The sequence below is a fragment of the Anas platyrhynchos genome, chromosome 11, assembly GCF_047663525.1.
Source record: "Anas platyrhynchos isolate ZD024472 breed Pekin duck chromosome 11, IASCAAS_PekinDuck_T2T, whole genome shotgun sequence".
Taxonomy (NCBI): domain Eukaryota; kingdom Metazoa; phylum Chordata; class Aves; order Anseriformes; family Anatidae; genus Anas; species Anas platyrhynchos.
In genome coordinates, this window is record NC_092597.1 from 12,277,975 (window position 1) to 12,810,794 (window position 532,820).

At 58.9% G+C, this 532,820-nt stretch overlaps 37 protein-coding genes across 75 annotated transcripts; 17 read left to right on the forward strand and 20 right to left on the reverse strand.

Moving 5' to 3' along the window:
• Window positions 1-20,019: 20,019 nt before the first annotated feature.
• On the reverse strand, window positions 20,020-135,748 carry LINGO1 (leucine rich repeat and Ig domain containing 1). 5 transcript variants are annotated; one of them, XM_027465653.3, is made up of 6 exons: window positions 135,507-135,746; window positions 121,088-121,209; window positions 95,141-95,183; window positions 65,493-65,651; window positions 61,923-62,008; window positions 20,020-22,294 (listed from the first exon to the last, which is right to left on the reverse strand). In XM_027465653.3, the coding sequence occupies exon 6, from the start codon at window positions 22,280-22,282 to the stop codon at window positions 20,441-20,443; it is 1,842 nt and encodes a 613-aa protein (XP_027321454.1). In that variant the 5' UTR covers window positions 22,283-22,294; window positions 61,923-62,008; window positions 65,493-65,651; window positions 95,141-95,183; window positions 121,088-121,209; window positions 135,507-135,746; the 3' UTR covers window positions 20,020-20,440. The 5 variants fall into 5 exon arrangements, with proteins under 5 accessions (XP_027321454.1, XP_038040838.1, XP_038040836.1 ...); XM_038184910.2 differs by lacking the exon at window positions 95,141-95,183; XM_038184908.2 differs by lacking the exons at window positions 65,493-65,651; window positions 121,088-121,209 and having other exon boundaries at window positions 135,507-135,748.
• A 17,390-nt stretch (window positions 135,749-153,138) lies between these two features.
• Window positions 153,139-173,179, forward strand: CSPG4 (chondroitin sulfate proteoglycan 4). Of its 2 annotated transcripts, none has more exons than XM_038185082.2 (10): window positions 153,139-153,324; window positions 161,893-162,056; window positions 162,842-166,411; window positions 166,593-167,072; window positions 167,327-167,503; window positions 169,141-169,339; window positions 169,458-169,589; window positions 169,684-169,838; window positions 170,110-170,293; window positions 170,684-173,179. In XM_038185082.2, exons 1-10 carry the CDS (start codon window positions 153,237-153,239, stop codon window positions 172,573-172,575), a joined length of 7,041 nt encoding a protein of 2,346 aa, XP_038041010.2. In that variant the 5' UTR covers window positions 153,139-153,236; the 3' UTR covers window positions 172,576-173,179. The 2 variants fall into 2 exon arrangements, with proteins under 2 accessions (XP_038041010.2, XP_038041011.2); XM_038185083.2 differs by lacking the exon at window positions 153,139-153,324 and adding an exon at window positions 161,469-161,616.
• A 2,687-nt stretch (window positions 173,180-175,866) lies between these two features.
• Window positions 175,867-180,481, reverse strand: SNX33 (sorting nexin 33). The gene is made up of 2 exons (XM_005021349.6): window positions 178,341-180,481; window positions 175,867-176,740 (listed from the first exon to the last, which is right to left on the reverse strand). The coding sequence occupies exons 1-2, from the start codon at window positions 179,776-179,778 to the stop codon at window positions 176,487-176,489; spliced, it is 1,692 nt and encodes a 563-aa protein (XP_005021406.2). The 5' UTR covers window positions 179,779-180,481; the 3' UTR covers window positions 175,867-176,486.
• Window positions 180,482-180,674: 193 nt separating this feature from the next.
• Window positions 180,675-189,151, forward strand: SNUPN (snurportin 1). Its single transcript, XM_027465658.3, has 8 exons — window positions 180,675-180,925; window positions 181,118-181,265; window positions 181,934-182,038; window positions 182,306-182,402; window positions 182,982-183,079; window positions 183,343-183,420; window positions 184,672-184,752; window positions 188,138-189,151. Exons 1-8 carry the CDS (start codon window positions 180,786-180,788, stop codon window positions 188,447-188,449), a joined length of 1,059 nt encoding a protein of 352 aa, XP_027321459.3. The 5' UTR covers window positions 180,675-180,785; the 3' UTR covers window positions 188,450-189,151.
• Window positions 189,152-191,169: 2,018 nt separating this feature from the next.
• PTPN9 (protein tyrosine phosphatase non-receptor type 9) lies at window positions 191,170-198,967 on the forward strand. The gene is made up of 13 exons (XM_038185085.2): window positions 191,170-191,350; window positions 192,598-192,741; window positions 193,088-193,177; window positions 193,261-193,385; window positions 194,029-194,134; window positions 194,567-194,677; window positions 195,250-195,578; window positions 195,743-195,836; window positions 196,080-196,149; window positions 196,288-196,366; window positions 196,642-196,792; window positions 196,886-197,093; window positions 197,175-198,967. The coding sequence occupies exons 1-13, from the start codon at window positions 191,318-191,320 to the stop codon at window positions 197,375-197,377; spliced, it is 1,743 nt and encodes a 580-aa protein (XP_038041013.1). The 5' UTR covers window positions 191,170-191,317; the 3' UTR covers window positions 197,378-198,967.
• Window positions 198,968-199,295: 328 nt separating this feature from the next.
• SIN3A (SIN3 transcription regulator family member A) lies at window positions 199,296-226,979 on the forward strand. Of its 2 annotated transcripts, none has more exons than XM_027465811.3 (21): window positions 199,296-199,407; window positions 203,189-203,409; window positions 204,725-204,901; window positions 206,051-206,157; window positions 206,643-206,925; window positions 208,837-209,088; window positions 209,430-209,582; window positions 209,905-210,063; window positions 210,980-211,069; window positions 212,404-212,522; window positions 214,220-214,430; window positions 216,183-216,299; window positions 217,019-217,257; window positions 218,276-218,459; window positions 218,887-219,460; window positions 219,871-220,040; window positions 221,409-221,582; window positions 222,516-222,608; window positions 222,933-223,027; window positions 223,522-223,729; window positions 225,770-226,979. In XM_027465811.3, exons 2-21 carry the CDS (start codon window positions 203,221-203,223, stop codon window positions 225,998-226,000), a joined length of 3,825 nt encoding a protein of 1,274 aa, XP_027321612.2. In that variant the 5' UTR covers window positions 199,296-199,407; window positions 203,189-203,220; the 3' UTR covers window positions 226,001-226,979. The 2 variants fall into 2 exon arrangements, with proteins under 2 accessions (XP_027321612.2, XP_027321611.2); XM_027465810.3 differs by lacking the exon at window positions 199,296-199,407 and adding an exon at window positions 200,115-200,265.
• Window positions 226,980-228,349: 1,370 nt separating this feature from the next.
• On the forward strand, window positions 228,350-239,509 carry MAN2C1 (mannosidase alpha class 2C member 1). 3 transcript variants are annotated; one of them, XM_038185084.2, is made up of 26 exons: window positions 228,353-228,569; window positions 228,655-228,780; window positions 228,969-229,092; window positions 229,815-229,885; window positions 230,086-230,263; window positions 230,708-230,897; window positions 231,231-231,337; window positions 231,544-231,654; window positions 232,006-232,098; window positions 232,387-232,503; window positions 232,994-233,089; window positions 233,394-233,539; window positions 233,984-234,107; window positions 234,594-234,715; window positions 235,210-235,295; window positions 235,837-236,007; window positions 236,099-236,181; window positions 236,326-236,420; window positions 236,535-236,639; window positions 236,833-236,989; window positions 237,324-237,467; window positions 237,583-237,692; window positions 238,288-238,367; window positions 238,454-238,599; window positions 238,798-238,901; window positions 238,973-239,509. In XM_038185084.2, the coding sequence occupies exons 1-26, from the start codon at window positions 228,469-228,471 to the stop codon at window positions 239,088-239,090; spliced, it is 3,105 nt and encodes a 1,034-aa protein (XP_038041012.2). In that variant the 5' UTR covers window positions 228,353-228,468; the 3' UTR covers window positions 239,091-239,509. The 3 variants fall into 3 exon arrangements, 2 of the variants coding, with proteins under 2 accessions (XP_071899380.1, XP_038041012.2); XM_072043279.1 differs by lacking the exon at window positions 228,655-228,780 and having other exon boundaries at window positions 228,351-228,569; XR_005268642.2 differs by lacking the exons at window positions 238,798-238,901; window positions 238,973-239,509 and having other exon boundaries at window positions 228,350-228,569; window positions 237,583-237,784; window positions 238,454-238,498.
• Window positions 239,510-239,701: 192 nt separating this feature from the next.
• Window positions 239,702-244,171, reverse strand: NEIL1 (nei like DNA glycosylase 1). Of its 2 annotated transcripts, XM_027466118.3 has the most exons (9): window positions 243,654-244,169; window positions 242,867-242,986; window positions 242,639-242,717; window positions 241,473-241,572; window positions 241,224-241,348; window positions 241,002-241,029; window positions 240,608-240,669; window positions 240,194-240,413; window positions 239,702-240,048 (listed from the first exon to the last, which is right to left on the reverse strand). In XM_027466118.3, the coding sequence occupies exons 1-9, from the start codon at window positions 244,070-244,072 to the stop codon at window positions 240,029-240,031; spliced, it is 1,173 nt and encodes a 390-aa protein (XP_027321919.2). In that variant the 5' UTR covers window positions 244,073-244,169; the 3' UTR covers window positions 239,702-240,028. The 2 variants fall into 2 exon arrangements, with proteins under 2 accessions (XP_027321919.2, XP_027321920.2); XM_027466119.3 differs by lacking the exons at window positions 239,702-240,048; window positions 241,002-241,029 and having other exon boundaries at window positions 240,323-240,413; window positions 243,654-244,171.
• A 326-nt stretch (window positions 244,172-244,497) lies between these two features.
• COMMD4 (COMM domain containing 4) lies at window positions 244,498-246,349 on the reverse strand. The gene is made up of 8 exons (XM_027466120.3): window positions 246,131-246,349; window positions 245,949-246,020; window positions 245,793-245,858; window positions 245,581-245,620; window positions 245,357-245,476; window positions 245,024-245,104; window positions 244,693-244,863; window positions 244,498-244,605 (listed from the first exon to the last, which is right to left on the reverse strand). Exons 1-8 carry the CDS (start codon window positions 246,131-246,133, stop codon window positions 244,565-244,567), a joined length of 594 nt encoding a protein of 197 aa, XP_027321921.1. The 5' UTR covers window positions 246,134-246,349; the 3' UTR covers window positions 244,498-244,564.
• Window positions 246,350-250,760: 4,411 nt separating this feature from the next.
• Window positions 250,761-253,463, reverse strand: LOC101797788 (zona pellucida sperm-binding protein 3). The gene is made up of 9 exons (XM_027466319.3): window positions 252,860-253,463; window positions 252,495-252,613; window positions 252,315-252,418; window positions 251,955-252,132; window positions 251,763-251,883; window positions 251,562-251,653; window positions 251,161-251,297; window positions 251,002-251,091; window positions 250,761-250,928 (listed from the first exon to the last, which is right to left on the reverse strand). The coding sequence occupies exons 1-9, from the start codon at window positions 253,208-253,210 to the stop codon at window positions 250,798-250,800; spliced, it is 1,323 nt and encodes a 440-aa protein (XP_027322120.1). The 5' UTR covers window positions 253,211-253,463; the 3' UTR covers window positions 250,761-250,797.
• A 2,124-nt stretch (window positions 253,464-255,587) lies between these two features.
• Window positions 255,588-258,955, reverse strand: LOC101796308 (zona pellucida sperm-binding protein 3). The gene is made up of 9 exons (XM_005021336.6): window positions 258,528-258,955; window positions 257,531-257,649; window positions 257,352-257,455; window positions 256,943-257,120; window positions 256,736-256,856; window positions 256,504-256,595; window positions 256,264-256,406; window positions 256,057-256,146; window positions 255,588-255,973 (listed from the first exon to the last, which is right to left on the reverse strand). Exons 1-9 carry the CDS (start codon window positions 258,909-258,911, stop codon window positions 255,855-255,857), a joined length of 1,350 nt encoding a protein of 449 aa, XP_005021393.3. The 5' UTR covers window positions 258,912-258,955; the 3' UTR covers window positions 255,588-255,854.
• Window positions 258,956-259,966: 1,011 nt separating this feature from the next.
• Window positions 259,967-268,039, reverse strand: LOC101796105 (protein PML). 6 transcript variants are annotated; one of them, XM_038184998.2, is made up of 8 exons: window positions 267,307-268,039; window positions 266,336-266,832; window positions 265,386-265,966; window positions 263,119-263,156; window positions 262,011-262,242; window positions 261,814-261,875; window positions 261,237-261,375; window positions 259,967-260,991 (listed from the first exon to the last, which is right to left on the reverse strand). In XM_038184998.2, exons 1-8 carry the CDS (start codon window positions 267,619-267,621, stop codon window positions 260,231-260,233), a joined length of 2,625 nt encoding a protein of 874 aa, XP_038040926.2. In that variant the 5' UTR covers window positions 267,622-268,039; the 3' UTR covers window positions 259,967-260,230. The 6 variants fall into 6 exon arrangements, with proteins under 6 accessions (XP_038040926.2, XP_038040925.2, XP_038040924.2 ...); XM_038184997.2 differs by having other exon boundaries at window positions 266,336-266,835; XM_038184996.2 differs by having other exon boundaries at window positions 266,336-266,838.
• Window positions 268,040-268,184: 145 nt separating this feature from the next.
• STOML1 (stomatin like 1) lies at window positions 268,185-272,209 on the reverse strand. 2 transcript variants are annotated; one of them, XM_027466317.3, is made up of 7 exons: window positions 272,062-272,209; window positions 271,775-271,881; window positions 271,523-271,672; window positions 270,923-271,126; window positions 270,216-270,435; window positions 269,415-269,615; window positions 268,185-268,882 (listed from the first exon to the last, which is right to left on the reverse strand). In XM_027466317.3, exons 1-7 carry the CDS (start codon window positions 272,207-272,209, stop codon window positions 268,680-268,682), a joined length of 1,233 nt encoding a protein of 410 aa, XP_027322118.2. In that variant the 3' UTR covers window positions 268,185-268,679. The 2 variants fall into 2 exon arrangements, with proteins under 2 accessions (XP_027322118.2, XP_021129266.3); XM_021273591.4 differs by having other exon boundaries at window positions 269,415-269,618.
• Window positions 272,210-272,372: 163 nt separating this feature from the next.
• PML (PML nuclear body scaffold) lies at window positions 272,373-277,439 on the forward strand. Of its 5 annotated transcripts, none has more exons than XM_072043598.1 (8): window positions 272,373-272,495; window positions 273,162-273,281; window positions 273,700-274,252; window positions 274,644-275,224; window positions 275,395-275,447; window positions 275,815-275,895; window positions 275,985-276,204; window positions 276,492-277,439. In XM_072043598.1, exons 1-8 carry the CDS (start codon window positions 272,396-272,398, stop codon window positions 276,572-276,574), a joined length of 1,791 nt encoding a protein of 596 aa, XP_071899699.1. In that variant the 5' UTR covers window positions 272,373-272,395; the 3' UTR covers window positions 276,575-277,439. The 5 variants fall into 5 exon arrangements, with proteins under 5 accessions (XP_071899699.1, XP_071899700.1, XP_071899701.1 ...); XM_072043599.1 differs by having other exon boundaries at window positions 275,815-275,886; XM_072043600.1 differs by having other exon boundaries at window positions 272,476-272,895.
• Window positions 277,440-280,957: 3,518 nt separating this feature from the next.
• Window positions 280,958-285,940, forward strand: ISLR2 (immunoglobulin superfamily containing leucine rich repeat 2). 2 transcript variants are annotated; one of them, XM_072043596.1, is made up of 3 exons: window positions 280,958-281,110; window positions 282,145-282,414; window positions 282,834-285,940. In XM_072043596.1, exon 3 carries the CDS (start codon window positions 282,840-282,842, stop codon window positions 284,931-284,933), a length of 2,094 nt encoding a protein of 697 aa, XP_071899697.1. In that variant the 5' UTR covers window positions 280,958-281,110; window positions 282,145-282,414; window positions 282,834-282,839; the 3' UTR covers window positions 284,934-285,940. The 2 variants fall into 2 exon arrangements, with proteins under 2 accessions (XP_071899697.1, XP_038041131.2); XM_038185203.2 differs by lacking the exon at window positions 280,958-281,110 and having other exon boundaries at window positions 282,058-282,414.
• A 1,837-nt stretch (window positions 285,941-287,777) lies between these two features.
• ISLR (immunoglobulin superfamily containing leucine rich repeat) lies at window positions 287,778-291,473 on the forward strand. Of its 4 annotated transcripts, none has more exons than XM_027466312.3 (2): window positions 287,778-287,908; window positions 289,077-291,473. In XM_027466312.3, the coding sequence occupies exon 2, from the start codon at window positions 289,085-289,087 to the stop codon at window positions 290,333-290,335; it is 1,251 nt and encodes a 416-aa protein (XP_027322113.1). In that variant the 5' UTR covers window positions 287,778-287,908; window positions 289,077-289,084; the 3' UTR covers window positions 290,336-291,473. The 4 variants fall into 4 exon arrangements, with proteins under 4 accessions (XP_027322113.1, XP_027322114.1, XP_038041079.2 ...); XM_027466313.3 differs by lacking the exon at window positions 287,778-287,908 and adding an exon at window positions 287,928-288,055; XM_038185151.2 differs by lacking the exon at window positions 287,778-287,908 and adding an exon at window positions 288,306-288,612.
• A 1,238-nt stretch (window positions 291,474-292,711) lies between these two features.
• Window positions 292,712-304,489, reverse strand: STRA6 (signaling receptor and transporter of retinol STRA6). 2 transcript variants are annotated; one of them, XM_072043597.1, is made up of 19 exons: window positions 304,323-304,489; window positions 300,890-301,021; window positions 299,561-299,639; window positions 299,361-299,446; window positions 299,088-299,227; window positions 298,828-298,994; window positions 298,586-298,711; window positions 298,020-298,087; window positions 297,762-297,838; window positions 297,299-297,360; window positions 296,889-297,069; window positions 296,097-296,172; window positions 295,878-296,011; window positions 294,853-294,970; window positions 294,602-294,703; window positions 293,941-294,104; window positions 293,624-293,761; window positions 293,398-293,547; window positions 292,712-293,238 (listed from the first exon to the last, which is right to left on the reverse strand). In XM_072043597.1, exons 2-19 carry the CDS (start codon window positions 301,006-301,008, stop codon window positions 293,159-293,161), a joined length of 2,067 nt encoding a protein of 688 aa, XP_071899698.1. In that variant the 5' UTR covers window positions 301,009-301,021; window positions 304,323-304,489; the 3' UTR covers window positions 292,712-293,158. The 2 variants fall into 2 exon arrangements, with proteins under 2 accessions (XP_071899698.1, XP_027322108.3); XM_027466307.3 differs by having other exon boundaries at window positions 292,712-293,547; window positions 304,323-304,486.
• A 3,499-nt stretch (window positions 304,490-307,988) lies between these two features.
• CCDC33 (coiled-coil domain containing 33) lies at window positions 307,989-330,566 on the forward strand. 3 transcript variants are annotated; one of them, XM_072043604.1, is made up of 11 exons: window positions 307,989-308,321; window positions 308,985-309,164; window positions 327,321-327,391; window positions 327,507-327,540; window positions 328,731-328,926; window positions 329,032-329,120; window positions 329,226-329,357; window positions 329,538-329,601; window positions 329,746-329,942; window positions 330,015-330,131; window positions 330,362-330,566. In XM_072043604.1, exons 1-11 carry the CDS (start codon window positions 308,118-308,120, stop codon window positions 330,422-330,424), a joined length of 1,347 nt encoding a protein of 448 aa, XP_071899705.1. In that variant the 5' UTR covers window positions 307,989-308,117; the 3' UTR covers window positions 330,425-330,566. The 3 variants fall into 3 exon arrangements, with proteins under 3 accessions (XP_071899705.1, XP_071899704.1, XP_071899706.1); XM_072043603.1 differs by having other exon boundaries at window positions 328,731-329,120; XM_072043605.1 differs by lacking the exon at window positions 330,015-330,131 and having other exon boundaries at window positions 328,731-329,120.
• On the reverse strand, window positions 330,470-333,842 carry CYP11A1 (cytochrome P450 family 11 subfamily A member 1). Its single transcript, XM_027466310.3, has 9 exons — window positions 333,509-333,842; window positions 333,180-333,335; window positions 332,822-333,021; window positions 332,334-332,537; window positions 332,053-332,213; window positions 331,815-331,981; window positions 331,566-331,644; window positions 331,199-331,390; window positions 330,470-330,766 (listed from the first exon to the last, which is right to left on the reverse strand). The coding sequence occupies exons 1-9, from the start codon at window positions 333,781-333,783 to the stop codon at window positions 330,644-330,646; spliced, it is 1,557 nt and encodes a 518-aa protein (XP_027322111.3). The 5' UTR covers window positions 333,784-333,842; the 3' UTR covers window positions 330,470-330,643.
• A 3,669-nt stretch (window positions 333,843-337,511) lies between these two features.
• Window positions 337,512-366,803, reverse strand: SEMA7A (semaphorin 7A (JohnMiltonHagen blood group)). Of its 2 annotated transcripts, none has more exons than XM_027466306.3 (17): window positions 366,374-366,803; window positions 365,164-365,273; window positions 363,641-363,731; window positions 359,021-359,192; window positions 347,382-347,515; window positions 346,694-346,744; window positions 346,341-346,436; window positions 345,908-345,992; window positions 345,548-345,658; window positions 344,454-344,593; window positions 344,049-344,227; window positions 343,756-343,864; window positions 342,906-343,104; window positions 341,259-341,374; window positions 340,728-340,879; window positions 340,120-340,187; window positions 337,512-339,426 (listed from the first exon to the last, which is right to left on the reverse strand). In XM_027466306.3, the coding sequence occupies exons 1-17, from the start codon at window positions 366,608-366,610 to the stop codon at window positions 339,077-339,079; spliced, it is 2,400 nt and encodes a 799-aa protein (XP_027322107.2). In that variant the 5' UTR covers window positions 366,611-366,803; the 3' UTR covers window positions 337,512-339,076. The 2 variants fall into 2 exon arrangements, with proteins under 2 accessions (XP_027322107.2, XP_071899471.1); XM_072043370.1 differs by having other exon boundaries at window positions 337,512-339,423; window positions 366,374-366,798.
• A 3,577-nt stretch (window positions 366,804-370,380) lies between these two features.
• UBL7 (ubiquitin like 7) lies at window positions 370,381-374,792 on the reverse strand. Its single transcript, XM_027466304.3, has 10 exons — window positions 374,446-374,792; window positions 373,949-374,068; window positions 373,464-373,546; window positions 373,262-373,346; window positions 372,814-372,871; window positions 372,477-372,610; window positions 372,053-372,102; window positions 371,501-371,668; window positions 371,245-371,367; window positions 370,381-370,922 (listed from the first exon to the last, which is right to left on the reverse strand). Exons 1-10 carry the CDS (start codon window positions 374,627-374,629, stop codon window positions 370,785-370,787), a joined length of 1,143 nt encoding a protein of 380 aa, XP_027322105.1. The 5' UTR covers window positions 374,630-374,792; the 3' UTR covers window positions 370,381-370,784.
• Window positions 374,793-375,693: 901 nt separating this feature from the next.
• LOC101792739 (actin, cytoplasmic type 5) lies at window positions 375,694-378,117 on the reverse strand. Its single transcript, XM_038185122.2, has 2 exons — window positions 377,989-378,117; window positions 375,694-377,263 (listed from the first exon to the last, which is right to left on the reverse strand). Exon 2 carries the CDS (start codon window positions 377,250-377,252, stop codon window positions 376,122-376,124), a length of 1,131 nt encoding a protein of 376 aa, XP_038041050.1. The 5' UTR covers window positions 377,253-377,263; window positions 377,989-378,117; the 3' UTR covers window positions 375,694-376,121.
• A 71-nt stretch (window positions 378,118-378,188) lies between these two features.
• ARID3B (AT-rich interaction domain 3B) lies at window positions 378,189-409,936 on the forward strand. Its single transcript, XM_038185119.2, has 9 exons — window positions 378,189-378,334; window positions 380,026-380,689; window positions 388,609-388,680; window positions 390,168-390,240; window positions 401,537-401,720; window positions 402,823-403,082; window positions 403,281-403,538; window positions 405,797-405,898; window positions 406,751-409,936. Exons 2-9 carry the CDS (start codon window positions 380,114-380,116, stop codon window positions 406,906-406,908), a joined length of 1,683 nt encoding a protein of 560 aa, XP_038041047.1. The 5' UTR covers window positions 378,189-378,334; window positions 380,026-380,113; the 3' UTR covers window positions 406,909-409,936.
• A 355-nt stretch (window positions 409,937-410,291) lies between these two features.
• On the forward strand, window positions 410,292-418,665 carry CLK3 (CDC like kinase 3). 3 transcript variants are annotated; one of them, XM_038185120.2, is made up of 13 exons: window positions 410,292-410,431; window positions 411,255-411,403; window positions 412,563-412,758; window positions 414,701-414,809; window positions 415,061-415,127; window positions 415,677-415,793; window positions 416,071-416,237; window positions 416,622-416,716; window positions 417,063-417,192; window positions 417,281-417,363; window positions 417,607-417,686; window positions 417,981-418,071; window positions 418,277-418,665. In XM_038185120.2, the coding sequence occupies exons 2-13, from the start codon at window positions 411,255-411,257 to the stop codon at window positions 418,460-418,462; spliced, it is 1,470 nt and encodes a 489-aa protein (XP_038041048.1). In that variant the 5' UTR covers window positions 410,292-410,431; the 3' UTR covers window positions 418,463-418,665. The 3 variants fall into 3 exon arrangements, with proteins under 3 accessions (XP_038041048.1, XP_038041049.1, XP_027322429.1); XM_038185121.2 differs by having other exon boundaries at window positions 414,701-414,794; XM_027466628.3 differs by lacking the exons at window positions 410,292-410,431; window positions 411,255-411,403; window positions 414,701-414,809 and having other exon boundaries at window positions 412,617-412,758.
• Window positions 418,666-418,892: 227 nt separating this feature from the next.
• Window positions 418,893-443,581, reverse strand: EDC3 (enhancer of mRNA decapping 3). 2 transcript variants are annotated; one of them, XM_027466624.3, is made up of 7 exons: window positions 443,425-443,581; window positions 441,391-441,572; window positions 439,675-439,988; window positions 432,788-433,123; window positions 424,897-425,050; window positions 423,236-423,453; window positions 418,893-422,134 (listed from the first exon to the last, which is right to left on the reverse strand). In XM_027466624.3, the coding sequence occupies exons 2-7, from the start codon at window positions 441,552-441,554 to the stop codon at window positions 421,800-421,802; spliced, it is 1,521 nt and encodes a 506-aa protein (XP_027322425.1). In that variant the 5' UTR covers window positions 441,555-441,572; window positions 443,425-443,581; the 3' UTR covers window positions 418,893-421,799. The 2 variants fall into 2 exon arrangements, with proteins under 2 accessions (XP_027322425.1, XP_027322426.1); XM_027466625.3 differs by lacking the exon at window positions 443,425-443,581 and adding an exon at window positions 442,787-442,934.
• Window positions 443,582-445,854: 2,273 nt separating this feature from the next.
• Window positions 445,855-449,714, reverse strand: LOC101790812 (cytochrome P450 1A4-like). Its single transcript, XM_027466425.3, has 7 exons — window positions 449,583-449,714; window positions 448,566-449,431; window positions 447,990-448,119; window positions 447,696-447,785; window positions 447,486-447,609; window positions 447,279-447,365; window positions 445,855-446,684 (listed from the first exon to the last, which is right to left on the reverse strand). The coding sequence occupies exons 1-7, from the start codon at window positions 449,659-449,661 to the stop codon at window positions 446,378-446,380; spliced, it is 1,683 nt and encodes a 560-aa protein (XP_027322226.2). The 5' UTR covers window positions 449,662-449,714; the 3' UTR covers window positions 445,855-446,377.
• A 1,662-nt stretch (window positions 449,715-451,376) lies between these two features.
• LOC101791001 (cytochrome P450 1A5-like) lies at window positions 451,377-455,230 on the forward strand. The gene is made up of 7 exons (XM_038185204.2): window positions 451,377-451,744; window positions 451,893-452,750; window positions 453,363-453,486; window positions 454,041-454,130; window positions 454,217-454,340; window positions 454,580-454,666; window positions 454,826-455,230. The coding sequence occupies exons 2-7, from the start codon at window positions 451,893-451,895 to the stop codon at window positions 455,130-455,132; spliced, it is 1,590 nt and encodes a 529-aa protein (XP_038041132.2). The 5' UTR covers window positions 451,377-451,744; the 3' UTR covers window positions 455,133-455,230.
• A 4,636-nt stretch (window positions 455,231-459,866) lies between these two features.
• CSK (C-terminal Src kinase) lies at window positions 459,867-469,109 on the forward strand. Of its 2 annotated transcripts, none has more exons than XM_038185167.2 (13): window positions 459,867-460,272; window positions 464,508-464,585; window positions 464,686-464,799; window positions 465,113-465,225; window positions 465,322-465,541; window positions 465,927-466,020; window positions 466,116-466,181; window positions 466,312-466,411; window positions 466,503-466,593; window positions 466,823-466,896; window positions 467,595-467,790; window positions 467,873-467,959; window positions 468,061-469,109. In XM_038185167.2, exons 2-13 carry the CDS (start codon window positions 464,571-464,573, stop codon window positions 468,241-468,243), a joined length of 1,353 nt encoding a protein of 450 aa, XP_038041095.1. In that variant the 5' UTR covers window positions 459,867-460,272; window positions 464,508-464,570; the 3' UTR covers window positions 468,244-469,109. The 2 variants fall into 2 exon arrangements, with proteins under 2 accessions (XP_038041095.1, XP_071899419.1); XM_072043318.1 differs by lacking the exon at window positions 459,867-460,272 and adding an exon at window positions 461,309-461,332.
• Window positions 469,110-474,579: 5,470 nt separating this feature from the next.
• CPLX3 (complexin 3) lies at window positions 474,580-477,467 on the forward strand. The gene is made up of 4 exons (XM_038184941.2): window positions 474,580-474,683; window positions 475,163-475,325; window positions 475,640-475,727; window positions 476,478-477,467. The coding sequence occupies exons 2-4, from the start codon at window positions 475,165-475,167 to the stop codon at window positions 476,700-476,702; spliced, it is 474 nt and encodes a 157-aa protein (XP_038040869.2). The 5' UTR covers window positions 474,580-474,683; window positions 475,163-475,164; the 3' UTR covers window positions 476,703-477,467.
• Window positions 477,468-477,814: 347 nt separating this feature from the next.
• Window positions 477,815-481,082, reverse strand: ULK3 (unc-51 like kinase 3). Of its 3 annotated transcripts, none has more exons than XM_027466034.3 (16): window positions 480,895-481,080; window positions 480,661-480,801; window positions 480,419-480,539; window positions 480,190-480,294; window positions 479,977-480,120; window positions 479,669-479,751; window positions 479,425-479,580; window positions 479,227-479,332; window positions 479,008-479,048; window positions 478,823-478,925; window positions 478,649-478,713; window positions 478,458-478,536; window positions 478,348-478,388; window positions 478,219-478,266; window positions 478,087-478,141; window positions 477,815-478,001 (listed from the first exon to the last, which is right to left on the reverse strand). In XM_027466034.3, the coding sequence occupies exons 1-16, from the start codon at window positions 480,994-480,996 to the stop codon at window positions 477,985-477,987; spliced, it is 1,407 nt and encodes a 468-aa protein (XP_027321835.3). In that variant the 5' UTR covers window positions 480,997-481,080; the 3' UTR covers window positions 477,815-477,984. The 3 variants fall into 3 exon arrangements, with proteins under 3 accessions (XP_027321835.3, XP_027321837.3, XP_027321836.3); XM_027466036.3 differs by having other exon boundaries at window positions 477,838-478,001; window positions 480,661-480,798; window positions 480,895-481,082; XM_027466035.3 differs by having other exon boundaries at window positions 477,838-478,001; window positions 478,348-478,385.
• A 155-nt stretch (window positions 481,083-481,237) lies between these two features.
• Window positions 481,238-485,803, reverse strand: SCAMP2 (secretory carrier membrane protein 2). 2 transcript variants are annotated; one of them, XM_027466038.3, is made up of 9 exons: window positions 485,643-485,801; window positions 484,867-484,947; window positions 484,510-484,599; window positions 484,266-484,383; window positions 484,019-484,147; window positions 483,613-483,772; window positions 483,217-483,318; window positions 482,661-482,778; window positions 481,238-482,542 (listed from the first exon to the last, which is right to left on the reverse strand). In XM_027466038.3, the coding sequence occupies exons 1-9, from the start codon at window positions 485,697-485,699 to the stop codon at window positions 482,396-482,398; spliced, it is 1,002 nt and encodes a 333-aa protein (XP_027321839.1). In that variant the 5' UTR covers window positions 485,700-485,801; the 3' UTR covers window positions 481,238-482,395. The 2 variants fall into 2 exon arrangements, with proteins under 2 accessions (XP_027321839.1, XP_038040863.1); XM_038184935.2 differs by having other exon boundaries at window positions 484,266-484,599; window positions 485,643-485,803.
• Window positions 485,804-485,958: 155 nt separating this feature from the next.
• On the forward strand, window positions 485,959-489,111 carry MPI (mannose phosphate isomerase). Its single transcript, XM_027466037.3, has 8 exons — window positions 485,959-486,217; window positions 486,379-486,506; window positions 486,619-486,819; window positions 486,926-487,067; window positions 487,172-487,357; window positions 487,677-487,850; window positions 487,931-488,139; window positions 488,498-489,111. Exons 1-8 carry the CDS (start codon window positions 486,202-486,204, stop codon window positions 488,714-488,716), a joined length of 1,275 nt encoding a protein of 424 aa, XP_027321838.3. The 5' UTR covers window positions 485,959-486,201; the 3' UTR covers window positions 488,717-489,111.
• Window positions 489,112-489,215: 104 nt separating this feature from the next.
• FAM219B (family with sequence similarity 219 member B) lies at window positions 489,216-492,369 on the reverse strand. Of its 3 annotated transcripts, XM_038184939.2 has the most exons (6): window positions 492,245-492,369; window positions 490,670-490,775; window positions 490,522-490,582; window positions 490,137-490,217; window positions 489,783-489,831; window positions 489,216-489,681 (listed from the first exon to the last, which is right to left on the reverse strand). In XM_038184939.2, exons 1-6 carry the CDS (start codon window positions 492,308-492,310, stop codon window positions 489,529-489,531), a joined length of 516 nt encoding a protein of 171 aa, XP_038040867.2. In that variant the 5' UTR covers window positions 492,311-492,369; the 3' UTR covers window positions 489,216-489,528. The 3 variants fall into 3 exon arrangements, with proteins under 3 accessions (XP_038040867.2, XP_027321844.3, XP_027321845.3); XM_027466043.3 differs by lacking the exons at window positions 490,522-490,582; window positions 492,245-492,369 and having other exon boundaries at window positions 490,670-491,995; XM_027466044.3 differs by lacking the exons at window positions 490,522-490,582; window positions 492,245-492,369 and having other exon boundaries at window positions 490,137-490,214; window positions 490,670-491,696.
• Window positions 492,370-492,565: 196 nt separating this feature from the next.
• Window positions 492,566-497,904, reverse strand: COX5A (cytochrome c oxidase subunit 5A). Its single transcript, XM_027466240.3, has 5 exons — window positions 497,742-497,904; window positions 495,411-495,527; window positions 494,412-494,533; window positions 493,989-494,111; window positions 492,566-492,694 (listed from the first exon to the last, which is right to left on the reverse strand). The coding sequence occupies exons 1-4, from the start codon at window positions 497,836-497,838 to the stop codon at window positions 493,998-494,000; spliced, it is 450 nt and encodes a 149-aa protein (XP_027322041.1). The 5' UTR covers window positions 497,839-497,904; the 3' UTR covers window positions 492,566-492,694; window positions 493,989-493,997.
• A 1,319-nt stretch (window positions 497,905-499,223) lies between these two features.
• Window positions 499,224-503,857, reverse strand: RPP25 (ribonuclease P/MRP subunit p25). The gene has a single exon (XM_027466239.3). The coding sequence runs from the start codon at window positions 501,772-501,774 to the stop codon at window positions 501,145-501,147; it is 630 nt and encodes a 209-aa protein (XP_027322040.3). The 5' UTR covers window positions 501,775-503,857; the 3' UTR covers window positions 499,224-501,144.
• A 225-nt stretch (window positions 503,858-504,082) lies between these two features.
• On the forward strand, window positions 504,083-510,229 carry SCAMP5 (secretory carrier membrane protein 5). 2 transcript variants are annotated; one of them, XM_038184959.2, is made up of 8 exons: window positions 504,083-504,185; window positions 504,707-504,780; window positions 504,862-504,990; window positions 505,722-505,878; window positions 506,116-506,217; window positions 506,381-506,498; window positions 506,584-506,774; window positions 510,090-510,229. In XM_038184959.2, exons 2-8 carry the CDS (start codon window positions 504,774-504,776, stop codon window positions 510,127-510,129), a joined length of 744 nt encoding a protein of 247 aa, XP_038040887.1. In that variant the 5' UTR covers window positions 504,083-504,185; window positions 504,707-504,773; the 3' UTR covers window positions 510,130-510,229. The 2 variants fall into 2 exon arrangements, with proteins under 2 accessions (XP_038040887.1, XP_038040888.1); XM_038184960.2 differs by lacking the exon at window positions 510,090-510,229 and having other exon boundaries at window positions 506,584-508,687.
• On the forward strand, window positions 510,191-526,019 carry PPCDC (phosphopantothenoylcysteine decarboxylase). 2 transcript variants are annotated; one of them, XM_013097217.5, is made up of 6 exons: window positions 510,191-510,333; window positions 511,368-511,534; window positions 515,768-515,863; window positions 518,265-518,393; window positions 520,458-520,626; window positions 524,834-526,019. In XM_013097217.5, exons 2-6 carry the CDS (start codon window positions 511,382-511,384, stop codon window positions 524,917-524,919), a joined length of 633 nt encoding a protein of 210 aa, XP_012952671.1. In that variant the 5' UTR covers window positions 510,191-510,333; window positions 511,368-511,381; the 3' UTR covers window positions 524,920-526,019. The 2 variants fall into 2 exon arrangements, with proteins under 2 accessions (XP_012952671.1, XP_027321726.1); XM_027465925.3 differs by having other exon boundaries at window positions 510,241-510,382.
• Window positions 526,020-532,820: the final 6,801 nt, after the last annotated feature.

Genomic DNA, 532,820 nt, shown 5'->3' on the forward strand with positions numbered 1-532,820 from the left:
CATTCACCTCAAACTTCCCTGAGGCTTGCTGTGGACCGTGAGCTCCCGTGGGACGCTCGTTGTGCTGTCACAGGCTCATTGAGCTGTCACTGGCCAGGGCTAGGGATATGAGGTAGGAGCTGAGGATCTGGCAAGTGAATCCACACAGCCCATTGCCCATGAACAGCCCATTGCTGGCCATAAAAGTGCCACAGGTGGCCAGAAGAGTCAGGGCTCTGTCTCCTTGTGCACCTGCTCACCTGGGCTGTGGCAGCCAGTAAGGCACAGCTCACGTGCTGGTGGAAAGCTGCAGAAGGAAGGTAAAGCTGTTGCTGAAATAAGCCTCGAATGCTCAAGTGGTGCCTTTTTTCCTGCCCGAGTGTTTCATGGGCACTTGTAAGAGCACTATTTTTAAAAGTGAGATCTCTAATCTATTATTCATCCAGGAAAAATCATTTCAGAGTAAAATAAAATATTTCCTTTCCCAACCTCATTCTTAATATACTCTCTTCTCCTTTCTCTCTCTCCCACCTTCCCTCCACCCTGCAGGGCTCCGGGGAATGGGATGTATGAAATTATTTTGTAAAATCCAATAAAAATTTTAATCAGGTCAACATCATTACCAGAGAGGAAAGTGATGGGGAGGGGCGGGGGGAAAACAGGTGAAGTAAAAAAGCAAGGTAAACATGCAGCTGTAGAAAAAGAGAGAGCTGTGTGCCTGGACTCCACATGGTCCCTCCTCCCATCCCATCTCCACAGAGTGCTGTCTCGCTTTCATCCACGCATGCACCAAATGCATGGCTGTTCACTGTCTTGCACGAAGCCTCAGCCTGTTGTGAACACCCCAAATGTGCTGCAGAGGATGGAGATGCATCTTTGGGGATAGAGGCAAAACTCTGTCTGGCTAACAGCCCTTAGGAGAATATCCGCCTCTGCTTGTGGCTCTTCTTCTGGTCTGTCCCAAATTGCCTCTAACCCTGAAGGTTTCCCCTTACAGAGCCCTAGCCCCATACGTTCCAATATTGTCCCTACGCTGTGGTTACTAAAGCAGAGGGGCCTGCTAGTTACGTAGCAGCTCCTCTTTTTAATCCTCGTCTGTCTGATTACCATGGAGGGGAATAAAAAGCCCTGGCAACACATGGTCATGCTTGGAGGATTTGCATAGTATATTAAGGTTTGCTAAGATCTCATTCCTGTCCTGACATTTACAGAAACTGTGGCTGGTGAGGCTCCTTTCCATCTTCCCTCTTTCAGATTAAATGTGAACTTCTAAATCTGCCAGGAGGAGCGAGGGAAGGGCTGGGGAATGCAGCTGTCTCGCGCTGACCTCGCCTCATTACCGCCATCAGGACGGTGGAGCTGGGCCAGCAACAGGAGTGATGGATGTCCGTGCGGGTCAAAACCCCCGTGGGAGGGGAGCCGGCGTGCTAGGCTCTGAAAGTAAGATGCTGTTGGCTCCGTGGGATTTGCAAAATCCTCCACAAATGAGGCAATTAACGCTTGGAATAATGTCACCACCACTTTTGTTGAGAGCGGGCGGGAGAGGCTGGCTGCCTGTTGCACCTTTCCATGCTGAGGTCGAGGCAGTGACTGGGGAAGGCAATGCCAGCTTGGGGGATGAGCACTGTGCCCTCGGGACCTGCTCCTCACAGTGGGAAAAGGAACCCCAAGAGAGATCCAGCAGCTGGTGGCAATGCTCATCTCTGCATGGATAGGACTTCTGTAGGGTTTGCTGCTGCTCCTGGGGAAGCAGAGACCCGTGAAGCAGCTGTGGGTCCTTGTGCTTTTTTTCCTGGGCTGCGACAGGGAGTTGACAGGTTTGGTGTGTGCTGTAGTTCATCATCTCAAATATCTCCCTCACTTCCCTGCTACAGTCACACTTTTCCTGCCATCCCGCAGCAGGTAGGGACAAGGCTGGAGGCTGTCACTTGGGCAGCAGCTGGGGCTGGGCTCAGCTGCCCCATTGATGCTGGAGCACCTCTGTGTGGTGGAGACCCACGTAGCTCCCAGGAGCACGTTAAAGGCTGGGAACATGCAGCTTGGCCCACGGGCTGGAGCCTCCCCTCTCTGCTGGCAGACGGGCTAAAATAGGAGTCGAAACACTCAGTGCTCCTGGAAAGAAAAATAAACTCCCAGGCAAGTGCCAAGTGCAGCAACCATTTTGGCACGAGTACCATCCCACAGGGAGTACAGTCTTGGGATTGATGGGAACATCCATAAGTGGAAGCAGCCCCAGCCCAGGTTATCTGCTCCCACAGCCCCTGGCAGCAGGCAGGCGCCGGCTGAGTGGCCAGAGGCACATGGTGAGCTCCTCGCCTCCTCCCCACGATGTCTCTTTGCCACTCTCTGAGTGTAAGCACACGCACATCCTACAGCTCTGACGTTATTCTCCTCTGGTTGATGTAAAAGGACTCAAAAATGCCCATGTTAGGTTTTTTTGTATTTTGGGAGTCAGACAGAAAATCTCTACATGGTCAGTGATGAGCAGCTTACGGGAAACATGAACAACACTTCTAGGAATTCCTCTTATTGCTGCCTGTGTTTAAAATCTAAAGTTAGAAGGAGAAGGGGTGAAAAAAACACAGTTTGGTAGGCTGAGTTCCAGTCTGCGCAGCTCTCCCTGTATGGCTGCAGAGCTCGGAGCGTACAAGTGGGCTTGGGCAGCCTGGCTGGGTGTAGATCTGATTTGGAGCAAGCTCCTGCTCCCCTGCCAAGAAGCTGCTGATCCTCTTGAAGGGATCAGTCATTGCTGGAGCCCAGAAAGAAGCGGCAACTGCACCCAGAGGCCAACCTGCCATGGGCATCGTGGCAGCCAGGGCTGCTGCTGTTTGCGGAGAGCACCCTGGGGATTTGTTCCTGGGCACCCTGATGGAGCTGGAGGACTCGGTGCCACCCGCAGCCCCTGCTGCTGTCCTGCTGCAGGCAGCCTGCCCGGCGTGGCAGCTGTGTCAACGTGGGTACTACGAGATCAGTGCCTGATGCTGGCCGCTGGGTGTTTTCTGTGAGCCCTGTGCTGCTGCCTGCAGGGCTCTGCCCGGCCGGGGCTGTTGGCAGGAGCCATGCCTGAGGCTGGGAAGGGAGAGCTGCAGCTCCCCATGATCGATGGCAAGAGGGACAGATTGCCCGAGCAGGGAATAAATCTTGTGGGCTGGGTGATATAACAAAGCACTTGACCTTTGCCCTGGTGGTTTATTTTGTAATCGGTGCCCAGCGATTGATTTATGGGATAATCAATCTCTCCCTCTCTCCCTTGCTCTGGCCTTGCCGCTCCCCGCACTGTGGTCCTTGCTTCTGAGCGATGACTCCGGGTTACAAACGGCACCCAGAGATGCGACCACATGCCCCTGCCCCCCTCTCTCAGAGGGGGCTGCACTATTTACAGCCTTATCTGCCCCGTAAATATTTGTTAGGTAGCTCTCATCCCTCTTGCATGGGCAGCCCTCTCCGCCTTGCCAATCTGCAGTGCTCCTGCCCTGTCAGTTGGCTTCCCAGCGCCTCCCTTTTCAAGTCCTGCAACAAATAGTCCTGAATGAAAGGCTTTCGTGCCTCGTGGTGGATTTCCCTTACGTAAAGCGGGGCTGGGAGCACCCTTGCTCTCCCCAGGGATGCTCTGCAGCGGGAAGCTGTGGCTGGAGCAGGGGAGCTCATGCAGGGGCGCAGTTCATCCCCAGGACATGCACGTCTGCTGCATGCTCACGGCATGGCTGCAGAGCCCCAGGGCTTCAGGCAACCACGAGCTGCTCAGTAAGACATGAGGAACCTCCTCTCTGGTGACAATACGCAATTTTTCACCTTCCATTATTTCCCCTTCGTTCTCTTGCACTGGCTTGTGCCTTCCCCATCAGTGCCACTCTGCCTGACAGCTGGATGTGGATGGGGTCAGCTGAGGGGGAAAGGACCCTGGGTGCCTTGGGATGGGGCGAGCATGGGTAGAGGCTGCCTCCTGCTCTGCTGCTGGGTAAATCTGTTCTTGCTGGGCCCCAGTTCCTCTGCGCTCCCTGCCTGGGAGGCTGCCGGGAACCCTGCTGCTCCGCTAGCTGCTGTGTCACCACAGCTGCCCGAGCGATCGATAGAGACCTTGGAGGGATCTCATAAATGCGATACTATAAGGAGTGAGAAAAGAACAAGCGAGGGAGTTCAGCTGTGGCGGACAGCAGGTTCATCCGGTCAGAGAGAGCCCGAGGAAGGCGTTTACGTGCCAGCTCCAGCTGGAGGCGAGCAAATGAGGCAAGGTCCGAATCTCACCAGGCTGTGCTAGGGGGGAGGCACCAGGGCAAGGCCCTCGGTTCCTGGGGGCTTTGGAAAATACTCCCCTGTTTTAGTAGCATTAAACCTGGGCCTGGATTTCTATCAGAGACCCATCCTAGCAATGCCCTCTTACCAAGACCTACGCATCTCCTACCCATCCGTCATGAGGATATGATATCATGCACCTTGCTGTGGGCAGCCATGGTGAAATGGTGGCACCAGGGGTGCTGTCTGCTTTGATGGGGACCCACAGGATGGTCTGAGGGGAAAGAAATGATAGAAGGAAACTGCTCTGAGCAGGAGGCTGCCGGGCAGGCGGAGCCCGAACCCCACAGTGCATAGGGCACAACTCCATGGCAGGGGGATGCTGTATTATTGGGGTGATCCTGCATGTGATATGGGGCTAGGTTGACCAGGCTTCAGTCCCAGAGGTCCTTCCATGTGCCAGCACCTCAGATCCTTTTCTTTCTTGTGGGGATTATTTCCTTACGTCTATTCCAAACTTGCCCTTCTCTTATTTAAGGCCATTCCTTCCTATAATACATCATCCTTGGTCAGCCTTAAAGGTTGGTGAACCCTGAGGGAAGAACGGAAAGAGTTATAACGTCTGAGGGACTAAAGGTTTGATTTGGATGCAACCACATTTATTCAGCAGCAAATTACATCTTCAATCAAACCAATGCAAATCAGGCTCCCACTTCAGTCTATTTGTTTGGGCTTAGTGAGTGCAAGGGGATTCATTATTTCTTGTTTTTCCTTCCATCCCGCAAAGTCGCAGTGCGCATGTATGGAGTTGCACCCCCGAGACTGTAATAACCCTTTTCCCCCCCAAAGTGTTGTGCTGTAGGGAATAGGTATGGGATGGTCTCTGGACGTGGGTAACCCCCATATCCCTCAGGAAAGCAGCGGGGAAGCAGAGGTTTCTGCCAAGGGTGGCACTGTGCAAGGGAGGCACAGGGCACCTCGGAGCTGCAATTAGGGCTCAGTGAATAATTCAGGTTTTCAATGGGGTGTCTGAAGTAGAACAGCTGAAAACAAATATATCTGGGAGACTGATGGTGATCCCTTTCCCCTCTCACACACCCTGAGGACGAAACAAACCATGAAAATCCATTTCATTTGTTTGGGGTCATTTCATTTTGCTTCTTTTCTGTGCATGCTGGCTCATTTCTTGGGTGAAAAGTGTTTGGTTTCAAAAATGGTGAGGAAAAAGACTTTTTTTTTCCTAAAGTTCACGTCTGACTTTGACCCGTATGTCTCTGTATGTCTTCCTGATACGAAGCCTGAGTTTTGGGGGAGAGGGAGGAAGGTAAATCTCTTTATGAACAATTTCTTCCACCTTAAGCCCTGGACGTCTGCACATCAGTCTGTACCTGACGCTGCTAGGAAGCCCCTGTGAGCCCTTCTACTGCACCTCGTGCCCTACAAGAGGGTTGGGGACCCATCCATGCCCTACATTGTGCCATGGACAGAGCTGTCCCGTGCTGCAGCCGTACTGATTTGGAGCATGCAGGCTCCCAGCATGCAGGGCAGCGACGTGGCCCAGACATGAAAGCAGCAATCTTGATTTCCCCTGAGCAGAGGGAGGCTTCTTCCCTTGCCCTCATCCTTTGTTTCAGGAATGGCTGTGACAGTACTTGCTGAGGAGAACCCACTTGTGAGCTTTTGCCTTTCATCTGCTCCAACGTGGCAAAGCAGCGGGGAGGTGAGCGGGTGCACACCACATCCTGCAGTGCTCCTCTGCTGCCCTTTGCACACCGAGGCCCTGATCCTGCACAGGCTTGGACATGGGCTCGATTTTGTGCACTGCCAAGTTCAGTAAAACTTGCCCAGTAAAGCTCATGAGGTCTTTGCGAGGGCTGAACTTAATGGCTGTGAGCGCAGGTCACTGGGCACCTTCCTCTTTGCCAGGCACTTTGCTCACTTTAAGCCCAAATTTCTCTCTGTCCCAAGCAGCCCAGGAGTTGTTTCACTTCACTTTTATAAATTCTCCTCCCTGTAAATATTTCGTTGTAACACTGAAGTTACGGACAGTGTTGTACTGAGGAAATTGAGTCCCCCTTCTCTCAGGCTGCTCCGTTTGCTGCTGCCCACGTTGCTTTCTGGAGGCCGGGCCCCTTCCTGCTGGGTGGCTGCTGCTGGGGCTGGGATTTCTGAGCTGGTGTTCAGGGTTTGCCCCCGATGCCTCTCACATGGTCAGCTCACAGGAGGCTTGGCTGACCTTGCGAGCCCTGTAGTCACTCTTTGCTTGCTCCGTGACTCCCTGCCTCTTTCCCCTTCCATCTTCCTCCTTCCCCTTGGCTCTTCCCTTCACAGAAAGGACAACTTTTCTTCCCTTCTGCCTTGTACCCTGTCAGCTCTCCCCACCCCATTTCTTCCCTCAGCTCCATGAATCTGCCCAGCTCTGCCCCCCTGCCTCCAGCACAGGCCTGGCCCCCTGCCCCGCGCTTCCCGCTGCTGGTAAGCTGTGCAGGGCAGCAGCCCCAAACGGGCCGAGTATTTCTCTCCTCCCAGTGTCCTGTCCCATTGGCCTCTCGGAGACCTGTCCTCCCTTGGCAGCCCACGTTGTCCCTCCCGCTTTTCTGCCTACCGCTTCCCTTGCCGTGCCTGTGTGAAGAGCCTCACCATCGGGTTGCCAGGGGACTGCTGGAGCTCCTCCGCGGTGTCATCGTCTCACGGCTCGCTTGCTGCCACATCCTTTTCTCCGGTCTTGACAAATGCAATCTTCTCCCACTTCTGCTTGTTTAGAGCTCTGCCGTGAGGATCATTTTCCTCGCCTGTCATTTTTCGCGTGTCACCCATGCTTTCCTCGCTGTTGCTGGTTCCTGCTGGCAAGCAGCAGCTACCTGTCCCTGCTCTCTGGGCCGTTCACAGCTCCCCCCGTTAACCCCAAAGCCCCTCTCCACACACGGTGTCTCGCCGCTGCTGACAGCCAGCGCTCGCTGTGTCTTCAGGCGTGCAGCTCCTGGAGACACCCTGCGAGAGATGGCTGTCCCGCTGCCGTGCTTTATGGCCGTGGCTGTCAATTCCAGCTGAATTTGGCAGGCAGGGTGGGGATGTGCCCGGGTGCCGGACAAGTTCCTTCTCCAGCAGCCCCACAGAGAGGCCGGCTTTGCCCCATTGTGGTGCTGACACGGGCCTGCTCCATCACACCTGGCCTTCTTCCCAGCCTGGGGACCTTCCTGCCCCGATTCTGGGCAGCCTCAAGCCCTGCTAGGGGTGGGGGACACACGGGACACAACTCCACCTCCTGGGCTAATCCAGGGCCCAGCCGGGGGTGCGGTGCCCAGGTGGAGCACGTGGGGCCCGGTCCACACCACGAGTGCAAGAGGGAGATAAAAACGCATCAACGCCTTTCCCCAGCCTTATGGATTCCCCCCCATGTTTTATCAGCATTCATTTTTATTTATGTGAGGTTAAAGTCAGTCCGATTTGGAAATCAGCTTGTCTGAGGAGCTCCCCTCAGATCTTATTAGCCTCACGTAGCATTTCTATTCATTTTTGCTAATACCATTCACCAGCCTGGCTGCGGTGGTGGTAACCCTCTCTGTGCCAGTCCATGGTGGCCGTGAGCCCAGTGGCTGTGGGGCAGTTGTGGGAGCAGCAGGATCTGTCCGTGCAGCTCCCGGCTTTCCCACTTCTTCCAGCAGTGGGGAGGGGGCACTTGCTGCCATCCCCCTCCCCGTAGCCCCCCTCGCTGTGCCCGGCATCCCCTCTGCACCTCTTGCTGTGGGCACGGAGGGCATCTCTACCTGCCTGCACTGGAAACTGGTGGCTGCTTTGGGCAGAGAAAGGTTAAGAAATGATGGGGCTCTCCTTGTAATTAGAGAAATTCCTGGAAGAAGATGAAAAAAAAATCCATTGAGGGCTTTTAAATGAGAGATAGGATGCCTGAGTCAGGAAGTCCTTCAGCCGCAGATTGCTGGCGGCTGGAAGCGCGTCCTGGGGCGGTATCAGCGCACGCTTGGCCTGCCTTCACACCCGTCCCCTGGCACTGGCTGCTGGCCCCTGCCAGTGAGAATATTGCCAGGGTGAGCCTTCAACTGGGAGCTGCCAGGCTCCGTTCCCTTCCACAGGCGTTGTTTCAGGAAGCCCAGCCCGCAGCACCCAGCGGAGGGGTCAGCAGTCAGCCCCAGAGGGAGAGGTGGTGGCCACCAGCTGGATGTGCCCCTCTGTGCCGTCAGCACAGCAAGCAGCTCCCAAAGTGCCTGGCACATGGTCACGGCCACCCCGCCTCTCCCCTCCCTTCGATTATTTATTGGAGTGGTTTGATGCTGGGTGACGGTAATTAAAAGAAGAAAAATACACACAATAAAATGATTTCTAAAACGGCAACGTGCTGGATGCAGCGAAGCAAGGAATGTATTAAATATTTATTGCCACTGGTCTGCTGGGGGGAAAAATTAGAATTATTTAGCCAGGGAAAAACATTTTAATTATTTAATTTGAGAGGAAGCCTCCCCCACAGCCCTCCTTAGTACTGAGCCCCAGACAAATGTCAGCACAATGTAAGGTTTGATTAAAATCTGAATGGGACAAAGGCCTGGAGATTGAAACATGGGATGAGGAGCTGTGCGGTTGCTGTCTGAGCCCGAGGTGCTCCTGGCTTGGCACAGTGGGTCCATCTGTGGGATCCTGCATCTCACAGGGGTCCCTTTGCCTCTCGGGGGCTCGGGGCTGCAGCAGTGCAATGCAGTGAGCCCCGTGTCTCGTGGCACGGTGCCCTGCAGCACCATCCTTCTGCTGAGAGCCTCCGCACTGCACAAGGTTCCCCTGGCGGCTGGGGCTGAGGATCCTCCAGCCACGTACCAAAGATGCAGCCGAAGAGTGTGGTCTGGCAGCGGCTGATTGTTTTCTGCCAGGGGAGGGGCTGCGTTTTTTTCCCCCGTGTCTCTGGATTGACAGTCTCTCATTATTAGCCCCCTGGAAGCAGGCGCTTTGACTGAAAGAGCCATCCCAGCCCGCGCTGTAACAATCAAAGCAGCTCAAGAATAAACATGGCTTGGCAAAAATAAACACAAATTGCAATGCTTGCTGTGAACAGCGATATCCAAGGGAGCAAACATCAAATGAAGGATTATCCCTGTTTGCAAGGAAGCTCTTCTAGCAAGAGATTGAATAAGGACCAGCTGCAGCCCAGAGCAAAGGGGGCTACCAGGAGAACCTGCTCGTGCCATCAGGAGCGCTCCTCTTTGAAGCTCGCTTGGTCTCCTGTAGGCAGTGTCTGGTTCTGCTTTACATGCTCTGTTGGCTGCTCAAGCCCCTGAGCTCTTCGCAGCTCCCTTCAGCTTGCAGCCAAAAAAAAAAAATAATACACAAGGAGAGGAACTGTGTAGGAGGGAGGAGAGAGCCTGGGGAGAGCCTTCCCCAAGGCTGGCAGAGAGGAGTATTTGGGCCAGGTATGGGACCAGGCTGGGGTGGCTGCCAGCAGAAATGCTGGGCTCCTACACGAGCTGAAGGAAGGCCACATCATCCAAGTCCTGTGGGAAGTCTTGGGGTAAAAGCGCCAAAGGCAGCTCTCAAGCAGCGGCTGTCCCCTTGCTGCCATGGGGAGCGAGCACGAGCAAGCCTCCTCCCCAAAGCCTTGCGGAGAGGGAGCCCGCTTGACATAAATCAGACTGGGAGGCGCAGAGGTTCCATAAACAAGCTTATTTTCTGAAGCCAGGTCCCATTATGTTATCTGTCACTTTATTGGGGTTTCTGAGCCATTTATTTTTATGTATATACATCGGAGCTGGTGAGCCGGCGTTGGCCTGAGAGTATAAAGCTGACAAGACACGGTAGCGGCGTGTGAAACCTGTCAGCAAAGCAGCCGCCTGTGAAATGAACACAAGAACCAGCTCCGAGGCTTTTATTTACGGGGATCTTGGGCAGCACGTGCTGGAGCGGGGGGTTCTGGCACCCCCATGGTGCCGACCTGCTGCCAGCAGGCTCGAGCATGGGCTCAAGGCAGCTGGAATTGAGATTTTCTTCCTAAGGAGCATCTCCAGGTGTGGAAATAACTTTTGGCCAGCATAACCCACGTAAAGAGGCACATTTTCTTGGTATGGAAGGGAATGAAAAGAGTTTTTAAACACCTTGCTTTCCACTGTTGATCTTGGTTCTCTTCATTTTTAGGCTTTGGTTTTCCTTCTTGTGTCTTTAAGGTAGAGTCAGTAGAAGAATTTGGTCTGAAATGGGAAAATTAGAGTCTCTCCTGTCTGAAAAATGCAGGGCTTTTAAATGCTTTTGAAACTTCTTTTTTTCTCTTTTTTTTTTTTCCCCCCCCTGGTTATTTTACCCCCAAAGCAACATTTTGCCAAACTCGATAGTCTTTACAGAAGCCCAAATGAATAATAGTTTCTGTCATATTCCAGGGGGAAAATATTTCGATCAGCATTTTTTCCCCTTAGTTGCAGCAAACATTTAGGATGCTAGATAGTTTCATGGGTCATTGAAAGCCCTAACGAGTTGTGTCTGTTGTTATCAGAGCGACGGTACAAACACAGCCCCTGCGTTTACGCTGTGCTGACCTCTCTGTATTCCTCTGTTGTAGCTCAGAGCGGATGTTGCTGTCGTGGTCTGGTCCTTTGGTGGGAGAAAAACACCTCTGCTGCTGGGAAAAGGCCTCCTGGAGCCTGTGACTGGCCATGCTGCATGTCGAGGTTGGTGCTCCCTGGCTTCTCTTGCCAAACTGTGAGCCCGGATGAATGCATTTGGGCATCCTGCGCCTGTCCTTTCCATCTCATTGACACCATAGCCGAGCCTGGCACATGGCATTTTCGTGGTAGAGAGCAGCGTGGCGACGTGCCACCCCAGCCCGGGCTGCCTTTCAATGACCGGAGATGAATTTTATGGCTTGCACTTGGCAGGGGAAGGGGTCAGAAAATGCTGTGCTGCGTGCCAGCTCCACTGCTGGAAGGAGAACAGGGCCATGCAGGGCTGGTCCTGCATGAGGCTGTCTCTGACGTGTAAACCCTTTCTTCTGCACGCTCTGGCAGCAGAGCTGCTTTCCCCAAGCACCCCACTGGTGTTGGAGCATTCTTTGTGCTGAGGCTGCTGCCAAAGTGTGGTTCTGCCCAGGTCGTAAGCCACGCAGCCACATGCAGCTAGACTTGGGAAGAGTGCAGGAGCTAGAAAACGGGTTGGAACCAGCTATTTTGGGACACATCTGTGTGTGGGGGTGGATGTGCTGTTTGACAGGAGTAAGAACTAGCAGTTTAATCCAGACTCCCACCCTGCCTTCGTGCTTCATGAGCAATAGCAATGTGTCATCCTCCCAGAGCCATTCAAGAAAACTCATCCGGAGCAGCTGCGTGTTTGTGGGTGCCCCTGGAGAGCTGGAGGCCACGGACTAGGTGGCATTTTTTGCCCTGAAAGCAGCAAGCCCTGACCCATCAGTAGGAAGTTTTCCAATGCTGCTCTGCTGCCGGCTTGAAAGCGAGTGGTGTTATCTTAATCCTCAGCTTTCTTTCTGCTTTGGGTGAGGGACACGTTTCCTTCCCTGGCTTGTCTCACAAGCTCCTTCCCCAGCACATCCCGTGTCAGCCTGCTGCAGGAAGGGCCTTTCCTCCCTTCTCTCCCAGGAGTGCAAGCAGGCAGCTCTGCCTGATTGATCAGCTGCCTTCCAGCCTGGATCATTCCTCTGCAGGTCTGTCTCTCACCTGCCTGGGCACTGCTAAATCTTCCTTGGAAGGAACAGCTATTTGTCAAGTAAAATCGGAAGGTTTGAGCCTCACGTTCCCCAAGGCCACTTAGCAGGGCTCTGGCTGTCTCTGGACACCTGTTTTTCTGCAGCAGAGTGGTACAAGTGACAATTAAGGCTGTGAAGCTTCTCTGGAAAGAGAGCTGCCTTCATCCTGCTCGATGTCGGTGCCGCTGCCATGAGCTCTCGTGGTGAGCACTGAATGCGTTTTGCCCCCACCCCTACGGCCTGGAAAGCTGCAACATGCCCCAGGTTTGCCCTCCGTGGAGCGACGTCTGTGGTCCACGTGCTGTCACCTCCTTCCTTTGTGCTGCTCTGCACCAAGCCGCTTATTGACTAGGAGCATAATTGTGCTGCATCATGTCTAATTGGTTTGCTCTGTCGCTCTCCATTTGCTTTCTCCGTCTGCACCCTCCCCGCTCTCTCCCTGAATGCACGGAGCTGTGAGCGTGAGCGGGGCACGAGGCCACCGTCCTGATTGCTGGAGGAAAAAAAAAAAAAGAAAAAAAAAGGCACCCGACTTCCTCCTTTCTTCTCCTAAATTCAAATGACAAGAAACAGAGGAAAACAATTTTGCAAACCCTTGGCGGAGGGCCAGCTCTGATAAAGAGCCGTAATTAATCTCCCCAGCTTTATTAGAATATCATTACAATTAACTCAGCAATCTTGTGTTGATCAAAGCCATTGTTCCCCGCAGAGCAGAGGAAGCCAGTGGTGAGTGTGTGAGCCTGGGCTGTGCCGTGGATGCAAGCACCTAGAGCTGGCTCCTTGCTGCCAGCTGACAGCACCAGCACCGGTGGAGGTGTCCCACGGTGTGGCCCCCGTGTCCTGCCACTTGCAGCTCTGATTTTTTTCAGCAGCTCCTTTCTTGGTGAGCTTCCATGGCCTAGATCCCTCACGGGCACTGGGCGCATTCCCCATGTAGATGCTTTTGGGTCCAGCCTTTTCAGCAGTGGGTTTTTGCCTTTGTGCGTGCTCACACGGAGCTTCCCGTGCCTGCTTCCTCGTCTCAGCTGGCGATACGGCTGCTGCTGCAGTAATCCAGCCAACAGCAGCAGAACGGTAAAGACACCAGGGGAAACATTTGTGGAAGCCACGTTGTAAAGAAAGGAGAGTTGTCAAAATGAAGCTTCATGAGCTCTCCAGTTAAATAGCCCGAGATGTGTGCTATAGAAAAGCAAGGAAAACGAGCACTGTTAAACTACCCCTTTCCTCCTTTCCAAACTGTTCTCTTAATATCGGGTATTTATCTGTAATTTAAGCCTGTGATTAGTTTTATCAAAAAGATAGTTCTGAGGCAGAGATCTTCGCAATGATGAGGCGTGTGTTTGAAGACAAGCACAGCCACACTTGCACTGCAGGATGAAGATGTAGCTGCTGGCTTCCCCGAGCATCCATCTGTGGGGGCCCTGTGCCAGAAGGAATCTCTGGGTTGCACACACCTCGAAACGCGCTCCGGTCTGCCAGGGCACTTCTCTGCCCCCTGTGAAGGTGCTGGGTCCTCTCAGATGCAGGTCACGGGGTGAGACAGTTTGTTCATCTGGGGTGATCTGACACCTGGGGCTCTGACAAAGCTTTCTGGCTCACTGGCAGCTCTGGGTGCAGGGATCTGCAGGCACCTGGGACACGAAGATATTTTGCAGTTTTGCCACAAGAGCAACCCATCGGGCTCGCTGCAGAGCCTGCGGCTTCTTTCTGATCTGCTCCTGCCTCTTTCTGCCTGGTAGCAGCTCTGTGCCAGGCTGGAGCCATGCCCAGGAGCTCTCTTCGTGCGGAACCAAGGAGGAGATTTGTTTGCTCCAAGGCACACAGCCTGGCGCTGCCCAACGTAAGAGCAGGATTGCACAGGTGGAGGTGTTATCCCTAGGAGGGTTATTAGGGTTGTTCTGTATTGCCTGGGCCTTCCCTCTGCCATGGGCACCTGGATTTAGGGTGATCAGGGCTGGATTAGGAAAAATAAAATAAAATTAAAAAATAAAAAGCCATGGAGGCCATGAAACCTCTGATGGCAAGGGTTGTGTTTTCACGTATAGGTCCTTTGCTGGTCTGTCCCTACGCTGAGAACTTGTCCTTTCCCATTTTGTCTGCCTGCCAGTGCCCCTCACCATGGGTGGTGGCAAGAGGGGCGGGCTGGGGACAGGAGGAGATGCTCAGCACCACCTTGGGGCCCATCGAGAAGTCATTGCTGATTCCAGGAGGACACAGCGTATGCCTCAGCCAGGAGTTGGGGAGGCTTTGTTGTAGGGATGAAAGCAATCCCTCTGCGTGCTCCATGCTGCCTCCCCCAGGAGGCACCAGACCGCAGGGTGGCCGGGGGCGTTGCTCAGGTGTGTGAGCGAGACGCAGGGGCTGAGTGTCAGCTTGTTATTAAATATCAGCACCGAGTGACAAAACCGTGCGGAGCACTTCAGGCACAGATGAGGGCTGGAGGAGGGATCACTCGCAGCGCGTGGTGAAGGTCAGAGGCTCCTCGCTCTGTGCTTCCTCCTGCTCGTCTTCCAGGCACGGCTTTCCAGGAACCGTGGGGGTCCCTTGGGGGCTGCAACGTGCCCAAGCATGGGTCCCCAAGCTGGCCTGTGCATGGGGCAAAAAGAGGGTCTGTGCAGCCCCCAGATCCTCTTCTCCCAGCCTATTTAAGAGCTCCAGGAGCAGGCTGCCACCCCGTCACAGCAGTGCTGCAGAGGGAAGGGGCTCCTGGAGCACCTCTTCTACCCAGCGCAGGTAACTGGAAAAGAAGTTCTGCAAACAAATGGTGGTGCCCGGGTAGCAGCAGAGCTCTGAGGAGGAGCTGGCTTTAGGGGCAGGAGCACAAGCTATGAACAGAAAGCAGGTGTGGAGAAGGGGTGAGATGGAGGCACAGGCACCTCTGGTGAACGTGCCCGGACTGGGAGCTGAGCGCTGTAATCATCTGCTTGGAGCACTCACAGGCCATCAGCAGAGCAGAGAGACACTTCCCCGTGTTTATTTAAGGCGAGATGCCCTAGTTTTGTGCTTTCAGCGGAGTCCCTAATTATCCCTCGGTCTTTGTAGTGAGCTAATTGGTTTTGCAGCACTCCAGGCTGATAGGCTTGGGAAGCACAGGCTGGAGGGACGGGGAGGAAGAACAGGAGGAGGAGGAGGAGAAGAAGGAGGTGGAGAGAGCCGGTGGGAGGCGTTGGGCTGGCTGGGAGCGGGGCAGGCTTTGGCGAGCTGTTGGATGGTGCCCTGGGAAGGACGATGGAGGAGGGCAGAGCCACGGTCCTGTGTCAGGTGCACACAGGGGAGGACAGCGACTGCTGCCCAGCGAGGACAGAAATCCCCTCACCAGTTATGTGGCTGCTTCCTTGGGCAGCTCCCCATGCTGGGGACCTGCTAACTCTCAGCCTTGCAGAACCAGCAGCATTTTCTGACCGTCCCAGCTCTTTTCCAGCTTAGAGATGACTCCAGAGAGCCCTGCCAGGGGAGGCCAGCCTGGAACCCACCATGTGGAGCAGCAGGTCCCTGAGCTGGGTGCTTGCCTATTCTATATTCTGTATTCTATATTCTATATTCCATATTCTATATTCTATATTCTATATTCTATATTCCATATTCCATATTCCATATTCCATATTCTGTATTCTGACCGAAGCTGGTTCTTTCCAAGATTATGCCCTGACAATCAATGTCACTTTGCACAGTCCATGGTGCTCCTGCACACACAGGCTGCTCTGCTGTGTGTGCAGGATGCCTTGTTGCTCTCTGCCATGCAAAACCATCCAGGCTGTGCTCCAGAGCCCACGCTCCTCCACCCGGGCCATGAGCCTGAGGAGCACAAAGCTCTTGCTTCTGTCCTTGCTGTCGCTGGGAAGCTCCCCGTGGCCACCAAGTGCAGCGCGTGTGACAACTCCGAAGTGCCCAGGTGGCAGCAGATTTATTAGGGTATTATCCTCCTAGTGCTGCAAATGGTGTCATCTGTCTTCTAAACTTTGCGCTTTGTTTCAGGGGGAGAATTTAGTATATCCAGGTAATACGCTGTAGTTTTCGCATATGATAAAGCCCTGCTGGGAAGTGTAGTTTTATTGATTTTGTTATTAAAGTGCCACTGGAATAAATCTGCTCATTTGAATGAAATGTCTTATTACCTGGATTATAACAGGCACATGATGAGATCTCTGGAGAGGCTGGTCACAGGGAGCTGAGGCAGAGCACCTGATGGGGACCCACGGCTGCCACCCCGCTTTCGGTCCCCCCAGAGCCCCCAGCTCCTGCCCAACCGCCCCGAGCACCTCAGCTGGCAAACCTCAGGAGGAGAACAAACTGTGGCAGGGACACCGTGTTTCAGTCGAGGTTCGTATTGCTTCTCCGCTCCTCTGCTCAGGGGACAGCGTTGTTTTAAAGGGAACGAGGAAAAATCTCTGTTACGGGGCAGTATTTCTTTAGTACCACAAGTAATGGGGGTGGATTGGGAAATGAACCGTTCCCCATTACACCAGGACCTAACTGCACAGCCCGTGCTTTCCAGTTAAAATTTGATTGCCTCGAATCCTGAGGATTATGGAAAATAAGAAAAAGGCCTAGTAAAATTTATGGCTTTTAATCATAAAGTGATGGAATTGCAGTAAATCTATCATAAGCATGCAGATGTGGACGCAGAGGAGGGAAGCAATAGGCTCGCCTGTTCTGGGGGGGGGGAGGAGCTGCAGCACCCACAGCAGGGCTGGCTGGGGGGGAGCTGCCCCCCACCATCTCCTCCAGGGTGCTCAGCCCATTTCTCCTCCGTGTCCCGCAGGGCCCTGCTGTCCCTGACCTCATTGCAAAGGGGGGGCAGGGCTGGAGGCACGAGGGGGGTGAGGTGGGAACAGGGGGCAAGGGTAGGATGGTGGGGGGGGAAGGGGTGGAAAGGGGGAAAGCAGAAAAAGGGGCCAAAGCTGGGGGTTTTTCCTCCTCCCCTCCGTGCTGCTGGGTGGGCAGGGAGCAGGGTGGGTCCTGCTGAGGGCACGAGGAGGCAGAGGTCTGGGGCGGGGGTGCAGGGAGAAGAGAGCACCGGGCAGAGGGAAATGGCAGGAGAGTGAGACACGCACAGAAGGCAGAAGGTATTTTATTTAATAAAGAAAGAAGAAAAAAAAAAAGAGCGATAAGGAATGAAAGAGGAGAGAGTAAAGAACTGCCTCTGAAGAAGAGATAAGAGAGGAGGGTAGTTAGTGGGAGAAGGAGCAAAAAGAAGTGTGATAAGGCCTGATGGAAAGGGAAAGGCAGCAAGCAGCGGCGAGGAAGCCGGGGAGGCAAAGGGCTCGTGCCTGGGGCTGGGTGATGATGGCGAGAGCCTGGGGAGCATCCGCAGCTCTGGGGAGAGCTGGGCACTGATCCTGGTGGGGAGGGAAGTGCCAGGGGCCGGGTGCTGCCCTCAGGGTGGGACGTGGCTGTCCCCTTGTCCCCAGCCCGGCTGCATCCCAACACGGTGCCCATCGTGGGGCTCCCGGTGTTGGGAGCAGAGGGGGGAAGGCACCTTCCACAAGCTACCTCCCCTCCATGCCCTAAACACATCTCCTCCTGATTCTTTTCAAGCTGTTTCGTAAAGCACTTTGTATTTCTCCTTTTTAAAATTAAAAAAAAAAAAAAAAGAAAAAAGAGTGAAAAATGCTGCCTGGCTCCAACACACAGCCCATGGTTACCTGAAGAGCTGTGGTGGAAGTCAGCCCCTGCTCTCTCATCCCTGATCAAACTGCAACAGAAACACTGTGAATTTCAGCACGGAGGAGAAAGAGAGTTGGTTTGTTTTTTTTTTTAATAGCCATGAAAATTGCTGAGCTGAGATGCTGGCCACTCTAAGATGCTTTTCTTCTGCTCCATCCATCTGCTTTAATCACATGGTGAATGAAAAAAAAAATAAAAAAATAAAATATCCAGTTCACAAAGCATCGAAGATTAAAAAAAAAACACGACTGCAGGTAACAAACTGTGTGCAGGTGGCAGAGCCGTGGAGCAGCGGGCGAACTCGCTAATGAGGGCCTTTGAGGTGTAGCTCGGGTGGCTTCACAGGGCAGGGAGCAGGGACGGAGGGGCTGGGGGTGCAGGAGGGCCCTGGGGCTTTGCAGGGATGTGCAGAGGGCAGCCCTGCCTTGGGAGCCCCCCGTGTGATGTGTGGAGTGGGCACGGGCTGGGGGCTCGTGGCAGTGGCTTGCATGGGGGAAGGAAGGCTTGTGGGGGGTGTGCTGGTGTTCGGGGTCTGGGAAGGGGCTGAGGGCTGAGAGAAATGGTGTGATAGCACAGCCAAGCCCTTCTGCACAAAGAAAGGATTTTTCTCTCTTTTTTAAAGCTTCTTTTTAACAGCAAAAGACTTGGTTCCTCCCTTTGCTTGCTGGGATGCTGCTGCATGCTGCAAATACCTTGTTGGACTTGGATATTAGAGTGTGTTTTTTTTTTTTTTAATCTGTGTGTGTTGAATTAGCTCTTTTAATTACAGCATTAAAAAAGGATAACTGGAGTCAATTAAAAAGCTCTTCCAGGCTGCCAGTGTTAATAGCTGTCCAGGAACACCGAGACCCCCCTCCACCTCTCCGCCGAACCGCTGGGTGAGTTATTGGCAGTCCTGGCAGCAGAGCTCAAGCTGCGATTTCTGCACCTCGACTGAGGCTGGGCACGGCTTGCTGGGCTGCGCTGGACTTGGCATCGTCCTCTGCAGGGCTGAGGCTTTGCCACAGCCTGGCCCCGCGTCCCCTCCTCTCCTAGGACAGCGCCTCTCCCAAACCGTGCTCGGGGGCCATCGAATGGGATCTGCGCCTCGGACGGGGCCGGGAGCACCTGCCTGCAGCTTGTGAGTTGTTATTTGTGGTTTCGTGTCGAGCTCGTTGAAAATGATGGTTAAACACAGGTAGGGGGGAGGCTGGCGAGGAGGCTTTTCCTTTGGTTCTTTTTAAAAGCAAAGCAAAAGGCTTCAAAAAGGGTTCGGCTTCAAACTGCAAAGGAAGGATGGGTTGGAGAGGAGGAACTCAGGAATCAAGCATCTGAAACCTGCTGTGGGGAAAGCAATGCAAAATGTTTTGTTTCAAGGTGAATGGAAAGCTGAACCCAGCAGAAAATCCCCCCTCCCCATGAGCACAGCTGTTTCGGGCTGGTTTTTCTAGATTAGCACATTGCTGGAAGAAAAGAAAATCCATTCTTTTCTCTGTCGGCGCTCCAGGTTGCTGTCGCTTATTTTTTATCACGTTGTAGTGACTTTGATCTCTGAAGACTCCTTAAGTGCTTTACAAATCAAGCATGCAAATCTGGGCTCATCCACCTCTGAGATGCTGCCGCGGCCGGGGCATCCTGCCGGCGTGGTGCCACGCTTCTGAAAACCTCCAGCACCCCGTGCACCTGCATTACGGGGACATTTTGTGCTTCCAGCACGGCCAGGAGCTGGTGCGAAGGCCACGGGGCTGTGCTGGGGTCCCTGAGTGGTGCCAGCCCTGCTCCTCCCATGCAACGGAGGTGGCTTTCACCCCACTGTGCACCCAAACGTCTGGGAAATTGCCACAAACCGACCAGGAGCAGCTGAGCTGGTTTGATGAAACGGGCTTTATTTTCAAAGCTTGACTTGAAACACCTCTTTCCCCATCATACTCTCTCTGCATCGCTCTCTCCCCGTGTGTTTGCCCTCCTGACTGGCAATGCCACCAGGGACCCCCCCCCCCTTTTTCTTTTCCAGGCAATGCAGATCTGCCAACACCGAGCACCAAAGGAGGTCGCTCCCAGGACCAGCCACCGTGCTGATGGGCACCCTGGGGCATGACGGGGGCAGGCAGCATGACGGCAGCCCGTACCCCCCCCCCGCTGCAGCCCCGGGCCCCTTCTCCTCTGCCTTGGGCAGCGCGGATGTGCGTTTATATATGCATGGAATGAAGCTAAATTCCCTCTAGGGAGTACCGAGGGGGCCAGGGCACTGCCTGCTTGTGCTGCAAGGTTTGAGGGCTGAGCTCACCACAGAGGTGGGCGTTTGGGGAATCGGCTGGAAAAATACAGCTAGTCCTCAGGAAAAGTCCTCATCTCGTAGCGAGATGGCTGGGAAGTACCTCCGAGGCGAGAGCGTCAGAGGGCAGGAACGGAGAACTCGCCAGTGATACAGAGCTGGACAGATCAAGAAGTCAAGATTTTGCATTCCAACTATCTATAGGAAATAGGGTTTTTTTATTATTTCAAGTTTTCATAAAAATCCATAATTATTGAAATCAAAGTTACAGAAGAAAGTTTGTAACTTTTTATTGATTTTATTTCTTTTTTTTTTTTCTTTCTTTCCCCCCCTGTTGTTTTTCCCTCTTGGAGTTATATCTGACACCAGAGTCCATCAGACAAAGTCTTTACAAACACAGGAGTCCTGAAGATATCGGCTGAATGTTTTCCTGGTATAAAGAAGAAGAGGAGGAGAAAGAGGTGGTGACAGTGCGGGTGCAGTGGGTTTGGACTGGGACAGAGGACGTTGTGAAGGAGAGAGGTCGGTATGTTTGTACCAATGTTTTTTTTAATTATTTTTTATTTGTCCATAGGTTCTTTTTTTTTAAAAAAAAAAATTATTTGCAAATTGTTGCCTGGTTAAATCATTTTCATATTGAACTTGCGCGGTGCATCAGCAGAGCTGATGCCCGCGTCAGACTTGCGTGGCACGTACTCGATTTCAATGTTGTGCTTGGTGTTGCCTTTTCCCCGGCTCCACAAGAAGAGGAGCACCAGACAGAAGAGCACGACGCCCAGGAAAGAAATGAAGCCCATGGTGGTGGCGATGATGAGAGTCTTGATGTCAAAGGGGAAAGGCACGGTGGCACGTGTGCTGTTGGCATCGCTCTCGTTGGGCTGGTTGGAGATGAACGCGAAGGTCTTGTTGGGTTGGTGGGGCCAGTCTGGGGAGTAGCTGCGCACGTGCAGGTGGGCCAGCATGGTGTCGTTGCCACCCGCGTTGCTGGCGATGCATAGGTAGGTGCCGTTGTCCTGGATCTGGGCGTAGCGCACCTCCAGCGTGCCATCAGGGAAGACAGTGAGCCGCCCGTTGGTTTTGGTGGAGATGAGGTGCTTGCGGGGGGAGAGCCACATGATGGTGGGCGGTGGGTCCCCATCCGCCCGACAGACGAAATGCACCGTGTGGCCTTCGTCCACGAAGATCTGCTGAGGTTTACGGTCTCGTATCCGGGCTCGGCGGCAGGTGAAGTAGTTGGGCAGGAGGACGTCGGGGAAGTCTTTGAACTCCTTGCCCTGGACGAACTCGGGGGTCGCGCAGGTGGGCTGCTGCTTGTTGAAGTTCAGCCTCCATCGCCGTCGGAAAACCCACAGCAGCCGGCAGTCGCAGGCCAAGGGGTTGTTGTCGAGGATGAGGGTCTCCAGGTTGCCCACCGAGTGGAAGGCCGACTCCTCCAGCGTGGTCAGCAAGTTCCCCGACACGTTCAGGATGCGCAGGTGGTTGAGGCCGCGGAAGGCAAAGGGCTCGACCATGGTGAGCTGCCCTCCCACCAGCTGGATCTCCTGCAGCCTCAGCAGGTCGTGGAGCATGGAGCCCTCGATGGTGACGATGGGGTTGTAGGAGAGGTTCAGGAAGCGGAGGTAAACCAAGTGCCTCACCGACACGTAGGGGATGGACGTCAGGTTGCAGTGGGTGATGGACAAGGAGGTCAAGTTCAACCCATAGAGGCAGTTGGACGTCATGGTGTCCAGGTAGGGCCAGTGGGAGATCTCGAGCACCTTAAGCCGGTACAGCCTCTTGAAGGAGTAATCCCGGATGGCGTTGATGTTCAGGTGGCGCAGCCGCAGCACAATCAAGCCGTGCAGGTGAGACAGGGCCTCTGTGGGGATGGAGGTCAGGTTGCATTTCTCCAGGGTCAGCTGCTCCAGGCTGTTGAGGCCGCTGAAGGCCCGGTGGGAGATGTAGACAAGGTCGTTGTCCCCCACCTCCAAAGACTTCAGGTTGTACAAGTCCTGGAACATGTAGTCCAGGAGGATGACAATTTTGTTCTCACTAATGTCTAGCTTGGTAAGGTTGCTGAGTCCAGTAAATACCCCCAAGGGGATCAGCTTGAGTCTGTTACTCCTGAGCCCCAGCGTCCTGAGGTTGAAGAGGTTGTTGAAAGCCCCAGGTTCAATGGCACTGATAATGTTCTCGTTGAGCTCCAGCTCCTCCAGGTGAGGGTAGTTGGCAAATTCATCCTGGTTGAGGGTCTTGATGCGGTTCTTGCCCAAGTCCAGCAGCCTGGTCTCGGTTGGGATCCCCTCGGGGACGACCATGAATCGCTTCCTGTGGCACAGGACAGCACGCTCCTGGGCAGAGCACTCGCAGCGCGGCGGGCAGCCTGTGGCAGAACCGGACAGGATGGATCCCAGCATCAGGAGGAGAATTGGCTGCCAGCAGGCCAGGATTGGGCTGCGCATACTCGCCTCCCCAGCTACCATCCTATCGCTCACCTGCAGGCAACGGGAGAGAGAGAGCAAAGCTGGATGTGAGCGATCGGTCAGCGGAAGCACGGCAAAAGGCGCTAGAGCCAACATCACCTGGCGAGAGCAGAGCTCGGGGGGCACATCTGATACACCAGATCCACAGACGTGCGGTGAGATGGGGCGAGAGGCCTGCGGGGGGGCGGAACTGCAGGGTGGGCAGTGGGCCCTCCCCCGCTTCCACTTCAGAAATAAAAATGAACCAAAAAAGCCACCCAAAGCCTAACGTGCCATAGTGAGCCAAGGGGGGGTGTGACCGTGTGCAGGACTCGTGCACGCTGTCAGCATGTGTACAAAAAGGGGACCTCAGGTCACAGTACGTGGGCACGGGAAACGCGCCCCTAATACGGGGCCGTCTTGCACCACACCTCGGGGTCCTGGGCACGCTTTGTGCACCCCTATACAAGGGGCCGCTGTGTGCCACACCCCTGGACTCCAGCACTTTTCTCCCTCAAAGAAATCAGTGTTTCTTTGCAAGGAGCCAGGAGCAAAGATGTTGGAAAGGCCATCAAGGTTTCCGCGCATGTGGCGCTGGAACCCGCCAGCCCTTGGCACACCAGGCGGCCACAGAGCTGAGTATGGGATGCAGAGGGGCTGCTGTGACCATCGCGGTGCCTCCTGGCCTGGGGCTGGGGCTGGGACACGCTGGGGACAAGTGCTGGGCGAGGTGGCAGCACTGCTGGCACTGAGCAAAGGGCTCCTGCCAGGGGTCCCCCCGGGCAGTGCGGTGCTGGCGGCTCCGCTTCGTGCCCGCAGCCCGCCCTGGCTGCTGCGTCTCCAAAACCAATTCCCGCTGCTCGCAGGCGTGCTGAGAAAGCCATCAAAGAAAGCAAAACAACTGCTTGCAAAACAAAACACAGGCCACGGGGCTTAATTACACACAGGCTGCAAAGACTTGAGCTCATCGGGCTGGCAGCCGGCCCTATCTGGGCACGCTTTGCTGAAATCTCTCCTCTGCCCTCGGGTGCAGCCACGCGTGGGGTCCTGCTGGGCACAGGGGAGCCGGGGCCCTCCTGCAGCCCCCCCGGCATGACCCCCTCCCAGATCTGCCCCAGGCCAACTTGTGCCTCCCCCCCAGGGCAGGGAAGAGGGCGCAGTGCACGTAAATCAGCGGGGCTGCTTGGCCACGGGGTGAATTGCACCAGCTCTGACCCTGCTCCTAAACCCCCCGCACACTGCTCTGGCTGGGGGGCACCGAATGGACGCGTTGTGCCGAGCCGAGCCCGAAGCACTGCTGGCCTGGCTGCCGCTGGGATGCCAGTGCCAGTGGATGCTGGGCAAGCAGCTGATGAATGAAGTGCAGTCGTCAGGTTGTTAACGACTAGACAACCCCACCTGCATGGAATTAAAGTCTAGACACCCTTCACATGTTAGTAGTGCTCAGCTAAATTTAAATCTGTGATGAATGCAGTTCCTGACAAAAGCAGCTGAAATCTTAATGGCCAGAGTCAGTGAGCGCTGGGGGAGAAAGACGAGGAATAAATCCTGAAAAATTCTGGGCTAAGGAGAGCTTTGAAGCCCTCCTGTATCCCCCTGGGTGTTCCAGAGGCTTCAGTGGTGGCTGGCAAGAGGCGCCCGTCAAAAACAACTGATAAATCGCTGGGTTTTGGTGGCCAGGCACACTCAGCAGCACCAGCTGGGCTCAGACCAGGGCAGGGCTGGCCCCGGCTTCCCTGAGTGGGTTCGGGCATGTTCACGAGGCCAACGCTGGGGCAAGGGCTTGGTGTCGGCAGGCAGGAGAAGCCCACGACCGCCTGCAGGGTACAGGGAGGTGGTGGAGATGGAGCCTCGGCACGGGCTTTGTGAAATGTGAAGCCTCCCACATTTGCTCTGAGGCAGACCATGAACCCTGCCTGCCCCCGGAGCTGCTGAGCCCCCTGCTCAGGGTGCCAGCCCTGGTCAGGATCAGGCCTGATGGCTGTGCTACAGAGGCCAGGACAGGCTGGGGAGAGCTGCAGCCCTCTGGCGTGGATGTGGCTCTCATTTCTCGCATAAATAAACAAATAAAAAAGAATCGATAAGAAAGGAGCAGCCGCTGGCCTCGCTGGTGTTAGGCAACAACTGGATCCGTGCAAACCAAAGGAAAATCTGCCCAGAGCCACGGCAGCGGGTGCCCACCCTCACCACCCTGTTGTCTGCAGATCAGGGCTCCAAATTCTGCACGAGGGCAGCAGTCGGGCACGCCGGGGCTGCGCTGCCTCGGTGCTACACGTGGCAGGACCCGCTGGGAGCAGCGACGCTGCCCTGGGACCCTGCCCAACCGAGGACGGTGCCGGAGGGAGCCCAGGACAGCAGCGGGGCTGCCCCTGAGGCTGTGGGGTCCCTCCTGCCCCGAGGGGCTGGCAGTGCCCTCCGCCACCCCCAGGCACCCTGCAGGGTGCCCGGTGCTCACCGCGGTGACAGCAAAAATCCCCGCGTCAGCGCTAAGCCCACCTGGCCGCCATAAATCACCGCGCGGGGACGCTCACCCTTCAACCAGATGCTTTGGAGAGCAGCGGGCGACGGGAGGTGATTGAGGACGAAACAAGGCCAAGCCCCGGGGCCCTGCGGGGCTCTGAGAGGCAGAGCTGAGCCGGGGGCCGTGCGCCCACCCTGACCGAGCCGTGGTGCTGTGGGGTGGTCCCGGCACCAGCGGGATGCTGCACGGGCACGGTACGGGCACAGGCAGCCCCCAGCTCACCCTGTCTCCGTACCACCGGCTTTCCACAAAGCCTTAGAGCCCGTGCTCGCCTCTAAGCCGCTCCAGCTAAATCAAATTTTATTGAACTTGACTACATTTTAGAGATAAAGACTCCAGGTTTACAAATAAATATTTAACAACCTTTCCTGCTGCTAAAAGAGTTGCTTATCCAGACCCCGGGCTCCGCACTAAGTGTTCCTGTAGCTATCTGCAAAGCAGCAAAACAAAGGGAGAGGCTTTAATTTGCCAAACACGTTCGTGCCTATTTCCGCCTCGCTCCATCATTCCCTCTGCGTCCAGCGTGCATTTGCAGGCCTTTTTTCTTCTCTCTCCCTCCTCCCCACCCTTCCCTCCTGCTCTTTCCCCACTCAGCACAGGTTCTGGCACCAGCTGCACCCCTCCTGGTGCCGGGAAGGCCAGGGGATGCAGGGCCAGACCCCACGGCACCGAGGGCTGGCTTCCCTCTCCCTACACATGGGCAGAAAGGAACCAGGGGGAGACCCTAAAGCAAGCCCCATCAGGCAGAGCACGGTGCTGAGCCTGGGGGCTCCCCAGTCCTGCTGGCTTAGGGACCCTACGAGGCTCCCTGTAGCTCCGTGCCCCTTCCCTTCGCTCCTGGAGGTTGCCAGGATGGGGGCAGAGCCTGCCCCAGGACACTGGAGCGATGGGAAGCTGCCTTCGTTAGGGGTTGGGTTGCTAACGAAGGGCACGGAGGCGGTGCCCCTGTCCCGGCCTGACCCCAGCTCCTGCAGGGGCCACACAAAGTGTGGGGAGAGGGGTGGGAGCGGGGCAGGGGCTGGAGCCAGGTGCAGGGCCCCCGGTGCGTCGGGGGGACGCGAGCACGGGGCACGGTGCTCGGCCTGCCCAAGTATCTGCTTTCAGCTGCTCCGAGACGGAGCCTGGAATAGGTGTGCTGCAACCCGATCCGCTGCGGCAGTTGCTCCGAGGCTGTAAATGAGCACCAAAGAGGCTGTAAATGAGCACCAAGAAGGATTCAAGATGCAAATCCCCTTCCGGCACTGCCCGCCTGGCTGGCACCCAGCCCGCGGGGCGGCCGCGCAAAGGAGGGCCCTTACGGCGATGGCTCTGCCACCCAAAATGTGGCTCTGCCACCCAAAATTCAGGGGCCCCAGTACCATGGGGGGGTGAGGTGAGGGACCCATCAAGGCAAAGGGCAGAAAAGCCGGGGATGTGCGGGGAAGGCCGAGGTGGAGAAGAGATCTGTGGTGGGCTGAGGGACCAAGGGGGTGGTTTTGCCCCAGCCAGCTGCTGGGCCTGGATCTGCAGGGCTCCACAGATGCGAATCCTTGGGGGACATACAGCGATGGCCCAAAGCCAGCCTGGGGAAAGGTTTTCAGGCCTGTTACTGGGGCAGGGCGGTGGGAAGGAGATCCCAGGCATCTCTGCAGGACACCGAAGCCCAGGGCAGATTTTGCTGAGGCTGCCTGGCTGCAATCGCAGCCGTGCCAGAGCTGCTCACCCCCGCTCACACCTCTGCTCCCTCATTTTTAAAGGCCTTTTCTCTCTCTCTCTTTGGCTGCCCACGCTTCAGTGACCCATCAGCAAAGAAAACATCCTGACAAGGGATCAATAAGTAATTGCGAAGGCAGCTGTGGACGTCTGGGGGTGCAAAGCCCTGAGCTAGCAGGAGATAAATGCGGACGGGAAGGGTGCAGAGCTCCAGGGAGCACGGGCTGCGAGCCAGCCACGCTCCCCTGCTTGTGGGTCGCTGGTTAAAGGCTTCCCATGGCAGGCAGGTGCCGGAGCGCTGCGTTTGCTGGGGGAGCATCTCCTGAGGGCCAGCCTCGGGTCTCCTGCTCTGCGTGCTTCAGCCTGGGTCGGCAGGAGGATGGTGCGTGGCTGCGGCCAGCTGGGAAGGACGTGCAGCAGCTGGCTGAATGGGGCTTCTCCTTTTCTTTTTGCTTTATTTCAGCAAATCTCCTCGCTGAGAGGCCGCTCTCTGCAGATATCAGGTCACCAGGGTGTTTTGGGGCTCAGCTGAAGGCAGCCAGCTCAGTGAGTACCGGAGTGACGAGGGAGCACGGGGCAGGGGGGATCCAGCGCAGCACAAGCGTCTCTGTGGGTGTTCTTTCATCCCTGCACGTGGCCGTGAAAGAAGGATGGAAAGAAGGCAGCGTTTTCCTAGGATTATGGAAACTGGAGAGGTGAAGGAAAGGTCAACAAGAGAGCATCTTCTGGGAGCGGTGCCAGGGTCACGGTGACATTGTGAAGGCATCTCCCGTGCTCCGCCTCAGCGTGCAAAGGCCCTTCTGGGGACAGCGGGGTCAGCAGCTGCTGGAGCCCAGGCCACCATCCTGCTCCCGATCCCGTGGAGACAAGCCCACCGTCTCCTCCCAGTGCAGCCCCAGGAGCCGCCCCCACGAGGCTTGGCTTTCCCAGGAACAGGCCCCAGCAGCACCCAAACGCTTCCCACGCAGCCCAGGAGCACTCCAAGGAGCAGGGCCATGCTGGTGGCTTTGGGGCTGGAGGTCCTGCTCAGCCACCAGCTCCTCACCCTGCCACCGTGCCCCTGCTTGGGGGAGGAAAGCTGGGGCTGAGGGGCCAAGCGCTGCGCGGCTGCAGCAACCGGGGAGCGGGGAGCGGGGAGCGCATCCCGAGCCCGGGCACCACGCGGCGCTGCTGCTGCCGGAGGCTGCAGGCACATCCGTTCCGTGATTCATTTAAGGTCAGCCTGTACCTACGGCACCGCTTCTGTTCCCACGCCTCAGCCCTAAAATACCCCGGCAGCCAGCGCAATATCCTAAAAACAGGTCGATGTGGAGCACCGTGCCGTTCCCTGGGAACCTTTCGGATAATAGCCGGAGGACTTCAGAGGACACAAACCCCGCAGCTCCTTTGACTCCCGGGAAACCTGCTGCTTTACCTCCGTGTAGGACTGGCCCTGATATTTTTACAGCGTTGCCTAAAATAAGTGGCCTCAAAGCCTTCCGGCTGACCGCGGAGGAGCCTGGGGAAGCTCGCTCTGTGACAAGCAGGATGAGCGGCACGGCGCAACGAGGGCACACGTGGGCAGGGGCACGGCTGCACTGCGAGAGCCGAAAGCCCCGGTCCTCTCCATCCACCTCCTGCCCAGGCCCCTTCCCACAAGCTGCATCTCTGCCTCTCTCCCTTATTCTGGCTTCGTTCACACAGTAACAAATGTAGCGCCGCAGGAATTTCCAGAGAGAAGCGGAGAAAAAAGGGAGCAAAAGCAAGCCTGAGCGATGGCGAGCGTGGCGAGAAGATTCCTCTTCCAGCCCGGCTTTCTCTGTGCTGGTTTTACACGTATAATTCTTTTCTTCTTTCCCCCGTTCTTGCTTGTTTGATTTTTGCATTATTTATGGCTTGTCTTCAGGGCCTCCGTTTGTTGTTATTGTTTCATTCAACAATAAAATAGATTAGATAAAAACAAACAGCGCTGAGCCGCGGCTGAGCCCACCGGTCCTGCAGTCAGCGGTGCCGCGGGCGGGCGAGTGGCCAGCAGCACCCGCCAGCCCGGGATGAGGGCTGGGTCCACACACGGGCACCGAGGTGTACAGCGGGGCTGGGATTTGGGCTGCAGGTGCTGCCAGCCCCACAGACGCGTCCTTCCCAGGTACAGGGGCGCACACAAAGCTCCGGGGTCACAGCAACGCACCCAGACCTCTGCTCCGAGCAAGAAGGAAAATGCTGGTTGAAAGGAGAACCCCAGGTTATTTTTAGGGCGATTGCAGGAAATCCAACATTTCAGTTTCACTGGTGAAGCTGTCTCGAGTCCGCTGGCTCTGCCTGTGGATGCTGCGCCGTGCAATGCCAGCCCCGGGTGCTTTGGGATGCCGGGCAGGGGGGATCAGCTCCGTCCTAAAGGGAAGGGCTCGGTGCAAGGCACGCAGCACAGCCCCGTGGCTGCACAGCAGCTGCAGCAGGGCAAAAAACCCAGTGGGTTTAATGCCTTTAATGAGGGCTGCAAGGCTTCCTGCAGCCTCCGCTGTGCCACGGGGAACCTCACCAGTCCCTGGCCTTGTGGGCACGGAGCAAAAGGAGCGACCCACCATGGTGACGGGGTGCCCCCCCGCTGCCCTCGGCTGCTTTGGGGTTGTTTTGTTTTGTTTTCCTTGAGCTGCAAGAGATGCTTTCCGCCCCTTCCTCCTTCTCCCCGTGGTGATGATAATAACACAGAGACTGCACGCGGGGCTGCATGCGAGAACAAAAGTAATCACGTGGCCACACGGTGCCTAGAAATTAAATCGGAAACACAAGGCCAGGGTTTCCATTTCGGTTCAGCCTCTGCATCGTTTCCCATTGAAAAGGAGCAGCAGCCGAGCACACGGCAGTTTAATGGCAGCACCTAATGGCAGCGCAATCCCCGGCTCCCCGGAGCAAACCGGAGCTCGAGCCCAGGGCAGCGGCGGCTCCGAGGGGCTCCCCAGGCAGCTCGGCGCCGAGGCCCTGCCTCCTGCCCTTCGCCTGGCTCCGGTGGCACATATTTCTTTGCAGCACATCCGAGGCTGGAGCTCAGCTCCTCCACATAACCCCGGTGGGCTCCTCGGGGCTGCCCCAGCCCTGGGGGTGTTGGGGAAGGGACGGGTTGGGGTGCCCGAGGGACGGAGGTGTGCCCAGGTGAGGCCAGAAGGGAGGCCCCGGCCCAGCGGGGGCTCCAAACGTGCTCAGACTTTGCTTGGTGCCCCCCGCGTGCCTCCAAGGCCTGCGCCCGTCCTTCCCCATCTCGCACCCGGCGCCTCCGATCTCAACAATGAGCCGGAGGATGGGAGCACGTCAAAATATTTCTGCTTCTCCCTCCTGCGCGAATTCCCCATCGGAGACCAATCCAATTAAGGTGCTGGTTATGAAATTAACCGTAATTACAAGAGCGATATTTAACGTTTTGCATTCTGATGAAGAAACGGAACGGAAATGATGAAAAAAAAGCCAATAACGGTGGGTGCTACCGAGACAGCCAAGAGCAATGCAGGGCGGCAGGGGAGGAAAGGAACCGAGGCGCCAAGGTGCTTTGGCTCACCCTCGGTGCTGTCCCCAGCTCGGGACACCAACCCTGGCCCTGTGACGAGGGACACGGAGCTTCATGGGGCAGCCCTTGCCATGACACAGGCGTCCCACGGGACCGTCAGGTGGCAGAGGGAATGCCTGGGGAGAACAGGGGCACAGTGGGTGCAGCTCCACGCAGCCGGCACAGCGGGGTCACAGGGAGCGGGGACACGTGGCAGAGGCACGGAAAAATCTCTCCGTGCAGCCATTCCCCTCCACAAGCTCCAATTTTTCCTCCCCCAGGTGGAGAGAGGGGGAGGGGGGGGGGCGGAAAATTGACTTGGAAGAAAATTGAGGCCATGACCTCCAGTTGCTTTCTCCCTTTATTTTTCTTGGGTTGTTTGATTTGAGTTAAGCATTCGTAGCCCTCTTCTCCCTCCTCCCAGCCTCCCCCCGTGGCTGACAGGCTGTGCTGGCTCTTCTCCCACCAAGAGCCATTTCTGCTCGTGCTAGGACAAACCCCGGTCCCTCTGCTTCCCGACAGACAAGGGAGGACAGCCTCCGACCCAGGGCACTGGATGTACCCAGCCCTCCGGGAGCTGCACACCTTGACCTGTGCCCTCCTCCCACCGCGCCGGGTGAGGGGATGGGTGGGCACAGAACGGGGATCGGGCGGATTTGGAGGAGCTTGGGGGCACTGCGCGGTGCCCCAGCCCAGGGACACCGAGGAGCGAGGCTCTCCAAGGGGTGAGGCTCTCCAAGGAGCGAGGCTCTCCAAGCTCTGGAGGCTCTGCCCCGCACGGCCTCTGTCCCCACACACCCTGGCAACCACTCAGCCTAACACGAGGCAAGGCCAGACCCTGGCTCTCAGCTTTGCCTTTGGCAGGAGGCTCCTTGCCTCCGCTCCCCGTGAGCCCCCTGTGGCCGCACGTGGTGCTCCAAGCCAAGGCCATCTACCTCTGGTCCACGGCACAGCCACCGTGCCCAAAGGGACAGGTGGGGACACCGAGCCCACACCAGCCTGGAAGGATCCAACGTGACCAAGCCCCAGCTCCGCTGACCTTCCCCAGTGCCAGCAGTGCCCGAGCAAACTCCCCACGGGCCACAAGCCAAATGGGGACGAGGAGCGGCCGGGCTCCGGTGCCCCAGGGACAGTGGCTCCCACAGGTGACACAGAAAAGCCTCTCTTCAGGAATTTCCACCCCGGCGGGGTCCCAGAAGGGGTGGCACAGTCACACTCCCCACCAGCACCCTCACAGAGACGTGCCCCTGGCAAACCCACCCTCCCCAGCCCGACAGTGCTGCCCCCCGGGGCTGTCACCTCCCGTCCACCCCAGGCACTGCCACGGCACCCGGCAGGGTCCCCTAACCCTCCCCGAGCCACGACAGGCGCCGGTGTGTGCTTCACAAGGCGGCGGCTGTAATTACACGATAATTACACCGTAATCGTGGCGTTATTATAAAGTGATTTATCAAGCCCTGAAATTGCAGCTCAAGTTACAGGATTTTACACTTGTTACGCGCATCGAGCAGGGTAAACTCCGGCGTCATTACGGGACTGTATTAAGTAGGAAACTAAAAGAATAATAAGTCGTTCAGTCATGCTGTGAACCTGCCAGTGATATGAAACAGTGGTAATTAGAGGTATCGCGGAGTAATTGCGTTAGGGGTGTAGAATAACTGCCGCACGGTACGGTGTTACTGAAGTGCAGCCATCCGCTGACAGATTAATCCCCAAAAAAAAAGGTTCGGCGGGTCTGAGTCCCCGGAGAGGAGAGGAGAGGAGAGGAGAGGAGAGGAGAGGAGAGGAGAGGAGAGGAGAGGAGAGGAGAGGAGAGGAGAGGAGAGGAGAGGAGAGGAGAGGAGAGGAGAGGAGAGGAGAGGAGAGGAGAGGAGAGGAGAGGAGAGGAGAGGAGAGGAGAGGAGAGGAGAGGAGAGGAGAGGAGAGGAGAGGAGAGGAGAGGAGAGGAGAGGAGAGGAGAGGAGAGGAGAGGAGGCCTGGTTACGGGGAAAATGGCCCCAGCATGCCTGTGGAAAGGCACGGATGCTCAGCCCTGGGATGCGTTTCTCTCTCAGCCTCGCTCTCCGCTCTCGCTAAGCTCAGAGCACCGAGCCCACTGCTTGCCGTGGCACCACGCTGCCGGCTGAGCGCCCCAGGCAGGAGCCAGGAGCAGGAGGCGAGGAGGCAGAGCCAGCCCAGGCAGCTCCTGCTGCTGGGACGGGCAGGGGCTGAGCAGGGCTCCCTGCACGGGGCAGGCTCGGGGCATTTGGGGCAGGCTCGGGGCATTTGGGGCAGGCTCGGGGCATTTGGGGCAGGCTCGGGGCGGTGCTGGACATTTGCACCTGGGAGAGGGGCAGGAGAGGTTTGAAGCCGGGGACAGAGGATGCTGAGGTGTGGGGCTGAGCAGTGACACGGGGCTGGGGGCAGCCTTTGGGGTGGGCAGCCCTGGGGGCGCGCAGGCGGGTGTGAAGGTCAGCTCGGCGCTGCTCGAGGCGGCGGCACGGGGAGCTGAGGGTTAAGGCTGGGACGCGAGGAAGGGACATCAGAGCCCACGCCGAGGTGCTGCAGAGCAGGGGGAGATGGAGGGAGGAAGGGAAAGGAGCAGATCTGCTCAGAGGGGCTGCCCAGGGTGCTTTGCCCCCAGTCCTGTGGCCCCGGGGAGCAGCGGGGACGGGGTCTGGTGTGGCTGGGCACCACCGGGCAGGGCTGGCCGAGCCCCGGCTCCACAATCCGGCACGCACCAGGGCGAGGGGTGAGCGATGACCGTGGGTGCCCAGGCTCACGCCCGCCCTCGCCGAGCCTCCCTCCCGCTGGAAATCACTTCCACAGCCCCGGCAGGGGCAACCCCGGCACCTGGAGCACCGCGCGCCCCTGCCCTTCGCTCCGGGCTGTGCCCACTGCCAAGGCGCAAGGTGAAAATCCCCACACCCTCAAGGCAGCAGCAGGAGCAACAAGCGCTGCCCGGGAGGGCTCCCCGGCCGGCCAGCAGGCTCCCTGCCATCCTCCCAACCCCTCCTGCCCCGAGAAGCCCCTCCAACATCAACCCCTTCTTCTTCTGCCGGGCACAACCCCTGCTGGCAGCCCCTCGCTGCCTCCCCTCCCATTTTCCCGTGCCGGGGGCTGAGCCCAGACGGGGAGGGGGGGGTCCCTCAGCGGCTCCCCCAAAATCCTAGGGGTCCATCGTCCACCCAGCTGCCCGGCTCACCTACCTGCAGGCTGGGGGGCTGGTGCCGGCGGGGGGCGGCCCCCCTTGGCCGAACTGCCCCCCATGGCTGCCGGCTGGGGGCTGGGAGCTCGCCCTGCCCGGGTGAAGCCCTCGGTGCCCGGGTGCGCGGGGTGCCCGGCAGAGGGGCAGCCTCCTCCGGCATCAACCTCGCCGGCCCTGCTGGGGGGGCTCCGGGGAGCCCTGGCAGGCAGCGCCGTGCCCCAGCTGAATACGGGATCCGCTCGGCTAGCGGGGAGGAGGAGGGAGAAGAGCAGGGGGAGGAGGAAGAGGAGGAGGAGGAGGAGGCTGCCTCAGCAGGAGGATGCGGCGCAGGGCGAGGCAGCCCCGGGTGGCCGGGGCAGGGCGCGGGGCCGGGGGGAAGCAGGGGCCGAGCCGAGCCGCGCCGCCGGCCCCCCCCGGGCGGCCTCCCCATCCCTCTTACCTGCATCTCATCCTCGCCGCCGGTCTCCTTCGGTCCGAAATGGCATCTCCCCCGGCCCCCCCCCACCTCCTCCTCCTCCTCCTCCTCCTCCTCCGCCACAGCCTCCACCTGCAGTAACGCAGCTCCCCCTCTCCGCAGCGCCGGCACGGGCAGGAGGCGCACGGGCGGCGGAGGCGCTCCCGGGGTCCGCCCGGCTCCCGGCCCCCCCCGGCTCCCGCTGGCCGCTCCGGGGCCGCCCTAGGGACCCCCGGGGGCCGGCGGCCTCCCCTCCGAGCCCGGCGGCCGGAGGCCGGGGGAGGCGGCGGTGCTGCGGGGCGGCATGGCCCGGGTGCGCTGCCGCCGGCCGAGGCTGCTGCGGGGAGCCCGGCTGCGAGGCAGCCCCGGCTGCCGGCCCCCGCCTCCCCTCCGGGAGGAGCCGCCGGGGGGAGCGGAGCGGGGCGGTGCGGGGCCGGGAGCTGCCTCCAGTCCCCTCCTCCCGCAGCCTCGCTGCGCTTCGGGGAGAGGGGGGGAGAGGCGCGGGGATGCGCCCCGGACACGGGGAGGGCCGTCCCGGTGCTGCCCATCGCGGCTTTCTGCCCCCCCAGCCTTCACGGCGCTCCCCGTGCTCCGTGGGGTGAGGGCTGCGGGGCACGGGGGGGCCCCGGGGCGGGTCTGAGCGCTGCTGACCCCAAGGGTCCCAGTTCAGAGCATCCCGAACCGGCCCCATCGCACCCAGGGCTGATTTCCCCGACACCCTCGGGAGCTTTGCCCACTGCCGGCTCTCCCATCGGAGGCTGGTTTCTCTGGCAGAAATGGGCACAAACTTCGCTTCTCCTGTGCACTTTCCCCTCCTGCTCCCTTTCAATGGGGCTCCGGGGTGCTTCCCGCTCCGTCCCGCTCCTGCTGGCCCTACAGAGCTGCTGGCAAGGCGGGTCGGGGAGCCGCACGGGGAGCCAGCAGCGAGGCTGGTGCGTTGGCACGGGCTGAGGCTCCACGTCCCCACAGCAGCCCCGTGAGCCTTCCCTTGGCCGCCTCTCCCAGCCAGTGGGAGCTTTTGAGGAAGAGGACGGCTTGGCCTTCCTCCACGAGCCGTCTAACAAGCCCAGGGGTGGAGACTCCCGTGCAGACACCACCCCGGGCAGCCTCCATCCCTCCTTGGCCTCTCCCGCCTGAGCTGTGCCCACCATGGGGCACGGGGCCCCAGCGGCCACCCCGAGCAAACCCCGGGCTGGGAGCAAACCCCGGGCAGCGTGAGCCTCCCCGGAGCCCACAGGGGAGGTCGCAGCCATCCTCCTGCTCGGCACCCGCCAGCTTGGGGATGAACAAAGGCTGGGCACCGGGAGCTCTCCAGCTGAGGGCTGAATCACTCCTCCCGCAGCACCGGCTCCGCTCCCGCACGCTGCTGCCCACTCGCTGCCGGTGTGTGTGCCCTGCTCCTGCCATCCAGGAAACCCAGCCTGGGTTTCCAAAAAGGCCCGGCGAGCGTGGCGTGCAGGCAGGGCTGGGTGAGAGCCCTGCTATTCGCTGCCGGGAAGCAGGGGGCCTCCCAAGACCATCTTTCGGCAGCCGTCCCCACCCCGGCGTGGTGGCGAGGGACCACGGGGGTCTCGGTGCAGGAGCCCTGAGCCGCTTTTCCCCTCACAACTCCGGAGAACATTTGGGCATCCATCTGCGGGGGGCTCGCCCCTCGCACAGATGCTCCAGCTCCTTGGCACTGCGATCACCCGGGTGAGGACGGGCCGCAGATGGTTCCTGCTGCTGGCAGGGGGCTGGGAGCTGCGCCGGCCTCCCCCCTGCAAGGGGCTGCGAGCCCCTGCCCGGGCAGCAGGACTCGGGGCTGCCCTGCCAGGGGGCCGCCTGGGGCGAGCTCTGATGCCCCCCAGCAGCACCCCACCTGGTTTGGGCACCCGTGCCCAGGAATCCCACAGAAGGTTGGGAAAGGGCTGAGCTGGCAGGAGGGAGATGGGTTTTAATTACTGCCATTATTCTTATAGTTCCCTTTCTTTTCAAATTTTCACACTTTTGTCGTAACAAGCTGAGCTGAGAAAATACGTGCAAATGCCAGGCTGAGATAGGAGGTACCACACCTTGAAGTGCTGCCAGCAGCGGCTCTGGGAACGCCAGATCTGCTGCCTGCCCCTCCAGCCTCCTCCCTCCACCCGCAGGGACAGAGACCTGCATTTCTCACAAGCCCGGATGGCAAACAGCTCCTCAACCCCACCCGGCACGAAGTAGCCCTGGAGAAGGCTGCTGTAGCCTCCTGGCTGCTCGGGACACGGAGGGGAAGGCAAGCCAGGTGTCTCGTGCCCAAGGGTGGCTGCGAGCACCCAGCCCTGTGGGTACGGGCAGGGGAAAAGCCTGCTGGCAGGTCTCGGGAGCCTGCTTCCCTGCAGGCGGTGACATTTCGGGGTGCGTGGGGGGCGGTGGGCTGAAGGGGCACGGCAGGATGTGCCTGCTCCCCCGTCCCCGCGGCCATCTGGATGTGTGCTGCTGCCACCTCGCAGCGGGCTGAGTCAGTCCAGTGGCTTCTCATTATCAGCTGGAGGGAGTCCAAATTCTGCGGCGTGCGCCTGCTCCCGAGCAAAACTGAGGATCGTTATCAAGTATTATCATCATGGTTTCTCTCTGTACTGCCTTGTACCGCTCCTTGCCCTGGCCAGCTGATTGATTCGGAGCACAAGGAGGCAGCTGTACCAAAAGTCCTCCGGCCGGCAGCTGCCTGCTCAGGGTGGCAGCACTGGGAGGCACCCAACGTCACCGCTGTCCCCACGAGCAGCCTCGCTGGGAGGCCCGAGAGAGAGGCCACATGCCCTGAGGTGAGCCTGGCTCGAGTGCCCGACAGCCTGCGGCCCTGCCCAGCAGCCCCAAGGCGCCGTGGAAAAGGCTCCGTTACATCCCTAAGCTCATTGACACACATCCAGGAGGTATTAATAATACCAAGCATCTCAGCGGCTATTGTAGCCCGCATCCAGGAGATGAAAGATAATTTCTGGGACAAGGAAGTTATGACAGTGACAGCTTTTTAACAGCCTGGCGTAAGAATAGGAGCTGCACAATGGGACAAAGCCATGATTAAAGATCCCTGCACAAAGGAGAGAGGGCTGGCAGACCACAGAGGACATCAGAGCCGTGCCAAAAGAGAAAAGTCCGTGCCGGATGAGGAGGACTGTGGGGGGGGGGGGTGAGGGAGGTCCCGCTGGGCTGACTCACAAATGGCTGGCTGCTGGCAGAGCGGGGTCAGGGTGCTTGGAGGGGGTGAAGGAGGCTCCTCACCTCCGTGCCTGCTCGGGGCTCGGCCCTGCTCGGTGTGCCAGGCACAGGCGGGCACGGTGCAGCCAGGACGGGGCCGTGTGGGCGATGCTGGGCAGCTGGGGAGGGGGCTGAGCGCTGCTGGGGGCTGGGGCAGGGGAGGGAGGGCAGGGGCAGGGCGAGGGGCAGCCAGAGCCCCAGAAGCGGAGGCACCCAGCACCCGGAGCCCCCCGGCAGCGTTGGCATTAGGGACATTCGGCGTTCCTTTGCACACATCCACGCTCCCCTAATGCACGCCGCACATGTAAACAGCTGCCTGGTGACATTTGCACGCCCAATTACACCTGTGTATCATTGATTTACATGCACAGTTGGAGAGCAATTAAAACACTGAAGCCTGCTTCGCACTTTCCCACGGCCACCACGGGGCCAAGCCCTGGCCCCGACCCCGGGGCTGGCGCCTTTTGCTTCTCCCTCCCCTGCTGGGCGTGCGGGGAGCCCTGGCTGCAGCGGTGCCGCGCGGGCTGGGACTGTGCTGGTGCCGCTGGTCGGCGGCGACCCTCGGAGCAGCTCGCTGTGTGCTCGGCTCCCTCAGAATGGACTGGCCGCCTTCCAAAAGGGATTAAAAGCAGGGAGTGAGAAACATTAAAGCTGGCGTAATTACGTGCAAAAAGCCCCTTAATAATTTATAGAGGGAGCGGGTAAATACCTGCGTGCATTGCTCGAGCGCGGCTCGCTGTCCCGGTTGGCTAGCACCCAGGGCGCACGCATCACAGCCCTCATCCGGGAGGCCGCCTTGCCGTTAATACCTTTCATAAATTATTGAATTTATAAAGAGGAAAGCAGGTGTCATGTCACTCCGATAAACAGCTTGTTAGTTAAAACTAACGAAGGTGGTGAGCGACACTTCCCTCTCGCTGTCACCGGCTGCCACACTGCCGGCAGAGCCAGCTCGGGCACGAGGCCGACGGACTGAGGGGCACCACCAGCACAGGGAGCGGGATGTAGGGCCGGCACGGGGGGAGCCGAACACCTCCCTGCCCCCTTGCTGAGCGAGGCAGGGTGCTAGGAGGCCGTGGCTAAAAGCAGCAGGCGCGTGGCTGAGTCAGGCAGCACGTGGCGGCGCGAGGGAGCCGGGCACGGTGCCCGCGCACAGGAAAAGCAGCGAGCGAGCGGCCCACGCCACTGCCACCACGGCCACCCCCACGCAGCCGGGGCCCCCCCAAAGTCTGTGCCCCTAAAGACTGTGCCCCCCCAGCCGGTGCCCTCAGCCCTGTGCCACCGGGCACGGTGAGCTGGGCTGGGGAGCAGCTGGCTCGGAGGCTCCGCGTTCGCACCCGCTCGGGGGCTGAGCCCCCATGCGCGCCCTCCCCAGCTGTAATGCATATGCATTAAAAGGCAGAGAGGGGAGCTGCGGGAAGGGTTTTAAACAGCCAGCACAGGATCAGGGGGAAGGTGCTGCAAGCAAAGGGCCCCGAGGAGGACGGTCAGGGTGCTGCTGGCACCGCTACGTGGCACCGCGATGTTCCCTGAGCCGCCCCGTGCTGGTGGCAGCGAGGTGAGGCAGAGCCCTGTGAGGAACGGGGGACCCCGGAGAAGACCCGGCATGGCCTCGCAGGCATGGGAAGAGGGAACTGGAAGTATTGATAATCAATTAACTCCTTCAATTACAGAAGCCTAATGAGGTAGCGCGAAGTCGGCTCTAATGAACATCGGTTTAATAGAGGCGGTGCCTCGGGGCGCTGGGTTTTGACTCAGCCTTTGCAGGGTAGGAAACACAGTGCAAGCATCAAGCAATTAACACCAATAACGAACCCAATCCTTGCTATGGAAGCAGGTGTGGGGTGTCCCTGTCCCCGACCCTGTGTTACGGGGCCGGTGCCCAGCGTGGACCCGCCGGTGCCAGGACAGCCTCAGGGATAGCTCTGCCTTTGCTGGCAGGGCTCAGCCTGTTTGAGATCCCCACCGAGAGCACGCGGATTTTGGGGATGCTGCGGAGGGGTCTTGGCAGCACGGCCCCGCTCCCCCCACGGGGAAGGGAAGGGGCCCAGGCGGAGGCAGGCGGGCTGGCTCCCCGAGCCCAGGTGCACGCAGCAGGGCTGCCCGTGCCTCCGGCTGCCGCGGCAGATGGAGGAGGACGCGTGCTGCCCGCAGGGACCGTGCCAGGGCTTGGCCGCAGCCTCCCTGCCCTCCCGATGGGCTCCGGGAGCACGGCGGATGGCTGCAGGAGCCCTGGTGCCAAGACAGGGCCAGGCCAGGCAAGGCAGGGGTGCGAGGTGCAAATGCGCAAAGCCGGAGTGAGGGAAACTCCAAGTTCCAACGAGCAAGTTTTTTGGGACCAGTGTATCCAGTCCCCAGCTCTTACCGGTCCCAGAGCATGGGGTACAGATGCCAGGCTTGGCCCCAGGGGTGTAAAGCGCCCAGGGAGGTGGGGTGAGGATGAGATGTACGGGGATGCTCAGAGAGCTGCTTTCATTAACAGGCACACAAGCTCTGGGAGCTGGAGATTATTCTCACTTCTCTTCTTGTTTATCAGCCTTACCCTAAGACTATTAGAGGCTTAACCAATATTCTTACGATCCTGGAGCACCACCCTCACTGGGGTTTAGGGATGCCAGTGGGGTTGCTCCTGCGTTACCCTGGAGCTGGGCAGGCTTGCCAGGGGAGCAGGAATCGGTGCAGAGCCGTGGCATCGGCCGCTCTCTTCTCCCAACCTGGCAGGGCTGTAGCTAAGCAGCGCCAGCTGGGGGCAACCCCATGAGAGCTGACGGGGAGACGTTTCTCCTCCTGCTTCCACCCTCTCTCTCCCGTGGCGTGGTGGGCGTTTTCAGGGCTGGATGTCACCACGAGGGGTTGGTGACACGGAGCACTGAACCTGCCAACCTGCCACCGCCTCCTCCCGTGGGCACGTAGCTCTGGGAGCACTGGCCCAGAAGGCCTCGTGGCCATGCCCCCAGCCTCCAACAAGCCACCCGATGGCATCCCAAATTCTGCTGAGCTGTACCGGCACCGTGCCCCCCTCCCCGCCCTGCTCCCCCCCCGGCTGGCAGAGCCCCAGCGGTTTCCCCCCGAGAGCGCGCGGTGAGACGCAGCATGAAACAACTGCAGCTAATTAAAGGATTGCATGGGGTATCGGAGAGGAGCTGGGAGCTTGCAACATCCATAAATAGCTCGCCTTGCCGAGCTGCTTAACTCCTTGCTTGTTCTTGCCAAAGTGCAGACCCCAAAGGGAGGATGCCTGTGCGCGAGCAGGGGTGGAAAGTTCAGGAGCGTATTTTTAAACCATTCAAGCTTCACTCGGGCTGGGTGATACATTATTGTGCGTGTGTCGCTTGAAATCCCTCATGAATGCAAAAAAATAAAAAAAAAAAATAAAAAAAGAATAAAGCACCATTTTGTCTCTCCAAACTCTCACCCTTCTGTGCCCACCCAAATAACGTCAGGCTAGATGTGACAGGTGAAAGGAAAGCACCGCAAGGTGCAGCTGGTTAAAGCCATGTGAAATGCTCTTCTCCTCCTCGGGGGGACTTTGTGAGGCCTGTGGGGAGCTGTTTTGGCCAAAACAAGAACCACGGAATGGCTGAGGTCGGAAGGGACCTCCGGAGCACCCCCAGTCCTGGGGAGCCAGGAGGGGACATGGGGGCAGCAGGCAGGGGTGTGCGGCTGCCGTGGGGCACAAAGGCGGTGATGTACCAGCTCAAAAAGGTGCTGGTGACCCCACAGAGCCCCCAGGCAGGGCAGGGCAGGTGTGTGCCCAGTGGACATGGTGTCCTTCACACCACACAGCATCACATCTTCCCCACGCCATGGGAACGCCGCACCCCCAGCTGCTGGGGCACCCCCGGGGGACCCGCATGTGGTGGCAGCGATGGCCAGCGGGTCCCCGGGCTGGCAGCTGGCCCCGAGCTGTGGTTGCAGGCAGGGGTGCCACGGGGTCTGGCAAGCAGCAGGAGCCCTGCTGAGATGCAGCAGGACAGAGGGAAAACAAACCAGAAACTGGCTGGGAAATCATTCCTCTCTTAAATGGTGCCGAAGTAATTAAGCAGCACGGGCTTTATGAATGATACCATCTCTGCCTTGAAACACATCATTACTCCCCTCTGTTAGAGCAGTATTTTTCAATAGATATTTCTCCCTTAAACGCCTGAGGAGAAGGCCCTGTGGCTGGGACGTCAGGACAAGGCTGCTGATCACCTCCTATTGCGCCCAGGGGCAGGGGAGCGTTTGGTGCCGAGCTCTGCCTCCCAGCACGCACGCTTCTGCTCGGAGTCACTGCTGTGCGCCTCTCCCCGTCCGCTGCCTGTCTGTCTTCCCTGTCTGTCTGTCCTCCCTGCCCTCCTTCCCTGCCTGCTCACAGCCCCTTGGGGCTCAGGGTCTGGGTGATGCTCACCTTGGCACCGTTTGGGTGCTTCTGCCCCCGCAGGACTCGGCCAGCCCGCGCCACTTGTGCCTCAAACGCTCCCCGCGAAGGATTAGAGAGGCCCGAGCGAGAACGAAGGGCTTTTGTGCTAGAAATTGAAAGTTGATGGAGTGTGTCATAGGAAAATGACAACAACCTACTGTACCTCGAAAGACAATTATTTTTCCCTCATTGGAAGTGATTGAATTTCTCCATCAGTGACACTACCGATGCCATCAACACCAACAGCTCTCTTAAGGAAAGGCTTCCTCAGCTGGGCACCTGCAAGTTCCTCGGATCTTCCTGCTTTGCTGCTTCTTCTGCAGGACATGTCCTGAAACCCTGTTTTGGGGTGTCCTGGAGCCCTGGAACCCCATTTTGGGGTGTCCTGGAGCCCTGGAACCCCGTTTCAGGGTGTCCTGGAGCCCTGGAACCCCATTTCGGGGTGTCCTGGAGGCTTTGCCTTAAACGTCCCAAACACTGGTGCTGAGCACTGGCCTGGGGACACCCTGCAGCCACGTGGGACTCACTACAGGGTGAAAGGGACAACACTGCTGCCTGAAAGCCCCTTCTCCAAGTGATTTTGGCCCAGAACCCAGAGCAGCATGAGCCCCAGGTAGGTTGGGGTGGGCATCTGTGCATCCCATGGGCACCAGCTCAATCCCATCCCCAAAAGTCCAGCCAGAAATAATGCCTGCTGGAAGAAAACCCGCCTCACTGACGGCGTTTGCGGGGACAGCGGTGGCAGCCAGGCATGTGCCAATGCCGTACAGGGCCAAAACCCTACTGGGAGGGCAGGGGGGCGATGCCACGGTGGGGTGCGGTGGCGCTGGCACAGGCAGGAGCGTCCCCCCCCCGCTCTGTGCACCGGGGTGCACAAGTGCGCACGCTCCGGCGGCTTCGTGCCGCATATGTTGTGGGGGCTGAGAGCACATATGTTAGGTACACACACGTCGCCGCGTGTGTGCGTATATATATACACAGACATGCATGAGGGAGACGATTATAGCCGCACATTTACATACAGAATCAACAGCAGAGATTGCCGCAGGGTGTGGAAGGCGGCAGAATCGGCCCCGGGTAGCAGAAAAAAAGGGGTATTTTAGCTCTGCCCTCCCAGCCTGTTGGGGCTGGGGAGTAGTTTGTGCCAGAGCCCCAGCTGGGGGAGTGCCGGGGTGGCCACCTCCAGCCCCGGGAAGGAGCAGAGCACCCTGCCTGCCGCGCTCACCCACAGCCACTGTGGTCGGAGAGGGACCCAGGGACCCATCTGGCCGCACACAGCCCATGCCCATGCCCGGTCGGCCGAATGCCACGTCGCTCACGGAGAGAAAGGGCCTCTCCGGGGCAGGATTAATCTCCTTGCTGCCTGGGAAAGGTCAGGTGGATTGCGCCTGGCCATGCCTCTTCTCTCCCCGCTGACTGCAAATGTCACCCAGCCAGCGGGCTCCGAGGCAGGTGCCCACAGAGGGGATGCGTGCAGCTGGGTGAGACAAACCTGAGCACGCACCCATAGGTGCCTCGGGACCAGCCCTGGCGCTAGGCACATCTGCACAAGGGGCGAGCACGTGCCACCGCTCGGGGTCTGAAAGCCGGAGGTATTCGTCCCAGCCGCACGCAGGCCAAAAGCTCTTCTCTCAGGCTGGATTTTGGGGCCGGATAAAAACAGAAACTGCTTACCTAACTGCGTGCAGCATCAGCTAATTGGCAAAGAGCCAGTGAGGTCTGTGCCAGAGGAGGATTGAATCTGGAGTCCTCAAAGTGCTGGCGATCCCTCTGTGCCAGCAGAGCGCCCTTCTCCACGCACCCCAGGGGCGCACAGAGCATCCCTGCACCATGCTCGGCTCCCCTCTGCCAGGGGCCCCCGAGGGCACCCCAAAACCTCGGCACCTCCAAGCTCCCCACAGAGCTACGACCAGTCCTCGAGCGAGGCCACACGGCTCAGGTGCTGAGCGGCACCGGACCCCCAGGCAGCACCACCGAGCTGCGAAGCGCCTCGGAGTTGACTCAATGTCATCTGTAAGTGCCGGCCGCATCACAATTCAGGATGCTTCGGAAAGGTTATGCAAACCATCACATCAAATCCCGGGAGAGTTATTAAGGTGAGCGGCGGAGCATGGGAGAAAGGGTGATTATCTCACAGCAGTGCCGGGGAGCCACACAAGCAGTGTCCAGATTAAGGATGTAACTCATCCTCCTTACAAGCCTCATTTTGTTTCTTCTTAGTGCTTGTTAAAAAAAAAAAAAAAGTAATCTGTCTGTCAACAAATTATGTGTTCTGGAAAATAATTATGCTAGGGTAAGGTGCTGGGGAGATGTGGTTTGAAAAACCAGAAAGCTTCTCACTTTCGGAGGTCTTCTGTTTTCTCCCCCTTTTTGGAATGTCATATTTTTAATTCAGTGTAGTCTATTAACTCCAAATTTGTTTGATTCATCTGAACTCATGCCTTTGAGGACCTGGGGGAGGACCGCATGGCTAATTTTGGAGATATTTGCTACGGACTCTTGAACCTCTCAAAAGTACGTGGCTTCCCCACGGAGTTTCCCGAGTTTGCAGCACTTGCCTTCAAGGGCAGGACGGTGCCTACAGGGGCCCGCAATTTTTTCCGAGGTTGGAACTGACCCAGCCAGGTCAAAAGACATCAGGAAATCTTCAGGAAATCTTCTGTGCCCTCGGCCAGGTGCCCGTGCAGCACCCGGGTGCTGCAGCCCTCGCGCAGGGGAGGCGAGGAGCAGCGCTGGGTTCCTCCTGCGGCGTTCCTTCCCGCAGGGACCCTGGGGAACTTAACAAAGGTCTTGGTCCTGTGGCGGTGCTGCCGTCACCCCCTGTGCTGGGTTGGAGATGCAGTGCACACCACGGGCAGGATCAGCCCCGACCTGCTCCGTGCATGGAAGGGCTCTGGTCTCCTGGGCGCCGGGCTGGCACCTTCCGCTGATGTTAACATTCATTTAAGAAAAATTACAAAAAACCCCAACATGGGCTAATTAGCTAATGACATTATTTTGGCCTGATGTGCCATATAATTAAACAACTAATAAACGGCAAGAGTCCTGCGCTGCTGAGGCTCCTGAGTCAATACCATGCTATTACCACGCTGTAATTGAGTTTACAGAGAGCCTCGGCACAGACGTCCCAGAGCCCATGCGAGGAACGGTATTGAAATAGCCACCAGAGACCCACCTGCTGGATAAAGGAGAAAGACAAATCTTTTAATCTACAATACAGCCTGAAGTCACACGTGGAGAAGAGAAGGTTGTGCTTTGCACGGCGGTAAATGTGTTTGCCAGAGGAAGGTACAGGCCACCCAGGGGATGCTACATGCGCCAGAGCTTCTCCTCTGGCTGCAAAAGGGGTTGGCTGAGCTCCGGGGAGGATGCGAGTGGGATGAAAATTGTCCTCACCTCTGTGGAAATGTGTCCAAAAGTCTATCTCCTGGTACCCGAAACAGGGACATTTCTCCATCAAAGGGGCGGTTTTGGTGAGGGAACCAAAAGGCACATCAGGGCTACCGACAGGTCTCGGGGGTGGCTCGAGGTCTCCTCCGCAGCCCTGCCCTGCGGACACCAAGTGCCCCAACCTAACGCTGTGCCGGCTGGCTAAAAAGGGGCCAGGAGCTGGCTGGTGGGCTGCAAACCTCCTCCCTGATATTTTAGCACTTGAGAGAGAGGAGGAGAGCAGTGGGCTGGCACCCAAGCTCCCACGTGAGTCGTGAAGCATCCCCTGCTGTCTCCTCTCTATGAGCCGAGGGGTGCAGAGCCCCACTCGCTTTGATTCCCTGAGCCCCTCAGAGGTGGGTTCGTTGCGTGGACGCTTTGCAAATCCCACCCGGTGAACACGAGCCCGGTGGGCCCTGTGCACACACACACGCTCACACACAGCCTGTTCCTCACCTGCTCCCGTGCTCTCCCCTCCCTGCAGCCCTGCTCCCACGGGTCCCCGCGTGCAGCCGTGCCCCAGCAGTGCCACGCGAGCACTATGCACGCTCCCGGCCCCCTCGGAACAGGAGAAGGGGATGGCACAGGGAGGGATGGACGCGGTGCCTGTGCAGCCAGGATGCCGGGGACCTGCTGGTTTCTCATGGGGTGGCACAGTGGGTGCTGATCCGGAGGCTCTGCTCACATCCAGCAGCCGCTTTACGTGCTGGGGGTGGATCCAAGGGGTCCCAGTTGGAAACGCAGTGGGGACTGCTGGACACTGAGCCATCGGAGAGCCCAGAGGACTCCTCCCAATGTATCCTGCGAGCCTCTGCAGGACAGAAAGCCCACCACCCATCCCCCAGGAGCCGCTGCACCCAACCACGAGGGCTCCTGGCTAAACCTGCATCACATCTAGGACACAAAACTGCGCCCTGGGGCTGGTGCAGAGGAACTTTGGGGCAGCAGGAGTGGGGCTGCATCAGAAAAGGAGCAAAACCCGTGGTTGGGAGGGCAGAGAGCAGCACAGTGCCTGTGGGCGGGCACGTCGGTGGGTCCAGGAGCAGAGGACGGCAGTGCCAGGGAGAGGAGGGCGTGCAAAGGCTCGGCGGTGGCGGGGCTGCTGCTGACAGTGCGAGGCAGCTCCTGTCGTCGGCGTGAGCCAGGCTCTGCCAACCCAAATACCGAGCCTGCTGACAACAAGCCCTGCGCTCCCGCGGCGCTGCCGTCAATCAGCGGTGTGCGGGGGGCGTGCTGGCGCCGCGCCATCCCCAGCAGCCACCCGCCGCGGTGCCAGGGGGGAGAGGGGGCTCCTGGCTTCTCTTGGGGGCCTTGGGCAGCCTGGATTCAGTCTGGTTGGGGTGGGAGGATGGCCGTGCCCCCATGGTGGGGACGCTCTGGGGAAATCCCCCCATCAGCTCGCGGGGAGGCTCACAGCATCCTCCTGCGCCCACCACGCGGGCAGGGGCTGAGGAGAAATGTCTGACATCTGCTGCTGCCGGGCGAGCCCTGGAGAGGTGCTTGTGTGGAGAGCGATTCCCGCACTCGAGAATTACGCACGGAGCTCTCCAGAGCCACGCCGAGAGCAGCTGGGGCGTAGCAGCAAGGTCCTGAGTCCCTGCAGGGTGCTGCTCCAGCAACGTGGCTCCGCAGCGGCCACGGCTCCTTCCTGGGGCGCACGGAGACCATCTGGGTCCCCCTCTGGGGACCAGAAGCTGAGAAGAGGTCGGTTTGCGCATCCGCCACCTGCTGCAGGCCACCAGGGGAGGTACCGAGGGGCAGCAGCAGTGCTCAGCACCCCGTAGCACCAGCAGCCACCCCAAAAAGAGCCCACCAGGGCTGGCTGGTTTCTCCCCTGGGCGCCAAGCTGCCCGGCTCTGTCGGGGCTGCAAAGTTGAAGGAGCCCCCGCGTCCTGCCTTTTATCCCTCGTTTCTAAGCTGACATTTTAAAGGAAATTTGCTTTCCTCCTTGAAGTACGGAAATCCACATCCAGCGAGTGCTCGGGCCCCCAAAGCCGGGCAGACAAACATATTTGGACGTGTGATTTCACAGTTGCTGTGCTGATAGCTTTCAGAGGCCGGGTCCTGTCCATCAATTACCCGCAATGTGCATTCAGACGTGATGCGGGAGAATAAAACCTGACTCATTAGAGGGGAAGAGAGGTGAGCGAGCACCAAGACTGGTTAAACGCAGCAGCTCATGTGTCAAGGAGGCATTTCTCTCCCGCTTCGCCCACCCCACAGCAGCCTGAACCACCCGAAAGCGGGGCTGTGAGCAGCCCACGAGCGCTCTTCCCGTGGCCAAAAGGCACGGCGCAGACACCCGCACGGCGCACCCAATCTGACAGGCTCAGCCCGGGGACGCGGTGACTTTTGGGCACGACATTTAGCAGAATTTGCTAAACAGACTTGGAAACGGAGCCATTCAGCACGGGATTTTTAAAGATATCCAGGCCCTCCGCTCCCCCCTGGCCTGCAGGTTCTTGGGAGCGCTTTGCACATAAAGAATTATTTGTCCAATACATCATGTTAGAATGTGAGATGACATATCCAGGACAGACTTTTGTATAAAGCAGAGTTTTAAAAGCAGAATTTTAGCGGTCCCAGGGGGACCAGGGCATGTAAAATATGCGGGGGAAGTAGCAGTGATTTCTGTTTAGCCTGTCCAAGCGTTTCTGCCCCGAGCCTCCATCCCCAGGACAGACAATTACCACTTGCTTGGTTCGCTCTGGCACCTCTCAGCCCTGCGGGGCCCTGGCTGGGGCCAGTCCCGTGGGGCTGCGGGAGGCTCGGGGATCCAGGGATCATTTCCAACGCCGTGATGGGATCTGCAGAGCAGCGGTGCCGAGAGCTGGCTCTGCTCCTCCACCCCGCTGCCTCCCCTTCGGAAGAACCTGAGCACTAACCTTACAGCGGGGTGAAACAACAGCGATGCCGACCTTATAGGTGTTCCTGGGGCAATCAGGGAGGGATGCAGGGCAGAGCAGGGGCAGGAGGGTGTAACGGGGGGGCCAGGGCTGCCTGGCACAGGGGGTGCCCGGGGCGGTGGGCAGGCTCCCACCCCATGTCCTCTCTGCCCGACCATCTTCCTAAACTGCTTCTGCAACCCAAAGCTGGGGGCACAGTCGTCCCCCAGGCCCTACAGCCCCCCCTTCTTGGCCAGGTCTCCCCTCCGGCCTCTTCTCTCCCTCTTTTTCCTTTCCCCAGGGTTTTTTCAGGACGTGGTTTCCTTGTCAGTGCGCTCATCCCTCGCCCAAACACAAACCACTGCAGGCTTCCGAGGGGCAGGAAATATTTCTGTTCTGAATATTTCCCAGATCCTCCTCTGCATGGAAACGGACACTATCATTACTGGTGGGTCTCTCTTTCTTTTCAACGTCTCAGCTCAGGAAACGCTCTCTCCTATTAGCCGGGAGCCTTTGCTGCAGCAGAAATGAGGGGGAAGAGGTGTAAAAGAGCCAGGCTCCCCGCTGCGCCTCCCTCTGTCACGCAGCCCGACGGGGAGGCTCCGGGGCTTTCAAGGAGCATTTCTGTGCCGGGAGAGGGTGTGCGACGTGCCTGGAGGCCACCCGGGTGTGTGGCGGCTGGGCTGCAGGTGACAGACGTGTCCCTAATGCCCCAGCAGGGCTGTGAGGTCCCGCTGCCGGCGGTGCCGCTCCGATACCCCATCAGCGAGCCCTGCTGGAGGTGCCAACCCTGCCCTTCCAGAGAACAGGAAGACGATGCCTATATTTATAGATATATATTTATGGGGATATCATCCCTGTACAGCCCCCAGGAGCCCTCCTTGCCCCAGCTGCAGAGGAATTCATACGAGGCAATCGCGCACAGCTCGGCCCCAAAGCCCCGAGGCCAAGCCGTGCCAAAAGGTTTTGCCCCATCCCAACCCGCCCGGATTCCCCCCAGCTCCGATCCTGCAGCCCGGCGTGTGCCCAGCTCTGCAGGTGGCTGGCTGAACGCATCGAGCTGCCCAGGTGGAAGATCGCCTTACGCTGGAAAGGGAGGCTCGAATTATTCCATTATTCCCCAGGGAGGGGATTAAATTACCCTGGAAATAGAGGATTAAATTACTCACCAAGGGAGAGGATTGAATTACTTGGTGAGACGCGGGATTAAAACGCTCCGCAGGTGGCGGGCTCAAAATAGACCTTCACACAGAAGGCAGGATTAAATTATTCTATGGCTGACCAGGAAAAAAAAATAATAAAAAAAAAAAAGGCAAACCACCGTACTCTGGAGGAAGCCATATTAAATTATTTCTGGAGATTAAATTGCTCCACAGGCCTGCTGGATCCCAGTGCTCGGGAGCAGCCCATCTGCTTGCTGTAAGGTGTGCGGGGACCTGAGCTCCAGCAGCCAGATGCCGGTGTCCCACCACGTCACCACGTCGCCACCCGGCAGCTCGTGCCGCATTTATTCGCGTGCCAAGGTGAGTAACGCTGGGCTCTGCTCCCCTGCACCACGCCGGGAGGGGACGGGGTAGCCCAGAGCACCCAAAGCAGCCCCGCCGGGCTGAATTCACTTCTTGAAGCGGGTTTTTAGTGATTTTCATTCCAGCATGGATGCCCACAACACCACTGAGTCTCCTCTCCCAAGCAGCGAGCCAAAGCCCTCCCTGCCACCACGCAGGACCTGCTCTGCTCCCCAAAATCCCCGTGTCCCCTCTGATCCCCTCATCAGCACCCAGCCCATCGCCTCTCCTGCCCTCTCCCACCAGCCCAGCTCTCCCGGTGCTGGCGTTCCCATCCCGTCCCCATCCCGCGGGCAGCCCCAGTCCCACACAGCTCCGTCCCCTTCCACTTCCCCGGCGCCTGCGGCTGCCTGTCCCCTGCCACGGTGACAAATTGGCATTTGCGACGTGTATCGGTGTTTTTTATGCTGATTTCTTTCGGAGGCTCCACCGCTGAGATTTTGAGAGAGAAAGAGAATGAGCGTTTTAGGATAATCTTAAAAGCAGAAAAATTATTACATGTCAAACACCGAACGGGGAGTTTAAAAGGCTCCCAGGTGGGCTGCAGAATTAAATGTTTGGAGTTTTTTTTTTTTTTTTCCCCGTTGCCATAGAAACTGGAGGGCAAATTCTGGGCGGCAGCTCCGTGCCTGGTGGGGCGTGGAGGGGCTGGGGGACCCCCGCCGGCATCGATCGGGGGGGGATAAAAGCAGCCACGTGCACCCCAGTGGGACGGGCACGGGGCAGCGCCCGGCTCCTCGAGGTGGTGGCAAGAGGAGGCTGCCGGGAAGCCCCGTCTGGGATGGGTGCCTCCGGGAAGGGGAGCGAGGAGGAATCGATGAATCGCTCGCTGCCGCCACGCCGAGCCGGCTGCAGGCCGCCCCGAGAGCCGGGGGGGGCATCGCCACCCCACTCTGCCCTCGGCACCAGATTTACAGCGAGGCCCTGGATCAATCGCCAGCAGCCGCTGACCTTGAAGGCGGCGGCACCGAGGGCTGCAGAGCGTCTCGCTCCAGTTTTCCAACAGGAGGTGCCCGTGCCGGGGGGCTCGGGGATAAACCGGGGGCAGGCGGTCAGTGGGAGCCCCCTCCCGGTCCTCCTTGTCCATCCCCGTCCTCCTGCCAAGGGAGGGGACGCCGCTGCCCAGCTCCCCGCTCGGTCACTGCCCTGCTCCAGCCACCAGGGCCTCAGCCCCGAGGACTGACTTTTCTTTTTTTTTTTTTTATCATGGGCAAACAAAGTGGAAAATGAATTCCTTTAGATAGCAAATGAGTTTAATAGAAATGGTGATGGAGTGGCTCTGTGCCGGGAATGTTAATCCCGCACCCGATGCGGCCGGACTCTCAAGCAGGGCAGGGTGGGAGGGGGAAGGCTGCGGGCACGGCAGCGGGGTCAGCTCCGCGCCTGGAGGTGGCCCCGGCTCCGGTCACACCTCGCCCAGCCCCAGGGGACACCGAGGGGATGGCACCAGTCAGCGAATTCAGCCTCTGCCCAGAGCTGCTGGCCTCTAACAGCAGCCCCAGCGGGCAACTGGAGGCACGGAGAGGGGACTCGAGAGGCTGGGGACAAGTGGGACGCACCGCAGGGCGCTTGGACCGTGCCCAACCCACCAGGGAGTGGGACATGGAGACCTGGAGACACCCCGGAGCCTCTGGGCACCCTGCTGCAATGCCCAGCGGTCCCAGCACGGCACTGGGGACACGGAGGGGGACACCGGGCTGTCCCCCATGCACGGTTTGGGCTGGTTTCACCCGTCCTTTATCAGCTGCCTGCTGGGTCCTGGGTGCACGGGGCTGCAGCCGGGCACTGCCGTGCACCAGGGCACCACGAGCTGCTGCTGCTCCCCCCGCTGCCTCCCTCCCCGCTCAGAGTCACCAGGAAGAGCCCACGCTCCTGCTGCCAGAGCATATTTGATTCTTCTGCTAACCTGACCTTATTTAGTTCATTATAAGCCCCCAGGACACTGCAACTGTAACTTAAAAGGAGGAAAAGAAAAAAAGAAGAAAAGAAAAAAAAAGGCCTAACAAAAAACACAAACCTTTCCTCTGATCAATAGTGCAGGCAACTGGAAAAGGTATAATTCAATTTGTCAGCACACAGTTATTAGTTACCGTGATGGAGCCCTTCCTCCTGGCCCCGCCACCCCTGCGGGTCCCCGCGCCCCGTCCCTGGGCATGGCAGCAGAGGGGACACGGAGCCCGGGGAGAGGGGAGCAGGGGGGGACGTTCAGCAGAGGCTCCTGCAGTGAGAGCCGGGTGAAATCGCCTCTCCCTTCCCTGGGCTTTGCAAATGCCATTTCTGGAGCAAACGCTGGGCCACGCACGGCCTCGGAGAAAACCAATTCCCGTGCCAAACGAGGGGCCGGGAGGCTTGGAGGAGCCTTCTCGCCTGCTTCTGATTGCAACCTAGCCTGAAATCACCTCCCGGAGCTCCCCAGGCTCAGCGAAAGCAGCGGGGGGAGATGTTTGGCGACGGGCAGCCCCGAATACCAAGCGGTTCCCCCACGTGCCAGCCCTCGCCCATCCGTGCCACAGCGTCCCCCCTGCGCCACCAATTTCTCCACCCTGAGACCCCAGCAGGGAGCGGGTGGTGCCTCCCAGCCCCGTGCCAGAGGCATCCCCAGCACCCTGCCTGCTCGGCTCCCTCCCCGCTCTCCTCCCCCGGCTCCGGCAGCGGGGAATCCTCGGGCCCCGCACCCCGCGATGTCTCTTTCCATTTGTTGGTGCTGCCAGGCGCATCGCGCGCACACGTTCATTATTTAATCTACCTTTGAATTGGGCTAAATAGTTCTGACGATAATTACGGAGCGTTTGTATTTATAGAAAACCGCCACGCACAATCTGCAGCCGCACGGGTAGCGCCGCCGCCACCCATAAATAGGGCCGGGGATGGGGACGGGGTGGGGAGGCACACGGGGAGACATGCAGGGACCTCGGGATGCAGCGAGGAGAAGGGGAGCAGCTCTGTGTGCCAGTTTCTCCCCGAGCACCGCAGCCTGTTGGGGTGTTTCAGGCTTTCTGCCCCACCTTGGGGCAGGCAGGGGGGCTGCAGGGGTGCCCCGAGGGAGCCCCGAGGCCTCCCCGTGCTGTGCGCGGTGCTCTGGGGCCGTGCAGGGCGGCACGGTCACGCTGCCCGTCCCCACACGCGCACGCACGCAAATGAGGAGCGCTGATATTGCATTAGTGCCTGGAAATTTCATTCCAGTCAGATCCCATTCAGGCAGACGCTGCACAGATACAGCACGAGAAGCTTTTTTTTTTTTTTTTTTTTTTTTCCTAGAGAGAAGAGCTGGGTTTCTCTGCGTATTGGTTTAAAGCAAACACGGCCAGAGGCTGAGCACGCTTGAGTAATGGCCCACGGCCGTGCCAAGGAGCAGGGGAGGGATGGCAGCGTGTGCCCGTGCTGCTTGGCTTCGAGACCTCCTCGTGCTGCTTCGGTCGTGGCCCTACCCAACCTCTGCAGGAAGAAAAGACCAACGCAGGCCCCGCGCTTCTTCAGTTTGGGGCTCTCCATCTCATGTTTCCCGTCGCTAATTTACAAGCAAATATTTACCATCTGGCAGCCCCATCCGCCGGGCAGCAAAGCGAACTGTTTGGCTGTGCCACCCGAAGGGCAAGGACGACATTAACCTTCCCTCCCCGGGCACCCCCGTCCACCCTTTGGCACGCGGCTCCTCCAGCTGCCTGGAGAACTCCCCAAAGGGCACGGTGGCTGCTAAATTCAGCAGGGGAGCTCAGCAAACACTGGAATCTCTCCCCTACCCGTGACATCTCCAATAGCCTTCAACTCCTCTGCGTTTTTCAGTCCCGTTTCCCATTTGGAGTCTTGCTCTTCCTCTCTCTTCCCCGCTCCTTTTACACCTGATTTCTCGTAACCCTTCCCTTTCACGCTCAGGGAAGGGCTCTAGATGATGCCAGTGCCCCGTTCCCAGCCCTCAGAGGCACGAGGGGAGACCATATCATGGGCAATCTGGCTAAATCACCCCCAAACACATCCGCACACACCTACGCTGGGCTCCAGGAGCCACTTGCTGCCAGGACATCCCCCAGCACCCAGGAACAGCCGCCTAGCTGTGTTTTGCCGTGGCGAACAAAGTAAGCAACAGAGAAGGGAAACGAGGACCCAGCAACCTGGACATGTACAAGCCTGGCGTGCAGACAGCCCTCGCTGCCGTACGGGTGTGAATCTCCTGGAGCTTCCTCCTTGGGAGAGCAGAGGAAGGGAAAACGCAGCGAAAGCAGGCCTCTTAACAATGAACTCTCGTGTTCAGTCAAACGGAAAAGACAGGAGAAGGGGGAGACAAACGCAGACGGGAAAGGAAGAGAGACAACAGAAGACAGAGCACTATTTCCTCGTCAAATATTTATTTTCAGGTCTGCCTCAGAGTGCTGCTTATTGAGACGTAGAGCCTCGCTGCGCCGCGGCTCGCCAGCTCCTGCTGCACGCGGGCACGGCCCTGCCTGACCTTGGGAGATTTTCCTGTAAATTTTCAGGGATTTCCACCAGCCCAGTGCCAGACCCCACAGAGGGCAGCCCTGCTCTCCGTCCCAGCCCAGCATCGGGACCTGGGGAGCTCAGCTCCTCCGGGTGCTGTGCTGGTCCCAGCTGGGACACTTGGGCACACAGCCTGGCTCCGTCCCTTGGCCCTCTGGCTCCATACACCTCTGGAGCTGGGGGCCTGGCCCTCGAGGTTTTGAGCTCCCGGAGCATTTGTGGTGATGCCCCCAGGGCAGCAGAGGTGGCCTACAGGGAGATCAGAGATCCCCCAGCCGCTGCAGCAGGTGAGCTGAAAGCATCCGAGCAAGGTGTTGGGGAGCCCCGGGCTGCTGGACGTGCCACGTCCTGGAGGAGAGCCAGGGCTGACATCCCGAGCGCAGGCAGCAATTAAGAAATTAAGCTATCAGAGAGGCTTTTGGGGAGGAGCGAGCATCCACCCGCGCTTTGGCCGGACGCCAGAGCGGGTCAATAACACTCGTCCTTCCCCTCTCCGCTGCAGACGCAGATCTTTGTTCCCAAAGCTCCCTCCCAGCGCCACGCGGCCAGGAGGGCACAGAGGGGCAGAAACCCGGAGAACACGGACCTGGCAAATCCAGCAGCACCTTCCCAGGCGGCCCCGTGCCCCCGACACGCACCCCAGCACCCCGTGGCCACGGCAAACCTCGTCCCCTGCTCCCTGTCCTGCTCACAGCCTTGCACGCCTGCAGCTGCACGTGCGCGGCTTCCTCTCCGTGCCAGGCCTGAGAAATATTGATTTCCTTCCCCCCTGCAATATTTCGCTTGGCTGAGCAGATTTAGAATTGAAGAGCCAGGCTCTGCCTAGAGACCAGAACCATATTTAATTCCACGGTTTAAGAAGCCCCGGAGCAGGTTATTCTTATTTTCAGCTACCAGTGCATTTAAAAGCGAGTGGCATTCGGGGGGGATGGGGCGGGAGGTGGCTGCTGCCCTCTGCCTGGGTCCAGCCGGCGCTGGGAAGAGTTTTGCAGCCCTGCTGCATCCCCACGGCCCCATCAGCTGCTCCGCACGCGCCAATGAGAGGCGAGGGGTGGCAGCAAGCTGCCGAGCAAAACTCAGGAGACTGCTTTCCACGTCTTTTTGACGGAGGAGAAACGAGGAAACGAGCAGGGAGGGGAAAGGAAAGGCATGGAAACCCCTGCTGGAAAGCGCCCGGTGCACTGAGCTTTCACCATTCAGAGGGTCTGGCCCTGCGTGCAGATCCTGCTCCTGGAGCAGGCCATTTGCAGAGAAGGAACGAAAACACAACGTCTTGTGCAGAAAATGGTGGCCCTGGCCCTGCCCTGGCCACGGCACGCAAAGCCCCACGGCCCCAGGCGCTGCCCCGGGGTCCCCACCGCTCCCAGCCATCCCCAGCGGCCCCACACCGTGCCCCGAGCAGAGATGCTCTTGGCAACTTCTAAATAATGAAGGGGAAGGCAGCAGGTGCCAGACACCCCAAGGGCACTCTGTGCACATGCACACACATGGGTCTGCCAAACAGAGCCCCAAAACACTCGGGGCACTGCTCTGGGACCCCCACACTTCCCCATGGGGCCACAGCAGCCTGGCCCATCCAGCCTCCCCTGCACAGCGCTGGTCCTCCGAAGAGGACGTCCTCCTCTTCACCTCGCCAAGCACAGCAGCCTGCCCCTCACTGTGCCATTTTGGGGAAAAGAAGGGAAAAAACAGGGGCTGGGAGACAGCAGAGCCACTCCTCCCGCTCGCAGAGGCGCCGGGCAGGGCTGTGCCTTGCAGAGCCCCCAGGGAGCTCCAGCTCTGCAGGAGCCCCGGAGGAGCTCAGCAGGAGCCCTGATTCACAGCAGGGCTCGCTGCGGGCACCGGGGCTGGGGTGAAGCAGCCCCAGGGGCTGCGGTGCAGGCTCGGGACAGCTGCGGTCCGGGGAGATGGAGCGCCGACCGCGGCAGCCCGCGCATTAGGCGGCTGTGGTCGGGGCTGACACACGGCGCTGCTGGCTGCGGCGCTGTATTTTGACTGAAGCAGACAGGCAGGAGGATGAAAATGGATCCCTTTATCTCAGCTCGCTCACACGCCGTAACAGCTCTTGACATCTTTTCCCCAGCTCCGCTCCGTGCTGGCGCGCAGAGCCAGCCCGGAGGGCAGCGGGTGGGGGACAGGGAGGCTGCAGCCTGCTCCTGGCGAGCAAAGTGCTCCAAGCCCTAAAATGCCCAGCCCTAAGCTGCTGGAGGCAGGTGCAGGCAAGCTCCAAAGCTTGCCACCCTCACAAAACCAACGCCACCCTCACCTTGCTGGCCAACCCTTCCCAGGGGCAGCTCCGTGTGCCTGCAGGGTCCCGGTGCGTAATGGGGCCGGGAGGCTCCGTTTTGGGGCCCCACGGGGACCCGCTGCTGCCGGGGCAAGGTCAAGTGAAGAGCAGACAGCCGGGGCGCAGAGCGGGAGGAGGGAAGGAGCGCAATTAGCTGCGGTGAGAGGCAGGGCTCTGAAAGCACATTGCTGTTAGCATAATTATTGTTATTGCAATTATTTTTTTTTTTCTGTGTTTTTGACAATTGGGTAGGAATTGGCTTAACAGAAGAAAGCATTTTCCATTAAGTGCGAGTGAGTCTAAGAGGCAGAGAAGGGCAATAACGGTTCACTTTAAATCTGGATATTTCTAAGGATTTTCCCATTTCTTTAAGTCAAATGTCAAGGAACTTTACAACTGAAATTTTCTTTGTAAAGGAAAATGACAATTAACATCACAGAGGAAAAAAGCTAAGTGAAACCCTTGGACATTTGCTGTTTTTATTCCATTTTTCTGTCCCAAACGAACAACTCAGCAAAACGCAGGCAGGTCTGCAAACTTGCAGGGCTGCTGAAGATGCGCTTTTGTCAGCGACAGCCCCCATCACCGCGAGAACAAGCGGCAGCAGCCTCCGGAACATCGTGTCTGGATCTGCCGGCACCGGGCGGCGTCACCGGAGCTCCCAAAAGCTGTGGCACACACACACAACCTGGGCACCCTCCTCCTTCCCCATCCTCCTGGAGAGCAGGTAATAAACCCGAAATGAGCTGATTTCACAGAGCAAAGAGTCAGAACGAATCCAAAAAAGCACACAAAAATAACAAAAAAAGCACTGCAATTAGCTAAACTGCTAAATGAATAAAAAGGTATTAAACAAAGTTTCTTGAATGTCAAGTTGACGCAGCTTTTTTGTGATGGGAAAGGGAAATGAGTCCCTGGAGTAAATCTGCCTGCTCCAGGGCGAGGCATTAAAGGCTTTCTGGCGGATGTCACCAGCTGAGGTCCCTTTGATCTGGTGCTTGATGCGCCACGTGTCCTCGCCCGGCCGCTGCCATCCTGCTGCCCTCCTCCCGTGCCCCTGTTGCTGTCCGAAGCAGGGCACCGAGCTGCTTGGGGTGCACGGGGTGGGGAAGCAAAGCAACCGCCTCTTCCCCAGCATCGCCCAAATGCCACCAGCAGGCCAGAGATAACTTCAGAGAGGGACAGAGGTGGGTGTGGACGCACACATGAACGTATTCCTCTGTTCCTCTTGGGCTTTGTACGCACCTCACCTGGAGACTTAACCAGTGCGGTGCCAACACGCACATCGAGCGAAGCAATTTGTCTCAGACAATTGCCTGAGCTGCCTCTGATGTCGCTGTCTCAGTGCTGACGATAAGAGGCTCTTAAGTGTCCTGAAACTGTACTGCGAGTTCCCAGTGCTCTCACCCCCGCCTTCACCGCCTCTCCCTCGAGCTCCTTCCCGTGTTTCTCCAGCAAAACACCCTCTCAGGCAAATAAACACACAGGGAGGAACAGAAGGCATTTTGCCTGGGCTTTCAGCACAGCCGTGGGCTTCTCGTTCAGATACCTGGCGATACCCTCCAGATATCCAAAGCACAATGCCGAGGCGAGGCACGCACACCCCAAGCCCACAGCTCGAGCTCCATTTCCACCCTTGGCAGGGGACGAGGCAGAGGAACCTGTCCCCACCATGGCATTTCCCTGGTGTCACAGCGCTGGGACGGCCGCGTGTGTGAGCACAGCTCCATCACAGCGCCCTCCTCTCCTCCGGATCCTGGAGCCACAGGGTTTGGCGCACTCACCGTGTGCTACAGGAACTCTCTTACCACTTTTATAAGCCACCTGGCTCAACTCGCATTGTCACTCTAGCCAGCCCTAAATTCATTTAAAGCCTCATAAAATCACAGTCCTGCATTTGCATGCACTGATCCCACGGGATTGGGGACGCTTGGGGACGCTGCGCACAGGAAGCCAGCCCTTCAGGCGGGGCCGGGACATGCACTTAGTGGGATGATAAAAAAAAAAAAAAGCTGCAGGAAATGGACCTCCAGACCGCCTCAGGATGCTGTGCGGAGCAGGCGGGTGCCAAAGCTTTCATGGTGATGTGGGAGAGGTGGGGGCAGCAGTGCTGAAACCTTGGCGTCTCGCTTCCCCTGCCTTTCATCCCCCAAAGGGGTACGGGGCGAGGTAGGTGGCCCTGCAGGCAGCCCCGTGAGGGGTTTTTAAAAGAGGACAGGGAATGCATCGGGAGGCAGCAGCAAGCACCGAGTGCCGGAGATGCTGCAGGAGTGCTGCGCAGGCACCCTGGGGGCGGATGGGGACAGACGCAAGCACTCGCGCCCCGCTTTCCCCCACGCCTGGCACCCGGGTGCCAAAGGCAGGGCTGCTGGCACAGCTCGGAGCCACGTCATGCCCCGGGGAAGGTGCTTCGCCCACCGCCCCCAGGCTGTGATGATGAAGCACCAGCCCTGCCTCCCTTCCCAGGAGGGGCTGCGCAGGAGGCAGCCAGGGGACCCCGAGAGCCCCCGCGCCCTTCAGCGAGGCTGGGTGCACAGCGGGATCGCTGCTCCTGCCCGAGGCACCTCTCCATCCCCCCAGCAAGGCATCCCACTGCTCCTCACGGTGCCCACGTGCCGCTGCACGCTGTGCCCAGCCCTCCACCCTGCTCGCCCAGCGCTTTATGGCCGCCTGTTCCCGGTGCCGACATCAACAATCTCCCCTGGAGCAGGGAGATTATGAGCTGTGCCCTCCCAGCGCTGGAGTTGCTAATTATTGCCGAGATAAATGGGAATATCAATGATGAAAGTCAATATTATTGCCTCCTTTGTTCCTGGTCGTTTTATTTGTAGATGAAAAGACCACTCAGCCCGGCTCCCCAGGACGCGGCCGGGAGCTGGAAGCGCTCCTCTTGGCACGCTCGCCCAGAGCCGCGCTCGGCTAAGAAATCACAGCGCACACACGCCTGCAAAGGGCTCTCTAAAGCAGCAGCTCTCCAAAGCAGGCATTGTCTTTGATTAATTCATAAAACCCGAGCTGCCTCCCTTCCCCACCCCCCTCCCCACCCCTCCCCGGCACCGGGCGAGGGAGGATTTCGGGGAGGGGGAAGGTGCGACGTGGGTGGCCGTGATTAATTGTGGAACACGGCACAGGAACACTCCTCGCTCCGGCTGGCTTCACTGCTCACACTTCGCCCTCCCCACCAGCAGTCAGACATCAAAACAGGCACGGGGGGCCCCATACGAGCCCTGACCCCAATCCTGGGGCAAGCCCCCCCCCGGCATGGGTGCTGCCAGGCGAGCCCTTGGAGCAGCAGGGTTCCCTTATTCAGCACGCCCGCTCCCTCTGCGTGTTCTGAGTCAGAGCTGCTGATTTCAGTGACAAGAGACTTTTTTTTTTTTTTTTAAGCCCTATTAGCCTCGCAGAGCTAAGGCAGCGACGAGACGAGCGGGTGAATGGGATGCTAATTTGGGATCATGCCTAGCAGGGGCAAGGGGATGTGCTCCCCGTGGCCTGTGGGGCTGACACAGGGATGGAGAGGTGCAGCGGGGCTCCAGCACCCCTGGAGCACATCCCAGCACACAAGGGGCATTTTTCCTATATATGTTCCATATACATTGCACCCTAATACGCCACTAAAATCACCTCTGCTTCCCTTTCAAGCTCCCAGTCCATCCCTGGCAGGCATTTATGGGAAGAAGGCAACCCAGTGACCCCAAAGCACCCCTCCCCAACCCCCAGCACACCGATAGCCTCCCACTAATGCAGCAAGCCAGCCCTGCTCATGGTAACGAGGAAACTTCTGCTGCCTCCCTCCCCATGCAGCGAGACCCGGGGAAGTGCAAAAAAGCCTTGCAGGAATAATTATGCCAGTTTTCAAGCAGCCAGCCTGTCCTGAATATTTCATGGGAGGTAATTTTTTTATTTTATTTTTTTTTTAAAAAAAAAGCGCTTTTAAAACCCTTCTCCCCCCACATCCTCCCTTTTGGGGTGTAATTAAGCAGAAAGGATCAGAGCACAGACCCAGAGAAACAAGGGCAGGAGGTAAGGTGTGGGAAAGCAGCTCAGGTGGGGGCTTTTTTGGTGCTGCTGGGCAGAGGAGCAGAGCTGCCTGGGCACAGCCAGCTACACGGGGCTCTGCCCGTGCGCCCAGGCTCACACCTTCCCATCTCTTTCTTCCCCCTCCTGCACCCCCACAGCCCCCATCCTGCTCCCCTGACCGCCCTTAAACAGGTTTCCGGCTCACTGCAGCATGAGGCAGGGAGCCCGGGGTGCCCATCCTCACGTTTACGGGCTTTTCTCATAATCCTGGTGCTCAAAATTTGCTTTAAAACGTGAAAATCTGAGACACATCCATGGCACTAACTGAACAGAAAGCCTGAGCCATTCTAAGTTTGTTCCTGTATCAGAAGTAGCGACAGTGGAGAGGAGAGGGAGGATTTTGGGGGAGCATTTACAGCTCATACATTTGGGGAGGAAGAGAAGCACCCCTCTGAAACCACACAGGTTCAAGGATTTGTCCAATTTAAACAACAAAACTCACGCATTAAAAACCAACTCAGCTTCAGCCCTGCCTCAGAGCTGTGCCAGGCTGGGGGACAGGACCTGGGGGCACCCGATTGCCCCATCCTTGCACCAAAGAGCAGAGATCAGGCTGAGAAACAGCCCAAATAACCCTCAGCATCCCCGATTTCCAAGGCAGGAACTGTTTTTCTTTTCTCAGAAGAAGAGGCATCAGGAAAACACACAAACACCTGTTTTTCTAAATACTATTCTTAGAAAAAAAAAAAAAAAATCAACTTTTGCAAATGGCACTCTGGAAGAAACCACCCAAATTTAAGCCAGATCCACATGGTGCTCAGCGCTGTTTTTTTTCCAGGGAGGACTTAAACCAGCCTGGCCATTTCCTGCTGGCATTTTGTTCTGATGGAGGAGTGCTATGAATAGACGCCTCTGCCTCCATCTAAATACAGAACGTACAGAATAAATCCCCCCTGCCACTGCCTGGCTGGTCGCTGGCACCCATCAGCCCTTTTGGGGTCTCCTCTGGTGCTCACACTTCACTTGGCCTTGCTGTGCAGGGGCCTGCCTCGCTGTTTGGCTCCCCTTGTCTCCAGACCTGCGATGGGGGCAGGATGCTGCCTCCTGGGCACCCCCAGCTGAGCCCTGCTGGTGGCACCTAGGGGACAGGCCACAGCACATCCCGCTGTCCCCTTCCAGTCTGACAACACCCAACCTGAACAATTCCTCCTCCCAGCTCTGGTGTAGAAGAGACACCGGAATCATCCTAATTTTCTTGCGTTTGTTTCATTAGGAAACCGACTCCTGCTCTTCACCGAGATCCCTTTGTTCTCTCCCGAGGACTGACATCCTGGGAAATTGCCGGAGCCCAGTCAGCTCTGATGTTTGCTGCCTCACGCAGCGCTCGCATCGAGCTGACAGCTCACAGCTTTCAGCCGGGGCTGCGGATGTGCAGTACAAGCTGCAACCTGCTCCTGGCTCTCCGACTGTCCCGGCGAGGGAGCTGCGAGGAGGCTGAGGCGAGCGCACGGCGCTGGGTGACACTAATAGAGACATCTCAGGGAACGCCGCCTCTCGCCGGCCCTCTCGCTTGCCCTCTCCTGGAGGATGAAGCTATTTCTGCCCCGAATCCCCAGGCTGCAGCACGTGGCCATCTGTACGGATTTGCTCCCTGCAAACATTCGCCCCTCGCCGAGCGATCCGAGCAGGAGCAACCCATCCGTGCAGCCCAGCGCCAAAAGCCCTCCTTTCCCAACAGTGCCATTGGCACAGAACGGCCTAAAACACATTAAACGCCTTCCTCCTCCAAGGTAAAATCCTCTCCTGTGCCAGCACGATGGCTCACACAGCTCCAGGCACACGGGTAGGGCTGGCCCCATGGGGACCGGGCAGCAGCCCTGGGGCGCACGTGGGGTGAAGGCGTTTCCACTGCCCTTACAGCCACACAAACCCGACCAGAACTGGTCCCGGCACGACCACGGCGTGTGAGCATCGCACCCTGCGATCCGGCAGCGACCGAGCTCGCGTGTCACCTACCCGGGTCAGATGAAGGCAGGGTGCTGGGGGATCAGGTGCCGGGGGCGCGCTGGGCTTTGGCCGCTCCTCCGCCTCCCGCTCATGCACTGTGGGGGAAACGACATCGCAATTAGGGCTTTGAACCCGGCGTCTCTCAGAGGCAGGTGGGAGAGGAATTAAAAAGCTGTGAATACTTTTCCCCTCTCCCTCCCAAAAGGGAGCTCAGCTGAACTTAATCTTCACCTGAGCTGGTATTTAAGAGCTATAAATCAGGCTGCAGAGGACAGGAGCACACGACTAGCAGGATGGAGTGGACCTGCTCCTGAAAGGACCAAAATGAACTGCTGAATAGAAGGCATCTTCCCATGGAAATGGAGCAGACCTGTACTTAGCAGAGCATCGATCCGCTGACAGCTACCGGGACAGATTTGGGCCAGAGCACTGGGGAATTATTTGCAGGGATCTCTTCAGGAACACAGGCACGCAAAAACCCTTGTAAAAAAAAACCCTGTTGGAAATCAGCACCGTGGGGCCAGGCAGCCTCACTGGGGAGGATGCCCAGGAGCCCAGCAGGTGACTGGGGGAGCACCAGGAGACACGAGGGATGCTGGGGGGGACAGCCCCACTGCAGGACCCCCTGTGCCCCCCCCACACCCAGCATCCACAGCACAAATCAATGGTGCGCCGCTCGCCGGGTTTCATCTATGTTATCGACTGCGCTTCCTTATGAAGTCTCATACGGAGGATCTCAGTGATCCCAAAAGCTACCCAAATAAGCCTTCGACGTCAAGAAAACAAACAGGAGCAAAGCAGCAGCTCTGCTTCGGGGGAACGTGACCTGTCCTTTGAAGCACGGCTGGGCAGAGGTCCTAATATTGCTCCAGGGCCTGGAGAAAGCACCGAGAGCCGGGAAACATCTTGATTAACTTTTCTTTTTTTTTTTTTTCTTCCCCTGCTATCGCACATCAGTTGTTTAAAAAACCCCCAAAACATGTTTATGAATTTAATGTATTTAAATAGCTCCAAATCTGTTTAGCTAGGAAGGAAAACAACTCTCCCACCCCGAACTTCCCGTGGGCTGGGACCTGCTTGGCAGTCACCCACCCACGGGCAGCATCTCAAGCCTCCCCCCTTGGGCTGAAAGGCTGCTTTGGGGGACAAACCAGGGAGAAGATGGACGTGGGGAGCATGGGGGGGTCCCATGAAGCAGGGGAGGGGGCTGCTCGGCCACTCTGCTCCACCAGAGCCCTGAGCAAGCCTTCTCCATCCCCCTGGGGGATTTGGGGACACCTGGGCAAAGGGGGCAGCTGAGAGAGGGGCACCAAAAGTGTTTGTATGTGGGGAGAGCATCCAGTGAGGACTTTTAAGGAAAGATAGGGGGAAAAAATGAAAAAAAGTCTTCCTTCCTCCTCCTCCATCAGCAGCTTTCCACAAGGAGGATCAATGCAGCCCACTGTAACTGCACCGTTGTTCCATTTTTAATTAATGAAAGAAAAAACTAATCATTGAATTAAACTTCTCATTACTCCAGCTGAATACCCACTAAGTAAATTTAATTACTGTACGAATTGGGTTTCTCCCTGCCTGTTTCATTAGCTACTGATAAAGACGAGGTGGGGGGGGGAGAGGAAAAGGAGAAGGGCAGATGGGAGCAGTGCATGCGGGAGCAGGGGGTAGTGATTCAGCAGGTTTCAGGGTCTCAGGGAAAGGCCCCTGCATCCCTCCCAGGGCAGGGATTCCTGGGGGATAACCCCAGCCCTACAGCCCCACGGGACAGGGCACGACAGCCCCATATCTGTGGGGCTGCCCCACATCCACAGGGCGGTCTCTGCCCCCAAAATCCCCCCCAGCCACCACTGCCATGCCCAGATTCGAGCTGCAGGTGAGATGGCACAGCCCTGACCCCGCTGGCTCCCATCATTGGGCTCAGATCCACATCAGCCCTCGATGCCTTCCCACCTCACACAGCTCCAACTTCTGCCTCCAGGACACAAGCAGTGAGCTTCAGCCAGGAGCTGGCACTGACAGGAGCACGTGGAGCACACCGGGATGGGTGGCGAGCACCTGCTGCCCCCCACAGACCCGGACACCTGCCCGCTGCTTTGGGATTTTCAGCCTCCTGCTGGAGCAGGCATCCTGTGTGCCCGGGCTGCCCGGAGCCAGGGAGGTGCCAGCAGCACGCCCCTGCTAGAAAACGGGTGGCAAACACGTCCCTGCGGCACAGGGCTGGGTTATGGCACAGTTTGGGGCCTCTCCTGCTCTCCCCGCTAGGATCCAGCTCCTCGCTCCTTCCTCCTAAGGGCACGAGCCAGCGTGGGGCAGGCGCAGCCCCATAGCACAGCCACCTCCCTTCCCTTCCAGCGCTTCTGCAACATTAACAGGGTCACATTGGGATGGAGAGGGGGCAGGAGATGAGAAGTGCAGCCTCCTCCTCTAACGAGGCAGCCTCAGCTTTTTCTTTGTGGTAGGTGCTAACAGCGATGGGTTTGGGGAGCGGAGCTACATCAGCTCCTCCTTGTCGCTGCTCCACCCTGACGTGGTGCCCAGCGAGGCCAGCACCACTCGGGTGCCCTGTGGCCACCGTGGGGCCACCACAGCCCCCCAGGGTGGGTGCCACGGGCAGGAGGCTGCTGGCTGCTGGGTGGGCTGGGCACGGCGTGCGCGCCTGGCAGGCGGGAGCTTTCCGCCAGAGCTAAAATTAGCTCCCGCAAAGCCTCTCCTGCCATCCCCTCAGTCGGTGGTACAACATGTTCTGCCACCGCAGGCTCTTCCCAAGCTCGCTCTCACTCAGGAAAAAAAATAAACCCGCTGCGTGGTGCATGCCTCGCGGATCAGACGCCCGCGCAAAGCAAACAACCTCGCGGGTTTCGCAGCCGCCGCCTCCCCGCGCTGCTCCGCAGGGCACAGCCTCACCCCCTGCCTGCTGCTTGGGTGCCCGTGCTGCCCACTGCTCCGGGGCTGCAGCTCCCAGCCCCAGCAGCAGCACGTTCCCAGGGGCTGGGCTGGGAAACCAGCGTTTGGGGGTTGTTTTCTTCACCCTCTGTGGGTTTCGGTGGCCGAAGCAGAGAACGGTAACGCAGGTCAGCAGAGATGATGAATTATGTCCTTGGATAAATTTTAAAGCCCCGGTAATAAGGCGAGGCTGAATGAAACACTGTTTGGTCTGAAGTGAAGCTTTCATTTTGTTTGTAGGTGGCTTCCCCCCACACACACACTGGGAGAAAAAAAAAAAGCTAGAAAATTTTCAAAATGAAATGTCATCTCGAAACAGATGGCTGAAAGGTTTCATTTTGAAAATGTCAAAATCAAACTTTTCACTGTTTCACTTTTTCTCCCCAGCCAAAACCGCTTGCTAAATACAACCTGAATTCGTGAGCGGTTTCTGTTGACTGAAACCTGAATTATTCGGTGCATAAAGTCTCCAAACCTTTATTTATTTATTTTTCTTTTTTTTTTTTTGCAGGTCTTCATACGAGCCCCCGCTGCGCAAGCTGCGATGGGGAGACGCGCGTGGGGCAGGCGGGGCCGCGGAGCCCTGCAGCATCCCCTTCTCCTGGCAGAGGCACGGGGAAGGACGACCCCAGGACCTACCGTGGCAGCAGACCTTGGCGGCTCCGGCTCCGTGTCGGGTGCTGGGGGCGCTTCCCGTGCAGCGCAGCGAGGCGGGGGTGCCGCGGCCCCGGCTGGCAAGGGCAAGGTCCTGCCCGGCTCATGGACCCGGCGCGGAGCAGCGGGGCGCCTCGCTCAGCCCTGCGGGACAGGAGGGGAGGGAGAGTGAGAAGGGGCTGCGGGGACAAAAAAACAGCGCTGTACTCACCCCACAGAGCCCTGCAGCTCCTGGCCCCGTGTAACCGAGGGCACAGGAAGGAGCGGCAGCTGGGGAGATGCCCAGAGGACTTTGGGGTTGTAATGCACAGGAAGAGAACCCAACTATTTATAACGTGCTTCAAGTTTTCCTTCTCGTCCTCCCCCAAATTACCCCCTAGTGCTGACCCAGAGCCCTGCATTTCCCTGCGCTGCAGGGACTCCTAACACTCCCCGGGGAGCCGCGGGATCCCCGGGTGCACCAGCAGCGTGTGACAGAGGAGCAAAGATCAGACTCAGAGCATGGTCAAAAAAAAAAAAAAAGAGACACCAAACCTTTAATCCAACCTAAAGTCGCAGCTATAAAAATCTGGTTTATGTTCCACGAGAGGCCAAGCAAAGAAATCACACGCTGTAAAACGTTACAGAAACAAGAGCTGACACCGGAGCCCGAGACCCAGAGGCCACGCTCAGAGCTCAGGGCGGAGGCTCCGACCCGTCCCCGTTCCCCTTCTGCTCTGGCTCCTCTCGGGGGCAGCTCCCCTCCAGCATGTGCCACCAGATCCTGAGGCCGGTGTCAGAAAACCTGTTCTTGCTCGCTCACTAGCCTGATTGCTGGATGAAAGAGGATTAGACGCAGCTTAGGCTAAGCACCTCAGCAGCACCCAGCCGTACGGCGATGCTCAGCCACCGCTGCTGCCTCGGTAACACACACACAGGTATCTGCCCGCAGCCCTCCCTGCATTAACTCACCCCAGCAGGGATGATTCGGGGCAGCCAGGGCTCCCCAAACCTCATGGATAAGTTTTTTGGGGAGCAGGCAGGAAAGGGAAACCGAGGCAGGCACCAGGGGCTGCCCAGCAGGCGATGCCGCGGCAGCTCAGGAGCCCCCGTGCCCGAGCCGGGCACCCCTGTCCTGCAGGCACATCCCATGGAACGGGGCTTCGGGACAGAATATTAAGTAATCCATCACCAGCATTAAAAATGGCCAGCTCTGACGTGTTTAAAGGAACACGTCTCCCTCTGAGCCTGCTTTTCAATTTGAGAATCTCCTTTATTTTATTATCTTTTTTAACCCCGACTCCCCACTCCGCTGCCAAGCTGAAAACTCGCTTTGTGTCTCTGCTACCTGCTCAGAAATAAATCTTCAGATCCTGAACTGAACCTTCCCCATTCCCCTCCTCCCTGGAAGGAGCACAACACCCAGCAGCCTGGCAATGTGCTCTCTGCCCAGCCGGGACAGCGGGGTACGAGCAGCATGGGCAGGGAGCGGAGGCGTGGGAGGTGGCAGCCAGGTGGGAGTCGGATGCGCTGCCTACGGAGCACCTCTTGGTGCCAAGGACATGGAAAAAACAGTTTGTACACAACCCTTATCCCCGAGAGGTGGAAATAAGGGGGGAGCAGAGCTGGTCAGGTGCGGGGGGGCAGCTCCCAGAGCTTCAGGGAAGGCTCCTCGGGGACATTGTGGGCAAGACGAGGGGATTGAGGATGCGCTGAGCATCACCCAGGGCACATCCAGCACAGGCAGCAGGGCAGGAGCAGCGCTCCTCCCGCCTGCACAGAGCATTCTCAGATTCAGCACGGAGTATTTATGAGTATTGAAAAAAAAAAAAAAACAAAAACGCCACGCCACAGGGAATTACGGGGCTTTCTTGTGGTTGGCAGCCGAGTGAAATAAATCTATCCACTGGGCATAAATTGTTTAAGCAAAAATCCCTCTCAACTTGAATGTTTTGCATGAAAAAAAATAGCAACAAAAAGGGAAGGAAAACTCCAAACCCTCCTCATTTCTCTCCTCAAGGTCAGAGCTGTTGTTCTCTCCCGTGAAGGAGAAAGCCACCTTTCGCTAGCGAGTGTAGCCAGAAGAAAGGAGAGGCTGGGGAGGCACGCGCATCGCTGCCCGCTCGGATTAGGCTGGATCTCTCTATTTAACAGGGGATTCTCCTTCCACAGCGAGTCGTGGGGATGCTCAGCAGAGCCCCCAGCACCTCCAGGGTGGGACCTGGGCATGGGCAGAGGCACCAGGGCTAAGGGAGGCATCGGCCACCGAGGCTCCAGCCCCCGGGGAGCGCAGCCACGTGCCAGAGCCCCGCATCCAGAGCCCCCTGGGTGATTATGCAGAGCCTGTGCTAAGGCTGCTGCTTTAGTGCACTGCAGGCACTAAATTAAGGGGACGTTTACAGCCCACGATGCAGGGAAGCAGCTGCTGGAGGTGGACACGGTGAGAGGCTTCACCTTGGGGTGGGAGGCTCCAGGCAGCGTGAGCCTTCCTGGGAGTCTTCCTATTGCCCTGTGGGGCAGGGACAGGGACAGGACATCCCGGGGCAGAGGGACCAAGGGGCAGGATCCAGCAGGGACACCCGGGTGCTCCACTGTCGCCACCGGGCATTTGGAGAGCACCAACAGCATCGTCCCCACACCCCTGCAGCCTGGTCCTGCTGGGGAAGGCAATGTGCTTTAATTAACACCCCGACCAGGAACAACTGCTGCTCCTTCGTGGCTTTGGAGACCTCATCCTACCAACAGAGCCGCGGCCCCGCAGCTCCCTGCCTCCGGGTGCTGCTCAGCCCCAAAAGGGCCCCTGCACTTGGCAAAGCCATCAGCAGAGGACGATTTGGGGCTTTTGTCCCACAGAAGGTCAGACAGGGTCAGGAAGCGCCTCTCCTTTGGCCTTTAAATGCACAGTGGGGGGAGCTTCAGGGTCCCGAACCCTGAATTGTCCAGCCCCAATCCTGGAGCAAGGATCCTGCTGCCTCAACCCACATCTGGGCAGCGGGCCCCGGGGTGAGCGTGTCACAGGGCACGCATCCTACAAGGCACGGGGAAGCTGAAATCAGGGCTGAGGTGGCTCAGACAGCACCCACACGGCTTTCCAACCCCTTTGCAGCCAGCTTTGCATCCCACAGCCCAGCTGGGACATCCAGGGGCCACTCCACGAGGCCAGCTCAGGCAGCATCAGGAGTTATCGTCCAAATCCAGGCAGCTGGATGCTAGCCCAGACCTTGGGCAATGATTAAAGCGAGCGGCACTTTTCTGGAAAGCAAGCTGATGCGCCATGCCTGCCGTCCGTCTTCAGGGCTGCGAGCAGGATGGCAGGAGCAGGGCCACCTGTAAGCCAAGGCCACAGCAGCAGTGCCTGCAGCTGCAGGAATCCCATTGCCTCCTGCAGCCACCAGCTATGGGGTATTTGGGGCAGCGCGGCCCCCTCGAGCACCACCCTACCACACCTGGGCAGCTCGGGGAGGGGAGCACCCAGCAGGGATGAGGCTGAATTGCTGGTCCACATGCCCAGGCTCAGGTTGTTTCTCACCAGGCTATTCCAGCTGGGAACAGACCCCAGGCTCATGGGGTGGTCCCAGCTCAAGGTCTGGGTCCCATCCATGCGCCTCCACTGCTATGGGACACGGTAACACTGCCAGCAGCCTTCCCTGTGACTACAGACCCTAAAATCACGAGCAAAAGAAACTGGAAGCAGACGCGTCCTGGTGAACAGAGCACTCGAGCAGCTGCTGAATGCTGCCGGGCAGACCCCACACATTCCCCAGGGCAGCTCCCAGCCCCAAACCTCGGTTTTCAGCCCCTTACACCACACTTCAAGGCAGAGGGCAGCTTTATGTGCAGGCACAGGAGTGGCGGAGACCTCTTAGTGTTTAGGAAAAGATGAAGGGAGGGAACTTCAGTCCTGCCCAACAAAGCAGCACAGCCCAACAGCCCCACCTCCTCAGCTCATCCACATCACCCCAAAGCCCAGCGACCCAGGATTTATAGGCTCGGGGGCTTTATGGCTTCGGGGTTATTTCACACAGCTCCGGCCCCAAGGAGCGCAACTCCCAGGGACCTCAGGGAGCCAAGAGGTCATCCAGGAGTGGATTTATTTCTATGTCCCATACGGAACCAACCCGTGCCAAACGCTCACCTGGGCTGCCAGAAGGGAAGCTGCCAAACTTGCTGAGCCGCCAAGTTGAACCGTGCCTAGCTGGGGATCCCAAACAGGGTAAAATCCACATTTAATACCCATTATCCTAACATCTCCCCATCTGTCCACTTCCCTCACGCGCCTGCAACTGCAGCGTGCCAGGGCTGCCTGATATCAATGGCACTTTAATTTCATCATTCCCAACTTATTTAGAGCAATTAGGAGGCAATGAGCACTCGCCGGGGGCCAGGCTGCACTTGAACAGCATCCAAGGGTTACCGCAGCATCGCGGGAGACCTTCAGATGGAATTATCCGTCGGCAAAAAAAACTTCAACAACAAGTCAGGCAACCCACAAAGGGAGGATAGGGTTTTTTTTCCTGCTCCTATAGGTCCCTTTTTAATTTGAAGTCAGCTGACAGCAACGTAAAGAGATGATATTCCTCATTTAATTAGCGAAGAGACAGCGTCTCGGGGTGGAAGACAAAGACGGATGGATGCTCTGCCTGGAGAAACCGGCAGGGGAGCGCAGGGACTCCTGCCAGCCCCAGCACCAAGCCCCTTTTTGGGGAGCCGGTTTTGCCATCGACTTCTCTGGGTGCAGAGGTAGAAATCGAGCAGCTCTGTGAATCCTACAGGCAGGCAAAGCAAAATGGAAACTGTTCCTCCTGTGCGGTCTCTGCTGGAGAGCTGTGCAGAGCCAGGGCCACCACGAAGGCCACCAGAAGGCAGCCAGGCTCCCCGGCGTCCCCATTTTGTGCAGGGCAGGTGAGCTGCCGAGGGAGGGGAGGGCTCCTCACTTCGCCTTTCGCCACACGCCCACACTCCTCCTGCACAGGCTCTTTAAATGCCTGCCTGCGTGAGAAAAGCAGTGGCCTATTTTTTTCCCCGAGCAGCTCGGCGCAGCCTCCACCTCGCGCACGGGTCTTATTTAGGATGCTTCAGACGCATCCGGAGGGACTCGGGGAACAAGCTGTGGAGAGAGAAGACTGAGTGGGCATCCTGAGTCACTTCACTGCTTACACAAGTGTACATAAGCATCTTCCATTTGAGCAAAGCTCAGCGCAGCTCCCGACGACTCTGGGGACCGGAGGGAAGTGCATCTTCTCTGGCACACTCTGCTGATGTGGAGAAGCCGCATGGCACCTGCCTCGTCCCGGCTTACCCACAAAGGGGTCGTCCCCACAGCCCCAGCCTCTGACCCTGGCAATTCCTCCACGGGGAAAGAGGAGCCGAGGGTTGCAGATGAGCTTTCTCCAAGGGGAAGGCAGAGCGGCGTGCGCGCGTGGGGAGAGAAGACAAGCACGGGAATTACGGGAGACCCCAGTCCAGAAGGAGGAGACAGCCTCGACCTTGAGCCCTGGCCTTGAGGACGACACCTGAGCTGCCAAACAAGGGTCTCTGTGCAAAGATCCCAAACCTGGTGCTGGGCAAGGTCACAGCCAGCTGAGGACATGCCCTGCCCAGAGCACCTCTCACCTCGCCGCTCCTCATCGGTGCTGGCTTACACCCCGCACACACCCAGCCTCTGCTCACCTCCCGAGCAGCACAGGCACTCCCTGTGCAGTCTTCCCAACAAACCTCCATCCTCCTGCAGGGCAGGACCACAGCCTGGGGCTCCCCAGGCTCTCCCCATCTCACCTTTCTGTCAGGACTGGTCCCAGAGGCACCGCAACTTCAACAGCACGGGGGGACCGGGGTGCCCTGAGGCAGCCTGGAGCAAAAGCCCGGCCATGGTGGCTGTGAGCACCGATGGCTTCTTGTCACTGCGCCGCAGCGACCAGCAGCTCTTTCACCTCCTCTCATCACCATCTTGTCCATGGGATAGAAGCCACAAAAGCGCTGTCCCGTGCAGCCGAGGTGATCTCAGCAGCTCCCCGGGACAGCAGGGAAAGGGGTCAGGGGAACGAACGGAAAGCGCCAAGATATGAGCTGCTAATGAGGTGCATCTTCAAATGCCACCAAGTTCTGACCCACTGATCTCACACCAGAAGCTTGACTTCTTTTCTGTGCAGTATTAATCCACGTCACTCACACCTCCTGCCAGCTGCAGACACCTTGGGTCGGGCCCCTGGGGCTCAGTGTGGAGCAGGCTCTGCCCTCCGGGTCACAGCCCAGAAGAAGCTGATCCGAGTCCAGCTAGGAACATGAGTTAAACCCCGAATTATGGAGATCCCGAGGAGGGGAACATTTCCAACCCCATCTAACTAAGGCAGGAGCCTGCCCACCCCGCAGGCTGCTGCAGGCTCCCCCAGCACCCGTGCCACCCTGCGCTGCCCCCAGTGAGTGCTCCCCCTGCAGCTGCATGAAGCCTCACCAGTTCCTTCCCCTTCACATCGAGACTGCCACAAGCCTCTGAGCATGTTTGGGTAGGGGCTGTAGGCGCAGGGAAGCCAAGTTGTCTAGCAGAAGGTTCCCCAACAGCTGAAAACGCTCCAACGGGGCTTTGGCCAAATATTTGAGATCCCTTTTAAAAACAAGGCCGATCCATAGCTGCTCCTAACGATCCACCCGACTGCTGTGCACCGAGTGCTAATAGAGACAAGTTGTCTCCTTCAGACCACTATATCGTGGCTGAGAGCATCAGGAGGGGAAGATGATGGGCTGGGAGAGGAAGCACATCCTTCCTCTGCTCCCCTCCAGCTGCTAACAGGAGCGCCAGAGCTCTCCGAATGCCATTACATCAGAGCAGCACAGAAGCAATAAAGCCCTAGAACAGCACATTACATATTCACCGACCTGCACGCCACACAAAAGAGCGTCCCCAGGACACCGCACGGGAGCCTGAAATAGCCAAGGCAAGGGCTGGAAAAAGCGCCGGGCTGGGCAGCCATCCACAGAGCCTGCAGCTGGCGTGGGGGCACCGAGAGCCGGGCACGAGGGAGATAAAACACTCAGCCTCCTGCCAGAAGTTTGGGCAAGCCCCAGATTTTGGGTACAGTCTGCAGAAAAAAGAGCACCCAGATGAGGAACGCAGCGACTAGGGTGAGACCTGGCCGCTGGCTGCCTGGCACCGACCTGTGATCCTCTCAACTCCTTTGTTTGCACTTCCAGAACTTCAAAATCTCACTCCTGTGCCCTGTGAACTGTGCCTTTCCCTGCCTGTGCTGCACGCACCTGGCTGCTCCCTTGGCACCCCACCCCGAGCCCCCGGCAGGCTCAGGGCACGCTGGCACAGCCACATGGCGAGGTCACCGGGCTCTGCTCCGCCACCACAAAGGCCATCAAACGAACCTCGGCTGGGCAGGGGACGGCCCCGCTGTGGGATTTGGCAGAGGAAGAGCTGGCAGATGTGCTGGGACTGGGGTGGAGAGCTAGAAGGGGTTGGAGGCAGCACAAGGGCACCCCCACATGCACTAATTTAGGGCACAACCAAGGTGCGTGATGGCAGAGGGGCTGGGACACCCGCAGAGTCCCCCAGCACCTCGTGAGGACACCCTGAGGGTCTCCAACCCCCCTCTGGGGGAGCCGCACATCCCCAAGCTGCCAGCCCCATGGCACGGGGACCCCATCCCTGCCTAGGCAGCCGGGGGGGCAGCACACGGAAACGTAGCACCCCAACATTTGGTGAGTTACTGTGGCACACCAGCAGCTCTGACCTTCTCTCTCCTCTCCCTTTTTACTGCCTGCCCGCTCCCTCGCCATCCCCACAGAGCCATTAGAAAGCAAACGGAGCTGGAGACGGCTCCGGCAGCCAACACCGCGCTGGAAAGGTCAGAGATGAGGGGGCTGCACCAAGGCGCTCCCAGGGGGAGGCTGAAACAGGGGGAGCCCTGGGGAAGGGTCCCTGGGGGGTAGGGACCCGTCCCGCAGCCACAGCTGCCCCAGAGAGCCCCACTGGGCAGGACCTGCACCTGAAAGCACCCTGCAGGTGGGAAAAGCTGAGCCAAATACCCCACAGCACAGGCGCAGGCCCCAGCCCCAGAGCACCACGAGGTGCCCTTGGCAAGGTTGGGGGTCCTGAGCAGGACCACGAGGAGGAACCAACGTGCAGAGGCTGGGCCAGGCTGCCCACCCCAGCCCAGGAATTACGCACACAACGCGTGAAAAAGCCCAGCCCCAAGGAGGCACACGGGGAACCTCACACAGCAGGGAAGCTGGTGCCTCTCCACAGCCCTGCTGGGGGGGGCAAAACTCACCACAACGCTTTAGGAATGCACCAGGAGGCAGCGAGGGCTGGCTTCTCCCTCAGGCAGGAGCCAAAAAAGCCATCAGAGACACAACAAGAGCCACCAACAGCCAGGGATGAGCTCCGTACGGGCAGGAAGGGAAGCAGCCCAAGATGCACCCAAGCTCAGGGGGCTGGGCTTGGGCTTACGAACAGCTCCTGGAGCACCAGCTGGATGGCATAGGGGCTCCAGGGAGGCCAATTAAGGCCAATTAAGGCCAATTAGCAGGGGCCCAGCTGCCCTGCTTGGTGTGCACCCTCTTCTCCTTGGCACAGCACAAGACCAGCACAAACCAGGTGCACGTTTTGGAGGTGAAGCCGCAGAAGCGTTTGCTGGGGCCCTCTGGCTGGCTGTGAAGCGCAGGACAGCCACATCAAAATAAAATAAAATAAATAAATAAAATAAAAACACCCCAAAGGCAGAAAAATATAAAGGGTCACAGGAAACGAGCAGCCCGAAAGCTCCCAAGAGAGAAGGGACAGCAGGAGGCAGAGGTGCCCGGCAGGGGCCAGGAGAGCGCAGCCCCTCGGGATGAGCACCAAGGGTTAAACGCTGCAGCAGCGACTTTCTGAGAAATGGAAAATATCACAGCTCTGGCAACACGTACTCTGAGTTTTCTAAAATAATGTCGGATTTTAATGTTTAAAAAAAAAAAGAAATCTGGATCTGGGCAAAGGAGTGCATTGACATTAGTGACAGATGGGATGGAAAAATTTTGTTTGGAAAAAATACCATCTTTTGAGTCACACGCGTGCAGTGAGGAAAACAACTTAACCCCTCCAGTCCTCCTCCACCAGGAGCTGTGGAGCCACGTCCTGGTGGAGGAGGTGGCCCCGTGCCCGTCCTGGTTGGTCAATAGAAGCCAAACCTGGTCCTAGCAGAGGAAGGGGGGAAATGCCCTAAAGAAGCCTTTCCTGCCCGCTTTCCTCCCTTTCTCAGGAAGGGTTTTATCATGCCAGGGGTGCTGGGGCTGTGCTGAGCCCTGGGAACCCTTCCAGCACCCCGTCCCCACCGGGAGCCCCAGCGACCCTTGGACACCATCGGCCGTGAGCTACCTCTGAGCCCTGCAGAGATGAAAAATGTTAGAGACAAGACCCGGACCTGAAGCTCAGGAGCTGTGTTTGCTCGCCGAAGGTGGGCAGAGAGGAGGAGAGGGGCGCAGGAGGAGGAACGGGATGCAGCACGGGGCAGGGGGAGGAATTACAAAGCGTTTGCCCTTGTGGTGCAACCGGCTGGAGATGAACTCCCAGCGCTGCTGTTTTGACAGCCCGAACGCAGTCGCTCGCACAATATCTCTGTCTTGTTAAAGGTAATTACAGTTCTTCCTGTGTAATGAGATGGTTTTTAAAGGCCATTCAAAAGAAATTTTCTATAATGAGGTTAAGGGTTTTATGGTGTTATACATCAAGGGAGCTGGTAATTGGTCGGATCCAGGCAGCATCCTGAAGCAGGGAGATAGGAGGGTTTGTGAATAATAGGCTAGCACGGAGTGCAGAGCCTCCAAAATGTTTTGGTTCTGCAGGAGAGGGAGAATAAAAGTGGAGGAAGAGAGAGAAAGGAACAGGCAGAGAGCTGGGAGCAGCCTGCGAGTTGGCTGCTGTGCTGCGTTGGGCAGGTCCGGAGGGGCCCCATGGGAGGAGAAGGACAAGACAAGCAGCGGGTCCCTTGGGACAGCGTTTCTGCTCCAGGTGGCTCGGCTGCAAGAGCTTGTCCTGGCTGCTGCAGCCTCGCAGCCCACCCCATCCTCACCGTGTGCAGGAGGAGGCGCAGAAGGTGCTGCCCGCGCAGGGGTCACGCTGCGCACGGGGGCACGCTGCAGGCAGTGGGGTGCCGTGGTGAGGTGCAAACCTCTCCGGCTGCTCGCTCTCCTCCAACAAGGCCTTGTGCAGAAAAACCCAAGGGGATCTGGCCCCCAGCACTCAGCCCGAGCCTTCCCCGAGCCCTCCAGCACCGGAGAGCTCCTGGCTTGTTGCTATTTCTGCTGCTTCCGCTGCCTCCCGTCTCCGCTCCGCCAGTGGGGTCATTATTCCTGGGCACTTAGCGGCAGCTCCCCGGTGCTGCTGCAGGCCTGCAGCATTTCTCCAGAGTCAGAAGCTGGTGGTGGCTCAGCTGCTGCTGGGGGGGAACAACGGGGAGCCGAGCTCAAAGAGCGGCTATTTTCCTGCCACCCCCCAACCCACGAGCCCCGGGCACCGGCAACTTGAGAGCAAAGCTCGCTCTCTCGGGATCTCCAGCCCACTTGTTGGCACTGAAGAGGCAGGAGTAGCAGTGGAGAGACAAGTACCTGAACTCTGGGAGGCTGAAGTGCTCGTCTGATTGAAAAATCAGCCTCTAGATGTGTGGAGGTTCACCCACCACTTGTGCTGGCGGTGCTGAAGGAGCCGGACGAGTGTGCAGGTGATGGCAGGGGAGGATGCTCTTTGCATTGCTCCCACCTCTGCTGTGAGGGCTGCTGGCTCGGGTGCTTAGGAAGGACTGGCTGAACCCTTCTCTTGCTAATAAAGCTAAATTCTCCCTCGACGCATCAGCTGAACCTTCTGTGAACTTCTGAAGGTGTTATGGTGGGGGCTTTTTCTTGCTTTGTTGCAGATTTCCCAAGTGTTACCTGCCCACACATCTGCTTTATGGGCTGTAACTTGCTCTTCACAACAGCCAGCCCCAAGCCTTGGGGTCTCCAGCTGGTGTCTCACTGGAGAATTGTCTTCCCCCACCAGGACGTGTGGGGCTGGAGTTAAAGCCCTTGGGAAACCTGGCACAGCTGGAGGTGGCAATTTGCAGCAAAACCCTCTAAAGATACAACTCCACACTGCTGCACTGTGCTGCCACCACCGTCACCTGCAGAGAACAGGGCCACCATCCCCGACCCCACCACCTAGCACCTACGAATTGCATGCTGAGGAAGGAGCTAGGCGCTGCTTGCGCGGTGCGAGAGGGGCTGAGCAGCAGATGTGATGCTTCTCCGACCCCCTCTCCATCACCATGCGCCCGGGCACGGTCACCAAGCACCAGGCTGCGGGTTTGGGGTGGAAGGAAACGGGATTTCTCTGAGCACTGTCAGCTGCCTGCTCCCAAAATCACAGAGAAGGAAAGGAAATGCTTCCCCAGCCCTAGGTTTCCAACCACACCGAGCGCATCTTGCAAGATGCCACTGGTCGCTGGGTAACAAACACGACTTGCCTTACTCTGCCCGAGGAGTTGCATTTAACAGCCTGCCTATTTATGTTTTTTAAAGAGCAATTAAATATTAAAGGCATTTAGCAAGGTTTAACGCTGCAGTGAGTGCAACAGCTTGGACGCCGGCGATGCCAGTGCGGGTGGTTTCAGCGCAGAGGTGCACGGAGAGCCCTGCGCAGAGCCCCGAGGGCTGCAGGGGGCCCTTTGGGGCAGCATTTTTGGCACCACGTCTGCTGTGGAGCTGGGCTAGGTGGGTGGCAGGGTGCTGAGACCGTCTGAGAGGCACCCACCTGCAGCAGACATCTCCAGCAGGACGTGGATGCTTTTGGTTGTGAACCAAAACCTTCCTCCACTCTGCAAGGCTGAGATCACAGCCACTGCGGGAACAGGACTGGCTTGGGAACCCGTCGACTGAGCGTGTTTTCGTCAGTAAATACCGGTTTGTTGAAATTCAAAGCCTTCCCCAAAAGGATCAATTGTGACAAATTACCCATTTCACAAAAATTCTGGGAAAAAAGCTCGGAGGGGTCAAAGTGTCCCATTTCTGACACATGCAAGATGAAAGAAAATCAATTTTTTAGGTTAATAAATCTAAGGTAATTTATAGTTTTGCAAAAAGAACTAGGAATGAAAAGCAAGTGTCAAAATGTTTTGAAATTATTTAAAGAACCCTATTCAGTGGAATCAAAAAGGTGGTTTTTTTTTGAATTTTACATCTCTGTGCCTGGCGGGAACTCCTCTCTGGCACCTCCCGAATTGCAGGGGTGGGGAGATGCTTCCTCAGCAGGCTCTGGTCTCACTGGCGTGACCCAGCACTGATTGCTGCTGCTGTTAACATCACAGGGGAGGGAGGGCAGAGGCGAGGCTCCCCTGCCTCAGCCCGTGCTGGGTACACGCAGCGCCAAGAGGGCTCCGGGGCCCCACCTGGCTGTTTGGGGGCTCCCCTTTCACAAACCCCACACGGCTGGACTGATGCTGAGCAGAGCGGGTGTGCTTTCCCCACCCTCCTCGGACACGGCTGTGTCCCCAAAAACCCACAGCACCACACCCGGGCACCGCGATAGGCGTCTGGGCGAGGATAAAGGCAGCACAAGGGGAAAAGAGGCCGACAGAAATAAACGAGGCCGAGATAATGAAGCAGCAGCCAGCGTTTCCAGCAACGAGTAATAGGCAGGTAGATCAAACAGGAGCCCCGTTAGGGGCAGAGGCAGCGAGCCGCTCCCCTCCCTCTCCCCGCGCCCTTCTTCCCCCTCTCCCTCCTCTCCTCTCGTGCCCTGCTCCCCCTGCATAAATCTTTCATCCAGACTAACGTCTCTCTTCATAAGGAGAGAAAGAATTAAATATTTCACGAGACTGCAGTCAATCTTGCGGGGCCTTTCTGTTGACATTTCAAACATATATTTGACATTGCTTTCTCATTCCCTCCTGGCGGAGCGGAGAGCTCTGCAGAAAGCCCATTACCCTCCGCGCGGAGGGGACGCCGTGGGCTGTTCGAGGAGCCCTAATGGGAACCGAGATGGAGGCAGCAGGCCTTTACCTCCCTCCGTACCCAGCCTTTTATCCCCTTCCTTCTCTGCCTCTCCCTCCCCAGCTCTGGGAGCATGGGTAGCTCCTGGGCTTGGTCCCTTCTGTATGGAGCAGGTCGAGCCCTCGCCGTGCCCCAGGCAGCACCGAGAAGCCACCAGCTCAGGATCAGGCATCCTGGGGGAACGAGGCATCTTCCGTGAGCTGCCCTTTGCTCCTGCCACCGCTCCAGGCTCTGCAGCAGTTCCCTCCCAGTTCTCCACCCTCCTTGCTCAGGGGGTCTCACCCGCAACCGGAGCCCCGAGGGCTGGGCAGCCTTCACCCCACGCAGGAAACGAGGGAGGAGAAGTGCTCAGGGACACTTCTTCCCCAGCACCAAGATGTCCAAGCACCTCTCAATCATGTAAGCCATCTCCAATAGCTTCCCGGGGACCAGAAACCCCACTGCCAAAATCTCCAGTGTCCCTCCTGCGTGCCAGGAGGCAAAAAAAGGCAGCGCTCTGAGCGCTTGCGGCCAGGCTGGACAGGGCAGGGTGACACGTCCCCTCCAGCCACCACGGTGGGGTGCGTGCATGCCAGGACCACCAGCAGCTCATGGCACAGTCAGGGGGAGCCCATCTCAGCCCCTAAATCCCCCAGCTTGGCAGATCCCGGTGCCTGCGGGGGTAATGGGGGCAGTTTCCCCTCCACAGCGCAGCAGCGAGCGGCTGCAGGCTGGAGGAAGGAGGAAGGCGCGGAGCTGGTTGCAGAAGCTGGGCGGATTCGCAGAGCTGTCTCCTTTCTAATGAGGTTTTACAAATTGTTTCTGAGGTCCTACAGTTCCTCCGGTGTGTCAGTTGAACGAATCCCATCCTTCTTTTTAAGTTCTGCGTTTAAAGATACATTTCATCCCCCTGTTAAAATATTTCCCGATTCCTAATAAAATTACCGAACCGAGATTTTTATCTAGTTCTACCCCTCTGACTCAAGCTCTCCCTGTAACCTCTGAGTCCTCCTTAGATCAGCAGAGCTTCATGTCTGCAGATCAAAAGGAAAGATTCATGATCACCGGTATTTCCCCTGGAAACACCCGCAACCCACGCAGGCTCACGTAATGAGATCCAGTGGCTGGAAGTCAAAGCTGCGAGCTGCAGAGGGGACACCGGGCTTGGAAGGAGAAATGGAGTGGCTGCCTGCTGGCATGCCCAGCGGGACCTCGCAGCTCAAAGCAGAGGTCCCAAAAGCACGATGATCCCCCAGTGCTGCCCACGGTTCAGTGGGGCTGCCGGCGTGGGCATCCTGCCCCCGTCACCCCTTCCCCGTGGTCCCTGCAGCCTCTGGGGACTGTGGGGACCAAGCGGTGCTGCAGGGACACGCGGGGATCGTCCCCAAGCCCAGGGTGGAAGCCTCACAGGAAGGTCAGCCGAGATGATCCCATCGATTTCTTCTGGCATTAAAGCTCCAGGAAGAGCGAGCGAAACGCCTCACACCGCTAGGAAATATTTTGCAGCAAAGCGTTTCTGCGCCAGTTCCCTTCCCTGCTAATTTTTTGCTTTGTCAAAGACACTGGAAAGCATTGCTTGTGACTGACAAAGCGGTGGGATTTATGAATAGGCAAATTAAGAATAAGGAGGGAAGAAAGAAGTCTGTTGATAAAAAAAGCTGAATAATTCAGCCGAGGATCAGTTCCCCGAGTCGATTCCCCCAGAATTTGAATGAAATAATTTTTACTTAAAGTAAGTTTGTCTTTTGGGTTGAAAACCTGCGAGCCGGAAAGCAACATATTTGCATTTTGCTTTCCAATACATGAGCCTACAAAACTGAGGCTTCATTTTGTAGGCTTTCTTGTTGAATAATCTGCTCTAATTTAATTGGAATTTGAATCCTATAAAAAGCATTTTCTACTTAGTTTTCTACTGATCTTGGGTATTGAGATTTGGAGATCCGAAAAAGCAATATGTCTGTGTTTGCTGTTATCGTACTCGGAGGAGCTTCCTTGTTTTCGCTTTTTCCACTGAATAATCTGTTGTATCTAAAACGCAGGTTTGACTTAGCTCCTTATTGATATTTTTATTTTAAAATGTTACGATACGAAGAGCAATTTGTTTGTATTTTGTGTTTTCTGTTGAGTAACCGGGGGGCTGATCCTGTCAGTGTTTGCACAGGAGGAAGCAAACCACCAGAATTACTCACAATTAGCTTTACCTGGCCCCAGCAGCCAGATTTTGGAAACGTGGGGGGGCATCTTCCAGGCAAATTAAAAGGATGCAGATGCCCGATCTTTCTTGGCTTCTCTCTGCATCTGCAGGTGCCCAAATACCTTTGTGACTCCGGCCCTGAGATTGTCGCTGCACAGAAAGTGGAAAAGGCTGGGAAAAAGAAGCGAGGACACGGGCTGGGGGTGGTTCTGCAATGTGTGCAAAGTGCCCCGAGTCCTTCGCTCCCCGGCCTTGGGGTGATGTGTTCATGGTGGAGCACTGACAGTGGGTGTCCGTTCAGGACCCAGAGGATGCTGTGGGGTGGTGCTGAGCGCAGAAACCGCGCTGGGATGTTGTAGGATCTGCCCCACACATGCTGACACGTGCTCACTGGGCACAGCGAGCTGCTGGCACGGCAGCTGCCGCAGGGCTTTGGCCAGCTTGGAACTTTTGCCTATAAAATGAACTGATTTATTTTTTCCTCCTTTAAAAAGGCCCAAACACGAGGCTGCAAACTGAGAGCTGAGAAGGAAACAAGACTGGCACGGCACAGCTGGTGTCCCTCTGGTGCTGCTGGGGCCGGGGGCTGCCCCTCGCTGGGTGAAGACGCAGGGCTGTGGCTTCAAAACAGTCACAACGCACTGACCTGCAGAAGCAAGCAGCCACCACGGCTGGAATCAGGCAATTGCACGCACCTGAATCCCTGGGTGGGCCTGGGCCAAAGCCCTGCCTGGAAAAACCAGACCTGTCTCATTTACCAGGCTCATTAAGCCCATCCCTGGATGTAAACCCTGCCGTGGCTTGGAGCAGCTGATCAGTGCCAGGGCAAGTACAACCTGGCACGTAATGTAATCACAGTAGCAATCAGAAGGAATTAAAATGAATTTATACACGTAATAATCGCTGGGCTCTGGGTTATCAATAATACAGCAGCAGCTTGCCGAGGAGCGAGCGAGTCCGCGCCCCGCTCCTGTTCTGCAAGGTAGATCATAACTCACAGCAGCAGGCAAACGCTGCTGCCCATGAGCGGTGGCAGCTTGCTGCTTGGAAACAAAATGGACAGCAGGAGTGCTAGGGGGAATAGAGCATTTTATTCGGTGCATCAACAGAAATGGATTAATATAAGACAGTGATCCTCGGAGCAACGGCTGGGTAAAATATCACCGAGAGGACAGGAAAGCTACACCGACTGTGAAATAACTCCAAAGGGCAATATCATAATTTTGGTATCATTTCTGTCCCATGGGTGTTATTTCACCACTCCTGTCATCCAAACAAAGGCACACAACGCCACAGACCCAACTCACCGCCTCGCAGGCTTGCAAACAGGTTCCTGCACAGCGGGGCCGCGGCGCTGGTGGGCACGGGTACGCGTGGGGCCAGGTCCCTGCTCATGGCCCACGGGGGGCTCGGGGCTGCCCTCGGGCGAAGGGTTCCCCATGAGGGGGTCGCTCCTTTGCTTTGATGCCTCCCTGCTTTGAAAAGCAGGGCTGCGACTCGCTGGGGGCAAGGGGAGGAGAGCCAGCGCGCTCTTCCCGTTCACCATCAAAGTGCAGCGAGCGCCGGCTGTGCCCAAAGGCTCGCGAGGTGAAGGCAGGAGGAGAAACGCACCAGGAGGATGGGAGAAAGCCGAGGGGACGCAGGGAGGCTGCAGGTGTCCGTGGGCCAGGAGAGGCTGCCAGAGCACCACGCTGCTTTTGCTACGTGGGATTTTGCCCCACCTGCCCGAAGGAAGAACGCGGGAGCCACGCGGTCGGCCTGGCTTCAGGACGTGTCCCCGGCACGCACGCACGCTCACACGTCTCTGGGACGTGGCGTAGCACAAAGCCCGTGCTCCAGGCTGCAGGCAGCAAGCAGATGGCTCCCCAGCACTCCCATTTCACAACGCTACAGCTTCTGCTCGGCTCGCGCAGCAAACATTTCCCAGTTTATCACATGAGAGAAGGTGGGCAAGGTGGCTTAGCCAAATTATACATTTCCTCCTTTCTCTGTTTATTGGATGTTTTCTTGGGGGAGGGAAGAGCCTTTCTGGTTTTGATTTACATCCTGCAGGACTCGGATTTTGCCCTGGGTCCCAGTGGGCTTCAGCTTCTGTTTGCTTCTCTCCAGATTGTGATAGCTCTGTGGTTCTTGGTGGGGAACCGGGAGATGGAAGGCTGTTATGCAGACATCAAGGGGTTGCAATCGCATGCTGGTAAACATGAGAGCAAGAGGGATTTCTGATGGCATTAGAAACCACGAGATAGCTGCAGATGGGAGTGTTCCTGGAGGCACTGGCTCTGGCTGTTAGCGGGGCGATCAGACCTGGCGTTATTCCCAGCCCTGGGGTCACCTCGGAGGAGGTCCCCGTGTCCCAGCATGTCCAGTGGTGGCCCCCCAAGCCCTGGGCACCCCCACAGGGATGGCTCTGGTGTCTCCCACCCTCTACTAGAGCACCACTTGTTCCCACTGGGCCTTACAAGCTCGGGAAGGGGGGAAGGAGATGATCTGAGGGAGACAGCACCATGCCTTGCTTTACATGTACTGCAATTACCGTGCTGGCATTTTCCCTGTGTTCGGAAGAAAAATGTCAATAAGGAACAAGTTATTAAACCAGCAAGAGAGTGGAAATGGCAAGAGCTCCCCGGGGCTCGGGGCCGAGCGTTATGGCAAACGCAGCCCGTTCCTGCTGTCCCTGGGCTCTGGGGCACGGGGCCGGGGCTTGCTCCCGCTGCCCTCCCTCCGGGACAATCCTGCTGTGCTGCACCGTGAGGCAGTGCTGGGAGAACCAGGTCCTGAACTGGGCTGCCCAGCCCCACAAGGCACTGCAGGACTGGTGAGAGTCCAGAGAAGAGCCCTCAGGATGGTCCGGGGCCAGAGCACGTGGCACAGGAGACGCCGGGTTTTCAGCCTCCAGGCAAGACCTCCCTGCCCTCCTCAGCTCCCTGCCATCCTGAGACTGCCCCAATAACTGGAAAAGTATTTTTCTCTTGTAATGAGGCTTTTCTGTCCCTTTTACTTGCCTTTTCCTTTCCTAGCCTTTCCTTGGTGCCCCACTGAGCTTTCTGCCTCCACCAGCAGAGCCAGGAAGACCTGAGGGAGCGACACTTGGAAAGGAAGCCAAGAAATTCCCCACCATCACTCGACCTGGGGGCTTCTGCATCAAGCAAAGCCCTCAGCAAAGAGCACCTCGGGCACCCAAGATGCCAGAGAAGACCCCACCACGCCACAGGGCACAAGCAGGGCGCTCTTAGTACCATCCTGATGGAACGAGGCAGCCCCAAATGCACCCCTGCTCTCCTGCACCTCCAGTGCTTCCCTCTCCCTGTTTTTAATTACCGAAGCAAAACAAAAAAAAATAAAATCGGCACCCTCCAGGAATTAATTAATGATTCATGTTGGAGCCTTGGCAAATCTCGCTGTGCAGAAGTTCAGAGCAGGAACAATAAGTCTTTGGCAAGGAGAAGGCAAGCGGCTCATGCTCGGAGGCGTATGGCGCGGGGCGCTGGCGGTGCTGCATCTCGAGCGGGGCCTCCCATGGGGTCCTGACACGGCCACACGTCCCCAGAGCCTGGGGATGAACGGAGGGGTTCCTGCCATCACCACGGGCATCCCGCACCAGCACTGCCACGTGCCCGTGCCCTCCCGAAATCCTGAGCAGCTCTGACTTTGTGTCGCGGAGATTTAGGGCAATGAGAGGTTTTAACTGCAGTCACGAGATGCTGTGGGATGTGGACCTGTGAGGCTGGTGCTAACGGGGCTTGGGTAATTGGTGCTGAAAGCCGAGTATCAGGGAGCTGGTTTGTCTTCCCCACCAGAGGTGGAGGCTGGGACGTGCTGGGGCTGATTCCCTACGAATGCGCCTGGCTGGATGCTGACGGAACCTTCCCAACAAGGCCGTGGGCAGCCCCACAATCCTAGCAGCACACGAGCAATCACTTGTTATTTAGGGAAAGAAAAAGAGACCCGAGAAGTGTCTTTATCCCTACACGCACACACAACACGCATGTGCCAGCGATGCCCTGAGCGATGGGCAGCTGGGCAGCTCTGCTCTGCTCAAAGCCCCCCGACCCCAACATCGAGCAGGCTGCTCGTGCTCGGTCACCCCTCAGCAAAGACTGAGGGCAGAGGTCGGTCATTCCCTCTGTACCCAGGAAAAGAAGACAGAAGTTAACCCCCACCCCAATCGCCAGCCACCACGGCCGTACCAGCAAGGGGCAAACACCAGCACCCAGCACAGTCCCCCAAGGACATCTCCACCCCGGAGAGGTGGCCAGCTCCAAGCCATAAATCTTCCCCGACGTTATCTCAGGACGCACGTGGCTCCCCAGCCCCCTCGGAGCCTGCTCCGGGGTTCAGGTGCCTCTTTGCAAGGGAGCACATAAGGGAAAAGGCACAAATTTGGCAGAAAATGCAATATCCGGTCTGGGCGAGACTCCTAAATTAAAAGTTTTGTTTTGCACCGAGCAAAATGAATCAGAATCATCTGCAGAACAGGGCTCAGGGAAAAAAAAATCAAGCCCTCGCTGGGAAACATTTAGGCATTTTGCTGCAGTAAGGGAAAAAGTATTTCATTTCTCAAACACCGAACCATAAAAACATGTTAAATATAACCTGGATATTAAATTAAAACATAAAAGTCAAAACATGTCGAATCAAAGAGATACATTTGAATTTCCTGGACACTGTCAACAGACGGAAGTCAAAATGATTTGCCTCAGCGCTCTCCCCGCTGAATGCTTGCTCCATGGCTACGTGCTGCTTCTGATAATGCAAGCTGACAAAAAAATGTATTTTCCAAGGGAAAATTGTAGCCCTGGTGACCTCGGCCTCCATTTCCAGAGCACCCAAGGTTCTGCCTGGTGGGGATGCAGCTCTGGAGACCAAAGCCCTCCCGGCCGCAGGGGCCAGCGGTGATGTCCCTGGGGTGCCCGCTCCCCCAGCAGCACCTGGAGGTCTCCGGGGTCCTGTCTGTGCCCCGGCTGCTCCTGGCTTGCCAAAATCCACATCCAGGACAGGATGCTCCAAGCTGAGCAAGGCAAAATCGGGGAGGATTCCTCCGGAGATGCCACAAGTTGCCGGGATTGGGAGCACCTGTGCAAGCAGCAGGGAAGAGGAGTTTCTCCAGACGTTATTCCGGAGGGGCTGGGATGTGGCAACCCAAGGGCAGCAGGAGCCAAATCCTGCCCGGGGAGATGGGGAAGCACTGGGAGAGCCTGACAGCACGAGGAGGGTTAACTCACAGCCAGGGGAGCAGAAAATGAGGTTCCAGTTATTAGTTGATTTATTGGTCTGTCCTCAATTGGCACTCAGAACTCAGAAGAAAATGTTCCACTCCGAAGCATTAAGCATCTTCAAAGAGCAGAAGCATTAAAAATTGAAATCATAAAATAGACATGTAAATATAGCAGAGGTAAACGGGGCAGTGAGGAGTGGAGCCGAGCCCGCGGGGCAGGGAAGAGGCCGTGGGGCACAGACGTGTGGGGGCAGAGGGGACGGGTGGGAGCCACTCACCCCGTGCAAGGACACCCCAAAAGCTGTGGGGTCACACCCAGGGCTCCCCCTTTTCCCCTTCACTTTGTTCCCAAAGGATTTGAAGCACGGCACGAGAGGTGGAGCAGGGCCGGGGGGACAGAAGGGACAGAAGGGGGGACAGCAGGAGACGAGCAGGGAACCCAGGACAAGCTGTAAGCGGGCTGCCAGCCCCTCCCAGCGTGCCGAGGCTGGCCGGATGCTCGGGACACGTTGTGGATTTGTGTGAGGTTTCACACCGGGGGCTGGCTCTGTGCCTGCGGCCAGGCGGTGCCAGCAGAAGCCACCGGGGCCCTGCACGGCTTCCCAGCAGCGAGCGTGTCGTGGGGAGGGTGACCACAGCTCGGGACCGTGTACCACTCCCCGAGCTCCCCAGAGGCTTGGGCAATCCCAGTGAAATCACCCGGTCACTCAGCTCTATGTCAGGGGGCACGGAACCAGTGCCATCACCCCAACACGCAGGAAGGGCAGCGTGCCACACGCTGGATTTCATGGGATGGACAAGCCCTCGGTTTTACAAACTTCCCCGTGCCCCTCTGGCCCTCTGCCTGGGCGGCAGCAGGCTGGCACCATCCCAACACCAGCCCAGGGAGAGGAGCTGCGGGATGGGGAGGCACGAGCACTGAGCAGTGCGTGGAAACCCCGATCGGGCCACGGGCAGAGAGGCTGAGCCAAAACACAGTGATAAAACCCCTCGTGAGCCAGCAAACCAAGGCACAGCACATCAACCAGCCGAGCACCAGCGGGCACGCCACCTCTGAAGCCTCTCGCAGCACACCACTGCCGTGGCCGAGGTCGGTTCTGTGGGGACCTGAGGACGCACGGTGCCCCTGGGGGCTGTGCCACCGGCACGAGGGCCGGCACCCCGTGCCCTGGCGCTACCCCATCCCTCTTGGCGCTGGCACCTGTTTTTCCCCCTCCGCGCGGCTTCTCTTAATTGGGAGCTCGTTAATTAGCCCAACGCTTTGCGGAGGAAATAAACAGCAATTAGAGAAGCGAGCGGGGTTTTCACTCCCCGGCAGCCTCCCAGCCGCGGCTCCCACGCGGGCGCGCCGCTGCCCGGCCGCTCGCCGTCTGTTCCCCCGAGCGGGGCGCGCGGCTCCTTCCTCCCTCGTGCTCTTCCTCCCTCTCCCCGCGTGGGATGCAGCAGGCTGCCCCGCTCCCGCCTGCTCTCCCTGCCTTACATCGCGGGGAAAAGGCACTTTTCCCGCACGCCAGAAGGTTAGCGTGCTTAAAGAGAGCGCTGGAGCTGTTTTCATTAATCAGAAGCGCTGTAAAGGAAGCGTTTTAATTAACATAATTATCCCGTTTGGGGGAGGCAGCCCGCACCTCACCTCGCAGAGGCTTTCTGAGCTGAAGATGGGGGCTGTCACTCGGTCACCGGTGAGCCAAGGAGGCGCTCTGCCCTGCCCTGCCGAGCCCCCCGGCCACACGCGTTCCCCCACCGCAGGCCGAGCAGGGACAGCTTTTTCCATTCAAACCTCCTTTATTTAGGGAGGACAGCTCCAAAGTGATGGGTCTGCCCTGAGAGTTAGTGCCCCTGGAGGTGTTTGTGCCATGTCTTTAGTGCCAAACCAGTGTCACAATGGAGCCCGTCACCACGCCAAGCACCCCCCGTGGCCCTGGGGACACAGTCACGGGGTGGGCACCAGCTACGTGCAGGTAGAGTGAGGCAAAAACCCACAAAAGAGGGATTTTTAGTGTTTTTTTTCTTCCCTTCTGGCCATGGTTTCCTTAGGAAAACACGGTTTATGCAATCACGTGCTCCGCGTGTTGTCTGTCTCCCCTAATCACCCTCCAACTCAGCAGTCAAACTCCACAGAAGGTGAGTGACAGCTGGAAATCTCAAAGATATTAAATTCCTGGCGGTTTTGTGAAAATAGGCAGGCAGATAAGAGCCGAGAGGTTTCCTCGTCTCGGCTGAGCCAGGCTGCGGCAGGAGCTGGGGTTGTGCGGGGCTCAGGAAGGCGAGGAGGGAAACCCAGCAAAGCCCCAGTCCCGGGGCCGGGCTGGATCACAGGGTGCCTCTTCCAGGATGCCAAAATCGGGCGATCTGCCAGTGTCAGCCCCTGGACCCCAGCCCTCTGTAGTGCTGGCAGGAGCCTACCAGCCCGCTCCCAAGTAGGAAATGCAATTTCCATGGGAAATACCTGTTTTTCTTGGTGGAAGAATTAAAATATTCAGAAAGCAAAAAAATCAAACAGCTTTCTCTGCTGGGGTTCAGCACAGACCGGAACTTTGCAGGTGGCTGAAAAAGACAAAAAGTTTGGCTCCGATCCCTCCGTGTGCTCACAGGGCCACGTGCCCTCATCTCCCCGGGCTGGAGGTGCCTCCGAGCACCCCATCAGCACCCGAGGGACCGTGACCAGGCAGTGAGACACAACCCAGTGGTGGCACTGGGATGATTCTCTTGAGACAGTCTGCTTCAAAACCACGCTTTTCATTTTTTACTCCTTGCTTTTCCCCCGGGATGAAAAGACCGCGCCAAGCACATCCATCTGCACGTGGAGAGCCACCAGAAAAAAATCCAGAAGCATCTTTAGCGAACACCTTCCACGTGGCACGTGCCTCTCCCCACGGTCTGCTGCCAGCTTCCCGGCAGGGAGGGCTCGAGCTGGGCTGGGACACGAAGCAGGAGGAGAGCGAGAGGCAGAGGGAGCAGAGCGGAGCCGGGGGCTGGCTGCGGTGCCGGATCGGCACGGCGCACGCGCGGGTGTTATCTGCAGGCAGGCTGCGAAGCACCCACTTCGAGATGTCTCAAGACCTACTTGCAAGACCGAATAAAAATACCTCTCCCCAGCCCCGGATGGCGAGAGCTGGGAAGGAGGTTTCCAAAATTGGCTCCTCTCCCTGCCTGTGCAGAGGCCGGGGCTGTGACTCCGCCGAGGAGCTGTTTGTAGGTCTCCGTTCGCGGGCTACCAGGCCCGCAGCTCGCCGCCCGCACCCCCAGCTCCCCGGTATAAATAGGGCTCCTTCCCGGGAACGGCTGGGCTGCAGGCATTACACAATGCGGCTCGGCGGCTCTGCTGCCCGCATCCCCTCCCTCCACCGCCCCGTCTCTGGCCAGAAAGCATCCCCGTGCCTCGGGAAGCCTTCCCCGCTGCAGCTGGCCCACGCGGGTGCCTTATCGGGAGCCAAAGCTGCGGCCAGCTCAACAGCGATGCTCATAAACGCCTGAGAAGGGAAATGTTAATGAGCACCGAGCGGAGGGTGAGAGAAGCCCTTAATCGCATTAGCTGCACTGCCAGGGCTGATGAGTGTCCCCGGGCTCGGCTCCCTGTCCAGCCAGGCGGTGCAAGCAGCCGGGCGAGCTCCCAGCCCCTGCTCGCCGCCCCGCCAGAGCCCAGCCGATTCCTTGCCTGACCCCAGAGCCTCTCCATGGGGACGGCGCTCACGCCACGGGGCTCTGAAGGCACGGGGACCACCCGAATTCGGATAGCTCTGCCCAAACAGGAGGAGGAGGCACGGCACGGCTCCCCGCTGAGCCCTGATGGAGCTGGATGCTCTAGGGCACAGCCAGAGAGGGGGATACGGAGCAGAAACGAGCCCTCCCTTTGGGGACAGCCAGGCAGGGGACACTGTCCCCATGCCAGCTCATGCCGAGCACCCTCTGCAGGGTGCAGGGAGAGAGGAGCGGTGCCAGAAGGTGCCAGAGGCAGCGTGCAGGAAGGCTCCTCTCCTGCTTTAGGGACCATAACTACCCCTCTAGGCAGCCGGAGAGGAGGTGAGGGTGCAGTTTATGGACTGCAGCTCGGGTTGCAGAAAGAAGCCACGTGCTGGGCTTTATGCTGGAAACGCCGCTCCGAGCTTGTGTAACTGTCTGCTTTTTTTTTTTTTTTTTTTTATGCGGCCAGGAAATTACGATATAAAAATATACATATAAAAATCACGCTTTCCCTCCGATTAAACAGCCGCCTGAGCCGTGCCTTTTGTGCTGCCCTGCCTGTGGGTCCCGCACTCCCTCCGCGTGCACGCACACACGTGCCGCTCCACGACACACAGGGCCGCGGCTTTTTACGACCTGCAGATCCCCCTCGGGGGAAAAGGTGGTTTAATTTTTATTATAACCTTAAAGAGGAGACCAGCGAGGCATCTCGGCCATAAATTTTGGCAGCGACATTTACGTCTGGGCGCATTATGGATGGTGATGGACAAACCTCGAGTGCAGGGCCTCAGTTCAGAGGAGCTGCCATCTCCTGGGGAAGGCGGCTGCTGCTCCAGCTTGGCTCTGCCTGGAAGATCTCCCTCCTCTGCTTGTTCCCCATCCCCAGCTTGTGTCCCCTTTTGCCTTGCTGAGGGCTCTCGGGATGCTTTCTGGTCTCCAGAGACATTACCTGTGAGGAACCCCAGCCTCGTGGTGCGGAGGGTTTCAGCACAGCCAGGCTCCTCGCTCAGCAGCTCGCCCATGAAAGCGTTTCTGGCCAGCTCAGCTTGCTGCCCGTCCTGGCCAGGGCACAATGGACGCTGCTGTAAGAGCGCAATAGATCTCCTTGCTCACCGAATCCAGCTCCCTGCTAGCCAGGAGCCTGCCAACTTCCAATTTGAATCCACATAAAAGATCTCAACAGCTGGGTGTTTAATTACAGGGCCTGGCAATCAGGCTCCACAGAGCCCTATCGGGCTGTTCCAGCTCCCTGGAGCTGGCTCCGGGCAGCCCGGCATTTCCAGCCCCGGCTGAAGGTGTAAAAGGCAGAGGGAAACAGACAGTGGAGAGAAACCCAGCGTGCGTAAACTGCTGAGGAGCAGGAGGGCCTCTGTGCCCAAAGGCTGAGAGCTAACAGGGTGTGGGGCTGATACCTCCAGGGGTTTCTGTCCTGGCCCCGGCAGCAGTGAGCACCTTTGCCTGTGCTGGATTTTGGGGTCAGCAGCCCAGCAGATGCACCCGGGGTCCTAAGCCACTGGACCCTACAACGGCACCAAATGGGGGAGCTTTGCTTTTGTGCAGACATTTCCATCAGCGTGTTCTGGAGGAAGGGATGGGCAGGGCCAGCAGTAAGTACCCTGGCTTTAGCGCTGACTCTAAAAGATTATTAATAGCGGAAGGAAGCCTGACGAAGCCGGCAGCCTTGGCAGGGCTGAGCAGCACCGACACCAGCATCAGCTCGGATGGCAGCGGGCTGAGCGGTGGCACCTCCGGGAGCACCTTCCCTGGCAGCAGCAGCTTGCTCTGGGGCTGTCTGGGAGCCTTAATCCCTCCCCTGCCCTGCCTGATGGCCTCACCGCACCCGACAGTCCCCGGGGACTGAGGATAAGGATGGGCAGCAGGGCAGCGGGCACCAGGGGACGTGTCAGCAGAGCTCCTCCAGCCCCAGAGGGGCTGGGAAGATCAGCAGCCGCGCTGCGCACTCAGCTGTGCTCATCTGCCTCCCCGGGGAGCTTTGGGATTCAGCCACGGGCACAGCCCAAACCTGCCCCAGAGCACGAGGGAGAAGGAGGAGGCAAAGAGAAGGGCACAGGGACGGGCAAGTGGCAGGCAGCGAGGTCTGGGGACGGTGCTGTGACAGAGCTGCTCACGGCCATGGGGCCTGCTTGCCAGAGGAGCCCCAGGGGGCTGTGACGGGCACTGGGGGGCAGGAAGCCCTGAGTGGCCCTCCGCCCTCCCCAGAACGCTGAGATTTCGGAAAGGCAGCTTACTGGGGGCATGAGGGAGCCCACGTCCTTCCGAGTTAAGCTCAAGGAAAAGGTCTAAAGATTTTTCATTGTTTTGCCTGGGCGAGCTGCTGGGAGCACCAGCAGCTCAATTTGTATTGATAAAAGCCGCCTGCCTCCGAAAACATGGGACCAGCTCTCCCCCTGACAGGAAAACGTGGGCAATGCGGAGCCTCAGATCACAAAGCCCACTTGTTTCTCTGCATTTCTGCAGGGCCACGAGGCAAAAAAAAAAAATAACACATCTGACGGCATCTGCAAAAAGAGACATCAGGAAACCCAGAGCAGGCTCCCAGCCCCTTCCATGAGCAGCACGGAGCCCAGCTGAGGGACTCCCTTGCCACCTGAAGGAGGTGGCACGAGCGGTGTCCGGTGGCAGGCGAAGGGGACAGCTTCTGCCCCAAACCTGTCCTGAAACGGCGGGGAGCAGCTGGCTTTGGGGCTTTTGGAAAAAGGGATGGATTTTGGAACGGGATTTTGGAAAGGATGATCTGGATCCCCAAGAGACGCCCGTCCCCCTGTGCAGCACCGGGAGCGAGCGGCACAGCCGCTCCCCGACGGCTCTCCCAGGACAGGGAGCAGCAGCCGAGCAGCCCCGGGCCCCCAGGTTGGCAGCAGCACGTTGCACGCCCGCTGCAGGCACGCAGCCCCTGCAGGCTCTGCTTCTGATGAGCCGCGCTGCAGTAATTAAGCGGAGGGGAGACGTCAGCCAGCCAGGCACCTCCCACTTCCACCAGCCACAATCACCCACGGGGATTTTGGAAACCCTGGGATCGTGTCTTCACGTTTCTTTCCCTCCCCGGCACCCTGCTGCTTCTGCTGGGGACACCAGGCAGCTCCGCGAGCACGAGCTGCTTGGGCAAAACCCCACCTGCAGCAAGCTCCGGAGCCAAAAGGCAGCGGCGAGGGGAGGCTGTGCCCACCCCTGTGCCCAGCACGGGGCGCAGGGAGCGAGGCAGAGCCTTTGTCAGCCCTGCTTCTGGCTCTGCCTCCAGCAGAGAGGGGAGGTGTGTCGCTGCAAGCCTCAGCCCTTCGCCTTCTGGATGTGAGCAGCCTCCTGCCAGGCTCCTCCAGAGCTGGGGGAAGGAGGAGGAGGGCTCCTGCCGGGTGCCGGCACCCGCACCGGGGGGCTGTGCCTGGCGCCGCGCGGGGGGAAGCTGCAGAGCAGCTCTGCGCCTGGCCACTGTGATAAATTAGCCAGAGAGCCGGGCATTTCACGCGGCTGCCTCGTCCCCTGCCAGCGTGCCAACGTGATTAATTTTCGGTGCAGATGAAGCTCGTTTGTCACAGGCACGTGACGACCACGCAGCCGGCGGGGGCCAGCGGCGAGCGCAGGTGGACGAAGGCAAAAGGCGGCGAGGAGCCACGCTGGGGGCAGCGCCGGGAGGGGTTTGCCACCTCTGGCTGCGATTAAGTACACCGGGGAAGGAGAGCCCCGTGTGGGCTGGCAGCTTTTATCTCCGCTAACACAGGCGGCCGTGCGGCGGGAGGAGAGTAAGAGGATTGGGGAGCAGCAGCCACGAGTCGATTACTGTGCTTGGGAGAGGCAACGCTGCCTCTGCTGCCATGCAGCCCTTTTCTCCCTTCGCTACCCTCTCTGTGAGGCTGTTTTCCACCCCATCCTCGTTTTTTCCCACCCCCCAGCTCCTGGGAGAGGCACGTGCTCCTGCGTCCAGCATCGCCACCCCGCGAGAAGCCACGTGGCGGCACGGCTCCGCTCGTGCTGCGGGAAGCAGTGCCGGGGAGGCAGAGCTGCGGAAGCTCCCTGCTGTCCCCCTGCCGGCACGGGGAATCGCTCTGCCTGCTCGCCGCCCGCACCCGGGAGTTGCTGCACGTGCTGGAGCGGTGCCGAGGCGGCTGTGCTGCTGGCACGGCTCTCCCGAGGACCAGCATGCAGGGCAGCAAACTGGCCCCCGGCCCCGGGGCTTCTGGCTCCGATTTTTGCTCAGAGAGCGGAGACACCGAGCGTTACCGCTGGACACCGGGATGTGCAAGCGGTTGCACAACAAGAGGAAAAAGGCAGGGGGTGCACAGCAGGCACAGCGCTCAGCTTGCACCGCTCCCACATGGACAGCAGCCCGGGGAACCAGGAAACAACGCGGCAGGGACATGGTTTAGGAAAGGACAGCAATTTCTTCCACGCCCGAGCATCTTGTCTCAGCCTAGCATCTATGGAAGCGACGCAGCAGGAGCGTGGCCAGGCCACGCGGGCCACCAGCAGCAGTGACAAAGCCTCGGGGCGGTGGCAGTGCATGTGGTAGGACACAATTATCGGCCCTACAGGCAGCGCCGAGCAGAGAGGATGCGTTTTTTGCTGTATTTAATTCTTACAGAAAATGTGCCGAGAGGCCAGCCGGGAAGACGACGCGAGAGGCGATGGCCCTGCTGCTGTGGGGGCAGCCCTGCTAATTTCTCTCAGCACAGAAGCGGGGCCAGTCCTGCTGGGTTAAATTACGTTTGGAGAACCCGGGGTGACTGGGGAAGCACAAGAACGTCACGCACAGAGGGGATTTGGGGACCAGCTCAAAGAAGACAACAAAGGGGGTGGCACGCTGCCCCGTGCCGACCACAGTTCCCAGTCCGTGGGGATGCTGGGACACACGCACACATTTGGGCTTGCACTGTGCTCCTGCCACCCTGCCGCACAACCCCGAGCACAGCCGGGACCCCGTGAAGCCCATGGCACACCCAAACCCTGCTCCTCCACCAGGACCCCGGGGAGGTTCTGCTCCTCTCCCACCTGCTGCTTCACCCTCTGCTCTTTCCAGAGCTCCCAGCGCCGCCCCCGAGCACCCCGGTGCGGTGGTGGCAGAGGCATCCCTGCGTTTATTTAAATCATCATGTCAATTACTCAGCTGAAACACAAAGTTCTCATCCGTCAAGGTTTACCCAGAAGGATCAGAGATGCCCACACACTTTCCCTCTGCAGATTACAGAAAGGCGGCGATCAACGTTTCCCAGGCAGCCTTCACACGGCACAGAAATAACCGCGCCAGCACGCACGCCTCGAGTTGTGCTGGGACAAAACGCACCGGGGGCTGCATCCTGAGCTCCTTCTCCCCCGGGAGCAGCACACAGTGAGCTGTGCAGGCCACACGGAGCAGCAGCAGCAGAGGTGGGACGGGGAGACCTCTCCAGAGCCTGGGTGATGGGGAATATAGCCCGGCCATCCCAGCCAACCTCCCCACTCTGCTTTGGGAAAGCTCCCCGCAGCAGGAGGGATCCCCTCCCGTCCCCTCCCTCTCCCCGGCAGCACACAGAGGATGCTCCAGCACCAAACACGCCCGCAGCGAGGAGGAAACGCTCTGGCACTTACCGGAGCCGAAATCTTGCGAGGACCTGCTGGCTAGGCACGGAACCTGGAAGGGAGCAGAGAGAGAGACGTGCTTCAGTGGGCTGGCTGCCAGCAGCAGGCATTTTAGAAGGGGGACGCAGGAGGGCTGGCATCGCACCAGCCCTGCGGGGAGGGGTCCTGCCCCCCCAGCCACCCCCGGCAGCACGCGGAGCTGGCAGGGGGCTGCTGACTGCGGGACAGCCCCGGGCATCACCAGGTTCACTCGGTCTGAGCCCTCCTGGCTCAGCTCCCAGCCACTGTGCTGGGTCGCTGCCAGGTGCCCGAGCCTAGTGGCAAGAAAACGGAGCCTTTGCCCTGCACCCCAAGCCACGCGGGCTCACACGGGGCTTTTGGGGTGGGCCACCTCCTCCCTCCTCCTTGCACAGGGCCAGCAGCCTCTGTGGGGACACCGAACTGGGGGACACGTCCTGGGGGTCCCCATCGCGGAGCACCGAGACTCCCAGTCATGCAGGGCACCAGCATCCTGCAAGACTCGTGCTTCAGCAGAAGAAGCAGGGTGTGTAGGGAGGGAACTTTTACTCACTTTTAATCAATCAATCAATCAATCAATCAATAAATTAGTTCTTGCGCCCAGGCTTTGCATCTGCTCAGAGCCTGCTGCCCTTTCCCATGCCATCCAAGGCTGCCCACCCGTGCCGAGGAGCCGCGCTGTGCTCCTGCCGGCTGCTCCTGTCTCTTCCTTACTACTCTCCGTGCCAACAGCTGCAGCGGGGTGCAGGCACACCCCAAAACCAGAGTGATGCCCTGCTGGCACCCGCCCCGGTCCAGCACTTCGTGCTCCCCTCTCCGGTGCCTCACCAGCCCGGGTACGGCGCTATGCAAATCCATGCAAAGGAGTCACAACAACTATAAATATCCGTGAAAAATCTTCCCATAAATACGAGGGAAGGGGAATTTACAGCGCTTTCTTTGGAGATTTCTCCAGGTGTTCCCTATTAAGCCATTGTGTTCGTTTGCATAAGTATTCCTCAGACAATAAGGCACGGGCTGCCATCAGTTACCAGCTCTGCAAACAGAGCGGCGGCGGGCGCGCTGCACTCCGGCAGCCAGCCGTAAAGATGACAGACGGGCTCCTGACGTCACCTGCTCTTGGGGGGGCTGTTTTAAATCAGCAACAGGTTGTGCTCACCCGATCCTACAGCGGGAGGGCGAGGGGACGAGCTGGGACCCGTTGGTCACGTCGCCGAGGGACAGCCCGCTGCTCGCTGCCTGCTCGGGGGTGCTGCCTGGCATCGCCCTGCTCCTTGGGGAGGGGGAAAAGGAGCAAAGCCTTCCTCCCTCCCGCAGCACGCCTCAGGCCTCATCCTGAGCAGCTCTTGCGAGGCTGCTGTGGTGTTTTTCAGATGTGACAGCTCTTTGCGTGTTCAGCGCGTCCCCAGCACGGCTTCTGGGGAGATGGGAGGGAGGCAGGAGGAAGCACAACACATCTTCTCCCCGCACGAAATTCCGAGCATGTCCTCGGCTGAGTGCAATTACTGTGCGTATGACTCCTGTAATCTGGCTAATACACTTAAGTATGCTGGAGATTAAGGGATTTCGGACTGCAAAGTCCATTTCATCCAGCCAGGCCTGTGCGAGGCGATGCCAGCAGAGAAATGTTCCTGGAGAGGCACCCGGACCCAGCCGGGGCAGGTGCCAGCCACACCACGTCCCCAGGGGGCCCTCAGCAGGGACAGCAGCCCCCACGCTGTCCTCCCCGGGCAGGGAGCATGGGGACAGCACCTCATCACCCCCAGCACTACCAGCCTGGAGCTGGTGGAGCCCAAATTCAGCCTCTGCAGGAGCTGGTGGCTCTGGATGGCCCCAGCTGGGACCCCAAGAGGCTCCTTGGGGCTGCTCCTGACCTTGTGCAGCCTGCACAGCCCCGGGGGGATGTTTTCTGCTGGCTCTGCGCACAGAGCAGCCGGCTGGGCTGCCCAGGTGTTGGAGTGGATGCATCTGGGGACATGACAGAAACGGTGAAGGACTTGAGCGGTCACGGCACCGCGGCTTCGAGCGCTCTTCAGGCACTAGGAGAAGAGCCTTTATCTCCAGGCTAGGGAGTTAATAACAGCACGGGAATAAAAACTCAGCTTCGGCTGAAGCAATGGCTTGCAGAGAGGGAAGCTGGAGCACACGGCAAGCTCCAGGGCTGCAGGATGAGATGGACGGAGGGAAAACCTGCCCTGGTTCCTGCCCTATAGACCTCCTGCAGAAAGAGGTCCCCCAAATAAACCCCCTTGGGGTCAGCATCCTCCCTGCCTGGTGAACAAGTGCATGACCTGCACCCAGACCCTGCTCCTGCCCAGAGGATGGCATGGAGAGCTGCCTCCAGCTCCTCCAGCCTGAAGCAGAGAAGACAAAGGGCTGTTCTGCAAGCACAGATGCCCAAAATGGAGCAGGCAGGGAGGTGGCTTTAGGGATGAAAACTGCCCTTCCAGGGCCACCCCATGCCCCCACGCTGGCTGAGCCCCAGCCAAATGCTGGCTTGCCCTCGTGGTTGGCTGCCTGGCTCCAAACGTCAGCTTTTACGCAGTGATGTGCAGCGCAACCCCACGCTGAAGGGAGATACCCCAAAGCTATCCACACATCTGGATGCAAATGAGCATTTAAGCGCCCTACGAGTTTCCTTAGGAGGGATGAAAGAAAGCAGCCGAGCAGCAATGGGCAGGGGGAAGCAGCCACCAGCCCACTCGAGGGCTTCGGCTGGGAAGGGAGCTCTGGAATAAAAACCAGGGGGTCACTAAATTCTCCACCCACCCTACAGAAGCTTCCCCTATAGGTACCCCATCATTTGGCTTCCCGGCATCCTCTGAGCACTGCTGATTCCCCCGCAGGGGAATTCAGAGCGCGCACAGAGCCAGCCAAGCAGCAGCTCCTGTTCACCTGGTGCCCATTTGTCACCCAGAAGGATGCCAAGAGGGCTCTGCCCGCCGTGTTCCCCCAGGAGCCGGGGCCGTGGGCTCTCATTTCAGACAGGGAGCGAGTTCACCTCTGCGGCAGGAAGCCCATATTTTACCTGACGAATTGAGCTCAGCCCAAAGCTCGGCTTTCCATCAGTGAGTGTTGGCACAGGAAATTTGTGGCTGGCCCTTTCCATCAACCCGCGCGGCCTCCGGCATGAGGAAGGGCTTTGGGATGGCGCAGCGCTCCCCGAGGCAGCAGATCAATGTCCAGCTGGGCTGGTGGCTGCGGGCTGAACCCAGACACACTGGGACTCGGAAATAAGGCGGTTTTATGAGACACGAGTACCAAGCAGGAGGAAATCTCTGCCTTCAGATATCTCAGGGGGAAGAGGGGGTTAAAAAAATAGAAGAAACAATCCCAGGGAAAGACTACAACACCTTGAAACCTCTTCCTGCTTTGAAAGGCAGGCCCGGTGCAGGGAAAGAAAGCCTCATTACCATCAGAAATCCTCTCTCCCTGCCCTTACCTCCCCGCTCATTTCCATATCACAGGGCACACAATGCTTTTCTTCTCCAGGAAGATGTCCCATTTTGCACAGACCCGTGCCCAGCACCGCAGCTGGGAGATGGGGAACAAAAGCCCCCGTCCAGGCGGCACCGGTGGGTGACTCCTAAGACCCTTATCGGCAGTCAGGGACAGTTTTTATCATTGTTATTATTACCAGAATACTTTTCCTTTTTCTTTTCTTAGCTTCGAGATTCCTTAGTCAGTCAAATAACACTCAGGCGTAGCAGAAGCGGCACAAAATCCAGCATTGTAAGGGGTTCGGGAAGTTATTTTCATCTTAACGAAGGTGTGAGAAAGGTTGACGTCTCTTTATTCTGCTCTTAGGGGATCGTCTGCAGGTTTCCGGCTGATATGGGAAAAAAAAATTAAAAGCATCAGAAGAAATGAGAAGAAGAAGCAAAAGCCACCAAATGGACGTGATGCGCACCCCTACGAAGGGGGCCTTGGAGCTGGCAGTGCGCAGGGTGCTTTGACCCAGCCAGAATCAAAAATCTGGGGCTGTCTGCGGGGCGAGGAAGCCTCCCAGGACGCAGTGCCGGGGGGCAGAGCAGCGGGGTCCTGGCACCCCAAGGGTCTGGGGGTGCTGGTCCCGGGGGTTTGAGGTCCCCCACCCATGGGGTGCATGCCGGCTGCGCCGCGGCGGGGCCGTCAGCGGTGATGGATGGCGCGGTTCAGGAGGAAATAAATCCGCAGGCTTTCGCAGGAGGTGAACTGGGGGGTGTATCCATCTTAAAGATACTTAATGAATGTGGCTCAGCACGCCGAGTGGCAGCAGATACATCTCCGCAGCCAGCGCTCCCCGCGCGGCTCCTTGCGAGGTGCAGGCGCAATTTACCAGCTTCTGAGCCACTGCACGCATGCTCCCGGGGCCCCGGCGGCATCTGTGCGGCCCCGGCACAACCAGAGCCCCCCGGGCACGGTGGGGGCTTGCCCGGTGTGAAAGCACCCGCCACACGCTGCCCCTGGGGACAAAGCCAGCTGGCTGGGCTTAAAGGATGTCCTTGTGGCCTCCTTGAAGCACAGCGAGGTTTGGGATTCGGCTCAGCCTCGAGGGAGAGGCCGGTGCTGCGCTGCTGGGGCTGCCCAGCACCGAGGTGGGACGAGAAGGATGGTCACAGGGACGAGAAGGATGGGCACAGGGACGAGAAGGATGGGCACAGGGACGAGAAGGATGGTCACAGGGACAAGAAGGATGGGCACAGGGACGAGAAGGATGGGCACAGGGAGATGCTGCAGGGCTGAGAGCTGGCAGGGGAGCTGCAAGCGGAATCAGGGAAAGGCAGACCTCGCAGACGACGCCCTTGCAAGAAAGCCTTTGGAAAGCCTTCGCTTTTAGGGCAAGCAAAATGGCAATCAGCAGTTCTGGTGCGGGGCTTCGCTTTGTTTATCCCTCTTTCCCTCGAGGGGGAAAAAAAAAAAAAAAAGGGAAAGAAAAAGAAAGAAAAGCGGCACAGAAAAGCAGAGCCCTGCCTGACCTTTCTGGCTACGCGACCTTGTCTGAGTCACTGGCTGGTAACAATGAGAGAAATGCCAGTGCCCCAGCTCCTAAATACCAAACACCAGCCTGCTCTCGGGGTGCAATGCCCGCTTCCCCATGTGGAAATTTCGCCAAGCAAATGTCACCCTCCCCAGGGTGTCAAAAGCCAGGGTGGCTCGGCCTCGGGAGGGCACCAGGGCTGGGGAAGGGGAGGGTGGCTGTGACGGTGGGGTCCTGACCAGCACCCTGCCAGCTCCTCCAGGCTCAGGTCCACTCCAGTTCTCTCCCAAATCAGCAACATGAGGCGTGCAGAGGGCAGGATCCCGTCCCCTCCGTGTCCTGACAGCACCCCAGCCCAGGAGAGCTGCCCTTGAGGTTGGTTTTCACCCTTCTCAAGTGCTGCTCCCCAGCACATCGCCTCTCAGAGCTTTCAGCGCGGCCAGCTAAGCAAACAAATCCAATTTGAAGACTGTTTCGCATCCAGACGACATGGTTACTTCCAGTTTTCTCAGATAAATGGAAAAACAAGTGAGTAGCAGGAGCTATTGCCATCTAACGAGTTTACTGCTACCTGGAACTCCTCATTTTCAGCGAGCGCTGCTGTTGCTGCTCTTAATCCCATTTATTAAACACGAGGAACCAGCAAGCACGCCGTGCTCGTGGCACTCAGCACAAGCAGCGCCCCTGCAAAGCCAGGGATGCTTGCAACATCTCTTCCTGCAGCCGAGGCCTTGCTGGACACAGAGCCATGCTCCCCAGCAGCTCCCCCTTCCCTTCTCCCCGCGTGGCATCGCCGTGGGCTCAGGAAACCCAGCCAGAGCAGATTTATTCACCCAGCCCCGGGAGGAGTCACTGGGGGCTGCACAAACACCGCCAAGCTCCCTACCTGCCGCCACAAACACGACGAGCCACGTCAGGAAATGAATGAAGTTGCTTTTTGTCTTCTGGGATTTGGAGCTTTTCTCTTTCCCCACACCCACACTTTTTTTTTTTTTTTTTTCCCGTAAATGTGTGAAATAATTTTACCACCTTTTTTTCTTTTTTTTTTTTTTTTTCCCTTTCAGCTACTCCTCCTCTCCCCGGATCTCGCCCTTCCTGGCATTTGAAAATAGCTCACGAAAAGGAGGAGGAAGAGGTGGAAAAAAAATAAAATGAACCGTGTGGGGATGAAAAAACAGAAGGGGAGGAAAGGGAAAAATACGAGAGTGAAAACATATTTTTAAAAGCAAGCCAGACATGGCTGAAGGCTTCGACTCGAGCACCCCAGGCTGCCTAAAGCTCCCTGGTGCAGCACGGCACCCCCTGCCCACACCGGGCATGCATCCTGGTGCCATCCCCAGTGACAAAACCCTGCCCCCGGTGCTGCCCAGGTGCCAGAAGGGTTATGATGCGCCCTCCTGGCTTGGAGCAGACAAGGCTGACCTTTTTAACCTTTTCCTCTGAATTTTGCAAGCTTAGGAAGGCTCCTGGCACGCTGTCATTTGTTACACAATGGATAGAGAAAGTGGGGCACGCACGTGTAGGGCACGCGCCCTGACACAGCTCGGTGGGGGAACAAGCCCCTGCAGTGACTCCGAGCATCATTTGCGATTAGAGCTGGTTGGGAACCCGCTGTCGAAATGGGTTTCCTCCTCGCACGGTGCTGCCTGCCGGAACGGAAATGTTTGGAAAAAACATGTCGGGTGTGATAATGCTCTGAGGAGCACAGGCAGCTGTGTGCTCCCGAGCGGCGTGGCCAGGGGATGGGGCTGCACCGGGCACTCTGCTGCCAGCACAGCTTGGGTGCCCACCTCCTGTCCCGTCCCGTCCCATCCCCTGACCCAAAATTTGTGCTCCCCTTTGGGGAGGGGATGACCTGGCTGCGTTTGGGCAGGAGAAAGGGGCGAAACAACCAAAGGAGCCAAAGCAGGAGCAACTGGGAGACTCCCTAATGGCCTCTCTCCATGCTTGCTTAGGATTTCTTATTTTCTGCATGCAGCAGCAGCACTCAGCCCGTCCCCTGGGGACACACGTGCAACCCGCCTGGCAGGGACAGGGACACCCAGACCCTGCCGGGCCGTCCCCCGCCGCAGGGGCAGGCCGGAGGGAGGAGACGCTCCATCACTGCGATGGAGGCTGAACGTGAGCAGACGCTAGAGGGATGCTTCTCAGGTTTTTTTCCTTTACAACTAGACAGATAAGCAGCCCGCATTCAACATGGAGCAAACGCCCCGTGCCTGGCGCAGGAGGGGCCGGGGGAATTTCTGCTGGCAGCGGCACGGAGGGGAACCCACGGCTGGCAGCAGGGGGCCCGAGGAGCATCCCCAAGGAGCACGGCTCAGCAGGGAAGCGCCGAGCACCCACAGGATGCTCCTCACCTCGCTCTGCAGAGCTGCGAGCTCCTCGTCTCCAGCACAGCGGGAGCTGGGAGGGGAAGCACGGCTCGTTCAGCACAACACGAGCACCCAGACACATCAGGGAACCCGGGGCTGAAGCCTGGCTCCGACCCGGTGCCCTGCTGGGATTTTTGGCAGCAGGGAGGGAGCAGAGCCGTGCCGAGGCGTGGTGCTGTGCCAGACCAAGCGGGCTCTGTCCGTCTGCGCTGCTGCCGTGTCCCTCAGCACCAAGCAGCCTCCGAAGCCAGCCAAAATCCCAAGGCCATTTGGGATACCGAGCGTTTCTCCAGCTCTTCTCCGGAGCTGTCACCGCCACGCTCCCCCCTTCCACCTCCCACTTTTCCCAGCTGAACCGAGGAACAAACAAGCCCTCGCCCACTCCAAGGAGGTGGCTTGGCAGGGGCCGAGGAGAGGATGCTGGCTGCTGGGCGACAAGCCCCCGAGGCAGCTGAGCGAAGGCCCTTCCAGGAAGAGCACCGCACGAAGAGCTCCTCCTCGACAGGGCTGGGAGGGCTGAGAGCTTCACCGTGCCCCCGCTGCCCGCGCCGCTCGCAAAGCTGATCATTTTCTAGCACATCTTCATTAGCCTGGGAACACTCCGCTGCTGGCCTCTCGCATGACAAACCACAGCAGGCAGCAGCACCGGGGGGCACCCTTCTCCCCCTGGTCAGCAGCACGGGCTTTGCAAGAGCCGGCTTTTCTGGGAATTCCTCCTAAATCTCTGTCTGAGAAGCGCTGGAAAAGAGCTAACTCTCTGACCCTGCCTTTACCTTTGCCTCCGGGCACGACTGCAAGTAGACAATTCCAAATGCAGGCTGAGGATATCCTGCCCAGCCTGCCCCAAACCTGGCAGAAAAAAAAAATCCTCCTGTGCTGCAAGGCTCCCGCCTGGCGATGAGCCCAGGCCGGGCTTTTTTGCAAAGCGGGTCTCGGCAAGGCCATGGCATCCCCATCCCCAGCAAACCCCACATAGCATCCATGAGGTTGGGAAGGGGGAAAGGAAAGGATTAAAAATAGATTCCCGTTTTGTTTCAGCCGTTGTAAACTAAAAGCTCCCCCAGCAACCACCACTGAGCCAAAAAGCCCACCTGCGTTTTGGGCCACGAGGCGCCCGAGCAGCGGCTGTATTTTTTATTAAGAGGCTGGTTAATATTGCAGCTTGCTGAGGCGGGTCTGTTTGCCCGGGTCCGGCTGCTGCTTCTTCACTCTCCACTGCCCACCCTAACAAGCAGGGCGATAGGAAGGTAAAGAGAAAAGAAATCAGCTGGCACTTAGGACAAACCAACACGGCCGGGGAGCACCCTCCCGACTTTACAAGCCCGCTGGCTGGTGGGGAAGGGGACTTGTTTTCCTGTACCGGGAGATGGCTGCACTTCGTTAACGCAAATTTTCTCATTAATCACCTTTGCATCGCCTCTGCCTGCCTGGTTGCTGTCAGGCCGTAACAACGTGTGGGGCGCGTTCCTTCGGTGCCCAGCTTCCCCTCAGCACAGGCACACGGTGCGGCAGCGATGGATCGCCCCCGACGCCCGGCTCTCGGCACAATAAGGCTGATTTCAACACGCGGCTGACTCAAACCCTGCTTCCTCCTCTCCCTTCCTTTCACTCCATTCTGCAGGTGCAGGGTGGCAATTAGAGGTGACAGGAGGCTGCAGGCTGAGCACCGCCGCCGCTGTTGTTGTTCCAGCGTGGGTGCGGGTGAAGGCTTCTCCTCTCCTGCCTGCTTCTCTCCCGACAATGCCCAGACACAGGCACGTGGCTGCCGGGCAGAGGATGCTGGAAACAGCTGGGATTTCTCCCCTGAGGCACCAGAGCGTCGTGGCCACAGGTCCCACCCGAAGCAGGAGAGCTGGCGGTGCCGTCCCGCAGTGCGCCTCTCGGTTTCCCCGTGTCAGGTTTGACACCCCCGGTGTTTCACAACCACGCCGTGCTTCATCGAAATCGTATGCAAAGCTCCACGGCCTCCCACGCATCTGTTTGTTTTCCAGCGGGCTCTGCTTGTTCCAGGCTTGCTCCTACAAGGCGGGGAGGGAGGCAGTGGGAGGGGGACGCGCGGTTGCGGGGTGGTGGCTGGATCCTGCTGCGGGGCCGCGGGGGCTCAGGACCAGCAGGGATGCTCCCCGCACCTGCCCAGCACCCCCGCACATCCACAGCGCTGAGCTGCCAAGAAGAGAGGCCGAGCAGGATGCAGAAAGCAGGCAGAGCCGGGGGGACGCTGCCCTTGCAGCCCCGAGGGCTCCGGCAGAGCCCGGCGGCTCCATTTGGTGAAGTGCTCGGCAGCCCCTCTGCAAGGCGACAAGCGCTGCTAACGCACAGCCTGGCCGCAAACGAGCTGCTCCTTTTTTTTAAAGGAAAGGATCTGGGATTAATTAATTCGTAATTAATTAGCGGGGACTTAAATGTTGATAGATGTCGAATGTAGAGGAAGAGAAAAAAAGGCAAAAATCCCTTGTTGGACAGGTTTCTTCGCGCAGAAAAGCCTTTTAGGGGATTAAAAAAAATATCTTGCTTGGATGCAGCTGTCCCCAGCCTGCATTTTGGCCCCCTCCCAGCTCTCTGCGTGTGTGAAATCCTGGGGATACTGAGGCGGGGCTGGGCGCCCTGTTCTTGGTGCCAAGGAGGAGGGATGGTGACCAAAGCCTCAGCTTGGAAAAATGCAACCTACGGTGAGATCCTGCGCAACTGAAAGCATCCAGCACGGGGAATCTCACCCCAAGGAGGGGTAAATAGGGCTGGTGGTGTTCAGCCAGCGCTGCTCCGCCGCACTGAGCAGAGACCCAAGAAATCTCCTGGTTTCCCCAAAAAGCCAGCAGCTATGGGTGAGGAACAGCCACGCACAAAGCTAATGACGCAGCCTGCATGGCTCACTGACATCTCATCTGAGAGCACTCCGATGCGCTGCAGTACCCTGAACATTAATGGAAGCCATGTATTAAAAAAAAAATAGGTGTGAAAATCAGAAATTGCCATTTCTCTGCTCATTGTCACAACGATCCCTCGCTGATCTCTGAGTCGGATCCACACTGGAGAAAAAAAAAAAACCCACATGCGCACACCAGGCCCTGGGAAGCACAGAGCGCTGGCGATGCACGAGGCCATTGATTAAAAACCCACGCAGGAACTGGAAATCACGAGCAGCAGGAAGCCTTGCCAGTCTGGATGCAGCCTTCTGTGCTCCGTCCTCGGTGTGGGGCATGGAAAAGCATCCAGAAAGGTGCTGGGGGTCTCCGGGCCACGCGCAGCCTCTCCATCGCTCGGGGGGACGTGGCACCGTGCGCCCCAGCTCCCCAGCTCAAGGAAAGGGGCAGCTCCCGAAGGCTTGGTGAGCACAAAGAGGAAAAGGACCAGAGCTTCCACGTTCAGCACGGGATTTCCACCAGCGATGTGCACCCCGAGGGGCTGGCGCTGGGCTGGGGCAGGGAAAAGGAGGCGGCACCAAGCGCCCGGCGTGCAGCGGACCCGAGGGAGCCGGCACTCGTCCTCCGCACCCGGCTCCGTCCCTGGTGCGGCGGCAGGATTAAGCGCAAGTTATAATTAAGACTGGATGTTTGAAGAGAAACATAATCTCCGTTCCGTGGGATTCGCCGGCACAACAGTAATTAACGTCTCATTAACATTCGCCTAATTAAGCAGTTTATGGAAGTGGGTAGATTTGCATACTGCTCCACTTCAGCTGGGCTGCGCTGGCTCTGCTCAGGCACCACCGTTAACCCTTCCCCGGCACCGTGCGTCCTCTCCGGGCCCCAACACCGCTTCTGCTGCAGGCACGGCCTCCCCGAGCCCTTCTCCTGCTCTCCGGCAGCCATCTGTTTTCAAAGCCTTTGGCTGCTTTCAGTGCTTTGCCCTGGATCCTCTCTGCGTCTTCGTGGCAGACAAAAAAGCCTCGGCAGAATTTCTGCGGCCCTGCAGAGTCGGGCTCCCCAAGCGCTTCACGCTGTGCCCGCTCACTTCCAAACCTTCTTTGTTTAATCATTAAAAACGGTGCCTTGAAGAGCAAAGAGCTGCTCCAAATGCCAAACAGCAACTTGAAGGATGTCTCAGCAGCTTCCCAAAGTGCTCTGACACAGACGTCACCTCTCCATTAGGATCTTCCTGCTTCTTCCTCCAGCGCAGCTCGGGCGGGAGCAGAAACGGACAAGGAACAGCTCCGAGAGCTGCAGGGTGTCCCGCGCCGCCTAGCTTTAAACAAGAGCTTAAAGGCTTGCAAAGGGACCTCGTGGTCATGGAAGGCAAACCAACGAGGCACTCCCAGAGCACTGAGAAGCCCCCAGCCCCCTGATGTCCCTCCCGAGGACAGCGGGGAGCTGGGATCCCCGCTAAGCCCGGGCAGGTCCCGGAACAAGGAGCCACCGCACGGGATACCTCCACGCAGCAATGCCACCTGGGGTGCTGGCTGTAACGTGCTGCACTGCTAACACCAGCTTGCTGTCCGGGTGGTGGCTTAGCAAAGCCACTGCATCCCTCATGAGCTTAGAAGGAACACGTGCAGCCCTGCCTTTTTCTTCTTTGTTATTTCCTTTCCCACTCCCCTCCTCCTAAAGGGGGAAAAATGAGCTCTCTCGTCAGCGGGTGATGCCGGGAGTCAAGATGCAACTTTGCAGCAAACACAGTGGGAGAGAAAAAATCATGACACAGCCTTTCATCGACAATCAATAGAGCCCAGCCCTGCCCGGGATATCCGCACTCGATTTATTCCCCACCCGGCTCTGCCAGCCTGGCAGAGCCGCCCCTCGATGGCAGCACGGAGGGCACGGGGATCGTCCCAGATGTGCTGGTGCCCCACAAAAAGGGGGCAGCTCTGTGCCACCGAGAGGCCCCAAGTGCTGTGCGGGGCCCCAGCACCCCCTTTGTGCTGGGAAGCAGCAGGACCCTGTGTGCGCTGCTGCAGGAGCCGAGCAGGGCAGGGCAGATCTCATTTCGGTCGAGCTCAGCAGCAGGAGGTGGGGAAACACGCAGCCGGTGCTTCTGGAGCAGCTCACGGAGCTGGAGAGCCCTCTGTCTGAGCAGCCACCTCCCCAGGCGTGCTGGAACAGCTCCGTTCAACACCCGCAGTGACCAAAATACACCCGGGAAAGGCTCTCCTCGCCCTGACGGCTGCCCCAAAACAAGGCAAGCGTTTTGGAGAGGGGCTGGGGCCCTGCGTGGCCCTGTTCCCGCACCGCTGCAAGGCAGCATCCCTCCCCCAGCACAGCCCAGTCCTGCCCTGGTGCCACAAAAGCAATTTCTGAGTTTGCTTCCACCTCCCAACAGGTGCCTACAGCCAGAGCAAGGCGCTGCTCCCCAGCTCTGCCACCAAAAAGCTCCTGATTTGCACTTAAAACACCTCTGCCGCAGAAGCACGTCTCCATTTTCCCCTCTCCACGCAGCTCTGGAGCCTTCCTGGAGGGACCGTGGCCATCTCCCACCACCCCAGCTCCCTGCACACCCCATAGACAGCCCGCAGACCTCCCTTCTTGCTATTTTAGGTTAAAAACGGGTGGGGGCATCTTCAGTTTTCCTTTGGAAAGGGCTGGAAACGGGGTGGAAACATCTCATCCCTCCGAGGGGGCTTTGCTTGCACCTTGCGGCTCCAAAACCCAGCGCTGCCCCACAGCTGGAGCCAGGTGCTTGCACAGCTCCACGCCTCCTTCCTTCCTAAAAATCCTTTTTTAGGGGTTTTACGGGTGCTGGGGCTCGCTGTCCACAGCCGGGGCTCTGCAAAGCAGCCTGACCTACTTTCAGGGGCTCCTTCTCCTCTCCGACATGCAGACACTGCGCTCTGGAGCACGATATGGCTGGGGTCCCCTCCCTGCCCCCCCAAGAAGCGCCCAGGCTGGGGGCTCGCTGCCTCCCGCCCCCTTCCCCGGAACATTCCCAGCACACGGATCTGAGGGGGGGATTTATCGATCTCCTTATCTGCGCCTAATCCCAGCCGCAGCACTAAACGTGGGGCCTCCCCCAGGGTCTCCGTGTTGGCAACCTGGGGGTGCAAGGCAGGGGGAGAAGCCCCCCCCCCCAGAGCCCTCCAGAGCAGGAGGGAGCACCCGAAATCACTCCTTTAGGGCGGGTTAAAGAGGGTGCAGCCAGCACCCACCCGAAGCTGCGGGCAGGGGGACGGGGGGGGCACCCAGCCAGCCCCCAGCTCTGTGCCACTGGCGGTAAGCAGTTTAACCAGGGCTCCTCTGCAGTGCGGGGAGCCCTAATTCAGCCATGACCTGAATCTCCAACAGGGAGGGAGGTGGGGCCGCCAGGGGGGAGAGGAGGAACACCACGGCTGCCAATTTGTCCCCGTTCCCTCTCCTGGGACAAAAGCCCCTGCTAATCCCAAGGGACCCCCATGGAGCAGAGCCCTGGGGGTGGCGCATGGAGAAATCCCTCCCCGCTCAGCTCGGGCTGGGGGAGATGCCTCGAGGAAGAGGCCGGGGCCAGCAGCGTGGAGAGAAGCCCGGCCCCACAAGGGTGCTGCCGGGTTGCACAGCACCGCTGTGGGGTTTCCAGCACGGTGACCCCATAAGCCAGCAGTGCCCAGCAGCTCCTGGAGAAGGGCTGTGCAGGGGGGGCTCAGGGGGCTCAGGGGGCTGCTGGCAGGGCGCAGGGGGGACGTGGAGAGGATGAGGGGCTCCAGCACAGCCCCCAGTACAGGGAAAAGGGAAAAAAAGATTCAGTTGGAAACCCCTTGATTTTTCGAGTTAAAATCAAGTGTGTCACTTGGGTAACAAATTGGCCTGCCTGCCTGGCAGAAATAGCCCTGTTAAAATACCTCTCTCTGTTATTTTTTTTTTTTGGGTTGCCTTTCCCAAATGAGTTCAAGAATGGGGAGGGTTTGCAAGTCCCTGTGGACTGCCAGGCTCTCTTTTCCCTTCCCTGCACGGAGCAAGGTAATTATCTGCCAGGAGCCCGGCTGCTGATGCCTGCTTACACCGCTAATTAGCGGGAACGAGCCAGTCCCCCAGGGCACGCGGGGCCTCCCCATCCCGCTCTGCCTTCCTCGCTGCCCGCTCCTCCTCTTCCTCCTCCACACAGCCCAGCGGGCAGGGCCCTGCAGAGCCCCCGGCACAGCCTCCCAGGGGCAAAACGCCCCTTCCCACCCCAGGGCTGGGGGACAGGGGACAGGAGGATGCCAAAAGCGGCGCTGAAGCATCCCTGGGGTTGCCAGGACTCGATGCCGCAGGCAGGGGGCCAGCAGCTCGACAGCACGCAGAGCCGGGCTCCCTGCCCTGCATCAACCCCCCCTGGGAAAGCCGAGGAGCTCCATGTGCTGCTCCTGCTCTCCAGGTGTACACCTCTGCCCCCAAACAGGGAGCGCAGCCTGGCGGTGCTCAGCCAGGACTTGGAGGGGAAGCCGGCCCCAAAGCACGCCGCCGGGAGCTGTGCTGGCCGGCCAGCTCCCAAAACCCCCCTTCCCCTCTGTACATCCCCCCCCCCCCACCGGGACAAACCCTCCGGAGCAGGGTCCCCGGCAGCCCCCATGGGGGGTCCCCATCTCCTCGCAACGCAGCAGCCCCAAACTCAAGGAGCTGCCGGGAGGCTGCAGCACCCCAAACGAACAGTAGGAAGAGACACTCACCCAGACACAGGTCCCGGATGGCTCAAGCTCCTCTTCCCATGTCCCCCTCTCAACCACGAGCAGGAGCAGCGTCAGGGCGAGCCGACGGCCGCGGCTCCACCGCTCACCTGCGCCTCCGGAGAGAGCCTCGGAGCTGCTCAGCCTTTGAAACAAGCTCCCCTCCGCAGCCAGGCATCCGTTGGTGGGTGCTCTGCACGCCTTTGGGATTTTTTACCCCCCCCCCTCCTCTTCCCTTTCTTTTTTTTTTTTTTTTTTTTTTTTTCGGAGCGTTTTGAATGTGCAGATGCCCCAGCTTCTTAAAATTCAGCCCGGGGGCGTGGGAAGTGTTTTGGAGCTGGCCCAAGCTGTCTGCTCCGTGCGTGCGCGCTGCTAAAAACGAGCCACCTCCAGCCCCCAGCCCCAGCCCGCCCGGCAGCGCGCCGTGCTCCGACACGAGGCCGCCTGCACCCGCCGAGGGGGATTTGGGGGCCAGGGGGCACAGGGTGAACTTTGTGGGCAACCTTTTAGAGAAGGTCAGCGAGTGTCACAGCAGATTGCAGCACTCGAGGCGATGTCCCGGAGCCAGCAGCCGTGGGGACATCCACCTTCCCTCACCCTTCCTCCTACCCCGTTAGGGTTTTGGGGCCGTGCCATTAGCACGCGTTTAGGACACCCAGCCTGGGAGCCCTGCCCTCCAGCCCAGCATCCCCGCAGCAGCACCATCCAAAGGAGCATAACTTGTCTCCTCCCAGGCAATTCCCAAGTGCTTTATCAACAAATAAACGAGCTGCAGGCACTTCATGATTTCACCTGCCAGGCACCGCTGGCAAAACCCAGCTCATCTGAGCACGGAGCGAGCAGGTAGCACGCAGCCTGCCCCACGGCGGAGCAGCCAGGGAGGGTAACGGTGTCTCACCAGTTTGCACCAGCCCAGCAGCTGAACTGGCAAGCTCTTGGAAGGGCTATAGAAAGCATCCAACCTGCCCTCGCAGGCTGTGCGAGGCTGCAGGGCCACCAGGGGTGAGGTGCCACCAGCGGGACAGCCACGCTCCAGCCCCACAGCACGGGCTACTCGAAACCAGAGAGGAGGCTGCTTTTCTGTGGGCTTTTCCAGCCCTTCACCAACCCCAGCTCATCAGTTCCTTCAGGGCAGGCTCCCTCCCTCCCTCCAGCACCACTTCTCCGTAAATTTGAGTGAAATTCCCATTTTCCTATCAGAAACACGAGGTTTCACGCAGAACGCTGGATTTGAAGGCTGACTTTTGTTGGGAAGGTGCCTGTCTCCTTGCTCACAAAAGGGCTCGTTTTTCCTGGAAAAGGGCCCAGATTTTGAGTGAGAGATCAATAACGTGCAGAAAACAGGTCCTTATATTTAATTTTCCATGAGACCAAAAGAAAAAACAATCCAGTGCTGCATGAACTCAAAATATTTTGCATTTGTTTACCCCACGGCTGTGCTGGAGCATCCACGCCACCCCAACGGGAAGAACGAGGCCTTTGGGGCTTCCCCCAGAGCATCTTCTCCTCCCCACTGGAGTCAGCCTTGCTCAGGCTGCCAAAAATTCAAGCCCTGTTTTCCCATCCTGCCACTCTGCCTCCCTTCCTCGCCTGGGATGGGCTCCAAGGAGCACCAACGGTGCCCCCCTGCCCTGCCCGTGCCAACGGCAGCGTGGGGAACGGGAACCAAACCTTCCCTGCAGCCACAGCCCTTGGGAGGGAGGAACACGAAGGCCCGGCATTCAAGATGCTTGTGCAACAGTCATGACATGCTGCATCCTCCCAGATCCATATGGGGGAAAACTAACACTTTGGCAAATTTATGAAGATGTGTGAAAGTGATTATATTCCTGAAAATATCTCAAGTGGAACGGCCTACCTGGCATATTTTGTTAGTCATGAAACACGATCCGTACACCGACTGTATTTTGTGGCTTCCCATCTGTTTAAATACTTTAAATACTGATTTTTTTTTTATTTTATTTTTTTTTAAAGAGCACGACGACAGCAGCGGCACACTGCTGACTCAGGCTCGTGGGGGGCGCAGAGGGGGCCGCGCTCGCCATCAGCAGCGTGATGCAAAAGGCTCCTCGCCCAGCCCAGCACCAGGAGAAAAGAGCCTTAAAGCACGCAGCCCATCCCGCACGGGTTTGGCCAGCTCGTGGCACTGGTCCCCCACCCACACCAGCTCGCTGTGGTGCCTCCCTCCCCTTACACCAGGCGGGGATTTTGCCCCGTACGAATCGCGTTCCCGGCACGGCGCCCAGGCGAGTGCACGGACCTGCTCCCTGCCCGAGCATCCCCTCGGCCGCTGCCTCCCTCCCCTGCTCTTTATTTAATAGCTTCTATTTTAAACCTCGGGCTGGAGCGGCTCTCGCTGCGGCGGCAGGAGGGGATGGCACGGGGACGCAGCGAGCCGGGACCAAGGACACACGGCCAGCAGCCCCCAGCTCCGGCGAGATGCCACCACGGGGAAGCTCGAGGTCATTTCTTCCTGCTTTCCCAAAAAGGCCCCGAGAAGGCGGCTACTCCTTCTCTCGCCCAGTAGCCAAGGCAACCTGGCTTGCCAGGCAGAAAAGCAGCAGGTTTCAGGGAAAGCAGCCACGTCTAAAGCAACCGTGCCCAGAGAAAAGGGGCCTGGGGGCGCTGCCATCAGCACCCACCATGCCATCCTGTGCCTTTCAGGATGGAGCACGTCCCCCCTTCAAAACACATCCTCTTTAAGGGAGAAAAAGGCATTTTTCTCACCTTTTACCATGGTAATAGCTGAAAAGCAAAATACCCTTTTACGGCACGGTCACTTCGCACAACCACCGTGCCACTGAAATGAGACTTCAGGTCTACACACGATGATTTCCCACCCCAATTCCAACAAAGCATTTAGCCACAAAGGGCTAATTTGGAGTTATTTCAGCAGCTACCTCCTGGTTACATGAGGCAATGGAAACTAGAGCGAAGACCAGCAGAATGGGAAGGTTTTCCCCAATGGTGGCGCGAAGCCGAATATTGGGTGATTTATGGCAGATTCCCTCCCCCCGAAAATCTCTCCTGCCACATCGGTGCGTTTTTTTGGTTGGTTGGTTTGTTTTTACAGCTCGTTTGGTTCTTCGTTTGTTGAACAGCTTCGTGCTGCTCTCTGCCCTCTTGCAGGATGGTGCCTTGTCATTTGCGTTCCCTTACAGCTTTTTTTTTTTTTCCCTCCCTAGGAGAAAACCTCCTCTGCTCGTGTTCTCCATAAGCCTAATTCCGCGTCCCCAGTGGTGTGTGACAGCACCGGAGTTATTGCCACCTTCCAGGGGGATAAATCACGGCGCAGACAGGGGCTGTTGTTCAAGGTCCAGCACCTGGAGGAGGAGTCTCCCCTTCCCCACGGAGCTAGTCCCCGGGAGGACTAATCCCACTGGAAATAATCCCGAGCAAAGAGGTTTTACAGCGTCTCTTTAAAGGCTCTTTCTTACTGACAGCTGATGAGTTCATATCCCCCAATATCCATTATAGGGTTTATTTTATTTCTTGTTAAAAAATAAAAGGGCAGAGCTAGAGAAGAGTAAAAACCAGCAACAGAGGCTGAAGACTGACAGCAGCTGCCTGGCAGACAGTGAGTGAAAATGCTCTGACAAGATGAGATGTTTTTTCTTTCATTGAAATCACTCCCTTTCGGAATGACTAATACGCAGCTATCGCACCATGGATATTTCCAGAGTGATGAGATGTTTTTAAAATATCTCACTGTGCCTCAAAATATCTCACTCTGGCTCAATAGATCATCCAAAACACCACCCACGGAAATCATAAATAAATAGATACTAGAGCGCCACAAAAGAGGAGACTGTCCAGGGCCAGGGTGGCATCCTTCATCGGCACGCAAACGAGGCCACTGAACTCCTCACCTCGGCGCACGGCTGCTGCAGCGAGGCTCGCTGCAAGGGCCAGAGGCACCAAGTCACTGCGAGCTGAGCTCGATGCCTTCTCCTCTCGCCAGTGCTTTTACAAGTCCGTGTCCTGTACAGGTGTCCTTGGAGATGCGCACAGCCCCTTGCCGACACAGCAGCTTCAAATCTCAAGTGAGAGCGCCCAGGCGCAGGCACCCAGGCCCAGAAGTGCTCCAAAAAAGAACCGACGCCAAGAAGGGAGGAATGTGCCCAGGAAACTTGGTAAATAAGGATTAGGGGAAACCACACCCAGCTCCACTGAAAAATAACCCAAACCTCTGCAAATCTGTCCCGTGGCTGCATAGAGGCACAGAAAAGGAGCTGGAAGCCCTGGGGGGAAAACAGCCCCATGTGTGGCTGTTATCGCTTCCCCTGTGCCCTTTGCTGGGCCAGTCCCTTTGGGCAACCAATTTGGACACATCTCAATGCACTCACGCCAGGCTTGGATGGAAATAAAAAAGCAGCCAAAGGCAGCACAAGGCAGCTGACTTACAGTCTGTGCTTCACAAGCTCGCTGACACCCCGGTGTGCCCCCAGCCCTGTGCTGCCCCGAGGCACGGCGCAGTCAGGGCACCCCGAAATCGCCAGCCGGCTGCAGCACCGCTCGCTCCGTGCGAGCTGCATCTGCTTTTTGTCTTCCCCAGCAATCAGGCAGCACGTTTTGTTTTGCTGATTGAAGGAAAAGGGAGCCAGCGGTTCGGAGGAGCAGAGAACGGGCTCCTTTGCTTTTCTCAGCAAGATAAAATTGTTTAGGTCACCCGGACCATGCCACTCGCAAATTGTTCCCTCTTTTGAGAGGTTTGCCAAAGTGTGTTCATAAACTTTTGGAGATAAAGGGGCTTTTCAGAACAGCAAAATCAAAATGCATCACTTGGAAACCCCAGACAGACTTAGTCTTCTTTTCCCTTTTGTTTTTTTTTTTTTTTCCCAAAGGGCTGGACCTAATCCCCAGCACCGCAGGAACTGCAGCTTTTCATGGGTTGGAGAAGGGTAACGCCTTGCCCGTAGCAATTCCACCCTGCTGCTGACAGGATTCAGGCCCCTGCAGCAACTGATTAGCAAAAACCCAGAGCTCTGCCAGCCACGAAGGTGCTTTTCCCTTCCCTTCGCTCCCCCAGGAGCTGCAGAGCTGCTGCAAAGGGTGAGGAGGGGAAGCCAAGGCCCTGCATCCCCAATGAAGACAGCTCCAACATCTGTCCTCAGCCAGAAATGTATTCACCCGCACAGACACACTCATCAGATGAGGCTCTAAAATATTTACTGCCCAAATATCAATCCTCATAAAGCGAGGCAGCCATTTGGGCTCGGGGAGGGGGAAGGAGACGGGGCGGGTTGTCAATAATGTCATAAACACGGGCAATTTTATGTATCTCTGGAAATGGCCGAGGAACACGCAGCTTGACAGATGCGCGCCCGGGTAATGCAGGCTCCCTAGTTATGAGCGTGAGGATGTCAAGAGGAATAGATGAGCAGTAATTCAAAGTATATTGGGCTTAGAGAAGTACAGGGGCATCGCGATGCATACGTGATGGGCACCGCGGCGCAGAGAGGGCTGGGGAGGAGCGAGGCATGCTGATTTGGGAACGCACCCTCCAAGGACAACCCTTGAAATGTCACAGAGGATCCGGGCACAGCCACGGTGCCTCAGGGTGTCACTGCGGGGACGTGCCAGCCTCCTGCTGGGTCTTGGGGCTGGACCGACCTCCAGGCTGGTTGCCCACAGGAGCTGCTCCGATGTTTCCATGCCACCTCTCCCCTGGAGCACAGGGACACAGCTCCTCAAGGCTCCCACCACCCTGCACCATCAGCGCTGGGCCGGGGAAGCCCTGGAGCCTTTAGGAAGTGTTGTCAGATCTCCCCCATACCCAGCCACGCTCCCTTTGCTTTGCAGGGAGGCGTTGCTGAGCCCACCACGGTTCCCAGCGGGGTTTTGTGAGGGTGCCCACAGCAGCCTGGGAGGAGAACAGCCAGAGCTGCCCGGCCTCTAAATCCAGAGCGCTGCTTCGTGCGGGTGTAAGAGACCTCCTGCACTAAAGGAAGCATCCACAAGGGGATCCCAAAAGGCACAGGTTGCTTTCGGAGACCTTTCCTTGGGACTCGGCCTCTGCAGCAGAAGCAGCACCCTGCGGGGCTGCTCCCTGGGGCTGGCCCGACCTCCGGGCTGACTTCCTACCTGTGCAGCCTGCAGGGAGAGATCCTTGGCTCCTCATGCTGAAACCCTTCCTGAAAACGTACAGATGAGGTCTGCCTGCCCCCCAAACCCACCCCAGATGCACAAGCCAAGAAGGGGGGGGGGACATTGCTGCTCCACCCTCCACCACGCCACCTGGAACGTGGCATTTTGCTCAAACACATGCCTTTTCCTTCACATCCAGAGACTTGAAAAAACCCAACCCACCTCGGCACGAAATCAAAGCAAGTCCAACCAACTCATTTGCACCCATCCCCAAATTCAAACAACACCCCACAGAGCCGCAGCGAGGGAGAGGGACGCCGCCCCCGAGGCGCAGGCGGCAGCAGTCACCGCGATGACTCGCGGCCGGCATTTCCCCAGCCCACCCAGCGTTTCTCAAAGCAGCACCGGAGATTTTTCCAGGCAGCACCCAGACACACGCCGCACCCCCAGCCGCACGCTGCCACCTCCCGGTTTCCAGCCCGCAGCCGAAAGGGAGCAAAACAAATCAAACTATCGCTGCGCTCGGGCTCCTCTCCCAGGGGAGAGCTCAGCACGTTGCACAGGGGAGCCCCAGCTTCTCCAGGCTGGCCTCACCCAGCCCTCAATGCCACGCTTTATTTTATTTTTTTGCTGAGCTTCACCTCCTTTGGCACCCCTGCTGACATTCCCGCTGCCCACCTCCCGTGGCAGGATACAGTCATCGGGAGAAGTTCAGCGTTTTCACACCCCCCTCCCCGGTGCCTTCTGCGGGGGGGATTACTCACGGCGGCGGGCAGGCACCCGCGCACCAGCCACCACCAAGGTGATTTTCCTGGCGGAAGAATCCATGAATCACTGCACCAGGCAGGATTGGCTTCGACGGAGCCGCAGCGCACGCCGTTGTTTATTGAAGCTCAGCGATCTTTCCGGGCTGACGCTGGGACATGACTTATCCCAGCCACTCACTCCCAAGTTATTGCAACACCCGGCTGCGATTCCCCCGCCCGCGCTCCGGGAGCTTTCCCTGCCTCTCACAGGGAACCGCGGGGTTTGGGGAGGTCGGATGAGAGCGCTGAATAAACGTAAAGGCAGAGGAAATGTTTTCTGTACGTCTCACAGCTCAGCCTTCCACCCAGCCCCGGAGATGTGTCACTCGGAATAATCCCAGAGCCCAGGGTGCCACGGCCACCGCGGAGGTCAGGCAGGAGGGAGGGAAGGGACAGGGCCCGCACAGCCGTAGCCACCCCAACGCAACGAGGCAAGCAAGTGAGAACAGGCTGCTAATGAGAGCTTCTTTCAAAAAAAAAATAATAAAAAAAATAAAAACTGGCTGCTCTAATTTGACTTTTTCTTCCGGGCAGCGCTCCCCCGCGCACAAGAGCCCTGCAACGACGCGGTGTAACGGCACCAACCTTCAATGCCACGGCCACAATAGCGGCAGCAGGAGATAATTGCACCCGGACCTCATCTCAGGGACACTTCCCTGCTAATGAGGCTGTTGGAGTCAAAGCGGGCACAAGTTGAGAGGGCCGGTCTTGGAGCCAGCCTGCTGACCAGCCCCAGCCCCAGCCCCACCGCTTCGCAGCTTACGGGAGCTCGGCTTGCACTGCCAGCCCTGCACCCGCCTGGCGTTTATTCCTCCTCAGAAAAACCTCCCCGGCTGAGCTCTGCTTCCATTTGCTGATGGTTTGAGGGCATCTCCCAGCAGAGCCGCACCTGCCCCCACACCCCAGGCCCCGCAGAGGGTTTCTGCATCGCTGCCCGCGTGCTCACAGGGCCTGGGAGCGCATGGCGAGCACCGCCAGCGGGGACAGGGACAGGGACAGGGACAAGCCTCACTGACAGCCGCCGTGCTGGTGGCTGGGGCTGCTACCTCTGCCTTCAGCTGCTGCAATTTGTGTGCTCACCCGGAAAGAAAGGCAGAGAGCCTCCTGCCCCTCGCTGAGCCACTGTGAAACCTGCTCCCGCCCCGGAGTTAAGCAGCGCTCACCTCCAGCAAGGAGCTGCTCCCCCTGAATTCAAGCAGCTTGCCCGAGTGCTGGCTGCAGGAAGGCTTGGAGGAGAAGTAGAGCGGGAGAAGAGGAAGGGGGGGGACACTCCAAAACGCACGGCAGGGCACAAGGCAGCAGTACAGGATGCACAGCAAAGGCAGTCGGCATTGCTTGGGTCACCGGTGTGACCTTCGGAGGCTGGCACAAGCTGTAAGGCCAGAAGGAAAACTCCAGCAGCTGCTCCGAGAGCTGCTGAGGACCGGGAACCCAGGCGGCACGCAGAGAAGCTGGTGCCTCAGCATGTGCCAAGCCCACACTGGAGCTCGCCAAATGGGTCAGGCTTCAGCCCCTTGCCCAAGAACAGCTCCAAAGCTTCAGATTCCCCTCCCCAAGCCCCCAGGGGGTGGATGTTTGGAGGGGCTGCACCCGCAGCTGCTGTGAAGGGACCCCAAAAAACCTGAAAGCAGCCAAAGGAGGACCCCAGAGGGCAGGCAGGCAGTGCCCCTTGGCTGCAGGAACGGCTGGCAGGACCTCCGCAGGGTACGCATCCTGAAAGCTCAGAGTAAATACTTAAAGGTGGAGGGGAAAAAAAACCGTTCCTCCCTGAGAGCAAGTTCTCAGACTTTGCTCTGGGATTTGAGGCTGAGGCAGACAGAAATATGACAAAGGAGACACAGGTTTCAGCAAATCATAGGCACATCAGAAGCAATAGCTTTCAGCTGCCTGCTTAGCTGCGAGATAAATTCCCTCCCGGCCACGCGCCTGGCAACCTCGGGGACAGCAGCTCCGCTCTCCCTGCACACACGGGGGGCCTCACCTCGCACCCACCCATGCTGGGGGAGTGCTCTGCAGGCAAGGAGAGCCAGGGCATCACCCAGACCCACTTCTAAACAATTACAGCCAGCCCCATCCATGGGATGCGTCTCCCCTCCTCACCCTGTCCCGTGAGCACGCACACATCAGGGTTTGGGGCAGCACACAGGTCCCACGGTGCTCAGGGATGCTCCCAAACCTGCATCCCAGCCCCACGCAGTGAGGGTCAGAGGAACAAACAACATCCCAGCCTTCCTGAGCCCTCAGAGGGGCGATGGGTGAGGGAGGATGGGCAGCCACAGCCTCCTCGTGGTGCCCAGCACCAGGACGTGGCTCAGTAGCCGAAGGAGCTGCTGAGCACGGGCTGCTCTGTATGGCCGGGCTGTCCTCGGGATGCTTTTATTTCCAGGGAGAGCTCATTAGCTCTGCTTGTGCAGGAGTTCGTTTTTTTTTTTTTCCCCCTGTTACCAAGAGCTGGAAAACTCCACTGAATAACATCTCCAAGCACAGCTGGAACAAAGACAGGGCACAGGGGGAGAGCGGCAACAGACCCAGAGATAATCAAAGCTGCTGCTGCAGCCTCACATTGCCGACGGGAGGTCCGGATTCCCCAGGCGAAGCTCACTCAGGCCCCAGCAGCTTTCCCCATGCCGGGGCTCTTTCGGAGCCAGCTTCAGGGCAGGGCTTGGGGTCAGAGGGAAGCAGACTGGCCCAGACAGATTGCCAGGAGCACAGCCAGGGGAAAGGCTGGAGGGAAGCCAGGAGCTAAATGGGCTCGTGCACGCGCATGGCAAGGAGGCAGGCGGTGCTGCGGGAAGGGTTTAGCAGAGGCACATCCCAGCAGGGCTGTTCCCACAGCCGTGCCCTGCAGGGAGCAGCCCACAGCCTCACACCACCTCCTCACCAAGCCCCCGGGCTCCTCTCCCATCCCTGCTGCAGCCAAGCACTCACGTAGGAACAGCAGGAGATAAGGCAGCTCCCCAGATAAGATCTAAAGCTCCATTATCTCTTTAACCCTCACACGATTCATTCAGCCCTCCCAGATCTCTCCCTCCCTCTCTGGATCCTCCAGCTTTTCCCCTCCTCGCACCCCACGGATGCTCTGGGAGCAGAGGAGGCGGTGGGAGCCCGATTCAGCGGGCTGCAGCTCGCCACAGCCAACGGGATGGCCTCCGACTGACCGGCCCCAGCGACTCCGAGTTAATAAAACGTTAAACGCAGCCCCATAAATCACCTGCCCAGGAAGTGACCTGGACAGGAGGCCTAACGAGTTAGCAGAGGGTTTTATTTAAAAGCCATTTGTCTAAGAAGTGCAGCACAGAGAGTCAAATAACTCTTAGTAAAGCAGAAGCACTGAAGCTACAGGGAGGATTAGAGAGGGCGAGATATTTATGGCCGGGGATGTCAGCGCTAACCAGCCCCTGCTTCCCCGTGGCTGCGTGTAGATGTACCGGGCTGAAGCACACCAGGCTGGCAGATTTCAGAGGAGAAAAGTTGTATTAGACTTGCCTGAAAAGCCTAGCCATGAAAACCCAGTGGGAAATCAGGTTTTGGGTGTGCTGAGCTGGGAAAAGGCTGCTCTCCCAGCTCAGGCTCACTGGAGCTGCTGTGACCATCGCTGGAGACCTGCTGCTTTGTGCCTTCTGCCACCCCACAAAATGCTCAGGACACCCACATCTTTCTGCTAGGCCCAGCTTGTCTGCATAGGAGATTAAACAGACTGAGAAGCAGCAATGCTCACACGTTATCACACATATCTGACACCTCTGTTTGCAAGGAGAGGCTTGAAAACAAAGAGGTCTAAAAGCCTCAAAACCCACAACACCAGAAACCAAGCTTTTGGTTTCTAAACCCAATATCTACGCCTCAGCTGAGAACAATTTCACGGCCAGCCCCACGTATCCCCCATAAACCTAGCACAATGTATTTGAGAAACCTTTAAAACAATCTTATCACAAAGGGCAGATATGAGAGAAGACAACAGGCAGTCTGAGGTAGCAAGAGGACACACAAACCCCTTCCCAAACACCATTTTGGGGCAGCTGAGACAATCGGAAGGTACCAGTCCCACCCAAGCCCAGTTCATTCCTGGACAAGGAAGAAGACACAACCAGCCAAAATCCAGCCAGACTCTCACCCACATTAGCACACCCGTTTGCTGTTCCCGGCCAGAACAGCCACGGTCCTTACCTGAGAAGGGATGCAGGAGGCTGCAGCAGGGAGCCTAACAGCACCGAGGGGCTGCACACAGGGCGCTGCTCCAGGGGCTCTGCAGGTGCTGGGGGCAGCTCATGGCTCCTGGGCACAGGGGGCTGCGGATGAGAAGGCACAGGAGATGTCAGCATGGGAAAGCAAGACCTCAAGCCCCCATCCAGCTTGTGACCACTGCGAGTTTAACAATAAAGCTAGGACGAGAAAGAACATACTTAAATATCAACTTCTTTCCTTGTTACTCTTATTCCCATTGCCATCAGGGAAACCAGGAGATCAGGTGGGACCCTTGCTGGTCCCATGCACCTCAAGGCACCAAGTTACAGACACCTACACATGTCCACAAGCCCCCGAGGGGCTCCTGACAGCTGTAGGGTGATATTTGGGAGCCTAAACACAGCAGCTCTCAGGACTCAGCACAGTAGAGGTGGAGGTGACATTCATTATCAAGATATCAGAGTATCAGGCATTCAAGTACCAGTGAGACAGGTTACAGGGGTCTTTTTGTTTTGTTTTGTTTTCCTGCAACATGGCCATTTAAATGCAGTACAGAGGGGTCTAAAGGGAACTGGGGCACTGTCACGGTCCCTCAGGCTGTCCTGTGCTATGGGTGATGTGATTGTGGCCCAAAAGCACCAGTTCTGTGAGCGCCAGAAGAAAAACGTGGGCTAGTGTTGCAAAATCATTGAGGGCATTCTAATTTCCAGTGACCTGGCTGTTTACAAAAATGGCATTGATTGTCAGCATGCACAGGTTGAACAGGGTTTGAACCTAATTGCCCTCAGGGGCCAGACATTTTACTCTTACTCTGCCTACATGGGGTGCAGGCATTTTCTAATTGCTGAATTTGTAGCGCCATTGATTTAGCTTCACCCCTTTGCTTTCTTAGCTGTGCTATAAAATTGTTGAGCAGCTGGTAATTCCTTTATGCTTTCTCCTTCCCAGCCAATCACTGTATCGTACTTTGAATATTTTCATAAATTTTAGAACCTAAGCCCTGAACAAGAACTGAAACAAGTGCAGGTCTTGCTTGCTTCGCAGGGTTATCTATTTCTGCACGTCTTACACAGAGTTCTCAGTCTATCCATGTAGCTGGCTGGTTTTTCACCCTTGAACTGTTTGCATGCATAAACTTCAGTCCAATCTGTTTTTCTAGAACATACTTGGAAAATAGCATTGAAAATAGAAACCCTGTGTGATCTAACGTCAGTATTTGGAATTGGCTCTACTGACCACTTGGCCGTGTCATAGAGCCTTATTCAAGTTTCTTCTGGTGCTACAGCTCTAAGAAGCTGGCCCATATTAGCTGAGGTTAGGTTATAATTTTCTTATTATCCAAAGCTCCATAAATTCTTCATTTCCCCCAGTAGTTTGGGAGGTAAAAAAATTGGTTGCACTCCAGGGAAAATGGACTGAGACAAGGTTGCCATCAGATCCAGCTTCTCTCAGTGGACAATTTAGTGTAGTTTTTACTGTTTTCTTCTCATTTTTCTTAACATTTTCTTTTGTTGCTGAGTGCTAGGGAGCTCAAATTCCTTTCTAGTGGAATTGAGAGGTTCAGACTCAGGGCTAGTGGTGGAGTCAACTTCCTCCCTCTGTTCATAGTGGTTATCTGCAAGATATAGTGGTAAATGAGAAAAATAACCTAGGTCATCTGCAACCTCCAGCTCTATCAGATAGAAGTAGCACAAGAGTATACAAGAGATACAAATGCTGGGGTGGTTTAGGTTCTCCATCAGTTAACTTCTCTTAAAATTTTTAATTTGTGTTTAACTTTTCCTGGGATTCTTTTAGGCTCTGAGGTTGTGACTCAGTACAGATGCACTACAACAACTAAAGAAGGCATCCCGCTGAGTCTGGGGTACTTTGGGTTTGTTTTCTTTTTGCAATCAAAAACCAAAAGCACTTTAAGGAAAACTGTTTAGGAGGATCACCTTGGGTACAGCAATAGCATTTTTCTTACAAACTTCAAGGGGAGTCATTTTTGTACATAAACTGGGGCAAGTTCCCCTCCGAGAACCACGCGTGCTTTGGACTGCACGATGCCCATCTGGAGCCAGTTTCATTTACACACACAACCCAGGATTCATTTTCAGGGAATGCCAGCCTGCTTATAAATCTCCCAGAGAATATTTTTGTCAGCCCGTGATTTTAGAAGTACCTTTTAATTGCTTGTGAGACTCACTTGCACACCCAGGCAGCCAGCTGGTGTCAAAATGGAGGCCTGCCCTTCAGGCCCGCTGAGATGGCAGCCCGCCCAGGGGCCCACATTTCAGTCACACTGAGGTGGGGACCCCCCAGGGGTGGCAGGCCCACATTTCAGTCACGCCAGGATTGCTTACACAGTGCTACAACACACAGCTGAAGTCAGATATCTCTGCCTGATCCAGCTATTCCAGCAGAGGTTAAGTTTCTTCAGCAATGGCGCTCAAGCAGCTCCTACAGAAACTGGAGGCCTGAAGGATGAAGAGGACCCTCCCGTTCAGTCATGAGGCCAGGAGCAGACCCCATGGCTTTGCAGGCTCCTTCTGGAGCCTTGGTGCACCTGGATCCAGCCCTGGTCTCAGGCTGTGTTACTGCTTTGTGTCTGAGAGCTCACACATGTTCACACACACTGCTGACCAGACAGTCACCAACAGTTGCAGAGAAAATAAAATGAACTCCCCAAACAAATCAAGACCTTACACTTGCCCAAACAAATGAGATTTTCCAACTGAATTTATCAATTACAATTAAATTTACTTTAGCCAAGGTTAAGGTTCTGGGCTGACCTGTATTTCAAGTCCAAATAGTAGTGTTCAAGCACAGTGAAGAGCTTACAGACAATCCTCACTGGAGCCCCAGTGGGAAATGTTTTAATTTATTTTTAAAGAAGGTGCCTTACCTTTTCAGTTTGGCACCTGGGGGTTCAGAGGAGATAGCCTGCAGTTCCTCCAAGCTATGGCACAAAGCAAACCATCTGAGTTATGGCATCAAAACTGCTGGAGATTATCGTGACTGAGCACGTAATAATGCAAGCACAATTTAGGACAGGTCAGGCAGAAGCTTATTAACCATGATCATAGTGAGAGGCAGTATTCCCCACCCACCCAGAGACTGCAGAGACCCAAATCTCCTCTCTTTGAACAGTATGCAAGGGGTAAGGAAAATAAACCCAATGTTAGAGCCAGGTATGCACGCCAGGGAAGAATGGGCTCCAGACAACTGCTTACATGTTATCAAAGCCAAGTAACCATTCACGGGAGGGAATGTTCCTTTTGTTAGGATAAACTTCTTAGCTAGACCTCTCAGATCTGAAATAGCAATATTTTTACTTACCACCACAAGGAGGAACAGAAAGCTACATAAAGCATGCCAGCAGCATCCATCCCACTGGGGAGGAGGTCACAAGTAGCAGGGGGAAAAAGCAAGGACCCAGTAAATGCCATGGCATACCCCCATACCCTTTGTGGTGCACACAGAGTGCTTGAGGGACGGGCCCCCAGCTCTGCAGCCCCACAGGGGGTCTAGGGAGCCCAGGGAGGGGGCCAGGGAGCCCTCCTCCTAAGCCAAAGTGTCCCACAAACACCTTGAGAAATGACTTGTCCTTTGCCTGCTGATCGAGGAGCTTGATTTCAGCACTGAACGAGAAGCAAGACCCTTTCCTGGTGGAGAAAGAGGCATCTTCACCCCTCTCCTGTCCAGCTTCACCTTCACACGCAGCACTATCACCTCCAGCCTGGGTTTGATTTAAAACATCTATTTCGCTGTGAGGTCCCTGTAGCAGAGCTCACATCCTTTTTTGCATTTCAGTTTTGATCAGCCAGCATTTAACAAATTAATAATAAAGAGCCTGAAAAATAGTCTCTTGTCCCCAAGAAAGTGGCTGTGCCTCCCAATCACTCAAAAGGGCACTGCTTTAGACCTCGCTGAGCAAATGGTATTTAGCTGCAGCCACCTTTTAATGGGAATGATGTGCTCCTACAAGGAAAGCAGTCAAGTGTATCACATCTGAAGATATCCACATGCTGCACAGCAAGAGGGCAGGAAGGAGAGAGGATGTAAGGGAACGCTTAGCATTTTGCAGCAGCCGTTCCTGGTCCTGTCCCGAGGCCTGACATCCTACCCAAAGCTGCCCGTTACATTCAGCATGGAGGTCACGAGAAGCATTTGCAAGGTTCACCGTAGAGGCGGGCAAATATTTGCCGAGGATACTTCCAAATCTCTAGGCCCCCCACGTGCTTTCTGCAAATTTATTTGCTGATCATGGTCCTTGCACAAATTTGCAAATGAAGAGCAAAGACAGAGCACTGTGTCAAAGATAACTCTGCTGACTTGGATTAGGGTACAGTAATTAACACCCTGAGCACTGGCAGTCTCACTCCTAGCTACCAGAGCTGGTTATAGCCTTCTCATCTCCTCTCAGCTCCTTACCTCCAGCTCGAGCTTGGCCAAGCACCCTGCTAATTTGCTGCGCTAATTAATCACAGTTCCCATTGTTTATTCTTTTGTTCTTGTACAAGCAGCCACCATGGCTAGGCACATGCCCACAGTGGTAAGCTGGCATCACCTTCAAGGACCAGCACAGCTCCACTGCGAAGCTGGTAGATGCCAAGAGCTCTGCCATCACCCCAACACACAGGCAGCCACCTCCCCCCGCTAATCCCCCCGCATGCCAAAACCCACCGCCGAGCCAGCATCGCCCGGCTGTGCTGGGGACAGAGCTGACAAGCCATTACCTCTCTGCTTGCTCCCTTTTGTCAGGAATTGCTTTAAACAGGTATTTTTGCAAAAAGACACCAAGAGGAGAGAAAAGAAATGTTAGTCCGAGTGAGCCTGTGTTGTTAAATACCAAGAAATCCAAGCCTGGAGTCCAACAGAGGCCAAGGTTCTGGGCTTTGACACAGCTGACAAGCTGCAGCACAAAGAGGAAATGCACGTACAGAAATAGCCAGCCAGGATAAAGGATTTACTGCCTCTTTCACAGAAAAGAAAAGAATAAGCTTAAACACTCCATTTAGGAGCTGTAAAAAAAAAAAAAAAAAAAAAAAAAAAGATCTGTAGGAGAAATATTTCAGCAGCAGGATTAGCAGGAGGTGAAGAAAAACCAAATCCTGCCTGTCCTGAGCACACAAAAGGACACTGACCTTCTGCTCCAGCTTGCCCCCATCCCACTGTGTCCCCAACGGTCCCAGCACAGCTCCTTGCCATGCCAGCTTCTGCAGGATCAGGTCTGGAGCATTCTTTCTGGACTGACCTTCCTTGCTCCAAACCCTTTTCAGGGCTTGTTGCTGCTGTGGCACCCACCGAAAACCCCAGCTAAGGAGCTTGTGCTGCTCAGAGCGGTGCCACCTTGGCCAGGGCACGAGCCCTTTCCCACCCCAGTACATGGTCTGAAGCAGAAAGGAGAAGTTTTGACTTTCCCTGAAAGTTTTTCCTCTGCCTTGAGATGAAAGAGACAGTCTAGAGGAAGAAACGGGAACCATATTTCTCTGATGAAAGCATTTCAGCTGTATTATTTTTGACTAGCACCAGTCAGAACAGAGCCACACAAAAGGTCTTACCCTTCTCATGGCATGAGACCAAGTCTCCCAGCTGGAGGCCAGAAGAGCAGCAGAACCACCCACCCGCAATCCTGCTGGGAAGCGAGTTAAAAAATCACAGCCATCATTTCTGGGCTGAAACAGAGCAAGATTCACAAACCCAGCCTGAAAGTGCTCATGGCAGAGCAGCTCACATTGTACTTCTGACTCTCCCTGGGTAGGCAGGACAATCATTTAATCCCCTTCCCTTGAGGAGCAGGAATTTCACCATGCCTGATGGACGTTGTCAAGCCTGGCCTTAACATCTCCAGCAACGGTGACCCTGCAGCCTTCCTCAGCAGCTTGCACACTGCCTAATTGCCCCCGTAGTCAGGCACTGAAGCTTTATATTATAAGCAGAGCTAATTTCTCAGCAGCAACAAATACTTGGGAACGCTTTCTCCCTGGCATACTCTCTCTATTGTTCATCTCTTTCACATAAAGCGTTCCTAATGAAGAGGGAAGGAAGGATCTTGGCTTCTTTCAAAACAATCTGAAATATTATATTAAAAACATGCACTGAGTGTTGACACATTTAGCGCGTTGCTTTATAAAGCAAATTGCCCGAGCTCATTGCGAGCTTGACACTATTAAGACAGCACACAGCTGCATGACTGGAAGGATGGGGCTGCAAGAAGTCCCACTTCTGAGAGGTGCAGAGCACCCCGAATTCGGGGGCAGCTAAAGCCATCAGCATCACCCAATCCCTCCAGGACTGAGCCCCCAAAGGGAGCAGCCGAGGGGTGTTCGAACACCGCTCAACATACCACAGTGAGGATTGCAGCAGGCTTCAGACACGTGAAGCCCCAAAGCCCATCTGGAGATCTCCAAACACTCAAGGCCGAGAGGACACGGCTTGCGCTGTGCCGGGCTCTCCTAGCAATAGGTACCCACACTGCAGGAGAAAACCCCGGTGTCTCCACCTCCACACCAAGCCCCATCGCTTAAAAAATGGGCAGAAAGCCTAGGTTCTGTAGGTTTTGAGCTGGGAGATGTTTGGCTTTCTCTTTTCCATACTTGCAAGGAGAGGTAAGGAGACAACTCGCCCTTGGTTTACGCAGAAGCTGTGAACACACCAACAGAGAGGCAGAATTACCCAAAAGCTACCATTGCTGCCCAAGCTTCAAGCAAAAGCCCTTCAACAGCCCAGCCTCAGGAGCTCAGAGCCCCCCAGACCTCAGTCCTCCATGCCACAAGGCACAGTGGCTGCCAACAGGCTGAAACATGTGCACATCTCAGCACACAGCCGAGCCCTGTGCTCGAGGCAGGGTTTTTGCTACACATTTTTACAGTGGAAACAAAAAAAAATAATAAAAATGGAGTGGGGCAGCAGGGAATGCAGCTGCTGGGGCTGGACCGGGCGCCTGTGCTCCCAGCACAGCAAGCCCCAGGGTACCAGGTGATGCTCTGGGGTACTGGAAATAGGGAAAAGGAAGGAAAGGGGAGATTTGGAGTTTCTACCCAGCTCTAGCAGCTGGTTAGTGGAAGCCAGCACACGGCTGATTTCTCTCCGTGCCTGACATATGCAGGGTCCCTGCAGAGCACCTGTCCTCTCCCTGGGCATCTTTGAAGTACTCCAGGCTCTGCCGCAACAGGATTTTCCAGACATTGAAACAATGCTCAGGAAATAAACAGAGATGGGAAAAGCTTTAATTACAAGGCTGGTAAACATCCAAGAGCAGCCCAGGGACCAGACTAAGGTAGGAAGCTGTACCTGAACAGCCCCTTGCCGAAGACACATGGAAGGTACAGCTCTCCACGGACACAAGATCCGTGCCAGCTGTGCCTTCGTGTTGCAGGATGGGGGCAGGAGCAACAAGTAGGTTTTGCAGACAGCACCCTGGCTCTCCTCTGGGGCCCAGAGCCCTTTAGGTGCCTCCTGAGATTCTGCTGCCCTCGGCCTGAACACCCCAGGGTGGCCAGCAGGGCTCTACCTCCAGTGCAGGCACACAGGGAATAGGAAAGGGAACCCCCAAAGTCTCGATTAACGCTTGGTATGGGTTTCTTCACCAAGTTCCCACCTGAACAACCCACAGCGCCATTCAGTACCTGCTCAGGGAAGTCACCGTTTGTGCTGGAGAGGCAGAGCCCCCTCCACGTGTGCCTTGTGCCAAAGCCCTCAGCTCACAGCCCCGCAGCAGGCGTTTGGAGGCTCAGGCTGGAGAACTCCTGCACCCATCGCCACCACCCCACCATGGTTTTGGTGCCGATGCTCACAAGGATGATCATCCCTGGGAGGACCCCATCTTCCCCTCCAAGCAGATAAGGAGCCAAGGGGCCTCGGCACAGGGCAGGGGGGCTGCAGCGCGCACAGAGCAAGTTTAGGTGCATTTACCTCCAGCTTGACTCCATTTGCAAGGTCTGGTCCTTGCACGAGGTCCTGCTTCCCCAGGACTGGCTGGGGCAGGCAGAGCATCGCACAACCAAAGGCTGTCCTCCAGCAGGAGGTGACAAAAGCCACCGCAGCCACCCCAGCACAGCAAGAGACATCACAACAGACGAGAGGGATCTGGGGCTCCTCCTCATTGATATTCCTGCTCAGCCGCTGTTCCTTCGCCATGGCTGAGGAAGGCAAGGCAAGACAAGGCCTACAGAGAACGCCTACAGATTATTTCTCTCAGATTCCAATTTACTCTCCATCATTAATGCTTTTTGAAAGCCCGACACGTCCTGCGAGCAGAGAGAGCATGTTAAACACTCCGGCAGCAGAGTCACTAGAACGAGAGCGGCATGTGCCCGGCACACATGCCCAGCCAGCCCAGGAGATGGGACCACGGTCACAGATGTCACGATGCCATCAGCACGGCCGAGGAGCCAGAAAGCATCACCCTTGCTCAGCAGAAGCGGTGATAGAGGCCGGTCCTCCCCCCTGGAGGCTGGGGAAGAGAGGGCATCACCCAGGAGCACAGAGGACGAGAGGCACCGCAAGGCTCCGAGCATCGCTCAGCTGCAGAGGGGAGAAGGCAGGGCTGGGGGAGAGCGACTGCAAAGGCTTGTGTGAGGGATGAGATGAGCTGGAGGCTTCCCTAATGTAGAGAAAATTGCTTTTGCCAACTATCTGCAGTTTTAAAGCAATTACGGTTGGGGGAAAGCCGAGAGCACGTCTGAATGCTGCGCACACAGCGTGTGCATTTTAAAATGCAAGAACCAAGTAGGAAAAAAAAAAATCCTTTAAAGAAAATTAGGCATGGGGGTGCTGAGCTGCAGGCACAGGGAAGTGGCCCAGGAGAGCTTTCCCCCAGCTGGAGCAAGCAGGAACCACCTGGAGATGCACCAACACCTTTGCTTGGCTGCAGCTGAGCTCCTTCAAGCTCTGGGAAACGCTTCTCAGCTTCACCCTGCAGCCTTTCACCCTTCCCCACCACCTAATCTGATGGGATTAGAGAGGATCCCGGGCCATTAACACATCCCCTCTAATCACCGAGGGGCTCGGCCAGGTGGAGCTGCTGCATCTGACACCCAGCGGGTGCCCTGCGTGCCTCGGGGACAGGTCTGGGAGGCAGGGAAGTGGCATCAGGCGGTGACAGAGCCCCTCTTCAAAGCACGGCTGCCCTGCCGTTGTTACCGAGCCTCGCCGAGCGGAATTGAGACATGAAGTAGATTTGTGCCCAAGATAATGGCATTTATTAGACAAGCTATTGAGGAGAAAACAAAAGCTAACAGTGGAGAGCCTCTAAGAGCAACGCTTTAAGAAAATCCATCAAGAATACAAAGAGGAGCAGTGTTAATAGTCGGTGCTTCCCTTCGCTGATTAGAAACCTCGAGCAGTCCCTCAGCAGCTCCGGGAGAGGAGCAGCTGGTGTCACAGGGCAGGAGGTGACAGACACAGAGTGGCGGTGACAGCACCAGCCCCCTGCCGCTCACCGGGGCTGCGTGAGGACAGGGCACACGGGGCTGGCCGGGTCCTTGTCCTCAGCTCGGTGGGGTGCACAGGGTCCTCTGGAGACCCATTCCTGCCCACTTTTTTAGTATAAATCTAGTTTTCATTGGGAAGAAGCTTCCCTAGGGCCTCTCCATCCGGGCTGGTTCACTGCCAGCCAGCCCAAGGCTCTGGTGACGCCTGGTGTGCCCCCACCAGCACGGATCCAGGCCCTGCTGTCCCACATCCTCCTGCCAGCTGTGGGGCAGCTTCCCAGAGACCAGAGCGCATCCGGGACTTGCTCACACCGGGACACAGCCAGCCCTTCTCCAAAGGCCAAACCATAGCAGAAAACCTTGGGAAAACACAGACTGCGGCCACTACGCAGCTCTTGGTCCATCCCTGGTGGTTTCTTTTACATTTCCAAACAACCCACGAAACCACCGAGTCCCTGGGGGCTAAGGCAGCCCCTGGGAAAGCTGCTTTCACACCACAACCTCTCAACCTCTCCATCCCAAGCCTCCTCTCCTCCTCCCAGGCTGAGGCCGAAGCACGGGGTTGGGGCAGAGCCAGCAGCAGGGAGGTGGGAGCGCGAGGGCGTCCCGGCCGCCCCACAGCTCGGCGGAAATTTATTGCTTGTGACACGTTGTCAGAGCGAGACGCGCCTTGTTAATCAGAGCCGAGGCAAACAAGAGGGCTCCTTAGCAAATTAGGGGGCGGGGGGGAAGCAGGGAGGCTCTGCTGGGCTCACCGCCACCTCCCCTTCACGCCGGGGGGAAGCGAGGAACGATGCGCGGCACCCGCTGGCTGACAACGCTCCTCTTTCTCCCCCAAAAACAAGACCTGAGTGACTGGAAATGCTGCCCCTCGGCAGCTGTGGTGGCTGTGCAGAAGCAATGCAGCAGGCTGCTGCCAGCTCTCGCTACCGCAGGGGTGCCCAGGGCTTTGTTTCCAGCAGGAACCAGCCTGACCCGTGTGGCACACAACCAGAGGCTTCTCCCTGGCACCAAAAATGCCCAATTCCCCCATTTCCACAGGCAGCAGCAGCTCGGAGCAGCCAGCACCGCCACAAAGCCGGGCTGGAGGCACACAAAGCTCCAGGAGCCCCACCTGGCACCGGGAGCTTTAAAACGAGAGGTTTCATCGCATCCCTCCCCAGGCACTTCATGGCCCGGCTCAAAACAGAGCTGCATTCTCTGCTGAAGAAAAAAAAAATAATAATAATAAAACAAAATCTATTTTTAAAAGCTTTGCTTTTGCAAGTGATGTGGTTTTCCTTTGTGGGCTCAGCTGAGCTGAACACACACTGCTTTGTTTTCCAAGATTTATCAGCGCACAGGGCTCAGCCACGCTCCTCCAGCGCTGCAGCAGAGCCCCGGCGTGCAGCACAAACCCGCCGGCCCTACACACAGAGCCGGGGTGCCCCGGCCAGAAGGCAGCTTTCCCCTCCCAGGCAGCACCTCCAGCTACCAGCAGGGGAACCCAGCAGCACGCAGCTCTCCCCGAGCTGAGCCAGCACCCGGCAGGGCAGGCTGCAGCACCCAGAGGTGCCACCATTCAGGGTGTGCCACCTCCACACCCTGCCCAAGCAGCTCCCAGCTCCTCCCCAGGCCCTTACAGCACCTGTGGGTGCTGACACAGGTGTCCCCATGCCCTGGCCAGCCCCCGCTGAGTGCCCCTCCTGCCAAACTGGGGGTCTCACCACGAGCCCTGCGTCCCCCGAGCGGGGATGCTGCACGTGGGGCACCCTGAGCTCAGCCTCTCCCTCGGCAGGCTGCTTTTTCCCTGAATTAAACAATAACCAAGGAGCCGCTTCGGATTTCCCTTACGCTGCAGTTCCTTATTAATCCCCACAGTAAACACAAAGGAAAATAAAAATAACAATAACCTAAGAGGGATGCTTGCTGCTCACGGGTACGGATGGTGCTGAAAGAATCAACCCAAAGGGACAGGGGGCTGCAGCCCACCCGCTGTCCCCCTGGCAAGGGGCACCCAGCCCCCTGTACCCGTACCCAGCCCACCCTCACCTCCCCATGGTCTTGGGGCTGTGGTTTGGGGGTCTCACCAGGTGGAAAAATGCAATTATTCACCTGGAAAAGGGCCAGGCTGCTGGAAGAGGCACCCAGCTCCTGGTGGCTCACGTTGTACAGCACCGTGTCAGTGGGAAGGGGTGGCATGGAGCTGGGCACCTCTCCTGGCACCTTCCCCCCTCTCCTCCCACCGGAGCCGCCTCCTGCCCACTGCACCCAGCTAATTAATTACAGAGTGCAATCCAATCAGCCCGGCCACCCTATTTCAGCGAAAGGCGTTTAAGGGATAATGCCATCAGCCTCCAGATGGACTGGCCTGGCCCCAGCCTCCTGCAGCGCTGGGGTCCTCCAGGAGCTGCCACTGCCACTGCTTGGCCCCGGGTCCCAGCTGCAAACACCTCGGGGTGCTCAGAAGCCTGCTGGGTTTCTGAGCCCCATGGAAATTTGGGGGACCGGAGCATGCGGCGGCGTGGATCGGCACAAGCACAGGTGACGGCACTGCCACCTGCCCGGGCTCTCGGCGTGGCAGAAGGACAGATTAGGAGGACAGATGCCAGCCCGAGTCCCCCGGTGCCCCACGGCTGGAGCTTGAGCGTCCTCGGTGCGGGTGCCTTGCTCCGTGCCAGCTGAGCTCACAGCCTTCTCACGTTCGGTGATGAGAGCGGCTGATTCCCTGATTTACTGATCCTACACTTGGTTAATTTTGCCTGCCCGGGGTGAGGATAAGCTGCTGGATTTGCAGACATTTTGAGGATTGCGGGTTTAATTTTTTTCCCCTCATTGTGCGTGCATGCATCAAAAGCTCAAAGCCAGCACAGCGGATATACATCAGGGCTCAATATGCTCCTGTCACAGGTGGCATCAAAAGCTTGTTGCCGCCAAAATGAGCACGGATTCTGCTCTCGCTCAGCCCAGCCTGTCCCATGGCAGCTTGGCTCGCAAGAGGAACGAGGAAGAGTCTCTGCCCCTTAATCACACCTCCGGGCTGCCTTTGGTGGAGACTCAGGCACAGGCAGCTCGGGGAGGGACACAAACCTCCTCCCAGAGCTGTGCGTGGCCAGGCCACCCTGGCCCAGCTGCCCAAGCACCCCACACCAGCCCCAGCACCACCAGCAGCCGTGCACCCAAACGACACCCCACAGGTTTCCCCTTGCTGGTGCCACCACCCGCTCTGTCCCCAGGGTCACCAGCCGAGCAGCAAGCACAAGGTGCCGGATCAAAGCAAGCAGATGCTCTTCACCTTCTGGACCCTGAAACAATGAGCACAACCACAGTAATGGCCAAAACCCACTTTCATCCAGAAAACAGCAGTGACAGCTCCCCATATCCACACCAACCCCGAGGAGCCAGCAGGGGGGCACCGCTGCTTCAAAACACCCACCCCGTGGCAGCCCCGGGAAGGCTGGGATGAGGATGGGGAAGAGCCCAGCACCTCTGGCTGAGCAATAAGATAAACCATTATGTCCTTCCTCCTCCTGCTGGCACGTCCCCGAGCAGCACTTCGCAGGGGCCGGCCACACAGCAGCATCCTTTCGTGGCGCTGATACGGGTCCTGCAGCGGGGGCCTGGAGGAGCCTCTGCTCCCCAAGCTGAGCCAGGATCCGGGGCTGCTGAGTGGGGCACAGGCAGGGGGAAAGCAGGCGCTCTGTGCATCCCAGCCCTGCAGCCGTGGGGAGAGGGAAGAGGCTTTTCCCCATGGAGCCGCAAGACCGCAGTCCTTCAAACGCTTATCTTGTGAGCTCCCGTGAAGCCTTTCAGAGATTTTGGCAGGAGGAGGTAAGAGGAGCCGTGTGCTAACCCCCGAGGTCGCCCCACCTCACATCCTCAGGAGACCGCTGCGCAGAGCCCTGCTTCTGGAGGCAATTCGCTGGCTCCCTGGGTGCCCCGTAGGATGCGTCGTCTCCTGACAACCAGGGCAAGGGCTCCCTCGGGAGCTGCCTGCTTCAGCAAGGAAGGAGCAGCAGAACCAGCACAGCATCAGCTCCTCAGAGGACGGCACCGACAGGAGGTTGTGCCACCAGCCCCGAGCACCTGCTCCGCACCCCAGCCCCAAAAACACCGCAGGAACGCACCGGAGCGAGCCGTCAGCCTTCAGCATCCATCTTCCCTTCCCAGAGCCGTAGCAGGGGGATCACTGCCGGAGCCAGCACCGTCCCATTTTCTCCACCCTGACCCGAACCTTTCCGAGGAGCCGCCAATTAAACCGCCGACCTGTTCTCAGCTCAGCCTCCCGTGCGCAAAAGCCTCCCGTTATTTGGCACCTGCCAAGAGCTGCGTCCCAGCAGATTTATCTCGAACTGACACTTGAGGGTAATTAAACCCCTCTTCCTCCTCCCTTGGCAGCGCAGCGGATAAAAGGAGCACCCCGGGGACCTGTGGTGCCTGCTGGGGAGGGATGCTCTGCTGGGGTGGGATCCTGGGGTGGGATGCTCCCGTACAAGTCGAGCACCGCGGGAGGAGAGGCAGGAGGGCAGCTCTGCCTCTCACCCCATCGGTGACAGCAGCTGGGCGAGGTGTAAGGCAGCGTGCCCCACCTGGGGCTGCAAACCCAAACGGGATCGGATCGCAATCGCTGCTCCCCGGGGGCATCCCCACCGAGATGGGGGTGCCGAGAGAGGTCCGGGTGTGACAGCCCGGGCCCCCTCCCCGGCTGCCCGTGCCAGGGACCCCGCAGAGCCGGTGGCTTTCAGGGGCTGCAGCGGGAGGGCCGCGGGCAGCCGGAGCCGTGCCGGAGGTTCCCGGCTGCATCCGACCTCAAAGCCCGGCTTCGATCGCGGCGGGCGCTGCGGGCAGCGCTGGGGGGGGGGGGGCGATGCTGAGGGGCGATGCCACGGAGACCCCCAGCCCCTGGGGGGGCCCCGACTGCAGCTGCTGGGAGACGCCCCCCTGCCGTGCCAGGCGGTGCCCCCCACCCTTTTCTCCCCCCCTCTCCAAACCCTCCCCGTTACCTCGGAGGGGCGGCCGGGCTGGGCGCGCTGCAGCTGGGCTGGGCTCCGCGGGGCTGGGCGCATCCTCCGCCGCTCCTGCCTCCTGCCTCCCGGCCCGCTTCGCCGGGCCCCCCGCTCCCCCGGGGGGGCGAGCTCATGCCCCGGGGCTGCGGCTGCTGCCGGCCCCGAGCACCGCGGCTCCGGCTCCGCCGTTCCCGGCAGCTCCCCCCCGGCTCCGTCCTCCCGCAGCCGCCGCCGCCGCCGCCGCCGCCGCGCCCCCCCCCGGCCGCCCCCGCCTCCTGCCTCCCTCCCGTGGCCGGCCCCGGTGACAAATCGCGGCGCTGGGCTCCCGCTCCGGAGGGTTACGGAGGGAGAAAGCCCCCCCCCCCGTGCCGGGATGCTGGGCGAGGATGCGGCTGAGCACCCCCCGGCACTGATGCTGGAGGAGCAGCGGCACGGTGCGCGCTGATGCTCCAGGAGCAGCGGCACATTCAGCACGTTTAGCCTTTGCAGCCAGCGCTGTGGCAAAGCGGGGGGGCTCAGCTGTGTCCCCCCCAGTGGTCCAGCCGGCTGGAGATGCCCCCGAGCCCGGTGGGATGGACAAAAGGTGCAGGGTGCGGGGTACGGGCAGCCCTGGCGCAAGCAGGACACAAAGGGCCCCTTCCTCCCAAAGGAAAGGCCCAGGGGGGCGAGATGCACAGAAAATGGTTCCGGATCCCCGCAGAGAGGAGCTGAATGTGGCTGGGGCTGGGGTCACCTGCTGCTCCTGCCCCACACCTCCCTGAGCAGCACAGCCTGCTCCCAGCCCCCCCTGCCCCCCCACAGCATCCCCAGGCCCCGCTCTGTGAGAGCAGCTCCCCCCACGTCCTGCACGCGTGTGCTCGCGGCTGCACGCCCGGCACGGCACAGCAGACACTAATCCTTGCGGAAAGGCGTGGAGGGAGCTGCAGCAGCCCCGCTCCCGGAGCAGCCTGCGCCCTCTCTGCGGGCCCTGCCCATGCGATCGGCTGTAAAACCCCTGGCTAGGTGCTGTGTGGGGTGCTGGCTGTGGTTTGGGCTGTGGGCAGGGTGCTGTTCCCAGCTCTTACTGCTTCGCTGCCTGGCATCTTTCACCAGTGGGCATCGGCTGCCCCAGGGCCGGTGTCGCTGTGACCTTTGAGGCCGCTCCACTAAGTGCTGTTGTGTCTTACTATGCTCCCAGGCACCGTGCCAGGCTCAAAAACGCCCGCGGCTGGGAATGCCGGGGTGTCCTCTGGTGTCTGGAAGGAGGGACAGGGTCCAAGGGTCCAAAACCCCTGCCTGGGTGCCAAGACTGGGTCTGGAACGGTTCCTGTTGCATTACGCAGAGATAAGCGAGGTAGGAAAGCCACCTGGAAGGAGGAGGGGTGTAAAGCAATTAATGCATAATATTAATGATGATCTTATTCCAGCTCCGCTCATTATTACAACAAGCTTTGCTCTAGTCCACCATGATGTGCTGCATAAAGCAGCTATCTCCTGAATCTGATTTCCTGTTTGGAGATGATCTCTAGCTGAGAAATTACCTGCTCTCAAAGCTGATTAGAGTCCTAATCAGCAAATTCTTCACCAAGCCTTTAGACAGGCCCCAGAATATAGAAGGAATTCAGGATAATTTCCTGCACGTGCTTGATCACCACCCAGGCACACCGAGAGGACGCCAGGGGAGCCAGCAGCAGCAGCCTGCCACGGGCAGCACAGCCAGGGGGCTTGGGGCACTCCGGAGAGGTACCCCCAAGTCACCCAGCGGGGCTCAGGGACCCTCCTGGGGCTGTTTTCCCCCTGGGGAGCAACATGGGAGAGGCCCAATGTGCCAAAAGCCATTTGGGGGGACTCACCACCCCTCCACTTCGGGTCCCTTCGCACCCAGTCCAGCCCCGTTCCCAAAGCAGGGAATTTTTTTCTCTCCTCCGCTTCCATCGCAGCTCCCATGGTTAAACAGTGGCTCCTAATTCCCAGCCTACAACAGCCAGCTTAAAACCTATTTGTTCTCGTGCCAGCACAGTCTTTTAGCTTAAACGGTTCTTTTCTGTACCTGGTGTTTACTCGCCTGATATATTTATGGGGAGTAATCATCTTCCTGCTTTGCCTTCCTTTGCGGGGCTAAACAAGCCGAGTGCTTCCAGTCTCAGCTTATAAAACAGCCTCTCCATCCCGGCCGTGCTAACAGCTCTTCCCTGCACCAGCTCCAGCGTGAATTCATCTCACCGACAGCTGGGCGCATCGCCGGGTGTCCTGCATGGCCACCAGCAACCTCGCCACCTCTGGAGCTCTCACCTCCGGGCCCCGTGCTCCCCTCTCCGCCCCGAGGCTGGCAGAGGACGCACGGACTCATCGCACCGAACCCGGGGGGGCGATGGCATCACCATGCTCTGGTGGTCACTAATAACTTTACCTCTCCTGTGCTATTCTCAGCAGAGATAAACCTCCAGTGTCTGATGAGCCAGAACAGAAATATCCAATGGCTTCTCCTTTCTTTTTCTATTTTTGCTGCGAGCTGGTTAACCCTGAAATCCAATTACTGCTCATTATTCGGTGGAACTTGCCTCTTATCAAACGGGCACATTGCGGGGCTGCTCTGCCAGCTCCAAGCGCTAATGGAGCTGCAAATTGCTGCAGCCACGCTGACGGACAGCCCAGCCTGAACCCAGGGCTGCCACCCCACGTCCCCTGCACATGGGGCTGCGGGACACCAAGCCCAGCACCCCGTCCCCGGGCTGCCCCTCGGTGCCAAATGGCCGGGACGTGCCCGCGGGCTGCGGGTGGCCAAGGCAAGCGCGAGGGCGCACAGGGCTCGGGTGGGCTTAGCAAGCGCTGAGCAGCCTCTAGAGCTGCCAGGATCCTCGGGCACGGTGTGAAATGCACGGGGCTGACCCAGGCTCGCCGCGGGTTGGCCCGGGAGGCTCGGCGTGCAGGGGATGTGCTCTCTGCATCAGAGCTGGGGAAGCGGGCACCCGGCCAAGCCCAAGCGCCGCCTCATTCACATTCGGTGCTGAATTCAGCAGGTGGGAGAAAAAAAAAAAAAAAAAGGCAAAAAAAAAATGCTTTGCAGTTTTCTTTGCTGATTAAAGTCATAGCACAGCAAGTTTCACCTACGTTCATTAGCAGGAGGGGAGGGAGGGAGGGAGGGGGATGTTCCTGCAGCAGCTGCTGCTGGCACCGCTCCCCTGGCATGGAGCATCAAGCGTCCATCCCCTGACCCCTCTGCATGGGCTGGATGCGGCCCTTGGGACATCCCTGAGAGCCAGAAGGTGCTGGCAGGGTCCGTCCCCCCCCCATATACCTCCATCCTGTGAATTTGGGGCTTTCTCATGGCCCCAGAGCAGCTGGGGAGCAGGAATGGGAGCCAAAGGATGGGGACGGACAGGGAGAAGCCAGCGAAAATCTAAATGTAATACCAAGTAAATTAATATCCAGGAGGAGGAGGCAGGTTCTGACTGAACTTACTACACAGCTAGGACGGGGAATTGCACACAGGGGATGTGACAGCCAACGGGACGGCTGGGCAGGGAGCTGGGAAGGCTTTCCCATGCCCAATTCCCCAGGGGGCTCGGGCATGGTGATGGTGACCTGCATCCCCAGGGCTGGGTGGCAGCCCCAAAGCTGCCCCTCCTGTCCCTGCTTCACGTCTCCAGGGCTTGGGCCTGAGGGTTGTGATGTGGTTTTCCAAACTCTTCACCACCACCATTTCCTGAGCGTAAAAAGGGAGAGAAGCAGGGAAGAAATGCAGCATCCATCACGCCTGGCGATGGCTCCTGGAGAAGCAGGGGCTGCCACCAGAGCAGGCACTGGAGACAAGTTACTGGAAGGCTTGAAAGGCCGTGTAAAACAGAAAGGCTTTCCCCAGCCTTGGCCCACGGAAGATGGAAATCAGAGGGAACTGATGAAAGAGCAAATCTAATAAAGGGAGTTTTAATCAGAGCAAAAGAGAGCGGAGAAGGGGGGGAACGGATCGGAGTTGTAAACTGGCTGGAAACCAGTCCCTTCGTTATCGCCAACACATGATCAGAACTTAATAGTGTTTGACATTTCATTAATTTAAACCACGAGTCTTGGGAATAGAGAGAGAAAAAGAAAGAACATTATTAATTTTAAAGACTTCCTCCCGGAAGGGCTCACGCTGAAAAAGAAAAAAGAAACGTTAGAAGAAAAATGTTTCTTTATGTTTTTTTCCCTGCTTTCCTCCTCTCCCCTCTCCCCTCCAGCTGCAGGAAGGTTTGTTAACCACCGAAATCCGAGGGCTGACCTCCCGGTGCCTCTCCCAGCCCCAAGCAGCGAGTGTGGGAAGGATGGACAAGGAGCAGGGAACTTGCACGCCCCGAGATGTGGAGCTGGGCAGAGCCCAGGAGGAGCCTTGCCTTCCTCTGTCAACATTGCCAAGGCTCCTTGACGGAAAGCAGCCTTCACCCTGTCCACCTGGAGCAGGCAGGCAGCACGGGATGTCTCATTTTGTATGAAAAAAGGCAGGTTTTGACATTGCCCTTCCCTAAACCTGACTTCCAGAGCAGAGTAAAGGTGAGCAGAGGAATTTCCCCCGCTGTCCCCGCAGCTGAGCACCCCAGGGTGCGCACTGTGCCAGCAACTACCCACTTCCCCATTGCACGCCCCATTTAACAGCACTCGCTGGGGAAATAATAAATAAAATAATAAAATAAAATAAAATAAAATAAAATAAAATAAAATAAAATAAAATAAAATAAAATAAAATAAAATAAAATAAAATAAAATAAAATAAAATAAAATAAAATCACAACTCCAGCTCCCAGCCCCTGGGGAGCCTGGGCCCAGCCCCACGTGTGCCATGCTGAGCCCAGCGCCCGGCTCCTGGCGTGGAGGCTGAGGCCGGCCTGGGTTTGCCTCTCACTCTCCTTTATCGCTGCCTTCTGACAGAGAAGGAACACAAAGGGGATATTTATGAGCCCTACAATAGGTTGGTTTGGCTCGGGGCTGCGTTTAAAGCACCTCCACCGTTTCCAAGCCTGAAGCGCCTCTGAGATATTTACAGCCTTTGACAGCTGGAGGCGGACACAGGTTAAAGCTCCCAGCCTCGTGCACCCAGACCTCGGGCAGAAAATGTGAGTGCCCACGGAGGGAAGATGCTCTCCCGGGCGGGAGCACGGCTGCTGCGCCTCTTCGCCTCCACCCCAGCCCTGCCGCCACCCAGCCCCGGCTGTGTCGCATCCTCCTCCCTCTCCCACGCTCCCTTTATCTCGTGTTTATTTCGCTGCTCCGCTTTTGCATCCTATTCATCTGTCTCTCCTGCCATCTCGCCTCGCAAGGCTTGTCAGGAGAAGAAAGAGCACGCCCGGCTTCTCCCCGCGCTGCGCGCCGAGCAGGGCCTGCAGTCAGGTTTTATTTCGGAGCAGGGAAACCGACTGCGTGCAAGTAGGGCAGGAGATGTGCCTGGGAATAACACCAGCAGTGGCAAGGAGGGGGACATGTGGGGAGCAGACCCCCAGGGGTCCATGTCCTGGTCCATGGGGCAGGATCCTGCCCGGAGCCCCTTTGGGGAGCTCCCCCCCCCCCCACAAGCTGCTTCCCTCCCCGCTCACAGCTCCACGAGAAGCTGCTGACCCACCAGGTTTGGAGGCTGGGGTCCTTCTTGTCCCCTTGTCCCCATGTCCCATCTCATGGCACTGCTCCTGCCAGGCATGCTGGCACCCCTGTGAGTTCCCAGTTCCTGGAAGAGGACAGGACCACAGTGCCCCTCGGACACCCCCATAGCACCCCTGTAACACCCGGGGGGCTCCTCCAGCCTCACAGCCTCAGCCTCCCTGTGCACATGTAGGAGCTCTCACGTGCCCTTCCACACAGCTTGGGTGGGTTGTTTGGAAGCGGATGGATTAAAAAAAAAAATAATAAAAAAATAAAAACCTTAAAAGCCTAACCCTAAAAACCTTACAACCTTACCCTAAAACCCTAACCCTAAAAACCTTAAAGCCCTAACCCTAAAATTAGTGACCCAAACCCCGCTTGGAAGTTGGTATTTCTTTAAACAAGCATGCTCGGCCCTAAATCCCTCTTTGTGTGGGCAGAGGTGGCTGGGGACCCTGCGCACCCAGACCCAGAAAGCACATCGGCTTCTCGGGGAACGTGAATCGCTGAGCACAGGGAACCGGCCGTGAACCAGCTGCAGGCTCCCAGTGAATTATTCACAGCCCGAGTTTTTGGTGATTCCTGAAATAAAGATACCAGAGGCCGTGCCATGGAGCCTAATGGGATTTTAGATTAAAAGAGTTAACGAAAAATAACAGCCAGCTCCACAGATGGAGCCCTGTAAGGTCAGCGAACGGGTGTACAGCAGCACTGCCTCCTCCCGCAGGGTTTTCAACCCTGAGCCCCAGCCCACAGGTCCCTGTGGCTAATTGCTGGCCTCATCCTCCACGGTCGTGTTTCTGGGAGGGGGGGTACACTCCGGGAGCCCCATGGCTGCCGTGTCACCCTGTGGGCAGCATGGCCCTGGGGGCATCCTTGGGGTGATGGCGAGGACACCCCCGGTGGCACCAGGGTGCCCAGCAAGGAGCGCAGCAGCGGCACCAGGACGAGCTCCCCATCACCCTCAGCCCTTGTGGTGGTCCTTGGGGACCCTCAGCCCAGGACCGTAGGGCAGAGGACAGCAGCTCGTTAGGAACCGAGCTGATCAGCGAGTGGGAGCGAACCCGAGGCGGGGGCTCCCAGCCGGGGTCCCTCCGGGGAGCGGATCCGGCCCCTCGCCAGCAGCCGCCCCGGGGAAGCAGCCGCGGGCTCTCCAGCACTCTCAGCCCCCGCTGATTGCAATCAGCGCCTCATTCACCCGCTTCTGTTTACCAATTTTGCAGGAGATATCATACTAATGAGGGAGCCTGGCAATCAGGCAGCCTCCCAGAAGCGGGGAAGGAGGAGGATGCTGGTACCTGCTGGCAGCACCCACGGCCCCCTCGGCGGAGGCACCGAGCCCGTTTCAGAAGCCGAGGGGGAGGCAGGGGCAGCAGGAGGCCATCCCGTGCCTCCACCTCTCCTACATCTCACGCAGACACGGGGCATTCACTCACTGGCATTATTAACTACCTTATTAGCAATTAATCCATGCAAAGGTTTGGCCTGGCCTTCCCAAAGCGCACAGGGCAGCAGCGATGGGAAATGGGATTTTTATTTTTATTTTTTCCACCTCTCCCTGCAATTGTCTGGGTATTTTGCTCTCGAGGGCATAAGAACTGAAGCTTTCCAAAGAGATGTTATATATAAAAAAAAAAAAAAAAGGCTCCAAGAGGCACTGGAGTGGGTACCCAAGTTGGGGGATGGCTTAGGGAAGGATTTCTGGCATGGAAAAGAGGTGAAAGGGAGACGGAGCTGGGGGAAGGCATGGCACAACGAGAGGGATTTAGCAACGAGGCAAAAACAGCCTAAAAATATGGCAAAGGAGCAAATAGTGATGGTTCCCAGCACCAAAAGGATGGGCTAAAATCCCGGCTCGTGTAACTCAGCAGTGATCCCGGGCAGGCGCTGGAGCTGCAGTAATTTACAATAACTGCTGGTTAAAAACCGCTCGGTTTTACGGCTACCAGGGATTAGGGCGTGCGAGAGAGGGGAAGAGGGGAGGCGAGTCGGGAAGGCTTTATTCACACGGCAGCTCAGGAGCTGCTTAAACTGATTTGGAGGCAGGCGAACAATTAATTGCATCTTGGAGGAGCCGAGCTGTTAATAACGCTCCCCATGGTGGCAGTTTGTAAATGGTCCTGCCGGGGTGGAGCATCGCGGGAAGGGCAGAGGCAGAGGAGAAGGGGCTCTGGCTGGGGTTGGGGTTTTCCTGCCATCCAGCTGTGCCCAGCACCTGGATGCCAAATCGATATCATAACAACAGCACCATGAGAAAGGGGAAAAAATCCTATTATGACGTGGGAAATATTTATATTACCTCCCACTCTCCAAGGCATGGTTTTTAACTGGGCACAAAGGGTAGGGTTTGCCCGCAGAACCCATCAGAGGAGCAGCTGGGTGAGGAGCTGCCGTGCTCCAGCCCAGCCTGGGGCCACATCCTGCAAGGTGCTCACCCCCTCCACCCCCCAAACCCATCCCCAGGACCTGCACGCTGCCACAAATCAGAGAAATCCCTTCTCAGGAGCACCATTTTTTTTCTTGAAGCACAGCCTCCCTAGAGCTACTAATAATTACTCCAGACCCAGACTTTAAAGCACCACCAACACAAGAAAAAAAAAAGAAGGTTTTAATTAAAAAATTAATTTTTCCTGACAGCCCCTGTGGCTGGGCACGGCATTCAGCGGGGGGAGCAGAGTGCTGCCCTCGCCACGCTGCCCCCGGGCCGTGCACCAGGGCTTCGTGGTGGGGCAGCAAGGGGTTGTGCAGCCTCACGCTTCGGGAAATAACACCAAAATACATTTTTTTGGGAGGAGCGAGGTGACAGAGCCCCCTCCCTGAGCAGAGACCTCCCCTCTGCCATCACCAAGCCACCAGTTCACGCATGTGGATGGCGGGTAGGTGAACATTTCCCCAGAATTTGGGGACAACGCTCAGTAATTGCCTACGGGGAGCTGTGCCAGGAAGGTGCCGCCTGCTCCTGCAGCCCCCAGCACCACTGCTGGTGCCCACGCACCACCAGGGGACAGGGCGCAGAGAAAAATTGTGGTTTGCCCACGGCTGGCTCACCTCTGGCCCTGCCTCTCCCCCCCATGGCCCCAGCTGAGCTCCAGGCCTCGGCTGCTTTTTAATAATTCCCGTTTTCTGGACTCTCGTGAAATTAAACGCCGCCAATTCGCTCAGCAGAAAAACCCCGCATCCTGCCGCAGCATCCCTGCCAGCTGTGACCTCATCCCCCCAACGACCGTCTTTGGGAGCAAATTAATAGAAGCAGCCAATTAATTAATGGGGAAGGACTCACGAGGCGAACTGGAGGGTGGCTGGTGCTCAGGAGCTGCCCAGGAAGCTCCCCGGGTTCCTGCTCGCCCAGCGCTCACGGCGCTCTCCCTCCAGCCAAGAGCTCTGGAGGGACACTCCCCAGCACCGAGGTTATTAACGAGCAGTGAACCTTTAATTGCTCCCTGCTCATGCTGACCTGCTGGCCCTGGGACACAGCCGAGCCCAGCTGAGGATGCGTTTGCTGCAGCCCCGCTCCAGCCAGAGGCGAGCCAAGGCTCCAGCAGAGCCGCCGAGCCCCGCACGTACATTTCCAGTTTATTCCCTCACTCTTATTCGCTGGTGGTTTTTCTCTTTTCTCCTCCTTCTCCCAGGGAAAACTTAATAAATCTTTGAAATCATCAAAAAGAAATGCGGCTCGGATGCTTGGAGAGCTGTGAAGTTGCTCCCTGGCAGCGTAAGGCCAGGCTGTGAACCAGCCACTTCCGTGCCGTAACGCAGGACGAAAACAGGAGCCTGGGAGGAGAGGGAGCAGGAACGGCCTCCCCTCAGCCCCGTCTCAGCCTCCCCATGCTCGGGGCTGAAGCATTTGGGAAGCCCAACCCGGGCAAGGCTTCCCCAGAGCGCCAGGCACTGTCACCATACCTGTCACCTCCTGTGTCCCCAAGCTGTGCCAGGCACACAGCGAGGCCACCGGCTCCACGAGCCCTAGTAAGGGACAGGCAGGCACAGCAAAGAACCCAGAGGGTGCCCGTCTCTCTCCTTCCCCTCCCATTTTCTCCTTTAACACCATTTTATCTGAGGTTGGGGTGACAGGACCTGAGACCAAACATCCCTGGGGGGTGACACTGGTGGCATTCACCCGGTGGCAGGACCGGGGGTGGGCGCAGGTGGCACCAGGGCAAAAAAGTAGCCCCCGGAGGAGCAATGTGGCTGCTGGAGATGCCATGGGACACAGCTCCGGCAGCACCCCCAGGAGTGCAGGACTCTCCCCCTGCTGCAGTGGCTGGCACCGGAGCGAATTGCCAAGCACGTCGCCAAGCCCTTGATTGACTCTCCGCAGCCTCCTGCTTTTTACGCCTTGCTTTATTAGCACTGCCTCGGAGCAGAGCACAATTAGGAGTATATTAGTGATAAAAAAAGGCAGGCAGAGCTCACCCCCAGCACTGCAGCAGCACCAGCACCGGTCCTGGCCACCTTCACCCGCCTATATTGATCACCCTGCCAGCTCATTTCAATAATTAGGGCCAGATGGAGCCCATTTGGATGTTTAAGGAAACAACCCCAGGAGTATCCCTGGAGCTGTTGGTTGGGGCAGAGGGGTGCAGCCGCCTTTTGCTGTCAGATCTTCCTCCCGCTGTCACTTCCCACCACGTCGCATCCCTGAGCAGATCAGGGGCAGGCAGCAGCATTAACGCTCCTATTTATACAGAAATAATTGCTGGCGTGCACCATCCCTTACACAAACAGCACTACAGCCACGAGCCCGTTGGCAGCACAGAAATGAGGCTGGCAACGCATTTCCAGCGTGGTGCTGGCGGGGCAGGAGCCTTAAGCACGGAGGAATGGATCCACTGGGGTGAAGCTGGATGGGGCAAGCAGAGCTCCTCAGTGCAGCCCCGGTCCTGGTGGCTTCCCCACCCGTGGGGCCAGAGGTGAGCACCGCCAGATGATCCTAACATTTTTTTAACATTTTTTTTTTTCCAAGCGTGCGTCACGGCAAGCTCATGGTCTGCAGGTGTTTGTTGTCCGGGAGCAGCAGTCGAGCCCCGTCGGGTTTATTTATGCATACTTCCCGTACCTGGAAGTCGCTATTTACACGAGCCCGGCGTTCCCATGCGCTCGGGTTGAGCCAGCCCTCGAGCCGCAGCCTGACAGCTGTCCTGCAGCTGGCTGCCTGGCTGGGAGGCCCTGGATCCCGTGGCCCCTTGCAGGTTTTATTCACCCCTACGTGCCTTGCAGTGCTGAGCAGCATCGAGCTCAGGCCACTGCACGGTGCCAGCCATGGGTGGCCTTGCAGGGACGTCCTTGACTCCCTGGCACAGAGCACGGGCACAAACCCAGCCCTCAGCACCTCATTCTCTGCTCCTCGCCCTTTTGCACATACCTGAGTGCTCGCTGCCCTGCCTCAGTATTTCTTCCAGCCCTTACCGCACCAGCTCGCTCTCACTGATACTTTTTTACTGTGTCCTTCTCTATTAGTCACAGGAATTAGGAAAGACAGTTGGTATTTCATCATTAGCTGTATCGCATCCAATAAATTGATCATTATTCTCTGCTGATTAGCAGCTCAGTTTCCATCAGTTTAGAGCAGTTATGGTTTTTTTCCTCTCTTCAAGCAGCAGCACGGTTTCTCCTCAGATCTGTTCTAATCAAAGGATTAGAGCTCTGCAAATGTCCTTTGCATACGCAGGAAGGTTTTTCTCCCTCTCGGAGCGAGCGCGCTTTGAAGCCCTGCCTCCCAGCCCCGCACGCCGCCCGTACCTGACCTGCTTTAATTTTAGCCTCGCCTCTATCTGCCGCCAGCTCATTTATTTGGAGCAGAGCTCCCTGTCTCTCAGCTATGGGGCAGCTCGGGTGCTCTCTTTACGATCGCCAAGCCCCCTGAGCTCGCCACGAGACGCCCCCCATGCAGGCACCGCTGCTCTCCGAACGCAGCAGGGTCCCCATGGCCCCATCCCGCAGCGCAGGTGCCAGCATTTGGGGCATTACATCCACGGCTTCCCAGGCTAAAATAAGCACAACGACTGGGAGTTATTATCTCTTAGACCCTGGAAGTCAGCCCCCCCTGCATCCAGGCTCAGCTGCAGGGCGATGCCTGGGGGGTTCACAGCCCCCTCCGCCCTGTGCTATTTGGGATTTGGCTCTGCTCAGGGGGTCTTCCAGCTCTTCCCATGCTTCTGAGCCATTTGGGAACGTGGCTGAGAAGCAATTTGGAGTCTCTGGAGATGGGACCAGACTTGGCATTGAAGGCGGAGGGGTGAGCCCCCCACCCAGGGGGTGGAAAAGCAGCACCTCTATGCACTGCTGCTCCTGCTGTGCCCGGGTCAGGAGAGGACCTGCAGCCCTGCACCCCGGGGCCATGCAGAGGCTGGGGAAGCGCCTGGAGAGGAGCTGCTGGAGGTTTGGGGCAGGAGGCCCCATGGGGAGCAGCCAGCCCCAGCCCCGAGCTGCTGCCAGCTGCACCAGGCAGCCATTTCGGGCGGCTGCTGCAAGGCGCTGGGCTGGGCTGTGCATTCTGGAGTGCCATCTGCTGGCACCTGGCCCCACCGAGATGTCCCCAAAATCAGCCGGAGCATAGGGGAACCAAAGGATGGAACCTCTGTGGGGAGCCCCAGACCTTGCTGCATCCCAAAAACCAGCCCGGGGAGCCACAGGCAGCCCCAGTGCCCCCCTCACCACTTCAGTTCCCCCTCACCTCCCCAAAAAGGCAGCTTTTTTTTTGTTTTTGTTTTTAACATGATGTCCAGACCCACAACACTTCCTCCATTCTGCCACCCTGGCCAGCACATGCCCATCTGTTTTGGAGAAAATAGCCATGCAGTGATCCCACGAACTTCCATCCCCCTGCCAGCCTGCAGTGATGCGCTATTGGGGCCGGGATGTTAATTGCCCAATTCCTCCATTTTTTATTTATTTACCAGCACAGCACACGGCTCTGTGGCTGGGGGATGGTGTCATTATCATTTCACATACGTTAGCTTTAAATCCCCAATAATCCCCCCCGACCGGAGCCCATTCCAAGTGAGCAGTGAAATCCAATTTCGGATCCCCTTCTCGCCGGCTGTGCAGCTGGAGCCTCCTTGGCACAGAAATCCCTTGCAGCATCCTCACCCCCCTGCAGCTGCCCCGGGAGACCTTCCCCAAAAACAGCACCGAGGCTGGATTCAAAGCAGACCCCAGGAATGAGGAGGGAAGAGGCAGCGAGGCCAGGAGGGGAGGCTGCCCCCATAAGCAGCAGGAGCAGGGCTTTCCTCACCCCGTGCTGCCCTCCGGGGAGGCCACCGATTAAAGCTGCCACTCGCATCGATCCAGCAGCCTGCCAGGCAGGGGAAGGGAGGGCTGCCCTGGCAACACGTGCAGGGAATCTGAGGGAGAAGGAGCCTGCAGCATGTCAGGAACCTTTCTGTCCCCTCCCCAGGAACTGAGCTGGCATCCCTGGCTTCCCCGCGATGGTGTTCGCCTCGCAGGTCCCACATCACCCGCTGCAAAACGCCAGGAGCAGGGAGCAAGAGAGGGCAGGAGGGGGGTGAGGAGGGGCAGGAGGATGGCCCCGGCCCACCAGAGAGCACATCTCCAGTCATTTTGGTCTTTCCTCACATTTCCCAACTAAAGAAGCCTTTTGAGCCTTCCCCCATGACCAATTCCCCTCCCACCGCTCTCCCCCAAGCACTGGTGGGAGCCACGCACTCCGAGAGCAGCCCCGATCCCCTCGCCCCGCACATCCTGGCAACACAAGAAATGCTTCAGGAATGCGCCCAGCCCTTTTAACAAATGTGGAATAAGAATTACGATGACCTGAGGAAGAATTGAGAAGTGTGATGTGCCTCCGGCACCACCCCTGATGGTGGCACCGCTTTTGGGGAGCCCCCAGGCACACCCTGTGGTGCCAGCAGCCCCACGTGCCATGCTCACAGCCCACCCTGCCTGGGGGAGCTCCTCGGGGGTGAGCGGACCCTGGTACCCCCCCAGCACTGGCTCAGCTGCTGAATGCCTGCTGGGGAATACGGCAGAAGCCTCACTCCAGGTACCCAGCGGGTGGGGCGGTGGCACAGGGAGCACTGAAGAGCTGGTGGGAAGAGGCTGGAGACACGAGCACGTCCTCGAGGAGCCCACCAGAGGACAGAGATGCCACCAGGAGCGAGGCTCTCGTTACTATGGCAATTAGCACAGCCTCCCAGACCCCATCGCGTGCCATGGGATGGGGGCAGGCAAGGCGCAGAGCCCCCCGTGCCACCCCCGGCACCGTGCTCGGCTCCAGCCCCCTACACGGCCCGGCACGGAGCCCCCCCGCTGACGGGCAGGTTTAATTGAATGTTGCTGCCTTTACGTTTCCCTTTCCGGCAAATAAAACCAGAGCAAGATAAAAATATATGATGCTTAAAGGGGACACCGCCAAGGCGCTTTTATCGGTTTAATTTGCCTCTTATTCTGTTTGTGACGCTGTCTCACAAAATAGCATTTTTCCCCTGGCTGAATTCTGTCACTTTTCCAGCTGGCAGCTGCTGACCCAGGGCCCTCTCCCTCCTCGGCACCCCATACAAGGCACCGGGTCCTGCACACAGAGCCCGGGGGTAACCCACATAAATCACAACGGGGAGACAGCACCACAAGAACCGCACTTTGCCTTGGGAAACTTCCCCATCAGGCACCAAATTTTGGCCAAACGGGGCAAATCCAAGGGTGCGGAGGTGCTGCGCCTCTCAGCAGGATGCTGAGCACTGCTCTGGGGGTAGGGCACAACCAGGGTCCCTCAGGCAGGAGCTGCCCCTCCTGGGCTAGGGAAGAAAAACACCATTTGTCCTGCTCTTGTGATCATTATGGCAAGCCTGGAGGTTTAATTTATACCCCAGCTCCCAGAATTAACAGCTGGAAAGAGAATATTAGCTTTCGGTTAAAAACTGGGGATTTTTAGCCCCAGCGCATGAGAAATCCCAGCTACTCTGCCCCATTAATTTTGGGGGAATTTACAGCCACCAGGACCCAGAGGTGGGAATCCCAAGTGCTGCTTCCCTGCTGGGTTTGCTTGATGTGCTGAACGAACGCAGCATGGGGAAGGGTCTCTCGGAGCCCAGAAATATCTGTGCCACCACCTCCCTGCACCTTTCCCTTAATCATCCTCCCGAAGGAGGATGGGTGTCGCAGCAGGGAGACCCCCTGCAATAAAACCAGGCCAGGAGGGGTCACCTCCCCCCGGGACAAGCCGCAGGGACACCCCCCGCCTGCAGCAGCCCCCTGCCCACCTCGGCCGGGGGTTCCCCAGCTCCTGTCCCCGCAGCCGCGGTGCGCTGGTGCCACCTCCTGGGCGCGCCATGGGGACAGCACCGGCACCCTCCTCTTCCTCGCTGCCCCCCAGCAGCGGCGCCCCCCGGCCCAGAGCCCCCCCCAAGGCCCTTGGGAAGGGCTTTAGGAGGCTGGGGGCTGGCTGGTGCTTGGGGCAAGGAGAGGCTTCCCAGGAATATACGGCTCAGCATTCACCCAGGGTGGAAATGTGGGCACCTCCCTGAGCCTGCCGGCACCACAGCACAGCCCAGCTCCTCTTCCAAAGCACCCTAAATCCAGGCTAAAAATAAATGGGCTTTATCGATTTCCTTTTTAGTGCTGGGAGTGATGTGTTCGGTGCTCAAGGAAGAGCAAAGTGTTTTAGTTGAGGGGAGGCACAGCCACAGCACTCCCAGCCCCAGCAGTGCAGATGAAGCCCATCTCACACCAAACCCCACGCCCAAACCACAAGGAAATCAGGAGGCTTTCTGCCCCATCACAGCTGCTGGGGGCCACTCCAGCTCAGTGCCTTTTTGGGGCTTCCAAACAAGCCCCCATGCCAGCACGCAGACAGGGGAACATCCCAAGGCAGTGCCAAACCACAGCCAGGAGGTGTTTACTCACCGTGCTGCCAGCAACTCCTGAGCCCCATCCTGGCCCTCCAAGTGCAAGGCACAAGGCACTGCAGGACAAGGCTCAAAAGCCAGTAGCAGGCACCACTCCCAGCCCAGGCACCTCCCCTGGGGACCCCATTGCACAGCACCTGAGATGGGCAGGATACAGCCCAGAGCCACAGCACACCTGCCCCAGTGAAGAGAAGCAAAGGCTTAAGGCACCTGAGCTTAAATACACACAAGGCTGAGACCCCCCAGGTGGGGTTGGTCAGGGCAATTAGCACCTCAGGGTGCTCTCCGGGCCCTGAAGCTCTCTGGGGAGCTGTTTCTGACCCCCACAGCTTCCAAACCCACAGCCCTCAAGTCCCCACAGCACCTTTTTCCTCGCCAGCCTCCCTCGCCCTGAGATGGGAGCCGCCAGCCTCACGGAGCAAGGTGCGCCCCAGTCCCTGGGGGAGCCCCCCACCCAAACCCTTGCACACCTGCCCAGATGTTGCAAGCTGCCCATCGCTTTCTCTCTGAGCAGGTAGCAGAAATATTCCTGGCCTGGGCCAAAGAAACCCTCACTGATGTCCTGCTCCTGGGCAAATGGGACTGTGCCGGGCTGCACGGCAAGGAGGTGCCCGCAGCTGGCACCACGCAGCGCTCCAGGCCCCTCCGGCAGTCCCCGTCCTGACATCCTTTCGGCCAGGTTGGACCCAAACACCGTGGTTTGGTTCCTATTAAATCGTGGGAGCGCTTGGGAAGGCAGCTGCTGAGCAGCTAAATCCCAGCAGCATTGCTGAATGCGCTCCCTGCTGCCAGCACCGGATGGGACACCCCGGCCAAGGGCCGGCGGCGCGCTCCAAGCACCGCTCGCTGCTCTCCCCCCCCGCAGCTGGCTCAGCAGGGCTTTATTCCCCACTACAGCCCTGCACGGTGCAAGCTCGGGGCTCCGTGGCAAGGACAGGAGCTGGGACCCCACTGGGTGCCCCTGCCCTGCCCAAATATCGTGTGGGTTGGGTCCCCCAGCGCCCCGACCCCGCTGGGTGCCGCTTCCCCAGAGCCACCCTGCGCTGGCTGTGCCATCGCCTTGGCCAGGTGCTGGCTGGGGAAGGGGAGAAGAGAGGCTTGGAGGGATGCACCCTGGAGCTGCCATGAGTACCGATGGAGATGGACGAGCCCTGAGCACGTCGTCCCTCCATCAGTCCCAAAACCTGAGGGGGAAAGCTGGGGACAGGGGGGGAGCGAAGCGAGGCAGAGCTCCTGGCAGAACCGGAGATAAAAGGCAGGAAGGGGAATACTTGGCAAAATCGAATCTGTACAAATCAGCAAGTCTGCCTAATATGTAACCCACAGACTAAATAGAATTAGCTAATGAACTTACCGAGCCCCTGACAATTATTCATAAATAGTCAGTGAGAGAATGGCACATCCCAGGTTTATTTAATGTCTTTATTAATGATCTGAAAGCAAGAGTAAACAACACATTAATTACGTCTGGAGAAGACTCTGAGCCGGAAGGTGTTGCAAATGCTGCCAAAGACAGCAAAGTCACACCACGGGCCCTAAAGAGGTTAGAAATAAACCAGCAGGGAACGAGGCATGCGTAATCCATCAGCAAAAGGTGTCTCGGGGGGAAAGGGACCTGAAATATAGACGTCTGAGAGGAAGGAGACGTGTGCTGCACAAGGGCTCAGTGGGAAGCCAGGAGTGGGTTTGGGAAGGTGGAGAGAGGGGCTCCGAGGTGAGCCAGAGCAGGGTGAGGACTTGCAGGGTGGGGACATGCTGTCACCAAACGGGTCCGAGCTCTCCCAAATCTGTGCACCATCGCATGGCCCCAGGGAAGGTGGATGCCCAGCGAGAAACACCGAAGCCCTTTTCCTGAGCCATTCTGCCCTGCATCCCACGAGCTGAGCATCACCCCAATGCCCCTAACCCCACTGGAGGACCCTCGGAGAGCCCCTCCTGCGGGCAGCGGTGGGCAGGAGGCGTTGCAGTGGGCAGGGAGCACCCAGGAGCACCCCGCTTCGCCCCGCTGCCTGGGCACCCTCGGGACAGGCACCGCCGCTCCTCCCCGTGCGTCGCCCCAGCGCGAACAAGGGCGCTTTGAGAGCAGGGTGGGTCGGGGAGCGGGAGGCCACTACCCCTTTAAGAGGAAAATTTGTAATCCGAGTGAATTCCTCCTTTCTGACAGGCGGGAGAAGCCGCAGGTCCCTCCCTCGCTGCACTTTATTAAATATAGTAGTAGCGGCAGCCCTCGGCTGGAAGCGGGCGCTGCCGGAGGCTGCTCCGGCCGGGAGGCACCATGGGCACCCGAGGCGGCCCTGCCACGCTGCTGCTGCTGCTGCTGGCCTGCCAGCACCGTCCTCTTCGTGCAGGACCCCCGGGCGGAGGTAAGCCCCCGTCCCACCACCCTGCTGCCGGAGCGGCGAGGGACAGGGGGACGCTTGGCGGTGGAGGCGCAGGGCAGAGCGTGGGGCTGGTTGGGCTGGGAGGGAAGGGGACCCAGTGTGAGCACCCCTGGGTGCCCTCCTGGAGGCCGAGGAGCTGCCTGGTTTTGGGCAGGGTGTTTGCAGCCTGTCCCGCTGGAGGATGAGCTGCTGGGGCTGCTTGGCGGGGCTGCTGTGCCCCGTGTCTCCTGGGGAGCTGCGCGCCCGTGTCCCGCCGGCTGCTTTCCCAAGGGTGCTGGGTGGGATGGGGCCCGTGCGTGGCGGTGGTGCTGCCGGCGGGTGAGGAGGGAGCTGAACAGCTTCACCAGAGCGCGCTTCACCTCCTGGCTCTGCTCCGGCTGTCTGTCTGTCCGTCCTGTGCGCCGGGGTGGGCGCAGACCCCAGCGTGGGGCACGGGGCTTGCCTTGTGCCACAGGGTCTGGGCGCATGGCTCTGGGCACCCCACAGCACGGGGGGAGCAGTCGCTGGGGGGCTGGTGGTGTTGGGGGGCACGAGGGACAGCAGGGACCATGGAGGGGTCCGGCCACCCCGGGGATGAGTCCTCCCAACGTGCCCGAAAGCAGAGTGCAGCCCTGGGGCACCTCACTCTGCCGTCCCCTTTCCCTCCCCAGGGAGCAGGTGGCCTCCCAGGACTCGCTCCTCTCCCTCCAGGCTTGTTCCTTCTTTCCTTCATGCACCAAAATATTAGGATGCCTGGCAAGCTGAGTGGAAAAAATCCCTTTGTTAATGAACAGAGTGCTCTTCTTCCTTCCAGCGCTGACCTTTAGGTCCTGGACAGGGCTTCCACCCCGCAGGGCTCCTGCCTGCTCCTGTGCGCGGGAGAGCAGCAGGGGCTGCCCTGGCACCCTCCAGGGGTGCAGACACCCCTGTGGTATCCCAAAATCACTGGGAGGCCACTGCCAGGCTTGAGCATGGACGAGGCACAGGCATGGCTTTATTTGGCGATGCCAAAACCCAGAGGTTTGCCCCCAAATACCACCCGAGGCCAGGGCGCGGCTGCAGGGAGCAGAGGACATCCGCTAGCACAGGCCCTTGGGGCTGAGAAGGGGAAGAGGTTTTGCACCAATTTCCTGCCGTGCCCAGCCCGAAATGGGCAGCCTGTGCCCATCAGCTGTACGTCAAAAAGGAAAAACACCAGAAAGTTTCTCCTCCTGCCATCGGAGCGTGAAACTTTGGCAAAGTGCTTAGAGAGGAAAAAGCGCCCGGACCCCAGCAAGGCCACCAAAAAACGAGTCCCCCAAATCCTCATGCTGGGGACTCGGTGGGGCCGGGAGCTTCCCAGGAGGGATGCTAGAGGAAGGGAAAAATGCAGCCCGTGGCCATCCCTGGGCCCGCTCTGTTACCTGCCTGCCACCCGCGGATGTCACCCCCGTGCTCGGAGCCCCGGCCTCTCCTTGCTCCAACGCTCAGCGAGGGCACCGCGTGCCTTGAGGTCACGGCTCCAGGCGGCTGGAAAAGTTTCCAGCTGATGGGAACAGACAGGAAAAAAGTCTGACGGGGGGGAATGCAAACTGGTATCGTGGGAATCGGGGAGGAATATTCTTGTCTCACTCTTATATTTAGCAGCGGAGGGCTGCAGGCAAATGTATAATAAGCACATTCCTCCAAGATCGCAGCTCGGGGTTAACCTCAGCGCGGAGGAACTAACGTCAGGTTGCAGGCTGCCCAGGAACACGACCTCATGGGCTTTGGTGGAGGATGTGTGTCTAAATTAGGCCCCAGGCACAGCTTGGCCACGGTGCAGCCCTTCCCATGCGCCTGCAGGCACCAGGCTCCACTTCGCTCCTTTTCGGGACTCCCCAGGCGTCAGCAGGCTCATGGCTTTCCTCAACCCCCAGCTTTCCACTGGGAAAGCTCCTCGGCTCAGGTTGGAGCCGTGCCCACGTGCCCAAGACTGCCCTGTGTCTGCACACTGCCTGGAGATGTGGAACGAGAGGCTCCTCATCCCCGAACCATGCCCCAAATCCTTCTCATCCCCACCGTGCCCCAAAACCTTCCCATCGCCACCGTGCCCATCGCCGTGGCTGGGACAGGGTGAAGAGAAGGGGAGAGCTCAGACCAGGAGCAGCCGGAGAGCTTCCCTCCTCCTGAAGGAGATGTTCCTCTGCGCTGCTCCTGGAAGGTTTGCACGAGGACGGAGGCTTTCAGTTAACATGCAGCCCCCAGAGAAAAAGGAAGCCCCCCCCAAAAAAAACCACTAGCTACCAAGCTGCTTTCACACAGGTGGATTTTTGGCTGGGCCTGTGCTTACCAAACACAGCCCCAACACCCCCAGACACCAAGCAGCTTGTGCAGGGAGCAGCACTGAAACGGGAGCATCCACGAGGGGTGTCCGAGGGCTCCGCGCCCTTGGGCGCACGGCACGGTGCCGCGGGGAACCGCGCCGCGCTCAGCGGTTGCTCTTGGCTGCCTGACAGCCGGACAGACAGCCGGTAGCAGACAGCAAGCACACTGGGGAAGGGCGGGCAGTGCTAAAAACAGCAGAGAAAGCCACGGGGAAAACCGCCCGGCCTCAAGGTGGCCGGCCCAGCACGTGCCCGCCAGTCCCAGGGAAATGAAAGCCACATTCATCCAGTGCCACCGCGCCGAGGGCCCGCGCGCTGCCATGACTCACGGGCTATTAAAGGAGCCTTTATGGGCCATGAGTCAGGGAGGGATGGGCACCGGGAACGTCCCATGCTGCTTTTGCCCAAATCTTGTTTTTCTGGAGGTTGTTTTTCCTCCCGGCCGCACGGTGCCATGCGCACCTCCCACAGCCGGCCAACGGTTTGAAGGGGAAAATGCGAGCAAAAGTTATTCTGCCTCATCCCATCTCTTTGGTCAAAACCTCTCTCTTTTATTATTTTTGGTTTGGGGGAAAATCAGCCCAATTCCCCCCACATTTTCGGAGCAGAGCTCTTCCCACATAGACATCCGCCTTGGGATATCAGAGATGTCGCGCCCCCATCCCGCAGAAGCCCGTGGGTCCTGGGGGTCATTTCCTCTGGGAAGCGGGGCGCACGAGGCTGCCAGAGCCAAGTTTTGGCCAGAGGTGGCTGCGGCTGAGAACAGCCTCCTGCCCCGGGGGGACCCGCTCACGCCTCCCCGCGCCACCAGCCCTCTCCCCACGTACGTGCTCCCAGCTATAAATAGAGGGCGGGCGGGCAGGCGTTTATTTTCTCTATAAACACCAGCCCTCGGCTTGTTTCTCAGAGATGGGAAAGGCGTGGGGCTGAGAAATCCCGGGCTGGGGTGGGAGGGCAGGGTGGGGAGGGGGCCCCTGACAGCATGAGAAAGGGGAAAGGAAGGATTTCAGCTGCTCTGCTACAGCCAGACCACCCCAAATCCCTTTCCTGGGTGCGCTGGATGGGGAAATTAAACCCGGCAGGTCGCTGCTGGCACAGCTTTGGCATCTCCCCCCTGTGCGCCCGCATGTTTGCTCCTCTGGAGCACCTCTTCCCCCCCCCCAGCCCCGAATTTGGCTGGTGCATCCCCGTTGTCCTGGCGCTCCGAGACCGATCCATCCCACGCCAGGCTGGGAAGCGGCTGCCGGGAAGCTCTCCAGCGGCGGCCGGGCTGTTTGTTTGCAGCCGCGCATCGCTCCGGTAACATCCAGCCCGCCCCGGGAGGATGCTCGGGAGCCTCTCCAAAAGGGGCGCCCGGCTCCGCTGCCCCCGGGGGCAGGTCAGGGTGCGGGGCCGTGTCCCCGTGCCCAGATATGGGGCCGTGTCCCTGCTCCCAGATAAAGGGACCGGCTGGGCAGCTGGAGCCCCGGCACCAAGCTCGCCGCGAGCAGGGTGGAGTTGGGAAAAGTTGGCAGCCAGAAGGTGAGAGGCAGCTCGAGAGAGCGAGGAGAGGGGAAGAAAGAAAGAACAAAACCCGTCTTGGGATGGTTTGGAAACCACGTCCTCTGGGGCTGATACAAAATTTCCAGGCCAACTTCTCCTGGCAGCGGGAGACGCAGCGAGCCTGAGTCACGCCGCCGGGGCCGTCACAAAAGCCCCATTTAGCCGCCGGCCTCCCCAAATCCTCCCACTTTCTCCCCCCCTGTTCTCCTCCCAGAGCAAAACCTCCAAGCACCTCTTCCAGCTCGGGCTGCCTCCCTGCATCCCTCCGGATCCGTTAGCACACAGAACTAAAGCCTCCCCGTCCCGGCCTCCCTGCTCCAGTCTGGGGGTGCAGCAGGGGCGGGCAGCCCCCTCCCCGTGTGCCAGCTGCACGGATGCTCACCCCCAGGTGTGACCCCCGATGTCACGCTGCGCCCCAGCCACCGGGATGTTTAACACGTGTGCAGGGTGTGCTCCTCCAGCTGCACACATGTCCCCAAAGGGGCAGTGCTGGCAGAGCACCCTGGCAATTTCTGGGGGGTCCCCGGCACCGTGGTGGCGCGACAGGGGCAGATGCCAGCGCCGTGCCCTCCCCTCAGTGGCTCCATGCAGGGCAGGGCAGTGCAAGGAGTGCCAGCAGCACTTGGGCTGCTTGAATCACGGCAAAATTATGCTTGGGAAGCGAGGGCCGGAGCGGCGAGGCTGTGGCCAAGGCTGCTGGACCCATTTCACAGCAAAGCGCTGCGCCACCTTCCTCCTGCCGGGGCCACGCAAACTGAGTGGGGGCCACGGCTGCGCCTGACCCCGAAGTCCGTGGGCTGCAGAAAGGCATTTTTGTGCGGGAGCCAGGGCAGGAGAGTGGGGAAGCAGAGAGGGAGAGCAGCTGGGAAGGAACTGCAGCAACAAACACAGGCGGAGGCTCTCGCGGAGGTAGGGGCGGGTGCTGTGGGGCGAGCAGGACGTGCAGGGGAGAGCACGGTGCCTCTTCCCTGGGGGTCTCCTCCCGTGGCCAAAAAGAGGGGGTGGTGAGGCTCCTCCGCAGCCAGCGGCGTTATCAGAGGCAGCTCTGCTCTCTCTGCTTTCCAGCAATCCCTGCTGCGCCTGGAAAGTGCGAGCGGGAGTGAGGAGCAGAGCCCCGCTCCCTGGGCCGGCTGCGGCGGGGTTTGGGAAGCGCACACAGCCCTGGCACGAGGCCGTGGGAGCCGTGCTTGCAGCCTGCAGGAGAAAACGCAGGAGCAGGGGTGAGCAGGAGAAGCCTTCCTCCATGCCACAGGCTCTCACCGGTGCCAGCGGGGGGGGAAACGAGGCAGCAGCTCCTCTGGCTGCCCCAAAAACTTGCTGCAGGACATCCCCGAGGTCCCCATCCAGCTCGGATGCTCAGGGCCAGCTCCCGTGCTGCCCAACCCCATTGCACGGGGATTTCCCCGCTGTACCCATCTGGGGTCTCTCAGCCCTGCAGCCAGCAGCCCCCGGCCCCCCCCACATCCCCAGAGGGGGCTTTGGGGCCCCCCTGCTCCCAGCCGAGCCCCAGCCAAACCCCGGGGCCTCTGCGCACCGGCTGTGTTTGCCTTAGCCCGCCTCGCAGGCTGCTCATTTCCTTCCCCGGCCATAAATAAAACCACGCCGTAAAACGAAGGGAATGTGGAGCATAATGCAGCCTTTCTCCAAAAAACCCATCGGAGGCATGGGGCAGGCGGGGACCTCTTCCTCCCGCCGAGCCCCCTCTTGTCCCCAGCCCCATCCCGCAGCTCCCGGGGAGGACGAAGCCGGGGGCCACCCACAGTGGAGGCAGGAGGGCTGGGCGAGCCCGCTGCCTTATAAAGTCACCAAAACCCCGGCCCCGAGCGCCTGGGAGCCCGCTGACGCCGCAGAGGAGGAATGCGCCAGGCTGGGGCGTCCCGGAGCAGCGGCTGCCAGCGAGGGGCTCGCCGGCCCCGGCACACAGGGGCCGCTTGTTCGGGGCGAAGCACAAGCAGCGGGCTGGCGGTGGGGACAAGGAGCCCTCGCTCCACACCTGGTTTTCCACCCCAGGAAGGCCGGGGCAGGGAAGGGCTGAGGACACAGAGAGCCTTTCAGGTGGGGCGTGCGCACACGAGGCGCCCCCGGCCCCCGCCCCGGAGCTGGGGGTGCAATTAAAAGGTTGCTTTAACGAATTCCAGTCCCCTCCCTGCAAACACAGGCGGGCGCATGGCCCCTTCCTGCTCGGGCAGCCTGAATGAAGCCTTGTTGAGCAGCCAGCCCGCCTTCCTCCAGGCAGCTTTTCCTCCACTCGTCCTCAGCATCCTTCCCAGCGGGGACGCGGGGGTCCCCAGCACCCCGGGCACAAGGGAAGGATGTGCGCCCCCCTGCCACGGGCACTGCTTGTCCCAGTGCTGTCCCCAGGCACTAGAAAACAGCCGGAGAGGCCCAAGCAGCTGTGTTTTCGATGGAAAGGGGATGAGGCAGGGGGAAGCAGGCCAGGGCATCCCAGACCCGGCGCGTGGCCGGCGGCTGGGGCGGGCGCCCGACGCGCACAGAGCCCTCACTTGTTCGCCTGGCCTTGGAGGAGCAGAGCACGCCCGGGGTTTGCTCAGAGCCTGGCTTTTGGCTTTCCTCCTTGTTATTTTCAATGAAAAAAAAAAAAGAAATAAAAAGACAGTGCAGCCTATAATCTGCTGGCTGCTGGCCGGCTGCTCGGAAACTGTGACGGGGGCCCCATCGCCTCTGCAGCAGCCTTTCTACGGGGCTGGCGAGGCGCGGGGCAGTGATTTCCTGCGGGACCCTGCAGCTGGGAACGGGAATTCGGGAATTATTTTTAGCCGGGGGGAGCAGAGCAGCCAGGGGCTCGCCCCCGGATGCGAGGATTTGCTTCTCTCCACGTGAGGTGCAAGAGCCAGCCGGGACATCCCCTTCTGGGGACAAAACGGCACGTTTGTCACCCCCGGCTTTAAGCCGCGGTCCTGACAGCCTGCTGCAAGATGTGAGAGCTGCCTTCAGGCACCTCCTGGCCAGGCTGTGGGGCAGAGGGGTGCTGCAACAAGATTTGGAGACAAACAGCACTAACTCGCATTGCTCTGCAGCCGGAGAAAAATCCCAGAGCCTCCCGCAATGGGACAAGGGTCCCCTTCCCTGCAAGCGGCATCTCTCCCCTGGGCATCGTCACTTTTGGCAGCCTTGCGCTGTTTTTCAGCAACATCTGAAAGCCATGTTTGTTGGGCTAGGGGAAGCCACAAAAGCAAAGGCTCGGTGGGAGCTGGAGCCGTGCACGCACATGGGGGAGAGCTCGGTGGGAGCCAGCACGGAATGTGCAGGCGAGGTCTCCTGGGGCCCAAATGCAACGCGGGCGTGCGTGCCTGCATCCCATGCCTGTGCAGGGAGAGGGAAAAGCCTTTTTGCAATGTGCTGCGTGCAGCGTGGTGCCAGAAGGGCCACTGGGCTGGTTGTGCAGAGCCCAGCAGCAGGAGGGAGCAGGTCGGGAGAGGACAGCAAGGCTCCAGGAGTCACTGGCTCAGGAGAGGAGGATGAGGAAGCCAAAGTGACACTTGCCAAGGGCATGCAGAAGGACCAGGAAATGAGCAGGCCTGAGTAAGACGTGCTGGCAACCCTGAGCGAGCGGCTGGCCGTTAAAGCAGGCGTTGGATATTTCCATGCTGCCATTCCCTCCCTGCCCAGTGCGGGTGGGGTAAGGCTCCTTGCAACGCCCTCACTGCTCTCCCGGACCCCAGCAGAAAGCTGAGGCCCTTCCTCTGCTCTCAGAGCTGGGATGTGGCATCTGGGCAAGGAGGGCTGCACGTCCTGAGGCCGCTCGGCCCTCCCCAAAGCGCTCAGGCTGGAGACGCTCCAGGGAGAGCCCCCTCCACAGAGAGCATCCCTCCACAGGGCACAGCCTGGCCAAAAAGCACAAAAAGTCACCTAAACCTCACAGAGCGTGGCCTGAAAACGCGAATTCCCCCCCTCCCAGCGCATCCTCCCCAGACTTTTACATCCTATGGGTCTTGACAGAGTTAATGCCTCCTCCCGCAGGCGCGCAGTGCAGGGAGCGAGCGGGGCCACACGCAGCATGCGCTCCGCACGCGGGTGCAGCGCACACACACGCATTGAGCCAGCGAGCAAGCAGCGCCGCTGTGAAACTGAGCAGTGCCACGCTGTGGTTACCTCCTGCTTTTCCTCCTGCCAGCGCCCTGTGACACAGTCCCTGGTCCCGCGGCCGCATGCCATTGCGCTGAGTCCGCTGAGGGCGCGCGCACGCTGGGTGCTGAACGCCTTCCAGCCACGGCCCCAGCCCAGCACGCTCCCACGTCCACATATGGGTTGCACACACGCTCTGCACGCATTTATTCCTCCAGATCTGCCCGAGCCGCTGCCTCCGGGGCGAACCTCAGCAGTGGTTCGGTGCTGCGGGGAGCTGTTTGAGAATGGTGCTGAGCAGGGAGAGGATTTGCATGGCAAGGTGTCTCATTCCTCCCGAGGGGGTGTCCAAAATGGACAGGGCTCCTCGGGCTAACAGCACACCTCCCTGCACGTGTGCGGGGGGAGGCTGGAGGCTGCAGCCTTCGGGCCCCATCGCGTGGCCGGCGCTGGAGGATGCAGCTCCCAAACGCGCAGCCCAGCGAGGGGAGGACTCCGGGAAGGGGCCTGGGAAGGGGGCTGCAGGCTCACAGCACCCACACGGCCAGGGCTGAGGGTGCCTTTCCCTGCCTGACCCTCTCCTTTCACCTCTCCGCAGCCTCTTTTTTTGGGGACAGCTACGTGGAGATGCCGCTGGCGGACGCCTCGCGCACGGTGCGGCTGCGGCTCCAGCTCTACACCAGCCAGGGCAGCGGGCTGCTCTTCCTGGCCGCCGGGCAGCCCGACCACCTCCTGCTGCAGCTGCGAGCTGGCACCCTGCAGGTTGGTACCGCAGCTCCCCGAGTCCCTTCGGGGGTATTAAAGACGGGGAACCAGCCCCCAGGTAGGGAAGCTGGGCCATGGGAAGCGTCTTGGACACCCTGATGCCAGCACCCCGTGCTCATTGCGTGCTCGGACATGGCACTGAACACCCCGGAGTGCGAGGGGTTGGGGAAGGGATGGGCCAAGAGGACGAGAGAAATGAGAGGTCTCCACCCAACGCCCCCATCCCACCGCAGGCTGAGTGCAGCTGGGGCGTGGGAAGGGAGCAGGACAGAAGAACAGAATTTCCTCTTGTGGTTACGGGGCTGGCGCCCACCACAAAGGAAAAAAAGCAGGGAGCATCTGAGGAACACATCCCTGCTTCCCCGGGAGCCGCTGGGCTGGGCCACGGACCACATCTGAGAGCAAGCAAGCAGCTGACCAGAGCTCCCCGAGGCAGGGCGCGTGTCTCGGGTCCGCTGGCCAACCCTCTATTTAGGGAGGCTCCGGGCTGCTGCTCGTGATGACGGTGCCCACCCCATTTCTGGATCAGAGTGGACACAGGCAAGCCTGCTATTTCCCCTGCCAGTCCCCAGGCTGGCAGCTGGCGGGGCTGGGAGCAGCCCAGGCGGTGGGGAAGGGGCTGGGAGATGGAGGAGCATGCGGGGGCAGAGCGGGGCAGGGCACGTGGCAGTGAGCAGAGGGACCACAGCGCTCCCAAACCGCCAGGGATGGGCCCACGCTTGGTCAGGAGGGTGCTGTGCACGAGCCCTGGTGCTGACCCCGCTCACTTTCCTTCCCCCAAGGCCAGGCTGCGGCTGGGCTCAGAGGAGGTGACGCTGCAGTCGCCAGCGGAGCTGCAGCTGGACAACCTGGCGGTGCACGATGTGGAGCTGCTGGTGGAGGATGGCAGGATGACGCTGACCATTGACGGCCTCTTCAACAGCTCCGTGGACATCCCGGGGCCCGTCCGGGAGCTGGACATCCAGTACGGCCTCTACGCCGGCGGCACCGGCGGCCTCAACCTGCCCTACCTCGCCGGGGCCAGCTCGCCCTTCAGAGGCTGCCTCCACTCAGTGACGTTCAACGGCCTGGATGTCCTCTCCCCGCCGTCCTCCGGTGGCAGCCCCAAGGTCTTCCACGAGGTGCAGGAAGGCTGCAGCACGCAGTTCTCTGCCGAGCCCGAGGACCCCTTCGGGTTCCTGGGGCCACAGTCGTACGTGGCGTTCCCCACGTGGGACGCGAGGGAGGAAGGGACCATCGAGTTTGTGGTCAGCACGGACGTCACCCACGCACCCCTCATCTACCACGCGGGCACGGAGGATGACTTCTTCTACCTGGAGGTCTCCAACGGGCGCCTGAGGGGCTTCGTCAACAAGGGGAACGGCGTCATCGTCCTGCACAACAACGTCTTCATCAGCGACAAGCAGCAGCACTACGTCAAGGTCTACACGGGCACCCACAAGCTCGAGATCCTGATCGACTACTACGCCTCCTCCACGTCCAACCGGGGCATCAACAACTACCTGGACCTTCAAGGAAACCTCTTCATCGGAGGGCTGAACGAAAAGGCCCTGCAGGGGCTGAGAGCGCACCGCCTTGCCTTCACCTCGGCGGGCACCATGAGCAACACGTCCTTTGTCGGCTGCTTGGAGGACCTGCGGATAAACCTGCAGAGGAAGAGCCTGCAGGACGCCGTGCTGACGAAGAACATCGCGGCCGGCTGTGGGAAGTCGGACCACGACTACGAGGACTACGAGGAGGCGTACGAGCAGGACGAGGCGCCCACCTCCCCTCCGCCCGATGCCTGGCCGGTGGTGGAAGCGTGCCGGCCAGACAGCAGCTTCCCACCCGCCCTGGCCAACATCAGCAGGCTGCTGCACGTCAGCCCCCTCGTCCTGTCGGAGGGGGGCACGGCTTATCTGGAGTGGAAACACGTCCAGCCGACGGTCGACTTGAGCCTGGCGAACATCCGCCCGTCCCAAATCCTCTTTACCCTCGCCGGTGACCCTCGGCACGGCCAGCTGGAGCTGGACGTCCCTGGGTCCAGGAGCAGGAAGAAGTTCACCCTGCTGGACGTCATGAATCGGAAAGTGCGGTACGCCCACGACGGCTCCGAAGCGCCCATGGACCAGCTGGTGCTGGAGGTGACGGTGGCCGCCCAGCAGGGCGTCCCCGAGTGCCTGCGGCAGGGGCAGAAGTACGTGCTGCCCGTTATGGTCAGCCCCACCAACGACGCCCCGCAGGTGATCTTCCCCCATGGGAACCAGATGACCATCCTGTCGCACACGCGCAGGCACCTGAGCACGGACACCCTGCAGGTGCTGGACGACGACACCTCCTGCGACGACCTCGAGTTCCAGCTGCACGGCGCCCAGCAGCTGGACGAGGGCTACGTGGAGTACGACTTCCAGCCCGGCGTGCCCATCGAGGAGTTCTCCTGCAGGGAGCTGGAAGCAGGCAACGTGGTCTACGTGCACCAGAGCGGGACGGACTTGCAGCTCACCTTCCAGGTGAGCGACGGCTCCGTCCCCAGCCCCGTTGCCACGCTGAGGATCCTGGCCGTAGAGCCCGAGATCCGCCTGCGCAACAACACCGGGCTCTCCGTCTCCCAAGGGGGGGCTGCGCGCATTTCCACGGCCAACCTGTCCGCCGAGACAAACGCCGGGAAACAACGGGTGCCCATCCTGTACAGCCTCACGCAGCCCCTCAGGTACGGCGAGGTGCAGAAGCAGGGGAGCACGGGAGGGGAGTGGAAACGAGTTGAGTCCTTCCAGCAGCAAGACCTGGAGCAAGGGCGCATCCAGTATTTCTGCACGGATCCAGAGCACCGGCTGGAGGATGTCGTGGAGAAGCTCCGATTCGACGTCCAGGTGGGCCAGAAGGTCTCGCCAAACAACACTTTTCTCATAAGCATTAAAAGAGCCACCATTAAGATGAAGACCATGGTCCCCCTCCAGATGAAGAACAAGCGGCACAAAAACATCACCAGCAAGGAGCTGGAGGCGATGCTGGAAGACCCAAACTCCGCCCCGGTCCCTTTCCGCTATGTGATCATCCAGGCCCCCAGGAAGGGCAACCTGGAGCTGCTGGGCAGCAGGCTGACCGAGGGCTTCGCGTTCACCCAGGAGGACCTGCAAAGAAACCGCCTGAGCTACAGCGCGACCGTCAGGAACTCGCAGCAAGCCGAGGACGCCTTCCAGTTCCACGTGCGCGCCGGCGAGCAGCACTCTCCCGTCTACACCTACCCCATCAGCATCGGGGGGGACCCCGATGCGCCCAACCTGACCAACGTCCTGCTGACGGTGCCGGAGGGGGGCCAGGCTGTCATCTCCAAGGAGCACCTGTTCGTGCAGAGCCTGAACAGCATGGACTACCTCTACGAAGTGATCGAGGGGCCGGCGCATGGGAGGCTGGCGTGGGCAGCGTCCCTCGGCAGGGTGTCCAGCGAGGAGATCACAGAGTTCAGCAACGACGACATCCTGCACCGCCGGCTGCTGTACCAGCACGACGACTCCGAGACGCTGGAGGACGACATCCCCTTCGTAGCCACCAGGCAGGGCGAGGGCAGCACCGAGCCCGAGGCGGAGGAGGTGAGAGGGGTTTTCAGGGTCTCCATCCAGCCCGTCAACGACCATCCCCCCGTCCGGGCGGTGAGCAAGGTGTTCAACGTGGTGCGCAACGGGCAGCACCTGCTGACGACGGACGACATCGCCTTCACCGACAAGGATTCGGGCTTCTCCGACGCGCAGCTGGTGCTGGCCAGGAGGGACATCTTGTTTGGCAGCATCGTGTCCGTCGACGACAGGAGCCACCAGCTCTATCGGTTCACCCAGGACGACCTGAGGAAGAAGAAGATCCTCTTCGTCCATTCCGGGGCCGACCGGGGCTGGATCCAGCTGCAGGTCTCAGACGGCCTCCACCAAACCACGGCCCTGCTGGAAGTGCAGGCGTCAGAGCCCTACATCAAGATAGTCAACAACACCGGCCTCGCCATCCCCCAGGGGAGCCAGGGGAGCATCGACGCCTCCGTCCTCAGCCTGGAGACCAACATGGACATCAGGTCGGACGAGGAGATACGGTTCCTGATCACCGCCCCGCCGCAGTGGGGGGCCGTGCTCAGAGGGGGGCAGCCGGTCATGGCCTTCTCGCAGAGGGACCTGCTGGCAGGAGAGGTCTCGTACCGCCACAACGGGAGCAGGAACGCCCGGGATGAGCTCCGGTTCACCGTGGAAGCAAACGAGGTGGTGGTGGAGGACACGTTGGCCATCACCATCTTCCTGGACACCCACCCAAGCCCCCTGCGCATCGTCAACAACAAGGAGATACACGTCTTCCAGGGGGAGGCGGCTGAGATCAAGCAGGAGCACTTACTGGTGAGTATCCCCCTCTCTGTTTGTTCCCCAAAACCCACATCCCCTCCCTGGCCACCAGTGTGTGGGGGGCTATTTAACACCCACCTGCAGTGACCAGAGGACTTGTGCCCGCGTCTGGCTTTGCCACGACCTTGGCAAATGTCGGCCCCCCACTCACACCATGCCTCCCCCGCGCTCCCAGGTGGCCCACGAAGAGATCCCCCCCCAGGACATCGTCTACCTGGTGAGCAGCCCCCCGGCCTCTGGCTTCCTGGTGATGGTCCAGCACGGCCGGGACTCAGAGGAGCCGCCCAGCCTCGACCCCGTGCAGTCCTTCACCCAGGAGGACATCAACAGCGGCCAAGTCCTCTACCTGCACTCCAAGCCGGAGGAGGAGCGAGACCACTTCGTTGTGGACGTCACGGCCGGGGGGGCAGACCCCCTGGAGGGGGTGGCAGTGAGCCTCAGCGTGCTCCCCGCCACCGTCCCCCTGGACGTCGGCAACCTCACGGTGCCGGGAGGAGGCTCTGCCGTCCTCTCCACGGCCGTCCTCAACGTCCCCAGCGAGTACTTCGTGGCTCGTGGCGTGGAGTTCAGGGTGCTGGAGCCCCCCCGCTACGGCACCCTCCTGAACACCAAGCGGCCCGAGGAGGGGGGGCTGCAGAGCTTCACCTGGAGCGAGGTATGGGGCTGGGGACACCGGGAGGCTCCAGGGGGCTGCCCCTGGGATGGAGGGTTTTAGGGGGGCAGGTTCACCCCCTCTGGGTCTGCTGTGGTGGGGGGAAAGCCCAAACCCCAATCTGGGGGCCATGGGGAGGGGATGCAGGCAGAGCCCCGGTGCCAGCCCCTCTCCCCATCGTGGTGCCGGGGCCGTGCCCAAGGGCTGGCCCCCCCCGCACCCCGCACCGGGCCCTTCAGCCAGCCCCTGCCCCGCAGGTGGAGAACCAGGAGGTCCGATACAGGCAGGACGTGCCCCGGGCTCGGGCTGACAGCTTCACCCTGCTGGCCAACGCCTCCCACAGCGGCCGGCACAGCCAGCCCCGCACCGTCTTCGTGGCCATCGCGCCCCGGCGCACGGCGGGGCCCCGGCTGCGCATCAACGCCGGGCTGCAGGTAAGGGGGGGGGGGGACCGCTCAACAGGGGCTGGGGCCGGCCTTGGAAGGGCTTCTCCGCCTCCTCCTCCTCCTCCTCCTCCTCTTCCTCCTCCCCTGGCCATGCTGAAGCTGTCCACAAGGTGGGAGCATCGCCCCGCTGCGGCTGCTGCTGGCGGCTGGCTCAGCCGGAGGGGTACAGGGGGGGTTCTCAGGAAAGCCCCCCCCCTTCCCACCCCAGCAGGGACGGAGCGGGGCTGCCCTGCAAAGTTTGGGGTCCCCATCCGCAGCCAGCCCGTGGTCTGCCCACGCTGCCCTCGACCCCAAAGCCCCCCCACCCTCCCTTCCAGGCAGCAAAGGCAGCCCCCCGCCAGCAAATCCCTTTTTTTAAGGGCACTGAGCCCCGATGTGCCCCAGCTGTGCCCAAACCCCTGCAGGGTCAGGTTAACCTCTCCTCTGCCTCGCAGCCAGCCCAGCGGCACGGTCACTTGGGGAAGCTCTGCCTTCCCTCCCAACCACTATAAAACCATCAAAAGACAGGGAAATAAAAAATAATAACAATACAAAAATACACCCAGAAGCACGGGTTTGTCCTGCGCAGGACAAAGCAAGCAGCGTGCAGGAGGGGCCGTGTGTGTTTGTGCTCCCGGAGAGATGACTTCAGCGTTTAAAGGTCAGCCCGGGCCCGGCACGGAGATTGCACAAAGCTTCCCCTGCTGCACGCACGCCAGCAGCAGGGTGCAGAGTCCACACGGGCAGGATCAGGCCCCGCAGGCTGCGGTCCCTGCTGCCAGGAGAGTGGCTGGGTGCCACCAAGGGAGGCTCCTGCTGCCCTCTGTGCCGTGCCACCGTGCTGCCGGCACCGTTTCGCTGCCTCCACGCCAGCTCTCCCAGAGCGCAGAGGTGACACGGAGTGTGAGCAGACATAAGCAGCCAGAAAAGGAGGGCAGGAGCCCAGCTTTAATCATTCAGAGCGGATGTGGGGCTTGGAGTGCTTGGTCCCACTCAGCTCGGCTGCCCCCGTGCAGCGCTTCCCCCATCCCGCCTCCCCAAAGCCGCGCTTCCCGGCCTCTCTCCCCCAGTCCCGCGGGGGCTGCTGATGGATTTGATTTCACTGCCGGCACCCACACCCACTCAAGAAATGTTTGGGGATCGGCCAGCTGGAGAGCGAGGAAAAGAGCTGTGCTAACCCGACACAGCTGGCTCTGGGGAGGGCGCGCAGGACCTGACATCCCAGCAATAATCCTAATCCTGGGGTCTGCGGGGCAGGGATGGGGCAAGGGATTAGGAACGGGCCATAGTGCTGCCTCCTGCTCGCCTTCATCCCCCTGCAACCCTGGCAGGAGCCCCAGGGACTGAAAAGCCCCTTGGGGAAGGCAGATGCTGTGGGATCATGGTGGCAGCGTCCCTGGGCATGGGTGGCACGGCCGGCTGTGGGGCGGCGTGGGCAGCACACCCCCTGTACGTGCTGGGAAACACGGGCACGGGGTGATGCAGGGCTTGGGAGGAGGCCAGGGCACGGGTGCTTCGCCCAGCAGATGCACAAGGAGCCCTTGTGCGGCGCAGACGTGCCTCCTGGTGCAAGGCACCAGCACTCGGGGACGGGCTGGGGATGGCCGGGGTGTCCCGGGGGGTTACAGCCTCTCCCCGTCCCCCAGCTGCGGAGCGGCGCCACGGCCACCATCGGCCCCCAGACCCTGCGTGCTGAGGATGAGGACAGCCCGGCGGCGGAGGTCACCTTCTCCATCCAGCCCCCGGTCAATGGCAAGGTGGTGCTGAGGCCAGCGCCCGACGTGGAGGTGCGGCGCTTCACCCAGGCGCAGATCGACAGCGGCCTCGTCCTCTTTGTGCACCAAGGTACGGCCAGGACGAGGCGTCCCCTGGCACCAACCCGTCCCCAAGCCCTGTGGCACCGAGCTCCCCCTCGCGCCAGGTGAGGGGGCTGCCCCGTGCCCCAGCTCCACGCTTTCTGCAGGGCCCCTGGATGGAGGCTTCGCCTTTGACCTGTGGGACGGCGAGAACCTGTCCCCCGGGCACTTCTTCCTCGTCAGGGCGCAGGGCGAGGAGCTCAGCCTGGCCAGGAAGCAGAGCCTCACCCTCTGCCCAGGTGGGTAGGGGGCAGCGCGCGGGGGGTGCCTGGCAGCCAGGCTGCTGTGGGGGCAGAGGGGCAGGGTTGATGTCCCCCCCGGTGTGTTTTCCAGGTGCTCTGCAGCCCCTCACCAGCGAGAACCTGCAGGCGGTGAGCAGCAGCCCCGCCAGCCCCACAGCCCTCTACTACAGCATCGAGCAAGCCCCGCGCCTCGGCCGGCTGCGCACTGCCCGCGGGGACGAAGTCAGGAACTTCACCCAAGCCCAGGTGAGGTCTCGCCCCCTCCACGAGACCCTCCGTCAGCCCCACAGCTCGGGGGTCCCACCCCATTTGCTGGGCGGAAAGCTCCTGGCAGAAAGGTGCCTCCTTGGGGGAGCCAAACCAAGCCCCCACGGTGCCCACGCCGGCTCCAGAATGGCACCAGCAGTGACAGTGGCACCACGGCAGCCAGAAAGGAGATGGGTCATGGCATCGTGGCATCACCCGCTGGGGTTATGTTGCCATGAAGCAGAAATGAGTGAGCTTTCTCCCCTCCTAGGTGGATGGCGGGGTGATCTTCTACCAGCACAAGATGCCCCAGGAGCCCTTCTGGCTCGCCCAGGACGCCATCCGCTTCCGCGTGGTGGCTCCGACCTCCATCTCTGACTCCTTCATCCTGCTCGTGCTCATCTCGTTCGAGGCGAATTGCCCCCAGCGCTCGACTCAGTTGTGGAGAAATGCAGGTAAAAAAAAAAAAAAAAAGGAAAAAATCAGCCCGGGGGGTGGTGCGGAGTGTGGCTGGAGGAGAAGCAAGGGACAAACAAGTTCTCCTGAGGTTTGCACAATCCTCTCACTGGGGCAGGGAGGGGGGATTGTGCAAACGTCAGGAGAGGCTGTTTGTCTGCAGGAAAAGCACAATGTACAACTTCCCATGCTCCCTCCAAGCAGGAGCTCTGGTACCACACCAACATCTGACAAGCCACGTGCATCCTTTGCTGGCCCTATCCACACAACGCCTTCCCCCCGTTGTTTTGCCAGCCTTATCAATCCTGTTTTCCTCCTATTCCTATTTCCTATTTTCTTCGCACCCCTCTGTTTCTGACGCCACTTTGGGTTTTCCCTCCTTCTCCCAGGCCTCCAGCTCGCCAGGGGGGAGCGGGCAGAGATCGGCACCTCGCTGCTGGACGCCTCCAACCTCCTGAGCCAAGTCTCCATCCCTGAGAGGGCCACGCACGACGTTGTCTTCCTGGTGACGGAGCCACCTCTCCGCGGGCAGCTCTCGGTGGCCGGCGTGGCGCTGGGGCAGCCTCAGCCCTTCTTCCTGCAGTCGGACCTGGCCGCCGGCCGCCTGGCCTACACCCACGGCGGGGACACTGCCTCCAAAGACCGCTTCCAGTTCCAGGCTTGGCTGCGTCCCCAGGCGCAGCAGTCCCTCCATCCTCCCCGCCACGGGGTGCTCATCTCCGAAGCTTTCAACATCACGGTGAGCGGCGGCGCTGGGAAGCCACCGCGGGTGGTGAAGCGGCGCCGAGCGCTGCAGGTCCTGCACGGCTCCACCGTGACCTTGTCCCGGGACTACCTGGACGTGGCCGAGCTGCAGGGCTCCCCGGAGGACGTGGTCTACACCCTGCTCCAGAGGCCCCTCGCTGGCCACCTGGCCAACGCGCACGACCCTCAGGTGGCCATCGAGCGCTTCACCCAAGCGGACATCAACGCCGGCCACGTGGTGTTCGTCACCACCACCAGCAGCAGCGTCCCCGAGTCCTTAGCCCTGAGCCTGTCTGACGGCCACCACCCGGCCACCCTGACCTCGCTGGAAGTCGTGGTGCTGCCCGCGGCGAGCCCGGTGCCGCTGGAGGTGCCCCAGGAGCTGAACAGGGCCACCCTGACCCCCCGGCACCTCCCGGGGGAGGGCGATGCCCTGTACAGGATCACCAGGGACCCCAGGTTTGGCCAGGTGCTGCTCAACCAAAAGCCGGCACGGGGCTTCTCGCAGGCACAGCTGGAGCGTGGGGAGGTGACTTTCACCTTCACCCAGCTCACCTCTCCCCAGGACAGCTTCCAGTTCCTCGCCACGTCGCGGGGAGCGAACAGGAGCGGGGAAGTGAACGTCACCGTCCGCGCCCTGGTGACGGCTCGGCCGGGGAGCGTGTGGCCGCGGGGCACCACAGCCCTCCTGGACACCCGCACCCTTGATGCCAGCGAGCTGGCCAACCGCACCAGGAGCATGCCGGTCTTCAGGATTCGCAGGTCGCCCCGCAGCAGCCGGCTCGTCAGGGTCTCGGGGGACCCAGGGCAGCCCCCGACCCCGATCGAGACCTTCAGCCAGAGGGAGCTGGAGCAGGGGCTGGTGGGGCTGGAGGTGCTGGATGCCGGGGACACCCACCAGCACCCGCAGAGTGACAGCTTCCTCTTCGAGGTGGCGGCTGCCGGCGTGCCACCAGCGCTGGCAGCCCTGGAGTACATCACCGAGCCCTACAACGCCTCGAAAGCCTATGGGGTCACCCTACTCGTGGCCCCGCCAGCGCCGTCATCCCCGGTGCCGTGGCCCCAGGGCACGGCGCGGAGCGGCCCCAACGCCAGTGAGGTGGGCATGGTGCCCCCCAGCGCCTGGCCGGGCCCCGGGGCCACCGCCAGCCCCAGCCCCGTGGAGGGGGGCACCTTCCTCAGCTTCATCGAGGCCAACATGTTCAGCATCATCATCCCCATCTGCCTCATCCTCCTGCTGCTGGCCCTCATCCTGCCGCTGCTCTTCTACCTGCACAAGCGCAACAAGACGGGCAAGCACCACGTGCAGGGCGCCCCGTCCTCCAAGGCGAAGAACGGGGCCGTGCCGGAGCAGGAGACCTTCCGGAGGACGGACCCCAGCCAAGGCATCCCCCTAACGACTGTCAACTCCCTGGAGGGCAAGGGCGCGGGTCCCCCGCCCCAGGGCACGGGTCCTGGGGTGCCACCGGACCCCGAGCTCCTCCAGTACTGCCGGACATCCAACCCCGCCTTGAAAAACAACCAGTACTGGGTGTGAGGGGCTCAGGCGTGGGGGACACGAGCGGCCGGACCCCCCCAGACCTCCTCGGAGCATCAGCACCACCGTCACCTTCCTCCCAGCTCTCCTCCTCCTCCTCCCGGGGAGCTGGCACCGCGCAGGCGCAGGAGGACCTTGGGGATGGGGGGTGCTGCCGGTGTGGCCCACCCAGGAGCCCCAAATCTCCGGACAGCTTTGGGCAGGGGGGCACTGCAAGAGGGGAGGGGGGGAAAAAGGCCAGCATGGCCTTGGGGTGCTCTCCTGGGACACCCAAGGGTGCTGGGGGGGAGTGGGGAGGGCCCGGAAGAGGAGAGCAGCTCTGGGCGCGAGAGGGAGGATGACGAGCGGCTTGCACTGAGTCAGGCTTGGGATGAAGCTGCCCAAATCCCCCAGGGCTAGGCGGGCTGAGGCACTGGAGCAGAGGCTCGGAAAAACCCCGTGGCCAACGCCGAGGGACTCCAAGGGATCCCCACCCACTTGGAAAAAAGGCTCGGTGGCCGGAGAGAAGAGCAGGGCACGGGACCCGACGCGTTTTCCCACTGTGTGCTCCAGCGCGGCAGAAGCGCAGGGAATAAAGTGCCTTTTCCCGAGGGGCATCCCAAAATCGGTCTGCCCCAGCCTCCTCCCTCCCAGCGCCGCTCCTTGCCAAGCCCGGCGAGCTGCAGAGCAACATTTGGAGGTGGCGGGCCGAGCCCCGGGCTCCGGCTCAACTTTTCCCTGGGCTGACGGCCCGAACGCTTAAATAGAAATTATCCGAGGAAAAACTGAGCGCCGGGCTCAGGATGGGGCCCAACAAAAACACCCCGCGGGGCCGCAGCCGAGAGCCTCCTGGCGGGGCACCTCCTGCTCGCAGCACGCCACAGCGAGGCTGAAATGTCCCCGGGATGTCCCAAATCTCCCTCCATCCCCCCAAAATCACCCAGGGGCCGTGAATCCAGGACGTTTGTAGGACCGGCCCTTTGCCCAGCTGCATTTACGACCTGATATTTGCCGTCCTGCAGCTGTCACAGCTCCGTCCCCGCCTGCCCCAGCCCTGACCTGCCTGCTGCTCCCCAAAATCCCCGCCGGCCCTCCCTGCCCCCCCTCCTGCCCCGTGCCCCTCCTGGCTGCTCGCAGCAGCCCCCATCTCCTCGCCGAAGCAGCGTGCCCCGAGGAGACTCGATAGAGGGGACGTGGCCTACTTTGAGGAGCAAAGTGGGTTGTTTTTAAGGCTGGTGGTTTTACTCCCCGCTGCCGGGAAATATCCGCTGCCTGGGGTCAGCAGAGGACAGGCAGCAACCGGGGAGACGCCAGCGCTGAGCGCACTTCTGTGGGGCCAGGCTGTGCTGGCAGCAAATCCCCCACAGAGCACCACCGAGCACAGGGCCACCACGGGGCTGAGAGCTGGTGTCCCTTGGCCACCGTGCCACCTCCTGCAGCCCGAGCAGCCCGCCCGGGGCCGAGGATCCTGGCTGTGGGCGCCCACCGGGCTCTGCCAGGCACCAGGGAGCTCCCAGCTGCCCCCCGTGGGACCCCCGGGGGCAGGAGCTGGGGCAGCAGGGCAGGGTGAGGAGATCGGTCGCAGCCCAGGTTGCACGGGCTGGATTTCAGACACCTATTGAAAGGCAAAAAGCCACCGAGCCAAACAGGTTTCTTTCAACACCACCCAGGGCAGATCAGGCTCGGGTGGCTCTGGGAACCTCCCATGCAGGCGCAGGGATTTCAGGAAGGGGAGGCTCCATTCCTGGCCGGGCTCCATCCCCGCTCCCAGGGCACGGCACCCTTCAGAGCCGAACCCAGCACCCCGGGGTGCCTGGAGCCCTCCATGCCCCATTTTGGCAGCCCGTGCCCGCAGCCTGCAGGATGGGAGCTCCCCAGGCCCTGGCACGCAAAGGATGGTGAGACGGGGACCTGGCCACCAGCCCCGGGTGCACAAAGCCTCCCCCGGGCAGCTGCGGCAGCGCTCCACCCCGGCTGCGCATTGAAATTCAAGACAGATCCAGCCTGACCCGCGCCTCCACACCCAGCAGCTCGCAGGCAGGCAGGCAGGCAGTGACGGAGGGATGAGCTCCTGCAAAAACAACCCGCCCAAAGACACTGAAACCAGGGGATGCACCCCAGGATGAGCCCCGGTGCCCCTTCGGAGGGGACCACTGGCACCGGGGGGGCAGGGAGTGCTGGCCAACCCTCTTTGCCATTAAATACGGTCAATGGCACCATGGTCGAGGTGTTGCCATCCCTGAAAACACCTCGGGCTGGCTGCAGGAGAGCACCGAGTGCTGGCACCGGCTCTTGCTCCCCGCCCGGAGGAGCGCCGTGGGCTGCTGGTGCCGCGCCGGGGTCACATCCCCAAGTATTTGAGGAACGCGGCGGTGACGAGGAGCACGCCGCGTGCTGCCCAGTCTTGCTCCCTGCACGCTGCCAAAACCCGTCCTTGCCGACCGGCCGGGCTTGTTCCGCATCCGCCGCCGTGCCCGCGGGCACCGGGGCATCGCCGCCCGCCTGCACCGCGCCCTGCGAGGCTGAGCGGGGCAGGATGCAGGCGGGCTGTCCCCACGGCTGCTGCCTGCCCCACATCCGACCTCCTGGAGGTTGTGGTGTCCCTGAGCTCAAGTCACCTCTCAGTCCTCTGGCTGCCTCGTGGGGATGGCAGGGGACAGGTCTGGGGCCACGCTGGCCTCCCCAGAGGGGACTGGGACCAGGGGTGGGGATGGGGTGGGACAGAGCCAAGGTAGGATGGGGACTGGGTGTAATAGGATAAGGTGGAGACAGGGAAGGATGGGGATGGAGTAGGGTGGGGATGGGGCCAAAGTAGGATGGGAATGGGGATGGATAGAACCAGGGAAGGCTGGGGAGAAGGCAGGATGGGGATGGGAACGGGACAGGACAGGATGGAGATGGGATTACCCAGGGTGGGATGGGGACAGGACAAACTGCGGCAGCCCCAGGCGGGGATGCAGGAGGAAGCACGTCTGCACCACAGCGTGCCCGTCCCCATGGGCTGGGATGGGGGGCTCCCACTGCCCCCCCAGTGCCGCTGTTCTCCCCGTGCTGCCCTGCCGGCCCGCGCGCTGGGGCTAATTTTAACCCTGGAGCGGGGCCAGGCCGGCCCCGACTTCCCTCGGCGTGATTTATCCCAGCCACTTCCCCTCCTCCTGCCAGCCCCGCGCCGGGGGGACGCGCGGGAGGGATGCTCAGCGCCGTGCCCCCTCCACGGAGCCCCTCCTGGAGCGGCTCCGCTTCCCCCAAAACCTCCCAGGGATCGGGGGAAGGTTTCAACCGACGGTTTTATTGAAAACACTGTGGGCTGGATTGTTTTTTTTTTTTTGGTGTTTTTTTTTTTTTTTATATATATATATCCCTTTTTCTAGTCAACAGCAGTGCTTGAGAAAAGAGATTTCCGTTCGCTTCTGTGTCTATTTAAAAATCGGTAAAAATGCTGCAGAAACGGTTGCGAAAAATGGAAAATATTGAAAATATCTCATGACCCCAAAACAAAACAAAAATTTCTCTTCCAAATAAAGACCTTTCCCCTCTGAAAAACTCTCAGTGTGCAAAATGTCGACCGCTTTGATTTCTCCTCCCAGCGAGCCGGGATGCGCCCACCTCTCTCCTCCGGGAGGACGGGTTTAGTGTTTTTTGTTGTTGTTTTTTTTTTTTTTTGGAAAAGCTAAAAACGGGTGGGCAGAGCTACCAGCACCGCCACGTCGCTGTCTGTGTGTCTCGTGGGAAACACCCGCGTCCCCCCTGGACCCGCTGCGCGGTGGCACGGCACCGCGGCCCGCCTGGGGGAGACCCCGAAGGTATTTGGTCACTAGCGTCATGAGTTCCCACTCGTCCTCAGCCCCCCTGAACAGAGAAGCTCTGCAAGGCCGCGGAGAGAAAACTGCGTGGTTTCGGAGGGGCAGCAAGCAGGCACGTCGGGGGGGGCGTTAGAGGTTGTCGTACATGCGCAGCGTCTTCTCCAGCTGCTGGCTGACGCGCTGGTAGAAGATGATCTGCTGCTTCAGGTAGGACTGCATCATCCTCTTGAAGTCGGCCACGCGCCGCTCGTGGAAGTGGTTCATCTCGGCCTGCAGGGCGAAGCCCACCACGCGGCAGCGCTTGCGGATCCCGTCCGCCTCCTCCTGGTCCATGCGGCCCTCGTCGCTCATCCGCTGGCTCTCCTTCACCTTCGCGAAGGCGCCTGGCGAGGCAGGGCAGAGTGAGAGCTGGCGGGGACCCCGAAATCCCCTAAAGGGATCGGGGATGTCTTTGGGTCCCCCGGCCCCTCCAGCCCCGGCTCCTGAGAGCCCCGAGCTGCTTCCCACCAGGAGCAGCTCTCCTCGGGGTGAGCGGTGTGCTCGGGTGGCTCACCAGCACACCCAACCCTTGCACGGGTGCCGCTGCCAGCTGATAACAGCCCGGCCTCGGAGCTGGCAGCTGGGGCGAGCTCCCGAAAAGAAACTTTGCTACAAAGTGCAGTTTGGGCTGATAACAGCATGGGGCAGCCCTGGAGAGCCGGGCAGGACATTGCTGACTGCAGCATCCTGGGGACGGAGAGTGCCCGAGCCACGGCTGATGCTCCGACACCAGATTTCCCCCTCCTTCCTTTTATTTTTATAGCTCGGTTTCGAAAGAATCCCGCCTGGCTCTGGCCCTGCATTCCTCCCCCTCCTTAGCACAGAGGCTGTTTGCCTGCAAACAGGATCTGGCCTCCAGCGGACGCTGGGAATTTGTTCCCTCTCCCTGCCGGCAGCGGGGACCCGGGGTCGGGGAACTGCCGCTGCCCCCAGAGGAGGAGGAGGAGGAGGAGGAGGAGGAGGAGCCCGGAGGAAGCAAAGGTTGGAGGCCAAATCCTGCCTTCCGCTCTGCCCACGCGGCCTCGCTTCCGGACGGGATCCAGCCCGCGGTGGTAAACAAAGTGAGGAGAGGAGCGCAGGGAAGCGGCCAGGGCTGCTCCTCCGGCCGGCCCCCGGGGACGTGGAGCCACGCGGGGGCTCCGGGGAAAAGCCCCCGGTCCCAAAGCCGCCAGCCAGTGCGGATGTCCCCTCCCTGCCGTGTCCTGGGAGGGGTGCGTGGACTTCGGCCCCGCTCCCACACCCAGCCCGGCTGTGCGTCACACCCGGACAGGGCACGGGGACACCGCCGGCAGGGATTTATCCCCTGCCCTCCGCAGCCGCCCCGCACGGGGCGCTGAGCGCCCTGGGCAGCCGGGTGCTGGGCCCAGCCGTCCTCTTCTCTGATGTGCGGGGGTGTACTCGCAAAGACTTTGACCCTGGTTGTCCCCAGGAGGTCCAAAAACTGAGCCTGGAGCCAGCAGCACCTCCAGGGGTCGGGAAGTGCTGCCACGTGTGATGGTCCCGATGCCCGGCCTCATCATCATCCCCATCCTAATTGTCATCGTCATTCCCATCCTCAACATCATCCCCATCCTCATCATCATCTCCATCCTCATCATCATCCCCATCCTCCTTGTCATCCTTATCTTCATCATCATGCTTATCTTCAGTGTCATCCCCATCCTCATCCTTGTCCCCATCCTAACCATCATCCCCATCCTCATCGCCATCCCCATCCTCATCACCAACCCCATCCTCATCCTCGTCTCCATCCTAACCATCATCCCCAGCCCCATTCCCATCTCCATCCCCATGCATCCTCATCCCCCTCTCCATCCCAAACCCCATTCCCGTCCCCGCACAGCACAGGGCTGCACCCCAGGTCCCACTCCGCACGTGGGGCCATCATGCAAGACATCCCCAGCCCTAAGGGAGAAGAAGCCACCCCCGGGAGAGCCCCCGTACCTTTCTGGAGGTGGATGATGTCCGGGAAGTTGGAGAGGAGCCCCTGGTACAAAGAGAGAGTGTCCAGCATGAGGAACAGGTCGTTCTTGGGCTGCTCGGCGAACATCTCCCCCACGGTCTCGTACGTCTTGCCCGTGTGGGAGATGGCGTTGTTGAGGGCGTCGGAGCTGTAGGGGGGGTCCATGTGGAAGGAGTGGCTGATGGCCTGGAAGGCGTTGCCCAACTTCTGGAACTCCTTCCTGAAGCCCCCCACGTGCTTGCGCACCAGCTCCGAGGCCACGTTGGTGAGCTGCAGGACGCTGTCGTCCATCTTCTTGCTGAAGGCCTTGAAGGCGTCCACCCGGTCCTCCACGTCCTGCAGGTCCTGGTGCTCCGTGGGGATCTGGATGGTGAGCAGGAAGCTGGCGCCCACCATCTCGTCCTTCTCCGCCCGCCGCTTGCCCAGCTTCCACTGCTTCTCGTCGCGGCAGCAGAGGAAGTGCTGGAAGCCCTCGTACTGCGAGAGGACGGGGTGGCTGGTCATATGCTCCATCCAGAGGATCAGGCGCCGCTTGCGCTTCTCGATGAAGTCCTCCTCGAAGCGCCCGGTGGCCTGCTTCTCGGGCAGGTGGGGCACCGAGATGACGGTGAACTTGTGCAGCAGGCGGTTGTAGAGCCAGTCGAAGTGCTTGTAGCGCCGGTAGACGGGCGAGTTGATGTTGCTGGGGGTCAGCTTGTAGGAGATGTAGCTCTTGATGCCCTTGAACTTGGTCTGCTTGGTGGGGTCCTCCACCGAGCAGATGAAGGGGTGGGGGTTGGCCCTCCACTGGGGGCCCCGCGCCCCCATCTCGATGCTGTACGCCTCGGCGATCTTGGACATCAGGGGCACGTCGCCCAGGATGAAGGCTTCCACCCCCGAGCGCACGAAGCAGGAGAAGCGGTTGAGGTTCCTGCCCACCACGCTGCCCCTCTTGGAGGAGCTCAAGCTGTCCTGCCTCTCCAGCGACGGCTTGGCCCGGTAGCCGGCGGGCTGGTGGCCGTAGTAGGGCGGCGCCGGGGGCTGCAGCCCGGCCGAGGGGTGCCCGTTGGCACCCGGGGGGCCGCGGGGCTCCTCCACCACCGTGCAGGCGTCGTCCCAGTCATCCCAGTCATCATCGTCGTCATCCTCGAAGCTGCCCTGGTACGAGACGCTCGGCGGCGAGGCGTAGAAGGCCGAGCCGTGCCCGGGGGAGCCGGCGGGGCTGCCGGGGCTCTCGGTGTAGCCGGAGCCCGCTCGGGAGCGGAGGATTTCCACGTAGGAGGCCGGGAAGAGGCCGGTCTCGCCGCGGCTGTTGGTGCCCTGCAGCCAGCCGTCCAGAGAGTCCTCGCTGAAGATGACGAGCTCCTCGTTCTCCTGGATGCTGATCTCCTCCCTGTTCTCGCTCTGGAAGTTGTAGAGCGCTCGGGCTCGCAGCGCCATGGCCGGGGCCGGGAGGGTAAGGGGGGGGGGGGGGAAGGCGGCAGAGGACGGCCTCAAGCGGAGTCCCCGAAGAGCCGAGGCCGGTTTTGGGGGGAAAGGTGGCGGAAAGCGAGCGGGAGCCGCTTCAGGGCTCGACGCCCCGCTGGAGGCACGGAGCCCCGCTGCTGGCCACCGGCCCCCGGGGGGGCGGCCGCCGGGCTTAGCATCCACCGGGGGGGCTCAGCACCACTCGGCACAGCTCGGCACAGCTCGGCACAGCTCGGCAGGGTTTGGCACAGCTCGGCACGGCTCGGCACCACTTGGCACGGTTCAGCACCGCTCAGCACCGCTCAGCCCCTGTCCCCCCCCGCTCCCCCCCCAGCTGCCTCCCCCTCCGCAGGCAGCCCGGGGGGGCTTTCCGCCAGCCTTTTTTTGGGTTGTTTCGCCTTGTTTTGCTCAGTTTGCTTGTTTTTTTCTTTCCCTTGGTTTGTTTTTGTGGTTTTCTTGCTTTTTTTTTGCTTGCCCCCCCCTCTTTTCCCAGCCGCCCCCCCCCTCCCACCCCACCCCCGGCTCTCTCCGTTCCCGCAAACCTGCAGCGGGACGGAGCGGGCGGCGGGGCCCGGTGCGGGTGCGGGTCCCGGTGCGGGTCCCGGTGCCGGTGCCGCTCCCCGGTTCCCCGCTGCCGGTGCCGGTGCCGGGCTGGCCCCGCCGCCCCCCCCCGGTGACGCACGGCCCCGCCGGGCTCCCCGCGCCGCCCTCCGCCGCCCTCTGCAGGCAGCACCCGCCCCGGGGGGGGGGCACCGGGCCGGCCTCCCCCCTCCCTCCCCGCACCGGCCCCATCCCGGTTCCCCCCCCCCCTCCGCCGTACGGGACCCCCAAATCCGCCCCCCCCCCCCTTCCACCGCTCCCCTCCCCTCCGGGGGAGCGGCGGGGGTGGGGTCCTCCAAGCGGGCAGGGGGCGCTGTGATGGGGGCGGCGGCGCTCTAGGCGCGGCGTCTCGGTGGGCGGAAGTGCGCGCGGGCGTTGCTATGGAGGAGCTGAGCGCGGCCCTGCAGGCCTTGGCCGAGCCCGCGGGGCCGCACCCGAGGCTCGGCGCTTACAAGGGCCGCTCCGGGGGGGGGCTGGGGCAGGCCGAGCGCCGGCAGCGCCTCCTCCGCCTCCAGAGAGAGTGAGAGAGGATGGGGGGGACGCGGGGGCAGCGGGGGAGGCCGCAGGGCTGCGGGGCCTGGCTGGGGGAGGGAGGCCTGAGGGGGGGGAGGAGGATGGGGGAGGCCTGAGGGGGGTGGGGGAGGCCTGAGGGGGGTGGGGGAGGGGTGTCTGTGTCGCCCTGTGCCTTTATTCCTTCTCCTTCCCCCTGCAGGAGGCGGCTGGACTACGTGAACCATGCCCGGAGGCTGGCAGAGAACGACTGGGTTGGGGTGGAGAGCGATGAGGAGGGGGATGAAGAGGAGGATGAGGAGGAGGAGATGGAGGTGGAGAGGAAGCTGCCCAAGCGCTACGCCAACCAGGTGTGCGGCTGCCCCAGGCAGGCGCTGGGTGCTCAGTGGCTCAGCCTTCCTGCTGCGTGCACGGGCAGAGGGCAGGCTGAGCTGCGCTGCGTGCGGGCTCTGGGGGGTTTTAGCCCTGCTAAAGGCGTTTATGCACCACTGCACATTAAAGATTTCTGCTTCTCATCACCCTTAGGGCACCAGGAAGGAAGGGAAACCTTGGGAGAGGGGGCTTCTCAGCCTCAGTGCCACGTTTCCTCTAAAAGGCACTCAGGTTTTGTGCTGGTGCCACCAAATATGCTGAGGGGCTTGGAGAGGACTCAGCTGTTCTCTTTATCCCTAATGTTATGCATCCCTGAGCTCCGCCAGCTGTTTAAAACTAAATGAATGAAACAAAGGGCTGAAGTGAGGCTGGCACCAGGACCGGGATGCCCAGGTGAGGGCTGCGAGCCCTGCACTGTGCTCGGAAGCTTAGTCAGGAGAAAGACTTAGGGGAAGAGCCTGCTGCACAGGTTAGTCAGAGGGAGCTGGGTGCTGTAATTCGGCCCGGTGAGCAACACAAGTTGTCCGTGAAGCACCTGGAGGAGCTGTAGAACAGAGCCAAAACCCTCCTGCTTTGTCCTTGAGCCGTGTGTTTCCCATGGCTGCAGGGGCGTTGTTACTAGCTGCTTTTCCATGTTTCCTCGCAGCTGATGCTGTCCGAGTGGCTGATCGACGTCCCTGTGGACCTGGAGCAGGAGTGGCTTGCTGTGGTGTGTCCTGTCGGGAAGCGGGCACTGGTCGTGGCCTCCCGGGTACGTAATAGAGTGAGGGGTGTCCTCTCCTGCACCCTTCCTGTGCCAGCCAGCCTAAGGCTGCCCCGTGTGTCGAGCTCCCCAGGGCACGAACCCCCTGAGAACTGCAAACATTTGGGCTCTGGGATCCGTGCTGAGCACCCAGCACCTCTCCTTGGGCAGGCGGGTTGGTGCGAGCTGTGTTCCAGCACCCAGGGGGTGTTCCCGCTGCGGCAGGAGGGTGCTGAGCCCAGCTGTGACGTTGTTCTGCCTCCCTTTTCCTCTCAGGGCTCCACAGCGGCTTACACCAAGAGCGGCTTCTGTGTCACCAGGTTCCCCTCGCTGCTCCCAGGGGGAAACCGGCACAATTCAACGAGTGAGAAAGGTAACGAGTGATCTGAGGAGGGTTTTGGGGCAGGCAGAGGACAGCCTCCATCTTCTCTGTGCATGTGCACGTACCCACAGGCGTGGTGGCTCGGTGCTGCTCCCTGGAGCCCCTAAATTGCTCCCGTTTCTGGTACCAGGGGTTAGTCAGCTTCAGGCTGTCCGTGTTTCTCTGGAGATACCTAGATGTGGACGATCTCCAATACCTTTATGCTAAATAAGACCATTTCTTCTAATTAGCTGCCTGGTTAATTGCTTAAACCTCAGCATTCTTGTTACGTTGAGCAGCAGAGCTGCTTACAGCCTGCTCTCGTTAATACCTCTTACCATGGCTTGGCTTGCACTGGGGTGGGGATAGAGATGGATAAAGCGCCTTTGCCTGACAGATGCTTTTCCTTGCTGTGCCTCTGCGTGGTACCTTTGTAGATCCTTTGAGCTAAAAGCTTTTTGTGGCCACGTGTACAAGGAGGGCTTCCCTCTGCACCTCTGGGTCTACGCTGGGGCTCAGTGCAGGAGGGATTTGATCTGGCGCTTGCGGGGGGCTTGGGCAGCGCCCGGACCTCCTGGTGTCTGTGCGCAGTGTACTGCATCTTGGACTGCATCTACAGCGAGGCGCAGCAGACGTACTACATCCTCGACGTGATGTGCTGGAGGGGACACCCTGTGTACGACTGCCAGGTACCGAATTTCTCCCTTCTGCTCCCGATTCCCTCAGCTGGATTTCAGCCGGAGCTCAGCACACAGCGTGGGGAGTGCTGGAGCGAACCAGCAGCACCTCTACAGCTCACGGGCTGGCGGCTGCTGGCGTAACGGGGCAAATTTTGGGGGTGTTTCGAGGGAAGTATGCAAGGGGAGGGTGCTCATTGTAAATCTGTGAGGGCTGCGGCCCTGCAGGTGCGGATGTGTGGCGGATAGTAATTAAGGGCTGTCTCTTTTCTCAGACTGACTTCAGATTCTTCTGGCTCTTCTCAAAGATCCAAGAGGAGGAAGGGCTGGGAGAGAAAAGCAGGATTAATCCAGTAAGTTCTTTTGTACTGGCAGGAGGAGGAGGCTGGGGGGTAAGCTCTCCTGTTCAGCAGGCTTCAGCACTTTTGTTTGCAGGCAAAAGCTTTTTTTTTTTTTTTTTTTCCCCTTCCAGATCAGGCTTCAAAGCGTACTTGTGACGGAATGGGCTGACATGTTCAGGATGTAAATAGAGCCGCGGAGCGTTGTAAATGAATGTGGGTTTTTCTTTCCAGCCAAAGTGCCGAGGGAGATCAGGCTGCAGGATATCGGCTAACGTCCACGCCTCTTTCAGCTTTCGCTTGCAGTGGAACGGAAAACCAGTGTGGTTTCTAGAGGGACGGTGTCGGTCTGCAGCCTGCCTACAAAGGGAATTATTCTTTGGTAGTCCGGGCTTACGAGGCAGGGATAAAGGATCACAAAGCTTTAGCAGGAGCTCAAGCCAGTCGCTGAAGTTGTAGGGGTGGGCGTTGCGTTGCCACCTGGAGTCCCTGAAGACTTGTATGTGTGTGTGTGGGGGCCAGCCCTGGCACCCGCGGTGGCATGGAAAGTGATTTTTGGGGACAGACACGAGAGGATTTGGCAGCCTGGCTGGCAGAGCCGAGCAGAGCAGCCTCTGGGTGGAGCAGATCTTTCATTAATGGGGAGAAATGCTCCTGTGCCAGCTCGGAGGTGTCTGTGTTCGGAGAACATCCTGTTCTGACTCCAACAAGAATATCCAGAAGACAGCTCCCTGATGAGGGGGGGGTCGTTTCAGCTTCCATTTCCTGGGTGGAAAGGTTTGCTTGGCTGAGCCAGCAGCCGGGCGCAGACATCTGTCTGCTTTGCATCCTGCCCAGAGGTCATCACTTTCTATTTTGGTTAAGAGAGCATCTCAGGGTCAGCTCCCCTGAAAAGCCCTTCCTGCAGCCTCGGATGCTTGGGGAAAGGTAGCAGGGGCACGCAGGGCTTCTGCCATCTGCACCCCCAACAAAATGCCGGGGGTGTGTTTGGAGCAGGGATGATAGATGCAAAATACCTGAAATAGATCCTTCTGGGCACACCGGGGGTCGTGACGATCCCGGGTTGTCTCTCAGAGGTTGCTCGCTGTTACTGGAGCGAGGCCTGAGACCTGTCTGGTTCCTTCCTCCTGTCGTTCCTGTTAGGTCTTGAACCAGGGGAAGCGCTTCCTCCTCAGCCACCTCCATGCCAGTGCTTGGTTCACTGAATTGTTCTATCTTAGGCTGTGCGGTTTTCTCTCCTCTAACCTTCTTCTTTTACCATTTCAGTACAAATTTGTGGGCCTGCAAAATTATCCCTGCACCCCGGAGAGCCTGTGCACGGTGCTGGCCGCGGACTACCCGTTCGAGGTGAGAACACGCAGGGGGACAGCCTGGCTGCGTGCCTGCCAGAGCGCGCCCCAGCCTCCTGGGAGCTCTCCCCAGGCCTGCGGGAAGCCTGCTGAGCTGCCGTGCTGCTCAGGGAAGTGTCTGGGGAAGGCTTTGTGTGCGGGTGGCTGTCACCAAGCACAGGCTGTGTCCAGCCAGGCTGGTTAGGGAGGGTTAAAGCGCAGTGTTCCCTGCGTTTGGACTGTCCTTACCCTCCCTGGGAAGAGCTGAGTTGATGGAGATTGCCTCCAGAAGTAGCATAACTCACATTCACGTGGAAATATGACAGAGCTGAACTTCTCAGGGCCAGAGCTGGCTCCATTTACTGCCCCAGGCGGGGCCTGAGGATCTGTGCAGCGTGCCGGGCTGCATGCTGGCAGCTCTCAGGAGGTCTGTGAGGCAGGCAGGCTGGTGTCATTCTCTGAAATCTGCTGCAGACTCTGTGTTTCCTCCCTTGAGCTGCTCCCATCTGCCCGTGTGCAGGACACTCAGCTGTGCTGCCTCTCCCGGGGAGGAAAGGGGTGGGTTTGAGCTCACGGCAGCTTCTGAGGGCACCTGAGTCCTTCTGGGATGTGGCCCCAGGGATCTGTCGTGCTGCTGCCACCAGATCTGGCAGAGGGAATAGCGTGAGATCTGCTTCTCGCTTCTGTCCAGAGCCAGCAGCTTCCTGCCTTTGGCTCCTGCTGTTCCTGGCTGGCTCTCAGAGGCGCTCATTCCCCTGTAAGAGCGGCTGGCAGTGCTGCTCAGCCCCTCTGCTGCCCTGTGAGGAAGGGCAGGGCAGGCACTGGCATGCCGAGCAGCTCAGCTGCGTGGTGGCGAGTCACAGGCCCCAGCATAAATGTCTTTAGAAGCTTTTGGTGGCTGACCTGGCACCAAAGCAGAGAAGGATGGGGGGATGCAGGGGCCATGGCAAACACCTGGGAGCCAGGAGCTCTTCCAGTTGCTGCAGCAGTTCCTGCAGCGCGCTCAGCCTTGCTCCTAGCTCAGGGGCAGCCTCCACAGGGGTCGCTTGTCCTACGAAGCCAAAAGCCACGCTGGGACTGCGTCTCTTGTGCTTGCACGGCCCAAATTAGCGATTAACAGAAGTGCAGGTTTAAACTTCGGGGAGGCTCGTTGGGCTGTGAGGGCTGACTTTGCCTTCTGCTCGTTAAGGCCAGGACAGTCGTCAAAGGAAGTCAGAAACTGCTCTGAACACAGGTAGGGGAGTGGGAACGGAAGAAAACCTGAAGGAAAAACTCAACGTGCTCAACTGACTGCCTCAGCAGCAGCAGGCATCCCCTTTCTCCTGCTGTCTTTGCGGAAGACACAAATGCAGCCTCGCTGTAGACTGGGCAGTGTAATAGATATCTCCTTGCGCCTGGGCCCAGCATCCTGTGATGAATCACGCTAAATAGGTTTGTGAAAGCAGGGGAGGCTTTTCTCTGCCTATTGGGCATGGAGTGGCCGTAGTTATTCAGCCTATTAGCAGGCTATTATGGGTGCGGTGGCGACAGACGTGGTCTGTGCTTTCAAATTTGGGTCCTCAGAGTTAATCTGTAACCTCGGAGTTAGGACCTGGCTCCTAGTTTGCTATTTTCAGAGCAGGAGTTCGTTTATTTTTTTTTTTTTCCATTGAATGTAGTGGACTTTGGATCAGTCAGCTGGCACTGAGTTTTGAGTGTTTTTTGGAGGGGATTTCAGGAGCTACCCACGGGTTTGAGTAAAACAGCATGCGAGTTTCTAGGAAGGCAGGGGGAGCCAAAGTCTCTCAGAAAAACCAATGTGGAGGAGGAGGCATGCTACCGAGCACCTAACATCTGGAAAGCATGGCTGTAAAATGTGAAATCCTTCCCAGCCAGTTTCTCAAACGGTTCGGTCATATGGAGCCACTCTCAGCCCTTATCTTGATGTGGCTGGTGTCGGAGTAGTGACTCAGGATAAAGGGCACAGCCAACAGATTAAATAAACCGAAAGGAACATGGGAGTTACAGTAACTTAGCAGAAATCACGGGGAGGAGGAATGGGACCTAACCCTCTACCAGGCTCCGAATTCCTCCGTTTGGGGAAGCTGTGTGGAGCGGTCTGGAAGGCAGAAGCGTTTCCAGGCGCTGATGTCGCTAAAAGATTCCTGCGGGTGCTGGAGAGTCCCCGCAGCTCGCAGAGGGCCGTGCATCCTCCTGGGAGAGCGCAGTGGTGTGGTGCTGCATGACCTGGCTCCCCTCCGTGCATCTTCCCAGGAAGGAGGGAGAGGGGGGGAGAGAGAAGCTCTGCACTTAGATATCCGGGGGCTTACACAAGCTGTTTACTGTTCTGCTTTCGTGTGTTCCTAGCATGGGAATCCCCCCTTTTCTGGGATCATTTTGCAAGCTCTTAACAGTGCCCAAAAATTACAGCCTTAGTGACGTGGGGAGCTACACCCGCTCTGCTGGAAGCCGGTGCCTGGGCGCAGAGGTGGACACGTGCCTGCACTTTGCCTGGCCAGGCTCACAGGCACCAAACTCGCCTCGATCTGCACGGTCCCTCCATGCCTCGGCTCACTGCTGGTACAGGTGCCCCTTTTCTGGGGGCTGTGGGCTCCAGGAGGGGCCGGGGAGCACTTGGGGCTGCTGCAGCTTATCCTGACAGCTGAACGTGGTGGGCTCTTTTCTTCGCCCACTTGTGCCCACTCAGCCACTCGTACTCATAGGGAAATGGCCTCTAAGAGCTCACGAGGCTGAGCTAAAAGCAGCAGCACCTCCCGAGCCAGCTGGTCTTGCAGCAGGATCGAACCTCGCCGAGTGCACCCCTGGGAAACCCGGGGAAAGCGGGGCTGAGGAGGCTTGGGCGTGGGGAAAACGCCAGCCACGAGGGTTTGGGTCTCAGCCTTTGGAGGCCTGAGTGTCCGTAGCTGTCATTGATCGCTGGAGGAGTTCTCTCTTGGGAAGCATTAAGAGTTTGTTTTGCATAAGCAGGCTGGAAGGGCTGTAGCAGTGTCACTAGGAAGCGGGGCTCCTTGGCGTCACGCGCTCCCACTAATTACTCTCACAATGTATTATTTAAAATAAGCCTAATCCGGTAAAATGGCCTTTCTGTGCGCTGCCTCCTTCGGAATCAGGGTGGCTTTTCTGTGGAGTGGGATCACAGCAACCAGGGGAAAAGCACTGCTTCGTGCCTCGAAACGTTTACCTTTGATGCCTTAAAGCCTTCTGGCACGCGCTGGACCTGTGCTGATCTTCCAGGGCAGCAGCTCTGCGGGTTTCCCCTTTCCCTTCCGCTATTTATTGAGATAAAACGATCCAGCTGGTGGCTTTGGCCGGTGAGCGAGGAGCGGTGCCGCCGTCTGGCGCTCTGGTTGACCTGTAAAAGCCTCCAGCTCGGGCTTTTCACCTGCTCTCTCTCCTTCCTGCAGGTTGACGGCCTTCTCTTCTACCACAAGCAAACCCACTACACGCCCGGCAGCACGCCGCTGGTGGGCTGGCTCCGGCCCTACATGCTGCCCGAGATCCTGGGGCTGGCCGTGCCCCCCACGGCGCTCACAGCCAAGCCCCACTACGCTGGGCATCAGCTCCAGCAGATCATCGAGAGCAAGAAGAGTAAAAAGCTGGCAGAGGGGCAGCCGAGCACTGCTGGGGACGGGCACTACGAGTTGGAACATTTGTCTACCCCGCAGCCAGCGGGCTCGCCGGGGGGCCAGGAGGAAGCAGTGAGGATGGAGAATTAGGCTGCTGCGGGAGGAGGAAGGAAAAGGTTTCTAAAAGGTTTCTTGCTCCCTTGGGGGGCAGCGAAGGTAATCGTTATAGGATGGCTTTGTGTAAAGGGCACGGCGGTGCCCTGAGAGCCACTTTTTGGCCTCGCAGAAGCGAGGGCTTCCATAGGATCGTCTGCTGCTCTGCTCGGGCACTCACCTGCTGTGAAATAAAACAACCTGGCCCGAGCTGCGGGGCTCCCAGCTCAGCCCCTGCTTCTGTCCCAGGCTCTGGGACCCTGCTGCTGGGGCGGGGGTCCTGCTGGCAGCCGTGCCCGCGGGGCACCGCAGCCTGCTGCCCCAGCTGTTTGCCCAGGCCTTCTCAATGAAAGTTTTGTGGTCAGCCTGCTTCTAGTAACACAAATCTGCAGCGGGCCGGCCGTACAGCTGCAGGCAGGGCTTTCCACGCCCACGAGCTGCTGAGAAGCTCGCTCCCCTTGCATCACAGCTGGCCCTGCCTCTCAGCACGGCTCCGTGCTGCGTGAGCCCCAGCCTGGGCGCCGGGCTTTTCTCGGCAGAGGGAGGAAGGAATGATTTCGCTCTCCAAACCGACGGTGCCAAATAAAAAGGCTTCTCAGAAACGCGAATTCTTCAGCGTCTCCCTGCTACCTCAGGGCCGAGACACGCTGTGCCTCCCAAAGGGGGATTAAAAAGCTGGTTGCAAAGCCACTGAATGGATTTTAATTCTGAAGGGCTTTAATTCTCAGCGCAGTGAGCTGCTCCGGCCCCTACCTGCCCAAGCCCACTCTCCTGCGTGTCCCTGGGGCTGGTTCACCGTCACCCTCGCTGTCCCCAGCTTGTTTTCGAAGGGGAGATGACAAAAGCCAGGGCAGGGCCACTCTAAATGTGGAGGGGGAGAGGAAAATGGGCAAAACCCATGGGATTGGGGTATCCTCGTGCGAATGCCTCCCTGTGGCCCCCGAGGAGGGCCTGTGCCCAGCAGGAGATAGCGCCGGCAGGGAGGCTGCACACAGATAGCGGGGGCACTCGCCTTCTGCCCTCACCCCCCCCATTTTTCCCGGAAAATGCTCGTTTCTGTGCCAAGCACGTGGGCCGCTCGCTATCGATTACAGCCACGGGAGCTGTCAGCGTGGCAGGGGGACGGGGCCACCCCCTGCTCCCCCTCCACAGGAGGAGAAGAAGCGGCCCCCCAGCTCTGGGACCCCTTTTTTGTTTCTCAGCCGTGTCCACGGCCCTTTTTGAGCAGCGGGTTGTGTTTTTAGCCTGCAAAGCGACTGCTCCAGAGGGGACAGGACAAGCAGCTGGGCTGCCTGGTCCCCAAAGTGGTGCGGAGAGAGGCCCTGGGAGCGCCGGGAGGGCAGCGGGGTCTGGGTGCATCCAGCCCAGCTCTACCTCCCGAGCCGGGCACCTGGCTGCTCGGCCTGCGCATCCCTCGGGGAGGAAGGAGCTGGAAGAGCCGCAGCTCGGGTTTCAGGCTCCCTGCTGCCCTTCAGCGAGCTCTCAAGGTCCTCCAGCGAAGGGAAAGGGAGGGAGCCGGAGATGAACCGTGGCTGCCTCCAGCCCTGATCGATGGCGGCGAGCTGGAGGGAAGCAGCCGGCGCTTTCCGCCCGCTCCAGCTGCTGCCGCATAGTTTCCCTTTTAAAAGCATGAGCAGGGCCGGAGGGATAAATATTTGCCTTGCGATTCCCGCTGGAAACCAACGCCTGTGTTTGGAGAGAGGGTGGCACACGGAAGCTTCCCGGGGCCAACACAGTTGGGTCGCTGCAGCTCCTCCATTCGCTGGGTGCCATCCCTGCCCGTGGGCATCAGGCAGTATCGCTGCTCACCCAACCGGGCTCCAAATTTTGGGTCGGGCCGAGCGAGCGGGGAGCTGCTGGGAGCTCCGTGGGCTCCGGCTGCGGGCCCGGCCGCTTCCCTCTGCCCTTTCTTCCATTTTCTGCGAGCGAGGTGCAGGCTCTCGGGCTGCGGGCAGGGCGCCAGCTCCGCGCTCCGCCGCCCAACAAAATGTCCCCTGGCCCGGGCGGCGGGGCCGGGAGCCTCGGGGGGGGGCAGCGGGACCGGGAAGGTGCCCGGGGGGGGGCAGAGGAGGGAGGAGAGCGAAGGCAGGGCCGGGAGCGCTGCCTGCGGGGCAGGCTCGGGGAGCCCCGGGGGCCGGGGATGCCGCTGCCGGGGAGCCCCGGGGGAGCTGCGGGGGGCGCGCCCGGGGTCCCCCCGAGCTGGGGGGGGGGGGGGCACGGGGGGGGCCGCTCCCCGCGGGGCCGGGGCCGGGGCCGGGGCCGCTTCCTGCCGCCGCCCCCGCCGGGGCAGAGCGGGGCGGGGAGCGGAGCCCGGCCCAGCTTCCCCGGGGCCGAGCCAAACTTCCCGGGGCTTGGGAGGATTTCTTCGGGTTTGCTTTTATTTTATTTTTTTTTGCCTTTTTTTTTTAAACAAAAATCTCTATTTTTATATTTGTATTTATTTTCCATTCCTTATTTTCCATCCCTTCCTTTTCACTCCTTTTTTTTTCCTCTCCTTCCTTTTCCCCCTTCCCCCTTTCCCTTCCCCCTTCCCTCTCCCTTCCCATTCTTCCTCCCCGCTCCCTGCCTCCCCCCCCCTCCTCCCCGTTCCTTTTTTTCCCCTTTTTTTTCCCCTTTTCTCCCCCACTTTTCCCCCTTTTTTTTTTTTTTTTCCTCCCCCCCCCCCCCCATCCCCTCCCTCCCTCCCTCGGCCACCCCGGGGCGGAGCCTCCCCTGCCTCCCCCTCCGAGCGTGCGGCCTCGCCCGGAGGCCGGGAGGGGCCGGGGGGGTGCCCGCAGCCCCGCGGGCTCCCCGGGGATGGGCTCCGGCGGCCGCCCCGCCGCTTAGCCCGGCTCAGCCCGGCTCGGCCCGGCCCGGCCCGGCAGCATGGCCGCGGAGCTGAGCGCCGAGGAGGAGCAGGTAGGTGCCCCCCCCATCCCCCCCTTTTTCCCTTTTCTCCCTTTTTTTTTTTTTTTTTTTTTTTTTGGGGGTCCCCCCCCCGGCCGCCGTGGGTTTCCGTCCCGCCCCGCATCCCTGCGCCCCCCCCGGACCCCTCCTTTATCCGCCCCCCCCCCCCATCCATCCGGATGTCCCCCTGCCCCCCCCCTGCTGCGCGCCCCCAAAGGCCCAGCCCCCTGCGCCCCAAATCTGCGCAGCCCCCCGGCCTCCCAGCCCTCGTGCCCCCCGGCTCTGTGCCTCCCATCCAGCCGGCCCCATGCCCCCCCCATCCCCGCAACCCCCCAGCTGCATCCCACACCCCCCAGGACCCCCAGCTGCATCCCCCCAGCCCCACATCCCCCAGGACCCCCATTTCCAACCCCCCATCCCCTTAACTCCCCATCTCCACCCCCCACCACCCCCATTCCCCCCTGACCCCATCTCCACCCCCCATCTCCCCCCATCTACACCCCCATCCCGCATCCAGCCCCACACCCCCCAATCCCCCCCACACCCCAAAACCCTCCCCAAATCCCCCCTCCCCATTTCCCCCTCCCCAAACCCCTTCCTGAGCCCAGCCCCACCACCACCGGGGCGAGCCGGAGTGGGGTCGTGCCCCTGCTCCCCCTGGACCCCCCGGTGCCCCCCACGCTCCTCGGGCGCTTCCCACGCCCCGGGCCCCCCCGTAACGTCCCTGCTTCCTCCGCCGGCCCTGCGTCACGGCGGGAGGATGTCGCCGCTCTCCCCGTGCCGTTCTCCGTGGAGCCGCAGCGCCTCGCAGGCACCTTCCCGCTTTAAGGCCGAGCTGTGCTGCTTTTGGGGACGTTTTGGGGACCTTCGCCATCCTCTGTGTCCCCTCGGGGTGTACGCAGGGGGTGAGGGGAGATGCCCCGGGGTGCTCGGGGCCGTGGTGGTGCCGCAGAGCTGCGTTTAGGTTTTTTTTTCCATCAGACCGTTTCCTGCTTGTTTTTTCCCAAGGGGACGGGGAGCAGCAGCTCTCTGAGTGTATCACGTTTTGGGGCGCAGCTGGTGCAGGCACATCATAAATCAGCCCCATGAATCCCCATCCCTCCTGCTCCCGGTGCTCTTTCAGCACAGCGATTTGGGGTTTTCTCTTGGGATGCTCCGGGCGTGGGGACCCGCTCGTGGCCACCTTCCCCCCGAGGGGCGCTCAGCACCTCCCCGCTGGCCGGGCAGCCCCCCCTGCACGCCTCCCCTGTCTCCCGCAGGCCACCAAGCAGTTCCTGGAGGAGATCAACAAGTGGACGGGCCAGTACAATGTGTCCCCGCTCTCCTGGAACGTGGCCGTCAAGTTCCTCATGGCCCGCAAGTTCGACGTCCTGCGGGCCATCGAGCTCTTCCACTCCTACCGGGTACGTGTGGGTCCTGTGCCCCCTGCACCGCTGTTACCCGCCTGGAAAACCCCTCCCAGCCCTGCAAAGTCCCCGAGGGGATGTGTCTGGTGGTCCTGTGTCTCCTCCTGATGTTGTGGGGTGGTGTGAGGGTGGGCAGCCCCTGGGGTGTGCGCGCACGGGGGCCGCAGGACATCTCCGTGGGGACCTCTCCCACCTGGTTTTTAGGGCGCTGCCCCTCCCCGCATCGGGGTTTCACTTAAAGATGTGCCTGGCTGCTTCCCGCTTTACCTTCCCGGCCATCCCCTTGCTGATATAAATATAAATAAAAATAAAAATAAAAATAAAAATGAAATCTCCCCCGCAGGAGACGCGGCTGAAGGAGGGCATCGTGAAGCTGAAGCCCCACGAGGAGCCGCTGCGCTCGGAGCTGCTCAGCGGCAAGTTCACCATCCTGGTGGGTGGGCGCTGCCTGGAGATCCCCCCCCCCAGCCCCGAGCCGCCCGCTGGCACCCCCCCGACCCCGCTTTCTCTCGGCAGAGCGTGCGGGACCCCTCGGGGGCTTCCATCGCCCTCTTCACCGCCAAGCTGCACCACCCCAGCAGGAGCGTGCAGCACGTGGTGCTCCAGGCGCTCTTCTACCTGCTGGACAGAGCCGTGGAGAGGTGAGCAGGGGGTGGGCGAGGGGCAACAACACCAGGGGGGCTCCGTTCCCCATGCACCAACCCCGTTTTTTTCTTTTTTTTTCTTTTTTTTTTTTTTTTTTGGAGGGGGGGAGATGCTGCTGCTCAGCTGGTTTCCATCAGCTTCTCCGCCTCGTCTTTTATAGCGGCTTAATGCGGTTAAAGCGCCTCCTCTGGGTTATAAAATACCCCCGGGTTTGTGCTGACAGCCTGTTTCGAGGTGTTTAAAAGCTGTCCTGGCATGGCAAAGACCGGTGGGGTTCTCAGAGCCCGTGGTGTGTGTGTGTGTGAGCGCTGGGGATCTCCAGCCCTCGGAAAGCCCCGGCTCTGAGAGCCCCGCGCCGCTTCCCGAGGGAGCGCGATGCTGCAGCCGAGCTGCCTGCCTCCGGGCTTCCCGTCCCCGTCTCGAGGAGACGAGGGCTGGCTGCGTGGAATCCCCTTTCTCCTCTTTTTTTAAGTCATCCCGGTGGAGGTGGGCAAGTGGGAGCGGGCGTAACGGGGGCTTTGGGTGGGCGGTGGCTGCGGGGGGCTCGCCCTGGAGCTGGTGGGCGGTGAGGGTGGCGTGGCTGGTGCTGGCTGGTGCTGGCTGGTGCTGGCTGATGCTGTTTTTTCCCCCCCTGCCCAGTTTTGAGACGCAGAGGAACGGGCTGGTGTTCATCTACGACATGGCCGGCTCGCAGTACACCAACTTCGAGCTGGACCTCAGCAAGAAGATCCTCAACCTGCTCAAGGTAGCGGCTCCGTGCGAGACGCCGGGCGCTTTCCGTGCCAATTTCCCCACCCCACGCTGTCGCTGGCCCTGCCTGTGCCCCCCGGGGGGATATTTGGGGTGCGGGCGGCCGGGGCTGGAGGGCAGGAGGGGATCAGCTGTCCCCACGCACCGGATTCCTCCTGCAGCTGCTGGCAAGGCTTGCGCAGAAACAGATGCAAATTATTTTTTTAATCGCGCTGGCATTTCGTGCCTCCTCCCTTCCCCGGAATAAAAGAAAAAAAAAAAAAGAGCCACCAGCAAGCAGCAGCGCCCAAACCCCAGCTGCAGAGGGCTGCGGGCTGCCTCGGGGACCCTCTGGTTGTCCCCTGGGTGGGGACACGCCGCGGGTGGGGGGCGTTTGGTGCCACGCCACGGAGCCGACCCCGTCCCGGTGCGTTTTTGCTGCTCGCAGGGAGCCTTCCCGGCGCGGCTGAAGAAGGTTTTCATCGTGGGAGCGCCCATGTGGTTCCGCCTGCCCTACTCCATCATCAGCCTGCTGCTCAAGGAGAAGCTGCGCGAGAGGGTGAGCGTGTCCCGGGGGGTCACAGCCCTCCCCCTGCCTGCATTAGGGGTCCCGTGCCCCGTCTGTGCCCGCTTTCCTCCCGTTTTGCCCCCGGAGGCTTCGCCCCGCGTGTTTCGAGGCTGTTCCCGAAGGGGATGGGGTTGTGTGGCCACTGGCCCCGTCCTGCTGGGTGCGATTCGGGGACACCCAGGCTCCTGCAGCCCGCTGCTGCCTCCCGATCCCATCTCCTACCCCTGCTCCCCTCCCGAAATCACCTGCAGCTCCGGCCTCGGTGGCGATGCTGCCAGCAGCAGGTGGAGACAGAACTGCTGAAAGGGAGAGAAAATGTCTCCTGAGCCCGCGGGACGGAAAGGGGAGCTGAGATTCCCTCTCCCAAAGCGTGCCCATACCCCAAAATGCCCCAAGCATCAGCGGCGCCGCCGATCCCAGCCCCGCGCCCTCACGGCTGGGCTTTGCCCCTTGCTTTTGGGAGGAGCTGGGCTCAAAGATGGGGACCGGGGTGGGGGGAGAACCCCGCTGGCTGCGTGGCCGGGCTGTGTGCGAGGCTGCGGCCATCCCTGCCCGTCCCGCAGGTGCAGATGGTGAAGATGTCGGAGCTGAAGGAGCACCTGCCCCGAGAGTGCCTGCCCGAGACCCTGGGGGGCTGCCTCAAGCTGGACCCCCTGAGCTGGAACTGCCGCTTCCTGCCGCAGCAGAACGGGCACCCCGACCCCCTGGACGAGCTCATCCTGGTGCCGCTGGTGGCCCCCAAGGACAACGGCTCCGTGCACGTCCCCGGCCCCCGCTCGGTCACACTGCCCGAGCTGCTGGAGCACGTGGGCCGCAAGCAGAAGCGCGGCATCTACGAGGAGTACGAGGAGATCCGGCGCAGGAGCCCCGCCGGGACCTTCGCCTGCTCCTTGTGAGTGGGGACGGAGGGGTTGGGGGCTCCGGGGGGTCTGTGGGGGCACGGCGGGGACGGGGCCGCGCTGGGGACGCCGCTTCCCGAGGCTGCGGCCAGGCGATGGCAGCAGAGCCCCGCTGCCATTCCCTCGCCGCCCTCTGGGCTCTTCCCCTGCCCCGCAGGGCGCCCTACAACCAGGAGAAGAACCGCTACGGGGACGTGCCCTGCCTGGACCAGACCCGCGTCAAGCTGGCCAAGCCCTACAGCCGCCCCGAGGTGAGCCCGCAGCGGGGTCCCGTCCCCATCCCATCCCCATCCCCGTCCCCATCCCCATCCCCATCCCGTCCCCATCCCGTCCCCATCCCATCCCCATCCCCATCCCCTCACTGCCTCCCCAACCACCCAGCGACCCCAACCCCGTGCCCCTCTTCCCGTCCCCGTGCCCCCCTCACCCCAGCGGGTGTTTTTATGGGGTTGGAGAGGCTTCGTGCACCCCACCCCGCGTGTTTCTCCCTGCAGCTCACCGACTACATCAACGCCAGCTTCATGGACGGCTACAAGCAGCGCAACACCTACATCGGGACGCAGGGTGAGGGGTGCCGCGGGGTTATTTGGGGTCTGGGCTTCTCCATGGGGCCTGTCTTCCTCGGGTGGACACCCACGGCCGTCCCTGGGGGTGTGGGGTCACCCCAGCCCCCCGTCCTGACGCGCGGGGCTGTCCCCACAGGGCCCCTGGAGAACACCTACGGGGACTTCTGGCGCATGGTGTGGGAGCAGAACGTCCTGGTCATCGTGATGACGACCCGGTGAGTGGCACAGCCCCGCTTCTCCTGGCACCACCAGCGGGTTTGGTGCGGGACCAGCTGCTCTCACACCCGGGGGGGCAGCGCTTTGCACCCCAGGTGGAGGGGACACCCCCGAAATGCCACTGCGCGGGGAAGAGCCAGCAGCATCCCGGTGTGCCTGCCCTTCCCTGAGCAGCCCCGGGTCTGGATTTGGGGCCATCCCCACCACGGAGCCCCCTGGGGTCCCCAGAACGGGGCCGGGGGGGGTGTCCCAGTGTCACCTCTCCCCTCCCCAGGCTGGAGGAGGGTGGCAGGAGGAAGTGCGGCCAGTACTGGCCCCTGGAGAAGGACTCCCACATGTCCTTTGGGGCCCTGACCGTCACCAACCTGGGCGTGGAGAACCTCGGCCACTACAAGAAAACCATCCTGGAGATCCACAGCTCCGAGGTGCGTGCCCCCCGCCCCCCGACACCCGCCCCACACACCCCTGGCAGGGGGCCGGGCGCTAACCCCAAACCCCCCCCCATTGCTCGCCCCCAGGGCAAGGAGCAGCGGCTGCTGTCCCACTTCCAGTACCTGAGCTGGCCGGATTACGGCGTCCCCTCCTCGGCCGCCACCCTCATCGACTTTTTGGGGGCGGTGAAGCAGCAGCAGCGGGTGGCCGTCAGCGCTTTGGGGCCGCGCTTCAAGGGGCACCCGGGGGGCCCCCCGCTCGTGGTGCACTGCAGCGCCGGCATCGGCCGGACGGGTAAGGGGGGGATGGAGGGTATGGGACGCAGGGGGGGGCACGGCGTGGTGGCCGGGGAGGTGACGTGGGTGCCGTCCCCAGGTACTTTCTGCGCGCTGGACATCTGCCTGTCCCAGCTGCAGGACGTGGGCACGCTGGACATCCGGCAGACGGTGCTGCGCATGCGGAGGCAGCGAGCCTTCAGCATCCAGACGCCCGAGCAGTATTACTTCTGCTACACCGCCGTCCTGGAGCACGCCCGGCGCCAGGGGCTGCTGCCCGAAAAGGGCTCGCCGGGATGCTGAGACCCCCCCCCCTCCCCTGCCCCTAAATCTCCCCCCCCCCCGGGCAGCAGGACCCCCGCGGCCCCGCGCTCGGACTGTGCCTTACCGCCACCGGGGCGAGACGAGGTGGGACGGGCTTTGGGGAGGTGTTTATTTTTTTTTTTCCCTTTTTTTTTTTTATTTTTTATTTCTTGGTGGGACCACCAGAAACTCCGTGGGGAAGCCCCGGGGGGGTGTTTCCAGCGGGGGGGGGGGGCTTAGGGAGCGGGGCCTCCTTCAGCCCCAGCTGTCTGTGTGTCCGTCTGTCCGTGTGTCTGTAATACACCCCCCCCGCGCCCCGTCTCGGCTGTTTCACAGATATCTACCTACGTGCACAGCCCCCCGGGGGTCCCGGTGCCCTCTCCCCGCAGCAGTGACCCCCCCCCAGCCCTGCTTTCCCCCTCCTGCCCCTCGTTTCCCCCCCGGGGGGCTCAGCAGCATCCCCCTGTGCCTCCCCTCCTGCAGCCCCAGGACGCCACCGGAGCCCCCGGGATGGGGGGGATCCCAGAGCCGTGCCCCAGCCCTCGGGGCACAGACGCTAGGTACGAGGATTTGGGGGCGTGGGGACGTGGGGACAACCGGCTTGCCCGGCTGGGATGTCACCGGCACGGCCCAGCCCCGCGGTGACTCAGGGGAGGATCACCCCGGGAGGACGCTCAGCCCTCGGCGGGCACCCGTAACTTTATACTGTAATAAGCTCTCGGAATGTGTATATTCTTATTTTTTTATAATCTCGGGGGGGGAGGAGGAGGAGATTTTTTTTTCCTATTTTTTTTTTTTTGTATTTAACATTAACTTGATCCAAGCAGGAGCCAGATGGATTTGTAAATGTTCCTATTTTGCTCTTAATCAGAGAAAGTTTTTTTTTTTTTTTTTGTTATTTTTGGGGGGGTTTTGTTCTTTTTTTTTTTTTTTTTTTCCTGTTGGTTTGTTCTGATTTGTACCACCACCGAAATACACCACGAGCATCCCGTCCTCTCGCCTCTCTGGGTGGAGGTGCTGGGGGGGGGCAGGAGAGGAGCAGGGATGGAGCTGAGGGCGCCTCGGGGGTGACGATGAGCGCGGAGCCTTCCTCCCCACCCCACTGATGGGGGTGGTGGAACCTCGCAGGGCCCCATCCCCGGGCTGTGCTCCGTGTGGGGTGCCCGGGAGAGCCAAATGGGGGGATCCTGGGGGGCTGAAGGTGGGGATGCCCAAGGGGGGGAGGATGCAGGAGGTAACGGGGCTGCGGGCAGCTCTCCTGGGCATGGGGGGCGGCAATGGGGTGCCCCATGTCCCAGGGAATGGGGTGCGCTCGGGCCTAGCCCATGGGACGTGCTCGGGCCTAGGCCATGGGGTGTGCTCAGTCCTATTAGTGCCCCATGCACCAGGTGAGGGATGGTAGCAGGGCCTTAAGGCACGGAGCTGGGCACGCGCTCGTGTCCTTCCTCTGGCAGCGTGTGGAGGATTTGGGGAGTTTTCCCGTGGTTTTTGTCAAAACGCCTGCTGTGAGGGGGCCCGGCGAGCCCTGCGGCCTAGGTGCCGGCACCGCCCGCTGCTGGGGGTGCTGAATAAAGAGGTGCTGCTGCTTCATCGGGCTGCGCTTGGACTTCTTGCAACTTCCCTGGGGGCTCCAAAAAGGGGTCCCTGCCCTTTTTTTATTTTGGGGATAAAACCAGCCCTGGGGGGCTCTGGGCTGGGGGTTTGGGGGGGTTCAAGGCTTCGCCAGGCTGTGGCAACACGAGAGGGAGGGCGGGGGGCGGCGGGGAGCGTGAGGGGGCCCCACACCGACCCCCTTAATTAAGGGGCCGATGAGGGGGTGGGGGAACCCATAAAACGCACGGGTTGACCTGGCGGCCCTACAGGCGCGGCGGGGGGCGGAGCTGGGCCAGCGGAGGCCACGCCCCCTGCGCACAAGCCACGCCCCCTGCACCCGGCCACGCCCCCTGCCGTGACGAGCGGCGGCGCGGGGCCAATCAGCGCCGGGGGGCGTTCCCCCCGCCCATTGAGGCCGCCTGGCGCGCGCGCCCCGCGTACGTAACAGCCGCGGCCCGCGGGAGCGGCCGTTGGGCTGAGGGGAGGGAGGGGGGGGGGAGGTGAGGGGGGGGGGGGGGGCAGCGCGCGCTTCCCGCCCCGCCAACCGCCGCTGCGCGCGCGGGGAGGGGAGGGGAGGGGGAGGGGGGAGCGCGCGCCGCGCTGGCCACGCCCCCCCCGCGCTGTGATTGGTCGGCGGCTGCGCCCCCCCCTCCCGCTCCCCCTCTGGCGCGCGCGGGCCCGGTGGGGAGGGGAGGGGGGAGGAGGGGGGGGGGCAGCACGTGCACGCGGCGGGCGGGAGCGCGCGCGCGATGTAAACACGCCACAAAAGGGCTCCCCGGGGAGCGGGGGGGGGCGGGGCCTGCTGCCCTCAGCGGGGCGGGGCTTGGCGCCGTGACGCCCGCGCTGGGCCCCGCCGCTGATTGGTGGGCGCGGGGCGGGCCGGGCCAATGGGCGGGCGGGGGGCGTGGCTTGAGGCGCAGCCGGACATTTTCTCGCTCCCCCCCCTCCTCCCTCCCCCCCCCCCTCCCCGCAGCCCCTTCCTGGCGGCCGCGCGGCCAATGGGGGCGGGCGGAGGGGGCGGGCGGCGCGCGCTGATTGGTCCGCTCTTTGAGTGGCGGCGCGCTCCGCCTATCACCGCGCGTCTCCCCCCCCCTCGAAGCCCTCCTGGCCGCGCGCGGGGGGGGGCGGGATTTCCCGGGGAACAGAGGAGCGGGCAGCGCTCCGCGGCCGCCAGGCGCTGCCTCCATCGGCCCCCCCCCTCCCCTCCTCCTCCCCCTCTCCTTCCCCCGCAGCGCCGCGGGGGCCGCCTCAGGGCCCCCCCCCCCCCTGCAGCCCCCGCCGGGCCCCGCTTTGAGGTGAGGCCGGGAGCGGGCAGGGGGGGGCCTTAAAGGAGGGGGGGGGAGGGGGGCGGGCAGGGCCTTGTGGGGAGCCCGAGGGGGCGGGGTTAGGCCTGGGGGGGGGGGTGAGGAGGAGGAGGAGGAGGAGGAGGAGGAGGAAGGGGGTGGGGGGGGCATGGCGGCGGCGGGCGGGGCGTGCGGAGGCCGCTGGGCCAGCCGGGAGGTGCCCGCCCCCCCCCAGCCCCGCAAACAGCCGCCCCGGAACCCCCCCCCCGGCACCCGGCCCCGCCCCGCCCCCACCCCCCCCCCTTCAACAGCCCCAAACCCTCCCCGCGGCCCCTCCCCCACCCCCGCCCCGCCCCCCCCAGCCCCGCTCCCGCCGCCCCCCCCCGCACCCTAAAAGCCGCCCCCGGAACCCCTCCCCCCGCCCCAATCCCCCCCCCTCCAAACCCATCCAGCCCCTTTCCCCCCCCCCCCCAGCCTAAACCCACCCCCGGCTCTCCCCACCCCCTCCCCCAACCCCCCCGCCCCAAGACCCTCCTCCGCCCCCCCCACAACCGTCCCCAAATCCCCCCCTCCTCGCCCCTTCCCTGACCCCTCCCACCCCACCCCCCCAAATCCTTCCCCAAACTCTCCCACCCCAGGACCCCCCTCCCCAAGCCCCTCCCCGCCAGCGCCCCCCACCCTAAAACCCCCCAAATCCTCTCCCCTTCCCCCCCCCCACCCTATTCCCCCCTAAATCCTTCCCCACCCCAAACCCCTCCCACCCCAAGCCCCACCCCAAACCCGCCCATTCCCCCCCCGGATCCCTCCCCCATCCCTTATGGGTCCCCCCTGATCCCCCAGCCCCACAGCGGGACCCCGCTGCCCCATTGGGCCCCCATTCCGGCACCTCTCCGTAGGAATCCCCTAAATCCTGCTCTTCCTACCCATTTTTTACCATTTTTAATAGCCAGCCAGCAGCCTTTTTATGGGGTCTCTCTGCGTGGCGTTATCCCACACCCTGTGGGGCTCGTGCTGTGCTTTTGACCCTGCTTTCTCAGTTTTTGGGGTCGCCCAAGGCTGTGGGGTTGGTAGAGGTGTAAGAAGGGGGCTGCTGAGCCCAGGGGGGGCTTTTGGGGCCTGGGTTTGCAGTGGGGTTTTGTAGGTTGGGAAAATAACGCGTAGGGGGTGTGACTGTGGCAAAGGGACGTCCCTCGTCCTTCCCCCAAAGAAAAGCGGACGTTTGGGCTGCTAAAACGACCCCAAACTGCCCGATAATCGATGGTTTTGAGCCAGGAGGGATCGGGACCTGCCCTGCCAGGCTGCCGGCCCTCCCCGGGAAGTTTTTAACCCCATTTCAGGAGTTTTGAGGCACCGTGCCGTTAGATCGGTGCCTTCAGAGCCAGCTGGGACATTCCCTGTCCCATAAAGGCCGCTGGGAGCAGGATCCCGAGCTGTGGCCCCCCTCCTCCCCGTGGGGCTGGGGTCACCCACCCCAAAACCCTCTCCCTGTGCCCCCCGCCCCGTGAAGGTGCAGCTCTGCTGAGTGCTGCGTGCTTGGTTTGGGGTGAAAAACTCAGGGAAAGGCTAAACGGGAGTTGTAAGGTGGGACTGAATCCCCAGGATGGGTATCAGGATGGTTTTAGGGTCTTAACGCCGGGACAGCAGGCGTGGTCCTGCTCAGTGAGCTGTGCCCCAGCGGGGCTCAGGGTGGCTCTCCTGCCGCGAGGACCCCAGGGAAACTCGCAGCAGGCGCTGGGGGTCCTCACCCCAGTGCTTTTGTCCTTTTTGTTTTGGGGTGTTCTCACCCCATGGGATTTTCCTGCCTTGCACTTGCTGGTGCGCTGAGTCGCCCAGATCCCGTGGCCACCGGCCTCGTGCTCGCCGGCTCCGGAGAAAAAGCTTTTCTGTCCCAGCCTCAGGTGGCAGCCGAAGCCTCGGTGTGCCCGATCCCGGCCCCGATCCCATCCCTGGGGGGCAGCAGGAGGTGCGTTTGGAGGCTGGGGGCTAGGAGCAGGTAGTGTCCCAGCAGGACACCAGTCCTCGGCCCCTGCAGGCGCTCATCTGCCCTCCTGGAGCTCTGGGGACGAGGCTGAACTTGAAAAAGCAACTTGGAAAAGCAGGGAGGCAATCCTCCCTCTCGTCCTACCCCCACGAGTGAGAGGGGAGAGGGACCCGAAGGGGACGAAGGGCTCCGTTGCGCAGAGCCCGCATTCTCCAGCACGTGGATCCACCCCGACCCTCTGCGCTGCTGGCTGCCGTGTGTATTTTTGGCATCGCCCCTCCCCGGGTGCCTCGCTGCGTTTGGTTAGCGATGGATTTGGGCGGGGGGGGTCACCCTGGCTCGGGGAAGTCCCTCCTGGCCGTGACAGCCTGTGGGTGACTGCGCTGCGCCCGGGGGGCTTCGGAGGAGTCCTGTGGAATTAGAGACTGAAGAGGGCAGATCGCACCCGAGCTGTTGTGTGCTGGCACGGCTCTGCTTTGTGTGCCTTGTTTTCGGGCTGTGTGGCACACGGGATCTGAAGCCCCCCTGTTGGAGGGACAGAAGGCTCTGGGGGGGCTGCACACCTCTCGTGTGCGTGTCCAGCTTGGCTCTGGGGCTCTGGAAGTGGTTCCAAAGCCGTAGCAGGTTTGCTGCGTCTCACTTCCTCCTTTTTTCCCCTTCCCGTGGTTTTACGGCATCTCTCACGCCTGACTCTCACCCAGCCACGTCCTTCACGTGAGACAGAAGTCGTTAACGTGAAAGCAGCGCTGCTTTTCTGTTGGGAAGGCTGTGTTTTTGTGAGAAACGTAACTGCACGCTCGGCACAGGAAGACAAATCCTAATTCCTTTTCCCTGTCCTGAGATCTCAGCCACACAAACGACCAGCCCCAAACTTCCCCTGGTGAACTTGGCATTCCTGGTGCTGGCAGGGCGCGAGGAGTCGGTGCCCTTGGCTAACTGCTCTGCTTTCCCCAGGTTCTGTAGCGCTCCCCGAGCATGAGTTCAGAATGAAGCGGCGCTTGGACGAGCAGGAGTCACCCGTGTACGCGTCGCAGCAGAGACGTATCACCAGCAGCACCGAGGCTTTCCAGCACCAGCACCGCGTGCTCGCCCCGGCCCCGCCGGTGTATGAGGCGGTTTCGGAGACCATGCAGTCTGCCACGGGGATCCAGTACTCCGTAACCCCCAGCTACCAGGTGCGTGTGCGCAGCGCTCGGCAGCCTGCTGGCGGTCCTGCTCTCCGACCGCCCAGCCCCGTGGTTTTGCACAGCAGAGTTCTGGGTTTGAGACGAGGCTTTGGCTTCCCAAAGCTCTCCTTTTAAGCTCCAGCTTCAATTGAAGACTTGAAGACAATCAGCTTGGTTGTTTGGGTGGCTCCGAACCTGAAATGGGGTGTGATGTGGCTTTTTTTTGAACACTGTTCTTCAGTGATTCTGATCGTGATCCTAGAGGCAAGTCTGCACCAGACTTTGGCTCCATTTTTCGTTTGCAAGGAGAAGGTTTGTTCTCAACAAACCTCGTGTTGCTCTGTCCCAAGCTTGTGATGTCTTGGGTGATCTTAACCCAAACAGGCTGCCATTTAGATCGCAGATTTTCAGGAAAATGGAACAGTTAAAGAAAATGTTGGATCATCAGGTGGCTCCCTTCCCTCTGAGAAGCTGTCTGCTGCCCCCTTAGCAAGGGAATATCGTCTGGAAGAGAAAATCCTTCAAGGATGCACTGGAGGTGCCTCTCAGTGACAGACTAGGGGTAGACTTGCTCATCTCTGGCTTGTTTTGGCACGTTGCATCTTCCACGCTCATGCTGCTGGTTGGCCGTTCTCCCTGCCTAGTGCCTAATTTTACGCATAGTTTCTTCCTTATTACTGCAGAGGGGATATTTGTGCAGAAAGTAGCAGCCGCAAAGCTGAAGAGCCTGCAGGCAGATGCTTGCAGGGCCTGGAGAGAGGACGAGTTTATTGCTGGCAGTCCCTTTAAACGGGACTTGAATGGACCAGCAAACAAATTGATTATTGAGAAGGGTTAAAACAGAAAAGTACAGCCCATCCGAAAGATGCTTGAGTAGAAAACAAAGTCTGTTTGTGCAAAATGAACAGTAATTGCTCTTTTTTTATTACTTTAAAGGGTTTTTAGTGTTTTCTCAAAGTTCTGGTTTTGAAGGAGGCCTGAAACTGCCCCGAGTTTGCTGGGACCAGACAGCCTCAGCTTGCCCAAACCGATCGGCAGGAGCGTGGCAGCTCGTAGAGATACATTCATTCCAATCCCTGCATGTGCCAGCAATTTTTTTTTTTAGGGAAAAGACAGAACCTTGCCTGTCTAAAAACCCCGTTTCCAGCTCCTTTTGCAGTTTTCTTACGTTAGTGCTAGCCGTGAGACAACCAGGGAGCGTTCCAGGCTGGTGAGGTTCCCCTAACACGTGTGTGGCACGGAGTTCAACTCAACTTCTCCACCTCCGCCTGGGAAGACCGATGGCGGTGCTGTGCTTCCCCTGATGGCATTTTTGTCTCCCCAGGTGTCGGCTGTGCCGCAGAGCTCGGGCAGCCACGGGCCGGCCATCGCGGCGGTGCACAGCGGGCACCACCACAGCACGCCGGTGCAGCCGCACGGCAGCCAGGTGGTGCAAAGCCACACTCACCCGACACCGCCGGCCGTGCCCGTGCAGGGGCAGCAGCAGTTCCAGAGGCTCAAGGTGAGGCTGAGCGTTGCTCCTCCGTTAGGAGAAGGCGCGGGTGACGTTGCCAAAATGTTTGTTTGGCGCTTTTCTGACCGCATGGCTCCTGTGGGAGTAATGGGGGAGGAAGGGAGGCTCTGGTGGTGGATTGCGTGCTGTAAAAGCCTTGAAAAATGGAGAAAGCTCCACCAGAAATAACCCATTTATGTAGTTCTGTTGATTCGGCTCTAGCAATAGGCACCTGCATGAAGTGATGCCCAGTTCTTCGTCTCTTCCAAGTAGCCTCTTCCAGGTTTGCTGGGAACCACCACTTTGTAGGGCAAGAAGCCCTTTCCTTTCCCTGAGCAGGAGACTTTGTTCCTAGAGACCTCTGAAAGTGGTTTAACAACCTGGGCTTCTCCCTCCCAGTGACATTGACGGCAGATCCTCCACTGAGGCAAGAGAGGGACCATACGTGCCAGCCTCTTTTCCCGTGCTGTGTTTAATTTCAGAGCGAAGGGAGGGTCTGTGCGTAGCTCTCGCAGCTGACGGGCACGTGGCCTGGCTGCTGGAGCTGCTGGGTACCCAGGGCTCTCACTTCAGGCTGGGGCTGTGTCTGAAAATTGGATGTTGGTACATGAATGCTTCATAAACTTCTTGCTGTTGGAGGTGTAAAACAATTTGCCGCCCACAGTTGCCTTTTTCAAAATCCTTCTGTGTCGAACTGAAATGTCTGGAAAAAGTACAAGCGCGTACCTGGCAGACATCTACTACGCTGAGTATGTCATTTCGACTTTCTGCTTATTCTTAGGCTTCCATAATAATTTCCACATCTGAATGCAGGAAAAATACTCAGTTCTGTTTATCCTAGCAATTGCTTCAGTTATGGTGAGATGGTAAATCTGGAGTATATTTTTCCTGACTAATTCTGCTGATCTTTGTTTCTTTCTTTTTTTTTCTTTTTTTCCTTTCTTTTTGGTACAGTTTTGTCTTGTGAGCCGGGAACAGGGAGCGAGCATCTCCTATTGAAATGGGGCTGGTAATACACCAGCCAGGCTCGTGGTCTTTTGCTCCTGAATTCCCTGCCCGGGCTCAGTGCTGACAGCTGTATCTTCAAGTACGTGTTTTCCAGAACAACGGAGGTGAAATAAAATCTCTGCTAATGTAACCTGTCTGTTCTGTCTCCAGGTGGAGGATGCATTGTCTTACCTTGACCAGGTGAAGCTGCAGTTTGGTAGCCAGCCGCAGGTCTACAATGACTTCTTGGATATTATGAAGGAATTCAAATCTCAAAGGTAATGCTCCGCATTCTGCTTTGCTGTCCAGGTGTGTGTGTGGGCATGGGAGCATGCAGCAGGAGCTAACCTCGTCCTTCCATTTGCAGGGTAACACATCTCCCTAACAGTGTAAAACAGTTGAGTACTTTCTCTTCTGAAAGTGAGATTCATTTCTTCATTTGTACTAAATCTTGGCTTAGAGCAGCAGTTCCCGTGTTTAGCCTTCGTGGCTGACTCATCTGGCTGCCTGGTGGTCTGCCCGTTAGCAATGGTCAGGCCTGGGGATAGACCTCGTTCATACAAAATGCTGTCTGGGCTAATAAAATAACTCCTGTGTCATTCTTAAGCTCGGTAATACATTTATAGGAATGAGATTTGCTTTGTTCCATAGCTTACAGATGATAAGATAGAAATTCTAATGGAGAATTATCATGCAGAGGGTTTGGTTTACCACCGAAAGGGAATTAGAGGATTGTGACATTTTGTTCTCGCTCCTTTTGCAGCATTGACACTCCGGGAGTGATCAGCCGTGTATCACAGCTCTTCAAGGGCCACCCAGACTTGATCATGGGCTTCAACACCTTCTTGCCACCTGGTTACAAGATCGAGGTGCAGACGAACGACATGGTGAACGTGACGACACCGGGGCAGGTTCACCAGATCCCCACTCACGGCTTGCAGCCCCAGCCGCAGCCCCAGCCGCAGCATCAGTCGCAGCCTTCAGCGCAATCAACCCCAACACCAGCACAGCCCGCGCCGCAGCCACCGCCTGCCAAAATCAGTAAGGTGAGAGAAAGACTTTATACGGCCTGTGTTCACGTGTGGGGAACCTGCTGCCTCCAGCTGACGCTGCCGTGGAGCTGGGGAACAAAAAAGGAGGTGTTAGGCTGCTTTTTGCTAATATTCCTGAGCCCTGCTCGTGCTGTCCTTCTGCTGGTGGGTTAGCTTCACCTGTTCAAACTTTGAGATGTGTACTAGCTGATATGGCAATAACGCAGATAAGCCAGCTTGAAGGTTTGGAAAAGCCTCGTGACTTTCAATGGGAATGCAGAGTTGCTCAGAACATCTGGTAAAATGCACGGGCAGTACCTAAGGAGTGATCCAGCAGCCCTGAGAAGAAGGCCCCAAGAATGCAGTTGAGTTTGCAGGAAGGGCTTCTTAATTAAAGCTCTGGGCACGTGGTGAACTGCCTGCTTTTGTGTATGTTGTCTCAGAATAACCGAAATCCCAAGAAATCCCTCGTAAAGCCGAGGCTGTGATAATGACGTTGCTCTTGGTGTGAAAGCTTGTGTGTGGTTTCAAACGTTGGGGGTAATGAAGTTTTTAGGAGAGCTTGCTGAGCGATGCGGTAGATTGTGCATTGCGTGAAGTCTTGTTTTCGGGCTGGACATCTGTTGTAAAACAAAAACAAACAGAAAGGGCATTCTAGTGCAGCCATCGTTTGCATGGGTGCAGGGTTTGTTGGCAAAGCTGAAGTGCAAGGGGTCAGGCAAGATGACCATGATGTTGTCTTTAATTATCGGTTTATGTGCCTGAAACTGAGACCTTTCAATAACAAAGGGAATCTGACGCTGTGCTGTAGATGCATTCCAGATGCTGCTGTCCAACAGATGTATTTTATGTGACCGAAAACAAAATAGAATAATGTAAGAGGCATCGAAGGAGCTTAGTCTAGATAAAATCTCCTATTTCAGCCTCAAAAAGTGCAAAGATTTGAGTGCCTTAGGGAGGGAAAGAATCCCCAAAAGTTTCAGTGGTTGGTCTCTAAACTGTACAATTAGCTAACGAATGGCTGGAAAAGGGAAGAGAAGGGATGGGGAATGTGGGGGGAGGAATACGTAGTTAGCAAGCAGCAGGATTTACAATATGGCAAGAAGATAATCTCTAGGCGAACATCAGTGGGACTTGCAACCCCCTGTTCAGAAATGGCCAACAAAAACATGCCGGAAGACTTGCAAAGCTGAAAACTTAAAAGCCGAGACATGCCAGAATTAGCTTACCCGAGCCAGCTTTCAAGACCTTTCTCCAAAGAACGCAGGTAACACCTGGGCTCGGTGAGAGCTGGCAGTCTCTCATCACTGTGGGCTCTGTGGTTTTCTCCCTGGGTCATCATCCTAGAAAATGTTGAGCTGATGTTGGTGGAACTTCAAAATGAACCCGAGGGAGGTGTTGGATCTCGATGAGGTTTCCTTAGCAGGCAGGTACCGTTGTAGGTTAACAGGGTGGGTAGGTGTCGGTTAGGGTATGCAGGGTGATTACTCTGAGAGTCTGACCTGTGTGCTCTTTTGTCAATAGTGGGAAAATGCAGTTTTCCCTTGCTGTCGCCTTACTTTATGCATCTCAGCATTCTTAACTAGAGGTGAAATAACTTGTAGTGCTGCAGCAAACCATACCTAAGTGTTTGGGGTGGGGAAAAATCAAAAACAATCTTCAAAGGAAGCGCAGCAAAAGTCCTCCGGGGCTAGTATATGGGTAGAGACTGTTTGACTGGATGTAGTAGCAGGGAATTCTGTACCACTGCTGTCTGCGTGATGCTGTGGCTCAGAATCCCTGTGGGCATCAGGTAGGCTTATGTGCTGGCTGCTTCCTCTGGTTACGGCACATAGATAGAAGAAAAGTTCCTTTATTCAAAGTGTCAAGAATCTGCTCCTGTCTGAAATGGCTCCTTCTCCTCTTACTGATTCCTTCTCCTCTTAGCCATCCCAACTGCAGGCACATACCCCTGCCAGCCAGCAGACTCCCCCGATTCCACCGTATGCATCGCCACGCTCGCCGCCGGTCCAACCTCATACACCTGTGACAATCTCTCTGGGAACCACACCATCCCTGCAGAACAATCAGCCCGTTGAGTTTAATCACGCCATCAACTATGTCAACAAGATCAAGAATCGGTTCCAGGGACAGCCAGACATCTACAAAGCCTTCCTGGAGATCCTCCACACCTACCAGGTGAGTTTTGGGGATGCCTGTTGGAGTACGAGGAAGGTTATTTCTCTTTCTTTGCTGTGGGGAGCAAGCTGTGCCTGGGATGTGCATTCTGGTCTTCTGCTGGACTTGATCTTGAGGAATTTTTCCAAGCTAAATGAGTTTCAGATTATGTTAAAAGTAAAGAAATGACTTCGTTCATCGGTGTCCTACTAGTCCATGGCCCAGCATTTAATACAACTCTTTGCTTAAGGAGCTGAGACCCTTGCTGTTTCATTCTCCTCATCATTGAGGGCTATTTCTCTTTGCTACTTACATAGTTGAGACGTCCTTCCCTCTGACACGTCTCCTCTTTCCTCCGACAGAAGGAGCAGCGGAACGCCAAGGAGGCAGGAGGCAACTACACGCCCGCTCTGACGGAGCAGGAGGTGTACGCGCAGGTGGCTCGCCTCTTCAAAAACCAGGAGGATCTGCTCTCAGAGTTCGGGCAGTTCCTGCCTGATGCCAACAGCTCTGTGGTGAGTCTGCCCGGAGATGAGCTGGAAGACCTAGTGGAAAACTTTCTTCACGTAGCCAGTGTTCAGAAAAATGTGCTTTCCTGGTTTATTTCTAGGAAGTTTTTTTGGAGGGGTCTTTTACTGAGTGTGGGATTGGGGTCAGGGTGATTGACTCTGTCTTCGGTCAATAAATGCAATTCCTTTGCCTAAAAAGGTTGTCCCAAGACTGCCATAACTGCAGTAAAATACATGAGTTACCTAGAGCTAGGAGGAGCAGGCGTACTTTTTTTGGCCCTGTTAGGTGGAACTCAGCTCTAATTCTCTCGTGGCATTTGTTTCTTAGCTGTTAAGTAAGACAACTGCAGAGAAAGTGGAATCGGTGAGAAACGATCACGGTGGCACCGTGAAGAAGCCCCAGCTCAACAACAAGCAGCAGAGACCCAACCAGAACGGCTGTCAGATCCGACGGCACTCAGGAACTGGAACAACCCCTCCGGTCAAAGTAAGAGCGTGTGCTCATCGTGAATGTATGGTGCTGGTCCTAGAGCTGCTGGGAATCAGCTGAGGGAAAGACAGAGGTGTGCCTGCATCTTTGTCAGAGCAGAATTTAGAGCAGAATCATGTTGGTTTGTCTTACAATAAACCTTGTAACACAGAGGTGAGTGATTATTTTCATAGCTGAGTTTACCCCTTTTCATGTTACTCATATTTTGAGAGAACAGGGCTTTGCAGTGTAAGAGGAATGGTTTTGTGGCTCTGCATTAGGCACAATGCTTTATTTGAAGGTGGTGGCTCTTGCTCGGTGAAGAAAAGCATTAGCCTGTGTAGCTGTATCATTTAAATCCAGTGGTTTACCTCCCCTTCCAGCCTTTCTCCTCCTCTTCAAATAAAACGCAGCAAAATAGAACGTGTTTTGGAGGCAGCTTTCAGCCTTTCTGAGGATGTGGAGTGTGGTGCCCCAATGGAGAAAACAAAGGATCTTGCAGTGGAATGCAAGAGAAATACATTGATTTTAGGGACGTATAACAAGATCTGAATGAGTGGTGGTTAAAAAACAAAAAAAACAAACAAAAACAAACAAACAAAACAAGATGAAACAGGTCTGTTTTGGTAATTCTGCAAACTAGTCAGAAAATTGAAACAATAGCTGTTTATAGCAGCCCATTAGAGAAAAGGATGCAACCTCATATAAAAAATATTGGGAATTGTATGATACTGATTAAAGATAAATATATTTACATACGGGGCTCACTTTCAGACAAGTTTCCTTCTGGAAAAGTCATCTTTTTTATTTGTGAGCAAGCAGCGAGCTTAGAAGGCTGAAAGCCCTTGTGTGATGCATGGTCAAAATAAAGCAACTTCCTCTGCTGAACAGCTTTTTTTCTTTTTTTTTTTTTTCCTTTTTTTTTTTTTAACAGAAGAAGCCGAAGCTGCTTGGTTTAAAAGACCAGTCTTTGGCAGAAGCCAGCAAGCATGGCGTGGGGACAGAATCTCTGTTCTTTGAGAAGGTGAGATTCGGAGACAGCAACCTCGTGGCACTGATTTATGTTCCTCGTGTGTATACATCCTGAGCTTTATCACAGGGAAGTTTGATCTCCACACTACGATGACAACATCGGTCGGCTTGACCTCAGATGACCTGAGCTAAGTCAGACCTGCAGGGGGGGCTGGAGTTAGGTGATCTTTAAGGTCCCTTCCAACCCAAACCACGCTGATTCCCTACACAAATATCCGTGTCTTTTTCCCCAAAGGTCATTCTCCAGCTCTTCACCAGCTGCTGCTGCTCTTTGGGAGGAAGGCCTGGCTGGGGGCTACGCCTGCCAATGCTCCTGAAAATTTGCAGGAATGCGAATCCTTTCTGTAACACACCTTATGAAATGTTTCCACCTTTCTGAAATCCCCACCCAGCCGATGATGTGCCTTGTTTATCCTGCCGTGGTAGCGCTGTTTGCCGTGCCCCTCCACAGCCAGATGCCTGCAGGCTGGGAGCTCAGTTTACAACGCAGCTGATTCATGTCAACGTCACTTTTTCCCCCCTTTTTTTTTCCCCTGAGAGATGCATCTAATGCGTTGCACCGTTGTCACCTGTTGCTGGTGTACGACGCACGACAGAAGAAAAATGTGTGGGAAGTTTCCAAGTGGTACCTTGGTGTTTTCCCTAAGATGTCCATACATTTCTTTATGGCTCAGAAGGGAGCATGTAGTGAAAGCAAACAAGCCTTTCAAGCAATTTTCATGTGTTGATGAAAGCCTTGCTTGCTCCCTGATGGCGTGCTACGTTCTGCAGCATGCTGTAGACCAGCTAACGGTGACTGGGAACCACTCCATTGCTCAGAGGATGTGTAGGTGTTAACATGAGTAAATGCAGAAATCCCTGCTGCAGAGTTGTAGCTGTAATGACGAATCCCTTAATGATGATAGATCTGTTTGATGCGTGGATGCTAACTGTTCTCGTGGGAAAGGTAATGGTGTCGGAATTAATCGCTGGGTTTTCTCAAGCTGAGGAGCTAAGGGTTACAGAACCTGGCTTGGCTGTGATAACCTGTGATAATCCAGCGGTTGGGGTTTCATTCTTTGCTTACAACTCCCTTCTTCAAGGTAATGCTCCTGCGTGTAGGGGTGCTGGTGGTGCAAGGCATGCCCAGCAAGGAGACTGCTTGCTTTGCTCCTCTGGCTCCATGGAGCTAGGCAAGCTCCCTCCCAAGAGTTTTGCATTCTCGTTGTGTGTGCAATCCCCATGCATAGGTGGACAGCACAGCATTGAATCCAGGTCTCCCAGACAGTGCTAGACAAGTTGATCTCACCTTGAGAGCAACCACTTTTCCTCTTCTCTTTCCCCCAGGTCCGCAAAGCTCTGCGCAGCACAGAAGCATACGAAAACTTCCTCCGCTGCCTGGTGATTTTCAACCAGGAGGTGATCTCCCGGGCAGAGCTTGTGCAGCTCGTCTCTCCCTTTCTGGGGTAAGTGGAGCCTGCTTCTTCCTGGAGAGGAGAGGTTCGATCCCATCAGTCTGTTCCTGTTGCAGAGCCAGGGAAGAAATGCCAACCTTTGTGGTCGTGTGGCACAGGGGGAGCCAGGCAGCGGTTTCTTGAGCTGTCCAAGTGAAGCCCCCCATGCTGCCCACTTCCTCCGCCGTTGTTTGGCTTGACTTTTATCTGCGTAGCCTGCCACGGCTTAAATTGCCCACCCACGGAGTGACTGCATGAGTTGCTGCTGTGCAGCCGAGATCTCGTGTTTCCTCCAGCCCAGCCTGTGTGCCGGGAATGTCCACTGTCAGGTGCCGTGCGCTGCTGTGGGGGCAGGAAGACGCTGATAGCTCCTGGAAGCCCCTCGATGGTTCATTCTGTGCAGGTGCCACATGCTTTACGTTTTCAGACTTTTCCTTTACTGGAGCAGAACAATAAGCGCCCTGCTTCGGTTTTCCTTCTGACTTCACACTCCCTCTTCCCTTCCTTGTCTAAGAAGAGGCCGGAGAGTTTTTTTGGAGATTCCCAGCAATGGCAAGCAGTGTCCAGGTGCAGAGCTGGTCCTGCTTTTTGTCTTTTCCTTTTTCAGAAGAGCGAGCAGAATTACTCAGCAGCATGTTGCTGTGGTGTCTTGCTCTAGAGTCATGGATTATTTCACTCGAGAAAAAAATCGACAGTCTAATTACATAGGAAATGCCCCCTGAAAGAAGTGTTCATACAAACCCATTAAAATTACAAAAAAGCAAAAGGCAGCAGAGTTCTGTCCTGAAGCCAAAACTGATAATCAATACTACAGTTTAAATAGAAATTATAACTTCCGCAAGTGCCCGTGCTGCACAGAACAAGTCTGTATTAATCACCTAAAACCCCTGCAATAATTATCCTCTTGTCAACTTCAGGCAGCAAGATAAATGCTCCTTTTTACTGTGAATTGAGCTCCCAGTTCTGCAGGAGAAGGCAATAGCAATGTATGTGGGGTTTGGGACCCCGTTAGGCTGGCTGCTGTGCAAAGAAGCGGCCCCGAGGAGCTTGCGCTCCTCCTGGAATTAGGTATCAGGGGGATGCTGGCTCTGGCTAGGAAAGGTGAAGTCTCCAACCAAAGAAATCTGCATTTCTCCCATCCACCATCTGTGCTCCCAGCTGTAAGGATGAATGCGCTGGGAATGGAGCAATGCAATTCTCTTCTTCCAGAGTCGGACATTAGCAGCTGTCACATAACGAAGAAGCAGTAAATGAGCAGTGATTCAATTAGCTTCAGTAACAGGTTCAGCTCCTCCTATTGCTGGAGCTCTGTGTGAGATAAGCGGAGCTGAACAGGTGCACTATTTTAGGCTAGTAAGTTCAGAAAACACTTTTTTTTTCTTGCTGCTTTCCAGCTTGGGAAGTAGAGCTCTGTTTTAAGGTTAGGAACACTGGCAGACACCTAGGGACCTGGGCTTGGGTTTGCTGCTGAGGCGTTTTGGTTGGCCCAGGTGCAGTCCACAACCCGATCAGCAGACAGGTATTTGGTTCCCATTTTGTCAGGCTCTGTGGGAGTGAGATTGAAGGGAGAGGGTCCTCTCACAGCAGGCTGATAAATCAGAGGGGCTTCTTGGGCGCCATGTGTTCGTAGCAAGCGGTTGTAGTGTCACAGCTCAGCGCTGCCTGATCTCTACTCTGCTGCTTTTTCACTTCATTCATTTTATTTTCAGGAAATTCCCAGAGTTGTTCACTTGGTTTAAAAACTTTTTGGGGTATAAAGAGTCTGTCCACATGGAGACGTATCCGAAGGAACGGGCCACGGAAGGGATTGCCATGGAGATAGACTACGCCTCCTGCAAAAGACTGGGCTCCAGCTACCGCGCCTTGCCCAAGAGCTACCAGCAACCCAAGTGCACGGGGCGGACGCCGCTGTGTAAAGAGGTAAGGTGTGCTCAGATGGGGAACACGGGGCAGAGGAAGGCTGTTCCCGGCCTCCTCGGAGTGATGGAGAGAGGCTGAGGGGACCTGAAGGCCAGGATGGGGGGAATTTGCTTTGTATCCTGGCACTTGGGAGGGTTTTGAGATTTCAGGGCGCATCCGTGCATGGTGCTGGCTGCCTCTCACACGTGCACGGGCACACCGTCCTGGCTCGGGCTCTCTGCAAAACATGTTGAGGCCCAGGGTGAGCGCACCCTGAGGTGCTCCTGGTGGCGAGGGAGCACTCTGCTTTCTTGCAAACATGTGGATTGTATCCAGAAGCGATTTCACAAGGTGAGGCTTCAGTCTAGGAATGGGTTGTGCCCACAGCTGGCAGGGAGCTGCGATGCCCACGTGGCTCTGATGCCCTCTGCTCTTCTCCAGCGGTGCTTGTGAAAGAGCTGCACGAAGCACTGGGGAGCAGCTGGAAAAAAAATGTTTGTGGGGTTTAAATACTGAAGTAAAATACAGGAGCGTTAGATGTGTACAATGTTTTATGTAGTATGCCTGTGAGAAGAACATTCAGATTACTGACTTAGGAAAGGAAATGTCAGGACAAGTTTTCTGTATTGTCTTCATGTGATCCCAGGGATCTCTTACAAAGGAGTATGTAAATTAAGAACGTTGCTGCCCTTCTAACCAAATTCCCGTTTCGCCTGCTTTCAGAGTTGTCTCTAGCTTAAAAGAAAGTCACGTTTTCTGCAGACAGGTTCTTCTGCATATCCCTTGCATGCCTCTTTCTATCCCCCTGAAGTGCTAAGAGGACCTGTGTTGAGAAAAGGGGTGCTGCTGCAGGAAACGGGCTCCCTGCAGGTAGCATTGGTGCTGAAGAGGCAAAGCTGGCCTCCCGACGTGGTGCTGCAGCATCAGAGGGACTCGTGGAGCCCTGTCAGGTGTTGGGATTGTGGTCAGAGGGGGAATGGTGCTGGCTGATCCCAATCCTTCACTGGTGTCAAAGGCAGTGTCGGGGGGTGATCAAGCACTCAGCAGGGATACGTGGTTAGCTGAAATGGTGGTGGGATGGTTGGTGAGCACCACCCGGGCAAGAAATAACTGCGAGGCTTTAATCTAAGTCCTGACTTGTCTCCCAAAAGTGTCTCGTGTGTGATGCAGTTACAAACTTTTCTCTCTGTGAGAATCTAATGACTCAGTTCTTCAGGCTTCAGGTTTATGAAAATCGGGCTTGACTTTGAAGGTTGCCTGCCAAAATCCTCCTTTCGTTGCCTTTGGCCTCTCGGAGGCTTCTTTTGAATGTTCTGCTCCCGCTTTGGAGGCGGTGAAAACTGCAGGTGCTCAGCATCTTTGTCAGGAAAAGCGTTGCTGGGGTATGGATTTATATCCCTAATTAGCCTTCGTTGGAGGTAGAAGCCGTGTCCTAACAGTCGTGCTTAACGTGATGACCACCCAGTGCTGTCGGTGATGAATCAGATGTGTGACGAGTGAGCCGCAGCCAGCTGGCTCACCCGAAGGAACGGAAAAGCTCCTTTCACCTCGCTTTTTTTCCTCCCTCGCAAGTTTTTTCTCGCAGCTCCACCTGATGAATTTTCCAGACGGCAGCGACGTTTCAGCCCTGGCTGTTTGGGGTTGCCCTGAGAGCACTGGGCTGTGGAAGGGAGACAATGTCAGATCTCCATCAGCAGCCGAATATCTCGCAGTCCTGTGCCACCCCCCCTTGGAAGCCTGCCTGACGTTTGTCTTTCCCTCTCTCACTCGAAGGTTTTGAACGACACCTGGGTCTCCTTCCCTTCCTGGTCTGAAGACTCCACGTTTGTGAGCTCCAAGAAGACACAATACGAAGAGCACATCTACAGGTGTGAGGATGAGCGCTTTGAGGTAAGGGGGTTTTCCCTCATCCCTGCCTTGGAAACTTCAGGGCTCTGTTAACAATGAATGATCTTGATGCAATTACATCCTCAATACCGTCGGGTACGATCTGTTTTTATTTTGTCACCCGTTTTCTGCATAAAAGCTCGTGTTCTCATAGAGCAAGAGGCAGCAGCTGTGTACCCACATCTCACTCCAAGCTATCCCTGCCCCCCGAGGGGCTCTTTGCACCGAGCTCTGTTCCTGGTGCTCCAGATGGAATTGTTCAATGGCTGGTGTATAATCGATGCACCTTTTTTTGTCCTTACTGCCCACGTAGAGCACAAGACGACACTTTCCCCTGTAATAATCTGAAAAGCAATCCGTTCAGGATGTTAAGTGATTGACATCCTGCCTCGAAACGGGAGTTAGCTTGGCAATTACCTGGATGTGCTCACATTTGTCACGTCCTTTTGTAGAGGAACTGTCAATTGTGTTCTGTTCCCTTATGGAAAATGTAATTCCCTAATAGTATCATTCCGGTAGCCTTTAAGTTCTGATGCAGTATTATCAAGGCAGCAGATAAAATACATCTGGATTATTTTAGCACAGCCAAATGTGGAAACCACAGCCTGAGTACACCTCATTAAAGACGCGTGGCTTCTGGTTTCTTGTCCTTTCCGCGTTGCTCTCTGTAAAGTACCACGTTTTTGTCTGCTCACCTCTGCCTAACGCACCGTTCCCTTCAGCTGGATGTTGTCTTGGAGACCAACCTGGCAACAATCCGCGTCCTTGAGGCAATCCAGAAGAAGCTGTCACGCTTGTCTGCCGAGGAGCAGGCCAAATTCCGACTGGACAACACCCTGGGCGGCACCTCGGAGGTGATCCACCGCAAGGCTCTCCAGAGGATATATGCTGACAAAGCAGCCGACATCATCGATGGGCTTCGGAAGAACCCCTCTGTTGCTGTTCCCATCGTGCTCAAAAGGTACTGCACTGACACAGCCCTTCGGGGGGGTAATTACCACAGGACAATTAATGCACGATAGGTGATCCAGAGCTAAACGTGGCTAATTTCCGCCCCTAATGGGTTTAACCTGCACAACGATGGGACTTAAGAAATGCATTTTATGTTCTGATCGGTTGCTGTATGTCCTAACTATCACCCAGAAACAGGGAATTAACCTCCTGCAACACAGATCTCACCAGCTCAGCTTTCCTTGTCTCCCATTAAACCTTATTTCCTCCCCAAGCTGTGCGCAGCAGCATCAGCACCTTGTGTAAGGTGAGGAAGCTCTGTGCCACGTGCATTGTTCACAGCTAAATCCGATCCCTTTCCAAATCCCGCTGCTGCACGTGACCCTGGGCTCAGATTGCGGTGCCTGTACCGTGCTCAGATTCCCTCTTGGTTTTCTGTTGTCAACCCCCTGGTCATGAGAAGGGAGTGGATGCTGCAGCTCCTTGGGGACGTGCGAGGAAGTGTGTAAGCAGATGGCTGTGTACATGTCTAATAAAGCAACGTGTTCTGCTTGCCCTCTTGGCGTGTAAACAGCAAAGTGCTCCCTGAGAACACAGCAACCAGTTAAAAGGAGATCATCTTCCCCAGATGCTTACTGTCTCTGGGGGCTGGCTGCTGTGTCTCAGGGCTCTGACAGCTGAGGGAAGCTGCCTTGCTGCTGGTGCCTGTAAGGCCACAGTTTGCCTACCCTGCTGCGAGGACATTCTTCTTGGGGACAGGTCTTGAGCCACCACGGCTGTGTAGGACAGCTGGCTGCATCGGGTGCTCTGCTTGAGGTATTGAGTGGAGGTATTGGAGTCTGCTCCCAGGAAGCTCAGGTGTGCAAAGGGGTTTATTCAGGAGAGCATGTGTAGCGTACTCCTCCTGAAAACCGTCCCACAGAAAGGAGTTTTATTTTTATGCACATTTCCTAGGGCTTAGGTTTCCTCTACGTGCTCAGAGTGGGACCTTTATCTCTCTTATCTCACCCTTGTTTTCTTGATTCAAGGTTAAAGATGAAAGAGGAGGAGTGGCGAGAAGCCCAGCGAGGGTTTAATAAGGTCTGGCGGGAGCAGAACGAGAAATATTACCTGAAATCCTTGGACCACCAGGGCATCAACTTCAAGCAGAATGATACCAAGGTCCTGAGGTCAAAGAGTCTCCTCAATGAGATTGAAAGCATCTATGATGAGGTAAGAATGTCACCAATAGCTTCCTTCCCTCAAGCCTGTATGGTCTCTGTGTGTGGTTTCAGTTCCTTTCCCCAGCACTCGATGCTGGGTAGGTTGGAGAAGCGGGATCCTCACCTGGAAAGGGGCTGCGCTCTGTGTTTGGATACGTGGAGATGTTTGTGTTTGGGGGAGGGTTTGGTAATGCTGTCGGCAGCAGGTGGACTCTGGTTCTGGACAGAAACGGGATGGGAAATGTGCATAAACAGGAGAAATGTTTACGAACTTGTGGCATCTGTTGCAAAGAACCTCCTGCTTCGAGTGGGCGGCAGGTCTGGTCGCTTCCTCCCTTCCAAGGGGGTGCAGCAGTGCTGGGAGAGCTTCCTGAGAGGTTGGTGGGCAGGGAGAGGTGTTCCTGGGACTAACTGTGCCCTGTGTTTCTCGTTTGTAGAGGCAAGAGCAGGCCTCGGAAGACAACGCCGGCGTACCCACAGGCCCACACCTATCGTTAGCCTACGAAGACAAGCAGATCCTGGAGGACGCCGCCTCGCTCATCATCCACCACGTGAAGCGGCAGACAGGAATCCAGAAAGAGGACAAGTACAAAATCAAGCAGATTATGTACCACTTCATTCCAGACCTGCTATTCGCTCAGCGAGGTGAACTCTCCGATGTGGAAGAGGAGGAAGAGGAAGAAATGGACGTGGACGAAGCTACTGGAGCTGCGAAAAAGCACAACGGTGTTGGGGGCAGCCCGACCAAAACCAAGCTGATGTTCAACAACACAACGGCCCAGAAGCTGCGGGGCATGGATGAGGTCTACAACCTCTTCTACGTGAACAGCAACTGGTACATTTTCATGCGGCTGCATCAGATCCTGTGCTTGCGGCTGCTGAGGATCTGCACCCAGGCCGAGCGGCAGATCGAAGAGGAGACGCGGGAAAGGGAGTGGGAGAGGGAAGTGCTGGGCATAAAGCGAGACAAGAGCGACAGCCCTGCCATCCAGCTGCGGCTGAAGGAGCCCAGTGAGTGTCCTGGGGTGTGAGGTTGGGGTTGGCTTCTCTTCGTAGCCTGTTGGCAGCACTTGCTTGGTGTCTTTGGGCAGTGGTGATGCTTGAAGACATCTCATTTCTGCTATCACGGGGCAGCAGGGAGTTGAGGGAGGAGAAGGGGAGGTGTGGGATTTGTGGCAGAACAGTAATACACAGCAGCTGTTTCATGCCAGCTTTCATTTTACACCGGCGTGTCTTCAACACCCTTGAGTTCCCTGATTAAAAGCTGTCTGTAAAGGGAAATTCCAGCAACTCTCCAGCTGAAGCAGGCAGAGCGGTCTGAGGACCAAAACCCTCGGCCCGTTTGCTCCTGGCAGCAGGGCTGGTGGTGGGAAGGACCCTTCCTGGGGGCCGTGTGTTCATCCCCTGCTCTCTCGGTGCAGTGGACATCGACGTGGAGGATTACTACCCGGCCTTCCTGGACATGGTGCGCAATCTGCTGGACGGGAACATGGACTCGTCGCAGTACGAGGACTCCCTGCGCGAGATGTTCACCATCCACGCCTACATCGCCTTCACCATGGACAAGCTGATTCAGAGCATCGTTCGACAGGTGACTGCCCGCGAGGGCTGGGGGGCGGCTGGGGGCTTCCTGAAGCGTGTGTGCGTGTGGTGCTGCTTGCCTCAACCACCAGGTCACAAGTAAGCAGCAGAACTGTGGCTATTTTTTAACCCAGCTCAGAGGCTGATGTAAGGAGAGGTGATGAAAGGTAACTCCTGGTGTATTTAAATCATCGAGATGAGCTTTTGTGTGCGTGTGGAGTTCTCCCTTTGTTTTCCAGGAGCTTTAGTGATATCAGTATTCAACTTCAAAGTATTTCCTGAGCTAATCGTGCTTTGAAAAAGAATTAAATAACGTTTAAATAATTTTTTTTCAGTGTTGTAGGAGCAGTGCATGCCTTTTCTAAAAAGCTTTGTCTCTTTTATCTGGCTGTTTGAGTAGCTCAGTGTGGTGGATAAACTCCAGTCCTTTTGTTGGGCATATAGGAAGAATGTGCGACCAAGGGAAAAATTCTTGGTGTGCCTTTTTGTAGTGGAAAGAACAAAACCAGATGCAAGAGGCTGGACGTGGAATTGCTGGAGAGGCCTTTACTCTTCCAGGAGAATAGAGCAGCTTTTCAGAAGTTCTTTATTTCAGCCCAGAGATTCACTGAATTGAAAAGACAGTTGAGCGACTTCGTATTTTAAACTCGTACAAAATAAGGATTCCATCTGAAATCTCCCACCCCTCTCCTCGGAGGCAGAAGCAAACCCTTGCTGTGGACAGCCCCACGGGGCACCAGTCCTTTCCACCCTGCTGCTGATCGGTGTTCCCTGCCCGTGGCTTTTTCCTCTGAGCAGTTACAATTTGCCAGCCACGTTTTTTTTTGTTTGTTTTGTTTTGTTTTTTAATAAAGATAGTGGTGGTGTTTTTACGTTGCCACAGAGATCATCTGCAACTGGAAGAAGTTACTAAAATGTAGCCTTAAACTCATGCTCTTTCAGCCTTTTTTTCCCCTATTTTTTTAATTCAAGGGCTGAAACACATGGTTATGTCTTTGTTTCCTTCTATTCTATGCTGGTGGGCATGCAGCAGGCTCCAGTGAGCTCCTCATCCACGATAGCTTTTATTTTTAAAACCCATAATGCAGGCAAGTGAAGATGCACGCTCAGCCGTGCATGCTGCTTTTCTTTAAAGTCAAAACCTGCTGGGTGCCACTTACACCAGGGGGGTTTAGAGGCTTTCTCACTCTTCCAGCTGGCTTCTGTGCTCGGGGTTTTGGTAGGTCATCCAGGTTGTGCGTGTTACAGCAAGTTCTCCCGAGTGCCTTAGGCGAAGAGAAATACCTTTTGCAAACGGAGGCCCCAACCACAAAGGCTATTTCTTCTTTTTTGGCTTTTTTTCCCGCTCACGAACACCCCGTGTTCCTCCTTTTTGCAGCTCCAGCACATAGTGAGCGACGAGATCTGTGTGCAGGTCACGGACCTCTACCTGTCGGAGAACAGCAATGGAGCCACGGGAGGCCTTCTCGCCTCGCAGTCCTCTCGTACCCTTCTGGAGGCCACCTACCAGCGCAGAGCTGAGCAGCTCATGTCAGAGGAGAACTGCTTCAAGGTAAGGCTGGGCCGTGAGCCTCGGCGTAAAAGCAGCAAGCAGTGAAGGGGATGCTCTGTAAGAAGCTGCTGGTCCTTTGAAAACAGAGCATTGTCTAAGCACCAAAGCCTCCTAGGCTTTCTGTAGCTCTGAAACTTGAAATGAAGGTTTTGGTGGTGTGTTCCCAAGCTTTTGGTGCCCAGAAGCAGCTCTTTGGTGACGTTTCCAGCGTGCTTGCAGCTGATCTTACTGCTGCTCTGTGGCAGAACCTGCTTCGGTCCAGGCAGGCAGAGTGGAATGGCACATGGGGTGTTAATGCTTCGGCGAGGGCCCCTGAGAAATAGGCTTTTGAGAAGGAGCACGTTTCTGGGACCAGCAGTGAACCCTGTGTGCTTCACAGTGTCTTCAGATTGTATCGTGCTGGCTGATTTGCTGTCACCAGTTTTAATTTGTTAGCTCAGACCTTCCCATTTGTCTCGTCTCAACCTTTGCAGACCGCGGAGAGATCTGCTAGGACTGACTGGGCATTAAATCATTGCTGACTCTGTGCGTTGCTGAATAAAGCTGGGGCACGGTGCTAATCAAATCCATCCTGCTTCGCCCAAGATGCAGGAAGCGGTCAGGCCCTTTTTGAGCTAGTAAAATACTTGGGAGAAAAGCCCATGTGTATAATCTCTCTTCCTGTGCCCTCAGAATTAGGCTGGGGGCTCAAGAAGGGCCTGTATCCCTCCAAAATCAACCCAAAAAGATTTATCACAAAGCTTTAATCATGTTCCTCAAAGACTGCGCAATTTGCCAGTGTTTTCCCTTGCTGTCGGCAATGCAGGAAGCGCAGCTTTTTGCCTTACAGTATGCAAACTTGCTTCATTCTTCCTTTGCCCCAGTGAGAAGTGGAGGATTTTTTTTTCCTGTTTGAAACCTCCTACTGAATCCCTTCTGCCTTTTGCTTTGTAGCTGATGTTCATTCAGAGCAGAGGCCAAGTTCAGTTAACCATTGAGCTGCTGGACACGGAAGAGGAGAACTCGGATGACCCAGTAGAAGCAGAGGTAAGAGCAGCTCGTCCAGGGAGCTGATTGTGGCAGTCAGAGGTGTGCCGGACAAGGGTGTCCAGCTGACTTGTGATCTGCTAGCAGAAGGTAGAGATGTCAACGAAACCCTGTAGAGCTTTAGCTGGTGTGAGCAGGCAAATCCTTCTTGATTTGTTTTGTATTCAAGGAGCCTTAAAACCACGTAGAGAAGCCTTTGGGGGGTTGACATTCAAGGAACCTTCCAAGATGTTTGTCCGTGTAGCTTCCAGCTTACCCTCCTCGGCCACCCCACGCTGTCTGGTGGGTGCGCTGTGGCTGACCTTGTTGTGTGCTCGCTTCCAGCGCTGGTCGGACTACGTGGAGCGGTACGTCAACTCCGATTCTACCTCCCCCGAGCTCCGGGAGCACCTGGCCCAGAAACCCGTCTTCCTGCCGAGGTGAGTGGCCTGGGAGCCCTGCCTGTTGCGTGTCTGGCCGGGAAAAGCAGAGCGCTGTGCTCTCGTGGTGTGGTCTCACCTCTGTTTTAATGCCCCTACAGCAGCCATGACCCTGGCAGCGTGGCACAGAGGCACTGTGCTGCTGCTCATCCTAAAAGCCTGTGGGTCCACCCCAGGCTCCTGCTCTCCAGTGACTGAGAGGGCTGGGGACTCGCCAGCCTGCTTGGTGGCAGTCCTGCCTCGGCTCCCAGGACCCCTCCAGCTAAAACCAGTGGGTGCCACCTCAGGGCTGTTTGTGAGCAGGGAGCTGAGCACGCTGTAGCCGTGGTTTCAGCAAGACAGAAACCCAGTGACCTGTCGCAGGGGTCTGAGCCTGAAGGAACTTAATCTGAGCTCGGGTTCTTGAGGGGCCAGCACAGATCCACCGGCTCCCCCCGGCCTTAGCAGCACTGGAGGGTGAGCACTAATCCCAAGAGGGGTTCTCTGGTTTGCAGGAATCTGAGGCGGATCCGTAAGTGTCAGCGTGGTCGGGAGCAGCAGGAGAAGGAAGGGAAGGAGGGAAACAGTAAGAAGTCCATGGAGAACGTGGAGAGCTTGGACAAGCTGGAGTGTAAATTCAAACTGAACTCCTATAAGATGGTGTACGTGATCAAATCGGAGGATTACATGTACAGGAGGACCGCTCTGCTGCGAGCTCAGCAGGTAGGAGGGAGCGGAAGACCTGGGGCGGGCAGCTGGTGTTTCCCGGTACCTCTTGCTCCCAAAGTCAGGTGGGGAGAGTCAGATGAAATGTCCTCGGGGTCCCAGGCGGAAACATTCAGCGATCTTTGTGCTGCCGGGAGGATGGTGTGCTATTACGTCCTCCCGAGACGCTAAAGATCTTCTGAACGTTCCTAAGATGTAATCTTGTCTTCTGCCTTTTGCCCTCACCATCCTCCCACCTCTCCTCCCTTTTCTCCAGAGAGCTTTGTTACGGTAGGGCAGTGGTTTCGGCTGTTAGCTCTCAGATTTCTTCCAGGAGGCATTTCCCCTGGGCAGCAGTCCCCCTGCTTTAGGGAAGACCCATCCTCTGCATGCTGTCGTGGTGGCTTCTGAGAGCTTGTGCTTTTCCAGGGCTTTCCCAGAGAGGAATCGATCAGGGTGCAGAGCGTCAAACACTTTCTGCCCCGGTGCATCCCCCTAGGCACCATCCCTTGGCCTTTCCTGTCCCCACAGTCACTGGGAGTGGGAGCCCTCAGGTCGCTCCGCATGGCAGAGCCCCACAGACACGCGGCAGCGGCTCCACGGTGCTGCTTTTGTGGCAAGGATGGGCACAGGGAGGTCCTGGCTGCAGGAAATCCCCAGGGGTGACCTTCCAGGGCTTCAAAGTCCCGGTCCCAAGGAACAATTTGGGTGGAGAAAAGTGATTTGGTGCTCAGAATTCCCTGACACTTTCATCGTCCCCTGGGAATATTCCTGCCCAAAGGAGAAAAATAGGGAGCTTTAGCAGCGAGCTCCAGTTCCAGCATGGCTATTTAGTCTTGGAGTTTAAAGTACTTCACTCGAATTTCATTATAATCTACAGAAAACAAAATATTAAGCAGAATCCCGTTGCTTAGAATGTCAAAGAAAGTGAAAAATGCCAGATCCCGGCAAAAGTTGCTGGCTTAAGCAGCCAGAAGCGGAGGTGCCTGAGAGGCTGTCAGCAGTAGTCTCTTCTGTAGCTGCAGAAGTTTGTTTTCAGTTTATTAATTTGTTTTTCTGAGCAAACTACTGACCACTGAGAAAATTCACTAGGAGATGAGGGAGTGGGAGAGGTGTGCGCTGCTTCCTGCCCAGTAAATCATCCCTCTGCAGCTCGGCTGGTCATTTAGTTAGACTTAGAAACAGCTGCTCTCACCCGCTTCTTGCTGATGTAGTACAAGTAATGGTTTTAATTAATTCTTTGTAGTTTTGGTAATCTTGTATCCACATCAGATAAGAGTTCTGTTTCAGTAGAGAGTCTTTGAAATACCGCTATTGAGGATTTTTATCTATCCCATTCAATTTGCCCAAAGTTTGAGAAGTTCTCTCTCAAGATGCTATGTGCCATCACAGAGAATCCCAATATGAGTCAAATTCATGAACTTTTAAGAATATGTCATGAAGCAAAGCCTCCCAGAAGACTGCTGAAGGAGCTGTAGAAGCTACATGTTAGCTACGAACTTGTTGGCGTTAATGGTTAACACTCAGAGAGGGGCAGTCCTTTGGGAGGAGAAGGAAAATAATAAAATACATCAGTTTTAATCTTGAGGGTTTCATTATATTTACTGGTTTAAATTACGATCGTAGTCACGGTTTTTAAACCAGGGTTTTAAACCATCTGTCCTGGATTTGACGTTCCCTAAACAGATGCTGTGACTCAAGAACGCGCGCGCTTCTTCCTAGCGTGCTGCTTTTGTTAAGCCAGCGCCTCTCAAGCGTTCTTCATTTTCCGTAGCAATCGTGTTGCCAGCACGTACAATGCCTGTTGAGCTGACCCATGCGTGCAGGGCTCTGCTTCTCCCAGCCTCTGCTTGTGTGCTAGCTGCTGAGGGGGTGACGGGGGCAGCATCTTCATCTTCCCCTGCCGTTAGCAAGGGTCGGTGTCTGTTCCCAGCTCCCTCGGGCGCTGCGCCCCACGGTTGTGTTGACTCGCAGCCTGGTTCCTCTGCTGAGAGCTGTGTTATGCTGCAGCCCGAGGGCTGGAGCCGCCTCCTCGTAACACCTCTTCTGTTTCTGCAGTCCCACGAACGAGTGAGCAAGCGGCTGCACCAGCGGTTCCAGGCCTGGGTGGACAAATGGACCAAGGAGCACGTCACCCGCGAGATGGCAGCCGAGACGAGCAAGTGGCTCATGGGCGAAGGGTTGGAGGGCTTGGTGCCCTGCACCACCTCCTGTGACACAGAGACCCTGCACTTTGTGAGCATTAACAAGTACCGTGTCAAATACGGCACGATATTCAAGACACCGTAAACGCCCTGGGCCAGGGAAGCTCCCGGGAGATGTGTGTGTGTGCGTGCGCATCAAGGAAACGAGGAAGATGCCTTTCTCCCCTCACTGTGTATCTCCGTAACATGGCCACCTGACTAGTGCGTGGCTGGTACAAGCTGTCACCAGCGGGATTTCTCTGTAGGATCGTGGCTCTCCACCAGCGCCTGCTGGGACCCCTGGCCGCCGGCCCCTTGACTTCAGCATGCGCCCCAGAGGGACGGACCCTCCTCTGAGCCGAGCGGTCCCAGAGAGACACAACGAGCTCGTACGCACCAGCAGCGGTGGGGCTTAACTCCCCGGCGGCCTGAGCGGCGAGGGAAGAGAAGCGGAGGAGGCTCTGCACCACCCTGACGCCTCGGTGGTCTTCAGATTTCCTTGCCTGGATGTATCCCAAAGCCCAGAGGTGCCCGTCGCGGACTGGATTCTCCTCGGCAAGCAGGCTGGGCTCCCGCGGGGGGTCCCCGGGCACTCCAGCCTCACGGAGCGGCCCCTCGGTCCCTCTCACTTGGCTCTCTCCTCCCTCCCATGCTGGACTCAACCAGTGCAGATCGGTCTGTCCTTTCTAGTGCCAGTGGAACTGTTTTTTGTACCTGCTTGTTTACTAGTCTCTCCTAGTGCCATGCACCAGCTTTTCACACACATGTACGTACACACACACAACAGAGAACAACACAATTTTAACATGTTCCCCTCCTTTTTTGTAAATAAATGTACAAATTGTCAATTTTTGTTTTTTTTTTCTTTTTTTTTTTTTATTAAAGGAAGTATGCTTGATGTGCTAGCATAACTGTACTAGCTTCTTGTGTACCATAGTACCAGGTGGCTTGAGAATTAGTACCGACAGACAGACCTACGAAGACATTTATTACACTTTTTACCAAAGGGAGTTATCATTGTAGTGCTTTTGTGTGGAAACTTTTTTCTCCTTTTTTTGTAAATAAAAACGATGTCTTTGTTCTTACTGGAGGAAGACGCTCGCTCACCCGCAGCCCTGTCCCTGGCCCGAAAGGCGCCGTGCAGCGTGCGCTTGGGGTGGGGAAGAGGGGGCACGTCCAACCGCTTGGCAATCGGCTCCACAATCCCGGAGGAGGAAGCAGAAGCAGCGCGTGTGTTTTGCGGTTAATGCAACCAAGGTATGAGCAGTCTGTTGAGATATATAAATATATATTATATAACTTTTAGTTTATTTATTTATTTATTTCTCCCAGTGGATAATTTTTATCCACTTAAGTCTTCCAGCTCCAAGGACCTTCGATTTTGGGAAGTGTTGCTGAGCTACGTAGCTGGGGTTGATTGTGCTGGTGAATTTTTCCCTCTCAGTATTGAAGAAAACATCCTCAGTACCAAACCAGCCTTTGACTGAGCTGCTCTGTGTGTGCGTTTGTGTACGCATGCAAAAGAAGGCCGAGGGGTGGAGTGGGTGTCGGTGCATTTCACTAGTGAAATCCACGTATGGGATATATAAAAGTATAGAAGTTTAGCAGCTATTTAAACACGGGAAAAGATTTTGCTTTTAAAACAAAGTTGGCATGGACTTCGTAAGCCACACCAGACAACTGCACTATCTATCCACCTCACGGGAGGCAGTTCTTGCACAAACCAGGCTCTAAGCACACTAGATTTGCCCCTGGTGTTTTGGAGGGGGGTTTTGCTGCTGCTTTAACCTCTGCCAGGGCTTTTTGGGGTGGGCGGGCAGAGCTGGGGCAGCGGCTGTGTGCTGAGAGGGGGGCTGCCTGGGGGCACCCTTGGGGGCTGCAGAGCTGAGGGGTCTGTGCAGGGCCCTGAGGGGTTGAACTCATGTGCAGGCACTGTGCAGAAGGCAGATCTGGCAGGAGCCACCTGAGGAGAGAGGGAAAAAGGGGGAAAAAGAGGAAAGAGCATGGGGGGGAAGAGGCCAGGGGGACCATGCAGCGCTTGATAGCAATAAATTACCCAACTCATTCCCTTCTAAAGTATTTAGTTTAGCATTCTACACACTTAATCCCCCCCTTTTTTCCCCTGTGTATGCTGGAGGTGGGCTGGAGGCAAATGTGGGGGGCTCTGGGGGCCTTTCCCTTCACCAGCTGTATAATGGGCGCAGCGCTGGGGCTGCACCTGCACCACGGTTTCAGCCCGGCTGGGAAGGCCCCACCCAGTCTGTACCATAACTGAAAAAAGAAAAGAAGGAAAGAAAAAAAAAAAAAAAAAAAAAAAAAAACAGAAAAAGGGTTTATTTTTTATTTAGTGTTTCTCTTGTGCCTGTGCGATCCTGCCTGTCCATTAAACCAGCAGGGCTCAGCCCTGCCTCCTGCCACTTCCTCCTTCAGAGGGGGGACCCTTAGGGGCTGGAGGCGAGGCTGCGGGCCTCGCCGCCCCCTCCCGGTTAATTACAGCCGCTTAATTGCTTAATTACAACCGAGGGGAGGAGGAGGAGGAGGAGGGCGCAGGCGCGGTGGCGGGGGGTGCCCGGCATGGCGGCGGGCGCCATGTTGAAGCACCGGCGGACGGCGCTGGAGCGTGTGGAGAAATTTGTGTCCGCCGTGTACTTCACCGACTGCAACCTGCGGGGCAGGTGCGAGCCGGCCCGGGGGGCTGCGAGGGGCTCCGGGGGGGTGCCGGGGGTGCCCCTGTACCGTGCCCCGGCCGTGTCCCCGCAGGCTGCTCGGCGCCCGCTGCCCGCCCACGGCGCTCTCCTGCTTCCAGAGCCCGCTGCGCCTCCCCTACAGCCGGGCCGTGGGGCAGCGCTTCCAGCCCGCCGCCCTCGGGGACTCCTTCGGGCCTCCGTGAGTACTGCAGAACAGCACGGGGCCGTGCTGGTGCTGCTTAAAACAAAGGTGGTTCAACGCGGGGCCAGGCAGTGCTGTCACACTGACACGCCAAATGTGTGCGGTGTCCCCGCTGTGCTTCGCCTGAGGCTCCCCTCAGGGGTGCTCCCCTCAGCGAGGTGAGGGGCTCCGTGCTCTATTTCCAGGTGGGAGACCTGCTGGTTCAAGGTGGAGCTGAGCATCCCCCTGGAATGGGCAGGGCGGGAGGTGCACTTCGTCTGGGAGAGCGATGGGGAAGGCATGGTGTGGCGGGACGGCCAGCCCGTGCAGGTAAGGAGGCGCGGAGCAGGGCCGTGCAGAGCAGTCACCTCCCTCACCCCTCTGACGGGACAGCAGAAACCCCCTCCTGGTCGTTACACACTCTTTGGAGTGATGCCTGCAGGTGTTACGGCAGGTAAATAAGGTGTGGACAAGAACAGCTGGAGGCCTGGACCATGAGGAACAGCATAAAGAGGATGTGTAGTTGTAGGGTTGTTCAGCTTTACTCTGTAAAATAGGTAAATAGCAAACAGGTGAGGGGGCAGTGTGTGTGTAGGAGCTAGGACGGGGCAGGGTGAGGCTCAAGGTTCACCTGCTGTGCTTCGTGGTGGGCCACAGAGGGTCTGGGAGCTGTTTCTGAAGTTCAGTCCCAAAAGTCAAGCTGCTGGTGTGTTTGAGCGTTTCCTAGGAGCTGACTCCTCACCAGGAGTTAAAATTCTGGTCTGCAAAGTAGTCCCAACGGGAAATCCCTTGCTTAGGCATTATCAGATGTCTTGCAAGACAGGCAGGTGAGCTCCGGGCATGAGTTGTACATCTGCAGCGCCAACAAGAGTAACAGGTCGGGCTCTTGGCAGGACTAGCACAGGTCAGCTGCAGTCCTGCAGTTTCCACGCCGGTTGTTCTGTGGGGAAGCAGGGCCCTACAGAACACGGGACCCCACCCCATGTGTCCAGCTGCTCTGTCAAGCCCGCTATCGTGGGCTTGTGGGCTGAACGTGCTGCCTTCCCCTGCAGGGGCTGACGAAGGAAGGTGAGAAGACCAGCTACATCCTGACGAGCTGCCTGAAGGAGTTGGAGCCCCACAGGTGAGCGGTCAGCCTGGCTGCACCCCCTTCTGCCGGGGGATCTTGGACTTCTGGCAGCCACGAGACCCCCAAACCTGCATTGGGGTGTCCGGTGGGTCTGCCAGGAGTTGGGGTTGGGGTCCTGCTGTGGGGTGGGACTGAGCCTCCCCAGCTGCGTGCTCGTGGTCTGTGCCCTGATGGCTGTGTCCCCGTGTCCACAGCGTGACGCTCTACGTGGAGTTGGCCTGCAATGGGCTCTTCGGGGCTGGCAAGGGCACCATGATTGCGCCTCCGGACCCCAACAGGAGGTTCACCGTGAGCAACGCTGAGCTCGTCGTCTTCAACAGGGATGTCTATGAGCTGCTGGTGGATCTGGAGATACTGCTGGACATGGCCCAGGTCTGTGCACCCGTTCTGTCATCCTTCCCACCTCCTTCTACAACTCCTTCATTTTATCCCCTGCTGCTGCTGCTGTTCCAAGACCTGTCCTCCCACCAGGAGTCTCTGGAGGAACAAGTATTTGCTCCTGCTGCTTGAGCTTAATTGATGTTGTCTAGAGCGGGAGAAAACCAAACGGGGAGAATCCACAGGTGGTTGTTTCACCTGTATCCTGTTCCAAAACAGGATCTGTTTGACCAGAGCAGTCTGTAATTGGTGTACGTGTAACCTGGCTTTAGGAGTACACGTGCACAGACGTCAGGCTGTGTCTGGGGACATGGTGTGTGCCTGGCACCGCTGGCAGCGTCAGGTGCTGGAAGGAGGCAGGAGGTTCTCCCTGGGGCAAGCGTGGGTGCAGAAAGCTGTCCTCAGCTCAGAGTCAAGCTGTCCTCCTCCCAACCCCAGCTCCTTGGGGAGGAAAACCAGCGGAGCTTCCAGGCGCTGTACACTGCCAACCAGATGGTGAACGTGTGCGACGTTACCGACCCAGCCACCTTCCCTGCTGCCCGCAGCCTGGCGGCAGCCATCTTCAACCAGAAGAACGGCGAGAGCCAACACACCATCCACGCCATGGGGCACTGCCACATCGACTCCGGTGAGAGCAGCACGGCGTGCCCTCCCTGCTGGCTGCCCCCGAGCTCCAGGCAGCGAGCCCCGAGGGAAGGGAAGGGGCTCTGTGCTGCCACACAGCCAGTCGGACTGGGCACGTCTGGCTTGCTTTGCCCCTGCTGCTGAGGGCTGGCTTACAGACCACCTTCTCCTGCCTGTCAGACTTCAGCCTTCAGTTTTCAGTCCCTGCAGGGGGCTTCGGTCTCAGCGTTTCCCTGCCTGATCCTTGAAGGGCAGCACAGCCCCGTTCCCAGAGGAGCCTTTAGGTGGGTATTTGTGCTGAGCGATAACTGCGCTGGGGCTGTGTCTGTTCCCACAGCCTGGCTGTGGCCGTACGAGGAGACCATCCGCAAGTGTGCTCGGAGCTGGGTCACGGTTATCCGCCTGATGGAGAGCAACCCCGAGTTCACCTTCGTCTGCTCCCAGGTGAGTCCTCTGCCTCCGAAACGTCTGGGTCAGGAAGGGGGTTGCTCTGGGCAGTGTCAGGGTTGTTGCCAAGCTCTCTGAGGAGCTTTTCTTCTGCTTGCGGCGTGCTGCTTCTGCAGCGTGACTCCAGACAAGAGCAGAGGTGACCGGCAGCACCCTGTGCGGAGGCACGGTGGGAGCTGAGACTGTCCTCTGTGCTCTGGCAGGCGCAGCAGTTCGAGTGGGTGCGGAGCTGGTACCCGGGGCTCTACGCCCAGATTCAGGACTACGTGGCAAAGGGACGGTTCATTCCTGTCGGCGGCACCTGGGTGGAAATGGTGAGAAGTGTGGGGAGCTCAGCGAGCCCTTCCCGTGCCATCCCTCTGGGGCCCGGCGCTGGGATGGGGCACAGCAGGGCCTTTGCTGCCCCTGTCTGGTCGGTGGTGAGCCTCTGTGCGTGGTGTCTGGCCCTGTAAAAATACCATCCCTCTCCCGAATCGCTTTGTTGCCTTGCTCCACCCAGAAGCCCTCAGGGCTGCTGCCCAGCCCCTGCTCCGCACTGCCTCGGGTTCTTCCCCTTTTGTTTGTTCAGATCCTCCCCAGGCAGGGTGACAGCGGGCGGGAGTGGGGCTGCACCCAGGAGCCCTCTCCCCGTGCCTGGCTCGGTACCTGATGTGCTCTGCCCCCAGGACGGGAACCTGCCCGGCGGGGAGGCCATGGTGCGGCAGTTCCTCCAGGGCCAGCGGTTCTTCCAGGAGCAGTTCGGCTGGATCTGCTCGGAGGTACCTGCTCTTCTGCACGCTGTCTCCTTCCACCCCTTGCTGTGCTCGGGGGTTTCTCAGTGGTTCGCCTTCAGAGAGCACCTCTGGGTGCCTCACGTAGCTCTGCTTTTGGCAGCTAAAGCTGTGATGAGTGAGTGCCCAGTCCCCAGCGCGTCCTGCCAGTTAGCACAGGGTTAGGAGTCGGTGTCCCTTGTGCAAGAAGGGCTTGGGGCCTTCCTGCCGGGACACCCCGGCCGAGCTCAGGCTGTGGTGTGTGTGACTCGTGTGTTTCTCTTCCTCTGCTCCCAGTTCTGGCTCCCGGACACGTTTGGGTACTCGGCCCAGCTGCCCCAGCTGATGCGTGGCTGTGGGATCGGGCGGTTCCTCACACAGAAGCTCAGCTGGAACCTGGTGAACGCCTTCCCGGTGAGCTGTGCTGGGGTCTGTCTGCAGGCTTCACCCCTTTCTTCCACAGCCACTTGTTCAGCTCAGCAGACACAGGCTCTTCTCCCAAAAACTCAAAGCTGGGACCGGTTTATGGTGGTAGCGGTGTCCTGCTGGGCTTTAGGGGAGGGGGACACAGTGATCCCAGCTTGGCTGCCCATAACTGCTGCCTCCGGGTGTTCTTTTGCTCCTAACAGCCCCCCAGACAGGAAGCTGTGACCTGTCTGCGTGGGCTTCTAGTGTACGAGTTCTGCCTTGAGGTGGTTGAAACATGTTCTCTGTACACACCTTTGTTGGGGAGATCAGTTTGGGAGCCTTGAGACGCTGAGCGAGGGGCTGGTTAATGGCTCATTGGCTCTGGCACGAGCACAGATTTCTTTTTGGGAACTCCTGGGGATGATGGGCTGTGTTTTAACGCTGTGGGACAGGGAGGCTGGTAGAGACACCGCGCTTGTCTTTGTTTCCCCTGCAGCATCACACCTTTTTCTGGGAAGGCATTGATGGTTCCCGAGTGCTGACCCATTTCCCCCCTGGTGACTCCTATGGGATGCTTGGGCGAGTGGAGGAGGTGAGTGGGGCTGCCAAATCTGCACGTGAAGCCCAATGCCAGCCTCATGGGACCAGATCTGAGGCTCCTGGGGGAGGGCACTGCCTGGGAAGGGAGTGGGGATGCTGGACAAAGGATTTTAGGGTTCCTGGCAGTCAGGTGCCTGCCTCTGAGATGTGTCCGTGCCTGATTCCTGTGGTTTGGGGTGAGGAAGAGGGCCACGGCCGGACTTTGCACCCCAAAGGCTGGCACAGCTCTCTTGTGTGGAGCTATGGGAGCTGGGGCTGGGTACTGGGAGAGTGTAGCTGTGCAAAATTCCTTCTAGATGCTGAAAACAGTGAAGAACAACAAGGATAAAGGACGTGTGAACCACAGCGCTGTGCTCTTTGGCTTCGGAGATGGAGGAGGGGGCCCCACGCAGAAGATGCTGGACAGGATGAAGAGGATGCGTGACACAGACGGGCTGCCGAGGTAAGAGAGCTCCCTTCCCCTTGCCTTCTGCAGGCACAGAGCTCGTCACAGCCTCCAGAGGGTCCCACTGCTTCTGCCAAAGCAGCTGCGTCCACAAAATGCGGCTCAAAGCTCTGCCAAGCCTGCTTTGGGGAAAACTCATCTGGCAACAAGGCAGGGTGTCAGCCAGCTGCTGCCCCTTCAGCAGGACCCCTCACCACTCCGCTGGCCCTGCCTGCAGTTTGCATTTTGGGGGAATTTCTGAGCTGAAGGTTTCCTTTGCTTCCACCGTGCTGTGGTGGTTTACCCCTCTGTCCTCAGCCATCCACAAGCCACCCCTTTGAGATCTGTTGGGGTTTCTGGTGCATCACTTCTGGGCCTGTCACCTTTCCTGGTGAGGATACAGCACTAGCTGCTCGTGTGCTTCCCTCCTGACCTGTCGCTGTCTGTACCTCCCTCCCCCAGGGTCCAGATGTCCACTCCTGACCGGCTTTTCTCTGTCCTGGAGAAGGAGTCGTCGCAGCTGTGCACGTGGGTGGGCGAGCTCTTCCTCGAGCTGCACAACGGCACATACACCACCCAGGCCCAGGTGACTGCGGGACGCAGGCTGCTTGCAGTTCTCTCTGTCCCTCTGCAGGCAGTTCCAAGGTTCCCTTTAAGTCTTGACTGTGGGAGCCACATTGTAGCCAGGCCTCTCCAAGACAAAGCTGACTGTCAGTCTTTAAGCAGACTTTTTTCCAAGAGGGAGAAGGAAGCCAGGGCCACCTTGATCTATAACTGCCTTGTCCTGTGCTTTAGCAGGGCCCTGATCATTGCAGAGGTGGGGTGAAGAGGAATAAGGGGGGAACAGACAGGAGGAGCCTGGCCTGGCATTAAGCTGTGCTTTGTGCTAGGAGTTGTGGGGCTGAAAGTCAGGGTGACCTGTGGAAAAAATTCCCCTGGTGCCAGCAGCTCAGGACACCTCCAAGCCACCAGCCTCCTTGCGTGGAGCTGGGCCTTTTGCCGCTGGTGTCAGCGATCCGCTCAGAGCTCCAGACTTCCTAAGGATCTTCCTTCTCTGCTTGGTTGGCACTAGATAAAGAAGGGGAATCGGGAGTGCGAGCAAATCCTCCACGACGTGGAAGTTCTCAGCGCCTTGGCTCTGGCACGGGACAGCTCCTTCCAGTACCCTGGCAGCCAGCTGCAGCGGCTCTGGAGGTGGGGACACACGCGAGCACCGATGGCTGCACACACGCTGCTCCTCCAGCCACTGATCGGGGCTCCACCTGGAAGGGGTCACAGTGTCTGGCTTCTTCCACTGAAATCCTCAAACCCTCACTCCAAAGCCACTGGGAGCTCCAAGCTCTTCCTGCTCTCCTGGCTGGAAACTTCATTTCCAACCCAAGCCTATCCTTGGCCAGTTTTGGCTCGTCTGAGCTTGTGCAGCAATATATCTGCTAGCCCCAAGGGATTAAAAAAAATAGCTCTTACTCCCCATGGCTGTGGTTTGCTAAGATGACAGCTGACAAGTTCTAACATAAAGGGATTTAAAGGGTGCTATGCAAAAAATCTTGTTCTCCCAATTACTTCCTAGTGGGGGCACAGGGAACAGTTACGAGGTTTGTCCATCTTGCAAGCAGGGCTTGGTAAGCTCCAGCAAGCCTGCTGCTCTCCACAGAGCCTTTTCACATCATTCTTCATTTCTGTTTTAGGTTGCTGCTGCTCAACCAGTTCCATGACGTGCTGCCAGGCAGCTGTATCCAGCTCGTGGTTGAGGATGCCCTGCAATACTACGCAGGTGAGCAGGGATTTGGGCAAGGAGGATGCTTAAACCTTCTGGAGCACACTGCCTCTTGCCTGGTGCAGACGTTTCAGTCTTGGATTGCCTGGCACCGTAGGCTGAACCTGTGCAGGACAGTCATGTGTCAGTAATTGTGCTAATTGGGCTGGGGAATTACCAAAACGTGCTGATTACTGAGTTTTTGCATGCTGTTTGCACGCCAGGAGAGACCCCAGCAAAGGTGGGAGCTGAAATCGGCTCCTTCGTGCCCAGGAGCAGTTACAACATCTTTTATTACAGCTCAGCAATTTTCCAGCTGAACTGGCAGAGATCCTTGTAGCCTTGTAATAACAAAGTTAATAATTGTAAACTTTAATTGCTTAATAGATAATATTAATTAATATTAAGAACAATTAGTAATTGTAGCTTGGAAGTAGCCAAAGTATGTGTACATTGCACAGGAACTCCAGATAGGAGAAACTACCTGCCTGGGCCGAATTCAGGCCTTTTAAGTTATTTTTTAATTTTTTCTTTTTTTTCTTTTTTTTTTTCCCCTCAGAGATCCGCAGGGCTGGTGCTCAGCTGCAGGAGGAAGCTGTGCAGTCCTTATGCGGGGACCTGCTGCAGCCCGAGTCTGGGCACGCCGAGGGTACCCTCGTGCTGAACACTTTGCCCTGGGAACGGACCGAGGTGATCTCCAGGACTGGGCCAAGCGGAGCAGAGGTTTTAGGTTTGTCTAACATGGGGGGAGCTTTTGTAGCTGAGTTTCTTAAAAGGGCACGGGTCTGAGGATGTTGAAGCAGAGCCTCTTTCCTTTCCAGCTCTGGTGACAGCCCCCAGTATGGGCTACATGATAGCGAGGGAGCCGTTGCCACCCCTGCAGCCCGTGACGGTGACGGAGCAGGTGAGTGCAGTGCAGGTCGGGGTACCTGCACCAGAGGCTGACTGGGGAGAAACCTAGGGAATGCAGCATGCAGAACTTATAACTGGGGCCTTGGTGTCCACCTTGCTCCATGGAGTCATGGCTCTGCTTGTTCTTTTCCCCCAGGAGGATGGCTCTGTCACCATGGAGAACGGGGTGATTGCAGTCCGCCTGGATGCGATGGGCCGCCTGATTTCTCTTCGTCTGGCAGACTTTGAGAGGTCTGTCCCTCACCTGGTGCCTGGAACCAGGCTCCTCAAACTTTCCTTGGGCCTTTTTCTCTGTGTAAACCCTTCACAACTGCCAGATTTTAAGGTGTTGTTTCTCTGCTCCAGGGAGGCAGTTGCAGATGGCTGCTGTGCCAACCAGTTTGCTCTCTTTGATGACGTTCCCCTGTACTGGGATGCCTGGGACGTGATGGATTACCACCTGGAAACCAGGTAGAGGAGCAGGGCATACAGCACTTGGATTCTCACTTTGCTTTGAGTTTCTTGCCTCCCCGTCAGTCTTAGCTGTAACAAAACCTCAACAGCTCTCCTGTTTCTGGGCATTCGCTCTGGAGAAGCCAGTGCCTGATTTGGGATCCTGGATCTTCCTTGCGGGGACCAGCTCTGCCTTTACCCCTTTCTCTAGGAAGCCAGTGACAACGGTGCTGAAGCCTCTGGAAATCACCCTGGCAGGGGACCTGCGGGCAAGTGCAAGGTTCTCTCTGCGGGTCGGGAAAAGCAGCACCTTAACCCAGGAGATCATCCTGGATGCCGCGTGCCCGTATGTCCGCTTCGTGACCGAGGTATGGCCAGCAGCTGCTGCGTTAGGGACGTGTGGTGTGCAGGCAGGGCCCCGGGAAGCTGAACCGTGCTTCACAGTTACGTTTCCCCTCATTTCCTCCTCTGGAGCCTCCTGTTGCCTGTGAGGACCCTGCATTAGGTCCCCCGAGGGACGGAATGGCATAGAGAGCATCGCTTCACCCATTTTCAGATTCCACTTCACCCATTTTCAGGCTCCAGGGCTGTTGTACAGTTCCTGGGCCTGGTTGGGAGCTGGCTGCTGTGCGCTGGGGGCGGATGAGCGCGGTCTCTGCCTGCCAGGCCCCTCTGACCATGCCCTTCTGCTATGACATTTAGGTCGACTGGAAGGAATCCCACAAATTCCTGAAGGTGGAGTTCCCCGTGCAGGTCCGGAGCACGAACGCCACCTACGAGATCCAGTTTGGGCACGTGCAGCGGCCAACGCACTGGAACACATCGTGGGACTGGGCCCGATTCGAGGTGAGAGGAGAGGTTTATCTGCTCCCAGGGCCGGGCTGCGCCTCCTGCAGGGGGCTGCTCTTCCTCCCAGGCAGCAGCTTGGTGTGGCAGATCTGCCCCGTGGTGCCTCCTGCAGGTGTGGGCTCACAAGTGGATGGACCTCTCCGAGCACGGCTTTGGGGTGGCAGTGCTGAATGACAGCAAGTACGGGGCGTCAGCACGTGGGAACGTCCTCAGCCTCTCGCTGTGAGTGGGGCCGGGGCGGTGGTGGAGCTGCAGTGATCGCTTCGACTCCTGAGGTGTCCCTTTCAAATCAAGGCAGCGCCTGAATGATCGTAGTAAGCAAGGAAATAGTTTGGGATTAGCCAAAGTGGCCGTCTTCTAAAACCTTTTGGCTGACTTAATTCAAGTTGACTAAGAGAATGTAATTCCTTATGCTCATAGATAATTTCGTAGAGATCAGATCAGGTTTGCAGCAATTAATTTTTCCGTTGCTGGCCAAAACATGCCCCAGGAAGGGAGGCTTAAAGGAGGTGGAAGGAATGGTGACATTCCATATGCATGCAAACCTCAGAGAAACTCTGTGTTTCAGCTCGAGCTGCGAGTTTCATGGGAAACCATGAAAACCATGGGAAACCAACCCTCAGAGGTTGGTTTTAGTTTCTGGGACACCTTGTCCACAGTCCATTGCCAGAAATCAGCAGAAATCAGCTTCCACCTCTGGGCCTGGTCTCAGAGTAGCATAGAGAGGGGAGGCAGCTGTCTTGTCGTGGTGCTGCAGGCTGTGTGGCAGAGGAAGAGGACTGGGCGATGCCCATCTCCCCCTCCTCTCTTCCCTCAGGCTGAGAGCACCCAAGTCCCCTGACGCCACGGCTGATATCACACAGCACCGGTTCACGTACGCCGTGCTGCCTCACCAGGGTGAGTGCCGCAGCGAGCCTCGGGATGAGCGCAGGCTGTCCCGTCTGTGTGTCCATGGAGGCTGACCCGAGGTTCTGGTGCTGCAGGTTCCTTCCAGGATGCGGGTGTGATCCAGTGCGCTTACAACCTGAATTTCCCCCTCCACGCGGTCCCAGCCGGCCATGCCCAGTGCCCAGCCTGGAGTGCCTTTTCCGTGAGCTCACCTGCCGTTGTTCTGGAGACTGTCAAGCAGGCGAGTCCCGTGGGACGGAGTGGGGAGGCAGAGGGGATGCTTTGTTACCCAGCCTGGTTAAGCTGCACTTGTTCAGCATGGCTGGGATCCCCCTCGTTGGTGTGTCAGAGCAGCTCAGCCGTGACCACCTGCGTCTGGCTGTCCCCCGAGGTTCCCATCCCGTGGGGCTGAGTTTCTCTCTGTGCTGTGTCCCCGAAGGCTGAGGACAGGCCCGACGCGCTGGTGCTGCGGCTGTACGAGGCGCACGGCAGCACGGCTGTCACCTGGCTGCAGAGCTCCCTCCCCATTCAGGAGGCAGTGCTGTAAGTCCTGCTGCAGGGCTGGGCGTGGGTGGATCTGTGGCTGTAGCTTCACCAGCTGCCTTCTTCCCCAGCTGTGACCTCCTGGAGCGGCCGCTTGCCAAGAACCACCTGGTGCTGGAGCAGCAGGGCATGAGGCTTTCCTTCACCCCCTTCCAGGTGCTCTCCGTCCTCCTGGTTCTGAGGCAGTGAGGCCCTCAGTCCCATTTTTTTTGGGTGCCACAGCAACCTGGGCCAATGCTGGGAGCTCAACTCACAGCCCAAGGCTGCTGGGAGCCCTCTCCCTGGGTTGGGGACAAACAAGGACCGGGCGTTTTTACTGCCCCCAGTCCTGTGAGATTTCCCAAGAGCAGTTCCAGGGAAGAGCAGTCTTCCCCTCCCCTTGCCACCCCCACAAAGCTCAGGAAAAGAGCTCCATTTCCTCATGGAAGGAGCAGTAAATCTGCCCCCTGCCTAACCAGGGGGTTTGGGGAGCAGCAGCTTTCTGTGCTGGCTGTGTGTTGCAGCCATTGTCCTTTCCAGACCAAAGCAGCACCCAGCTGCAAGGCGGGAGCAAGTGTAAAAACACTATAGTTGTTCTTCTCCACAAATAAAAGAATTATGTAAAAATATCTTTCAACCTCTTACCTTATTTCCAGCTGCCTTTACTTCTCCTGTAGTGTCTCCTGCCCTGGGCTCACACTCTGGGGTGGGGGAGGCAGCACTTACCTGTTTTGGGGGTTGGGGGTAGAGTGGGGAGAGAGCCTGCTCCAGCCCATTGCAGGGAGGGGCTGGTACCAGCCCAAAAAAGGCAGGCACGGTGATTTCTTACCCAAAATACTTTTATTAAGCAGCTAAAAAAGGCTGGCTCAGGGATCCAGGGAGCAGTCAGAAAAAGATGAGGAAATACAGTTAGGGAGAAGAGTCAGAGTGACACAGCACCCACAGTCTGTGGTCCTGAAGAACTGCTCCCCACACCCAAGCCAGAGCAGTGAGGTTTTAAACATGATTAAAAACCGAAAACCATCAGGGCAGGCACGCAGCCTGCCCCCAGCCCTGAGGCTGTAACGGCCATGCCTGAAGGTGGCCCTGGGGCCCAGGCAGTGCTACGCTGGAGGAGGAGGAGCTGGGAGGAAGGCAGCTTGTGGTGCTCACACTGCGGGGGCTGCGCCTGGAAGGTGGGGAGGGAAACAAGAAGGGGAAGGGAAGGGTTGGTGCCGCAGAGCCCTGCTGGCTCCTCTCCTGCCCTCAGTCGCTGTGGCACGCTGCTCACACACGCCTGTGCTAGTCCAGAACTCAGGGAATCACCGCCTCACCTGCGCCCTTGCGTGCAGACGCCCGGCGTCTTGTCGCTTTGACTGGAGCCTCAGGCTTGGGGGAGGCTGGAGCGGCTGCTGCTGCCCTCCTCGCACGGGCACGGCCCCTCCTTGGTGGGTCAGGCACTGCCTCCTCCTCCTCCTCTTCCTCCTTCTTCACGGCCGACATTGCGGGGTTCTCTGCACGCCTGGAGCGCCGTTTGGAGGCGCGTGTGGTGACCTGGGCAGACAGAGCCAGGGCTTAGCAGCAGCAATGTGCACGTGCTGGAGGAACAGGAGGGTTCCTGCACCACCCAGCCTGCTGGCTGCCTGGGAACTCCTGGGACAAGTCCCACGGTGCCTGTGGGAGCAGCCTGAGGACCCAGGACAAGCTCTGGTCCCAGCAGGAGCCACGCCAACCCCAAAGCATCCTACCTCAGCGGTTGGAGCATCAGGATCTGCCTTTGGGCCAGCGCGCTTCTTGCGGGACTTCTGACCTGCATGGGAAGATGTGGTTGGGGTTGGGGTGAGGGGAGAGGAGGCCATGACCATTCAGGCAATGGGGGCTGTAGGAAGGACTCAGGGGGGCTCCCTCTCCCCTCCCACCACCCTCAGGTGAGGACAGGACGTGGCTGCAGGCCTGGAAAAGCACCCAGTGGGTGCTGGGAGGAAGCCAGAGGCACAGCAGGCTGCATCCCCCAGTGCCACAGGCCTGAGTGCCCCAACAACTGCAGCAGTTGCCTCCCCAGCAGGGCCTGTGAGTGGTTCTCTTCCTCCTCCAGCCCTCTCAAAGCAGGAGCAGGTCCCGTGGGGAGCAGAGGGCACTCACCTCCGGGAACCATGGGGCCAGGCTCACCCTGCAAGGAAGGGGACAGAGCGGTGACCGGGCTGCCATCGCTCCCCGGGCACCTCCAGCACAGCGGGCTGCTGGAAAGGGAGCTTCCCGGTGACACAGAACCATGCGGGGGGTCACAAGAAGCAGCAGCCGAGCTGGTGTCCCCCTGAGGGGGTGGTAGGGGCGCCCAGCCCCAGGCAGAGACCCCCAGCCCACCTGGAACCATATGGTCCTGCCATTGTGGTCGCGCAGGGAGCTCATGCCAGGCACCCCGTAACACTGCAGCCAGTTCTTGAAGGCGGTGTGGTTGTCTGCGTGGTCTGGGTCAAGGAGGTTTTTCTCTGGGAAGGGAGAGAGGAAAAGGGGCAGAGAAACAGAGCTGGGGCGGGAGCTCTGCCCTGCCAGCGCCCAGCCCAGCCCCTGCCAGCCGTCCCCGGCCCCCAGCTCCCAGCCCTGCAGCCTCACCCGCTGCCACGACCTCCATGGGCACCGTGTGGCACAGCTCCAGGAGATCCGGGTTATCCCGCTTCAGCTTCAGCTTCTTACTTGGCGGCAGGGAAGAATTCTGCAGGGGCAGAGAAGGGAAGTCACCTGGCAGCTACCTCAGCCTCACTGGGCATCTCATCACCCCCCCAAATACCCATCTCCCCTCGCCCCCTGAGGAGGAGCTGCCAAGCCCCACCAGGACAGGAAATTGGGGCAGCACACAGGAGCACCAGCAGTTTGTGAAAACAACCCTCAGGACGTGTTCCTTTTTGTTTGTTTGTTTGTTTTGTTTTCAGGCTTTCTTAAAGCAGCCACCCCCCTCCACCCTAAATCAATGAGATTATGCTCTACTGCAGCCTCCCCCCGACGTTTTAAGCTTCTGTTTGTTTTTCTTACCCCTTCCTCTTTACCCTCTCTCCACCAAACACACAAGATGCTCCCTGAAGGCATGGGTGCAGCTGAGCATGAGCACAGCACGGAGGCACGAGGCCAGGGAGCTGCCACGGCTCGGTGGCACGGCCAGGTGAGGTTAGGGAAGGGCTGCGCACATTTGCCGCTCCACTGGAGGGGCAGGCGTGCTCAGACATGGGGGTTTGTGGCAGGAGACAACACCAAGCTGGCTGGGAGAGCTCCCATGCAGCAAGAAGTGTAGTTGTGAAGGGGAAATGCCAGCTGTCAGGATGGGAAAGGGCTCAGGGGTTGTCAGGCAGCAGAAAAGGTTCAGTGACTGCAGTGAGCACCCCCCCAGACCTGTCCACACTGTCCCCAAAAAGCAAACTCCTCCTGACAGCGGTGCGGGCAGAGGAGGGCTGTGTGAATGCTGCAGGGGTTCTGCCCCATCAGGGCGGGGAGCCAACCGTGAACTGAAACCAGCCCGAACCCTGGGCCATGTCAGCAGAGCTGAAGCAGAGCTTTGCGCCCTGCTGAGCACAAAGCAGGACCAGAGTTTCACACCCAGCTGAGCCAGGGTCTAGAAGCAGCCTCAGCCCCTTTTCGGCCACGCTGCTGAGCCCAAACCCCTCAGTGATGTTTCTCAGCTCAGTGTGGCTCCCTGCACAAAAGGCAAGAGGCTCCCAGGACTGAGCCTGGCAGACCAGAGCGATGCCGAGCTGTGAAAGCACCGCCTGTTCCCACCTATTCCCCACCTTTTTCCTCCTCTCCTGCTCCTGCTGCTTCAGGGCTTCCAGCACCGTCCGAGCCTTTTCAAAGGGAGGGATCTTCAACCTGAGAGAGTCCACCCGTCACAAGCCTGACCTCTCATTTCTGACACAGCTTAGCACGGTAGGCAAAGGCACTCAGGTTTGGCCTTGGAAGAGGCTGGACACGGTGTGGTTTCAGCTCAGCAAAAAGCCTTATTATGAAATGCACCTCACCTGTACAGGATCTCAGCACGGAGGTAGTTGCCGATCCCATTGAAGTACTTCTGGTTCAAGAGGGCCTCACAGATGGGCTTGTCAAAAGCTTTGTCGTCCAGGTTCTTCAGCACATTCTCCCTGCGACAGAACACGAGTATCAGGCTGGTGCACTGGGACACAGCCGTGTTACTGCCACCAAGGGCAGAAGACCTGCACACAGCCTCCACAATGCAGCCAAAACTGTTCTCGAGTAACGGGCAAAGCAGCAAAGTGAAGAATCCCAGAACCACTGAGGTTGGAAAAGCCCTCCAGGCTCATCTGGTCCAACCACCCCCGTACCTCTGGTGTCACCCACTAACCCATGTCTTTAAGCACCACGTCCAACCTTGCCTTGAACACCCCCAGGGATGGTGACCCCACCACCTCCCAGGGCAACAAATCCCAATGCCTGACCACTCTTGTGAGCCCAGGGAAGAGGAACCCCAGCACAGGTGCCCTGTGTCCCCCCACACAAGGGAAGTGCTCTGGTAGGGAGTGGATTCAGCTTAACCCTGCGCACCACTGCTCCTCCAGCCTGGAGCTTCAAAGCTGGGGACCAAGGCAGCGAGCGGAGCCTTGTGAGCTGCCAGAAGGCGCAGGGAGAAGCCATGGGAAGGGCTCCCTGCTGCTGCCATGTTGGGTATGGAAGCGGCAAGCGCTGCACGACCACGGCAGCACCTCGAGATACCCCAGCACTGCTGGTGAGGGGCACGGACACCACCCCACCCCCTCCCCGCATCCCTCCCGTCCCCCCCTTCCCCCCCACCTGAAGGCCTGGTACTCGGACAGCACGCAGGGCCCGCGGCCGGGCTGCCAGGCATCACCCAGGCGCCAGGAGCCGAAGCGGCGAGCGTCGACGAAGCAGAGGGCGCGCGGGGGGCTCTCGCGGGTGAGGAAGCGCAGGTGAGCGTGGCGGGGCGGCGAGGCGGCGGGGCGCAGCCGGAACCCCCCGGACATGCCGAAGCGGAAGACGAGGGCCTGCGGGCTGCCGGGGCCCAGCGGCTCCAGGCGCAGCCGCAGCTCCTTGCCGCGGGCGGCGGCGCCCAGGCGGTAGGCCTCGCTGCGGAACGGCACCTCCGGGCCGCGGCCCACGGCCGAGCGCTCGGCCCCGCCGCTGAACACCAGCCCGCCGCACGCCTCGTTGATGTAGCGCCCGGCCAGGGCCAGCTCCGGGCCCTCGGGCATCGCGACACTCGCGACACGGCCGCAACGCCGCGACCGGGCCCCGACTGGGCCGCGCTCCTGAGGCGTTGCCTAGCGACACGCCCCCGGAAGGGCGGGGCCCCCCGTTGCCTAGCAACACGCCCCGAGGGGCGGGGCTTCTCCCCCGTTGCCTAGCAACGCGCCCCCGAGGGGCGGGGCTCCTCCCCCGTTGCCTAGCAACGCGCCCCCACACCCGCTGCACGTCGCTCAGGGGGGTCTCCCCGCCCTCCCGCCCCGTTGCCTAGCGACGCGCGCCGCTCGCCCCCCATTGGCCGCGCGGCGCCCCGCGGCATGCCGGGAGTTGTAGTCCCCGTGGCCGCGCGTTGCCATGGAGACGGCGCTGTGAGGCCTGGGGGTCCCGCAGGCCCCGCGGCCTCCCCGGGCACAAGGGGCGGGCACAGCTCGGGGTCGGCTCCAGCCTTTATTGGGGGGGGCTCGGTGGGTGGGAAGGCGGCGGTGGAATCATCCCTGGGCTCACAGCAGGGTCTGCATCAGCGCCTGGGCCTGCTTCAGCTCTGTGGGGAGAAGGAGCAGGGGCGGTGGGGCTGTGGTGTGAGGCAGGGGCCCTGCCCGCAGCCCCCCCCCACGCCCCCCGGGCCTACCTGCCAGCAGCACCCGGAACTTGTCCGCGGACACGGCCACAGGGACGGCCGCCACTGTGGTGCCACCCCGCAGGCGGAGCAGCAGGTGCACCAGGGGCTCGCCCACGTCCCGCAGCTCGCTGGAGCTCAGCGTGTAGTCCACCCGCCACGACACCGAGTCCAGCTGGCTCACTGCAACGGGAGGGCAGGGTCACAGCCTCCCCCAGAATCACCCAAAGGTCAAAAAGTAACCCAAACGCGTCCTCAAGAGGGAGGGACCCCGCGCGGCCTCTCTCCCCTGCCCCTAAAATCGTGGGGCAGATGCACCGGGGTCACCAGAAGCTGCACTCACGTCGCAGGCTGCAGGCCCTGAGGCTCTCCTGCAGGGAGCTCTGCTTCTCCTCGTAGGACCGGCACAACCCCGTGGCATGTTCTGCTCAAGAAAAGAGACAACTCACACACAAAAAGCACCCACTGATGCCATCTCCTGCCCTGCTGCAGCCAAACCCCAGGCGTGCGGCAACAGGACTGGGCCCAAAGACATGGAAGAGACCCCGGGGGCAGACAGCATGAAGGGGATGTGGCACAGAGAGGATGAGGACGGCCCCACCCTGCACTGCTTGCTCAGTGCCCAGTGCTGGCAGCTCAGCTGTGGGGCCGCCCCAATTCCCACCCCATGTCCCACCTTTGGGCAGCCCCAGCTGCTGCAGCTCGCTGGACAGGGACTCGCCATCCACATTGTGCTTGGCTGCACTGGAGAAAATGAAGTCGAGGACAGCGATCGTGGCCTTCACATCGCCAGACTCTGCAGGGAGGAGAGGATTCAGCCCGACGGCAGCCAGACCTCCTGTGGGAGGCTCCAGGTGGGGAGAGTGGGGCCCTTGGCAGCAGCAGAGGAGCAGGACTCACCCAACTTGGCATCCGACGTCAGCTTCAGGATCTTCTCATACTGTGGGAGACGAGAGCAGGCACTAGTTACATGATAAAGCAATGCTTTAATCCCATTAGCGCTACAGCTCTATGCTGTAAAATCATAACTAAGGCAGAGGCTTGGAGAGCTTCTGTGGTCCCCATTGGGGTTGCAGAGCATCACCGCATCCCCGGGGCAGCTGAGCACTCACATCGATGGCCTCTCCCAGCAGCTCCCGCAGCACCTGGGCGCAGATCAGCTTCAGCTTCACGGAGGACTGGGGGGGGACAAGGACGGGTCAGCGCCCCACAAGGCAGCCGAGCCCAGCAACGGGGCGGAGGGGCGGAGAGGGGCGCGGACACTTAACGATTTTGGCCAGGACGCTGATCTCGGCCAGCACCCAGTCGGGGCAGTCCAGGTCCCCGCAGAACCGGAACCGCTGCGGAGGAAAGGGGCGGTGAGAGCCCCGCCGCGGCCCCGAGCCCCCCCGGGGGAAGCGCGGCTCCCGGCCCGCCCGCCCCGCTCCCCGCTGCCCGGCCCCGGCCCCACCATCTCTCCGCCGGGCGCCTCCCTCCGGCTCCGCCTCCGCGACCCGGAACCGCTGCGCTCGGGGGAGGAACCGGGGGAGGGCGGTGGGAGGGAGGGGACGGCGAGTCCCAGCCTCGGGGCTGGGGGCGGCACGGGGAGCGGAGCTGCAGCCCCCGGGGCTCAGTGCCCGCCCTGGGGCTCCTGGGGTTGGCGCCGGGGCTGGGGCCGGGGGGTCCCGGGGCGGTCCCGGGGTGGCCCCGGCCGGGTCCCGGCTCCCCGGGGGCGCCGCAGCCGCGCGGGGGCTCCGGCCAGAGGGGGCGGGGCTGGGGCTTGGACCCGCCCCTCGGCTCCAGGCCCCGCCCCTCGGCTCCCGCCCTTCCCTCACCGCGTTCCCGCCACACCGACCTCCCGCCCTCAGTCTCCACTCAGGTCCGCACCTCACTACTCTACCCCCCCCCCCCCCCCCCCCCCAATAGTCTTGTGGGCGGAGCAGAGCGCGGAGCGCTGCGCCGTGATTGGGCGCGCCACGAGGCACCGAGCGTCGCGATTGGCTGCAGCGCGGAGCCGGGCGGGGCCAGAGGATTAAGAGCGCGAGGGGGTGGCGGCGCTGCTGTGGTTTAGAGTTGAGCGTAGCGGGTAGGGTCCCTCGTGGGGCTGGGAAGGGGAGGCTGAGCGCAGCGGTTTCAGGGGCTGAAACCCGGTTGGGGGTCTCGGGGACGGGGCCTGTGTCTTCTGAAAAGCCCAAGTGCTGTTTCCGTCAGAGCTTCACAACAGAGACTGATTTAATTTTAATTTTTATTTTTTCCTCTCGTGGTGTTTGGGTTGTGCTACACTTTTTCTCCCTAGATCCTTATTTTGAGTTTGTACCCTTTGTTTCTGGGTCATATCACTCTATAAACAGATTGATTTATTAAAAGAGAAGTTCCCTTGCTCATGCACTGGGTTTTACTGCAAACACAACCATTTCAGCTTGAGCACTGTTTCACCCCTGGATCTCTGTTCTCAGCGTGTGACCTGTATTTTCATCTTATACCACAGTATAAATATTCACTGATACTTGTTTAATTAGGGTTTTGTCTGTCATGCACTGCGTTTGACCACCAGCATGCTGTCTTCGCTTCACATCGTCTGCTTTTAGCTTGTGCCTGGTGTTTTCACCTTGGATCATTATTCTCGTTTTGTGATTTGTGATTTCACCTCATGCCATTGTATAAATATATAAGCCTGTGCCCTCTGTTTCTTCCTTCCCCCTTGTTATAAGTTGCCCCCTTAATTAATTTTCAGAGAGCATTGCATTAATAATAGAAAGGAATTTATTGAGTAAGCAACAGCAAGCAAAACAGCGCTGGGCGGCCGGGGAGTCTCAGCTCCACCAACGGGGCGCACCTCACCCCCACCAGGGTCCCTTTTTATATCTTGGTGATTTCAGGATTACGCAGCACATCCTGGTATATTCTGCGGCTGCGCGCGCTGTTGCTAGGGGGTCGTCTCTGTCCCTCTGGTGGTCGTGAAGATGAAGGCCGTAGTCTTCCTCGGCGTTGTGGTTCAACTTCTTTTTTATTTGCTCATGTTGGCCCAGCGTGAGACAGGAAGGCAGGATGTTGATACACTAGTTTAGCAACTTATCAGGAGATGGTTACATGAACTTTGCAGCAGGGTCTTTAAACAAAAGAGGCAACTGAGATGCAGAAGGAGAGAAGGGGAGGGAGTTCTCTTTTTTGTTACATTAAGCAAATGAATTTTCATAGTGTCTAGCCAAGCATTATACAGCTCCTTACTTCAGCAGGGAGTTTTCACAACTCCCGTTCCTCAAACAGAACTCCCTGTTTTTATAATACAAAAGACAATGAACAAACATTTATTGTGTATTACACCCCTTGGATCTTTATTTTCACTTTGTGTCCTGTGTTTCAGCTCCAGATGATCCAGCTCTTTTCGGCCCCAGCTCTCCATCTCAGCACCAGCTGCTGGCCATTCAGGAGCAGAGATGCTCAGCCTTCAACCAGCTCCTGTCAGCTCTGGCTGATTTCAGCTGGTTTTGAAAAGGCCATAAATCAATCGCTGTCATAACTCGAGTATCGCTATTAACTGTAATAGTTGTACACTGTGCAAGTATTGATTGGTTAATTAATTAACTGGGAGGTGTTGCAAGCTATGTACTCAGCCCTTTTACGGGTCTCAGAAATGCGGGACTCAGCCTCGGCTCTCAAGCTCTGACAAAAGCAGCACTTGGGCTTTTCGGGAGATGCAGCAACCCCCGAGACCTCCCCTTCCCAGCCCTGAGAGGGCGCCGCCAGGGCCCGACGGGCTCCGCCCCCGACGCACAGCCCTAAACTGAGCTGTGAGTTCCGCCCCGCGCGCAGGGGGTCCGGGGGGGGCGGAGCGGTGAGGGTCGGACCTGAGTGGGGACTGAGGGCGGGAGGTCGGGCATGGCGGGAAGGCGGCGAGGGAGAGGCGGGGCCGCGCTGCTGGGGGCGGGGCCTCTCCAAAGCCGCCCGCGCGCCCCCAGTCCTGGTCCTGGGGCTCCCCCGAGGCCGCGGGGCCGGTGTCGGGTGGCGGAAGCGGGAGCCGCAGCAGGCGGTCGGGAGGGCCGGGGTCAGGGCACAAGCTGTGAGAAGCCGGAGAAGCATCAGGTGCATGGAGCGTGCCGAGCTGAGACAAGGCTGAAAACGAACCACGGTGCGTGAGCTGAAAATACAGATCCGGGGCTAAACACGCAGCAAGAGTTGAAAATGTGAATTCGGGGATGAAAAGGTGGCCGTCAGCCAGCGCTGGGAATATCTGGAGGAGCCCTCCCCTGCAGCGCAGAGCTGCTGCACGGGGACGGGGCTGAAGCTGTCGCCCCGGGGCGAGGGGCAGGGCTGGGGCAGCAGCCGGGGGCTGCGACGCAACGGCAGGGGCCGGCAGCACCCGGGTCCGGGTATCCCCAGCACGGCGGCAGGGCCCCGTGGGAGCGGACCTGAGTGAGGACTGAGGGCAGGAGGTCCGACACGGCCGTGCAGCTCGGACCGCCCTCCCTCGGCCCCTGCCCCGCGCCCCTCGGGACGCCGCCGAGCTGTCGTTTCAGCGCTGGCTGATGACAGCTGGATTTGACAAGGCCATAAATCAATCAGTCAGAACTTGGATATCGATATTAACTGTCATATTGTACACTGCCGCTATTGACCAGTTACTTAATTAATTAGAATCATAGAATATTAAAGGTTGGAAAAGACCTCCAGGGTTATCTGGTCCAACCACCCCCCTACCACCAACATCACGCACTGAAACCTGTCCCTAAGCACCACGTCCAACCTCTCCTTGAACACCCCCAGGGACGGTGACTGCACCACCTCCTTGGGCAACCCCTCCCAATGCCTGACTGCTCTTTCTGAGCAGAAATGTCTCCTCATTTCCAACCTGAACCTTCCCAGGCACAACTTGAGGCCATTCCTTCTGGCCCTATCACAAGCTACCTGTCAGAAGAGGCCGACCCCCAGCTCCCCACACCTTCCTTTCAGGCACTTTCAGAAAGCAATGAGGTCTCCTCTGAGCCTCTTTTTCTCCAGACTAAACACCCCCAGTTTCCTCAGCCACCCCTCACAGGACTTGTGTCCCAGGCCCTTCACCAGCTTCGTAGCCCTTCTCTGGACATGCTCCAGGGCCTTGATGTCCTTCTGGTAGTGAGGGGCCCAAAGCTGAACACAGCACTTGAAGTGTGGCCTCGTGGCTGTGTACCAGCATTGAATCTATGGGCAAAAATGTTTTTTTCCTTTTCTTTTCAGCTTTCTCCTTCCACTGTCTCATACATCAACTTCAGCCTGGTGCACGCTGTCCTCCTGCACTTCTAGGACACCTGTGACTGGATCCCTGCCTCTAGTGAGGGAGTGTGGGCCCTTCTCTCCCCCGCACACCCCCTGCCACCTTGGTCAGTTTCCCAGCCCCAAACAACAGCACTCTGCCCTTTTGGGGGTCTCAGAATCAAGGGACTCAGCCTCTGCTGTCACGCTCTGACAAAAGCAGCACTTGGGCTTTTCGGGAGATGCAGCAGCTCCTAGCCAGCTTCCCGCCCCTGACACCTCCGCGCTCAGCCGCCCTTTCCCAGCCCCAAGAGGGCGCCGCCCCCCCGACACTCAGCCCTAAACCGAGCCGGGCTCTGAGCCCAGGCAGCGCCGCCACCTCCGCGCGCTTAATCCACTGGCCCCGCCCGGCTCCGCACCGCAGCCAATCGCGATCCTGGACGCCCCGAGGCGCGCCCAATCCCGGCGCAGCGCTCCCCGCTCTGCCCCGCCCACGGAGCTGCTGGGAAGGGGAGGGAAAAGGAGTGAGGGGCGGACCTGAGTGGGGACTGAGGGCGGGAAGTCGGGCAAGGCGGGAAAGCGGCGAGAGGGGCGGGGCCAAGCCCCAGCCCCGCCCCCTCTGGCCGGAGCCCCCCGCGCGGCTGCGGCGCCCCCGGGGAGCCGGGACCCGGCCGGGGCCACCCCGGGACCCCCCGGCCCCGGCCCCAGGAGCCCCAGGGCGGGCACCGAGCCCCGGGGGCTGCAGCCCGGGCCGGGGCCCCACTCGGCAGGACCGGGCTCCGCTCCCGGTGCCGCCCCCAGCCCCGCTGGAGGCAAGGCACCCCCCCACCCCCCAGGAGCGGCGTCGCAGGGAGCAGCAGGGGCACAGCTCGTCCTTTTTGCAGGCTTTATTGAGGGCTCGCCCCGCGCTCACGCCCCGGCAGAACCGCGGGCACAGCCCCTCCGCGCGATGCCCATGGCCACGGCGACCCCTGCCAGCGCCACGGCCACGGCCACGCACACCAGCCCCGTCAGTGCGCCGGGCACCGCCACCGCTGCACCTGCAAAACGCAAGGAAGGCGTCAGAGCACGGCACCGGGCAGGACTGTGGGGCCCTGGCTGGTTGGCACTTACCGTCCCCTCCCTCCCGCTGCTCTCCGATGGCTCCTGGGTCTGCTGAGAGCAGCACGGGGCCGATGACCACGTCGGCTTCGATCTCTTTCCCTGGGCAGGACGGAACCATGAGCTGGGCTCACCCCGGCCCACACCTCCCTACCCGCACCAGGGCCTTACCCTCAGGTGCATCCCGACGGAAGCGGCGGCCGGGCCATCGCTCCATGGGGTTGAGCCTCCGGGAGAGCGCGGGGGGCTCGCAATTGCCCGTCTCGCAGCAGCTGCAGATGTCCCGGGTGCCTTCCACCGGCACCCAGCTGGAGCAGGGCAGGAGCACCGTCACTGGCAGGTGGGGACCCCCAGCACCCAGCCCTCTCTGGAGTTTTTGTGCCCAGAGGAACCCCCGGAGCATGGCCAAACCCAGGGCCACCACAGTGGTGGAGCTTGGGTTTGATGTCCCAGCACCTGGTGCCTCCTCGTCCATCCCACCCAAACCCACAGAAGATTGGTGTCCTGTGCTTGGATGCTGACCCTGTTTGGGTCCATAAAAACGCCCTGGGGTCCGTGCCGCAGCTACTCACGTGTTTCTGGCTTTATTGAAGGAGCAAGCCTTGTTCTGGGGGTCTGGGGCTTGGTCTGCCGGTGTCACCTTCAGGTGGCAGGTGATGTAGATCTGGGGGGAGGCAGGGGAAGAGCTGAGCACCTCTCTCTAGGGCCACGGTGCCCACGAGGACACCGCCTGGCTCAGGCTGAGCTTTGGGGACACACGCACGCAGCCTTACCAGGTTCCTGGTGTCTCCCGCGAACCTGAACACATCGATCCTGAACCGCAGCATGTCCTCCTGCGGCCGGGGGGTTATGAAGGCAGAGCTGGTGTCATCCAGCCTCCCGTCCACCAGGCACCTAGACACAGGGCAGGGGGGTGTCAGCGTCCCAACGGGCCCCCTGAAGCACAGCGCTCAGCCGGGGCTCACCCGTTGAAGTCGATGATGGAGTAGTGGGGCGAGGAGTCGCCGTCGGGGCTCAGGGCGGCCACGCAGCTGTCCACGAAGAGCCGCAGGGGCACGTGGCTCTCGGTGCTGACCTCCGCCTGGATGTTGAGGATGTCGCCCAGCTGGAAGCCGGTGAAGGGTCTCTCCGCGCTCCAGTCCTCTGCAAGGCAGAGCGGTGACAATCGGGGTGTCCCCAGGGGGACAGAGGTGGGACCACGGAGGTGACGCCCCAGGGAGCAGCACCCGTACTGGATTTGGGCACATTGGCTGCTCCAGTTGGGCAACTGGGACCAGGGCTTTGCTGTACTGGGTGGTGAGCACCCTCTGGCACATCCCACCTACCGTTCATGAGGCGCAGGGAGAACACCAGCCTCTCCTCGGCCGACAAGGTGGAGCTGAAGGGAGCCCAGGTGGGCCGGATGGCGTTGCTGCTCACGTTCTCCCTCCTGCCAAGGGACGGTGTCAGGACGCAGCCGCAGACCGGGGGGCCTCAGTGGGGCGGTGAGGACGCAGAGCCCTTACCTGGGGTAGTGGCACTCGATGGGGATGACGGCCGGGTTGGTGCGGATGATGAGGGGGTTGCTGGCAGGGCTGGGGTCGTAGTTGATGAGCGTGCGGTAGATGAGGGCGTCCGGCGTCACCTGGGTGGGGAAAGGCTGCAGGGCTGGCAGCGAGACCACCAAGACCTCCCCACGCACCCAGAACCATCCTTTTCCCACCAGAAAACACAAATAAGAGGGTAAAATGCTGAGCCAGGGACTTAGCGCTATCAGGGGTTGTCCGGATAAAAGCGCAAAGCAGCTTTGGGTGAAAAAAACTCCCTTTTGGGAGCAACACCCCCTCGCTCTTGCCGCTCATGCAGGGCAGGGGACGGGAGCGGGTCTCACCTGCACGACGCTGCCGCACTCGTGGAGGCCGGCGGCGAAGGTGACGGTGTTGTGGGCGGCGTTGAGCGAGGAGTGCTTGCACGCCGCCGGGCCCAGCGTCAGGTCGGCCGCGTTGATGAGGCGCCCGGTGCCGAAGAGGTCCCTGTGCACCGTCACCACCAGCTGCGCCTCCTGGCACTGCACCGTCACCGGCTGCGAGCCGGGCACGGCCCGCGAGTGGGACTCGGCCCCCCAGGACCAGGCGGAGGGGTCCCCCCGCGCCCCCCAGGAGAAGTCCCAGGGCGTGTAGGAGGCCACCTGGGCCACCAGCCAGCAGAGGAGCCCCAGCGCCAAGCCACCGCCGCGTCGCATCCCGCCTGCTTCCAGCACGCCCAGCTCAGGGATCCCGGGCTGTGCCGCGGTGCTTTATATCCCCGAGCCCCCGGAGCCGGCCGCCCAGGGGGGGGGACGGGGAGGCAGAGTCATTTCCGAGGTGCTGAGCCCCCCGTCCCGGGCTGCCCAAGGCGAGAGAAAAGATCCTCGTCAGCCTCTTTGGGGGAATTGTTTAGAAAACTCAGCAGAAGCCGGAGACGAGGAGACGGGTACAAAGTGGCTTGTTTAGGTTACGCGCCGGGCGATAAGGGGCTTTTCAAGGCCCCCGGGGAGGTGACAGGAGCAGGGGGAGCCGGGGGGGGCCCAGACCAGGCCGCTTCTTGCCGCCCCCTCCTCGAGGAGCAGCCCCTTGGGATGGATGCTGCTGCTCCCAGAGCCCCCAGCCCACGCAGGGGCTTTTTGCAGCCCCCCCGGGATGCTGGAGCAGCAGCTGCTGGAGCTCTGTCACCGGTGGCATGAGCGTGGCGGGGCTCAGCCAGCACCCCTTAATCCCCATTTCGGCCTCATTGCTGCTGGCCACGAGGTTAGGGCAGGGCTGGGCGCTGTGGCCCCGTGTTATCACCTCTCCCTGGGCCGTGTGCGTTTGGCTGCCAGCAAGGAAACGGGACGGGGTGCAGGGAGCAAGGCGAGGCGCTCCACCCCTCGCTCCCTGCCCAGCACCCAGCTCTGGAGCGGGGAAATACCCGGGGCAGGCACTCAGGGAGGGGGACAGCTGGGTAGAACTAAACCCCACACACCTTCAGCCCCTTCTTTTAATGCCCTTATCTCCTTTCCCCCCGTGCTCTGCTGCACACCCCAAATCCTTCTGCACCTTTTGGGATGTCCCCAGGCAGCAGGACGGTGCGGATGTCTTAACCGGAGCAGCTTGACCATTTGCTGGGAAATTTAAAGGAAATGGAAACAAGGTTTTGGGCCAGGTGTCAGCCAGCACGCTGCTAGCAGAAACCCCACTGATTTTGGAGCTGGGGATGACTCGTACCTGCTGCACCGTTCCCCAAAAGCTACATGATGTGCCCACGTCACCCTGCCAAAATCCTAACCCTTCTGCCTTTCCTGCGCAGCCGGCCAGGGCTTCTCCTGTGTGTTTAAAATACCTTGAGCCTGCTGCTTGCGTAGAAATGCCAGGGATTCCAGCAGGGAGCCTCCAGCTCTGGCAGAATATTTGGCAAAGGCGCTCGCGCTGACGAAAGATAAGGGCAGCGGGTGATGCTGAATCAGTAAATAAGTGGGCGGCCCCCCCCGGGGAGCCTCGGCACGAGGGCAGCAGCACGGCCGGGTCCTTGGCTCGGGAGGTCGGGGGGCTGGGGGTGCCAGGGCTCGAGCCCAGGGCTGGATCCCCCCTGGGGGGGGCATGGGGGCAGCTATTTGGGGTGGAAAGACCCCGAGCTGGGAGGCGTTTGGCTCTGGAAAGGGGAATTTCTGCTCCCAGCCGAGCCCTCACCGCTTGCCCCCGTGCCCTTCTCTCCCGTCTGTTCTGAGCGGAAGAGGACGCTGGCCCCGTCCCAGCATGGCCAGGAAAGGGGGCGAGCACAGAAAGTCCCAGAGCAACCCCACAGCAGCGTTTTTCCCCCCTTGCGCAAAAATACAAAGGAAGCTTGTAAGCATGTCTCATTTTCACTTATAGCACAGAACTTCAAGTGAAAAGGCAGCTGGGGACAGGGCTCAGGAGGGGACAGGAGCTGTTAAGGGGGGCAGCTGCTCATGGGTGCAAGCCACAGAGCATTCCCCCATCCCAAATCTCTTTATAGAGCTGATTTAGCCAAAGTTTTTCTTCCTTCTTGGAGGTGGATGGATGCTGCCAGCCTTCAGAGCCCCCGAAAGCCCATGCTGTGAGCGAGCCCAGCTCCTGCCACATCGCTGTAGCCCCTGCTTTGCTCTGGCAAATAGCTGTATGGGGCTTGGTGCCACCAAGCAGGGACATTGAAAAGGAATTTGGGGAGAAAAAAAAAACGAAAAAAAAAAAAAAAAACACACACACAACTTCTGGGGCGCCCTGCCCATGCAGGGCAGCAGAGGGAGGACCAGATGCCAACCCCAAACCCCTTCCTGGGGGGGAGCGGGGGCAGAAATTCCACTCCCTGCCCCAAGGACTGTTTGGGCACAGAAATATGTAACAAGCCTTGGGGAAAACGTGCAAACAGTCCTTGGGGCAGGGAGTGGAATTCCTGCCTCCCCCTGTCCCGGGCAGAGCCCGACCCACCCGCAGGGCTCCCCTCCTTGCCCCTCAGCTCTGCCTGGCTTTGGCTTAATTTCACCGTAAGGAATTACTGATGCACCACGGGAGCATTTTTAAGGCTAAATGCCCCTGTTTCCATGAAGGAGGGCAGGGTGCATGCTGATTTTTCACACCGGTTCCCTGTCGGGTGCCCCAGAGGGTCCCTAAGGCTCCACAAAGCCCTGCTGAGGGCAGGGAAAGGAGACCCAGACAGGCTGGGAGAGGCAGAGCAGCCCAGCTAGTGGGTTAAAACTGGGGTTTTTGGGTTAAAACTGGGGTTTTATGGGTGAACACAGGGATTTGCGGAGCTCACCCTCCAACATCCTTCTCTACCCCCACCCCAGGAAGTCCCCCAGCCTTTCAGGTTTCCTTCTCTTTATTAGACAGGCCATAAAAGCTGACAGCACCTCAGACAGCATTGCTGGGCCGGTGGCAGGCAGTCAGAGCTCCCAGAGCAGCGAGGATCAGGATGACCAAGCCAAAAATCGCAGCCAGCCCCAGGACCAGCCCCAGGTGCCCTCCTGCAGCTGGGGAGGAGAAGCAGGGAGGCGTTGTAGGGGCAGAGCTGGGACCTGCCACCGCCTGCCCCAAATCCCTGCCCTCACCCTACCTCCTGAGGGCGTCCTGCCCCTGGTGGGATGCTGCCAGCTGTGGATGAGCAGGGGGCCAAGCACAACGTCCTCTTCTTCCACCACAGGATCTGGAAGGGAGGACACCAGGGCTCTGATCAGCTCCTCTGGACACTTCTCTCCCCCAGGGACACCCAGCTCAGAGCGAGCTGTCCCAGCTGCACCAGATGCAAACCCCATAAACCTACCAGGCTGGGAGGAGAGGTCCCTCCGGGAGCGTCCTCCTTGCCAACGGGAGGGAGCCTGGAGCCTCCTGGAGAGCCCCCCCGAGGGGCAGCGCCGAGCCTCGCAGCAGGAGCACACATCCCGGGGGCCTTCCACGGGCACCCAGCTGCAAGAGAGCCCGGTGAGCAGCCCGCCCTTCATCAGGGACCCCTCACGTGCTTCGGGGTCTGAAGGAGAGGGCCCCGAGCCCCCCATGCACTCACAGGCTGCTGGCTTTGTCGAAGGAGCAAGCCTTGTTCAGGGCATCAGGAGCACGGTCAGCCAGGGAGGCTTTCAGGTGGCAGGTGATGTAGATCTGGGGGGGGAAAGCAGAGCAGAAGGGGTCGGCGCTGTTAGAGGGGTCCCCAAAAGGAGCACGGCCACCCCAGGGGATCCAGAAGTGACAAGTTGGGGAAGTGGTTCCCAACCAGGGGGTTCCCTTCGGGGAGGATTTACCAGGCTGCTGGAGTCTGCTGCGAACTTGAACGCCTCCACTGCGAACTGGAGCACGTCTGGACGGGGCCGCGGGGATACAAAAGCCGAGGTGGCATCGTCCAGCTGCCCATCCACCAGGCACCTAGGCAAAAAGGCAAGGCCGAGGGTTTCCCCTTGCCGAAATCCAGGAGGAAAGGTGTCCCTACCCGAGGCACGGCCAGCTCGTACCCGCTGAAGTCGATGAAGGCGTACTGGGGAGAGGAGCCCCTCTCCGGGGCTGGGGTGGCCACGCAGCTGTCCACAAAGAGCCGCAGGGGCGCGTGGTTCTCCGCATCCACCCCGGCTTGGAAGTGCAGCACCTCTCCCAGCTGGAACACGGCCGAGGCTCTCTCGGCACTCCAGTCATCTGGAAGCAGAGCAGGCTCTCATGAACTGGGAGCTGGGGGGCTCCTGGTGCTTCTCCTCTCCCACCCGAGGGAGCCCTGGTGGCTGCCCACATCACGCCAAAGCCCCAAAAGCACCACATCCGTGTCCCACCTGCACGCCCCGGGGTGAAACCAGCACCAACTGTGCCGCCTAGTTGAAGCCCAGCCACCCCAAAGGACCCTGCCCGAGGAGACCCCGTCCCCAAACCCACCGCTCATCAGGCGCAGGGAGAAGAGCAGCTTCTGCTCCGAGGCCATGGTGGAGTGGAAAGGTGCCCAGGTGGGCTTGATGGCACTGCTGCTCACGTTGCTCCTCCTGGGGAGAGGGATGCCCCGGTTAGAAGGCTCCGTGGCAGCAGGGTTTGGGAGGTCTTCATCCACATCCACTCACCTGGGGTAGTGGCACTCGATGGGAACCACAGCGGGGCTGGTGCGGATGATGATGGGGTTGCCTGCATGGAGCGGGCTGTAATTTAAGGTTGTGCTGTAGATTAGAGCATCGGGGGTCACCTGGGGAGAGACGAGATGCATTATCCACCATTATCCTTCAGCTAAAGGAGCTGAGCAGCACATTGAAGCCTGGCTCCTCGGTGCTGAGAGCTTTCCTCTGGCCACCAGCAGCAGTGCAGCAGCCACCCTGCCGCAGGGACGCTCCTGCCTGTCCCAGCACTGCCTGGCCAGCAGCACAGCTGGATGAAGAAGTGCTTCAGGTGTTTTTTTTTTTCCTCATTTCCATGTGCCCAGAAGGAGGGTCTGTCCCCCAGGGGGCTTTAGTGAAAACTTCTCACCCAGGTGGCCCCAAACCTCTCTGGAGGAAAGGGACCAAAGGCAGTTTCTTCTGGAGCAGCACCGTGCCATGCTCTGGCAACACTCCTGAGCTCAGCACCAGCTGCTGGGGCTCCTGGGCTGCATCGGCAGCACCCTGGAGGAGGTGAGCACAGCACACACGAGAGGATTTGGAGATCTGTCAGGAGAAACCCAACCTCTGCCTGGTCCGTGCCCTTCCCTGCTGATGGGCCAAAGCTGGCCCCCAGCCCAGACAGCACAGCTTCTGCCACCCCTAAAACCAGAATGAGATGTCCAGCTCCTGGGAAAGGCTTTTAAGCTTTTAAAGCCCAACCACAGCACTCTGCCAAAGCAGGACACGCTCCACCAAGCATCACATCAGCTCCAGCCCACCAGCAAGCAGCAGAGCATCACGGCAGCAGGGAGCCTGCCCTTGGCTAACAGAACCACCAGGCTTTACCAGCAGGCAGTTACAGGGCTGGCATCAACTCTGTGAGATGGAGGAGAAAAGCCATCCTGAAGCCCCTAGGGGGATGCCCAAACGCTCAGCATCCCTTCCCTGTGCACAGCACCACGCTAAAAGATCCAGCCCCCATCCTTACCCTGAGGGTGCTGCCGCACTCGTGCAGCCCAGCCACGAAGGTCACCACGTTCTCAGCAGCATTTTGGGCCGTAGGTGGGCAGGCAGCCGTGCCCAGGGTCAGGTCCCCAGCCCGGACCAGGCGCCCAGTGCCAAAGAGGTCCCGGTGCACCGTGAGCACCACCTGAGCCTCCTGGCACTGCACAGCCACAGGGTGCAGGGGGGCAGCAGCCTGGAGCTGGGACACATCCACCCATGCCCACGGGGAGAAGTTAGGGGGCTGCCCCACGGCAGGAGCCCCCCATAGCTCTGCCTCCCCTCTCAGGAAGCCCCAGGGGTTGTAAGCAGCCGCCTCCCCCAGCAGCCAGCAGAAAAGAGCAAGCCCCAGGCTGCTCCCCAGCCTCATCCTGCCCACCAGAGCCCAGCACAAGGAGCACCAGCTGCCACGGGGGCTTTTGTAGCCCTCGCCTCCTGTCAAGGGCAATTGGCAGCAGGTGAGAGCAGCTGGATCCCTGGGGAGCCCATCCTGGTGGGTGCTAATTAGCTAACGAGCTGCTGGGTCCCTTGCCAAAGAAGAGCTGTTGGATTTGAGCCAGCCGGAGGTTTTTGTGCCTTGCCTGGTAATAACCAGCCCTACCAAGAGATGAGTCCCACCTCCAGAGAATGGGGTCCTTGTGCTGAGGGGGGCTCTGGGGTGGGAAGGGGGTGGCATCTTCCCTCCCTTCAGGTCCCCAAACTTGTCCCTGTCCCAGCTCCTTCAGCCCTGCGGTGATCCCCGAGGAGCTGCTCGTGCCAAGGGCAATTGGGGATCTCCAGGGCAGGAGGGGTTCACGGCTGGCTCTTTACCCAAGAAAAGGTGATTTGAGGGCAGGAAGAAGAAGAGGACATTTCATCTCGAATCAGGTGGAATAATAAAAAGAAAAGAACAAAAAATCCTGCGTTTCTTGGGGAGGGACGCGTCCCAAAAAGCTCTGGGGCATTGGGCAGCCTCCAGGACCCGGGGGGGGGAGGATCGCGGAGCCCATAGCCCACCCCCCAGCCCAAAGCACGGCCGTGCTGCTGCGGGACGAGCCTCCACACGGTGGCATCCTCCCTCCGAGCCGCATTCCCTGCGGGATTTTAGCCAAAGGGAGGAAAACGCTTGTTTAACCCCTCCCTGAACAGACCCATCCCGCTTCCCGGGCCGGACCGGGGCTGGGATGAGCGGTACCAAAGCACCGAGCAGAAAAATGTTATTAGGAATAATAACAATAATAACGCTTTTATGGGAAATGAGGCATCCCCGAGGCCAGGTCCTCGTGCTGGGGACCATAAATCGAGGAGGAGGACCAGGGTGGCTCCGCGCAGCGGGGCGCTGGGGGCACCTCGGGGCTTTGCTCCTGGCCCCAGGGGACCCTCGGTGCGCGCCGGGGGGGCGCTGAGGGATGGGGGCGCAGAGGCAAACTATGTGTGACACACACCAAAATAGAGAAATGATTTATTTCATCTGCAGCCGGACGCTCCGGGCAGCAGCACCCATCCCCAAGAAAGCGTTTGGAAAGCTCCCCCGGCAGTCTGGTGAGCCCAGAGGGGACATGAAGGCACGGCGAGGTGACAGGAGTGGGGCCAGGACCAGAGCCACCAGACAAGGAAACAATGGAGGTAAAACCAGGGATGTGAGCCTGTGGATGAGCCGGGCTGCCGGGCCGCAGGGCAGCGCCAACTTTCACTTTCCAGTTTTCCTGTTCAGTTTTCCTTGTTTTTTACATCTTTCGGCACATTGCTGCCCGCCGGGGCCTCGCGGCTGTCCTCTTGCTGGCGCTGGAAGTAGAGCTGCACCTTGCTCAGGGTGCGGATTTTCTTTTCGGAGCCGTGCCGGTGAGCGTTGAGCAGAGCACGCAGCTTCTGGAGACCTTGCCCGGGGTCGTGCCGGTGGCAGGACCACAGCTCGGAGAGGCCGACGTTGCAGGATGCCAGCCTTTGGGCTGATGCCTTGTTGAGGAGCTTCTCCTCCAGCAGGGGCTGCAGGGACACCCAGCACTCCAGGCTGGCGTGGCTGAGGACCAGCCTGGGTGTCCTCAGCAGGTCGATGTCCAGCACCTCGCACAGGTCCTTCACGGCCCTGGCGCTCTCCATGGCGCTGTGGTCGCTGAGGTCCCGCCACAGGTAGCTGCTGGCCAAGTTCTTCAGCCTGTAGTTGTCCCTCTCGGGGACCTTCTCCTTTATCAGGGGCAGGATGTCCAGGAAGCCGTACACGGCGGCGCTGAACTCCTCTCTCTTGCCCAGGACCGTCAGAGCCTCCAGGAGGGTGGGAAGGGGCAGCGAGCAGAACCTGAACCCACCCAGGATGGGCTGGTGGACGGCGTAGAGGTGGCCAAGCAGGCTCCTCAGGCCGACCTCGCAGACGCTGTTTTTGGCCATCAGGCTGGGCAAACATTTCACCGGCTGGATGAGGACGGGCAGTATCTGCTCCCCGTCGATCACTGCCATCTGGATGATCTCGTTTTCTGGAGAAGAAACGAGGGAAGAGAGTGAGGAGAAACGAAGGATAAGCAGGATTAGTCTGACTCGGTGGGGAAATAAAACAGACCGGGCTGCTCTAACAGCAGCAGGGGGATGAGGGATCCATCCTTTTGTCCACCTCCACCCTCAGCTTCTGGATCAGCCCCACACCACGAATGGGAGGGCTCCTACAGCTCTTGGAGGGTGGACTAAAGAGAGGGGCTTAAGGCGTCCCCCGTTAGGATCTTACTCAAAATCTTGACGTCAAAGAAGACCAGGGACCCTTGTCTCGTGTCCATTGTGTTCTGGAGGCGGATGGGGAAGCCCAGGTGCTCTTCGCTGGTGCCGTCATCAAGCATGTTACCGAGACCTTCCAGCAGGCTGGAGTCCTGGAGGAGCAAAAATTGGCTCTTATCAAATGTCTCAAGAAGAACCTGGGTTGCAGCTCTGGGCGCTGATGTGTCCTGGAGGTTACCACAGCCCCAAAATGAATTCAAACTGCCTGCTGGAGCCCTCGGGGTGTAAGAAGCCCCTCCAGCTGGCCATGGAGAGTTGCCTCCTCCAGCACCCCAGACCAACGTGACGTGGCCATGGGGGGTGGCCCACTTGGACCCATCCTAACTGGCTTTCTGCTCAAAGGTGGCAGAAAAGCTGGGGCTACCAAAGAGCTGAAGGGTTTTGAGAGAGGTATTTTGGTGCTCGGGAGGGAAGAGTTCCTTGCCAGGGGGTGTGGGGACGGCCCTGGGGGTCTGGAAGCACCAAGTGGTGCAGCCCCCGTGGCTTAGACAGCGAGCAACACACGGCTGAGCACGGAGAGCTGCACTCACCTTGGAGTCCTCATCCACGCTGTCCTCTTCAGCGCTTTCCAAGCTGGGATTATTGCTATCTGCTGGGGTAGGAAAGGCATGCCCATGAGTTCCGACAGATTCCCCCTCAAGCCACAGATAAAAAATCCACCACGGTGCAAAATTCCCCCCGTGGCTTCATTGCTCAGGACACCACGAGTCTCAGGCACACCGCTTACCCGAGCCGCAGAGCCCCCCGTTGCCATCCAGCATGCCTTCCAGCAGGTTGTCATCCATGGCGAGCCTCAAAAAGCTGGTCCCAGGCTGCTCCTCGCAGCTCAGCCTCTGCGGCTCTGCCAGCATGTTCCATCCATCATCGTCCTCTTCAACCTTCATCACCTTCACTGGGGATGGCAGCGTGTTGGTGTCCTTGTCCGTCTTCCTCTTGGCAGGAGTGGAGGTAGAGGGGGCCTACGTGTGCAAAGCAGAGCCCGGTGAGCGTCCCCACGTGCTCAGGGAGGATATTTTGGTCCTTGGGCAATGCAGAGGTCTGAGGGAAGGACTGAGGGTCCCCAAGCCTTGCCACCTCTGGCCATTCATTTGAACCCAAGGTAACGATCCCAAGGTAGTGACCCCAAGGCAGGTGAGATGTGGTGTGAGTGCAGGTCCCACCACGCACCTTGCTTGGGTGAGCAAACATCTGCCCCTTATACCAGCCCGGGAATGTGATGGCTCCATGTGGGGACCAAAAGAAGGATTCAGGTGGGAGCAATGAGCAGGAGGTGGGAGGGTGGCAGATTGGTGCTTGGAGATCTGTGTGTATGGGGAGGGGGGTCCTGGGCTTCGGAAGGGCTTGGGGAGGGGGCGAGATGAAGCAGAGCAGAGGATTCCTGTTTGGGGAGATGGAGAGCAGGCATGGCACGGGGAAGAAGCTTCTTCCTGGAAGTGTGATTAATGGCCGTTGGTGCCTCAGAGGCAATTTATGGCTGATGGTGCTGTCCCCCAGCTGGTTTCCCAGCCCCGTGTGTCCCTGCCCAAAGCAAACATTCATCTTGCCCAGACAGGTTCTGATGTGCCCAGCACCACGTCCCCATCACTGGCACCACGCTCCCCTGCCCAGGTCCCACCCCAAATCCCCTGGGCAGGACCCCTCTGGGCCGTGCGTGGTGATGCTAGACCAGTCCCAGCCCGGGGGTGGGACTGGAAACCAGCAGAGAGCTCGCAGCAGGGTGGCTCTGCAGCCCAGCTCCCCTTCCAAAGCAAAGCAGGTGGGGAAGCAGCAGGCAAATGCTTGAGCAAAGGTAGCCCCGGATGAAATCCCGGCACAACACGAGCAGAAAGCCTCACCTGGTGGGAGTCTTCTGTGGCTGGAGCAGGGGCAGCTTCTGAAAGAACAAAAACACAGCGGGTTGAGAGCGAGCAGGGCTGGAGGTGCAGAAGGTGCAGGTGGCCACGGGGACGCTGGAGCTGTGGGTAACCACAAACCCCACCGGGAGATGCTGCAGAGGCCAGGTTCAAGCAGCGAGGCTGCAGGCTGGGTTGGAGCCCTGCCTGCTCACCCTGCTGCCCATCAAACCCTTTCTCCCCTGGGTTTGCAGCTTGTGGAGGTGCCCGCACATGCTGGGAAGGGAAAAAGGCTGTTAGTAGCATCATGCAGGGAGAAGTTAACACGATTTGGCAGCTGGGGGCACGCCACCCTGCAGACCCCAGCCCGGTGTCCCTCAGGCTCCGGCAGAAAAGTGGCTTTGGCAGAAAGCTGCCGTGGTCCTGCTCAAACCCCTGGTGGAGAAGCGGGGCACGGTTTGGGTAGCCCCAAGCCCCCGGGCTCAGGAGGGTCCCTCCAGGCTGCGACACCAGCAAGAGACAAAAGTTCAGCCCAGGAGGACTTTATTGGCACAGCAAAGCGTGACGGAGAGCTTGGTCCCTGGGGGGACACGCAGTGGGGTTTCCGAGCAGCCGCAGAGCAGCGCAGGTGTTGTGGTTGGCAAACAGAGCAGCTCCCTCTTGCAGACGAGGCTCCGTGCACCCCTCCTTGCTCGGAGCATCATCACGGTGCCACGACGGGGATGTCACTTCTTGTCACTTCTTCCTCCTCTTCCTGGGCCTGCTGCTGGGCTTGCCCCTACAGGGGCACTCCCTGGGAGACACAGACCTCGGGGGGCTGGCGGGGGGCTCAGGGGCAGGGGGAGATGCTGCAGGACCGGGGGTGGTCTCGTCCCCCTGCAGGACGCTGGAGGGGAACAGCTCCAGCAGGTCGGAGGGGAGCGTCGGCCAGTCTGGGTTTTGGGGGTCCTGCGAGGGGTTGGGCACGGCCGGGGGGCTGCAGCACGGCTGCAGAATTGTCCCCACGGCGGAGGCGAGGGCACCCAGGGAACGGGACATGGACTGCACGCCCCGGGACAGGGCTGCCAGGTGCTTGTTGGACCTGCAGTGAGCCCGCAGCAAGCAGGAGGCGACCCGCAGGAGCTCGGCGACCTGCTGCGTGTGTGACCTGGCCCAGGAGCCGAAATCTTCCTGCGGGGAGGCCTGGGAAGTCCTGGGGAGAGGCGTGGTGTCCCCACGGGTCCCACGAGGTGATGCCGAGCCTTCCTCCACTTCTTCATCCCTCTGCTCGAGGGACGTGTCCCCTCCCCGGCCGGGACACATCTCCCCAGGAGGCTGAGGCAGGAGGCTGAGGCTTGGGGTGCTGTCATCTTCAGATGGGGCGTCCCGATGGGGAGCAGAGGTACCTGCCGTGGGGACGGGGGCTGAAGGGAGCAGGAGAGGGGCGTCAGGAGGTGCTGCCAGGCTGCTCTGGTGAGGGGAGCTGGAGGGGTGCTGCGTACCGTGGGGGGAGACGCAAGGAGCGGGGCGGGAGGCAGCTCATCCCCAGGAAACCGCAAGCTCCAGCCCTGGGGAGCTCAGCTGTGGAAGCCCACGGCTTGCCAAGAAGGACACAGCCCAGGTCTGAATGGCATCAGCCCTGACAGCAGCAAGGGGATGGAGCGGAAAACCCCACAAATGTCGCTTGTTCTCCCCCCATTTGCAGGAGGGATGCTGACACCTGACTGCTCCTGGCTCCATCTCTGCACACACCATGGATGCAACGGCCTCTGCCGTTCCCAAAGCACCACATCCCGCCTGGAGAGCTCGGGGAACACCTGGGGGAACCCACCTGCGGCCAGCCCGGGTGTCCCTGGAAGCCCTTCACCCTGCCGGTCAGATATGCCATCCCAAGGCAGCAAACAGAGGGGAAATCACTGCCCCAGGTCGCCCTGAGCAGCCCATGATGAGCAAGGCCAAATGGGATGGAGCCAGCAGGGCCCGGGGACAGACGGGACACCTGCACATGCCACAGCCCCATGAGGGTGCCAAGGTGACCCAGTCCTCCCCACGTCAGCCTCCCTGTGAGCCTCTGCTCCGTGTGCCACACATCCAGGTGCCACAAACCTCCCTTAGCCCATGGCACGGCCCGGTGCCAGCCCTCCCACCACAACTGCATCCAGGGGCCGGCAGCACGCCCCAACAGCAAGAGTCCAGAAGGAGACTTGAAACCCAAGCAGAACACCGCCTCCTGCAGGGTTTTGACCTCCAGCCCCGTTTCCAGCCTCCCCCCGGCCTCCCCACGTCCTCACCTGCGTGCCCCTCGACGCGCTCGGCCAGCGCCTGCAGCCTGGCGCGGCACTCGGCGAAGTCCCCGTGCTGCGCTCGGCCCCCGGCCGCCGGTGGCCGCAGCCGCTGCAGCTCCCGCAGCGCCTCCCTGACGAAGGGCTGCATGTCCATCACCTCCTGCTCCGTGGCGTACAGCCTCATCTTCTCCACCAGCCGCTCGCCCGCCTCCATCCGCCGCAGCACGCCCTCCACGCGCCGCAGCTCCCCCGCCAGCTCCCGCCGGCCCTGCTCCCGCCGCCGCTCCACCAGCCCCAGCAGCTCGGCCTCCTCGCGCCGCACCAGCCGCACCAGCTGCTCCACGCGCTGCCGGATCAGCTCCCGCGTCTCGCCGCTCGCCGCCTCCAGCCGGGCGGCCTCCTCCTGCAGCGCCGCGCGCGACGCCTCGAAGCCGCCCCGCCGGCGCGCCAGCTCCCGCCCGGCGGCCGCCAGCTCCTCCTGCCGCCGCTGGATCTCGGCGCCGATGTCGCAGTGCTGCCCGGCGTGCTGCGTGTCCAGCAGGGCGCAGATGCAGCACACCAGCTTCTCGCACTTCTTGCAGTAGATGCTGCAGGTGGAGCGGGGGGTTAGGGCACGGAGCAGGGTGAAGAGGGGACTTTGCAAGAACTGCTCCATGGGGGTGTTGGAGCATCGTGCCCATAGCCATTTGGGGGACTCCTTACCCCCAAAACGCCCCCAGGCTGGTCCAGCACCACCACCCACACCCCTTCCTCCTGCCCAAACCAGCCGCCTTCCTCCTGTGCTCCAGCAGCCTCGTGCCCTGCCCTCCCCTGTCCCATCACCACCTTCCCCACCAAACCTCCCCGCGGTCCCCAGAGCTCACCCTCCCACCCATCTCGGGGACCCGGTGCCAACGGGGACAGCAGAGGGCCACCAACGAGCTTGGTGACATGAACCCAAAGCGTGCCAGACCTACCTTAGGGTCTGGTTCTTGTGGGTGGGGTTGGAGCAGGCCAAGCTGCCGGTCCTCCTGGCGCCCTGGAGGAAATCCTTCAGCGCCCCCGCCCTGATGTCCGTCACCTTCCTGGCCTCGTGGCTCTCCCGCTTGAGGTAGCGCTGGTGGGCCTCGAAGCAGGTGGTGCAGAGGAACTCCTCGCACTCGGAGCACCAGTACTCGCCCTCCCTCCTGCAGTTGTCGCAGAGCAGCTCGGCCCCGCCGGCGATCCTGCGGTAGACGCGCAGCCTGGCCTGCAGGCTGGCGAAGAGCACGTTGTCCACCTCGGGGATGCCGTTGGGCTGCGGGATGGGCTCCTGGCACACGGGGCACTGCCCCACCGGCTTCTTCTCGCTCAGGCAGCCCAGGCACAGGCTGTGCAGGCAGGTGAGGAGCTTCAGGCTGGGCGATTCCTGCCGGCAGCCCTCGCACAGGACGAACTGGAAATCTTCCTCTTCCTCCTGCTGCTGCTGCTGCTGCTGCTGCTGCTGCTTGGGGAGGGAGGAAGAGGGAAGAGGGAAGGGCGCTGAGCGCTCTGCCAGCTTCACAAACCGCAGCTGGAGGAAGGAGGAGCATGGTGCTTCCCGCTTCCCTCTGGCCATGCCCCGAGGCTTGTGTGCAAGGGGACCCCACGGGGAGCAGGAAACGCAGCCTCCAGCCCCCAAACCCAGCCTCCAGCCCCCAAACCAGGTCCGTGGAGGCACACAATGAAACATCCTGGATCCTGCCGGAGCACAGCACTTCCCACCACTCCCAGCATCCCCCTCCCCAGCCTCCTTCCCCCCAGCCCAGCTCCCCTCTTGCCCCATTCCCAGCCTTTCTGTCTCCCGTCCTGGCCTCCCAGCAGAGGCTGACATCCTCCCTCTCCTCGTTAGCCTCTCCACCCCGTGGCCTCCAGCATCCTCCCTTCCTCCCCATCCCCGGCAGCATCCCGACATTGCCCAGGGGCTCACTTGGTCGGGGCTGGCCATGGTGGAGTGAGGGACCCCCAGCTCGCCACCGAGCCTCCCTTTGGCTTCTGCTCCTTCTGCTCCTTCTTTCTGCTCCTTCAGCCCACTTTCGATTTCTCCTGCGCTGGAGCCAGGCTCCACCTTCGAGGTGGGCAGGCCGGCAGCGCAGAGCCCTCTGCTGATGGCTGGCAGGAAGGGCTCTGCCACCAAAGGGGCTTTTCCTGGGGGACAGGGGGCCTGGAGGGGACGTGGAGCTCTGCAGAGCATCTCCATGGCCCTCTTTGTCCTGGGGGGGGCTGTGCCCTGCTTCCCATCCATCCCATCCAACACCCAGCAGTGTGCTGGGAGCAGCCGCTGGCAGCTATGGGACTGCCACCAAGGGGGGGACACCACCAAGGAGGGGACCACCACCAACAGGGAACGACCTCCGAAGAGGGGATGACCCCCAAAGAGGGGATATTTGCCCGCCAGGTCCCCAAAATGTAGCCCAAGGAAGGAAGAATGAGGCCAATTGAGCCTTTAGCTGGATGGGGAGCCCCCTGCTCTGCTTGGTGCCACCCAGCCCCAAGCTTTGAGGAAGAGATTTAGCAGGTGGTTTGGTGTGAAATGTCTCGGTTTTTGATGCCACCAGTCAGCCTCATCCTGCTGGTCCTGCAAAATGTTCCAGGGCTGGCTGAGGCTGCCCGGAGTCTGAAATATTGGGTGCTGGAGGGGAGCTGAGCATCCCCGGAGAGACTCTTGGTAGGGCTTGGGGTGTTTGCGTGGTGAGATGGAGCCCGCGGCACCTCCACGCAGCACCCTCCACGGGCATCAGCTCCCCTGGGGGTGCAGCAGGGTGGGCTGAGGAGCACAGCTGGCCCAAATCCTGCCCGCAGAATTCATCAGCTGCCTCCAGCCCAGCTTTATTGTCCGCCCGGAGGTGATAGAAGCTTACAAAATAAGGAAGCTTACAAAATAAATAGATATCTGTGTACGCCTATATACAGTGCACACCCCCCCCTGCGGACAGACCTCACGGCACGCATGCAAAGAAGCACGTCGAAGCACAATTAGCGCGGTCACTTAACACAGGGCCTGGCTGCCTCCAGGCTGGGCATTCCCCAAAACGTCCCCAAACTCAGCCCCAAACCCGGCCGCAGCATCCCCGAGCTGGGGCACCGACTGGTTCCTGCCCAGTAGCGTGGGGTGAGAACAAGGATAAGGGCTGGCAGCGGAGCTCACCGAGCAGGTGAAGCTTTTGCTGCCTCAGTTTCCCCGCTCGGGTCTTCTCCTGCCTCCTGCCAGCTCCCCGGGGAGGGCAGCAGGGCCTCCAGGGCGCTCCCCCAAAACTTTGGGGTCCTGCGTTCCGCCCCGACCACGACGCACACCGCCACGCTCTATCTGCGCTGCTTCATCGCCTTGAAGAGCTCCTCCAGCTTCAGGGCGAGGTGCAGGTCGCCCCTCACCTGCAGCCGCCCGCTCATGTAGGCGCTCAGGGGGCGCAGCTCGCCCAGGACCAGGTCCTGCAGGTCCTTCTCCGACAGCTCCAGGACGACGTCGGGGCTGCCCTGGGGGACGCCGCGGCCAGCCCGCCCGCTGCCTGCAGGGGGGAGAAGTGGAGAGGTTTGGGATCCAGCCTTGCCCGCTGGCATTTTCCCCATCATTTCACAGGGACCGAGTCTGGGCCACGTGGCAGACAAGGGGCTGGCAGGGGGGATTTGGAGGCAGCAGTCCTTGCTGAAGACAAATTTCTCCTGCGCTGCTCCACTGATGTCCTGTTCCAGCGGTCAGCCTCCCAGCCCTGTCCCGCTTTGGCCGTGGCCACCAGAAAAACCACCGGTGGTGCCCGTGGGGGATGGATGAGGGGATGCCTGTGTGGCTGTGGTGCTCCCCACACATGTCCCCCTCGGGGCCGGTGGCAGACAAGAGCCACCAGCCCCTGATCCATCCCACTCGGCCAGCCACGAGGAGACCTGGCTGCCGGTTTTCCACCGGTGCTCTCTTTCTGAAGGAAAACCCACGTGTTTAACCCAAACCAGAGGCCACTTCGCACTTCCAAGGAGCACGAACCCCCTCGGGGAGGCTCCAGAAACCCTCCCCAAATGCACCGCACGCCCCCGAGGAGCGGTGACCTGAGGAGAGGTCGATGAAGTAGGAGCTGCGTGCGCCGCCGGGCAGGGCGATGTCCACCTGGAAGGATGCTCCCACCTGGCCCACCAGGGCCTCGCAGAGGACGGGCTCCACCGCCGCCAGCAGCTCGTCCGCGCTTGGCGTCCTCCGGGCGAGGTGGGGAGCGCCGGCAGGCTCCACCTCGCTCACCGTCTCCACGCTGTCTGCTGGGGGCAGAGGGGCACAGGAGGGGACACTGGGTGGCGAGCTCTGCTGGTCCCCAGGGAGCAGAGAACCCCATTTATCCAGAGGATTTCCAGCTCAGCGGGAGGAGGAGAACAGCCTTTTGCCCATTCCATTTCCCACCGAGCGGGTGGGAAATGTTCCCAAAAGGCTTTTCCTGGGCACAGATTGGTTTGGGGTTTCCAAGAAATGGGTCAGCGTGCCGCCTCCTCCTCCCGCCCCCGTTGGTTCCAGTTTCCCTTCTCGTGCTGCTCCTCCCAGAGCCGAAACACCCGAAGAAATGGAACAGGCAGTCCAACAGCAACTGTGGGCTGCAGCTTTTCAGTATTAGGAATAAGAAGGGGCCTGAAGAGACACGCCTGTCCTCATACCTCCTGCCTGTCTTCGCCCTATGACTCAAAGCACAGGGAGACAAAACCTCCCCATGGCTCCCCCAGCTTGCCTTCTGTTCCCTCCAGGCTCCCCGCGCCCCATCCCAGCTCCCGCAGACCCTCTCCTCCTCTCCCCAGCCCCTTCTCATCACAACGGGGCACGCAGCGGGGACACCCCAAGGAAAAAAGAGGAGCTCCCGTCCTCCTCACCTGCCTCGGGGGCGGTGGGCACGCTGCTGGCCAGCGCCAGGGTGGTGCCGAGGAGGTGGGCAGCCAGCTGCTGCGCGGTGCCGTCCAGCCCGGCCACCGGGGGCACGGTGGCCAGAGGTCCCACAGGGGTGTCACGGGGGGGCTGCAGCACAGCCTCCATGGTCAGCTCCACGCGGTCCACCTCCAGGCCCCAGGACTTGGTCATGTCGTTGATGTCCAGCTGCAGAGCCGGGAAGAAGGGAAGGGAACAGGGAGACCAGCTACGGCAGCATCCCGCAGCTCTTTTGTGCTCCTGCTACCCCTGGTTTTGGGCTCGGGGTGGTGGAGCAGGCTTGCCAGGCCACCTCCTGCAGTCTGGCCGCTCTCACACACAGCCCTGCTCCTCCAGGGGCTCTCCCGGCCCCGAGGAGCTGGGACGAGGACGGCTCTGGTGGGTTCCCTTTCCATGGCTCCCTCCCAGGCTGCTTCCCTGGTCACCACGGGCTGGCACAGGGCTCCACCAGACCACCCCGGAGACCCCAAAGTTGCCACCGTATCACTCCACCCCCCTTTTAGATCCTATTCTGTAGATGTTTAACCCAAAAGCTCTCACCCTGGCCCATGGAGGGCAGCAGACACTGCCCTTCCACCCTGCTTCTTTCCCCAAAATCCTTTCCCCTTGGCACCCCACGCGTTCTGACCCCACAAAACCCACGGGCTGCCCTCACCAGCAGCTGCTCCCCGATGTGCAGCCTCTCGGCGTGGATCTCCCGCAGGCTCTTCTTGCCCAGCGCCTTGGTCATGGCGTTCTGCGCCGTCATGCGCGTGGCCGCCACGAGGTCCTTCACCACCAGCACGGACAGCACCGGGTCCCACACGCGGAACTGGACGTCGGCACCCATGGAGATCACCGCCCCGTCCCTGGAGGTCAGCTGGGAGAAGGGACTCAGGATCTCTCCCCTTCCTCACCCCACAGCCCATCCTGAGAGCCTGAGAGCCAGGAACCAGCTCTAGATCCCTTCAATGGGAGGGTGGTAAGGAACAAACCCAACCCAAACGGTGATATTTGGGCTGATGTGAATATCAAAGCCAGCTTCCAGCTGTTATCAGGAGACGTCAGGATAGGGGATGATGTCTTGGAGATGTTCAACGTGCGTTGAACAAGGCGTGCAAGGTCAAGGGGAGCTTTCCAGCCCCAGGCAGGGGGATCCTGGGTGGGGATCCCCACGATTCCCCCCACGAGGGTGGAGAAAACGAACGCTGCGGGCAGCACAATGTCAAAACCCATCCTCTCCAGGGGGCTCGGGGGTGTCTGGAGGGCAGCTCACCTTGCAGGGGGGCACGTTGAAGGCCCTGGTCCTCAGGTCCACGCGCTGCCAGTGGTCGATGAAGGGCAGCAGCAGGACCACGCCGGGTCCCTGCGGCGCCCGGATGCGGCCCAGGCGGAAAATGATCATTCGCTCGTAGGCGGGCACGATCTGGGAAGGGAAAACGTGGGCCAGGGCAAAAGGACAACCCCGGGCCGTGCCGGGAATTAGTTGTTCACCCCGCAGGGGATGGGTCCCCGCCACGCTCCTTACCTTCAAGGCGAACCAGCCCGAGATGGGGAAGGTGACGACCATCAGCAGGAAGACCAGGGAGGTGATGATGCCGTGGCAGATCCAGGCCAGCCAGCCCTGGGAGGACTCTGGGGGGGGGCAGCAGGGGATGTGCACCCGCTCCCACACCCCCTTCCCCACCAGCACGGCCCAGCCGTGCCTCTCCCCACACCCCAGGGGAGGCAGCAGCGTGAGGGCAGCCAGCCAGAGCGACACCCTACAGAAAAACCCCAATATACAGGAAGGCAGCACCTCCCCTCTAAGCTCACCTGCACCATTCCCAGCCGGTGCCAGGGGGTCCTGCTTGGCCCCAAAGGAGAAGAAGCCCTTCTGGGCACCGTAGAGCCCGATGCTGGACTGCTGGAAGCGGTCGAAGTCCCCCAGGGGCAGAGCCTGGTACCCCGAGCGGCTGAACATCGCGCGGCGGGGCGGAGAGGCAGCGAGAAAAACAAACCAGAAACCCCAAACAGCAGCCCTGCTGCCGCGCCGCTGGGCGCCTGCTCAAATAAAGCAATTTTCGCTGGGTTTCCCTAGCCGGGGCCCCAGCCGGGCTGGGGGCCGGGGACTTGCCATCCTCCCGGCGACCCCCAGGCCGCGGCGAGGATGAGGATGCTGGCGGCGAGGAAGGAGGCAGCTCCCGGCGCTTCCTGGTCCGCACGTCATGTGGCTGCTGACGGCACCGCACCGAAAGGCTCCGGGCTGGGTGAGCTTTTCCGGGGGGGCCCTGCTCGGGATCTGCTCCGGCAGCCGCGGGGAGGAGCGGGTCCTCCACCGAGCTCACGCCTCGGGGGGCTGCAGAGGGTCCCCCGACCCCGCAGGGAGCCCTGACCCTATAAAAACGGAGCAGAGGGATTTTTCCCAGCAGCTCCTGCTCCGGCGCGGCCTTCCCATGCTGCCCAAACGCCGCTCCTCCAGCTCGGCAGCCGGCAAAGGGAGGTGGGGACCCCGCGGAGAGCGGCGCTGAGAGCAACGGGGGCGCTTTTAAGCCCCCCTGGCTGAATTGGGGCCGGGGGTGCAGCCCTAAAGGCAGCGGCAGCCAGACAGGCGCAGGGATCCTACAAAGCAGCTGAGCCCTCCGATCCCATAGTGCCGGCATCCCCCAGGTACCAACATCCCCCATAACAGCACCCCCCGGGTACCAGCGTTCCCCAAACCTGCACCCCCCGTAACAACACCCCCCCTACACCCGGCATTTCCCCCAAAACCAGCACCCCAAAGTGCGGTGCGGGGCCAGGGGGTTGGCGGGGGCGGGTGGCCACGCGTGGGTGGGATATGGGGGACCCCAGGGGTGACCCCACTGCCTCCCCCAGCAGCCTGCCCCCCCCTTGGCACTGTGCCCCCCTCCCGCCATCCTTCCTTCCTCCCCCAGCTCCTCCTCCTCCTCCCCCGGCTGCCCGAAGAAACGAAAGTTTGAGCCCTCAGCCGGCCCCCCCCGCCACCCGCATGCCTGGCAGCACCGAACCCCCCCGGCCCTCTGGGACCCCTGACGGTAAGTGGGTGTCTGGGGGGGTCCTCACTGCTTTGCAGGGGGCCGAAGGGCTGGGGGGGCACAGCGGGGACCCCCCCATGCAAAGGGAGCTGCAGGAGCTGGGGGAAAGGGGGGGGCACAACCAGGGTGCTGGATGGCTCCGTGGGGTGGGTAAAGGGGTAAAGGGGGGGGAATACGGGGGGGAGCACCGTATCCACTTATGGGATTCACTGGTGGGCTGGGGAAGGCTGTGGGGGACTTCTGGGGACAGGGCTGGTTGGCACAAAGAGGTTCAATCCCCCCCCCCCACCGCCAATTCCCCTCCGACTTCCAAAAGCTGGAGAAGCAAAAGTGAAAGAAAAATGGCTCTGAGCACACGATCGGATCTTCCCACCCCCAAATCCCTGCCTGACCCCCCCTGCTCCTTTCCCTCCCGCAGCCGGCCCCGCTGCCTCCACGGAGCCTTCAGTCCCCATGGAGCCGGCACCCCCCCGGCCACAAGAGCAGGAGGAAGAGGAGGATTTCCAGTTCGTCCTGTGCGAGGGCTGCCGGCAGGAATCGCCCAGCCTGAAGCTCCTCACCTGCCTGCACAGCCTGTGCCTGGGCTGCCTGAGCGAGAAGAAGCCGGTGGGGCAGTGCCCCGTGTGCCAGGAGCCCATCCCGCAGCCCAACGGCATCCCCGAGGTGGACAACGTGCTCTTTGCCAGCCTGCAGGCCAGGCTGCGCGTCTACCACAGGATCGTTGGCGGGGCGCTGAGCTGCAGCCGCTGCCGCAGCGAGCCAGCAGCCGTCTGGTGCTCCGAGTGCGAGGAGTTCCTGTGCCCCGGCTGCTTTGAGGACCACCAGTGGTTCTTCAAGAAGAGGAGCCACGAGGCCAGGAAGGTGGAGGAGCTGCGGGCCGAGTCGGCGCATCGCTTCCTGGAGGGCACCAAGAAGTCCTGCACCCTCTTCTGCTCCAGTCACGGCCACACCGAGCAGGGCCACATCACCAGGTCAGCGTGGGGACGCGTCCACGGGGCTGTCCCCAAGCTGGGGGGCTCGGGGCTGCACCAGGCTGCAGGGCTGGGACCACGCTTGGGGCATGGGGGGGACCCGAAAGCTCACCCGGTCCCTGGAGAGCTTGGGAGGGACCCCAAGGCTCATCCCGGTGTGCCACCTCCTGGAGCAGGCTGCCCAAAGCCCCCTCTGACTTTCCAGGGATGGGGCACCCCCAGCTTCTGCGGGCAACCTTTGGAGAGCCTTTGGGTTCATTGTAACACCCCAGAGCCGCAGCAGGGTGCGGTGTGAGGTGCCCAAAGCATCCCCCAGCTCGTGCCTCAGTTTCCCCTCTCGCTAAAACCCCGCTGAGCACCCCCGGCTGAAGCTCGCTCCCTCCCCTGGCAGCATCTACTGCAAGAAGTGCGAGAAGGCGCTGTGCTGCTCGTGCGCCCTGCTGGACGCCCAGCACTCACCTTTCTACTGCGACATCCGCACCGAGATCCAGCGGCGGCAGGAGGAGCTGGCGGCCGCCGGGCGGGAGCTGGCGCACCGGCGGGGCGGCTTCGAGGCGTCGCGCGCGGCGCTGCAGGAGGAGGCCGCCCGGCTGGAGGCGGCGAGCGGCGAGACGCGGGAGCTGATCCGGCAGCGCGTGGAGCAGCTGGTGCGGCTGGTGCGGCGCGAGGAGGCCGAGCTGCTGGGGCTGGTGGAGCGGCGGCGGGAGCAGGGCCGGCGGGAGCTGGCGGGGGAGCTGCGGCGCGTGGAGGGCGTGCTGCGGCGGATGGAGGCGGGCGAGCGGCTGGTGGAGAAGATGAGGCTGTACGCCACGGAGCAGGAGGTGATGGACATGCAGCCCTTCGTCAGGGAGGCGCTGCGGGAGCTGCAGCGGCTGCGGCCACCGGCGGCCAGGGGCCGAGCGCAGCACGGGGACTTCGCCGAGTGCCGCGCCAGGCTGCAGGCGCTGGCCGAGCGCGTCGAGGCGCACGCAGGTGAGGATTTAGGGCCAGGGATGGAAGCAGACGGTCGTCGCCCGCCTCTCTGCCCAAAGGCACTCTGGCAGGGCGCTCGGCCATCCCAAAGGGAAGGTTTGGGGGCAGAGCCGCGGCCTCTGGGCGGGTGCTGCGGGGGCCGTGCCGCAGCGCTGCTCGCTCTGTTGCAGGTACCTCTTCCCAGGCTGTCCCCGTGGTCGAGGTGGCCCTGGAGAATGACCAGGTGAGAAAGCCACAACTCGTCCTGGTGCCACCTGGGGAGGGCTCCTGTGTCAGCCAGGGCTTGCTGCCCCCACCTTTGCAAGCCTTCCCCATCCAATATCACCCATTTCTTAGCCAACAAGAAAAAAAGAAACACAGGGATTTCCCCCATGAAGCTGCTTTGTTGCTGTCACAGTCACTCCCCTGTCCCCAGCCAGCAGTGCCTGTCCCTAACCCTGCAAACAAGCAGCTCCAGCACAAGCCTTGGACACGCTGTGCCTCAGTTTCCCCCACCCCCAGTCTCCCCTGCTGCTCAGGGCCACCCCAGTCCCACAGAGAGCTGTGTGCCCCCCAGGCCCCCTAACCACCGCTCCTCGCTCTCTTTGCAGCAAGAGGAGCCCACCCAGCGTGGGAGCCCAGGCATCGTGCCCACCTTCACCATCAGCCTCGGGGACATGCAGGTGAGTGTGGTAAGGGGCACCCCGGGGAGATGGGACCCTCTGGGGACCCGGTGGGGCCACCCCGGCACCCTACATCCCCCCTGCTCTGTCCCCTGCAGCTCCCCACTGCCACCGCACGGTGCAAGCGCTGGCGGCCCCAGGTGGAAAGGGGCAGCCAGGCGTCACCCAAGGTGCTGAAGCTGGAGCACAACGCCACGGCGGATCCCAGTGAGCCCAGTTCAACCCAGCGGGACAGCAGGGGAGAGCCCAGCACCTCCGCCACCAGCCACAACTGCAGCAGCGTCCCCAAGGCTGGCAGGAGCCACGCTGATGATGCAGGTGGGAAGCAGGGATGGAGTCCCCCACCCCAAATTTATGGGGGTTTCCCCCTTTTTTCTCAGCCTCTGGGCACCCCGGTGTACTCAGGGCCTTGGCCAAACCCCACTGGGGCAGAGAAGGGGAAGCAGGACCCCATGGGGTGGGGATGGGCGCAGCCCCCTGTCCTGCCTTCAACATCCAAAAACCAAGCCCGGGGCATGGCACGGGCAAGTAATTAGACTAATTAGGAGCTCTGGCTGCCTGGCTTTGCCCCCCAAAGCTTCAGCCCCATCCCGTTCCTCCTGCAGAAGACAACAGCATCATCATCAGCTCAGAGGACAGCGAGGAGGACACGGTGGTGAGCGTGACGCCGGACCTGCCTCCCTGCTGAGCCACCGTCCCCGCGTCCTCCTGCCCACGCTAAGGACCAGACCGCCTCTCCTCGTCCCCTCTGAAGCAGCCAGGGTCACCTCCCCGCTCTGGGAGGCAACAAAGCCCGCTTGGATTCGCTCGGAGGTGGGGTGCCACGTGGCAGCATCCCCAAATTGACCTCAAGGGGCATCCCAATGGCTTCTTCCTTCCCGTGGCAAACCAGCTCTGGGCAGAGGGACAGCTGTCTGGCTTGGACTCTTCCCCAGGAAAGAATTAAAGGATTAAAGGATTTGGGAGCCTGAAACCATCCTTGATATCACCCCCGGCAGTTCTTCACCAGGGGGCACGGAGTCCCCAAGAGGGGCAGATATGGGAATGGAGGATGGGGATGGAGGATGGGGATGGAGGATGGGGATGGAGGGTACCAACTCATTTATTTTTTTTTCCCCTAAGCTTCAGATAACACAACCCTCACCCCGCTGCAGGGAGAGCTGCCCAGACCCCCAGTCCCATAGTGCTGCTTTCCCTAGGAGATTCGTGCCGTAGCCCCTTCGCCGCCCTGTGCCGAGGGGATTAGTGCAGGCTTCCCTGGGAAGGTCATCCGCAGCACAAAACCCATTTTTATACAAAAATCATGTTTTTAAGTTGAATGTAGCACCCCCTCCCCCATGCAGGGGCTGTTAGATGGGCCATGGGATCCCTGCCAGGATCTCCCCACCAGCAACATTGGCAGGGGGGCCCTTTGGAAATGGATTTGGGGCCAGGGGTGGGTTTGCAGAGCTGGCTGAATGAGGGGTTCCCAGCCTTTTTTATTTTTTTCTTTTGTATGAGTTAATCGTGCAGAAACTCTTATTATTCTTCAATAAAGCTGTTTCCAGACCAAATCCCAGCCTGCTGCTGACTTCCTGATTCATTTTCCTTTGCTTTTTTCCTTGCTTTTCCAATTCACCTCTAACAGGGGAAAAAAAGTGGGGCAAAAAATCCCTCCCTGGACCCCATCCCCACACCCTGCTGCTCGGAGACCCATCTCCCCCCGCTGGGAGCACTTGGATTTGCTCCCATGCTCATATATGTTCACCTGGCCATGTCTCCAATGCTCCAGGTGGGGATATTTTGGAAATTACCCCAGTGAGGGGGCAGAGAGGCAGCGTGTGGGTAGCCACATGCGTGGCGCAGGACTGTCCCTGGGGGAAAGGGAGCAAAATCAAGGTTGGAGCCTCCTGAGCGCGTCGCCCTTCCCGTGGGGAACCTGGCACCGGGGATGTCCGCTTCGTGCAGGGATAGGATTTGAGCCTGGAGCCACCAAGCCTCCTCCTGGGCCCATTCAGTCCCCTTTCCCCCCAGAGGCCAAGCCTCTAGAGGTCCTTTGGCACCATGAAGTGTCTCAGCCACACTGACACCCCAAATTTAGGCACCAGCTGCACCCACACGAGCAACTGAAATCCTCGTGAAATAAAGGATGCCGGACAGCGAGCTGTCTCTGCCCTTCCTTTTCCCTCTCCCCTAGGGGAACTGGGGACACGCAGGGCTCTCCAGCGGTGTCACCCAGCCCGTGCGCGACGCGCAGTGCGCCACAGCCACCGCCAGGTGTCCCCTTTGGATAGGCACACGCACACCCCGATCACTGCTTTTTGCACAAGCGTGTGCAGGCACCCAGGCGTGCACCATCTCACCACCCCTCGGCACCCCCCCCGGATCCCCCACAGGCTCCTGCTGCAGCTGGGGAGCTGGCACCTCCCGTGCCCCGGGGATTCTCCGCGGTCTAATCCGGGGTTGTGCGCGGGGAGCAGGCGCTTGGCTGCGAGGGGCGCTGGCCCCATCTGTTTGCTGTCACTTGGCCTCATCAAAGTCCTGTAAAACAATAGCGAAGTCAGCGGGCTGCGGAGCCAGATTAGCCGTCTCGTTGCCCTGAGCTGCCATAAACCCCATCCAGGCGGCAAGGAGAGGGCTCCGGCGGTGTTGGTCGGCCCTGGAGGAAGGGGCTGCAGCTGGAGTACCCCAGAAGGGAGGGGGCTCCCTCCTCCACCAGGGCTTTCTGTGCACGGCCAGAAATTTTCTCTGTGGGCTGGGGGAGTCACTAACAGCAGCAGCAGCCTCCCTACGGCAGCCCTGGGGGCTGCAGAGACCCCAGCAGGGTGTGGGGATAAGCTCCTCACGATACGTTCCCAAATTTCTGAGCCATTCCCCCAACTTAGCCTTTTTTTGCAGAGGTGCTTTCTTTACAAGCTGGCACCCAGAAGAGACGGACTTCAGGCACTGGCAGACCCAGGGTGAAGAGACGACAGCAAAAACCCTTCCTGCAGGGGTAGAAACATCCCGACATGGAGATCCCAAACCCCTCCTGGGCCTCCCACCCAGATCCCCCTTCAAGGCCAAAGTAGTAAGAAGAAAGATTTTTTATTTCTTTTTTTTCCTGAAGAGCAATAAATAACTCCCCAGAATTAAGCGAACCTCCTGAAATGATATATAATACGCTGCTTGCCTGATTGGCTGTTATTAATAATGCATTGCTCAATCTAAACCATTCATAAAATGACTCCCTGCTAGCCCTTAGCAAAGTGCTTTGGGACTGGCAGGGAAAAAAAAAAAAAAAGGCAAGAAGGAGCAGCATAAATCCTTTCTGTTTATGAAAATGGATTTCTTCCCCCAACACTCATGCAAAACTAATTAGAGCCAAAGGGCCAGTTGCTCTGCATTTGATTACAGCCTGCAGGATCACTCAGGTTGGATGGCCTGGGTGGGGGGAGACGCGAGGCAGGGGAGGATGTGCCCCGGTGAGCCTGAGCAAGGTTAGCTGGGTTAGATTCCTAACAAAAATAGCTATTTGCTAACACCCAAGCAGGTTTGGATGCCAGGGTCGAGAGCGAGGATTGGGCAGTGAGGATTGTTAAATATTTGGAGGAAAGCTGAGGAAGGAACCCCACAACCTCCAGCCAGGCCCTGTCCCCAGGATGCTCCCGGTGCCGTGACCTGATGCACTCACCTGGTCTTGGAGGAGATGGGATGAAGCTGGAGAACCCAGGAGGCCCTACCTGCAGGCTTGCTTCTCTCCTCCTTAAAGATCCAAGCCCCCTACCCAGCGTGGTGGAGAGGGCTGCTCCCCCAGGTGCTTCCAGGCTGCAGGTGGACATCCAGGGGTGGAAACCAGCAAGTCCCCACTGACCTCAGGGGGTCCTCCAGCCAGGGGCAGCACCGGCAGAGGGTCTGGCCCTCAGCTGAGCTTCTGCATGTTTTGGGGCACGCAGAAACTTAGGGTGCCTGGGGCTGAGGTGTGGTGTGGGTAGGCTGATGGCTCTGCTGTCACCCATCCATCCATCCATCCATCCATCCATCCATCCATCCATCCATCCATCCATCCATCCATCCATCCATCCATCCACGGACCCATCCATGAACTTCTCCATCCATCCATGCGCCCATCCCCGTCTCCATCCTCTGCTGTCCTCTCTTGGACCTTTCCCTCTCCCCAAGAGGCTGCCACAAAGCGCTGCTCTTACTCCCGTGGCTCTACCCATGGGAAGCTGAGCCACAACCGGCCTCACAACCCCCCCACACTGAGCCTGGTGAGGGTGGAACCCACGCCACGTGCTCTCGGCTGTGATGCCCTCCGCAGGGTCCTGGGGAAGGTTTGGTCCATGGGAGCAGGAGGAGGGATGCACCATGCACCGTGTCACACGCAGCCCATCCTCTGACCCATTTCTAGCACAACGCACAGCCTCCGATGCTCCCGAAAAGCGGCCGGGAGAAGCACTGCCACCAGATCTAGGACACCTGGGTTTCTTCCTCGTGCATGATGAATGAAGGCGTCTCGGAGAGGGCTCAGCAAAGCACAACAGCGAGCAGCCGAGCCAGAAAGCAAGCGGTGTCTTTGTGCTGGCCGCGTCCTTGTGGCATTTTAACCTACTTTCGTGCTCCTGAAAGCATCGTTCCAGCCTTGCAGCCCTGAATCCCTACCCATTGAGGATCCATCCCACAGCCCCACAGCACGGAGTGGGACATGGGTTTGCATCCATCCTGTCTGGAGGTGCTGAGCCCCCCGGGGTGCTGCCCCGCCGGCTGGAGGACTCCCCTCCACAGGGCTCGGGAGCAGCTGACAGCCCGTGGGCGTTGAGCGAGTGAGCAGAACGGGAAAAAATGCCTGTAAAACCCTGCGATGCCGTAATTCCCCGAGCTGCAGCTTGCTAGTGCCGGGGAGAGTGTCACGGTGAGGGTGAGGGCATGCTTGGGCTAACAGCCAGCGGCGGGGATGGGAAGGCGGTGAGTCACGTCTCGGCCCCGCCACAGCCCAAGATGCTGAAGATGTTGAGCTCACAGATGCTGAAGATGTTGAGCTCACCGCCGCTCAAACCCAGCCCTTCCCCTCGGCCAGCAGCTCGGCTCCCTCGCTGCCCCCAAATCCGGCCGGCTGCGGTGACCCCAACCCCACCGTCAGCCCCAGGAGCCGCCGTGCGTATGGCACAAGCTGCATTTCTCTTTCTGAAAGCAGATTTTGGGGTCCTCCTGGGTAGCAGGAAGGAAAACGAGTAGTGGGGAGCATCTCTTCCAGCGATGCTAGGTGGGGGTGTCGATGGGACTGGGTGAAGACTGCTGTGATGGGACACATGGGGCTGGGCACTTTGGGGGTCTGGAGCCCTGCGAGGGCAGCGGTGCCTGAGGGTCAGGCTTGGTCCCTCTCTGCCCCTCCATCCACCGCCTCTGCTCCCCCCAGGGGAACATCCCCATCCCCATGGCTTTGGCAGACCCACGGTGCTGAGCTCAAGGGAAAGAGGACTAGGATTTTGCTGGGGGGGGGTGGCAAGACCCTACAGAGGGGCAGCCTGGACCCCAAGAACCAGGGGGCACTGGGAGGACTGGACTGAGCCATCCGGGACCAGGAACCCCCAGCAGAGCTCCTGGAGAGGCAGAGAGGGAGGGATGGAGGGTGGAGGGAGGGATGGAGGATGGAGGGAGGGATGGAGGGAGGCAGGAATCGATCCCACTAACAAAATCAATTATTTATCGTGTTTCTCACGGAGGGGCAGGGCCGGGAGAAGAGACCCCCACGTCGGGGGGGAGCTGCCCACCTGCAGGTTTAACGCTCTCCCCACCCACTCGCCCGGCTGCAGGAGGGAACCGCCCGCCATGGGACGGGCTGGGGGGGGGCTGGCAGCCCCTTGGGGGGGCGGCCGGGATGGGAAAATCCCCCCCGGCCCCCCAGCACCGGAGCCCGTGCAGAAGCGGTCCCCGAAGGGCCGAGGCGCCCCCGTTCCGTGCCGTGTCCCGACGGGGGGGGCTGGGAGGGGGGGACCCCGACGGCAAAGGGGGGAACCGGGGGTGGGGGTCCGCATCCCGGCTGCCTCCGTGTGCGGTTGTGGGGGGGGGGGGGGAGCTCGGCTCGCTGCTCGGCGGGGAGGGCGTTTCTGCGCGTTTCTTTGCGGGATTTTCGGGGGGCGCCGCTCGCCGCCCCCGGGGAAGGGGCTCTGGGGGCTGGCGAGGCGGCGGTGGGTGGGTGGTGGGATGGGAAAGGGGTGGCGAGGAGGGAGGGGGCGGCCGTGCGGAGGGGGAGGCTGGCAGAAATGCTAATTCCTCCCTCCTCTCTCGGCTCCGCAGCCCCAGTGCCCGCCCGGCCCCGCTCCGGTGCGCAGCTCAAGCCCGGCGAGGTGCGGGGGTGCGGGCGGTGTGTGTCCCACCCCCCTCCCCCCCGAAATCCCCCCCCCATCCTCGTCCCGTAACCCACGCCCCCCAAAAATCTCCGCCGCGCCCCTCACCGCCGCCTCTGGGCGCCTCCGTGCCACGGGGCCGGGGCTGGGGAGGAGGATGCTGAGGAGCGGCAGCCGAGGGGAGAAGCGCTGCGCCTTGCTCACCGGCACTTAGGAGCGGGTAAGGTGCGGGGTTTGGGGCGGGGGGGGACGGGGAGAAGCCGGCGGGGGGTCTGGGGGGTGGAGGGGGACGCGGGGAGGAGGGAGAATTGGGAGGGGGAAAAGTAGGGGGAGAGGGAGAAGGGAGGGAGAAAAGTGAAGAGGAGGAGGGTGGGGGAAAGGAGAGAAAAAATAGAAAGGATTAACGGAAAAGGCAGAAATTACAAAAAAAAAAAAAAAAAAAAAAAAAGGAAAATAAAAGAAAGAAAGAGAGGGGGAAGGAAACGAGGTTTGCGGGAAGAAGGAGCAGAAAGCTGGGAGGAGAAGGAGCGAGGGGGGAGGCTGCGAGGGGGGGCCGGGCACAGACAATGGGGCAGGGGCCGGGGAGGCGGCGGCGGGGAGCGGGCTGGGCGCCCACCGAGCCCCTGTGTCCCTCGGCAGGGCGAGATGGCCCCGGCGCTGTGGCTGGTGGCCCTGCTGGGCATGGCCCGGGCGTGCCCGGAGCCCTGCGCCTGTGTGGATAAGTACGCCCACCAGTTCGCCGACTGCGCCTACAAGGAGCTGCAGGTGGTGCCCACCGGGCTGCCCTCCAACGTGACCACCCTCAGCCTGTCGGCCAACAAGATCAGCTCGCTGCAGCGGCGCTCCTTCGTGGAGGTGACCCAGGTGACGTCCCTCTGGCTGGCGCACAACGAGATCCGCGCCATCGAGCCCGGCACCTTCGCCATCCTGGTGCAGCTGAAAAACCTCGACATCAGCCACAACCAGATCGTGGACTTCCCCTGGCAGGACCTCTACAACCTCAGCGCTCTCCAGCTGCTCAAGATGAACAATAACCACATGGCCGTGGTGCCCCGGGGGGCTTTCCACACCCTCAAGGACCTCCGCTCCCTGCGCATCAACAACAACAAGTTCAGCGCCTTGGCCGAGGGCATCTTCGACTCGCTCAGCTCCCTCTCCCACCTGCAGATCTACAACAACCCCTTCGACTGCTCCTGCAGGCTCCAGTGGCTGAAGAAGTGGATGGACAGCACGCTCATCTCCATCCCGGAGAAGGACTCCATCACTTGCAACCTCCCGGAGCAGCTCCGAGGGGTGCCGGTGGGGAAGATCCCAGACGTGCAGTGCACCCCGCCGTCCGTGCAGCTCACCTATTTCCCCAACCTGGACACCACGGAGCTCTTTGACGGCTTCACCCTGACGCTGCACTGTGCTGTGACGGGCACCCCGCCACCCGAAGTGAGCTGGAAGATCCGCACCTCCAGCCAGACACTGGAGCTCAGCGGGAACCCGAAGGAGAGTGCGGGGAAGGACCTCCCCAAGCAGGACCCCGAGCGCTTCTTGGTCTTCAAGAATGGCACGTTGGTGATCCCTCACCTGAGCAAGCGGGAGGAAGGCACCTACACCTGCCTGGCCAGCAACGAGATGGGGAGCAACCAGACCTCAGTCAATGTGGCCGTGGCCGGCAGCCAGAAGTACCCGCTGCAGCCCGGGAGGGACCCGGCAGGGGGCAAAGCACAGCTGGGTGACAAGAAGCTGGGGGCCAAGGGAGCAAAGAACAGTGTGCTTACACCAGACGAGAGGAGCAAACCCCTCAGCCCCACCCGGCAGAGCCAACCATCCTTGGCGGCTGGGATGGAGCCCACAGGAGACGGGCAAGTCCCTTTCCAGCATCCTCCCTTTGAGAAGAAGTGTGGCTCCACGCAGACCAGCAGGTACATTTCCAACCATGCCTTCAACCAGAGCGGCGACTTCAAGCAGCACACCTTTGACCTGGGCGTCATCGCCTTGGACGTGTCGGAGCGCGACGCCCGGGTGCAGCTGACACCCACCTACCTGCAGCCCGAAAAGGTCCACCTCAGGATGCTCTACCTGTGCCAGGAGAGCAGCCAGGGCCACGCCTTGGTGCAGTGGTCCAAGATTGAGGAAGGGGTGAACTCGTACTGGTTCCAGGGCTTGAACCCCGGCACCAACTACTCCGTGTGCCTCACCTACCTGGGCGAGGACTGCCAAGTCCAAGTGGTCTTCACCACCAAGAAGGAGATCCCCTCGCTCATCATCATCGTGGTCGTGAGCATCTTCTTGCTGGTGCTGGCCACCCTGCCGCTGATGGGGGCCACCTGGTGCCACCTGCTCTCCAAGTACCACGGGAAGACCTACAAGCTGATCATGAAAGCCCAGAACCCGGACCAGATGGAGAAGCACATGGCCGCCGACTTCGACCCCCGCGCCTCCTACCTGGAGTCGGAGAAGAACTACAACCCCAGCGAGGTGGGCGAAGGCGACGCGGAGGAGGAGGATGAAGAGGAGGACGATGACGACGAAGGAGGCAGGCGGAGGACGAGGAGAGAGGCCGAAGGGGCCGTGGAGCTGGAGCGGGAGGAGAGCGTGGCCGCCAGCTCCATGGCGGAGTCGCAATCCAAAGCCAACGGCGAGGAGTTCGAGGTGCGCTCCGAGTACAGCGACAAGCTGCCGCTGGGCGCCGAGGCCGTCACCATCTCCCAGGAGATCAACGGGAATTATCGGCAGCGCCCCCGCTGAGTCCCCCCCCCATCCCCTCCCCCCCCCTCGGGTCCCCATCGCCCCCAGCATCCCCCTCCCCAACCCCTCCCGGCCCCGCTGCTTCTCCTCCGAGGAAGGAGCGAGGAGAGAGGGGAAAACCCTGGGTGCTGGTGGCGTGTCCTTCCTCCTCCTCTTCCTCCTCCGCCGGGCGGTGGCTCCCTGGGGCAGGGGCTCGGTGCCGGGGGCTCCGGCCGCGGGCAGGTGCCGCTCCCCCGATTTCGTTTGGCTGCAGCTCGGCGCTCCTCGCCGCCGCAGCGCAACGATTCCCCGGCTCCCTCCCGCCTCTGCCTCCCTCCTTCCCCTTATTTTGTGTCCCCTCGAAGGAAAAGAACGAAAAACAAGCGAACAAGCGAAAAAAAAAATAATAATAAAAAAAAAAAAACAACGGCTGAAAGCAAACGCCCGATAGCCCCCAAAACCATTCCGCGGAGAGGAGCGGCTCCGCCGTGCGTTGGCTCAGCCCCGGCGGGTCCCCGCCGCTCCGCACCCCTCTCCCCGGTCCCCTCGGTGCCCCCCGGTCCACCCCAGAGCCCCCCGGAGCCCTCCTGTCCCCCCCGGTTTCCTCCCGCTTCCCTCCGGGGGCTCCCCGGTGCCGACCCCGCCGCATGCCCGGGGCGGCTCCGTTCAGCACCCGGCGGCTCCGGACAGCTCCGAGCCCCCCCCCCGGCCCCGGGACTGCGAGGGGGGACACCCCCGGCCCCACCCAAGAAGCCCCCCGGTCCCCCCTCCCCGGTGCCCCTCGATGTGTGTTGGGTAGAGTAGCGTTGTAGCAAGTGTCTGTGCCGTAGGCGCGCCCGTGCTGCCGGCGGGGGGCCGCTCGTGGGGTCTTTTCCCCCCCCCCCCTCCGGAGGGGGGTGTGGTGAGGGGCCGCTGCCGCCCCCCCCAGGGAGCCCCCGGGGCTGGTGAGATCCGCGGGTGCCTTTCTGCGCCCTTCTGTCTGTGAAAGAGTCAATAAAAGGGATTGAAAGTGGAAACGCGTCCGTGCTTGGGCAGGGGGTGGGGGGCTGCAGCCGGGACCCCCCCCAGGGCCCCACACTCGGCCGAGGGGAGCCGGAGAGGGGTGAAAATGTATCTGCACGAACAGATTCCTGCGTGCACGTAGTTACAATTCCCAGGCGCCCTATGTGCAGATCCACCCGCTATATATATATATATATATATATATATACACACACACACCCCCGCCGCGTACGCTCCTTTATCCGTCCGTGCCGCGCACCCCCACAAATAACCTTGCCCCCGCACGCACGCCGGGTGCAGGCAGTCTGTGCACGCCATATAAACGTACCCCAAAGCATCATGTGCAGAAAAACATTGCAAAGCTCTCCCTACGCGCGCAACGCATGGAAATGCAAAGACAACGCTGTGCACACAGTTACACGCAGCCTCCATACCAATAGGTAGCCGAGCCACGCAGGACGCTCTCCTGGTATTTTTGCAGGCATTCTATATTTCGGCACACACCACCACACACGCTCAACAAATGTGCAAATCCACAGATGCCCACAGAGCCCGTGTTTTGCCCCCCGCACGCCGGGGAAGGCACGGCACCGGGTAGAGGCGCCCAGCGCTCCCGGATTTATGGGGGCTCTCGCCCCACGGGTGATTTAAACCCACGCTTCCAGGGCGAAGATTTAAGGCCGCCTTTGATTGCTTTTCTTATCTGGAGCTCCGCTTGCAGCCAGCCTCACCCGTACGAAAAAGACCAGGGAGATGCACATGGAGGGGGGGGGAATAGGGAATAGGGGGGCGACCCCATAACCCCGCAGCCCCGATGCCGGCGCAGCGCCCACCCCTCCAGCCCCACCCGCAGCCCACCCCGCCGCCCCCAGCCTCTCCCTTCTCCATCCTCCGGAGCACGGCTTTCTATTTCAGGTCCTGGCTCCGCATCTTTCTCCTACGGCACGGGGAGGGAGCGGGGAGAAGGCGGACAAAGCAAGGAGGGGGGCGGGCGGAGGGGTGCCCCCCCGCATCCCCCAAATCCTGCCGGCTCGAGGCTCCGCCACGGCAGCCCAGGTGTTTGCTGCAGCTTTGAAAAACACGTGCGAAAACACTTCCCCCCCCCCCGTCACCACAGACAAATCCCCTTCTGCGGATACACTTTAATTGAGTTTCATGCCCAGGAACACGCAAGGAATAAAAAAGAACAATCATTGCTGCCTCCCTTTAATTAGAGGGTAATAGATGGCCCCGCCCGGCGTGTCTGCAGGGGATCCGGCGGTGATGAGCACCTCCCGGTGCTGGATTGCTCCCCCCCCCGTTCCTTTTCGGGAGGGCGCTAATTAGCGCCAGGTGCCCACGGGCACAATTAGGGCGCGGGGAGGGGGCTCAGCATCCTGCTCCCCCCCCCCCCCCAAGTCCCGGGGTCGTTTCTCCAGGCTGGTGCTGGGCAGAAAGGGTTAAGGGGGGGCACAGCAGGGCGGTTTGTCCCCTCCTAAAGCGTGAACCCTTCTGCTCCGGCCCTGCGTGGAGCGGGACGTGCCCACGGGTGACCGCGACCGGGCGCTCTCCTCGCCCCATCGTCGCAGCCCACGGGGGTGGACGGGTAGGGGACACCGCTGGCACCGTGCCCTTGGCCCCACAACAGTAGGACGAGGGGATCTCTTATCCCACAGCACAACAAAAGGGGGGAAGAGCCGCGAGCAGCAGCTCCGAGCCTCCCTGCGCTCAGCCCATCTTTTTGGGGCAGGGGCGGAGGGAAAAGTCCCGGGACGCCCCCAACCCCCTGAGATCTTGCACCACGTTCCCTCTAGTTTTTAACCCCGGGGGGGGGATGCTCTGCACCCTCAGCCCTCTGGGGCCGGGGGCTGCGGGACAGCCCCCCCGGCATGGGGCAGGGGGGGACGGACACGGGCCCGGGCTGCGGGGGGGAGGAGGGGCCGGCTGGTTGCGGTTTTTTTCTCTCTATTTTTTTTTTTTCCCTGCGATCCTCGGGAAGGCGAGAGCTGGAGCGGGTCGGTGCCATGGAAAACAAAAGGGCCCGGGGGACCGGGAGGGGGAGGAGAAGCCGAGGGGGGGGCCGAGGGAGCCGCAGCCGCCAGCACCGGAGCCGCGGAGGGAGAGCGAGGGGCGACCCCGTCCCCGGGAAGCCCACGGGGCCGGTGATGGGGCCGGGGGGGGCTTGGGGGACCGGGGGGATTTGGGGGACCGGGGAGGCACGGGGGGGGGCGTTGTGCACGGCTCTGGTATGCGCCAGCCCCGTAGCATCGGGTGTAGGGGAGGGACTTGGGGGGTGCCGGGGGCGCCCCAAAGGGATCCAGGACCCGGCCCTAACCCCCGGACGCTTCCCACCCCCCCACATCCCCCCGTTACAGCCACCCCAGCCCGGTTTTCGCAAGTCGCCCCCCCCCCCCTCGGGCTGTTGCGCAGGGTTTTGGTGCCGCCAACCCCTTTCCCCTCCCGCTGGAAGTGCCAGGGCTGGGGAAACAAAGGGGGTCCCGCTGCCAGCTCCCCGCAGAGCCGGGCTGTAACCTTTCCCGAGGGGGGGGGGGCAGCCTGCACGCAGCCCCCGGCAAGGCGAGCGAGGAGTTAGCTCTGCCCTTGGCAGCCGAAAGCGTCGTAAAACCTTCCAGCAGCTCAGGACCCCGCGCTCTGCTGAGAAAAAGCAGTCGGGAAGCTGTTTTTCTTCTCTCCATGGAAAAAACCGTGGAGGCCGGGGGTTGGTTTGAGGGCTGGATGTGTGCCGAGAAGCCCGAAAGTCTGGTGCTTTGGGGGGAGAAGGGCTGAGGCTGGGGGGGGGGGAAAGGGCTGAAGTGCTCCGGAGAGGGAGAGATGGAGTGAACTCTGAACCCGGAGCTTGTACGGCGCGTCCAAGCCCAGGAGGGATGCAGGATTCCCAGAATAAGGAAGCGGCGTCCCGGGGCAGGGGGGACATCTTGGTGAGGAGCTGGTGCGGGGAGGAAGCGTTTGGGGATCCCGGGGGTAGCCGAAAGCTCTCGGCGCAGCCATACCTTGCTCAGATTTGGGAATATTTCACCCATTCCTCGCTACCGCACCGGCAAGCCGCCGCGGAGCAGAGCAGGGCTGTTTCCTGTTAGCGCTTGGCGAGGAGCAGCAGAGCCCCAGCCCGCCTGGCCCCAGCGAGCCAGGCCCCCCCTTCACGCCCCCTGTCTCTGTCCCCAGGAGGAAGGATGAGGCCACTGCTGTGCTGCCTGGGCATCGCCGCGCTGCTGGGGCGCAGCCTGGCCTGCCCCAGCGCCTGCTCCTGCTCCGCCAAGAAGAACGGGCGGCTGCTGGCCGAGTGCGCCTACAAGGAGCTGCTGGAGGTGCCCCGGGGGCTGTCCCCCAACGTCTCCATCCTCACCCTGTCGGCCAACAGGATCGGCTGGCTGCGGCGGGGCGCCTTCGCCGAGGTGCCCGAGGTGCAGTCGCTGTGGCTGGGCTACAACCAGATCGGCGCCGTGGAGCCGGGGGCTTTCGCGCTCCTGGCGCAGCTGAAGAACCTGGACCTGAGCCACAACAAGATTACAGATTTCCCCTGGCAGGACCTCCGCAACCTCAGCGGCTTGCAGATCCTAAAGATGAACAACAACCGGCTGGCCGGGCTGCCCCGGGATGCCTTCCACGCCCTGAAGGACCTGCGCTCGCTGTGGCTGAACGACAACCAGCTCACCACGCTGGCCGAGGGCACCTTCGACAAGCTGCCCTCCCTGTCCCAGCTGCAGATCTTCAACAACCCCTTCAACTGCTCCTGCAAGGTCTTCTGGCTGAAGAGGTGGACCGAGAGCACCTCCGTCTCCATCACCAAGGGGGGAGCCACGCTGTGCGTGGCTCCGGGCAGGCTGAAGGGACGGGCGGTGACGGACATCCCCGAGCACCACTGCGTCGCCCCATCCGTGCAGCTCACCTACCTCTCCAACCTGGACAACTCGGTCACGTACGACGGCCTCACCCTGACGCTGCACTGCAGCGTGGCGGGCAGCCCCCCGCCGGAGATCCGCTGGAAGATCCAGACCTCCAGCCGCGGCGTCGAGATCAACGGCCCCACCGTGGCGCGGGATGGGAACGCCAAGCAGAGCCAGGAGCGCTTCTTGGTCTTCAAGAACGGCACCATGGCCATCCCCAGGTTCAGCAAGGAGGATGAGGGCATCTACACCTGCCTCGCCGTCAACGATGTGGGCACGCGGGAGGTCTCGGTCAACGTGGCTTTGGCCGGGTCGGAAAATCCAGCCGAAGACCTGCTGCAGGATGACCCCCAGGCCAGCCAGCTCGGGGGCCAGAGCTGCTACAAGGGTGATGAAATGGATCCGTCCGGGGCCGGGGAAAAGCTGGTGATCGTGTACCACATGCCGAGGGAGTCCAAGAGCAAGGCTGGAGGTGCCGTGCCCCACGTCCAGCTGGGGACCCTCCTGCTGGCTTTGGGCATTGCGCTGAGCTGGTAAAGGGGGAGAAGGAAACGGTGCCCGGGGGGCTCCCCCCTCTTTCTGTATCATTTATCTTCACGTAGTGCCACGCGTTTGCTGAGCTTCTGGGAACTGCGGGCGGCTGGGAGTCCAAGGGGGCCTGGAGCCATCCCCTCCTCGATGGGGGCTTGAGAGCTTCAAATGGGCTCGGGGGAAATGTGACGTGGGGCAGCTCAGCACCATGCTGCTGCTTTCCAGGCACCCACGTCTGCCACCAGCTCCCCTCCGAGACCAAAACGGGGCTGCAGGGGTGAAGCCCACCCCCCAGGGGGCAACCCCCCAGCCTCAGAGCCCCTCCCCACCAGCCCTCCTCCACCCGCAGCCCCCGGGGTGGGCAGGGGACACAAAGGCCACGTCCCCACCCCGTCCAGGTGCTGGGTGTCAGCCAGGAGCACCCTTCCTGCCACCAGCCTCCCGTGGAGCACTGGGGGCTGTAGGGCCGGGCTGAGCAAGCAGGGAGCCGTGGTATGGGGTCCATGGGCCACAGAGCATGTGGCTTTAGGGGCAGAGCCAGTGAGGTGCTTCTGAGCGGGATAAATATGGTAGGAGAGGTGTGGGGCACGTTGTGCCAGGTCAAGGGTGCAAATGAGGCCGTTTGGGGAGAAGCATTGCCATCCACTGCCCGCACCCCTGCGGGAACCTGGCTGGGGAAGGGAGCACCCGAGGTGCCCGTGCCCCCCTTGCATGGCAGGATCAGGCCCTGTCCCTTCTCTGTGCCTTTCCCAGATGGGACACAGATGCTTTCCTCCCTCCCTTTCACCGCTGAAGCCCACGGTCCAAACCAGCCGGCTGGGCTGGACCCACCGGGCTGCGCTGCTCCGGCTCCAAGGCTTCAAAAGCAGGGGGGAAACTGAGACCAAAGAGACCCAAAGGAATAAAGAAAACTCCCCTGAAAGTGCTCTAGCAGCCCCGCTGGGACGTACACACCGTGCCCAGCACCCCAGGGTGCCGGGGACCCGCTGAGCACCTCCCTCTCCCCACCCCACCCCACGGCTGTCCTTCCTCGTGCCTTCTGCTAAGCGCTCGCCTGCGGGAGCTGTGCAGCCTCCCGCAGCCCTATAACCAAAGCTGTATGGCCAGCCGAGTACCAAGCACAATAAATGCCTTTTATAAGCCAGCCCCTGCCTGCTGCCTCTGCGCCCACCCAGCCCCGTGGCCCTGGGAGGGAGAACGGGTTCACGGGGTGCCCCGAATCGCCCGCCGGGGCAGGGAGGGGAAGGCAGGGATGCCGAGCAGCTGAAAAGCAGCTGTGCCAGAGCCCGAGGCCTCTGCGCAGGCTCTGCAGCCCCGGATTTGGGTTCTTTTATGGCGGCTGGAACAGGGAGCACAGCCTGGGAGCAGCCCCCGGCCGCCGGCTTTTGATGCTAACGAGCAGCCGCAGATTTTTCCCATTACAGACAATAAAAAAAAAAAAACACAGCACCACTCCAACCCCAGCGCTGGGAGGACAAGGGCTCGGCGGGGAGTTTCGGTTTCGTTTCATAGGACTCAACTTCTCCAGTCGGGCCCTCTCCACGTCCCCGAGGTGGCCAAGGGCTGGAGGCCACCAAACGGTGCCAGGCTGGGCTGCCACCACCCCTCTCTGCTCTCCTCCAGGCCCGTGGCAGCGTGCCACTGCTGTCCCTCGTGTTTATGAAGGCAAATTCTGCTTTTTTCAGCCAGCCCAGCTCCCTGACCCACCTCGCAGGGGCTCAGGCAGGTGGCACCTAGAGGGGATGGTGGCCCTGGGGACGCGTGGGGACACAGCCAGACCCCAGCACCCACGGCTGTGCCGAGGCTGCGTGCGAGGCCAGGAGCTCACAGAGGCAAGAAACCACCACGAAGAGCTCAGCGCGCCCCCAGGGCACCCCGGTTATGCCAAAGGAGGGAAAAGAAAACAAACAAAGGAGAACGAAGCCACCTCCTGTCATCTCTCTCCTCCGTCCCTGCCAAGACAGCTCCGGGGAGCTGCAGGCTGCGTAAACACGCGCAGAAACCCTGCTCCACCCCTGGCCTGGAGCTGCGGAAGATTTCAGGGATTACCAAGGCCTTCCTCAAAGCCCCGGGAGCCCGGAGGCTGCTCCAGGGATGCACATCTCCTGGCCATGCTGTCCCTGTCCCCACGTCCCCTCAGTTGTGCTGCAGCTGTTCTGAGGAGCAAGCCTCTTGCTCTGCTTTGGGTATTCCTAAGACAGAGGGGCACTGAGATCTGGTCCTGCTGAGCCCCCCAAAACCTAACCACGAAGCCTCAGCTCCGTGTAACCCCAGCCAACACAGCAGGGACAGCCCTGGTGGCCCTCCTGGCCACGTGTCCCCAGCTCTGCCCTCCCCTCACCCTTGGGAGGGACCCGGAGACCCAGCAGACAGCGAGCACAGTGAGGAGGTACACGATTTATTCTCCTTCCCCAGCTCGGCACGGCTGAGGGGGGCATCAGACTGCTCCAGGGGCTCGCTCCCAGCTTGGGGGGACACACATCTCCCTTGGGGGTGCCCATGGAGCAGGACAGAGGGGTAGAGGAGGGGGAAACAGCCTGAGGAGAGCACGCCGGGCGATGGGAGCCCCAAACAAGAAGCTCTGCGACCTTCCAGCCCCAAAGGGAGCAGAAAGGGGTTTCAGCCTTCACAAAACTGGGGAAAAGAGGCTCAGAGCTGGACGGGAGAAGCTTTGGAGGGGTGGTGGGGACCTTCTGCAGAGGGCACTGAGGTGGGGGCGGCTCCTCGTGGTCACTCTGTGCCCCGAGATGGGGAGGAGGAGGTGTGGGTTCGGCTCAGAAGTGACCCCTAAGGGGCTTTGGAGATGCCCGAAGGGTTCAGCTTGGATCATCAACCCCTCTGCTCCCCCGTCAGGCTGGGAAGTGCCCCACGTGCCCTGGCTGTCTCATCGCCTCCGCACGGACCTAGAGCTAAAAAGCAGTGCTGTCACTGCTGGGGAGGGACGGGGGGGGGCCCAGCTCCTCCCAGCCCAGGAGGAGAGGCACGGGGAGACGAGGAGGGGACGGGAGGGACAGAGGGGGGGCTTCTCCGGGGGGGAGGTCAGGGCTTGGGGGGGCTGAGCTGGGCACCGTTGGCCGTGGGATCACAGAGGGCGTTTTTTCGGCAGGCCAGCAGCGAGGGGTTGTTGAGCAGGGTGTAAGCCAGCCACCAGCGCGCCCGGCTCTGCCTCAGCCGACCTCCTCCCGACGGCGCCTTCGTGCTCTGCATCAGCTGGATGCCTGGAAGGAGACAGCGGGTTGGGGAGGGGGCCCCCAGGCAGGGATGGGGCTGTGCGGGGGGCAGCAGGGGACCCACCTTCCTCCACATCCCCCGCTTGGGGCTGCGGGGTGCCCCGTGGCCGGGGCGGCTGGAGGAGCAGCAGGCAGAAGGCTCGCATCAGCGGGTGCGACTGGCTCACCTCCGTTTTCAGGTAGTGGCAGTACGCGTGGTAACCTGGGGGACACAGCCCAAAGGAAAGAGGGGTCAGGGGCCAGCACTGCCTGGCAGCATGTCCCCAGCACATCTCTGGGCACGAGGACACGAAGCCACCCCGGGTACCCGTGGCTCCGGGTGATGGGGGAGCCCCCGCTGCGCTCCCTGGGGGTGGGAGAAGGGTCCCCGTGGTGCCGGACCTGGGTCGAAGGTCTCCACGCCGCGGTTGAGCAGGCTGATGTCCAGCTGGCAGAAGTGCACGGCGTTGTAGAGCGCGGAGATGAGCATCCTCCAGACCCCCGCCAGGACCCCCACCAGGACGTTGATGGGGAAGAGCAGGAAGGTGACGATGTAGAGAGCTCGCCTGCGGGTGGAGGAGGAGGAAAATAAAGGAGCAGAATGCCCCGGGACGGGAAACACGGCCCTTCCCTAAGGGGGGAACCTGCCAAAATAAGCCTCCCAGCCTTCCCTCCCTCCCTGGCAGGCCCTGTCCCCGTTGGAGATGTCTCCATCCCGTGGAGAGGTGTGAACGCCCTCCTGCTGCCAGGCTGTTGAGGTTGGCCTCCAGCACACGCAAGGTCTCTGCTCCCCCTCGGAGGCTTCAGCAGGGGTCACAGCACGAGGCTGGGGGCTCGGGGCGGGGGGCACAGCTCCCGTGGGGGGGGAACAGGGCCCAGACCCCATCAGGGCAGCAAGCTGGCCACGGCCCCTAGCCATAGCCTCCAAAGAACCCATTCTGTGCGCACAAAGCTGCTTCAAGACCCTGGAGGAGCCCTGCAGAGGTTGAACCAACCCCACAAGGGGTGCGTGCAAACCCAAAAGCAGCTGCCCTGGGCCCCGGGAGACCCCAGACCCCCCTACCTGTTGGTCAGCTCTTTGCGCAGGGGATGGTGCTGCAGGAACTGGGAGTGAGCCGCCAGGTTCTGCGCCAGGACGGCACCCACCAGGGTCAGCCAGAAGGGCCTGGCCAGGAGAGAACGGGGAGCTTGGGGGCTGGAAACAAGGCTCCCAACCCCTCCAGCCGAGCAGGAGGAGCCCGAGGGGCAGCAAAATAAAAGGTAAGCCTTTATCCAAGCACCACAAAACTCCTTGTGGCACCCCGGGGTGCTCACCACATGTTCTGCACCAGCCTGAAGAGGTGCGTGCTGGTGCCCGACTGCAGCGGGATGACGACGAGGAAGGTGAAGGCAGCCGAGCAGATGAAGAAAATCACTTGCTGGATGAGGAGCCCTGGGAGGGAGACGCGGGGAAAGAAGGCGTCACGGGGGAGGGAGGAGGGAGAAGTGCTCCTTGTTCCTGCTTCCAGCCCCGTTTCAGAGCACGCCTGTCGTTTTAATCCCATAATGAGCAGGCTCCTCGCCTGCCTCCCCCGCTCCCCGCACAATGCTCTGCGCGGGGTCTAATGATGGGTTCGGCCTTGCTCATCGCACCCTGCCTCACCCCCGCTGAGAGGAGCCGCCTCCGGGGCTGCCTCATCACTGAACCAGCCCCGAGCTGCGATTTCTAATCAGAGATCACGCCGGGAGCAGCGGCGGTGCCGAGCGGGAGAGGGGCTGCGCTGGGATTTCATGCCCTGGAAATTGGGTTCTGAGCTCAAGTCGTGTTCGTGGTGCTGCCATAGGATGTGGGCAGCCCAGCCAGGGATTCTCCTGGGGGATTTCGGGGTGTGCCCAAACCCCAGAGAGGTTTTGGGGTGTGCCCAAACCACGCTGGGTGCAGATGGATGGGGTTTCTGCCCCATTTCACACCCCGTGCCCACCCCTATATCAGATGTTGGGATGCGGTGCCTGGGACTGGAGGAGACAGACAGCCCCTCGCGCGAGATGCCGTGACAGCTTCGCGGATCAAAATATTTGGGCGTGAGCCAGGACGGCTCTCCCTCCCTCCCCCCGCTCCTTGAGCCCCCCCCTGTTTCTCCCCACCATTTGGTGCTCAGCCTGGCCCTCCCAGCCGAAGGACAGATTGCGTTGGGGGAACCACCAACAAAAGCCCTGGAGCTTTGCAAAATGGGACAAAAAAAAAAAAAGAAAAAAGAAAAAAAAAGGGGGGGGGTTGGGGCGGCTTAAACACGGGGTAACCTGTAGGAAATGGGGCTCCACCACCTCCTCCTGCCCCACAGCCCCCCCGAAACATTTACCCAGGCAGGCAAAAGCCGTCTGGAAGCTGGCGAAGCTCATCCAGCAGACGATGGCTTGTCGGGAAGGGCGGAGGATGTGGGCTTTGTAGAAGACATCGAGCACGGCCCCTTGGTACAGCGCCTTCAGGTTGCTCCTGGAGGGCAGAGAGCAGCAGGGCTGGGCGGTGGGGATGAGGATGAGGACGCAAAGAGGGCGATTTGGGGAGCGCGGCGCCCTACCTGTGCATCACCAGCGTCCTCAGCAGCATGGCCATGGTCAGCAGGCAGCACAGCACCAGCGAGCACACGTAGCACACTGCGGGGAGGCGGCCGGGGGGCCGGTGTTACCCCAAAAGGGGTCTCAGGCACCACCCAGGGGGCATCAGGTGGGGTCAGGTTATGGTGCTGCGTCCCCCGAGCAGGGCACCGTGCCTCAGTTTCCCTCCTCAGCCTCTTGGCAATACAAGGATACCCTTGGAGGGCAAGGGTGTCTGAGCCTGGCAGGATGCTCAGAAGCTGGGGAGCAAGGGGAAAGCAAGATGGGAGCAGGGGATGTGCCAGGAGAGACGGGGAGGTCAGGAAAGCAGAGGTGGGGAGGAGGAGAGGGGCTCGGTGACTCCAGAAAGCCACAAAAAAGCCCTGGCAGAGGCCCCCTGCCAGCCCCCTGCCCCCTGCCCAGGGCTTTCAATTATCGGGTGCCCGCTCGGCAGCGGGGGGACGAGGGGCCATCTGCTCGATTCCAGCACATATCAAAGCCTGCCCGAGGAGCAGCATCTGCAGCGCGGTGGTTTTGGCAGGCAGCAGCTGCTCGGGGAGCCCTGGCACGGCACCAGGTCCGTGCACCCGCCTTCCACGTCTGCACAGCCCAGGCTGGGGCAGGGGCAGCTGGGCTGCGCCCCCTCCTCCATGGTCCCCGTGCTCCTTCAACACAATAACCTGCTCCATCACCACCTGCTTCCACGGGCAGCTTGGGCTAGAGACCCCCTAAACTCAGAAGCCCTCCCCAGACCCCCCGTGGACGTGGCCACGCACCTTCCAGCGACCACAGGTAGTGCTTGACGGTGCTGAGCTCCTTCTCCATGTCCCCTGGCATGCCCGGGTTCTCCGAGGGCACCAGCCCGAACTGGACCAGCAGCACCACCACGTCCTTCGTCATCCCTGCCCGCACGATCTGGATGGTGGGGACGAAGGCCACCAGGAGCAGCAGGGCCACCTGCGGGGCAGCGGTGCCACGTGAGCCACCGGGTTAGCCTAAAAGCCTCACGGCGGGCTGAGCCCTGCAAGCACACGGCCGGGTAGCGAGGCTCAGCTCGAGTAATACCTCGAGGCACGCTAATACCAGCCCCAAAGCCACGGTGCCCCGAGGGAGCGTGGCAATGTGTCCCTTGCCCCATGAGGACATGGCCACGGGGCGCCGCGTGCCGCTGGGCCACCCCGGTCACCTGGTAGACAGCGACGACGGAGGTGGTTAGGGACAGGACGAGCTTCAGCGGGAGCTGGAAACCTGCGAGGCAGAAGCAGAGGGGTAAATGGGGGCCACCCAGCCCAGCCCAAGCCCCCCCTTTGGGTGGGGATTTCCCCCGGGCTGCCCCACGTGCCTGCAGGGCGTTAGAGGATGGGGTTCCTTCCCATGGCTCTTCCTACAGGCCCATAAAACCTCGTGCCCCTGCAGCAAGGAGCCCCAGGCTCCCCGCTCCGTCCCTGCCCAGCCCACCCGTGCCCCCTGGGGGTCCCCAGCTCCTCCTCCCCACCCCGAGCCTGCAACAGTTTGTGCGAGCCGAGGCGCCGGGCGGCAGCTGCTGCGGCACAGATGCTTTGGGGACGGAGCCAAGGAAGGCATTTGCTGTCCCCCGGGGGAGGCAGACTGTTTGCAGAGCGGCTGCTACAGCAAAGAGCGCATCCCACCTTCCTCGGGAGTGTAGATGTAGGAGCACAGATACGCCCGGACCCGGTGCAGGAGGCTCTCTTCTAGCTTGCTGGGGCTGGAGGAGGAAGGAGAAGGTGACAAACGCGGCTTGGGTGGCCCCAGACTGCAGGCAGGGCTGCGCTCTGGTCGTGCAGAGCTGCAGGAGCATGGTGTATGTGGTTTCTCTTTTCTTTTTTTGAACAGGGTCAGGAGGCTGTGCCATCCCCAGGCTCCCGGCGAGAAGCTGCTGCCCTTACCTCTCCTTCCTCGGCCGCTTGGCCAGGACAGCCCGTAGGTACTTCTTGTAGTAGCCTCGCCCTGAAACCTGAAGGAAAGCAGCTGTAAAAGCTGCCCAGTTCCCACCGGGTAGCCCAAAATGAGCTCCCGGGGTTATTTCAGTCCACGCTGGGGCCGGCGGCTCAGTTCTGAAGGTTTTCTCCTCTCCTTCACCCAACAAAGCCCGAGGTTTCCAAAAGGGCTGGGGATTATTGCTGCCTGCCAGGGAAACAAGGCGACCCCAGTCCGGCCTGAATGGGACGCATTGATGCCGTAAGCCTCTTGTACTAAGGAGTTTACTCCAAAGATGGATTTTCCCCTCTTCAAATCCAACAAGATAAACAGAGCCGCAACCCCTGTGTGCCCCGCTGCCGTCAGAGGGCCGCCAGGCTGCTGGGAGCCAAACTGGGAGCACTGGGAGCACCCCGATGCTCAGAGCCAGGCTGCGGGGCAGGAGAGCCACGAAGCAGCCCTGAAACCACACGGGGTCATCGAGGGGTTCCCCCGGGCTCCCACCACCCCCGGTCACCCCATGCATCTTCGTTACCTCCTTATCCAAGGTCTCCTCGTGCCCCGTGAAGCTCCTGATCAGCAGGGCTGGGTACCAGAGGCTTAAGACCACGAGGCAGAGGATGATGGGGACGTAGGAGAGCGTGGAGTAGTACCTGTATATCTGGGGACACGCGGCGCTGTCACACACCGGCCCGGGGACACCTCAGTGCCACCTCTCTGGGGCGCCAGGACGGCCACCTCGGGTCCCAGCAGCCTGCCCCATGGCGGGGCGCATACCTTGGGCGACTGGGGACAGTCCACCTTCTGCCAGATGTGCACCACGCAGTGGCACCAGGACAGCAGGCAGCCCACGAGGTAGCCGGCCCTGTGCCCCACCGTGGCGCAGGCAGCCAAGGGGCAGTAGAAGGCGGGGTAGTAGAGCAAAGCCAGGATCTTCCAGTACTCTGTAGAGCCGAGGGAACAAAGGCGACGCGTGCTCTCAGTAGGGACCAGAGTGAACAGCCCGCCCGGGGGCTCCCCCGCGGCGCTGGCCTTACCCCGGCTGTGCTGGGACGAGTTGGGGACGAGCGGCAGAGGGTCACGGTCCAGCACCAGGATGCACAGGGAGGAGAAGAGGATGCCAAACACCGCGGCCACCAGCCCGCGGTTGCCCTCCTCCTCCAGAAAGTTGGCCGGGCTGTGGGGCCGGGGGGCACAAAATGAGCCTGGCACCCCCTTGATCCACGCTGCAGCACCCCATCCCCGCCACCCTAGGGCTGGGTAGTCCCGTGCCAGCCGGGCAGGGTGACGGGGACGTGGGGACACGATACCTGAGCAGCCCAGGGACGCCGTTCCAGCAGCCCCGGCGGAGACGCCGGCGTTTCACCAGCAAGGACAAGCCCAGCAGCACGGCCAGCTGCCAGAAGAAGGGGAATGGTGGTTTTTTAGCTAAGCAGGAGGGCCCTTTAGAGGAAGATGCACGCAGACGGAGCTGGGGACAGCAAATGTGATGGGTTTTGGGGGTACTTACGGAGACGGGCGCCATGCAGGCGTGGTACAGCCTGGGGGAGATGGTGGGGTCACAGTCTGGGATTGCGCTGGGAAATGCACTAGAGAGGGGAAAACAAGTTTAAAAAAATTATCTGGGGTTGTATTTTGTCCTGAAAGGGTAAAAAGTTAAGGTGTTGGGGTGATGCTCTGCACACACGGGGGTGGCAGCAGCAATTTAGGTCTGGTGTTTTGGAGAAGCAAAGCTCCAAAGAGCAGAGCCACGCAACCCCTGGTAGCTGGGGCTGAAGTCACCCTGGGGAGGTGGATTTAGGATTTTAGTACTGAGCTCAAAGAGACAGCATCCTGGAGCAGCCCGAGCTGCTTCTGCAGGGGCTGGATGAGCTCCGGTACCCCGTGCAGATGTCGGGGCCAAACAGGGACCAGCAGGGAGGCACGAAGCCCCCTGTAGGACTTTTTGAGCCCAGCATTATCGCCAGGCTGCCAGGGGAGGTTCCTGCGGCCAGGCTGCCGCCAGCAGAGCTCCGTGCCTTCTGCCTTCCTGCTCTAACAGCTGTCCTTGGGTAGACCAGACAGTTCCTGCTGTCCCAAAATATCCCAGCTCCCGAGGCCCAGGCGCCCACCCACAGCACTGAGGAGGGGAGGCAGCTCCAGCACAGTTCTGGTTTCCCCAGGACTTCAGAATTAAATCCTGAGCGTTTGGGGTCTGGACGGGATGCGCAGCCATCAGATGGAGAACCCCGGGCACTGCTTCCCTCCCCCTCACCACCACAGCTGGAAGAGGACACCCGAAGGGAAAAGCAAACACCCCGAAGGGTTTTTGGGGGGGTTCTTCCATCCAGTTTTACCCCCAGGGCTTCAACTGGGCTGGGCGAGGCAATCTCCAAGGGCGTTCCACAAAGCAGGAGATTAAGGACCTGGAACAACCCTTTGGATAGGGCTGGGCTGGTCCTGCCGGGTGCCCTCAGGATCAGATATCAGCCAGCTGAGCAGGGTAAAAGCCTCGCTCAGTCAACAGGGGACAATGGGTGCTGAGGGATGGCCTCGGGACACCCAGGATGGGGCCCTGCCACCCGCTTCAGGGCTCTCCTCAGGTAAATTGTGCCTCCAGGGCTCTCGGGAGGATGCTGAGCTGAAGAGGGGAGCGGGACAGATGGGGAGCAGGCTTTATGAAACCAGCACCCCTGCAGATTTACACCACCTACCAACCCCCAACCCCGTGCCCCGGGATGGCAGAACCACCCGCGCAATGAGTTGTGTCCGTCAGCAGCAGGTCTGGGGCTCGCCAGAGCAGGACGCTGGCACCCCCCCGGGATCGAGGGGATGCATGGCACTGCCACCGGCTGCTTACTTGTCCTGTGGCACGGCCGGCTCTGCAGTCTCGTAGATGTACCAGTCGGAAACCAGGTCGTCCCCAAAGCCATCGTCCAGCGGCGAGCCGTGCGCCCCCCCGGAGCCGTTGGCTGCCATTGACGTCCTCCTGCTGCACGGGGAAGGGGGAGGCAGAGGGAAAAAGGTGTTTTTTTTTAGGGGGGAGTCCCCTTGGAAATGCAGGGCTGGAGGCAAGGAGCCAAGAGATTTATCTCCTTGGGTCACTCCCACCCCATCCCCACCTTGGGCGGCCGCTGCCGCCCCGCTGATAGAATGGGAGCCTTTGTTTGGGTTGTTCCACAGCGGTTACGTGAAGGGCTGCGAAACCAGCACAAGGGTCAGGATTTGGAGGCACGGGCAAAGCAGGAGGGAGCTGGGTGAGCGGCTGTGTCCCCGGCGTCCCTCCCTGCCACCAGGTTGGGGAGGTGCTGCCCCAGCAGGGAGCCTCAGCACCTTCCCCTCGCCGGAACGGGGCCGATCGTCCCCGCAGTGATAAAAGGGACGGCTTGTCCCAGTGCCAGTTCCAACAAGTTTTCCTTCCTCCTTCCCTCTGCTATTTTCTTTTTTCTTTTTTTTTTTCTTTCTCTTTTTTTTTTGATTACTTTGGCCCGGGCAGCCCCACACCCTCCCTTGCTGTCCCACAGCCCTGTTTTTCTGTTTTGCCTCATCCCCATCACAGACAGAGCCTTTCCCCCATCCCCGGCTGGCAGTGGGGACACCGAGGCACATCTAGAAGCTGCAGGAGTCACCCTGACCCCATTGCTGGGGCTGAGAGCTCCCTGAAGGAGATGAGGGACATCCCCACCTGCAAAGCATCGGTGGGACCGAGTGACACCCTCCTGAGAAGCCTTCCCTTCCTCCCCAAACCCTCATTCAGCGCTGCCCCCATGCACCAGCCCGGGGCCACCTTGGGGACATCCCCAAACCCCCCTGGGACCACTCCCCAACCCCTGCCTGGTGGCTCCGAGGGGATGGGGTGGATGACCCCACCAGGAGCTTTGTTCAGGGCTGCTGTTTGTACAGCTGGTGCTCGCTAAGGACTGCGCTGGATGCGGCTCATCAGCTCCAAAGGGGTCCCAAAAATCAGGGAAAGGCAGGCGGCCCCCTCTCCAGACACCTCGTGGGCTGGTGCCCTGCGGGTGATGTCCTCTCCGGCTCCAGGCCCAGCAGGTGTAGGACCAGCCCTGGGCGAGCATCCTGCTCCCTGCTGGGGGCTCAGGACCCCAAAACCCCCCCTCGGCCAGCGGCTCCCCGGCCATCCCCTGGTTTTGTGTGCGCAGGGAAGCGGCTCTGACCTCACCTCCCAGGAATGTAGCACTCCGTAAAGTAGAAGGAGCCCGTAAAGCGCACACACACGCCTCTTACGAGACCCAAAAGCCCCTTTCCCCTCCTGCAGGGTCAGGGCAGCGGTCCCGCAGCCTCCAGATGTTATCCCACAGCCACCAGGGGACTGCCCGTGCCCCTCTCACCTGCCTATGGGGTCACCTGGAGCAGGGTGACCGGGGGGGCTCGGAGAGCTCCCCAGCCTGGTGGCATCACCCCACAGGACCCCCCTACACCCCATCCAGCAGACACCACCTCTCTGGTGCCCCCTGTCCCAAATTTTGGCTGCCTGAGGTCACATCGATAACGACGGAGAGGAGCAGGAAGGGAAGCCACATGGCACCCGCCGGGCAAGCCACAGCCTGAATCCACGCAGGGCAGCAAAAATAAATCACAAAGCCGAGCTGGAAAGCTTCCTGGGTGTTGTGTCGGCCCCGTGTGCCAGCAAATCCTCACCAAGACCCAGGTGGCTCAAGAGCAGGCATCCCAGTCACCCCTCCGAGAGCTGCTCCATCTTCACGGGATGCTCTCCTGCAGCCAGGGGAAGCCCCCTCCTCGCCGCCCACCAGCCAGCAGTGTCCCCAAGGAGAGGCAGATGTCCCCGAGGAGAGGTAGGTGTGCCCAAGCCCCCCGGGTGCCCACCAGCCCCGCAGCCCCTCGGTGCCCCACGTTTCCCCGAAACCTGATCCCTTTGCTCCTCCGCCTCACCCCTGCTGGAACAGGCTGGGCCTTTGATCGCGGTGGCGTCGCCCGAGATTGATGGCTCCAATAAAGCTCCTTCATATTCCTCATTTCCCACCATCCATCACCCTCTGGGGAGCTTTTTCATCCCACCACTATGAATTAGACTTGGGGGGAGCCATAAGGGAATTCCCTCCCCCCCCTCCCCGTCCGCGTCCCCTCCTCCTATCCGGGATAATGGTGATGCCTTGTGTACAGCTTTTAATAAAAATGATAAAGATCTCGTTTCACAATTGTTCAGGGAGTGCTTGGGCCGGGGGAGAGCTGTTTAAGCGAGATCTCCTCTAATTCAATTGCCCGTTGGGAGCCGCGCTGGCAGCGGGGAGCCGTGCGTCCTCGCGGAGCGGTGGCCGCGGAGGACACGGGACGGGGACTGGCCTCGCTCGGTCCCGGAGGGGGATTTAGCAGCTGCCCGCGCTGCTCAGCCCGCCCAGAGCTGCTCCAAGACTTTAATCCTCTTTCTGGAAACGCGGCGCTTTCCCCAGCGCAAAGATCTCCCCGCTTGCCCAAACCTCAGCGCCGGGGAGGCCCCGGTGTCCCCAGCCCATCCGGATGGAGGCTGGAGCCTCCGGGAAGCCCCCACTCGCTCTCTCCATCTGAGAAACGGGGGGCTCGGGGCACCCCCAGAGGCAATGAGGACACCGGGCCCTGGGGCCGTGACCCCGTGCGGGAAGCCTGCGGGGATGCGGTGACCTCGCCGCACCTCAACCCACATCCTCAGCCTCCCGGGAAAGCCCCCGTCTGGGGCAGGGAGAGGTCGGAGGGGGTGAATCAGCATGGGGGGGGGAAGCATGGAGGAGGATTTTCCATCCCAACTCTCGGCACAGAGATCCGGCAGAGCCTCCACCTCCCAGACCCCAGCCTGCTGGCCTCCACCAGCCCAGCGAGCCCCCCGGCTCAGAGCAGCCCCTTCTGTCCTCAGGGACGTAAAGCCAATGAGCCAGAAGCACCTTTTTGCATTTTTAGAAGCTGTAGCAGCTTAAAAACAAAGCAAACCAGGCTTGGGGAGGCGTGGGGGGGTTGTTTTAGGCTGCCACCCCTCTTTGCTTCCAAAGCCTCGCGGTGCAGCAGGTGTGCTGCGCTCCACGAGCAAGGAGCCAGCGGAGGGGAGAAGCCACAAGTTCGCAGGGCTGGGCTAAAAACTGCCCACAAAGCACCCCCCGTGCTGCAAACCCTGCTGATGGGGGGGGGGAAATATTCCCTGTAGGGTGCCTGGGGCTCCTGCACCCTCTCCAACAAGTGTGCTGGAAGCTTGCGCACACGACCAATACCCGCCCCCCCTCCCGCCACACAAACTTTGCAAGAAGAATCAAAACGTGTCCAAAAAATGCCAATAATAAAAAAGTTACCTTCTCCCAACGGGCTGGAGGAAAAGCTCAGAGCATCAGCCCGGCGTGGACGCGGCCATGCGCGCCGCCAGGCAAAGTTCAGCGCACCGGCGGAGGCTGGCGGCGGCGGAGGCGCCGGGAACTTTATCCCCTCCATGGCGAGGAGGCCTTGGCTCGGGGCCACCCTGGGGTTTAGGAAATGAAAAGCAACCAACCCCGTGCTGCGCTCTCCCCTTTGATTGCCCAGGGAGGGAGGCAGCTGGAGCCAGCCCCGTCTTTTCCCCCACTCCTCGTCCCGGTCTCCGTGCTGCTCCCTCCGCCCCTGTGCTGACAGCTGGGGAGGGGGGGACGGGGACCGGAGAGGGGCTGGGTGGCCCCCGCGCCGTGCTGGCCCACCCAAGATGCTGCAAACATCTCGGCTGGCTCCAGGCTTCCTCCTGGGTACACCCAAGGGCCAGATCCTGGCCACGGAGCCCTTCGCTGGGGGAGGTTTTAAGGCAGCCGGGGTGGAAAGGGGAAGGCAGAGGCAGCCTGGGGACAGAAAGCCCCCCCCAGGTGCCACCAGCACGGGGTGGCCGTCCCAGAACTCCTGCTGGAAAGGGGCTTTCGCTGCATCCTTCCCCACCCCAACACTGCAAAGCAGGGGTCCCGACCCTCCCCATTTTGGGGGGGGAAAGAGCAGGATTTGGGGAAATCCCTTCCTCTCCTCCTGCCCGAGCTGTGCCTCCCACCTGCAGCAGGGCCCCCCAAGCCCACGAGACGGCAGGTTACAACACCTCCATAATCCCTGCACACACCCCCACGCTCCACATGTGACAGCGAGCAAAGGGAAAATTAATCAGCGTGGAAGATTTAGCTTAATTTTTAGCCAAAACCTCGTGGCAAGGCTGAACAGGGACCCACAGGTACCCCCCCTTCCTCCCTGGGGTTCTTAACTGAGCTGCAGCTAAAGGGAAAGGTGTCCGTGAGCCAACATCGTTCCCAGGAGATTTGGGGATCTCATATTTAGTTTTGGGGCACCAAGGAAGGGGACGTGATGCTGGAAACTTATCCGAAAGCAGGGCCACGGTCTGTTATCATGTGGTGCTGCTTTAGCATGGTGGAGGCTGCACGTGCACCTCTGGCACAGCTGGGAGCTGCTGCCTGAATAAACTGTGCCTGGGCTTAAATTACAGGAAAATTGCTCTTTGATGAGCCCGTCGTTAGAGGTGCCTCTAATGTGTTTGCACAAGGCTGGGAGGGAGGCGAAGCGGCTGCAATGTCTCATTGCCACGCACCAGAGCCTGGCAGGGTTTAAGGCAAGGCAAAGGAAAGCCGTGTCCCTGCCCCAGAGGGGTGCAGAGGTGAGCACCGCGGTGTCACTGCAGATCAGCAGCCTGGGAGGACTCCATTTTTGGGGGAAAGCAGCTGAGAGCAGCATCACACAGCACCCGACTCGGGGTGTCCCTGCGTGGCACCACCTTGCTCTCACCAGTCCCCCCCTGGCTTGGGTGGGAGCTGCCGGAGAACAGCCAAATCGCCAATTTCTGCCCATTTTCTTCCATTTCAAAGGAGCCCAAGAGAAGGGACAGGGGGGTGGAAGGATGCATGGGAACCCCAAATAAAAGCACACCAGCTCAGAAGCCCCAGTGGGGGATAAATGCAATTTTTGCTCCCGTAATTTCAGCCACCAATCCTCCAACACCCTTCGAGGCAGTGATGCTCCCAGCACAGAAGCCATCCAGCAGCCCTGAGCACCCCCGGGACACCAGTACCTCCTTCCTGACAGGCAGGGGCACCTTCACAGCACCCTTTTTCTCCTCTTTAATCCCAATTCGGTGCCTGAAAACCCCCATTCCTGCCCCATTTCCCTGTCCTCGCCCTGACCTCCCCAGGACGCTCCCTGCAGCGGGAGGTCAGAAGGAGGCGAGGTTGTGCTAGGGGTCAGCACCCCAAGCCCAGGCTCCAGCCTGATTTATTTTTCCCCCTAAATGAGAAGGAAAAACCCGGAAATAGAGACTGGGGAGGGCCCTCCAAAGGGACTCATGGAGGTGGTGGTGCTGGGACAGGCCCTGGCTCCATTTCAGGGACCCAAACAAGGGGCACCCGCAGGTGCCTGTGCTGCTTTCCCGTACCAGAAAACAGCAAAATCCCATACCCTAGGGCCTCAGATGTGCTTTATTCCTCTGCCCCCGAGGATAACCTTGTTGTTTCAGGCTCGCACCAGCACCAAGGGGCTGGAATGCAGCTTTTTGTACGGAGCTGTCTCGGAGAAGGGCCATCTGCTAGCCCGGCCCCGGCTCGTGTTTCACTGGAAACATCCCCAAAGCTGTGGGAACGTGCTATTTTCAACAGCGCCTGGGGAATGCGAAGTGACAGGGCAGGGGGCTCCCTGGCTGGATCAGACAGAGCCGTTCCAGCCCCCTGCTCACTCCCCCTTTAAGCTCAGCCCCAAAATATCCCCGGTGCCTCCGACCCCTGGATGCTCAGCTAGCCCCACAGCGGGTTGAGCAGGCAGGGGGCTCAGCTCCACTTGCACACAGGTCCTGCCCCATTTGGGGGCATCTTCCAGCCCCAAGGGGCCTTCTGCAGCCCGGCTGTGACCCCAAGCATCCCCCATGCTCATCCCACCCCCTTGGCTGACCCAACCCCATGGGGAGCCACATCCAGGGGCACCCCCAGCTCAAATCTTGCCCTGTAAATGAGCTGGAAAAGAGCTGCAGGTTTGGCCACACCAGGATGGGGGCCAGCAGGAGGAACCGGACAGTCCCACGGGGGTCAGCAAGACGTGGGAGCTGGGGGGCTCACGATGGCCTCAGCACCAGCATCTCCTGCAGGCGGCGGGTCCCCATCCCCTCGTGGGGGGTCCCCAAGGCCGTGTGTACGCAGCTCTGCTGTGTCCTCAGCACCGCCCTGGAAAGCAGCCACCGCTCCTCCTGCAGTTACCTGGTTTCCCCGCAAACAAACCGAGCTCAGAGCCCTCTGTCCCCGCACGGGGCAGGAGAGGGGAGCTCCCAGCACCTCCCCGCAGCACCGAGGCTCAGCTCCAAGCTCAGGGATTTCTTTCCTTTTTTCTCTGCCTTTGAAAGCTGCCGGCGGAGATGTGAAGCCTACACATACCCAGGCCCCCCCCCAGGCCCTTTCCAGCTGGAAAGAGGTGAGCAATGCCAGCACAGCCCGCTCGGCTCTCATACAATCCCCAGCACTCGCTCCAGGTCTCTGCCGTCAGGAGGTGAGACCCCATGGCCGGGGAGCCCCGCATCCCCCCCAGCCTGCAGCGCTGGGGGCTGAAGGCCGAGGAGAAGACCCTGGACTTCGAGTTCGAGGTGCTGGGGGCTCAATTCAACCGGCGGGGCCGCTACACCCTGCGGCTCAGCGTGGAGAACCCGCTGCTGCACGGCCCCACAGCCGGCGTCCTGCTGCGCATCGGCAGAGGCACCGCCGTCCCCGCCAGCACCGGCACCACCGACACGGTGGAGCAGAGCCACCTGGATGAGGTGTGCTCCTTCCAGCGGAGGAAATTCACCTTCACACTGCCCAGAGGTGACGGCTGGGTGCCGCGGGGATGGGCTGATGGCGGAGGTGTCCCCCTGCTAAGCGAGGCTTGACCCCGCAGGTTTCTGCAAGAACGACAGGAACCACGACGTGCGGCTGCGCATCGAAGCCCTGCACTCGCCCAGGAGCCCAGCGAGGAAGAGGAAGGTGGGCGAAGCCTTCTTCGCCATCTACCCCCGGCCCCCCCAGCCTCGCACGAAGCCCCCAGCGGGGCGGGATGAGGACTGGTACTGCTGCAGCACAGTGGCGGCTCTGCTGCGGGTGGGCAGCGAGCAGCCGGCCATGCACTGCGGCCGCCTGGCCTTTGTGGCTGCCCTGCACGAGCACCGGCCACCCGCCACGAGGTCCCCACCGCTGTCACCCCAAGGCCAGGAGAGGGGGCAGCAAGAGGGGGACGCAGCCCCAGCACCCACGTCCCCAGCCGTGCCGTCCCCTGAAGTCCCCCTCCGCACACCCGAGTCCGCTTACCACTCGCTGCCCACAGAGGTAGGGGAGCTGGGGGCAATTTGGGGACCTTGGGGGGGTCCCATGTGGGTGGGGTTTGGTGGCAGCCCCCCAAAAGCCTGTCCCCCAGTCCTGCAGCCAGGCAGTGCCCAGACCTACAGGAGCAGGCTCTTTAGGGGATATTGCCCAGCCCAGCCCACAGCACCCTATTTCCCACAGTGCTGAGCATCTCCTGCCCAGCACAAAACCCACAGCAGGGCTCTCACCTCCAGCACAGCCCCATAACCCACCCCAAATCCTCCTCACCTGCCTGGGCAGTCCCCCAGGCAGTCCCCCCAGCAGCCCCCATGGAAGCAGCACCCTACCCCTGCCCTGCCCTGCTCTTTTTAAGGTCTGCGAGCACCTGGTCCCCATTAGATGCAGCTGGGGGCTCCAGGAAAGCTTGTGAATAGGAGGAATTTATTGCATAAAGTTATTTTTTTATCACTATTATTTTTTATAAGCTAGTTTGGGCCATGGGGAGGCACGGGGATAATCTGCTAATGTGAAAGTGTTGGCTCTGGGGTGACCGTGGCTGTTCCTAGAGCTTTTTAACATCTAGCTAAAGCTTTGCTCCTGAAGGATGAGGTCCTGAGCCCACAGGTTAGATGGGGGGACACAAGGTGGGGGTGCTGCTCCCCTCCCAACCCCACTCCTCATCCGCAGATGCCGCAGGCTGACCCTGCGCTCAGCTCCTCCCCGGAGCTCCCGGGTGACTCAGCAGGCGAGCATCCCTCCTCCTCCTCCTCTTCCTCCTCCTCTTCCTCGGTGCCACCGCTCAGCTGCAGCAGTTTCCGCCTCTCCTCGCCAGGATCCAGCCCGGATCTGACCCCGTGGGCAGCGCAGGTTAGTGCAGGAGCCGGAGGAGATGCCGTCCTGGTGCCTGCGGTGACCTGTTGGGGTGGGGACCTGGGGCTGCGGGCACTTTGGACACCTTCTGATCACCGGGAGCTTCCTAGCAGAGCTTTGCGTGCTCGTGCATCCCTGGGTGTCCCATCCCCAGCTCCACTCGTGGGCACGAGGACCCCAGCCTCAGCATGGGGATGGGAGGACGGGGCACCAAACTTGACGTTTTTAGCAAGAAGACGCAGCCCCGTGGGCTGGTGTCACCCGGGCACGGTGTCACCTGGGCACCGAAGCCCTTCAAACTACCAGCTGCTGGCAGCTGGGGCTGATAAATCCCAGCTACTTCGTCTTCCAGCTCAAACCCGAAGCTGCAGGGCGAACTGTCAGGATTAACAAACCCGGCGGCTGCACCTCGCCCTGCGTCACCGTGCCCGAAGCTGTGCAAATAAAGGAGGGAAGGCAAACCCTCCCCGAGGGGCTCCGTTTCCGCACCACCCCGGTGCTGAGGCTGCTGCCTCGCCCGCTCTCAGTGTCTCACACCTGTGAAAACATTTCGTGGGAAGGCTCAGGACCACAGACGGGCTCTGTTCCTCTGATCCCTGGGGTTCCGTTCGCTTTCCAACCCCCTGCTCCCCATCCTGAGGCTGCCCCGGGGACACCTCTCCGTGCATTACAGCCCCTCGCCCTGCACCGCCTTGGGGCTCTCCTTGAATTTTCGAGGCCCCGTTTAACCAAAAACCTACCAGAAATGATAATTAGTGAGGCTCGATTGACTTTGCTCAGCAAATATCTAGATGGAAATTCTGCTGAGTGGTGAAAAGGCGGCGGAGATCGATAGGGGTGGGAGTGGGCTGGGGCAGGGCAGGGGCGCGAGGCATCAGCAAAGGCAATTTCCCCCCTGGCTCCTGGGCCCCCGGGGGGAATGCAGCGAGCTCCGAGCTCCAGCGGTGATAAATCACCTGCTGCTGATGTCAGCCTGGAAGTATTTGCGGGGATGGGGTTTATTTAAAAACTGAAAGCTGGGAGGCAGGAGTGCGTTAATTCCTGGCAGGGGATGGAGGGGATCCCGGAGTCCTTGTTCCAGAGGTGGGGCAGCGACCTCATCTCGTGCCTCAGTTTCCCCCTGAGAGCATCTTTAATGCCCCGCCTGCCCCCAAGGGTCCTAGCTGAGAAGAAACCCACAGATAGGGCTGAGTGGTTTGGGCAGAAAGGAGTCAGGGGGTGCAAGGAGGGGGCATTGCTGGGGTCCTTGTCATGGAGAGGAACCTGCAGGTCTTGGGGTGCAGGGCCCACTGTAGGGCTGCTGCTGAACCCTGAGTCCCAAAAAATCCTGCTCCATGTGGGGGGCGTCTCAGGGGGTTGAACACAAGTGGGACCAGGCTGGTGGCCGTGATGGCTATAGGGTTTGTGGGTGCTGCTCTGGCAGCCGGCAGCACCTCCGGAGGCCGGATGGAGGGCAGAGGGTGCGAGCCGGGCGCTGGGCTGTCGCCTCGATCCCGTTTGCTTTCCTAAATGCCAAGGACACGTGGGCTCGCCCCGATGGGAGATCTGCTCCTCCACACCGTGCCAAGCATCTCATCTGCGGGATGCTGGGGTGATGGATGGGTGCTGAGCTCCTCCCGAAAGGCCACGGCACGGCGATAACGATTTGCTCATCTCCCCGCAACCTGCGGCTAATGTATGCCCCGGCACGCACGAAGCAGGAGGCTGTGCTGCCTGTTCAAACACCTCGAGCACGTCGCAGGGTCAGATGGCTCCCTAATTGTCCCCGGGCTCGGGCACGGCACCCGGCAAGCTAATAACATGCCACGGGCGAGCTCTCAGCATCCCGGGTGGGCGAGGATGACCCAACAACACCATCCCCAGGGGTGCCATCCCCAGCCAGCCAGGATGGGGCCAGGCTCCCCAGGGCTTTGCAGCAGACCCCGGGGGGAGCAGGAGCTGGTCCTGTGCTGGGGGAACCATCCTGCCTCCCTCCCACGGGTCCACGCGTGCGCTGCGGGAGGCAGCCAGCTTTCGGAGGGCTCCTTGGCAGCCGGAGCTGGGTGCAAGCCCGTGGCTGGTGGTTTGTTTCCAGCCTCCCCGGAGCAGCTGGCAGCCAGGCTGCAGCAATCTGTTGCTGTCAGGGCACGGGGAACCCTTCTCCCCCCAACAAAGGGCTTTCTGCACGGCTCGTGCTCCAGCTTCACCTCTGCTGTTGCCCAGGGGCTGCAACGCCCGGGCAGGGCGCAGCGCGTGAAGGTCGGATGCTTCCCAGAGCGAGCACTCCGCATCCACCCCATGCAAGGGCAGCTTCAAGGGGTCTGCAAAATGGGATAAAAACACGGGTGTTAGGCACGGACACGTCCATGAGCCTGGCTGAGCCCTCTGGCTGTGCAATGACCCCAGGGATGGGCTGGGAGCTGCTTTTGGGCTACAATTGCCACGTTTCGGAAGCGCACGTGCCCGGTCTCGCTGGGTGAGCGGTGGATATAAAAGCCTTCCTGCCAGATAAAAGCTGGTGTCGTCGCCTCGCCGGGGCTGAGCTCTCTGTTAGCGGGTGATGGATGGCGTGCGTCTCCCGTCTGTGCCCTGGCCACCTCCTGCCACTCATCGCGGTGACAGCGAGGGTCGTCCCAGCGCCGGGCCGGGGGGGAGAAGGGCCGCGAGCTGCCTCCATTCACTGGAAAGCCAATGAGGCTGAAAAAACAAACTTTGCCGGCAGGGTGATGAATAACGCCGCGCCGGCGAGCAATTTGTCGGCCTTTGAGAGGCTGTCAGCCCGTGATGGGCTCCTCGGGGGCTTCGCAGGGCTCCTCCGGCAGCTCAGCATCCCGCTCCTGGCGGGGGGCTGGGAGGGGACACGAGGCCGGGGTGACACCGTAGCGAGCCACCCTCCTCGCCTCGCCTTCACCCTCTGCAAATGGCAGGCGGTGCTTTAGTCCCATCCGTGTGATGGTTTCTCCCGGTGAAGGCAAATAAATTGTTTTTCCCGAGCTCGGGGTGTTGCAGGGATTGGGGTTGGGGCAGCATCTCCTGCTCTGGGAGCACTGCAGGGTGCTGGGGACTGGCACCCCTACCCAAAATTGGCCTCAGAGCATGGCAGAGGTCTTTTTTCACTGATTAAAAACATTCCTAAATTGTAAGGAAGGGACACATCGGGGTGCTGAGGCTGTTGGGATGCAGTTCTTGGTCTAAGCATCATGCTCGTGGGGATGGGATGAGGTCTGGCATCTGATAGAAATGAGCCGGTGAAGAGCAGCAATTCACGTTTTCTTAGCTAAAATGGAGCAAAGAAATCGAAGGCGGGGGCTCAGGTGGAGAAGATGGGCTCTTGATTCGCTCAGCTCAAAGCGCAAACTCTTCGGGTGCTCGGAGGGAGCGCCTCGGATCGACTCGCAGGAGCGAGCTTTAATTCCTGCAATTTCAGTAATCATGTCCCTTTAAGTGTCAGATAGCTGCCTTTATGAGAAAAGCAAATGGGGTTAAAAAGAGAAAATTGCTCCGTTTTAAGAGGCGGGGGGAAGGAAATTGCACGCGTGCCGCTGACAAATATAGAAAGTGCAAAACTCCCCTAATGGAGCAGGCGACGGGAGAGCTGGGCTGCCAGCCCATTTAATTATTTGACAGGTGAATTGGGAGTTTTACTGCATAAATGGAACCGAAATGAATTCGGCACATTTTCAGCCCGAGGGACGCCCAGCCTGGGGCGGGAATTGTCCTCGGAAAGGGGGTGCCCCAAACCCGCCGTGTGATCTCTAATGAGCACCCTCAGGGTCCCCTGGAGGCGACACCGTGCTTGGAAAGCGGCACCAAGCCATGAATAAAACAGCGCCGGCTTCCTTTGGCTCCGCTTTCCTTCCTCTGCCCGTGCCTCTGTGGGGCTGGGGATGCCCTCCTGTGGGGGGGGAGGAAGAGGATGCTGTTTTCATCTTCCTCCCGCGGAAAATTGCGTTTGGCCGGCTCCCCCGAGCTCGTTCCGGGAGCTGCCTTTCCCCGGCTGGATTGCTTTCCTCGCTTTGCTCAGCAGAGACAGGCCGGGGCCTGTGCCATGCCAGCGCTGCATTAATAGAGCCTCAAATGCGATTTCCCAGCCCCAGATGTGATTAGCTGCGGCGCGGGGGGCTGCAGGAAGCGAGGAAGGGCAGAACCTCTCCCAGGGACGGGTGGCACCGCGGTCACCGAGCCCAAATCCGCTCGTCTGCATCCCTCCGGGCCAGGGGGACGGGGGACAGAGGTCACAAAGCGGTGGCTTTGTGGTGCCGTGGCCCTGCAGCCCAGACCCCGATTGCAGAGCCCAAACCCCGTTAAATCACCCGCGTGGCTGGGGTAAACCAAACGGCGCTCAGCCTCGCGGCTTGCTGGCACGCGGAGGCTTGAACGGAGCCTGGGGAGCCATCAGGGAGGAAAACTCACACCAGCCCCAGTCCATCTTCACCGCCGGAGCCCACTATCGTTTTATGGAGTCTCCGAAGGAGGATAAAGCTGCCGCCTTCCCAACAGCCGCTCGTAAATCTCCCGGCCAGACTGGGCCACTGTTTAACAGGGGAACAAGGCTGGGACCCCACAGGAGCACACTCCATCCCCTCCAATCTGCAGCCTCCCGTGTAACACATCAGCCCCTTAATCCTCTTTCCAAGCCCCTTGGGGACGCGGGGACTTTTATTCTCCGGTTCCCAGAGCCACAGGTTGCAAACCGCAGCATGAGCGCGCTGGGCTGGCCGGGACACATTTTGCGCCCCGTCAGGAGAGCTGAAAAAGGAGCAGGACACCCTGGGGTGCTGAGTTCCTCCCGCCTGGGAGCGGTGGTGCTGGGTTTTTGGGGTGGATAATCACAGCTCCACCGAGGGGTTTGGGTACGAGGGTTTGGGGTTTTGCCTGCCAGCTGTTTGCCAAGCCTGGCAAGGTTCACGCCTGCTATTTTGGAAACCTTTTGTTCTCGCGCTGGGTTTTCCGTCGCTTTGCCGTTTGTGAATTTACTATGAAAACCCACTGCTAATTATCGCCCCGCGGCCGTTGCTGGCGGGAAAATATTCTCGTTTTTTTTCAGGGAGATGTAAACACGAGCGGTGGCAGCGGGGATGTGCGCCACGAAACCTGCTGCTGCTGCCTGGGAGGGGAAAGGGAATGGGAAAACCTGGGAACATGGCCCAGAAAACACCGACCTGGAGCGGTGTGCTGTGGGGCGCCAAGCCTTGCCTAATTCACATCGTGACTGGTGTGAATTAGGGCACGAGAAGCAGATTAGGGCACAAGAAGGAGGTCAGATCCCAATTTTCCCCCTCATTTTCTCTCTTTTTTGGCCCTGCAGCCTCAGGGGCTGATGCTGTCCTGCACCCAGGGTGCTGGGAGGGCGCTGGGCAGTCAAAGGCAAAGCCAGGAGGTCGTTTCCATCGCTCTGGCTTGGGTCTGGGGGTATTTGGGGTTATCCAGCAATCCCCCCCTGTTCCCAGGATCCCTGTGATGCTCGCACTGGGAGATACTGGGCTGGAAACGCGCCGCCAGCCTTCATCCTCACTGCCGCCTCACCCTGCCACCGCGCTCCCCAGCTCTCTGCTGCCATTTGGCCATCCTTGGGATGGGAAAAAGAACAAAAAGAGCAAATTTATAGGGAAAAAAAAAAGGCTATAGGTTATATTTATAGGGGAAAAAGGTTATTTCTACCCCAGCAAGGAGCTCTGCAGCCCCCCAGGGTCCCCAGGAGGTCACTCCCCCCTTTGCTCTGGCCAGACCCCATCCATCCCGTGCCACCGCCACCAGCCCCGAGCCCCTGCAGCGGGGTGGTCGCAGCAGGGGGGGGACACAGGGAAGGCTTAGGAGGAGGCAGCCCCTCATTAAGGACTCGGGAGGCACAGCCACGCGTCGGCGGGGATTTACACGCAGAGGCTGTGAGCAGCCCGCGGGGCGGAGGTGAACGTTGGCGTGCCTTCCAAGCAATGGATGGTGGCGGGGAGGGGGGACAAGGGGGGGCCGGCGCCGTCTCTCACATGCACGGGGTGTGATGGGCGCAGGGACGGTCCCCCCGCCACGAGGAGCAGCTTGCGGCCCCTCTGCGCCTTATCACATCAGCTGGTGCGAATTAATGAGATGGGGAAGGGGAGGGGGGGAGCGCCTGGCTTTTCCCCTTTGCCGGGGATTGGGCTGGGATCCCAAATCCTGCCGTGTCCCTAGAAATGGTGACATGCAGTTTGGGGAGGTTGGGGGGCCCGGGGACAGGGTGGGGTGCTGCGGTGGGCAGATGTCCTGGGGACCAGGAGCGGCAACGGGGACGTGCCTGCAGTTTAGCAGAGCATGAGCTCGGAGCCAGTCCTCCAGGAGTGGAAAGAAGGGGCTGGGGAGCGGGCAGGGGGGCTGGGACGTGGGGAGCAACCGCCTCCATCACCCCCGGCATCACTCCTCCCCTGTGCAGCGGGGTAACGCCAGGAAGGGGGCACCCCGTGGGGGGACGCTGGGCTTTCCGAGGGAAAATCCCGTAGTGAAATGCGGCCCCTCCAAGGGATGCTGGGTGCAGGGGCCTCTGGCTGAGGCATTAAACAACGCGCGGGGCTCTGGGCAGCAGCGTGCACAACGCCGAAAGGCTGAGAAGATGTCAAAGCAGCCATCGGGCCGTGGCGCGCGGGCTTCGGGATGATATCATAATAAATAAAAGAGCGTTTTAATAAATAAAACAAGATGCCCGGGCAAGCAGCACTGCATTATGCATGTGCCGGGGGACTCAATTAGCCAGCCGGGCTTTGGTGGGGTGGGGGAGAGGCGGCCCCGCTCGTGCCAGGGCAGGAGGCACCTTGCAGGAGCAGAGCAGGGCGAGGGGCAGGAGGCAGCCGCAGGCACAACTCTGGTTTCCTGCCCACCTCCCCATGGCAATGCCCCTGCAAGCACCCCGTGGGGACGCAGGGATAGGACCTGGGCTCGTCCACGTGGCGAAAGCAGCAGCCAGGGCTGCAAAAGTCTGCAGAGAGCTCTCAGAGCTCCCCAAGCAAACTGTTGCTGGCCGGGTGTCTTCCGAGGTAGAGACCCTGAGCAGTGCAGCCCCTCGGGCGCCCCATCTCCCCCCTCCACCTGCCCCGAGGAACTCCGCGGCAGGACTTGTCTCCATTTCCATAAACCAATTACCCCCAGATAATCTCGGGAGCTTTAAACATCAATATCCTAAACGGCAGCGCGAGGGTGGCGCGCGGTGGCTGCATCTCCCCGCGCGTGCTGGTGCCGCTCCATCACCGCATCGCCATGGAAACGGGGGAGTGATGGAGGGGAGGGGGCATTCGGGATGCAGGACACATGAGGGGCCTTTTAGTAACCATAGTGAGGGACGCAAGGCAGAAGGGAATCGGTTATTGTTTTGCAGGGTGCCTGCTTCCCAAGGAGAGCGGCGTGCCACCGCTCAGAGGTGGGTTTCTCCGGACGGGAAGGAGCAGGAGGGGAGCTGCTGGGAGGTGGGGACCACCCCGAGCCCACCCGGACCCCCCCAGCATCACCCCCCAGTATTCAGGAGCGGGCTGGGAGCGATCCTGCTGGCACCAGCCCTTGGTGGGGTTGGCTCCATCCCCGGGGTGCTGGCAGGGATGCTCCGAGTCCCTCTCGCCCACGTGCGCACGCGAATAAATCGCTGCCGGCCCGCGGTGGCGCTGGGTGACCTTGGTTTGCGGGAGGCAGGTGCGCGTGCAATTAGCAGCACAAAGCTGGGGAAGGCTTCTCCTTCCCGTCAAGGCGGGCCGGGGGGTGAAAAGCCCTCGTGCTGCTGCTTTCTGCGGGGGGGAGAAGAGCCTCAAGGTCGCCGCTGAATGCGCCCAGCCTGGCGCTGGGGCGGGGAGCAGCCTCCGAAGCTCCGGCTCTGCAGCCTGCCCGCTGCCCCCAGCCCATTCTTTCCGTTCCAAAGCACATCCCCGCGTGCTGCACGCTGCCGTGCTGCTTTTTGTTGCTTTTTTTTCCTTTTTTCTCCCCCTCCACTTCACAGCTCTTCAATGCTCTCATCCTTAGGCAAGTCTATAATGAAGGGGGCCCGGAGCGGGCGGTTCTCACCCTCCTCCTCCTCCTCTTCCTCCTCCCGTTGCCAGCCCGGGTCTGGCTTTATTGGGACCCCGAGCACATTGCGGGCCAAGCGATCCCCCACAGAGCTCGTTACTGGAGAGCCACTTCTCCAGCCCAGTGCTAACCCCACCTGCCCGAGGTGCCCGGCTCAGCTCCACATCCCACGGGTGGGCTTCAGCCACCCCAGAAGGGAAAGGGACAGCACCAGGAGCATGGGGGACATGGAACATGTCCCTTGCAACCGTGGGGCAGGTGTGGGGCCACCAAACCCATGTCTCCAGCAACACAAGGGGACGGAGGTCTTGTGAGCACGGAGCATCCTCCCACCCTGCTTACGCTCCCTGAAGAACCTCTGCCATCTCCTCAACACCAAGTCCAGGGGCTCCTGCTCCCAGGGATGCAGGCTTGGGCTGTCCATGTGCTCTGGTGGCTTTGGGGTGGTGGGACCATGCCCTGCTTCATCCTATCCCTTGGGATCTTCAAGCTAAGCTGCTTCTGGACAGGGGAGAGAAGAGGCGTGAGGGTTGTGATGGGGATGACAGAGGATCTTGGGGAGTTCCCATGCTTCCAAAGATGACCTCTCCCAAGAGCCACGTGGCCTCCCTGCCCTCGAGGACATCTGCCCAGAGGAGCCACCGCCAGACACCTTGTCATCACCGTGTCCCATCAGCAGGGCGTTTGTGTCACCTTCTCTGACACCGTGTCCCAGCCTGCTGCTGCTCCGTGGAGAGGGTTTGGGGACACAACGTGTCACCAGGCAGCAGGACTCAGGTCCTGGGGCTCCCAGGGCAGCACCGAGGCCCCCTAAAAGCCGTGCCAGTGCTAAAAGCATGAGGAATTGCCCCAGAGCAGCCTTGATGGGGAAGACGTGCCCCCGTGGCACGTAGGCCATAAGCAGCACAAATGAAAATGACCCAGGGCTGCAGCCCCCAATGCTGCTGTAATTATTGCTCAGCCTCGTTATGTGCTGGCTTTAATGACGGCGGTCGTTAACATTCAATCTCCCCTCTCCTTTCCCAGCAGCCTCCTCCCTGTCCCTTCATCAATACTGCCGGATAATTAGCCTCTGGAGTCTGGAATAGCCTTTTGGATAAAAGGGGCTGCTTACAAAGCAAGCCAGGGCACGGGGGGCTCGGTGGGATCGGGCTGCTCGCGCCTCGTGCCGCCCCTCGAGCATTGCCAGGGGTCGGTGCTCATTCCTCCCAAAGGAGCCCGCCAGCTGGGATTTGGGGTGGGCGCCCCGATGCACAGCTCCTCTTCCTCCCCACCCAGCCTGCTTCACCTCCCCTTCCCTCCCAGTAAGACCAGTACAGGGGTGAGCTGGAGGCCACCTGCACATCCTTGTACCCGTAGGTCCTCCGTGGCATCCCACGGGATGGCATCAGGGCTGAGCATCCCAAACCCCAACATCCTTCCTCACCAGCAGGGACGTGGGGACCACAGGGAGACCCTGGGCTCCCCCAGATGTCCTCAGATGTTGGGACCAGCGCTGTGGCTCCCGGAGCAGCTCTGCCATCGATGAGGGTGAGCCCCTGCCTGTGGCCACGGCTTGGATTTGGGGACGGGGCTTCGCGTGCGCCCCGCAGCATCCCCGGGTTGGCCAAGCAGGAGTTAAGGCTTGTGCCTCGCATTAAGCTGGGGGAAGGGAAGGCCTTGATGGCAGCATAAAGAGAGGGCGGTTTTGCCTTCCATCAGCTCCTTTTTTTTGATAAAAGGCTCCTCTTGTGCTTGTCAACTTGTGGAGCGAGCGGTGGGGGCAGAGCAGTCGGCTGCCTCCTTGCTTCCAGCCGAGGGCTGGAGATGTGCCCGAGCCTCGGGGCCATGGGGCAGGGCGGTGTTCCCGGGGCCAGATTCTCTCTTGCCATGGTCCTGGGGGCTCCTCGAGAGCCCCAGCACCTCCCACAGACTTTCCTGTCGGAGCTGAGACCCAGCAAAGTCCCTCAAAGCTCCCCAAAACCCAGCCTCTGCCTTGCCCTGCCCGGCAGAAACCAATTCCCTCCTTCCCCCCTTCCCTCCCCAGAGCTGGGGGGCAATGAAATATTTAACTGCTGGAGCAGGCGGCTTTGTTAGGCCGATCTTCCCCGCGAAGGCTCGGGGGGATGGCGAGCTTTAATTATCAGGTGGCACTTGATGGGCCAAGGCGGGGACCCTCTGCTCCCCACCGCACACCAAGCTGGGTGCCACGGGGCAGCCCCGCACATCTCCCAAAAAGCAGTTGCCAGGGCAACCGGGGAGCGATGGATGGAGCCTGGGCATCTAGGAACGTCCACGGGGCACACGGGTTTTTCTGTCTGTCTGTCTGCAGCCCGTGCGTGGTGTTTTGCCTGCGTCTGCAGCGAAACATGCGGCATCAACACATCCGGGGAGCCCATAAATAAAATATCACTTAGGGGAGGCCGGCCCGGTGCCAAGACGCCCGCGAGGCTGCAGATTCCCATAAAACCCACTCGTGCGTTTCATTCATTACAATAATTGTTGTGTTGTTGCCCCGCCTGGCTCGTTCCCGTGCGGGATTTGGGGGCAGAGATGGAGTTTGGGGGGCTCGGAGGTGCCGGCAGCGGGGCGAGCGGGTGCCAAGCGCCGGCTCTGGTGCCATGGGGCAATTAAACCCAGCCATCAGCCTTCTCCCTCCTCTTCCCCCTCCTCCCCGCACCCATGTGGGATGGGATCTTCATCCCAGGCTGGATCTGGGCTGGAGAGCCCCGGAGGTTAATGGTTTCCCCGCGCAAGCTAATGGCGCTCGGCACTCCCGGCCGCCCAGCGTGTCACCGCGCCTGTCCCTTCCCATCAGCGTCTGCAGACAATGAGTTCACCTTCAGCAGCCTGACACCTCGTATTTGGGGGGGTCGGGAGAAGCCAAGGGGGGAGCGTCCCCATCTGCTTAACCCTTCCCTGCCCGGCTGGCCACCAGCCACGTGTTAGCCAAGCCGCAAAGCTTTGTCCGCCCTCCTTGGCCGCCTCCGCTCGTGCCAATCCTTTGAGGGCCTCGCCAGGGAGGACGAAGGCTGCTCCTCGCTCCTCATCCTCGCCACCCGTGCAGGCAGCCCCTGGCAGGGGCGGTGGCTGTGACAAGCCGTCTGCCCACATCAGTGCCTTGGCTCTGACGCTCTGGCACCGCGCCTGGAGCCATCCCGGAGCATCCCAGTGCCACGCACGGACCCAGCCCCGCGGAGAGGATTTGGGGAACCCCTTGGCACGGCTCCGCGAGGATAAAGGAGCGGGCGGTGACGGGCTGATGGTGTTTCCAGCCCTCCCCAAGCTCCCTGTGTTCATCACAAGTGTTCCCCGCGGAGGGTGGCGAAGGGATGGGCTGGTTCGAGGCGGTGACGGATTTCCCGCTGGCCTCATCCTTCACCATTTGTGGTCCCCGGGGGTGTCACAGCGGGGAGGGAATTTGGCAGCTTTTCATCTTTGGCTGGGGAAGGAGGGGGAAACCCCACTTGCCCTCGGCCCCGACCGATCAATCGAATTGCTGCAGCCAGCCCCAAACCCTCCCCTTCGCAAAAAAAAATAATAATATCCATAAAGTTAATTTGGGACAGCTCTGGTGATTTCATTGCCCCCTCCCTGGGGAGCGATGCTGCGGGCCAGGGGGGGTCTTCGGAGCGATTGCCCGGGGGGGGTCAGCAGAAAGGGGTCTGCGTCTGATGAATTATTCACATGGGTGTCACTAAGTGCAGAATTAATCCTTTTGCTTCCAGCTGGCTGCTGCACTAAATTATCACTCGCAGTCATGCGGGAAAATGCTGCGGAATTCATTTAGCTGATTATTGTTTTGATCTGGGAGCTGTAATTTTTTTTTTCTCTCCTCTTCCCCATCCTCTCCCTTCTGCCCCCCCCCCACCCCCCCAAAACCTTCCTTAATACATGTAAGAGCCGGGAGAGGAAACAAAAAGCAGGAGAGCCGTGGGCTGGGAGAGCTGAAATCCAGATTGCCTGGGCTTTTTATACCAAGCAGGAGCTAAATAAACCCCGGGCCATCTGCACATCCCGGCGCGCATCCTGGGGATGCTCCCGGGGCCGCCCTGAGCTGGGTTTTGGATGCTCGCACCCACCCGAGGGATGAGGCGGCGAGGCGCGCGCCCGGCGCCGCTGCCTTCTCCCCGCTCCCTCTTTGGAGCGCAAATGAGAACAAAAGACTTTGATCAGAGACAAAGAAATCAAAGGCTTCAGCAAAACGCTCGCGTTTTCGCAAATTAATGTCTGTTGGTGGAAAACTCTCGCAGTGGAAAACGAAGCCAGCTCCGTACGGCTTGTGGCGCAACGCCGGGCTCTTGTTTTCCCTGCCTTTTTTCTTTTTCCATCCCGAATTCGTTGCCATGCCCAGCACAGACGAGCTTGACCACACAGAAGCCAGCGCAGAGCGGTGACGAACACGAGCAGGACTCAGCCCTGGTGTGTGCAGCGGGTCCCCAGCAACGCGCAGCATCCGCCAAGGATCGGAGCGCGTCGGAGATCTCCTCATCCCTGGCGGATTAATTAATCACCCATGTTTGTCAATGACCCCTGCTTATTAATCACCCCTATTTATTAATCACCCCTATTTATTAACCACCCCTGCTTATTAGCTGGGCATGAATCAGCGATGGCTTGTGCCTCCTTTTGGCACAGCCTCACCTTGCTCAGGGCGTTAATTCTGCACTCGGGACCCTTGGGGCACAGACTGGTCCTGCACAATGCTACAAATGTCGGGGGGGGGGGGAATAAAAAAAGGGGGGGAAGGAAAAAGGAAAAGCCAGCGTTGTTTTTTTCCAGGCGAAGCAAAATCAACAGGCTGGATGCGCCGCTGCTTAACCAGCCTTAATTTATGTAATTGCTGCCATTTAAAAACAGAAGCAGATCGGTGCCTGGTGTAAATCGTCACGGCGCCGTGGTGTAAATTGCTCCTGCGCCAGCCCAGCCACCAGACCCTAAAAAAATCTATATATTTATTTATAATTTGATGGGGGGGGGGTTGCATTTCATTCGCCAACAGCTCCCCTCGACTTCTGCGGGCGTGATCGCTGGCAGGGCTTTGAGCGACAGCCGTCAGTCACCTGCGCCCACTCGCTCCCCTTCTTGCGCCCTAATGAGCGGGATGGGGAAAGGCACGCGGAGGCAGCAAATGTCTTCGTTAAGGGGAATTGGTTGCTTTCCGCCCGTCAGCCCCCGGGGAGCGTTCAGGGCAGCGCTAATTGAATTAGGAGCACGTGCGCTCCCGCTCCGGCTCCGGCGGGCGAGGGCTGGGCAGCAGCTGGACGCCGGCCCCGGTAATTGCAGGCAGAGCATAAACTGTTGCATTTTGCATGATCCCGTCCCTTTTGGGGCGTCTTTGGTGCTCTGTGCTTTTGATGCTGGATGGAGCTTTTGTGGGGCCGAGGGCAGGCGCGGAGAAGGATGGGGAGTGCTGCGCCGCTGCTCGTGCCGCTGCATCCATTCAGAGCCTGATTGCTCATCTCAGAGACAGCATCAGGCTGGGAAGAGCAAGCTGGGGGGGTCACGGTCTCCGGAATGCCACCAGATGCCAGCTCCCAGCCACCCCGACCTGCCCCTTGCTGGGGGACGCAGCAGTGACCCCGTCCCCAAACCCGCCCTGCCGAGGGCAGCGCGGGCTCCATCGCTCCTTCCATTAGCTGCGACTTCCCCCCTAACCAGATTAGAAGCCAGTCCATAAAAGCCAGGCTGGCGGGAGCAGGGCGCGGGAAATGAGGGCAGGGAAATCACATTAGGGCTGCCAGCAGCGTCTGGCTCGGAGATGCTCTGCTGCCCCAGGCTCCACCGGAGACGGGAGCAGAGCTGGCCGCAGAGTGACTTTTAGCATCCCTCTGCGCCAGCAGGACCTGGTGATTCCCACCCCTCCCGGGGTTTTCTGCAGGGAGTCGGTGCGTGGCATGCAGCAGGCATCCTCCTCTGCTCAGCCCAAAGCTCTCCTTGCAAAGCCCCAGGAGCACGGCACCTCCCCGGCCCTTGGAGAGGGGCTGGGGGCACGCAAAGGAGGGGCTCAGCCCAGCTCCCTCCTCTCGCAGGATGAGCCCCGTGGCAGCTGCATGCCCGCCCCAGATCCGATCTAATCACTCCATCCCGAATCCATTTAGCAAATTCTCCCCTATTACTGCTGCATTAGGTTTTAGACCCCAGGCACCTCCGTCTCCTACTTTTCGGCTGTAGAGGGAAAAAAAAAAAAGCAAAAAAAAAAAAAGCAAAAAAAAAAAAAAAAAAAGCAGCTGTTCTCCTCCAAGCCCTTTGTATTGATAAATGGAGCTGTGGGGCGAATGCAAAACCAGCCCTCACCGTGCTAATATCTTCCTGTACTCCAGCCAGCTGGCTTTAAAAATAACAGGTCGTTAAACCTCGACTCTGCTTATTAAATAGCGGGGAGGGGGAGGTGTGGGGCGCACGATGGCTGGGCACAGAGCAAAGGTGCTGGGGCCGGGGGGCGATGCTCGGGGCAAATCGGGGTGCGGGTACCCTGCTTGTTAATGCTGTGGTAGCAGGTGGCAGCCAAAACTCCTGGATGGGGTTGGCACCATCCTCTCACCCTTGTTTTCTGCAAGAGGCGAGGGTGCTGCAGGGGACGGGGGTGTTGTAGGGGATGGGGGTGCTGCAGGGGATGGGGACACTGCAATTGATGTTGAGCAGCGGGACGAAAAATTAGCAATAAAGAAGAAATAGCAGGTAAAAAGAAAGCAAAGCTATTTATTTGTTTCCTCCGACCCACTGAGCTTTATTGCTTCCCTTCCCGTGCCTGCCACGGCTGCTTTGCGCCCAGCCTGATGGGGAGCTGCCATAAAGCCCAGGCAGCGTGCGGAGGCTCGAGCAAACCCGACATAAAGGGGGTGAGGAGTGCAGGGGGGGGAAATCGGAGGCTCCAAAGCTCTGCGGGGCTCGCACCCATCTCCTGACAGCGCCGCCGATGGGGGCTGACACCCTGCTAATGGTGCGTGCGTGCCGTGGGTGGCGGGGACATGACAGCCCCGATGGCGCGGTCCCCGCTGATCACAGCCCTGTCACTTCCCTGCCTCGGCTGCCGGTGATCAAACCCCAGCAGCACAGCCTGCTTTCGGGGCTCTGGCTGTGGGTTTTGGCGTTAATGCCTTAATTAAAAGTGGGGGAGAGGAAAGCAAAGCGGAGAGGCCCGCGGGCCCGTGCCGGCAGCAGAGCCCTGTGCACAGCTCAGGGTTTACAAAGCAGGGCAGTGTTTTCCTAGCCTCCTGCCCTCACGCTGAATAGATTTGTGCCTCTCTTCCCAGCCGATGAATAATTTACGGGCAGCACGTAAGGACTGGGGGGAGTTTTCTCCCACCTCTCCTAACATTTGCTTAGCTGGCCGGGTTTGCTGGGCTCCCTCCTGCGCCCCGGAGCTCTGCGATTTCCACGGCCCCTGCTGGGGGGCTGAGAGGGGAGAGGGTGCGGAGAGGGGTCAGGGTGCGGAGAGGGGTCAGGGTGCTGCAGGGGGTCAGGGTGCTGAGGGGGGTCAGGGTGCTGCAGGGGGTGAGGATGCTGCGAGGGGTGAAGACGATGCAAGGGGTGAGGATGCTGCAAGGGGCAAGGATGCTCCAAAGCAGGAGGCTGCTAAAAAGAGGGAGGGTGCTGCAAGAGGGGAGTATGCTGCAAGGTGAAAGGATGCTGCCAGGGGTGAGGATGCTGCAAAGGGGAAGGATTTGAGGATGCTGCCCTGGTGTCCCCCCCCTCCCCGGCTCCTCCTTGTGCAGCCGCACCCCGAGTGCCACCCAGCGGCTTCTCGGTGAAAGGCAGAGAACCGGGGGAAAAAAAATAAAAAATAATTAAAAAATAAATAAAAAAAACAGCAGAACGGCTCCGGGCTGGGGGTGTTGATGGATGGATGCTCCCTGCTGAGCTCTGTCGGCAAAGGCAGTCGATGGGCGAGCAAATGTTGGAACAAATGGCAGCAGCGAGGCAACGGCCGGCCCTAAGGGATGGGGAGCCTCGGATTTGGGGCTTGGGATTTGGGTTTTGGGGTCTGTCCCCTCGGGCCCCGGCTTTGGGAAGCTTTGGAGGAACAGTGTGCACCTCCTGCCACCCCCAGCTGCTGGGGGAGCCTCGGCGCTCCTCCTGGTTGGGAATTTCTTTATTTTTTGGGGGGAGGGATGAAAGCACAGCCGCTCGCGGGCAGGCCGAGGGGGGGCTCGCTGCTCCCCCCAGCCTTATCTGGCCGGAGCAGGCGGGAGCGTGGAGCTGATGTCTCTGTTAAATGGGGCTCAGCTCAGATGAAACGCCCTCCGACGCAATCCAATTAACTCCCAAATTGAATAGCGATGCTCTGCCCGATGTCCCCCCCCCAGCCCGGTGTGCGGGAAGGGGTCAGCCTGGGTTTAATCAGATGCAGCCACCAAAAGGCCTCCCCACGCATCCCAGGGCTGTGGGGAAACTGAGGCAGGGCTCGGCGCACAGGGGCAGGCAGCGACCCCCTCCTGGGGGCTCCGGGAGCTTCCGACACCAAAAAGAAGGGAAATGGGGGATTTTTCCCCCCCTCTGATCTTCCTAAGCCGCTGCAGCAATTTTGCTCTGATAAGCAAATCTGCGCTTATCCCATCGCGGGGACAATGACGGAATTGGGCTTAGCACTTGTCCAGGGAGGTATTTTTTGGGGTTGGGGGGGGGGGGGAGGATGCTGCCAGGGCTTCAGACACCTGGGAGCTCACAACGGGACGAGTCGGAGCAGCCTCAGCCTGCGGCCCCCCCGGGCACGGGGGAGAGGGAGCGACGGATGCGATCGGCTGAATCGATGCCAGCAGATGAGAGACATCAAAGTGTCTCCTAGCAATTTGTTAAGTAAATAAAAAAAAAAAAAAATCACAAAACTTGGCCTAAGCAAATAGGGGAAGGAGGGGGGCGTCTCGTCGGGGCGGATGAAAGGCTGCGGAGCCGCGTGTGGAACGGCTCGCCAGGCAGGGAAAGCTTCAGAGGATTGTAAATGACGGGGAAAAAAAAATAAAAAATGAAATAAAATAAAATAAAAATCAGCAGGAGTTTCAAAGCTGCTGCGGTTTCAGATGTGGCTGCGCAGCCTTTCATCCCGGAGCCCTGCAGGAAGGAGAGATGCATGTGGGGATGTTCAGAGGTGGTATAGGGGAAGAGGAGCGCAAATACCCTTAACTCTGCCCTCCCCACAGGTCCCAGCTCCATTTTGGGGAGCATTTTGGGCAGCCCCTTCCCTCCTGCGCCCCTGTCCCCATCGCTGGGGTGGTGCTGGGACAAGCAGAAGCTTTTGGGGCGAAAATAGGGGAAAATGGGTGTTGGCAGGGCAGGGAGGTGCTCCGAGGCAGGAGGCTGGGGCTGGGTGTCTGGTCCCCGTCCCCGTGCATTATTGATGGGGAGGATAATTGCCTGTTTCCTACCGGCTCCGTGATGAAAAATTCATATCCCGGGACGAGCGCTGGGGGCTCCATCGACCCACACCGGGCTCTTTGTTCCCTAACAGCAACCTGGGGGGGACACGGGTGTGGGGGGCCACAGCAGGTGGGGTGCTCGGGGCCCTTGCTGGGTGTCCCCACGGCTGGGGACAACGTGTGGGGACCCCAAAAGAGGGGGCGAGGTGGGGAGCACGGCTTCACGCCCTCCCCGGGGATGAATGCGGGGTGGGAGCGGGGCATTTCCCTGCGCCTTTGGGCACCTCTGCTCCACGCCAGCTCCGAGCCGGCGTCGCCCAGCCCGTGGATCTGAGGGGCAGCGGGGGCTCAGAAGTTAATGGAGCGTTTGAAAGCCCCGAGCCGAGATCCAAGGCATGGAAATGAGGTGCCACCAGCGAGGAGCTGCCGCAGGACCCGCCACCAGCCTGCCTGGGAGCGGGAGATAAGGCAGGGGCGGGCTGGGGACGAGGACTTTGGTGGCTTTGGGGGGCTGTCAGGGGGACGGGGCAGCTCTGCCCCGCTCGGGCAGCAGCAGAGCCGGAGGTTTTGAGGGCAAAACCGTGATTTCTGCTGCCCTGCAGTGGGAGGGAGCCCAGCCCGGGTTGCTAAGAGCAGGCTTGTGTTGTGGTGACAGCACAGGATGCTGCAGGGCTCTGCTCCGGCTGCTCCGAGCCCCTCGGGGGCACCCCCAGGTCCCCAGGATGGGGACAGCACCCGGACAGGGTCACCGCCACCCCTGCCTTTGTCGGGTGGCTCCGTGGTGCAGCCGCCGACCCCTGGCTCTGGTGTCCCCTCGCAGCCCCACCGGGACGCCGTGGCCCTGCCACCAGCTGACGCCGTGAGCAGCATCCTGCCCGGGATGCCACAGAGGTACGGGGGGCTCGGGGACACCCCCGTTTCCACAGGTGTCCCCTGGGGTGGTCTCCTCCTTGCCCCCTTTCTCCCCACGCCACCCATGGGGGTCCCTCTGCTCTCTGCCCCGCAGGTCCCGGGCCATCCCCAGGGAGCTCCAGCAGCGGGTGAGTGCCCCGGGCAGCGGTGGCCCCCAGGGGACACGAACCTGGGGGGGTTCTCCCCAAATCCGCTGCAAGCAAAGTGTGGAGCTGCTCCTCGCCCTCCTCCTCCTCCCCCCCAGGCAGCATCCATCCCCCCCCCAAGGCCACGCGGTGCTGCGGGACCCCCCCGAAGGCCGGCCCCAAGGCTGGGCTCTGGCAGGGATTCAGGAGGCTCAGCTGCCCTCCCTGCCTCCAGAGACACAAACCCTCCGCCAATTATTTCCCTTTCAGCACCCATGGCATGTAAGATCCCTTTTCGGCATCACATGGCCATATGTCCTCCCCACACCCCCCAAAAAAAAAACAACACACCAAAAACCTTCGCACCCACCCGTATCAAATCTTCCTCCCCCTGTTTCAAGGATGTGCAAACACCGGGCAGGGCTTGGGGTGCTCAGAGGCAGCCCATCCAGAGGCAGTGCCGACCTTGGGAGGGTTCCCCCCCCGTAACAGGGCTGTGCGGGTGCCCTTGCCCCCACTGCTGCGGCTGCATCGTCCTCGTCCTCGTCCTTGTCCTCCCGGGAAGAGGCCGGGGAGGGGGAAGGGGAAAACCCTGCTCTGCATCCAGTGCCCGCTCCGTGGGGAAGCCCAGGAACCCCCGTCCATTAAAATAAACCCCGGTGGCAGCATGTCCCCCGCGGATGGGGCCGTGTCCCCCCCCCCGGAGGTTCAGCCCAGCTCTGGCACTGCCGCACCCCAGGGCTCTGGGGGAGTCCTTTCCCCATGGGGGTGGCAGGAGGAGGAGGGGAGATGAGGTGGGGGCTGCAGGAGGGCTGGGGAGGGGGGAGTTGGGGAAGGGAAGTGTGGAGAAGGGGGAGGTGAGGAAGGAAAGGGTGGGAGGATGGGGGGAGGGAGGGAGAAGAGAGGGGTGGAGGTGGGTGGAGGGATGGATGGAGAAGGACAGAGGGATGGAGGGATGGAGGGATGGAGGGATGGAGGGATGGATGGATGGATGGATGGATGGATGGATGGATAAATGGATGGTTGGTTACACGAGGGGAACGACTGGATGTTTCTGAGCCCCTCCGAGGTGGCTCTGACCCCCAAGACAACCCTCAGCTCGGCTCCGTGGGGCTGGGTGCCGGGGGAAGCCCGTGCTGGCAGCAGGGTGCCGCTGGTGCTGGGGTGCCACCGGCCGTGCTCCGGGCTGGCAGGAGGCGAGCAGGTACCGCCTGGCGCTGAAGAGGATGGCAGGAGACCTCCTGTCCCTGCGCCGGCACGTCACCAGCCTGGAGGTGGAGAACGGGCACCTACGGCACCGGCTGGCCGGGCACGAGGAGCCGGGCGGCGCGCTGCTTGCCGACCTGGACGTGGACGTGATGACCAGGGAGGAGGTCCTGGACCGCCTGGGTGCGTGGTCAGGGAGGGCGGAAAAGGGGACGCCCCTCTGCGGGGGACCCCGCTGTCCCCTGGTCGTGTCCCACAAGCTGAGGATGTGGCCTGGGGCTCTGGCAGCCACCCTGAAGGGCGAGCTGGTGGCGGGCGCGATGGAGATGCGGCGGCTGAAGGACCGCGTGCAGCAGCTGCAGAACGAGCTGATCCGGGTACCGGCACCCACGGGGATGGGGATGGGGTGGGGGCGTTGGTCCCCGCCACCCCCAGCATGGTGCGGAGGCCCTCGGGGGTTTTTTTCCCTTTTTTCCCCGCAGAAAAATGACCGGGAGAAGGAGCTGGTGCTGCTCCAGCGAGCCCACCGGCAGCAGCAAGCCGCCCTCAGGAGGTGCCAGGAGCAGGCGGCCAGGGCGAAGGGCCTGGAGGAGACGGTGAGGCAGCAGGAGAAGGTGAGTGGGAGGGGGCTGGGGGGCTGGGGGGCAAGGACGGACGGGCCCAGCCCCTCTTGGCTCTTCAGAGCCACCCGGTGCCAAACTGATGGCAACAGAGGGGATGTGAGGGTCACCGCCACCCCACCGCGAGCTGTCCCCCGCCTTGGGGACACGGGGACATCCCTGCTGCTCCCGCAGGTGATCAAGGTGATGGAGCGGGTGCTGCAGGACAGGCTCTCCATGAGCAGCGAGAAACCAGCAGGTAGGTGGGAGTGGGATCAGGGTGGCCACCCCCCTGCTGCTGCTTCCACCCCATAGGAACCACGGGGCCAGAGCCCTCCAGCCCCATCTTCTTGCATGGGGGATGGAGGGCACGTCCCAGGGGGTCCCCCCTGTCCCCACGCAGGGGACCTGCACGCCCTGCTGCTGGCTGAGAACCGCAGGCTGCAGGAGGAGCTGGCGAGGCCCCCGCGCCCCCCATCGCCCCCCATGGCCCCCCGTGCCTCCCGCGGCACCCGGGACATCTTCGGTGGCACGGAGAAGCTGTCGCTGCTGGCCAGGCTGGAGGAGGCACAAGCCCGAGGGCGTGTGATGGAGAGGCAGGTGGGCAGCACCCCGGCACCCCCTGATTTGGGGGGGATAAGGGGGGAGCAGCCTAATTTTGGTGCATCGCAGCTGGAGGAGGCGGCGAGGAGGTGGGGACGGGAGAAGCAGGAGCTGGGCACGCGGCTGCTGGAGCAGGAGCACGGCTTTGGGGGCTCGGCCCCCCGCTCTCCCCACATCCCCACCTCGGTGAGCACCCTGGGGACACGGGGGCACCTGTGGGGCTCATCGCCCAGCCCCACACCGGGGGGGATGCCTCGGTTTCCCTGAAGGATTGGGGCAGGAGGGGGGTGGGAGCGTGGCCCCAAGGGTCACCAGCACCCCCGTATTGCTGCCCTCCCTGTCACGGCTGCACCCCTCTCCCTAAAGCACCCCAGAGGGGTGGCAGGCCCCTGAGATGTGTTCGCTTCTCCCACCAGAAACAACCCCCAGGCTCCACCTTCCCCCCGAGGAGACCCCGGACCCTGGACCCCCTGCCCTAGGGGGTCCTCGGGGGCAGGACGCCGGAGACACTCGGAGATGCAAAATTCATGCTCATGGCAAAGAGCTGCTGCTTTTAGAAATTACAGAGCAAAAGGGAAGCGAAGCAAAATGGGGAGGGGGGCAGCTTTCCCCCCTTGTCCCGTGGGGCTGGAGCCAGGGCTGGAGGTGCTGGAGGCGTCCCCAGGCTGGGACTGGAGGGGGGCCACCAGGTGCCCCGCTCACGCCAGGCGCTGCAGGGGCCGGAGCGTCAGGTAGATGGGTTTGTCGGGCAGGAGGATGAGGTCGAACTTGGTCCCGACTTCCACCGCCCGCTTGGTCTCGATCTTGAAGTTCTCCAGGATCTGGGGTGGGAGGAAGGAAGAGAAGGAGGGAGGCGGGGACGAGGATGCCCAGAACATCCTGCCCAGCCCCCTACAGGGAAAAACTGAGGGGCAGGGTTGGGGCACCAAGGGATGGGGTTGGGGCTCTAAGGGACAGGGTTTGGCACTAAGGGACAGGGTTTGGCACTAGGGGATGGGGTTTGGCCCTAAGGGATGGAGTTGGGGCACTAAGGGATGGGTTGGGGCACTATGGGATGGGGTTTGGCACTAAGGGATGAGGTTTAGTGATGGGACTTATTGTTAATGGTTGGACTTGGTGACTTTTGGGGAATCTTGAAGGCCTTTTCCCACCTAGATGGAAAGACTTTTCCAACCTAGATGGAAAGTTGTTTCCCAATGTAGATTTTATGATTTCTACGCCCTCCGAAACCGCCCCCAGCCCCGAGTTCTCACGTGCATGAGGAAGAGCTGCATCTCCAGCTCGGCGATGCGGCGCCCCAGGCACTGCCGTGGCCCAAACCCGAAGCTCAGCCCCTTGAAGTGCTTGGAGCCCGGCAGCAGCCAGCGCTCGGGGCTGAACTGCTCCGGCTTGGGGAAGACCTCGGGGTCCCGGCCCATGGCGTAGAGACCGACCTGCACCAGCGTCTGGGGAAAAGGATCAGCCCCATGGGGAGCTGCCCATGCTAAACCCAACCCTGTGCCCCTTCTGCACCCCACAGCGGGCTCCCAGCTGTGCTCGGAGCTCGGGGATGAGCAGATGGGGGGAGGAAAGCCCCATTTTGGTCCCGTTCCCCTTCCCACCCCGTGGCCTGGAGCTCACCTTGGGGGGGATGCGGTAGTCCTGCAGGACGACCTCCTGCACCGTGTACCGCTGCAGCGTCACCGCCACGGGGTGCAGCCTGCGGGACAGGAAAAAGGGGAGGGGGACACACCTGATTTTGGGGACAGCTGCCTCCCTCCTCTGTGCATAGAACCCTACAGGATGCCCGTCCCACCAGCATCACCCCGGCTTCCCCCGGAGATTTGGGGAGGAGAAGGGGCTGGCTGCATCCCCGTGCCCCGCGACTACCTGAGCGTCTCCTTGATGGCCGCCTTGAGCAGCGGGGTGCTCTTCAGCATCTTCACCCTGTCCCCCACCGCCTGGCGCTTGGCGGCCAGCACCTCCGCCCGCAGCTGCTCCTGGGTGCCCGGGGACCGTGCCAGCTCAAACATGGCCCACTGCAGCGTCACCGAGGTCTGCAGCGGGGCACAGCGGGGCTCAGCGCCGCCGCCGCCCAGTCCCCGCCACCCCGCGCCCTGCCCCTGACCGTGTCCACGCCGCCCGCCATCATCTCGGTGACGCTGGCCTTGATGTCGTCCAGGGGCAGCTTGTCCTGCAGGAGGAGGCTGGAGAGGATGCCCCCGTACTCCCTGCTGCCCTTGCGCTGCAGCCGCAGGTCCCGGTAGACGTTTTGGATGCATTTGTCGGCTGGGGCAAAGAGGGGCATGGTGCTGGGTGGTGCCGGTGCCACCACCAGAGGTGGCACCTGAGGATGTCCCTGCCCCGTGCCGGTGGCTTCGGGAGCCACCGGGGAGGAGGAGAGCTCACCCTGGGTGAAGATGGCATCCCAGGCGTGGACGTGGTCCCGCCACGTCCTGGCGTTGAGGCCGCGGAGCAGGGCGGGCGGCAGGTAGAGCATGGGCGAGGTGGTGTGGAACATCAGCGTCACGGCGTCGATGAAGCGCTGCGCCTCAGGGTCCACGAAGTCCTGCAGCAGCCCCAGCCGCTCCCCGTACAGCACGTGGCACACGGCTGCAAGCACGGCACCCGTGAGCCCACCCAGCACGGGGGGAGACCCAAACGCAGCCCCTCCACCCTCCACTGTGGCCAAACGCAGCCTCCCCGTGGCTATGGGGACCCTGGCAGTGTGGGTGCTGGTAAAATGCTGCTGCCAGGTGGTTTGCTGCCGAGCGGGAGAGAGGACAGCCCTAAAAATGTAATTCTTTGGGGAAGAAGTGCTCTGAGGATGCAGCAGGGCAGGGCACGTTGCACCACCCGTCCCCCGTGCGTTTTGGAGAGGTCTGGGGGGGGCTCACACTCCAGAGCGAAGCGGAAGAGCTCGTGGCTGAAGTCGGCCGTCCAGCGCTCCCGGCCGCTCTTCTGGACTTGTGCCCGTGCCCGCCGGACGAAGTCTTCGCCCACCTCGCTCAGCAGGGGCACGAAGCCCTCCACCACCCGCGGCGACAGCACCTCCTTGTTCAGGGTCAGGCGGTCCGAGCGCCAAGCCTCCCCTGTCCTGCGGGACACAGTGGGGTCACAAGTGGCATTGCGCGGGGGGGGAGACCCCATCCGACACCCCCAGCACCCTCCTGCTGCAGCAGCTCCCCACCGCCCTGAGCTCCAGGGATGGCTCAGGGGGCGGTGGGACCCCAGGGCATGGTTTTGGGGGCTCACTTGAGGAGCACGCCGTAGGGCTTGTTGCGGTAGTCGCGGTAAGCCACCCAGGGGGGCACGCTGAAGCGCTCGGGCATCATCCCCTCCGACCTGAAGAGCGTGGCCGCGTCCCGGGGGCTGATGATGTTGATGCTCTCGTAGACACCCAGCTTCTCCCTGCCACCACAGGGGGGGGTAAGGAGACAGCAGGGTTCACCCCAAAACCACCCAAAGCCCTTCCCTGGGTGAAAACCCCGCTCCCTCCCATCCCCGTGGTGTTGGGGCGAACGTGCCCCATTAACACCCTCCTGTCCCGGCCTGGAGCAGTGGGATCGGAGCAGGATCCTCACCTGTAGATGGGCCCGAAGCGCTGGAACTTGCGTGCCATGATGTTGTGCACGTTGTGCAAGCCGCCCTCCTGCCAGAAGTGGTAGAGGTTGAGCCAGCCGCCCCGCCGCTCCCCCGGCACCTGCTCAAAGGGACGAGCCGCCAGGGCTGGGGCTGGGGGGCTGTGAGATGGGACGGGGACCCCCCCGGGGACGGGGACCCCCCCAGCCCGGCGACAGCCCCCGGGGTGGCTGCGGGGCCACAAGCCGCCCGGTTTGGGTACAGCCCGGGCGAGCATGGGAGCAGGCGAGGGGGTGGCGAGGGTGACCTCGCTCTTATCCCACCCAGCCGAGGCTCAAGGCGAGGAGACGCCTCCTGCTGCGTCACGGGGCTGGGAGCTGGCGAGATGCCCCAACAGGGCCGGGACGGTGGGGGCTTGCTTTGGGGGCAGCACCTGGGGAGCACGGTCCTGCCCTGGAGGTGCTGCAAAGCTCCCCAGAGCAACGCGGGGAGTGCTGACTGGTGGCCCCTGCAACCCTACTGCAAGCTATTCCGAAATTAAAGAGAGGTCGCCCAGCATCAAAGTGTTGGTTGGTTTGGTTTGGTTTGGTTTCCCCTGCAAAATAAAGGATAAAATTGCTGTAGGTGCTGCTGGAGCTTGGAGTGCACAATCAGGGGCATCCCCTTGAGGTGTCCCTAGGGGAAGCTCAAAGGGGGGACCCTGAGGGGTCTTTGGGGTGCTGGAGGTGACCAGGGCTGGGAGCAGGCAGGCAGCTTGCAGGAAATCATCCAGCAGCCTTCAGCTGCTCGCGTGGGCACCAGCCCCGCTCCACGGCCCTCTCAGGAATCCAGGATTCACGCTGAGGGCACGGCCAAGCCCTAAAGCCTTGTGCAACTACAGGAATTCCTGAAGTGAGAAAGTTCCCGAGGTCTCAACCAGAGCTGCCCACGGGATGAGCTCCAGCCCCTCCGAGCTGGATTAACGGTGCCACAGCCCCCCGGGGAACCCCAGGCTGGGGGGCACGAAGGGCTCCCCGGGCACCGTGGGGGCAAACCCCCTTTATTTTTAGTAGCAAGCCCTTAGTTTAATTTTAATATATTTTTTTTTCTTCGAGGAGCAACCCCTTTTTGTATTATTTAGGGAGCAAATTTTCCCAGGGAGCATCCGAGGCTGAGCCGGCTGCGAGCCCCGCGATGGGCACCTGGTGGCGCGCCTGCCCCATCCACTGCCACCAGCGCGCCCGTCCCCGCCGCTCATCCTCCGGGACAGGCCGTTTGGGGGAATTTGGGCAATTTGGCTCAGTTGTGCTGGAGGACCCCTGGCAGGAGCTCCAAGGTGGTCCCCATGTCCCCAAGGGGTCACGTTCCCCATTGGGATCCTGCTGCTCTCCGGCATGTCTCCAAAATTCGGGGGCGCCTTTTTCAGGGAGTTCATCCCCGAGTGCTGCTGGGGATGAAACTCCTGGAAAAAAATAAAATAAATATAAATATATATATTTATATACATATAAGGTTGGTGTTTCCGGGCCCAGGAACTGCTGCGGTTGGGGGTCCCCAATCAAATGGGGGCAGGAAATGGTTTTGGAGAGGTGCTCGGAAAAAGCGGGGACGTGGCTGTGACCGCGTTTGCTCATGGGGCTGCTGAACGTCACGGGGGCTCCGCTCTTTGGTGCCTCCCCCACGTCAAGGAGGGTGCCTGCAGTGGGGTTTTGTCCCCACACCTCCCCCGGGGGCTGCGTTCAGCCCAATGTGGGTGTCACAGTCACTCTTCCCCTGTGGGGCTTTCCTCGCTCTGTCCTCTCCCAAGCGAGGTGACAGCCAGCCCTTTGCACCCCCTGCCCGAAATCACACCTTGAGCAGCAGGAGGTGCTGAAAACCCCCCTGGGTTTTGGGGTTAGGGGGGCGAAACCCCCCCTCGCCCCTGCACAGCCCAGGAAGCCCGGCCTGCCTAGAAAATCCCCGTCACTGCCCGTAAGTCCAGAGTGCCCAGTGCTGGGAATGCCATGATTTATCACAGGAAAGGTGTATGGCCAGCTAAATTGCTTCCCTACACCAAACTCACAGCCCATAGCCACATGTGGGGATGGAGACCGCATTGCTCGTGTGTTTTCCAGCGGGTTTTTTCTTCCTGCAGTGATTTCTCTGTGCGGTCTTTCCCCGAGCCGAGCCGGTGACAAATCCATTCATTTCAGTTTTGTTTAGTGGTTGGGAAAGTTTTACCAGCAAAACTCCTGCCCAGAAAACCCCAGAGCTTCAATTTGGGGGTGGAGGAGGTGATTTTCAGCCTGCTTTGTTTAGAAAGAGAAAGTTTTTGGCTGCGAAGGGCACGCTCTGGGTGCAGACCCCGCGGGTCACACCGTGCGCTCCCGGCCGTGCGCACACACAGGGCGAGCGGTCAGGGGCAGAAATGGGAAGGTTTCTCCCAAATCCTTGCGTCTGCAGGATTTCCTGGGTCTATTGTCCTCTCCGGCAAGCCCTCCGTGCAGAGCAGCCTCCAAGGCCGCACGCAAGGTCAGCGGCACAAATAATCCCCGCAGCCTCCGGATGCCGACACCGCAGCAGGCGCCGGCTCTCTCCGGCAGCCCCACAAAGCCCGGGCAAGGCAAAACCCTACAAGCCTTTTGTTCCAGGCTGATGGCACCCACTCATTGCATTCATCCCCTCCTTTTCCATCCCAAGAGGAAGCTGGTGGGGAGCCGCAGAGCCCGTGCCGTACCTGGCCTTCCTGAGCACACCCACCCGCATTCAAAGCAGCCTCCCCAAAAATAGCTGCTGGAACAATGGGGCCATTGTCGGGGCGAGGTGCCGAGCTCCTGGTTTTTCCCCTTTCCACGCCTGCCTTTTCCCTCCAGCAGCCCCGAAGGCCGCCGTGACCACGCACGTGTGTTTGCTCAGCAGCCCCATGGTTTTCAGCTCATTGTATCCATCGGAAACAGCCGGCGGTTGGGGGGGGAAACGGCTAAGAATAAAAACACTTGACGCTATACTCTAAGTAAAAATAACAAACGCGGCTCTCTTTTGTCCCGTTAACACTGGGAAAGGGGTGGGCTGGGGAAGGGGCAGGATGGTGGAGCCCAGAGAGCCCAAGCTGCGTTCCCACAGCCCCGCGTCCCCGTTCTCGGCCACCCTGCCTTCCTTCTGCCTTCACACTTCTCGTTTTAGCTCCGGCTGCAAACGCCGCCTCTCGGGCTCCTTTCTCCGTCTCTACGTCAAGGCACCGCATATGGCACCGCCGCCAAGTTCGCTGCCAAACCCCACGCTCAGGAAGAAATAGGGCAGGGGAGTCTTTCACGTTCGGCTGCCAAACCCGGCTGGGTCTCAGCAGCTGAATCTCCCCCTGATTTACAACTCCGAGCAGCCAGGGAGGGAGGTGCAAGAGGAGCTCCCGCAAACCCAGATAATTCCCAAACGTTTTCCGCCGCCACCTGCAGGAAGGGGCTCGGGGCTGAGCACCACGAGCAGCATGAGGAAATGCAGCCAGGCACGGCTCTAAAATAATTCCGTGACCCTTTGAAGCCCCGAAAGCAGGCGGCTGCAACTCTTTGACCAGGAAAAATAAAATTTCCAAGTCAAAGCGAGGCGCTCCCGCCCCAGCCGCCAGCTGAAGGCAGCGGCACGGCTCGGCGCCCACGAGCACTTGGTATTTTTATCCTCACAGCCCCCACGGGGAGAGCTCAGCGCCCGCTTCCTTCTCGTGCCTGCGATTCCCCTGCACAAATGCGCAAGGCGGAGAGGAGCGCAGCGCTCACACGGGGGGCGAGCACCCTGCCAGAGGGGAGGGGAGGGCAGCGAGGTCTGACCCATAAGGAACAGGAAGGGCCGCAAAAAAAGCAGCACAAGAAATATCAACAGGAAACCTGGAGGGTTCAAAGAGCCGTGGAGAGGACGCTCTCTGCGTGACCCCCCGGTGGGAAGCGGTGTGGGGACAGGGGGGACCCCAGCACCGAGCACCCCTCGGTTCCCAGCAAGAAGTACGTCACCCACACGCTTTTTTTTCCATTCTTTATTTCACTGATCTCATTCTCACTTTGGTCGACAGGTCTGAAAGGGTTTTTTGGTAGCTGTTCTTTTTTTTTTTTTTCTTCCTCTTTTCTCGAACTCGAACCCACTTTCTCTTTTAAAAAAACTATAGAAGTATGGTAATGAGTCATCGATAATAAATAGATATTTGTTAGTTCACAAAGTTAAAGTGCTTTGAGAAGAGATGTAAGAAGCTCTGTCCTAGACTCGGGGAGGTTTCGTGGAAATGTAGTGCAGTAGGAAGCTCTGGCCTGTTGTCCATAGTCACGAGACGCTCGTGGCATCTCTCCCCCTTGCCAAAAAACCCCGGGGCTCGGCTGGGCACAGCCCGCCCAGTGCTCTTCACACCCAGAGCCTCTGAGGGGGCAGCAGAAGCATTGGACACGACGCCCCTGCCTTGCACAGCCCGAGGCCGGGGGTTTTCAGAACTCAAAGAGGGCTGGGAAAGGCTCGGACAAGGTGCGGGATCACCCCGTGCGCACGGGCACAGGGAGAGCATCCCGTTTTTCACAGTTTAGTCTTGCTCGGAGGCCTCAGAGCCCAGGGGAAGGGATCTGCCACCCTTCCCTGGCTCCTCATGCAGCTCCCGGCGGGTGGAAGTGGCTGCAGCCCCCCTGCCTGCCTGCAGCGCCCTGAGATCTGCAGCCTGGCTCCTCTTTCCCTGAGGGAGCCCAGTCCCTGGCGAGGAGGGAGCTCCGGGAGCAGGGCTGCCTGCTGCTTAGCTCAATGCCCTTAGCTGCCTGCGGCAGAGTTGTGCGTTTAAACGTCTTCCCAGGGCCTCCCGGGTTTGGTTGGGGCTCCGCTTCCACCTCTCCTTTCAGGCTCCGGGAAAGCGAGGACCCTTTGGTCTGTCCCCTCCCCACACCCCAAAGCTAGTCATCCTCCAAGCCTTTTCCATGCAAAACGCTGACTCTGTGCCTGCCCTTCCGTGCAGGATCCCAGCGCAAGCCCCGATGCCCCCCCAGGGCACAGCCACCTGCCAGAGAAAGGACAAAACCCTCCCGGAGCAGGAGGGGACTGGCGAGTGTCACTGGGAGCAAATCCAGCTGCTTGCCAGCTCGGGCAGGCGTCAGCCGCGAAAAACCTGGAGGCGTCAGTCCCCACTTGGAGGGAAGCACAGATCAAACAGTCCGAAAGGCCAAGGGCTGACTCCTCCTCTTCATCACATGCAGGTTCCCGAAGAGAGGAGCCGTCGTGCCCTGAGGATCAGTGCATGCACATCTGCATAGTCCCCTGAACAAAGTCTGCGCCCAGTGCACGCTCAGGATGCGCTCGGGGAGCAGGCTGAAGCCACCCCGCTCCCGCTTCTGGCACAGCGAGCGTCCCCCGTGCCACTGGGTGCCCCTTCCTTCCCCCCCCCCATCCCCTGCTCCGCCTGGCCCTGTAGCTGCCTCTTCTCCCACTCTCTCTTCCATCAAGGCCGAAGATGAGGGGCTGCTGCCCGCAGCGGCAGGACCCCCCTGGGGACAACGATTCACGTCCGAGGAGCGCCTACGAGAACGGGACCAGGACGGGAAGCGCGGGGAGAGCAGCAGCAGCACCGGGAAGGTGGGAACACTTCCCCGTCCCGCTCAGTGCAGGAGCTCCACCAGCAGCACCGCCAGGAGCAGCGGCAGCCAGGAGCCCAGCGTGGTGGTGGCACGGCCCTTCTGGGACATGAAGCGGAGCTGGTTCACCAGGCGCTCCCTCACCAGCGCCTGCTTGAAGCCGTCCTCCTCCGACTCGCAGAGGTAGTGGCCGTAGTGAGCGTGGCTGACGTTCTGGATGAAGTAGAAGCAGTCCGGCTGCGGGTGGGTGTTGTTGCAGGTCTTGATGAGGGTGTCGTTGTGGTACCAGTTGTAGGTGGCGTAGTGGGACTCCACGGGGCAGTTGAGGAAGTAGCGGGAGAAAGGGACGACGGTGATGTTCTGGTAGGTGTCTGCTAGGAGAGAGGGAGAAGGGTTTGATGAGAGTGGTGCCTCAAAAGTCCAGAGGGAAGAACATGTGGGTCACTGAGGACACATTACATGGCCAATTAATGATAACAGCAGGGCGTGAACCACACCTGAAGTCCTCGGGACTCTTCTCCCTGGGCATCAGCACCCCCAGCGTGAGCCCCCAGCTCCCCCCACGGCAGCGCCAAGCCTTGCCACGGAGGAGAAACGAGGCCAAGCAAGATGGTTTATGGCAGCGTAGCCGTTTCCAGATGTGCTGACAGCTCCTTGGCCACGAAGGGCTGTTTGTGAGCTCGGTGTGTTTGCACAGCAGCCAGACTGCTGGCTGTAGGGTAGGAGGTTCAATGTTGCATCACGTCTGCTGCTCCCCGCAGTTGGGTAGGGTCGTTTAGGTCGTGGGTGTCTCAGCCTCAGCCTGAGGGCCCAAGCTTGGCCACCAGAGGCTTCAAGCTCGTGGGATTGAACCCTGCAGGCCTGACCTACATTGTTTGTTTGGTTTTTAGCTAACAAACACGTCACCCAGTGGTTAGCTCCACGCTGAGACACGCTCGGTATCCCGGCTGCGGTGCGGTCACCGTGAGCTCACCAGCAGCGGGCTGTAACAGCCTGTCCAACCCCTACAAATATTTGGGAACCAGTCAGCCTGTCTCAGACACCCCACGGACAAACCTTTCACATACCTTCCGTAACTTTGCCCTTCTGGCACTTTCCTTGCCACGGGTTCAGGTCCAGGTTCTGGTGCACCTCCCTGGCAGACGGGAACAGGCATTAACAACGCGGTAACAGCAGGGAAACTGCGCTCTGGGGCTACAAAAGGGATGGCCTTTACGGGACGTGGTGGGTCAGAAAGTTTAAACACCGAGCTGGGTGGGGAAAAACACCACCCCCGTGCTCAGGAGGTTGGTGGATGACAAACGTGAGACCCAGCAGCCTCACCTCACCACCACCGACCACCACAATCTTAATTTTCCTCTCTGAGGGTGACCGTAACGGGGCAGAACCCGTGGTGCGATGGAGCCACGCGCATTTCGAGCAGCAGGAGAGGAGCCGGGTGCTCGGGTTGTAGGGAACCCACTGACACCTCCTCCCACGGAGCAGGGGTGGTGCGGGAGGGCCGGATCAGAGCTGTGTGCTGGTACTGCCGGGACACGATGGGACCTGCCTCTGATGGCAAAACGGCCCCAAAACCACCCGCAGGAAGGGGAACGGGACCGGGAAGGGGAATGGGGCCAGGAAGGGGAACGGGCTAGGCACTTCTTGAGATAAAGGAGATGAAAGAGCCACGTACGGGTTCTGATGGACGGCCTGGCAGCGCCCGCCAGCCCAGCCGCAGTAGGGGTCCCTGGCCAGCAGGCAGCTCTCGCAGTTGTTGCGGTACAGCCCGCACATGGCCATGGGCACCTCCACCACCCTGCTCGCCGAGCCCACGTACAGCATGGCCTGCAGGAAAGAAGCAGAGGGGATGAGCGAGGCGGCACCCTGCCCCGGCACCGCCGTAGGAGCGTCTGGCACCTCTCGGAGGAAATGTTCCCACAGCTTCAGTCACTGCGGCACCGGGTTGGAGATCCCACCAGCAGGGCTGCTCGCTCTCCAGGCAGCGCAGCCGCACGGAGCTTGCTCCCTGTCGTGGACATCCTCCCCCCAGCAGCCCGAGGTATAAAGAAGTTTGCTGCATCAGTTGTCGCCTCCGGGACGGAGCAGCAGATCCCCCCCAAACCCAGCCAGGGGCTGCTTCCAGGGCTCGGGGCTGGCATCGAGCTGTCCGTGCCTGCCTCCGCTGCCGTGGTTAACGCCAGAGCCTGGCCAGGCAGACACCCACCCGCTCGTGGTCCAGGATCATGGACTGGATGGGCTCCTTCCTGGAGAAGACCTGGATCTCCATGATGTTCTGCACCCCCTCCGGCAGCTCCACCACCTTGTGGATGGATCCCTTGTCTGCAAAGAAAGACGGGAGAACCCCGGTGAAGGAGGCTGAGCGGAAAGGCGAGGAGGGGGGACTGCAGCCTCCGGGGGGGAACGAGGGCAGGGAACCAGCTCCGGGACCTCAGCCCCCGCTGTGGCAGACGAGGCCCATTCTGCAGAGCCAGACGAGGCTGTATTCCTGAAGCCAGCACCCCAGAGGAGCCTGGAACCTTTCTCAGAAGGGGCTGTTTTTTTTTTCTGCTTCTGGGAAATCATCCTACAAACAACAGTGCTTCCCATGGCAGAGCCTTGCCAGCCTCCCAGCCGAAAGCCATGAGGAACCAATTTCCCCTGTCACCCCCTGGGACTTGGCCGTGCTGGCTGTGTTCAGCCACACCATAATGGCCTGGGAGAGGGAAAACCAACTGCTCTCCCACTTATCTCTGATCTGATCGCTGCCCTACTCCGGCTCACCACTTGCCTGAGGCTGAGACCGGGACTTCTGCATTTCTGGATTGTAAGTAAACCAACTTCCCTCCCTGGTTAAATGACATCACAAACCGGTGATTTAAGAAAGTCGGTTTGTTTGTTAGAGGTGTGGGAAGACTGATCCTGGCACAACAGGGCTCGGGCATCCTCGCCGTTTACCCTCTTTTAGTTGTTGCCTGGTTTTCTCTTCCCAAAAAGCTGACCCCTTCCCCACTGAACAGAAAGAGGGGACCCCAGGAGGGGCCAGGCAGGGATTAGGACCCCCCCTCTCGCCCCAGGTGCTGGCCCTTGCCTTCACACCCACCCCAGCGTGGGTGGGAAGCTGCCTGCCAAGGCCTGCAGCGTGGAACAAGCTGCCTTGCAGGGATCTGGAAGGCACTGCAGGCACTCAGCTAACGCCTGGAGCACGGGAACAATATGAGCATGGGTGGGCCCTAGCCCAACCCAGGCCACCTACCGAGACTCGTCTGCGTTTTTTTAATCACAGACTGGGAAACAAAAGCTGGGGAAAGTCCTCTCAGAAAGCCAAGGAACAGAATGCAGGTGCAGGAAAGGGATGAGCAGAGCTCTAGGGCGCCAGCCTGGGCAGCAAGAGAGGGGAGCACTGCACTAGGGACCTTTCAGACACCTTTTTAGACCACTTGAGAAGCCAGGCGGCCCTGACTCAGCTCTCCAGCTTCGCACAGAAGATAAACCTTTTGCTCTGCCATCCTGTTTGCCTGCAGGGGAACCTCGGGCTTGGCCCAGCACCGTGGGGACCCCGGTGGCTGTGACGAGCTGGCCATGCCTCCAGCCGGAGCCGCAGGAACTCTGCACCGCTGTGCTACAGCGAGCAGGGCCAGGAGGTGACAGCACGGGGCCCTTTGTCAAAGGATCTCTGCTTGGCAGCATAAAACTGTAAAAACTGCACCATGGGAGGGCCCTGCTACCCCTCGTCTGCCCTAAAAACACTCAGCCTGAGACCTCTGTGCCACCCAGCAGGGTAAATCCCGGGTGTTGGGGTTCTGCTCTCAAGCTCCCTTGGCTCCCTGCCCCAAGGGGAAAGCAGCCAGGGGATCCCAAAGGCTCGCAGTACCTGTTGCCAGATAGAGCACGGTGTATTGCTGTCCCTCCCTCACCGAGACCTTGTGCACCCCGATCTTCTGGTAGCGGTGCTTGTTGTGGAACAGGGGGCTCCTGCTGGGGGCGAGGGGCTCCACCCGGTCCTCCACCTCCGGGTGGCTGTCGGCGATCTTGAAGGTCTCGCTGGGGGTGTGCTGCCCAGAGGAAACGCACTGCACCAGGAGGGAACAAGAGGCAGCGTCAGAGGCAGGCAGATCCCTGGGGGTGACATTTGGGGGCAGAAGGGCAAAGGACAGGGCGCAGGGCCTCCCACCCCAGCACAGAGCCCGCTGCCTGCCCCCTCAGGTGCACGGGATCACAAAGCAGGTGGGAAAGCACAGGGCAAACACCTTAGCCACAAACCTGGCGGTCCCATAGCCCTTCCCCTGCTGCAATAGTTGCAGCTTGTGGGATTCAGACCCTGCCATCCCCCAGCAGCCTCTCCCCACGCTGCTATTTCCTGCCAGGTCAGCTGCGTATCAAAAAATTAAGGGCTGGGCTAGATCGGGGTGGACAAACGCCTTGTGTCGGCGAGCACAATGCAGGACATTGTCCTCCAGCCTCACGCAGAAGCACTCCGACCTGTTTGCCACGGCACAGAAGGGCCTCTCTCCCTTTTCTTTCTACAAAGGTGTTGGACCCTATCCAGCCTTTTCATGTTTCCAGCAACGAAGCTCAGATCCTTCCCGCAGTGCCTGCAGCCCGTCCAAACCTGGCGCCTGCCTGGCTGGGACCCTCACCTGCCCCAGCTACTCCAGCAGCAGCAGCAGCAGGGCAGGGAGCAGCTCTCCTCGTGACGTGGGCATCTTTCACCCCCCACTCACCTGCCCAGGCTTGATCTCTGGGTTGGGACCGTTGTAGCCTTTGAGTTTGGAGGTCCGAAACACGTCGTCAATGTCCCCGAAGGAGTAGACACACACAGCAGAGCTTCCCCTGGGGGCAACAAGGCAGAGAGGGTCAGGGAGGCACTGGCCATCACCTGGGGCATGGCTGCACGTGTTGAAACTTTGCTGCCCCGTGTCCATTCGGGCAATTTTCCAGCCACGTGCCTGCCAGAGAGAACACAGGGCTGAAAGCAAGGACTTCCAGCACCCCCCCGTCCTGCAAAGCCCCTCACCAGGTGTTGGTGAAGAGCCCGTAGACTTTGGAGTCCCTCCAGTTGCTCGCCGGGACAAAGAAGACATCTTGCAGCCAGTTGAAGTTGCCCTTGGTGGCGGGGTCGACACAAATCAAGCTGGCCTTCAGGAAGGTGGTCCACTTGGAAGCGGAGAGCGAACTGGTTCCCCCTTTGTCTTCCTGGGGGGGAGAAGCAGCAGGGAGTCAGGGGTTGGCAGAGAACAGCACAAAGCCCTCTCCGTCCAGCATCCTGGGTGGATAACTGGGGGATGCTCCAGAGATAGAGCTGACACTGGGCACTGCGATGCTTGTGCACCTCTCTAACAGCCCAGCGAGACAGGGCAGGGCTTTGTGTCCCCTACAGGTGACACTCTCACCTCCCCACCACACGCTGCTCCCACGGTACCTTACACAGCTGGGCCACTCGGGAGATGTTCCTGGGTGCCTCGAGGCTCTTGTCGGGGTTGTCTTCACGGAAGAAGTAGTAAATCTTGTCCTGGTGGCTCTCTTCGTGCTTTAATGTGGTGGCTTTGACAAACTGAGGGTCTGAAAAGGGAAGCGAGCCGTCAGAAAACGTCGTCCTGAGCACGCACACTCCAGGAACACAAGCTCATCTGAAAGCCTCCGGTGGGTAAGGGCCATGCCCAAGCCCTTTTTCTCTACACGACCCATCACAGCACATGGAAGCCCATGCACCACCTTCCCACCGCTTCATACACCACCTTCCCAGCGGGTTCTCCTCCCCCTCCATCCCCCAGGCACCCATTTTTTTGAAGGCCAAGTCCCCAGAGCCCAGCCTCGGCTGCTTAGCCACAAAGCAACCCCCTTCTCCCTTTTGCACAGCAGAGCTATAACCACGCAGGAATACTCCCTCGGCGGAGAGAGCTGCCCCGGTGTTTGTGTTCGGCGTGGAAAACCCAGTGATGCTTTTCCTATTAACACACCGCTGCCACCAAGGGCATCCCCAGCAGCAGCAGGGTCCCTCCGGGCATCGTTAGCCAGAAGCCCCACGGCAGGGAGCTCTCTGTGGGATCAGCCCCATGGCTCAACAATCTCCCGTTCCCCAGGGAGGCTTGGGGGAAGCAGTAAGGCTGTGGAAGTGGAGGTGGGTCCCTTCTCCCCGCTCCCACCACCCCCACGTGCAGACCAACAGGCTCCTGCCCTGCAGGCACGGCCGGCTGGGGATTTGGAAAGAGTCCCTGCCCCGCCTGGAAGCCGTTCTTCCTCTTTCCACCAGCAGCTGATGGGCACCTTTACACAACCAGCCTCTGCCACGGGACTCGCCACCCATTTCTCTCCATTTCCCCATCTCCCCGCCCCGAGCAAGAGGAACTCGTGTGCCAGTTGCTTTCGCCCCGAAGCAAGGAGGTGAAGTTCCCCCAGCTGGCAGCAGCAGAGCTGGGGGCAGCCACTGGGTTCCTCCTCACCAGAAAGGACCCGAGCAGCCCAAATTCTCTGCTGGGAAGGGCAAAGCAGCGGATCCCACGCTCCTGTACTCACTCTGCATCACCGTGTCGCTTGTGTAGAGCTCTCCACCCCCCCTGACCCGCCGAAAGCGGGGTATCTTGCCGTTCTGCTGGCTCTTCTTGATGGTGGAGTAGATGTCAGGATCTGCGGGACAGGAAGGCTCGTTTGCAGCAGGCTGGTTTGCAGCGGGGGCAGGAGGGTTTGGGAGAGGAAAGCAAAGAGCCGAGAAGCGCGTGGGCACGCAGACAGGCTGAGGGGGCTGGCAGAAGGACGAGCAGCTCAATGAGGCAAAAGCAAGACTGCCAGCTAAAGCAGGGGGACGCAGCCCTCGGGGTTCCCAGGTGCCCCTTTTCGCCCACCCGAATTGCATGGCACGCGAGCAGCCAGACTTACAGTCAACGACCACAAGGGAATTCGCGTCAGGGGTGAAAGGAGCAAGACCTCTGCCGTCTTGCGGAGAGCCCTTCTGCCTCTGCGTCTGGGGAAGGACAGAAAGGGCCTTAGATAAGGTGAGATGAGGTGAGATAAGAAGCACAATCACTCCGGGACAGGGCAGGAGAGCCAGGTGCCTGCATTCTCCCCCAGCCAAGCGAGCTGGGGTAACCTCTGGCTCTGCTCATGCCATCATGAGAAGCTCCTCAAGGGAGTTTGAGTTCCCTGGGCATCAAGGATTCCTGAGCTCTTGTTTTGCCTTTGGGCCCGCTCCCAAATTGTGCTGCATCCCCCAGAGCCCCCGCTGTCCGGTGGAAGAGACCCCAGGAGGAGCGGGGAGCTCGGCCCCAGTCCCCCCAGCAGTGAGCCCGGTGCTGAGGGACCCCCAGCGTACCAAGTTCCAGCAGGTGGGAGCGCAGGCGCCGGTCCCGCACACCAACATCCCATCTCCGTGCTTCGCCACCAAGGTGATGAAATTTTTGTTGTCCTCCTGCAGGAGAAAGAAGAGGCCCGTGAGCAGCTGCTGATGGCAGAGCACGGCCCTGCAGCACTACCAAGCACCCTGCAGTGTGGCTTCGTATTTTTCCCATAGGTGTTAAACCCAAAGGAGGGTACCGATACCATCCCACCCGCCCTCCACTGCAGCTCTTCACCCAGAGGAAGCGCGTGAGGAGCTTACAGAGCCCCTTCCCCAGCAGCCCAAGCCCCCCAAGCCTCACACGCTGTTCCCCCACGGGCAGGACCTACCGGGCTCCCAGGTTTCAAGCACTGTCCTCCATTTTCCACGGGGAAATCTTCCTGGAATAAAAAAGAAAGAAGTTTTAATTGCTGCCCTCTCCAAGACAGCTAACGGGGGCTGCGTCTCATGTGTTAGCAAAGCAAAGCCAGCATGTCAGTGAGAAGACCATCAAACCCCCCAGCTCGAGGGGTCCAAGGGTTGGGACACACGAACCCCCGCTGTTCCTGGGCATGAGGAGGGAAGTTTCTGGGCACAAACTGCAGCAATTGGGTTGTTTGAGAAGGAGAAGAATGGGTCATGTGAAAGCTAACTGCCCCTGGGGCTTTCCTGCTGGTTTTTTTAATCTTGGTGCCCAGCTGAGCCAGAACTTGCCGCTTTTGAGAAAAACCAGCCTGGGCAGTGACAGTGGAAAGGGAGGGGAACCCAGCTCCTCCCCAGTGCCACGAGTCCGAGCATCCCCTCCCATACTAAAGAAAGGGAAATGAGAAATCCTAGCAGCAAAGACCTCAGGAGGACCACAGCCTGGGAAGAACCCACCCACGATTGGCACAGGACACTTCCTGATGCTGTGTGCAGGTGGGGCAGGCTGGGCACAGACCGAACCCTTCCAGTCCTGATTTTGCTGCCCACAAAGGCTGCAGGAAGGATGCTGAGCGCTTGGTGACGGAGCCCTGGGGCCAGGCAGAGCGCCCTTACCACGTAGTTCTCGGAGGTCGCGAAGTCGTGGTAGTAAAGCCTCCCCTCTCCCCCAACGTAGATGGCCGAGGTGTTCTCCTCGTGGTAAAAGACGGGATACTTCTCGCTCCTCGGAAAGGCGTACTCCCTCGCGCCTGGGTGGAGCAGAGAGAAGATTTTCATCAGCACAGGCGCAGGCTGCTGCAGAACAGCCGCAGCCAACGCGGGCTGCTGGGCTCCCTTCCCGCGTCCTTGGGGCGAGCGAGGAGATAAACAAGGACACGGGGCTCTGCGGGGCGGCTGATGGAGGGGGAAGGACTTTGATGCGGGAGGCTCTTGGAAGAGGCGAGCAGGAGCTGCGAGCGCCTCATCCACGTGCTCCTGCCCTGGAGGCTGAGATGGGACTGGGTTTGGAGCCACCAGGGAACGCAACCCCCGGGGTCAAAGCCCCGATGGTGCAGGGGAAGGAAGGAAGCAGGTAAAGCTGAGCTGCAAGAGCCAGGCCCCGTGTCACAACCGCTTGCTGCAAACGGGAAGCGTCCTGAGCCCAGCTGGAGGAAGGGCAGCTCGTCCTCCCCACCTCCCCTTCCTCTTTCACCTTCTAGCCTTCCCAGCTCCCGTTCCCTGCATCGTCCTCCTCTCCCCTCTCAGCTGTGGGAGGCTGCAGCGGCGCAGGGTCAGCCAGCACAGCCTCGAGCATCCTCGCCCGGGCTCTTTGCTCTCTCCTGGTCGGAGGCAGAGGTCCTGCAGCCCCTCTGGGATGCTGCTGCCTCCTCTGAAGCTTGCAGCAGCCCTGCAGGGCTCAGCACCACGGCAGCACGTGCCGCAAGCTGGAGGCTGCTCCGTTCATAGCTGCAGTTCGCAGCAATCACCAAGAGGGAGTGGGATCCAGGGGAAAAACCTCGGATCAGGACTGAGCTCGCCGGCGCTCCCTTTCCACATCTGCCTCTTCCCCCTCTTTCCCAAGAAGAGGGCCTCCCCTGCCAAGCGCTGCTGTTCCCAGCAGACAGACAAAGGTTGCGTTTGCCTCGGGAGCTGGCTGGCTGCACAGACAGGCAATTAATCAGTGGCACGTGTCCCTCTATTTATAGGGCCACTTGGCAGGGGCAGAGGACGATCGCCGCACAGCCCCAGTGCTTCCTCCCTGCCTGGAGCGCGCTGCGCAGGGGTCCTGAAACACCCCACAGAGCCCAAAGTTAGGAAAAAAAAAAAAAAACAACAAAAAAAAAACAGCAGTATTAGAGGTCTCTCAGCCTCCTGAATGCCTGATTATTTAGGGCTTTTTCCCCGATTCAGCACACCAGTGGTGTGGGGGAGCTGCTCGGGGTGGCTGGCTGGGATACCCCCCGGGCTGCGGCTTTTGGCTAACGCGTGGGGTGCTTGCAGGAAAGCTTCCCCAGCCAGCACAACCCGTGGCCAACACACCACAGGCAGGTTTGGCTGGACTTCAGCACGCTTTTGCTCTTCTTTTCGAGCCTCCAGCCCTCGATCCGTGGCCACTGCCCACTTCTCGCCCTCCTGCACGCACCGGGCGCTGTGACCGTGCCGCCCTCGGTTTCGTTTTGGGGCTCTTCCCTCGCAGCTCCTCTTTCATAAGCCCCGAGAGCTCTGCCAACCTGCTTCCTAGCAAGGACACACTTCTCTTCAAGCAGCCAGAAACAAACAAGCCCAAAACAATAATTCGGTTGGCGCCAACACATTATTTATCCTGCTGCTCCCCGGGGACTGCTCTGAATCACTGAGCTGAGGATAAACACTGCTGCTAGCCAGGGCCCAGAGGCGTTTCCAGCTTTGATTTACCCTGATCTGGAAGGGAGACTTCCAAAGGTGTTTCCGTGAGCGGGAGCAGGGTGCCCCTGCCTCTGGGTCAGGGTGCTGGCTCGATCCCCTTCACATCCAGCAGGTCCGTGGGAGCAGCCCCTGCCGTCCCACGCCATGGTTTTGGGGTAGGAGAGGCTCCAAGAGCCACGGGGAAGATGAGGATGAGGGCATCTAAAGGCTGAGGGCACGGCGCAGTGCCCAGGCCACGTTCCCAAAGAAGGGGACGACCCCAAGCTTCGGAAAACAGGGGGCGGGCAGATTTCCAGGGCCCTGCTAACCCGGCCGAGTCTCTCCGCCTGGCATTTAATGCAAACCCCACTGTCAGCACACAAATCAATGGCACGATTGTCAATTGAAATGCTAACCCGGGGCCGGAGGGATGAATAGGAGAAAGAGCAGCTTTGTGCTTTGCCGGCGAGATGAGGAACGCCGGAGCAGATTGAAGAATAATAATAATATTAAACGAGAGAGAGAGGGAGGGAGCCTAGTGCATCTCGGAGGATGCCTGGAGGGTGAGGTAATGGAGGAGATGAAGGACAAGAGATGCTGCAGACAAGGGCAGGGAGGCCCACCCTAAACAGAGTGGCACAGATAAATTCTGCTCCTAATGGGGCCGAGGACGGCACAGGCTGACCTCCTCGGGCACGGCTCGGGGGATCGGTGCTTTAAGGACAGCCAAAGGGCTCCGCTTTGCTGCGGATCCGGGAGCCCAGAGCCTGGGCAGTGCCCTGGATGCAGGAGAAGCTGCTCGCAGCCTCCTCCTCAAAGCAGCTGTCTGCAGATGCTCCAGCCAGGGAAACAGCATGGGAGTGCGGGCTCGTTACAGACAAATTCATCAGAGCAGCTCCATCCCCAGCTCGGGGGCTGAGTCAGCTGCAAAGCCCCGCTGTCCTCCTGGCTGAAGGGGAATCCTGCCAGCCCCTCCGCGGCCCCCCGATGCTCATCAGGGCCACGGGCAGCAGGCGAGTCCTTGTAGGGTGACGAGTCCCTGATGCTGCCCTAAAATGGACGGGGTTGTTTGGACCCGCTCTGACGCCAGCGTTTTAAAAGGAAGAACTGAAATAAAGATTAGGATTAAAAAAAAAAAAAAAGGAGATGGGGACCTTCCGCCTCTCGGGCACAGCGCTGATGCAGCCGAGAGCAATGTCCCTGAGAAATCCTTCACTGCTGATGAAACTTGTCAGCTGGGGACCCTGCCTGGGTAAATGACGAGGGAAAATCAGGCAGAGCAGGGAGCTCACCTGCTCCCTGGGACTGCCCTTGCTCTGCACCACGGGGACTGGGGAGCATCTGTGCAGCCCCAGCTGGAACAGCTCCCATCCGGGCAGCCCCAGGAGGATTTGAGCCCTTTCGGGGCACATAGAGGTTTCCAAACCCGATTGCTAAGCGGCAGTAGGACCTGTGCCAACCCCATCACGAACCCAACCCTGGCGGCGTGACGCCGGTGACACCGCCACCTGCCCTGCTGCCCATCCTTTGCTGGCTCCTTCCTTTCCCCCTCGCCTCCCCGGCTTCGTGTGTTCCTTCCTGAGCTGGCGGGAGGGGACACGACCTTCCTCGTGGCACGTCACCGTCTCCGCCGTCATCCATCCTCGCCGCACGGGCTGAGCTCGGCTGGGAGGCAGGAGGAGAAGCCTCCCCTCGGCACTGACTCACGGCCGGGCACTTACACCTGTGCCGCCGTGAGTCAGGGCTGAGCAACCCCAGGAATGTGGCAAGCTCCTGTTATCACCTCTTTTTTGGGAGTATCGGGGCCACCCAGGCTCAGCGGATGCCCGACAGACGGCACGGCACGGGCTGTCGGCAGCTGTCCTTTAAAGGCAGGGAGGAGAGCCCAGCCTCAGCCCCGACACCACGCCACGCTTCCAGTTTCACCATGAGGCTTCCCTCGCTCCGTGAAATCACATGGGATCGTGACACAAGGAAACCAGCTCCTGTCGTCACAGCCGGCTGGTGATTCAAGAGCTGGCTCACCTTCCCCTTGGGAGCACCCTTTCTGGGACTTTTCTACGAAAAGTACTGGTTTTGGAGAAATGCTTTTTCTCTAGATGAGACAACCCAGGAGGGGCACCCTGTGGGTTTTGTTCTGACCTGCCAGGGGAATTGGAGGGCTGTGAATCACGAGGTCTCCGGCCCCCGGCCAGCTCAAGGTGCCAAAAGCGATAACCTTTTCCCTGGGGGGAGGGAGGGTTCTGAGAAAGAGGTAAACCCACTTCCTTCGCACTGCTCAGGTAAAACCTGGCCTGGAGGTGCCAGCAGCCACCGCTCCAAGGGACCAGACCGAAAGGAGCAGAACTGAGCCAGCCCTCGAGGCTCCTACCCCTGACCCCTCCGAGCTCACCTCCTGCCAGAGCACCCCAGAAGGGGGCTGTGCTGCCTGCTTTCCCCTCCCGGTCTCTCCTCTCCCCAGAGGTGTTTTTTGGGTGCTAAATCTCCCTGCCTCACCCCTCAAGTCTCCCATGGCACAGGCTAAACCACTCCAGAGCCGTGGGGCAGCAGCGATGGAAACAAGGCAGCCGGTGTGCTAAAAATGTCTTTTTAAACAAAACAAAACAAAAAAAAAAAACAGATGCAGACACATGTGTTTCCTGCTGCTCCGAGCCCTCTCAGCGACCACACAGCTCCCCGTGATGGGGGGAGCCCCGCTCATGCCCCACGCCTGGCGGCTGCTGCCCACCTGCCCACCACGAGAGCCTTACACAGCAGGGCTGCGGGCAGCCTGCCCCCATCTCTCCGGTCCGTGGGCAGGAAAAAAACCACCAGCACAAGCATTTTGGTACAGCTGGAGTCCACGAGGTTGTGGCCAGCTGCTCTGGGAAGGGCAGGGACCAGGAAAGCCGGTCAGACAAACCATCCTGGGGGCATCAGTCATCTCCGAGGCATTTCGTGACCGCACGACGCAGCCTTCGTGGGTCAGGGAAGGGTCCTGGCCAGACGGGGTCAGCACGCTGCCCTGCTGCAGCCACATTCCCAGGGATGCACTTCCTGCATCCTAAAAAACAAGGGTGTGTCCAAAAGGCTAGCGTAAATGGGCTCCCCGTGGAAGCAACGCGCTTTCTCGTCAGCCTGGGCTATAAAAGCCCTGATGGTGACGTGCCCGTGGCCTCCATCCTGCAGGAACTGTTGTGGTTTGGTTCCTGAAAGCTGGACCGAAAGCTCTCCCGAGCTGAGAGCGAGCGCTGGGGCTGCTGTCTTTATTTTCCACCCGTGACCATCCCTTCATGTGGAAAAGCACGGAGCCCAGCACCGGGCAGCAGAAGCAGCCCGCTGCAGGAGGAAGAGCATCAAGGGAATGCACAAAGGGCTCAGCGCTTGCAGAAAGCTGCTGCTGCCACCACAGGAGGTGCAAAAAGCACAGAGGGGGGGACGCGCAGCTGGGAAGCCCACGGTACTCAAAACCACACCTGCCTGCCTTCACGCGTTTCGCTCCTCTTTCTTCTTTTAAGTCTGCAGCAGGCGAGCGGCGGAGTTCAGCTGCTTGCTATTTCTCAGCCTGTCTCGCCCCCAAGACAGCTTGGAGGCGAGCCCCGTTTAATCACCTGCCAAGAAACCTCCCGCCGTCTTCCCTCCTCTCTGCAGAGGGACTTGGCCGCCCCGAGCCAAGCCAGGTTCCCTCCGAGCCCCGCTGCTTGCCTGCTCTTTGGCTTCCTCCCCGGCCGCTCCTGCAGCCCCTGCAATCGCGGGACGTTCGTGCCATGAAAAGCAAAATGCTCCGGAGCAGAGGAAACAATTCAGCCGGTGTTATCGGGGACATGTCGAGTGCTTTGTTCCTGCTCGGGCTCTCAGCCCCTGCGTGGCCCGACGTGCCCAGAAGGGCTGCGCTAACGCGGGAGGAAAGGCTGGAGCTCGGAGAGCACAGCCAAGCCAGACAAACGTGCTTTCTTAAAGCAGCATCAAAGGCACGAAGCGTTCGGGCAGATTAATGATTTCTGCTCTTTCTGGTAAGCTCTGCAGCGGCCTGGCAGCGCTATTCAGCACAGGGGTGAGCCAGGGCAGGAAGAAAGGGAAAAACCTCTCCGCTTGGTAATGCAGCTGCTGGGCACGGGCACGCCTGCTCCAAAGGCTTTCTGTGCGCTGCACAGCCTTTATTTCCTCTGCGAGGGGCTGCCAAGCTGCAGCCGGAGCAGGCGTCGGTCCCAAACGCCCCCTCAGCGAGCAACAATGAGAAAAGCCCCCTAACCTGCGGCCAGAAGAAACGAGCCTTGAATTCAAAGCCATCAGCCGGGGTTTTGCGAGCGCAGGCAGCACCGCGCAGCCCTCTGAAGCCTCGAGCCAGTGTTTGGCGCTCCAGGAAAGGCAGCTTTCTCCTAATTAAAGGCAAAATGCCTGTGTGACAGGCACTGCGGTGCTTTCCACGCTCAGGCAGCAGGAAGGAGGCAGGCTAACACGCTACCAACATGCCCCGGCCCCTTCTGCACGTCCCCCCTCCCCAAATCATGCAGCACCGTGCCTCTGCAAGACGAGCCCAGAGCAGAGCTGATTCCCGGGTGCCCCAGGAGGCAGCTCACAGCCAGGGCTGCCATCTCGCAGGTACGCTTCCCCTGCCAGCCCCGAGCGAGCTGCAGGCTGCACCCCACCGCCCGGGGCTGCTAAATTTAGAGCCAGGGTTTGTTCCTTTCCAGAAGAGGCTCTCCGTAATGACAGCCCCGAGCTGCGCCGTGTTCCGCTGCAAGCCGGGGGAGCCTCGGCCTGTGGTTACGGTGTTTGGTCGTACAGCCCCTGGAAAATCCAGGACAAAAGGGATGGTTTTAGCAGGAGAGCTATCTGCGGAGCGCGGCTGCCCCTCCTAGCAGGCGCATCAACTTCCAGAGGGCGGCTTCTCGTAAAAAGCCTTCCAGGATGAAAAGCGCCACGAGCACCTCTGCGCACAGCCCCCATGCAAAAGCCTCTTTCCCTATTATCCTACCCAGCAGCCATCTCCCCGCTGACAGCAGCACAGCCTGCAGCATCGGAGCATCCTTTGGGCTGCCAGCCCTCTGCTGCATGCCCCAGCCCCTGTGGGGCACCAGCTTCATGGAGCGGGGAGAGATGCGCGGCTCCGGAGCAAGGACCAAATTCCAGTTCCCTCCACGAAGCAGAGGAGATAACACCCGCAGCAAAGGGACTTGAGCCAGCAGGGCCCTGCCACGCTCATCGCATCCCTGCCGCAGGCTTCCCATCCCCTCTGGCTCTGTGCTGGGAAGGCCACGCAAACCTTCCAGCATCCCCACCCCACTGTCCCCAGCACACACCACATCCCCTCTTCCCTGTCCATTTTTGGCTGCGTTAGTCAGATTTGGAAAGCAAACCACTGCTAGCTTGTAAAAACCGGCCAGGCATCTGAGCCCTGGCCAGACTTTCCAACCCTTTCCCAGTGTGAGCAACCCCCCGGCTGTTGTGTCTGCCTGCAAACATTCAGCACGGAAACTCCCACGGCTCCTCCAGCCCGTGGCACCTGCTCCTCTCCGCGGCCAACGCAGGCAAACAATTCCCTCCAGTCTAAGCAGAGTCGGAGCTGCTGGGGGCTGCCAAGACAACTGGCTGCAGGTTTGGGAGTGGTTAGAGCAGCAGAGAACCAGAGCTCTGCTAAGGGCTGGATGAGGTTTATTAGGGGCACAGAGTACCTCTTGCTCCATCCCGGAGCTGCTCGGAAACTCACGGAGATTGCAGGAGGTGTTTGTGAGCCTGGCAGCATTCCTCCTGCCTCCCCGCACACACCGGACACGGGCACGCCGGGTGGAGCTGGCACAGCAAAGCAGAAGGGGAGGATGAGGAACAGGAGAAACAAGTCCTATTTCTGGGGCACCCAGGAATAGCTCCGCTCCAGAGGCTGCGGCTCAGCAGGACGGAGCTGAGCCGAGCTGCACAATGCGCAATTTTCTTGCAGCTCCAATCCCAGCCTTCCTGCTTCTTTAAAAAGCATCCTGCCTTGAAGTTTATATTTAGTTCGGACTGCCTGAGGACACGGAGCTGGACTATATCACCTGTGAAGGGTTCCCAGCCCCGTTTTCCCCAGCTCTGCCCCTGGCCGTGCCTGAGGGCTGGCACAGCTGCGGCTCTGGCCCTGGCCCAGCCCCGAGCGTTGCAGCGAGGCAGCCACAACTTTTTATTTTTTTTATGAGTTTGCCCGTATCTGCTGGTTTTGTGTCACGTTCTGGTAACAGGAGGTGGCTGTGATTCACTCACTCGGTTTGTTTGTCTTTTTTTTTTTTCCAATCTGCACAGAAGAGCAAGAAATTATTTTCAACCAACATTTTATGATACCAGCATCTCCCACCCTGTGAAAACGAGCCGGCTGCAGAAAATAGCACTGCTGGGAAAGTGAGAAGCTTTCTCCTGGAAATGTTGATGCTGCGAGAGCTTGGTGTAGCAGTACCCTACAAGATGTTTCACACTCTTGGGACCGTGGCACCTCCGAAAGCGGTGGCACCACGGAGCAGCAGCTGGTGGTGGCACTGCCATCTCTCCTCTTACCTCCGTCCCCCATCAGCTCTTATTTTCCTTTGCTAGCTGCAGGCACGAGGAGGCACGAAGAGCTCCTGGAAGAGCTCCTGGAGGCAGGGGCACTCGCTGCTGGCAGCGTTCCTCCCAGCCCACTGAGCTGAGGCTTGGCACAGCCTCTGGACTAGGGGCAGCGCGGGGTTTTTCCAGGAACTCTAATTTAAGCCCTCCTGAACCGGCCCCAGCTCCTCAAGTCGGTTGAGGCAGCCAAGGGTCAACTGTACGATCTCCCTCTTGCCCTGCAACACCGGTTTCGCTCCTGCGAGCTATGGAACAGCTCGAAACCAGTCCCCTCCAGCCCCGAAAGCCCCGTTAGCCTCGCCTGTCGATCAGCCTCCAGCCCACCCCAAGGTGTGACTGCAGCAGGGAGCCAGAGAAGGGCCGTGAGCTTCTCTCAGGTCTGTGCATGCAGGGGTATGCCAGGACACGGCAGGCTGAAGAGTGGCGGTGGCTAAAAATGATTTCCTGGTGCCACACGAACCCCCGGTGAGAGGAGCTGGCTGCCCCTGCCCTCGGGCTCCTCGCTGCGCTCCTCGGCTCTCCCGATGCTCGGTGACTTTCCGGTCAGCAGGCAGCAGCCTGGGGGGCCACCTCCCCGCTCCACGCAGGGTTTGGCACCCGGAGAGCTCTGCCCAGCGCTGCTACCAGGGCTGGTGAGCAGGAGCTCGGCGTGGGAGCTGCGTGCACCTCTCCAAACAAAGCCCAGCTGGCCGCTGTTTGGTTAGGGAAAGCCGGGGAGGACAAACAGAAGGAAACGTAACCTTGCACACCGTGTTCTCGCCTGATACGCCTGCCTCTGCACCAGCACAGGCTGCTAAGGCTCCACTCGCCCCCACCCCGCAGATCTCAGCGGATCGGGGACGTGGCACCGCAGACCCCAGCCCATGCCGGGTGAGCTGCGAAGGGGAAGGCGCCAAACTCCCCAGCAGAAAAAGGGATCTGAAGCACTTCAGACATGACCCCTGGTCAGGAGCTGACCTCAGCCCTTTGCTCTGCCTTCTCCCCAAGAGGAAGAAATCCTGCAGAGTCAGACGTGCTTTCAAAGAACTGCTTAACCAGCGTTATATGGGAGCCAGCCACCTGCGCTGGCTGCTGCCAGAGCTCCTTCCCCACCGCCTTCGGGGCTAAACGCTGCTTTTTGGGAAAACGTGCCCCTGCCTCGCCCCGTCCTGCGCTGCCTTACAGAGTCAGGAGTGGAGAATAAATGCAGAGCAGGCGCCCTGTCCGAGCGTCAGGGCTGGGTTTATGTGCAGAGCACTCCAGGAGAGATAAAGGCAGACCTGCAGCACACTTTGTTCCAGCCACGTCCCCGTCCCCAGGACTGCAGAATCACTTAGGGCCGGGTTGTTCCCGACCCCGAGGCAGGCCAACTCGGTTTCTTTGTCTTCAGAGCCGAGCTCTGGCTTGTGCCACTGAAGCCAGCAGCCTTTTCTTTCTGTTGCCAGCACACAATGTCACCTCACCTAGCTCCTCCATGGCAATCAGACAATGAGGGACCGCGGGGTGAAACGGCAGAGAGGGGTCGGGGCTGCCTGCAGCGGGGCCAGGGATGTCCCCAGACCCTGCAGGGCAACGACAAGGGGAGCAGGGCAGGGGCTGGGAGAGGAAAGGGCAGCTGCAGCTTCTCCCAGTGCCATTTTCCTTCTCTCCCCCAGAGCAGCAGCCCGGGGAGGGATGCTGCACACTTACCCTCCCCTCCTGGAAAGGGCTGGGCTCAGGCCAGTGCCAGGAGGGAATTTCTCCATCCTCCGTACCTGGTGCTAGCGCTGGGCCATGGCATGTAAGAAATTTAATTACCTAAAGAGCTGCCAGCTCCTGCAGAGCCCAGGGTCAAGGCCAAAGGGCAGAGGTGCCACCGAGCACAACGCGACCCGTTACACGAGCCCCACGAGTGACTCTCAGCAAGCGTGCCGCACACTGCCCCTGCGAGCTCCCTAATTGAAGTCGTGTCCCACTTTAGCTTTTTCACAGAAAAAAAAAAAAAAAAAAAAAGCACAGAGAAAAGCACAAGCTGATCCCTTCCGAGGGAAGCATCCCAGCGCTAATTGGCTTCGGTGCTCCTCGGCGCCAGCTCCTCGCTGCGTTTAATGTCAGGGAAGCCACCATCTGACACAGATGCTCGGAAAGGCCAAATGAGCGCGTGGTGCGCGCACGCCAAGAGCGGCACAGAGCAGGTGGGAAGGAACCCCTCGAGCCCACTTCCCCCCCCCCCCCCACAAGCCCACTTTTACCCCAGAACGGGCGTTTCCAACCCCAGCACCCAGCAGCAACGCAACTTTTCCTTTCCCTTAAGCGGGGCAGGGGAAGTTCCTGCCGAGAAATGCGTGACCCCATCCTCCGGCTCCACTTCTGCACCAGTCTCTTTTGTCCCCGCTTCATTTACCCGGGGATGAAATTAATGAGGCGTTACTAATGGCAACCTTTAGCCACTCTCCCTTCCAGCGTGAGGGTTGACAGCTAGATGCCACCTCTGCCCGCACACCCCCGGCCCTTCCCTCTGCTCCTGGCCCCTCATCCCAGGCAGAAACGAGCCCGGCAGAAGAATAACAGATGGTGCAGGAGAAAGCACAGAAAATCCGCGTCCTCTGAAGTTCTCTGCGCACAGAGGAGCTGTTGTGCTGCAGAGCAGCATGAGATCTGCAGCTCAGCTCAGCCCCGGGGTTAGACAAACACCACAACCACCGGGGACAAGACGGGGTCTTTTGTTAAAGCCTCCCTGGAGGGTATTCCTCAAAGAGCTGGGAAGGCTCGTGATAAAACCAGCAAGCTCTACCCCGCTCCTTTCAACGCATGGATCTCGGGCTGCGCTCTCCGCGTAAGCCCCCTCCCTCCAAAGCAGTTCTTTGTTCAGGTCTGCTAGCATTAGAGCCCCGTCCTCCTGTGTCACTGCCGTTGGATATATGTGCCCCTGAGGACAGAGACCCTCGGTAAATGTTTAGTTACCGAACTCACGTGCGGCTAGCTAGCAGGGTGAGCAAGCCGGATTAATTAGAAATGTAACTTTCACGGAAAGACACTTCTCCATTTCTCCCCGTGACTTAGAGGAAACGCTTACTCTGCCTGTTTCAGGACATGGGCTTTCTGACAGCCTTTAACACAGCCAGCCTGTAGCAAAACGCTTTTAGAATACAAAAAGGAAAGGATTTGGCAGCGAGGCGGCTGTAGAAATTCACCAAAAGCTACCAAGGACACCAGAAGCCCCTCCAGAGATCACAGGCGTTTCAGCGAGAGCCCCACGTCCCCCCGAGGAGACAAAAGCACTGCAGAAAAGCCCGACTGCCCTCCAAAGAGGGGACAAACCAGCACGGGGAGCAGCCAGCAGCTGCGCACGCCGGCGCTGCGTCTGGGGCAGGACTCACCTTGGGGAGCCGTGATGATCCTGGGGTTCACCTTGGAGCGCCCCGCCGCACGCACCCCCAGCCGGCAGGCACACAGGGCCGCCAGGAGGGCCACCAGGGACCTGCTGGCCATCTTCAGCGCTTCGGCGAGCCGAGATCCTGAGCTTGTGAAGCTGACAGCCGCATCGGGTGCCTTATACAATGGAGAAGGAGAACCAATGAATTGTACGGAGGCGTGGCCTTCGATTTCTTTTTTAAGCGACTCTGCTGGTGCTGGATCCTGAGCCCTTGGTCCCTTCAGGCTCTGCTGGAGTTTTTGGGTCCCCCTGTCTTTCAGCCCCGCTTCTGGGAGGGGAAGGTGGGGGTCTGACGGCTTCGATCGCCCTCTTGAAAAAGCTGCAGCTGGCACACAGCCCGCAGTGAACTCAGAAAGCGACGAGGCTCATAGCAGGAACGCTGAAGTTGGTATAAATGAAGTAAGAATGAAAATACCTGTATGAGAAAGCACAAGAAGCAACAGCAGCCCCCGAGGCTGCAGCACTGCTAACGAAGGGTGCTGCTCCTGTATTTAGGGGACACGTGGAGCCAGCAGCGCCGTGCTCTGGCGTTGCAGCAGGGACAGCTCATGGACAGAGCGCCCTGCAGACCTCACGCATCAGCCTTCTCGCTGCTAGCGCTATGAGAAGACAATAACAAAGCCTCAGTCCTAATAACACACGGGATGACCCAAAAATCTGTCATCAAGAGTCTGGTATTCTTCCTGACACAAATACCAGACACGACAACAGCGTCCCTTGGTGTCAGTGATCCTTGCTAAACCAGTCAAACTCACATCCCGGAGCTTACACATGTTTGGATGAGGGCGTGGGTGTGACTGAGTGTACGAAATCCTCCTACGAGCCGCGGTGAGTACACATTCCCTTCCCTAGGACCCTGCCCTGGCTTCCGTTCTGCTCCCCTTTTCCGAAAGGAGGAGATGCCAGGCACACCTGGCCGTGGGGCTGAGGGACGTCACCGTGCTCTGCCAGACCTCCTCTCGCCATCAGGAGGCCAGCACGGGCTGACAGCCTTTGTGGAGCGCTGCGAGGGTTGTTAATGAGAAGAGCAGGGAATTACGCACAAGGAAAGCAAGGTCGGACGTGAGCAGAATAGGAGAGCCCCGTGGGGAAGTCGCAGGGCTGAGAGATGCAGCTGTGCTCTTCAAAGTCCGTATTGAAGCCAGACCCGGGGCCGCCCCGCACCTGACGGAGATGAACAGCGGCAGGGCGAGGGGGCATTCTGAAGGAAGCAAAAAAAAATTAATGAGCCAGCTGCTTGTGAATTTGTAAGGACCCCGAGGAATTTCCCTCCAAGCTTAAGCATGGGGTTTCAGCTCTCTCTTTAACCAAATATCTGCTTGGGTAATTACGGCGTGATAACACACAGATCATCTCTGGCTTTTCGCTTTTGGACATGGTGATTCCCAGCCTTGAACCATTCTGCACTGCTGCTCGCATCGAGGCAACCGCCCACTCTGCCCCAGAAGCGGGTATTTCTTCACCCACCCCAGGGACCCCAGAGGTGCTAACCCCCCTTCGCACTCGCCTTCGTGCAGTAAAGGTCAGAGAAGGCTTGCTGAAAAATGTGTAATCCATTAAGGCTCTTTCACACAGTCAGGAGTGAAAAAGAAACATCAGGGCACCATTCAGGAACCACCAGCCAAAGCCGTACAGCTCATGCTGGCTCCTTAATAAACGCAGGGAGTTGGCATGTTGTACCTACCCCAAATTTAGGCTACCCTATTAAAGTCGCATACATTATCTGCTTTGTCTTTCGCGGCCCGACACAGCTGGTGGGCCGGGAGACTGGCGTTGAACTCCCACTCTCAACAAAGTCACCACGCGGTGACACAGAGGGGTTCTGCTCCGAGATGAACTGGGCGAGTTTCTGCCTTATTAGAGCTGTAAATCCTTTGCTTTGCCCTTTGCCTTGCTTCTGACTAACAAAGCTTGGTACCCTGCATGGTGAGCTTACAGTTTTGTGTTTTTTTTTTCCCCCACCTACAGCTACAGACAATGCTCCTGTGTACAAAATCCAGCTTCCAACTCCCCCACGAGTTTGGAAACGTTCACTCCATCTCCCGTGCCACCGGCTGAGCCACCCCTTGAGCACCACCGCGCTGTGGCCCTGGATTCAGACTGATGCTGCAGCACCCACGCCGAGCAGAAGACTCAGCAGACAGCTTGCTGCAGGCTCCTGTTACGTGGGATCCCTGTGCTGGATCGTAACCGTCAGGGCTCCACGCCTGGAGACAGGGGAAGGCTGACAAATCCCCGGGAGAAAGGTCTTGGGGTAGGCCAGGCCAGTTCCAGCCCCAGCAGGCAGCACAGTCGGGTGCTTGTCCTCAGCCCCTGGGTTGCAGGAGATCACACGTGGTTAAACACAAAGCTGCTAAGCCATCTCTACGGGTCAGCTTGCCAGCAAAGGAAAAAAAAATGTGGTGGAACACGTAGGCATACACAAGCATCCCACCCAACACGCTGATTACATCTCTCTTTAAATCAACAGTCCCCATTAAAAGCGAGCGTTCACCCCAAGGATTTATTGCTCCCCCCAGCAGCTGCAGCTCCCTTTAGGATCCCTCCTCCTCCTCCTCCTCCCTGCAAGCACCCCCAGTGCAGCAGCACGATTGTGATCAGCTGGGGTGAGCCTGACTCACATGCACAAACACCCAGCCTGCACAGGACGTTACAGCATACAGATGAGATCTGGAGGCTGGAGGGAGCAGCCTCACGCTGTGCCACGCACGGAGAAAATAACCCACCTATAAGGCACCCGAAGGCAGGGCTGCCCCGAGAGAGATACGAAGCAGCACGGAGCAACGCTGAGTGCCTGAGGCTGGCTGGAGGAGCAGCCAAGCTCGCAGAGCTGCTTATCGCCGTGAAAACCAGGTGAGATCTTCTCTCTGCTGTGCCTTCTCTTCCAGAAAGCTAACAGGCGTAGCTCGATCTCTGGCTGCCATCAGCTGTGACAGCTTCAGAAAAGACCAGAGGAGCAGCTTTCTGAATGGGGCACAAAGGGCTGAGGACATTCGCCAGGATGGTCACTGCTGATGTGTGCAGGTGTTTCCACACTCCCTCCCTGGATGAGATCAGGACTGATAATCTGCACGTGCTGGCACAGAGACCCTGCTGCTGGATGGGCTGATGCCCCACGAGGCCGGGACACGATTATAAATGACCATTGCAGAGCCTTGGAAGACCAGAGCTGCTACGTTTTACCCCTTGCACTTCACCTTTGGCAGCAGGTAGACTTAGAAGAATTTGAAGAGGAGAAAAGTGAAATTCCACTCACTGTTTCTCTTGGCACTGACCTACAGGACTTGTAGTTCTTGCATAAATCAAGATGGAAAAGCAGTAAAGTGGATCACTTACCAGCAAGCTGCCACATTCTGATTTCAAAACATACAAACCATCCAACTCGCATTCCTTCCACACAGCCTCAGCGGTCACCAGCGGGGCAACCACAACCACCGCCTTCCAAAGCTGCAGCCCTCACTTCTATCTCTCTGGCACCCTGTTTTGATGCGAGCTCTGCTCCACCTCCTGAAGCTGGACCGGACCGGTTGGTATATCCCCACCCTAGGAAGGGTCACCGAAGGGATGAGAAGTCCCCATGTGCCACCCCAGGGCTTTAAAATCAGCCAGCGGAGGAACCACGTGCCCCTGGGCAGCTTTGCTCTGATAAATTTACTCCTTAACTTGCCAAAGGAAGCCTGCGGCAGAGAGATCTCCTGCTTATCTCCTCGGAGAGCACCACAAACCCAGCTGCCTTGTCCCTTCCTCGGTGCTCTCCCTTCTGCAGCACAGGTCCCCTCGCTGAAGAAATCCCAGTGCCTCACGACGCTATTCACTGACCCAGCAGCTGGCGGGGGTCCTGCCTCAGGAACGGGCACAAATGAGCTCAGCTCTACGTGACCCCAAAGCACACCTCGGCCTCGTCACTAAAAGGCAGCTATTTGTCTGGCAGATGTGTCACAACGCGATGCCCAGTGCTCTAACAAGCAGTGCTGTTGACGAGCAGCTCAGCGAGCTGCTGACGAGGCAGGAAGCAAAACAGCAAGAAACACATCTCCTGCTCAGATTGCCAAGATTGTGCATGCCCCTCAGAAGTGGTTTTAGGCAGTTAATTGAACTCTGAACAGTTCAGTTGGAAGGGACTTTCAGAGAGCAACTGCCTGAGCACGTCGGGCTAACCAAAAGTTAAAGCAGATTCATGAGGGCATTGTCCAAGGCTGGCACCACCCCACCTTTTACCAGTTTTGTGGCCCTCCTCTGGATGCTTCCAAGGACCACCTTGGCAGGACGGTCCTTTTGAAAAGGATGCTTCCATCCTTTTTGTCGTGGAGCCCAGAACTGCAGGCAATATTCAAGGTGAGGCTGCACCAACGCCGAATGCAGCAGGAGAATCACCTCCTTTGACGCAGTGCACGGTCCTTCCCATTTGGAAGGGAATTAAAACAAAAAGAACAAACAAGTTGCTTTGGTGAGATTGATCTGCTGCAATTCCACCACGAGAGCTGCATATTGATGTATTCACGTTGCGCAGCGTGCCAGCTCTGTCTTCCTGCAAGGGCCCTGCAGGGCAGACTGTTTGGCTTACCTGCAGCTCCTGGCATTTCTTTTTTTGGACGCTGCGCTCCTCTGCTTCCTGGAAGAGCCTGGGTTTCAGGGCAGCATTGCGTTGTGCTCTCCTGCAGGAATGGCTGCGTTTCAGCACTTGGCAAACAGACCCCTTAGCAATTCCAGTTCCCAATTCTGCTTTGAAAGGGTCTGTCCTAAGGGTCTGGCACCCACCGCCCCATACACGAGTTTAGCAGAGCCCTTTATCAGCCCTATTAGACCCCTGGAGTCCTCTTAGTTATACCCAAGTTAAGGTTCCCGCTCCACAATCTGCTCCCCCAGCCCCTGCCATAACACGGGTTGGGGTTTTAGTCTATGTTTTTTCTCTGGGAAATCAGTGCAGATCACCTGGCCCCCAAGAAGTCACTTCAAAGCACTGCTGGAGGAAAAAAAAACCCCAAGAGTCTCTGACAAGCTGGCCAGACACGCAGGATGTGGAGGCTGCTCAGGAAAGAAAACTAATTTAAGGATATTAAGTGGACCTGGTGTTCGAGTACGTTTAAGCACTTATTTCTGTCTTGCCAGGAACTGAGAGATGCCTGAGATGTTCTACCTCCCCCGATCCTCCTTCCTATCTTGGCCTCTGCTCGAGGACCCTGGGCCAAACGATGCAGAAGGCAGTCAGCAGTTCAGCACCGTCTTTGGCTCTCAACTCAGAGCCTGTCTGGTCGCACAAAGGCTCGGCACCACAGATGCTCTGGTTTCTCTCTCCAGATCCACCATCTCTTCCAGCAGGAGAGTGGGAACAGCTCAGCATCTCACCACGAGCTCGACCTTTTTGACTTGTTTTCCCCGTGCCCTGTCAAAGGTTGTCAAAGGGAAGAGCTCCCCTGTCTTCCTACTCCCCATCTGCCCTGCCTTGCGTAGGACGCGCGCCCATCATCTGCTTCCTGGCTGCTACAGCTCCACAATGTTCCCACACAACGCATTTGGGAAAGCAACTGGAGGAAGCCCCAAGTGACCAAGTCACAGCCTTTGGGAAGGAAGGAAGAGAAGAGTAAGAAAATGAGGTGGAGGAAGAATAAACGGACATCCGAGTGCCCAGCCAGACACCAGCTGGCAGGATCCACGCAATGATCCAATTATGCATAACGAAGATCCTCTGGGAAGCATTTTTGAAACATTTAATCAGAGGGAGCTGCGCCCCAACGGGGAATCCTCCGGGGACAGGACGGCCAGCCTCCTCCTCTTCCCTGGAACTGGGCTGCGGGCAAACAGCCCAATTAACACAGAAGCAAAGGGCTCGAAGGCTGCTCTGCGGGACGTCAAGGTAGCACGCTGAGCATTGCTGAGGGATTACAGAGCTCCGCTGTCATTAGCAACAGTATCTCCTTTACGGATTTAATGGCAATTTTCTCCTCAAGTGCCCAGCTCTCCTTATCACCTGTTGCCGCTCCAGTGCCCACAATCCCAGGCTGTTTCCAGGCAGCCAAAAATCAAACCTCAGAGCTTTAGCACTGCCACAGCACCACCACCCCTTGAGTCGGACATACAAGCAGTTACCTTTGGTGCTCCTTGTTTCCTCCTTCAACTTGCTGAGTGCTCTCTTGGGTCAGATCTTCACACAATCTGCAGCTCTCCTTCGTGCAGGGTGACACGGGAGCTACCAGCTTCTGCGTTCAAAGAGAAAAGAAGAGTTCAGTGGGGCCTGTTAATTATTTACACCCCCATTTCTGGCTCTAAAAGCCTCTGAGCCTGGGACCAGTGGATGCTGGAAAATCTCCTAGAGGTGGGCCTTTCTTTGCTCACTCTGCTCTCAAATGTTATTTTTTTTTTTTTGCAGCTTGTGTTACTGGCCATGCTGGAAGTCAGGGAATTCTGGCTCTGCTCCTGCACAACCCAAATGCTTTTATCACCCCCGGAGAGGAATTCCATAGCTCTCCAGCTTCTTCCTCAAACTCAATACCTGAGCTAATGCGCCCTGCAGAACCGAGCGGATCGTGCTTTTAAATCAGGAGGATGTTTGCTTCAGGAAAAAGATGTCTCAAAATTACTTCAGGACAACTGCTCTGCCTGCTGACAGCCTGCAACTCCCAGAAGCCAGCCAGAAAGATTGTATGGACAGAAACACTCCCCCAAAACCCTGGGCTCCCCCTAACAGGGATTCTTTTTTGTATTATTATCGCTACTGCTAAGGGTTTTGTTTGATTGCTTTTTTAAGTTTCCAGGTTCGGTTCAAACAGACGAGCCAGGAAGCTTCAATTTCAAAGCCAGTAGCTCGGTCAGCACCTTGGCCTCCAAGGAAGGCCCAGGGAATGTTTATCTTCTTCCCTTTGAACTTCGCTTGTTGTTTACCGTAATCTAATTACGATCGACCTCCCAAAGCAGAACTAGAACTGCACACATGACATGCGAGGGCTATTTGTAAACTTTTCCATCCATAAATTAGAATATTTATAATTACAGAAGTAAATATTAGGAAATACGTTTCATGGTGTGACGCTTTCAGCATACTTCTGCTTCCAGCGAGCTAAAATAGAACCAGCGGCCTTTGACACTCAAACATTTTACTGTGCTGTTCCCCGGTAAGCATCACGGGGACTTGAGCTGCACCGAGCACAGTTCCCTAAAAAGACGCTTGGATGATTACAGCCACGGAGGTCCCCTCCTGCCATGCCTAAAGAAGAACGTTGCCTTATGCTAGGAAGGGGCTGAGTCCCACCTGCTCACAGGACGCGTGCTGCTGGGGCACCTTGCCCGTCCTGACTCCTACCTGACTCCTGAGCAGCAGCCCCACCAGCTCTTTCCCGGAAAGCCTGCGTGAGGAAGAATGAAACCAAGATTTCATTATTGCCAAGGAAGTCCCATAGCTCGTGGCAGTCAGCAATTCCTGCCGCCCCTCTTCCCTTTGTCTCGGCCTCCTCGGCGAGACTGTCGAGCTCACCGAGCAGCACAAAGCTAACAAGAAGAGAAACCAAAAACAACTCTGTATTTCCCGATTCTTTAGCATTCCGTCTCAAGAACAAAGCCGAAACGAGCCAGGAAACCACCAAGCCCTTTGCAAATAAAGCCAGCCCTTAGACAAAGGCCTTGACAGGAGTTTGCTGCTGCCTCTCACGACATGGATGTTTCCTGCCTGGCTGCCCAAGGTTATTCCCTCCCTGGCAAAGTCTGCACAAGGTGCTGCACCCTGGGCAAAGCAGCGCTGGAGAAATGTCCGAGTGGAGCAGGGGGGCCGAGGCGTGCACCCCACACTGCATCGGGACGTGGGGAGCAGAGGATGGCGTTCCCCAGCTCAGCAGACACCCACGGCGAGCAGGGATGTTCTGGCAGGCAGCCCTCCAGCTCCCAGCACAGCACTTCAGTAAGACCAAGTCGGGAGACCGGGGCAAGCCGTGAACCCAAACCTAAGACCGCGGCGTTTCCCAAGGACATGAGAGCTCTGGGAGCGGTTTGGGCAAGATCTGGCCCCACATTTTTTTGTGGGCCAAGCTGGCGATGCTGTTTTAAGGTGCTTGGCTGCCTTCCCTAAGCACGGGTTTGGTTATCGGGCTCCTTTAGCCCCGTGTCCCTGTATGAGTCCTGCGAGCAGGGGACACTCCGAGCCTGGCTGGCTGGGGGAGCACAGAAGAAACACTCACTCCAAAATATCACAGAGGCATATGGGAGGGTGAGGGGAAATCTTTCTCAGCCTAGTCACATGAAGCCAGAAACCGAGGCTGAGGAGCTCGAAATGAGGAGCTCAGAATTTTGGAGGTTTCAGATCTGATCCAACAAACCACCCAAGCATGCTCGCACCTAAGAGACTTAATACCTTAAATGTCAGTGTCTGCTCCTGGTGGAGATCTCGCTGGTTATTTTCACACAGGGGAAGGCTCCAGAGTCATTGTGAAAGCACAGGAAGATGAGGGTGGGCAGTCACAGGCTGGGGTACAGCAGAAGCAGTCATGGATGTGAAGCCTGGGAGATTCTGCTTCGTCAGCTCTCCTCTCCTGCTGCAGAACCACCCTCCCACAGCACCGCTCTGCTCCTCGCGGAGACAGCCAGCCCAGGGCTGCCTTTGGCAAAAAGAAACAAGGCCAAAAAAAAGCCATCAAGGTGGCTAAAGTAGAAGAGAAGGGCTCATCTGCTGAAGAGCCGACGTCCCAGCCAAGCTGCCAGCCCCTGCAGGTGCCCGTGACACGCCGGCATTGATGGTCAGGCGGTGGAACAAATAACAAGATTAGCAGAAGCCAGGAGCAGGACCAGCTGCTGCCATTACTGCTGAAAACACCCGCTGCTGCCGCTTCCCTCGGCACTTCCACAGCGAGGTTAGGTGGGAACAGAACCAAAAAGTTCTCTTTGATGTCAGAAGCAGAAAGTCCCTAATGAAAGCACTTACGTCGGGGAACTGCGGCCTGACCTCCACCCCTCCCGCAGGGGCAGCCAAATGCTTTCAGCAAACACCTTGCAGCTGCTCCCACCGCACAGCCGCTCAGACGCTCAGCCCACGGGCGCTGGCTGATGGCCGAAACGTGGGGAAATGGGGCAGCAGAGGGACAACACGGCCAAGCTGAGCCCCTACGGGACCGGCTGCACCGTTAGGCTGAGCGCTGAGGCTGTGACGGGTGCTGGGACAGGAGCAGGGACCCCAAGGGAGGACCGCGGGGAGCAGGCAGGTGGGAGGCAGCTCGCTGCAACTTGCTCGTAAAGAGCACAATCTGTTGAGCTCCAGCAAGTCGGTGCCTCGCTCAAGCTGCTTTCTCAGCAAGAATCAGCATCTCCCAGTCCTTCCAGTTCTGCCTCATACCCAGTTTAGGGCTCCAGCTGCTGGAGGGGCCGGGACAGGCTCAGACAGACCTCACGCCACCTCCTGCAGCCTCCCCCCGGGCTGAGGCTGAGCTTCCCCTGCACACAGCACCGCTTTCAGCTGGGGGCTGGGGGGCAGGAGGCGCTCAGCAATCGGAGCAGGCGAGGAGGCAGCGCTCACCTGGCTGCCGGGGAGCTGGGGATGAGGCACTCGCAGCTCCTGCTCGCCTCTTCCAAGAGCCTCCCGCATCAAAGTCCTTCCCCCTCCATCAGCAGCCCCGCAGGGGCCAGGCAGAGCCTCTCTAAATGCGCCTGGCTGCCGAACATTTCTATTCTAGGCAGGGACAGGCAAGATGAGGGAAGCGAAGCACACGCATCAGTCGGGTGCGAACGACATCAGTGCCAAGTTCTCTGCTATGTAGCCGTTTCAGGCAGGGAACGCGTCTGATGTGGTGCTCCAAGCCAAGTAACATGATTTGCGAAAGAAATAGAAATCCTCTTTATGCAAAACCTCCAGGCGATTCTCAGCTATCTGGGAACACGGGGGAAAGCAGGAACAGCCCGTATAATGGAAAGAAGCTGCTTTATACAAAGCCTTGGTCAAAGAGATCAAATCATAATAGCAAGGGAAGATAAAGGAATAAAGTGGGGACACCAACAGCCCCGAGCTGTTCCCAGTCTGTGCTGAGAACTGACAGGGCACAGCCTAGCAAACAAGCCAGCCCCAGTCCCAAAGCAACTCGTGCACGGGTCTGGGGGCTTCAGGACACCCAGCTCCAGCACCGCCGCGACAGCTGTGATACAGCTAATCCCCAGCTCGCCTCAGGAGGATTCGGGGCTGACAGCAGGGCTCATCTCACAGCGGGAAAGGGCGGGAGGATGCCGGGCACATGCCACCCATTCCAGCAAAGCAAAGCGTGAAGGCACCAGGGATGGGAACCAGTTAATCTGTTCTTGTCCACGTGAAGTCACAGCCATCCCCTGGAGGGGGTTCCCGAGGCAGGTGGTGAGAGCCGTGTCCAGGAAGGGTGTATCGAGGCAGGAAAGCCACCTGACCTTACGATAGCCATCAGATCTTATCGCCTGCACGTTGAAAAACAAAGCCAGTCCCTCCCTCCTGGGAGGTTTAATCCTCTAGCTGGGATTAAATCTATCAGTTGATAAGCTGTCCTGGAGAGAATGATCCAGCATGGCTGGTGATAGCTGACACTATCAGCAAACAATGACAGCACTTGGAAATTAGAGCCATGCAGGTGGCCGGAAGGTAATGGATTGTTTTCTGCTTTCAGCCTCCCTCTTGCCATATTGCAGCATTTGGGGCAGACCAGTTCCCATTTCCACGCCTTATTAACCTTGATGGTACAAGCAGAGCCAAGCCAGGTCTGCCTCTGGCTCCAGCATCTCAGTTCCCATTAGCTAATTACAGGCAAGATCGTTTGATTGCCTTTGCACTGCAGGTCCTGGGTGCCTCGAACGGGGCACCAGGGATTAGAAGCCACTTTGGAAACACCAGCTGCAGCCCCGCAGAGTAACCTGGGGTGTCAGAAACAACGCACCTCTCCCAGGCAGCACCTGCCTCAACCCTCTGCTGGTCACGTTCCTGCTGTCACCTGCTGGTGGCCGTGAACTCCTGCACCACAGCGCCGTGCAGGACTGTACCAGCCACCACCAGAGAGCTGAGAACAGCTGACACCAGCTGAGAACAGAGGCTTGTGCCGAAAAGGAGATGCGATGCTCCTTTGTGGCACTTCTCTGAGAGCACCCGTAGCACAATTAGTTTTTACAGGCCTAACTCACAGGAGGAGGGCTGCAGGTTAAGCCTCACGCCCAGCACAACGTTCTCTTAGTAACTAAGGGACACAGAGGAGGCGTTTTGCTCTGTAAGGGGAGTGCCCTCTGCCGACACAGCCACCCTACAACAGGCAGATCCATACTGCAGCCAGGCTGCAACAAGCACACCCCCCCGGGATGGATGACAACCCAAAACACGAGGCAGGTGAACACAGTCCCTTTAATGCAGTCAGACACAGGGGAACCACAAGGACAGAACGAGACAAGACCGAGGCACGCCAGGCAGGCAGGGATCACACAGCAGGCAGGGGGGGGTGTTGCCAGACCAGAGCATCCCCCAGCACACGAGAGCTGCCCCTGAGTGCTGAGCAGAGCTCTGAGGTCTCATCTCTGGCGGGCAGAACAGGGAGAAGGGGGAGACCAGAGGGAGGTTACCAGTGGAGCTGGAGGATGCAGCCTCAGTGCTCTCAGCCAGGGTCGCACAGCCCACCTGTGAGGACAGGAGCTGAGCCCCAGCAGCTCCCAGCCCCGGCGCAGAGCAGAGCTGTGGGGCCGAGTCCCAGGGCGAGGAACGTCACGGTGCCACACACCGGTCCTGCCCAAAGCTAGGGAGCCCCACCAGCAAAGATGAGCTCCAGGGCAGCCTGGATGTCCCCTCCAGTGGCCTGCAGGGCCCGGAGGCTCAGCTCATCATCGTGTATGCCCATGTCTCGCAGCTGCTGCAGCTGGGGTTGCCACTGGCTCTACGGACAGGAAACAAAAGAAGCCAAGGGTAGGTGCAAGAGGCCAAGCAGTAACACGACAGCCTTCCCCACAGCCCCCTCTGCCACGCCGGATTCTCCCACCTCTCTGACTCACAAGTGCATACCCCAAATCCCCCAGCCCATCCCTCCCATCCCACTCAGCCCTTTAACATCGCTCTGCTGCGCCTCCTCCAAGCTCTTCTTCCCTTCCAGCTCACTGTCCTGCCACAGAAGGCAGCTGGAAAAACCACCTCCACCCCGCAGCACCCAACGCCACGCAGAGCTTTCACGGGTCCCCAGAAGAAGAGGCTGAGCCACTGACCTGCAGGCTGGGCTGCCCCGAGGCCTGCAGGGCATGCTGCAAGGCCTGGCTGAAGAGGTCGTTGGTGATGGGTGTCCCCGACTGGACGCTGGATGACATCGGGGAGGTCCCAGAGGAGTGACCCTAGGAGGAGATGAGGTGTGCAGGGGTCAGGGGGGCGCTCCCCCAGCCCAACTGGAGGAGACCCCAGACCGAGAGGGCTCCCGGAGCTGAGCAGGGCTCCCTCTGCAGTGCAGGACACCCCCAGCTGCTGTACCTGGGTGCCAGGGGTAGGCGTGTGGGAGCTGCTCTCCGGGGTGCTGGCCAGTGCCAGCGCTGTCGCCAGCTCGCTCTGGGTGATGGGCCTGGGCCCTGCAGCCCCCGAGTAGCCGAGGGAAGCCGGGCGGGAGCCAGAGGTGCTGCTGGACGGCGTTGACCTCGTGCTCTGCAAGGAGAGAAAAGCACCTCTGGTGTCAGTGCCCGTGTCTCACTAAGGCCTAGCTCGTGTGCTTATTCCCAGGGACCTCCTCTCTACTGTATTCAAAATTCAAACGTGGAACTTGTTAAAAGAAGCACACCGGGCGATCAGCCGTGTTTTTTTCCAAACCCAACTACTCTAAAGCTGCTGAACTGGCTATAAGCCTTTTAATATTTCATCCATCAGCTGAAAAACAAAAGATATTTATCTTCCCAACACCACCGTGAGGCAGAGGATCTCGCGCTGTTCTTGAGATAAGAGAGAAAACCTTTAAAGTCTTTAAGAGCTACCTGTTAAACCCATAAAGCAAGCCCAAAACAGCTGCCCCACCTGACCTGGCCTGCCAATTACCTGGTGAAAGTCATCTTCGTCATCGGAGAGACCTTCAAACAGGAAGCCACCTGCAAGAGAAGGAAGAATCACCAGATGCAGAGAACTAGGTGCTGGCAGGAACTGGGCACCAAATTAGAATCCCACAGAGGCCTTGGCCACAGGACCAGGCTCAGCCCCAGCTAAGGCACTGGTTAAGCCCCTAATTTGTGCAAAACAGAGCTCACAGCACCCTGCTACCCACAGAGATTACACGTGTGTGGCCAGGAGAGGCTCTGAGGTTGCCCTGGCTGAGATCAGCCTTTGTCGACACAACCCAGCAAACCACAACACACGCTCCTCCTTGCTCAGGAGCCCAAACTTCTTTTGCCTCCAGCCCGGGGAAGGCTCTGCATCAGCCCCAGCAAGGATTTCCCTGCAGACGAAGCCTGCAGGCTGCACACACCTGGCATGTCACGGTAGGAGCTGGAGGACATGCCTCGGGAGGATGTCTCCGGGGCGGGGAGCGGGGTGCTGCCCGCCACCGAGTGCAGCACCAGCACGATGGCGTTCACCAGGGCAGGGTGAGCTGGGATTAGCCTGGAGGGAGAGGGGGAAAATAAATCACATACATGAGGGGGCTGAGAAAGCAGCAGCTTGATACTAGCAAAGAAATTTATAAAGCCAACACCACTTCAGATGCTGACTGTGGCTGCCCAGCAGCAAAATGCTCCCCGTTTGGGTGGGAAAAGTACTAAACAGGAGCACAACAAATGCACAGCCCAGTCACTGCACCAGCTTACGTGTCCAGCATGTTGGGGTCTGCAAACACTGAGAAGAGATCCTTGTCCTGCAGCACTCCTGGGAGGGACCAGGAGACATGACCAGTACGAGACAGGATACAAATCCACAGGAGCCGGTTAAATCATGGGAAGAAAACAAATTAATTGTTTTTCAGGAAGCGAGTGAGTCACAAAGAGACACAGTAAGCACCCTATTATTGTTCTCTGAAACCTTTTGTGCCTTCCTAGAGAGAGGCTGAATCACAGCCACACCCCCGGGATGGGGCTTCCCTAGCAGGATCAACCCTGGCACCCAGCTGGCTGCGAGAAGTTGTGACCCCATCCCATACGTCAGGAATTAAACACTCTTTAAGAGTTTATTTTAGTGCTTGAATTAAAGTGTTTGTTTTATACTGAAGCCATCTTTATCTGGCTTCCTTCAGACCCTCTGGGTGACGTCTGGACTCACCCAAAGCAACTGGGTCACTGCTGAGGCCAGGAGTAGCCACGATGATCTGATCCAGCGACTCCTTGTTCCCCAGCATTTTGAAGACCTGCCAGAGAAATCAGAAGGGATCAGCAGCAGCATGCAACAAGGCCCCACTCAGGGCCTTTCTTCAGTGAGGAAGACAGACAAAAGGCAGCCAGACAAATTGTGCAGCCTCGCTCACCGCATCTCTGTAGGCAGGGCTGCTGTGCAGGGCAGTGTGAAGCACCCGGAACTCCCGAACTGCTGCCACCTTATCCACGGGCTCTGAGAGAGGAAAGACAGCAGTCCCAGCTCCCAGGCATGCAAAAATATATAAATGTACCTTCCTACATGCACAGGAGGAAGCGTATTAAGGTAACGGCCCTAAATTAACACAATTCATTCTACAATTAGGCACACGCGAGCCTGGTTTTCCCCTCAACCTAGAGTATGGAGACATTTCATTCCTGATTCTCTGGCAACACCCTAAAATCAAGCACACCCACGTAAGGCAGGGATGTTTGCTCGCCCCGTGACATGATTCATTCCCTAACCCTACCCCATTTGCTGCTTTAACAGGTGGAGTGCACAAACAGGTCGGTTCCGCCCCCAAACCCTGCACCAGTCTCCCAGAAGCAAATCCCCAAGAGGAGCCGGGCTGTTCCTCACACACCACCTCCTCCTCACCTGGTTTCTGGTCAGGCTCAGGCCAGGACTTGCGCAGCACATGAACAGTGGAGCCCGACTGGATGCCGTAAAAATCAAGCGTCTGGTCATCCCTCAGCTTACGGCCACAGTAGATCAGATCTAGAGGAAGAGAAAAACACGTGAAGACAAGACAAACACCTACAACGTGCTCAGAAAGAGCTCAGAGCCCTTAAGAACCAAGAACTGTGTGGGGACATTCCCCTGCCTACAAGGATAACGCCCTGCCCGCTGAGCTGCTTCATCATGACAGGAAAAACGAGAGGAAATCCGAGCTGATATTCACAGATATGTTCTCACTGCCTCCTTTAGAAGAGCTGAGCTCCCTCCCGCAGACACGCTGGTGTCAGTAAACTACACCAAAAGTCTCCTTTACAAGCGCACCGACCCCACAATGCGCTCAGACAGCTGCAGCAGAACCTCTGGACCCCCCTGGAGCACCTGCCCGCTCACACAACCCCCCCCGGCCCGGCTCCTACCGATGAGCTCGGGGTCGGGCACGGACTCCTGCAGCCGGCCGGTGATGAGCTGCTTGAGGCAGGAGATGCTGCAGCCGCCCAGCGGGCACTCGCCCAGCTCCGTCTCGGGCAGGCGCAGGATGGATTTGGGGGCCAGCGGCTGGTCCGCCAGCTTCACGGCGATGTGCCACTCGGGCAGCGCCATGCCGGGGGGGGCGCCAACCGCGGGGCGAGGCCGCCGAACGCCTCAGGAACCGCTCCGGAGCTCCCCGGGGGGAGTCTGGGGGGGTTCCGGGGGGTCCCGGCCGAGCGCGGCCCCGGAGCTCCCCTCACACGCCGCCGCCGCCGCTTCTCTTCCGGCAACACAGAGCCGGAAACGGAAACGCCGCTCCCGCCCCGCCGCGGGGGAGCCCTGGGAAGTGTAGTCCGCTAAGGGAGGCTCCGCTGATTGGTCAGTTTAGGGGGGAGGTGGGAGGGAGAGCCAATGGGAGGCCGGCTGGGGGTTTAAAAGCGGGAGGAGGGCCGAGGAGCCTCTTCTGCCGCCCAGAGCGCGGGGGGAGGAGGCGGCCCCGCGGCGCCTCCCGGCGGGGGGGGAATCGCACGGCAACAGGGGGCTGCATGGAAACGGGGGGCTGGCAGCAGGGCCTGAAGCACGGCAGGAGCAGCCCCTCGCTCCCAGCAAGGCTCGGCAGGAGGGCAGCTGTCCTGGGGGCTGGCAGCCTGTGGGGAGGCATCCCCACTGCTCCCCTCCCCATGTGCACAGGCTGCCTCTGTGTCAGCAGCGCTGAATTAAATGTTTCTGTCCTTCCCCCAGCTCTTCTTGCTGAGGAGGAGTTTCTGTAGGGCAGCTCAACCCTCCCACAGCAAAACAAGTCGACTTTCCCAGGCTAATGGAGCTTCAGGAGCATCTGCTGCTCCATCTCCTCATGGGATCCCAAAAAAGGAGAAGCTGCTCCTCTGCCCCCAAAACCTGTGCCAGCCTGCTCGCTTTTCTGACAGGAAGGGCTGTTTATGTTCTAAAAAAAGCCAAGTTACCATGAAAGTCCAGAAAGGCTGCAAGAGCCACATACCAGGCAAGTTTTCCTTCCTAACAGTTCTTTAAATGGCTCGTGCCTCAGACAGTGTCACGACACGCTCTGCACAGCGGCGCTCCCAGTTCTGCTTTCGGAGTTGCAGACACGCAGGGTTCAGCCCGAGTGCAAAGCCTTACCCAGCACCTGGAGCAAGGAGACCCAGCCCCCTCCAAAGAAGGCAAGAAATACCACTGCGTAGTTTTAAGACTAATGTTTTATTTGTTTTCCTACAAATAAGTCAGTTGTGACAAACCTAAAGGTGACGAGCCTACTTTAGTGTCATCCTATTAGTGTTACACAGGAAACGTGAACAACCCTCCCTCTACCTTCAGAGCCTCAGCACAGCTACCAGGAGGAGCCACCAGCCCCTGAACCTCAGCCTGAGGGGTCGCTGCGCTTCCTCTGCTAAAAACAAAACCAAACCTCTAGTCACAAACTGGCCGAATCGTGGCAGGGCCGTTAAAATGCTTACTGCTCATTACTACTTGGTACCTCACCGGATTAGGACACCAACAGTCAAACAAGAGTGGTCCGAAGCGAAGGAAGAGCTCCCCGAAGACCTGCGGCACCTCCTCCTCCTCGCAGGGGGTTTGGGGGCACCCCAGGTGGCTGCCAGCAGCCCCTCTAGAAGCACTTGCGGTGGACGATGGAGGGGCCGGACTCGTCGTACTCCTGCTTGCTGATCCACATCTGCTGGAAGGTGGAGAGGGAGGCCAGGATGGAGCCGCCGATCCAGACGGAGTACTTGCGCTCCGGCGGGGCGATGATTTTGATCTTCATGGTGCTGGGCGCCAGGGCCGTGATCTCCTTCTGCATCCTGTCAGCGATGCCCGGGTACATGGTGGTGCCTCCCGACAGCACGGTGTTGGCGTACAGGTCCTTGCGGATGTCCACGTCGCACTTCATGATGGAGTTGAAGGTGGTCTCGTGGATGCCGCAGGACTCCATGCCCAGGAAGGAGGGCTGGAAGATGGCCTCAGGGCAGCGGAACCGCTCGTTGCCGATGGTGATCACCTGCCCGTCGGGCAGCTCGTAGCTCTTCTCCAGCGAGGAGGACGAGGCGGCCGTGGCCATCTCCTGCTCGAAGTCCAGGGCGACGTAGCACAGCTTCTCCTTGATGTCCCGCACGATCTCCCTCTCGGCCGTGGTGGTGAAGCTGTAGCCTCGCTCCGTCAGGATCTTCATCAGGTAGTCCGTGAGGTCGCGGCCGGCCAGGTCGAGGCGCAGGATGGCGTGGGGCAGCGCGTAGCCCTCGTAGATGGGCACGGTGTGGGTGACGCCGTCGCCGGAGTCCATCACGATGCCGGTGGTGCGGCCGGAGGCGTAGAGCGACAGCACGGCCTGGATGGCCACGTACATGGCCGGGGTGTTGAAGGTCTCAAACATGATCTGGGTCATCTTCTCCCGGTTGGCTTTAGGGTTGAGGGGCGCCTCGGTGAGCAGCACCGGGTGCTCCTCCGGGGCCACGCGCAGCTCGTTGTAGAAGGTGTGGTGCCAGATCTTCTCCATGTCGTCCCAGTTGGTGACGATGCCGTGCTCGATGGGGTACTTCAGGGTGAGGATGCCCCTCTTGCTCTGCGCCTCGTCGCCCACGTAGCTGTCCTTCTGCCCCATGCCCACCATCACGCCCTGGTGCCGGGGGCGCCCCACGATGGAGGGGAACACGGCCCGGGGAGCGTCGTCCCCCGCAAAGCCCGCCTTGCACATGCCTGAGCCATTGTCCACCACGAGGGCAGCGATCTCCTCGTCTGCCATGCTGAATGCACCTGGGGGACAAGGAGGGGGGGGTCACAGAGCACCTCTGCAAGGGCCCTGCCCTTGTGTGATGAAGGACCAGAGGGGTCAGGGCACTAGAAAGGGCCAGGGAGTGAGAAGGGGCATTGAGGAGACTCCAAGATGGGTCCTGAGGGTGCCAGACAGGCAGCAGGGTGACCTAACCCCGCACAGCATGCACACCCTGAGGAGCCAGGCCACCCACAACATCCACCCCCCCAAAAAAAAAAAATCTCCCCAGGGAGGCTCTCTTCTCCCCTGATTCCCTCAAAAAACCTTAGGGACATCCCCTTTTCCCTTACCAAAAAAAGGGCCTCAAGGACACCCCTCGAAAAAAAAAAAAGAAAAACAAGGAAAATTTCTCTCCCCATCCCTACTCCAAGCCTCCCGAGGGCCACCCTCCTCCCCACAAAGAAAACCCTCAGGGCACCCCACCTCCCTCCACCCCAAAACCCCTCAATAACACCCCCTCTTTCCCCCCTACCCCAAAAAGGCCCCCCAGAGCACCCCTCCTCCCCCCAAAACCCCCGGGGGGCACAAACCCTCCCCATAAAGAGACCCCTAAGGGCTGCCCCCCTCACCCTACCCCCCAAAAACCCCCTCGGGGCTGCCCTTCTCCTCCCCACATCCCCCAAAACCCTCCAGGGCCGCCCCCTGCCCCCTATTTCCCCAGCACCCCCCCGGTACCCCCCACCAAGGCCGCCCCCCGCAGCCCCACCTGCGCCGCCGCCGCCTCGCCTCCGACTGCCCGGCCCCGCCCCGCTCCCTTCCTTTTATACCCCCGGAACCGGAAGCCGCTCCATCTTCGCCGTCCCATTGGCCGAATCACCTTTCCCTCACCATCCGTCCCGCCCCTTCCGGTCTCCACCGTTGCCGGGGCCGCACCCGGAAGTTCCCGCCTCGCTTCCGGGGCCGGGCACCGCCCCCCCCCCTCCCCGCGGCCCCGTTTCCGGTGGGGCTGAGGCGGGGCGGGCCCGGGGCCGGGGGGGCGGTGGCGGCGGCGGGCGGGGCCCGGGCGGCAGCGTGAGGGGGGCCGCAGCCGGCACGGCCGGGCCGAGCCACAGGTAACGGAGCCCGGGGAGCCCGGGGGGGAGGCCGGGGGCCGCGGGGAGGCAGCGCCGGGGGGCGGGGGGGGCGCCGGGACCGGGCTTGGGGGAGCCCCGGGGGAGGGTTTGAGGCCTTCCCCCCCCCCCCTCGGTGGGCTCGGGGCTGGGCCCGCGGGGTTTGGGGGCTGTTGGGGCTTTGTTCGGCGTTGGGACGCGCCGGGGGGGTTGAATTGGTGGAAATCCACCCGAAATTTGGCGTGTGGGGAGCCGGGGGGGGGTCACCGGGACGGTGCCAGGCCCTAAACCGGGCGGTGAAACCCGCAGCGGGCTCGCTGCCCCGCCAGCCCCCTCGCCGTCGCCCTCCCTCGGGCTATCGCGACATGTCGTGAGGCTGCGACGCCTCCGTGTTCGGAGCTCGCCTCCTCGGGGGGCTCTCGGGGGTCCCCCAAAACCCGGCATGGCCCCGCAGGGAGCTCACCGTCAGCTGCCCAAGGCGATCGGGCCGCTGATCGCCACATTTCCCCCTTTATTTCCCCCTTTATTGCCCTATTTCCCCCTTTATTTCCTCCTTTATTTCCCCATTTTCCCCTTTATTTCCCCCTTTATTGCCCCATTTCCCCCTTTATTGCCCTATTTCCCCATTTATTTCCCTATTTCCCCCCCTATTCCCTCACACGAGCTTCCGAGACCCCTCAGGTTCCCTCGAGGCCACCCTGGAGCCAGGCTCCCCCCGGGGTTCTGGCTTTAGGAGGGTCCCTGTGGGTTCAGCCTGCTGGGGGCCGCCCGGCTCTGACCCGGCCCCGCTTGGGGCGGGAGGCGGCCGGGAGGTGCCTCGGCTTGCCGGAGGTTCGCCCGCCCTTTGTTTCCCCCAGGAGGCAGGATTTTGTTCCGGGGGGCAGCGGGGAGACCTGGTTCAGCAGCTCCTTGCGTTGCAAAGCTCGGCGGGGCCCTCCCTGCCAGCAGGACACGGGGTCCGGCAGAGGCTGATGGCGAGCAGAAGTGCAGCAGTCAGAGCTCTGTGTCTTTTCTGGGGGGTTTTGCCCCAAAAGGAGCCTGGTGCTGGCTCAGAATGGGGTTTCCAGGGCGTTTTCCCCAAGAAAATCAAAGGGGGAGCGGAGGCAGGAGCTGCCCCGTGCCCTGCTGGGGGTTTGGAGCTGCCTTTCCTCACCTTGGGGAAAAAAAACAACAGCTAAAAATAGTGTTTGGTGTTGAAAGTGCAAAGAAAGGGGTGAAACAACGAAAGCATTAAAGACCCAGGAGAGGAGCGGCCCACCGTAAAGCCTTGCACGTTTCTTAATAGAAATATGGTGAGATCAGGGCCCGGCCGTCTCCTTTTAAGGCAGTGTTTTCGGAAGGAGCGAGCCCCAAACGCTAAAGCCAGTGTTTCAGGAGCGATTGCTGAGCAGGCACGGGAGGATTGCGGGGGAAAACGAGCGGCTGGGCCGGTGGACAAAGGCATTTCAGCTGCTGTCCTGTCCGCGGGGCACACGAAGCCGAGGTTCTAGCAAATGTGTTCGGCTCGCAGATACAATTAAACGGGCCGAAAATTGAATGCAAGTTTGAGCCCGGGGCTGTTAAACACGAAGCTGATTGTTTCACGGTCTCCTGCACAGGAAAGAGTATTGGCTTTGCACTCTATTTATCCTCTTCCTGGGGAAAAGATGAAAGCGGTTTATATTCATACGGACAAATATTTGCCTCTCTTTCAGATTCCGCCCGTCTCCCAAGGCCGGGGCTCGAACCCTGCCCGCTGCAGCCCCGGCGCCCCCCTCTCTTCCCAGCCATGCTCCGGGCGGGATGAAGCTGGAAGCCGTGGTCGAGCAGCTGCAGAAGCAGCAGCAGAAGCAGCAAAGCCCTCTGCAGATGGATTCCAGGGAGCGGCAGCAGAGGCAGCTGCGGGAGGCCCAGCTGCTCTACACGCAGCAGCTGGCGGTGCAGCAGGCCGTGCTGGCAGCCGCGGCCGGCCGGCCTTCGGGCGGCTCCAGCGGGGGTTCCCTGGGCAGAAGCCCGGCCGCCGCCGGGGCCGCGCGGGCTTTCGATGAGAGCAGCATGAATTCGGAGCCGGAAGAGGAGGAGGAGGAGGACGAGGAAGAGGAGGAAGACGAGGAGGAGGAGGAAGGCGGGTTGGAAGGCGGAGATCTGGAGGATGGCGCTGATGTGACTGGGAAGGAGCCGTGCTCCGCTCTGAAATACTTCCACGCTCCCAAAGCCGCCCAGCACAACCAAAGAGTGGCCTCGACCTCCAACCCTCCTCCGGCCGCGGGGCACCCGCGGGGACAGCAGGGCAGAGAAGAACAGGGTAAAGACACTGCCAAGCAGCCCTACTCCGGCTCCCCGGCCGCACGCTGGAGGTTGGACGAGCAGCTCAAGCAGGTGAGTGCTGCCCTCGGTCCCTCCTCCCTCCCGGGGCCGTGTCTGCAGCCCGGCTGCTGCGGGAAGGGGGCAGGAGCAGAGCTGAGCTTCCCCGCTGCGCTCCTCCTGGTTTTTCTCTTAGACCTGCAGCTCAGCTCGCTTTGCAGGTGCAGGTTTCATAGCTCAATGCCAGAGGATCGGTGATTTCTTTCTGCTATAAGCAGGTGTTTCGGGCAGTACAACGCCTGTGGGCTGTGTTGGTGCAGAACTGGCCTGCACAGCCTTTCAGGGACGTTTCCAGCATCTGTACCTGTTCAGAAATGGGGCTGAGGGGCTGCGTGGCTGCAATTAAAATAACAAAATGAAGAGTGGGCTTTAACTGTCCTCTCCTACAGGTGTTAGCCTGAGTGTGAGCAGGGTTAGGTTTTCAGATCGTTTTTTGTCTGAGATCAGAAGCTTCATACGCACAAAACCAGATCTGTTTTCTTTCCCTCCTCCCCTCTTGCAAACATGATGGGGTAAAAAGGCCCGAGCTGCTCAGCAGCGGCTGATAAACGGTGAAAAGTCTGCTGCTGGTCGCACACACAGGATTATTTGCTTTACACTTTCATGGGCAGTGGTTTGAGGGGGAACTGTTAAACCTCCACAAGCCTTATTAATTCTCCCAGCCCGCTCAGAGCCCGCTGCAGGCTCCTGCCCTGTGGTTTCTCCGTGCTGGCTTCTCCAGAAGAGCTGCCCCAAACAAGGAGCTGCTGTAGGGAAACGAAGGGTGGCTGTGTCAGTCGGGGCACAATCACTACAGAGACTCCTTCAGGATTTGCTGGATTGTAATGGCTGACAAAAACTTCTTCTTTTGGGCTGGGGAATGCAGGGCAGGACTCTGGTTTCAGGGGCTCAGCCTCAAAAATACACCGAGGCTTCAGCTGTTTGTGCTCCTAACGTGGCGGATGCCACCAGGGATGGCACCGTGCTTCGTGGCAGTCCTTGCCTATCTCGTGAGAGTCTGTGAGTTGCAACGAAATAGCTCGGGAGGGCAGCTCCAAGTGTGTTGCAGCAGGCACAGCATGGCAGAGCAGTGCTGTCCGAGCTGTTTTCCACCTGATGTGCCATGAACTGGTGCTGACGCAGCTGCTTCGGCCCAGATTCGTGGCATTTCTGCAGCCATCGAGTGTTTGGGTGGTGGCTGCAGCCTAAACTACTCTGACTTCAGGCCAGTGTGGTGGGGAAGGAGAGGTGCACAAAGCTCTGGGAAGCAAAACTTAATCCTTGCCGTGTCAAATGGATCCATTTCAGTACAACAGGTAAAGAAAGGAGCTGGTGAAACTCATGGATGTCAAGGAGATGGGTTATGGAGGAGCACCAGCCCCGCTGCAGCAGCTCTAGGGGTGGGGAAGGGTCGGAGAGGATGGCAGGAAGCGGGCAGGCTCTCGTGCTGCACCAAGGTCCATCTGTTCCTGGCCCTGCAGGTGGAGTTCTGGGCCGGAGGGGTGCCTGGTGTGCCCCAAGGTGTCCCCGTGCCAGTCCCGCAGGTGAGCGGGGCCATTGGGGTGCTGAGGCGTGCTCCAAAAGCCCCGTCGAGGCTCGTATTCATGCTGCAGGTGAGGTATATTCACCTTGAGTAGGGTAAATATTGCAGATCAGCTTGTTTGCGTTTGCCAGCGCAGCCTGCATACCAGGGAGTAAAAATTTAACTGCGGGACCGGAGCCGGGGAGCTGCGAGGAGGTGGGAATACCCAGGCAGGGGGGCAGTTTGCTGCCAGGACTGCAGAGGGGAACCAAAATGTGCCTGCAGCTGCAAACTGCCCCTGTAATCCTGTGCTCTGACCTGCTTCAGGTGTTCCATTTGAGGTGTGTACCTCAGAGGTACCCGGCTTTTCCTTTTGTTTGCCTCTGAAACGGTTGATTTGGGGCAGGAAAATCTGGGTGAGATGCAGAAGGGGCTGCGTTCTGCGGCTGATTTCCCAAACGATTCCTCCCCTGGTGTTTTTTTTAAGCTGCCGTTGAGGCTGGAGGCGAATAACCTGCGAGTTTACGCTGCTCCCAGCTAGGTCTGCCCGGGGAGTATTTGTGGTATGCGTAATGGCTGCTGCTCGCAGAGGGGAGAAAGTCACTCCTGTTCCTTCCCTGAGCGTGACTCGTTCCCCAAAAGCGACGTCCTCGCAGAGAAGCACATCTTGAACGCGTCAGGCTGCGGCCGCCCAGGAGGCACGCGGCATGGAGGTGGCAGGAAGGTGGAGGGAGGCTCCCGGGGAGGCGAAGCCTGGCTCCATTCACTGCCGGCCAGCCAAGTAAATAATTGTACGACAAGCCGGCGGACAAAAGAGCTGGCTCAGCTTCTGACCCAGGGGCGGTGGGAATCCCGGCAGCACAAAACACCGAGGGAGGGAGTGGACTTGCTCTGCGGGCCGAAAGCCGAGCAGGGGGTGTGCTCAGCTCGTCCCACAAACCCTGCCCGAATCCATCGCCGCTCCCACGTCCCTCCTCGCAAGGGCGCTGGGGCCGCCTGCCTCTCCCCCAAAAAAAGCAGCTTTGAATTCCTCAGGTGGAAACCAGCAGCTGGCGGGCTGTGGGTTCTCGTCCTGCGGTCCCTCACACTGCTTGGCAGCGGTTTAGGTTACCGGGGAGAGCGGGGCAGGAGGGCAGCACCTCGGCTCCTGTCTCTTTGCTGCATGCCCAAACTCCTTTTTCCCACCCGGGGCTGGTGCAGCACGAGCGGTTTCACGAGGCTGCTCTTCCAGCAGGCAGTTAGTTCGTGCATTCCTTCGAGGAGTGTAGAAACAAAGGCAGGGTTTTGAGGCACCAGCTGATATTTTGTGCCCTCCTAAATGCAGTGAGGTAAAGTCTCTGCGAAGCACCCATCTGATTTCAGCCTAGCTCCTGCGCTGTTTTTTTCTAGGCTTGTCTCACGTTAGAGCCTCTAAAATCACCAGTCACTCCTGAAAATCCTGACCTAAACTTTTACAGAGGTCACGGTGTTGATTAAGAGAAGTCAGCTTAAAATAATTACTTGGCTTTTGCTCTAGGCACGAGTGGCTGAGATTCCATAACCTGAAGTATTTGCCTCGAGTGCCGTGCGTATCCAGGTATTGCTCGGGAGACACTCATTAATCCGCGGGGGGTGAAGGTCCCAGGAACAAAAAAGCTGCATCTCGGGCAGCTCGTTTCTTGTCTCCTGCTTATTTCAGAGATCCAGGGCCCAGTTCAAGGGCTGATTCAATTTTAATTCCCGTGGGTCACCGTTCTTTAACGTTGTAGTGGAAGGAGGGTTCCCCATTACCAGGTGACGGCCAACATTTGGTTTCTCTTGTATTAACAGCCTTGTTCTTCAGGAGCAGGTTGTGGTTTGAAGTGGCCGATGGCTGCTTCTCCTTAATTCGTGGTTTAGGTTTGTTTTGGCAAAGTCTTTGTCCCTGGGATAGCCTGCTTCTGCTGTAGCAGCTGAACTGGGGTTTGTGTGGATCCACAGCTTGAAGAGCAGCATCAGTGGCTGGAGCTCGGCTTAGAAAAGACACCAAAATAACCAAAGAACACGGGGGAGAGGAGAACCAAGAAACCATTGTGGTAATGACCACCAGAGCCAGGTTTCCAGCCCTGAGTGTGCGTGGTTGCACGCTCCCAGGGACTGAGGATGTTCCTGGCTTTCAGTGCTGCAGTGCAGAACCCGCGGTTTGTGCTCGAAAGGAAAAGGGACCTGCGGGCAGAAAGCAACAGGGAAGGTATCTGTCTGTAGGCAGCCTTGAAAAGAAGTCTCACGTGCCCGTCTGCCTTCTCCCTGGCTGGAAGTCCTGCAGTTAGCTGCTGCTGATGCCACCCCAAAGGGAGAGGCTGGCAGGGGTACAGAGTCGCCTAAATCAGCAGGTGAGGGCATCCCGAACCCGCTCTGCTGCTGCCCGCCCGGGGCAAGGCTGCAGCCCACACACGGCTTGAATTGGGGCATCCCCCCAGATCCTCATTTCATGGGACAAGTGCACAGGATTCATCGGGGCTGCGCTGCATAGCAGCAGCTGGGCTGTATCTGGCAGCAGAGCCACGGGGTAAGGAGCTCATTGATATCCTGGGGAAGACGCGGCTCATTTTTGGGTTCATTCAGGCACTAAATTTATCCTCGGGAACAGTCGCAGCTTGTCTTCGTGGTGCCAATTTGTAGATATTTAGCTGACAGGGGAGATGGTAGGTGGCAAGAGCTCCAACGTGTTGCATTCTTCTGCTTCTGCTTTCTCACTTCAGGGTGGATCTGAGGACCTCTCGGGTGGCGGTGAGAATTTCTCTTCCCATAGCCATGTTAACGCCGAACGCGCCTCCTTGTCACTTGGGTTGTGGTTAACTGCGAGTGTTTGTGAATAGGAGCCCTTCACAAAGAGTCCGACTTTTCCTTTCGGGTGAGGAAATAGATTCCTGTTTTGCAAGTAATTGTGTCGGGGCTGCAGTCGCTAGGTTGAGGGAGCACAAAAGAAACTTTATAAAAACGGGTAATTAATCTGTTAACTCGGGTCCTTTCTTCCCTTTCCTTTCCCATCCTCCCTGCCATTCCTGACATCACTAAAATGTTTTCAGCAACCAGCTTTGAAGCTGGAGATCCTGAATTGAGCTCTGTTATTAGGCGGAGTGGGAAGGGTTTATTCCAATTCCAGCAGGGCTTTACCAGGCGGGCTGTGTCCGCAGTAATTATAACTCGGTGCTCCACGCTTGAGAACTTGCAGCTCAGGGCAGTAGTCCTGATCTTATCAGTGTTTTGTACTACAACAGTTTGCTTTATAATAGCATCTGTTTCACTTCCTAAGGCTTAACTCTACCCACAAAAGGAATTTCTGTGGATTCCCTGATAATCCTGAAATTGCTGCCCCTGTACCTTCTCATTGACTCGCTGCTTTCGGTTAACCCAGGGGGTGAGGGAGGGGCTCGCTTCTCCACCACCACACTTTGCCAGGTCCCTACGTGGAGATTTCGGCAGCTTTCTGGCCTGAAATCCACATCTAGGCTGCAGGTCTACAGTGGAGGGGCACAGTCTGATTTCTGAATTTCAAGCCAGGAGGTTTTCTTTTCTTTTTCCTGTTCAGCAGGTTAGGGTTTACCTTTGGAATAGTTTTGTATTCTGGTGAAACCTTGGTAGACCAGACCAGCTGAGCCGTTTTTCTCTGTCCCTTAGTATTTCCTTAAGCTTTTGTCCCTTAATATTTTGCTTTTACAGAGCACGGTGTCTTGTTGCAGCATCTGAGGGAGGGATGTCCTGCAGGCAGGAGTTCAGGCTGCTTGTTTGTAAGGTTTTTGTCCTCCAAAGGGTGAACTGGACGAAGCAGGAGAGTGTTTGGCGCTCTCCTCTCCGCCTGCTGGGTAACTCCTGCGTTGGAGGAAGGGGTTAACTCTGGCTTTCAAACACGGGATTGGAAACCAAAATTGCTCTGGACATCTGAGCTTCCCTCTAATAAGATATTCCAGGTGGTTGGGGAGTAATCCTAAAATAGCCGCAGATATAATTGCTGCTGAAGGCAGGGCTGCAGCCTCGCGGGGAGCGCTCTGGTGGCCCCCGAGGTGCGCCTGGGCGCGGGCTGCTCCCTGCCCGAGCAGCACCTGGCTGCTCCTCCTGCCTTTTTTCTGCAAGGAACTCGGGGTAAACCCATTCCCGTGGTGACTGGGAGCAGTGGGAACGGCTGTTTGTCAAGCACCACAAATTCCCTCGACGCCGGGCGGTGGAGGGAGAGGCAGGGCTCTCCCCAGAGAGCGAGCTGCCTCTCCGCGCAGTGTTTTTTCCTTCCTGCTCCTGCTGCCTGCCTTATACAAAGGTCTTTTAATGACTTGTGAGGATATATTGATTTCTCAGGTTCCTGCTGCTCCTGCAGAAGGGTTCTCAGCACAGGGCAACTTTGTTTTTCTAGGAGGAACGGAGAGGAAGTTTGATACCCACGCTTCCTCCGGGCTCTGTCGCTGTGCAAAATGTATTTTGTGCTCCGAGTGCAGCACCCGCGGCACCTTCAGGGGGCTCTTCGTGGGTTGCCCTGCTCCAGTTGTGCTCAGGTCACTGTTCCAACCACTGCCACTGCCAGGAACCATTTCCAGCCTGTAATAAAAGTAGTGGGAGGACTGAAGATGCTCGTCCTCAGCTGCTGATGCCACCTGCAGTCCCTCACCTCGGATCACTCCATGTCACACCAGGTGACAGCCAATTTTCTGGACATATGGCAAAACACGGCCAGCTTTAAGCTCCTTTTCACTAGCTAGGGTGGGGGGAGAACTACATCTGTGCTCCCAAACACCTCCCGATGGAGGTGCGTATGTTCTGCTTACTTTGTGCATCGACCCTTCACCTTGTGCCTTATTCTAACCACCTTTTCTTCAAAGAAAACAACAAAATAGCTCCTGAAGAGGCTCTAATCCCATGTGCCAAAATTTTATCAAGTTCAAACCTGCTGCCACTGGAGAATTGTCTTCTCGAAGCTCCCTTCTCTTCTCTCATCCTCAAATGTAGTGGAATAAGCTCTCAGCATGACCTGAGTTCCTGATGAAAACAAGTGTTTGGCTTCTGGAGCACCCTCTTTAGGCTCTAACACCGTGAGCAGGGTTGCCCTGGGGATTTATAGCCAAGCACAAACTTGGGAAGAAGGCAGCTCAACCCTCTGCAAGCCATTTTGCCTTGGGTTGGGTAAATTCAGGGATGCAGAATAACTGCTGCCCTCTGAAGAGCTTGTTTCCTGCTCTGACTCTTCGCCCAGGTTTGTTGATCTGAGTTAAGTCAGTGGGGTTTTAGGAGCAGCTGGATGTTACCATAATTGGCAAAGAAAAAAAACAAAACACCCGTGTTTTTAATCTCTGCTAGCAAAGGACACCCCCGTGAATCCTCCTGCGAACAAAACCGGCCTTCAGATCTCTTCCTAGCGAGGGCTGGGAATTGATCTGCTGTAATAAACAGCTGACATAACAGAAGTGGCAATAATCCCCCATTAAATATCTCTCAGTTGATGGGACTCGCCGGATAATTGACTTTCCAGCAGGAATTACTGGCTCAAACTAAATCAGCAGGCATTAGGGCGGCTCACTGCAGTGGTTTTAAAGGGGGAAATGTGGCTTTGGCTGGCCTTGACAAGAGCTATTCATCTTCCTAATTCAATGGACGTGTCACAACCAGATGACTCGGAGGTTTCGGATATTGGACCACCTCTCTAATTCACCCGCATTTTCGTGCCGGGGCCTCTCGCTTGCTTCAGCTCTCTCCTGCCTGCTGCGTGTTTGTGGGGGCAGAGGGTGGGCTGAGGCGCTGTGCCAGGTGGAGGTGGCTGCGCTCTATCCTCACGGGGCTCTGGAGCACATCCTAGGTAAAGTTTGTGGTTTAAAGATGCTCGGGCAGCTGGCAGGGTCGGTCTGCTGCTCTCAGTCCTGCCACGCAGCCAGGGGCTGCCTCTGATGGTTTCCGGCCCTGGTGCTGGTTGCGGGATGATGCTGAGCTACCAAGCACAGCGAGCCTAACCAGAGGAAGCCTTTTAATGCCTAAGAAGAATGAACCTTTATCCAGCAGAGCTGGGTTTCCATTTCTCTGTGGAACAGCCGGATTCGGCAGCTTGTAGGAGTAGAGGTGCTGGGGCGGAGAGGAGCATTCCCCTTGTACCATCTCCCTCTTTCTCTTTGGCATACTCGGGTTTTGGCTTTGCAGACAAGCCAGGGGAGGCCAGAAGGGCATTTCCAGGTGAGCAGGGAGCAGGTCCTTCGTCTGGACAAGGACAGAGGAGAGCTCTGTGTGAGCAGGGGACGGCTGGGTAGCACCCCCACCTTCCACCCGGGGCTTTTAGCACGTACGCTGGTCAAAGCTCTTTCTAGTTTCTTTGGTCTAAGCCATTCCCTGCCTTTGCGTGGTGTTGTGCCCGTAAATGTGTGTCTGCAAGCTTTCTGGAGTTGTCCCCAAAGCCTTTCCCTGGCACCTCTTTCAGCCTCTCGTTCCTCTCTCCCCCTAGAACGGCAGCGTGACCTGGAGCGATGAAGGTGACGGCTGCCGAGGAAGAGAAATTTCACGAGACTTTGCCAAGGTCAGTGCGGTCACAGGGGTTTGGGGGGAGGGACTGGCTCTGGGGTTTTCTTCCCCTGAGCTGTGGCAGAAGATGACTACTGAGCCCTCACTGTTTTGAGGGCTCGGAGTTGGCTGGTTTGCCTGTGGTCTGCGGAACAGAGCCAGAGCTAAGCCTTGTAACTGGCCTTCTCACACTTAAAACCTTGGGCAATGCTTTCTCTGGCTGGGAGAAGAGTGTTTTGTTTCTGGAACCCCATTTGCACTGTGGTAATAGATCTGAAAGTGGCAGCGACGTGTCACATCAGCTAGAGGAATTCATTTTGAACCGAGCTGCCTTTCTGAAAGGTTTTTTTTGCAGCTAATTGCTCCGCAAACACAGCGGCGTGTTTTCTTCCCAGGGCTCGGTGTGTGAGCAAGCACAGAGCTGCACAGGAAAAGCACCCCAAAGCCCCTCTTCTTCTGGGCTAGATGAGTACTGAACAGCTAGCAGCACCTATAGGCACTCTGAACTACGTTTTTCTCCCAGTGAATCTTTTGCTTTGCTGTTGATCTGTTTCCCAAGAGTAACTACAGCCAGCAAAAGGTTGCATGGAGGTATGTTGAGTCTTCCTCAATGCAAGCAAGAAGGAATTAAAATCTGCTTTACATGCAGCATTGTCTTCTGTCTTGTTCCATATCCTCCCGTATCTCAGTGGGACTGACTGCAGCCCTGTCACATTGTGGCCTCACAGGGTTCTTGACAGGTGAAAATTAGATTTTCTGTGCAAGAGGTGATATTTGTGCCCGTCCCTTCTGGAAAATCATCAGGTAACAGCAACGTGCTGGACCTCTCCTTTGGAATAAGCTTCCTATGGAACTAGTTGCATTTTGAAGCCTTTTGGTAAAACGATTTCAGCAACAAACTGTTTCCAGGCTGATTGTTCCTGTTGAGGCTTTTCTGGCTTCTTTCAGAGCAGCCTGTCCTGCCAGGCATTAGTTACAGGGAAGCTCTGTCCTTTCACCTCCCCCTTCCGAGGGACTTGGTTTGTCACTTAGGTGACAATCCCCAAAGAGGGGAGTTATGAGGCTAGGAGAAGCTGCAGAGAAGTTTCCCACACAGTGCCCCAAAGGTACAGGCCACTAACCTGCCCTAACCACTGTTCCTTTTGGTTGTTTCATCACTTCCCAGCTTGTCTTCATAGCTTCTCTCCCCTTTGCTTTCAGCTGGTTTCAAACCCTGCTCTGCAGCAGTGCTTCCACTACCCGAGTTAAACCCTGTTCCCTTCCAGGTGCCAGTCTGCAATGCCCCTGGACGAGTTCCTGAGGGGCTCAGCAAGGCAACAAGCCATAAAGAGGGTCCTCAAACTATCACTGTCCACTGAAGAGCTCAGGAGTCTGTCCTCATTTTGCCTCCTTGCCTTTCTTTTCCCCCAGTACAAACCCCAATGATCTGCTGGAGCAGGCTAATGCTGTTACTTCATCTGTTTCCTTGTGGACTGTGCCTTTATTTTTATTTTCCCCTTCCAGCTTTATGAACTGGATAGTGACCCTGAACGGAAGGAGTTCCTGGACGACCTCTTCATCTTCATGCAGAAGAGGGGTGAGTGAGCTTTTGTCGGAACTGATTAAGGGAAAACAGGGCCGGTGGGTTGCCCCAGCAGGCTGACTCCTTCCCTCCTGCATTTGAAAGAACAAATCCAGCCCTTGAACTTGCAGATCAGATGGAAGGGCAGGGTAAGTGTCGAGATATTTACCTTGGGAAATAAGGAGCTCAGCAGGACAGAACTCTCGTGCCCTGTAAGCTAATGTCACAGACAGTGTTTCTGTTCCCACACTCCTACCTAGTACTGAAAGTGTCCACGCACCAAGAGCCTGAGCGACCTGGTTTCCCCAGGGTTTTTGAAACGAGGCTGAGTACCATGGGGGATTTTCTGGTCTCCCCTCCAGAATAAGCTGCTCAGGTGACACAATCACACATCTCCTGTTCTGCTTTGGTGGCATGTGGAAGCCAAGTGTGAATGCCGTCACACGCCGTACAGAGTTCACAAGCTGGGGCCTGGAAAAATAGATAAAGCCAGGTTTTCCTTCAGATTCACAGCGTGTCAGCTTTCCACGTAGTAACGCCGTGTAACTGAGTGCGGGAGCAAACAGTTCAAAACAGTTCTCACATTCCTTCCTACGGTGTCAGCAACTCGTGTCTCTCCTGGTTACAGGGATGGTGCTGCATGTGTGAAGCAGCTCAGCTGAGATACCCTGAGTCTTTCCAGCCCCTAGATACCAAAGTTGAGTTCCCTCATTACAAAGTATTATAAAATAAAGTACAAATGTGTGGTTTCATATAAAACAAAGGACGTGAAGCTGCAATCAACGGCACTGTTTCATGTCGTGGTTTTATTTCAAGCTTTATTGATGGTTCAGAACCTTCTGTTGGTTGAACCACCCAGGGGCTCTGAGTGTGTGTGTCAAGGCACTGAACGGCTGCGGCACTGCCAGTGTGAAGGGGCAGCGCTGAGCTTTGCCAGGAGTTCAGCGAGGGGATTTCACATCTGGGGCTTCCAGCACGGTGCTTTGTTAGCACCGACCTTGGTGGACGTGCCCATGGAGGGAGCTGATTAGTCACCTGCCTCTGAGTGTTTCTGGTAAATCCTTTGTGGTGCTCTTTTCCTTTACCTCTCCGAGCATGCCAGGCCAGTCTGACTTGTCTAACAGAGATTTCTTCTGACAAAAAGCACTAAATTGTGCAATGGGCCTTTTGATTGTTTCCCAAAAGTGCTGAGTTGTGAAGGTAAGTGTGAAGAGCAGACATAAAAGGGGCCCTTTGCTCCCTGCTGGCACAGCACGCAGCCTGCTGGACCAAACGAGCCAGCTCCTGTGCAATTGGAGGGGGGCAGCCCTAGTGCCACCAGCAGTGCTGTGCCCTGAGAATCTCAGAAAGTGTAAAGACGCAGGATCAGTCTCATCTTTTTGAAGATTACCTGCTGGCAGGATTGGAGCTGGAGTCTCATGTCCAGCTTGTATTTGAGCCCCGGATCTTTGGGATGCGTCCCCTTCTGTGCGTGACTAGACCACCAGACCTGCTTGGCTATTCAAAATGGGAAATCCAGGCACAATTATTTCAAGTCCTCTTCCTCTGCATGTCTTTCTCCCTGGCGTGGCTGGAGCTAACAGCTGGCCTGGTGAATTCTAATCCAGGAGCTTGAGGTTCTGCTTCCAAGTCGGTTAAAGCCTGGAGCTGGGTGTTGCTGATATTTTCGGCTTTCATGTGCAGAGGCATAACCAGGCTTAATTAGTTGACTTGCAAATGTTAACCTGAGCTCGCATATTGATGCAAGGGCTGGGATGACTGACATCCAGGACAATCTGAAGGGTGTGATTGGCAGCAATAGAAACCTCCAGATAGCCAGGGAGAAATCTGCTTAATACTTTAGTGTCTCCTTCCTATTACCTTTTAATTATTTATAATTGACACCTTCCTGGTGCAGGGGCTGAGCTGGTCACCAGCTGGCTGCTGTAGGAGTTCAGCTTTTAATCATCTGGGCATTTCCAAGTGTATTTGTTTTCTGGAGGCTCCCTTGTTTTCTTGCCCGCGAGAAGGCTGGAAATGAAATCGAAGAGCCCCACCACCCGTGGGGGAGAGGCGGAGTGAGCTGCCAGCTTTCTGCCAGAGGGTCTGGAAACGTTTGGCCCTGCTTGGGGAAACTGGCTAGATCGCAGGGAGAGGGGCAGTTTGGGGCTTATTTTGTGTTCTGGCCACCCCCAAAAGCAACAGGAAGAAGGAGGTGAGCTGCTTTAGGTTGGTAGGAAAATCGAGAGGTGTGTGTTGAAGTGAGAGGCACCTTCTGGCTCTGGTGGGAGCTGCTGTGCCTTACCACAAAGTAAATCTTTTGCCCCACTCTCAAGGGCTGTATTGTGCATTTATTTGCCACGTCTCCTCTCGCCACCACCCTCTGCAGCTGCACTGTGTTTCTGTAGGGAGCAGATGGGCTTGCCCACTGCGTGCCATATTCTGGTGTGTCCCAAAATCTGGGGGCTTCTACAGCAAAGCAATCACAGGGTGCCATTCAGACTTCAACTTCTGCTCCTCTCACTTTACATTCCTAAAAAGCAACCCCAAACAACCGAGGCTGAGCAGCTGCCTTGCTCTGAAAAGTCCTCCAAAGCTGGGTAAAGCTGAGGCCTCCTTGCACCTGAGAGCCAAGTGCTGTGCTTCTTAGCTTCTAGGTGTGAAGAGCTGCTTCATTTGCACCTTGTGTCTGAAGGGAATGGAAGGCAGCCCCGCTAATAAACACTGCTGGAGAAAAGGTGGGGATTTTGCTGCCATCAGGGAGCATCCGGAGCGCTAGCCCTTGCTTGGGGCTGGTGGAAAGCACAGGCTGCTAGCTGATGCTGAACCGAAAAGCCTGATGCGAGAGAGAAATGCAGATTTCAGGAGCTCCTGAGTAAGAGGAGGGGATGAAAAGATTTGGCTGTTGGTGCTGCCGTTTGGAATGTACCTAGAAATGTGAAGCCATGAAACAGGCTTAATGCAGATCAAATGTGCAGGTCTCATCTGCCTCTGAGCACAGCAGGTTGTCGCTGAACGACCACAGCTGCAAGCGATAAAATGGCCCTTCGGTGGCAATAATGATGGAAGGGGGAGATGAGAGGGAGGCTGTAACTCTTCCTTTGTTGGGCTTTTTATTCCCCGTGTGGGGTTGGGCGAATGGGCCCCACCCTGGCGGTGATGGAAGGGGCAGATGGGGCGAGGAGGGGACCCCAGGGCTGGGTGTGCGGCTCCCTGGGGACCCGTCCCACGCCACGACCGACCTGCTGCAGCTCCACGGGGACCACGCTGGGTTGCTGCATCCCCACTCCCTTGCTCAGCTCAAGCCAAAGGCTCTTTCCTCTCTGAGCTCCTCCTCCTGCATCGCCGATCATTTTGCAGCACTCGTGTATCCGAAATGAACGGGGAAAGAGGGTTTTCGAGTGCCAAGGCTAAAACGTTAACGCAGGAGTTAACTCTGGGAACGTCTGTGGCGAGGGACGTGTCGTGAACCTGTGCAAAATGAGCTTCTCACGCTGTGGGCGTGGATTCCTTGGCACGGGAGATGTTTGTGGTGCCTCTGAAACTCCTTTTTTCCATATCGCAGCCCTCCCGGAGGAGTGCTCGTGGTTTGTGGAGCAGCGGGTTCAATAACACAAACACCGAGCAGCCAGGTGGGCGACTTGGTGTGCTCAGCTCTCAGTGCTCCAGACGGGCCCTTCATCTTCAGGGCATCTTCCACTTTTCAGACCTTTCTTACCCTGGGGACGTACCCTGAAGCTAAATTTTGGCTGTGTCTTTGTGGGATAAAAGGCGTAGGTAAGACAAATAGCAGAAAAACATCGATATTAACCCTGTGGTGTGTTCTGGGCAGCACAGCTAGCCTGTTTTGTCCCCTAACAGTGAAGGGCTGTCAGTGGTGTGATTCTTCCTCGTAGCAGCCAAGCTATAACCAAGCTGAGCACGTTCTACTGGCCAGGACAGAGCTGGAGCAGCAGGACTTCCACCCCGGGTATCAGCAGCGTTCGTGCCAGAAACTCCTCTTGAGAAAAGGTTTGATGGGGAAGAGATCTAACTGCGTGCTATGGCGTATTAGGAAGGGCTCCCTTTCATGGGAAGCTGTTTTGTTCATTTTAAGTACCGCCTTTGTGAGGAGCTCATAAAACGTCTCCGATTGTACAGCTCTACTAATTTTGTTCAAGGTTTCTGCGTGACCTTGGTTTTCCCAGATGGCTTGACCATTCGGGTTTTTTATGTGTATATACATAGAAGGGGCTTTGTCAGCCTGACCGCGTGGTTTTAATGTTTTCCTGCTGTTGTATGCCCTGCACATTTTAGATGTGGAAATGCAACAAATCCAGGGTATTGACAAAAGCATTTACTGATGGGTTCTTTTATCTTTAGGCCAAGTGGTGTTTATGAAATGTTTGTCCAGGGAATTCTCTCCGTCCCAGTGATTCAATTCTGCCGCTTGCTTCTTTTCATCCTCTGGAGATATTCTGAGTCTGAATTAAGCAGTGCAGCTCTGTAAATGAGACATCAATAGACATAAATTCTCAGCATCCTCTGTTTGTGCCAGCTGCCTAACGCTGAGCTGCAGCAAATGCTTCCCCAAATAGCAGCCGGTGTTCTGCAGTGGAAAATTCTCACTCGAGGCACTGCACCAAGATGCTGGAGCATCTCCTGCCTGAGCCACCCCTCAGCAGAGCTCTGGTCTGGATGCTCCAAAGCAACCAGGCAAAGTTCCTGTCCCCATTAACGCCCTCCGTTTGTGCACAGCTACATCTCTGCCTCCTCGCCCTGCTGAACAAGCCTTTACTTCCTCGAGTTTTAGGGGGAATGATGTTCCCGTTTTAAATTCCTCGGTAGCATCCAGAAGCCTGTTGCAGGGAATGCCTTGCAGGTGACTGAAAGTCTCCACCAGACATGGAAGTAATTTTGGGGGAGTTTACCTGGGCCAAATTTCAGGTAGCTTCCAAGTTGTAAAAAAAAAAAAAAAAAAAAAAAGCAGGTTCTTTCCCATCAGAAGCAAATTTTCCCCTCCTTCTGCTTTTTTTTTTTTTTTTTATGTACTAAGCATTCATAGCATTCATTCCACACGTGGAGATGTGAGAACTTTCTCCCTGGTTGGGATAAGGCCCCCAGGTTTCCCTTTGGAAAGATCTACAAAATCTTTCCTGGGAAAATACCCAGCATCAGTAACTTCTCAGTTCCAGTGCTGAACATCCATGGGTTTTTAGCAGCTGAAATGTTTAAATATTGCTTTAGCTCCATGGAAAACTCAAACTCTTAGTGGAAACTGTGGTTGTGAATGGGAAAATAGTATCAGGAGTTTACGTGGATTACAGATTTGTTTTAAGTTTAACCAGCATGAAAGAATGCTAGAGCAGCTTGGCTGTTTTATTCTGTATTGGACAGGATAGATAAAATAATTTGATGTGATTGGCTTTGCATGAATCCTTCTGTAGTTTATTAATGTGATCCCAGGCTTGCTGTAGGATTGCCAGTTGGGGATCCCTGAATCCCAGGCACTCCTGGGCATACAGAGTTGAGTGACGGAGTCAAAGGTGTCGCTCCTCCCTTCCCCTGAAGATTGAGATGTCAAACTGTAACACGTTTCCCAAAAAACGTGTCTGGGTCTCAAATCCTGGACTCCCAGAGCTCTTCTGTATATGGGCGCTTTGTTATGGGTGTTTTAGCCTCCCCCCCTAAACCTGACAGCGTGTTTTTCCCAGTGATTGATGAACTCGAGCACTTGACCAGCGGAGGTAGCTCAGCACTGAAGAGATGACCCCGCAGATACCCACGCGGATGGAAGGTGGAACAGTTGGGCGTGAAGATGCTCCGGGTTTTAACTTGGCGCAGCCTGACCCCCCTTTATTCTCCCCAGCTGCCCCCATTTCTCCGTGTTTCCTCCTATATTTGGAACTCACCTCTGCCTAGAGGAGTTTATCTGCTCGGTTCAAAGGTCGAACGCCTGGAAACCCCCCCACCACAGCTGTCCCACATCGGGGGAAGAAATCTGTTAGGGTGAGGATATTGAGCTTGGTGCAAGAGCACCCATCTCCATGGGGTCTCGGTTTTGGGGGACGGAGGAGAACCTCACGAGGCAAGGTTAAGGCAGCTGGAGCCTCATCCAGTATTGCTGGATGCCTGTTAGGCTGCCTCCGGTTCGGCAGCCGAAATCTGATAAGGGGCTGCTGTCAGCCTCGCTTACCGCCGAGGGAAGCCGAAACTGATGGGGTTTTGAGGGGTGCCGATAAGAAGCGGGCCTCCTGTCAAATAGAGGGTGATTAATTACCCTCCAGCCTGGCTCCCGCTTTGAGAGGAGTGTCTAATGGGCTGCAGGCTCGCGGATCAGGTGGTGACATTCCCATTGGGAGGCGCGAATGCCCGCTGTGGAAATGCCACGAATACGAGGAGAGATTAGATCAGCCGGGGCACGGGCGGGGAGGAGAGGAGAGCTTGTTTCCCTTCTGTGCCTACCTTTCCTTTTATTCGAACGCTGACTTAGCCCTTAGGATGGGCTCAAAGCAAGAAGTAAAACCTGCAGGCAGAGGAGCTGGGGTGGCCGAATGCTCCCTGTGGGCTGGGTTTCTGTCAAAATGGGTTTTACCTGCTTGAGCGTGGGGAAATGTTCACACCAAGTCGTCGTGCTGTCTCCTGAAGGAACACCAAGATTTCTTCAAGCTTGGGTTCAAAACTATTCTATTCTTGTAAATCAACACAGACTAAAAGGAAAGCCTCTTCCTTTTGGCATCTGGTGTCTCTTGTTTCTTCTGAGTGCTTGCTGGAGTCGGGAAGGAGCAGCTCTTCCCTGTGCAGGGTATCACCTAAATGCCCCCTCTCTGCCCGTGCACTTTTTCACTCCAAAATGTGCTGTATCACGCTCTGAATGTTATTCTGTGTGGTAAGCCTTTGGGAGTCATGCCTCCTTTGTTCCTTACCTGAAAATGGATACTTCTGAAAGTAAATTGGGTAGGAAAAAAAAAAACAACAACAAAACTGGGAGGCGATTGAAAAAAATACTGCTTCGGGCTGGGTATAATTAACTGCTCTTTGTCTCTTGCGTGCAGGACAAGTCGTGGCTTAGGCTGCTTGGTGATGGGGAACTCCCTGCAGTGGGTTTTGCTCAGCCCGAGGAGAGGAGGGAGTCTCTTGGCAGGGGATCTCTGTCACGGAGGGCTCGTAAAGCCGAGGAAATCCCTGCGAACCGGAGGGAACTCATCTTCCGTGATCCTGTTACAGTCTTAGGGGGGCAGTTGTCTTTGTTTAACGTCAGTCTGACTCTTCAGATCTGGGTATAAATCTGAAGCCTGGCTGTGTCAGGATGAAGAGAATGGAAAAAAACACCTTGGGCAGCGTGCCTGGGTGGGCGAGGAAGACTTTGGTCCGAAACAGGGTCCTGTTGAACACAAGGGGAGGCTGAGCCCCAGCACTGGGTGCTGGCTGTTGTCAGAGGGGAGCAGGGGAGCAGAGCCTGCGTGTGCTGAGTGCTCAGCACCCCTTCCTCAGATAATGCTTCGTTGCCAAAAGATGTCAAAACAGTCACTCAGGGATTATCCGGGGCTCACATCTTCCTCCCTCTCTTCTTAAAGAGCGAGCATCAGCTTCCCCTTCAGCCCCTCCGACATAGGGGACATTCAAGCCCCTCCATATAAGCCCTTTAGGCTTCTGTTGTGTCTGCCTGAAACAGAAGAAGCTTTTGAAAGGGGTGGAACAGCTTGGCAGAAGGGGCTGCTGTTTTCCCTTGAAGGACAGAGATGTTTATAGCTACAGTCAGGCTTCCTCCAGGGAACCTCTTTATGCCAGAAATCTGAATTGTAGCTGCAGCTGTCTTTCCCTTCAGAAACCCCAGCCCCTATGGTATGGGCTGGGGGCTGAGTCCTTTTCCTTCCAGTGCTGTTTTGGGTTTTTTTGTCCTGTTCCCAGCCCCTCTGGTAAGCAGAGGGGGAGGCAGGTTGGCTGGAGTCAGCAGCCTCTTGCCCTGGGGCTGCGTTCCCACTCTCGGCTCTTTGCTGTGTCCCCTGCTCGGAGCCCAGCAGTTAACACAGCAGAAAGGGGGAACATTTATGCTTGTCCTAAAGCTTCTCTTCCCGAGGTCTCCCACGCATATCAACCACACACCCCTTTTTCCAGGGGGCTCAGCCTCCTGTGTCCCCCCACCCCGGCTGCTGCCCCGCAGGGATGCCCACGCTGGCCTGGCTGGGGTTTTGCTGAAAGGAACACGAGTTGTTTCCCAGGAAAACACCGAGGAGAGGAGCCACCCGTCCTCCCCAGCCTCTTCTGGAGCTGAGCAAGGCTTCCGGCTCTTTGCAGCCGTGCCACGCGGAGCATTTCTGCGAGCCGGCAAAACCCAAGCTTGAAAGTACAGTAAAATGAGTTTGCCATCAAAAGGCAACAAGTCTTACGCTGTGCCCCCGGCTGCTGACCTTTCCCTCTGGAATTCTCCCCTCTGACCTCGGGATCATTAATCCTGATGCTGCCAGATGACAGTAATCCATCACGGCCCCTGACAAGCCTCGCAGCCGCCTGTGAAAGGATCCGCTCGCCTTCAGCATCCAGCCGTCCCATGGCACTCGTTTTTCAGCCCTTCCTGTTGGAGCGCTGGGGGTTTCCAATAAAGACTTTATCGCCTCGGAGCTGGGCTGGGGGAGGAGGGGGCTCCACGAGCAGCTCGTCCTGGCTTCCCAGCTCTGCTCGCAGGCAGCTGCTATGAAATGGGCCGAGGCGGTGAGGAATATGGTGAATTCACGGGGTGCAGGATGCAAATCACACTCGGCTCGCTCGTCCCATGCCCGAGGGTGTTTCTTGGAGTGGTCTCCACCTAAGGGAAAGTTCAGAAGGAAAATGAGCGCGTGCCCATGCGTGAGGATGGAAGTCGTGTCCCTGCTGTAAAATTCTTCAGCCTGCTCCAAGAAGCTAAAGAAGGAAAAAAAAAAAAAAGGTTTTAGCTTGGCTTATGAAGCTGCTGATTAAATTCTGGGGCGCTTCAGGCCGTGGGGTCTGTTTAAAAGAAAACTGCAGGAAGGCAGGGTGTCAATGGGGTGGTAAGGTGAGGACAAGAGGTCAGCTCTGAGAGCTGCTTCCACTCAGCTGTGAGCAGCTCTCAGGAGCTGGTGGAAGCCCTTATTTCCCCCCCGTGTAGGTAACGTCTGTCACCGGAGCTTTTGGGTAAATTTACGTTTTCAGCTGCTGAGGTGGGGAGGTCTAGAAGAAAGCTAAAACTGATGAGGGTAAGTGGAGCATTTTAGAAAGGAGGTATTTAATTTTTCTTCCACGTTAGCGGGTTGAGGAGCCTTACACATGACCCCTTTCGCTCCCCATCTGGTCGCTGGACTGAAGTTTCACCTGGACCAGCTCATGCCCTTCGCTAAATGGGACTGGGACGAGTGGGTGGCAGCGAGGCTGCTGGAGGAAAAGGTCTCGATCCTGCTCCAGCAGCGCCCAGGCTTTGCCCCAAATCATTTTCTTGGTGATTTCCCTTGTTGGGATGTTCTGGTTTCCCTTGCTGCCAGGGCACAAATGCTGAACTGCTGCTGAAGGGAGGTTCTGGGGTGGGAAGAGCGAGTCCTAGCTCTGTCTGGGGTCCTTTGAGACGAATCTTTCCCTGCTCCTGCATTGGGAGCGGGCTGGGTGTGACTGGTTGCTGCAGCTCGGCTGATGGATGATAACTTGGGGCTGGTAACATGATCGCTCCCAGCCTTAAACGCTGCTGCTGCACTCCTCGTCCTCCTTGCAACGCGCTGAGACAAAATGGTGCCGGGGAGAAACGAAGTGAAGCGAGGGTTGTGTCTACACGGGCTGACGTTTTGGGAGCAGACTGGCTCTGGCTGGAGCCAGAAGGCATCCAACAATCAGGAGCCTCTGCTCCCGCGGGGAGCTGTCGCATGGGAAACGCAGGAAGAGGATCTGATGCACTGGTGGATGGCAGCTTGGGAATGGCAGCTTCACGGCCAGGGAAGGGCTGCTTAGGCAAGGAAAAAAAAGGACATGAGAGAGAGAGAAAGTAATGGGGTGTGCGGGCTGAGCCCAACCGGGTTGCTCTTTACGTTTAAGGGTTGGTGACTGGGGGAAATTGAAGGCTGCCCTTTCAAAGCTGAAGAAGTTTGCTGCTTTTATCCAGCATCTCGTTAACCTGTGGGAATTGGTGCCGTGAGCTAATGCGTAATAGGCTTCAAAAAGGAAAGGGGGGGGGAAAAATTACACTTACATGTATAATGAGGACATCTGCAGAGCTCGCTGAGCTCCTTTTCACTAACCAGAATAAAACCCATTTATAAGGGCCATAAACTGCTCTGCTCCGGGGCATTAACCGGCTCGCTGGCTGATGAGCAGTGGCAGGAGCCTCCCCTGTGGGTTGGGTATCCCATAATTGTCCATTACGGCGTTTCGCCGGCTTTCCTGTACCGGCTGGTGCTGGGCATTGTGGTCAACAGGATACTGACCTCCGATGGACCGCTCTTTGATCCAGGACAGTATTTCCTATGCAAAATAAAAGGCTTGCTGCATCAGCAGCTTTTTCCCTTTTCCTCTCCTTGCCGAAATCTCATCAGTTTGACCTTTTCAGACCCTGGAGGGCTGAAAGGTGCAGCCAAAAGGGCCCTATCGGGTTAAAAATGATGGGGACGCAGTCAGTGCAGTGCCTGGGTCACCGATGCTCCGTTACACCCTTCATTTTTTCACCTGCACCATCCCCACCCTGCAACAAGTTGCTGCTCCCGGGTGACATCCATCCCACCGAGGGACACGTACCCGCAGCGGGGCGTCATTTGGGAGCTTTGGAAGCTTTTGGAAATGCTTTGTAAGAGCAGAATCCAGAGCTGAGCGCCTGCTCGTGAGGGAGGACGGAGGTGAATGTGCGTGGAGGGGGGAGATGCTGCCAAGTGTCACGTCCCCTTTTTGTTCGCTCTTCCCAAGCAAATCCTGGGGAGCGAGGGAGCAGAGTTCCAGCGCGTGAGCAGCTCGAGCTGCCGGGCTGCTCGGCCCCTTCCTGAGCACAAGCAATCCAGATTTTATCTGAGATTGCCCTGGGAGCTCATAAAAAATGATTCCTCTCTGCTGCTCCCTCGCCCCTAGGATTGAATAGTCCCCACTTCCCCTCTCCTATTCGAGGAGTTGCTCTTAGCTGCAGGTTATTATTTGTCTGATAATTGCTTTTGCCTACAGGAAAGGATTTTTCATGAAAAGGACGTGCCATGTAGCTACACTTCTCTGGCTCATTTACTCGCCCGTAGAGGGGCCTCAAGTCAGGCTACAAATAGAGTTGCCTGACTTTCCTATTAGAAGGAAGATCGATAGCCTCAGCCCGCCAGCCTTCTCGGCCTCATTTTCTCTCTCCCTCCATGTTTTCTTCCCTGCTGTTTCCCTGCAGGAACTCCCATCAATCGGATCCCCATCATGGCAAAGCAGATCCTGGACCTCTACATGCTCTACAAACTGGTGACCGAGAAAGGAGGGCTGGTGGAAATCATCAACAAGAAGATCTGGCGGGAGATCACCAAAGGCCTTAACCTGCCCACCTCCATCACCAGTGCCGCGTTCACGCTGCGAACCCAGTGAGTCTGGAGAGCCTAAAAGCATGGATAGGAGCAGAGCAGGAACTGGGGAGCACAAAATAGGGACCGAGGTGTTACAAATGAGACTGAGTCCTATTCTGTGGCTAGGGAGGAGCTGATGAATTGCTTTATTTATCCCTCCTCTCACACCCACAGCTTGCAGTTTTCCCTTTCTATCCTTTCTCTTGTTTTGCTGAGCAGTGATCCTTCCTGAATGCTCTCCCCTTCCCTCCCTACAACCCCAGCACGAACACACCACCACCTTGTGCCCTGGGACTTGAACTCCTCAGGGCAGGAGGGTCTCTTGCTCTGTCCCCCTTGGCACCGTGAGCTGGCAGGGGGGCTGCTGATGTATAGGCATCAAGTATGAGCTCGATCATTTCATGTCAGCACTGCTAAGCTGTAGAAACTTGCGTTTAGTGCCTGCCTGCTGTGAGGATTGCTTTTCTGGCCTCACGTTGATTAGGCAAACCAAAAGGAAGAAAAAGTAGAATGAGACGAGGTTGGTAAATTAAACCTACTGCAGAGTTTAAGCAACAAGGCAAAGCAGCGCTTCTGTCCAGTGACTACAGCACGCGAGGCTGGACTCTGGGAATGCACACCCCAGTTAAAATGAAGCTCGGTTCTTAGAGCTGGTAACTCTAGAGAGCTGTTAGCTGTTAGATTTTAGAGCTGTGGAGTCCCAGGGAGGGAAGCTCCGTGCTGTTCCTCCAGCCTTTGGTACCAACAGACTGCTTGCTGCGAGTTTGTGCGGCAGAATCCAGAGAAAGCGATAGGTTTGGTGCTGCCCAGTACAAACTGGACAAGGTAACTCCTAGGTCACCCTCCTTGCTGGTAAGTGTTGTGGTTTGAGATCTTATTTGTTAAAATTTTAGCTGCAGTGGTATGCAGCCACGTGCTTTCTTCATGAGAGCCGTGCCTCACACCCAAACCACATAACACGACACCAAGCGCAGCAGCGGTCGTGAGATGCAAAGACTCCAAATCTGCAGGGACCTCAGTCTGAAAGCCTGCCTGGGTGACCCAGCGGGTGCTGCAGCCTGGCGTTTCGTGCTCTGTCGAGAAACCTGCCTGAGTCTCCCTGTGCTCGCCCTTCTCCCAGGTATATGAAGTACCTGTACGCCTACGAGTGCGAGAAGAAGTCCCTCAGCTCTCCCGCCGAGCTTCAGGCTGCGATCGACGGCAACAGGCGGGAAGGCAGGCGGCCCAGCTACAGCTCCTCCTTGTTCAGCTACTCGCCCACCGCCACGGGGCCTCCTTCCCTCCTGTCTCCCCCAAAGATCCGCTTCCCGATCATCGGCGTCGCGCCCGGCAGCGGGACCAGCAATCCTCGCGTGTCTCCAGCAGCAGCTGTCAGAAAAGGTCGGCTTTGCGCCCGCGGCGGAGAGGGTGGCTGTGTCACGGGCAGAGAAACGCGGTTATTGCACTTCGTTGCAGTTCTCCCCACCCAAACTGTGTGGGATTTGAGAGTAACGGGGCTCGGGTGGGTGAGGATACGCGGAATATTCTGCCTGCTTTAGGAAGGGCTGCGGGAGAGGCTGAGTAACTGTCCTTCTCCAGGCGACGGAGTGCCCTTGACTGTGTCTATGCCAAATCGCATCGCTGTGCCGGTGACCTTGGCGAGCCAGCAGGCGACGGTGGCAGCAAGAACGGCCACCCTGGAGCAGCTGAGGGAGCGGCTGGAGTCCGGGGAGCCGCCGGAGAAGAAGGTCTCGCGGATGACGGAGGAGGAGCAGCGGCTCGTCCAGCAGGCTCTGCAGCGCAACCTCTTCAGCATGGCGCGGCAAATCCCCATGAAAATCAAAATCAATGGCAAGGGTAAGCTGCGTCTCGAGGTGCACGAAGGGGCTTTGCAGGCTGCTGCTCCCAGCTCAGGGTGTCAAACACCTTTTGGCCACCTCTGGGTGCTGGGCAGAGGTCAGTGTCACGAAGTTCCTAAAATAGAGCACAGGAACCGCCAAGCTAAACCGGAGAAATGTTTTGTTAGAGTTTACAGCTGCACTTGTTATTCTTTTTTGGGTGATGCATAGCCCAGCCTGGGTGCAGATCCGCCCTAAGCATGTTCAGGAAGTTTATGTGGTCACTCAGGTGACTTTTGGAGGGGAAACCTCGTCCTGTGCCAGGTGCTCAGCCCCTCCAGCAGAGCACGCTTTCCCCAGCCCTGCCCTCATCCAGGGTCGTGCTGCAGGGAGTGAATTCCTGTCCTTTTCTCATCAGGAACCCTGTTAACTGATCCTAGAGGTGACAGCTCTGTCTGTACAAGTGGCAGTTAGGGGAGAGAGATGCCCGGCTTTTAGGAATCCCCTTGGCAGGTGTGCTGAGGAGGCTACAAAGCCCTGTGTATCTGCGGGGGGCCCTACACATCCCAGAGCTTTTAGCGAGTCAGGTGGTTCCTGCCAGCATCTGCTGCAGCCCTGCAGGCAGAGAACTCCAGGCAGGGCTGGGTTAGGAGGTCAGAGAGAAGCAGCATTCATGGCCAGGGAAATGCCCTCCTGAAATGCTTTGTGAAAGGGGAGTCACCCCGTAAAGGTCATGTTGTTAGAATCAATACTGTTGCGGAGTGGCTTCAAAAGCTGATAAATGCCACGGCTCCCTACCTGTCCCGGGGCTGCACGGAGAAGGCTCAGAAGGTTCAGTCCCAACAGCTGTTTCCTCTGAACCTTTTGATCCATTCAAATTAAAGGTCTCGGAGCCCCATTAAGTGTCCATTTGCATGTAGGCACAAGGCCGGGCAGGTTTGGCACTGCTTAGATGGGGACAAGTTGTTCTTGAGGCTTTTGCTAGCAGTGATGTGCTTCGTGGAGATACTTGCGAGAGATACATATGCTCCTGCTGCCCAATTAAATGGGATTGAGACCTCAAATTGCAAGTCCTGACAGCTGCGCATCCACCTCAACTTCACTTTCACATTAAAAAAGTGAGTAAAGAGGAATACAAGTTTTATCAAGTAACGTTCATTCCCTCATCTCACTTCATTTTTTTCCTCTTCATGCTGAACTTCCAAATCAAAAGGCTAGGATCGGTTTTAGTCTCCACGATCAGTGACAGGCAGAGGACTGAGCCCTCAGCAGGAGTCAGTGATGCTATTCCCACCTTCCTCAGGGGACTGGGCAAGTCTGTGCTGTCTTTCAGACTCTGATTTCCCGATTGCAAAATAATGCTGTGCTTTTTGAAGTGCTTTGGGAGGCACTTTTGAAAAGCACCGCCTGAGCTCACTCCAGCTTGCTAGGACCGTTTGGGTTAAATGTTAACAAAGCCCCTTGCATCCTTCACAGGGACAGCAGCCTTGCTGTCCCAGCAGACTGGAAGGGAGCTCCAAGCACGCACTTTGCATGCAGTGCCAGAGCCTGGGCAGACTGTCTCCATCGTCTCTCCGTGTTTTAATAGCACAATGCCCCAAAACCAACACCGGGGGGCCGGTAACCATGGCACTGTGCAAACTAAGGCTGAATTCATGAGCGTGAGGAGCAATCCCAGGCTCACGCTCAAGCTGTTTTGGTTGGAGGGTTCAGAAACATCCAGGAGGGTTTGATGTTCAGGCATCAGAGCAGAGTGGATCCCAGCTCTGCACTGCCACTTCCAGAACTGCCCGGGATGCCTTAGAAAGGGCTGTCCATGCGGAGGGGACAGAGAAAACAGATTTCACACGCACCAGGGGCAGCCAAGCATGCTCGTCCTGGGTTTGAGCCTGTCATGCTTCAGGCAGTCCCCCTCCAGTGGCCGCTGGAGCTGCTGCAGCCTGAGCTCGGCACGCCACGAGTGGCAGCAGCAACCTGAGCCCCAGCTCTGCTGCGAACCTGGCCACAATCCAGCTGGGTAAACACATCTCGTGTGCTGGTGGCTGCTTCTGTGGAGAGGTTGTTCGTTTGGCCCGAGTCGGGGGCTTCAGTGGGATCCCAGCCCATGTGCAGCTCACACCTGGGCACTTAAACACCTTTGTAAGAGGACTGACAGTGTTGGTTTTTTTCCTTATCAGATAAGAGCCAAAAGGAGGGCTGTGTAGGTACCCGATAGCTCCGGGTAGCACAGGAGATGGTGTCGCTCCTCTCTAACTTTGTCTTTTCTTTCCTGGGAAGAAGATAAACCGGACTCGGCGGCGGCAGCAGCGCTGAACCTGTCACCTAACGGCATTGGGAGCATCAACATGTCGGTGGAGATTAACGGCACGATTTATGCTGGTGAGGAGGAGCCGCCCCCCGGGGACATGTGGGGATGCCGAGCGGGCTGTGAGGAGGGTGGTGTGCTGCTGGGGGCTGGCTGTTTGCCGAAGCACAGCTCACAGCTCGTCTGGCTCAGAAAGCTCAGCAGGAGCTGATTTGTTTTCTTTTTGGTCAAGATGAGTGCTCCTTCCTCCTGGGGTTGGGGGTGGTTGGTATTTTTTCAATCTCAGATGCTCCTGAACGCCGGTTCTCGGTGATTTGCTGTTTGTGCAAGGAGCTGTTGCTGTAATGGCATTCGTGTTTCTGCCATGATCTCTACTCTGGAGCTGTCCCCAGGGAAGCGCTTTGCTGGCAGTCCACACGTGGCATTTTGCTGTGGCAGGGAAGAGGGAACCTGGTGAGAAATCCAGCTTCTCCAGAGAGGGAACTTCTGTGTTAAGTGTTAGCAGGAAGGAGCAATGTGCCCCTTCTCCTAACCAGGAGGAGCTTAACCCAGCTTCTCTTCACACGCTGCAGGGAGGCAAGAGTTGTTGCTGTCCCTGTACCCAGCTCAAGCCATTTGACTTGTGCAGGTCACGTTTACGTGACAAAGCCCACAGTGGGAGACCTGGTGCTGCTCTTTCCAGTGGTGTTTGGGATCTTCCACTCTTCTGCATGCAAAAGATCCCACGGCAGGGGCTGACAGAGCAGGTCCCAGAGCACCCCCTCTTGTGTCCTTGCTATCACTGATGCTCTGATCTGCCTCGAAGCCTGCTGGCCTTGCACAGGGCCCCCTTCTGTTAGGGTGAACCCTTTGGGATTGCTCTCCCCCGTATCCTCCTGAGCCGTGTCACCCCCTAACCTTTCTCCTTCCCTCTCCGTGCCTTGCAGGAGTGCTCTTTGCCCAGAAGCCAGTCGTCCATCTCATCGCGGGCTCCAGCACGCAGAGCTCCTGCAGCAGCAGCAGCAGCAGCTCCCACTGCTCTGCCAGCCCTACCTCATCGCGGGGAACGCCCGGCGCGGAGCCCTCCACCAGCTGGTCTCTCTGACGGCCGGCCACACTCGCTGTCTCACACTGGCCCCCGGCAGCTCTCCCTCTCTGCTCGCGGCGGGGAGCGCGCCGGGAAGGAGTCGCACACGTTACCTCATCTCAAGGAACCTGCTTTGCGGCTGGCCGACGGCAAGATGATGATGCTGAAACCTTTCTGCGCCAGCGAGTTGTTCTTCATCGTCCGTTTGTCCAGCCTTTTCCTCCCTTCTCCCCTTTCTTCCTCCCTTTCTCTTCCGTTTTCTTCCTCCTCCTCCTCCTCCTCCTCCTCCTCCTTTTCCTCCCGGGGTTGGCCGTGTTCCCGCTGGGGGTGGGACGTGGAGAGGGGGCACCCCTGGCGTTTTTCAATCAGGGATCGTCTCTAGGAGCGGCGGGCCGAGAGATGGCAGAGACGTCACCAAGGCAGGTGGAAGGAGCCGGGGCCGGGGCAGGGCTGCGGGGTTCTCCTTGAGCCAGCAGCCACGCGGGCTCTTCCCACAAACCAACCCCGTGTGTTGACAATCCGAACGGCCGGCAGGCTGCCTTGCCCCTCTCCTGCCGGGCTCACAGCTGCCGAGCAGGCGAGCTGCCTCGCTTTTCTTCAGGCTCTGCCATGCTCTGGTCCTCCCCTCGGGCCCACAGTTCTTGCTTGCAGAGTCCCGAGAGACTTGATGAACCTCCTTCCCCCCTCTCGGAGGTGTTGGCCGCAGGGGAAGGACCCCCAGACACAGAAAAGCCCCCTCTCGTTCAGCTGCTTCGTTCTCCTGGCTGGTGCTGGCCCGTTCCCTGCTGTCGTTGCCTTTTTCAGGCTTTCAGCCAAGTTCCAAATGCCCTCGACCTTGTCCCTCTGCCCTTGGGGAACTCATCCCGCTGACATTTCCCCTGAACTTGTTTTCGCTTGGGTTTGATTCTCTGCCCCATTTGACACAAGACCCGGTGGCTCCGCGAGCTCAGCCCCTGCTGGCGTGGCCTCGCTGTGTCCCCTCTCGTCCTGCTGCCCCGCACACGTCCTCCCCCGCCTGGAGGTCAGATCCCAGCACCCTCCCTCCTGCCCTGGTGACGTCCTTTCCATCCTCCGGGCCCGAGTCAGGTTTTTTGAGCAGATGAAATACCTCAGATATGTACTTGTTGTTGGGTGTTGTTTTTTTTTTTGTTTGTTTGTTTTGGGTTGTTTTTTTTTTTAACCTCTTCAGGAAGTATTGGCATATCTTATCGCTTGATTTTTTATATATATATATATATGTGGTTTTGCTGACGTTGTGTTTATTTTTTTTTATTTTTAATTGTAGCACCAAAGACAGAAAAAAAAAAAAAAAGCTGAGTGAAGGAGCAGCAGCTTCCCCATCCTTTAGGCTAGCCAGGAGACACACCGAGCACCACCATCCCAGGACATGCGCACGACAGGACAGGTAGAGGTAGGAACAGAGGGCAAGGGTGACAGCTGAGTTAGAGGAGCCATCCTTCGCCTCGGACAGGAGGCTGTCTCCAGAGGCCCTGTTGGATTTCTCCATCATTTCTCCATCCCCCGTCTGCCTGCCCGTCCTCAGAGCAGAGCAGCAGTGAGCCCACAGCAGCGATCCGTGGTGTTCTCCTTGTTCAGAGCCCTGGTGCAGGGGTGGCCCCGTCCCTTGGGCGAGACCACAGGCAGGAGCTCCCGCTCGCAGCGGCCCCGCTCCCTGGCTGTCAGTTTATGTGACTCGAGTTACCTGCAGCGGGAGGGAGCGACAGGAAGGCGCATGTCCTGGGATGGTTCTGCTCCACGATGGCCCACCTCCGCCTGCCTTCAGTGGGGAGGCAGAGCTGCTCCATGGCCGCGCACCTCCGAGGCATTTCATTGTCTCCACTCAGAGGATTTTCCAGACTCCGACTCATTCAGACTGTTCTTTTTTTATTTTTTCCTTTTTTTTTTTTTTCTTTTGGTTAGTTTTTTTTTTTTTTTGGAGATGGGGGGTGGGTTTGGGGGCTGTTTCCTAAGAGTGGGACTGGGGGACTTTTGGCTTTTCCTTATGCTTTCTTCTCTGGTCCTGGGGAGCAGAGGTTAGTAATGGGTGTTTTTGCTTATGTATCACCTGCTAACATTGTGTTTTCTTGCACAGAAAGGCACTCGAATCACTGAACTGCTAAACGGCTTCGACACTACTAGAGTATTAATGTTTATAAGCTTTACACAACTAGACTGGAAATAGACAGGGACTAACAGATTGTTTTGTATCCGATTCAGGGAAAGCAACAAGTCGGGATGCGTAACAGATACCTCAGTAAAATAAGCTGCAACCATACCCGGTCCTCCGTCGCCCCGATGACGAGGACCACTCAGACTGTGAAGAGGACCCCTTCCCCTGGCCTGGCTTTGATCCCGGTGCCCGGGTCTCCTACTGAGCTGCCAGGCCGCGGGGACAGGGGCAGAGAAACCAGCAGCAGCGAGGGGGTGGAGGAGCGGGGGGCCGGGGGGGGAGGCCGGCTGCGATTCATTTCACTCGAGCGCGTGTTGGATTGTAATTAGTACTCAGGGGTTTTGGCACTGCGGGCTCGGGTCCGTTCCTGCCCGGCAGTGCGTCTGCTTCTCTTCGAGCTCCGGACCAGAGAAGGTTTCACAGCGAGCAGCCAAAAATTTAAAAAAAAAGAAATTTAGGAGAAAAAAAAAAGGCAAAGAAAAAGCCCCCAGCTGCTAAGGGAGCGGGTGGGGATGAAACCAAGCTGCTTGCCCTCCAGCTTGCTGCAGGGAGGCAAGGGCAGAGGCTCGGGGCCGGGGGAAGGGGCCGGGGGGGCTACGCGGGGGCGTTCACACCGCGTCCCTCCGCGGAGTCAGACCGGATTGTGCTCACCAAACAGCTGCAGCAGCCTTGCTACTCGTTTTCTTACCTATTTAAAAGAAAGAAAATTAAAAAAAAAATTAAAAAAAATAAAAAAAAAAGCAATGTGATAGCCTAGGCGGTGGATAAATACCTCAAGGTCTCCTTCCAACAAGTGTCTGTATATGTTGTTGTTGGGTTTTTTCTATCTTACACGTTCTCTGAATGTTTATATTCCAATAAACTTCTACCTCTTCACACCGGGACCCTGCCGGCGTCATTTGGGGCCTGGGGGGGGACCGTGGTGGCCGTGCCTGGTGTCCTGGGACGGTTCCCCCATGGGGCTGGGTGTGAGCTGGGCACTGCCTGAGCCCTGCTCAGCTGCAGGTGCTTTAACCTAAATTTTAACCTTTTAACCTAAATTTTAACCTTTTAACCTAAAATGCTCTGAGCAAGCTGCGGCGGTTCTGATGTCGGGCGGGAGCTGGTTTCCAGCCCTTTTAGCCCCAAATTTCCAAGGCCTCGCTGCTCCCCATGGTCAGCTCAGAGGCTGGAGGAGGGGGCGCGAAGCCCCCCGTGTTGGGGTCAGGCAGGGCCCTTCGCCTCCCCCGCGGCGCGCAAGGGGTTAACCTCCAGAACCAACGAGACGGGCGGCTAGAGCGGCCCTACCGGAAGCGGAAGTGAGCGGAGGGCGGCTGAGGGGGGCCGGGCCGGGCCGGGCCGCACCCGGGGGCGCTGCGGGGCCCGGCGGAGGTGAGCGGGGGGGGCCTGGGGGGGTCCTAAAGGGGCCCGGGGGCAGCCTCAGGGGGTCATGGGGAGCCCTAAAGGGGTCCAGGGGCGGTTTGAGGGGTCTGGGGGCGCCTCAGAAGGCCCTGGGGGAGGCCTGAAGGGGTCAGGGGGCGGCCTGAGGGGGCTGGGGGAGGCCTGAGGGGGCTGGGGGTGGCCTAAGGGGGTCATGGGGCACGCTAAGGGGGGCTGGGGGTGCCCCCAAAGGCTCTGGGGGAGGCCTGGAGGGGTCAAGGGGTGGCTTAAGGGGGCCTTTGAGTGGCCTAAAGGAGCCTCTGGGCAGCCTAAGGGGGTCTGGGGGTGGTTTTAGGGGTCTGGGGGTGATCTAAAGGGGCTTTGGGTGTCCTAAAGGGGTCTGGGAGCAGCCTGAGGGGGTCACGGGGTGCCCTAAGGGGGTCTGGGGGAGTTTTGGAGGGTCTGGGGGTGCCCCAAAAGGCTCTGGGGGAGGCCTGAAGGGGTCAGGGGTGCCCTAAGGTGGCCTTTGGGCACCCTAAGGGTGTCTGGGGGTGGTTTTAGGGTCCTGCAGGTGCCTCAGAAGGCTCTGGGGGAGGTCTGACTGGGTCTGGAGGCACCCTAAAGAGGCTTAGCGGGAGGCCTGAGGGGTTCTAGGGGCACCCTGAGGGGGTCTGAGGATGGCTGAAGGGGTCTGAGGATGGCTGAAGGGAGCCTTTGGGCATCCTAAAGGAAACTTTGGGCACCCGAAGGGGCTCTGGGGGCACCCTGAGGGTATCGGGGCCACCCTGAGGGGGCTCGGGGCCGGGAGCTGAGCAGGCTGTGTGTGTGCCCGCAGATGCACCACTGCAGGCGGTACCGGTCCCCGGAGCAGGAGCCCTGCTGGGGCCAGCGGTGGAAGCGGCGGCGGTCCCGGAGCAGGGCCCCCGAGGGCAGGCTGCGCTGCCCGCCCCGCAGGGACCCAGCCAGGAGGTCGCGATCCAGAAGGTGAGGGGTGCGGGGGGGCTTCCCCCGGGGGCTGGGGGGCAGGATCTCGGCACCCGTCCTCACCTCAGGGTGGGTGCAGCTGGGAGGGGATGCCTTAATCATTCAGAGTCTGGATTTGGTTTAACGAAGCAAACGAATTGTGCCCACAATTGGCTTTCCCCATTTTTTTTAATTAACAGATTATGGAGGTGGGATTTGGGTGAAAGCAGTCAGCTGCCGGGTGAGAACCTGTCTGCCCTTCCATCCTCAGGCTGTGAGCCTCCTGGGGGTCCCTCGGTACCCTCCAGTCCTTCAGGCTGTTATTTTTGAGTCCTCTCTACCTTAAAAGTTCAGACTGAGGTTTCAAAGAGGTGGGCTTGGAGTTTTGGTGGCTTTTTTTTTTTTTTCCATTGTGGATAATTTAGCAGGCAAGGCAGGGTGAGATTTGGTTCCTAACCCAAGCTGAAATCAACCTGTGCACGTCTGCGTCGTGTTGGGCTGTCAGCAAGAACGCCAGTCGTAGCCAAAGCAGAGGGGAAACAAACCCCAAAAGCTGCTTTTTGCAGAGGGAGGCGGCTGTGACGAGGCCTTGGTCCAGCCTGGCTGGACACGTGCCCGAAACGCTGCTTTGGTCACGTTCTGTGGGTTTGGCACCAGCGTGCTGTGGTTTTCTTCTGTCTTGTGACGTTTTCTGCCTTAAAGGAGGCTGCTCCTTCGGCACAGGGCTCGCTGTGGGGGCCGCAGGGTTTATCTGGAGGGCAGGGGCCGAATTCTCCTCCTGGCTCGTTGGAGCCATCACCGGAGGCACGCGGACACCCAGGGCCGGGTGTCTGGGGGCTCCCATCCCTACTGGGGCGATGTTTTGGGCACTGCTGCTGGCTTGGCTCCTCGCTCATTAAAAAACAACCGAGAGGCCTTCCTGGGGGAGGAGAAACGGTGCTGGGAGAGCCCCCATGGGTGCAGGGGGAGGCTCCGTGAGGCGGGCAGCTCGAAGCAGGCGCCTGCTTTCCCCCCAGCTCCTCGAAAGGTGGGAGCACCACGCGATTTTCCCTCTAGCAAAGCTTTGCTGTTTCCCTGAGCGACTTGGCTCTGAGGAGACAGCCCCCGGGGGGGCTGGCAGCGGGGGCGGATTTGCCATCCTCGTGCAGCTCCGCACGTTGAGGTGTCGCTTGTGCCGCAGCCGGGACAGGACGCCGCCGCGCAGGAGGTACCGGGACAGGCGGGGCAGCGATGCCTGCAGGTTCGAGGAGCGGAGCCCGTCCTGGGGGGACGACTGCTGCCCGCCCCGCCTGCGGGGCCGAGAGCAGCACCGCGCCAGGCAGCACCAGCACCGCTGCAGAAAGCGCAGGACCAGGTCTTGTAGCAGCGCCTCCTCGGTGAGTAGCAGCCGGAACGAGCGCGGGGGCGCTTGGGGCCCTCACCCTTCCCCCCCTCCTTGCAGCTCGGAGCGCTCCGGGTGAGTACCTCTGCCCCCTCCTCGTGTCCACCTCGTTACGGGGGGCGTGCGGTCCCGAACCTGCGTGCTGGGGCGCTGGGAGAGGCGGTGGCTGGTGATTTTGGTGGCCCAGCCCCCAAAAGCTGTGGTAGGTGAGGAAATGGAGCTGCTTTCTTCATGGTCGGGGGGCGAGCCAAGGCTCCGGGTGGCACACGGGTGGCACGGGGACAGCCAGGCTGCGGTGTCCCCGTCCCCGTGCAGATCTCAGCGCAGTGAGGGCCTCGCCTCCGCCTGCTGGTGCTGCTGGGGGGGTCTGGCAGGCAGCGAGGGTTCGGAGCGCTGCTGGCGGGTGCTGGGTGGTTTGTGCCCCGTCCCACGTGGGATCTGTCAGCCTCAGCGAGCCTTGCGTGAGCCGTGAGCACTGTGGTTGCCAGCCCTGGCCCCCTGCACTCGGCTCCCACCTCCCAAAAACCCACCTGCGTCCTCTGTGCCTGGTGCTGTGCAGCTTTCCCACCTGGCTGTACGGATTCATGGCATTCCCTGCTAGAGATGGTTCAAGGACTGCCAGGGAATGCTCGGGGCGGGGCTGGGGGGCTTCTCCCCGGGCCTGGAGCAGCCTGGGGGTGCTGCGAGGTGTGGGCCCGAGCGTCTCTGCCTCGCTGCTGCCCTGCAGCAGGGGAAGTTCTTGTCACTGCCAGTTCTGTCCGCTGCTCCCCTTCAGATTTTGGCACAGCACAGTGACCGCGTCCCGATCCCCGCAGTCCCCGCGGATACCTGCATGGTGTGGGGGCTCTGCCGGCCTGCTGCTCTCCTTGCCTGCCTTCCTTCCCCACTGATGTTTTCGTTCAGGTCTCAGAGGCAGGGTTATGGCTCGAACGCTGCGCTGTGGTTTGCGTGTGCGCGTGCGGTGAGGCGGTGTGCGGGGTTTGGGTCGCCTGAGCGGGCTCCTTGCAGGGCTCGCAGCTCTCCCCTGCGCCTCCTTCTGGCTCAGCTCACCTTGCGGGGCTCGCGGCTCCTTATTTTGGACCAGGTGGGGGACGAGGGGCACAGAAGAGCAGCCTGATAGAAAGCCAGGCATGGAAACGCAGAGCTTTGTTTGCATTTCTTTCGCTGTAGAGACTGTGGCCATTTTTAGGGCTAAATAGGAAACACCAGGGATCAGGGCAGGTTGACCAGCAGACCCCGGTCCTTGCGGGCCCGCCGGGCTGGTTTTGCAGTAGCAGGGGTGACCATGAGCTCGTGTCTTTTAGTGGAAGCTTGAAGGGGAGCGAAACGCTCCCTGGGGACTCACTCGAAGCGTCCCTCAGGCTCTTGCAGGCTTCAGCCTGCCCCCGAGGAGGAGGAGGAGCAGCGCTGGGTCCCCTCTCAGCAGACTGGGAGCTGGGCACCCGTTAGCTGAGGGGCAGAGCTGCTGCTCCTGCTCAGCTGCCAGCTCGCCCAACCTTCCTCTTGTTCCCCAGCGGAGAAGAGGGCGTTCCTCTGGCCAAGCCCTCCTTCCTGCACCTCCCAGGGCACCCTTGGGTGCTGCCGAGGTCGCTGCTCCCCCGGGGCACCCCGCAGAGCCCCCCAGCTGCTGCCCTGCAGCAAAGAGGGGGGCGTTTGGTGGCAGCAGGCACCACAGCTGACGGAGGGTGTTCTTTACGTGCCTGTAGCTGTTGATTACTTGTCTGTGTTGAAGTCGGTTTGTGTCTTGACGTGTCCCTTGCACTATCCCTATCGTTATATATGCCGTGTGCCTTATGAAATGCTGGCATCTGGAAAACCCACCCGCCGCCGCGCCGCCGCCTCTCCACCTTTGACTGACACCACAATCTGCCACCGGGGACTGCCCGCTGCGCGCGCTCGGCCGCACGCCGTGCCGTGCCGGGGGGCGGTGTGTGCAGAGAAGCCAGCAGAGCAGTAAGCGCAGCAGGAGCGTGGAAGATGACAAGGAAGGCCACCTGGTGTGCAGGACCGGCGATTGGCTTCACGAGCGATGTACAGCCACCTTGCGTAAAACTTTACCTCTACTTCCTCCCCCTGTGCTAGCCGAGATCTCTCCCCCCCGTACCGGAGGGGTCTCTAGCGTTTATTGTAACGGACTCACCAGTAAATTGCCTGAGGCAGACAATAGAGGCGTGAGCTTTAAAGAGCGTAGCAGCCAGAGACGTTTCTGTTTTGACGTGTTATTGCTGGGAGATTTGCAGGACCCCGGCTCTCACCCGGCCCCCGAGGCTCACGCCCGCTCCTCTTCTCTCTCCTAGACGAGATCGTTGGCAGCCTCGGCGAAGGCACTTTTGGCAAAGTGGTGGAGTGTGTCGACCACGCCAGGTGGGCAGCCCTCCCTTCCCCATCTCCTCTATCATGGCAGGATTTGTGCTCGCTCAGTGGCTGAGGGCTTCAGGATGGGCCAGCCGGACAGGGAGGTGGCCTCAATCTGCCAGGGTGCTTCTTTTTCTGCTCCTCTCCCATGGTTACACCCGACCCCTGTCCCTTCCTCTCTTCTCCTGACCTGCTGGGGGGCTGCCGGGTCGGGACGTGGCTTGAGCACTTCAAATCTCCGTGGTATTTAATTGCTTGCCAAGGTTGGGACAAGGGCAGAACGGCTGATCTCCTACCCACACCTCGTTTTTGGTTTCCCTGCACTATCACTCCCTCATCCTGAGCTTGCTGGAGGCCATCTCCTTCCTCCGCCTGGTTTTATTTATTAGTTTGCCACACGCCTGCTCGCAGCACTGCAGGGCTGAGCTAAGGGAAGCCAGTGGGAACGTGGTCTGAATGTACCCTTGGGAATCTCCTCATCATCCTGCAGTGCCCTGTGGGGTGTGTGTGCCGGTGACAGTGGCTTCTTCTCTGACTCCTTTGTCTCTTCCCTCGCAGAGGCAAATCCCAGGTGGCACTGAAAATCATAAAAAATGTTGGGAAGTACCGAGAAGCAGCCAGGCTGGAAATTAACGTCCTGAAGAAGATCAAGGAGAAGGACAAGGAGAACAAATTGTGAGTTGCTGCGAAGCTCCCAGGCAGCCAGTGCCGCGTCCTCAGAGACGTTCAGCCTGCCTGAACGAGGTCCAAAGCCGCCCAGAGCTGAGGACTGGATGTACCTGCTGCTCGCTGGGTGAGCAAAGCGGGCGGGAGGTTTGTCTGCAGCATCAGTGGAGGGATTGCTGTGCTTCCAGGTCAGCCGGCTCAGGGCTTTTGTTCACCAAAAACTGGGAGAATGACTTCTGTCGAGCTTCTGAACTCGGTTAATCCTCGTGCCGTTCTCTCTGCCTAGCTTGTGCGTCCTGATGTCGGACTGGTTCAACTTCCATGGCCACATGTGCATCGCCTTCGAGCTTCTCGGCAAGAACACTTTTGAGTTCCTGAAAGAGAACAACTTCCAGCCCTACCCTCTCCCTCAGATCCGGCACATGGCCTACCAGCTCTGCCACGCCTTGAGATGTGAGTGACCCGGGGCCAGCCTTTGAGGTTGCCAGCAGCTGCTTGTTCTGCAGCGCGTGCTTTTTTGGGGTTGTTTCAACCTGTAGTAGGACCTGAATGTCCTAGCTTCCTTTTCTGAAGCTGCTAAGAAGATAAGATATGATGATTTCTGTGGAGTAGTCTTTAGATTTGCTTTCTTTTCCTTGTGAAAGGAAAGGAGGAGAGGCTTGTGAGCTCTTTTGTCCTTTGTTAGAAATGCGTAGTCACTGCTAGGCTTTGCCTCTCTGGAATGGGCTGGGGTGGAAGCAAGGAGTCAGCTTGCGTCAGGGTGTCCAGTACATGGACTTGGTGCTCCAGTGCCTGGCTCTGACGTGTTTTTTTCCCTCTCCTCTTCCCCCCGTGCAGTTCTACACGACAACCAGCTGACTCACACTGACCTCAAGCCAGAAAACATCTTGTTCGTCAACTCTGACTTCGACACTCTGTACAACGAGAAAAAGGTGGGTTATGGCTGAGGGAGGTGACTGAGGCAGGAACGGCCGCCTGCCCCCTCACTGCAGAAGGTGGATCTTCCCTCTTCTGGGCATCCCTCACAAGCCTGTTCAGGAAGAACAACCTGGGAGCTTTCCCTCCTGTTTTTTAAGAGCCTTAAGGCTCTGCTTCAGTGGCTCCAGCCGCAGTTCAGCTGCTGCCCTTAACACGGACACGGGATGTCAATAGCTCAGAGCTTCCCACTTGGGATCCTTCTGATTAACAGCGTGGATGGGGCGCTTCTGGGGACAGAGGGCTCCTGTCAGAGCCTGAACCAGCTGCTAAAAGCTCCGAGGCTTTCTCCTTTGCTCGCAGAGCTGCGAGGAGAAATCCATCCGGAACACGAGCATCCGCGTGGCTGATTTTGGAAGCGCCACCTTCGACCACGAGCACCACACCACCATCGTGGCCACCCGGCACTACCGCCCCCCCGAAGTGATTCTTGGTGAGCGGCGCGGGGTGGCAGGGGGCGGCTGGAAGGAGGCATGGTGGGAGCTGCTGGGAGCACGGGGCTAGCTTTACTCTCTCTGCAGAGCTGGGCTGGGCACAGCCCTGTGATGTCTGGAGTACCGGCTGCATCTTGTTCGAGTACTATCGGGGCTTCACGCTCTTCCAGGTATGACTTGCAAAAGGCATCGTGTTTTTTGGCCAAACTGAGAGTTCTTACTGTCAAAAAAAAGGCTAGAATTAGGTACAGGGAGGGGAAATGAAAGGATAGAAAAAGCAGGAGAGGAAGCAGAGCTGGACAGGACCTGCACCACTCCTGGCTTCTCTCTCATCCTCTCTGCCTAAGTGACAGGCTGTTGTCACCAGCTCTCCAAGCTCTGAAGCAATGCGCTGCTGCTCTTTTCCTTCGCAGACCCACGAGAACCGTGAGCATCTGGTCATGATGGAGAAAATCCTTGGGCCCCTTCCCTCTCACATGATCCACAGAACTCGGTGAGAGCCTGCAACTGCACCGCCAGCACCCAGGTTAAGTGGTTGTGGTGGCTAACGAGTCAGGGTGCCAGTTGTGTTGGCACACCCAGGCTAACCACCTCTATAACCACAGGGAACTCGCTGGAAGTTGGGGTTCTGAGCCTGATCACTGGTTTTAGGGGCAGTGGTTCAGCTGCTGAGGGAGTAATTAATAATTACTATTAATTGTCATTGAGTCTCACGGGCTGCTGCTCTTCCTGTCGGTGGGGGTGAGCTCCCTGGGGCAGCCCCCTGAGCACCTTTCCTCCTCCCCAGGAAGCAGAAATACTTCCACAACGGGAACCTGGTATGGGACGAGAACACATCCGATGGGAGATACGTGCAAGAGAACTGCAAGCCCCTGCGGGTAGGTGGCAGAGGGCAGCTCTGAGCGGGTGCTGGCTGTGCTCTGAGGCTCCCTTCCTGAGAGCCACAGGGGTCAGGAAGGGAATCCTCTCTGCTGGGGGCGAGGTAACAGCCACAGCCTCGCTGTACCTCACAGAACTGGGGGCTGCTGCGTGCTCCATGTTGTACCAGAGCCTACACCCATCTCACCCGCCCTTCTGTTTCAGACATACATGCTGCACGACTCGCTGGAGCACGCGCAGCTCTTCGACTTGATGAGAAGGATGCTCGAGTTCGACCCTTCCCAGAGGATCACGTTTTCGGAAGCCCTCCTGCATCCCTTCTTTGCGGGCCTCTCTGCGGAGGAGCGGATGCTGTGCGGGCGCAGCGCCAGCCGGGACCTGAGCAGATGACAGCCGGGGAGGTGGCAGGGGCCGGGTTGGGACAGACGGGCTCAGTCTGACCTCTGCAGCTCAGCTCCACCCCCTCGGAGTTCAGAGGGACACTGTGACATGAACCCTGGGCAGGGGAGGGGAAGAACAGCTCCATTGGAAAGCACAGATTTGTCTATTTATATGTTGTAAAGTTAAAATAAAGTGTTTCTTATTGTTTCCTACTTCCCTCGTAGGCAGGGTGGAGGGCGCGCTTGCTCCCAGCTCTCTCTTTTCTGTGCAAAAGGTGGAACTGTTGAAAAACAGTCAGGAAAGGAGGCAGCAGGATGCTTTGCTTCAGGGGAGGACAAAAACTGAATTCCCTGGTCCCTGCCCTCGTGCCTCTGAGCAGCATGGAGCAGCAGGCAGGCTTGCTGTGCCTGTGGGGTCAGACAAATGAAGAGCTGCACGGTTGTAGCACACATGAATAGTTGCACTTTATTTCAGGGCAGCCCCCCGCAGAGGCAGGAGTCAGTCATTACAAAGAGGGGTCACACGTGGAACACCGAGCGGTGAGGCCGGGCAGTGATCTTCACGTGGCAGTGAGCAGAGCAGCACTCATGGGCAGGGCCTGTGCGGGGACAGAAACGACCTCAAACAGTTAAAAAGTGTGGTGAGGGAAGGGGGAACCACGGGACCCAGCCCCTCAGGGTGTTCCAGAAGAGTAACCCCTGTAAATAAGATGCGTTTCGTGTGGGCAAGGCCCCTGCTTCCTTCCTCCAGTAAGCCACTGAGAACAAGCACAGCTCGACACCCCCAGCTCCTCTCAACTTCAGCAGGGGAGCGCAGTGTAAAGGCTCCCTGCTGTGCCCCACACACCACCCAGGTAGGAATTAGGAAGTTTTTTCCTTACATCAGGGCTCCTGTCCTCCCCTTCTGCCTCTTCCTTTTTTTTTTTTTTCTTAAAGGTGGGGGCCCTCCTGCTGCATGGCTGGCCTCGCACAGGGCCCCAGTGCTCCCCCAAACCCCCCACAGTGAGAACAGAGCTGGGCCCAGCTGCCAAACCTGCACGGGTGGCGGTACCTGGCTCACGCAGCTTCAGACAAGGCCCCTGGGATTAAGCCTTGGATATTTTATACACTGTTACTGCCCCACTGGTACAATCTGCAGGTCAGCAGCCAAACCCCAAGGAGCCAAGAAAAGCAGGGATTTAAGCAGCAGGGTCTCCTACCCAGCGTCTTGAGTAAGGAAAGTGAAAAATGCAGGGATTAATGCAGGGATTAGGACCAACACTGTACTAAAGCACCAGGCTGCAGCTGACCGCCCACCTTTTCCACCCAGATGCTGCTCCTCCACCTGGTTAAAGATGAGCTGAGGAAACAAAAGGCAGAGAGAAGCCTTGCACTTGTACATCACCCAGCCAGCCCCACAGCTGAGCATTTTGTCAGAAAAAGCTTTAGGAACAGGGGTCCGGACACCGAGAGGGGCAGAGCCTGGGTCCTGCTGAGGTAGATGTGGCAGGGGAAGCTGCAGCCGATGGGGCACTTCACACGTGCCCAGGTTATTTATAAAAGCATCACAGAGAACTGGCCCTAAAAGGGAGTAAAATTGTCTTTCAAGCATTTTTCACTAGCTCCAGAATAACCTTTTCCCTAACCTCACCAGGCACTGCAGTGAGCCTGGCAGCTCTGTAATGACCAGGGCCTTCCTCCTCACCAGTGCTGACCTTTACCAGCCTCCAGTTGACTGGGAGCAATCCAGATTCTCAAGACCTTTGAAAAAAATACTGGCGAGGTCTCCCAGCGACACCAGCCAGCTCTCTGAGCACCCTGGGCTCAATCCCATGGGGCCAGGGACTTACACACACCCAGCTGGAGCAGACCCTGCTCGGGGCGTGCTGGGGTTTGTCGTTCCCGCAGTCACAGCCCTCTGGTGCTCGGCCTCACTCCCAGTGCCCAAACCCTTCCCTTTTCCACCTCAGCACTAAAAGATCCCTGCCCAGCTTGCTCAAGTTCTGCCACTTTGGCATCTCCTGCTCCTGTGCTCTTAGAAAGCAGCTCTTGCTCCCTCTCTCCCACCATACCCAGGGTCACACCTGCACTCCCAGGCAAATTCCTGCTCCACCAGGGCAGCCTCCTTCCTCCTCCGACACTCAGCCTGTGTTCTAAGGCAGATAAAAGGCAAATAAATGCAGGTGCCCGACCTGTGGACTCACAGCTGCCCACCACCCAAACAAGCCCAGCCCCGACTGCGCTGCCGTTCCCCCGCACTGGGCAGCTGTCCCCGTGCTCCAGCCCCAGCTGGAAGCCAGCTGCCCCAGAGGAAAGGCACCCTCTGAAGCTCTGGAAGCTGCCAGAACAGGCTCTGGGGCAGGTTCAGGACCAGCAGAAGTTTTGGGGAGAGGATAGGGCCCAGGAGGATGGCAGAGCTTCGCCTCCTGTCCGTGCCACAGCACCAGGAGCAGGCAGACGCAGCTCAGCTCACGGCACCTCCTGTGTCACCCCAGGGCCAGCTGCAGGTGCACGGAGAGCACGAACAGGGAGCTCACCCAAACATCACCCACAGCAGGGAACAGGCAGAGCAATGCTTCCCTGCGCCTCCCCCGATTCAGACAACCACTGTGCCAGAAAGAAAAAAAAAAAAAAGAATAATTATTTTCCAAACCACACCTCGCTCCCCGAACAAAGAAAAAGCCAGAGGGCAGGAGTAAAACCTAGCTGAGGACATGGGTGTTCCTGGAGCGTGTGCTACCTGAGAGCTTCTGGCCCCTGGCACGAGCTTTCTGAAGAGGGAGCTCTCTCCTTGAGGAGCGGAGGGCCAGGAGAGCCAGCGAGCTGCAGCTGCCTTTGTGAACAAAAAAAAACAGAAGGGGGGGGGAGCCAAAAGAACTGAGCAAAACCAACTCCTCCCTCCCAGTACAACTGCAACAAAAGGTTATTTCTACACAACCAAGGGGTGCTGTTCCCAGCAGGACACCTTGAAGGGCTGGGAAAATCAGTCTCAATCCTCCGAGCCACCCGCCGCTTGTAGCAGACCCTCTCAAACAGCCCCTCCGACAGCCCCCTGGCCAGGCCGGGGCAGCACTGGCTGCCTTGGCCAGGGACAGGCACCACCTTCCTGCGTGTCCCTTCACACAATGGCACAAGAGAATGAAGACAGCTTTGCAGGAAGGTTTGCTTTCTTCTTTTTTGCTTTCACTTTATGACTTTTTCTTTTTTTTTTTTTTTTAAATACACAACTTTTCTTCTGGAAGGAAACTCTCCAGAACTTCACATCCTTAAGGCGTCACGAGTTTACTAGCCGGGATCCACCAGACAGCTTTATTTGACAGACATCCTGCTCTCTTCTCTCCCTTCAGATCCGTGGGGCTGGATGGGCTCTAAGTGGAGTGCAGGGGGATGACGAATTTGCAGCCGAAGGGCGAGTGGTAGTTTATCCCCACCTCCTGAAAGACCTTCTGGGGAATGCCAATGTCACAGAGGTACACGCGCCCTGCCCTCTCGCCCAGCGGCAGGGGCAGCCCCAAGGCCAGCGACCACTTGGCATCGATGCCCTGCTCCATTTCGCTGATGGGAGGGTCTATGCTGAGGACGGGTGCCCGGTTCTGGTTGGCCCAGTCCACGACTGCTTTGTACCAAGGCTGATCTCTCAGAAAGGCATTTTCGTGACAATCCAGGCAGTTGATCACTAGGTCAACGGGGGTATCGGGGAGATCTGAAAGAAACACAAGCACTGTGAGCACCGAGGAGCGGCCTGAAAACACGATCCATTGCTCGGGGCTTTCCCTCCTTTTCTTTCTCTTTCCTTCTCCTTCCCTTTTCCTCCCCTTCTACCAGCAGAGACTTCTCCTTTTTGCCTCCAGCACCCACAGGCTTGCTGCACACAGTCTGGCCTCACAGGCTGTTACTGCTGTCCTTCTGCAGGACACACTGACATCAATATTTAAAAGCTCCTGAACTTGCTGGAGAACATCCACAGCCTTCCAGATACCGAAACAAAACCTCACTGAGCAGCCAGCAGTTCAGCAGACCTGCCCCAGATGGCACTGCTGAGCTGGCTTCTCCAGCCCGGGCAGCCCAGGGAAGCAGAGGATGACTTTCTCCACTAAAAACAAAGCAGTTTTCTAGCCTGCACGATTGGAAAAAAACGTGTATTGCTCTGGAGCACGTTGATTAGCTTCGCTACGGAATGGCAACGTGGGAGCTGCAGGTGTTGCCTTCCCCACCGAGACCTGTTGGTTTCACTGCACTCACCTGCTGCACTCTCTTCATGAAGCACTCGGTGCCAGGACTGTTTTATTATAACGGGCACACGGCTCCACCAGCACTGCACAGCCCCCACCCTGCTGCAGCACCAAGCATCGTACCCTAATTCCCAGGCTTGTTTCTCCCCCAAAATTTAAAATTATTTCCAAACCTAGCTCTTTTAAAAGAGCTAGGTCTGGAAGTAATGCTGGCGGAGCGCCAACCAGAAGCCAGCTGGCTCACAGAAGGCAGAGCATCGCCGCACTGTGTGGTGTATTCCAAACCAGCACCCTGACAGCTCAGCGAGGATGCGTGCTTGGTGTGAAACAGCAGTTGGATGCTCATTTACTTGCTGCTTCGACATGCTGAACAAGGCGAGCCTTATCCTGGGAGAATGGCTGGTCTGACTCAGCCCCAGACAGCAGCTCTTGTGTTCCTTCAGACCGGAAACATCTGCAGCAGCACAACTGCTCCACTGTCGGACCTCTCGAGGCTCTGCTGCCCTGCGGGGCCGCTAGATGGTGCCGCCGGCTCGGCACAGGGCTGCAGAGCAGCTCTGCCCCTCGCTTACCTTTGACGCTGGAGACCTGCTGGCCTTGCGTCTTGCTGAAGAGGTTCAGCTCATTGGTGATGGACTCCAGCATCTTGACGAAGTTGGGCAGGAAGAGGATGACGTGGACGTCATGATTGGAGAGGTGCCGCCCGCAGCTGATGCCCTGCGCCCCCTTGACATGGGGGCCGCACAGCAGGGCCACCGTGGGCCGCTGGTGCACGTTCTTCGGGTTCAGCCTGAGGGGAGAACGAAGGGAAACGTCAGTAAAAGCCAAGGATCTCCCGCCTTCGTCCTGCGAGATGCAAATCAACAGGTGCTTTACAAGCCTTCCGTCGCCTCTGAAGAAGAAGGAACCCACATCCTTTTGTAGTGCTGACAGCACAGAGCTGTTCTGCCTGCAGGTTCCCTCCGAGACCTCTTTGCACCCACAGCAGAGCAGTCCCAGCCCTGCCCGGCTCCTCACACAGCCAACTTGTTCCCTGTTTGATGATGCGTTTTCACTAGTCACATAGCAAGCTTCAAATCGGTGCCTTTTCACTTTTAGGAGGCTTCTTTTCCCCCTTCTGCCCCTCTGATTGTGAAGGACGTTGTAAGAACTGCAGTAGATTGACGCAGTGTGAAGAACAGGCAGCGCTCCAAAACCAGCACAAGGGCTGAGCAGTTCTGCACTCAGATTTCTCATCTGAGAGGGTCAGTGCTGCCTGGTAGCTCACCCCTTACTGCTTTAAATCCAACACTTGTGTCCTGGGCTGCAAGTAACGTGCTACTGCGTGACCAGAAGACTGAGACCGCTCGGGCTTACCTTCTGTTTTAAGAACAAATCATGCAGAGCACCTACCAGCAGCACAAGAAGACGTGTGAGTGCCTGCCCGCACCAACAAACCTGTAAGTGCAGGCCCAGGACAGACCTTTTTCAGTCGGCACATCACTCGTGCAAAGAGCAGCAAGCACACTCCAAGCCTGCCCCCAAACCGGGCACTCCAAAAGGGCAGGATGTTTGCAGACGCCTAAAAGCCAGCTCAGCATTGTGAAGAGCTGAACGGCTCGCTCTCACTGGCCAACTTTTGTTTTGTTGATGCCATTGAACAAAGGAAAAGTTGAGTTGTTTGCAAAAAAGGGCCAGCTCACTGAAATTCTGACAGGGTTTCAGCAGCTGTGGGTTACATTGGTGCAAAGCTAAGTTCCCTGAAAAAATGCTCATGAAATGGAGAGAGAAAACAGCAGCTCTGCTTCATCTTTGGCCCAAGAGGCTTCTATTTCCAGGACAACGGAGACAAAGGGAAGCCCTTATCCAATCACCCATCCAAGATAGCAAAATCAACCAGTTCCTTCCTAGAGAGGCTGAATATTAAAAAATGGGGAATAAGAACACGAAAACCTACTTCCTCCCGTTTCAGGAGCCTGAGCCTCACACTTGTTTGCGTGATCCCTGGGAAACGAGCTGACGTGTGAGGTACCACAGGTCTGCACGGCATCTGGGTGAGGTTTTTCTTTCAAGGAAGCAGACAGCAGACAGCTGCCGGGCCAGCACAAGGCACGGGTGGCACCCACACCACACTCACCTCCCACGTAACCTCTGAGTCTCTTTTACGTTGCCCCCACTTGGAGGAGCAAGGTCAGAGAAGCGAGCTCTGCTTAGAGAGGGCAAATCCCCGGGGAGCTCGAGGGAAGAGCTTTACCTGTTGGGCCCCCCGAGGAGGCTGAGCGCCATCTGACTTGCGCACACCCCCGTCATCTCCAGCCTGCGCTCCAGAGTCAGCCCGTGCTTCTCGGCCACCGACAGCAGCTTTTTGTGCAGCTCGTAGGACACGCTCGGAACCACCAGCCCGGAGTCTAGGATTCAGAGAGGGAAGAAAACAAAGACATGATCAGAGACATTTCCCAGGACGGTGCAGCAATCCAGGCTCCTGGATCCTGGTCTGCGAGCACACGGCTCAGGAGGCAGACAGACAAACAGACAAGGGAGGTTTTGTCAAGCACTGAGAGCAGCACCTGCAGGAGGATACAATTCCTCTGCATTCCTGGCCAATTCTTTACACGCTCCTTCTCCAGGCAGGCCAGCCTGGCATCGACTTCACAAATCAACCCTGCAGTAAACTCACCTGGAAATAAACACAGAGGATTCCCTGCCCCAAGAAAGCAGCCTGCTCAGAGGGGAGCCACAGCACTTGTTTGGTGGCTCAGTAGCAGAGGACAAGGAACCCTGAGTACTATTTCCAGTTATATGGAGAGAAGAGTGCAAAAGCTAAGTGTTGGGTGAGAAAATTGCTGCTGCTGCAGCCAGCAAGACACCCCTGAATACCTTCAGCCACAGACACCACCTCTTTAATCCAACGTGAGTGCCTGCCCAGGTCACTCACGAGCACTGCTCTGAGCCCAACAAGCAACCCCAGCAGCGTCCAGCTGAGCGAGGGCTCTGGACGTACTGGGAAACAGGCTGGTAGCTCCTGCTCCACGGGACAGGCAGGAAAGGTGCAGGGGGACGGGCACAACGGGTGGAAAAGGGTTCAGGACTCAGACTTCTGCTGCAGCTCAGGCAAACAGCAGAGCATCACCAGCTGCTTGCCCTATAAACCAGCACTGACTGGGGCCTTACTGGCATTTTTGGTGCCCAGGACCGCATGACAGAGCCGGTTGTTTACAGAAGCAAAGGCAGAAAGCTGCTTCAGCTCCGCTGGAAATTCTTTGCAAGACTTCCTCGCTCACGTTTCAGAGAGAAGAGCTGAGCAGAGTCACAGCAATAATAAAGGCCCGGTGAAAACACTCTGCAGCGATAGGGGTTCAAAGGGGAACAGCCACAGCGCACATCCGCTGAGAGGAAACCTAGCAGTTACTCACAGGCTCGGGCTCCTTTGCAGAAAAAGAGCATGAGAACCAGCGGTAACGAGCAGTTGCCACATTCAAATGAGAAAGGCAAGGCAAGGCGCACTGCTAATCGCAAGGGATTCTCATTTGTACTGCCACGCTTCCTCGGGGTGCTGGTCACAAACCACTAAGCCGAGCTGCCGCGGTAACGGCAGGGTCTGTGCACCCTGAGGTTTTTGGAGCACGTGGCAGGTATCCCTGCGAGGTATCAGCACATCCCGCCTGGCTGCTCCGCTGAATCCCTCCGGCTTTCGTCTCCGAGCTCGCCAGCCGAGGGCTCCGCAGCCACGGAGGGACCAAACGTGTTCAAACACTTGACCTCGCATGCTAACAGCCGATTAAGCTACCTCTGCTAATAATCTTTTATTACATGCAGCACACATGCAAGCATGCACATTATCAAAGTCATTTCAGGCTCCTGATAGCAGCCGCCGAACGTTTGGAGTCATAAGCCACTAATAATCCTAAGCCTGTCACACCAGTCACGCACCTGCCCGCCGTTCACACACCCTCTTAGCCTCCGGAGTCACGCAAGGCTCAGCTTGGGCTCGTTCCCATTCACATTTTTGCTCCTTCCCCGGGCTGTGTTTCTCAAGCCGGAGGGAGGGCTCAGAACCAGCCACCCGAGGTCAGGGTGTCGCCTGGCAGCTTGGCGAGGCGCATCCTCTGCTGACACGAAGCGAGGGACCCGCAGAGGGGGTCTGCTCAACCAATTCCCTGTTCAACCTTTGCACGAGGATGTGGAAGAGCCAGCTTTTGGTCCTCACCTACCTGGTGCAGTGCCACCATCTCCAGCTCCTCCTCTCCCGGCACCGCGAGGTTTCACAGCTCCCACCGGCCGGAGGAAACCCAGTGCCCAGTGGGTTAACGCAGAGGGGCTTACTGGCACGGGAGGGGCTTGTATTTAATGTGCTACACTTTGTCCTAATTGCTCCCTCTCAAGAGCGGGCTCCGATGCCAAGAGAACTTCCCTTCTCCGCGCTCACGCAAGGGCCGACCAGTCAGACGGGCTTATCGGAGCCAGGCCGAGGGAGTTAAACAAACTCGGGCAGAAAGCAATCCAGGAGGCGACGTGTAAAGCCACAAACAATAACACGGCTGCAACAGAACTGAACCCCTGCCAACTTTAATTATGTTTGGGTTGGACAGCGCGTCTTTATTGTTTGGTAATGGAGGCAATAAAATAAATTAGCTCGGGCCTTTTAATATTAAATAAATGTATTTTACAGCTGCCTGGGAAAAAAAAGATAAAGACTGAACAGTTTTGTGACACGCAGGGCATTGCTGAGGCCTGATTACACACCAAGTGCACTCGGCTTACGGGGCACGCTGTGCCCTGAGCACAAACAAGTCACCTCCTCGAGCTCCCCCCGTGCCACGCTACACTCACAGAGGCTGCAGGAAAACCACCCCCATGGCCACAGGACCATGCAGCAGCGACACGAGGCGGGTGCAGCCCGCGTGCATTTGGGGCAGACGGGATATCCCTGGGCTGTTTGCTGCCCTGTGCTGGCTGCAAGGCTGGAGCCACCTGCCTGCGGCCTCGGGAAAACACAGCTACTTGCCCCACACATTGTTCCAAAGGGGAATCATCTCCCCCACAACTTTAATGGCGATTAAAAAAAAATCAGTCTAGCCCTTATTGTTAATTAGGGCACATTCTGTGGAAGCTCTGGCTGCCATCCGAACGTAACCTCTCCCAGCATCAACGCACAATCCACGTGGACTGAGTGGCAGCTTTGCCCCACAACTGTGGTTGGGTGAAGTTAACTTCACCTGCATCCTACTCAGAGATCCCAAAACACGACCCACATTCACGATACGCAGTCTCTGAGCCAGTCATCCACAGCCTGAAGAGCTAAAAGCTGAGAGAAAAGGACGTGGCACAAGAAAAGCCACACTGCTTATGTCACCACACACTACAGGACCAGCCCCAGCTCCAGAGCCCGGCCCCTCTGCACTGATCTGCCCCAACGCACACATTTTCTTCCTCCATCTCCTTACCATGTGGAAAAGGAGTTTCTTGAAGGACAGGCCTGAAGTGTGGGGAGGGAAAGCACAGAGAAACAAATATCAACTCTTGGCCTGATATTTGAGCCTGAACTTGACACACAGATAGCTCAAGTTTCTCCTGCAGCTGAGCTGGAAACAAATCCCGCTTACTTTCCAGAAGAGGCACTGCGATGGCAACAGCTCACATCCCACACCACCGGCGGTATCTGGAAGAAAACCCGCTTTGGACAAAGCCTCAGCAGCACTGCAGGGAAAGGAAGGAATACCTCATCCACCTGGCACACGGCCATCCTCTACTCATCCCGGCATGCCCCTGAAGGTGCTGCTTCAGCAACATCCACTGCTCGCCAAGCCAGGCTTCGGGTGCAAGCCCACTGCGTGCACCTGTGCGAAAGCAGGAAGATGGGGTCTTGTGGGGTGCGAGGATGCCTCCCATCAAACTGGGCTGAAAAGGGAGATTTTGATTCGGTTTAATCATCGTGAACCAGAACTCCCGGTACGCGTGTGGCATGTGCTAGCAGTGATTAAGCACTGTTAGGAGGGAAGAAGAGAGAAATGCAAAAGGAAAGTTTGGACAGCCCGATATGCGATTACGGAGTCACCAATAGTGAACAGAGGCACTCCATCCTGCCAGGAACTCCTCTGAGCTCACACCCCCACAGAACGTTGGTGTTGTGGCTACTGCTGGAAGACCTGACCCCAAAACACCGTCCGAACACAGCGGTGTCAGTGCTGGTAGCCAGCAGAAGGACAGAGAGGCCCCCACCAGCCCACGTTTCAGCTCTCTAGCTAGACGGCTCCAGGAGTAGAACAGACAGCTCACACCTCACAAAAGCATCACCAACCGGCCTTGCCAGGGAGGCAGATGTTTGTTAAAACAGTTGCACTTCCCCTTTTCAATGCAGCTTAATGGTAAACAGAGACAGATCAACAGGCCCCAGCCCCAGAGAGGACAGAGCAGTGAAATACCAGGGAACAAGGCACACGTGGAGCCCCCAGAAACGGGCACGAGTTGGTCACCACCAGAGAACTGCCAAGCTCTCAGGTTCCAGCTCTCATTTACATTGGGAGCAGCTCCCCACCTTCATTCCCACTCTCTCCACCATAATCCCCTCCTCCAGACCTCTGGGCAGACACCCAGCGCTATTTCCCCTCTTCCTGTCCATCCCAGCATCACCTTCTCGAGCCAGCAGGGCAAACCCCAAAGCGTTTCACACCGTGGGAACACCGAGGTAGCCTCCAGCATGCTGGTGAAGTCAGGGGTGTGCTGAAAGAGGAATCCACATCGGCCCTCTCGTGCCCATTCTTGCCATTCTCCCTGCACAACTCATCCTTTCCTCGTCAGGAAAGCGGGCAGCAGCACGGGAAGCTGCCCTCTTGCCCTGTACAGTTTGACCATGTTTTGTCTGGGCCAGACAGAAGTTTCACGCCACGGAGGACAGCACACGGCCTGCGAAGAGGGGATACGCTGAAGGACCAAGCAGCCCTCAGCATTTCCAGGATCACTTCAGGCACAAAATACTGTAAAGACAGCAGGCAAAGGAGGGAAGAAAAACTGCCTTTCCCAAGTTCTTGTCACCGAGGACAACTGACCTGCAGGCTGTCAGGGATAACCGTGTTAACCTCTGGGAGGGTAAAAAAGAAAAATCGCACAGGGACCCAAGGAAACACAAACCCAAGCTGCTTTCATCCAACCTCCAGTGCTGAATTTGAGCCAAAAGCCTCAGCCTCAGCAGACCCAATGACTTACTGCTCTACTTCCGAACATACTAGCACACACACTTGAGTGCCTGGCACCACAAAATTAGCTCTCCAAGAAGCATCTTGAGGGACTCGAGTGCCTGTCAAGCTTTGCTTACATCCCACACGGCTCGGCTTCTTTCAGCCGGCAGCCACCACGCAGATTGGGAGCCCTGCGGATTCAGCTTTTGGAGGACGGGCACCAGCACTTTGCTGGTTTTCCTGCTGCACGGGTCTGCTTATTTCCGAGCTCCATGGAAACACGGCATAAAAGAGCATGCGAGGATCCCGCAGACCTTTCTCCTCTCCCACGGTGACGAGAGCTGGATGTGAGCTGGCTGTCAGTCACCAAGCAGCATCACTCTGTGGGATTACAGCAGACAGAACAATTAGTCTGTCGGCCAGAGCTCTTTTAAGACACTCATCTTCAAGACGGGCCTAGGGAAGAAATATAAAGTACTTATTTCCCCTATAGCTAACAAAATGTGTTTTGTTTTGTGTTTTGTTGTTTTGTTTTTTTTCTTCCAGAGATCCCTATAGGAGTCTAAAAACAACTCCACAAAGAGAATTCAGAATAATAAGAAGAAATCCTGTGACAGATATACCCAGAATAACGGCATTCAGGGCTGTTGGCACTCTCAGCTAATTTCTGCAGCTGCCGCTCTCTGAGCTGCTGAGAGAGGCAGCCTGCCTGTAGCTCAGCATCCTCCTCCCAGCTGCTAAACAAAGAGATCTGGGCTTTTCGAGTGACAGCCCCTCACTGCCCAAGCACACTGACCATCCCTCTGTCCTTCTGGCTGCAGAAGGCTGAAGGCTGGCAGCAGCAGGCCAGTTACAGCTGTTTACAAGAGCTTTTGCTAGGCGGCCCGAAGCATTTCCGAAGCAGAAGCAAACTTCCTCTGCTGACACAAAGGAAGCCGCCCTCTGTGGGAAACACCACGTTTATGCAGCAGTGGGACCCTTCTAGCACCGCTCGCAGGACTGGGGCCGTGCCCTGCTGGGCAGGAGCAGCAGGGAGCAGCGGTTGGCAGTGCCCATAACACGACAGCTTCTCCTCCAAACCAATCCAGAACCCACCTGGGAGTCTCAGCACCCCCCAGGAGTTCATGAGGCTGGCGAGACCCCCCAACTACAAAGGAGAGGGGTTTGCCACCTCCCTGGGAGGGCTTGCCAAGAGCAAAACAAGCCAAGAGCAGCCCTTTCAGCGGGCTGCAAACAGGGAGCCAGGAGCTCCCATAGGAAAGGACAACACAGATTAGCCAACAACTCCATTTCCATCCCCTGAATTCTGTCCTGGTGTTTACTGGTTGTTGCACAACGCTTCTCCAGGAACCCTACTTCTAGAATCCTGCATCAGCTGTACTTCTCCAACTGGCAGCTAATGCTTGGGTAGCTTTTGTTTCAGACCCACACAGAGGCCCTGGCTCCTCTGGAACATGCCAGCTGGGAGATGAATTGACAAGTAGCCAGTTTACCACCAAGAAAAGCTCACACAAAAAGGAAGAAGTACTTATTCACACAGTCAGCTGCGGGAGCTTCATGCCGCAGGATGCTGCAGCAACACAGAGTTTGCACAGGCTCAAAGAGGAATAGGTTAAATTAAGCAGAAGGAAAAAAAAGTCATCAAAAGCTCTTAATACTAAAATACCACTTCTGCTTCAGGAAGTCTTAAAATCGTCAAAGAGAGCGCTCAGGGGAAAGTCTCACCACATGCTTCCTCCGGTCTTTCACTTATCCTTAAGTAGCTGCTGGAATCAGAACACCGAATCGGACGAGTTCAGAGCGACCCAGGACATTTTTACCTGGATCAGAACGGATCAGCAGGGCAACAGAGGACACAAATGGAAAGCCAAGCTACCACTGTACAGCAGAACCATTAAGAACTGACATTGTTTAATTGCACAGCAGCCAATCAGTGTAAATCAGCTTCCTTCCACCAAGCACTTCACACCCCGCTGGAGTTTCTGAGAGGAGAACGACAGAGCAGAAGGAATGACAGACCAGGGACCTGCTTACCCTCGTGCCCAGCACACAGACCACCAGGGTGCAGCACTTCAGTGTCTCTCTACAAAAAGACCTGAAATTTGATTTTATTCTGACATGGAAAAGAAACGTTGCTGGGATGCTGAACTTCCTTTACTGCTACGTTTTGCAAGTGCTACAAAGGATGCAAGCTGAGGGCAGGGCACCACACCTAGACTGAAGTTACAGGGAACACGTACAAAGAGCAGCATGAAGCGAACACGCCATGCCTCGTGGCACGTGTATAAGAAGATTCCTAACAGTCAGCCCCTCACACAAACCCTTCTGCATACACCAGGCTTGCAGGCTTTGGTTCTTTCACACAAACACCACACAGGCAATAGAGGCAATGGGGAACCAAAACCCCCATAAAAAGCTATTTGTACACGAGTGGTTGGAAATACGGACGGGAAGAGCCAGAACCATTTCTCTTCATACCACCGACATTTAAAGTTCCTTACAGCCACACAGAAGTCTCTACCTGCTGCCCAAGCAGCACCAGGAACACCTGCAGTCCCCTGCCTTCTACCAAAAGAGCAGGAATTACGACACGCTCCCGTATGCTGGAGCCCCAAGAAGAGCCCTCCTTGCCAGCAGTCAAGCCCACGCACGCTCGTCATGCCACTGAAATCACAGCACGGGTTCAAGTGGTTCCACTTGGGTTTCTGTTCTTTTTAATGCAACCTCCAGCTTCGCCTCTCCCTGCAAACAACTTACCTCGTTGCCCTATCTGAGTATTTCTGACCTCAGAAATACGGCAAATAAAGGTTGTACGGAGACGCGAGGCACGGATCCGACCTTACACACGAGGATGGCCCCTGCTCGTACCCCGTTACACTGACAGACACCCCCGGGGGAAAAACAATCCACCACACGTGCCCCAACAGAGCTGCAGAGTGTGCATCCTTATCAGTAAGGGATCTGGCATACCAGTGCAGAACTCTTTGTTCGCGTTCTGGGGTACGACAATCCGTCTGTAGACGATGGGCTCCGACTCCAGGATGTTCTCGTCGTGCCGGTAGCGAGCTGGCTTCTCGCTTGGGGTGCCCCGGGAGCGGGTGCCGCTCCGCCTCTCGTAAGTCTCAATCTCTTCAAACACAGCTGCCTTGTCGAAAAGGGCCAGGTTCCCCTCGAAATCGAAATCCGTGTCTGGGATTTCATCGATGTCATCCCCGAAGCACTCATCGTCTTTGCTCTTCATCTGCCCATTTTTCAGGCCGCTCTTCTTCGGGGTCACCTGGTTCGGGTGGCGGCTGCTGGACGACCCTAAACAAAAATACAGGCAAGTTGAAAATACACAAATGGAAAAAAATGTGTCATCAATGGACAAAACCATGTTTCTTGCCTGCTTTCTCAGGAAGTTTTGTAAGAAGAAAGCTCGCGTTTGGTGTCTATTGACTCAAGGGATTGTTGCTTCCCAAAGAACCTGCAGGCCTCGTCTTTAGCTTATCTGGGCGTGAGTAACGCCAACAGAAAACCCAACGCGAGGCACCGGGAAAGAGATTTCAGGGACTTTCCTCTGGCAAGGGCAGGAAAAACAAGCTCGACCCCAGTAGCAAAATAAACATTTCTGCTCATTTAACGTAAGAGAGCGTTATGTTAGTGTTGAGGTATTGAGCAAGCCCTGGGCTAGGGCTGCACTATTCCTGCTGCACTGGGCTTGTGTTTGTGCAGGCATGTGGCCCAAGACTGCCATGGAATTTCCCTAAATTTCAGAGGCTACCATGGGTGTTTTCTTCTGAAACAGGTAAGCCACCTACTGATGGAGAACTTAAGCCCCTTAAAGTATTTCTCTCTCGTTCGCCATCGCTAGGTGTGTATTTCTGTAAGCCAAGATGAAGTCCTTTCCCTTTCCCATATTGCATTTTTCTACTTATTCATCGTATCACATATTTAAGGGGAATTATTTCCAATCAGTAACCATGCCAGCCGGGTTTCCCTCACATGAAGTTGAAGAAGTCTCACTCTGAGGGCTGGTACAAACCCAAACGCAGTCACAAGGCTGACATACCCCGTTATTTATTTCTTACATTATTCTGCAGGTCACCCACACACAGTCAAGCCCAGACGACGTTAACCTGTTAGTTATACCCATCGTTAAACCTGCCGACACTAGGAAAGATTTCAGGCCCATTTCAGCAATTAGTTATCACCTCCACTGCCCAACAGATGGAATAACTGTTACCACACCAGAAGCGTTTGCTTCCCTGACATATTTCTCATGTTTTAGGAGAGATTTTACCCCCCTGAATGTTATTTATACAGATGAGCTTGCAGACAGAACCTGTTTGCTGACACACAACCAAATCACCACCAAGTCACCAAGATGACACGTGCCTCTCGTCCATCACCCTGCATACAGCTCTGGCTGAAAACGCAACTTTTTTTGTTTTACATGTTATTGGCAATCAATGAAAGGGCGCAAGAAGAACTTCAAGTCATCTGAGGATATTTAGAAATCAACCCCAGAAGACCTGCAATACGCCAAAGCTTTGTGGTGTCCCACAAAGTTACCTGTTCGCCTCAGAAGCACAGACAGGTCCAGCTTGGTCTTGGCAGACCGCTTTCTCTCCCACCAAAACTCATCTCTCACTTCCCCCATTTCCCAGGTGTGAAGTCCTGTGCTCCAGCAACAGAAGAGCACGTCACCTGGACAGCAGAGGAGCCTGGCCCCAGCTCCTGCAGGAGCACTCACCCGTTTCAGAACCAGGGCAGGAACCGGTCTGTTCGAGGCCAACGTGCCGATTTTGGCTGAGGTAACGAGCAGAACTCATTTCTCCACCACAAAGTTACTCAGTAGCTCAATTACACCACTTAAATTGCAGCAGTTAGCTCAGAACATTCACATTTACCCAGACCCTCCAGAGAAGAGGCCATAAAAAGCAGCTCCCTCCACTTTCCCTACCCAGCTGAGGCTCTGCAGCCCAGAGCAGGGAACCCCTTCGTGGAAAGCAGCCTCGCCTGGGACTCCCAGGTGCTTACTGAGGACTTTGTCACAGTAAAACAAATTTGCCAGAGCTCACCACGAGCTCCCCTAACACCATGTCTAACTTATCCCTGGAAAGTCACGGTGCAGCATGGAACACCTCACTGCTTTTATTCTGTTAGGAAAGCTTTGTCTCAGGAAGGATTTTCCCTCTTGGTTAGTTTTCCCCCTATTTTAGGCAGCCCGTCACTTGTTTCTGCTGCTGAGGTGACTCACCCAAAAGCTTTCCCAGCCCCCACAGCAGGGATGCTCTTTGAAACAGTCAGCAGAGTACCTCAAGAACCTGAGCTGAACTAAATAGACCTCAACGCTCTCAAGCAGCTCCAGTCTCCAACCACACAGCAATTCACGAGTCCTGCAACAACTGAGAACACAGGCAAGCCAGAGGCCAGCACTGCACACCTCGAAACGAGGGTGACAAGACCCCAAACCTTCCGAAGGCTTCATGGAGCCCTTCTTCCTTGTAAAGAAACAAAGCAAATCCCTTTCCAGTGACCACTTCCCTGCAGCCTGCAGGATTTAGGCTAACCTCCCCGTGCCAGAACCCCACCGGCCGTAGCACAAAGCCGCTTCAAAGCTGCTGCTCTCAGCACGAGGGCCAGTCAGAAACGTTTCTGCTGTGCACGCTGGGGCAACCGAAACCAGCGCCGCGGCGTCATGCGGTCAGCGTCACCACACTTTGTCAGAACTCTATTTCTGGAGCCTATTTATAATTATTTGAAATTATTACTAATTATAGCAGGCAGCTCATTTTCAGACGCAGTGATTCTCAAGCTGCTCCGGACTTTGGAGTTTTTATAAACAGCTGGGTGAGAACAGACTGCTGCAACGCACCTTTTGTCAAGAAGGACAGAATTCAAGGATTTCTAGCAAATGAACACAGCCTGGGGGAGGGAAAGGGTGAGGCCTCCTGGCAAGGAGGATTTCAGCCCAGGAGCTGCGACCAGGCATTCACACGTACAGCTTTGAGAAAGGGAAAGCTTTTCAGTAGCCCCACTGATTCCCAAACCAATGGAGGCACACCAAGCGCTCCGAAGTTGCACACAGCTTGGGCTGGACCTGGCGGCCAACACCACACACAGCTAACGCTGCCGCTAACAGCGGCACGAGAAACAAGAGCCCAGAGCTACACAGCTGGCCGAGCCCTCCAAACACTTCCCTGACTGCCAGGCGAAGCAACAGGCGAGGGACTCCAAGTTCAGATGAAGAAGCTGGAGCCTGCTCTGAGCACAATGGGAACAAGCCTGCCTCTTGTGCAGCTCTCCGATGTTTTGGCAACTCCATTCCTGTTCCCCAACAAGAGTTCTACACCGGCTGCCAGGTTCTTCTGCAAACAACTCCGCTCTCCCCTCAGCTGACCTGCGGAACAAAACATGGGGCCGGCAGCATCACCACGCGATGGGCCCAGGGGAGAGAAGCAGCTGATGCGAGCAGCATGCAAATGCTGACAGACCCAAACGGCGCGTTAGGAAAGCTGCAGGAACAATGGCTGGAAAGCTCCCGGGCTCCCTGCAGACACAACGACTGGGAGCCAAGAGCAGACCTCATCAAATCGAGATGTGCTGGCATTGTCCCGGGCAGCTCGCTAATGCGGCGGGTGCCAACCCCACCATCCTGCTGACCCACCCGAAGGGGCTGCGTTACCCCATGGAGCAGGGGAAAACTCAAAGAATATGAGAGAGAAGGCCAGCAGGAGGATCACTGCCTTCCAGGGCTACCGAAACCCAGAGCTCCCAGCCCAGCTCCTCCATCTGTGCACGGCTTGCTAAGGAGAATAGCACACGGCTCCCCATCAAGCTGGCAGCTCAGCACTGCACAGAAAAGTGCCTCCCTCTAAACAATACTTCCCAATTTTTTTTTTTCATTGGAAAAAAAAACTCATGTATAGCACACAAGCAAATGTAAAGTCTCTAGCGAGTTGGCTGCCTTCCTGTGAGATCCCTGCGGGAGCTTTTACCGCCAGCCCTGGCATGAACGAGCCCCGTGCCAGCAGGGCACACAACCCATTGTTGTGTAATCTGGGCTGCTATTTGTTGTTTATTGATTTCTGTCACACAAGTGCTCCGAGGGGGAACTTTGTCCCTGACTTAGCACGCTAAAGGGCACCGAGAGGTTAGCTTCCAGCCCAGGCACCGCACAGCTTCAGGTCAGGCTGACATCACAGCCCGGCCTTGCCTCGATTCCTGCAGCCGCCACCTCTTCTGTTCCACGCTGGAGCCTTTCAGGCATCGCTTGCCTTGCTCTCCACGCACACTGCAGAGAGCAAGGGTTCAATTTTCTACCTCATTTACGGTCTGCACCTTGCTCAACCTGTTTCAGATTTTCTCTTACAGGCTTTGACCTGCTGTCAGGCTTCTGTAAAACTGCTGCGAGCTGCTGGTGGGCTGAAGGGGTTTGAAAGGCTTGCTGCTCACCCCACACCTACCAGGTGCTGCCTGAACAGTGCTACGCGAGGTAATCCAGCTGGACTCTGCCCAGCAAGAAGAAAGCAAAGCAGGGGTTACTTCAGATAACCAGGTAGCTGGCAGCGTAGTTTGAAAAGAGTTTTTCCTCAAAACATGCCTTCACCCCCCCCCCCCATCTTTCTGGCCTTCCTCCTCCTACCAACCCTGCTTGGCCATCACTTTAAAACAGAAGGGAATAAGAAACTTAAGAATTTGTCCTTCTGAAAATTTAAAACAAAAGGCTGCTCAACCTTGTAAACTGATTTAAATTAACTGAAATCAGAAGAGCTGCAACTGTTTCAGAAAACGAGAGCTGTTGGTGGGGGAGGAAGACTTCCAGAGGCCCAGAGGCCTTATCTCCAGATAAGGCGCAGCCTTTGATCTCGCTGTTTAATTGGCCCTGCTCACCTTGCTTTCATTTCTTTTCAAGACAAAACAAAAAAAAAGGCAATGGAAAGAACTAAATCATAGAAATACGCTTGATATATCCTGATGCTTCAACATTTGAGTCATGAACTACACTAGATGTATCCTGATGTTTCAATAATTGCAGCCCAGGGGGCTCCGAGGGCAAAAAAAAAGCGAGCACAGCCAGCCTTGGCACAGCATGAGGGCTGGCTGGAGATTTATGATCAGAAATAAAAATAACGGATGCCTGGCTTTGAGACGTGCTGATCCTATCTTTACATCATCCTCACTAGAGCGCGTTAATTTGTGTTTTTTTTAACCAACGCAGCACAGCAAATACCGTTTGTAATGACTCGTAGGGGGCTGTTGTGATAGGTCATGGTTGTGCGGGCTTTAAATAGAAAAGGTTTGCAACATCATCAGTTGTTTCTAGTTCCTTGTAGAGGAAAAACAGGCTGGCAACTGGGCCATTTTCAATCAGGAAGCACAAGAGGAATGAGGAACTCGTATGAACTAGCACTATTCAGTTCTACATTTCGCAGCCTTTGATGCTGATGAAGCAGATTAATGCGCGGGGTGAGATCTCCACTAATTAGATTTGAAAATTCACTTTGACAAAGAAATGGTTGAAGAACTGACTTTTTACATAAACAGGCGTCAACCACACTTCTCTGAGAAACGCTGCAGCAAAGAAAACACCAGCGTGTTGCTCTTTGCACGCTCAAGAGGGGCTGGTCTCCAGCAGACTGAAACAGGGATGGGTAAAGAATTACACAGCAGCGACACGGCAGAACTGCAGTCCCACTGATAAACAACTGCCTCCTTTCCACCCCGTGCCCATACACCTTTTCCCTGTCGCCTCCTGTAGTGGGTTCCCTCTTCTTTTCAGCCCAACCTCTTAACCTCACACCAGTAGGTTAAGCAACAGGAGAGTTTTTGTGAACATTCCTCTTTATTCTACCTCGTTCACAATAGAGGCACAGAACAGTCTGCAGCATTTCAAAGTTCTGAGGTTCTCCTTCAACAGCCCTCGAGAGGGGAAAAGAGTTTCAACTCAGGTTAGCTCTGGAAAGCTCGTCAAATTCCCACACCACAACCAACATCAGATCCAAAATGCTCCTGAACCAAATAAACAAAGTCACGTACGTGGTTCCTTCTTACCTGTACGATTCTGAAGGTTAGTTTGGACAGACACATTTCTGAAACAGCGAGCACCATGCCTGTGTGCAGCCTAAGTAACACTGGCCTTTACTGACAAATGACAGCACTGTGAATTCTGCTGCAGCCCTCCCAGCCTGCAAACCAGGCTCGCTGCACACCTGAGTTAAAGCTCCCTGCTCTCACTACTCAGCTGAGCAGCACTGACTTCTGTGTCCAGCAGGAAAGGTGTTTCACCTGGAAACAGCAGCAAGGAAGGGTAGGGAGCATCTGCCTCCAAAGAACTCTTAGCAGCAGTGCAATAGCAACGGGGACAGCAGAGAAGCAGCTCTGCACAACGTTCCCTGCTGGCCTTTCGGTAAGGTAGCTACAAGCTTACAGAAACAGAACATCTTTTGTAAACAACATAAAAAGTAAAAACAACCACAGCAAGCCAGCAATGACAGATCAGACCCAACAGCCTGCTTCAGCTGATGACACTCACCCAACGAAGCGTTTTGGATCACTGTACTGGGCTTGTTGTGCAGTACCCACACCTCTGTTTGTAAGGCAGGTGCTGCACATTTTAGTGACGCTGTCTGTATGCTCATCCCAGGTTCTGGCAGAGGTTACATCACCTCACTGTACAATGTCAGGCACGTGCAAGACCCTCGAAAGATCTATACTGGTAAAATCCAGCCCTTCAGGTGGCAACACACGTACAAAAGGAAACAAACCTAAGTTTCCAGACCCGTTTGAGATGTTTTAGCTGAACTGGGGCATGCACTGCAGCAGCAACCCAGGCGAAGAGGAGAGCTGCAGAACACAGAACACATACTCACAGGAATTGTGCCTACGCCGAAAGCCTTTGGACTGAGTCAGGGTTTCCACGTGCCGATCCATGTAGCTCTTGGAGCACTGCTGCTGGGGGGAGATGATGATGTCCTGACTCTTCATGTCCGTCCTCCTGGGGATGTTCTGCGGGGCGCTGCTGCACATGGGCTTCTTTAACATCTTGCCAGTGCCGTTCTGGCTGGGCCCCACCTGGCAGCCAACCCCCGGGATGCCCAGTTCTGTCTGCTGCAGCTCCCCGCATGGCCTGCTGTCCTCCGGGCCTGGGATCTCCAGAATCTTCAGCTCAGTGATGTCACCTGCCCTAAAAAAACAAAAGGAATAGAAAAACAGACATTCAGGAACTTGGTGTTCGGGGTACTTTTAAAGAAACAGCCTCGAAAGAAAATCGTGCAACATTACCCAGAGGTTTTTGGATGTCATAGTCAATAAAACAAAGGGCAAAAAACATTTTAATACTCAAACACAGGCTACACGTCAGGCATTGAAATATTCACCTGAAATTACATAAACTTTAAATAAAATCTCGAGTATTTCTAAACTGCACCTGGATTTGGTGTAGGTTCTGTCCCTAGCTGAAGCAGGGATTGGTCAAGCAGAAAATTGAAGCAGCCAGCACAGATCTTTGAGAAAGCCTGCGTTAATTCAGCAGTTTCTAGCTATTATAATTAACCTCAGCCTGGAGGGTGCTACTACTTTTAATCCCTTCCTACATAAAGCTCTCCTTAAATTAGTGCTATTCGTGCTCAGACAAGGGTGTGCTCGCTGTTTCTCAAGACATAGGATAAAAAAAAAAAAAAACACAGCACTGAGCACGAGCCAAAGTGAAACAAAGAAGTGGTCACGAAGACCTCCTCTCCTCCATCTGCACTGACTGCAAGACAGGAACCAGAAGTTGGGGTGTTCAATTTAACCTTTTAAAGTTTGTGCCCAACTGGGATATAAAACTAACAGCCTGGAAGTTAGCAAGAGCCCTGAAAGAATCATCCTTCCAACTCTCTTCAAAAATCAGAGTTTTCTAGGAAAAAAAAAGGATTCCCTGCAGTCAGCACTTGGTCTTATTTTTAAAATCGGGGACTCAGGCACTTTGCTGTCGTGACATGAAAGGTGCAGAGGTAACAGGAAAGTGTCCAGTGACAAATGACTCCTATTTATTGTTTTTTTTGAGCGCAGCGTTAGCAGGAGCTGGTGGGAAGGGACTCAGGAGAGCCACAACAGCACTGCACTGACCCAGCGCCCTGGTCCCAAACCATTCCCTGTCTGCACGGAGGAAAGAACACAGGGAGAGAAAGGAGATGGCTCTGGATTTAACCACTGCATGTAGTTTACCTGTGCTGGCCATCATTTTAAGTGGCCCCCTCTGCTTTCCCTGACACTTTAATAACATGTGTTGCTGAGGGCACAGCATGAAGAGTAAGCCAATCCCTCAACTACCCAAAAAGTGCACACACACACAGAATACACAGAAAATACCCACACAAATACACTCACACATGCTCACACAGATCCTTGCAGCACTTCTAACAGAGCAGAGACCAAAAACAGCACCCTGCTGCACACAAGCTGAGAGAAAGGCCAGTGGTGCTTCTCACCTGAAGCTGCTCAGTAGCAGGAGGAGGATTTAAGACAAAGAGCATGTTTCTGGGGGAAAACGACCCAAAATATCCACCCAGACTGGCAAACGCAGGAGAAATACCACCACTAACCTGAAGGTGACTTCTGGCACGAGGCACTTGACCCCATTGTGGAAGGGCCGGGTCAGGGAGATGGTCTGGCTGACCTGGTCCACGGCAGACACTCGGCCCTGGTAGACGCCCAGGCTTTCTCCGCAGTTGATGGACACGATGCTCCCCAGCCAGTCCGTAGCCATGATCCCGGGACTCAAAACCTGCAAGGAGGCACAGGCCTGGCTGTAAGGTGAGGGAACAACAACCCGCTGTTCCCTCAGGAACATGTTAAAGCCCTGCGCAGGGCTCTGCCTGCACGTTTGGAAGCCCTGCCGCTGTTTGCAGGACTGAAGAAATAGTTCGGTAGCGGATTTCAAGGCTAACAGCTTCCAAACAGAGCACCGAGCTTTGCCTGAGTACGTTCTCTCTGGAGCTTCAACCAGGGCATTTTCCCTTCCCTCTGTAAAGCTTTGGTGTGCACACAGCAGAGCAGAACAGCTTTTGTGAGCGCTTAGCAGCGAGGGCACTGACCTCAGCACCTCCAAATTAAAACCAGCACCTTAAGGAGCACAGACAGGTGCAGAGGGGGTAAGAAAACAATGCTGGAGCCCAGCACAGCAGTCTTTGTGCTGTCCAGGGCCAGGATTAGCATTGCTGTCACAATGTGATGGCCAAACAAAGCCACGCTGCTTTCTAGCACCTGCACCAAGCTCCAGAAAGGACACAGCTCTGGGAAGGTGACAGCCTCGCTGGCACCACAGGAGAGCTGACAGGCTCACGGGAGAGAACAGCCACTGCATGTTATCTGCCTCTCATGCCATCACCCTCGGGAAGAGGGAACACGCTGGGAATTCACTCAGTTACGGGGCACAGGGGGGTAGGAAGGCTGGGATGTGACCGGGGACAATCAGCACGTAAAGCACGCTTCTGTGGGAAACATTTCAGGTCTCTTCAGGCTCTTTCTGTCCTGAGCTTTATGGAAAATAAAGATGCAAGAAAAAACACCTAGAGAGATCTAGGACACGTGCATGCCACCAGGAACAATAAAAGCTCCCTTCCCCCAGCTTTCAGGAGACTTCAGGGAGGCTTCAAGAAGAAACCAACAGGGATCTGGCCACCAAGCCACGTGTTCCTCAGGACCAGCCTCCTCGCTTGCCCATTTCTGTGTGTCTATATTGACTCGTGACAACACCACCTGGACTCCCAGATGATGGCAGAACATCAATAATGCATTTTGGAGAACCTGCAGCACGGCTAAAACCTCATTCACTTTCCCACCTTTTGCATCTCTTTGAAAAGGAGGCAAAGGTTTCAGTGCACAGCACCACCTCAAGAGGAACCCTTTAGAGAAGGCCCCGGCCCTTTACAAACACACAAACAGCTCCCTCTGTGTGCTTGCAAACAAACCCAAAGGAGGGGAACTGCCTCACAGCACCTCGCTCTTGTGCTTGGTCACTTGGAGAAGGAAGGAGCCACACGGGCAGCGGATGATTTACTCAGGCACAGGTGGGAAACAGGAAAACGTTCGTTTGTTCACCCCGCCTGCGAAGCCAAACCTCCCCCCCAGCACCTTCCCATCGCGAGTTACTGTCCACACGCCCCTTGCATCCCCCCAACCCTTTCCAAGCAGCTGTTAGCGACACCCGTGCTTCGGGAGGGTCTCACAACCCCCGCAGGCTGCCCCAGCAGCCCGTCACCGCCCCGCACCCCCCACAACCGAGCCCCTCACAGCGCTGGCTCCGCACGGGGCTGCTCAGCGCGCCGCGGGGACGCGGGGCCCAGCGGGCCGAGACCCGACGGGCCCGAGGGGCGGCCGCAGGGGCTGGGGGAGCCGCAGGGGGCGGGCCCGGGCCGCGAGGGGCCGAGCCGGGGCCCGAGGGAGGCCGGGACCAGGCCCGGGACCAGGCCCGGGACCAGGCCGCGGCCCGCCCCGGCCGCTCCCCTCAGGCCCCGGCCGCCACCGGAGCGGCCCCGCGAGGGTCCCGGCGCCGCGGCCTCGCGTCCCGGCGGCTCCGTGCCAGGCCCGGCCCCTCCCCGGTCCCCTCCCGGCCCCCCGGCCCGGCCCCGCCTCACCTGCGGCTGCCGCTCGTCGCCCGCCGCCCCTCCGCCTCCGCGCCGCCCGCCCGCTACGTCACTTCCTGCCCCGCCGCGCCGAGCCGCTCTAGCTGCCGGAGGGAGATCATAGAGAGGAGTGGAGGAATAGAGCGTGGCGCATGCGCACCGCGGGGGAAGGGGGCGGGGTGGGAGGGCGGCGGGCACAAGGTGCAGCGCCGAGCGCTGAGGGGCGCATGCGCGGGGCGAGGCTGCTACGTCACACCTCCAGGTGCCTCGGTGGTACCTCAGGGGCGCCTCCATGGCACCCCCACCATCCCATAATACCTGTGTTACACCTCCATGGCACCTCCATGGCACCCCCGCCATCCCATAATACCTGTGTGACACCTCCATAGCACCTCTGCCATCCCATAATACCTGTGTGACACCCCCATGGCACCTCCATGGCACCCCCGCCATCCCATAATACCTGTGTGACACCCCCATGGCACCTCTGCCATCCCATAATACAGAATCACAGAATCACAGAATTTCTAGGTTGGAAGAGACCTCAAGATCATCGAGTCCAACCTCTAACCTAACACTAACAGTCCCCACTAAACCATATCCCTAAGCTCTACATCTAAACGTCTTTTGAAGACTTCCAGGGATGGTGACTCCACCACCTCCCTGGGCAGCCCGTTCCAGTGCCTAACAACCCTTTCAGTAAAGAAGATCTTCCTAACATCTAACCTAAAACTCCCCTGGAGCAACTTTAGCCCGTTCCCCCTCGTCCTGTCACCAGGCACGTGGGAGAACAGGCCAACCCCCACCTCACTACAGCCTCCTTTAAGGTATCTGTAGAGAGCAATAAGGTCGCCCCTGAGCCTCCTCTTCTCCAGGCTGAACAAGCCCAGCTCCTTCAGCCGCTCCTCATAGGACTTGTTCTCCAGGCCCCTCACCAGCTTTGTCGCCCTTCTCTGGACCCGCTCAAGCACCTCGATGTCCTTCTTGTAGCAAGGGGCCCAAAACTGAACACAGAACTCAAGGTGCGGCCTCATCAGAGCCGAGTACAGGGGGACGATCACCTCCCTAGCCCTGCTGGCCACACTGCTTCTGATACAAGCCAGAATGCCGTTGGCCTTCTTGGCCACCTGAGCACACTGCTGTCTCATATTCAGCCGACTGTCCACCATCACTCCCAGGTCCTTCTCTGCCTGGCAGCTCTCCAACCACTCATCTCCCAGTCTGTAGCTCTGCTTGGGGTTATTGCGCCCCAGGTGCAGGACCCGGCACTTGGCCTTGTTGAACTTCATGCAGTTGGGCTCAGCCCATCGGTGCAGCCTATCCAGATCCTCCTGCAGAGCCTTCCTACCCTCGAGCAGATCGACACGCACCTAACTTGGTGTCATCTGCGAACTTACTGAGGGTGCACTCAATGCTCTCATCCAGATCATCGATGAAGATATTAAAGAGGACTGGCCCGAGCACCGAGCCCTGGGGGACGCCAGTAGTGACTGGCCTCCAACTGGACTTGACTCCATTCACCACAACTCTTTGGGCCCGGCTATCCAGCCAGTTTCTAACCCAACGAAGCGTGTGCCAGTCCAAGCCAAGAACAGACAGTTTCTTGAGGAGAATGCTGTGGGAAACAGTGTCAAAATACCTCCATGATACCTCCACAGTACCTCCATGGTACCTCCCCCATCCCATAATACCTCCATGGCACCTCCACCACCTCCATGAGACCTCCACCATTTCTGTAACACCTGCATGACACCTCTTCCATCTCCATGACAGCTCCACCTCACCCCCATGATCTCCCCAAGACAGGTCACAGCAGGAGGAAGGCTTGTCTCAGAGGATGCAGTGAGGCAAACATGATTTGTTTTTTTTTTTGCTTTCAGTATTTTCTTCCCACACAGGGTCTGGATTCAGTTCTTCACGTGCCAACTGTGATCACTTTTTAAAAAATTTACAAGAATCCCTGAAACACACGAAGCTGCTCATTGTTTGTGTGGCTGCTGTGCGTTTATCACCGCTTTAAGAGGCACCCAAGAAGCTCAGAGCAGCTGGGGGGCACCAGGAGCACCCACAGTCCCTTTGCTGCTTTACAGGGTGGAGAAGACCACCGCACGGGGTTTTTAGGGAAACGCACTGCTGTCAATACCCTGGTCCTCCCCGTACACACCAGGAGGGGACCTCATCCTTCAGATGTGGCACCGAGTGGCAGGGCTTGGTGACAGGACCCAGGTCAGGTTGGTGGTTGGACTTGATGACCTCAAAGGTCTTTTCTCACCTAGATCATGTACCCCCAAGGACAGGGAAGCTCTCCTTCATGTGAGCATCCCATTTAGCTCCCCCCAGAAGAATCCAACACAGCCCTGTTAGATCTTTAAGGACAGAGATGTGATTTGTGTCACCCCATCCTCCCCCCAAGAGGAATAAAAGCAGCAAGGAGGAAGAAACTTTCATAAAAGCATTTATTGGGTTAGAAATCCCGTGCCATTTCTCTCTGCAGATGGATGCATCTCCATGCAGCCCCCAGAAAGCAGCACAAATTCCTGCTCCATGTGCCAGGAAGACTTGCTCCATGCATCTCCTGCAGCCCTCAATTAGTCAGAATATACCGATCTATTGTTAGAAAAATACTAGTTGAAGCAGCAAATACATAGTCCAGAAGCATTTTACTGTGCCTCTCATTGCTTTGCGTCCCTGGCTCTCGTTCATTTGGTATTGCCCAGGAGGCTTCTCCTTTGGGGGCAGCTACCACCATGACCTGTGGGCAGCATGACCTAAATCACACATTTCCAGTCCTCAGGGCACCTCCGGGGTGCAAACACTCAGGGATTCATCGTGCAAATTCCTCTTCAGCCTGAGCACGAGGATGCCTGTGGTGAAGCAAGGTGGTACCAGGAGCAGCTCCACGCCGGGAGCACGAGCGGAGGCGCCCGACCCAAAAAGTCATTTATCGCCTTTATTTTTCGCTGCCTCACAGCGAGCCGTTGGAGGGGAGGCGCCTCTTTATCTGGAAGCGCTCACACTTCTTGTACTTCATGGTCAGCCCGTACTGAGGGGTGAGGTCCACCGCCTCACCGGGGGCCAGGCTGAACTCCAGCTGCTGCAGCAGGGTGGTGAGGAAGAGGAAGACCTCCCAGCGGCCGATGGACTCGCCGATGCAGCGCCTCCTCCCCAGGCCAAACGTCAGCACTTTGTCGCTCTCCGTCCTGTTGATCTCGGTCCCGGCTGCGTTGAGGAACCGCTCGGGCTTGAAGGCGGAGGGGTCCTGCCAGAGCTTCCTGCAGCAGAAAGGAGAGACCTGAGCGAGCTGCTGGGGACAGCAGGCAAAGAGAGCCCTCTTTGCGAGGAGTGTTGCAATGTTGTCTCATTTCACCACCCTGAAATGTTGGCAGCCTGCTGTGGCCCCTGTTCCCCACCCGAAATGCCAGCTGCATGTCAGCCCCTATCAGCTCAGCCCATTGAAGCCTCCACTTCAGCCCCGGATTGTGTTTGCCTACGCAGATACCAGGGACGGCTGAAATCAGCACGTAACATCTAGAGAGGTCCTGTGCCTCCAGCTGAAATGGGAGCGCAGGAATCGGGCAGGAACTTTGACAAAGGAAGGATGGAGACCTGAGGGATTTCTCATCTTGCATCCCCCCTTAAAACCTCCCGACCTGTCCCAGCCTGGCCATGCTGTGTTTTTTTCCAGCACCTTAACCAAGGAACTGCCGCTCAGATATGGGGACAGACCATGCTCCTGTGGCAGAGCAAAGCTTCTGACCCAAAATACTCGGTCTGGGACTTGATCAGACTTTTAAGGACAGATCCGTGCAATCTTCATCCCAAGCAAGCCGACTGCACCCCAAACAGGAACGCTGTGGTGTACTCACTCGTCGTGGTTCACCTGCCACTGGTTGACGAACACGCAGGTGTCCTTGGGGATGTAGTAGCCGTTCAGAGCAGTGGCTTTCGTCGTCCTGGAAGAAATACAGGCAGAGGGGAGAGATTCAGAGGAAACTGACAGCCTCATGGTGAAACAAGCACAAGTTCTGGAGGTGCTGTTTGCTGGGACCTCCAAAACCCCAGTCAGCACCTACCTGTGTGGGATGGTGAAGGGCAGGAAAGAAGAGTGCCTGAACGTCTCCAGGATGAAGGCTTCCGTGTAGGGCAGCGTGCCTCGGTCCGACAGCCGCGGCCTCCTCTCCTGGCCGATGGTCTGATCTGTGGGAGGAGGGGAGGAGAAGCTGCTTGGGGCCAGCCCTCGCCTCACAGGTCCCAGCCCCAAAGAAACGGGCTCGTCAGCTCACCCAGTTCAGCCTGGATCCTCTTCTGCATGTCAGGGTATGAGGCAGCATACATGAGGCACCAGGACAGGGCGGTTGTCACGGTGTCAAAGCCTGGATGGACACAAAGAAAGGCATTTAGCTACCGAAAGGCAGAATATTCACAAATCCCAGCACCCCGCATGGTAACACACAGCCTGGGAGAGCTTCCCTTCAAAAGCCACCTCCTGTACCCATGACTGCCTGTGAGCCCAGCATCAGCTCCAAAGCCCCAGGCACAGCCAGGGGAGGGGGCTGCACCCACAGAGATGGCCTCACCTGCCCCAAAGAGGTCATTGACGATGGCAATGATGCTCTGGTTGGAGGGCTGGAGGTTGGTGTCCTCCCCTGCTGTCTTTCTCTCCTGGCAGTGCCCGATCAGCGAGTCTGTGATGTCCCTGATGTGCTCCTGGGGAAGAGCCAAGGGGTCAGAGGCACCAGGGCAGGTGAAGCCTCCCGTTACCCAGCTCCAGGAGGCACCAGCTCTTCCTTCCCTCACGAACACAAAGGGGGATGCTGGAGGCAGGGGGTGCCAGGTTCAGCACCCAGCAAGGGGCAGCGGTGTTTGGTGGAGGACAGGCTGCAGAGCCAAGCTGGTGGGATCAGCTCCGTTAGGGAACTGAGAACCAGCTGCAGCAAAACCATCAGCTCAAGAGGCTCTACCGCATCCCATAAGCAGCAGAATTTGATTTGGGCTTCCTCCTCAGAAGCTCAATTTCATTAAGCACAAAGCTCTACTTCTGTGCCCTCTTCTAATGATTTCAATGAATGGGACCATGACAAAAAGAATGCAATAAGAGAACAAGCAGCAAAGTGAGGGAAAGCTTTGCCCCAGAACAGCATCCGAGCTCTTACCTTGTTAAAGGTGGCGTAATGCTCCTGGACAATTTTCTCTATGAACATGTTGAAGCGCCTGTTGATGTCCTTAAAGAGATCCATGGAGCGGCTGGGCAGGTAGCGCAGCAGCGGGATGAAGTCCGAGGGGTTGCCAGAAGCCGCCACGTCCCCAAATTCGTTGCTGTCGTTGACCAGGCTGAGCAGCTCCTGGTCATTGTGGTCGTAGCGCTTGCCGAAGCACATGGCGCAGATGACGTTGGCCACCGAGACCACCAGGTAGCGGCACGGGTCGAAGCTCTGCTGCTCCTCCATCACCTGCAGGAACTTGGTGACCAGGTAGGCAGCCTCCTTGGAGACGTGCTCCTCCAGGAGGCAGCTTGAGGACGACGTGGGGCTGGCGGCGATGGAGAAAGTCTTCAGGGCGTTCTGAGCCAGCTTGCGGCGCGCTTTCCACACTTCCCCCGCCTCGGGGCTGAAGGCCAGGCTCTGCCCGTTCGCGATGAGTCGGAAGCTGGGGAGGTCGGGGCGCCCCATGAAGTCCTCCCCTTGCCTCACCAGCGCCTGCCGCAGGGTGTCCAGCCCGCTCAGCACCAGCACGGGCTGGGAGCCGATGGCCACCTCCATCACGTCCCCGTACTTCTGGCTCAGCCGCGTCAGGGCCAGGTGCGGGTCCTTCCTCAGCTCCAGCACGTTGCCCACCACGGGGAGCCCGCGGGGACCCGGGGGGGGCTTCAGCCCCTTGGGCACGCGGCGCCGCAGGGGCTGGGTGAGCAGCAGGAGCAGGCAGAAGACGGTGGCCGCCAGCAGGACCTCGGTGGCTGAGACACCCCCGGCGCTCCTCACCAACCCCATCGCAGCCTCCATCCCCGCTGCCATCGAGGATCCTAGGGGAGAAGGGCAGCAATTAGGGAGGGGGCAGTGAGGACCCTACAGAAGCCCCCCCTGCATCCCACAAGCGCTAGCTCCCAGCAGGATGCTGTCAGGGTGTTTTTTGGGGGGATTTCCAGGGGGGGTCCCTCTCCCAGCGGTGCTCACCTCGGGGCGCAGCGCTCCCTCGGGGGCCCGATCCCGCCGCCAGGTACGGTGCGCCCCGCCGGCCCTGCTTTATATGCATCGCCTCCCGCCCCGATTGGCCGGGCCGCCTCCCCCCCCCACGTGACAGAAGCCTAATCAAAGCTGCCGAGCGGCCAAATTCCCGAACAGCCCCCCCGGGATTTACGGGACCCCCCCCCGACCCCTCCCCAGCGCTCCCCGGGGGCCGCCCCGACGGGGCGCGCGGCACGGCGCCGGGGGCGTGCGCGGCACCGGGGGCTGCAGGGACACCGGGGGCTGCAGGGACACCGGGGGGGGGACACGGAGGTCCCGGGGGGGGTGACAAGGAGGTCCCGGGGGGGGTGACAAGGAGGGGACATCGCGTGCGAAGCGGGAGGGAGGTTTGGGCACCCTGGCACACCACCGGGGAGCCGCTTAAAGGAGCCGCAGCCCCACGGGGATCCGCGAACTCGCCGGGGGGGTGTGGGGGGGGGCACGCACCGGCTCCGTCCCGCACCTCTCGGGGCTCCCCCACCCTGGACGTGCCCTAAAATGAGGGTCCCGGATCCATCCCGATCCCCCCAAGACCCCCGTGGGGGATGCGGGGCAGGTCCACGGGGGGCCACGTCGCGGGGAGGGGGGGGGGCGGCGGGGGTGGGGGTCACGGCCGGGGCTTGCGGGTTAAAAATTGTCCAGGTTCGCGTGAGAAGCCGCCGTGCCCTCTGTCCCCCCCCCCCACCCCCGGCCCCCGGGGACAACGGGGGCTGGGGTCACGTCGGGGGGCGGAGGGGGGGGGGGGGGGGCAAGGGGACAGCATCGCGTGCGAAGGGGCCGGGACGGACCTGGGATGGTCACTCGTTGTCACGCTATGGGTGTGGGGGGGGGAAATGGCTTATAAAGGGCCAGGGCGGTGGCCCCACGTCCAGGAGCCCGGCCCGGGGTCAGGGTGGCGCCGGCCAGGATCGCCCCCCCCCACCCCCCCACCCCGCGCTCCATCCCCTTCCCCTCCTCCCGCAGCGGGTAACGGGGCTCGGTCCCACTTGTGAGCCCCCCATAGGACCCGGGAGGGGATGGGGGGGCTCAGCAGTGCCACCGCGCTTGGGGACATCCCGGTGACAGGGGACACGCAGGACACGCAGGGCATGCAGCCCCGTCCCCCTCTATAGGTACCTCTATAGGTTCCCGCCGTGCACACGCACCTTGCACACCCACAGCTGCTGCAGCCGTGCCCTTTCAGCACCCACATCCCCCGTGCCCACCACCCGCACCACGCCATTGGGGTGTTTGCCATCCCCAAAACCTTTTATTTATTTTATTATTTTTTCTTTTTTTTTTTTAGGGTTTCCCACGTATTTGAGCGAATCCCCCCCGTGTCTCCGCAGGCGTCCTGTCCTCCCCACGCAGGGCTGGGAGGCATCTCCCGCGTGAGCCGTCCGCACGGTGCCTCTCGTTAGCGTGTGCAATTATTGGGCTGAATTTTAGCAGCCTGGGTTTTGTAACTGTCCCTGCCAAGCGTTAATGAGCCTACTCACTGCTATTAATGATCCCGCTTGGGCCAGGTGTTGAAAGCCCTTTATTAAATATTAGCTCAGCTTCTACCTGGGCACGATTCCCCCCGTGCTTTCCAAAGAACGGAAGAAAACTTGGAGGAAAAAAAAAAAAATCCCTCCACCTAACGAACAGCCCCGCTCCCTCCGGCTGAGCCAGGACCCTGAGTGTCCCCCACTGGGGTTTTTTGTTTTTTTTGGAGAGGGGGGACAGGGTCGTGGGGCACAGCCCAGGCAGCGGTCGCGTGCCGTGGTCAGGAAGCGTGCCAGCGACTTCTCACGCAACCCTGGCCAATCGTTAACCTGAGGCTGGCCCCGGCCGCGAGGTCCTGCCACCGTGGGACACCAGTACCCTGCTCGTCCTCCCCGGCGGCGTGCTGGAGCTGGGGGACGTCTGCCCTGGGCTGCGGGGCTGGCTCCGGGGGCTCGGCCCCCTCTGTTAATGGATAGCTGTCCCATGGGTCCTCCTCGCCGTGACCCAGCAGATAAGCACCCGGCTGCTTGTTTAAAGCCTTGAGTGGAGCAGGAGGCAGGAGGAGAGGAAGCCATCCGGGGGTTTGGGACCCCCTCTCCTCGCTCTGCTGGGACCCCAGCCCTCTGTGACCTGAGGACCTGCAGGTAGGCGGGGGTGTGTGCGTGTGCGGCTCTGAGCACGGACGTGGAAGGTTTTAAAGCTGGCTGGGAGGATTCATGCTATGGCTCTCCCTGACCTCTTTGGGGTTCCCTGTGCTAATCCTGCACCTCGCTTCCCGATATCTCCTTCTAGATGGCAGCAGGGATGGAGGCTGCATCAGGGCTGGCAGGGAGCCCCAGCAGTGTCATGGCCACCGGGGTCCTGCTGGTGGCCGCTGCCTTCTGCCTGCTCCTGCTGCTCACCCAGCCCCTGCGGCGCCGCGTGCCCAAGGGGCTGAAGCCCCCCCCGGGTCCCCGCGGGCTCCCCGTGGTGGGCAACGTGCTGGAGCTGAGGAAGGACCCGCACCTGGCCCTGACGCGGCTGAGCCAGAAGTACGGGGACGTGATGGAGGTGGCCATCGGCTCCCAGCCCGTGCTGGTGCTGAGTGGGCTGGACACCCTGCGGCAGGCGCTGGTGAGGCAAGGGGAGGACTTCATGGGGCGCCCCGACCTCCCCAGCTTCCGACACATCGCGGATGGGCAGAGCCTGGGCTTTAGCCCCGAGGTGGGGGAAGTGTGGAAAGCGCGCCGCAAGCTGGCCCAGAACGCCCTGAAGACTTTCTCCATCGCCGCCAGCTCCACATCGTCCTCCAGCTGCCTCCTGGAGGAGCACGTCTCCAAGGAGGCCGCCTACCTGGTCACCAAGTTCCTGCAGGTGATGGAGGAGGAGCAGAGCTTTGACCCGTACCGCTACCTGGTGGTCTCGGTGGCCAACGTCATCTGCGCCATGTGCTTTGGCAAGCGCTACGACCACAACGACCAGGAGCTGCTCAGCCTGGTCAATGACAGCGAGAAATTCGGGGAGGTGGCAGCTGCTGGCAACCCCTCGGACTTCATCCCGCTGCTGCGCTACCTGCCCAGCCGCTCCATGGATCTCTTCAAAGATTACAACCAGCGGCTCGTGCGCTTCCTGCAGGTGATTGTCAAGGAGCACTACGAGACCTATGACAAGGTGAGAGCTTTGGGGACCCCCGCCTGCCCCAGAGATGGGTCCCACTCTGTGATGGGGACTTGGTTGTCCTCCCGCAGCCGAGTGGCCATGGCCATCAGTGTTCCTGCAGATATTGCTCCATCTAGGAGTACAGCCTGTCCAGCTGTAACCTCTTCGTGTTGCAGGCCAGTACACATGCTCCTTGGTGGCCTTGTGTGCTAAGAGCAGTTGGTTGGGCAATATTCTGACCTGTCAGCAAGGCTGCTTGCACAGGTGCCCTGCAGAGCCACCTCCTCATTTCCATTGGCTGCAAAATCAGTAGGGACCACCACGGGGGCTGAAAGATGATGTTCTCCAGTTGGTAACCCAATGCTCTGCTTGGCCACTGGCTTCTCTTCTCTTCTCTTCTCTTCTCTTCTCTTCTCTTCTCTTCTCTTCTCTTCTCTTCTCTTCTCTTCTCTTCTCTTCTCTTCTCTTCTCTTCTCTTCTCTTCTCTTCTCTTCTCTTCTCTTCTCTTCTCTTCTCTTCTCTTCTCTTCTCTTCTCTTCTCTTCTCTTCTCTTCTCTTCTCTTCTCTTCTCTTCTCTTCTCTTCTCTTCTCTTCTCTTCTCTTCTCTTCTCTTCTCTTCCTCAGGACAACATCCGAGACATCACCGACTCCCTCATCGAGCAGTGCCTGGATAAGAAAGAAGCCAGCACCGCCGCGCGGATCCCTAATGAGAAGATTGTCAACCTGGTCAATGACCTCTTCGGAGCAGGTATCTTGCCCCACTGCTCCCTCAGCTACAGCAGGTCACCTCGGGCTCCTCACCTTACAGCTCTGACCCCAATTGTCCAGCACCAGGTGGCCACTTTGGGTCCAAGCACCCGTCCCCCTGCTCTGGACCTTCTTAGGACACCCCCAGAGACCATGTGGGATATTAGGTCTGGAAGGAAGCTTCAGGAACAAGCCAGGGGCACGGTTGGTAGCTCGGTCAGGGTGGCTTTTCCTGGTTGAGGGAGATGTCTGCTGCCTGATTCACCCTTAAGTAGCTCTGTGGAAACTCCCCCACTTCCAAAGAAGTTGAAATCTTACACAAACCTGGCATAACCCCAGGGCGATTCTGGACAAATGAGAACTGAACCTTTTAGCAAAGCTTCCTTTCCTCCAACAGGATACAAACCCAAGCCCTACGGCGTGCCCGGGATGTCCTCTCCCTTGTTAGCCATCCACGTGTCGGTCCGGCAGCGAGCTTAGCACGTATGGGGTCATGCATAACCCGTGTTGTGCATGACACTCATGGGGTCTGCACGATCTCCCCCATCCACCTAGGCTTTGAAAGCGTGACAAACTCCCTGTCCTGGTGCCTCATGTACCTGGTGACGTACCCCAACATCCAGAAGAGGATCCAGGCCGAACTGGGTGAGCTGATGAGCCCAATTCTTTGGGGCTGGGACCTGTGAGGTGAGGGCTGGCCCCAAGCAGCTTCTCCTCCCCTCCTCCCGCAGATCAGACCATCGGCCGGGAGAGGAGGCCACGGCTGTCGGACCAAGGCACGCTGCCCTACACGGAAGCCTTCATCCTGGAGACGTTCAGGCACTCTTCCTTCCTGCCCTTCACCATCCCACACAGGTAGGTGCTGCGTGGGGACGGGCTGGGCTTGCCGGGGGGAGGACCTGAGGCCCCGTGGTGCAGCCTGCCCAGCAGCAGAGCAGGGAAAATTCTATCAATTAGTACAATAATGGCTTCATCATGGACACAGGGAGCTCACTGCACCCATGCAGGGCAGTGTGGGCAAACGTTGAGTCCGTGAGGATGTGGAAGAGCCTTTTTGATTTCCAAAACCTCACAGCCCTCTCTTCTCCCCCCAGCACGACCAAGGACACAGTGCTGAACGGGTACTACATCCCAAAGGGCCGTTGTGTGTTTGTCAACCAGTGGCAGGTGAACCACGACGAGTGAGTACCTGCAGAGGCAGAAAACCTCCTGCTTTAAGGGAAAAAGGGGTGGGTAAGGGGTCTACTAAACCCAGGGATATCCTAACTGGCTCCCAGGAGAGCCCCCCTGCGTACATGGCCAGGAGACTCCATCTCAGCACCTGACCTTCTCCACCCCAGGAAACTTTGGAAGGACCCACACGTTTTCAACCCGGAGCGTTTCCTCAACGCCGAAGGGACCGAGGTGAACAAAGAGGACGGGGAGAAGGTGCTGATCTTCGGCCTGGGGAAGAGGAGGTGCATCGGGGAGTTCATCGCCAGGAGGCAGGTCTTCCTCTTCCTGACCACCTTGCTGCAGCAGCTGGAGTTCAGTGTCCGTGACGGCAGGAAGGTGGACATGACGCCGCGCTATGGACTGTCCCTCAAGCACAAGCGATGTGAGCACTTCCAGGTCAAGCAGCGCTTCCCCATGGTGAGCCTGAGCTGAGCAGTGGGCTCATCCCCAGCCGTGGGTGCCCTCGTACCAGCCCCGGGGCTGGCACAACCTTGCAAGGCCACACAATAAACTGAAGCCATTGAAGCACCCCTTTTATCTTGTTTGTCTTCTACTGTTTTCCTCCCTTTTCATTTCCTGGCGTTTCTGCTGTTGGATATTCCATCACATTTTTAATGTGTTTTTAATTGCCCAACTGAGTTGTCATGTCACTCCGAGACCCCATTCAGGGGAGGTTTGTCTTTAACTCAAGGCACGTTAGTGCCTCTTTGAGAATCTGCCAGAAAACCTCGTGTATCAGGGGTTCTGCTGCTGCTCAGATTCATTTTTCAGTAAAACGAGAGGGGTTGTTAAGGTGAGCTGGGCTGGAGGAGCTCTTCAGGGACCAGCATTTTGGAGGAGAAGGCTCACCAAGGCCAACAGGCAGCAATATGGGAACAAGAATGAGTGCAACACACAGCTCTTGAAGCTGTTCCCATGGGCCAGGATGCCAAACCCTGGCCGATGAGAGCTCCCTCCAGGTCCGAATGCCAGGCCCCAGCAATGGCACGCACACAACCCTGCATTGCACAAAAACTTCCAAGAAGGGAGACAAAACAAAAGGGAAGGAAACGGGGAAGCCGATTGCCCAAGAGCTCGGGGAGATTCCAGCAAGAGCAGGGAGGTGTTCGGACCCGTTAAACAAGCAAGGGAGTAGCTCTTTGTCTCTCTGTGCTTCCACGAGATCCAAACCACAGCTGGAGGGATGGGGCTGAGCTCAGGCAAAGCGTGGAAGGATGGTTTAGGACAAGGCATGAGCTCTGTTGGCCAAATTGCACATCCTCTGCATCCCACAGGGGTTTAAATAAGGGCGATAGACTCGTGGGACATCCCGAATCCAGCACGGACATGGGGCTGGGCATCTCGATGTTCAGCCTGGTGCTTTGCAAGACCACCAGGGCCACCCCGGCCGCGTGTCACGCCATGGGGTGGGGAGCTTCCCGTGGACTTGGACCCATGACTCCGGTGCTGGTGCAGGACCAGAGCCCCGGTGGCTGGAGCCATTGCGTGACTCCAGTGCCCTGAGTCCCAGCGGTGGCTGCTGATAAGGCCCGCAATCAGTAGAGAGAAATAAAGAACAGAGGGGTAGTTTTTTTTTCCCTTTGGAGATGAGTGGTTTACAGCCCCGGGGCAGATAAGCAGATTAATATTAACGTTACTGAGTGAAACAGCCCCTTGTTGGTGGAAGGTCTCCTCTGATTGCCTCCCCCAGGGTCACCTCTGACAGACTGCAGAGCCTGGCACTGGAGATCAGGGGAAAAAAACGGGGTGGGAAAAGGAGAAAAAGGAGAAAAAGCAGAAAAGTCACCCCCATGCCAGGATGGTGAAGGAAGGGATAGGGTTGGAGGGGAGAAAACTGGGCAGGCTTCCCACCCAGCCCTCCTCTTTGTGTGGACGGAGGTGAAATGCACAGTTTTATGGGGCTCCATCTTTCTCCCTTTGATGGCAGCATCCCACACGGGACACCAAGGGGCACGGGGAGCCCCCAGAGCCCCCATTTTGGCCGGGAGCACGCACACGTCTCCTTGCACACTCGTGGCAGCTCCCATCCCACAAGGTGCCCGGTGCTGCACCCACACATTCTCCCCTTCCTCCCCTTCCCCGCCAGCTCCCGATAAGCAGATCCATTGATCCCTGCCACGACGGCCCCGGATTGCACACATCCCCTATCTCCGTCTCTTCCCTAATGATCTTCCTCAATTAAAGCCTCCGCTTACTCCCCAGGTAGCTTGCAAGGGCTGTGATTTCTTTATGGGAACCGGAACCGTGATAAGCCGGGGCAGCTTTTATCACTTGCTTTTATGGGAGGTTTTAAAGTGAGTCAGCAGGCTGAGCGGTGGCAGCTCCGCTCCCCCCTGCCACGGTCGAGGTCCCTGGAAGCCACAGGGACACCTCCAGCGGGGATGGAAACTCTTCGAGGAGCTAAATTGCAGTGGGAAACTGCGGGTCCTGCTTTAGGGGGAGAGGAAGGGGACGGAGGGTTTGCTCCCACACTCAGTGACCCTCCTTGTTAAAACCCATCCCGTATTTCCAACCTATTTCCAATCTTCTTGCAGCTGGCTCCTTCGTTCCCTCGGCTGTTTGCTCATTCCCAGGAGAGCTGTTAGCAGCAACCGCCTCCCCGCGGGGATTAGCTCCTGGGTGCCTGTAAGAAACGGCCAAACTTGCAAATTTCTGCCATTGGGAATAAAACCACAGCTCCTGAGTAGCTGGAGATGGTGCTGAAACCTGGCTGGGGGTTTAAGCGCGTTCCCCAGCTGTCACCCACCTTTGTGCTACCTCCCTTTGGCTGCCTGTCCCCGAGGCTGGTGGCAGTCCCCTGATGGCACAGATCTGCCCGAGACAGGGGGGCTGCGGGGACTGTCCCCCATCCTGCCTCTCCTCCCCTTCCCCGCACCCCAAATCCGACACGGGGGGAACCCCCACGGCAAAGCCCCCAGCCACGAGGGGAGGAAAGGAGAGGAGAAAGGTGTGGGACAGGGATGCCGCAGGTCCCCAAAACCAGCTCAGGGGCTGGGGAGCAGGGTCCCCAACCCTTTCTCCTTTAATTAAAACCCTCCTGGGCACGAGGGGAGGCTTTGAAATGAGGGCAAAATCCCAAAGAGGGATTTGGGGGCCAGCAGCGGGGGAGAAGCCCCCCGAGGAACAGGACTGAATGCCAGCAGGGCACAGCACCAGGCAGGGCGGTGCGGGATCCTAAATCGCTCCCGAAGCTTTTTCGTCCCCTCCCGGAGCACTTCTGTCCCCTCTGCGCCGGCTTTGGGACGTGAACGCCCTCGTGTGGATCTGTCACAGCAGCTCTGGTGCCTTCCCTCCCCGAAAGGCTGGGCTCCTGCGCCGAGGTTTTTGTTTTTTTTTTTTTTTAGGAGGATGCTCATTTGGGGAGGGGGAACCCGGCAGGGTCTGGATCCCACATCCCCACCGCCCCTGGAGCTCTGGGTGCTGCAGGACCAGCCGGGCTTGCTTTCCTTTGGGGATTTTGTGTCTTTTTTTTCCTCAACCTGCAGGTGAGTTGCTTGCTCCTCTTGCAGCGCTTCTACCCTGGGCAGGGTGCAGAGGATCCCGCACGGGTCTGTGCCTGCACCCGCAGCTGCCTTTCTGGTGCAGGCAGCCACACCAGCCGCTTTCATTTCCTCCCAGCGCCGCTCTGCTCCCCGGCTGGGCAGGAACCGGCAGCAAAAAGGCGATGCAGGGGAGCAGGACCCGTCCTGCACCCGCTCAGCATCCCTGGGGACATCGGCTCGGCACAGGAAAATCCCCGGGGATCCCCCATGGCACGGTGGCATCACCCTTGGTCTGCAGGCAGAGCTGCCAGCACCGTGTCCCCAGAGCCAGCGTGTCCCCACTGTCCCCTCCTGCCCCCTTGGGGACCACCTGAGCCCGGTGCCCACCCCAGTGAGGACACGAGAGCTGGGATTTGGGGGGTCCCAGGGGGCTGTGAGCGCCGTGCCCGGGCTTCCTGCTTGGCCCTACATGGCTGTGGCGCCTCGCCGCACGGGGCAGGAAGTGACAAGCATCTTTTCTTGCGAATCGGCCCATTTTCTTCGATTTTTTTTTTTCTTTTTCCTTTTTGGTTTGTTTTCTTTCAGAAGCTGCCCTGCCACTGCTCCGTGCTGTTCCCTTGGGTCCTGTCACAGCCTCAGGGCACGGCTGGGATTTTGGCAGCCAGAGCACACCAGCAACTGGGATCCAGCCTGACACCGAGCAGAACCCCCAAACCTTTTTCTGTGGGGCTGCTCTCACCCCCCACGTGTGCATGCATCCAGGCCGTCCCTTATGGTCTTAATGTCGGTTCTCTGTGAGAAGAGGCCGGCCCCAGCTCCCCACGGCCTCCTTTAGGGAGCAATAAAGCTCTCCTGAGCCTCCTCTTCCCCAGCCCAAACCCCTCAGCTCCCTCAGCCGCCCCTCACAGGCCTCGTGCTCCAGGCCCTGCACCAGCTCTGGACACGCTCCGAGCCCTCGATGTCCTTGTAGCGAGGGGCCCAAAACTGAACCCAGCACTCAGGGGGCGGCCTCACCAGAGCCTAGTACAGGGGATGGTGGATGGGGGAGCACAGATGGAGGGGTGAGGATGGGGTAAGAGGGGGGCCAAAGGGCCAAAAGTGGTGGAGAAGGGACCAAAGGTGATGTAAGAAGGGAATAAAGACAGTGTAAGAGGGGATCAATGGTGGTGGGGAAGGGGCTAAAGGGGATGTAAGAAGGGAGTAAAGATGTGTGGGAAGGGAGTAAAGATGTGTGAGAAGGGAGCAAAGATGTGTAAGAGGGGAGTAAAGATGTGTGAGACAGGAGAGAAGGTGATGGGAGGAAGGATGAAAGGCAACGTAAGAAGGGAGCAAAGGAGATGTAAGAGGGCAGTGAGGGTGATGAAGGGGGTGAAGGTGACGTGAGAAGGGGATAACAGTGAGGAAGAAGGGCATGAGGGTGATGAGGGGAGTCAGTGTGATGAAGGTGATGAAGTGACTGAAGGCAATGAAGGTGCTTAAGGGAACCAAGGCGGTGTAAGAAGGGCACCAGGGCGGTGCAGGCCGGGCTGCAGGCGGTGTGAGGAGCCCTCAGGCGCTGCCTCACGGCTCCCAGCGGGGGGTTCCCGCCCCGGGGCCCGGTGCTGGCGGTGCCGGTGCCCGGCAGGGGGCGCGGCGGGGCGGAGGCGGCGGAGGCCGGCCCCGGGCGCGGCGCAGGCGCCGTGCTCCGGGCTCCCCGATTCCGGCCGCCGCTTCCTCCCCGCCAGGCCCGGGCCGGAGCGGGCCGGACCCCCCCGCGGCCCCGAGCGCAGCTCCCGCTCCCGCTGGGCGCCCCCCCCGGAGCCCGCCCTCCCCCGTCCCGGTTCCCCCGGAGCCCCCCCTCCCCGGAGCGGGGGCGCGCCCGGCCCGGCCCGTCCCGGCCTCCCCGTCCCCGTCTTCTCCCCGCCGGGCTCGGCGGGGCTGGGAGCCGCCGGGCTGCCGCTCGCCTTCCTCCGCCCCTTCCGCCCCCCCCCCATCCCGAGCCCGGAGGCCCCCGGCGGCACCGCATGGAGTACCCGGCGGCGGGCTGAGCCCCTGCCCGGCCCCGGCCCCCTGCCCGGCCTCGACCCCTCCCTCGGGGCCTCCGCGGGGAGGTGAGTACCGGCTGCGGGGAGCCCCCCCCCGGGGCTGGGAGAGGGGCTGGGGGTGGGCTGGGCACCGTGCGACCCCCCCACGGCCACACCGGCATCACCGGAGGTGGTGGCGGGGAGGGGCCGGGAGGGACCGGGGGGGACCGGGGGGGGCTGAGGGGTGGCCCCCAGGGAGCCGAGGGGGGCTGCGAGATGAGGGGGGGTCGGGGGGGCAGGCAGGAGGCCGGGGGGGCAGGCAGGAGGCTGAGGGTCTGCTTGATAGGGTGCTGGGGAGGCGCTCGGTGGTGGGTGCCCGGTGCTGCGCTGCAGGTGCAAAGGGTTGGAGAGGTGCTGGAGGGCCGGCTGAGGTCTGCATCGTGCTCGCTGAGAGCAGCAGGGGCCGAGGAGGCAGAGGAGGGGGCTGCCAGCCTCTGCCCGGACAGCACCGGCCTCGCTTCGACCCCCCCGGAGTCACGCAGGCACCCACGGGTGCGGATCCCGGAGAGCATCCCCAAGGCTCCGCGCATGGAGGAGGTCCCCGAGGATCCCGCCCCGCCGAGGATGGAGTTTGAGGACGAGGAGGAGAAGAGGCTCGGGTGGTGGAAGGATGGCAGCGACGCAGCGCGAAGCCTCGCGACAGCGAGCGGCGTGGCGATAAACCCCGCGGGACGCCCTCCCGTGCCGTCCATCCCGCTGTCCCCCACCGCCACCCGGCAGCAGGAATTTCTGGGGTGATCGGATCCGGTGGCACCACTCCGGTTCTGCAGGAGAAAAGGAGCAGGAAAGCCCCTGCTGTGCCGTGGAGGCTCGGAGCAGCATCTCGAGCGCTCACAGGGCCTCCACCTGCCCCTGACTATCCCCCAGGCGCCTTTTGTGGTTTGACAGCAACACCGTGTCTCTCTCTCTCTCTCTCATTTTTTTTTTTATTCTCTTTTAAAAAAAGCAATAGAAAAGGAACAACACCCCCTTTCCTCTCTCGGGGCCCGCCGCTCGGTGCCCAGGCAGTTGGAGCAGCGAAACCGTCTGCAAGAGCGCAGCCAAGTCGCTGATGAGATAAAGGAGGAACGTTTTTCTTTCGATTATGGTAATCGTAGGTGTTACTTGTAATAACAGTCGATAAGATCTCTTGGAGAGAGTGAGGATGTTGTCTGTTTTTGGGCTGCTGGTGTTTTTTTTTGAAGTTTGAAGAGGCCCGGGTCGAGCGCGGGGAGGCGTTGCGCTGGAGGGATTTTGCCGAGCAGGGTGGATGCGCGGGGAAGCCTTCCCCGTGCGAGCGACTCTTCCTTTAACATCCACGCTGCAGCTTTCTGCCAAACGGCCTCGTCCCGGCCCCGCAGCGCAGGGACGGGCCGGCAGCAGCTCCTCCGGGAGGTCACGGGGCTGTGGGAAAGGCAGCTTCCTCCAGCACCGCGGGAAGGAGCATCGCGCGCGGAGGCGAGCAGCTCTCCTAGCACAAAGCCCCGGCTGGGAGGATTTTTTCCTGGCTTTTCACCTTTTTGCATCCCCCTGCTGCCGGAGCGGTGCTTGGATCCTCGGAGGGGCAGCGGCTTCAGCCCCGTGTGGCTCCTGCGGGGAGACCTAGCAGTTGAGGAGCATTCTGCGTCCCCAAGGAGAGGAGAAGTGCTGGTGCTTGGTGAGGACGGAGATTTCCCTGCCTTGTGCCGCCGCCGAGAGCCCGTTGGATTATCAGGGTGCTGAAGAACCCCAGACCAAGCTTTTTATGCCAAGCAGCGCCGAGGATGCTCGAGCCCAGGGCAGGGGGCAGCTCAGTGTGCCCAGGTCCGGGATGGGGCAGCCAAGCTCCCCAAATCCCCCAAAAACGAGGAGCAAAGCCCAGCGCCCCGGGCGCCGTTAGCATCACGACACCCCGAAAAGAGGCTCGACTTCTCCAACAGACAGCAGCGTGAGGAGGCTGCCGGCCGCAAAGTGGTTCCCGAGGAGCCCTGCTCCGACCTGGAGCTGCTCGCCATCCCATGGAGGCATCAGGGTGTTTTGGGGCCAGCTGGGAGCGGCCCCATAGCTCCTCGCTCAGGGCATGTGCGTGTCACGAAGTCTCCAGCCTTGGCTTTGAAGCAGGAATGGGGTGCTGATAAAAAACAAACCTGCTGCTTAAGAAGGACCCTTGGGAGGAAGACAGCAAGTGCTGGGACGTGCAAGAGGAAGGCAGGGGTCGGGGCGATCCCGCTCCCTGCTCCTGGCACCTCCTCGGGTGTCCTGGATGCGTCCCGGGTGGCACCCATGGGTGCTCACAGCCTGCGGGGACACGAGGGACGTGCATCGAGGGCTCTGCAGAAGCATCCGCAGCCGGGTACCAGGAGCCTCGCCGGGACCAAATCACATCCGCGGGATGGGAAGTGCCCAGAGCCGTGCAGGGAACCCCCCGAACCATTTCCCATGGGGCCGGACTGTGCAGCTGGAGCCAAATCCGAGCCAAAGCCTCCTTCCTGCCCCCTTCTTCCCTTCGGTTCCGTTCTGCTAACCGCGCGGCGAGCCGCTGGGGACCGCTGACCACGCTCGGGGGATGCTCTTGAGCAACAGCTGGAGAACGGGGGCGAAAAAGCCAGAAATGGGAAATTCCTTCTGCGGCCGTGCGCGGCGCGGAGCTCCCGTGGGAATCGGGCCTGCCCTGCGGCGTGCAGCCCCGTGTGGCCGGACACGTCCCCCCACAAAGTCCCCAAAGAGGGGACTGGGTCCGGCTCGTGCTGGTGGGGTCGTTTCAGGGCGAGTGGAACGAGGGCAGTGGAAATGGTGGTTCCTCCTCGGCAGAGGGCAAAAAAAAAAAAAAGCTGAAATTACAGCAAATGGGGGGAAAAAAGGCAGCTTTGTGTAAAGGGGGCTTGAGCAGCAGCCCGCCGTGGGCTCGGCGCTTCCCTCCCCGGTGTTGTCGCGTTGCGTTTCGCACTGTTGGTGCCCGGCCCCTTTCCCGAAACGTCCCGCCTCGGGGTCTAACCAAAAATCAGCCCGAAAACCGAGCTCGAGCAGGTGCAAAAGCACGAGGGTGTGGATGGCGGGCGAAGGCGGGGCTGCTGTGGGGCGCAGCGCTCCCCGCGATGCCCCCCCAGCTCCTGCAGCACCCCCCCAGCAGTGGGACGGATGGGACGGGGCGCACGGGGGGGTCCCAGGGGTGACCCCCCCCCTGTGGCAGCATCCCCAGGAGCTCGCTCTCGGCCGCCACGGCGCAGGCTCGGGGCAGCAGGATGAGGAACAGCGGCACGCGGGGGGGTTTCGGGGGGGGGTGGCGAGGAAATGACGCAGCCCGAGAGCTCGATCTCGGGACGCTTCTGTGCACCCAGCACCAGGCCGCTGGGACGGCCCCAAAACTGGCAGCGTGGCCAGGAGGAAAACCTACACGCCGTGCGGGGCCCGGTGCCACGGTGATGGGCACGGCGACCACAAATCCCTTCCCACGGTGGGCACGGTGCTCAGCGCCTCTCCGGACCCCCCAAAAACGTGACGAGGGCGGTGGCGGATGGGGCCACGTCCGCACCCCAGCTCTTCCTCCCCACTGCTCTGCCCCTTATCTTCTTCCTCCTCACGGCTCCGCGGGCCTTGCCCCCGCTTTCAGTTCCTCCTTCCCGAAATATTTTTAGCTGCTGGTGGCTGCTGGGAGCGGTGGCCGCTCGCGGCGCTGAATCGGCACGGGGTTATTTTGGTGCTGCCGGCACGGTGACAAGGGGGGGAATCCCCCACCGAGGACCCCATATGGCTCGGGGGACCCTCCCGGCCGCTCTGACCGTCCCCTCCCAGGGAGAGGCCCCCGAGTTTCAGCCCAAAAAGGCCCCGTTTGATTCTGGGGCCGCTGACTTCATCCGCCGGCTGGCGAGGATAAAGCCGGGCTTGTTCCCCTCCCACGCGCGGGGCAGGATGCAGCCCGGCCCAGGACCCCGCGGGGGACAAGGCTGCACCCACGCCCGGGGCACTGATGGGTTTTACCCTGCGGGAAATGGGATTTGATTCTTTTTTCCTCAAACCTTTTAGCAACGGCGCTGTGCGATGCTCTCTGATTTATCCTGGGGCTGCTCCTCGCGGGACTCTCCTCTCCCCGCAGCGTCCTGCAGGGATGCTCCGTGCTCCATCTCCTGTGGCTTTCTGCTCCTTCACATTTTGGGGTTGGGTTTGGGTTTTTTTTGGGCAGAAGCTGCTCCAAAAACCCCTTGTGGGAGCGGAGATTCCCAACCCAACCCCACAGGGCTGAGCCCCACGGCGCCGTGCCCGTCCCGGCAGGGGGGCCCTTCTCAGCAGCCCCTTTCCCCCCGCAGGTCTCATGGTACCGAGTGACGTGTCCCTCCCGTGAGATTCGCGCCCCCGACCCCCCTGAGAAGATGTCAGGGATGCAGGTGAGCACCGCGCGGGGCCAAGCAGCACCCCTACGGCTTGGGGTGGGGGTCATCCCCCAAACAGGGGGCTCACACCCACCCCGTTTGCCCCCCCCCCCAGGCCGTGTGGCCATCCGGTACGGAGTGCATCGCCAAGTACAACTTCCACGGCACCGCCGAGCAGGACCTGCCCTTCAGCAAGGGGGACGTCCTCACCATCGTCGCGGTCACCAAGGTAAAGCCCCCCCAGGACCCCAATCCCCCTGGGGGGGTTGCGCAGGGTCCCCCCCGTGCCCGTGTCCGGGTGCCGCGGGCGGGGAGCCTGCGGTTGGGATCCCGCCTGGGCGTCCCCGCGTGGCTCCGCTGTCCCCACGGGCTGGGAACGGGGCCAGGCGTTGGGTTAATTAACTCACGGCCTCGTTAGTTAACGCTGCCCCGGAAGGGAAGCGGCTCGGGCGGCTGGGTGGGGGAGGATGGAGAGAAATTCGGGGCTGGGTGCTGCTGACGACCGGCAGGGGCTCGCCGTGACCCCAGCGCTGTCCCCGCAGGACCCCAATTGGTACAAGGCGAAGAACAAGGTGGGGCAGGAGGGCATCATCCCCGCCAACTACGTGCAGAAGCGGGAGGGAGTGAAGGCCGGCATCAAGCTCAGCCTCATGCCGTGAGTACCCACAAAGAGCGGGGCAAAAAGGGGCTGCCCGGGGGGTCCCAAATACCCCAAATACCCCTTGACCCTCCTGTCCCGATCCCAACGCAGGTGGTTTCACGGGAAGATCACGCGGGAGCAGGCAGAGCGGCTGCTGTACCCCCCCGAGACGGGGCTGTTCCTGGTGCGGGAGAGCACCAACTACCCGGGGGACTACACGCTGTGCGTCAGCTGCGAGGGCAAGGTGGAGCACTACCGCATCATCTACTCCTCCAGCAAGCTCAGCATCGACGAGGAGGTCTACTTCGAGAACCTCATGCAGCTGGTGGAGGTGAGCCGGGGGGGGTGTGGGGGCTGGAGGGGCTGTGGGGCCGTGCCCCAAATCCCATGGGACCCTGTGGGGTGTGTTGGGACTGACTAAAGGGGGAGATGGGGGAAGGAGGAGGGATGGGGACACCCCCCAGAGCCCCAGTGGGACCCCTGGGGTGCGTCGGGACTGGCCATGGGGGGAGATGGGGGCAGGAGGAGGGATGGGGACACCCCACCCCAAACCCAAGTGGGACCCCAAGGGGGATGCTTTGGGACTGATCCCCCCCCCAAGCCCCCGCTGGTCCCATTCACGGCCTCGTGCTGCCACCTGGTGGGACCTCAGAGCCCGGCACGGCCCCGTTAGTGCCCCCCCAGCCCGGTGACAGCCCGGTGTCCCCCCCCCCCAGCATTACACCACGGACGCGGACGGGCTGTGCACGCGCCTCATCAAGCCCAAGGTGATGGAGGGCACGGTGGCAGCACAGGACGAGTTCTCCCGCAGTGAGTGTGCCCCCTCCCCTGCTCCCATCCCCGTCCCTGCACACCCCCAAAAAACGGAAATTAAGGAATTTCCTTCCCCCCCACAAAAAAAAAAGGTGGTTGGGCCCTCAACATGAAGGACCTGAAGCTGCTGCAGATCATCGGCAAAGGGGAGTTTGGAGGTGAGCAGCGCCCTGTCCCCGATGCGGCCCCATATGGGGGCGATGCTTTGGGGTCTGGGTGCTGGGGCTGGAGGGGGGGGACACACGGCTCGTCCCCGTCCCCCCCATGCCCATCCCTCCCGCCCCACAGACGTGATGCTGGGTGATTACCGGGGGAACAAGGTGGCCGTCAAGTGCATTAAAAACGACGCCACGGCGCAGGCGTTCCTGGCGGAGGCGTCGGTGATGACGTGAGTACGGCCGGGGGGGGGACACGGGGACATGGGGGGGGGCACACGGGGCTCGGGGCGGCCCTGCCCTGAGCCCCCCTGCCCCACACAGGCAGCTCCGCCACAGCAACCTGGTGCAGCTGCTGGGGGTGATCGTGGAGGAGAAGAGCGGCCTCTACATCGTCACCGAGTACATGGCCAAGGTGAGGCCAGGCCCCGGGGGGGTCCCGGGGGGGGCAGAGCCCAGCCCCATGCTCCCACCCTGCTCCTTCACCCCCTTTCCCCTTGCTCTGGGGCTGTCCCCGTCCCCGGGAGCTCCAGGGCTGTGTCCTGGCTCTGCTGTCCAGCCCCTGTCTCCCCAGGGGCTTGTTTTGGGGTGGTGGGGGGGTGTTTTGGGGTGGGGGGTGACACTGTTGCTCTCTGTCCCTCCAGGGCAGCCTAGTGGATTACCTGCGGTCACGCGGGAGGTCGGTGCTGGGCGCAGAGTGCCTGCTCAAGTTCTCCTTGTGAGTGCAAGGGGGTGCGGGGGGCTGGGGGGGACGTGGGGACATGGGGATATGGGGATGTGGGGACACGGGGACATGGGGATGTATGGATATGGGGACATGGGGACGTGGGAATATGGGGATATGGGGACACGGGACATGGGGATGTACAGGTAAGGGGACATGGGGATATATAGATATGGGAACACGAGGACATGGGACACAGGGATATGGGGACATGGGGATGTGGGGACACGGAGACATGGGGACATACGGATATGGGGATACAGGGACATGGGGACATACAGATGTGGGGTCATGGGGACATATGGATATGGGGGTACAGGGACATGGGGATGTACAGATGACGTGGGGACATGATGTGGGACATGGGGATATGGGGACATACAGATATGGGGGCACAGGGACGTGGAGATGTATGGATATGGGGATTGTGGGGACATAGGGACGTACGGATATGGAGACATGGGGACGTACAGATATGGGGACACAGTAACGTGGGGACACGAGGACATCAGACATGGGGCTGTGGGGACACAGGGACACGGGAACACGGACACGGGGCCACGGGGCTCCTCCTGCCCATCCCATTCCACCCCACCCCACACCCCGGGCGCACTGCTGGGAAGAGGGACAAGGGGAGAGCGCCCTTTTTGGGGCCACGTCCCTCCTCCCGACGCCCTCCCCTGCCCCTCCAGAGACGTGTGCGAGGCCATGGAGTACCTGGAGGCCAACAACTTCGTGCACCGGGACCTGGCGGCGAGGAACGTGCTGGTGTCGGAGGACAACATCGCCAAGGTCAGCGACTTCGGGCTCACCAAGGAGGCGTCGTCCACGCAGGACACGGGGAAGCTGCCGGTGAAATGGACGGCGCCCGAGGCGCTTCGAGAAAAGGTGGGAGAGGGGACGGCGCCGCACCCCCGCCCCACACCCCCCCTGCCCGCTAACGGGGCCTCTCCCACCCCCTTGTCCCCAGAAATTCTCCACCAAGTCGGACGTGTGGAGCTTCGGGATCCTCCTCTGGGAAATCTACTCCTTCGGGCGAGTGCCTTATCCGCGAATCGTAAGTGCCTGATTTCGGGGAGCCCCCCAGCTCCTCCTCCCCCTGTTTTTGGGGTCGGGGCAGCACCCTGAGCCCCCCCCTGTCCCCCCGTGTCCCCGCAGCCCCTGAAGGACGTGGTGCCCCGCGTGGAGAAGGGCTACAAGATGGACGCCCCCGACGGCTGCCCCGCCATCGTCTACGAGGTGATGAAGAAGTGCTGGACCCTGGACCCCGGCCACCGGCCGTCCTTCCACCAGCTCCGCGAACAGCTAGTGCATATCAAAGAGAAGGAGCTCTACCTGTGAGGGGGGGGCTCTGGGGGCGGCCCCCACCCCCCCCCCCAGCAGCGCCAGGGGGCGAGCCCGCGCCGGCCGGGCGGCCCCGGCTCCCCCAGCCCACCCCGGGGGGCTTCGGGGGCACCCACGCGGCGGCAGGAGCGGCCGGGAGGGGGGCCCGGGGGTGCCTGGTGTCCCCCCCTCCTTTTTTTCCTCCTCGCACCAGCCTCCCGGTCGCTTCCAAACTTCCAAATCCCCCCCCACCTTTTTTTTTGTCCCCCCCGTCAGGTTCATTTTTGGTCTCCCAGGCTTTTTTTTTTTGGATTTTGGGGTGGGTTTTATTTTTTAATTTTTTTGTTCGTTTGGTCTCAGTTTTGGGGGGTTGTTTTATTAATTTTTTTTTTTGGTTGTCTGTTTTTTTTTGTTTGTTTGTTTGTTTTTTGTTTTGTTTTTTATTATTTCAAGCAGGGCGCCCGGCTGAGCGCTGGGTGTTTTACTAAAGTACGAATCTTATTTTTTAATGTAATTAAAAGAAGAAAAAAAAACAAAAAAAAAAAGGGAGAGAGAGAGAGAGAGAAAGAGAGGAGAAGGTTAATAAAGAAGAATAATAATAAAATAGATAAGCCAATGAAACGGACACGCGCGAAGGAAAGGAAACCCCGACGACAGAAGTGATGGTTCACGGGGAGACGCCGGACTCGCCGCCCAGCCGGGAGAGCGCAGCGGCGTCCCCCCCCCCCGATGCTTTTTTGGGTTGTTTTGCTTTAAACTCGTTGCAATGTTTGCATGCTGTCTCCAGAGGCCTTTTTTCCAGTCCTGTCCAGTGCTTTATTCTCATGTAATGCTACCGACTGTGAGATTAAAACTGTAATAAAAACCATTCCATACGGACGCGGCACGGCCCGCCTGCCCGACCCTCTGTCTCCGGACACCCCCACACAGCCTCAGGGTCCCGGGCACGACCCCAAATGGGGTCCCCGGCAGGATTTGGGGACACACACGGTGCCCCTGCTGTGGGGCTGCAGCCTGGGGAGCAGGGAGGGCACCGTGGCGATGCCCGGGTTTGGGGAGCGCCGGGGGTACCTGGGTGCACCGAGGGGGAATGTGATGGGGCCGGGGTTTTGTAGGGTTTCATTTCTCCTGGCTTCACCCACGGCTCTTCCCAGCGCGTATAAGCAGCTTTACTTTGGGGGCTTATGAAGATTAAAGTCGTCCACGGCCGGCGAGAAGGCGGCTCCTGAAAGAGCGAGATGCGTCCTCATGCAGTGGGGGCACGCGGCAAGGGGGACAAACCCGCTGTCCCCTGTCCCCCTGCCTCCCGTTCCTGCTGCCCGATGGCCTCAGCCCCGTGCCCAAAGCCAGGAAGAGGTGGGAAATCCCAACATCTGGCCTGCTGGGAGCTCCATTTTCCCTCTCTCCAGCCCTTCCCTGCTGCAGTTCCCCCCCCCAGAGCCTGCCAGGTGGTGGGGTGCCGAGAGCAGCCGTGTCCCAGCTGCTGCTGTCTCCCCCGAGGCGTTTTGGGGCTTTTCCATCAGGCAGCCCGGAGAGCAGCCTGCCCTGGGCACGCAGCCCACACTGGAGCAGGGGCGGGGGGCTCAGCATCCCCAGGGGCAGCCTTTGGGGTGGGGAAGAAGGGGGTTGCTGCATCAGCCCCTCGGATGCTCTGCATGCCCTCTGCCCCCTTCCCCTGGTTGTGGCCTCGGGTGAGGCTCCTCCTCTTCCCCCTCCTCTTCACCCTCTGCTCTCGCCCTCACCCACGAGCCCCCGAGCCAGGGCAGCCAGCCATGCGCAGAGCCTTCCTCCCCCTCTTCTCAGCAAACCAGAAACAAAAAAAAAAAGAAAAAAAAAATAGAAAATCACTTCAAAGGCAACCAGACCCCCGGTCCTGACTGTAACCATTGCTCGCCGCTCCCCATTTCCCCTATTTCCCCCTTTTTTGGCCCAGAGGCACCCTGACATTAACTGCAGGGGTTGCACGGTGCATCCTCCCCAAAAAGCGGGGAGCAAGGCGCCTGGGCGGGCTCAGCGCTGCTCGGGGCAAATCCCCAGCCCTAATTACAGCTCCTGCTGCTGCTGCCTCCTCACTGGGCAGGCTCCAAACCCCTCGCAGCCCCGGCAGCATCTGCGCATCCTGCGCATTGACCTGAGCACGAGGGATATTTTTATCGGGGTGCACAGAGGCGTCCCTGCTGCGGGGCGCCTCTCGCCCCGCTCCTTCTCCCCAGCTCTCCAGGACCCGGGGGCGAGCTTGGCAAAGATCCCCGGGGGAAAACTTGTGCGTGCATGTGTGCGTGTGTGCGTGTGCCTTTGCTCGGGGCTGGCTGAGCACCACCAGCAGCACGGCGGCACGTGGTGTCCCCATGTGCCTGGCTCCGCGGCGCCGTGTGTCTGTCCGGGCGCATTTGTGTCACGGCGCGGGTGCCCCCTCACATATGTGTGCGCACGGAGCAGGGGGAGCTGCAGCGCACGGGCTGGTCCTTGTGAAATATGAAGGTGTTTGGGCTCGATACACGGGCATTACCTTGAGGGAGACCTCGTGGCTCTTTTCCCCATGTCTCCAGCCACCGCCACAAGCGCTGCATCCCGGAGGGGGGCTGCTGTGCGCGCCCGAGAGCTCGTGATCCAATTAAACATGAGCTAAATGAATGCATAAATGAGTAAATAAATGGGTAAGTAAACAACTGAATAAGTGAATAACTAAATGAGTAAATAAATGAGTAAATAAATAAATAAATGAGTAAACAAGTAAATAAATAGATAAGAAAATAAGTGAGCAAATAAATAGGTATGTAAATAAATAGGTAGATAAATAAGTAAATAAGTAGATGAGTAAATAAATAGGCAAGTAAATAAATAAATAAATAAGTAATTAAGGAAGCAAATAAATAAATGCAATAACTCATTGCATGGTGTGCCATGTGCCACGTAGCCCAGGGTCAGTGCCACCCGGCACGGAGCAGAAAAGGTCGGCCGGGAGGCTCCATCTCACCAAACGAGCAGCAAGGAGCTGTGTGCCGACTCCCCCTGCCCCCGTGCATCTCATTAAGGGCTGGTACTGAATAATAATTACGGCACTAATACCTCCTTCCGTCAGATTTCTCCTTACCCAGGCGGTGACAGCAGCTTTCCCAAAGGCCCGCCTGGAGGCAGCCCCTGCCCTCCAGGGAGCCTCATCCCTTGGGGACCCCTCCATCACCCCTCCAAAGTCCTGTGGGGTTTTCTGCCAAGCCCGTTGGCACCCCTGGCACCCTCCCCATGGCCACCCCTCGACAGCTCCCACCAAAATCCCTCCGTCACCCCTGGGTGTCTCTCACCAACCCCTCCATCTCCCCACCGACCTCCTTCCCGCTGCCACCACAACCCTTTTATTCCCAGCAGCACCCCAACCCCACAACCCTGGCCAGGACCGAGCTCACCTCCTCATGCTCGGACCTGTCAGGCTTGAAGGTTGTTTTTTCCAGCCTCCATCGCCCTGCCCAGGTCTCCGAGGTGTCCCCCTGGGGCTTCCCTGCCTTCGGTGGCCTTGCCCAGCCCGGCACGCCGGTGACACCGATGACACCAGAACCGGCACGTCGTGGGGAGGTTTGCACCAGGAGGGTGACCCGGGTCTGGGTGTGAACGGGGTTTGCAGAGAGCAGCACGGAGTCAGGCTCGGCCTTCTGGGGACCTTTTGGAGGGGCAGTGCCGTATAAATGTCCTCTTGGGGGGCCAACACCTCCAGGAGGAGATGTGAAGCCATTTCGCCCCTCTAACACTAGCAGGGGCATGGTGAAAGGGGTAGGGAGGTCCCCAAACTCCCCTACACCACCCCAAGAGCCGCCCGTTCCAGGCATCCCCGGCAACTCCTGGTCTTCTCCAGGGTCCCCCCAAAATCCAGACCAAGCGGAGAGCCTGCAGGTGGGGTGTTGGGGCTGGTTCCCTGCTTACCTGGAAAGCAGAGCTGAGAGCACACCCCCCGGGGGGGTTTTAGGGCAGGGGGAACCCCAGCACCCTGCTCACATCAGGTGGCAGCGGCGGGGAGCGAGACTCAGCTGAGGCCGGCTGCCATGGGGAGGGGGGGGACACGTCTCGTCTGCCCCCCCCCTAATCCCCAGGGCCGTGTGATATAGCATAAGCTAATATAATAGGTCATGCAAGGATTTGCATCTCATTACGGCAGGTTAGAGCCCCGCGAGGAAGGATGACTCATTGGGGCTGGAGCACGTTTTGGGGAAAGGGAGCAGGGGGTGCAGGGGGACGGCAGCCCCCCGGTGGGCACAGCCCCCGCCGGGACCCCCGCTGTCCCCTCAGTGCCACCTCCAGGCGGGACACCCAAGGGGACACCTCCCAGAGATCATTTCCCCGGGGCTTTGGGGGGAAATGCCCCTTCCTCACCCTTTTGCTCCGTGCCCAAAAGTGCCACCGGCGCCTTGGGGCCGCGGCGAGCCACAAAGGGCAACCTCGTGGCTCTGCTCCCCGCGGCACCTCCAGCTCCTACTGAGCACCACGGGGGCTCTGCGCCCCCCTGCGCCTCCCCCTGCCCTCGCCTCCCCCCGAAACGCCGCCGAGGAGGGTCCCCGGGGAGCCCCCCAGCAGCCGGGGCCCACGCGCTCCTTTTCACCTCGCCGCTTCGCCCGGGCGGCTCGGCTCGTCACGAGCTGTTTCCTCTCCCCTCCGCAGACGGGGAGGCCACACGGCAGCTGACCCATCCAACCCAGCTGCAAAAATCGGTCCTGACTCCGAGTCTCTTGCTGTTAGCTCACGCTGCTTCCCAACGCGCGCTGCGGGCGCTGTTCCAGCCCTCAGCCGGGTGCTCGGGGTGCTCGGGGCCGTGCGCCCCCCGTTCCCGTTCCGTTCCCCAATTCACCCGGGCACAGTCCCGAGGCCAGAACCCCTCGTCTCACCCCATTTTTCCCCCATTTTTCCCCAAACTTGGCAGGTTTGCGAGCAGAGCTCTGCGGCGCACTCGGAGCCTCAGAGCCGGGTGTGGAAGCTCCGTGCTGGCTTTTTCCCTGGGGTGCCCCTGCAGATTGGGGGGAAAAGGGAAAAAAATGGTGGTTTTGGGGCTGTCCCGCTGCCAGCTCGGCGGGGTGCTGTGGGTGACAGCGGGCTCGTGCCAAGCGCTGCCTCGGGTGTCCCCGGCGGCGGCGAGAAGCAATTTGCACCCTCGGCTGAGCACAGCCCCAGCCAGACACCATGGAGCTGGGGGGGACACACACCCCGTAATTTATTTATTTTTTTCCTTCTAAGACCAAGTTTTGCCCGGTGTTACCTTGGGCGAGGGGGGAAGGGAGGAGATGGGCCGCGTCCCCCCCTCGCCGTTCGCTTTATTCTCTCTCTTCACAGCTGTTCCATCATTTTAATCTGCGGAGATTGTCTTTATGTTTCCGAAATGAAATGATTTCCCCCAAGCCGGGATTGAGAGCTGGGATATGCGCTCGTATTTTCACCAGAGGAGAAGAAAAGAGGGAGAAAAGGACACGAGAGCCAGGCTGGCCATCTGGAAGGGAGGCGCGTCGCCGAGCCTCAAACTGCTCGCCCCCAAAGGCCGGGGGGGGCTGCAGCCAGGGGGGAAATGGGGATAGGATGGGATGGGGATGGGAATTGGGATGGGGATGGGGATTGGGATGGGATGGGGATGGGGATGGGGATGGGGATGGGGATGGGGATGGGGATGGGGATGGGATGGGATGGGGATGGGGATGGGGATGGGGATGGGAATGGGATGGGGATGGGGATGGGGATGGGGATGGGGATGGGGATGGGGATGGGGATGGGGTGGGATGGGATGGGATGGGGATGGGGGTGGGGATGGGGATGGGGATGGGGATGGGGATGGGGATGGGGATGGGGATGGGATGGGATGGGGATTGGGATTGGGATAAAACGGGATGAGAGCCAGGGGACAGAGGGAATTTCCCCACCCCCTGGGTGCCTGCGCCCTCCTCAGCCCCCTCCTCTGACGGACGGACGCCAGGCTGTGGCACACGGCAGCGCTGGCAGGGAGCAGCAGCTTTTATTAGAATTAATTAACATCGTTAATAGCGAGCTGCGGGGCGCGCCAGATCCTCCCGGCGAGGAGCGAACAACAGTTGCAACTCGTGCGTGCTGCGCCTGCCTTCCGCGGGGTGCTAAAAATCCTCCGGGAACGGGGGGAATAAAGCAAAAAAGAATCAAAAAAGCCCATTCTCGGGGAGGGGGGGGGGAGAACGAGCAGTTTCCATCCACCCCCGGGCCGGCTGCTCGGGGGGCTCCTTCCCGAGGCGAAGTTTCCCGGAGCCCCCCCCTCTTTTTTTTTCCTCCACCGGGGGGGGGGCGGCTCCGCCTCTCGGCCGGGGGGGTCGGGGAGGGGGCCGGGGGGAGGCGGCGCCGCCCCCGCCGCGCTCACAGCGGAGCCGCTCGAGCCTCGGAGCCGCTGCCCGGGCAGCCCCGGGGAGGAGCGGCCCCCCCCGGCCCCCCCCCGACCCCCCGGTACCTCGCTGCTGGCGGCGGTAAGCCGGCTCCCCGGGCACCCCGGGGCTGCGCGCCCTCGGGCTCCCCGCTCCCCTCAGCATCCCGAGGTCTCTCCGGGACCCCCGAGAGTTCCCCGAGCCCCCGACCCCCCCGCTGCTGCCGGTTCCCGCATCCCCCCCCGATCCCCGAGCATCCCAGCTCCCCATCCCCTGAGCCCCCCACCTCCCCGGTCCCCCCTTTACCCCCATCCCCTCATTTTCCGAGCATCCCACCTCCCCGGTCAGCCTCTTGCCTTCATCTCCCCGCTCCCCATCTCCCTCGCACCAGCATCTCCCAGTTCCCCCAGCATCTCTCCAGTATCCCCAGTACCTGCACCTCCCACCCCCCCGAGCATCCCACCCCCCCCATATCCCCGAGCATCCCCTCTCCCTGCTCCCCCCACCCCCCCACCTCCCTGTTCCCTGAGCTCCCCATCACCCCCGTACCCCCTCTCCTCGCCCCCCCCCCGGTCCCGCAGCCATGGCGTTCATGGTGAAGAGCATGGTGGGGGGCCAGCTGAAGAACCTGACGGGTGGCCTGGGGGGCGAGGAGAAGAGCGAGGGCGAGAAGTCCCCCGCCGAGGCTCAGGGCATGACCCGCGAGGAGTACGAGGAGTATCAGCGGCAGCTGGTGGAGGAGAAGTGAGTGCCTGGGGGGGGACACACGGACAGGACGGGGGGCCCGGAGCTCCCTGCGCCTGGGGAGCCTTGGGGGGAGCCAGCGGTGGAGCTGCAGAGCCAGGAGGCTGCCTGACGAACCCCCCTAATCCCTTAATCCGCTTCCTCTGGGATTTTTTTTTCTCCTTTCTGGCTGTGCCGTGGGGGGGGGGAGGAAAGCGGGGGGACCGGGGCTTTGCGGAGAGGATGGGGGGTACCTGTTTTTTTTTTTGGGGGGGGGGGGGTTATGGAGGTGATGGGGGCGCCGGCTGGGGGTAACGGCACCGTGCGGTTGGCAGGATGGAGAGAGATGCCCAGTTTGCCCAGCGCAAGGCGGAGAGGGCCACCTTCAGGTCCCACTTTCGAGACAAGTACCGGCTCCCCAAGGTATGGCTGCGGGGGGGGGGGCAGGCGCAGGGACCCCCCCCAAACTGCGGGGCTGGGATGGGGCACACGGGGGGCACCACCCAGGGCGGGCATCGGCTGCAAATCCCAAATCCCAAAGCCCATTCCCCTAAAAATACATCCCTCCCTTTGGCCCTACAGCCCCCCGTGCACCCCCAGCCCCCTGACCCCGAGGGCAGGACCCCTCCCCACACACCCCCAGCCCCCCAATTCCTCCGCTGCACCCCCCCGGCTGGATGAGCCAGCTCCTGGCTTCTTTGGCACCCCCTCGCTTCCAGGAGCTGGATTCCTATTTTGGCCCTTCCGCCCCGCCAGCCATTCACTCCCAACAATTCAATCAGCGGCCATTCAGCCGCTCTTGGACCTGCCACCAGCGCCCTGCACCCAGCCCGATCCTTTCCGAACCCCTCGTTGGGAACGCTCTGAATGGAGCCGGGATAATTTTAGGCAGGGAAGGCCAGCTCGGCCAAAAGAGGTTCATTTTTTTGGGTATCGCTGGCACAAAGCGCCCCACTGCTCCTTACACCCGTTGCAGCGCCGGGGAATAAGCAGCCAGGGGATTTTTCTCCTGCCAAAGCGAAGCGAGGCAGGCAAGGAGAGATGGAGATTTTCTCCCAGGGGGGAGCGGGGATTCGTTCAGCTCCGTGCCCCCGTCCTTCTGCTGCCTCCCCACGCTCGAGACATCCCGTCCTCACCACCGCCACCACCTCGCCCCGACTTTTCTCGTTCCAGAACGAGACGGACGACAACCAGATCCAGCTGGTGGGCGGCGACGTGGAGCTGCCCAAGGAGCTGGCCAAGATGATCGAGCAGGACAACGAGGAGGAGGAGGAGAAGAACTCGGTCATCGGCCAGCTCAGCAACATCCAGAACCTGGACCTGGACTCCTTGAAGGACAAAGCCTCGGCCACGCTGGAGGACCTGAAGCAGTCGGCTGAGAAATGCTCCGTGATGTGACCCGGCCGGCGGCTCCGTCCCCTCTCCCTCGCAGCGAGGGGTCCCCACGGGGACCCCCCCGGCACCGCCACCCCCTGCGTGAGCCGGGTCCTCCCCCCTGAGCCCCGAGCCCCTGCCCCACTTGCTCTGTCCGTGCCGGTGTCCCCGTGCGTGCTGTGGTTGTGTTTTTTTTGGGGAGGTTTCGGTGAGGACACAGCCAAGGGGTGGCCTCGCGCCCTCCGTCCCCAATGCTGGGACCCGCTGGAGAAAGGGGGGGGGAAAAGCGAGCTGTGTGTAGGGAACCTCGCCTCCGTGCCCGTCGTGATGTGACCGTGCACCGTGCCCCGCCGAGTGTCCACCCCTACCCTGCTGTCCCCGTGCCGCGGCACCGCCGGAATAAAGCCGGGAGCTCCCTGTGCACTGCTCGCTGCTGGGGGACGAGTCAGGGGCTTGGGGGGGCAGCGCCTTAAAACCTGGGAGGGGGCACAAAAATCCCAGCTCCCCCCAGCCCCACAGAGATTTGGGGTGACCCCGCTGCGGACCGTGTCCTGCCGAGGGGGACGGGGCTCCGGATCCGGCCGCGTCTTCGGCGGAGCGTGAAGGCGAAGGTGATGGATGGCAGCGCGGGGGGGGCGGCAGGCTTGGGAGCTCTGTGCAGCCCGGGGATACGCTCGCTGCTCCCAAGGGTAACGAAAAAAGAAACCCCACAGAACGGCCTCGGAGAGGGGTCAACCCGAGCTTCGACCCCACCAAAAGCGGCGGCACGGAATAAGCCACTTGGAGACACCCCCCCAAAAAAAACAAAGCATTTATTCGAGGCAATAAATTACATTCCCCTGAAACGCAGCAGCTTTGGAGACGAGGCCCCCTCCCCGCAGGGCAGGCTGACCCCCCCGCAGCCACAGAGCCACTCCAGCTGGGGACAGCCCCAAGGGACGAGGGTTTTGGGGCATCCCCATGGGGCACAGCACACGGGGGGCTGGATCCTGCCCCCGGGGGCTGCGCTGGCGTTTCCCTGAAGCTCGTGGCACGGGCGAGCAGCGCGCTCGGTGCCAGCGCCGATGCCTCCAGCGCAGATAGGATGTTTTTTTTTGTGTGTGTGCCTTTTTTTTTTTATTATTATTATTTTTTCCGGGCTGTGCACGCAGGAGCCTGCGCGCAGCAGCAGCAGCGGGCGCCCAGACGTGCGGAGGAACTGGGGTGGAATAAAGCCGCCCGCCGCGGGCACGGCACGGCCGGGCAGGGAGCAGACGGTCGCGGCAGGGACGCCTCCTGCCACCACCGCCCGGCCACGGCCCCGCTGTCACTGCACCGTGCAGGCTGGGGGGGACACGGGGGGGACACGGGGTCACTCGGGGGGCTGCGGCCACGGCCCCCAGGGTGCCCGCAGGGGTTGGGGACTCACAGCTCCGGACGGACTCCGCCAGCGCCTCCTTGCCCATGGACTGCGCCTCCCGCACCTGGAAGGGCAGAGGAGCTCGTGCCAGCCCCCGACCCCCCCCAAAGCCCCCTGGAGCCCCCCCCGGGGTGGCCGTACCTTGATTTGCTCCTTCAGGTACTCGGCTCGGGCCATCAGGGTCTGCACCTGGCGGGTGGATAGAGGGGAGCCCGTCAGGACAGCACCCGGGGGGGCGAGCAGGATTTAGGGGCAGCTTTGGGGGCTCACCTCGGCGTGGAGCAGCTCCCGCCTCCTCCCCGCGGGCTCTGCTGGAGAGGGCAGAGGGGGCGTCAGCGGGGTGCAGGGTGCAGCCCCCCCGGTGCCCCCCCGGCACTCACCGGCCAGCAGCAGCAGCAGCTCGCCCAGGCTCTGCTGGTAGAGCTCCAAGGCGTCGCCGTCGTCTCGGCCGTCCTCCTCCTGCAAGGGACCCCCGGCACCTCCAGGGATGCTCCGGGAGCTCTTTCTCCCCCTGGGATCAGCCCCCCCCCGCCACCCCAGGGGTGCTGGCACCCCAAAATCCGGGACTCACCCTGGCCATGGCCGCTGCCGCCACCTCCAGCGCGGCACAGAGCCGCGGCTTGTCCTTGGCCATCTCTGCGGGGAGACGTTTCGGGGTGCCCTCAGCCCTCCTCCCCGCCACCAGACCCCCAGGGGCCGGTTCCCAGCCATGTTCCCCCCCCAAAAAAAAAAATAAAAACGCCACCTTTGAGGATCTCCCTGGCCGGGCTGCCCTGCTGCAGGAGGTTCTTGCTGTCGGAGGTGACCAGCGCCTTCAGCTCCTCCGCCCGCGAGATGTACTGCCCCACCTGGGGGGGGGACGGGGTGAAGCAGCCCCCCCGGGGCTTTGGGGTGACGGGATGGGGTGCCCCCCAGGCTCCCTGCACTCACCTTTGCCCGGATGGCCTCTTTGCGCCGGGGGTCGCTTTCATCTGGGGGCAGAGAAGGGCTCAGAGGTCCCCGAGGGCCGGGGGGTGCCAAGCACCAGCGGCACTGCTCCTGCACCCAAACCGGGCGAGCTCCAGCCCCTTCCACATCCCCCCTCCTTGGACTGAAGCCCCCCCCTGCTCCTCCCTCCACGGCCCCCCCGCAGCCCCCCGGGGCACTCACAGCGCAGGGCAGGCACGAAATACTCCAGGGCTTTGCAGTAGAGCGCGAGCGCGGCGCTCGCATCCCCCTCCTGGTCCTTCCTCACCGCCTCCACCACCAGCTCGGTCTGGGGAGGGGGCAGAGGGGGCTCAGGGGCTCGGTCCCACCTCACCCCACTGCTGCCCCCCACCCCCCATCCCTGGAGCCGGCCCCGCTCACCGCCTTGGGGAAGCTCTCGGGGCCGGGCGCGTGCTCCATATCCACGAAGGGGTGGGCGAAGAAGTCCTGGAAGGAGATGCGCCGCCGGGGGTCCCTCTCCAGGAGGCGTTGCAGGAGGTCCCGGCAGTCCGGGGACAGCTGGGGCCGGCTGGGCAGCTGGGGAGGGGGGTAAGAAGGTGTGTGGGGGGGTGAGATCGACCTGCCACCCCCCCCAGGTTGGTGGCCACGACACCCCACAGCTCACCTCGATGGCTCGGTCGCTGCGGATCTTCTCCTCCAGCTCGGCGAACGACCGCGAGGCGAAGGGGGGGCGCCCAAAAAGCGCCTCTGCGAGGAGGGGGGCACTCCCTAAACCCTAAATCCTAAACCCCAAACCCTAAATCCTAAACCCTAAACCCGAAATCCACCCCGTCCAGGCCCCAGCAAGGGGCCACCGAGCCGAGGGCGCACGGGTGCCGACCCCGCAGGCTGCTGGATGTCACCGCGGGGGTGCCCCCCGATTTGGGGACGGGGACACCAAGCCCTGGGGGGGTTGTGGGGGGGGACACGCACCGTAGAGGATGACGCCCACCGACCAGAGGTCCACGCGGGCGTCGTACTGCTGGCGGCACACCATCTCGGGGGCCATGTAGAGCGGGGAGCCCCGCAGCACGTGCTGCTCGTCCCAGGGCGACATGTACTGCGCGAAGCCAAAATCTGGGGGGGGGAGAGAGCGTGGGGAGGGGGCACCCAGTGTGTGTGCCCCCCCAGGGCCTGGGGACCCACCTGCCAGCTTCAGCTGGGGGTTATCCGGGGCGCTCAGCAGGATGTTCTGCGGCTTGAGGTCCAGGTGGGAGATGTTGTGGTCGTGGAGGAACTTGAGGGCGCAGGCTGGGGAGGGGGGCGAGGGGGACAGCGGGTCCCCAAAAGCCCCCAGAGCCCTGCGCCTCCCCGAGGAGGAGGAGGAGGATGAGGAAGAGCAGGAGGAGGAGGAGGAGGAGGAGGGGGCCCTCACCCAGCTGCTGGAGGAAGACGCGTGCCACCTTCTCGGGCAGCAGGCGCCGCGTGCGGATGAAGCGGGACAGGTCCCCCCCGGCGCAGAACTCCATGATCAGGTAGATGTGCTCGCTGTCCCACTGCGGGACACAAATTGGGGGCTCACCGGAGACCACCCCAAACCACGGCCAGCACCGCGGGGATCACGCCGTGACCCCGAGACCCCTGCGGAGCCCCCTGGGTGCGCCCCCAGAGCCCCACCTGGAAGTCCTTGAGCTCCACGACGTGCGGGTGCCGGATGGTTTTTAGGATCTCGATTTCGGTCAGCAGGTTCTCCACCGACGCCCGGTTGAGGCTCCTCTTGCTCACGCACTTGACGGCCACCACCTCGCGCGTGTCCTTCTGCCCGGAGAAGCCACCCTGGAGCCCTGACCCCTTGGGGACCCCCCCCTTTATTGGGTACCCCCCCCACCACCACCACCAGGTCCCCCCCACCTTGCCATACGCCTTGTACACCGTGGCGTAGGTGCCGGTGCCCAGGCGCTCGGTGAGCACGAAGCCGTCGAGGCGCGGAGGGGCGCAGCCGGCCCTGGCCATGCCTCCCCGGGACCCCCAGGGGCCCCCCCCGGTGTCCCCCCCCCGGTCCCCGGCGCCTCCCGGTTCCGGCTCCGCCTCGGCGCTGCCGCCCCCGGCAGGAAGGGGCGGGCTCGGCCGCTCCCCTTTTTATTTATTTATTTAGTGGCAGCACTTTTTTTTAAACCTTTCCTTTTTTAATTTTTTTCACCCCTTTTTTATTTTTTTAAAGCACTTTTTAATTATCTCTCTTCCTCAAAGCGCGATTGTTTCACGGGACGCGTCCTTTATTGATTTTTTTTTTCTTTTTTTTTACTGGGAAAAGATCAGACAAGGAAAAAGGGGAAAGTAACACCAGAAAGGGGCTGGCTGTTCACTTTTTTTTTTTTTTTTTTCTTTTACAAAAAAAATCAGGTTTTATTACCCAGGAAAAACAAACCCAAGCCCCCCAGGGAGCAGGGGGAGCGGTTTCCCAGCAGGGAGAATTCCCCATCCCCAACATCACGGCAGAAATCAAACCCTCAAGGCTCTCCAGCACCCCCGCTCTTCCCCTTTTTTCCCCAAAAAAGCACTCACCACAGGGCTACCCACCCCCTTGTTTTTACAGAACCCCCCCCCCAACCGCACACCTCCTGTGTCCCAACCAGCAGCTTCCAGCTCAAAGCTGCAAATTTTGGAGAATTTGGGGGCAACGAGGAGCTCGGGAGGGGAAGCCCCAAATCCCTACAACATCTGGGGACAGGTGGAAAGGGGCTGGGGGGGGGGGGGAGCACGGCCCCAGGACCCACCCAGCAGGAGGGATCCTGCCATTCCCCCAAAACCAGGCACGAAACCAGTTCTTCCCCCGTTAAAATTAAATAAAATGGGAGCTGGCCCTGCAGGGGGATCCGTCCGCGCCTCGGGGCTGGCAGGAGGCAGTGATGGGGGGACGAGGAGGGGAAATTCCCCCCCTCCCCGACCCCACAGCCCCCAGGTTCCTGCTGGTGCCCGCGGGCGGTGGGGACGCAGCGTGGGGCTGTGGCAGCCCAGCGGGGGCAGCTCCCACCCTTAAAAAAATCAACGACAGGCTACATGCGAGTTACAAACCCCCCCCCCCAAAAAAAAAAAAACAAAACCAGCAGATCATCAAGTTGTTCAGAGCAAAGGCTGATAGAAGAGAGAAAGTAAAATCAAAAATCCTGCTTCTCCTCGCCCCCCTGCCGCAGATGGGGGGGGCAGGAGGAGACAAACGCCCCCCCCGAGCGGGCCAGGGAAAAGAAACCGTGATCAACCTTGGGCCAGCTGAAGCTAAACCAGACCTCTCCTCAGCTGGAGTCGGCGTCTCAGAGCTCGCGTGGTGCCCACAGAAAGTGCGTCGGTAGAAAAGGGAGGTGGGGGCGACGGCGGGAGGGGAGGCGAGGCGGGGGCAGCCCCCCAGGAGGGGCTAATTCCCCCGGAAAGCTCCGTGTGCGGCCGAGGAGGCCGCCCCGGCCGCTGCGTTCTGGAAGCTCCTGTTGGTGAGGATGCCTTGGGAAAACTCCTCCTGCGCCCTTTGGAAGCTGGCGCCCGTGCGGCGATACAGGGAGTGCACCTGGGGGAGGGAGCAGGGGGGGAAAATATCAGCCTGGGAGGCCCCCCCGGCCAAGCAATCCCACCCAGGGATGCCCCACAAGGGGCCTGAGCTGCCCCCAGCCCCGCGAGGAACTCACCTGCTTGAGGAGGAAGAGCGAGAGGACGGCGCAGAGCGTGAAGAACGCCGCCACCACCATCATGATGATGGCCACGGCCAGGTTCCCGTGCAGCTCGGACAGCGCCGCGATCCAGCCACTGCGAGGGAGAGCAGCGGGGTGAGCATGGCCCCCCCCCGGCCCTGAGGGTCCCCCCGGTGCTGCCAGGGGGCAGGCGGCTCCCCCAAACGCCTCCAAATTCAGCCGAGCAGGGGAAAGAGGGGCTGGTGTTGGGAAATGGGAGAGGGGCTGCCAGATCTGGAGCTCCCAGCACGTTAAAAAGCAGCAGAGAGGCCACGCTGGGCACCACGGCCAGAAATAACCACGCTGCCTGGCCCGAGGGAGCAGAGCTCTGACCCAAAACGCCGCTGTGTGGGCAGGGAGCGCCAGGACAGCTCTGCCCGGGAGCTGCTCCGCAGGCAGCGGGCAAAAATAGAGGCAGCTTCCATGGCACGCGGCTCCTGGAGGCTGCACCACGAGGGGAAAAAAGAGAGCAGCCACGGCCCCCAGCTCCTGGCAGCTCGGGCAGGAGCCTCACCTGTCTCCCCAGCCAGGAATGCCGACAGCCTGGATGACGTAGATGGCGATTTGGCAGAAGAAGATGAAAAAGAAGACGAAGAAGCTGAAGGAGCTGTCAGACCTGCAGGAGAGACGGCAGCAGGAGTGAAAACTGGGGACCTGAGCTGATGGATTCCCTCTGAGAGGAGGGAACGCACTCTGGTGGCCAGGCTCGGGTTTCCCAACGAAAAAGGGAGCACCACGAGCAAATTCCATCAGATTTTTTTCAAACGGGCTCAGGAACGAGTGGGTTTGATCTACTCAGTGATGCGAAGGGCTGGAAAAATCCCCCAGGCAGCAGGCTGCTGGAGCAGACAAACCCCAGCTCCCCCCCAGCAGGAGCCACGTGCCCGTGGCGGAGGGGAACGGCACTTGCCTGAAAGCCTTGTAGATCGGTCGGTACCAGCAGAGGAAGGCACAAGGAGTGAATAAAACGAACCACAGGATGGAGAGACCGAAGTCTACGCCTCTTTCATTCTGGACCGTGAACCACGCCAGGCAGGCGAGCAGGTTGAGGAGCAGGGTGACCGAGTGCACTGCGGGACGGGGAGGAGAAGCAGCTGTGAGCCCTCGGGCCCTCGCTGAGGCACAAAGCTCTGCAGATGTGACCATTTCGGGGCCATCTCATTGCCTTTCTTCCAGGGGAAGGAAATCAAGGAAGGGAGGCACTGCTTGGCCCTGGCCGCCACCACCCACGGGGCCCTCGCTGCGGGACAAAGGGCAGCGTTGGATCCAGGAACTCCTCAGAGCCAGCTTTTATGGCAGCCGGGGGCATTACTCACGCATCCACAGGTAGTAGAGCATCTTGCATATCCGCTGGTAGTCGGCCGGGATGTCTGCGGAGAAATCCTGGTAGAAGCAGGGCTTGATGGGGCACCTCCTGGGCAGGGGTGGCCAGTTGTTCTGCCTCGCTGCGGGAGGGAAGGACAGAGAGAGCTCTGCACACACCCGGGAGAGGGCAACACCTCTGGAAAGGGCAAACCCCCCCCAGGGAGCAGCCCGGGAGCCCCTCATCGTGCCCCCACTCACGGTTGATGCTGGCAGCGTTGCTCTGCAGCTCCCTCTCCTTCTTCTCCAGCTCGGCCGCCTTCCTCTCCAGCTCTGCCTGCTGCTGCAGCAGCCCGGCCTGCGCCGCCGCGGCCACAGCCTGAAAGAGGGGGGAGAGAGAAAGGTCGAGAAGCCCTCCCCCAGCCCAGGTGGGCACAGCAGGAGCCCCCCCGTCCCCCTGCTGCCCCCCCCCCCCCAGAAGGCAGCACCCGGGGCCGTGCCTCACCTGCGGGGTGGGCTCCACCGAGGTCTGCAGGACGGCAGGCTGCGAGGGGCCGGCGGGCTGCGTGGCGGGCGTCGTCCGTGCCGCATTTGTCTGCGAGGGATAAAGGAACACGGTGATGGGCTGCTTCTTTTGGGGGAGAATTCTCAAGTTTTAGCATTGCCACGAGGAGCTGGAGGAGCTTTTGGGAACGGGCTCGCTCCCTAACATCCAGGGAAGTGGTGCCCAAGGGCTGCGGGCACGAGAGAACCCCGGAGGGATCCCCACTGGGTTTTTATCCCCTTTTATCCCATTGCCCGGCTTTAGGGTGCCCCAAAGCCCCCCAGGCACCTCCATGACCCGTGGCACAGCCACACGCACCAGCTGGGAGCTCTCCGAGAAAGGGTTGAATTCATCCAGGCCGCTCTGGCTCGTGCTGGTGAGCTGTGTCACCGAGGGGTCCTGCGGAGCAGCAAGAGGAGGGGACGATCAGCAGCGGGCAGCAGCTCCCACCCCCCCGTGCCCCCCCCCCGACCCCCCCCCAGCCCTTTTTTAACCCAAATACAGCCACCGGGTCACTGCTGACGGCCGGGTGATCCCATTTCTTGCTGGCAGCAGCCCCCCCAAACCGCCCGGCGCTGGGCACGAGGCTCCCTGGACGCCTCCGTGGGTTCAGGGGCCGGGAGCGCCGTTTTGGGTCAAATCCCGGGGATTTTGGGAGCCCCCCCGGGGTGGGGCCGCCAGCAGGGCAGGACCCCAATTAGCCCCGCTGCTAATGAGGCAGAGCGCCTCACCGCCCCTCCCTGCTCCTAAAACCAGGCTGCCCACCCACAGCCTCCCCCCGCAGCCCCAAACTCGCGCTTTTTTCCCCCAGAACTCCCCCCCCCCCACAAGGGGCAGCGGCGGCCCCGGAACTCAGCGGCCGGGCTGCGGCTCCCGGGGGGACCCAAACGGTGCCGGACCCCGGGGGGCGCCGGACCCTGCCGGCGGCGCACACCCCCCCTCCAGGTCCCGCCCCCGCGCGCTGATTGGCTGCGGCGCTCCGGAGCGGCGCGGCCATTGGCTGGCGGGCTGCCACTCAGCGCCGCGGCCCGGCGGCGCGGGGATGGGAGGGGGGGGAACGGGGAGCGGGGGGGAACGGGGGGCGCGGCGCGCACCTGGAAGGGGTTCACGTCCACCGGGTCCGCGAACGGGTTGGTGTCGAAGCCCGCCATGGCGGCGCTCCCCGCCCCGCTCCGCTCCGCGCTCCCGCCCCGGCCGCCGCCGCGCCGACACTTCCGGGAGCGCCACGGCGCATGCGCCGCTCTCCCCGCCCACGTGACCGCCTCCCTGCGCGGGGCGGGGCGGCGCTCCCTGCCCTGAGTGACGTCACAGCTGAGGGGCGGGGCTTAGCGCTGGGAAGGGGGCGGGGCCTGGGGGAGGGGGCGTGGCCTGGGGCGGGGGGGCGCGCTGGGTCCTAAAGGGAGCCGCACCCCATAGCGCGCCCTATAGGACCCCATAGCGCCCCATAGAGCCCCATAGAGCGCCCCACGGGCCGGCACCCCCCAGAGCAGCCCCCAGAGGCGCCCCCGCAGCGCCCCCCGGCCCCGCAGCCCCCTCGCAGCCCCCGCCCGGCCCCCCCGCGGCGCGCCCCCTATGGCCGCTATAGGGCGGGTGTAGGGCGCGGCCCCGCCCGGCGGGGGGAGGCGCCCGGCAGCGGCACCGGGCGGCACGGCCATGGCGGAGATCCGCGGTGAGACACGGGGACACCCCCGGGGAGACCCCCGGGGTCAGGCTGGGGTCGGGTGTGGGGTCAGGGTTGGGGTCAGGGTTGGGGTCAGGGTCAGGGTTGGGGTCAGGGTTTGGGGTCGGGTTGGGGTCGGTCAGCAGCTGACGGGGGTCCCCTCGCCGCAGTGTTCCCGCTGGCCTGCGTGGTGCAGAACTACTCGTGGGGCAAGCTGGGGCTGCAGAGCGAGGTGGCCCAGCTGGTGGCCAGCGACGACCCCACAGCGCACATCGACCCCGAGCAGCCCTACGCCGAGGTGCGTCCGTCTGTCCCGCCACCTGTCCATCCATCTGGGGTCACCCCGCAGCGGGTGACTCAGCCCAAATCCCATTAAATCCCATTAACCCCCCCCAAATCTCCCCCCAAAGCTGTGGATGGGCGCCCACCCCAAAGGCGACGCGGCCATCCGGGACAACCGCATCCCGCAGAAGACGCTGGGGCGCTGGATTTCGGCCAACCCCGCCTGCCTGGGTGCCAAGGTGAAGGACGCCTTCCAGGGCCGCCTGCCCTTCCTCTTCAAGGTGCTGTCGGTGCGCAGCGCCCTCTCCATCCAGGCGCACCCCAATAAGGTGGGCACGGGGCGGCGGCACCGGGATGGGGTTATGGGGTTGGGTGGGGGGCTCCCCGTGTTCCCACCGTCGGGGACGTCACCCCCCAGCGCTGTCCCCTCGGCAGGAGCTGGCGGCCAAGCTGCACGCCCAGTTCCCCCAGCACTACCCCGACGCCAACCACAAGCCCGAGATGGCCATCGCGCTCACCCCCTTCGAGGGCTTGTGCGGCTTCCGACCCGTCGAGGAGATCTCCGCCTTCCTGCGGGGTGAGCATTCGGGAAGGATGGGATATGGGGGGGAGAAAAAAAGGGGACGGAGCCTGGAGCCCGTCCCCCATAGCCCCGCTGATGGCCCCGTCCTTTTGGGGCAGCCGTCCCCGAGCTGCGGGCGCTGGTGGGCGAGGTGGCGGCGGAGCAGCTGGAGCAGAGCAGCGCCAGCCACGATCCCCGTGGGGTCTCGGCCGCCCTGCGGGTCTGCTTCACCCGGCTGATGAAGAGTGAGAAGAAAGCCTTCGTCGACCAGCTCAACACCCTGGTGCAGAGGATTTCCCGAGAAGGTGGCGGAGAAAAAACCTCCTGGGGGTCGTTAGGGCGAGGAGGGGAGGCTGGGAAAGGAAGGGGAAGGGGCTGGGGAAAACCCCACGTTGGGGGCTGGGATGGGGAGGTCGGGATGGGGAGATGGGGATGGGGAGGGCAGAATGGGGGGATCAGGGTGGGGAGGTTGGGATGGGGAGATCAGGGTGGGGAGATCAGAACGGGGAGACCAGGATGGGGAGGCAAGAATGGGGAGGCCAGGATGGGGAGGTTGGGATGGGGAGACTGGGCTGGGGAGGCCGGGCCGAGCCCCCACCCATCCCCACGGCCCCCCCCCTGCAGCGGCCGAAGGGCAGGACACGTCGGGGAGCAACGGGGACCTGCTGCTGCGCCTGCACGCCCAGTTCCCGGGGGACATCGGCTGCTTCGCCGTCTACTTCCTCAACCTGGTGCGGCTGGAGCCCGGCGAGGCCATGTTCCTGGCGGCCAACGAGCCCCACGCCTACCTGCAGGGAGGTGAGCGGGGGGCTCGGCTCGGGGCGGGGTGGGGGGCACGGCTCGGGGCGGGGGGCGCTGACAGCCCTGTCCCCCCGCAGACTGCGTGGAGTGCATGGCGTGCTCGGACAACACGGTGCGCGCCGGCCTCACCCCCAAATTCATCGACGTGCTCACCCTGTGCGAGATGCTCAACTACACGCCGGCCCCCAGCAGCTCCAAAATCTTCCCGGCCGTGCAGAGCCCGCTGGACCCCAGCGTTTTCCTCTACGACCCCCCCGTGCCCGACTTCACACTGATGAGGATCGAGGTGAGGCTGTTTGGGGTGGTTTTGGGGCCGTGGCACCCGTCTGGGCTCGGGGATGCCGCGTCCCGGGTGTCCTTTGTAGGGTGTGGAGCGGGTCGGGTGGGAAGGGACCCCACAGCCCGCACAGTTTGGGCAGCCTGGGTTTGAGGGGCGCAAACCCCACCCGGCCTGGCCATAAACACCCCCGGGATGGGGCCGCCTCCCGGTTTGGCCTCGTGGTGTGCTGGTGGCACGGGGAGGAGCGAGCTGGGGACACTGTGGCACCGCCAGCCCCTCTCCACCCCTCTCCTCGAGCAGCCCCGGGCACGGGGAGGAGGAGGAGGAGCAGAAGAGGCACAGATGGGATCTGCTCCCGTTGCAGATCCCGTCCTCCATCAAGCTGTACCTCGTCTCGGCCCTGGACTCGGCCAGCATCCTGCTGGTGCTGCGGGGCACGGCCGTGGCCACCTCCACGGCGGCCGCCTCGGAAATGTCCCTGCGCCGCGGCTCCGTGCTCTTCGTCTCCGCCAACGAGAGCCTCTCCCTGCGCCTCGCCTCGCCCGACGGGATGCTGCTCTTCCGAGCCTGCTGCCTCCTCTGAGCCCACCCCAATCCCAAAAAAAAACAAAGCAGCCCCGGCCCGGTGCCCGGCAGCCGCCCCCCACGGCGATCCCAAAGCCGCTCGTCCCCGATTCTGTGAAAAAAAAGCAGCTGGGCGCCCGCCCCGCGCCTCCCGAGGTGACTTTTTGGGCAGAGGGCTCGCGTCTCCACAGCCCTCACCGGTGCTGCTAACGCCCTGCGGCGGCGCGGGGCTGCTGTGGGGTTTTGGGGTTCCCCTCGGGGCTGCTGCTGGCCCCGTGAGGCTCCCTCTGGGGGGGAAGGAGGCGTCGGGTCGGCCTCAGGCGGTGCTGGGTGTCCCACAGGGGGCTTACGGGGTGCTGGGCTGGGGGGTTGTGGGGTCCTGGTGCTACCAATAAAGCGGTGACTTTGTCCTCAGCGCTGCGTGTGGGGCTGGGGGGGTCCCTGCAGCCTCCCCCGGCCCCAAATCGGGTTCCCCTTGGATTTTACCCACCTGTGGGGAAAGGAAATGGGAGCAGGAGTAGCAAGATCCTTTTATTGAGCGCTTCCCTTGCCAGGACACCAAACGGGAGAGCGTCCCTCTCCGGGTGGAGTGTTTAAATAAGGTTCCTCCCTGCGTGCCCCCTGTCCCTGTAGGGCAGCAGGACCCTGATTTAGGGCAGCAGGACCCTGATTTAAGGCAGCTGGTGAGACCGGAACGGCCCCGGGGTGGAGAAATCATAATGGGGAGGCCGTCGGTCCCGTCCTGAGCAGCAGCGGGGCTCCCAGCAGGGAGCTGCCCCGTGCGACACGGAGGCTTTTGGGGTGCCCCCGAGGGCCGTGGGGAGCCGTGCCCTACTGCAGCACGCAGCAGAGGGAGTCCCCGAAGCACCAGGGGCACGGGGCAGCAGCGGGTTTTGGGGGAATCAGGTCCAGGTCCTCGTCGTCGGGGACCTCGTCCAGGTGGTAGCCGTCCCGCAGCAGCTGCCGGCTCAGCTCCTGGTTCACCTGCGGGGGGGAAATGGGGCTGGGAAATCCCCCCCCGAGGTGGCAAATCCCCCACAGCCGCCCTGCCAAGCCCCCTGGCCGGGAGCCAAACCTGCACTTGCCTCGGCGGAGGAGTATCCGGAGGAGCCCCTGGATTCCAGCTCCCCGTCACTGCGAGGAGGAAAAAAAGGGTCAGGGTGAGCGCCACGGGCACGGGGCTGCTCGGAAACCCCAAGGGATTTTAGGGCAGGGCGGCTGCTGCCTTTTGGGGTACGCAGGCACCCCGCTGCTGCCCGCCCTGCCCAGCAGGAGCCCCCTCCAAACTCTCCAAATCTCACCGATTTGGTCAAATCGACCGCAAAAATGGGGTTTGGGGGCTTTTGCAGCGAGGTTTGGAGGGTGTTTAAGGTGCTCCTCGCCCCGATCCCCCCCAGCCCGCCCTCCCCGTGCCCCAAATCGGGGTGCAGGGCGCTCACCTGCCCGAGCTGGGGGACAGCCGCCCGTCCTCTGCCACCTGGCTGAGCGCCACGTAGCCCCCCCGCGACCTCGGGGGCCTGCTGGGGGACACGGGGTGACAGTGGGGCCACGGGGGGAAAGGGACGGGGAACCTGTGCGCCCCCATGGCCTCAGGCAGCCTCGTCTTCCTCCCAGCGTCCTCATCCTCCCAGTATCCCCAGTATCCTCATCACCGTCCTCCCAGTATCCCATCCTCATCCTCCCAGTATCCTCCTCATCTTCCCAGTATCCCCACCCCCATCCTCCCAGCCCCCCCCATTCCCGGTTCACCCCAACCCCTTCTCACCCAGCTTAAACTCCCCAGTTTGGGTTAAAAAACCCTAAAATAAGGACGTGAGCTCCCACCTTTTAGCCCCCAGCAGCCCGTGCCATCGCGGCGCCGCCTTCGCCGGCTCCCGCGGCCGCTCTGCAAGCAGCGGGGTGAGACCCCGAAGCCCCCCGCGGCCCCATTGGGGTTTTAGGGCCGGCTCGGGGCGCCCCTAAGGCCACTTACGGAGCTTGGGGTGGCCGGGGGGGGCCCGGCAGAGCAGGTAGGGCCCCCTCCTCTCCGCCCCGGCGCTGCCCCGAGCGCTCGGCCGCCTGCTCTCGCCTCGGGGTGGCTGGAAAGGAAAAGGGGAGAGTTGGGGGCTGCGCTGGAGCCCTGACCCTATAAAGGGCCCTGTGTGTGCTGTATGGCCCCCCCATGCTCGCTCAGCCTCTGTATGGCCTCTGCCCTGAGCAGCCCCCACCCAGCCCTGTATGGCCGCGGGCTGCTCCGTGCACGCAGCCCCATAGGGCTCAGGCCCTATACTGCTCCTGGAGCACAAAGCCCCGCATTGCCCCATAAATATAGCCCAGTCCCAGACTGCTCCCCATGCACACAGCCCCACACAAACCCATACAGCCCCATATAGCCCCATATATATCCCCCAGCCCAATATTGCCTCATACACACACACAGCCCCATAGAGCCCCATACATGAACCCCCAGCCCCATATAACCCCACAGCACAGGAAATGCCCGTACAGCCCCACACAGTCCCATATAACCCCGTACAGCCCTATACAGCCCCACACAAGCCCCTACAGCCTCATATAACCCCACACAGTCCCATACAACCCCACACAGCCCGACACAACCCCATATAACCCTGTACAGCCCCATATAACCCCACGCACAGCCCCCTACATCCCCCCACACAGCCCCATATAGCCCCCTACAACCCTATATAACGCTGTACCGCCCCATACAGTCCCCTACAATCCCCTACAGCCCCATGTAACCCCACACAGTCCCATACAACCCCATATAGCCCCAGACAGCCCCACGTAGCCCCCTACAATCCCACATAACCCTGTACAGCCCCGTATAACCCCACACAGCCTCCTATAATCCCCAGAGCCCCATATAACCCCACACAGCCCCGTACAGCCCCATATAACCCCACACAAGCCTGTACAGCTCTGTACGACCCCATACAGCTCCATATATCCCCCCACACAGCCCCACATAGCCCCCCACAAACCCATATAACCCTGTACCGCCCCATATATCCCCCATATAGCCCCCTACAATCCCATAGAACCCTGTACTGCCCCATACAGCCCCATATAACCCCATAGAGCCCCATATATCCCCACACACAGCCCCCTACAGCCCCATATAACCCCATACAGCCCTATATATCCCTACACACAGCCCCACATAGCCCCCTACAATCCCTTATAACCCTGTACTGCCCCATACAGCCCCATAAAACCCCACACACAGCCCCCTACAATCCCATAGAACCCCATACAGCTCCATGCAACCCCATACAGCCCTATATATCCCCCCACAATCCCATAGAACCCCATACAGCCCCCTACAGCCCCATATAACCCCCTACAGCCCCATATATCCCCACACAGCCCCCTACAATCCCATATAACCCTGTACCGCCCCATACAGCCCCATATAACCCCATACAGCCCCCTACAATCCCCTATATCCCCCTTGCAACCCCACACGGCCCCCTACAATCCCACATAACCCCCTGTAACCCCCCACAGCCCCTACACCCCCCCACCCCCCTGGCCCCCCCCTCACCGCCCGGCCCCGCCCCGCCCCCTCCCGCTCCGCAGCCCCGGGCCCGCCGCCGCCGCCCGTCGCCATGGCCGCGAGGCCCCGCCCCCGCCGCCTCCCATTGGCTGCGCCGCCGGACGGGGGCGGGGCCTGCGCCCCTCCGGCAGGCTCCGGGTGGCCGCCGCGCTCCCGGCTCAAAGGTTCCGGGCGCAAAGGTTCCGAGGCTGGGTGATTTTTAATTTTTTTGTTTCTATTTTTGCCTTTTTTTGCCCAAACTCAGCCCCGCGGTCAGAGGTAGCGCAGGAGGGTTCCTGCTCCCCGTAACAAATAAGCACAGCACAGCGGTCAGGCCAAGCTTCCCTTTATTAGGCCTGCCCCGCCCCGCAGCATGGCGGCGCAATGAGGCTCAGTGAAACCACAACACCACGGCCGCCCGCGCTCAGGCCGCGTCAGGAGAACGCTCAAATAACGCACCTGCAACGAAAAAAAGACAAAAAAGTCGTCACAAAGCGGTCCGTTACCTCACCAGCTCCCACACACCTCCCTGCCCGCCAGCGTCACGCACAGCCCGGCCCTAAGGGTCACGTTAAAAAAATGTGGAAAAATCCAGAATACGACCAAAAAAATGACAGTCTCTGACATGGGTAGACTCCTGGATTAAGAGGCTGCCTTCACATAACTCAGGCTCCATGAGAAGTTTTGTTTCAGGCTTTATTTCTGTCAGGGTTACCACACACACAAACGTTAACAATGGGTCCTCGTTAAGGATCCTCACAGCTCCTCTGTAACCCCGGCACTGATGCTGCAGGCCTAACCCTTTGTTACATCCTTCCCGAGTTTATGCAGTGCTCAGAATTCTGCTTTTTAAGGTGTTAAAACAAGCGGCCTCCCAGAACTCAAGGCCAGCGCCATCGGGACCAAACGCCACACTGCTCCTGACGTTATCCGTGGGCGTCCCGCACATCAGTTAAACTCTGGCTGTGCCACAGCTCATCTGTTTGCTCTGTGAGCACGGGGTCCTGCAAATTAGCAGAAATTATGTTATTTTAAGTGCAAGATAAAAAAACTTCAGGGTTGTTAGGTGACCGTCAACAGTGGGGCCCATTTGCTAGCATGAGAGAGAAACGAGCACCTCCCCGTTTTCTAAATTGGCTACAATAAAATGAAAGCTTGAGCACTTCCAGAGGAAATGATCCTTCCATTTGCTAAAAGAAGCTTCTCAGGAAAAGCTGATGAGGAGCAAAGGCTGATTCCCTGCCAGACATGAGCTGCAGCAACCCTTTGTCCTGGCAGCTCTCAGCTCTGGAGGCCTGAGCACCTGTGGAAACCATGACCGGCTCTTCTGGAAGGGCTGTGCTTGGTGGAACACCTCAATTTTGCCCAATTTAGAGCTCCCTACACCTTCAGGATATTGCAGGAGACATCCCAGGGCTGCACAGTCCCACAGAACTGCTCTGTGTGGGTCTGGCCACTTAAACCATGATCAATTTTCACAATAAAACCTCGTTCTTCCTTCAACGCTTGAATTTCCCAGTTACAGCTAGGGAACTCCAAACGTCCCCCTCGTGTCCCAAGGCCAAATGTTTTTCAGGCAGGTTTCGGTGTCACTGAAGTGATGTCTTCCTATCAAAAACCTCGATAGGAGCCGGAGCTTCCTTGCCAACAATGTGTTTGTGGAAGGCTGCGAGGAGCACCCCGGCTTTGCCAGAGGAGTTTTAGGGTACAGGAGTCCCAGGCCAGGAGCCTGGAAAGCGAGAGCACCCCTTACCAACATGGTTTATGCTTTATCCAGGCCCAGTTCCTCTGGAGTGGAGATTCCTAGTTCACTCAAAGTTGGCCTAAGTTCCTGGATAACGTACGGATAGATTTCCTTGTGAGGTCCTGCCTTGTCCTACAAGGAAAGGAAGGGCGTTAGTCAGAGAGCAAAGTCCAGCACCCTACAAATCCAGCACCAAAGTGCCCCAGCGATCCCTCACGGCTGCAAAACACCCCAGAGCAACACCGAGCTCCTGTCTGGGAAATTTTCAGAGCATTATCAGTGACACCACTCCCTGCGTAACGCCAGCTAACGCCTAGCCAAGGGGCGCCCTGCGTGTCGTTTCCAACCTGTTCCCTGGGATGGAAGCAGCCCCGAGAGGAAACCTAGAGAAACCCCGCAGAAAGCAGCAGCTGCACCCCGCGCCCCGCTCACCTTCACGACCTCCAGGATGCGGACCGCGCTGGCGAAGTCGTTTAACCGTCTGCACGCCCGCAGAGCTGCATCGATGATTTTTGGTTCCGGAACCAGGTCGTAGCCCACCAGCGTGTTTATACCTGTGAGCGCAGGGAAACATTGAGCAGCCCGGCCCAGGCTACCAAAAGGAGCCTGCTAAGCGTTGTTTTGCTCCAGCTCGTGACAGAAGTAATAATTAACACCACCAGGAGCATCCGACTGGCACTTTCACTGCTATTTTGAACACACACACACACCCCAAGGGCATTCTTTTGCTCTTCTCCCTCTCACTGTCGCTCACTGCTATGCCTATAACCAGCTTTTAGGTTGATTTGGTGAAATCCCAGTGGGCCAGTAACATCCACACTCCCCAAAGCGGTGTGTGTGGGGAGCCTGCTACAGAACCATGAAGAAATCCAAACAACTTTGTTCCTCCTAGTGCAATGCAGGCAGCCTCTTCCCTTCCTCTCCCTCCAAGGGGAAGGACCCAACCCTGGTCACCCACATCACACGGGAACAATCCCTCTGGCAGTTATTTTAAGCCCTAATTAGGATAGTTTAATAGCAGCTGGCAGCTGCACAGCAAGCAACATGTGGAGACAACCAAAGTCTGCAGCAAGTTATGGCCAAGCCGCTCACTCAAAGACCAAAAAAAAAAAATGTGTGTGGTCTCCCACCAGGCAGCAGCTGAGCTCAGAAACTTTCCTCAGAGCCAGTGTTTCTCTCCTCCTCAAAGACCAAGAGTTAGAATACGTGTTCTGGGGCACTAGAATTTAAAAAAAAATGTGTTCCTACTGCTTTATACCCTCTTTCTCCTCATTTTCTATGCTATAGTTCCTTCCAACATCCTCATTGTATTAGTGAGGTGTCATCGCCCACCACAGTGAGCTCATTGATCGTGCAGAAGCCCTCACGGCTCCAGATCCCAAACACAACTGCATTTTCTGCAGGTTACCCCTCCCTTTTCCTTCCACATACCTTTCCTTAGCTCCCAGGCGTCGATGTCTGGCTTGTTGAAATACGTCACCCAGCGAGCGTCAAACTCCTCGTCCGACTCCTGCGACCCATGGGAGTAACAGCGGGCGTGCAGCACGGCTGGATGCAGGGAGAGAGGAGGCTGTGAGCCCACACAGGAGCAGTGCACTTTAGCCCTGACCAAGGGAACAGCAGCTATAAAAGCACGCGTCTCACTCGAGGTGTTGGATTTGGACCCGTACTCAGCACCAGGTGGGTGCAGCTCGTTAACTAACCACTGTTTGCCTCGTGGCACAGCGCCCTGCCCTCCAGCACAGACTTCCACAGCACTCCGGGAGCCTCCAGTCAGAGCAGGATTATTTAAAAGGAGAGGGAAAACACAAGTGAAAAACAATTCTGTGCAGCCAGCCCTCTAGAGATGCCTTCTGGGACCCGTTTCCATAAGGCAGAGGAATTTTCCCTCTTTCCAGAGCCCAGCGATTTGTGTTAATGAGCTTTTCAGCAGCCTTCCTCCCCGAAATAAGAGCCCACAGCCAAGGAGTTACAACGTTATCCAACTGCGATGAACGCCCCGATTTGTTCTGCAGCATCTTCCCCCTGCAGCCGACTCCTGCAGTTGCTCGGTAGCTCATTCTGTCAGCCTGAGGATTTCTCTGCTCGCTCACCCACCCTGCTGGGCGACTCCTTCCTAACAGGTCGGCGATTCCACCACGAGCTCTGAGCTGATAAAGGGTTTTTTAGTGTTGTTTTAGGGAAATATGCAAAACGAGCACACCAATCTAAGCCCTTGAAGAGTTATTTCTCCCAACAGGCTACTGAAGAAGAGAAAATTACTGCCAAGTTTGGCTGCTTTTTTTTTTTTTTTTTTTTTGGCTGCTCTCTTCTTTTCCGGCTCAAAGGTCGCAGCAGTTTGTCAGGAGGAACCACAGCCGGGCTACAAGCAGAGCCAGGTACTTCGCAAGCTGCTCTGCCCCTCCAGGAGCCTCCCTCTGCCCATGTTTGCAGAGCTCGGCTGTGACCTTGAGGGCTCCAAGATCCACTCTGAGGAAGCTGCAGACAGCTGCTCACTTTCTCTTTCCTAACCCGGCGTGAACTATTCACCCTGACCAGCCAGGAGGGTTCTTTAAAATCAAGCAAAAACCCCACGTGCCTGCATTGTTTGCATGGCTGATGGGGCTGGGCTGTGTTTTCCTCCTTTCCCACAGGCGTTTTTCCTTTTGGAGGATCCCCCAAAGCAGTGCTTTAACTTACACTGCACACAACAGGGCTATCAAGGAGTATTTTTAGCCTCATTGAGTGAGGGCCCAGCTGGAACACAACCCGGATTTTGAGCAGAATTTATCACAGCTCAATCTTTGAGTCACAATCCCGATTTACACCTGCCCCAAAGCATTTTTTGGTGGTTTTACCAGGGAGCAGGCAGAAGCCGCTGAGCTCTGACGCCCTCGCTCGCCCCTTCCCGCTGACCTTCCCCAATGACACCGCTCGGAGCGCTCCCTGGGACAGCGGCCTCCCCCTTCTGGCCGGCATCACCCTACTGCAGGAGCCCCAAAAACCCCAAACGCGGGACCCCAGAGCTTCATCACTGCTGCCTACCAGCATTATCCTGTGTAACCCACACATAGCCTTGGATATGCCTAGCAAAGGTGACTGCCTGGCTCACAGCTCTGGGGTGCTGACTGCAAACCTCAGTCTTAAGCAAAAGGACAATCTAGCAGACACCGTTAGACTGTTTTTTTTGTTTGTTTGTTTTTTTCCAAAAGGGGGAAAACAATAACACAAAGATTTCTGAATTTGGGATTTCCAGGGTGGCATTTTTCAATTACAGCTGTGTTCCTTTCCAACCTTTTTCTCTCTAAAGCTCACGCCTGCTATCAGAATTGAACACTTCACAACCCAAATCCTGTTTTATTTTGTTTTTTTCCCCAAAATTTGACAGCTGAGCTTACAGAACCCCCAAACCCCCCCCAGACCGATGGGGTGCTCACATGCAGACCACCCAACACGCGGATCAGGCCGGGGCCGCACACACACACCCCCCCTGCCCATTCCACCCCGCGAGCCAACCAACCCCCAACAACCCCAAAACCCCACGAATTTCCCCCAAAACCCCAAACCCACCCCCGGAGGCCAGCAGACAGCACAAAACCCCCCACCCCCCCCGCTGCCCTCCGACCTCCCCAACCCCACAGCCCCGAGCCCGGGGGCACCCCCAGACCCCAAAAAACCCCCCAAATCCCCCCCGTTCCCCCCCCCCTCCCGGTACCGGGCCTCATTCGCGGCCTAGCCCCGGGGTCACGGCAAGGACGCGGCGGCGGCGGGCCCAGGGCTCACCCGCGGGGCCGAGGGGGCGGCGGAGGGCGGCGGCGCGGAGCCCGAGGGCGGCGGCGGCGGGGCGGCGGAGGAGGAGGCGGGCGGCGGCGGGCAGCATGGCGGCGGCGGCGGCACCGGCGGCACCGGGGCGCTGGGAGGAGGAAATGGAGGGCGGGCGGGAAGCGGGGGGAAGGAGGGGGGAGGACGGAGGCTGCGCGGGGACAAAAAGCCGCGGGGACGGCGAGCGCGGTCACGTGGGCGGAGGGGGGGGGGAGAGGGGGAAGGGGGGGGGGGGCTCGCCGCCATTTTGTGGTGGGGAGCGGGTCCTGCTAGGGTGTAGGATAATAGGGTGTTGTGTCCTGAGTGGGAATGGTTGTGGGGGCTGGCTCCTGGCTCCATGCACCACCCAAAAGTCAAAGCTTGTGTCTCAGAAGCGCTTCTGTCTGCAAACAGTCCCCAATGTGTCATGCCCACGTCCCCGTCCCACCGCTGGGTGCAGAATTTCGCCCTCACGCCCACCCTGAGCCCCCCCTGTCCCAGCTCTGTGCTGTCCCCTCGGGGCCTGTCGCTGTCCCCAGGGAGCAGAGCTCAGCGCCTGCCCCTCCGCTCCCCTCTTTGGGGTGAGCAAACCTCAGCCACTCCTCGCACATCCTCCCCTCTAGACCCTTGGCCGTCTTCATAGCCCTCCCTCGGACGCTCTGGTAGTTTCATGTCCTTACACCCAGCGCCCAAACTGCACGCGGTGCTCGGGGTGAGGCGGCCCCAGCAGGGCAGGACAATCCCTTCCCTCAAGCACCGTGTGCCCGAGGCACCCCAGCACACAGTCTGGCTGCTGGGCCACGCTGCTGCCTCAGCTCCCACCCACAGCAGCGCTTCTTAGCGTATCTCAGAGCCATGTTGTGTCCCTGCTGCCATGGGGCTGTCCCTACCGCTGCCGCTGAAGCCGCCAGGCTCACAAAATGACCCCAAAATTGCTCTTCGTGGGCACCTGGGGCTGTGCCTCCGCAGCACACAATCCCTGCACTGTTTTCACTCACAATGTCCCCTCAGGACCCCGTTGAGCCAGATGCCATCCTGCTATTTATAAATGCTTCATATTTCGAGTTAGTCTTTTTTTTTTTTTTTAACTATTTCCTCATGCAGGAAATCCTTGGTACGCAGCCAGCAGCATGAGGCGTTTGAAATCCCCAGGCTCCTGTCGCCTCCAGGATTGCAAATTGCCTGCGTGCAAAATCAATTAAAAATAATTTTGAACATTAACGAAATAATAAGGTGAAACAACCGACTTCTTTTTCCCTCTCGCCTTGCTCCTCTCTTTCCCGGGAGCAACGTGAGATGGCAGCAGGATGAAGGACTCCCAGTTCTCAGCCTCATTTGTGCTTCAATCACTGTTTACTAAGCAGTGTGGTGGCACTGGAGGGTGACGAGGGGCAAAAATGCTGAGAACTTGGAGAATCTCAGCTGGATACCAAAGGACGCAGGCTACAAAGCATTTGGGGGTCCTCTGGGTGAATTGCACTTGTTTTATTTCCATCTCCCACTGACACAGGCTCTGCTCATCCGATAGGAAAGCTTTCCCAGCCCCTCTCCTTGGTTTGATGGGGAAGCCACCGCATTGTTAAGGTTAAATAAATCTGCCCCCAAAGTCCTGCCGTTGCCGGCCAGCATGTTAGGAGACCAGAAATCCTTGGCTGTGATCAGTGAGGGCAAGGTCGAGGCTTTGGGGGAACATCACCCTCTGTGATGTCCAGGATTCCCCCTCTCTTTATGCATAGTAGGAAGTCCTTCTTTAGCCTCATTTGGGGTGGAAACTGGTGGGAGATGCTATGGGGTCTGTTCAGCCCCCTCCACTTCTCATGTCCCCCCACCCCCGTACACCTCCCATCTCCCTGCATGGAAAAACAAACAAACAAACAAGAAACACAGACAAAAAAAATGAAACAATTGGTAATTAATGTTCAATTACACCGTGGCAGATCCGTGAAAGGAATCAATCTGCAGCAGGGCAGATAAGCGGGAGCCTCTGGCCCAGAGGAGCAGCTGCCTGCTGAGGGAGATAACAAGGTCATTGCCAAACAAAACAGCCCCCTGCTTCCTCCTCCTCCTCTTCCTCACTCCCCTGCTCTCCTTTCAATCCCTCTCCCAGCCAAGCAAAGCGATTTTCCAGATGGGGGCTCTGGGGGAGGCTTTGCCAGGCTCTGCTGTGCCCGCGGGGGCCAAGTGGCTGCCAGGGCATGCAGGAGAGGCTGGCCCCGATCCCTCGTCCCCTGGGGACACGGTTTGGCCAGGATCCCCCCGTTCTGGCTTGGCAGTCCCACCCTCCCCGCGCCCATCTGTGCCACGGGCGGTCACAAAATTGACCCCCCCATTTTCCCACAGGCATATCCCAGCTATTTCTAAAGAGCTTTTATTCTCGATTAGTTTCCTTTTACCCCTAGAAAAAGCAGGGGGGTCGCTCTGAAGGGCTTTCTCCGTGAGCCAGCCCTCGGCAAGGGCTCTGCAGCCAAACCTACAAAGGCACAAGCTCCCCCTCGTCCTGGTGTCCGTCCAGCACGCAGCAGGAGACGAGCTGCCCGATGCTCCCCATCGCCCCAGTCCCTCGACATCAGGCTTTCACCGTGGCTCTGGATCCTGCAAACAGCTCCAGGAGAGTGAAGACCCAAATATCTGATACAAGAAGGATTATTTCATTTTCTTCTCTTTGGGGGCTGCTATTAAAATAAAACAAACAAACAAAAAAAGCAGTGCTCCAGGGCTCATTTCCTTGGCTCTCGGGCTGCAGCGGTGCTGGGAGGGGATGGATCAGCTTCAGGTATTTCAGAGAGAAGCACAAAATAGAAACGGTGCCACGTCGGAGGGGAAAGGGGAGACAAGTAGCGGGGCAGGAGAGGCAGAAAGCGACCCACCCGCTTGTTTGTGTGTTATTCGGGATGAATCGCAGGAGCCATGAGGCGCGGAGCCCAGCATTAATAAACCTGACAGCTCCTCTCCGGGCGCAATCGAAGCGGTTTTCATAATGAAGGTGTCACTCCAGGGGGCTGTGGGCAAAGCTGCCTCTCCTGATGGCTGGGATGTCTCGGTGTGGAGCAGTGCTGCTTTTCCCAGGCTGGGCAAAAAGCAAAGGATGCTCCAGCTCTGCAGGAGTCCCGGGGGTCCGCAGCCCTTTTCAGCAGGGGGTTATTTAGCAGGGGGGCGTGAGCAGCTCCGCATCCCCGCACGCGGTGCCAGGCAGAGGAAAAGTTTGGAGAGGGGAGGTTTTCCTGCAGGCAGCCCCCGTCCTTGCCTCCTTGCCGGCAGTCACCGAAACGGGGAACTGGGATTGGGGACAGGGTGCTTTGTGGCATTGCCACCGCCCTGGGGACAGCAGGATCAGCAGCCCCCCAGGGGCACCCCCCGAACCCCCCTGTAAGCGGGAGGTGGCAGGTCAGTGGTGGCCCTCTAGCTGGCTGTCCCTGTCCCCCGAGCCCCAGGGGCTGCTGCTGGGGCCGGCTCCCTGCAGCTTTTTGGGCAGCAGCTCCTCGCAGGGAGGTGGCGGGGGCCGCTTCTGCCCCTTGGTGGAGGAGCTCGAGGGGTCTTCTCCTGGCTGGCCGTGCTCGGGGGGCTGGTAGCCCGTCTGGTTGGGGTCCAGGGGGTCGCGGGAGAGCAGGATGCAGATGGAGGGCACGTTCTTGTGGACGGTCAGGTTCTGCGCCGCGCTGCCAGGCGGAGGGTCCTGGTTCTCCCAGACCTCCAGCAAGGTTTTGTAGCGCACCTTGGTGACCTGGTGGAGCCCCCCCAGCTTGCGCTTCATGATCTCCACGCAGGTGATGGTTTTGGTGACTGCCCGGCCGCAGCCGCTGAAGACGATCTGCCGGCTGCCCTTCAGCTCCATCTGGGCCATGGCGAAGCTCATCAGGTTCCTGATCTTGCTGCCCTCCTTCACCTTCATCTCCACCACGCCCGGGGGCAGGTCGGGGAAGGGCAGGGGGCTCTCCTCCTCCGATGTCCTGACCTTTCGGAAGTTCTCCATCCCGGCTGGGGCTGGGGGCTTGGCTGCCCCTCCTTGGGCTGCCATCGCTCAGCCCTTCCCGGTGGGCACGGCGGGCACCTAGCCCCCCACTGGCCTTAGCCTGGGGGTGTCCCCAGGGGGCTGCGTGGCTGTGGGACCCCCCGGCTGTCCCCGCTTGTCCCCACCAGCTGCAGCTCTCGGTGACGCTCGGGCTCCTCCGCTCCCGCTGCGGCGCTGGCTTCTGCCGCTCTTTGCTTCATTGTGGACTTCAGCAGCCCCCAGAGCTGCTCGGTGTAATTAGCAGATCCTCCCCCTCTCCCTCCCCTCCTCCTCCTCCTCCTCCTCCTCCTCCTCCTCCCCTCGCTCAGCCTCCCATGCCAGCACCCAGCCGCTGCCTCCATCCCTGCCAAGGCAGAGGGAGAAGCTCTCTCCTGGCTTTGCGATGCTCCCGGAGTCCTGCCCCCTTAAAGAGAACCTGGTCCCTTCCCTCAAGGGCACCGAGAGCTGCCCGATAATGTCAGCAGTTGTCCCCTGTCACCTCTCGCCTGTCCCCTGTCCCCCCCGGCCTCCACCCCGCTGCCCGGGGATCATTGCACAGTGGAAAGAGATGCCCGAGTATTGCCTTGCGGCCAAATCTTATCGCCCTCCGGAGGACCCGGGATTGTTTTCACCCCAAGCAGGGCTTGCAAAAGCCATAAATAAACCAATGGGTCTGTAAGCCCTGTCCCTGCTGCCCCTAAAAGGGGTAGGAGGGGGCACCACTGCTGGGATGTCCCCGGGTCCTGGCCACCAGCCTCGGGGGGCCAAAAGGGGCTGCAGATGCACAGGGGGGCACCTCATGGTGTCAAATGGGGCACCCCATAGTGTAAAGGGCTGGGAGCACCGTGGGGATGGGGAGAAGGAGAGAGCATCCTCTCCTGAAAGCAGCTGGCACCAAGAGGGGAAACTGAGGCAGGACCACAACGACAAGGGGACCCTCATGTCAGATCTCCCTTCAGCCTGGCCGGGGTGGATTAAAGCTGCGGGGGGAAAACACCCCAAAAGATGCTACCCCCCCACCCCAGGAAAATAAATAGGAAGGATTTCAGCAGCCGTGCACACGGCAGGAAGGAAAGCTGCGGGCTGGGGCCAGGTCCTGCCACCCGCAGTCCATTTTTTCGCAGCGCTCTGCAACACTTCAAATGGAAATGAGCTGCGTTATTAACAGCTCCACCGCTAATTACCATCCGAAGCCATTCATTACCCTGCCAGCGCGGCTGCTGGGGGACAGCAGCGCAGTTATTCCACGCTGGGGAGCAGCAGGGTGGGAGAGGAATGGGAGCAGGACTGGGGGGTGGGGAAAGAATTGGGTAAAAAAAACAGGGAATTGGTGAAGATGGAGAAGAGGCTGATGGCAGAGGCTGCAGAAACCCGAGCCCTGCCCTCCGCCTGCCCCGGCTATATTTTCTTTCAGCCGCTGAATGCGGGAGCAGCTCGGAAAGTTGGAGCAGGCGATACGGGGACAGTCGGTGCCCATCTGCGCGTCACATCGGGGCGGCTCAGGTCTCGGGAGCACAGCTCCGCTCTGACCCCAAACCCTGACCCCGCACCCAGGGACCCCTGCTGTGGGGCGAGCCCCTCCACCGAGCTGCAGCACGACGGGGCAGAGCAGGAATTACACCCCCAGGGCACCAAGAAACCCTTGGGACCCCAACCAACAGGTCCAGGAGCTCTGTTTAAGCTCAGCCTGGGGCTTTCCCCACAGTTTGGGGTTTGTGGGGCCTGGGTTAGCGCCAGCTCTGGGGCCTCCTGGATGGGAGCTCAGCCTGTGGATTGATCCAGGAGCTACTGGACCTGGCTGGTAGGGGTTTTTGGGGATGAATGCTGTGTTTGGTGGGGGTGTGCTGCTGGGCCTGGGCTCCTGGCTGTCCCCGCTGGCTGTCCCCAATGTTTTGGGGGTGCTGGCTGTGCCCTCCCCCCTGGCCTCCCAGCCATCCCTTATGAGCAAGGGGAACCAGCGCTGTTCCCAGCGCCCTGCTAACAGCACTGACGCACAACCACGTCACCCTAACGCTGTGCCCATGCCCTGAAGGCACCACAGGCACCATTTCCCCACAGAAATGCCCCAAAAGCGCTGCCTCGCTGCAGCACCCCATTGGCAGGAGACCCCACCACCCGCCTCCCCCCCCGGGCTCTTCACCACCCCCACCCCCCCAGGGGACAGAGGACACCCGTGTCTTTTGGCGTTTTTAACATTTTTTGGTGTTTTTTGGTACTTTTTGCTGTTCAGCCCCACAGCACCCCCTGACCCCACAGCCCCCCCCCCCCCCCCCAGGGCCCGCCGGGCGGCAGCGGGACCCTGGACAGCTCCCGAACTCTCGCGAGACTTGCGGGCGGCGCCGGCGTGCGTGGGGCGGCGAAATCTCGCGAGAGCGCGGCCGCTGCGGCAGGAGCGGCGCCGGGCGGCCGCCGCCACCCGCGACGGGCCCGTGGGGACGGTGAGGGGCGGCCACGGCCACGGGGGGGCCTCGTTTTGTTTTTTTTTATTATTATTTTTTTTACCCCATAGCCACGGGGGGAGCCCGCGGGGTCGCGACACGCGTGGGGAGCCCGCCGGCGACGCGCGTGGGGGGCCCCACTCGCGACTGTCGCGATATGACGGGGGTGGGGAGGGGGCTGAGGGGGTGTGGGGGTGCTGGGCCCACCCCAGCCCGCCTGGGGGACACGCGTGGGTGTCCTGTCCTCACCCCCCCCTCTCCGTGGGTGCCCCCTCCCGTGGGTTCCCCCCCCACCCGTGGCCAAATCCTCGTTGATTAATGAGGGGTTAATTAGGATTAATGAGGGGTTAATTAGGGTGTCGGCGTGGGCGGAGGGAGCAGGGTTTATCCCGGAGACGAGGCTGTGGGCAGGGAGCTCGGGGACCCTCTGGTTCCAGCCCCTACCACTAGCAGGGCCGTGTCCTCTTTTGCCTTTCTCCACATCCCGCTTTATTTTTCCCTCTTTTTTCTCTTTTCTCCAGCTTTCACACAGCTCCCGGCTCCTCTCCAGCTTCCCTGCAGAGTTCTCTCAGCTGAGAGTGTGCCAGCATGGCAGGTATGGGGTTTTCCATGGGGGCTTGGGGTGATTCCTGCTAGGTGCCCCTTCTTGACTCATTTTTGGGGGTTTTCTTTTCAGAGAAAGCCAACAACTTCCCCCCGCTGCCCAAGTTCATCCCCCTGAAGCCATGTTTCTACCAGGACTTCGACGCGGAGATCCCGCCGCAGCACCGCACCATGGCCAAGCGGCTCTACTACCTCTGGATGCGTGAGTGTGGGCTGTCCTCCACACGGGCTGCGGGTCCCCGGCCCCAAAACACGGACATTGCTCCCCCTCCTGCCCCCTGGGCGTTTATGTCTCCTGCCCAAACCCTTTGGGGATGGGGCAGGGGTGCAGCATCCCCTGGATTTCCCACCATTGTGATGGAGGATTTGCTGCCAGCGAAGCCTTTTGGGTTTCCTTTGCAGCCAGGGGCTTTCTCTATGGCCCCAAGCTCCTGGTGACCCCTTTGTGGGCTCCCAGAAGCCCTGACCCTCGTGCCCACGTCCAGCGTGAAGCCAGATGCGTGGGCTGGATTCCTCCGAGAGCCTTGCCTCTTTCTCTTTGCATGTGTGTGCCGTGCTCGGTGCTGAGAGCCACTGCTCTTCTCTAACCCCTTCAGCTCGCCCCGGTCTCTCTAACATCCCCCTGCATGCCAGGAGGGCTCTTGTAACCTTTGCACAAAAAGGAGGGGGGGAGAAAAATAGTTGTGCTTCCTTGGGGAAGCTGTTTTGGGGTGTTAAATCCCCCCTCAGCTCATGCCTGTTGGTTTTTGGAGCTGTGTGTCCAGCCAGCTCTGTCTCCAGAGCACTTTCCCCCATCTCGCACATAAACGCGGGCAGGATGAGTCCCCCTGGGGGGCTCTGGGGGGTCGGAGCTGCCGTAGGGTTTTGGGATCACGCCGCCCTCCTCGTGCACGCTACTCTGCTCCCTCTGCGTGTGTGTGTGTGTGTTTGCAGTGAACAGCATCACCTTGGCGGTGAATCTCGTTGGCTGCCTCGCATGGCTGATTGGAGGCGGCGGAGCTGTTAATTTGGGACTGGCAATTCTCTGGCTCATTCTCTTTACGCCCTGCTCCTATGTCTGCTGGTTTAGACCTATTTACAAAGCTTTCAAGTAAGTGGTCACACCTGAGCCTGGCTTCTCAAGGTTTGTGTTTTGTTTTTTGTTTTGGAAACTTCCACGCGGTGCTTAGCTTGAGGCACTGCCTGAATATTTGGGGAATTTCTGCTCTTCCTGGCCAGCCTTCTAGCTGTACTTCCTAACCTTTACCATGAGGCTGTTTGGGGGAGCCCTGTGTGGGCAGAGCAGCGGGGAAGGAGGTGCAGGAGCTGACGGAGCCCTCTCTTGCAGGACAGACAGCTCCTTCAGCTTCATGGCCTTCTTCTTCACCTTCATGGCCCAGCTGGTGATCAGCATCATCCAGGCTGTGGGAATCCCTGGCTGGGGCGTCTGGTAAGGACCTCGCTTCTCCCACGGGTGCTTGGGCACCCAGGGGAGGTGTTTGTGCGTGGTGGGGTGGAGAAAAAAAGGGGAAAGCTGCCTCTCGGGGTCTTAACATCCCGGGCAGCTTCTCCCCTTGGGGGTGCTGAGCATGGTGGCTTCCATCTCCTTGCAGCGGCTGGATTGCGGCGATTTCCTTCTTCGGGACCAACGTGGGGTCGGCCGTGGTGATGCTGATCCCCACCATCCTGTTCACGGGGATGGCGGTCTTCTCCTTCATCGCCCTCACCATGGTACGACGGTGGGGTGGTGGCGGTGGGGCGCTGGCTGTGTGTTGTTTTTTTTTTTCCCCTCTTTCCAACCTCTTCTCGGCTCCAGGTGCACAAGTTTTACCGGGGGAGCGGCGGGAGCTTCAGCAAAGCTCAGGAGGAGTGGACCACGGGCGCCTGGAAGAACCCGCACGTGCAGCAGGCAGCGCAGAGCGCGGCGATGGGGGCGGCGCAGGGGGCCATGATGCAGCACGAGACGCAGTACTCGGCCACCCCCAACTACACCTACTCCAACGAGATGTGAGCCGCGGGGCTCCGTCCGCGGGAGGAAAGCACTGGGGGGGAAGGAGGAGGAAGGCTGAGTCGAGTTCCTGCAGCTGTTGCAGAAAGCCAGAGCGAACCATCATCTTTCCCTGTTCTCTGTAACAGAACCTACTCTTTTTTTTTTTTTTCCCTTTTCCCCCTCATCACCTCAAGCTCCTTCTCTTTTATTTCTCTTTTATTCCTCATTCTGAAGAGGCTGTGAGCTGCCCTGCAGGACTCTTGCTGTGCGTGATAGTACATGTACATTCCTGTGTCTTCTTTTCCCTGTGAAGTAGTGCACGGTGGTGACTTTTTAATTACTGTGGTGATAGGTGTGTGTTAGAACTACATCAGCCAAAAGCCCCCCCCAAAAGGGAAAGATCACAAAATAGTGACCAGCACCCATCTCCCCCCTAAATAAGAGCTGAACTACAGGTTTCTGACGTGTGAGTTTCCTTTCACTTGGTAGAATCCAGCCATTTGCCAGTGTCTCAGCAAGGGCAAGCAATCCTGGGAATTCTTTTCTTCTGCTTTTTAACTAGCAGGTGGCTGATTTAGCCATTTAAAAAAAAAAAAAAAAGTTGTTTTAGCTGATTTTTAAAACAGGAGAGAGAGAACCCTTCAGCCCTGCTGTTGACATGCTGGAAGCCAAGAGATTCCTAATCCAATCCCTGGCTCAGGATCTCCATCCACCTTCTCTCAGTGCGTGGTGTTGTACATGTGTAGTTTACATTTTGCTGTGGAAGAGCAGTATTATTTTGGCGTGGCTGCAGGTGAGAGCTGCTGTGTGCATGGGTGCGTGCATGTTGGGGAATGAGGACAGGTTTTCTCTGGGGGCTGAGACCAGCCCGGTCCCGTGTCCTGGACCTGTTTTCTAAAGGCTTCTATTTCAGAACTAAAACTGGCAAAACCTGGCAGAGTGTCTCTCCTGGGACCTATTTTTGGTGCAATCTTGCCACCCCACATACAACCAGCCCCGCCGATGCTGTAAATAATAATACTTCTCCCTGTTGGCTCGCAGCTCTTAAGGGAAGCTCTGGGCTGGTGGGAGTGACTCCTCCTTGCTCGTACTCCTAAGCAGTGCAGTGGAACTTGGCTGCCTGGCTCTAGTAGGATCCTTTGTGAGAATGAGTCCTCCTGGTCCACCAGCCCCCAAATCCTGCCCAGTTTGGGGAGGTCGGGCTTGCAGGGAGGAGCTTGCAGGGAGGCAGCAGGGCTCAGGGCTGGTTTGTAAATGGGAGCAAATGGACATTGTGGGGCAGGAGGAGGGAAAGCTCCTTCTCAGAGATGCTTTTCAGACTCTAAATGCACTTTAAACAACCATTATTTTTTTCCTTCAAGTCCTAGAAAAGCAGCCCAAAAGGGAATGCAGCCCTCTGGCTCCAACCCCTCTTGCCCCACAGATGCCCCACAGATGCTGGTACTGCAGGTGCTGTGCCCCTGCCTGCCCCCTCCCCCCCAGCAGTTTGGCAGTGCCAGGATGCGAGACCTGCCCACGGGGATGGCACCAAACTGGAATTTATCTTTTTTTTTTTTTTCCCAGCAAAGCACACCAAGAATAGTTTCCTTTTTAAGAGTATCACTTCAGTCATTTGGCAGTAGGTAGTTGTCTCTTGACAAGACTAAAATGCAGCTAATGATAAAAATGCCTGTCTGTGTATGCGTGTATATATATGTATAAACTGTAAGGAGAAAAGTAATCCGTTGCTGAGCCTATTATGTACTTAATCAGGTTTAAATATTGTGCAATTCATTTCTAGCTAGCCTAAAACTTACTATGCCAAATCATGTGCTCTGTCATCCATGTCTGCAAAATAACAAAGTGATTTCAACCTCTCGCGTTTATATCGAGCTGCAGAAATGATAACCTGTAACGCGCTGTAACTAACAGGCACTGCTTCAGCACCTCACCCTCCTCTCGAGTGTCTCCTCTGTGCAAGCGGGGCCCCTCGCTGACCCCACACGCGCCTTGCCCTGCTGGAAGCTGGCGGTGGCACCACACCGGCCCGCAGGGTGGTCATTTTTAATTAGCAGCTGTGTTAATGGGGGAGCAGCCTTGGTTATGAGCCGTGGCTTGTCTCCCCTTCTGCACTGATTATTTAATAACAAGAGGGGTGCCCACAAGCTGGCACTTGGCAGCTGCACCAGGGGAAATTTGGGGAGGCTGTGTGCTAACCCAGCTCTGCTCTGCATTTGGGGTGCCAGGAGTAACCCTGCACCCCAGGGCTCTGTCCCTGTGCCCTTGCTCTCACTTTCTTCCTGTATGCTTTTCATTTAAACCTTTAGCAGCCAATTTTTAACTCCTAGCAGTGAATTTTTAACCCCTAGCAGCCAATTTTTACCCCCTAGCAGCGACTCCTCTGCCTGGGACACGCATCAAGCACCACCCCGAGCCAGCGCTCCTGCTGGGGCTGACAGGACGATGCTCACCCCACAGCTCAGGGTGTTGGGGTGGGGAAATGCAGCTGGCCAGCCTGCAGCAGGGCAGGGACACAACGACCCCCCCGGGGCTGGGCTGCCACCAGAAAATAACGCACGCTTATAGCGCCTGGGGCTGGGCACTGACAATGGGGGGGCCTTGGGGCTGGGAGAAAACGGGGTGTTTGTGGTGCGGGTGACCAGAGCGGGGTGCGGCGTTGCCCCACGGGGCCCTGAGGCTGTGCTGGGGTAAATCTGTGTTTTTTGGGAGCCCCTGAGGGGCCTGGGCCTCATGGCGGCGCCGCGGGACTACATTTCCCAGCGTGCCCTGCGCTCTTCCGGGTTGTGCCCCCGTTGCTAGGGCGGGGAGCGGGGCCGGGCCGCGGGTAGGCCGCAGGTGGGCCCCGGGCCCTCTCCCCGGGCTCCCCGTGTGTGCCCTGCAGGCCGCCGGGCTCCTCCCGGCCGGTTTCGGCCTCGGCAGCCGTTAGGAGCGGTTCTCAGAGCTAAGGAGCCGGTAACGCCGCTGAGGGGCCGCCTGCTCTGTGCGCCCTTCGCGCTTAGCTCCCCCCCCCAGGGCTGTGAGGGGGAGAGGAGGGAGCGGTGCCTCCAGCAGCCCTCACGGCCTGTGTCCTACAGCTCAGCTTGGGGGTGCTTCGGTGAATTAATCGTTACTTAATAAGAGTTTTCATCTCTGGGCAGCTTGCGATAGCTTTAATTTTCGTTAGGTAAGCACGTGAAGTGCCGCTGTGGTATCAGACCACCCTAGCCGCTACGTACACTGATAATCCCGTTCTGTAATTTCTCGTGGTAAGCAGTGCCTGGAAGGTCAAGCTGAAATTGTGCTCCTGTCCTAGCTCTTTTTTTATTTGCCTTTTTTTTTTTTTTTTTTTTCAGCCACATTGACAAACCCCAGGGGCCTGAGCACAACGTATGAATTCCCAGTGGAGCGTGGAGAAAGGATGTGCGGCTCCCTTCGTGCCTCGGCTGAGGGGCTGAGGCAATTAGTGAGGATCCTGGTGCTTGTGCCTCTTGGTGGCTCAGGCTCCTGTGTAGCTGTTGCCCGAGCGTGATCTGAATCGCCCCATGAAGGATCCTAAATTAAACTTGGATCTGAGTGAGCTCTGGGAATGACCAAGAGGTAAATGTTCTCCAGGGAACCCAGCTGCCTCACTCCAACGTCCAAGCTGGTGCGTAAAATAAAGCTGGTGTTAAGATTTTTTCCTTCCTCTCTTTTACCCAAAATGCTTCCAGGTAACTTCCTCTGAGTAATGAGGTTAGTTTCACTGAATCCTGCTGTGATGCCTTCACTAACGTACAGTTTTCAGATGTTTTACATAAGAGAGCTTGCTCTTTGTTAGTTTCAAGACTTAATAGAGACGTTCATATGGATTCTGTAGAGGAGTGCTTTTCTTTTACTGAATACTTGTGAGTGATTTATCATTAGTGACTTATCAGCGTGGCAGAACACTCAGAGATGGCAGAAGAGCATTCTGAATCATCTCTGCTTGCCACACGCCTTCAAAAACAACCTCTAGGCCTCTAGGTAGCCTTGGCTGGCAGTGGGGGATGAGTGAGTGGTTCTGGCTTTCACATTCCTACAGTGTTTGTACATAGTGGCTGGTTTGGTTTATGTTTTATTCACAGTTTGGGTCTTTTTTGCCCGATCTACACAGAGTAATTCCTAGTGCTACTGTAAATATGCATTAATACGATGGGCAGTAGAGCTCTAATGCTTGCCTGAGGCCCCCCAGAATTTTTACTTCCTGAAATGTCTACCTGCGTTTATTCTTCTCCACAGAGCGTGAAGGGAGCACGACTCAGCTGGGCTGCGTGTCTTGCCTGCAGTCTGTGCCGTGTCCACCACAAGAGGGCATATTTCTGTTCTGGGGGCTGTTGGCTTTACCAACAGCATCGAGCTTGTGTAATTTCTGGCATTCTGTTTACTGTTGTCCCAGAGAACCTGTACGTAAGGAAAATGGGAGGAGTCCGGCTACTCCTGTGCTTAAAGGGGTGCCTTTAATAAAATAAAAGCTTTGTGGATCAGGGCCTGAATGTTCAGCATCAGACCGAGTTGCTCTGGGTCCTGCATAGCCCACGCTTAGACCTGTGTCTTTGGGAGTACTTCAGGAGTACCTGCTGTGCTAAAATTCTTTTATATTTCTGTGCTCCTAGAGTTTGACTGGACCATGGAGCCCTTCTCACCTCTAGAACCAAAGGCAGCTGCAGAAACGGGTTCGTCTGTGCCAGAGAAAAAATTCCGTGTCCTGGTGGGTGTGACTGGCAGTGTGGCTGCCCTGAAGCTGCCTCTCCTCATCTCTGAATTGCTGAAAATACCTGGGGTGAGTAAATCTTATCGGTAGAGCTGGTGCTATCCTGGTTTTTTGGTTTCCAGGAGAGACTGGATGGCTTCTGCTGAAGTGAAGAGTTCCATCTGGCCTTGAGCCCTTTTGTTTGAAACTTGGGACAGGTTCCTCCTGCTTTTAAAAATCAATATTTCTTTTCATATCATTTCTTACTTCTCTACACTTAAGCTTTAGCTTGAAATTAGGTTTAAAGGGCAGCCACTATTCCTAGATACTTCCCTGGGCAGCCCTGGCTGCAGACACAGGTGGATGCTTTTTGGAGGTTAACATTTTTAATTAGGACCCTGCAATTTTTGGTAGCTGAGATGTGGGCTTTACAAAGAGGGACGCTGCCGTCTGACCAGCAAAGAGCAACCAGATCTTGTAGAAACAGGAGATCCAAGCCAGTATGTGTGTCTGAGCATTTTTATTTATTTTTTAACTCGAGTTTGTTGTTAGGAGTAACAGAGGTGTCCAGCAGAGGCCACTAGTGACTAGAGTCAGGGAAGGAAGTGTGGTAACTTTTGCTTTAGAGTGAAGGTAGGGGAAACTGTAGAAGCCTGGAGCTTTTAAGAAGCAAAGCGTCTGTTTTGGAGCAGCAAAATGAAAGAGGAGCAGGAGCAAGAGTGTGCATTAAATATCCACGGCTCTTGGTTACAGTACCTGCTGAATGTCCTTTCGAAATGATTTTGACCTGAAATAATTACTGAGGCCAAAGGTCCTAGCTTGGAGCAGGGGGGTGAAGCCAAATGGTGCTGAGGAAGTGGGTGACCAGCCCAGAGCCAGCTCCAGCCGTCATCCTCTTAGCAAGGGATGCAGGGCACGCATCCTCTCGTCCTCTTGCCTTGGATCCACTTCGCTGTGGTCTCTTTTCCCTTGCTCCTGGCACTGGGGATGCCCTTTGGAAGTGGCAGGAAGAATGCAAATGGTCTGCTGTAGGAATCGAGATCAAATGCGTTGCTCCTCTGTCAGCTTTTGATGCATAATTAACAGCTGCAGATGGCTGGTCCTAAATTCTGTGCTCTGTGACATCTGTTGGAGGCCTTGTGGCCACTGGTTTTAGGCTGTGTTGCGTAAAAAATAAAAGACAAACGAGTATTCAGTCTGTCCAGGAGCTTCTCATATCAGTTTTGTTAGTTAAATTTATTTGTTTACTCAGTTCTGATGTGATTTTGCTGCCTGATCTAAAGCCTGGTGGGTGAGGTCAGTGTAATTTCTCAGTCAAGTTTAAGGCCTGCTGCATTAACTGACAGAGCAGAACTTTGGGAAGCAGGGCAGAGGCGGAGGAAGGCTTTGGTACCAGCAGAGATGCAGCCAGAGGTTTGAAATGAGAGTAGTTTAAAATTGTCATTTCTGCTAAAATGATTCTCAGCCAACAACTTGGTGGCACAATTTTGCACACATTAAGCTTTAACGTGTCCTTGAGGGTGATAATTGACACAGCTACATGTTACTGTCTTTTAAGCTCTCTGAAGATCTGGAAATCAATAGGGCATCAGCTTACGCTTTTCAGCTTTTTACCCTTGCCTCTTTTTTTATTATTATTTTTTTTTTTTGTGAGGAGATAGCACGTGGCACGTTGTCAGGATGCCTGGGGAACTCATGGCTGTGCTGGACTCACACACGTTGTCTCAGCCTGATCCCTAGTAATCTGGGTGGTGGCCTGGCAGGAAAACAACGCCAAAGAATCACATCGGTGGGATATCAGTTAGTTAATAAGAAAGGAGAAAGCAAACTTCTTTCGGGTGACAGCTATTGTTACTGAAGCTTCTGGATGTCATCTGGCCTTGGAGGTTTGAAGCACGTTGCGCAAGTTTGTGAGTGGGGCCAGAGAGATTTAGAGCTTAAGCAGAGGGATATCCACAGTCAAACAGAGGGTGTGCCAGGTAAATAGAAGGAAAAACTATGTAGGCTAAAACAATCTTGAGAGCACTGATCTCTTTCCAACATAGCTGGAGGGACTTGAAACACTTGCAGAGAACGAGGGATCCAGGAGCCCACCCCAGCTGAAAACCTCAATCAGAGAGGATAATTAAACTGCTAGAGCAGCTTTCCTGGGGGAGTGGTGGAGTTACCACCACGCACAGTCCTCGAACAGCCCCCTGCTGTGCCCTGCCTTGTAGTGGGTTGGACGCAGTTCTTGATAGCCAGCCATTTCCTGGTCCTGGGCTTCAGCTTTGAAGAAGTAGGTTTTTATTTATTTATTTATTTAAGACCAGAGGTGGTTATGAAACTGTCTTTAAAAAAAAATTAAGAAAAGCAAAGTGGATTTTTTTTGTGTCCCTTAGCATTTTGACCAGGTGTTACTGGTCTAAATTAGCGCATTTTGGATACTGGCACAACTGAAGCAGCAAGGTACAAAATATGTCATGGGGTTAGGTGCAGCTGCATCACCCACAAATCCTTGTATCGTTATGGCTCTGTAAGTAGGAATAGCACTAACAAACATTGCTGGTGAGAACTTTTAGCACAGATGCAGCCTACTGGTATAATTTCGGAGAGCTGACAAACCCCTTTAAACTCTTTAAAATCACCAAATAAATAGTATCTTGCAGCCTGTGAGGTTAACACCTCCTCGAAGCCCAGGGGATGGCAGAAAGCAGCGTTAGCACCTTCGGTGGCATCGCTGCTTGGCTCCAAACAGCTTTCTGCAAGGTGAGGCTAATACAGATGTGACGTGGTTGATTGCTGTGAGCGTGATCTTCACGTTCACACTCGAACGCCCCAGAAATGCAGCCGTGGTTCTGAGCTAGGACTGCCCAAAAAGGAGCAGGCACCTCGCAGGAGCTGGGAGCTGCTGGTGTAACTGAACCACAGTGTGGGTGGTGCCGTGAGCTGTCTCGAGGTGCAGACCACGGTCAGAATGGGGTGATAAAGAGGAAAAGAATTATTTCCTTATGGTTATCGGTGGTGTGAGGTACATCAGCAGCCGCTTGTGGCACCTGTCAGAGGCACAGCTTTGGTCGTGGGGCGTGCAGAAACTGGGGCAAATTCCACTTTTTCCACCTGCTAAGATTCCTGCAGGAGGAAATGAAAGGATCTCCTGTCATAGGCACCTTGGCACCTCCTAACTGTGTGTGTCAGACATCCAAGGGACGTGCTGGGACTTCCCCAGTGCATGCCATGTACCTGAAGGCTCAGCTGGCTTCCCATAAGGCAGGCAGGTTTGGCTAAGAGCTGGGAGAGAACCCTCAGGCACTATATGCAGTCTCCTTTTCCTTGTGTGAGCTGCAGGAGCCCTGTGCTGTGACCGTACCTGCACAGAGCTTTTACTGTTTCCAGCATCTTTCCTTGATTGGCGCAGCAGCTGCAAGGCACTGCCCCAGCTTGCTGCCTTGGCTGGAGCAAGGGGGGTTAACGTGGTTGTAGAAATAGTGCCTGGTAGTCTGTAGGTACCTCCCTGCCTTTGGTGGTGCCTCCCTTGTCGAGAGAGAGGGGCAGGGGTGGAAGAAATTGAGGCAGAGAGAGGAATTGAAGGGAAAAATGTAACAAAGACCAAGAAATCACGCTTGTTGTTCCAAAGCAAAGGCTCTGCCTGGCAGACAGAATGTTATCACTTTCGTAACAGGCACGGTGGGCACAGGTAAGCTGACATCCTGCTGCTTCACAAACGCCCTGGGAAGCAGGAGCTTTGAGCTGTTGCTTCTTGTGGAGCCTTGTTCTGCAGGGATGGGCTTGCTCTGCCCTGGTGCTGCCGGGTCCCAGCTGCCAGGACCCGTGGCAGCTCAGCACCGTGCTTCCTCTTGGCTCCGAGTGTGGGAAGAGCGATCCCGCAGGGCCGTGCGGGCACGTCACCCCTTTCTGCGGTGGCTGAGGGAATCCACCGAGGCAGGATGCTCTGCTGCTCCCTTCGGCGGGCGTTTCCTGATTAAAGGGCACCTTCGTGGCGCTGCGCTTTGCTGCTCCGTGCCGTCCCTTTGAAGTTCTGCCTCTCGGTTCTGCGCTTGCTGCTGTCCCGGCCGTGAACTGGCCGTGTGAACGAGTTTGGCAGGCGGTGACTAATCACCTGCCTGCTGCTGCGTGGCGATGAAACGAGGCTTCGGCCCCCGTGAGCACCTCCAGCAGCCTGACCTTTCTGCTTGGGGTAGGTGCGGTTAGAGCACGTGCACGCAGCAGGGGAACATCCTCTGCGGACCCACGAATCTTTCTCAATCTTTGCTGCTCGAGCCCTCCTGTGCAGGATTGGCCTCAGGGTGTAACTGTTGGTCTGTCTTTTTGCTTTCTGCCTAGGTGGAGGTGAAGGTGGTCACTACTGAGAGGGCAAAGCACTTCTACAACCCCCAGGAGATTCCTGTCCCCCTCTATAGCGATGAAGATGAATGGCAGGTGAGTAGCGCTACCTCTGGAGAGGGCAAGGGCTCCTCTCCTGGCCCTTCCAGCCTCGTGTCTTGTGATTCAAGTTGTTTCATCATGCACTTGGGCCTTCTGCTTCCTGCTTTGACCAACGGGTCCTGCTTCAGCAGCAGGCAGACCTCGCAGAGGTTTCACTCCGTTGTTCAAGTGCTTAACAGCAAATCGAAGCCTTCCTCCGCCTTTCTTCATGAGGGACCACATTCCTTAGATTCTTGGCCGAGGCTCACCTCTTTGTTGGCGCGCTGCATGCTCTGGGGCAGGGCTTTCGGAGAGGTGAGCGAGGCGGCCGTGGCTGCACCAGAGGGTTTGGTACCGCCCTAGCAGGCTTGCAGCAGGCACTGCACTGTGGGTAGAAGTGGTCTCTCACCACCCTGGGCTTAGCAGCTCTCTGCAGCGCTGCGAGGAGCATCAGGAAATGTCAAGAAAGCCACTGCAAAGTGGTGGTGAGGGTGTCAGCTGCTTGCCATGACTCATACTCGTCAGGAAGGCAGCAGCTGAATTCTCCTTCTCGCTGCCTATGCTAAATCTGCCAGCACCACTGACGATCACAAAACTACCCAGACTGCTTCAGAGCTCAGCTCGGTGTCCGGCTGGGTAACCTCAGCCACCACTGCCTGCGTGCTGCAGCTTCTTGCTCTGCGTCCTCCAGATCTGCCTGCGCCTTGGGAGAGCCCCAAAGCTGGCGTGTGCTGCGTCTGAGCTGCCTGTGGGGCCGCCTCTCTTGGGGAGTTTCATGCCAGCAGGGCCTGCTGCAGTGTCCTCCTCTTGCCCCTGTGGTGGGCAGCTGGCTGTAAGAGATGTTCTCCTGCTGGCAGCAGTGTGCGTAGCTCAAAAGGCATCCACATTGAGGTGTGTATGTGGAAGGGATCAGTCCATTGTCCTTTGAATTTTAGCAGCGTGCTGTCAACTTGACCTTTTTCACCAGTTTTTCCCCTCGAACCAGTTATGGATGAGCACATCCCGCAGGATCCACTAATAACAGTGGCCGGTGGCATCTTTTTGGCTCTTTTCTATAGAATTATTTTCTCTTGAACATGGTTTTATTGATGTGCTTTGAGAGATTCTGGGATGGAGAGATGTATAAACGTCGACATTTGTTTTTCTGTACGTCTTCTGTCATCTTTGCAGCACTGATGTGAGCATGAGCTGATCTCCCCTTTAGCAGTTCTCTTGCAGATGCACTCGCACGCAAGTGTTGCTTTCATGTGGAGGGGAGCAATGGCCAGGAAGCTCTCTGGCTGGTCTAGAAGATCAGCAGAGGTCTGTTGGGTGCCAGGATGCTGCAGCTCCAGGGAAAGCTGTTCAGGAGGAGCCCTGTGTGTGGCCGTGGAGGTGCAAGTCAGGCTCCGTGGGCCTTTGGCACACTGGAAAGGAGTTCTGGAGCCTTTATAGCATGCCCTGCTGACACCAGGGTAGCAAATAAGCCTGCTCAGCATGTTTGGGAGATGCTCTATTCTGAAAATAAAACTACAACCTTCAGCGCTTGTAGAAAAAATAAAAGTGAGTGGAAGAGCTGGGAAAGGTGTCAGGGAGCACCGGCTTTCCGGATGCTGCCTTTTTGTTGTGGTTTCCAGTGACTCAGAGAAGGAATAGGTCATGGCCCTGACACACCTGGTGGGGCTGTGCGCTCTCTGGGGATGAAGCACCCGGTGCTGCTTGCTGCTTCTCTTAACGCTGTCCCAGTTGTGTGTGCTCTTAAGCAGAGCAGGGACCCCCCTGGGCTTAACTGAGGATAGAAGTGCCTGTGGGGAGCCACGAGGGTGGCAGTGCCTGGCTGGCCAAACCTAATCCCTCCTAGAGGCTGCTCCCCGCTCAGTTGTGTGGCTTTATTTTGTTCTGAGGGTGTTTCCTAACTGAGAAGGGGGTCAGTTAGGGGTCTGAACCTCTTTAAAAGCCAGTGGATGGCTTCAGAGTGCCTAGAAGACAGTAAAGAGGGGTGAGGCTTCTACAGCACGAGGGTTCCCCAGCAGAGATTCCCTCTGGTTGGGTCCTGTCTGGGTTTGGTTGGCTGATAGGATGCAGCGGGCTTCTCAGATGCACTACGCCTTAAGGGAGCTTTTGTGCTGGGCATCTGTGAAGCTGGGGGATGTGGATGGAGAAAGCTTTTTGCTGGGAGCTGGCCAGGTTGTTGGATGCATAAATTGCTGGCTGTGTGGGGAAACTACCCATTAGCTGTGCTTCTCAAACGTTGCTGGAGGAGGTGGGAAGTCAGAAACGGGAGCGCTGTGGCTGCAGTCCCCAGTCCCCCCGCGCAGTCAGATGTTGCTGGATGTGAGGATAACGAAGCTGAGGCTGCAGCCACTGCCGTGGGCTCGGTGCAGTGCCTGCTGTTTGTTTTGAGGATTCAATAACCTGCATCTTGTCTCCTCCCCAGCTGTGGAAGGGCCGCTCGGACCCCGTCCTGCACATCGAGCTCAGACGGTGGGCCGACCTCATGCTGGTGGCCCCTCTTGATGCCAACACCCTGGCAAAGCTCGCCACCGGGATCTGTGACAACCTGCTGGTGAGTAGCTGCAGCTCTGCCTGAGAGCGGCCCCTCAGTTCCCTCCCCTCCCAGCGCTGGTCTGTCTGACCTTTCTTTCATGGAAACTCTTGTGTTTCAGCAGCGTCAAGATTTGCATGTTCTGCTGCCAGTTCATATGCTTGTCTCTCTTCTGCCAACGTGCTTCCCCTGATCCTTTTCAAACGCTCATTATTTTCTTCCCTGACCTGTGTTCCTTTCCATTCCTGGGCTACCTCGGTGTCTTCCATCATTTCCCAGTCCCTCTTTTGTGCCTGTCCTGCTTTTTCTAGTGGATGATCCTTCTCTCCTACCTCCACCCTCTCTCTATCATGTTTTCTCTCTATCACACTCTCTCTCTCTCTCTCTCTCTCTCTCTCTCTCTCTCTCTGACTTTTGAGTTCCTCTCTGCATTTTTTAGATGTAAGCTGGAAAGACACCTGTGAGATCAGATAAAACTGTTTACTTCCTGCTACTTCACCTCCTCCCTCACCTAACTGCATAGCACAGAAATTCAAACATGTGCACACTTACGTACCTTCCAGTTTCAGCTATGGTATTTTATTTAATTTTTTGCTTGTTCAGGCTTGTTTTTCTGGAACTAAAGGTGCTCTGGCTCAAAGACTGATCAGAAACTGTATTAAAAGAGAGCGTGCTTCTCGGTTCAGTGAGCAGGAACTTTTGTGTAGCTTCAGTGCCTTGTGTCGAGCCATCATCAGGAAAGGTCATACGGATAAAGCACCTGGAAGATCTGCCAGGAAGCTGCAGAAGTGCAAATGCTGCATCACCCCTTAGGTACCTCGTTCCTAAATCCATAGATTTAGGAACAGAGGGCTGCACATCAGCTCTGGCTAGGGAGCCGTATGCGACTAGCTTAGCTGTTTAGGTAAGAAAGAGTGCCTACAAATGAGCACAGTACACCCAGAGCTACAGCCCTCGCAGCATCTGGAGATCCAGGGAAGCTTGCTGGAGATCCGGGGAAGCCAGAAAGAGCTGAGAGAGGGACAAGCAACGTCTTGTCCTGCTGAGCCCCCTTTGTACCGTAGCCAACAGAGGAAGAGCTCAGGAAGGGTGTTAGGGACACGGCTTCATGAACCCCTGCCAGTCCTGGATGGTTTTGGGAAGGGAAGAGGTGGCTCCGGTAAAGACAAGCAAGTGCTAGAGGCGTTGGCTAGCAAGTTAGAACAGATTCTGGCAGACTTCCCCTGTGCCACAAAGGGTTCAGATCACAGGGCATGAAAAAGGATGGGCAGCCTGCTCCGAAGTGCTGTGAACCCAGCAGAGCCCCTGCAGCAGCGTGAGCTGCCTGGGAGGCTCCCTCTGCATCCCTGAGCTGGCAGGGCTAGGGACACTGAAGGGCACTGCACTGTTTAAGAGCAACCACTGCTTATCTTTCAAAGGAGATGAGGTGATAGGAGCTTATCTGGAAGCTGTATGTTATTGCGGCCTCAGATGTGAGCCTCTGCAGCATGCAGGAGCTGCTGGGTGGTTGGTAATCTACCAGCATCTTCTGCAGCAGCGCAGATAGCTTCGTGTAATCCTCCTTGTGAATGCTGGAAGCGGCAGCGCTTCCCTCGTCAGCCGTTGGGGATCCAGTTGGCGCGCTGTTTGAGAAGATTGACTTGCCAACTCTTTCTGTTTAGCTCCACAGCTGGCTTATCTGAAGCGTTGCCTGGGGATTTCTCTGTAGCTGATATGATCTGTGGCCACCCCTCAGCTTCTCTTGGTCTCCCGCAAGGGCTGGCTGCATGCATTGCGTTCCAGCGTGGTTTGCTCCAGCGACTGGGATGTCTTGCTTGGCTCTGATCCAGCGTAGGATGGAATCTCTTCTCTTTGTAGCCTCCCTCGTCCTCCTCGCCTGTCAGAGAGGAGCTCTGCTGGAATGTAACACAAATTAGTAGCAGCCCCGTGGACCTGCTCACGGGTTAGTCCAGCTGTGCTGACAGATGGATGCGTTTGGCCTTCTCGTGATAGCCGAGCTGGGAAAGCGCTTCTGTGCAGCAAAGAGGTGAGACAGAATGAGGGAAGAAAACATCTCCGAGCCCAACCTCTTGGCTTCTTTTGCAGACTTGTGTCATCCGTGCCTGGGACCTGCGCAAACCTCTGCTCTTCTGCCCAGCTATGAACACAGCCATGTGGGAACATCCCATCACGGCTCAGCAGGTGGAGCAGCTGAAGGCCTTTGGCTACATGGAGATCCCCTGTGTGGTGAAGAAACTCGTGTGTGGAGACGAAGGTCAGTCCCGTTGTGTGTCATCTGACTGTTTTGCTGCCCAAGTGCCCCTAGTATCCTGAGGGGAGGCGCCCTGTTCTTTCGCCCTGTGACCTGCAAGGTGTTGGACTGCAGAGAGCACGTGCTCGTTGCCAAGGTTTGTATGAACAAGGCGAAACGTTGCCCCGTGCTAGCTGGCACCTATTATTCTTCATTAATCTTCCAGCAGTCTCATGAGACCACCCAAGCCAGGCTTTCAGACGAGCTGTTGGATAGACATTTAAAAGAAAGGCCCATCCTCAGAGAGAGCAGATCAGACAGAAGGAAGGCTCTGTGGTGAGCACTATCAGCCTGGGATTGGGGTGTCCCAGCCTTGCCCTCTGCTGAGACTGAGACATGATGAAAACAGCCCACGGTCCCTTGTCTCTGCCAGGGGGATAATATCTTATCCCTCAGAGCAGCCACTGAGGATAAGCGCTTTGCAGATGTGGCTGAGGGTGTAGCTGGACGTGCATTTACCATGTGTTGTTGTTTGTTGCCTGGGTTACTTTTCAGCTAGATCAGCTTTCCAATCTTGTTTTGGTTTGGGGTTTTGACATTGGGCTTGTGTGAAGTGAAAGAAGGGGGTAGGAAACGTTGTCACACTCAGTTTCAAGTCTTAACTTACGCTGCCAAGTAAAATGGTCTCGCCTGTGTTTTACAGACTGGTTTAAGTGAAGATGTTCTGACTTCAGGGAGGTTTTGAGAAGCTTTTTTTTTTTTTACAAGCAACTTGGATGAATGGATTCTCTTCTTTCATTGAGATTTCTTTTGGAAAAATTGTGAAATGTCACCCAGTTCCAGCTGTAATAGCAAATGTGCCTGCACAGCAACGCACTCATCCTTTCATTTTACAACCCCAATTATACCAAGATCCTAACCACTCTGTTGGATGCCTCAAAAGGCAGCCTGCAGTGAAGACAGGATATTAAAATCTTCGTAACGGTTAAATTCTAGGGCTGGCTTTCTTAGTGTCTGAGTCGTTAGGTGCAACGCTTCTAGAGAATGCTTTCTTGAGCTGAAAACTAAGAAATATTTACAGTTAGGTAAGCGTAGTCAAGTAACTCAGGCATCAGCTAAACTGTCTTGGACAATGATGTTTCCGCTGGGGTTTTAGACCTGATTACATCAAATTTCTTGCGTACTTGTAATCATGTTAAGGGAAAACGCCCAGAAGAGGTCATTCCAAGCAGACATTTTGGCAGAAGTGGAAAGGCCATCTGCCACAGCCTCTTGGTCCCTCGGAGCTTTCCCTTCATCTCTGTTAGCACTTGTGTGGGACCTCTGTCCCCGTGGCACTCGGATGTTTGCTCCCCAATGGGTAACGTGCTTTTTGTGTGGGGCCACGCACCTGAAGCAGAAAGAGGCATCCCTCTTCCACAGGTGGGGCTGTGGGGTGCAGAAGGGCTGTGTGAGGGGACCCGCATGGATTAGAGCTGGACGGCAAACGCGGTTTCCACCTTCTGCTGCTCTGCCCTGTTCCTTTCCTGGGGCTGCCACCCCTGCGGCAGGGATGTGTGAGCCACATGAGAAGCAGCACGTGAACTGCTGCGGTTTGTAGCTCGGAGTGGCAGAGCAGAGCAGCGCTGAGCAGGAGTTACCTCACCGCACCAGCGGGCGTTTGGGAGCTGCTTCACGTTCCGTGCAAACCTGGCTGCTGTGAGAACAAACTCCTGAAGGAGCTCGTGGGAGAGGGGTGGTAAGGTCAGTTGGGGCAGCAGGAGCCACATCTGACTCTGCTCTGCTCGTGCTTCTGAGTCAATTTGCAGCAAGATTTTCCTGTTGGCACATGCCAGGGTTTTCCTGGCAACGTGTAAGAAAATTATGGCGAAGCAGCAATGCACTCCAGCTCTCTGAAGACCCAAAGTTGTCTCCACCGCTGACTTTTTTTTCTCCCCCTTCTTTTTTCAGGCCTTTTACCCCACAGCCTCTTCTTCCAAGCTAATTTCTGTCTTGTGGGTTTTATCCACAAAGGGGTTTGCCCAGCTTTCACCCAAACAGCAGGCAGCAGAGCTCACATCTGGTGCAGAAGAAAAGAGATTCAGTTTGCACCAGTTTTGTCTGTTGACATTGTGGTTTGACTTGCTGGTGAGAGGTTCGCCTTCCTCTGCTCGTGTGACTGGTCTTACCTGAAGTGGGCCAGACCCTGGCTGCCACCAAGTTTCTCTATTACAACCTCTACTTGATACATACTTCTTGGTGAGTGAGTGGCTTTGGGTGTAAGGCCTGGTGAAAAACGAGTTAAAATAACAAATGAAATTGAGTTGAGAATTAAAATGCTCCCTTGACTGGGTCGCTAAATGTAACCTGCTGGCTGTTGGCCTTGATGATGGCTGTGTGCTGTGATACAAGGAGGAGAGCTTTGCAGCCTGTGGGCCTGCAGCAATTTACTGTTGCAAAACACTTCCAATCTGCTAATATCTTCATCATCCTTGGCCGGGTTTCTAGAGCTTGGCACGCTGGAAGAATTTTACCTGTAGGCACGATCTGTGCTGTAAGACAGGCAGTTTAGCAAGATTTTTTTCTCAGCTAAACCTAAAGATCCAGCTGTGAATTGCCAAAGACGTGGAGGAAGTGGGTCATGGAGGACAAAGGCGGGCCTTGAAGGGTGTAGCTCTGCCAAGCCGTGAGGCGGCAGTCAGGGAATGTCTTTTGTTTAGCAGGGCTTGTCAGACACAGCTCCTCTTGAGATTAAGAGGCCCGAAGCACCCAAATCTGCACACATCTTGTCCGTAGGGTGCTTCAGGCCTCCTGGGATTTATAGGTTTGGAAAAGGGGGAGTGGAGATTGGGTCTTACTGAGTGTTTCTTAGGGAAACTCAGTTTCCTTGCCCTTCCAGAAGTATTGCTCTTCACCCCCAGTCTTCACAGTTCTATCCAGTTACGCCTTCTGTCCCAGGCAAGGCCCCTACCGGAAAACTGAGGGTGAAGTCAGAGTCAGGCTGTGATCTGCCCAGAGAGAACACTTCTCTCTGCTGTTCTGAACGGCCTTTCCCCTTCCCCTCCATCTTTCCTCAAGTTGTCACTGTCCTTTGGAGCCTGCTGTTGGGCGCTGCTCATCTGTATGTTCACTAACCCCGCTGTGTAAATGGACCAGAAAAAAAAAAAGGGAAACAAAACCTCCCCGAACTAATTTCTAGTAGCAAATAAAGCTCATGTTATAAATAATTAGAGCAATTAGCCAGCAGAACAAAGGACCAACAGAAACTCCCATCTTTTGAATCTTCTAATGGAGACACGTGCTGGTGGGGAGGTATCCCTGCGCTTGCCTCAAGCAAATGACAGGAGTGAACAGACTGAGTTCTGCGAGCGCATGAGGTTGGATGAGATGATTTAGTGATCTCTGGCATTAAAGCTTTCATTCTAAGCTTTAAAAAAAAGTCTTTCAGAAGGAAGCAACAGCGCAGTGTAGATTAGATGTTCATCTGGCAGCTAACCAGCCCAAAAGGAAAAGCTTTTACATTTTGTTCTGTTCAGCACTCGCTCTTCTCCAAGAATTACTCCCAAGAATCAAGCTAGTGCAAATCCAGGGCAGCTCTCTGTAATGTGGGGCGAACTGTGGAGTCACAGGAATGGTATGAAATCAAGCTTTTTTTAAATAGTCACAGACCATTTCAAAACAATACCGAGCACACGCAGCATTTGCACTGGAGGAGGGAGGGGAGGCAGGGTGTTCTGTTACCCACGTGCTTTTTTTGGTCTCTTTTTGCACACTTACTCCTGGGGTAGTGTGAGCGGAGAGAGCAGCTCCCTGCGCGAGGGTTAGGCGCAGTTGTCCTTGGAGATGATTCAGAACATGAGGTACTCATTAAGGTCACATGAATTGCCTTTTGAGGTTTCCTGCCTCCCTCCATTCACTGTCTGAGGAGCTCGTGCTCCTGCTTAGACTTGTGAGGTGGGAGCCAGGCGAAGTCAGCCTGACGGCTCCTCCCCGATGGCATTCCTCCGTGCCGCAAAACCCCTGCCCAGCCGGCAGGCCCGAGCCCATCCTGCAGCCCCCACAGCTGCTTTCTGTGGGGTGAGTCACAAGGAAACACACGGGGCTACCGAGCAAGCTTTGCCCCGGCCTCGAGGTGCGCTCTGCGTTGCCTCAGGGCTGCCGAGTGCGGAGGGGAGCAGAGGTGGGGCGGGGGCAGCGTGTCCTCGTGCTCTGTCCGTGGGCTTCACCCTGTGTGTCTGGCTCTGCCCTGCAGGTCGAGGAGCCATGGCAGAGGTGTGGACCATCGCCGAGAGCGTGCGGAGGGTCGTCGCGGAGCGGGACCTGCCGGCGCAGAGCTGACTGCTCGCCCTGCCGACTGCCTTCCTGGGGACCTGAAGATAAAGCCAACAGGAAACCCAGCCGAGATGGTGCGCGGCCCTGCAGCGGGCTCCCCAACCGAAGGGGCGCAGCAGTTGGCTCCCAGCTGGTGCCAAACTGACGTCTGGTGCCTCGCTGCAGACTTTGAGAAACCAAGGCCGAGCTCACGCTGCTTTCGTGTGGGAAAACTCTGTGGTATCTCGCAGCGAGGGAGTAACGTTCCCCCAGGCCCCGCAGCCTCGTGTTTCTCGTGTGATCCTTTCTGAGGAGGCTCAGAAGGAGCTGCCCGTGTGTCCCTGGGGCAGCTGGAGAGGAGGGGGGCGATGTGCCAGGCCTGGTGGTGGGAAGCTGGGTATGGGGACGTGCCCACTCTCCAGAGCGTGGTCTGTGGCTGTGCTGCCTTCACCTTTCCAGCAGGAGTCACTGTCCAAAAAGCATTCCCCCTCCGGGAGCTTAATAGCAGGGAGCTTTTAATTCTGCCCCCGAGGAATTGCCTCTTGTAGCTGCTTTGGGGGTGTCTGTGCCTAACATGGTTGCCTGTGTGTGCTGTTTTTTATCACAGACGGGAAAAAAAATGATGGAGAGGAGCTCCCTAGTCCTCAAATCAGCCTTTGCCCTTTTGTGTCTGCCGACCAGCTTGGGATGGAGAAATCAGAGGGCGAGCCAGCCTGGCACCTGCCCCCCTGCGTGCTGCAGGCAGGAAGTGTTTCCCAAGGGAGGGGAGTCACGCCTTACCTCTGACAGCGCTCCCCGGCTTGAACATTAACAGGCTGGCGTGGGGAAATTGGGAAATCCTGTGACCCCGCAGACCCGAGCAGCCAGGGCTCCCCCAGTGCAGCCTTTCCTCGGAAACGTGGTCCTGCCCCTGGGGGGAACGGCGCCGGTGAACACGTCGCCACAGCTCGGTACTGCTGAGCCAGAGTTTATTTTTAACTAGGCCCAGCCAAATTTAAGGCCTTCGGTACAGAATGTGCATCCTGCCTGGGGGGGCAACCTTCAAACTGCTGCGCACGAGGGAAGGGGTTATCGGGGTCTGTTTGCCCTCCTTATCTATTCCCCACAAATAAAATCCGCTGAACTTTCCCGTTTTGTCTCGTCCACTGACCAGGAGCCGGGGCGTCTGAGCTTCTAGGAACAAAGGCAGAAGGAGCCTGGTGTGAGCGGAGCTGCTGGCTCGCGAGAAGGGCCGTGGCAGTGCCATAGTTCCCAGATTTTTCCTCCCAGGGGTTGTGCCAGGCCCCACGGGTGCTGTCTGGGGCAGTTTGCTCATGTGGGGATGGCGAAAGCCGCCAACACGTTGCAGGTTTTTGCTTGGAGCTTCTTGATTTCCATGAGGTCTCTGCCTCCTCCTCACAGAGCAGCGTGTTCTGGTGCTTGCAGCTGACGCTGGACACTGCGGGCTCTCCTCTGGCTCTGCCGTGGGTATGTCACAGAGTTAGGGTTGCTTATCCTCCCTGCTCGTCTGTGGTTTGGCAACGCAGCCACCCCCCGGTGTTCCTCACACGGTGTCAAAACACCATGGCCTTGGTACAAACGTTCAGCTGTTAGGGAGCTGGTTTGCTGCTCCGGGCATTCTCCCCCTATAAAGAATATGTAATAAAGAATATGGTACACAGCATGAATGCTGGTAATTCAGCAGAAATGGGATAACCTAATTTGCCCTTTTTAGACCCAGAGTTTGTGCTGGTAGCACGCAAATCTGGGGCTTGTGATCACAGCACCCACCAGTTGTGGATTTGCAGCGGGAGAAAGAAGCTGATAAGGAGACAGTGTCGCCGCTGGGGCTCACCCAGAGGCTTAAATTGTGGCTTGCAAAGAAACGGGAGAGCCTTGAACACAGAGAGTTACTTCTTTGTCCTGCAAATGTGTGGAGCGGCAGTGAAAAGGTGTGTCTGAGCAGAGCCCGAGGGCATGATGGAAAGCTTCAGGGCGGCTGCCTGGAAAATGCACAGGGAAGGACACCGTGCCCAGGCTGTGTCCTCTGGGCTGCAGGAACAGCTGGAATCTCACCACTGCGTGATCCTCTGCAACTGCTGCTGCTTCTGGTGGGAGGCAGGTCGTGATAGCACTGCAGGGAGGGATAAAGGCTGCCAAACCGCCTCTGCTCCGGGGCAAACATCAGAAACAGTTCAGTTCCTCTTTGGAGGCGGAGGGCTGAAGCAACGCCGCTTCCACCCATGGCGCAGCCACCGCCGTCCCCACCCATGGCAAGGTATGTGCCAGCAGCCTCGGGGCAAAAAAAGGCTGGATCGGGAGTTTTTCCTCCCTGCAAAAGCAGCAGAAAGAGCAAAGCCGTGCTGGTGCTGCTTTGTGGCCAGATAGCCTGGCTCCTGGCATGGCGCTTCGGGCACCTCCTCTGCTGCTTGATCTGGGAGGTGCATCAGCAGCGGCCCAAACCTCAGTCCTGGGAGCCTTCAGCAGAGCAGAGGAACGCGACCCATCAGGCAGATTGCTTAAAAACAACAACAATCATAATAATTAAAAGACTATCCAGCTGAAAACCCCGTGTTTCTTCGTTCCTTTCACAGCTCTGAGCTCCCTCTGCTTCACATCCCTCGCCGTGTCCCCGTGCCGTGCAGGCTCCGGGGCTGACGCCGCCTGCAGCGAGCGGGGCCGCGGCGAGCTCGTGTCTTCGAAAGCGCGGGGCGGCAGGAAGCCCTGTGCTTTCCGGCACAGCTCAGCGCCGACCGCAGCGGGGCCGGGGCCGGGGGGGAGATTTGGGAGCTGGAGAGGGATGTGGCACCCCGGGGACGGGGAGACAAAGCCCCGAGGGCTGCCCATCTCCGCCGTGGTTTGACCCCGAGCGGCAGGCAGGCTGCCTTTTGGAGCACGCCTCATTTCGGGTTGGTGCACCCGGGTGTTTGGGAACGGCGTGGTCCTGTCCCATGCAGAGGGAGGACAGGGCACGAATTTTGCCGTGTGTGGGATGCACGACAACTACTTCGTGCTGCCTCAAGTCGCTTACCCTTGCTGCTACAGCTCTAGCCGCAGGGGCGATGTTCTCCTGCCTCCTCCAGCCCTTTTCCTACGCCCCGCTGGCTTTGCTTTCCGCCTCCAGCAGTGTTTTGGCCTCTCGGGTGGGGAGAGATGAGAGAGCTGCCCGTGTGCCGAGATAGGGACGTGAGGCTGGGCAGACTCCTTGGCACCAGGCGCGCCGATAGCCCTGCTCCACGATGACAGCCTCGCAATTAAAACCTGCAGGTGCAGCGCTCTTGCCCTGGCCAGCTGCCTCAGCAGAGAGCCGAAAAAAAAAAAAATTGTTTCCAGGAATAATTGAGCTTAATTAGAAGCTTGAATTCCCCAGGGCCGTGCTGCTCAGTGTTTCTGTGCTTGTCTGGAGTCATGCAGGGGCTGGAGTGCAGGCGGGCCAGCCGCAGAGGTCCTGCCCTGCTCTGCAGGTACTCCGGGGTCCTCAGTGAAGTAAAAGATGCTCCGAGCTGCACGGAGGGGACAGAAAAATCCTGAGAGCAGGCAGCCTGCTCCCTGCCTGGTCTCACCCTGCTTTTCCCTTGCATCAGTGGGATGTTGTTTTGTATCCTTTCCAGATGATTTGACACCGACCGATGATTTTACATGCTCGTTTTAGGGAAATGCTCCGTTTTTTGTCATGCTCTGCAAAGGGTTTGGGCTGGGTGACCTCTGCTCGGCCAGCAGAAAACCCGCAGGAAGCCTTAGAGCTGCCTGAGGAGCAGCAGCAGCCCCCAGGCATGCCGTCAGCTCGGTTTGCACGGCTCCCCGGGCTGCTTTGCAGCTCTGGAGAAACACAAGGCACAAACTGGAGCAAGATAAGGTTGGGGGAAGAAAGAAAACCACGTCAACGCCGAGGAATGCGGCTGGGACAGAGCTGGTCTGTGACTGGCAGAGCCCCCGGGCTGCTGGTAAAGCCCCCGGCAGGGACCTGGGGGCAACCCCAGCCCCTGATGGCCACGACCCTTCAGCACGGTGCCTGCGCCCTGTGCGCCCTGGCCATGCCGTGCAGTGCCATGTGCCTGGGGACGCATGGCTGGGGGCACGGAGCTCCCATGGTGGTGGCCAGGACCCTGTAGGGCCAAGCCGAGGTGGGGGCAGCAGGAAAAGCCCCAGCCCCCGCCTGCTGCTCTTGTGAGCGGTGACCCTGCTGCGCCTGCCCCGTGACCTGGCCCTTGGCACGCGCGGCCCCTTTATAAAGGCGGCGAGGTTTTGGCTGCCAGCTCTCGCTCTGAAAGCAGAGACGGCAGCAGATGAAGCCGGGGGCTCGCTGTGTCCCCCGGGAAGCCCCTTCTCCTGCCCTTCCCTGCCAGCCCTGCTCAGGGGCTTCCCACCCGCGGCTCCTTTCCCTCTGGGGAAGCCTCCTTGGGGCTGGGATTTTCCCCGCTGTGACCGAGCTGCGGGGTCCCTGCACCCCGCGTGCGCGGCGCTGCAAGCAGCAGCCTTTTTGCACGGGTGGCACTCGGTGGCCAGGCTCCTGCGGTGCTCCACGGGCTGTGAGCGCCAGCCCCGTGCAGCTGCTGGAGAGCCCTCACCCCTGCAGTCAATGAACCCGGGCGCTTGCTTCAGTGGAAAGTCAATATTGACTCTCCGCCGTCGTTTGCATGCGTCGGCACTAAAATTAACAAAAGCAGAACAGAGCCCACGCTTCGTTCCGATGCCAGTCGTGTTGCAGTGATTCTTCAAAACAAAATAAAATAAAATAAAGTGGTTGGGCTTACCAACATGTGCTGGGGGCTGCGGGCATGGTGGGCCAGGAGTTGCTCCCATCCATGCCCTGGGGCTGGAGGGAGGTGGGGAGGTGATGTGCTTGTCTGTGTAAGTCACCAACTTATTAACATCCCCCAGCTTTATCCTCCTTGAAAAGCATTCTTCTCCCAAAGCACCCCCATCCTGAGCCCAAAGCATCCCCATCCTTCCCCCTGGGGCACCTCTCTGGGCTTGGTCCCTGTCTTGCCCCCAGCTCCTGGAGGGGACGCGGGTGCCGGGACGGGGCAGGGAGCAGCACGGGCCATGGGAACCGGCGGCATCCCTGCGGTTTAGAAACTGGAAATAAAAGCTGAAGCGGTTTGAAGGCTCGGCCTCGAAACAGGGAAGGTGGCCGGGGAGCGGAGAGGAACCAAAACCCGCCTGCGGAGGAACCGTGGGGGCAGCGAGGGAGAAGTGAGAGCGGCTGTGATTACTGCAGGCGGCGGTGGGAAGGGTGGCAGCGCTATCTCTGCCTCTTTCACTTCCCTGTCCCAGCGCCTCCTCCTGCCTCCAGCCTTGTTTTTTGCCCCCGTGGCTGCCCAGAGGAGCTCTGGGCCCTGGTGCTGTGCTCAGGTGGTGAAATCCTTGCAGGTGCGGGGCTTTTAGCACCGGCTCCCTGCTGCTGCTTTCCCTCCCTCGCTTTGCCCTCGCCTTTAAAAGCATCCCTGCTGCCCCTCTGGGGTGTGGAAAGGGGCTGAGGGCTTCCCTCTGAATTAAACCAAAAGAAAAAAAAAAAAAAAAAAAAAAGGTGTAACTGGGGGGGAAAGAAATGCCAGAAAGGTGAAGCTGCTCCCTGAAAGCCGCCCGCTTTCATCCCAGAGGAGCCCCGGGCTCGCGGGGCTGGGCAGGGAGATCACAGACGGCGCTGGGTCGGATGTGCTGGAGCTCCTCCAGCCCTGGCCGGTGCTTAAATAGAAAGGTTACGTACCCGGGGGATTTATTTCATCTTTTAATTGGTTGTTTGTTTACACGGCTCGGGAGCTCTCTGCCAGTGTTTGCTTTGCTGGCTCGCTCGGCTCCTGCGAAGCCGGGATGTGCCGGGGCTGGATTTCGGCTCCTGCCACGGAGGCGGTGGTGACGGAGACCCCAAAACTTGGGCTTTGGGACCCCCCTCTCCTGAGCATCCTCATGGAGAATGGTGCAAAACACCCTCGTGTTCTTGTAGTCCTTTTCCTTCCAGCATAGTTGGGAGCCAAGGGATCCTTGCCCGGGCTCAGTGCCCCTGCCCAGAGGCGATGAGGACAGGGATGCTCCTGGTCCTCCTCCGGAGCCCACGCTCCCGGAGCTGACATCAGCGGGGATTTTGGGAGGAGCGGATGGGTGTCTCTGCAGGAACGTGGGCTCCTTTCTGTTGTTTTTGGGGCTGCAGACGTGTTAACGCCTGCTTTGCGCAACCAATCCATTTCTCAACCTTTTCTCTCTGCAAACAGCTGGGGACGGGGGCGGGTTGCTCAACCGGGGGCAGGAGAGCCGCCTGCCCTGCCCGCCTCGCTGACCACGAGGGTCTCCCTTCTCCTCTTCCTCCCTCCAGAGCAGATCTGGGAGCAGATCCTTGCCTTACCCTTCCCTTTTTCCCCCTCCTGGCTTGGAGGTGAAGCTCCTTACATCGCCCACACTTTGTATTTTATTTGCAGGGGGAGGAAGACGACGGGCACTGCGCCATGCCAAAGGCCGGGTGCCACCCTCTGAGCATCCCGTGCTCGGTGTCACCAACCCCTGGTCCACGTGGCCACAGAGGACATTGCGTGCTGCATCTCCGTGCCAGCCCCAGGCCACCCGTTGACCTGCTTGAGGAAGGAGCAGGAGATGCTTGGGGCACGCAGGAGGTCGGACCGGCCGACCAGGAAGCCTCCCAGATGCTGCTGCCCTCGGGTACGACGAGGGACGAAGGCTCTGGGGAATTTTCCCCTCTTGCTGCAGGCTGTTGGGGGAAAAAAATATCCATCAGGAAGCTTCCTGGCTGAGCATGGTGGAGTTTTGTGTTGAGGCAAAACGAAACAATTGAAATCCCTCTTGCTTCGTGCCGCGGGCTCAGCTTGAGCCATGGGATGGGGGCGGTCGGGGCTGGGGCTGGATCTGGCCACCCTGGAGGGAATCGGAGGTGGCACGGCCACCGTCAGCCTTCATCACCACCATCATCATCACGGGGACACCCGGGGTGGGAATCGCCTCCTGGAGAGCTGCCGGAGATGGGCGAGGTGCTGCTTTTTGTGGCGCCGGGGAGCCTGGGGCTGGGATTTACCCACGGCAGCGGCCACTGGTGAGAGCTCTGGAAAACCCGGGGCCCGCCGCGCCTTGCGCCGGGCTTCCCAAAGTGGAGCAAACCGAGCCCGGCCCATTAATTACCTGCTCGGGGACAAAGTTTGTGGGTTTGGGCTGCCCCCCTCCATGGAAAAAAACAAAAATGCAAATTAGGCAGCCTCGTTAGGCGGCGGGACGTGTCTCTTGAGCCTTGCACATCCTTGGGCCCGATGCGCACCAGGCTCCTTACATCTCCTGGCACCTGTCTCCAAAAGCAAAGTTTTTGTGTTTTTTTTTTTTTTTTTTTTTTCTTATTTTTATTCCTTCCTCCCTCGTAACCCTATTGATTTTTCCACCCGGCCCTGAGCCTGCATCCCTGTAGGTACGTGCTCGGGTTTTGCCAGCATCTGGTCCGCGGCCGACCCTGCCCCAGTTGGCAGCGTGGTGCCCCGCGGGAGCCCTGTTTTCCCTTCGGTGGCTTCTGCCTTATCTCTCCAAGGCTTTTCACCTGGTTTTTACGTCAAAGGCACGCTTGGGAGCCGTGTTGCTGGCGTGCCCCAGCAGTTGCAGCCCAGGGCTGCCAGGGATGGAGCCCCCGCAGGCTTTGCTGCTTGCTGGGCGCTCGCCTACGAGGTGGGACATGGGTGGGTGAAGCCTCCCCATGGGGAACCCATTCTCTTTCCATAATCACCAACCACAGCATTAAAAAAAAAAAAAAAAAAGAGAGAGAAAGAAAAAAAAGCACTCCCTGAAAGCTGAGGTCCCCCAAAAGGGGAAAAGATCCCCCAAAAGGGGGAGAAGAAGCAGTGTGGCCACGTCTATGGGATCCAACCATCAACAACTTTCTAGACATCCTTCCTTTGGGTTTCCTGGTGGAGAAAACGGGCAGGTGAGACCCAAAGCCACCACCTCAGGGGCAGGGGAAT

Coding starts and splice junctions, on each gene's coding strand:
- LINGO1 (XM_038184908.2), bottom strand. CDS start 135,569: ATGCGCCCAGCCCCGCGGAGCCCAGCCCAGCTGCAGCGCGCCCAGCCC. Junction 95,184..135,506: donor AGCCCGGCCGCCCCTCCGAG/GTAACGGGGAGG, acceptor GCTCCCTTCCAG/GTTCCGTGCCTAGCCAGCAG. Junction 62,009..95,140: donor CTCGCAAGATTTCGGCTCCG/GTAAGTGCCAGA, acceptor TTTCCCCCACAG/TGCATGAGCGGGAGGCGGAG.
- CSPG4 (XM_038185082.2), top strand. CDS start 153,237: ATGGGCACCCGAGGCGGCCCTGCCACGCTGCTGCTGCTGCTGCTGGCC. Junction 166,412..166,592: donor TCAAGCAGGAGCACTTACTG/GTGAGTATCCCC, acceptor CCGCGCTCCCAG/GTGGCCCACGAAGAGATCCC. Junction 167,504..169,140: donor GCATCAACGCCGGGCTGCAG/GTAAGGGGGGGG, acceptor CCCGTCCCCCAG/CTGCGGAGCGGCGCCACGGC.
- SNX33 (XM_005021349.6), bottom strand. CDS start 179,778: ATGGCGCTGCGAGCCCGAGCGCTCTACAACTTCCAGAGCGAGAACAGG. Junction 176,741..178,340: donor CATCATCCACCTCCAGAAAG/GTACGGGGGCTC, acceptor CTGCCTCGCCAG/GCGCCTTCGCGAAGGTGAAG.
- SNUPN (XM_027465658.3), top strand. CDS start 180,786: ATGGAGGAGCTGAGCGCGGCCCTGCAGGCCTTGGCCGAGCCCGCGGGG. Junction 180,926..181,117: donor CTCCTCCGCCTCCAGAGAGA/GTGAGAGAGGAT, acceptor TTCCCCCTGCAG/GAGGCGGCTGGACTACGTGA. Junction 183,080..183,342: donor ACCCTGTGTACGACTGCCAG/GTACCGAATTTC, acceptor CTCTTTTCTCAG/ACTGACTTCAGATTCTTCTG.
- PTPN9 (XM_038185085.2), top strand. CDS start 191,318: ATGGCCGCGGAGCTGAGCGCCGAGGAGGAGCAG. Junction 193,178..193,260: donor GCGGCAAGTTCACCATCCTG/GTGGGTGGGCGC, acceptor TTCTCTCGGCAG/AGCGTGCGGGACCCCTCGGG. Junction 195,579..195,742: donor GGGACCTTCGCCTGCTCCTT/GTGAGTGGGGAC, acceptor CCTGCCCCGCAG/GGCGCCCTACAACCAGGAGA.
- SIN3A (XM_027465811.3), top strand. CDS start 203,221: ATGAAGCGGCGCTTGGACGAGCAGGAGTCACCCGTGTACGCGTCGCAG. Junction 209,583..209,904: donor CTGATGCCAACAGCTCTGTG/GTGAGTCTGCCC, acceptor TTTGTTTCTTAG/CTGTTAAGTAAGACAACTGC. Junction 210,064..210,979: donor GAACAACCCCTCCGGTCAAA/GTAAGAGCGTGT, acceptor TTTTTTTAACAG/AAGAAGCCGAAGCTGCTTGG.
- MAN2C1 (XM_038185084.2), top strand. CDS start 228,469: ATGGCGGCGGGCGCCATGTTGAAGCACCGGCGGACGGCGCTGGAGCGT. Junction 234,108..234,593: donor CATACACCACCCAGGCCCAG/GTGACTGCGGGA, acceptor GGTTGGCACTAG/ATAAAGAAGGGGAATCGGGA. Junction 235,296..235,836: donor TGCCCTGCAATACTACGCAG/GTGAGCAGGGAT, acceptor TTTTCCCCTCAG/AGATCCGCAGGGCTGGTGCT.
- NEIL1 (XM_027466118.3), bottom strand. CDS start 244,072: ATGCCCGAGGGCCCGGAGCTGGCCCTGGCCGGGCGCTACATCAACGAG. Junction 242,987..243,653: donor TCCGAGTACCAGGCCTTCAG/GTGGGGGGGAAG, acceptor GTTCTGTCGCAG/GGAGAATGTGCTGAAGAACC. Junction 240,414..240,607: donor CTGATGCTCCAACCGCTGAG/GTAGGATGCTTT, acceptor CTGTCTGCCCAG/GTCACCACACGCGCCTCCAA.
- COMMD4 (XM_027466120.3), bottom strand. Junction 245,477..245,580: donor GACGTCGGATGCCAAGTTGG/GTGAGTCCTGCT, acceptor TCCTCCCTGCAG/AGTCTGGCGATGTGAAGGCC. Junction 244,606..244,692: donor GTTCCGGGTGCTGCTGGCAG/GTAGGCCCGGGG, acceptor TTCTCCCCACAG/AGCTGAAGCAGGCCCAGGCG.
- LOC101797788 (XM_027466319.3), bottom strand. CDS start 253,210: ATGCGACGCGGCGGTGGCTTGGCGCTGGGGCTCCTCTGCTGGCTGGTG. Junction 252,419..252,494: donor ATCGAGTGCCACTACCCCAG/GTAAGGGCTCTG, acceptor GTCCCTTGGCAG/GAGGGAGAACGTGAGCAGCA. Junction 251,654..251,762: donor CGGGAGACACCAGGAACCTG/GTAAGGCTGCGT, acceptor GCCTCCCCCCAG/ATCTACATCACCTGCCACCT.
- LOC101796308 (XM_005021336.6), bottom strand. CDS start 258,911: ATGAGGCTGGGGAGCAGCCTGGGGCTTGCTCTTTTCTGCTGGCTGCTG. Junction 257,121..257,351: donor CTCCCTGCGCCTGATGAGCG/GTGGGTTTGGGG, acceptor CTCTGCTTCCAG/ATGACTGGAGTGCCGAGAGA. Junction 256,857..256,942: donor GCCTTCATCGACTTCAGCGG/GTACGAGCTGGC, acceptor CTTTTTGCCTAG/GTGCCTGGTGGATGGGCAGC.
- LOC101796105 (XM_038184994.2), bottom strand. CDS start 267,621: ATGGATGGGAAGCAGGGCACAGCCCCCCCCAGGACAAAGAGGGCCATG. Junction 265,967..266,335: donor CACAAGAACCAGACCCTAAG/GTAGGTCTGGCA, acceptor CTCCACCTGCAG/CATCTACTGCAAGAAGTGCG. Junction 261,376..261,813: donor GCGTGGATGAGGACTCCAAG/GTGAGTGCAGCT, acceptor TTGCTCCTCCAG/GACTCCAGCCTGCTGGAAGG.
- STOML1 (XM_021273591.4), bottom strand. CDS start 272,209: ATGTTCAGCCGCTCGGGGTACCAGGCTCTGCCCCTGGGGGACTTCGAC. Junction 271,882..272,061: donor ACCGGCTGGGAATGGTGCAG/GTGAGCTTAGAG, acceptor GCCCCCCCCCAG/AGTCCTCCCAGGGCTGGCTG. Junction 271,673..271,774: donor CGGGCTGGTTCGCCTTGAAG/GTAAGGAGCGTG, acceptor TTCCCTTCCCAG/ATCGTGCCCGCCTACGAGCG.
- PML (XM_072043598.1), top strand. CDS start 272,396: ATGAGGATGCTGGCGGCGAGGAAGGAGGCAGCTCCCGGCGCTTCCTGG. Junction 274,253..274,643: donor GAGCAGGGCCACATCACCAG/GTCAGCGTGGGG, acceptor CTCCCCTGGCAG/CATCTACTGCAAGAAGTGCG. Junction 275,896..275,984: donor GGGACATGCAGGTGAGTGTG/GTAAGGGGCACC, acceptor TGTCCCCTGCAG/CTCCCCACTGCCACCGCACG.
- ISLR2 (XM_072043596.1), top strand. CDS start 282,840: ATGGCCCCGGCGCTGTGGCTGGTGGCCCTGCTGGGCATGGCCCGGGCG.
- ISLR (XM_038185151.2), top strand. CDS start 288,588: ATGGAAAAAACCGTGGAGGCCGGGG. Junction 288,613..289,076: donor AAAAACCGTGGAGGCCGGGG/GTTGGTTTGAGG, acceptor CTCTGTCCCCAG/GAGGAAGGATGAGGCCACTG.
- STRA6 (XM_072043597.1), bottom strand. CDS start 301,008: ATGGCAGCCAACGGCTCCGGGGGGGCGCACGGCTCGCCGCTGGACGAT. Junction 299,447..299,560: donor CCTGCATGGCGCCCGTCTCC/GTAAGTACCCCC, acceptor TTCTTCTGGCAG/CTGGCCGTGCTGCTGGGCTT. Junction 299,228..299,360: donor GGCGTCCCTGGGCTGCTCAG/GTATCGTGTCCC, acceptor CCGGCCCCACAG/CCCGGCCAACTTTCTGGAGG.
- CCDC33 (XM_072043603.1), top strand. CDS start 308,118: ATGCACTGCGGCCGCCTGGCCTTTGTGGCTGCCCTGCACGAGCACCGG. Junction 327,541..328,730: donor CCAGGGAGCTCCAGCAGCGG/GTGAGTGCCCCG, acceptor CCGGGCTGGCAG/GAGGCGAGCAGGTACCGCCT. Junction 329,943..330,014: donor GGCGTGTGATGGAGAGGCAG/GTGGGCAGCACC, acceptor GGTGCATCGCAG/CTGGAGGAGGCGGCGAGGAG.
- CYP11A1 (XM_027466310.3), bottom strand. CDS start 333,783: ATGCTCGCCCGGGCTGTACCCAAACCGGGCGGCTTGTGGCCCCGCAGC. Junction 333,336..333,508: donor CGCTTCGGGCCCATCTACAG/GTGAGGATCCTG, acceptor CTGTGGTGGCAG/GGAGAAGCTGGGTGTCTACG. Junction 330,767..331,198: donor TGCAGCTCTTCCTCATGCAC/GTGAGAACTCGG, acceptor CTCCCACCCCAG/ATCCTGGAGAACTTCAAGAT.
- SEMA7A (XM_027466306.3), bottom strand. CDS start 366,610: ATGCTAAAGAATCGGGAAATACAGAGTTGTTTTTGGTTTCTCTTCTTG. Junction 345,993..346,340: donor CTCCCACCTGCTGGAACTTG/GTACGCTGGGGG, acceptor GTCCTTCCCCAG/ACGCAGAGGCAGAAGGGCTC. Junction 343,865..344,048: donor GGGCTCTTCACCAACACCTG/GTGAGGGGCTTT, acceptor TGTTGCCCCCAG/GGGAAGCTCTGCTGTGTGTG.
- UBL7 (XM_027466304.3), bottom strand. CDS start 374,629: ATGGCGCTGCCCGAGTGGCACATCGCCGTGAAGCTGGCGGACCAGCCG. Junction 372,611..372,813: donor GACCCCAACATGCTGGACAC/GTAAGCTGGTGC, acceptor CTCTCCCTCCAG/GCTAATCCCAGCTCACCCTG. Junction 372,103..372,476: donor CTCCTACCGTGACATGCCAG/GTGTGTGCAGCC, acceptor CTTCTCTTGCAG/GTGGCTTCCTGTTTGAAGGT.
- LOC101792739 (XM_038185122.2), bottom strand. CDS start 377,252: ATGGCAGACGAGGAGATCGCTGCCCTCGTGGTGGACAATGGCTCAGGC.
- ARID3B (XM_038185119.2), top strand. CDS start 380,114: ATGAAGCTGGAAGCCGTGGTCGAGCAGCTGCAGAAGCAGCAGCAGAAG. Junction 380,690..388,608: donor TGGACGAGCAGCTCAAGCAG/GTGAGTGCTGCC, acceptor CTCTCCCCCTAG/AACGGCAGCGTGACCTGGAG. Junction 401,721..402,822: donor GCGTTCACGCTGCGAACCCA/GTGAGTCTGGAG, acceptor CCCTTCTCCCAG/GTATATGAAGTACCTGTACG.
- CLK3 (XM_038185120.2), top strand. CDS start 411,255: ATGCACCACTGCAGGCGGTACCGGTCCCCGGAGCAGGAGCCCTGCTGG. Junction 411,404..412,562: donor AGGAGGTCGCGATCCAGAAG/GTGAGGGGTGCG, acceptor CTTGTGCCGCAG/CCGGGACAGGACGCCGCCGC. Junction 417,687..417,980: donor CACATGATCCACAGAACTCG/GTGAGAGCCTGC, acceptor CCTCCTCCCCAG/GAAGCAGAAATACTTCCACA.
- EDC3 (XM_027466624.3), bottom strand. CDS start 441,554: ATGGCTACGGACTGGCTGGGGAGCATCGTGTCCATCAACTGCGGAGAA. Junction 439,989..441,390: donor GTGCCAGAAGTCACCTTCAG/GTTAGTGGTGGT, acceptor TTGTTTTTTTAG/GGCAGGTGACATCACTGAGC. Junction 422,135..423,235: donor GCAGGTCTCCAGCGTCAAAG/GTAAGCGAGGGG, acceptor TGTTTCTTTCAG/ATCTCCCCGATACCCCCGTT.
- LOC101790812 (XM_027466425.3), bottom strand. CDS start 449,661: ATGCATATAAAGCAGGGCCGGCGGGGCGCACCGTACCTGGCGGCGGGA. Junction 448,120..448,565: donor ATTACGCCACCTTTAACAAG/GTAAGAGCTCGG, acceptor GCTCTTCCCCAG/GAGCACATCAGGGACATCAC. Junction 447,610..447,695: donor GAGGATCCAGGCTGAACTGG/GTGAGCTGACGA, acceptor CTCCTCCCACAG/ATCAGACCATCGGCCAGGAG.
- LOC101791001 (XM_038185204.2), top strand. CDS start 451,893: ATGGCAGCAGGGATGGAGGCTGCATCAGGGCTGGCAGGGAGCCCCAGC. Junction 453,487..454,040: donor CAATGACCTCTTCGGAGCAG/GTATCTTGCCCC, acceptor CCATCCACCTAG/GCTTTGAAAGCGTGACAAAC. Junction 454,131..454,216: donor GAGGATCCAGGCCGAACTGG/GTGAGCTGATGA, acceptor CTCCTCCCGCAG/ATCAGACCATCGGCCGGGAG.
- CSK (XM_072043318.1), top strand. Junction 464,800..465,112: donor CCATCGTCGCGGTCACCAAG/GTAAAGCCCCCC, acceptor CTGTCCCCGCAG/GACCCCAATTGGTACAAGGC. Junction 466,594..466,822: donor TCACCGAGTACATGGCCAAG/GTGAGGCCAGGC, acceptor CTGTCCCTCCAG/GGCAGCCTAGTGGATTACCT.
- CPLX3 (XM_038184941.2), top strand. CDS start 475,165: ATGGCGTTCATGGTGAAGAGCATGGTGGGGGGCCAGCTGAAGAACCTG. Junction 475,326..475,639: donor CGGCAGCTGGTGGAGGAGAA/GTGAGTGCCTGG, acceptor TGCGGTTGGCAG/GATGGAGAGAGATGCCCAGT. Junction 475,728..476,477: donor ACAAGTACCGGCTCCCCAAG/GTATGGCTGCGG, acceptor TTCTCGTTCCAG/AACGAGACGGACGACAACCA.
- ULK3 (XM_027466034.3), bottom strand. CDS start 480,996: ATGGCCAGGGCCGGCTGCGCCCCTCCGCGCCTCGACGGCTTCGTGCTC. Junction 480,295..480,418: donor CGTCTTCCTCCAGCAGCTGG/GTGAGGGCCCCC, acceptor CCCCCTCCCCAG/CCTGCGCCCTCAAGTTCCTC. Junction 478,267..478,347: donor GGGAGCTGCTCCACGCCGAG/GTGAGCCCCCAA, acceptor TCCACCCGCCAG/GTGCAGACCCTGATGGCCCG.
- SCAMP2 (XM_038184935.2), bottom strand. CDS start 485,699: ATGGCGGGCTTCGACACCAACCCGTTCGCGGACCCGGTGGACGTGAAC. Junction 484,948..485,642: donor TGGACGTGAACCCCTTCCAG/GTGCGCGCCGCG, acceptor GCTGCTCCGCAG/GACCCCTCGGTGACACAGCT. Junction 484,148..484,265: donor CAACGCTGCCAGCATCAACC/GTGAGTGGGGGC, acceptor TCCCTCCCGCAG/CGAGGCAGAACAACTGGCCA.
- MPI (XM_027466037.3), top strand. Junction 486,820..486,925: donor TCCAGGCGCACCCCAATAAG/GTGGGCACGGGG, acceptor TCCCCTCGGCAG/GAGCTGGCGGCCAAGCTGCA. Junction 488,140..488,497: donor TCACACTGATGAGGATCGAG/GTGAGGCTGTTT, acceptor CTCCCGTTGCAG/ATCCCGTCCTCCATCAAGCT.
- FAM219B (XM_038184939.2), bottom strand. CDS start 492,310: ATGGCGACGGGCGGCGGCGGCGGGCCCGGGGCTGCGGAGCGGGAGGGG. Junction 490,218..490,521: donor GGGCTGCTGGGGGCTAAAAG/GTGGGAGCTCAC, acceptor CGTGTCCCCCAG/CAGGCCCCCGAGGTCGCGGG. Junction 489,832..490,136: donor CTGTCCCCCAGCTCGGGCAG/GTGAGCGCCCTG, acceptor TCCTCCTCGCAG/TGACGGGGAGCTGGAATCCA.
- COX5A (XM_027466240.3), bottom strand. CDS start 497,838: ATGCTGCCCGCCGCCGCCCGCCTCCTCCTCCGCCGCCCCGCCGCCGCC. Junction 494,534..495,410: donor CGCCTGGGAGCTAAGGAAAG/GTATGTGGAAGG, acceptor CTGCGCTCACAG/GTATAAACACGCTGGTGGGC. Junction 494,112..494,411: donor GCATCCTGGAGGTCGTGAAG/GTGAGCGGGGCG, acceptor CTTTCCTTGTAG/GACAAGGCAGGACCTCACAA.
- RPP25 (XM_027466239.3), bottom strand. CDS start 501,774: ATGGCAGCCCAAGGAGGGGCAGCCAAGCCCCCAGCCCCAGCCGGGATG.
- SCAMP5 (XM_038184959.2), top strand. Junction 506,218..506,380: donor ATCCCTGGCTGGGGCGTCTG/GTAAGGACCTCG, acceptor ATCTCCTTGCAG/CGGCTGGATTGCGGCGATTT. Junction 506,775..510,089: donor TACACCTACTCCAACGAGAT/GTGAGCCGCGGG, acceptor TTTTTTTTTCAG/CCACATTGACAAACCCCAGG.
- PPCDC (XM_013097217.5), top strand. CDS start 511,382: ATGGAGCCCTTCTCACCTCTAGAACCAAAGGCAGCTGCAGAAACGGGT. Junction 515,864..518,264: donor GCGATGAAGATGAATGGCAG/GTGAGTAGCGCT, acceptor TCTCCTCCCCAG/CTGTGGAAGGGCCGCTCGGA. Junction 520,627..524,833: donor ACTCGTGTGTGGAGACGAAG/GTCAGTCCCGTT, acceptor TCTGCCCTGCAG/GTCGAGGAGCCATGGCAGAG.